We start from the raw sequence: 429,523 nt of genomic DNA, 5'->3' as shown, positions 1-429,523 counted from the left end.
TAGTCCTTCAAACCCCACCCCAAGGGGTTTTCCTCTGATTACAAGTTCATAACCATGGTAGTTCAGAACAAGCACACTTATGAGTCTGAGTCTCTCTTCTTTATATGGTTTGGCTCTTTGATCTTAGACAGTGAATAGGTAATCAGTAAGACAATGGGTTTCTCCTCAAGGTGTAACTTCAAAAGGCTGAGTCTGAAGGTGAGGAATTCGCATTCTTTTTCCCTTTCCCCCACAAGTTTCTCAAGGAAACCCACTTAACTTTTTATAAATTCACTTTGTTTCAAATCACTCTTTTGAAACTGATAGCACTTCCCAGGGTTTACATTGATCAGGTCTCCTCCCTAGAAGCGTTACATACATTTGTAATACGATAAACTCCTAAAACACTAAAACTTAATTCAATAAAGTTTGTACAGGGTATTGCAGGAAATTTCAGCTTATCTTCTGAATCTCCCAATAACTGATTTCGTAACCATTTTATAAGTCAATGGCCTGACTTTAGTCACCATTCCAGAATGTCTTTTTAAAATGTTTAGCATTCATACGAATAAGAAAAAATGATAGAACTAGTTAAAGCCTGCCATGGTACCGCTAGGCCTGTTGCAGTTCTACATAATATCAAGTCAATCATGCAAACTACATCTCTCTTGTACACCAACCACTGATTCCAGCTTTTCGAGCTGCTCTTTTTGCAGGTGATAGCTAGGCTTATTGGCTCCATAACTATTGGCAAGGAAATGCCACATGACTTTCTCAAGATTCTGTAAATTTTTTGTTTTTCCTTAAGGTTTTATTTTTAAACCGAGAGGACTGAGGACAGTTTTTGTAAATCCAGAGCCCTATACATTCTCAAGGGAATTCTCTTGCTGCAGTAAAAGCAACTGTCCAGAGTTCCACAGCTGCAGAATCTGTTGCAAAAATACACTGCCCAAGGAATTGTATTACCCTTTTCAGATATCTAGTATGTTATAAGAGCTGAAATGCCAAATCCACAACTAGTTTGGAATATTGCATGTTCTTTGCACTGAACAAATAGATGGTGGGTTGTGTGGGTTTGTTTGGTGTTTGTGCATGTGAAAATATCTAAAATTTATTCCCATCAGCTCCATTCAAAATAAGGCTGTGACTTCAACAACAATCAAAGAATACTCTACTCAGCAAGCTATTTGGCTGGTGTTTTATGTAGTAATGAGAAATGAGATTGAACACTGACCAAATTATAATACCACATCCATATTATATGATGCTATTAAAAACAAATTACAGCAATACTAGTGGAAGATGATGGATGTGCTTTTTTGTGTGTGTGTGTGTGTATTTTTGCATATATATATATAATATATATATATATATATACACACACACAAAAGCACATCCATGCTGGATGTGCTTGGAACAGGGGTCCTCAGTACTTACCTTTTTTGTAATTAATTTCCATCAAACCTTTTCCTCTCATATTTGTACTTTTCATGTTTGTATTGGTCATTTTGTAAATTATTTTAATTCTTCTATTTGCTTTTCTCTCCACATCCTTGCTCTGGACCCAGTCCCACAAATCCTTCCTGTACAGACCTCCCATTGATTTCAGTGAGTTCTGAATATGGAGGGCTTGCAAGATTGGGACCTTTGTTTCCTCTTTGTCATAGGACTATATGCAACTCCCACTTAAGTCAATGGGAATCTTTCAGTTGACATTAATGGAAGCTGGATTAGACCCATAGTCACTATTAAAAGATGATTAATTCTTGGCATGTTTCGTCTGCTGTATCGAAGTCACAGGACCAAGGCATAATTTCTGGAAGCATTTAGAGCATTTACATCTATAAGTCCTTGTGGCAAGTTTTACTGTCTAAACTTCAGACTTAATGTTTTTAAATGGATGTAGTGGATTACTTGCACACCAACTGTTCATAATTTGTAGATTTTGTTTTTAAAACAAAAAGCTTCCTGAGGAATGCTAGTCTGTTTTGTAATAACATTGTTTGTTCACCAATGTATTTCTAGGCATCTTGCAAAAATGCAGTGCAGTTAAAACTACAGTAGAACCTCAGAGTTACGAACCCCCACAAATAGAGGTTGTTGGTAACTCTGAAATATTCATAACTGAACAAAACATTATGGTTCTTTCAAAAGTTTACAACTGAACATTGACTTAATACAGCTTTGAAACTTTACTGTGCAGAAGAAAAATGTTACTTTCCCTTTGTTTAGCAGTTTACATTAACACAGTACTGTACTATATTTGCCGTGTGTGTGTGTCTCTGCTGCGACCTGATTGTGTACTTCCAGTTCCAAACAAGGTGTGTGGTTGACTGGTCAGTTTGTAACTCTGGTGTTCATAACTCTGAGGTTCTACTGTAATAACAATTTACGTACAGTAGGTGGCCAGAAACTTAGTTAGATCTGCTGGGGAAAAGCTCTCCAAAGGCAACTATGGAATTCACCTTTGTTTTGAATATTCTAACAATCAACACACTGAATAACTTATCAGCGAGTGTAATAAGAACCATTGAATTAAGTATTTGGAAAATGCTAGAGTATGTGCTTCCTTTTTGAGCTTGTGAACTGATATTGTAGAAAGTGGAATAATTTCGACTCTTTCATTTTCTTAACATTTCCTTGTGAAATCATTTTTGTTGTTCATTTTTAAAGGAATATGGATTGACATAATTTAAGTACAAATTAAATGAATAGTTTCCAATAAAGTTACTGTTTATGGAATGTTTGTCTTCATACTGAACTGGCAGAAGGGAGTTGTTTTATCTTAGTTTGCACTGTGGATAAATAGCCAGCTGTAACACTTTTAGTATTCGTGTAGCTCACAAACCTGACGTATTGAGAGACGCATAAAAGACTGAGAAAAGTTTTGTTGCTGGCAGCCACATGTATCTCTGGACAACCAGATTACAAACAGCTGATGCTTTTGTCTTACTCTGAGATGGAGTGGCTACTGTCACATGACTCTTCTGTAATAAGGTAAAATACATCCTGGAATAGTACGTACAAAAACTTCCTATAGGATTTGATTTTTTGAAGATAATTGTTTCTCTAGATATGTTCACACACTGTTGCAATATATTGTGTTTTCATATATGCTTTTTTTTTTTTAAGGGAAATGCATGAACATACTATGAGTTCAAATAGTGATAAATGGAAAAAAGTATTTTAAAATTATAGGAAATTTGCTGTTTCACAAGCTTGCAATCATAGTAATTTCAATGGCCCATTTCACTGGGTGGTAGTGATCAGTTATTTTATTTCAGTATATGCACTTAAAAAATACAAAATAAAAGAACCTCTCCTGTACTCTAGGTTTCTTGAAAAGCAATTACAATTACTATCTATGGACCTGCTCCTTAAACTCTACCCAGAAAACTAAGTGGCACATAGTACAGGTACTGCAGCTTTTACATAGTATTATATAAAATATTAGTCATTGTATACTACATTTAGTCCATAAATATTTATTGCACTCTGAAATAATTAACATAAGAAACAATATGTAGATATCTGAGCAACTATTGTGAATTTCAAAGTAAATGTCCTTATTCTAATTATTTATTTCAAATTCATTGTTGTTCCGATAGTGTAATGTACAATTGAATGTGCTTTTTCATAAAACATAAAAAGAAGAAAATAGTGATCTTTTTACTGTACCAAATTCTATTCTGCTTCAAGTTGACTTTTTAATTAGGTTGCCTGGACAACCATAATAACAAACATTCTGAGGGACAACTATAAACATCAGAAGGGGAGGCTACTGATGCATTAAATCTCTTTTTTTTTTTTTTTTTTTTTTTTTTTTTTTTTTTTTTAGAGAATACCAGAACATGAACTGCTTGCTCAGCTGAGAAGCTTTTTCTCTTCACAACTACTAAATTTCCCTTAACCTATGCAGTTTTTTTGTATTACAGTCAAACCACATGGTTAAACTGTGCAATAAAAGAATTACTTGGTTTCTGATTCAAGCTATTGTGGCAAGCATAGCATAGCAACCACCAGATTGCTATCTGTTTATAAACCTTCCCAGTTTAGATTACATGCAGAAATCAAACAATTAGAATACTCCACATTTTTATTTTTTTTTAATTTGAGATGAACTCACTTCACAAACTGATAAACAAAAGATTATGCTTGGTTAAATCAAAACTGTCAGTCACTTTCTGTTCTAGAGTCAGGCTGCTTTGCTCTCCCTCTCTTCTGGAATGGTAAAGATTAAATTGCTTGTCACTTGGATGAAGTGACATGAGTGATTGATTGGGGGTAGGCAACACTGCATCTGAAATGGTGCAGAGTGTGATTTAAAGGTAAATGTAGCTAAAGATAAACCATCTGCACTGCCACTTTAGAAATTGGTTAAATTCTGAAAGTATGTCTCTGTCCTTGCAGCTAAATTGTGTTTAGTGTGGATTTGGTTGCAAGTGTTGCTGAAACCCACCGTCAGCAACAAGCTACTCTGCTAATGTAGACAAAGTTTAAGACAACAGAGTTTAGGATTCTTAGAACTAGGACTAAGGCCTAACAATAACTGCTTCCTGCAGTTGCAGAAACTCACTAGGATTGCTGGCACATAGTACAGGTAGTAAAGGTCTAAAATGAAGCTCAAATCCCTACTTTGAAGAAACATATGTTCAGAAATGTGTGTGGATTTGCAGTATCTACAGGGAACTGTATTTAAACTTGTTTAGGAGTTAGTGATGTCATCAACTGTAGCAGGGCAACAGAACACTCAGCTGTGAATCTGGCAGGTATGTGAGGGGGTGATTATTAATAATGGCAACCATCGGCATTAAAAAAATCATTTTTGGGGCCCCCAAAAATATTAAATTGGTATACCTGTCATGATTTCAATAAATAATACTGAGTTATTTTTATTTCCCTTCTGTGGGTTTTTATTAGCTTTTAAAGCTTTTCTTTGCAATTCTGAGCCCTAGAAACTATTTTAGGTAACAATCACACTTTTTTTTTTTGTGGTTTTTTTGTTTTTGTTTTTTTTAATCACATAATTGCAGGATTTGGGGATTTTACAAAAATCCCCAATATTGTAAGAGTTGGCAATATTGACACTTTAATCTACTGGGAGCAGAGATGATGTCATGGCCTGGATTTTTCAGAGGACCTGAGCACCCTTAACTCCAATAGAAATCAATGGGGGCTGCTTATGCTCAATACTTCTGAAAATGGTGCCCTTTAATCTGTGTGTATAGTGTTGGAGGCGGGGGGAATTCCAGATAGGGCATTTGAGGGCTACAGTAATGTAAATGTTTAATATATTTACGGGGCCCGATGTGTTTTTAAAATGTTACTTTTATCATAGACATAGAACTGGAAGAGTGAGAAAGCCCTTTTAAACATAAATCTGCTTACATTAAACAATAATAAAATGTTCAAAGGAACCATCTAGTTTTCATAAACTGTACTTCAAACTTACTTTACTGACAAATTTTAAATGGGGCAAAGGAGCTTCTGCTCTCAGCCCTGATGCTTTCAGAGAATGTAAGAAGATGCCCAGTCTGTACCACCATCAACTCTCACATTACAGGTTTCAAACTCAGTATCCCTATTGAGCCCAATTGTATCAATTCTGGCTAATGTGCAAGACACTCTTACAGGAGTGTGAGATCATGCTGGATGTGAAATAGTCTACTTCAGGAAACCCTTGCAGTTGCCATTTTGAAAATCGGGAATGGATAGAGCATTCACAACTACTGTAGGGAACAATCAATCTTGCAGTAGTCAGCAGACGGAAGGAGGTTTGAAAAGAGAAGCCAAATCTTTCCTACTGGTAGCAGTACTAGCATTTATAAGTACTAGCATGTTACTTTCTATCTCAATTTCTATTTTTCTATAGCATGATGTAGGGGACAGTAGACACAATGGAGGCCATGTCATCCTGCCTAGTGATTGTCTGACCTGTTAATCACCAGTAATGACTTGCAGGGAGACCTCTACAATTTTACATTGGTTTTTATATTTTTTTCCTGATGGGTGCTGTAGTGAGGCGCTCAAGCCTTTCTGAGAAACATTTTTAAAATCCCTTTTTGCATGGACTAAATGTGCGGTAGCCAGGCCAGTGCTACTGTTGCAAACTAGGCCAGTATCCTCTTCCTTGCTCCAGTGAGATTGCAGGCTGGGGCCAAAGATGGTGCAAGTTGCCGACGCTACTGCCTGCGGAATAAGGAGGGAAGATTGAAAGCTTATTTACCAGCCTGCAAAACTGGGCCAGGGTTACAATCTTCTCCCTAATGCTGCAGCCGTGTGGGGAGAGGGGGTTACGCTCTCTGTGGATGCTGCAATCTCCAGCCATGGGAGAAGAGAAGGGGGCTGTATCTTGTCCTTAATTTGTAATGAAAGAGGGTGGGAGGGGAACCTGTACCCTGTGCTGATGCTGCATCCTCAGCAGGTGGTGGGATGCTGCATCCTCTGCGGATGCTGCAGCAGTGGGAGAAGGGGCGGGGGGGGAGCTGACGCTCTGCAGATGCTGCAGCCTCAGCAGGTGGAGGGGGCGGGGACTGCACCCTTTGCGGATGCTCCACCCCAGCGCGCCCAAGCCCCTGCAGCGCCTGCGCACTGAGGCTGGGCGGGTCACGTGAGGGAGGGGCCCCGGCTCCCTCAGCCGCAGGGCGGGCAGGCGGGAGGCCGAGCTGAGGGCGGAGCCGCCGGCGCCCCGACCCCCTGGGCGAACATGGCCGGTAGCTAGCGGGTCCGGGGCGCTGCGGAGGGAGCCGGGCCGGTGAGGAGCAGCCTCTCCCCCGCGGCTCCTTACGCTCTTTCTCTCCCGCAGGGGCTGCGGCCGGGACCTGCTCCCCGGGGCGCTGGGGAGCCTCCCCGCTCCGGGCGGGCGCTGGGAGAGCCGAGGCCATGGACGAGCAGAGCGTGGAGGTGAGGGGATGGGCAGCAGCCACCTGCTGGGGCGGGACGGGCCCGGCTCCCCTCGCTGCTGGGCACCGGCGGGAGGCCGCCTGCGACCGAGCTGGGGGGGAGGGGTGCCAGGACGCCTGGGTTCGCCCCGGCTCCCTGTGCGGCCCTGGTCCCTTGTGCGGCAGGTCGAGGTGAGCCGCGCTCTGCTGCCAGGTCTCGCTGGTCGAAACGGTGCTGGCCACCTCGGCTGGCTGCACAGGAAAGTTGGGCCTCGCCCACCCGCTAGGGTGGTCTGTGCATCAGCCTTGGGGAAGGGAGAACAGGTGGCTGATGTGTGGGCTTCCAGAAAGCCTCCCACAGAGCCCCTTGCTAGAGAATCAGGAGACTAGGGCCTGGCCTCTACCCAAAAACTTAAGTTGACCTAGCTTTGGCGCTCAGGGGGTGTGAATTGTCCTCTCATTTCACACCCCTGAGAGGTGAAGTGAGGCTGATATAAGCTGCAGTGTCAACACCGCTGGCTCAACGGAAGAATTTTTTCATTGACTAGCTACAGTCTCTTGAGCAGATGGATTTGCTACAGCAACAGAAAAAAACTCTTCTGTCTGTAGCAAGTGTCTACACTACGGCGGCGTAACTGCAGCTGTGTCACCATCGTGCTTGTAATGTAGACGTACCAGGAGTAGTTGTGGGGTGAGAGGTCAAACAGTGCTGTAAGGTATTGCCCGAGAGGCAGAAAACAAAGTATAGGTGTAAGTGGGTGTTTTTCAGCATGTCACAAGGCAATGGCTGGGTGCCACAAGGTTCTGTACTGAGACTTGGGGTTTAACATATGCATTAATGATCTGAAAAAGGGAGTGAGCAGTGAAAACGACAAAAAATGCAGGTGACGCAAAATTATGTAGGTTAGTCTAGGTTAGAGAAGATTTGAAGAACTTCAGAGACTCATAACGAAGCTAGGAATGGAGAGCATGATGCCTGATTAACCTTAGTTTTGACATGTGAAAGGTAAAATGCACATTGGATGGAGTAATTGGAATTCATCAGACACTCTGCTGCTGTATTAGTTGTAACCACACAAGAAAAAGGTCCAAACACCATTGTGGACAGTTTTCGTGAAAAAACATCAGCTCAGTGTGTAGTAATAGGAAACAAACAATATTATGGTATAGGAAATACAGAAAATATTATTATGCCACTTGTATAAATAAATAAAAGGTTGCCCTCATCTGAAATACTCTATTCAGTTATGGTCACCTTTTCTCCAAAATTATAGCAACAATAAGATTTCAGAGATAGGAGACAAGTGTTTTGAGGTATGGAAAGGTTTATTTAAGGAGAGAATGAGAAGATTGAGATTGTTTAGTTTAGATAGGAGATATAAGGGCTTATGTACACTGGGAAATTGACCATCATAGCTCTAAAACATTAACTATTCAGCTATAGTTACTCTGGAATAAGTGATTTTTGAGCTGTCCTCTGGATTCTTTCCAATTTGTCCACCTCCTTCCTAAATTGTGGTGCCCAGAATTGGACACGGTACTCCAGCTGGGGCCTCAGCAGTTCTGAGTAGAGCCGGACAATTACCTCCCATGTCTTACATACAACACTCTTGTTAATACACCCCAGAATCATATTGGCAATTCATATTCAGTTGAATGTTGATACATTGGAGATGGTTCAGTGAAAAGCCACAAGAATGATTAAAGGATTGAAAAACATGCCTTACAGCGATAGACTTTCTAACTTAATAAAGGGAAGGTTAAAGGGTGAGATCACAGTCTATAAGCACCTACATGGGGAACAAATATTTGATAATGTGCTCATTGGTCCAGCAAGCTATTATAACAAGATCCAATGACAGTAAGTAGTTAGGCAACTTCAGACTGGAAATAAGGTGTACATTTTTAACAATTAGGGTAATTGGATGTTTCTCTAAAAAATATGCTCTAGTTGAAATAGGAATTATTGTGGAGAAGTTCTATGGCTTGTGCTATCAGGAGGTCAGACTCAGTGATCACATTGGCCCTCCTGGCTTTAGAATCTGGTTCTGTATGTGTAGAGTGCTTGTTCATTCAGGCTATTCAGTGTCATACGCATACAAATGGGAATAGTGTCTTTTGGCTATAGACATATACAGCTGGAAAAAAATAAAGTGATAAAACCAAGTGAGCTAACAGCATGTTCATGGAAAAGGAGAAAATGGGAAAGTGTGATCTATGGTTGTTTGTCTTGGGACATGCCACCATCATGATTCAAGTCGAACATGTCATCCATAGCCTTGCAGAGTAGGACTTATTGTTATTAAATCTGATGCTTTGACTGCTGAACATCTAACAAGATTCAAGTGTATATCTTACCACTGGTGTGAATCTTAACTTTTTGCAGAGCATTGCTGAGGTGTTCCGATGTTTTATTTGTATGGAAAAGTTGCGTGATGCACGTCTGTGTCCACATTGCTCCAAGCTATGTTGTTTCAGTTGCATTCGGGTAAGTTCACATTTTATTTTCTAATTTCTATGTATACATAGATTATTAACTAAAGAGCTACAGGGCAAACTTACTTGTGTCCTTGTTGGAGCACTGAGAGTTTCCTTTCCTTACTCTGTGCTCCTTGTTTCTCCCTGTAAAAGTTATGACTTGTACCATGACCAACCCTTTTGGATCACTCAACACTGCTTAATTGACTGGAAGAGTCACTTTTGAGCAACAAGCATACAACAGTCCCTTTCTCTAACATCTCATAAGGGGCTTTTCAGTGGTGCTTGCCTGGGAAATGAGACCTAGACCTGCAGTACAGAGTTCTGCTAGGCCATAATACCTTTGTCATTTGTGAGGCCCTGTCCATACTAAAACAGGCTTCAGTCATGGCTGCTGAATTGTTTGCCTGGCACCATTCTGGGCATTGTGACCTGGCGCATGGGGTCACAGTGCCCCTCATTCAAATTCGGCCCATCCATCCCTCTGTCATCATGTCAGAGGGGCGGGGTGGGCCAAATCTGCTACACTGTTCAACGCATCACGACATCCAGAGCAGAGAGAGCTGAGTTCAGCCAACCCCATGACCCTTTGACACTTTCTGGTGACGCAATTTTGGGTCATAGCCCCTGGGCTGAGAAACTTTGCTCTGGCAGACAGGAGTTTTTAATCCGAGACTTTAGACATAGTAGTTTGAATAAGTTAAGCAGTTTTATCACTAAAGTTTGCATTTGCAGGTTATATTAAGGTGATCCAGTTCCTACCAGGCCTATATGTGCCTTTTTAATGAAGTTTATCTTCCCGACCCTGCCATTCAATGCCTACTGGATTGCTAGTCAATAAATCAATTAATTGTAATATCTCCTGAAGGAAAGCTATATGACTAGCTAAGTAGCAGAATATGTGGTTCCTTGAAAACTAGACTGGAGAGGCAGAGTGAAACACCTGCAATATCTTTGCTTTTTACTAGAATATGCCTCTTAGTGTATAACTATGGGACTATGTGATCGATTCTGTGGCTTCTGGTGGTATGCCAGACATCTCAAAACTCCCTTTACTATAACAGCAGAACTGATGTTAAATCAACTCTCCCCACCCCAAAAAAAGCCCCTTCTGTTTCTTGTGGGGGTTAAAATAGTTGTATGTTAAATTGAGATTGCTTGTATTAGTTAAATCCCACGAATTTAATATTATGAGTGTAAATACGGGAAAAATACAGGAGGATTGGCACAGGAAAAATGACTTATAGTATAAAAGAGACAAAAGTGAAACCGGTGTGTGTGAATGTTCCATATCTTTAACTCTCTTGTGTGTCTCAATGTGCCTATCCTCTTTTTCTATAGCGTTGGCTGACTGAACAAAGAGCTCAGTGCCCTCACTGTCGGTAAGATATTTTTAACAAATTAAAAATACACTATAACTCTGTAGTCAGCTTTCTTGTGGTTATTAGGTGTGTGGAGTTTCTTCTTTTTTTGTTGTTGGTCTCGGTAAGTATACCATGTGTATCACAAGCTTCTCTTCTGAAGATTGTTCTTAATGTGCTATGAAGTCTTATCTAAACTGGCAAAGTAATTATTTTTAAATCTTTTTTTAGTATGGCCAGGAGTGACCTATGTAAAATTTTGGTGATCCACACCATGTTATTCCATCCATTTAAGAGATATAACCACATCTAGCCAGAAGAAGTGGACAGGACTCCTCTCAGAACTATTCAGTGTCACTCCTTGAATGGCCAGCACAGGGACCAAACAACACTTCTAGCTTTTAGACTGACTGAAATTTACCCTCTTTCTATAGATCTATGAGACAGACATTTCCAGGAATAAACCTGTTGCAGCGTGCCCAAAGAGGCAAGCGGCATGCACATTCTTAACATTTGTGTCCCATAAGTACAGAGCTTGAAAAAATCCACTTCCTAATGGCAAGTAAGACACTTTTTCTCGTGAGGTGGGTGAGCAACCAGTTTCTTCAGAATGTAAGCTCTTTATATTAAAAGCAAACAAACCAAAAACCTTAAAGTTCTAAGCCTGATGGGTTTTGAAGATAACCTTTCAAATGTGAACGTATGCATTGTAGACCGACAGCTTTATTGTGTCTGCTATTACTCATATGTTTCCTAGCAGAACAGTGGAATTGACAAAGCCAATCCATTTCATTGGTGTTCTTTAGAACCTTGAAATCCTGAAACTGAGTTCTTGAATCTGGGGCTTTTTTGCCTTCCTCTGCAGCATGGGGCATGGGTCACTTGCAGGTTTAAACTAGTGTAAATGGTGATTTCTCTGTAACTTGAAGTCTTTAAACCATGATTTGAGGACTTCAGTAACTCAGCCAGAGGCTAGGGGTCTATTTCAGGAGTGAGGTTTTGTGGCCTGCAACATGAAGGTCAGACTAGATGATCACGATGGTCCCTTCCAACCTTACAGTCTATGAATCTAACTTTAGCATTTTGTTTATTTTATTTATTTATTTTGCAGAGCCCCACTCCAACTACGGGAACTTGTAAACTGTCGTTGGGCAGAAGAGGTTACGCAGCAGCTTGACACACTTCAGCTATGCAATCTCACTAAGCATGAAGAAAATGAAAAAGACAAGTATGTAGAATAGACTCTTCTAAAATTTGAGGATTTTATAGTTTGTCTCAAAAACAGCAGACATTTAATTCCACTCTCTTAAAATTAGAGAATGGATTGTAATTCCTAAGTACTGAAAACTGAAATGTGCTACCATGTAATAGAAGCAGTCAGTAAGTATGCTTCCTTTTATGCTGTCCAGCTGAAAGGTGGTAAGAGTTTGGCAGTTGATTATTTTATTTATTTATTTATTTCTAGAAATGGTACCAGTTTCTGTAAGTAGCACTAAAAGCTAAGTCTTTACAGGTCTTTCTGTTTTTATTACCTTGAAAATTACAGTTGGATTAGCCTGGCCTAACATACTTTGAGTGAAGGGCTTGGGAAGATTGAAGAGGGTTCCTCTTTCATATGGCTCGTAACCATTCACAGTGACCATATGGACACCAGATGATGAAAGCAAAGAGGGCATTTTAGAGATTCCTCTGATAATGCATTCAGAAACCTAAAGGGACTCCTGGGTGTGCTAGTGCATAAGCCTAGATGAGTCTCTACGTATTTATTTCCCCTATGACATTTGGTCTAAGGCATGTATGGTCTAAAATCCCTCCATGTAGGATTTGCAGTGATGTGGATAACTAAGATTTATTGGTCATATATTGTGCAATTTAAGTGTCACTTGTAAATGCCATTTCTCCTTGGATTTCATATAGTGGAGAAAACTATGTGAATCAGCTTCTTAAATCTTCTGATACGGGCATTCTCTGATGCTTGAATAGCATGAAGAATACAGTGTTAATATCACAGCAAAAAGGCATCCCCCTTTGGAGAACTGCAATTTGCAATATTCCATAATATTGCTGATTTTTGCAGTTTGTTTTATTGCTAATCATGATAGCACATGAATAGATAAAGGTGCTGGAGTAAAGCTCATTGGGACAGTATTGAGAGTTCCTGCAAAGAATGGGCAGAATACAGCAGGAAATAAGGGAGGATGTACAAAGATGGGAAAGGGGATAGGGGAAAAAAGGAAGGGTAGGAATAGCAATTTGGTTTTTTTCCCCCCAAAGTGAGACTATTTTCCCACTGAGCAGTGGTGAATAAGGCAAGAAAATAATTCATAATTATAACAAAGTATAGTAGTTCTTCAAGTCTGTGTCCGTGTGGATCCCATTCTTGATGCATGTGTGCCTCATGTGTATCTTGAGGGCAGTCCACACTGAGAAACTGTCTTTAAGAACCACAGTTACTATAAGGTAAGTAACTGTTCTGAACTGCATAAAGGCACTATTCCATCCTTGATCTTTGTGCAGACTTCTCATTTACATCATTCAGAGATCTGCTGTGATGGTGCTTTATAAGCCTGCTTACAGACTATCAAGAATCTGGGATACTGTAGTGACAAAACAATATTTAAAACCACTGCCATTGATTCAGAAATCAGCCATTTTCATGAACAAAGGTACAGAAAAAGAAAAAAATTGAGCTGATGAAAATGATAGCACTAGTTGAAGCCACAATTAAAGACTAATATAAAGCAACCCTTCAGATGTCACATTTCCTAGTTTAACTATCTGATGGTCAAATGTATGCAAACTAAGACATTGAAATATTGAATTTCTGTGTGTTTAATTTGTTGTTGCATTCTGTATAAGTAGTCCTTTTTCTTTAATTATTCGTTTTAGTTTCTCTATACTCTTATAGTAAAAATAGGTTGACAAAAAGTCATCAAAGAATTCATCTGAATGTATATATCTTACACAGAGTCCTGGAGACAGTATTATAACTGACTAGTTTCACCCTTACTGCAGAAGAAGGCTGGGACGACTTATGATACATGAATCAGCTTTCTATATTCAGTGGCCATATATAGGCAAGAAGTATTATACCATTTTTTGAGAGTCCCTGAACCATGTGTGCTGTCATCTGGGTCCGGTACTGATAGAAACTTTACAGTAAAGCCAGGCCACCATGGCCCTCTTAAGTCTTGAAAGGAACATACTTGAGTAACTTGATTTTCCTTTATCTTGGACCCAGATTGCTGAGCGGAGCTGAGAAACCTGTGTTTAAAGAAACTCATCATTTGCCATTTGCTTTGAGAGAGTAGTCTTGTTACATGTGAACCTTCTTCTAGTTAAAATATTGATGCCTCACTTTGGCACTTAGATGCCACATTGATCCACACCTCAGAATACTTTAGGTTTACAAAACCTTTCTGAGTTACTAGATTGTTGGCATTTCAATCATTTGAAATTTTTAGCTTCTAGAGTCAGTGAATTCAAAGCCTGGTTCATTAGTATACCATGCAGCTAAGATGGTGCTTAAAACCATTTTCCAGAGTGCACTTTCTCACCTCCAGGAGAAATTTCCTGGGAAGATATTATATGTGAGACGAAGTAAAACAATGGCATGCTTTGCGATGCAAGAAGAATACATCTAATTAATTTTGCTATTGGGAAACCATTTTTAACGCCTAGATTTTGAGCTTTGCTCTCAAAATCATGTCAACAAAACAAATAAGCTTCTGAACCTTTTGCAGACTCCACACACCACTATGTAATTTCCCATCACTGTTTTTTTTTTTTTTTTAAGGTGTGAAAACCATCATGAAAAACTCAGTGTATTCTGCTGGACATGTAAGAAATGTATCTGTCACCAGTGTGCTCTCTGGGGAGGAATGGTGAGTAGAAGGCTTGTAGCATGTTATGTCCACGTGGAGCATAGGAAATGATCTTAGTAGTGCCTGAATTGTATTACAGAAGCAATGCCAATGGCATGAAATTGTTAGTATTGTTTTCAAATTACCTTTAAAATACTCTAGTTACAGTATGTGGACAAATGAGTCTTATGAATTTTGACTTAGATAATGTTTCCTGTTACAAGTTCAAGCTTCTTCTGGAAAGATGCTAGAATTACCATCCTGAATATGAATTTAGTAACCAAGACTATTGTAGATAAACTGAAAGTGACAATGAATTCCTAGCACAAAAAAATAAATGTTTCACATAATCATGTAACACAAATTACATTTGTGTTGCACATACTCGGCAATAATCTTCAGTAGTTGAAAGCTAGTCTTAAATTCAAAAGAAACAACCATCTCTTTTTTTGAAACACTGTCTGTAGGCATCTGCTCACTCTTCACCAACCTGAGTGGAAACTAGAACACACTTTCCCTCATTTATCTTTCACACAATGTGGCCAACTGTAAGAACTACCTTAGACTTCACTGTTAAGTGTTATAAATCCGAATGACTGAGGAGGCACTCTCCAGTCATGTTTGGCCCAAAAGTGAAACTCGTTAACAAAACCTTTTTTTTTTTTTTAACACAGAACAGAGAGGTATTTTTGTGACACTTTCAAATGTTCTGTTTTTACAATTCAGCTTATTTTTATTGTAGGAAAAAGTACCTGTGTTGTAAAATCCATTGAGTAATTAATTGTCTGTTTTAGGAAAAAGGGAGAACAAGATACAAAGGCTTCAGATTATGAATAATCTGTTAAACACTTCACGTTTTTAAAAAGCACTGCAGCCCTGTGAAAGCCCACAAGAACCTGAAATTGAAATAGTTAGGTTCCAGTTCTGTCCACACTGGCTTTATCTCTAGTTGACCTAAATACTGTTTTTAAAAAAAGGGGGGGAGGGAATAGCATAAGTCATAGGGAAAAAAAACCTGTATTTTTAATTTCTTAATACTATTTTTATAACATGGTCAGAAATAAAACAAACAAGCAATCTTTTAAGCCTGATATCCCTTTACCCCATATTCAAAAGGAGGACATCCCCTGCTGGCACTCAAAGCTTTATAAGCCCCTCAGATCTCCAACTATTTCATACTGTACCAGTTAAATCATCCCAAGTGAGACAGACACACCTCATACTCGGGAATGTAAGTGGTTGAGTGTCACTAACTCATTTTTTTGCTAGCGCATTCGCTCAAAATACATATACCTCTTTCCCCCTAATTTAATTAGCCCAAGTGTTGCACAGTAAATACTGAGGCTCATTTTGGATGAGTGCTCAGCCTCCAAATAGCTCTCCACAGGAAGCATTTCTGGTGCTGAAGCCAGACTCAAGACTTGTTACTAAGGGAAGTGAAAGACACAGACTTCCTACAGACAATCTGCTCTGGATCTTTCCCACATTGAATGGTACCATAGAAGGGGAAAAAACTCCTAATTTAACAGGGGTGGAGTGTAGCTAAAATATGATGTTCTGTTGATCCTTTCTTTTAATAGCATGGAGGACATACTTTTAAGCCACTAGCTGAAATTTATGAGCAACATGTCACAAAAGTGAATGAGGAGGTAGCAAAACTTCGGAGGCGACTCATGGAGTTGATCAGTCTAGTGCAAGAAGTGGTAAGAAAATGTTTCCACCCTCTTAGAACTGTATAATGTATTGATTATATTCAGGTTATCTGTAGCATAAGAGAAGTAGGAGGTGGTATAGTTAAAGCAGTACAGTTCCCATAGCATGAGTGCAGTTATATGAGTATAAGGGTGCCTTGGAATGAGCTATACTGGTATATGGCGCCTTTTATACCAATATAACTCTGCCCATGCTAAAGATTGTATCAGTAAAAAAGCGCACCCACACACCTGTAACTGGTATAGTGTTACATGTACAAAAAGTACCAGGCTTTAGTGGTGTAAGCTGAAGATGTGAAATTCTGTTGGGGTGATTCAACCCCTCAGTTCTGGGGGAGATTTTACTGATCTCTATGCAGTCTAGTGTGCAAACCTTTTGAATAAGGTATAAAAGAAAGTAAAATAGGGCTCCGTTTGCTCCGCAGGGACGTATACTATCTCCTTTGCACTACTGTAAGAGAAGGAGTTTGCCTGTTGCTCTTGGTCATAATTTTCTCTTTGTTGCGCTGTGTGCGTACTGGCTAGTTAGCAACCCTTCATCCCAGAGATGTCTGAAATTTTTTGGTGCTGTGGTATGTGTATATGGTCGAGATGATTCAAGGATGAAAGGCACTATGTAAAGTAAACTGTGTGCGCATTCATTTTCCCTTTTCTGCTTATGGATGCTATACCCAAGAAAGTACTTGTTCTATGTAATACCCTGTGCAGAAAAAGAAACTAGTAGTTCCAAGAGAGTGTTTAATTTGTCATAGCAAGTCTCTTACATGTTTGTCTATGATGAGAAAAATATATTTTTTTTTTTAGTTTAATCTTCAATCAACCACCAGAGGGCAACTGCATTCTCTGCTGTTTCACTTCCAGTTATGCTGTGCATCTGTAGCTTTTACAAAGTTTCAAAAATGGCTTACTATATACCTTAAGAACTCAGTTTTGGATGTGTACAATATTCTTCGTTTTGATAGTCAGTTAATTTTTCTAGGCTATCCAAAGAGAGAAGACACTTTTGGCATGTCTTTAATTAGGAATTCTAAATGTATTTCACTAATTGCATAGTAGCAAAACTAAGGGGGAAGAGAATTATAGGCAAAAGTGAAATCCTCTTCTGACCTTTAAGTTGCTGATAAGCTTACATAGAGGCCTGTTTTCCCAAACAGTTAAAACATAAACTATTTTTGTTCTACATAATATATTTTCCCCCTCCTCTGTATTTCCAAATCCTTGTCAAGGGAAAAGCATTCCATTGAAATGGACAGGGTATGATGAGAGGCAGAGATATGGACAAAAACAGAAGATTATTCCTTTTTGTACGTTACCTCTGAACTGTCCTTTAGGAGAGGAATGTAGAGGCAGTGCGCAGCGCAAAGGATGAACGAGTTCGGGAAATTAGGAATGCAGTGGAGATGATGATTGCCCGATTAGACACTCAACTGAAGAACAAGCTTATAACACTAATGGGTAGGTATTCATCTTATCTGATGTAAGTGGAAGTAGCAGACTAAAGTTAAATCTTCTGGCAAGTTTTTTTTTCTAGAAACATAAAACTGCATACAGCAGTTTCCTGGCTTCAAGTTGAAGACAGAAGACTTCTAAATATAGCAGTGTCGTTAGTTAATTGCGGGGTTACTGTGATGTAATGCATTTTGTTAGATGTAACTATGTTTTGATTCCATGAAGCTACTGTATGGTAACTCAGATTACATGTACCACTTCGCTACAATTAATGATTGTACAATACTTCGAAGATGTAAAGTGCCAAGTACTATTTCCTGATTGCTCTAGTTTGTCACCTCTGATATCTACTATCCAAACCTAACTTTTAAAAATATTATTTCTGTATGGAATATTTCTGCTGAGTAGCATTTCAGATTGGTAAATAAATAAGTATTGTCTAGTAGTGAGAGCAGGGTATCAGGGAGGAATCAGAACTTCTAGGTTTTGTTCCTGACTCTCACTGACTTTGGTCCAGCCATTTAACCTCTCCCTCTATTTAGCCTTTTTACAAATGGGAAGTAGGTAGCGTATACCCAGGGGAACTGATGCTTGTATAACACTTATTAAAAAAACATGAGATACGTGTATATAAGACTCCACTTATGTGCAAAGCAATTTACAGTGCAGTCTTTGGGTTTCCCTCTGTAAATAATGTTGTTAGGTTTTTTTAAATAAAACTGTATTTTAAATGAAATATTTTGTCCCAGATTGGAAACATCTCTACAATTGACTCTTAGGTTCATTCTTGGAGACAGCATGGTTCAATGGCTAGAACATTGGACTGGAAATCAGGAGACCTGGATTATATTCCCAACTCTGCCACTGACTTTGTGTGACTTTTTGCAAATCACTTTGCCTCAGCTTCTCCGTTCATACTTGCATTCCATTGTTAACTGCTATGTAAGAGCTAAATATTATAATTATCCTAAATTGGAATATCAGTCTCTTTGGAAACAGGGGAGATGAGAACACTTTTTTTAAAAGGATTTAGTCATGCAATATACAAAACTAAATCTGTAGACTGGAAACTCATGGAGATAAGGACTGTCTCTAAGCCCAACAATAATACAAACCATAAATAATAATAAACTATGCTGAAAACTTACCTTGACATTTGAATTTTTTTCAGAGGAAAATGTAAAATCAGAACTTTATATACTGGAAAAGGATATAGAATGTATTAAATACATCTTTTCAAAGCTACCATATTTTTTTATATTGCATAGAGACTAAATCATGATAAGTGTAATACCCTGTCTAGATTTTTAACAGAATCACTTGGTTTTTAGCAAAAAAAATCCTCTTAAATTCTTCTAATTAAACTATTTCTAAGTTAAAATCTGCAATGAGTGCACTTAACCATATCATACTGAATACTGCAATCAACTGCAAAATTTGTTTTAGTGGTTCAGTGTTTGAAGGTCAGTCATTAAACTATTTATGAATTCCCTCTTTATTTGGTTAATAACAGAATAACACTTTGCACTTATATAGCACCTTTTCTTCAATGACCTCCGATTCCTGTACAAGAATTAATGTGTGATTTGAGAAAAAGCAAATCCAGTGATAGACTCAGAATAAGAGTTGATTTTTTCTTTCTTCTTTGTCTTGTCACAGCCTTAATGGTAGTTGTAATACTGAAACACTATATTTAAACATCAATGTTGAATTATTTTTTCCTTAAAAGGTTTAAGGCCTACAAAAGTCATTTTTAAATTAGATTTCAGATGTTATAAAAGAAGGTTTGGTCAGATCAGAGAGAGTTCAATGAAATCCAAATCTGCTCTTCTCTCAAAAGCCTCTGTCATTTCTGGGACACCAAGAATGCTTCATTAATGTCTTAAACCTCAAGTGAATCACTCACTGCAGCTCTAATTAAAACAACAGGCTTCCTTTAAAATGTGTTCTCCATCAACCTTGATATATTTAGAAATCCTTTACCTTAGATTTAGAGCAATCTCCAGAAGGGAGGCTCACTTCTTTAAAAAAAAAAAAAAAAACAAAAAAAAAAAACCACCATCACCACAAAACACGATCACTAAATCTCATTTCTTTTAAACAGGTCAAAAGACATCACTCACCCAAGAAACTGAACTTCTGGAGTCCTTGCTACAGGAAGTAGAACACCAGGTGATTTAAAAAAAAAAAAAAAAAAAACACCACCACCCCACAGTTAAAATGTTGGAAGCTACACAAAGACACTTTATGAACTTGCCTCTTTTGTTACTCTGAATTACGCATTAATGAGAAAGGTAGAATTAGGTTTGAATTGGGCTTAGGTCACCCAAAATTCCTTAAAAAAACAAACTGTGGCTTCTATCTCTAAATCAGGAACAACCTGGTTCTATTTAATCTCTTTTGTCATTTGAATAGCTAGTACAGAAGTAATTAGCAGTTATGAAACAGCATTTATAATTTATTCATTTATTTAGCATAGCTTAGTGGTTGGAGCACAAGACTGATTTTTGTCACTTTCACTGCTGCCCACAGGTTATGAATAGCAATAATTAAAACAAAACCAAAAAAAGCAAAACTGGCCAGTTTTCACTCTGCAGTTCTGGAAAGTTATGAGATGCAGCAAAGGCTCTGGAGCTCTCAGATGGCAGCTGTGGGAAGATGGCACAGCATTGTTGTTTTTTTTCCCCACTCAGTTCACTTTTAGAAGGTTGTTTTTTTTTGTTTTTTTGTTTTTCCCTCAGAGTCAGAGGGTTAGAAATTTTTGGTAAGCGAAAGCTTAAATTCTGCAGAAGTTGATCTTAATCCTGGAAGAGTTCCTGCTTATCCTGAGCTAGTGTGTTTCCCAAATGGATTTTTCAAGCCTTGTGTGTAATAATTCTCTCATGACACTGCTTGATGCTTTAAATTGCCAAAAAAATCTTCAAAGCTCCTGAAAAAGAAATCTTTTCTTTGCATGCACTTAACCTTCTGTCCTGTATTCTTTTTTTCGGTGTTCCAGTGAATGTTGTTAACTCAAATTCACCACCTGTTCTGGAAATGCCATTCTCCCCTTGCACTTGAGGCAACTTTTTTCAGAACCATATTTTCATGTCTGAGGCACCAGCTAGTGTTCTTCAGCAAATCCTGTTACATGTTGTATGTGGGCCTATTTTTTTTTTTAATTTTCTTTCTGTTTCCACTACGTTTCAAAACCCTTTTTTGCTATAGAGTGACCTCTCTAGATGAGGACTTTTTTTTTTTAACCTTTTTCACCCTTTTAATGTGGTAAGGATTTCAGTCCATGTGCATCTTTGCAAAGCAGTTTTGTATTGTATAGACCTTACTAAAATATAGTGAACTGGAACCATAAGAACATGTCCCCAAAAAGGTAGGTAACTTAAGTTCTATTTCAAATATTTACTGTAGCCATGATTCTTAAGCAGTAGACAGATGTTTCTGTATCTCCCAAATTTCTGCGGTTTACTAGTACTCTTAAAAAAGTTACATTACATGTGTACCAGTTGTCAAGAGGCTTTAAATTTCATATTCTTTTTATTGATGTAATATCAAAAATGTATATCCTTATTCTTATCTGAGCATGGTAGAAAGTTTTACATTTACAGCTCAGGCCCACTGTTCCTGCCTTTCAATTATACAGAAGAAATAGAGTATATTTAGTTATTTTTGCAACTATGTAGCTATTTAAAATGTCTGTTTCCAGCTGTTCAAAGGACACAAGACTAGATTATTTCCTTCTGTCTGTGTTCAGAAGTGGTTATTACTTGAGGCATCTAGTGTTGAAAAGGTACACTTTATTACACGCTTCAAACATTTTGGCTTTGTGTGCTGAATTGAAGGAAGGGAGGTTACGTTTATATTCCTGGTTATTCTTTTGTGAGATAATGTACTTTTTGATTAGTTGATTTGAATATTGGCTTAAACCTCATTTGAATGAAAAATGAATATGAAACTATGTTAACAGTGAAAGTGCCACAGAATAACTAAGGAAGGAAAGTGTAAAACACCCTCCTTAATGTACTGGGATATATAATAGATTAAACTTAATCATGTCAAAGCCTAGTTAAGTTTCACCTATACACTGCATAATAACAGAGGTCACAGCTGGTATAGTACTTTGCCAGGGGCAGTGACAAGATAAAGCAAACATACCTGTATCTAGTACAAATACTTATGACCTTCAGACTGAAAAGTCACCTGAGTACACAGTAGCTGCTAATGAAATTTTTAAAACACTTTAAAATTGTTTAAATACTACAGCACTATAATTCTCACATTAGAATTCAAGAGCCTTCAAAATCATGTGAGTAGAGAGAACACTGGCTTAATTTTATTTAATTTCTTGTAAAAACAATTATGGGAACAATATGGCAATTTGTTGCCACCACCACTTTTTTTTTTTTTACACAACCTTGAAAAAAGACAAATTCCAAGGAAGCTCTAACAAACGTAACTCTCTGTCAATATGGAAAGCACTATTGTAATCTTTCTCTGTGAACCTGCAGTAGATGTTACCTCTTGTATTGACACACCTTCATTTAAAAAATTAAGCCAAAATCTGTAGGTTTTCTTTAACGGTATTGTAATTTATCTGCTTTCTTCTCCTCAGCTACGATCATGCAGTAAGAGTGAGTTGATATCTAAAAGCTCGGAGATTCTGATGATGTTTCAGCAGGTTCACCGGAAGCCTATGGCATCCTTTGTCACTACTCCTGTCCCTCCAGACTTCACAAGGTACAGCCTGGCATTTCCTTTATTTTGCAAGGTTTTGTTTGACCTTGAAAGCTTAAGCATTAAAGCAGTTTGGTTTAGTCTTTTTAAAAAAAAAAAAAAAAAAAAAAAAAAAACACAACAAAAAAATTAACTTCACAAACATCTGAATGGTTTTGAGCATTGTGGAACGGTTAGTGTGGAGAAAACTTCTCCTAATGTATAAAATATTCAAAAACTGCACTGTAAGAGCAAATTCTGCCCTTGCTTTGGAGGGATGGGAAATTGGGAAGCAACTGGAGGGTTTGCTGCTGGAGAGATCCCCAAATCCATCCTAAAAGCTGCTTTAACCATTAAGGCTACTGCAGTGGTAGCCTGTGGGGAAAGATTTCTGTCCAGAATCTGGCTTGGCTTCTCAGGCTGAATGCTGATAATCTCAATAATCGATCACTTACCCAATTCCCCTCACCTCCTTCAGAGTCTTGTTTTTATTCTCCATGAGGACTTCACTTGTAATTGATGTTACATCCTAGCATTAGAAGTGGGATCCAGTAGAGTAAAGGAATAGGTTTTGAATCATTTGTATACTGATGACCCTTCTTACCCTTGCTATTGGGGGCAATCAGCCTATAATTGTAGGGCTCTCTTATTAGCAGATGCTCAAGTGGTACAATAAACGTGGAAGGGGTCTCATGAGATGCCTGTACAAGTCACCTTTAGTATATAATAAAGCCCAAATGATTTGCTGACACAACTCGCTTTCAGAAAGGAGCCATCGGTGCTGGTTTATGCAGAAATCTGTGCACTTGTTAGGATGGGTGGCTGCAGCATTTTACATTTTAAACTAACATGCAGGGTTTCTATAAAATTTAGAGAGAATTTTGGATTTGAGTAATTTTAAAATTACTCAAATCTTTCTAACCATATCAATCAAACATCAGTTTGGCAGGCTTTTAAAATATAGCCTGGAAAAGAATACCCTGAAGTGTGTTCACTGTGAAATGACTCTCTGTAATGAATTTAAGTACATTTTTAAAAGTAAATATTTATTTTAATGGAAGTGGTAGCAACTGATGGTCTCTCTTGCTACAGGCCTGCGCTGAAACATGATATATTTCAGATGTTTTGTTTCTCCAGCCACAAAGCAGTTCCTTCTCTTTAAATACAAAAAATCTGTAGTTTTAGATTTCCCTTGGTTAAGTAATTGTCATCCCTTGCTGTGACAAGGCAAATCATGTTAGGTTTTCTAAAGTTAATAATTGATCATTTTCGGACATTCTTGTCCTCCTCCCCTCTGACCACAGTTGAGTTGTTCCTGCATCATTTTGCTTAGGGGTCAAGAGGGATATGTATGCTTGCAGTGCCACTGGGAGAGGGTGGGGAGCAGAAAAATAGATAGTTCTGACACTGGAAGCCCACAGACCTACTGTGTGCTCTAAAAATACCCTCCAAAAGCAATCTTGCTTTTTCTAACATTTGAATTCTTGTTTATATGTAACTTATGTAAAGCCTTTGTGGTTCCCATAATATAGCTGATTTCATTGGTGTTTTCTAAAAGTTTATTACTACTGTGTAAATTGTAAAAAGAACAGGAGTACTTGTGGCACCTTAGAGACTAACAAATTTATTAGAGCATAAGCTTTCGTGGACTACAGCCCACTTCTTCGGATGCATATCGAAGAAGTGGGCTGTAGTCCACGAAAGCTTATGCTCTAATAAATTTGTTAGTCTCTAAGGTGCCACAAGTACTCCTGTTCTTTTTGCGGATACAGACTAACATGGCTGCTACTCTGAAACCGGTCATTGTGTAAATTGTATTTCTTCCTTGCCAGGTAAGAGGTCATATAATTCAGCAGGACCCTAGAGTAGACTGGAATGTACAAATGTTTTCATTTCCAAGCTGAAGGAAATGCAATCCACATACAATTTAACAAGAGAAAAATAAATTGAGTCTTAAAATTTTTCAGTGTTAATAATCCCAGATGTTATTAATGGCACATGGATATAATACATAAATGTATTCTGACACTCATTTTAAATAAAAACATTTTCACACCCTTCAAAATCAGTTGCTGCTGCTAAAGATATACTCAAAATTGTAATATCTACCCAGGACATATGTCATATAGTAGAATGTTAACATGGTTGGGAAAGCTACTACTGTCTTCAGAAGTTGCAATTAAAAAAAAAAAATTACAGTGGTACTTATGTTCTGTTTTCTAGAGACATGACCACTGTTGTGGTGGTATGACTATTAGCCTAATAACCTTCATGTCCTTTTAAAGATCTTGAGTGGGATTTTCAAAAGTGCTTAAGTGATTAGGAGTGCAAGTCCTATTGACTCCTGATGGGCCTTGTGCTTGCTTCTAAGTTACTTAAACACTTGTGAAAATCCCAACTTCTGATTTTAATGCTACTTTCTTCAACTCTACTAATATGTTTTCTCCTCAGTGAATTAGTACCAGCCTATGACTCAACCACCTTTGTCTTGGAAAACTTCAGGTAGGAATATGTCCTAAGAAATTACCATGAATGTCAAGGAGTATGTTTCTCATTTGTTCTTTTATTAGGTTTTAAACCATTGAATAGACCTATTGAAAACCACAAGATACCTGTGTGCAAGTGTGAGGAACTGAATCACATCTCTTGACTTTTGTCTCCAGTAGTGAACGGAAAAAGTAGCTACCAATTCAATAAACTGACTGCTAAAAAAAAAATTCCATGCTGAAGGAAAATGATTTCTCTCTGATCACCCCACAAGTTTAAAAAAATCTGCAAGGAACATTTACATGATCTCTACACTTAAAATTCTGCTCAGCTTGCAAGTTTTGCAACTTTCTAGATCTGTTGATTTTTTTTTTTGTAATGCAACCATTAAATAATTAATTTAGAATACTTCGATTAAATTAGAAGTAATATTTGAGGCTAGAACTTTATAGTCCAATTTCCTGTGAATTCTGACTTATTTTAGTGAAGATTGGAAGTAGATTGAAAGAAGTTGCATACACCCTTATACTTCTCACTCTCCTCTGGCTTTTCCCCCCTCACAATAAAAGCATGCTTTAATCTCTCCCATTGTAAAATCCCATCCTTTACTCCACTTGCCTCTCCAACTACCACCCCTTTTATCTCTAAGATCACTGTATGCTCTGTTTACAATTGCTGTCTGCAGTTTCTCTTCTCAGACCAGTTTATTCCCATCTACGTCATCTCTCGTTCACTGTCGAGGTTGACTCCTGCCTCTGTATTGGCCCACGAAGCCAGCCTCCATCGCTCAACTTGTTTCCATATTCAAACAAGCCTGTTTGTCCTGTCTCCCATCCTGCTCCTCATGCTTGGGAGAAGCTGCCCATAAGCATCTGTAAAACTAATGCATTATCCTCCTTCAAAACTCATTTTCTATGATGCCTACAAGAAATTTGACAATGGCTAGATTATTGGTGTGCTGAGATCACTGCCGATCATGCTGACCAGTGTTGTCTCATTGTTTCCTTGTTCTCCCCTGTCTGTATTCACCTGTTGTCTCTTGTTTTATACTTAGATTATAAGCTCTTTGTGTCAGGGACCATTTTTTGCTTTGTGTTGCTACAGTGCCTAGCACAGTGGGGTCCTAATCTTTGACTAGAGTTCCTAGGTGCTATGGTAACACAAATAATTAACCATTGAGGACAAAGAAATAATACTAAGGTATCTAGACAGGTTGGAAACATGGCTAGTAGAAGATTTAAGGACAATTGCTGTTAATACATTTGTGGGGAAGTGGGGTAGGAGGGCAAACTTAAAACAAACGTTCATTGGGGACAATGTCGGGGAGAAAGTTGGGAAGCAATAATGGCTGAAAGATATAAGGATGATAGTGGATCTGTACCATAGAAAGGAAAAATAATCATGCACTTTTATCCTGCACATGATGGATCAAAGAGAGAAATTCCTCTCTCTATGTCTCCTGTGTGACTGCACCAGGGTTATGGTTATGAGCATTGCGTCACCAGAAAAGCATTGCCTAACGAGCTCAGATAAGAGCTCCAAAATGAAGGGGTGGATGCGAATGGGTGGAGGAGATGATTTCTTAAAAGGAAAGATTGAGTTAACTATATGTAGCCTGGTTAGTAGATATCTGAGTAGTGGGGAAAGAACAAAAGTCTACATCTCTGCTGCTTATGCTCTTTATATATTTGGAGTGGCATTATTAGTGTGGTATGATATAACACTAAGTAATGGGATAGTATGTAGAGGAAATTGGGATAAGTATCAGAAGAACTTTGCTAATAATGAGATATATTAGGCAGTGGAATAGCCCCAAGGGATGTTGTGGCAGTCTGACTGCTTGGAAATTTTAAAACTTTTTTTTTTTTTTTTAAAGGATAATAGGGAACAATAGGCCCCATGGAAATAGATTAGATGAAGCAATGGTTCCTTTTCATCTCTAACTGCTGTGATAGCTTCAAAACATGCTACTGAACTTTATGTGGTGCAACAAAATCGATAGTTCTAACATGTAAATCAAATGCTATTTATTCTCTGTCGCCTCCCCACATAGGGGTTTGCTCCATCTCACTGTTGAATATTCATCCCTTCTTTCAACAGCACTTTGCGCCAACGGGCGGATCCTGTGTACAGTCCACCTCTTCAAGTGTCAGGGCTTTGCTGGCGACTAAAGGTTTATCCAGTGAGTTTGTATACTCTTAAAAATATTTTTCCTAACAAAAATTTATCCACGGGTATAAATACACTAGGTAGCGAGCTAGCTTAGACCCCAGTCGTGCAAACTCTTAAGCACATACGTATCACTGCTCATGTAGACAGGTAACCTTACTTCAGTCATTTCCTAGCTTTTGAGTATTTGACTTCGCAACTTTAATATTCTTTTAAGGTAGTTTTGTGTGTGCATGTGTGATTTCCTAGTTTAAAAAAAAATGAAACAAATTTCATCAAGTGATGTCATATAGACACCATATGACTTATCAGCAGACCTCTGTCACTGGAGCTAATGGAGTGATTGATAACAATAGTCAGTTGCCATCCCCTATGGAAGGCAGTGTGGCCTAGAGCACTAGACTGGGACTTAGCAGAATCCAGATTTTCTACCAGCGCTGCCTCTGGTCTGCTGGGTGACTTTGAGAAGTGACTTCTCTTCTCTGTGTCTGTCTCCCCATCTGTAAAATGGGGATAATGATATTGACCTCCTTTTGTAAAACAATTTGAGACCTACTGATGAAAAATACTGTATAAGAACTAGATACTGTTATGTGGACTACACTAGAGGGGGATGACACACACTTTCCCATTGGATTTCACAGATACTTGCTGACAGAAGAGGATGGGGGAAAATCAGGAAGCTTGGGTTCCATTCCAGGCTCCTAAGAGTGTACTCTAGTGGGCAAAGACTTCTGCCAGTCTTCCCCAAGCTTGTCCCCTCTAACCTTTCCCTGTACCAGTCCTGACTCTGTCTCATTCTTTTTGCGTACCCAGTCCACTGTCTGCTACTTGGGCTTCTCATCTAAATCCCAGTCTTCTTGCCTAACCAGTCTCAGTTGTCCCCTCTCACTTCTTCATCCAGTCTCTCTTCCCAGTGTCTTCATTCTCCCTACTTGGACTCCTTTTCCAATCTGTCTCCCATCCACAGCTCCTTTCCTTTCTCTCTTTGCCCAGAGAGTCCTAGGTCTCCTTCTATACCCCAACTTCTTGTCAGAGCATCTCTCCAGCTCTTTCAGTTTCCTTGCCCAGCTCATTCCGGTTCTCCCCACCCCCCCACCCCCCCCACTGTTCGTTTTTTCTCTTCCCTCCTCATCCCTCCAGTCTTACCAAGCTCCTTGTCCCAGTCTACTGCTTTCCCTGCCCCTCAGTTAATCTCTTGTCTCCTCTGCATTCAAGTCAGGTGCCTTCTGCCTCCGTTCTACCTTGGTCCAGCAGGGGGGTCATTTAGAGGAGAGGAGACCGGCTCCCTGCTCTCACTTAAAGCCTAGCTCCTCCCTGGCTCAAAGTATCCACAATCAGCAATTGTAGGGGAAGTTGCTCTGTGAGGATGGCACATGTGCAGTCTGAGCACTAGGAGCTCTGAGAGGCTCAAGCATGCTTAGTAAAGAAGTTTCTACTGAATGTGTGCAAACTAGTGTTTCAAAGGGGCAGATTTTCACGGGGATGGGAAAAGGCGTATCCCTGACACACAAGCCATGCCTGCCAAATTTCAAGACTCTGGTCCACATCATGGGTCACTAGAGCTGTTCAAAGAAAAGGTCTCCACAATTTAATGTGGTCAAAGCGTGTTTTTTCCTTAACCTAATTCTCAGAAATGACTGAAATTTTCTAGTAAAATTCAGCCTGAGGCAAATGGAAAACTTCAGCCAAATTGTTAAAGTTTGGCAAAGTTATAATAAGCAACAGAAAACAGGGTTTTACAGTGAGAAGTATTGTACAGCCTTAATAGGGGTTGCTACCTGTTGCACCTATAATATATATGTGCTTAATTGTTTGCAGGTTTGGGGCCTAAACTAGTTTACTACTTCTTGTATTTATAACCATACATAGCTGGGTCTGTGTGTGCGCACTCATCCATTACCTGAAACCGTTTTGGGAAGTTGGGAGGAGGAGAGGGTTTTGTTTTCTGAGAGGAATTTTTCTTGTACAGAGTCTGATATCCATCACTGAAATAGAAGAAATATCCAATGTGAATGACATTTCTTACGAAATCTCATTGAAGTGCAGCATTGAGACCACCGAGACATTGGTTCTGCATGAATGTTGGAACATGAACCACTAAGTTTTGCCTTTCTCCAATCCTCCAGTTTGGTCAGTGCTTTGAGGCAGCTCTGGGTACTATTTAAACTGTGCATGAAGTAAAAAATCTCTTATAGTTTACTGTTTTGAATACAGCATCAGCTATATCTTAAAGTCAGGGTCAACTCTGTACGTGACATTGTCAAAAGGTATAAAAATGCTATTTTTAAACAATGGTATGTTATGACACAATGTCAAAACCCAGGGAATTCAAGATAAGATTAACACTTCATCTTTGGCTTACACCATTGAGGGAGAAGGCTCTGCCATACTACTGATTTTGTTGTAATCTCAGTGCTACTTAACATAACTCTTTAATGAATCTCTGTTTTCAGTATACAGATTAGAAAACATAACTTGATTTTGCTTCAGCCCCCAACATAAAAGGGTTTGGAATTCTGCTCTCTAGTATTTCAGATAACTGGATATTTAATATAAAAAGTCCTCATTAAATTTTGTGAGAGAGGAAAAAGGGTTGTAATATTCTCAAGCTTAAAAATCTACCAATCATTTTTATTGCCCTCCTTATACACACATTTAATATGAAAAATCAGTTCTATAGCACTTGCCAAACTATTTCTGTTTACACTTGTTTGAACTACTGAAATGCAAGAAGAACAGGAATTGTAAGTTTTCTGTTGTGAGATACAGCCTAGCACCCAGATACTACAGTCATATGCACACTTTCTAAATGTGTGTTGATTTCTACCTCAATTCACGCTACGGTAGCTGTTTTTAGTCATGGCATGGTTTAAGTCCATTTCATATGTTACTGTTCTGACTGAGGCTGCAGGAAATTGTGTATTGGAATTCTGAATTTATTTTCTACAATAACATGCTTTTAATAATTTTACCTCCTTATTTCTTTAAGGATGGAAATGGAGTTGTGCGTGGTTACTACTTGTCTGTGTTTCTGGAGCTCTCAGCTGGATTGCCAGAAACATCCAAGTAAGGAAATGTCTGTTTACACCTCTTTTATGCCTCTCACCCAAGGAGTTTAAAGAGCTTTACAAAAGTGTATTCAGCCTCATGGCTCTGCTAGGACCTGATCCAAAGCTCACTGAAGCAGATGAAGATTCCTATTGACTTCACCGGGCTTTGGATCAGGCCCCTCGTCCCATTTTACAAGTAGATAAGATGAGGCACAGAGGTTAAGTGGGTCTGCAGAAAGCGACAAACAAGTCAGCAACAGAGCTGTCAAGAGAACCCAGGTCTCAACTTCCAGTCCTGTGCTTGGTTAGCTAGAGCACTCTGACTCTAAGGCAAAGAGTTCAGCTGAGAGAGATGCTATAAAATGACCATTGTACAGTACTTTAGCCCTCAGATAAATCAAAATCATGTTATAACTGCCAATATTATAACCTTGCCCCTTACAGTCCACAGTTGCTCCAAAAAATGTTATTTATGTGCCTGGCTCCAAAATATGTCTAAATTTCTCAAGACTCTCTTTAGTGTAACAGGACACTTTCTGCAGCATTTAGCTTCTCAGAATATTTTCTGGTTCTGTTTAAAACTTAGAATGTAACTGCTGACTGGAGGTATAGAGGCAGTTTTAGCTGCTGGAGGAGCAGGAACTTGTGGGACTGAATCTCTGCTTAAAATTCCTTTGCCTATGAAAGACTGACTTGCCAGGCTTAGAAAGCACAATTTGATAGCTGAGTGACACACTCTGATTGAGGAGAGGTAAGAATTGAAACTAAGTAATGTGCTGGGCCTGCTCTGGAGGGATATGTTAATAGTGATTTTGGAAGGGATTTCAGACCGACAACTGAGTGGAGAGCCTTTCAGGTGAGGAAGAGGAGTTCAAGCATAATTTTGGGTTTGAGGTCCTCGAGTCCTAAGGAGAGGATTCTAGGCCTAATTGGAGAGAGGCTTTTCATAAAATGGTGGAGCGGAGCATTCATGCTGGCACGTGAGACTGAAACAAGAGATATTGGCCGATGTTAGCAGACTTTAATAAGCAAAACGTAATGGAAGCTTTTAAAAATTCCTTGTCTTCCACACATCCGGAACAATAAGATGCATTATGGGATGGGGCTTGCCTCTTCACATTAAGACCACTTTATAACACTTAGTACTAGAGCGGGGCGGGCAAACTTTTTGGCCTGAGGGCCGCATTGGGTTTCGGAAATTGTATGGAGGGCCAGTTAGGGGAAGGGGTCGTGGGCCCTTTCTAACCCGCCCCCTGTTCCCTGACTGCCCCTCTGGGACCCCTGCCCCATCCACCCCTTACCCCGCTCCCTGACCGCTTCCGGAACCCCCACCCCTGACTTCCCCACCACCACCCCATCCAACCCCTCCTCTCATTCCTGACTGCCCCCTCCCCGGGACCCCTGCCCCCATTCAACCCCCCTGTTCCCCGCCCTCTGACCACCCTGACCCCTATCCATACCCCCACCCCCTGACCACCCCTCTGAACTCCCCTGCCTTCTATCCAACCCCCACCCGATCCCTGCCCCTTATCGTGCTGCCTGGAGCACCGGTGGCTGGTGGCGCTACAGCCACGTACCGTGCAGCACAGAGCACTGGGTCAGGCCAGGCTCTTCAGCTGTGCTGCCCTGCCCCAGGAGCTCGCAGCCCCACCACCCAGAGCATTGCGGTGGGGCAAGCTGAGGCTGCAGGGGACAGGGGAACAGCAGGGGAGAGACTGGGGGCTACCCTCCCAGGCCAGGAGCTCAGGGGCCGGGCAGGAGGGTCCCGCGGGCCGTAGTTTGCCCACCTCTGTACTAGAGGCACCCCGCCATCTGCAGTGTAAGTTTAAAGGACACAGTAAATTTGAAAATCCTATTTCAAGCTTGAAGCTACTTATAATTGAAAGACGTTAAGGAGAGAGAAAAAATATTTTCCTCTTTTCAGTTTGATTATGCATTTGACAGCATTTTCTGTAGTCGGTTTGACTGTTTCCTCTGTGTACATGCGGATAGGAGAATTCTCTTCCGTTCCTGTCTGAAAGACAGGAAAATGATTGTAATCCCTTAAAAATTTACATAGGGATTTAAGAGCTGGTAGGGAATCCTGGAGCAATTTTTTTTTTTTTTTTTTTTTTTTTTAAATCAATTCGATTTTCAAATTGTCCCTTCTTAATTCACTTGTTCAATTCTATTTGAGAAGTCTGTCTTCATCTTACAGCCCAGCTACTGTCAATCATATTGCACTTATTTCTCATGTAGAGTAGATTGGCAGATGCACAGAGCTTTGACTTCAGATTTTATCAACCCTGACACAGTTAGCCCTTGGCACCAGCAGCCTAGAGCGACTGCTGTGAAGCTGTAATGCAGAATGCATTACAGCTTAGCATTGAGGGAAATCCCGATCTGTGGCATTAAACTGCTGTAGTTTATAAATACACAGTAGTCCTTCAGCCTGGCTTAAAAAGTAGCATTTGTTGCCTGTAATCTCAGCCTTATACCTTTACTTCTTAAAATTTGTATATTACCCAAAAAAGCCATCAACATGCTGTTCACTTTCCACTCTAGATTCTTTTCTTGCTGAATCACCTTTTTAATTGGAAATCCTATTTCTTTTTAAAATATGATGCTCGTAGTAACTTAACTTGACCTGAAACAAACATACCATATGCATTTTTCTTATACTGAAATCTGGTGGTGATTGTTACTGTTCCAGCTAATTTCATTTTGTCCTTGTTTAGGTATGAGTACCGTGTGGAGATGGTTCACCAGTCCACCAATGATCCTGCTAAAAATATAATTCGAGAGTTTGCCTCTGACTTTGAAGTTGGAGAATGCTGGGGTTATAACAGATTCTTTCGATTGGACTTGCTTGCCAATGAAGGGTATTTGAACAGACAAAATGACACTGTAATTCTTAGGTAAGAGAGATCATTGGTTGGATCTACAAACCTGTTTTCTGTGGCATTTTTTTATAAAAGTGCTATGGTTATTATCAAAGTAGGAAATAATTAAAATAATTAGCATGCCATAATGTTTTTTAAATTAATCTCTGTCATAAAAGGAAAGGATTTTTTGTTCTCATGAGCTTTAAAGGATTGTGTGTTTAGGAGAGGAGGTGGGAAAGATGTGCATAGATTCCTTTGAGATGAAGCAGTCATCTGCAAAAACTCACTTGACACTAATATGCCTCTATTGGGCATGCATAGATAGAGAATTAAAAAATATTTCAGGAAAATTCTGGATGTGTTTTCAAAGGGGATTAATAATGCATTCCATCCCCTTTTGGATATTGTCATTGAGATTAATGGAACTCTGGGAAAGGAGAGTGTGGAAGAGTGTTTATAATGGTATTGAAGCTAACTTCGTTAGTGGAAATTTCAGCATTATGGCTAAATATAGCTATCCTGCACTTCTACTTCAAGTTGGGTTTTTAAAATATCACTTGTGGTTTGTCTATTCTGGTATTTCAGAATTCTGTATTCTAGAATATCTGGAAAAGTGTACAGGAATTAATTTCCCATCAGGCTTAAGCTTAATTTTATCACCTGGTTTTAAGCATTGAATTATTTTAGGTGGGACTTCTCAAGCATTTAAAAAATTTCCATTTTGTGGCATTCTAAAGGTTCCAGGTGCGTTCACCTACCTTCTTCCAAAAGTGTCGGGACCAACACTGGTACATTACTCAGTTGGAAGCTGCTCAGACAAGCTACATCCAACAAATAAACAACCTTAAAGAGGTAAGTGAGACGTTGGACGTGTATTTTAATGCCAAATTCAAACATGGATTTAAATCTTTGATTATAGTGGCCACTGACCAGTAAGTTTGCTTCACTGTCAGGTTTATTTGGATACCCATTGCTATTTTTAGAATGCTGATGGTGCTGGATTTTGTTTCCAGTTAGTTTCAATGTCTTTCATGTTAATCTGTTTAAATCTGTGAAATGCTGTTGCTGCTTGTAATTTGTTCTTAACAAATTTTCTTTGACGTATACTTATGTGTCTGTTTTTTAAAATATATTTAAGAGACTTGCAATTGAGCTTTCCCGTACCCAAAAATCACGAGGCATGTCACCTCCAGACACTCATCTTAGCCCCCAGAATGATGATGGTCCAGAAACGAGACCAAAGAAATCTGGACCGAATCCTGAAGTACTACTTGAGAGTGTCACCACTCCAGCATTAGCGAGAGATGCCAAGGATGATGATGAGGAGAAAATCCAGCATGAAGATTTTAATGTAGGAATTCTCTTCTGTTCCATTTTCAATTTTTATTTCATTTTATAATCCATTGTACTGTTACAGGAAAATTATAGAAGCATGTGTGTTGTGTGTTAGACGAACTATTCTCTACAAGTGCAGAACTAGTGGAAAATGAGGAGAAAGGATAGAGACTTTTAGGGAGCAGGAAAAAATTGTTTAAGGAGAGAAATTCCAAAGGCATGGTAAGCAAATCAGAGAATCTAGCTATCTAAAATGGTACTGTCAGGCAGGCATTTTATCTACTTGTGTTGCACTTTCAGACCCTCCTAAGCTCCTGGGTGATACTACTGACGTCTGGTTCTGCTTTCTCTGTTTAGAATGTACTGTAGATAAAATATAAAACACCCAAATACTTATGAGAATTTCTGTACAGCAGAAATTTTATCTTGTTTTGTTGCTCCAGTATGAGCTCTCGGATGGTGATCTGGATGTAGACCTTGCTGGAGAAGATGAGGTAAACCACCTAGATGGCAGCAGCTCCTCTGCTAGTTCCACAGCTACTAGTAACACTGAAGAGAATGATATTGATGAAGAGACTATGTGAGTGACTGCAAAAACTTACCCAGAATTGTTATCCTCTTGGCCTAATGTCAGTTCCCATCAGAATGGAATCAACTTACTTTGTATATCACAATGTCTTTGATTGATGTGTGACAGTGCAGAGGCCAAAAGCTGGCCCGGAAATGACACATAGTAATGTGGTAGAAATACAAGATGCCAGGTCTTCAAGCAATCTTTTCCTGGTTTATTTACTGATTTATTTCCAGTGTGTTGGCTTATTCAGTTTAACATGTTGTCCTTGACCAGCAATGTCACGTAAGGCTCTTTTCAAGAGATTAGTTAGCTTTGATCCTACACTAATTTAACACTGTGATACCCTACACAAGTACAAGTGCTGTTTAGAAGTAGAGCACTTAGACTTTAGACTATTTAAATATTGAAAAGTTGAAGGACACGATCAGATCCTCATATTTAACATACTATTAAAGATACATATTCTTGTAATGAATATGGAAGGCTTGCATAATCAGGTTCTAAAATTCCACCTCTTGGAAACACGTCAGATTTTAAGACTTCTGGTTTCACAGTCAAGTGGTGATGCATTTTGACTTGTTAGTTCATGCAGTTTGGAAGCTACAAAACTAGTGAGATGTTTAGTTTTTCTGTTGACAACATCGCAATGCCTAATTGGAGCTGATGGTCTGATTTTTCTTCGCACCAAGGTCTGGAGAAAATGATGTGGAATATAATAGTAATATGGAGCTAGAAGAAGGAGATCTCCAGGATGATGCTGCTGCTGCTGGTGGAGCATCAGGTACAGAAAGAAACATTCACAATCAAACTAACAGTAATTTGTCAGGTTTCCTCCTCTGTTCTTTTCAGTGCCACGTCAGAGGCAATATTGAGCTGCATATTCTAGAGGCATTTTCTATTTTTGAAAATGCTGCATCATGTACTGTACACTAATTATTGCAGTAGAGTGCCAGCTTCCCACTGCTTAGAAAAAACGGTGGAGGGGCCTTCTATTGAACATCCTTAAAAAAAAAAATGTCAGTTTGAAGTTTCTCTGGGAGCCTGGATTTTAAGATGTTTCCATTCCAGTAAAAAGTAAACCAGCAAATGTCTTTGCTTCTACTCTACTGCTGTCCCCATGGTTTCTGACCGTTGGACACATTCCTTTAGATTTTGCTACACTGTTATTAGCTAAGTTTTAATTAAATGAGGGGCATGAAATGTATGAATCTTTAAATATGGAGCAGGAATTAAATTAAAATATAAATAATTAAATGGTACTCCATAAGATCACTTGCAGCATAAAGGTGACTGCAAGTCAAAAATCTAACACGTTTTTACCAGGATTTCTAAAATGACTGAATCTACATTTAAATGCACTCATGATGCCAGTGCCCACAGATCACACCACATACTGCAGCATAGGTCTGTTGGCAATCTTTAAGGAATGCTGATCTTCATATCCTTGCTCTCTTTTTTCCCTTTCAGTATAAACCTGTTGTGCCTTAGATCCAGTCTCTGTCATAACACAGGCAAATGTATGCCTCTCTTCAAAACATTTCTTGTCAGGCATTTGAGAAGCCTGACTAATTTATTTAAGTATGGCATTAATCAGTTAAGAACAGGAGTGGAAATGGGGGTGTAATGTCTGCAGAATACAGTGTTATCTAAGGTTCTCTTCACATGTCATTTTAGTGTATTTGTAAATCTTGATGCAAAGAATGCGTGTAACCCATTCACTTTTAATTGCTTATAGTGCTTTTTCACTCTCAATACTGATAATGCTGGTTTTGGTCACCTGCTTTGGAAGGAAGCCTTATTGGGCTGTCTAATCTAATTTCCCAGATTGGACTGCAGACACAGTGGCTGGGTCTCAGATCTCTTATGGGATTGCTAAACATTATGTAATAAGAACATTTCATAGCTCAAAGTAAGGCTTAATTGAAGATCTCTCTAGATCAGATAAAGAAACTCCTCATTTTTATGTTAGTGGGTTTTTTTTCTAAATCTGCAAATCAGTAGGAACAGTTAATGTTCTTTGTATTTGAAGTCAAATTCTGTTGATTTTCCATTTTTGGGACTGTTAGTTTTTTATCGATGTACTTTTGTTTTTCTTCAGTGCTTTTAGAATTCGTACTTCCTTGTAACAAGATTGCTTTTCCTGAGGTTATTTGGAGTGCTTTTAAGATTTCCATCCTTACTATATCCAGGATTTTCAGCTGCTCTTTTGTGAAAGAGTGAAACCTAACACATGCAGACAGACATGGTGTATACGTACTTTTCCTATGGCGCTCTCTCTTTCAGGTAGTAGCCATGGCTATCCCAATGCAAGTGGCAGATCTTCAAGGCGGGGAGGAAGTACTTTAGGCTCAACAGCCAGCAGCAGTTTACTAGACATAGATCCCTTAATTTTAATCCATTTATTGGACCTAAAAGACAGGAATGGGATGGAAAATCTGTGGGGTCTACAGCCACGTCCTCCTGCCTCACTTCTGCAGAACAGAGGTAAATGGTGCATTTAAATACAACTCTTCCATGTATTCCTTTGACGTAAAGTTAGATGCACATCAAATCTAAGTAATTCGTTAGAGATTTATTTAAGAACATAAGAATGACCATCCTGGCTCAGAAGAAAGGTCCATCTAGCCCAGTATCATGTCTTCCAACAGTGGCCGATGCCAGGTGCTTCAGAGGGAATGAACAGGTAATCATCCCCTGTTGCCCATTCCCAGCTTCTAGCAAATAGAGGCTTGGGACACTTTTGCATCCCTGTCCATCCCCTGGCTAATAGCCATCAATGGACCTATCCTCCATGAATTTATCTAGTTCTTTTTTGAACCCTGTTATAATCTTGGCCTGTGACAACATCCTGTGGTAAAGAGTTCCACACATTGACTGTGTTGTGTGAATAAATAATTCTTTTTGTTTGTTTGTTAAACCTGTTGCCTATTAATTTCATTTGGTGACCCTTTGTTCTTGTTTTATGAGAAGGAGTAAATAACACTTCCTTATTTACTTTCTCTACATCAGTCATGATTTTATAGACCGCTATCATATCCCCCCTTAGTTGTTTCTTTTCCAAGCTGAAAAGTCCCAGTCTTATTAATCTGTACCTTTCCCAATTCCAATATATCTTTTTTTTTGAGCTGGGGCAACCAGATCTTCATGCAGTATTCAAGATGTGGGCGTACCGTGGATTTATACAGAGGCAATATGATATTTTCTGTCGTCTTATCTATCCCTTTCCTAATGAGTCCCAACATTGTTAGCTTTTTTGACAGCCGCTGCTGACTCTGGATGTTTTCAGAGAACTATTCACAATGACTCAGAGTTTCCATTAGCTTTGTCTGCATTGCCCATCATGAAGAGGGACTGGGGAAAGGCCACTGAATTCTGTTGCTGTATTTTCGTAATTTCATAGTAGTCACTGTGTGCACCAAACTACAAAGTACTCTTTGGCTTAATAGCTGCTTTCAGACTTAGAACTGCAGATGAGTATTGAGTCAAAAAAAATGTGTGTGGGAGCAGGGACAGTGTCTGTCTCTGTTTAAAGATAACTCGGGGGGTGGAGGGATGCCTGAAGAGTAGTTCCAACTCCATGCACATCTTGTGTAGCTATCTTGGTATCTGTGAAGAGAGTAATACCTTATTGTTATCTAGTACTTTGCAGTAGTAGATCAGTGCTAGATAAATAATGGATTTCCACCTGGAAGGGATTAAGGTGCAATAGACATAAACAGAACAAAACACAATATACACAGTGTAGGGAATGGCTATTTCAGCTTCCAAACTTTTATCTGTTTGCTGAAAGTGGAGCTACTGAAAGGGTTATGTATGATAGTGGGGAAGCTGTTTCAGACATTTGAGGTGGCATGGAAGAAAGCACACGAGAAAGCAGGCACAGAACACAAGTGGCAAGATCAGGTGGATTGTAAAGCCAGGAAGGAAGTTTAAGAGAAGTTGAGGGTAGTCGTCATGATGGAGGGCTTGAAAAGTGAGGAGAGGGCACTTGAAAAATAGTAGAGGCTGATGCAGAAACTCATGGAGAAAGAAACATGTACAGAATGACGGAAAGGAAGAAAATAGTGGTCAGTTTCTGCGCTGATACTTATTAAATAACTTTGTTAGTATTTTGCATAACATGTATTTGAGTTATAGTATTAGGTTGATGTGCCATAACCTTAATTTTGTGTGAACCAAAGGAAAGCTAGATAGCAAGCTGTAAATGTAATTCTGTCATAGCTGATTTATTGTTGAAGGTCAGATGTTCCTCTCCTTTGTTAGTGAAGAATCAGTAAATTGAATCAAACCTCATAAATAGATTTAGCAGAGTTAATGTTTGTTTGAGGCTAATTGGCCCACAGCCACAATATCTTATTTCTGCTCACTTTGAAACAACCATTTGGTGGCTTAATAGAGCAGAAGAGAAATAATAGTCCATCTGGTACAGATATATGCTCTTTCTCTTGACATGATGACGGCATTTGCACTGTCCAATCTAAAGATAGGAAGTGAATGGTTTGAGTTTTGATGTTAATGTTCAAATTTAGTCTTGTTGTAAAATTCATGCAGTGGCAAGCAGGGTTATTCAGTCAGTTGTTCTTGTTGCATTTCCTACTTCCAGTTGGTCTCTCTGGAAATACAAAATGCAAGTTCAGGGTTAGATCATCCCTCCTGCAGGAAAACTGCATGATGATTCTGCTTAGTTTCTTTGGATTCTTCCATTGCAGTGGTGGCGTACTTTGTACAAGCCCCTGCAAAAATGTAGGGAGGTTTCACCTCTCCCTCCCCAGTAACACAGCTCTATTGGAGCAGTGCTCTCGGGAGCTCCCCTGCCATAGTCGGTCCTTAAGGACTCCTCTTAAAGGGATGCTCTCCATTGTAGAGGGGACTCTGCAGGAAAGCCTTTCTAATACATTCCCATACCTAAAGAAGAACTATGTGTAGCTTGACAGCTTGTACTTTCCACCAACAGAAGGTGATCAGTAGAAGATATTCTCTCACCTACCTTCTGTCCCAAGCTATTATGATGTGCCTCCATATTTCCCTCTGGGTTGGTAGGGAAATATTTTGCATCCTTGTGTCCCTGCTCTCACCTCCTTCCATGCTACAGGACCCTGACCTTGCCAAACGATCATGAATCCACGGACAGATTCCTCTCAATTTCCTTTTACAGGGGCACAGACAGATATGTATATGGAGCATCCACTGCACTTGTAGATCTGCGGGACATGATCTGCTCCCTAAATGTTTGTGTTCTGTAGATGCAAAAGAAGTGGGAACACTAAAATATCCTTCCAAAGAGGCCTACTTTGTATAGTGACCAAAAATCTCATGAGAGGCTAGTGGACAGCTAATAGCTCTAATCCATTCAGAGTAGGAAATGATGCTGAGGCGGTTAGGGGACAGGTGACCATGTTGATAGTCTTGGTAGAGAGGTCCAGATTTGGATGGATCATAAAAACCAAACTTGGCTTCCTCCTGCCCTCTTGCAAAATGCAACTGAGGTATATTGGCAGGAGACTCTGTAGGGCAAATCCCTGTTGCTGTCTGTGCCACACCTGTTCTGCAGATAAATAGAGAAAAGCTTTTGGTCTCTGATGTGAGCCCTCTCTGCAAATTTGTTTTAATGAAGGAAAGTCTCTCTTCTTAGATTAACAAGATTTTCATAATGATGTAGAGCTTGATCTAGCTTCCAAACTGCAAAGGGTATAAAGACAGTGGAGGGGTAAATAAGTCCTATGCAATGTAGTCCGCTTTTAAAAAAAAAACAAAAACAAACAAACAAACAAACAAAAAAAACCCCTTGAAGATTGGACAAAAGAAGCGGTTTGAAGTGGCCAGTGAGCTACAGGTGATGCAAGGTTGTGTACTGTCAAGACTCTCTGCAGGTGCTGTCTAGACTCTGCCTTGACAGAACTAGAGAGACCAGGTGAAGGCATTGAAGAGATGGATGAACTTGCACTGTTGGCAGTATGACCCAGACTGAGGCCTCCACGATAGTGTTGTGGTGGGTAGGGTCTCTGCTTCCTTCAGCCACTTACTGCGTTTGGAGTGGTCTTTCTGTTTTGCTGAGATCCTTAAATACCTGACTTTGTTCCTGTACCTTGTTCAATCACCATGTTGGAACAAGGCTTCTTTTATTTCCAGAGCTTGCTAAGTTTTGTCTCCGAGGGACTCAAAAGCCATTGGGGTTATAGGTCTGAGCCAGTTGAATTTCCAATGAGATACTTAGAATTCTGAAAGCGTAACGAATAGAAGATTTCCAAGTTGATCTAACTCTGGCTAATTAACATAAAGGCCCACATAGATAGTATCTCTTAGAGCTGACCTGGGGCAGCAAGGGACCTAAGGGACTTCCTTTACTTCAGATTCCTCCTCTGAATCATCAGTTAATGTGAAATGATTATAAAATTATTCTTATATCCAAGAAACGCACTTGCCAGAAAACTGATGAGCAGGTGAACTCAAACTTGTCCAGAGATGTGAAAGGCTCTCCGTCGCCATGACTGGCACACTAAGGGAAAGCAAAGCACCCAGCATGAAAGAACCTCTGCCCACTGTTCCCATTGAGGTGGAGAGAGCTGCTGAGAGTAGATGCCCTATGTCACTGTAGCCCAGAGGAAGGGGATGGAGTTTGATTATGTTAGATGAAATGGGATCATTCTGCGTTGGGCACCCATTTCTCTTTCACATATTAGAGTAACTACAGAGAGTACTGTGTACACAACTAGTCTGAAACTTCTTTGAGCATGTCTGCCCTGTACAAATTGGTGCTAGCAATCTTATTCAGGGTGATGAGGGTCCTGATTCAGATTATTGCATGTTGTCTTTTTTTGCCAGTGCCAGTCCCAGGAAAACACTGTGCTATTCCCATTTTTTTAGGCAGTCTTAACACTAAAATTGTTCCCTAACACTGTCCTGTTTTCCCATCTGCACTGGCAATAAAAAGTAACATGGATTTCTCCCTGCCCTCAAGGGAAATAGTACTATCACTGATTCTTTGCTCTCATCACATAGGCAGCCTTGTGTCAGCTATTTTAAAGGGATTGTCGGGACAAATCTGATAAAAGGGAAGCATTTAAAAATCTGAAACCAATAGAAATGTTCCAAGATTTTTAAAAGATGTTTATGGAAACAGTTTAACAAACATCCTCTTGTAGTATTTGCAACCAAGACCTTGGAGCAGTTTGTTAGTGCATGGGAACTTGGATGTGAAACTGACACATTCTCTACAAATTCTTACAGTCTTAATAATGAAAGAGTTTAAAGAAAAAAAAAAAACCTACTGATGGAGGTTACAGACATTTTTAACCTTCGTGTTTGTTTAACCTTTTCCTTGTAAAGCATCATCCTACTCTCTAAAAGACCGAGACCAGCGGAGGCACCAGGCAATGTGGCGTGTGCCACCTGACTTAAAGATGCTGAAGAGACTCAAAACTCAGATGGCTGAAGTTCGAAGCAAAATGTCTGATGTAAAAAACCAGCTGTCAGAAGTAAGAAGCAGCAATGCTGGCTCTTGTGAGGGGCAACCCAGCTTCCTCCCTGGTGATCAGGGGCCTTTGGCTGCGTGTGGAACAGAAAGCTGCAGCAAGTTACAAGAAATAGGAATGGAGTTGCTGACAAAATCATCAATTACAAGCTGTTACATAAAGAGTTGTAAGTGTGGGATGGGGGAGGAGAAGGCTTAAAGCTGTCACTTCTCTAGATGGCAGTTGTGTAGACGGATACTGTATCTAGGTGTCTGGGAATAATACTCAGCCTTTTTATAGTTTAAACTTTATAGCTGAGTTTGTTTATAGTAAATATCTTTTGAGAAGCAGAAACATGAAACTCATGTTTATTGACAGAAATTAAATGGCTTCTCTAGAAACTGGTTCTAACGTTTTCAGCAAGCGCATTATAGTTATTAATAATATTCCAGAATGTGATAAGAATCTTTGAAGCCCACTGCAGATGTTATTTATCTAATTTCACGTTGACCCTATGGGTAGGTAGCATGAAGTTTAATCCTCTGTAAAGATAATTTTTGGTGGCAAAGGTTACCTGCAGACTATACGCAGATCACCTCTAAACTTTCACAAGTTTGTTACTAAAATGTGACCAACCTTGCAAAAATCCAAGCCGGGGGAAAAAAAAAATTCTCAGCGCTCCAGAGAGTGTGTAATTTCTTCTCATCACATGAGAATCTTTTTCTTCGAGTGTGTCTGTGTGAATCCCATAGTAGGTGTTTGTGTGTGAGATCGGAGTCTTTTGAATAGCAGTGTCACACACACGTCCCCTGTGCCTCTTTATGCTCTCATACAAAGTCCTAAAGGCCAGGGCAGCCACAACTCTCCCTCAGTTCCCTCTTATTGCTCAAGGCAGCAAGATGGATCCTAACCACTATCTGACCTGGTAGTTCTTAGCTCCGACTAAAGTTCTCAAAATGCTTCATAAATCTTCAGAACTCTTCTGATCTACTGGTGTACAACCTTTGTGAACACCTTTTGACCCATCTGGATTGAATACTGACTGCCAGACACTTCTGTCCGCTCCCTTGGTGTACAAGGATTTGAAACCTGTGGGCTTCAAGCTTGCACATTCTGTGATGGACTAATTCTTTTGAAAGATGGACATAGCAGGTGCCTCTCGTGTTTAGGAGAGTCACATATACTGAGTAGATGTTCGGTGTGCATATTTTTGATCACAAGAATGTAGAAGTCACATGGCCTGGGGTTGAAACTTCATCTCCTGGAGCAATCTATGAAGGCCTCTTCAGATCCTGAGGAGATGGCACCAGAGTCCCGACAGCGGACAAACAGACTTCATCAAGCAGCCATCTAGCAGACAGACAACTCCAAAGACCAGTGCAGAGAAGATGACACCAAGAAAAGACCTGGCATCAACACCAATGCCCCCAGCACTGAAGCAGACTCCACCTGTATTGCAGATGTTGGCACTAAAGCAGACACAGTGACACTGAAGTCTGGTACTGAAGTCCAGCACCAAGAGGTGCCATTCTAGACAGGAGCAGAGACTCCACACGGTGCTCAGAGCCTTCCTACAAAGATAGACCACATAAAATTTCTGGGGACAAATCCACAACGTCCTGCACGGCTCTGAGGGCTGATGAGCAGCCTGTGGCACAAAGGAAAACTTCTCCAGCACCAACTCAAGATTGGGTGTCGTGTCGCACCGCTCAGCTCAGCAATGATGCCTATAGTAGATGAGCCTCTGGATGAGCTAGGTCTGTAACCATTATCGAGGCACCTGCTGGTACAGACCCTGGTACCAGGAGTGCCATCCACATTTCTCTGTACTTCCCATATAGGTGGTCTATTCCTCCTCTCCATCACCAATGCATACGTTCCCAACGTTCTTAAGCAGAGAGCCCTCTCCTCTACAATCTGTGATCAATATTCCAAAGAGGCCTGCCTGCGCTCCGTACAGGACCTAACTACTATCCCAAAGGAACGGCATTGGACTAGCCAATATCAAGCTAGCGAGCAATATCCCCATGACATGCCCCCATCACCTTGTTGGGCTCACTGGGGGTTGCCATATCAGTGTGCTAGAAGCATGCTGGAGAGCAGAAGTGATCGCTTCCCCATCACCTTTCTGCCAGACCACAGGGAGTGCCATCAAGAATAACCAGATCTGGGGGCTGAGGAACACCAGTGTCCTGCTTTACCACCAAAAGACTTCTCATCCTTGTTGCCTGCTGAAGTGGTGTCTTCAGCATAACTTCCAGTTTTCCAGGAGCTCCTTCTGAGAATTTCAGACCCTCTAGGGAGGGCTGCATTGGAGAAATGTCGTCAGTTTTGATATTTTTGACAACTGAGAGTCCATTCAGAATTGTTCTTCCCATAAATGAGGGACAGCTTGACCTAGCTAAAGCCTTGTGGCAGATGCTGGCCCCTGTACCAGGTAGAGAAGCAGTATTAGGTTCCTTAAGCAGGTTTTGAATTTTTTATGCCCACCCCAATTCAGGTTCCTTGGTTGAAGATCTAATTCACATGTGTCAAACTCAAGGCCCGCGGGCCACATCCGGCCCGCCATACAATTATATCCGGCCCGCAAAATCGTTTTATATATCTGTTTTTAATGGCCCTGTGATATGACGCCCCAATAACACACACTACAAATCCCATGATGCAGTGCAATTGCCGCCAACGGCAAGCCGCGGTTCAAGTTCGCGGTCTGTTGATGTATACAACGCTAATATCAAATCAAAGCTAGACCCCAACAATGGCCAAGAGAAAAATTGATTCTGAAAACCGAGGCTTTCAAAGCCGGTGGGAGAATGAGTATATGTTTACTGAAATTGCAGGTAAACCAGTGTGTCTCCTTTGCGGGAGTAATATCGCTGTAATGAAGGAGTATAACCTAAGACGGCACTACGAGACGAAACATGAGAACAAATTCAAAAACCTGAGCGCAGGACAGAAGCTACAAAAGGTAGAGGAGTTGAAGAAGAATTTGACATCCCAGCAGACGTTTTTCACCAAAGCAAAATCACAAAGTGAAGCTGCTGTGAAAGCAAGTTTCATTGTGGCCGAAGAGATCGCCAAATCAGGACGGCCGTTTACCGAGGGGGAATTCGTAAAGAATTGTATGATGAAAGTGTGCGACGTCCTTTGTCCAGATAAAACGCGAGCATTTGCAAATGTAAGCCTCAGCAGAAACACTGTTGCTAATCGGGTTTGTGAGATGGCGACTGATTTGAAAACACAGTTGATTGAAAGAGCAAAAGATTTTGTTGCATACTCCCTTGCCGTGGATGAAACTACTGACGCGACTGACACTGCACAGCTGGCGATATTTATCCGTGGTGTGGATTCCAATTTGTGCGTAACAGAGGAAATACTGGACATTAAATCGATGCACGGGACAACGAAAGGAGAAGACATCTTTGGAAATGTATTTCAAAGTGTAACCGACATGAAACTGCCGTGGGAAAAACTCGTTGGACTTACAACAGATGGCGCACCTGCTATGTGTGGTGAAAAAAATGGACTGGTGGGAAGGATGCGCTCAAAGATGCGGGAGGAGAACTGTGCCGGTGAGTTGACAGTGTATCACTGCATCATACACCAGGAATCGCTGAGTGCTAAAGTCCTAAAAATGGATCATGTGATGAACACTGTAACACAAACCGTCAACTTTATCAGAGCCCACGGTTTAAATCACCGCCAATTCCAGTCTTTTCTGCGGGAAATAGATAGCGAGTTTGGCGATATGCCATATCATACGGAGGTCCGGTGGCTAAGTCGGGGAAAAGTTCTCAAAAGACACTTTGAGCTGCGAGAGGAAATCTGCCAGTTCATGGACAGTAAGGGGAAAGACTGCACAGTTCTGCGGGATGAAAAGTGGAAATGTGAGTTGGCGTTCCTGGCTGACATAACGTCGCATCTTAGCGCTTTAAACCTTCAACTCCAGGGACGGGAGCACATAATAACCGATATGCATGATGCAGTGAAGGCATTTCAAGTGAAGCTGCGCTTATGGGAGACACAAATGCACCAATGCAATTTGTCTCACTTTCCCTGTTGCCAAGTAATACGGAACCAAGAAAGTGCCACAGTTTTCCCAAATGCCACCTTTGCTGAAAAACTCAGGGCGCTGCGCACTGAGTTCGCACGGCGCTTCAGTGACTTTGAGGCACAGAAAAGTAACTTCGAGCTGCTTCGCAACCCATTTGCAGTCGATGTGGAAACCGCACCTGTAGAAATGCAGATGGAGCTGATAGAACTGCAATGTAACGGGACTCTGAAGGCAAAGTACGACACTGCGGGGCCAGCACAGTTCACTCGCTTCATTCCTGAAGCGATGCCGCAGCTCCGCCAACATGCAGCTCGAATCCTGTCCATGTTTGGCAGCACATATCTGTGCGAGCAGCTGTTCTCTGTGATGAAAATTAACAAAACGTCACACAGGAGTCGCCTCAATGATGAACACCTGCAATCGATCCTGAGAATCTTCACAACACAGAACCTAACCCCAAACATAAACGAACTTGTTGCAAAGAAAAGACTCCAAGTATCAGGCTCTGACTAAATAGGACAAGAAAATGGAATGTTATGATTTGTTATGATTATACTTTTGCTTTAAATTCAATTTTTTATTTATATTTTCAGATTTTTTAATATTCCAGCATGTACAGATTTTGAATGTATTGTATTGACAGGATATTTTTTTATGAAGAGCAAAATATTTTAAGTTGAAATGTATTTATTTTGGAATGATATCCTGTATTTTGGTTCATATTAATGGTTAAAAAACATAAATATTTAGTCTGTTAAATAAATGGTTATACTGTTCGGCCCGCGAGTTTTGAGTTTTGGCCCCCTGTGCAATTGAGTTTGACACCCCTGATCTAATTTATACTTGGGATTTTATCTTTGAGCCACTGTCAGATTGTTCAATACATCATACCCTTAAGTTGGTTTTCTTGGTAGCTATCACCTCTGTCTGGAGGGTCAGTGCACTCCAAGCCCTTACTCCTGGACCTCCTTATGCATCCTTTTATAGAGAGAAGGTGATTCTGAATTCATCTGTAATGTGGTTTGGGAGTTTCATCTAAATCCATCAATTAACCTACCAGTTTTCTTCCTGAAACCATTCAGCACAAAGTGAGAGAAAGATTGGTACTTTGGATTTTTCCAGAGCATTACTCTATTACATTGATAAGACTAAAGCTTTCAGATGCTCTCTCCCCCTTTTCATGACTGTAGCTGGCTTGTCAAAAGGTTCTCTGAGTGGATCCCCCTCTGCAACTCCACCTGTTATCAACTACTAGCACACGTCTCCTTTCAGTTGTCAAGTTACGCTCCATCAGGACACAGGCAGCATAATCAGCCTGCTTCAGAAATGTGACTGAATCTGAATCTGTAAAGCAGTGATGTGGAGCCAACCCACTGACTTGCGCTGAAGATTGCACCCTTTCCATGGCAGCCAAGTCTGGTGCTAAGTTTGGGAGAGCAGTAGATCAATCCTTTTTACCAATGCAGCTGATGCTTCTTGCTCCCACCAGCAAAGGAGAGTACAGCGTGTCAGTCACCTACAGTGGGATCAGCACTGACACATACTTGAAGAGAGAACAATTTCTTACTCTGTAGTAACTGTGGTTTTTTGAGATGCTGTAGTTAGTGTGAATCCCATGACCTACCCTCTGTCTCTGCTTTTGAAGTCCTCAGCTAGCATGGGCTTTAAATTGTGAGGGACCTGAGGGAGAGTTGGGGGACTACTCCGTCTTCTATGCGCTCACCAGGAACACAAGGAGACTTGGGCCACATGTGTGGCCTCAACAGACATTGCTATTGAAAAGACTCCAATCTTGTGCTCACATACAGTGGGTTCTCACTAACAATCCCATCTCGAAGAATTAAGGTAACCATTCCTGGTCTGGTCTCAGGAGCATTATTGATTAAGCGAGTGGCTTCTTCCCAACATACCTTCACAACAGGAATAATATGTAATGAAAACCTTGAAGGCGTTTGAGAGATTCGGAGAGAGGGGGACAATATGGTGGCCTCAAGAATAAAGGGGAAGAGAATGTCTAGTGCCATTGCATCAGTTAGTTCCACTTCAGGCCAACATAAAGATGGGATGATGCAGAGAATTGACTGGATGCCTAGGCAGTACATTCACACGCCTTCTGATTTAAATATCTTTTCAGTCACGAGTAAGAAAAGTAATTCGCCCAAAGCTACTCGTTCTGGAGCAGCAGGGAGCCTGTCTCTTCGAAGAGCAATGGACTGTGGGGACAATAACCTTCGCTCAAAGGGAGACTGTCAGACTTCCTCTGAAGGTAAACCTGAAATGTGGGAGTGCTTTAAATATGCTTTGGAATGCATCGGGTAAGAAGCTTTTTAACAGCATATCCTTGTTCATAAAGTTCCCGTCTTTGATTAAACTTTGTACGTAAACCAGATCCTATTTCCCCTAAACGTGATTAACATTATTGCACCAATACAGACCTTTGAGAACCCATTACACCATCTTACTAAGCCTTTGTGTCTAGCGTTCCTGGGACTTCCATTTTCTAACAGTAACCTGCCTATCTGAAATAGTTTTAATCCCCTAAATTGGTGTTTGTAGTATTGTATTTAATTACTACATTTACAAGCAAGTTACTGCTGTAACTTACCAGCCAGGATTTAAATTCTCGGTTCTGTTTTCTCTAAAGGAAATACAAGAAAATTCTCCTTAAGCCCTTGTGAGACTTACTCCTGCACCATGTGGTAATAGAATTGGACATTATGGCCACCAGGAAGACTCTTACACTTTTTAGTGCAGCTCTACCAGTGATAGCAAAAGTGAAAACTGTAATGCAGCAGTTCTCAAATTGAGAATTGCAAATGGATTTGGGGGCAGGGGGTTATGGTTCATGCTAATGGGAGTGGGATCCCAGGGAGAGGTCCCAGAACAGAAAGAGATTGAGAACTGCTGCTCTCGTGTATGCACATGGGAGCAAAATCATCTGTACCCTGAACTGTACAGTTTTCACCATTGCTATCTCCAGAGGTGCTGCACCAGTGCAGAGAAACCCCTCTATATTTTCCCTATGTAGACCAGCCCCATAGATGGATCTATCTCTATTAAAAAACAGATATATATTTTTCTGTATTAGTGCACCTGTGGAATTGCTGACATATGGGAAACTAATTTCATAGTTCACACAAATCCAAAAGGTTAATCTATACTGTACTGGGAAATCTTGTAAGTGCTTTTCTGAACCTGTGCTACCAAAAGTGGAAGCTGTAGGTGGCTTTTCTGAACCTGTGCTACCAGAAATGGAAGCTGTAGGTGAGAGGATATATGTTTCTGGAAAGTACACATTAAGTGATCCTAATGGCAAACGCTGCTCAGATGGTGACTTGAAAAATTTGAAATGTTTCATAAGAGCCAATTATCTTCATCTTTTCTCTTCTTAGGTTGCTTAGGAAGCTCAAAGTCTGGCAGTAGGCATGGCTCTTCCAGGTCCCTGACTAATGGTAATGCTCCTGATGCACTACCTAAGCCAGAGGAAAGGGAGTGCGAAGGCTCAGATTCTGATGTGGGCGTTTCTGCTTTAAATGGCTTAACAACTATGGAGAAGACAAGAAAAGCTGTCGCTCTGGGGTAAGTGCTTTTCTCGCTGAATTATAAATGGAACATTCAAAACTGCTAAAATCGAGCCTTTTATGTATCAAGGAACGTACATTACTTTGAAGTCATTCACATTTTTGTGCTACTCCCTTTGGACATCCAGCTTTGGCCCATAAGTGAGTTGTATGTCCTCATTTTTCTATTTATAGAACTTTTGAGGGTCATAACAGCTCATTTTAACTAAAGCTGAAGCATCAGTAGCTGTAGTCTGGCCATTTAGATTTGCCCATTTAGACTTGCACATCAGACTTTTGTCCGTTTTTCTAATATTTCCTACTTTAATGTTCTAGCCACCAGGATTTTACATCTAGTTTCCTTATATCGGAGAGGATATTTCACTGAGAATCCACCGTTCCTTTCTTTTCCTCACTTCTGATTTTTCTGTGCTTCTCCAAATACAGTTTATAGTTACACAACATGTATAGTAGTAGTTTTGAAGTATGCGATCAGGTTTTTCTAAATAGCAAGCCAATGAATGGTGGGGTGGGCTGTCTCTTGGTTCTTTTGTGCAAACAGACAGTTATGTTGAATTCTGTGCTTGCTTTCGGTCATTGATGTTAAGCAATAGTATGAAAGAGTAGCTTTAAGAAAACTTAAATGTACATGCTGTGTAGAGGTACAAACTCCAGATGCTGAATGTGACCTAGCATTGTGGGTCAGAGGAGGATACGTTCTTTGGAGAGCATCAATTATGTACTTTCAGATCTCAAAATGGAACCCTGTAAATATTCCAAATAACTTCAAAGTTGGAAGTTCCCAGAAGCTCCCCGATGCTAAACTGCGTGTAGCACTAGGAGGAAAAGCTGCCACCATGGTTGGGTTAATGCTTTAGGTGCTAATGCTGTTTTTTCCCCCAACCCCATTTTAAGGTCAGATTCTAAAGGATGTCATACAGAAGGAACACGACCAACTGATCAAGAGAACAACTCGGAAACTGGGGAGCTACAGGCCATTCTCTCTGAGGGCACTTCAGCAGAGCCAGAGGAAGGTAAAGACAAGATCAAAGAAAATAAATACTCCAATACTGTAGTGACACTTTAAAACAGAGATAGTTAATTTATTTTTTGTCAAGGTCCCAATTTCTTGGTCAGGGTATAGTCGAGGTCCAGACTCCAGGGAAGATAATAAAATAATAACAATAATGATAATAAGTAAATTAAAAGGTTGTAGACGTTCAAAAGCGTCTAGTGGTCCGGATTTGGCCCACTGTCTGCTTATTGACAACCCCTTTAAAACAAGAGTGTTTCTGTAAACTATGTAAAAAATCTGTTTATTTGGAGGGCTGAACTTATGTTGCAACATTTGGTAGATTTATAACGAATAAAAGGACGACTCCTCAAGTGTATGGCAGAGTGGCGTGATGGAATTCAGAGAGCACAGAGAAACTTTTCAAGGAGCTTTTTCTTAGTTTACGTTTCTGGTTTATTTTTCTACCCCTGGATGCCTGTTTTCATCTTAAGACTTAACTTTAGAGATGAGGTTTGGCAAATTACTAATTTAAAAGATGGACTGCACTTGTGTTCCTATTAAAATACAGCAAGAGACCTTTTTGGGTATAAGGCTTCTGCTTGCAGGGGTAAGTCTGGTGGTGACTGGGACCATGTCTGCACTGGACACCTCTTAAGTCTAATTTAAAATGGGGTTTTGCAGTATGCAAGGTCCACTAATTCCTCTGAAAATCAGAAGAAATCTCAGTTGTTGAAAACGCATTCCTGTCTCTTTCACCTTGTCTTTCCATGCTGGAGAAAATATTGTTGGCTTTCTTATTGATATACCATGCAGAAGTGTTTTTCATATCTTGCTAAAACTCGGCTGCCTTCCACCCCTGCACTAATTTGAATTTCAATGACTGATGAATTGTAGCTCAAAGCCTATATTAAGGTGCCAGCATCCATCTCTATCTGCAGTGTGCAATATTGTGTAGGTGTTGGCATTTGCAGAAGGTCTCTCAGTGACATAAAACTGAATTTCTTCTCTTAGTCACTGCAGCGTGATCATGATGTGTTCCTGCAGTTCTCCTGTTACAGGAGGAAGCATTAAGAGGAATTTTTTTTTTAAGTAAAATATTTCATTGTTAAAACCCCAGGAAACAAATATTACAATTTATTTCCTTTCACAAAGGAAAAATTGCAGTAGCATAATCATTTGTTTTCAGGTAGCTATGATTAGCTGTGAATTTTGAGAACTAGCTCTTTCTTTGGGAGCATGTTTCATACACAAGAGCAAACCCAGTTTCTCCATCTGACTTCAATGTCAGGTCAATGTGTTGTGCTTGTGCGTTTATACGATTGTAATTCCAGAAAGTCTTCAGAGAAAAGGGCGGTTGAAGGAGTCATGTTTACATTTTTCTTACTTAGGTCTGCTCAAAGATGAGTGCCTAGAATTTCACAGTATGTCAAGGAGGCTGCTTTATGCCATTTTAAGAGTTCAGTCAACTCTTGGGCAAGGCAGTTGGAAGAGCACCTGGAATTGCTGTTTTCTCAGAAGCATTTGCATTGGATCTCGTGATAAGATCTTTTGAAATAAAGGGGTTTAGGCAAGGGGTGAAATTATATGAAGTTGTGGAAATCTTACTACTCATGTAGTTGACCTGGGGTGTATGGGCAAGGAGTGGAACATCTTTGCTCTGGGGGACTGCGCTGCAAAACCATTGGCATCTTGTTAGTCATCAGTGCCACTCAGTCCATCAGCTGATAGCCAGCACAAAGCAAACCAATCCAGACACCATAAAACCTGTGTAATTTCCTGTTTTGGTTAGTTTTCAACCACTAATCATTAAGACTACATTTTAGTCACAGGTATTTTTAGTAAAAGTCATGGACAGGTCACGGGCAGTAAACTAAAATTCACGGCCTGTGATCTGTCCATGACTAGTACTATATACCCCTAACTAAAACTCGGGCTGGCGGGGGTGTTGTTGGTGTGCAGCCCAGGATCCCTGCTAGGGGAGGGGGGCCGGGCTGCTCGAGACCAGTGCTGGGGGAGGGAGGCTGAGCAGCGGTGTGTGGCTCCGGACCCCTGCTAATGTTGGGGTGGGAGGGTTGGTGGGCCCAGTAGACTCCCTACTGGGTTCTGCACAGCTCCCCAAAAGCAGCTGGCATGTCCCTGCAGCTCCCAATCTCCTGCCCCAGCCCTGAGCCCCCTCCCATACCTAAACTGCCCCAGCAGCGGCTGGTTCGACTGGCCTAGGGGCTGCCTGATCTGCTCGGACGGCCCCAGAGCTAGCTGCTGCAGAAGTCACGGAGCCTTACTAATCATTAGTTTCAAGTAGTGGCAAGAGAAAGGGCTGTCTTCATTTGAGAAGAATACGATGAGATATATTTGTAGGAAAATCATGTTGTTATGTGTTTGTGACCTCTGAATAGGAAAGTTAACCTGATTGAAATGTGGTGCTGCTTGGAGGAGTCGGCCTGTAAGTCTGCTTAAAAGGCCCTGACACGTCCTTTTTACTAAATGTAAAAAACATTTAGACTTCAGTTCATTTACACAGTGGTCCACTGAAGCATTGGTAAGAATGGGCTGGCTGCCAGCTGAGGAAAGCCACTAAAGCAGAAAGGAAATGCAGTTATACAAGTTCAGACTTACACCGTTTAGTTGGATTTTTATAGAGTTGCTCCTTTAAATTAAGTCTCCATTGAATAAGATAACCAGACTGAGAACATTTTTAAAACTGTTCCCCAAGCATGTTCTGCTGTTGATCCCTTAGTGCTTTGGTAAATAAGTTTACACACTGCTCACTTTATCTTGTTCTCCTGCCAAGCCCGAGAATTTGATGTTGGTGCGTCTTGGGAAAGAAAGGAAGCTGAGAACTTTGTGGCTACAGGAATCTCACTGCAGCAGGTTCTCCTTTGCTCTTTGCAGCTGGGCTATGTCAGAAGCACGTCCTTCACCTCCTGCCAGGCATGAGCAGCGATAGCGACATTGAATGTGACACAGAAAACGAAGAGCAGGAGGATGCCACATCCACCTCAGATGCGTTTAATCATGCCTTCGATGTCCAGCCCTCAAGTGAAGGTAGAACAATTATATTGTGCAATCAGAGGGGCAGCTTTCCAAATGCTACTCCTGACATGGCTCATGGTTCTTGGGGGTAAAGGATACTATTTGGGGCTAAGTTATTGCCAAATGAAGCCTTCCAAATATTATCAGTTGGTGCTTGAGATCTCATTTTAAAATGGAGGTAAAGAAAGCGAGAGTGAATTTTTCCTAACATTGAGATCTAAGACAGGACCAGTCTCCCAGCAAAAGTAGCAGAACTCCCCTTGCTTGAGTTACTTCAAAGTGGACTTGATTAAGTACCAGAGAGTGGACTAAATGACCTAACAGGTTTCTTGCATCTCTAACTTGCCTCTGTCCAAGGCTGAAAGCCACAGAACAGGTGTAATGTTATGGCATTGTGTAATGGCAGGATGCAGAGAGCATCTGCTGTGGACGGCAGGTCCCCTGGTCACTGCAAAGCTGTGGTATCAGAGTGGTGAGTTGGAGAAGAGGCATGGGAACCTGTGGCTTCAGATTCACCATCCCAGTTGTGGGTGAGGGATACAGCTGTTTTGGACGCTACAGTAGCAGCCAGCATGTAGGCTGTAGGATTGTCTCTGCCCTCTGCATAAAAGCTGACTGGCTTTGGGGCAGAAGAGTGGATTTGGCCCCAGTTATGTAAATTCTCAATTTTCATTGCAGAAAATAACAGTAAATGAGTGGTGGTAGCCGAAATGTCCCCTAGTAATGAGTTTGAACTGACAGTAAACTGCTTTTGAATTCTTCAGCTCAGTTTTAAAAGTATTGAAAGTGTCTACCATTTTGTTCTGTGAAAATGTTCAAAAACATCTTAAAGGGTACTTTTAAAACCTTTACATGATTGCTAATTCTAAATAAGTTTGGTTAATGGTTTGGAATAAATAACAATATTAATAGCCTAATATAAATCAGTGGAAGATCAATGTCTTATTCTGAATTAGTAGTTTACTGCAGAACTCCACAGCAGAACATTGAATATTACATTGCTGACTCACAAAAAAATTTAAACCACCAATTTGTACTCCACCATCATAGTTTTAAAATTGTAAAGCAGACTAATTCAGAATAAGGGTTCCAACTTTGTATCTGTCTTTCATATGTTAAGAATGAAATCTTAATCTCTGAAAGAATTGCTGATTATAGAGCTCATTAAATTTATAGATTTTTAAATTTAACTGGTTTGGGGACTTGGTCTTTAAGGATGCCATATTAATTGTTTTTCAGTATTAGAGCTGTGTTCAGTTTTTTCTGAAGGTGATCAAATAGGCCCTGAAGACCTCAGCTTTGGTACTGGAGAGGACAATACAAGGTAATTGCTAAAATAAGAACACCATTGACTTAATGGCAGTTAACTTAACCTAAGTCTTTCTGTAATTTGGTTTGATAGTATAAAATTTTGCTGTGTCAAGAAACTGACCACTCCATCTGAAATACTCCCAATGTGATGCAAATGCTCCCTGCAGTGCTCATTTACATGAAGGATATAAAGATGGAAGGGCATTATGTAATCACTAATATCCTACAACTTGTAAATACTTCCCACTTTCCCATTGCTGCTGAAAGTAGATGAGATCCTGCTCCATTTCTTTGATTTACTTAAAATGTCAAGACCTGTTAACTAATCTGCTTTGTTGATAATGCAATTGCTAGATGTAATATAGCACCAAAGCAGGGCTGATTGGGGGGGCTCACATTCTCCTACTCCTTGCTGGTTGTCAATTTAGTATTTATGTACTTATCTTGGGAATTTTTAGATTTAAGCACCCTAAATCCTTTCTAATCCACAAAATAGCGCTACTACTATAGGCTCTTTTTAATGACTGAGATTGCATATGAACTGTCTCTTTTGGGCTAGGTAGAGGATTGGCTTGTTGACTGCAGAAGACTGAAGAGTTGGATTAACACTAGCCTGCTTGTGTCCCTGAGAAGAGGCACACTTCATAATGCTTATTTATTCCATCTGTATTTTTCTCGTAGGGTGTGCACATTCCATTGTGCTGAATATAAAAGATTATGTAGTTCTTCCATGGCTGTTTTAAACCTGTTAATAGGGCAAGTTGCCCTATGAAAAACCTTAGCAAGACTGTATTTTTCATGGCTTTGGCAGGTTCAAATGCAGATTCTGAACAAATGTTCAAAAGGTGCTAGAGCCTTGTTCATATTTGTCTCCTTACGATTGATACAGCAGAGAATGTGGGGGAAGATCCTTCCCTTTTTATTATTAATAGTATGAAATAACATTGTAGTTGTATTCATAGGGATCTAAGCTATTTAAAGTTAGGATGAAAGTGACCTGCACAAGAGTTAGTTCATATTTGTTTTCTTCAGTCTCTAATTTGGACCAACTGAGAACATCGTTGCCAAACTTTTTACCACTGTGCATTGCATTTGAGCAGCTAAGATGTTGTGAAGCAATAATGAAAGCTGAATAACTGGCTGGTGAAAACGCATGAATAAGTGTATAAATGTTAGGTGAGTGTTCTTCTCATCTGACTCTACTTGCTGAAACATTCGTTTTGTATGTAATGTTCCCCAGTGTTTAAGTGCGTACAAATCATATAGTTTAGTTTAAAACTGTTTGCACTTTTTGTTAATAAAATGAAGATTGAAATACTGTGTGAAATTATTTTGAAGGGGCAGGTGCTGATGGGACAGAAATATACTGCTACCTGGTTAGTGTTCAGTCTGGGTTTTTTTTTTAAATCTACATCCTAGTGGCACTGAACCAGTATGTTCAGGCCAGTCTGCTCCAAATGAAATGCTGTGTGTCTTCCACAACCAATAGTCCGTAGGCACTTCCTCATGAACCAAATACCCACCCTCCCCTCCTTAAATTCCACTTCTTTCAGTCTCTACTATAATGTGGATTTCTTTAGTCATTGTCTTGAGCTTGACTGCAGTGTTGTTCACTGTATCATCAGTTTGTGTATCAATGGTCTAGGCTCTCTCAAATACAGTACTCATCAGGTAGTAGGCTGTGTGAAGAGGATGTAGGTAGAAGCATTCATTGTGAGTAGTTTGAGCTCTCCCATTCTGTTGAATTTTAGCCTTGGCTTTTGAATTCATGTTAAGGTGTATTTGATTTAACCCTCTTTCACTGGTTTTGCTAACCGGGCATTGCCTCCCATCCTGATTACAGGAGCAGTCCAAGTTGATTCTAAGCCACGTGAGACTTGGGAGGGATAAATTGACTCCATGTCTCATGTAGGTCTTTGGTTATTCGAGTGTTATAGGGCCCCAGAAGCCCGTACACTTTGTTCCCTACATGTCTTGCTAGTAACACCTTTCTCCAAGTTCACTAGCATTTGTGCTGCTGCGTTTATGGATCCAAACCATTGGTCTGTATTCTCGTGCTTCTAAGTATCAAGGAGCTGAGTCCTTTGTGAATATCTCTAAGTCCAGAACCTTGTGTCCTGCTTGATAATTTAGAAATGAGGACCAGCAGCCACCACTAGAGCTATGGGAGCAGCTCATTATTTGAAAGATTGTCCTAGGTGCTACACTTTCAACTAGAAGGGGTCCTGAGGCAAGAGCCTGTTCTTAGGTGTAGATACCTAGCTTTCATTTTTAATCCATTTCCTGGAAAAATCTTTATTTTAAACAGCAAAAAAAACTAACCCATTTGAGCTGCTCTGTGTATGACTCCCTCTCTACTTGTGATTTTTATAGTTTCCTGAACTACATTAGCTCCAGTTTCATAATGAAACTCTCATCTAGAAGCTTTTGCTTATATACTGTTCAATACAATTGAGTGTGAGGGACTGGTGTGTTTTAGTTGAAGTGTTAAGACAGCTTGTGAATAATGCTCAGGCAGTTAGCATACCAATCATACAGCAGCTAGTGCCAGGTCTGCAGGGCCTTACAGAGCCCATCCAAAATTCTAAGCTATTTAGTCCTTGAAGCAGTGTGGAAAATTTAACGCTAACAGCAATGTTTAAAAAATACAGGGGATCTAAAAATGTAGGTTTGAAGTATGCAACTGTTGCCCTTCCACTAATGGGCTATTGCTGAAAATGGTACAAAGTCAACTGTTACAACTAAGGCCTTGGCTACACTTACCCGCTAGTTCGACGGCTGGAAATCGAACTTCTGGGTTCGACTTATCGCGTCTAGTCTGGACGCGATAAGTCGAACCCGGAAGTGCTCGCCCTCGACTGCGGTACTCCAGCTCGGCGAGAGGAGTACCGCGGAGTCGACGGGGGAGCCTGCCTGCCGAGTGTGGACCAAGGTAAGTTCGAACTAAGGTACTTCGACTTCAGCTACGTTATTCACGTAGCTGAAGTTGCGTACCTTAGTTCGAATTAGGGGGGTAGTGTAGACCAAGCCTAAGTGTCCTGCACATCCCTTTCTTTGTTATAAAATAGATAAGAGAACATTCAATACATGGCTCCTCTAGAGAGAGGTAACAAGATACCAATTAAGCTACAGTTTAGGGAGCTACAACCTACTCCTAATTCTAGATTTGTTTAAATTGCAGCACCATGGTCAGATGCTCCTGCTTCCTAGTCTGCATATGAGTCAGATGCATTTTTAGTAGTAGGTAAAAGCAGTTTAGAATTCAAATTGATGCCCTTCATCTAGAGTTAAACAGTAAAATCCCATTAGACTACTGTACAGAAGCAGTTTAGCACAAGGAATGTGAGTTTGCTATTCTGAATTTGCCTTTAAATAAGTAGACCATTGAAAAATGTTTTAAATTGTTTTATTAAGATATTGATAAAATTTCAACATAGTCCTTATCCGTAAACACTTAAATAAAATATGGATGACTGTTACATGGATTACAACTGACCTCATGAGCTGTAGAACAAGGTTGCAAATGGAAAGATCCGAACACTGCAGCATAAAAATGATTAATTTAATCACTTCATAGAGAACAAGTATCTCTCAACAGAAGCACCCAATGTAGGAGCTGGCACCACACCTGGAGTTCTAAAAACAAGTTACTACTTTAAGAAAACAGGATCAATCTCTGCCAACTTTCCCTAGTCCTGTTTCAGTTTCTTCTAATTTAAAGGTAAAGAAATGCAGCAATGTAAGTAAAAGAAAACAAATGCAGTCAACTTGTAAATACTTGAACTAAGTCTTTGAAGTGGGGGGTTTCTCTGATGTTTTAATGCTGGCAGCTACAGTGCTTTAAGCCTGGTTAACAATGACTGGAAAAGGACATGAACATTTACGTTAGAGGTTGCATTTATGCTTCACTGTTATTTATTGCATGCTATAAGGGTAGAAAGTTTTATTTGCTGTTGCAGAGTTATGATCCAAAGAAAGATTGTCCTAAATTGTAGGCATGAACAAAGCTGTAGTATCCCCTTTAATGGCTTTGTCTATGTGACTAGTGTTGAATGAGTGAATACACTGTGCTAAAACAGCCACTAATTTAGATCAATCTTTCTCAGTGCTACAGCAGGACACTGCTAGAGTAAGAATTACCCAGTGGTAGGTAGGATAGCATAGTGGACTTGAACTACAGCAGTCATATCTGTAAACACTGAATTTCTTGTACCTCATGTTTATCTGTCCATAACACAATGCATTTTTCACGGACTGTGTTCCAAAAATGGAGCAGAGTTTGACAATGTACCACTGTAAATGTGGTATAAGTTAAAATCTGCTTTGACATTGTCCTTAAATGTTACACTGCAGACTAAACTAAATAAATAGTGAATTATTTTAACTTGCAAGGACAATTGATGGCACTTTTAGGTAAAGAAAAGTTATTTACATATTTCCACACCTTTAGTGCAAATTGAAATGGGTTAACAGCTCCCTGGTCTGGTGCTATACTGCTCTCTGCAACAGCAGACATTCCTCAAGAGTTGCACATTTAAAAAGTGTACACTGGAAACTATTAGAGGGGGGATTAAATTAATCCCTTTAAAACTCACAGTGAATAGCATACCAGTGAGTTCTGAACAGCTTCAGACAAAAAGCCTGAAGTCCATTTCTCAAAACCAACACAATATTTTATTTTCACTACCTACCTTTTATTCCTGCAAAACATGTTTAATAGGTAAACTGAAACTGATGCAGATTGTGTTAACTTGAAAAAGGGATACTTCAGCTCTTTATTGGAAAGGTTATACAAATTTCACCACTACTAAGATACACAATAAAGTTACAAAACACAAGTGTCAGACTGAATCTTAGAATTAACAGTTAATAAATACATTTATAGAGATACTTTTATATTTGTCTAATTTTTTTTTTACATTATCACCAGATAGACGATCAAAATACAAGATACAGAACATTTAAATACCATTAGTTAGAGGGGAACTTATTGCTTACATTAGCAAGCAGCAAATAAGGGCACAGGATTTTGAACTGAAGAGAACTACTTCCTATCACCAGTGGCATTAAGAGAAAACATTGCATTTCACAAAGCACTGCTCTTTTGTCTAGTGTGTAGAATCAAGAGCAGCATATATCAGACCAATAACCACTACTTTTATATGTATTATAGAAGTTTAAAAGACTTACCTTACAAATGGTTCCTATCTACTCTACATGAATATAGTGAAAAAATGAACACTTGCTATTTATACAATATTTTGCACTGGACCACGCAGGAACTGTGATGGCAATTTCCCTTCTAAATGGTCTGAGAAGCAGAATGATCATTTATGAATCCACACCTAAAGAACTACACTCTTGACAAGAGAGCATACACTCACTCCAGTATTTTTCAACCAGTCTTGCACATTGGAAAGTTCTATCATCCATAACTTTATCTTGACATATTTACTTAGACAAAGAATTGCACTTACATCACCTTCCAGGAAAAGTACAACTATCAAACAGAAGAGACTTTTAATGCATCTTCTATATTAGTGTGAGAAGTTTAAACAATGAAAAGGCAACAGCAAGATGCCCAAAATTGCATACTTTAGTATTCAGTGGTTTCTCAATTTCCTTAGTAAATTTGATTAGAAACATACAATACATCTGAAGAGAATGTTAACAACATCTAAGGCTTTGAAAGATGACAAATGTAAGAACCAATGACTCAATTATATTTGTGGTTTAAAAAAACTGCAAAATAATTACAGGAATCTAAAACCACACTTCAACTCCTGTTTGCTTACAGCTTTTTACTATTTCATCAAATGACTTTTAAAAGACTGACTCAAAGAGCAAGCTGAGATCAGTAAAGTTCAAGTCTTATGGTTTCAAATAATTTAGACTCTCCTGACTACTTATTTAAATATTTTAACAAATTCTAGCTAACTGTAAGGCTGATTTTTAAAGTGTTACTGCTAAGACTGAGTGGTATATTAAATCATGCTAAAATTAAATGCCGTTGGAGAATTACATTTTATATTCATACCAGTGCCAAATGAGTATTCCCATACTTAGTTATTGTGGCAAATAATCGTGGCAGGAGGCCTAATATGTTGTCTGATACATTCAACTGGAACAGTTTTAAATTACTTTTGTGTTCTAATTAACTATTCCTTTAAGAGTAAGACATCTCAAGGATAGGTTAGTTGGTTTTTTGTTTTTTTTTTTTTTAAATAATGGGATAAGCAAATGGGCAACCCACATTTTTCATCTTTCTCTGCAAATCTAAATTTGTTGGAGCAGAGCTCTGGATTGTCAGTGCGTTTTATGATCTCAGCTAAGCAAAGCAACCACCCTCAATCATCTACATCCACAGCATTTCCATTCACTTCGGGTTAATATAGCAGTCTCACATCCATTTTCTGAATCGGGAATAACAAGAATTCAGTAGTAGTGTCACACTCACTCCAGCATATTATCATCCCTAAAAACTTCCACTTTATTTTAAATATGCCCTTGCAGTCTAGAAACTAACCTAAAACAAAATCCTGATCAAATTGTTTATTATTCTTAACAAGTAGTTCTACAGTTTGATCAGTTTAGTGACAGCATATTGTACCTGGACAGCATCTCAGATTCAGTTTCTTTCAACACCTGAGATGAAGGTGTGATGATGTTCTCCTAGCAATTAACCACAGTTCTGTTAGATTAAAGCCAGTTGACAACAGCCTCCTAAACTGACAAATAAAAATGCCACTAAAAGCACCAAAAAGTTATGAAATCCCCACATACTAAATCTCTAGCCACGGGGAATATTTTTTTTAAAAATACAAAAACACTTTTTTCATATTCCACATTATATGTTACAGGAAATAATAGCTAAATTAATTGTATGTACCTTAATCTGAGTCTGAGAACAGAGTAGATTTTACAGCATGAGTCTCTCCATTCCTAAATTACCTGTTAATACCCTGTATGGCTTTTAGTCTTTTACCTGCAAAGTGGATGGTTTTCTATAGATTTCTCTTAATATTAGTCTAAAACAAAGGAAAATAAGAAAAAAACACCACCTGGACTTCTATGAAACTCTCCCCCCACCCTTTACAAAATTCGGCATTCTAAAACAGGATAGCTTTCTAAAAATATTGCTCCATAGACGTATCTCAGGCAGGTTCAACTTTATTCTCAGCTGCATTTTTTTCAATGGTTTCTAACTGTGTCTATTCACCTGAGCCAACTAACCAGCTTGTCTAGTGAATGAGAATATAGATACTTACGTGCATGTGTTTGTGGGGGTGTACTTAGAGTGGCACCACCAGCAGTTTTATTGTGACAAACTATTTTTTTTAATTCCTTGGTCTATTTACATCTGAGCTGAGTTTTACAGGGAACCATAACACAGTTCTGAAATGCTCACCTTTTGATTTTTTGATGCCATTTTTATTCTGGGATTGACTAAACTAGTTGCCTAAAGGGGGGATACAAGGAGGATGGTTATATTTTGCAGCTCTGATAAAGGTATGGATCTGGTGTACAATTACTCTGTCTTCGACTCAAGAGCATATTCTCACCATAAACTTTGTGACTATTCATCCTCCACCACAGAGAACTTCTTACCAACATCCTCATTTTACTGCCACTTCGGACAGGTAAGGATGGACCTAATCCTTCCATATGGGAAGGTTTGTGAGCAAAGAGATGTGTGTGAAACTTTGGTTTGAGCCTGGCTCCACGTCGCCTCTTTGCATTATAGAAGTGGAAATGAGAGAAAGCAGAGACTCTTTTCCCCAAGGATCTGAATTGTTCCTTTTCCAATCCAGAAAAGTGTGGAGATAAACCCTCCATTCTGTAAATGTGCTGCCCTGTGGAACTCAAACTGAGAGAAGCAGAATATCCCCTTGGATTTGTCAGTCCAGACACTGAAGATGCGGTGCTTTTTGGAGTTTCATTCTTTACAGTTGAGCCGTTAACCATATTGACTCCCTTTGGTAGGCCAGGGCTAAACACTTGAACTGGTAACAAATGTTTGGCATTCTGAGGTTGGCTTGCTTCTGTTTTCATCAGGTCTAAATAGCGTTGGTCTTCAAACAGATTAATTTTGGACCCTATGCTCAAGCTAGTTCTATCAGTGAAGGAATCCACTCGCCCATCATACCCTAGATCTGCAGGTGCTGAGCACTGGTGTTGAGGCCATGGCCGTTTACAATCTCCATGGTTTTCTTTATCTTCCCCACTATCTTCTTGTCCTCCTTGAAAAGAGTTCTCTGTCCAGTCTGAGTCCTCACTAACATTTACTGCTGTATTCATGTCCCTGAGAAATACCACAATGACAGTGATGTTGTCGCTGGAGCCAGCATCCCGTGCTGATGCCACTAATTTGTGTGCCACCATGCTGCTATCTCCATTATTCTCCTTCAGGTGGTCAGCCACCACCTTCACTGCCTCATCAGGATTTACTGTGTCATAGAAGCCATCGCAGGCTAAAATGAGGTAGTCTTCAGACCCATCCAGTACAGTGGAGGCGGAGTCTGCATCTCCACAAATATATGGCTTGTGCTCAGCATCCCCTGTGGAAAATGGAAAGCAAAGATATTTCAAATCTCAGGTTTTTGATTGGCATGCTGAGTGAGAGGTGGCATCCTGGGAACCCTTTTATTAATTCTCAGACCAGGAACCAATTATTCTTTTCCCTAAATTAAGAGGAGTCTCTTGGAATAACAGGCTAGACCAGCATCTGTTTTCCAGAAAAACTGAGATAGTTGTTCCTGGTTCTATTTATCTGTTGTATTACACAGTGTGATCAATAGAAATTAAAACAGGGAAGAGAAATGGATGCAAGAATTAAAGTACATTTCCTACCAATAGATCTGGAGACAGACAAACTCCCATTCACTCTCCAGGCCCCAAACCAGACCACGCAGCCTCCAAGGGCCTCAATACGCTTCTTCTCATCCTAAACCGCAAGGCAACATAAGAGTTGATCAGGTCTCTGTTGCCAAAAAAAGATTCTGGGTGCTTTCATTAATGTATCGGTGTTTTCACATGCACAGCAGTCCTGAGCCCATACTGTAAAGACTAGTGCTTCAGTTTCTGCTGAGGTTTTATCCTGCCCCCTTACCAGATCAGAACAAAAGATTTTGACAAGTCAGTAATCTTATCCAAAGCAATTGGAGTAACTGGACAGCTGCTTGCTCAGCTGTTCCAAAGGAGATAGAAAAGGCAGTTGATCAATAGTACAGAAGTTCTTTTATATGCAGACAGCAATCATAAATCTTTGTTTGAAGTCAGAAAATAAATATTAAAAGTGAAAAGCTATCCATCTTCAGTTAAAACAGGCCAGTCTTACCTCTCTATCCGGTTTATGAGGCTTCATTAGTTCCACAGCTTGGCCCTGTCTCACAAGCATCACCTGGGAGTCACCAAGCCAAGCTACATGCAACATATTTCCTCGGATGAATGTTACCACACCAGTGGTGCCACACCGTAGGCTCTGGAAAAAAATATCTACTAGTTTTAAATGGGCAAATGAAAGTGAAATGCCTTGGAACAGTTTTCACAGCTTCCCTCAAAGCAGAACATGCTGACAGTCAAATAAGCAGGGTTGTTCTAATGACTGAGAAATGGGGCTGCATTTGTCCTGCATTTACTACCATTCCATTCTCTCCCCCAAAGCCAGCATGGCTGAATGTGAGTAATTGAAGGCACAATTTTGTCCTATATGTCTGGTGAAAGTCTAATGTTCAAATCCTGTGCTTTGCCACTGATTCACTGTGTAACCCTCTCGGGCACCCAGTTTTCCCATCTGTAAAATGAATTGGTTTAACTTAACTACCTCAGAGAGTGACTCACTCAAAGTATCTCGAGATCCACCTTACATGAACAGTGCTAAGGAATGTGATGTCTTTGTGACACTATGAAAGAATTTTAAAAAAGTAATCCAAGACCAAACACAGTAAGTATAAGAACACAAGAATGGAACCACTCCTCCCCCTTCATAAATGTATTTTAGTGGTTGTGAAAGGTGCTAAATTGACAGTCCTGGAGAATGAAGTGCTCTGCTTATTCAGTGGTCAACTATGCTGTGAACAGCAGCTGACTCCTGACCTGGAGTGATAGTTAAACCTCTTTGACCCATTCACTCCTTGGCCTCTGTAGTGAGAATGCCAACAAAGGGGAACTTAGTACCAACTGTAATGGTGGTTTCTGTGATGTAGACAAACCCACTAGCCAATAGACTCAGACCTTTCCCCAACTAAACACAGTCATTGAGTATCTGGCCACTGCCACCGTGAGCTGGATTTGAACCAGTGTCCCATAAGTGGAAGAATCTGTATCCCATTCCCATACCAATGTCCTATTTAAAAATCTGTGAATACTCAAGGCTGTGTGTGAGGTGAGCTAGTGCTATTTAAGCAAAAGCCTTCCCCCTAGAGCCAGAACTGAAGTACTAGGGACAGGTAGTAAGGGAAAGTATTTTCAAGAGAAGGAGAAGGGTGTCATTGACAGCATAGATTCAACCCAGTACCTCCTGCCATGTCTGTGAAGATTTCAGGTTCATTAGTAATCAGTTGGCAAATACAATGTACCATGGAATCTAAGAGGCTTTGTGAAATTTAACATGGAATTGAGGATTTAAACCTTACTTACTTCAAGCTTAAAAATTCCAAAGGGACCTGGGCCTGCCCCTGCAGTCTGTACATGCACATGACTCCCAAAGTCAGAGAGTATTGTTTGCATGCACCCGGACTGCAGCATCAGGCCCTACCTACATACTCATTCTACCAAAACTTCTGGTGGATGCTAAAATCTAGTGCTTCCAGTTTGTTCAGAATCAGCTGGCTTTAGTCAGTGACTCTGTGAACTTACACAGTGCCATTGGTATGCTGGCTGCAGTTCTAGGTGCAAGAGAACCAAAAGGTGACTAATAAGTAAGGTTCAATCCAATAGCCATTTTTATAATCCTTAGTTGTTTCCTTTCCCATGATGCTAAGTCAGTAATATCCATGAATAAAGCAACATGAAGAAAAAGATTCCAATTTGGCTCCTGGGAGACAGCGCTGGGTGTAGGATAATGTGCATCTCTTGCACAGCCTGGGGCCTTTTGCTCCCTACTTTAACTCCAACTTCGAGAGAGGCAGGACAACTGCACGTTACTCCTTTCCAAATCCATTTCTGTCATTTCCTAATCCTCGTGAGGGCTCACTGAAATGATTCATGGCAATCCCTGGCCATCTGGTGATTTTATCACCCTGAAGACTTGGGTTCAAGGACAGAGGTGGATTTCCTGCTTTCCAGGTTCATTACAGAGGTGTCATGCATGAGCTCTAGTGAACAAGAGTCAATGAGGCTATCTGTCAAGCATTGGCTGCAGAAAAAGCTGCCTACCAGGTCTGAGGAAGCAAGGGATGTGGTTGTACAGGAATGAAAGGGAAAGGTGATTGTCAAGTCCCATCCCGAACAGGGGTGCACTGGTGGTTGAGAGAGATGCTGAACTCAGATGTGTAGGATGTTTGCTCTCCATCTCTCCCCAGCTTGAAATTCACGTAATTTTTTCATTTTTAAATAGAAGTAATAAAAAAAATCTTCAGTCAAAAACTTTCCCTCTCTCTCCAAAATAATGATACTAACTCACCTCTCTGGCTGCTTTCTGAACAAAGCGTTCATCTGTCACCCGGAATGCTCTACAAAGTGCCTCCGCTGGGTCATGTTGAAACATCTCCTGATGTACCAAATTCACATGGAGATGGATGGAGGCATAGATGGCAGCATCCACCCCTCCATGACCATCAAATACTGCAAAATATGCTTGCTCCTCTTGGTCCTGCCAAGAGACAACCTTGAATCAAAAACTAATGAAGATAAGCAGTGCAATTGGTTAACTGAACTGTCATTAAAACCATTTAACTTGAGATTACTGGTGTCCCCCTTATGCTTTCACATTAGTAGTATAATGCCATTAGAGAGGCAGAATCTCTACTTGAGAACTCAGCTATATAAATTCTTTGTTTATCGTAATGTGGGAATATGCATACACAGATTATATAGTTGACAAATTGCACTTGCTTAGCATAGGCAGGTATTATGCATGCATCACCTGCATAGCTCTGCTAATGCACCTCACATCTGTTTTGTTATACCTTCAGTTATTCAATCCCTAAACTTTTCCTGAATAAAAACTGTCATTCACACCAAAGTGTGGCAAGGCTTTGTGAGCTGAACAGCAGGGTGAGACCACCATGTATTGCAAGCAAAATGCATAAATCCAGATTTGAATTCAGTTTCTTAGAGGTAAAATGCTAGGGCATTAAACTATGAAGCCACATAGTGCTAAGGTTTTTATTCAATCCACATCAGTTCAAGTGTCTGTAATTAATACATTAATATGTACTATCTCATCAGGTAATTAAGTGTGATCACATTCTCAGATCAAGATAGGCAGAATCCTTCATCTTCAACTCAGGTTTCTTGTCTTGCCCAAACTGCTCACAGAGGAAACAATGATCCTGTAGCAAGAGACATCAACTTCTGCACCCAATTCATACACACAACTCACCAACCCACTATTAGTGCCCACTCTACCTTGACAGCCATCTAAATGACTACAATATTTATACCTTGTAATTTTTAAGTGATAGGCTCCAACACAAATTTGACTGAAGAAAGGTGATAATTGACAGGCATAGGAAACAAACCTACCTCAGTTTGCATTAACAGAATACATCTTAAAGGCAAGAACTAAGATAGGGTGCAAGAAAATGGTTATTAAACTGACAACGCATAATACAAATCAATTTTTCCATCATACTCATCCAGGTTGTGTAATTCTTGCTACTTCACATACTTGCGATTTCACAATGTCTCAGATTTTACATCTGAAGAAAAGCTTGCACGAGGGTTTTGCTGATAAGTGATATGAAGAGATGGATGAAAGTACACCTGGGCCAGGATCTACCAAAAAGTTGGTCTTCATGGCTTTTTTTGTGAACCTACTCTCCCAGGAGGACTGTTTTTTACCTCCTTTCCTACTCCTGCCTTTGACTTCTTGATGTTTCTCCCAAGAAACATGGTAGTCCAGCAGCACAGGCCTGGCTCAGCAGGCAACTAGACAGCAGTAACAAGCTATGAGTTGCACCATCACCTCTCTGTGATTCACTGCTATCTGGGCAATCTTCAGTCAAGTAGAGGATCCTGCCTTAGCTTACTCCTTAGTAACACAATGCACTGGCTGCCACTGGGGGAACTCTGTTACTGTTGAGTCTCAGGCCACTAAATCCTAGGAGCATTGCAGAACCCATGCTGCTCTCAATCTCCACGATGGTGAATGCATCCTATATTGTTCTCTCTGCTCTTCTATTGCCAGCAGAATGCAAGTTTCTAGATTATAAGAAGGCCACCCATATCCTATGTAGGGTATGGGCGTTCTGTGAGACCCATAAATATTTGCACCACGCTCACTGAACTAAGTTAGATGAGGCGTGTCTCTCTTGGAGCCCAACTATCTAAGGCCCGTCATATATACATCTTTTGTTTTCACAATAAAATGCTTACTAATTTCCCAAAACCCATATTCAGTAGGTTAACTGACCCACACCAGCCCCCTTTACCTCAAGGTTGAAGAGCATGTTGAAGTCAGGAATGCAGACATGCTTGTCTTCCATCTTCCTGCGCATGTTTTTGATGGCATGGATGGATGTCTCATAATAGCGGTAGGGCCTCCTTTGCAGTGGAAAGTCTTTCACCCAGCTGCTGCAGATCTCGTGGAGTTTGCTGAAAACTGAGCGGGCTAGCTTCACTGTCTCAATCTCTGAGGAGGCCAAAAGAAATACAGGGTTTTCTAAGAATGCTATTAAATGAGAATGTATCACTCAAGTGCATTATAAAGATGAAATAAAATCATGCTGGCCGGGCAAGTGAGATTCATCTCCAATTTGGAAACCCTGGATTCTGGTTGTAAAGGGAAAAAAGGAAGCTATCTACAGTATAATTAGCATTCGCCAGGTAACAGCTGATTGATAGTATCCTACCTACTCCTGTACCTTTACTGGACTCATCAGCAAAAAGCAATGAATGAGAAGATTTTATGCTTCCCCTGATAAGACCCATTTGCAGTTCCAGACAAGAGGATGCAACCATGGCTCCTACAATGTCTGGATTTAAACACTTCATGGTGCAAATGAGTTGCAACATTAAAAAGCAACTCACGGGGCACGATTCACCACATTTTTGCTCCAGTTTTTGGTCAGTGGAGTTACACCCCTATAGAACTGGAGCAATGCAGCGATTAATAAGGCGTAGCAGGGTTTATAACATTTCTTTTAAGCATGTGTTCACGGGTTTTCATTCAAACGGTATATTAACTGAGACATGTTCATAATTTAATGTTATTTTGTTTTCAGATCCCGAAGTAGGTTGAGCCCACAAGAAATCTGTGTGAGCAGGTGAAAAGTCCAGAGCAGCCTTCAATTAAGGGGTGGGTGAGCTGTCCCCTTGTAAACTAATCATTCTTAATATGTGCAGAGTCAGGCACTCACTAATTATTCTGTAGTTATTAAAGTCTAGTTAGCTTCTTTTACTGGAAGAAAAAGCAGCAAGTAAACACGGGAGAACTGAACACATCTAAGGCTCTTTTCATATTACAATTTCACCAGTCTGAATCTCCAGGGTCCAATTTCAGCAAAAGTCTTTGTGTCTAGTGGTTCCAATCGCCCTGCAGAAGTACCATATCCAAAGGGAACCATTCCACATCTGATTTCACAGAAACAGCGTCAGTATCAATAAGCAGCACCTACTAATGATGGCCTAGTTAACAGTCACTGATAGAGTTAGGAAAAATGTGGTGTCTGGTGGTTAGCAAGCAAGACTCCAGGGATCTAGCTCTGCTTATTTTTCCCTGTGCCATGATGGGTAAGTAATTTATTTTAATTTCATATATGGAAAACTGAGCCTCAGTTTCCCCAAGTTTAGTTACTTGGAGCCGGAACAGAAGCCAAAGAATCAGGAAAGACCCTGGATGCCTCTCAATCTCCAGCCACTAGACCACGAGAGTTGGTTCTACCATGTTCAGCTAAATAAGCCATAGCAAGGCTGAGGAAGGAGACTGAACTTCTTAGTTCATCAGTTCTTGGAAGCAGGTGGGCAAGTACTGATACCATTAGGTCATCAGAGTAATAGCACAGTGAGATACTCAGCTGGTCTTCTGCAACAGATACCTGGAATATGCATGTCTTATCAGTGCTGTCAGCAATGTCACTGCTGGGCAGCATGTGAAACAAGAACACAAATACTGCCTGAACTTTCCAAATCATATCTTCAGTCAACTCTTCATCCCCAGAGTTCGTCGCCCACTCTTCCCATGGGCATGTTTAAGAGAGAGAACCTGTTGATTTTAATGTCACCTATTCATTACAATTCAGAAATCCTTCTGAAGGAGGAATGGAGAAAAAACATTCGCTGTGCTGAGATATTAAATACCCTCCCCTTGTGAGGAGTGCACAGAGTGGTAGCAGCATCAATAATTGCTGCTTGAGATTAAAAAAAGGAGAGAGGCCCATAGCAGCCGATCCGCCCCCTCACAGCTGTAAATTACTCAATCGTTAATGTCGCGGTGCTGAGCTGGAGCTGAGTCAGCTGTCATCGTGGCTGAATCATGGGGAATTTCATCTCCCTCCTGCTGCTGCCTCAATGCTGCTCCAAGAATCTTCAGTGTCGGAAGTACAGCTTAATTGCGCCACTGCTAGGAGGAAACCCAGGTCAGACATTTTTGTCCCTAACATTGGTTGATTGGTTATCTTTGCAAAGGAGACTGGGGGGTTGGAAAAGCAAGTTTGTGTCAATTTCTAAACTCTCCAGTCTCTCTCACTGTCGATAGCAGGCCTGACTCACTGCAGCAGATGGAGGAGAGATTCCCATTTATTTCTTACAAATCATTTCTAGTGACAGCCAAATAATGAATGGCAGTGCTTCATCAATATGTATGGAAAGAAAAGTACGATTTCTGAAGTGATATTTACATTTCCACAGCACTTTTCATCCACAGATCTCAAAGGTCCTTCTATTAATAACCGGTTTAAGCTAGGTCTCTATCTTTGTTCAACAGTTTTAGTAATACCCATCACTTATATTAGAGAGATAAGGGAGATGAGTTAATATCTTTTATTGCTCCTACATCTGTTGGTGAGAGAGATTAACTTTACACAGAGCTCTTCTGACCTGAAGAAGAGCTCTGTGTAAGCTCAAAAGCTTGTCTCTTTCACCAACAGAAGTTGGTCCAATAAAAGATATCACCTCACCCACCTAGTATCTCTAATATCCTGTGACCAACGTGGCTACAACAACACTGCAAACAGTACTTATATAATATTGAACATTTTCAAAGTGTTGAACCACCATTACCTAATCCTCAAAACACCGATGTGAGAGAAGTATAATATCCTGTTACAGATGAAGAAACTGATACAGAGAGGTTAGGCCCAAATGTTAAGAGGTAACCTCTGATCTTAAGTGCCTCAGTATTTGGGTGCCCATCTCTGGACACCTGGAGCCAGATCCTTATAGGCTCTAAATTAACATCAGCACTAGATGTAGTTGCTCAACACCACTAATAATCAGGCTCTAAATGTCTCTAGCTGGATACTCAAAACAAGAGGTACCCAAAATTGAAGACCACGTTTGAAAATTTGGGCCTTAATGTCCACAGAGCTGGGATTAGAATTCAGGAGTTTCTTGTTTGTAGCCGGGTGATCAATCCATTAGATGTCTCAATCTACAAATTTTATTTTACAGTTTATCTGATTGGGTAAAAGCCTCTATTGTTGTAATCCAATTGAAGAATTCTTGAGAAAATGGTGCACTGGGTCTTTGAGATCTGTTTTGTGAAATCTACTGGCTATACATACCCTTATTCTACTGTCAGTCTTGTCTTCCGAGCCCCTTTTGATCTTTATCAGCCACGTCTGCCGCAGTGAGGAGTTCTGCCTCCACTAAAAAGGTTTCCAAATGTTATGTATTCCTGAGTTGTCCTCTTAAAAAAGAAATCTCTGAAGCCCGGTTTGTTTTTAAAAAAATTTAAACTAAACACATACTAAAGATTAGTAAATTGTTCATGACCAAGTCCATCTAGAACTCATAATCCCTTTTGGTTTGCAGACTCATGGTCTCAAAAGCTTGGAGAGTCTCTCTGAATATGCTAATTCCACCGTCTTACTTTCATATATCAATGGGTTCACTGATACCTTTTTTGTTTTAAGGTAAGGATCCTCCCTGCATCAAACCTCTGTTCAAAAGGTTGCCTTCCACATGCACACCTCTGACTCCTTTTACCAAACCTGAATAGTAGAGGACTCCACAGATTCCATCATCCGCCTTCACCCAGCCAAACCAAATGTGTCTCTTGAGGAGAAACTGAGATTAGGAGACAAATTTGGGCAAATATTAAGTCTTTCTACTTTTTGCATTATATAGAGCAGTAAGCTTGGTGGACCTCTAAAACAAAAGCCTTTCCAGTATAGATCAATGCAGAGGTGGACACCAGAAGCACCAGGTTACAATCCATCTTGTTCTTTAGTCCTGTACTAATCTGAACAGCTTTAAAGTCATCAGTCTGGTATAAACTCAGGTCAGAGCTTTAGGTTACAACAGGAATCCATTCTCAAATAACTGTCATAGATCTTCCATAGCTTCCTCTGTTTCTCCCAAAGTGTAATGGCCTCCCCACATGAACACTAGTCAGGACCAGGCACAGGAAAGCAGTCAATCACTACATTCTTCTAATTATTCCAGGTTTCCTAAGTCTCACTGAGAATATTAGTCACAAATTAATATCTGACCCTTTGCAATGAAACCTTAGTCAGTTCTGTGAATTGCTCCAACTAATGTTCAAGACACCAACCCCTCATTCCTTGACTTAGTCATGTGTTTGCAAAACTATGATTTTTAGTGTTTTATGTGAGATGTAATTGCTTAATCTTACATTACCCATAAATCCAACTCATCACTTTGCTGTGGTCCAGGACATCAGCTTTTATTTCTCTTTCTTTGCATTTCTTATTCTTTAATTTGCATTATTTAAAGTGTATTTAAACCTCACTTATCTACATATGACCACACCATTACGATATGGTCCTGCATGGAGTCCCCAGTTTCATTTGGCTAACTGCTACACCAAGGTACAGATAACAATGTATGATTGCTTCTTTGTATTACAGGTTTAAATACATTTTAAAAGACACCTACAGATGTTTTCATTTAAAACATCAGCTTCCTTAGATATTCTGTGTGGAGGCTTAGTTTGAAAAATGTCAAAATTTCCTTGGAGACTGTCAAATATTTATGAGAGTCTAAGAGATTTCAATTTGGAAATAATGAGGGCTGCTCAGCCAGAACAATGACAAATCTATTCCATTCACCTGCTTAGGGTGAGACACAGCAACACCTACAAACAGCAAACCCAGAGCAAATTGTACATTTTCCTCAGGTTCGTGAAGGCCTCTAAGAATCAGACCAGAAACTTCCTCTTCAGAGGGCCAGAATTCTAAAGCTTTTATTTTCCCATAGCGCTATTTATATCTTTTTATCAAAAGTAAGAGGAGGGAGGGATAATAAGGGTTGCTGAGTATATGTGTTCCAAACCGAATGAAGGACTCCTGTCAACTCATTCTGTGGAATGTTATCCATCTTAATCAGCATCCCAGCGGGTTCTCCAAGGGAATGTAGTCAGCAGAATCCTGAGTGAGTTAGAACTTGTGGCCTTGAGCAGACTGATGGGAAAGTCTTGCTTTACATAAGTACAAACAGAGAAAAGGAAAATTCCTCTTGTTTTTAACATCAAGCATTTTTTATATGACAGTCACTGAAACCCAAGAAACTGCAAAGCTTTTGTAAAAATAATTACCAGCTGAAATCGTTCAGAGTGAAATTCCTTCCTTCCCACACAAAGCTGGCTTAAGGCAGATGGATTTCACCCTGCCAATATGTGCACAGGCAAGAAATTCAGGGCCACTGAATCCAACCCTGGGCTACTTGGGGCTGGTATGAAGACCCTTTTTGAAGCACACAGGAGAGTATAGACACCCCTCACTTGCATGGCCATTCAGTCTAATTCCTTCTTCTGACAAGAGCCTCTCACTGCAGAACTTAAGTAGTGACACAGATGTTGTGTGAGATATCTGCATCCAAATTAATTTCACCTCAAGCAAATACAGTGGTAGCCACTCCAATGTCTGAGCGGCCTGTGAAATTTTCTGGGATATCACAATATAGATAATACAGTGTCTATTATGTGTCTAAGTATGTGTAGGGTCTGTTTGCATACGTGAAGACTTAACAGTTCAGCCGTATTATAAAACAAGGTATTTGAAAAGCAGCCAAACACCTGAGTTCAGCTTTTTCCCCCATCTAGAAGCATACAGAGAGGAGCTGTTTCTGATGTCAGTAGATTTTTCAGATAGGTTGTTTAAAAATGTATTTGTAATGGTAAAGTCTGTAATTAGATCCTGATACTCATTAGCAATCTTAAAGTGTTTATTTTAAAGCTTTGCAATTCACTTTTTAAATACCCTTTGCTCACATTTTGCTTTTAGAACTGTGATTATGGTAACATGAAAACAGAAAAAGGAACATCCTGATGCTAAATATATACCTCTTCCCCTCTACTGCCCTCCATATGTCTGTTTGTATAGAATTGGTCTCCTTTGTCCCTTCCCATCATCTCACCTCTGGTGGTGCGAGAACCTTCTCTTCTACAAAACTCCTTGTGTCAAGGACAACTTTCCTCTGTCTCCGGGACTCCATCTCTTACAATCTCATTTAAAAACATATTTTCTCCTTTTATGCCCCTAAATTTTTTCTCCCACCGCTATGGAAATATTGAGTAGGAGCAAAGAGGTTATATTACCTCTGCATTCGGCACTGGTATGACTGCTCCTGGAATACTGTATCTAGTTGTGGTGTCCACACTTCAAGAAGGATGTTGAAAAATCGGATTCAGAGAAGAGCCACCAGACCAGTGGTTCTCATACTATTGTACTGGTGACCCCTTTCACACAGCAAGCCTCTGAGTGCGACCCCCCCCCTTATAAATTAAAAACACTTGTTTATATATTTAACACCATTATAAATGCTGGAGGCAAAGCAGGGTTTGGGGTGGAGGCTGACAGCTTGCGACCCCCCCATGTAATAACCTCGCGACCCCCTAAGGGGTCCTGCCCCCAGTTTGAGAACCCCTGCACAAGACTAATTAAAGGATTGGAAAACGTGCCTTATAGCAAAGGACTCAAAGAGTTCAATTTATTTCCTTATCAAAAAGAAGATTAAGGGGAAGCCTGATCAGAGCCTATAAATACTGTATCTACATGGGGAACAGACATTTTATAACGGAGAGTTCCTCAATCTAGCAGACAAAAGTCTAAGATGATCCAGTGGCTGGAAGCAAGACAAATTCAGACTGGAAATAAGGTTAACATTTTTAACAGTGAGGGTAATTAACCATTGGAACAACTTAGAAAGGGACTGTGGTGGATCAAGACTGGTTGTTTCTCTGGTGAGATGAGATATGCTCTAGTGAACTCAGGACTTTCCTGAATTAATTCCTACTTAAAGTCAATAGCTATGTCCTGTATTATGCAGGGGATCACAATGGTCCCTTCTCACCGAGGACATATGCCCCCTCTCCCCCCCCAGAATTGCTGCTTGGCTTGTATTGAGCATGCTCAGTAACTTCTGCTGAAGCCACTGCCCTCACTCTGCCGCACAACTAGTGGCAGGTATGGGTCGTCTCTGCCTTCTGGCCTTAAAAATCTATGAATTATCTCTGAAATTGTACTGCTTTAGTCCGCAAAGTTTGCTGGGACACAGTTTGCATAAAAGATTGTATCAAAATAAAGTACGTATAATGCATATAGGCACTTACGTATGATGCCTTCTGTACTATCCACATGCTTTGGTAAGTAGTGCACTGAAAGATCACTCTGAAGGACTTCATCTGATGTTGCTCTGGCTAAAGCAGCAGCCAAAAATGAAGGGCAATTACTGAAAAAGAAAAACACAGGAAAGATATTTTCAAACTGATTTCACTAGGTAACTGGCAATCAGCATAATGCAGAACACTTACATTTGTAACACCTACATTTGAAGGTTGTCCAATATTTGTGAGAGTGCAGCAGATTCTTTTTGATAGGTAGCATTGCACTTCTGCAGCCTGAGAACCCTTCTTTGGATTTTGGTAGGCTTAAATTTCACTTCCAAGGGCCCTTCTTAAAAGCTTTTATGCCTCATTTTGCACCTTTAATTTACTCTTCAAAACTGGGGCTTTGAGCACACATGCAGAGCTTATGAATCCCACTACATTTACTCTATTTGCATTTACAAACCCATCCTGTCCAGTTTCTCAGTCTCTGCTCTTGATTCAAATTCTCAAAGGGCAGGGAGTTTGGAAACATTGCAAACAGAGACCTCCAGTTGCTCCTGTTAAACAATAGGGGAAAACATTTGCACAGCTAGCTAAATCAGTTTTTAACACATCTTCAGTAACCAGCAGGGACCAGGCCTCACTTGTTTAAAAATGAGTTGTGGTCTAGATTCCTAGCTACATAGGCTAGGTTAAAATATAGCTACTGAATCTGATTCACAGTTTGTCTCATCCAAAATGACTGGCTGAACTATATTAGAAACAGTTTTAGCTGGCATCATATGTTTAAGTACAATTTCTTAATCCATGTCTTTGTCCTATGTGGACAGAGCCTTAACCTCTGTTTAGGAAGATGTTTTTCTTTTCATCATAAAACATTTTCTGTATGTTCAGTCAAAGGACTGAGGGAATTATCTGACTAGTAATTAGACAGATGGGCAATGTCAATCCAGAAACGTCACCCACCCAGACCTGAGAAATCCAAGCATGAGGCGTTCCTCATGGTTCTAATTTTGAGCATGATCTCCTAGTTTCAACTAAAATAAAATTCAGATTTGCAAATGTATTTTCAAAATCATAACTGCACATTGCTTGAAACTACCTAAATAAAACCATAGAGAATTAGAAAGCTAACCTCTAACTGATAAGGGAGCGAGAGAAACTTCTCCTATGGCAAACTATCCCATCATCGTCTACTACAGAGTTTCTTACACCTTTATCTGAAGCATCTGATACTGACCACTGTCGAAGACAAGATATTGGACTAGATGGACTCAGGGATGAGATGGCCATACCTCATTTCTATCCTATGCACCAAATATGGATTTTGATAGACATGTCTCTTGAGCTCTGAGACGCATAAGGCAGTACTCTGAAGTAATTACATTTGGACTGCTGCCAACCAAAGAAACCAATGCTGTTCTACACTGACCCCATGGTAGCTTAGTTAATGTGGACTGAATTCCACAAAAGACTTCAGTCAAACCCATTTTGCTCAGTCTCTTTGAAAATCCACTTTATCACAATGCTTTCCGATACCATATTTGACAATGAACACCATTACAAACGGTAGATTTATAAGATGAGATTTTCACAAAGCTAAATCTTCCATCTATTTTAATAAATAGTATTTAATGTTTACATAAAGTTACTTAAACAGGATTAGAACTAAATACCAGCTTTTCCCAAAAGATACATTGTCATGAGGCACCTTCTGTCTCCAAGTTACTCAGAAAGCCACAGCTATTCTGATGTTACAACATCAGTAAGAGTCATTCCTTGAATTAGCAGTTGAGCATTCTACCTATACAGCTACTCCAAACCTCAGCAATATGCACGCTAATGAAGCATGACAACATGAGAACATTAACTATCTTAGGGCTGGATCTTCCCAGCACAAGACAAGAACTCAGATCCCATTTACATACAGCAATATCTTTTGGAAATGTACAGTAATCAGCAAGAAGGAAAAGCTCTGTAACTTCCTTTATTTCTAGTGTATGTAAAAGTTGATTCTCTGCTTAGCCTTGTTTGTCTTTAGAGCATGAGGCATTTTTTTGTCATTTCTATTATTAACTCCTACACATCCGAAAAGCACTGTAGGTTACCAGTCATATTTTATGCAGTTTTCATGTTACAAGAGAAACAAGAATATGACGACTCCTGAGCTAAAAGAATTACAAACAATTATGTAATCAGAGCCAGCAACAATGTTAGACTCTCTATCTGAAGACAGTTTGAAGCAGAAATGTATGAACATAATTTTGCCTAGTCAGAACTTACACAAACCTCAGCAAAAGCAAGAAAGCTTATGCTGTACATGTGTTTCTAAACACAACTCTCTCAGACAGAGCTCACTTTACAGAGGAATGAATAGAGTCTATGATACTATGCATGGAATATGAGTTTGTTTCCCAACCCTAATCTCTTCCTCCTTGCAGTACCAATGTGGGAGAGCTATGGAGAAAGCACACTTCTAGCGAAAGAAGTGTGCTTCCCATCACTCTCAAACAATCCCTCTGGACAGTTAAGGAGTAGCACTGATGGACATCAAATGGAGAGTCCTGCTAAGATGATGGCAGGTACAATTAAGATTCTCAAGGACATAAAAAGCTAGGGCAAAAATATAGTAGGAATCTTGTTTCAACGGGGACCCCACGTAAGGTGAAAATAAACACCCTGTCATTAGCATTCACACATAAATAATTGGTTTTATTATTTTACCCTGTAATGGCATGTTATAAGAAGTGAGGTGTATTAGAATGTATAGAAGTAAGTGGCTGGTCAGAGCCTTTCCCAGCCGGCTTGCCAGTAGCTAGCTACACGTCCTCGCACAATACAAATGTGATGCCTGCAGTCTTGAACTGGAGCTCTTTATCTAAACAAGGCATACATTTCCATTACAATGCCAAACCTACATAAAAGCTACTAAATGCATTATTTAGACAAATTAGAGGTTTTTAAGTACATCCTTCCTGATTCTTTGGCAGCGTGGGTGTCTGTACAACACCCACAGTTGCATTTCAACAATCTTGGGATAACTCTGCTAAGGTAATAAGCAAGCTTGAATGTGGGCAGCCTCCATCAATTAAGTTTGAGAGAAACAGTCTGAAGTAGGCTTAACTCAGCCCACATACTATAATGATACTTGCTTACCACACACCTCTGCTTCTTGCCGATAGCACTGGAGTGATGAATTTCCAAACATTTCCCCTCAGTTATTTATCTGTGTTCTAAATCTAATATAAAATCCTCACCTAAAAATGGGAAAGGCAGATTTAACACTCTACTGTATAAAAGGCATCACAGAATGTAGACTGACTTGTTTATCAATTCTGATGGACAAGATGGAGAAAAACAGCTTTCTTTTGTACGGCTGGCTATTCTCTGTTCTAACAGTAACAGCAGACTGCCACAGAATTAATTGACTTTGACATTTGTACATCACAAAGCTTCTTATGGAGCTTTTCTAGGACTATGCACTGCAAGCAGTGAAGTGACCAGTTGGAGGTGTGTGTGTCCTTGATTAGTACAACAGAAATTTCATTTCTGCTGCTTCTGGCAATGGATCTTAGGTGGATTGCTTCTCCCCTACAATGTCAAGAATAACAGACTAAACAGGAGGTGGGGATGCCTGTTTGGAATAGATTTTGAACTCAGTTACACTGCAGTAAGTCCAGAATAACACCATTTATTTCAGTGGTGTTACTCTGGATTTATCCCAGTGTAACTGAGATCAGAATCAAGTTCAGTACCTTTGCTTTTATCACAAAGAATGAATGTTCACTAGAGAGCTTACAGTACCACTTAACTCACGAAAATGGTCATCCACAAAGACTAGTACTTGAATTGTAACATTCCGTCACACTCGATACTCCTAGTCTATCCTCACCTCACCCTGTACATAGAACAGGAATAGAAATGATGCATTATATCAGTAGTTCTCAAACTTTGGGGTTTGGGGTAGAGGCTGACAGCTTGCGACCCCCTGAGGGGTCCCAACCCCCAGTTTGCGAGCCCCTGCATTAGATTTTTGGGTGCAGTGCAGCTGCTTTGCACCGCACATCTGTGCCAAAGGATTCCCTCCATCTCAGGGGATTATCCACTGGCTGGTTGAAAATAAAACATTTTGCCAAATTTTATCAATCACCAAATTATGGCAAATAAATTGAAAGAGGGAGAATATGATCCAGCAGTGTAGCAAAGGCTGGGCATTAGGATTCCTGTGTTTATTCATTCCTAGCCATGATAATAACTCACCATGTGACCTTGAACAAGTCACATCACCTCTCAGTCCTTCAATTTCCTCATCCATAAAGGAGGGTGATAATACTTAATATATCCCTTGGGCATTGTGGGAGGATTAATTAAATGTTGGTAAAGCAATTTGAGATTTCTAGATAAAGACACTATTGAAGGGCAAAGTATTGTTATTCTAATGGAAGAGATTTTCTAGCCAAGATTTATGGACCTTTCATATTTTCTTTTTTGTTCTATCTTCCCTGCTCTCGAACATCATGCCAGAAACACTTAAGTGGCAAGCCACACAAGGCACATTTTGTCTCTCTGATGTGCACAGCCAACATATGGGCATAACCAATTGCATCCTTCCATCATATTTGAAGTAAATAGGTTTTTTGGAAGCTCAAGCTTCTCAAAGAAAAAAATGTGAGAGTAAGAAAAGATCACGTTCTTACTTTAAGCTCAACAATGCTGAGTTCAGCTGGAAGTTGCTTCTACAGCATCAGATATGGCATTGCTGATTAAAAGGCTAGGAAACAACAACAACATTACAAGCAAAGGGGGTCCTCTCCTCCTCCTTCCTCACCACCAGTCAAAATATGTAGATTAAGTGACACCAGTCTCAGGAGGGTCCTTGTACTATCATCATCCAGTGTAACTGACTTTGGCATTATTGATGCAAATAAAGTAAAAAATGGGAGAAGGTACTCTTATGGCCTTCAGAGATCACAATATTCAGAGGGTCCTGTGGCACCTTTAAGACTAACAGAAGTATTGGAGCATAAGCTTTCGTGGGTGAATGCCCACTTCATCAGGACCCTCTGTTGCTTTTTACAGATTCAGACTAACACGGCTACCCCTCTGATACTTGACACAATGATCAGTGAGTCACACCACACACTGTAGAGCTAATAGAAATATTAGAAAATATCATCTTTGCTTTAGTTCTCCCATGACTTATCTGAAAATGTCTCTCTGTCCACTATGGTACAGAATGAACCCATAAAACCACCGGCCAAGCAATGTAAAGTATTGCATGTAGTTAAGTATGGGAATCTAAGACTAAGGACAAGACTCCTGTGAGGACTATAATGATTTATTGTATCTGTGAAAAAAATTATAGAAATGATTGTATTTGTGAGAAGTTTTATAGGAATGACAAGCTAACTGCACCTTTACCAGCAGATAATGTAACACCATGGATGCAATTTGGTGAAAATTCTAGCATTAGTGTAGCCTGTTGCAAGATATTTGCAGGAATTGTATTTTTGCATGACAGGTAGAAAATTCATACAGGTCCCCAAAGCATATTTGCAAAACATTCCAATGTCCAGTCAGTATCTCCCAGACAGAGCCTCTTGTAGAGTCTGGGAGCTCTTTGGAAAAGTATGTAAGCCGTTGTCATTGTAGGCTCCTCTGTCACGAATGACAATGACAGAGCAGAGGGAATTCTTTGGATGGGAACACTCCCTGCTATTTACACATCCCTCTGCTGCAGCAGTCAACTTTTCAATATGTGTTTTAAAGGCCATCTAGAGGCGCACTGCACCAGCCAAGGATTTTCTGTTTCTCTCCAAGGTTCAATGGTTCAGACAGCATTCAGAGAAGGGAAGAGGAAGGAGCATCCTGATAAGCTGCCTGTAGAACCTGAAAGGATTATTGGTGTACCGCAAGCATGGCAATAGAATGTAATTCCCAGCCTCCATGTCACTGTAGATTCTCCTCTCTTTACTCACAAAGCAGTAGCTTCCTCTTGTTAGAGCACTGATCTGATCTGACCTGTGCCAGCTTGTGGCTTTTCACAGCAGGTGAAAGCTCTGATGCTTAGTTTAAGCCAGGGGATCCTGAAGAAATGGAGTATATTTTTCTGATGCAGGGAAATGCTGAGCTACCGCAGTGAGGCAGAAGCAAAAAAATTGCATCTTTTACAAGATTGCATAACCAAAGCTCTGTGCAAAGTCATTCGAACTGACAGTGTTGAAATAGCAAAATGTTTGATAAATCTGTTTGGGAGAGCTGAAAAAGTGCTAGATGAGGAAGCTGCTATCTGTGGGCTTCACAGACAGTTGTCTAATCAAATTCAAGATGAATCTGTCCTTGCAATGGCAGTTGTAGGAAAGAGTGATAAAATATACAACCATCACAAAACACTGCACCACTTCTGATTAGTTTATAATACCCATAACGCACGGGCAGACATGTCACAGTAGTATCTGTTAACAGTATAGCCTAACCTTTCAGATAACACTATCACATTCTAGCGATATTAAGGGAAACAGAGTGTAGTTTATGAAGAGTTCTTTCAGGTCTGAAAATGCATGAAATCCTGTTATAACTCGTTTTCCTCTTCTGTATGGTCTGGTCTCGTTACTTAAACTCTAGGTAGAACATTTAAGAAGCTGAATTGTCAAATGCAAATGCAGTAGAAAAAAGGCTGTCTGTACTTTGGGAGGATTTTAATGCTGTAAGAAGCAATGGGAACCTCAAAAAGTGAAGAGGTACACCACCAAATGTCTCATTAGATAATAATGTATTAAGTAACTGCAGTAAGATGCACCAGTGTGTAGCAGGCTCTCCGTAGGAAACCTGTTTGTTTTGTAATACTGATACCTTTTGCATCCCTTACTTCACAAAGCATTCACAAGGGCTGTGATCTAGGAAAACATTCTAATGAGTCAGTTAAATGTAGCAAATCAGAACAGAATTGCTTTCACAGGAAGCAAGCTTTGCAAGCTGCTTTTGGATTCGAGGAATTTTGGAGGTGGTGGTGGTAAATAATACAAGGCTTCAACATCCCTGGCAAAAACAACCAGGAGTCCAGTGGCACCTTAAAGACTAACAGATTTATTTGGGCATAAGCTTTCATGGGTAAAAACCCACTTCTTCAGATGCATGGAGTGAAAATTACAGATACAGGCATAAATATATATTGGCACATGAAGAGAAGGGAATTACCTTACAAGTGGAGAACCAATGTTGAAGGCCAATTCAGTTGGGGTGGGTGTGGTCCACTCCCAATAATTGATGAGATGTCAATACCAAGAGAGAGAAAATTGCTTTCATAGTGAGCCAGCCACTCCAAGTCCCTATTCAAGCCCAAATTGATGGTGTTAAGTAACTCTGAAGTTTCTCTTTGAAGTCTGTTTTTGAAGTTTTGTTGTTGAGGAATGGCTACTTTTTAATCTGTTATAGAATGTCCAGGGAGATTGAAGTGTTCTCCTACTGGCTTTTGTATGTTACCATTCCTGATGTCTGATTTGTGTCCATTTATCCTTTTACGTAGAGACTGTCCGGTTTGGCCAATGTACATGGCAGAATGGCATTGCTGGCACGTGATGGCATATATCACATTAGTAGATGTGCAGGTGAATGAGCCCCTGATGGTGTGGCTGGGTCCTATGATGGTGTCGCTAGAGTAGATATGGGGACAGAGAAAGCAACGGGGTTTGTTACAGGGATTGGTTCCTGGGTTAGTGTTTCTGTGGTGTGATGTGTAGTTGCTGGTGAGTATTTGCTTAAGGTTGGGGGAGGTCTGTAAGCGAGGATTGGCCTGCCTCCCAAGGCCTGTGCAAATGGGGGATCGTTTTCCAGGCTAGGTTGTAGCTTGCTGATGATGCGCTGGAGAGGTTTTAGCTGGGGGCTGTACGTGATGGCCAGTGGTGTTCTGTTATTTTCCTTGTTGGGCCTGTCCTGTAGTAGGTGACTTCTGGATACCTGTCTTGCTCTGTCAATCTGTGTAATCACTTCCACGGGTGGGTGCTGTAGTTTTAAGAATGTTTGATAGAGATCTTGTAGGTGTTTGTCTCTGTCTGAGAGATTAGAGCAAATGCAGTTGTATCTTAGGACTTGGCTGTAGACAATGGATCGTGTGATGTGTCCTGGATGGAAGCTGGAGGCATGTAGGGAAGTATAGCGGTCAGTAGGTTTCCAGTATAGGGTGGTGTTTATGTGACCATCACTTATTTGCACTGTAGTGTCCAGGAAGTACCCAGCTTTAGACTGACAGGTTGGGGTACTCAACAGTCTCAACTATAGTAGCTCTGCCAGAAGCAGATTTAAGAATGACACACTGTCCTGCAACATAGAATATAACAGGAGCCAATATTTGCTGAATGGAAAAAAACTGCAGCTTACTGACTGAAAAAAGGAACATGGAAAAATCTCTAAATCCTTCAGAGATGCATGTAGATGGAGAGGAACAGAAGGCAGGCTGAATTACTGGTGCTGAAGGAATATAATGTAAATCAAAGTGATGGTGTGAAGCTCCTGCTGCATTAGGCTCACATGAGATCTCTCAGTCAGCGGACTCCAATCTGTAAGAATCATCTTATCACCAGAAGGATAATCAAAATTAGAGATGGAAAGTCCTGCAGACCTTCAGAACCCTTCACTTGATGGCACTGCCCTTGGCACTATGCAATACAGAATTATTTTCTACAGTATAATTCCTAATCCTTTATCCAACCTAGTTTTAAATAATCCTGTTTTGTTTTAAATAACCCAAGTAATGGAGTTTCCAACAGTTATTTTGAGAGACTATTCCACTGCCTAACAGAATCACTTAAGAAATTTCACTTGAAGTTCTGACTAAAACTTTCATTTGCCCAACTTCTCCAAATACTCCCTCTCACTCTTTAGTGATTATACCCTTCCAATGCTTAATTACTTTGTATCCAATACTTTATCCATTTAAAGCAATGGGAGTTTTTCCATTTAATTAAACAGGTACAAGAACAGGCCTCTATTCCCTTAGTTACTATTGTTGCTCTTTTTTGAATTCCCTTCAATTTGCCTACATCATTCTGATAATGGAGTTGCAAACAAGTTGCTCCCCAATCAAGAAAGAGCTGGTGAAACGAGGCATGCCAGAGGAGGGAGCAGGGTTGGATAATCAGTGAGATCTGGCTATTGTCAAGATGCTCTTAATCCCTAGTGGGCCATGCACAGCTCAAGGATATGGTAGAACAGCCCTGGAGTCCCTTTTCCTCCATTCCTGCACTGGGTGCATCTCACTTGGAATGGAGCTTTGGGCCCTGTATCTGGAATGCTTCCATATGCTGAAGCAGCAGAACTCATCCTCACTGGGCAAGAGGACTAAAGTTTTTGAACCAATTCACTAGGAACTCATTGGTCAGATCCAATCAGACAATCAGTCCATGATAAATGGAATCCTGACTAAGGCAGTACAGAGAAAGAGAAAATAAGGCGCAAAGAAAAGATGGCAGGCACAAAGGCTCCACTGGCATTTTTCTATTCCTTGGGTTTGCTTGTGTAAGAAGCTTTCCTGATGCCAGAATCCAGAAAACAATAGACTTACTATTACACAAAAGCAAACACCAACGAACTTGTCATCTGGAGATTTGCTTTCAAACCCATAAATATATTATAGGCACCTTCTGCACTTGTCTTCAATTGAAGCAAGTTGACTGTGCTTAAAGCTGCTGGGGAAACTGAGGTATATAAGGTTTAGCTGCTGTAATAGCTATGACTTTAACTTCCCAAAGTACAATTGCAACTTAACACACAATTCCCAAAGCCACTTTAACTATGCAGTAAATACAGTACTGTAAAATACAGTCATCTAGTTTATTAATTCAGATACATTGGAATGATCTTATATACAAGTATTTGATGACATGAACAGATTGTATATCACAATCTAGAATACTATTACAGCAGCTTTGATTTTAAGTAAGGATTTTGCAAACTATCTGGTAATAAAATTGTACCTAGGAAATAATTTTTAATACAGATGACCAGTTTCTATGATGTGCAGTTCAATGTAATCTTCATATATACCAATAGTCTGACACACATAAAAATATTTATTTATAAAAGAAAAAAGTTATATTAGAAAATATATTTTGTTTAAAATTTTATAAAATCAAACTAGGATAAAATGGAAGAAAATACAGGGCACTGTGACCATTATGTTTATATAGCTTGATAGCCTGTTTTAGAGGAGAGAATAATTTCTGTTGTAAAACATGCAAAGTGCTATAATTGTGGTTTTATTTAGTTACTATATTGTAAATTGTAATAAAGACCTTTGCCTGGTCTGTTGCATTTGCTGCCTGGTGAACAGACCTTACTCTTAGTGGAATTCCCCCAGCGGTGACTGTATTCACTGTTTGTACCTCCCATGTTTTAATTATATGACAAATAGTGTACAAAGGTAATGAAAAATTCAGAGAAGAATGGAAGGATTGCCGTGTTAAAGTGCTACCCATAACTGATGCTTACATGCCTGGAAGGACCACATTTTGCTTACGTAGTTACGATTAAATTTCATGTCACCTCCTGTGTTAGCTTTTAATTTGGGGGGAGGAACCCTTTAGTTTTGTTTTGTTCAACTTCAAAGGAATAAAACACTTTATAGTAAATGGTGCATTGCCTCTGGTGAGGTCTCTCACATCTAGCTACAGCTATGTCTAACATCTTTGTATCTGCAAACCAGCTGCTCCTAGTATTTCAAGCTAAAATTGTCTTTGCCAAACTGTTTTTATCAAATTAAGACTTGCAGCAAATCCCAGGTCAATTCACATACACCTAAACAACATCTAATAAATACTAAAGCTGCCCACACCCAGACAGAAAACCAAACTCTGTCCATAGGTACAAACACACAACTATGCCTGAAGTCAGTGGGAGCTACTGAGACCAGAATCTGGCCGAAAGAGTAGACAAATTTTGATAAAGTTTGGTGCTGTGTTCGTGTGCTCATTGCTCACTAGATTAAGAACTACAAAGAACTTCAATTGAGACAAAAAATGTTCAAGTCTATGTACCTTCATTTTATGCAGATATGATGACTGGTCTACCGACATGTGACTCAGCTCCTAAACTTAACTGGGACTGGGCCATGGCATCTCAGAGTTGTGAAAGAGTTTAATGTAGCAGAATTAATATAAATATGTGACAAGTTCTATTCACATTTCTAGTGATACCCAAGGTAACAATATGAAATAATACTTTCCCCTTCTACATTAACACCCTCCAGCTAACGATCGCAAAGTGCTTTACAGACTCATTAAGCCTCATAACACCTTGTGAAGTAGATAAGTGTTATAGAGAGAGGATGAAGCCTAACATTACTGCAGTAACAGTTGTGGGTATTTAGCATCTGACATGTCAAATTGGGCACCTAAAAATTGTGGACATTTTGCAAATGTAAGCTTTGTGTGATCTTGGCCAAGTCACATAGAAAGAAGAATGTGGCAAAGCCAGAAATAGAACACAATTTCTCATCACTCAGTCCTGTGTTTTAACCACTAGATTATGCTCTCTCGTGACAAACTGGATTGCTGCAGGAAATATGGTTGTATGAATGAGGAAAAGCTATATGCTGATAGTGACGTTGACCCCACTGCTACCCTACCAGTATTTCCAGTCTGCCTCCCCCTTATACATCTTCATGCTGTGTCCCATGCCACCCTTATACATGAGAAAAACTACCTGATAAAATCCAAATGGCCACTGCTTTATCCTCCCTAAGGGCTGGTCCACACTAACCCCCCACTTTGAACTAAGATACGCAACTTCAGCTACGTGAATAACGTAGCTGAAGTCGAAGTATCTTCGTTTGAACTTACCGCGGGTCCACACGCGGCAGGCAGCCTCCCCCGTCGACTCCGCGTACTCCTCTCGCGGGCAGGAGTACCGGCGTCGATGGCAAGCACTTCCGGGATTGATCCGGGATCGATTTATCGCGTCTAGACAAGACGCAATAAATCGATCCCAGAAGATCAATTGCTTACTGCCGGACCCGGAGGTAAGTATAGACGTACCCTAAGATTCATCTATGCTACAATGCCTATAAAACCCAGCCCAGATCCTGGCTGAACAGAAGGCAAGCTGTGGCTCTTCCATTTCCTACTCCCTTCCTCCCTAACTTGAACCCCAATTATTAATAAAATTCTACCGTACATGTAACGAAGCCCATTCTTCACCATATTTGTTTGCTTCTATCTTATATACACGTCCCCAGCTCTTTATCTGTTTGTGTCTTTAGGCTAAGCCAAGGTATTGAGGGCAGAGATGGTCTCTCTTCTGTGTTGGAAGAACATCCAGAACAGTGGAGTCCCAATCCCAACTGGGCATGCTACTGTAAAATAAGTGTTACTACCAATAACACTGTATTCCATATTTATGTGCAGTCTTTCCTAGTCCTCTGGTCTTTATATTTGAGAGCAAATGAATTAATTTTTCAGGTAACTAACTGAACTCCCCAAATTTTATTTTTGCTCTTCCTATCAAATTTTGAAAGGCTGTCCAGAGAGGAAATATACATATTAGAATCTTTAAAAAAAAATTTAGTTAAATTAATAATTACCCCAAAATTCTGATGCAATTTTAATCTCATTGAAGTGTGCAATATTTCCCTTTGACACATTTAACACTAATCCACAGTCTTTTAGGTGACATGCACAAATAGGATACAAATACACCTGTATTCTTTTCTTATTATGGATAATCAGTTTTGTGGAGATCAGAAATTCCATTTCACAGAAGACTTCTGATTCAGAACAGACCCAAAAATTTCAGAATTCTCCATGAAAGAAAATTCCAAAAAAGATTTAATTTTGGATCGATCTAAACATTTCATTTTGATCGACTGTCTTCTTTTATATAATGCAACATTTAAAAGAAAAGTTGTTTTGAAGGGGAAACTCAAAACATTTTGTTCCAAAAATATCAAAATGGGACATTTCAAGATTGTCTGTACTTTCCCCCCTTTTTTTTCTACCCCAAATGAAATTTCAGTGAAATCAACATAGAAAATGTTTAGATTTTGACGGAACTGCATTTCCAGAAAGCTCTATTGATAATGTAGCTGTTTATATAATTTTTTTGCACTCCACATTGACTGAAAATTTTGCATACATAACATATATAGCATATAGAACGCCAAAGTAACAATACAAGAGAAATAGAAAACATAACTAAAAGACTTACATAACCTGAATCAAAAAGAACTAAGTGGACAATGGTGGGCATAGATTTCAGACCAAACCAAAGTTTACAGCTCAGAAAAATACTACAGAAATGCTGCTAGGTGGATTACAGACTTGAACAAGGAGAAAAGCATTACATAGGGAATTAAATCATGTGATTTGGTAATAATTAAGCAAAATTATATAGATTTAAAACAAAAATACAAAGAAACCACAGCACAGACGCTACATAAAGAATGTTGATTTTGAGATACTGTGAAAAACAATCCTGCTACCATGATTTATCATAGTTGGGCTGGTTAGGGAAGAATTGCTCCAAATGTATGAAGTTCCAAATAAGAAACACATTCCAAGAGCCAGATTATATATTTTTTTCTGAACAGCTTTATAAAGGGGCAAAAGGCTAAGCCACATCATTAGCCATGCTTCAGTGGCCCAAAAGAAATTTCTTTCCATGTGATCCTAGGCAAGTTCACTGGTTTTGAGATGTTTATTAACAGCAGAGACTGGTGGAGCAGTGTAAAGGAATATAGCAGGGGTCGGCAACCTTTCAGAAGTGGTGTGCCGAGTCTTCATTTATTCACTCTAGTTTAAGGTTTCACATGCCAGTAATACATTTTAACGTTTGTAGAAAATCTCTTTCTATAAATCTATAATATATAACTAAACTATTGTTGTATGTAAAGTAAATAAGGTTTAAGAAGCTTCATTTAAAATTAAATTAAAATGCAGAGCTCCCTGGACCAGTGGCCAGGACCCGGGCAGTGTGAGTGCCACTGAAAATCAGCTCGCGTGCCACCTTTGGCACGCGTGCCATAGGTTGCCTACCCCTGGAATAGAGCCTAATCATCTGTATGTCTCAGTATGAAAATCTACTCTTCAAGTATGTTTAAGTTCTTTGTATGGTAAATTCAGGAAAGAAAATAAATCATTAATGATCTCTAACCATCCAAAAAAATCATTTACCAGAAATAGTGCAGGCAAATATAAGCTCCCTCGAAGACCCAGAGGACTGTTACTGTTACTTCCATTTTTCTGTCAGATTGAGTTAGAGTACTTATCACAGGGTGTTCAGACAGTTGCCAAAGTAAAGTTCTTGGACGAGGCCTCAGTGATGTTGAAATAATGCAAGCTGCTGTCAGGGATAAGCCCCAGTAAATTCAAGGAAGAACATCTGATACTTCTCATTATGGAAGCTCAGACTAAATAAAAATGATGACCGCTAAGTATCAACTCCAAAAGCCCCAGTAAGTTCTCAGAGCCATCACAGTCACAAACCTTTCAGTTAAGCAAGAGAGACAACAGCAACATACTGGCTCGTATGTGTATACCACGGACCCATTACTAAGCACAGCTAAGAGAGACTCACCTTTAGGTCAAGTGGCAAAGACCTGTGTGCACAGTTGATAGCTTTGGGTCCTATCCCCCATGCCCTGTGTGTGGTTTCAAGGTAAATTATCATGATGTCTGTACATAAGCAGTCTCAATTTGTGTTCAACACTACCTAAATTCCCTTCTTCCCTGAAACTGTAGACATTCTCCTGAGAGTCTCTGAAACCCATCCTTTTTCCTGTTATTGGATCACGAGCTTTACTCACATTTGTTCTTATGCCATAAGTAACATCTTTTGACATATACGGGACACCAAAGTAGGTAGGCTAAGATTAGAGTAAAAAGTATCAGAGACCACTATCCAGATGAAGACAAGTTGTACCTTTGCACAGAAGTCCCTCCTTCCCATGGGGAAGGACGAGAGCAGATGGCTGTACAGACAGACAGATCCAAACAGATTTAAGCAGAAAAACAACTTCTCTGGTCCCTAGTAAAGTTGTGGAAACATGGAGTACATTGAGGAAGGTTGCTAAACACTCTTGTGTATTATGAAAATAAGCTGTTTTAGTGATCACAAACCATTTATCTCAATTTAACAATTTGTAGTCCTTTATAGACATTAATGAATGATTCATGCTAAAGGGATGTGAACCACAAAGAAAACAAGTTACATAAAACAGCTTCTCCAGGGCTGTTTTATGCAACAGAATGTTTTCTGTATGTTTTCTCTGAAACCTCTTTCTACTTTATCCTCGTAAATCATTCTGGGAGTAGGATAATTTTAGAGATATGAAATTACTTATCTCTACTGATTCCCAAACATGATACCATTTACATTAATACATGCTTATAAACTGCTACATAATAGGTCCACACAAGCCTCAAAACTCAAAATGCACCTTTGAGGAGCTGAAAGTGAGCCACTGCGATAAGTTAAATTCCCAGTATGAACTCCAATTATATGACAGTTTCCTTCATTATATAAATAAGCCTTATCTGCAAAGTTTAGATTTGAATCCAAACTTACCAAAGTTTGGAGCTGTTTGGATCCAAATTTAAATTCTCATATTAAAACAAAGGTAATTCTGCAATACAGAGAAAGGTGAAGTCTAGTTGTCTGATCAGAGGAATGGAACCTAGACACTCTTGAGTTCCAATAGTCTGACAGATTTCTACAAGGTTACAAAGGACGTCAAATTCACTGTAGCTCAGTCTTCCCATTTGTAAAACTGGGCCCATACTTCCCTCTCTCATTGGACAGTGGAGGAGGGGGGAGGAAAGATGATTTGTGGGGCATTAAATAATTAGCTCTTTGTAAAATAAGTTTTCAGTATTATTACAAATTAGAAAACTATAACATATTCTAATTATATAGGTTTATTGGGCAAATACCATATTATGACACAGTAATTACTCATTCAACTTATTAATTAAGTGCACCTAACAGTTCTCAAAGTACAATGCGGAAATACCCTCTTGTTTGATTGGCAGTTATGTGATGCTTACTCTGTAAATCCACTACTCCTGAATGGGTAATTGCTAAGTAATTAAAAGCTCAGTTACCCTGTAATTAAGAGAGAGAGAGAGAGAGAGAGAGAGAGAGAGAGAGAGAGAGAGTGTCAAAACTGGAATCATATACCTGAATCACCAATAACTCCAAATGTTAAAAGTTCAGTTAATAGAGGACCTGGATCCAAACCACCCCTATTTTTGATTCCACAAGGCAAAAGGTCTGACAAACTACTATTTTTATTTTTCCATAAGGCACCTATCCTCTTGGAATCTAGCACCTTCTCTGCACAATGTTTTAAATGTGTGAATGATTTTTGTGTCCTGTAACAAACCTTCTTACCAACTTTGCAGATATAAAATTATCATTACCTAATTAGCACCACACCATTCCAAAGGAATAATGAAAACCATGTATAGTCATGCACTCTTGCCCAAGTGATATCTTTCCCTATGGAAAACTAATGCCAACAACAACAATCTTCTCATAGCTAGTTCCCCTACTTGACCGGGCACTATTTAAAAGCTCTCCAGGAAGTTAAAGAGTATCTTATTGATTTCCCTCTGCTTGGTTCTCAGTCAATATGAAAGCCAGCATGATTCAATATCTTTATAATAGCTCCATTAGCAAATAAAGGAATCCAGCCTTCAATCTCTGTTGCCTTATTGAAAAAAACTAATTTAATTTTAAATCTGAATAGAAGCCAACCCTAGCTCCAAATTTTATTTACACTGTATAAGGTTTTCTTTAGAAATTATTGATTTTGTCCATTCAGAACCCTGAACCCTGAAATGTCTTCTAAATCTGATGAGAAAACCATCTTTCTGTTCTGTTCTGGTGACGCTTACACATGTTCTATTTTTTCTTAATATTTCTATCTGGGGAGATCTACTATACAAACTTGGGATAGCCAAATAAAGTTAAACAAGAAGGAGCATTCATTTGAGTGTCTTTATTACATTTCAAGGTTAATCAGCAAGCACAAGTTGACTGATTACTAAAGGCACAGAGAAAACTGCATTGTACTATGTCATGTAACTACCTTGACTTCAAACAAATAAAATTAAATGCTTTCTTACAGGGGTGTGGAGTTCATACCATGATATTCACTGCTCTCGGAGGTCATTGAGACAAATAATTGTAGAAGGATTTAAAAGAGGGTTAAGAGCCCCAGTCTTCAGCATCCATTCAAGCAAGTAGTCCATTGACTTCAGTGGGGTTATACATTAGCAAGGGTTGCAGAACTGTTCCAAGTAATTCTATGTGCATTATAATATTTTCAGTGTTGCAAAGTAGGGGGAAAAATCTAACAAAGCTGTAGACTGGGATTTTCCAAGGGGCTACGGAAGTTAAAAAGCCAACTCCAATTGAAAGACATCTCAGCTATATGGTATAAACTTACTACATATGACTAGAAAGCAATATTTTCTCCTTCCTTACCCCCATAAAATATATTTCACTGTTCAAATGTCTGGGTTAATTACGGGATGGGGTTCCTTCCCTTAAGTACTGCATATTGACTACTGCCAGATATAGGATAGTAGATCAGAAGACCAGCAGTCTGATCCAGTTTGTCAAATTCTGTTTGATAGATTTGAAATCATTCTGTTTTCAATTAACGGCCTATCAAAGGCAACATACAACTAATGTAAAGTTTGAATCATCATCAGCAAAGGCATACTACAGCTTTGTAGTAATAACAGATCTTTCTAATTATGTATATTGAAAGATCTAAAAGCCCTTTACAAATATTATTTTAGCCACATAACACCCTTGTAAGGTAAGTAATTATTATCCCCATTTTACAGATCAGTAGGGCTGAGATACAGAGGTTAACTGATGTTCATCAAAGGTCATATATTGATTTCATACAAAGCCAGGAATAAAACTTAAAGAACGGCGACTCAGTGTCCTGCTCTAGATCACCAGAAAATACTGCCTCTCTGTACTGTACTGACTTTCCTAAGCATTACATAGAAGATAGCAGTGTTAGGAGTGGAACTGAAAATTCTACAGTCTACACAAAATGTTACAACTAAGCATATAAATCCATCCAAATAATCTTAACATTGCACAATGGGGTGAACTAAAGTTGCATTTTCTCAGTCTTACTTCCCAAATGATTGTCATTTAGGGTGGTCTATTGATTGCAATACTGATGACACACAAGGCAGTAGAGGGAGTATAAACTCATCGAATATGCTATTGCACTGGGATAAGACCTTGACTAACTCCAAGTGATCACATGCTAACTCCCAGAGTCTATTGCAGACTTGCAATGAATATTGGTAGTAAGGTTTTATTATTTACCTCAAATAATAATCAAAATGTTTTAGCTGCTCTTCATATTTAAGTCCTATATGTATTCTGTTCTACTGAGCTACACGATTATTTCAGTCATTCTTAATAAATAAGTTGCCAGTAGTCGTTAAGCTAACTGAACTGAATTATTTACAGTGCTGAGGAACAGAAAGGTAGGAAATATGCATAAGAGCTTTCAGATGTTCTCATTTGGAAGACACAGTGTCAGCTCTTAGACATTTTTCCATCGGGCAGAAGCTGTAAGTGTTCCAATCTCAGTCTAAAGGATTTCCTAGAGGGACCAAAGCAAAAGATGAGAAAAATGAATACAAATCTTCCCTCATTAATAACCACATTCACAGTTTGAGAGGGAGGCTTGAAAGGGAATAACTGTAAAAAAAAATACAGCAAAAGTTGATATAAGGGACCAACACATTTTCAGTATGCTGTACTCCAATTTCTGCTCTGAGATAATACTTAGCATGTCTACAGCATCTTCTAGCTAAAGATCTCAAAGCACTTTATAGTGTATTAAGCATCAATGCTCTCCCCCCTCCGAAACCACTCCCATTTCCTCTGTGAGGAATTATAGCTATGCACTAACAACTCACCCCAGCACACATTCAGTGGCAGAGATGGGAATAGAACCCAGGAATCCCAACTCCCACACTCCCTCTCTAATCACTATGCACTTATGTGTGTCTTTGCCTTTAAAAAGGATGCTTCATGTAATGCTGAAAGAGGAAGTGTGATGATGCAAGGCACAATTTTGCTGCAGTGTGGCAGTCTTAGTACCTGAGGTGATGCTTTTTGTGACTTCAAAACAGATGCATCATGGAGATGATGGACTTGACTGAGTGTTGGGCAAGCATGCCCCTATCAACCTATCCATAGACAGAAACGTGGGGGACACTTCACATCACCCTATTGTCTTGTGGGAGTACACTAATATGAAATTTGCTACACACGGTCAAACATGATGTGAAGGGAACAGTGCCCAACAATTATTAGAATGCATTCATGCTTGAATGCCAAACAGAGTAGAATGATAGGTTTACCACAAAATAAACTTAAACCAAACATTTTCCTTTTATGCTTCACCTTCCATTTCCTATGATTTATTAAAGCAGGAATTGCTGCAGCATTTTCCATTTTTGAGGAGGAGAAGAAAGAGATTAAAAAGCCAAGGGTAAGGAGTGGGTTTAAAAAAAAAATCACTTTATGATAGTTAAATCCAGGTGTGATGAGTCTGGAATTCCCATCCATCAGGTGTTTGATTGCAAAAACAAGCAATAATAGAGAGACTGGTTGCCAAGCAAACTAAAATGAGACAGCTCTTTTTGTAGTTCTTCCCCCTGCCCTCTTTCTGTTCAGTTAGTTATAATCTGAATTTTGATTTTATCCAGACAGTTGCCTCGAATATTAAATAAGATGTCAGCCACTGAATGACAAAATTTGAAAGAAAAAGAATATGAGATTTGTTTTGTTTATTAAGCATGGTTTGAGCCTTCAAGACCCACAGCACCATTTAGCTTGCCTGCAGTGAGCATCTATATATAGCTCTTTTACGCACAAAGGTTATATGGATCGCTTCTGAATTAAACAAGTCTGCAGTTTGCGTTACACAATGCGGCTTCTCTTCTATGCTTAAAGCTATAGTGGTTACCTAATATTTTGAAACATCATGTAAATGTTTTGGAACACATTTTTTAAAGACCAATCTACACACACATGCTCCATCGACTATTCTGAGGTCAACTGACGGGAAGAGCTGTACCCTTTTATAGCTAGTAATATTACTCTGCAATAAACCTTGTAAGATTATAAACAAACTACTTTTATTACAGATATCAAAATATATAACAGGCAAACTCCAAATATAAGCAAAAATGCATTAGAAAATGTCCCAAGGGATCAGACAGCAATCTGTGGAGCCCACTGAACCTGATGCTCCCAAGAATCAGAAAGCAAACAACTGGTTATAGGTCAATAAAAATTAAAATGGAAACATTATTAAAGGCATCTGTATTCCTTCTCTCCCTTGGGTCCATCCAGTCCATCCTGGGTAAGGGAATCGCATTGTGTATGTGTGAAAATTTTATTTTTGATTTGTATGTAGGATAAACGAATACAAACAAACAATATTATCAGGAGGTTAATTTGGGTTCGAACAATCAACATATTCAAATCAAAAGGCTTCTTCTGCAAACAGAATAGGATTTGTTTGAAGCCTCAGGCACAGGGGCTGTAAATAATATGCTACTGGGGGCTGAGTCATCCACACTGATGAGTAGGCTCAAAGCTTCTTCAAATGGAGTAATGTCACAGTTATAACCAGCATCTAAGAGTTATTTAGGAGTCACACTATCAATTACAATGGGTAATGCCTATGCAGGAAGTAATTGATATGCAGACAAAGGGAACACAAAATCAAAATGCTAAAGGAGGCGGCTTTGGGGACTAATGATAATCTTTTATATCTATAGTGCTTTACATCCCAAAATTATTTAGAATTTAAACACAGGGGTCACTTCAACCAGCAGTGAAACGTAGCCACCTCTGGGGGAAATGCAACAACTGATTAACAATGGACAACAATATTACACGCTTTTGGGGTGGAAGTGAAGAATGCTGTTATTCAGCTGATCCTAGAGGATGATATTTCCTATCCAAATTCCAATTATCAACCTAGACTATTGCCAGAACACTGTGTCCAGCACTCTGACTCTAATCACAAATACCAATGGATTTTTAATGGTCACAAGTAGTCAGAACTTCCAGCTTCACAGCACTCTCTAGAACCATGCTGAGGCATTGATTCAATACGACCTATTAAATCAACATTTAATACTTCCTGCTTGAAGCAAAGTGTTCGTTGGAGGGCTCCCCACACCACATACTGACCCAAACTTGTATGTTCTGATATTTGGAGTTCCAGATATACTTTGCACTGGACATTTGTTTACTGTACTCAGTAGAATATGCCTCTCTTTTTTATATGAATTTCCAACCTGCTCTAGAAAGATCCACTGATAGCCCCGATCATTTTGGAGCACTGGGAACCACCAGTGTAAGTGGCCAGACTTGCACCATTCCGTAAGATCATGAACCAGAGTCAGAACTGGGTACAAAGTTGAGAAATTCCATCATGCCGGGATTTCATTGATTAGACAATTGGTCGACAGGCTTCTTATCAGTCAGTAATTACAACTAAATTAGCCATGGTCACCAGGAGCCCTCTGCATCTAGTTCTCTGATAGGTGTAGAAGGTGAGTCCCCACACGAGACAATTTATTATAGGCATCCAAAACCTGGATTCTAATTGGTGCTCTTAATTAGCACGCCTATCTTTTACAGGTTATGTCTGCAACGGTCAACTAAATCTTATCCTACTAAATGATTATCAGTGGCATGAGGAATCAAAAGGTGTTTATGAATCATTACATCTATATTATTACATACAAAAAAATTAGGTTAAAATAATGTTATTTAGCTTGTAAAGTCAAGCACTTGAAAGTGAGGAAATGCCAGATTTCCTGTTACCCATGCAATAGCTAATTCTCTTCTCCCAGTTAGGAGACTCAACCCAGGCAAGAAAAGAAATGGGGCAAATTTCAGAAAGAAATGCCAGACAAGCATGGAGAAAGAGATCCTGTGATATGTTTCAACTTCTGCACCACAAGCAATGCCATGGATAATTTCAATAGAGAGTCCCTGTGGTTGATAAGTACATACTACAGTACCACATACACACAAATCCAGGTGCGCAAAAACCTCAGATGCAGGTAAGCAAATATACATTTTATTTAAAAAAAAACAGACACTGAAGAAGTCAAGTCTAACTACAAGTGTTATCAGCGATCATTTTCGTACAAAGCATAACTTATGAAGAGAGGAGAACAAACAAAGGATACTAACATTTTTAACCCTAACATTTCCAACTTTAAATTAAGAATGTAAGCAAGCCAGTGTGAAGGGAATGCACATGCATGATTAGGCAACCAGAACGTAATACAGCTACTAAGGCCTCAGAGTTTCTGTGTTGAATTTATCATTACTGTCTTCAGCTACCTAATATGGCCTACTTCACTTAAGCGCACATTTGAGTGGTTCTGACAAAAGTCTTTACTTATTCCATAAAAAAAATAAACAACAGACACTATTTTGGCAAAATACACAAGGAAAACCTACCCAAGGTGAGAACTCTCTGTTCTGGCTATTTTCAGAGTAATAATAAAGTCAGACAATGCTAGTGAACAAGAAAGTAAGTAAACAAAGAGAGGTGTTAATATCAAGCTTTAGTAGTAACCCAGGAAGGAGAATAAAAAAATAAAATCACTGAAAAAGAACAAAATTAGTTGGAAAATAAATTTTATTTTCTGTCTTTTTATGAGGGCATTACCAACATTTTCGTTTTAATTTAAATTAAAGAACAAAAATAATCTACGGCCTAATATCTATGAACCGATTAAAACTCAAGTTTTCTTTTAATTGTATATTATTTGAAAGCATGTGACTTTGCATCTCACTATTCTCTTATGATTAAAACAAACAAACATTAAATTGATATCCAGGAATTTTATAATCTATGTTTCCCCATGTACACCTGCCACACATTATTATACTGACTATCCAGTGCCCAAGAGTGTGTTAGGCACTTCTCTATACAAAGAAGAAGAAATGGTCCCTTCCCTGAAGAGCCTGTAGTCTAACATATAGTTCCAACAGTATTTTGCCTGAATACAGTATCCCACTCAACAATTTAATTAAAACTAGCATCAGAAACTAAAGAACTCACTCTATATGCTCTCATTATTTATGTAGCATGGAGGGGAGAACATATGGACTGGTGGAACACTTAATGGAGGGGGAAATGTACCAATAAAGAATTACCCATGCCAACATCCCCTCTTCAAAATAACCCGTAAATGAAGTTCCACACAAATAAGGTGCTGCTTGAAGGAAGAAGAAGAAATCAGGGAATATCTACCCTGTGTCACATGTAATCAGTGAATAGTATCAGTGAAGTTTGTGAATGGTAGTGTTGATCTGAACTCAGTGTTTATGTTTTTCTGAGCAGAATAAATTCACCATTCCTGATTTGTGACCCCAATGGAAGAATCATATAAACACACCCACCAGGGTTGGGACTAGTGCCAGCTCAACACAACAGATTCAGTCATGGTGCCAGTTCTGAGAGTGGGTAGAACCTGGAGCTACACTGAGACCCAGCACATATCCAAGATTATGCCTGAGTTCCATTATGTTTCAGTAACTGTGTTTATCTCCAGCCTGCATGATGATTTGAAAAAATTTCCCCTTCCCATTGTGCACTGCCACTGGTCAGTTCCATGTGCATAATGTGGCAGAACGACTCCTCGGTATTCATTATTATTTTTGGTTAAGTGGTCTCCCCTCCCTGTAGGTGGTGAGGATGTGCATCTAAGATAGGAAGTCCCTATTTAAAACCTGAGACGTCACTTCACATGTATACCAAGGTATAAGAAATCCTACCAACATGAGCCAAGCACAAAAAAGAACGATGACCAAGGGACACCATGGAAAATGGGAGACCAAGGAAAGTTATTAAAAAAAGACAGCAGACTGAAGGGCATATAGACATAAATAAAAATTGATTGATCTAAAAAAACACACCACGAAGGAATTGTGCCATGAAACATTTTTAAAATCAACAGCAGCATTTTACAATCAATCCTGCCTCCAAAACACACAGCCAATACAAACTCCACCAAAGACGGTGACACCAGCAAAGTCAAGTAATGTAAGTGAGAAAAAAAAATTAATGGAGATATCCCATCTCCTAGAACTGGAAAGGACCTGGTCATCGAGTCCAGCCCCCTGCCTTCACTAGCAGGACCAAGTACTGATTTTGCCCCAGATCCCTAAGTGGCCCCCTCAAGGATTGAACTCACAGCCCTGGGTTTAGCAGACCAATGTTCAAACCACTGAACTACCCCTCCCCCCAGGTCTATGGAAACACAGTTCTGGATGTCATGAAGTCTGACAATAAATCAGCAATGCAATTAAATAATCCATCTGAGCACATCCCATAGTCACAAAGGCAGAGGGAACCAGATAAAGGTATAGAATAGATATATTTCCTCAGGTGGAAAAAGGCATTTTATGAAAGAATTTAGACAGCCTTAAAAACAGCCATGACGTTCCTAAACCTTTGACTACCATGACTCCCTGAGTCACAAGGTTATTTAGAAAAAACATGCACTGTAAACAATATGTTGTTTTTGCTACATTCAGTTGCAGAAAATTGGTAATATCATCCAACTGTGTCTATCAGAAGAACAGTCAGACAGCACGGAGAGTACTTTGGGGACAGGCAGCTTTCAAAAGAAAATACTGGTGTGCAACAGTGCACATGTGAGCATTCATATGATGCACGGAATCAGAGTCTAAAGGGACACAGTAGTGATCAACTATAAATGTTTAAACTGAAAATATTACTGGGAGCAAGAAGAGAAAGCTGGGGAACACAAAATGCTGAGCTCAGACACAACTGAGAAAAAGCTTCTACCACAAACTCAGATTTGAATCATACTAATGCAGCAATAATAAACCAAAAGATGTACCCTGATAGGAGATCTAGGTCTGTTCCCAGCTCTGCAACTGACTACTATGCATCTTTTGTCAAGTCGTTTAACCTCTGTGCCTCAATCAGACTAGGTGTAAAATAGGGATAATACGTAAAAGCTTTGAATGAGTGTGTGAAGCTTAACTGATTAATGTCTGCAAAGCACTTTCAAGCTCCTCAGACATTGCTAGAATGGGTTTAACGGCTCTTTGAGCTCTGGTCAAGTGAAAAATTCTTTATTTACAATACAGACTTCCCAGAAAACTGGAGACCCACTTTTGTGAAAAACGCCAAACAGTTCCTCTTGTAGGGGGTCCACAGAATGATCTTTCTGCAAGTTTTGTGACTGGAGGCAGAACAGTGTCAAAGAATTCAGTCCCAAGCTCCCCTAATGTAGGCAGGTTCTCTGGGAGGTGCTTATGCAGAATGCCTGCCCGAATGTAGTCCAATAATGCAATATACAAAATGGAAAACAGAATAGTTCTTTGCTTATAAAAATTAACCATCATATTGCTACAGGTTACATGCCATAAATCTTGCATTACATACTGCCTAACAAACACTTAAAATGATATTTCATAATATAGATTGGGAATTGCTTATTTTGTTTTCCTCCCTTTTTTTCTAAAAAAACTTCTGAACAAGATCAATGTTCAGGCTTCTTTTTATTTTACTAAGCTATTTGGGCCTCCCCCTCCTATCCCAATTCCTGTACTCCACAGTACCTCAAGATTGTGTCATTTTCCTTTGTTTCATATCAGCAGTAAATGACAGCTGTTGTCATGAATCAGGAACATCAGAGCGCCAGGGGGAACAGATAATAATGCAATTGCTCCAATAGTGTGGGTACTGCGTAGAATACACTGGCAGACAGAGAGACAAAGACATAGGCTACAGCTGCACTTCCTACAGCAACAGAAGGGGTTCCTCCATCGCTGTGGTAATTCCACTTCTGAGACGCAGTACTTGTTAGGTCAGGGATGGGCAAATTTTTGGCCCCAGGGCCACATCTGGGTGAGGAAATTGCATGCAGAGCCATGAATGTAGGGCTGGGGCAGGAGGTTGGGGTGCGTGTGGGAGGGAGTGCGGGGTGCAGGAGGGCTGCAGGGTGCAGGAGAGGGCTCAGGGCAGAGGGTTGGGGTGCTGGAGGGTGCAGAGTGTAGGAGGGGGCTCAGGGGAGAGGGTTGGGGTGCAGATGGGTTCGGGGTGTGTGCTCCGGCCCAGCACCGCTTACCTGGAGCGGCTCCGTGGTTCCCTGTTTCTGGCCAATGGGAGCTTTGGGGGACGTACCCGCAAGCGAGGGCAGTGCATGGAGCCCTCTGTCCCTCCCCTCTCGGCCCCCAGGGGCCGCAGGGACATGGTGCCAACTGCTGCTGGGAGTGGCGCGGGGCCCAGGCAGCCAGGGAGCCTGCCTTAGCCCCGTTGTGCCACGGGGATGGCAATCCTGCGGGCCAGAGTTTGCCCACCCCGGTGCTAGGTCGACAGAAGAACCTTTTTATTGATCTAGCATACTCTACACTGAGCCTTAGATCAGCTTAACTACATATCTCCAAGGTTGGAATTTTTCACACGCCTGAGCGATGTACAAGTTCAGCCTAATTTTCTAGTGTAGACCAGCCCATAGATTATTCTAGAAGGTTTTGAGAAAAGTAGATGGGAGAGTAAAACAGGATCTAGATCACTGAAAATTAAAGACCATTGGCTTGATCATGCAAAGTACTTTGCAGAGTTGAAGGTGCTCAGAACCTTGCAAGAGAAACTGAGCTCCTTGCAGCACTATACACGATTTTCACCTCTCTTACACTAGAGTAAATCCAGAGCAACTCCACTGTTGTAAATGGAGTTGTTCCAGATTTACACCAGTAAAACAAGGCATAATTGGCCCCACTATCATCTTTGACGTCTGTACATATATTCAATAGCTGTTGACTTTCAATTTCAAACCAAACAATGAAGAAAAAAGCAATCTAAATTAGATTAATAAACAACAGCAAAGTCAAATAAGGAGGAATGCACAGGCAGCAACGTGAACTCCCTCAGTGACCAGATAAGTTAAACAAGTATAATATTTTAGGGCTTTGTTATAAAACAATAAAAGACTAATGATAAAACCTTACCCTTTTAGCAAAGCTGTTTGCGTTTTCTGATGTTCAGTCTGCTCCTTCTGATCAGGGTTAGGTTATATAATCAGGACATGCCAGATTTCTCCTCAAATGACTCATTTTTGTGTTACATTTTATTAGTGCCAAAGACAGCTATAAAACCTGTTCATCCTTAAACAAAAAATAAAGCTGAGGCTTCAGGGTATGAAACCCACTCAAGATACTTGCATATGGGTTGGGTGGTAATGGAAGGAAGATGGTTATGATAATGAAACAGATTCACATGCTCAATGCAATAGAGAGATGGAAAACAATGTACATTTGATAAGAACACAAGCCCCCCGCCAGCCAACCTCCTCCGCTGTTAAAATTCAAGACAGAATGCAGTTTCTTACCCGAAGGACAGACTATGACATGGAATTCTGAAAAATCTCATCCAGAAAAACTGTCTAAGCCCCTTGTTTATAGCTTGATATTAATTTAATGATATTTAGCATACGCCTGTCATGTACAGTGCAATACTTCACTTTATGCATATCTTCTGCCACGTAGCTATGAGTCACCATCGATACATTACATTAGTAAAATGTAAGCTTAATTTAGAAGACTCAGAGGAGCATATTGTTCTGGGCTGGGCAAAACCTTGTTATGGGTTGAATTAAAGCCTCATTGAGATTGGTAAATGTGAACTCACCCTTCAATTAACATAACGGAAAGCGTAAATTCCACCTAAGACAAAAGGTATATGTGAACCTGCCCAGGAGCTTTTGGTTGAGTATTATTCTGGTTAGGTTTGTGGGAAGAGAGATCACACAGAACCTGACATCAGATAAGAATAAACTGAAACTTTGTCTACACTAGAATTTACGTCGATATAATTTATACTGCTCAGGGGTGTGAATAATCCGCAAATTAATAATTATAAATTATACTGACCTAAGCACTGGTGTAGACAGCGCTATGTCGGCGGGACAGCTTCTCCCACTGCCATAGCTCCCACCTCTCATGGGAGATGGAGAAATTAAGCCAACGAGAGAGTGCACCCACACCCCGTAGTGCGTCTAGTATAAACATAGCCTGAAGGAACGGCACAGCCTAAAGGAGCAGCTGAAAGCAGGTGTTTGACCCTGGAAGAAACCTGGAAAGAGGTTTTTGGGTCAGGGGAGCAAGTTGGACAAAATGCTTTTGTTCTTGGTGCTGTGAGCAAAAGAAACTATTTCCTGCCTTTTGATTCTATCTGCATTCAGAGACACAGGACTTTGTACATTCTTTGTAAATAAACAAAACGGCATGAAAGAAATACTTGAATATCATCAATTTCTACACCCAGCTGGAACACCCAAAGGGCCACAAAACTTTGATAAGATGCTCGGGTCAAAAAGGGACAACAATATTATACATTTCTTTCAAGTCTTTGATCCAGTGTGGCTGAGCCTACAACATTTTTGGCAATTGTCTCATGATTTTTTTCACATTATTTTTAATAAAGAAAACTGCAGAAATTCTATAAATATTAAGCTAGCTGCACCACAGCAGACAGTCAGAGTCTGGAACTCAAGGAAAAGGGGGCTTCACTTTAGACTAAGACGTTTAGATCTTTGGCCATTGAATTGGATGGCTTCAGGAGCACAGGTACTAAGGGTTTCATAGAATCATAGAAACATAGGGTTGGAAGGGACTGCAAGGTCTCCCCACCCAGGGGTTTTAAACCAGATTAAGTCTTTCTAGTTTCTTGAGTGAGGAATGATCAAAATCTCACAAGTTCTTCACAGAGCAATTTAGGTGTGGACCTATTATATAAGAACTGAACCCCCCCATTTCTTAAATATGGTGGATTTCTTTTATAGACGAGGTAACCACAACATGGCAAAGAGTAACACAAGCATACTCTTTCTCTCTCTCATATCTCCCCTACCCACCCAGCCACAGAGTAAATTAACTAATCCGGGGCATTTTAGATCTGTGCTGCCAGAGCCCTGTGATGTTGATTACTAATAGAGAGGACCCTTCAGGATTATCTCAGGACACCCTGCTGGAATAGACTGTCTTCCTCTAACAGGAGTTGCTGTGGCATGAGGATGCAGAGAATATATTGGGAAACGTGAAAAGGGGGCGGGGGAGATGAATGGAAAGGAAATGGAGGCAATGAGAGTATTAAATCTTGGCACTCCTTCTAAATGTTCCACTAGTTCACTCTATTCCGCCTTCATAGTTTAACAGACATTTTATTTGCAATAGCAGATGGGATTGTAATTTTTTTAAGATTCAAAGCAGCAGCCTACTTTCACAAGAATATAAGATGATGCAGATTTCCCGTTGGGTATTAAACATTTATTACTATTTCATTTCCAGATTAATCCCTTAGTAAGCAGGAGGATCCACAGAGACACAGGCCTTTCCCATCTCAAATGAATATGATTCTAATTGCCTAATAGATTGAGTTTATCACCCTGCAAGATCAGGATACAGACCTCCAATAGAGGTTGTGTCAGTTATGATACTAAACCTGATCTCAGGGAAGGATTCATAATATATCGTCTAAAAAACATTCTTAAAACGTTTCCAATGACCTATCCTTGACTGCAGCACCAGCAAATATTTTTAGGTTATTAGTTCATAAAATATACACTGCTTGTGAATGATTACAATAAACTGGTTTAAATGAATAAAATTGATTCACAGAAAGTACACTCTATAAAAGTTGTAAGTACTCAGAGGTCTCTCTATAAAATATTTCTGAATAGATAACCAAGGATATTTTTCCTCTTCTCAGGAAGAAACAGTTCAAGAGTACATGCCACAAAGATGTTAAACACTAATACAATTCTATATACATCTAAAAAAAAATAAATAAAGAAATGTCTAGCGTATTTTATTTTAAAGCTCTGCTAGAGCTAACTTGATATAATGCATTATCACACTGTAGATCCGGTAATGATGACTACTTAATTTTTTCATTATAAACCAATAAGATGAAACAGTAATAATTTCTTTATAAAAGACTTAAGAACATAAAGAACCTGTGGAACTCATTGCCATGGGATGTTGTGAAGCCCAAACGTATAACTGGGTTAAAAAAAATTAGATAAGTTCATGGAGGATAGGTGCATCAATGGCGATCAGCTAAGATGGTCAGGGATGCAACCCCATGTTCCGGGTGTCCCTAAACCTTCAATGACAAGGGATGGATTGCTTGAAATTGCTGTTCTGTTCATTCCCTCTGAACCATCTAGCACTGACAATTGTCAGAAACAAAACACTGGGCTAGATGGACCATTGCTCTGACCTAATTTGGCTGTTCTTATATGTTATGCTCAAAAGAGATTCAAGACAAGGGGCATCTCCAATGCAAAGCTTGTTCACACTGGATCACTAAATGGACAGATGTAAGGAGCAGGTACAATCCTAAACATAAACCATAATGCTTATGTTAAGAGCACTGCTACATTCAGTGATGCAGCAGAGTCTATAAAGAAGGGATTCTAACAGTGCCTATTTGTCCATCACCAAAAGATACTGTCCCATTCAAGACAAAGATACAGCATTTCCCTTAGTCCCTTCAGAGTAAAGCTAAATTATACAACAAATGTTAAAAGGTTTTAACACAAAAATGTAAGAGTAACATATTAAGCAGTTGAAGTCTGTGTGATAAATAATAACAGATGGCCAAACAGCAAATACACGGCTCACTTCCCTCTTGGGCCTGTGCTACCATTCCTGAACCAAAGACGTCAGCAGAGCCCCTCAAGTGAACACAACATTGTTTACACCCCCGTGCCCATTTATTATTCTATATATTATGAATATGAGATATCCTGTAACAGCAGTTGTTATGCACCAAAACTCCACTCAAGCTGCAGCCATTCTGCATACAGCATGTCCTCTAATTTTAGCCGAGCTCCAGGAATAATGGCTTGTTTCGGCATTTTTTCTGCAGTCAGACAAACACTATTCTCACAATTTCTGCCAGACTGAAGCATATCTCCACCTTTTTCAAAAATCATGTGAACATATGACATCACCAAAGTAAGTAACATCAGGCTTCCCATTCACATGGAGCTGTATTTGACCCACACTGGGCTGCTCTGATTCAAGTTACTGAGAGATGAAAAGTTTATGCAGGTCTGTTACTGCCTCCTTTCTCTGGAGCAGTTATTTGCTCCCTTCTTCCCTCCTCAGTAGATAGACACTCTCTTGCCTCCACTGGCCTTCTAGAATCTATGTCTACACAGCATTCTGAAGCGAGCTTCCCAGCCCAAGTTAACAGACTCAGGCTAGTGGGGCTGATGCTAGTGCTATAAAAATAGCTGTACAGACAGCACTTTGATATTGCAGCTCAGGCTGGACCTTGGTCTCTGAAGCCCACCCTCCTCCCTAGTCTTCAAAATGCTCTATAGACATACCCTTAGTTCCTAGCTCCCTCTGCATTTCCAGAACCAAGATCCTTCCCAACAGAAGAAATGTGACACAGTGTTTGCACCGACTGCTGTGGTACCTCTCTGGAATTGCCATTGACCAGCACAAAGAGAAGTTCTAGGGTGCCTCTGAGATGGAAAGAGTCTTAATGCTTCAACTGGCAAATAAAAACAGAGAATACCTGGAGCTTAGATTAGCTATGCAATGACTGATCCCTGGTCTGTCATGCTACAGCATGTGGGAAGCCTGGAGGTACATCAAAGTGTCATGATTAAGAGTATTTTGAAGGTCATGGAATTCTCTATCTACTGGTGTACTGGCAGTACCATCATTAAAGAGATCAAGAATTGAATTGAATTAATCTCTAGACCAGGGGTAGGCAACCTATGGCATGCGTGCCAAAGGCAGCAAACGAGCTGATTTTCAGTGGCACTCTCACTGCCCGGGTCCTGGCCACTGGTCCAGGGGGCTCTGCATTTTAATTTAATTTTAAATGAAGCTTCTTAAACATTTTAAAAACCTTATTTACTTTACATACAACAATAATTTAGTTATATATTATAGACTTATAGAAAGAGACCTTCTAAAAATGTTAACATGTATTACTGGCATGCAAAACCTTAAATTAGAGTGAATAAATGAAGACTCGGCACACCTCTTCTGAAAGGTTGCCGACCCCTGCTCTAGACTGAACTTTTATCCCTGGTCCCAGCAAGTCCGGGTCATGACACCTTGATAGGATGGTGTAAAGAAAGCTTGCCTGACTATTGTTCATGTTATATCTGTTCTGTGAATAAACAGAAGACTTCAGTGTCAAGAGCTGTCTATCTGGCATATTTCACCATACTAAAATTCAACTTAAAGAGCAACAGAGAGCAAAGGTAGGAAAAAAGACAAAATTCCACAGGAATGATTTGACAATGTAAAAATAATTTATTTCAAAGAAAGATTAGAATAAACAGTATGGAAATTGAATTTGTAAACAGTACTGCATTAGAGTAGTCTAGTCGGAAATTTCCTGACTGCTGAACTGATTAGCATATTGAATGCTTGCCTGAGGCATAACCCACACACCACCATTCTAACAGAAAACAAAAGCTAGCATTTATAAGGAAGATGTATTATGATTAAACATGAGACTGAAAGTCAGAACTCCCGACTTTCCTCAAACAGTAATAAGTAAATAACAACAATACCTAGCTCTTATATAGCACTTTTCACCAGTAAATCTCAAAGGAGGCAAGTATAATAATCTCCATTTTACAGATGGAGAAACTAAGGCACAGAAGTGAAATTACTCGCCCACGGTAACCGCAGCAGACCAGTGATACAGCCAGGAAATAGAAACAAGGTCTCCTGAGTACCACTTCAGTGCTCTATCCATTAGGCCATCCTTCCTATCAAGTCACAAATTCTCTATGCCATCTGTAAAATACTATGCTTAACAACCTTGACAGGGGAATTCTATATAGCTATGCATTTCTAATATGCCCTTTACTGTGCTAGCTACATGTATTTGTTTGAGATGAAACGAGCAAATATTTTATATAATATTTATTTAATGTAATCAAAAAACAAACCAGATCTTTCAGTCTGTGGTAGGCATTATAAAAATTAGCATATATATAAACATGTGCAATTAAACCCAGCTCTTCTTCAAAGGAGAAAGGATATTTCAAGTCATATCTCTAGAGCATGTCCCCTATTAATGACCGTACTAAGGTAACTGAAGTAACATGATGTGGATCTTTGTACCCAGCTATTGGCTGGTCTACATAAGAGGTAATCTTCCAGCTACAGGACTTGGTACATTAGCTCAAGCAGTAGACACACGTTTTTAAGACCAGATGCCTGAGATTAAAACCCTAACGAAGAACCAGCTAGGGGCAGGGGGTCCATCACAATAACATACAGACTTTTGATGGCCACTACATCATATTTTTAGAGCATGAATCTCCACTGCCTTGCATTGAAAAATGCAATCGCACCTGTGCAAAGTGAAAGTAAGACACTACCACATCATAATTCACCAGTCTCTTTCACTGGCAATGTAGTAGCATTTTACACTCACTTCCCATATGTGGTAAACAAATATGAAAGATGCAAGGCAGTGAAGAATCGGACTCTCCAATCATCTATGCAAGTCTGCCTATATGAGGTGGCTTTGTAACCAATTCACATAAACCTGGCATAGAGTGTGGCTCCAATAGGTTTTAAAACATGGGAGAATTTTTGAGGAAGTTTCTTCAACATAGACAGGATTTTAGAGATATTACACAGCTAGCCTCTTAACTGAGCAACATCCTGTTGCCTTTTCTGTGTTCTCTTCACAGCTAGTAACAATTATAACTAGAAGAGTTAATTACTGTACCTTTCAAGCAGGGCTTTAATTTTATTTTTGTTCTTTTCACTACAAATGCAGATGAATCACAGGGTCACTTTAAATACAGAATTCACTTTAATTATACTCAGGGACTTTTTTTATCACATGGGCATTTACATCAAACAGATCAGGTTATTTTAAAATATTTTCTTGATTATGAATATAACCAGTCTGTTAACCACCCCAAAATGAAGTTCTCCCCTTAGAACTCAGGAAGGGTCTTTATGCATGAAGATGACAGTGTAACTAGAGTCAGATCAGCTAGAATTACATCATAAATATTTAAACATATGTGGATTTTAACAGTGGCCTATTAGTGTTTTCAAGAGTATATTTATCATTATTTGGAAACTAGACAATTATCTGTCAATGAAGCAGATGGAGAAGAAAACCACAGTGACTTAGAATATTATTCTCTCTCTTAACCTGCCACAGCTACTTTTCAAAAGTGAAACGAAACTCCAGGATCTGGTAAAATGACTCCTTGACTCTTGCATGCTCAGGTCTATTTTTCAGATGAGAGACAGTTTAAGTGATTTGTCAAACATTTCACAGAAAGACTTGGAAGGGTAACCCTGATGTGATATGGAACATACACATTCGTCAAAATCTCTAGAGTTAGTTATGCCAACTATAACTAATAATGCTTGCCTGCCTTTGTTGAATGCTTTGAGATCTACAGATGGAAAAGCAATAGGTAGGTGCAAATAATTATTAGCTGCTTTTTCTTCTTTAAAAAAAAAAAAGTTTTGAGAAGCTCTGGAATTTCAAAGAGGAAAATCCACACTATTTATAAAACTTAAATGACTCAATGCAGAATCTTAAAGCCAGAGAAAACACTGGGTAATGTACTATAGGGAAAAATATAGTTGCATTGGCAGCAGGGATGGACTGGTCTCCTATAAACTTTCACCATCTCTAACCTACATTATTCTGAATTTATCTTTGTAGAGTGCCACACAGTATCATTTGATTTTAAGATAATTTCATTAGACTCTTTTCAATGTCCTACTTTTGCTTTTTAAATTTTTATTTTCATAATATTGCTATGCTTAGTATGATTTCATATATATCTACTAAACTTGACCAGAGTGCTGTGTAAATTATGTACTCCCCCCCCCCCCCCCGCATTCTCATGAAAAAAATGTTTAATAATAGAGAAACCTGTTCATGTAGCTAAAAGTCATGTCAATAACTTTCATTCTGCCATTGGATCTTTATTTTTAATCATTTATTGTATGTGTAAAACAGCATCAAGGGAATCAGTTGGATCTTTCCTCTTCAATGGGCTGATTATCTCTTGCATTTTTCATTGTGCAAGTCAGTGTTTTTGGTGACTTGAACCATAGACAGTGCATCGCCTTCTTTTCTTTCTGATGACACATGGAAGGGAATCAAACTGCTGTGACAGAAATGGTTATCCTAATCACTTACCTAAAAAGACTCCGCATGCAAAGCCAATTCTCTCCCCTTCACTTGAAGGACAGAGCTTTGTTTAAATCATCTGCCTTTCCCAGGCTGACATTTTTAGGTCTGGACAATCAATTATTCATTTGCCATTTTTCCACTGTCTTCTTCCTCTTCTAGTGCTTTCATAATTGGAAGGATTCATGGACTTGTGACAAGCGGGCGTCAGCCAGCATTGTTTTGTGGGAGCGTTGGTGAAAGACTGTCGTACTACATCATAACAACCTTAATGCTTTTTATGATTAGTATATTCTCTATCATAAATCCAATTAGAAAATTACCACTGTACTCTTCAGAAATAACCAAAATTTTACTGTGCTGGCAGAAATAATGAAGTAGCCACAACTACCTCAGAATCCACTAAAAGTTTTGTACAGACTTTTTAATAACTGAACTCTCATTTGCAAAATATATATTTTAACCCTGAGTCATGGCACTATAAAAGCCCATGTTTTGTAGATTATTAATTTTTAAATATGTACTGTATAACAATAATATTAATAGTAAAAGAGAGGCTGAAATTGAAAAGCCCATATCCAAACACCTCTGAATTTTGGGATGTCGCAGATCCACATTTTACAGCTTGAACCTGCTTCCCTTAAGATATTTTACGTATATATACACAGCATTTCATCTGAAGATAAATAATTCAGGCTTAAAAAATAACCTATTTGTTAGTGATGAATAGTAAACTTCCCCTAGTAAGGGAGAAGACAAAGGCATAAAGTTCTTCAATTTCTCTTGAATGTAAGATTTCATGTGTGTGTTTGCAGGCATGCAGATTTATATAGCATTTTTAATCTGTAGTTTCCAAAGCACATTACAAAAGAAGTTATCATTCTTCCTATTTTAGGGATTGGAAACTGAGGCATCGAGCACTGAAATGACATGCCAAGATCATCCAGAAAGCCATCAACCGGACCCTCCCAGGTCTTTTAGTTCCCAGCCCAGTGTTCCATCCACTGGACCACCTTGCTTATAGTTGAAAAGAAACTTTCCACATGTGAACTCCAATATAAAGCAATGCAGTGCTGTCCTCCTGCATCCACAGACAAACAGCTACAATACCTCTCATTTCTCATAGCTTTCCTGAGCATCAACAATGTCAAATTGGTAATTTTCAGTGCTACTGTTCAAAACTCTCTAGACAGCAGTGAAACTGAGAAAAATCATGTCAATTTCACTATACTGTAGCTGTGGAAAGCTAAACGCAGTCAGAGTACTGCAGCTGTTGAGTGGGGAAGAGGATCCCAAAAACAAAAGCTGGTGGACACACAGAATAGTCCCCACTCACTCAGGAGGTTCTAGAGTGTGAAGTGTGAGAAAGTTCTCTCAAGTAAGGAGAGAGGCAGAGACAAAGAGACTTCACATTTATCACATGCCTCCTAGCTAGAAGCTGATGCAAAAAAATTCCGTGCAACTGGACTTCTCTCACAATCTTTCGTGCTGGTCTCTGGCTGGGGGTATCTCGTAATTTTTGAAGTTCTAATAATGACACTATAAACAGTGGTACCAACATTTTTCAAAATCACAATTTCATTTTATGCTGCTGATGGAGCTTTTGGGAGGCTTAAATACATTTCATAGTTACTTGCCCAATAACACCTACTGAGTACGTAGAAGAGCCAAGAATCTATTTTATGCATTTGTACAGCACATATCATTGTGGCATGCCAGGAACCTGGAAGCCAGGAATCTTAGTTCTCATTCCCCTGCCCTAACCACTACAGAACACTGCCTCCTTCCAATACACACACACACACACACATATATATATCCTTCCAATACACACACATTGTGTGTGTGTGTGTGTGTATATACACACACACACACACCCCTCTACCCCGATATAATACGACCCGATATAACACGAATTCGGACCTAACACGGTAAAGCAGCGCTCCGGGGGGCCGGGGCTGCGCACTCTGGCGGATCAAAGCAAGTTCGATATAACACAATTTCACCTATAACGCAGTAAGATGTTTTGGCTCCCGAGGACAGCGTTATATCGGGGTAGAGGTGTATATTTATATATATTTTACTGTATCGTACTTATGACCTGATTTTCAAGAACGTATTTAAAAGAAATTGCAAACTCACAAAGTAAGTAGGACACATGGAAGTCTAGACTGGAATAAGCAATTAACAGACTGACATGTTTGTCTGGAAACCCCCATTCCACCTGTTAGCAGGAGGTGATGATACTGGGTGTGTTTTGCTGACACAATGTTCTATATATGGATGGGATTGGCTGTCAGAGAATCTAGGATGTGGGCTGAGCAGTCAGCAGAGAGGAACTGTGGGAGCAGCCAGGCCTGGGAAGAAGGTTTGGGCAGGATTTTGTGTTTCATTTTTGAGTTTTTTATCTGAATAAAAAGAAATTCCTCAAGGGTAGATTTTGACTAAGATTTATGTGGACCGTGTCTGGAACATGGTAGGGATATCACCTGCTCACAGTATCACATAGGTTCCTTATTATAAGGGTCATCCCTTATTTTTTCATTACTCTACAAGGTCAGGAGTTCCTGAGTGCTGCAAAAAAGCAGCAAGAAATACTCCGGCAAACATAGGTGAGTACTGCTTATTAGTTATTATTAATAATAATTAATACAGTAATTATATCAGGAGAAGGGTTAGAGTGGAGGTGCTAAGCTAACAGTCCCTTATTTTTTAAATGCAATGTTGGAAACCCTCATATCGTGCTCTCAGAACTGTAAAGACTTATGCAGAAACTTCTTGTGAAGTGTTTTGAGATCTACTGATGAAAAGCATTATGGAAAGAATGAGGAGTGGTGCCGTCATGCAGAAATGTGACGCTGGGTTTTTTTTGTTTTGTTTTTTTTATATTGCTGTGCATCATCCAATCAGTAGTTGATTTCAGAGCCTTGTATGAGATCAGTTACTGCTGGAGAGAAATAGAGTCAGGTATGGTGTACTTATTTATTTTAAATTACATACATGTTCTTATCTACTGTAAGTACAAGAGTTCTGTCACTCTTAAGTAGGTTATATCCACCAGCACACAGGAAACTCCAGTAACCGCAGCTCAGTCACCATGAGATACCACCCGCCTTTGCAGTTCCCCAGGTTTCCAAACGTCCTCCACAGACCACAATTCCTACAGCATTCCCCCCACCCTCACATGGCCTATCAGTCTTCAGCCTGGAGCCAGAAGAGGAGCAGCAGATTTGTCCTTAACAGATTCATCATACTGCACTCTGCTGACCTATGTCTGCTCAGTTGATTCATCACAATATATTTCTAGAATGTGAAGGTCTAGGATAACTTTTCTAGTGATAACATTATGCCATAACACATTAGTTCTAAAGATTTCCAAAACCAAGTTCCATACCAGAAATTTCCCCCCAAGAATTTGGGGATAAGAATTAGAGACAAATAAGGACAGTGGCTACGTTCCAAGGTTTTTTTTGTTTTATGAGTCTGACGGGAAGGATGGAGCAGTCCAATGATATGAACTTGCTTCTGCAATACAGGCTTTACATTTAGCAAAAGTGAGTTGAGTTTAATGGTCTCCACTTAGTCCTTGTTCTGCTTGGACTAATTTTGCAGGCCTAAAGTATTCGCTTAGCGGAAGCCCACAAATAGTAGCAAGGATGTTTCACATTAGAACTTAAACCTTGAACAATATAAGCATCTTTATACTTTTCAGAACCGGAAAGGCCTGATTAAATAATACATCTCTTGGTCAAACCAAGTCTGTGAATAAGTTTCTGAACTCAGTTACACTGGTGTAAACCACTGTATCAATAGTTACCTCAGATTTATACTTTGTTAAATGAGATCAGACTCTGGCCATGAATGATTTCAGGACAGCAATTTGAACTATGCTTTTCAGTGAAATTTCAAGCAATTCAAGTTGCATTTAAAGATAAGTTTACTATTTGGTTCCCACAGGTCTTGGTCATTCCCACAGATATTTTGTGCCTGCCTCCATTCCTCTATTATTTTTTAAATTTGCATACTGGTTTAGATTTTGAAGAATACACACACGCTCACTTGTAAGACACTTCCTTCTTACAAAGAATTTAATTCTCTGTAGTGCTAAGTTATTTAAATCTATCTGAAACTGCCTATATGCATATATCCCATCCTTTTTGTTCAATGCCAATGCATATCCTATTACTGTAGGTTTATACGAGGGCTCTGTATAGTTAGGAACATCATAAAAAACAGGGCAAAGCATAGTTTATTAAAAAAAACTCTCCATACTTGACTACTATGTTGTCTTTTCACTTTCCCTCTATGTTGCTCTCCCCCTTGTTCTGCATCCGGCCCCTTCCCATGCCTCTTCAGTCCCTATGCTGTTCTCCTCTACATCTCAGTATGTATTAGCTGCCAAGTGAAACTGACTAGACTCCTGATCATGTAAGCTCTATCACAGAACACCTCAGAGGCTGGGATTCTAGTCACTTCAACTCTACAGCAAGCACATACCAAGAGGAGGAGCTGGAAAGCACAACACAGAGACTGGCTGGGAAGAGGAGACAGCAAAGGCAAAGCACAATGTGAAGGACGGTGGGAACAACGGTGCAGCTGCCAAACTGGAAAACCCGGGGGTTGCCAAGCATGACCCTAAAACTCAATTGCACAATATTTTTCGTCTAGCCATCTTTGGATGCACTCAGCATAAATAGTCAGAAATGCACTAAAGGATCCTGCATTTAATCATTATTATTTGTATTCCAGTAGCACCTGCAGGCCCGAGAGCCCCATTGTGGAAAGCACTATACAGAGTAGAAGGTGGACCCTGCCCCAGACAGCTTACAATTTAAATGGACAAGAAAGACATAGGGTGGGGGAAAGGAATGCAACACTAGTATATTGGATGTAGTGATGACTTACCAGTATCATGTTATTTCCACAATTTAAAAAAAATACACATGTACACGTTATAATCTGAAATCATTAACTGATAGATACTATTTTGTTCATTCAAATATTTTGGCTATTACTTGATATCAATTTAAAATGAAACCTGTATACTATAGACCCTTTCCAAAAATAAAAATGCAATCATGAGCACTGAACTAAAGAATTATTCTAATCATCTGAAAGCGTGGCCATCTTCTATGCAAGAAAAATTCTGCCTTATGGTTTTATTCCTCTCAAAATGACTAAAGCCCAGTATTTACATATTAATTCCTTCAGTCTCCCAGAGGGTCTACTTCATTGCTAACCTGGATAAACTATTGTATAAGGTCATTTGTGAATATTTTGTATTCCTTACATAAAAGTTGCTATATAGTTGGGATTTGGTTTAGATATTCATCCAGACATGAAGTTGCTTATCCATCTGAGCTAACAACATCTCTTTGAACTCCAGAACTAGAATGGAAATCTTATGCGAACAGGCTCCCAGAGGTCTGTAACACTTCCATGTCAGCACCATCAGGAAATACCATGGAACAGCACACCCCTTTGCAAGAAGAGGGAGGGGGAAAGCAAAGCTGCTTCCCCACTTCCAGGAGTGCATTGGGCCTGATGCAGCATAAGGGTCTCACTCTGCTGTGGAGGATGTGATAGGGGAAGACAGAGCACTATGGACAGTTTAACAATGGATGCCAGAGGCAAACTAAACAACTAGGACTTATTTGTTAGTGAAACAAAAATCCACTTGTGCAGTCTTAAATCATCTGGTGCCAAGTCTTGATGTCGTTACGCAGACAAAAATCTCTATTTAAACTCGGTGATAGTTTTGCCTGCAAGAAATGAGTAATGACCAACTGAGCTGACAATCATGAAAATGAGAATACCAAAACCATTTTTTTCTAGTGAAATATTAACACTGCTACCATATTTGTCAAGCTGCACCATTCTGAGGGTAGAAGTCCAGGGTCCATATACAGAACAGAGCACAAAGCATCCTCAATCTAGGAGCAGCTCCAAAATAAAGATGGCGCTGCCTTGGTAGCCATCAAATACATATTTGATTAATAAAGGAATTACATAGTGGAGAAGGAACACTACAACTTTAAAATTACACTTTAAGCTATTAGAAACAACGCATTTTTAGTTCCTGCATCACATCTCCAAAAGTTCAGCATTAGCACAACCACTTCCCTGCAAAATCTAAAAATACACTATACACAAGTTGTTGAAAAAAATGTGTAGAAAAGCAGATGCAACATACCAAGAGATGTACAAAAGTCAAACAGTTACATGAAGCATGCATCAGAGCTGGACTGGGCTGTGAATTAAAAAACAAAAAAAGACGAGGAGGTGGTAAATGTAAAAAAGAGTGGAAATAACCTATATATTGAGCACTAATTGTGCACTAAGTAATTGCTTTCACAGTATCTGCAAGTACTTCTTCTCTAATCAAAACACATTCTTTATAATGTTATAATGTCTTTAAATGTATATTCAATTAAAAATGTACAATATCGCCTATCTTGAAGTTTTGCTGAATTTCAGTTGCTATAACAACATGTGAAAACCCTTTATTGCTGAGGACATCTGTAGCTATTTTTAAATTCAACAGCTGGATTTGTCTGTTTGGATTTCACTCATAAAAGAAGACAAAGTATTTTTAATTTCCTCTGAATAAGCTTTTAATATAATGACAGAAATGTCAGAGGCAATTAGACTCAAAGAGCTCCATAATCTGGTTTGAAAACATGGAGTATGCTGCAGGTTGGCATGATGAGGAGCATTCTGAGAGTGATGAGAAAATCTTGCATTCTTTTTTTCACAGCTTTGCACCAAACTGCAATGGCACTGCAAGCCTTTTAAATTGGGAGATCTTTCATATGAGCAGATAGTACCTCCAGGTTTTAAATTTTCTCTCTAAAATTAATGTAAAATAACATCAAGAAGCAGACATCCGAGAGTTTCTATAAAGCAAAATTTGTCAAACAGCTAAAGTTACTGGAGAAGACTAAATGCATTAAAATTTTTATAGCTGATCCTATTTCCCTTCACTTGGAAAGCTACTTTACTGACCACACAGGGTCCACAGCAGTCAAAAATAATTAGCTTGCATGGTTGTCCAAACTTATATTTGACAGTACACTGGGCTCTCAGAAATAACAGAAAATTTGAACAGAAGTTTCTAGTACCTGATTAGCAGGATTATAGGTGAGATCAATGTCTCCTACACAGCACTTGGTACCGAGAGTCACAGTAAGCAATTGCTGGGTCAGTCAGGTCAAGGATACAGTGAATTTCCTAATTAAAGCAACATATTAGTTAAGATACTTTTTATTCAATTCTGGATTCCATCATGATTTATTCTTGGTTTAAGCAAAGAGAGAAAAATAGTTTATTTTCCAGGCACTTAACTGCTTACTAATTTATCCTCATTATACCCCTGTGATGTAGATAAGCAAGTCCAATAATCGTTCCTAGTTTATAAAGGGGGTGGGGGGGAAATGGAACCAAAGCAGCAGAGGATGGTGACATCTAAAAGTGATTAGACAAAACTAATACAGACCTAACTTAATAGGCAAATTTATAGCATCAGGTAAAGAAGTGACTCAAAACAGGACAGGCAATGTCCACCCAGCAGAAATCTCCCCTGAGGCAGAGAGATCTTAGCAGACTCACCAAAAGCCCAAACAGTCATCAGTGAAGCTGGGATTAGAACTCAGGAGTTCCCTACTACCATCACTTTGCTAACACCAGTAAATAATACTGTCAGTAGTGAGACAAAGGTAAGGATGTAATTTTTGAATATGCCAAATACCAAACTCCATCTTCCCATTGGATAGCAAATATGGATCTGCAAAGGCTGTGAGGACATGGCCAGTGTTACATAGCAATAGCTCACAATAGCATGATTGTTCATGGACAGCCCAAAATCTCTCTCACCCAACTTGGATGCCAGAGCATGGGAAGCAATGCAACCAATTAACAACTAATTTGTAGTGGCATTCTCTGGGGGAAAAGTTCACATATCAAGTATTCATTTTTCCATTAGTCAGAAAAAGACCACCCCCGCCTTCTCCTATCTGTCAGGTCTTGCTTCCTGGCTAACACTTGCCATGGCAGGATACTGACACCTCTATTAGTCATTCTCCTTGTAACTGACATAAATCACTTTCAATAACAAAAACAAGACTGCAATCTGAATAGACTAAGGTCCTTGCATAGCAGACATAGAATTATGGGAGAGCTACATTTTTGTTTCATTCCAAGAGCTGCATATTTAATAGGCACCTTCAAAGACTGTGACCTGAGCTGAAACACCAGGTAAAGCTGCTACTGTTACAAATTTGAGGAACTTCTTCAGCCAAATAAAGTTTGAGAAGGCTTCAGAAGTGCCTGGAAATTTCACACCACATCAGACCAGTGGTCCATTTAGTCCATTGTCCTATCTCCAACAGTGACTAGCACTAGATGCTTCAGAGGAAGGTGCAACAAACCCTGAAGTGGACATCTATGGAATAACCTATCTAGGCAGGGCTGAGTTAAGGCATAGGATCAGGGCCTACATTCTCAAAGATTATTTCCTGGAGCGCCCCTCACCCCATTCGGGGCTTGGGGCTGTAGCCCGTGGGGAGGGGGGGAGGGGAAAGGGGTGCCTCCCTCGCAGCTGAAGATGAGTAGCTCAGCACCTTACAGGACTGAGGCATATGTGACTTGCCCAAGGTCACATGCATCTGTTGCAGAGCTGGGAATAGAGCTCGGAGCACAGACCTCCACATTCTGTAGTGCTATACTCTAACCACTAAACCACACAAAGGTATTTGCACCTAAAGCAGAAGGAATAATTTTATTTCATATTCATTCTCATACCCTACATCTAGGTGCTTGAAACACTGCACACTCATTTAAAATAAAATATAGTTGTTATAAGTTACTGAGGCAGCCTGCTCAGCCACTGAGCAATGAATTAAATGCCAATGCTCATGAGCAGCCGGCATCTCCCTGTCATGGGTGGGATAAAGCATAGAGAAGGCTATTCTTCCTTTTAAAATACCAGTAACATGTCAACTAAAATCATAAACTACAAACAGGGACAGGGAACAAAACTCCACCATGACTTTAGAAGTAGTAACTATACACATTCTAAATGGACATACTAAAATCAGTTGGCCACGGACTCTTGGGGTCCACAGACTATATTTAAGGGGTCCATGAAAGGTTGTCGTTACCATAGAACAATGATTTTCAACCTGTGGTCCATGGACCCTAGGGGTCGGCAGACTATGTCTAAGATTTCCAAAGGTGTCCGCACATCCATTTGAAAATTTTTAGGGGTCCGCAAATGAAAAAAGGTTAAGAACCACTGTACTACATAAAGGATGTTCTTTGATCTTTCAAGTTCAAAGAGGGAAAAAACATTGAGAACAGGGTCTTCTTTTCCAGGTTCTGGTGTTAGCTGTACATACATAATTACAGTAAATGCATCCAACGCCCACACCACTTCTAAAAGAGTATAAAATCGTTCACTTTGTGTCTGGTGATCAATAATTACTAATGTCGTGCAGAGACAGGTAAATTGCCAGTGTTTTAACATAGGACATTTCATAGTCACACAGACGCCTACAGTTTAAGTCAACAGCTAACAATACAAAAGGCAAAATCAGTCTTGATTATTTTTCCTAATGATTTGGTTCTGATGCCACAACACATTAAAATGTAATAATTATACATTGAAAAACCTTAATGGATGCAACTCAGATGTCAAGAAAATTGCACCTGTTGATTATTAATGTAAGGGATAACTGTGGGAAGTTCCATAAAAGTAGAGTCCATTTGCTATATATTTCTCTTTTCTTTCCATAATTAATCTATTTTTCTTTACCAAACTAGATATTAATTTTTACCAAAAGTTCCAAAAATGACAAATTAATATACGAGAATTTAGTTCTGAAAATATACTCAAATAAGAATGGAAGAGTACATCTTGTTGTAGGTTTATTAATAACTATTATTCACCGGAGAAGTTCAGCCATGATGCTAGTATAATAATAATAAATAGTTGGTATTTATATTCCTTTCCATGTGCAAAATATTTTATGAAAAATTATCTAATTAGTACCACAGTGATGCATTAGACTTTTACACCTGCTATCCTAGGCCTCTTCCCACACCTTATCAGTGAGCTTCTGTGCTACGATCTGGTATGCTGTTGCTCGCCAACCCTTTCATCTTGTTGTTTGTGCTCAACTTTTAATGGCGTTCAGGCTGTACTGTACATGGTAACATGAATCGAGTGGTCTGCCTACATGACATCATCCCTAAAAGTAATGGGCACATTACAGCCCAATAATCTGAGATCCGGTAATTACAATAATGGAAGCAGGCATGTTTCACTGTAAATGGAAATGACACATGCTTCCAAAAGTTGATAGTAATGAATATAAATCAAAAGTTAGGAATTGTAGAAAATTGATAAGGGAAGCCAAGGGACACAAGAAGAAATCTATGGGCAACAGAGTTAAGGACAATGAGGGTTTTTTTTAAATATATTAGGAACAAAACAAATCTTCACAATGAGATGGAAATGGCAGAATTATCAATGATGCAGAAAAATGCAGAAATGTTCAATACATATTTCTGTTCTGTACTGGGTGAAAACAGATTATATAGTCTCCCTATGTGGTGAAAACACTTTTTCCATTCCACTAGTATCTTTGGAGGAGGTTAAATAGAAGCTAAAGTCAGAGATTTTTAAATCAGCAGGTCTAAGAGTTTTAAAGGAGCTGGAGGAGGAGCTCACTGGACTATTAATGTTGATTTTCAATAAGTCTTGGAGCATTGGGAAGTTCCAGAAGACTGGAAGAAAGCTAATGTGCCAATTTTTAAAAAGGGTAAACAAGATCACCCAGATAATTATAGACCTGTCAGCCTGGCAATAATCCTGGTCAAGATAACAGAGCAGCTGATACAAGACTTGAGTAATACAGAATTAAAGCAGGATAATGTAATTAATGTAAATCAAAGTGGGTTTATGAAAAATAAATCCTGAAAAACTAAATGTATATCTTTATATCAAATTTGTTTATAAAGGTAATAATGTTGTCATAATATACTCGGACTTCTGTAAGTTGTTTGACTTGATACTTCACATTTTGATTAAAAAAATTAAAATATAAAATTAACATGGCACATATTAAATCTATCCTAAATTATGGTGACCAAAATGGGACATAGTATCTCAGCTAAGTCCTCATTAGTGCCAAGTAGAGTGAGACAATTACCTCCTGTGTCTTACATACAACACTCCTGGTAATACATCCCAGAATCATATCAGCCTTTTTTACAGATGCATCACATTGACAACTCATATACAGTTTGTAGTCCACTAAAACCCACAGCTCCTTTTCAGCAGTACTACCACCCAGCCAGTTATTCCCCATTTTGTAGTTGTACATTTGATTTTTTCTTCTTAAGTGAAGTACTTTGAATTTGTCTTTTTTGAATTTCCTCTTGTTGAATTCAGACCAATTCTCCAATTTGTCAAGATCATTTTGAATTGTAAACCTGTCATCCAAAGTGCTTGCAACTGCTCCCAGCTTGGTGTCATCTGCAAATTTTACAAGCATACTCTCTACTCCATTATCCAAGTCATTAATACAAATATTGAATAGTACCAGACCCAGGACTGACCACATTAGATATGCCCTCCCAGTTTGACAGCAAACCATTGATAATTACTCTTTGAGTACGGTCTTGCAATCAGTTGTGCATCCACCTTATAGTAATTTAATCTTGCCCACATTTCTCTAGTTTGTTTATGAGAATGTCATGCGGGAACTGTGTCAAAAGCCTTACTAAAATCGAGGTATATCACATCTACTGTTTCCCCCCATCCACTAGGTCACTAATCCTATTAAAGAAGGAAATTAAGTTGGTTTGACATTATTTGTTCTTGACAAACCAATATAAATGTTTAAGTAACATTTTCATATTTTGAGTGGGATATTTATCAACTCTCTTCTGCTTTTGTAGTTTCTGTATAAAAAGGTTTGGGACTGCAAACATAGTATTTATGTCAACACTGAATAGATAGCATGCTTCCTTCTGACCCTGAATCAAAGCTCAGCATGATAAACACATGCTGCAGAAAAGGATTTTTCCAGCCTATCAGAATACTACCCTACTCACTTAAAGGCTATTAGACTTCAAAATATGCATGTGACAATGTCCACCTGAGTCTAAACTTTAAAAGGTTTCAGAGTAACAGCCGTGTTAGTCTGTATCCGCAAAAAGAAGAACAGGAGTACTTGTGGCACCTTAGAGACTAACAAATTTATTAGAGCATAAGCTTTCGTGGACTACAGCCCACTTCTTCGGATGCAGAAGTGGGCTGTAGTCCACGAAAGCTTATGCTCTAATAAATTTGTTAGTCTCTAAGGTGCCACAAGTACTCCTGTTCTTCTTTAAACTTTAAAAGACACATTTAACAAGACCGATCCATAAAAGACCAGATTCTCTGTCTAACCTTTATTTCTCCATTTTTATTATTAAAAAGATTCTCAACCCAGGGATCTTCAAGAGTATATTGTCAACTTCATTCAGTTACCCAATGATCCTTAAAAACTGAAATAAACAGCTGCCCATCAGATAAAAGTAATTATTTTTAGCACATCTAAGAATTAAATTCAAAGAGGAATTGCAGCAGAAGATAGCTCTGAACAGCAATTAGACCTCTGAAATTTCTCTGTAGATATTTCTTTCCCCATGTCTCTAACAATTAATTATCTCTAAAGATAAATAGGGAAAAGAGAAATGATAAAATTTACACCTCCACCCAGACAACTTCGGTTAAAAATAAAGCAAAGCTCTTTTCACCAGAAAGCACTGTTAGAAATGTGCATCATAAAGCATGTCACGTATTCCAGTGCTTGGCCAATCTCATTCTTAAGAATGTGGCTTAATGTGCAGGAAGTCCTCTCTGAGCACATCATGTCATTCCCAATTGATTGCCTCTGGCCAGACCTTAGAGCAGTGCTGGCAGGCTCTGTCCAGTGTTCTCTGATTGAAGGCTGGGTTGCTGTTATGTGCAAGCACAGAATAACAGAGGAATAAAGTGTGAGAAATGTGAAGATTATGGATGAGCCTCTGGAAAATTTTGATTTGATTACATTAAGTCAGAAATAATTCCTGATGTACCAATACTTTACCAGCATTTCATATGGAGGAAAGAGGGAACACCATTCTTCACATTATTTGATCCAATCTGTACCCTTTTCAATATCAATACAAAACAAAGAGGAAACATAGGGGAGCCAAACTGAATACTTCACTGAAAAATATCAAGGCAGTTTACAATGGTTCTTCCTGTTGTTATGGAAACATTGAAAGCAAAGGCGAAGAAAAAAGGAAAATGAACAAATGCTTCTATCCACAGTAATGTACACATACGTATGTCTGAAAAGAACTCCCTTTCAAAACGGATTTCATTGCTGCTACTGTACTCAATTCTGGGGCTGAAATCAGTCACTGAAAATAACAAATGTTATCCCCTAGAAATATCCAGGAACAAAGTTTGAAATTCACTGTGCCAAAAAAAAAATAAACATAAAAATCAAGAATAAATTGTGCTAAGTCACCATGGCAGAGAAAGAAATATTTTCAGGCCCTTAGCCATTCAGGGCATCAACAGATTGATGAGTAAAGGCAAAAATTTATGTTTATTTGACTTATTATTCTCCGCATCACATATACATTTGCTCTGTGCACATGCTGTGCCAATAGTTATCAAGATAAAAGCATCATTCTACTCTGAAACACACATTTAATTACTCTCTCTGATACATTCTATTCAGCAAATGTGTAGCTGTAACAAATACGAAGTCACCCACACAAACAAACACAAAAATAAGGTAATTCAGGTGTTGCAGGGTTTACTTGCCCTGCAGTGTCCTCTGTTGACCTAGTGTGGCATTGCAGGCTCTCCCTGCCTCAGTTTCTCTTCTTTCAGGGCCCTTTAAGAACTCCACACAGTCCAAAAGAGTTTTGAGAGACAATTCCCTTGCTAGGGTTCCACTTTATTAAATACAAATAAACTTAAAGTATTTTCCCTTGGATTGAAGGGTTGTTCAACCTGCCTTCTTGGGGTCTGTGGTCTCTGGGAGTTCCTCTCCCTTAAAAGAGCTTCTCTCTCTGTAAGTACCTCCCTGCAACTGAGTCCTGATGGCCTTTTATCAGGCCCAGGTGCTTGTTATTCAATTAACCATGCAGGTGAATTTCCCCCCCTTAAGTTAGCTCATTACAGGTATCTGGGCCCAAGCTCCCCTTAACAGGGCCAGCAACCCCTTGACAAGGATATTTAGTACAGAAGACTTTGTTCTCAGTTATGCACATTAAGTCATACAGGTGTAACTGAGGGCAGAACTGAGGGCATACACATGGTACCATAATGGAATAGACTAATCAGTCATCCTAGCCATAAATGTGATATAAGTACCTAGACGATAGTCCATCTAATTCAGCATCCTATCTCAGAGAAAGCATAAACCCACACGGGACACTTATTGCGCAATACTCTAGCATAGCAGAAACTTCCATTCTAACTCTAAAGCATGAGAAAATTTAGTCTAATTATTTCAATTTATTACCCACTCTTCTGACATGCTCCAAGTACTATATGAGCTGCAACGAGGCACAATAAAGGGAATTAAAGATGAGGTTTCAGCCACAACTGCAAATTTGTGGCCTCTTGTGGTTTTAAGTGTAATGAACAGTTTTAATCTATAGTGTAAATCCATTAAAAGACATTTTAAGAACAAAGATAGACTGTCCCTTAAGGATTTACCATGACAGCTACACTCATCAGGTATTATGGATCTAGTCAATGACAATGGTGAGATTATTAAGAGCTTGGGATAGAACTTTCTTTGCAGAGCTCTAACTCCCTTTCAGAAGAGTTGAGAAGGCCCACAAATATAAGCACCTTCACTTCTAAATGTAAAGTTCAACTCTGACTTGGCCTTTCCTCTATGGCGATGAAGCAATGATGCTCTATTACATAAATTAATATTGGGGTTTAGGGCAAGGAGGGTTTCATATCCCTACATAATTGAAGTGGTAGACTGTAAGTGAATCCTTCAAAGGTTTTACCACCTCTTTTGGGTCAAACACCTGTCCTGTCTCCATGTACAGAAAGTCCTTATGAAACTGTTGTTGGAAAGAAAAGATTGAGTGTATGTGCAATAACCACTTTTCTAAACAAATGAATCAGCTGGTATAGTTTCTCCCCTTCACAAAAAAGGGCAATAGACCAAAGGCCCTACAGTAGGGATTAGTGACCTGAAAATTTTCATTTTGGAAAGGAGCCATTTTAAGTTTAGCCATCCATCATTCACCCAGTTCAGTAGCTCTCTATCCCCTGCAGGGCAAATGCCTCTTCAACTATACTTCTGTCATTTTAGGCTAGAGAAGAGCACAAATTAAACATCTGGGACCACAGATATTTTTGTACTCATGCTTTAAAATTGGCTGAAACAAGTTTTTCAAAAAGTTTTATTTTTTTAAATCACTCTCAGGCTGAACACTCTGAACTTTGCCACCTGAACTTTGCTGGAAGTAATTCTCAAGTAATAAACACAAAGAAAAACTCCAAGTTCTCAGCATATAAGCAAACATATACATGTATACAGTCAAGCATTTCTTCATGTGGAGGTTAGCATTGCCTTTATAGAAAGTGGTAAAGAAATGCACTTGATAACTATAAACTTACACACACACACTCTACCTGTTCCATCTTGGCTACAAGAAATGTCATACAGAAACCCTCTTAGCTATTATTCATGGACAAGTAAGTCTTCTGGAAAGTAACCGGGACGTTGTCAAGAATTGTAAGTCACAACATTTGAACTACCTGATTTCTCTTATATCTTTTTTGCAAAATCCATGTAATTTTTTGTATGCTTATTTTTCAAACATATTTTTCATTGTTTTTTCTTTAAAAGAAAATCACTGCCAGCAGCCCAGTATTCATAAGTAAAACAACAACAAGAAATGTGGTTCTTTCCAATATTTAGGAGAAACCCACCTCTCTTTTCCCTCAAAGAAAATAAATATGATCACAAAACTGAAGCAACAATATACCGTAATATACCTATGTTATTCATTATAATTCAAGAAATGAAATTCAGGTCTCATGTTTGGTCCCTTGCTTCCCAGCCTGAAGTGGAGCTTCCTGAGTCACTTCAGCAAGTGTCTGCACCTGACTGATGGGCCATATTGTTGGTGGTTCTTAGCTGGAGGGAAGATTATTACAATGTGAAGCCTTAGAGATAGTAGAAGTAGAATGTGTATTTTCCTTTTTGGGGCAAGGGTGAGCATGCTTATTTAGACTCTCTCCTATTTAAAAATCCCACCTTTGACCCCACACGACTCTCGAATTACTGCCCCATCTCCCTTTTGCCTTTCATCTCCAAGCTCATTGAATATGATCATTTACCATCATTTATCTCTCCTCCAATTCCATCCTAAAATCTCCAATCCATCTTATCCCCAACTACTTATCTCTCATTTACTATTGAGATATCGACTCCTGTCTCCAAATAAGCCCTCGATGCCAGCCTCCATCGTCCTCTTATTACATTTTCATACAGCACCTTTGTGCCTTCACCCAGCATAGTCCTCATGCTCGATCCCCATAAACATCTGCAAAATGAACATATTATCCTTCTTCAAAACCTCCTTAAAAACTCTCTTTTTCTGTGATGCCTACAAAAAAACCTTGACATTGGCAAGACTGCTGGTGTGCTGAGGCCACTGCCAGTCACGCTGATCAATGCTGTCTTATTGTTTCCTTGTGCTTCCCCATCTGTCTGTCTCCATCTGCTGTCTCTGTCTTATACTTAGATTGTAAGCTCTTGGGACAGGGACTGTCTTCTTGTTCCGTGTTTGTACAGCACTGAGACCCAAGAACCTCTTAATGCCACTGGCAAAGGGTGCAGAGGGATACGGTGATCTCCTGGGTCTGGTAAGCACATTCTAGTTTACTAGTGTCATATGAGGTTTCAAATAAAAGCCAGAATCACAGTGGTCATCAAAATCATTGCAAAATGCAGGTACAGATGTTGTGTAAGGAGTATGTTCTAAAGTTTGTGTCTAGGGACTGGTCACCAGCAAAGGTGAGAAACAAACATTTCTCATCTGACAGAAAATCTATCTGGCTCTTAACATGTAAAGTATGTATTGTATAGTTCACAATGGGTCTCCTCTCATCAGTCTAAAGCAAATGCTAATGAATAAGGCTACGTTTTAGTCACAGGTATTTTTAGTAAAAATTATGGACAGGTCACGGGCAGTAAACAAAAATTCATAGCCTGTGACTTGTCCATGACTTGTACTATATACCCCTACTAAATCTTGGGGAAGAGGGCGGCCTGCGGGTGCTGCGGGTGCTGGGTGGGAGAGGGGCATGGAACCCCTGCTGGTGCTGGGGGCTGGGTATTGGTGGGGCTGGCAGGCTCCCTATCCAAATCCATGCCTCGCCGGAAGCGGCGACATCCCTCAGCTCCTAGGCAGAGGTGTGGCCACGCAGCTCTGTGCGCTGCCTCCTCCCCGAGCCCCGGCTCCGTAGCTCCCATTGGCCAGGAACCACGGCCAATGGGAGCTGGGGGGGGGGGCAGTACCTGCAGGCGGAGGCAGCGCGCAGAGCCCCCTGGCTGTACCTCCTCCTAGGAGGCTGAGGGATGTTGCCACTTCCGGGGAGCCCCCCAAGGTAAGCGCCACCCAGAGCCCTCACCCATTTTCGCACCTCAGTCCCTAGCCCTCAGCCCCCCGCCAAAACTCCTGCTGCTGCTGGGGGTGGGGCAGTGGCCCGAGACTGCCCCAGCAGTGGCCGGTGCAGCTGGTTGCTGCAGAAGTCACGAAAAGTCACAGAATCCATGACTTCCGTGACAAAGTCATAGCCTTATTAATGAAGATTTGTGAAAATTTCAGAGAGAGACAAGTAACAGGAAGAAGTGAACACCCAGCTGTTCAGGGGAACCCTATCTGGAAGTGCGCATCAGAGATTTGCTTTGGTATATTTGGGGGACAAAGATGACACCCTGTTATCCTTCACCTAGTAAGTAACCAGACAATGAGAGTGGTCTTGACCAGGCATGGTTAAAAATTCTGGAGAGAATTTTGGATGAGATAAGCTTAGACAGTAGAGTAACTTGTTAGTTAAGTTTAGTCTCTAGAAACAGTGTTATTACTTTGCTGTATATGTAACCATCTTGTTTCCCATAGTCTTATTCACTATCACTTGAATATCTATTCTTTGCTAATAGATATATTTATAATGAAAACAAGAATAAGTTTAAGTGCTGTGATGTTAAGCAAAGTAGTGATCCTAAATTGAATCTGACAAGCTGATGTGTACTGTTCCTTTGGGAACAGCAGGCCTGGTAATTCTCTCAGTGGTCAGGGGATAAGGGGCTGGACATTACGGGGAACATTCAGAGGATTGAGGGCTGGCTTGCACGTTTTGCTAACCTGTACTGAGAAAGCAAAGCCTGTTGCGGACTGGAAGGCAGTGCTTGTGTTGTCAAAGTCTGGTCCACAGCAGGCACAAACAAGAATTCTTTATGCTAAGGGAAGAGGGTGGGGAGTTGCCTCACTATCTTAGAGAGCATCAGACGCACATAAAACAATGGGGTCCTGATCTAGGACTAGTGCTCCTAGGCACTATGATAATACAAATAATAAGGGTAGGAGTTAAGGGGCACCAAGGAAACTCCCATAACACTCACCTATATCAACTGCAATTCTTACTCTGGATGGGTTACATCAGTACTATTACTTTGCTAAATTCAGCACAAGATACACAAACCACTGATCCAACCCTAACTAAACAGGAACTGTAAGAGCAACACTTGATTGCTGTTTACCTTATGACTTCTGTTTGCATCTTTCAAAGATAATGATTTGAAAGAAGGTGAAGAAACACTAATTGCTCTGAGCTGTGCCAAGAGTTCAGGCTTTATGTTTCTATCCTTTTGAAAGGATGAACTATGTTTCAGAGGCAGCATGTGTTGCTATGGTAATTATTATTTTACTGAACAGCGTACATTAAAAACTGATTTCAAATTGTCAGAGAGCAATTATACCGATTAGAATGTGTGCACTCACATTTCTAAAATATTTCAATTTTTCTTCCTTAATTTTAGTGGTTTTGATAGGTCTTGGAATGATAGACCTGGAGAATGAAGTATTTGACTTAATCAAAAGGGTATCTACAGAATGAACAACAGCAGTGCAAGTTTTCTCTACACTGCCCATCCAATGGGCAACCCAGGAAGTAGCATCAGGAGGAATGAGATGGGAGTTCAGACTCCATGCTCTATTTTGCCTCTCAACTGCTAACCAGCCAGGGAGATGTCTAACTGATGATAATCATAGCCCTAATACTGCAATTGGATCCTATGAGCAGACCCGTCTGCCTCCACAGAGTCCCACTGAAGAGAAAAGCACTATAAATGTGTACAAGGATCCAACCACGTGGAACCAATTGCAGGATCATGGCCCATCACAGTAATTTCGTTATATAGACATCTGTATACTGGGAACAAAACTGAAAATGCCAACTCTTATCCCACTAAACAACCAGCCATCAGACGGTAATGACTTTTGGACCAGATCCAAAAACATGCAACTTAGACATATGGCAATTCCCTGATCTATCCGGGCATCTCTTTTTGAATAGCTACTTAAGAAACTAATACAAAAATGGAAGGAGACAAGGAACATATTCACATGACTCCACCTCCTTTTTAGCTTCTAAGTCTTCCAGGACAACTGAAAAAATGATTTTCTGATTAGCAGAACTAAGTATATGAAATATCTTTACCTTATTAAGGTATAGCAAACACAAACCCTAAAAGAAGGATGGTCTTATAGATAGGGACCAGAAATGGGAATCAAGAGAGCTAAATTTTGTTCCTGGATCTAGTACAGGCTTCCTGGTTGACTCTGTGCAAGTCAATTAACATATAAGCCTCAGCTTCCCCACCTGAAAAATAGGAATAATAAAACTTGTATACCTCATAGAGTTGGTTAATAAGGCTGATATCAAAAGAGCTTGGAGATTCTCGGACAAATGGTACTAGAGGAATGGCAAGAATAATTATTGAAATAGTTCAGAAAGAATGGCTGAAATGCTTACCCTAAGTACAGTGAGATCTAAAGGCATAGCAAAACTCAGCATTTGACATATTCAATATTAATTATTATTACCACTTCTTTAGCAACATCAGAGTGCATTTGAGATCCTTTTATGACCAGTGCTGTACATTAATCCTTAATCTTAGTCTGTTACTCCAGTGTAAATCCATAACTCCATAGAAATTAAAAAAATTACTCCAGATTTACACAAATGCAATTGAGAGCAGAATTTGGCCCAAATTACATTATATATGATGTAAACATATGACAAGATTCAAGTCCACTCAGAGGGTGAAAGAAAGGTTAAAACAATTTCAGGAAGCATGTGGCATGAGCATGTGAAGGAAAGGCTTAAAATGCGGAAGTGTGAAGAGAACATGAAGCATGCAAGAGTATGGGTGCTAACATTAGTCAATGAAACAGCTACAGAGAAGCCATAATATTAGCTAGAAGTGAATCTTAACAGCACCTTCTGAGCCCAAGGCATGGAAGAAGAAGATAGAAGAAAAGAATACTAATAGTTCAGTAGTGGCAGGATTCAGTGCCAGTACAGTTAGCCCAGTAAAAAAACCACTCTGTTCAGCATTCTGAAATGGCAATAGGATGGACGTGCAGTGGCAAACTAATGACTCATTCTTTGAGACAATGTTAGATATTGAAGCATTGATGAAATGATTATACTTCAATGGGAAAATATTTTCTGTTTCTGCACAACAGTAAGGATAAAAGAAAGACAATCCCACGGTTTCTGTGGCCAATTCATTTGCACAATTGCTTTGGCAATCATCTCAAAATTTCCCATGGTCCTAGGGGTGAGCAGCTCACAATGTCCCTAGCTTTCTACTGAAAATCGTTCAAAAGATATTCTGCAGTCTTTTCATAGTTAACGAGTGGTCAGCACGTGTGAATCTGAACTAAATCTACCAAGAGGTATTTTAGGGGCTATTTGGAAAGGAAACTCAGCCTTTCTGAATTGAATTGTTTTCTATGGCTGATGACTGTGTTTCCATGGAGAAACCACAGAATACAGACATCTTTAGTTCAAGTGAACATTGCTGTAGGCTTATCTTTGTGAAAGCGCCACAGTGGGAAGGATAATTCAGGCCAGTTATTTAAAATTCATGTGCACTCTTCTATACTTAAAAACAGCTATTTGTTTTCACCACTTCAATCTGTGAAAAAGCAACTTAAACACAGCCATATATGCACACACCTTCTTTTAAAGTTGAAGAAAGTGCAGTGCTTAGTAGCAAAGGGAGTGGCCCCACTGTCTTCATAAGAAGTTTAAATAAAAATTCTCAGTGTTTTCTTTAAAAAGAGAGAGAGAGAAAATACATAGTACAATAGTATGTAAGCCAATGCTGTTGGCAAAATGGTGGGGTAACTGGTATGAAATACTAGTAAAAAGAAAAATGCTATTTCCATCCTTGTGAACAGTGATGCTTCAACTACAAGGTTAAGCCTACCCTTGAAGAGCCAAGTTCTTAAAGGGAAGGTATCAGCCAGTCCAAGGAAATGTAAAACAGAGGGGAAATGTTTTTTCCTATGTTTTGCTTAGGATTTGATAAATGCTTTCCTGGATATTCAGTAATGAACACTTCATACTCAAAAGAGGATTCCCAATTTGTCCCACCAAAAAGTCAAATTGAGCCAATTAAACAGAAAAAATTGAACAGGCTGCTTTATACTCATGCATCTTCAAAATATAAATCTAAAATTCAACCTTTTACTAACAAAGGCCATTCTCCCCACTTGTACATTTAAAGTGTTCATGTTGACAAATGGGGTTTTATGTGTGGGAGTGCCTGTTTCAGTTCTCTAAACTGGAGTTTGCAGCTCTCCCCACAGATGTGTTACAGTTGCATTCTCAAACTACTACTACATAGCAACCTGTATGGCTTTTTCCACTTCCACAGCACTTTACACACTAATAAATCCTTACAATACTCCTCTGAAGTTGGCAAGTATTATCCCTATTTTACACATGGGAAAACTAAAACACAAAGAGATTAAATTACCTGACAAGGCAACAGTAGGAATCTGTCGGGGCCAGGTTTAGAGTTCAGGAGTTGGAGTCCAATCCTGAACCTGTCACCATGTGACCTGGTTTCAGAAAATTGAGTGGATATAATAAATGATCAGAGATATTTTAAGAGCTCATTAAATCAAAAGAAATTTCAGTAATATATTTTGTTTAGTGTTTTCAAAGTGATGACAGATTCCTACAAAGTACCTCAACTATTGGGCATTGAAAGAAAGATGCTCAAATGTTGCAGCAGCTTATTCAACAATTGTCATCAAATATTGTTCATCTTAATTTGTATAAATACGTAACACAAAACCGCACTGACCTTTTCCTTCCATTCTCCTGTCATTGCACCTAGCCCACCAGAGGATTCAGTTACCTTTTCACAACTTCCACATTTCATCTAGTTTTCCTCTACTCCATCTCCATAAGCCATTCCCCTTTTCTCTGAATGCTGTAAAGTCTAATTGTCTGTGAAGCATTGTACCATATTTTGCATTCTAAAAACATAAGTTCTTCAGGATAGGGATTCTTAGTTGTTTGTCTTGCAGAGTCCAGAGTACTCTGTTCTCACTTAACTGTAATACCAAATATATTACATATAGTATTATGGTATGCAGATTATGTCTATCTTTGCAGAAAAGTTTTTAAACCATCTGAATCTGTTCACAACTGAAAAATATACCTTGTTCACATCAGATATTTGATTAAAAAATACTAAAATCACTTTTTTTTTTATCAAATATGACCCTAATGTCTGTGACAATGGGCCAGTAGTTCAAGGTCAATCAAAGCTGACAGCCCCAGACTGCAGCCTTAATGGTTCTCAGTGATGATCCTGCAATGAGGTGTGGAGGATTGCAGCATAACAGGTTGCCCTTGGCCAAGTCCAAATTAATGTGACCACATTGCCAATATTTCCACACAGATATTCAAATAAGACATCACAATTTGATACAATCATATCCCCCTACACCACAGGTGCAAACTATATTTAATGTCTACAATTCATTTTAACCCTTACCCATTCCCAGGAGATGATCTGCCCCAAACAGAAAAAAAAAAATTAATCCAGACAGGCACCCGTTGTATGAGTCAATCTCCATAAATTGGAGTTTATAAATTGCTCCAAGTTGATAGTACCATGTTTGGGCTAGGAGTCACCACCCACAGAAAGAATTATGAGTGATTATTTAAATACTGGGCAGTGGATGATGAACAGCAAGAAAACCATCTCTGGCAAGTCAGGAGGCTGCAATTTGCATTAGTATTGTTCCTTGCTCTACTGTGCAGTACAAATGTTAGTGTCAAATTCTTATAACAGAGGCCCAAAGTCAGACAGATATCCCGCAGACACTCATCTGATCTGAGAAGATTTATTGTGATTAAAGAGGTTCAGTAGAATTTAATGTCAAAACATTTACCTCTGACTTCAGAACTTTTGTACACGATGAGAGGAACAAATTATGCTGACATTTTTCACTGCAATGCCCTTTGCAACCCTTGTCAAATACACCAAGTCTTTCCATTCTTATGAATAAAAAATTATTAATTTAAAAGTGACTTTTCTATTTAAAAAACTATGATGAATTATCACAAAATTAGTGAAGTTACTGAAATAAACATGATAATTTCCACAGAATAGAAAGTTAAAACATTATCCACTGAAATGTTATAAATTATAGCGAGAGGCAGTAATACATCACAAAAAATGTACTGATTCAAAATATGCATCATGGTAAAGTACAATATTTGTAAGCAAATGTGAATATCATTTGTCATTGACGTAGCTTTTCCAGGTAAGTAATACTGGTAATATTTGATAGTGAAAGCAATAGAACATTTGCTTATTCAGCTAAAAATCTTGGGACATGTATGATGGTAGTTAGAAGCAAAAAGTAACATTTTGGACACCAAATTACCTATTTTAATCCACATTCAGTCTTAGTTTTGTGCTTCTGGATAGAAAGAGGCAACGGTGGATCAAGACGTGATCAAACAGCTCACGTGATCGGGACTCCCTGGCTTCAAAGGGTCTTCCAGTGCCCTCTGTGCTCTGACAAACAGATTCCCAAAATTCTAGCTGTTACTCTCCTACCACCAACTTCTGTGATGAGGCCCTGCAAGATCATATTTAGTCTGTCAGCAGAGGATTGACAGGTGCATTACTCTTTTCCCTGGGACAGAGGCTATCTCAATAGCATATACACATGAATAAAGCAGGAGTGCTAAAAGGCTACCAAAGTAATCTCATTCATGGTTTCATGACCCAAAGATAGTCATCTGAAGAGAAATGGGAGTATTAATCAGGGTATACCGCTATGAGTGAATTATCAGGACTTCACTGGGAGGAAGAACACCTAGGAGGAAAAAATAATTACATATAGGTCTTGTGGACAGTTATTTTACTATTGATATATAGGTATATGCTAAGAAAGATATAGCTATGGATTAAGGCAGTAACGCAAAAGCCTACAGGCCTCAACTATGTAAGACAACAGTTTAGCCAAAATAACTGAGGCCTAAGGCCTAAAGACATTTCATAAGCAACTAACCAATGAGTGATCTGTATCGTAACATTTCACAAGAAAGAGTGCTGCAATACAAAAGTATGCCTAAACTGGTGACAGGTGACTGCAAAGTACCAGTTTATGGTAATTTTGGATATTTTAAGATAGGAACATCAGCAGATGTTCAACCACAAGAATGCGATGGTAACTAGTTGATGTATATGTTAATATTAGCTGAGTTAAGTTAGTAGGCAACTTATAAGAGAAGGACTCCCCAAAACTGTTAGATATGGATAAAGAGAATCAAACCCCCTATAAATACATATGATGGCTGTGTAAATTATAATTAAAAGGGCTGACTCAGGCCTCAGCTGTTGGGATTTCCTGAGTATGACAGAGTGATGACCACTTGCTAATCATCTATCTTACCCTACTTCAATTGCCCACAAATGATGATGTGAGTATGCAAGTCTTGGACATTTTGCATTATCTCTGTTTTCTTTGTTATGTTGTAGTGTCTCCAAAAAGCAATATTTCAACAACAAAGAAAAAGAGAAGTAATTAGTAGCATTGTCCAAACAAACAAAATTATATTTGTCAATTTTATGTACAAACTACAGACATAAATCACTTCACCCACTAATGAAATACAGCTACCTCTAGTGGAAAAAAAAGTAGTTTAGCAGTATACATCAACACTGTGTAATCATCCAGGAAAGGAAGTAAAGAATATTGTCTATAATTAAAATTGTGCAGCAGCAGTCTTCACTTTAATCACATCAAATATTTTTAATTCAAAATTTGATTTGCTGCCTCCTAGATGGTGAAAAAAGTTTGACATTTTGCCCAAAAAATAAACCAGAACTGGTCTTAGAGAGAAATACATCATCAGTGTCACGACAAGGGCCGTCAAACCTAATAGTCGGACCAGGAATCGTGAATAAGGCCAAGTACTTGGTACTTTTGTACCATGAGGTCAGAGACAGGCCATATGGTGAACCATGAGTCAGGTGTTGGGAAGCAGGCCAAGGCCAGGTTACCAGGAGATCAGGGTCATGAGCCAGGTTACACACAGCAATCTAATAGCAAAGTCAAGGACAAACCAGGGTCAGAAGCCTGAAGTCTAGGATCTACTGCAAGCAGGGTCTGGAGGAGAAAAAGGCAGGCAGTCTGTGTTGTTCCTCAGACAGCTCCCCTTCATGGCTTCCTCATTTAAGTACTGGTATCAGCCAGAGGGCCGTGAAGGGCTGCCACTCAGGTCCTGCTGGGTGGTACTTCCTGCCGAGCCCAGCTGTGCAGGGTCCCTCCTTTGGGAGCTCAGCCAAAGCCTCCTGTGGGGATGCAGAGAAGTCAGCAGCCCAGAACCCCCATGGTCCCAGATTCCAGCCCTGCAGATTCTAACAGTTAGTGAGGATAAAGGAAAGAACAAGGAGTCTGCCTTTCAGAGGAGGAAGCAAACACCAGCAAGCTGGGATGTACACAATTGTCCTCAGAGGATTGGACAGGTAGGTGGCATAGCAATGTCCTCTCCTGAACATCCCGCTATAGCAAAATCTGAAAAGGAGTCCACTCATGTGTAAGGCACATTTTTTGTTACTACTACTTCATTAACCTTCATGTGTATATTTTATAAATATATATTATAGAGCATTACAATGGGGGATTTCTGCTGGAAGAGTGTTGTGAAACTCACACAGCTTCCTCAACAAACCCTCTCTACCAACAGCTGCTCCTTGGTGCAATGGGCCGTTGTCAGTGTGCACAACAGCTTAGAATGGGTTCTCGTTAATCCCCTATATGTCAAACTTCAGCACTGAGAGTGACCCTTCCTAGACACATGGTGAGATCAAGAACAATGTGAGATTTATTACTTTCAGGAACTAATCTAGCTCATAAATTTGAGCTATGTTCACATGATTCTGATCAGATAACCACAAATTTTCTTAAAGCAGTAGCTTAAGACCAAAAGCAAAGAAACCTAGGGTGAACACACTTTGTATAGAATGAGCCACATTAAATGCTCCTTTTTCATCTGCATCTCTTGGATAGGAGTGAAACAGGAAGTGGTGAACTACCTGAGTGAACACTTTGAATGATTAAGATCAAGGACAAATAATGCATTCAAATTATCAGCTCAACCTTTTCAGAAACATGCATTCTTTTACTGAAACTTAACAGCAAAGCAATGGTTGACTGCTTATCAGAAAGATAGGTGTCTTGTACATACACTTCAACTGTTATTTGTTAATTCAATAAATCAGCTCCACCGATCCCTCCAGTAGAACCATTCGTTCATCTATTAGGATCTGCAAGTATTCAAAGAAGTTTTAAAATAAGAAAATAAGCTACCCCTTTACGCAGATTAATATTTAGCCACAGGCATAATAATAAATCTCAAGTTCCAGTTAGTGACAACTCTAAACCTTATGACAACAGTAATGCTTGTTTTAAATAAAGTATAAACGTGCCTGTTCTACAAATCCAAATACCGTCCCACTGAAATTTTGGAAGGAAAAAATGCTTTGATAGTAAACTGTTTAAGAGCTTGGGAGGAAATTGGGCAAATAGAATGACCATGGTAAAGTATTACTGCACTGAGCCTGATAGTAAAAGCTGCCAACAAAATTTTCAAGAGAAACCTTATATTACTCTGATCATTAATAAAGCACTAACATTTTGTCATCAAAATGATTCAAGATCAATCTTTGATAAAACAGTAACATATTTCACATGCAGCTAGTTCAGATGCTCATAAAGCAGTTTGTTATCTCACATTTCCAAAGATATGAAGACAGTCAGGATTTATATAATTATCATTATTAGAAGCCGGACACTAGGTAGTTGAATAACTACACTGGCCCTGTTTGGTACCGCTATCATAGGCTTTTCTCTTTCTGATAATATGTAAGCCAAGACAGTTGGCACTCTATCAAGAATTCCAGACTTGGAAGGATTATAGATAAAGGCATACATTGACAGTTAAATGGAGCTGGAATCCTCTGCCAGAGAAAGCTAAGTAGTATGTATTCTTTGATAAGTATTATCAGAACCACAGTCTCTGACATGAATTCTTTTACAATGCAACTATTAGTCATATGCTATGGACCTCCTACTATATATTGCGAAACTCTTTTCCTGCCGCCCCCAGATGAAATATACACACTATGTATTATACTCTAGATCCAAAAGAAGTGATGGAGCAATGGGGGTGGGAAGTTGTTATAAAAGCATTCTGAGATCTAGAATGCTTAATCTGGTGAGCATTAAGATGAAAATCTGTCTGGTGGCTTTGTGCCAAGGGAATGAGGTTATGCAGTTCACGGCAAATAGTTTTTTCTTCATGTTAACTTGGTTTATAATTAAGCAGTAATCCCTAAAATATCTCTGCAAACAAGAGCTTTGTCTCCTTAAGCTACAGACTGCAACAAAAAGGGAACCGCTACTACTAGAAGATTGAATTATACATTTAAAATTGAGAGTGATTTCCCCTTACAATACTCAGCTATAAATTGTGTTGATCAAGACAAAAAGCAGTTAGGCACTCTTATTAAGAGTTAGGAAGTCTTATGTGTGGCGATATCACGTGTGGCTCAACCCCCATCCTATTGCATTGATCTAATCGCCTATTTCAAGCAGCAGTATTTGAGACCTGTGTGTGCTTACTAAGCGGGTGGCTTAATGTTTATTTCAGAAAACATACTCCCGGGAGGCACTGATTCAAATGCTGGTAGATTCAATTCTGCCATTCATCCTTGCAAGGTAGAAAAACAGAGTTCTAAACAATTTACTATGTGTGTGGGCATTTCAGATGAGTCCTTTGAAAATGAGTTTCTATGTGGTCATTATCGATCACAGGGCATTTTTTCTAATGGTAACAGTTTTCCCCAGTATCCTCCGCCTCAGAGTCCCTTCCACACCCCACACGATGTTTAGATTTTTATAATGTGGTTATTGGGAGGGTGGGATGGGAAGATCACATTCAGTATGAAAGGGGCTCAGACGACTATGTCTTGTCTCTGGGCCAGAAAACCATGTGGTCAAATTCCACAGCAAGACTTGATTATTTACAAATCCTTAACTAGTTGAGTATTGCATAGTTAGTGGTCCCATCTCTGGAGTCTCTTCTGCCCATTTCTGATATAATTTGGTAATAGAACACAAGTAAAAGGATTATTGTATTTGTAATGAAGATCTCAGATAAAACAGTTCTCAAATTTCATTAAGAACCTCTATGTTATTATAGCGTATTACATTACCACCTGCCAAAGCTCAGTGGGTGGTCTCTAAAGACCTATGCAGTCAGGAATCCCAGATTCCTACAATCCTGTCATGACTGTCTATATCCACTGTTTCCAATTTCCCTTCTTTTGCAGACAGCTGCTTTGAAAAATAATTCCCATGTTAGCTGTCACATTAAGATTTTGGGTCCCAGCCTCTCTGCTGCAGTTTTGAATCCTGATCTAACCTGCCTATCAGGTCCACTAACAGAACACGACCACAGTCCACAGCACCTGTCTCTTGAGATTGACTTGACACCAGCTAATGAAAATGAATTTGTAATTTTCATACTTAATTCTGATCAATAAGGCTGGAATCAAAGAAGAGGTTACTCATCTGGTTCAGTAACTGGAGTTCTTCAAGATGTATGTCCCTATGAGTGCTCCCCGCACATACACTCCAGACATCCTCATGCTCTGTACCAAGGATATATACAGCTGCATGGGCAAATTGCACGAAGTTCCTTCTCTACCCCAAAGTCCCATGAGATGAAATTCTGAAGCAGAAGGGAAGTAGGGTGAGTAGGGGAGCACCCATAGGGACACATCTTGAAGAACTCCATACCCCGCACAAGGTAACTTCTCTTTCTTCTTCAAGTAGTGTTCCTATGAGTCCTCCACTTCAGGTGATTTCCAGAAAAAGGAGGGGGATTTGTTAAGACAGAACTGCACTGCCAACCGCAGCATCTATTCCAGAAGCGTGAACCAAGGCCCAATGCTTGGAGAAGGTATGTACTAAGGTCCAGGATGCAGCTCTGCAAATTTCAGTAACTGTCCTGAAGGTCAAGGGCCACAAACCAATCCCTGAAATCTAAGGATGGAATTATACCTGTGAGAGTCACCATCCTAAATTTCTGTGATCTCACAAAGATGTTTAGAAGTCTTCTATTAGAAACTAATATCAGTTTCCATCCCCTGTTCTTTTTGCGGATCATAAAATATTTGGAATAGAATCCCTTAATCTTGTGCTGGATGGAACCATTTCTATGACCCCTATGCATAAAAAAGAAATGACTTCCTGTCTCAACAAAATATCATGAGATGAGTCTCTGAAAGGGACAGGAAAGAGGGGGCATGGAGGATGGAGGTGAAATGAATGGAATAACCTGATGTTATGGCCTCAATAAACCATTTGTCTGACATCATCTACTCCACAGTCTTCAAAGGGAGAGAGGTGTGTGGGACGATACAGCTGAAGACTCACAAGGTGGGAATGTTCTGGACCCTCAGCTAAACCGTCAAAATCGACAGCAGAATTAAAAGGACAGCTGGGTCATGGTAGCAATTATGGTAGGTGTTCTTACATTCTGGAATTTCAGACTCCTCTTAGGGGGTTCAGAAGGCCTATGATAAGTATAGAATTAAACCAGACAAGCTTTCTGTACCCTTTATGACTGGACATTTTCTTTTGTTGCAGGTGCATATATCCTGAGGGACCTGATAGTGGTCCTGGAATCTCTCAAAGTATGTAGACATTCATTGGTGGACTCAGAGGAGAGTTCAAGTCCATCAAAAGGAAGGTCTTTGATGGTGATTTGGACCTCCCCCAGGAAACCGAGACAGCTATATAGCCAGGATGACTGGTAGAGATGGAGGGGGCTGTAGTCTTGGCTGCAACTCGGGAGGGAGTACAAAAATACTGGTCAAGCTGCAGTACTTGAAAATGCTATCCAGCTGGACTTTATTCATGTTGTGAGAGAAACACTAAGAGCACAGACAAATTGGACTTTGAAGCTTAAAAGATGTTACTATTCTGAAAACCTGGATTTATAACACCCAGTTTAAGTGTGAGACATAATTCCCTCCCACTTAAACCCTTACATAAAGAGCTGAATGAGCTTTAATTATGGCACAAGTAAATTTAATGCATTCACTGAAAAACCAAAAGGAATAGACAACTAATTTTTTTTATACTAAAGCAGAAAAAAACAAGAGGAAAGGATTCCTCCAGTGTTCATTGATCTCGACTGTCCAAAATTTAATAGGAACCTGATCAGGCTATTAGGTTCCACAGCATCCTACTCAGACATTTAAAAGCAGGCCATTACAGAAGAAGCTAGTAGGTTACAGACTAGAGGAGCAAGTCCTCTAATAATTTATTTTATAACATTTTTACTAATCTGATGTTTCACAAAAACTGGTTTTGTTAATTTATTTGAAGCACTGTAGGTACTGTCAGATTTATTTTCTCACTTCTAATGCCTTTATTCTGAGCGTGTTAAGGGGTGCTCTCTGTATTATGTGTAGCAAGTTAAAGGAAACACCCCCATTTGAGAATGTCTCTGTTATTAAAGATTTTACTACTGTCTTTCCTTAAAGCTCTGTTTTTCCATGCCTAATTTGTGGAATTTCAAATACTTTGTCTGTACTCAGAGGAATACCTGGAACAGCAAAGTGACAACTGAGTTACTTGTACAAATTAAAGGACAGAATTTGGATATCAAAAATGAAGGACTCAACCATCAAAAAGGTTCTGGAAGATCCATCATCTTTGTCTATAAGATATTTTAACTCTGCTTTTATGAATTTTTTGTACCTTGGCTACTCATCTCACGCTAAGTGCCTCCTAGTGCTGGCGTGCTGTTCCTTTCTCACACTCCACCCCTGCTCTCTTGACAGTACTTCCCACAGCAAAAATGAGGTGGGACAGTTATTGAGTTTGTCCATACAAAGCAGCCAGAGTACAGCAGTGGGACCCTACGACCCACTCAGTGCCAACTTGCAAAGAGTTCACATCTATCAGGCTTGGACAAACTGACAACAGTTAGCACACTGTTTTCATAGTATTTATCCAAAAAGGGTTGCGTGAGGTGTCTAATAAAAGATTAAGCATTGTAAGCCAACACAATGGAAGGCTGTTTTGCGTATGGAGTCAACACAAGGATGTGAAAACAACTTGGACCCAGAACACCAGGAAAGGAATCATGGGGCTATCCTGACTCTGGGGATAAAATAATGAGTTTTGGGAAATAAGGAGATGCAAAAGGACATTTTGTTATCCATCACTGAGGGAGCAAAAAGGACAGTGCTTTTTTAATTCATGAAAGGTGGATCCCAGCCACATTGGTGACACATTAGTAATGCTGGGAGATTGCTTAGGTGAGAAACTACTTTAGGCAAGGATTTTAGCCTGTTAAAGTTAAGTTTAGACTTAAGAAGTGTGTTATACTTTTTTGTTTGACGTGTAACCATTTCTGTCCATTATCCTTACTCAATATCCCTTAAATCTTTATCTTTGATAATAAACTTATGATTGTTTTCACTATAACTATATCTCAGTGCTATGATGTTATAACGGACCTGAACCTGAGTTGTACCAGTCAAGTTGTGTATACTATTCCCTTGGGGACAACAAATCTGTGAGTGTCCAGTGGCTAGGGCTGAATACTAAAGGGGAACGCTTTCAGAGGGGCTGGAGGGCTGATGTACACCTATTACCTGCAAGGTAAAATAAGGGCTGGCCCAGCCCTGAGGAGATTGTTTGGGTAGCTAACAGACAGGTTGTGCCAGGGAGCTGACATCCAGTTAAGCACAAGCAAGTCTTTCTCTCTCATTGAGGTAGGGCGGTAACAAGATGACTCTCAGTCTTGGGCATCTGAGAAGCTGCCAGAATCAGGAGCGTCGCTATTTTTATGATCTCATATTCACAAGGTATCTTTCAACTCAAAAGATCTCAAAGCACCATATAGACTACATTTTATACATAGGGATCACTTCTCGTCTGATTAGCTACTCTTACTGCTTGTGTATGAACATGGCAGCCATTCTGTGCCAGCAACGTCTACTCAACATTTTTTAGAAGGGGAAGTATAGAATAACTTATTCAACTGAAACTGCTAGGGAAAGTTTAGGTACGCAAAATATGACTGCCTGAGTTGAACTTTGGTCAGTAAGCCTTTTCTGAAACTGAAGATTTATGCTTACCCTTGTGAAGAGTGCCATGAGTTTTAATTATTTCAAATTACATGGATTGTGGTTTTAGGTTTCATCTGAAAGACAGCCTAGCAGCATGCTAAAGCACTGGCTTAGTTATGACCCAAAGGATACAGTGCCATCTACTGAATCACCAACCACTTTTAAGTGAAGCCTTTCACACCTGGCTTTACTTAACAGAAATCGACACAGAAATTCTGGCCTCACTGAAGTCAGTGGGAGTTTCGCCATTGACTTTAGTGGGGCCAGATTTTGTTTGTTGCCAGCTTTCATGATTTTGTCATGAGTCTAACTATATCTGATGTTTTACTTAGAGACCCTTTCCTTGAGACAAGTGAATACCTGAGATTCTCCGTTTTCATTTAAAGAAAGTAAGATTCTAGTTCACACGATTAAGGAGTAAAGCTTGAAAATGTGATAACAGTACACCCTGCAGGCTCAAAAACTAGAAGACAAATAAGAAGAACCAGGAGTTTATTATATTTTTAAAAACTGCATAATTCTAAGTCAATCTCATGATATTTGGTGGGCTGACACGGTTTTTTACATTCAAGGCTGGCAATACTACTTTACTTTTTATTCTACATATTCCTCTCCAAATTATGTAGTAGCAAAGTCATACGAGACCCACAAACCAGACAAGGCTATCAATTCTAGATTTTTAGTTTTGGACTACAGCATAAAGTTACTACAGAAGTATTTAGAGTTCACAGCAAAAGCTATTTCTGTAATGTAAAATCTCAACAATGTCTTTATAGTGGCAATTTGCTTTAACACTTTGCTCTTTTATCTGTTATTGAAACTTCACATAACCTGAGTAGTATAATTACTAAAAGATGATTAAAACAAACAAAATTTACCTGAGTTACCATTTTAATTCTATTCCTGAACATCTGTTATCCTTACAAGGACTTTAGTAAAATCTGCTAATTTCTGTCTGTCTTCCCACAAAACAGAAATTAACTTGACTGTTCCTAGTTTCTTATCAGTTCTTCAATCTTTAGCCAAAATATTCATTATCTCAAAGTCAATATAAACTCTCAGCTTTTCATCTATTGGGGATTACCATTCATGTCTTGATGTTCTAAACCTTCTCTATTTCTAATTTGTTTAGGATCTCATCTTTTACCACCTTTCTCCATTTATTCAGGATTCAGTAAGGTCTTTGACCTTACAGGGAGTAACTGACCCTGTACCTATTAGCTGAGTAAGTATGTTTCTCTAACTATACAGCTGTTTAAACTGATGTTGATGCATTTTCTTCCTCAATGTGTCTTTTGGATTTTTTTTCTTAAGTCATTCTTTATTTGATCTTAAATTTACTCAGGCCTGCTGCCCTGTTTTATGCACTTGGCCTGCCTTATTCACATAACAGAAAAGTAAAACCAGCTATTCTGCTTCCTCCAGTACTGAAAATGGGAACAAAAGCATGGTAATGAATTAATGTACTGCTGCAGCCTAAGAGTTTGAATCACAGAACATGCTAGTTTATTCCCTGACTGGCAAGTAGCACATTTATGTATAATATTAAATTTCTAGATCCTGCATTCCTTACTCACACAAAACTTTGACTTTGGTTGGGTGTGCAAAGAATGCAGAACACAGCCATATGTGGTCTTTTCTACATTAGCATTTTACTTAAACTTACCCAGAATTGTAGTTATGCTGGTGGTGGCAATAATGGGAGAGCTAATTTAGACAGACCTCTGCAATCACTTTTTCATCATGTTGCCTATATCAGCTCTAAATCATATTACATGATATAGGGATTAAAACATTAACAGCCACCATACATTAGTGTTTTCATTGGTGGAGCTGCGGGAAATTTAAAGAAAAATAAGTGTTGATTTAACTTGTGAGTTATAGTACAGTTACATACTTTAATAGTCAGTTTAGGTAGGTGTATTTTCCTACGTATTAAATTAAGATACTGTTTCTGGTAGAACAACATATCCTACTGTTTTGCTATCCTTTCCTGTCTTGACTCCTTCATTAGAACAATTTTACAGTTCTAAAGAACTATATTTCTCTAACAGTTTTATCAGTTTCCTCATGTCTAATCAGTTCCTCAATTCTAGAACTTTCCAGGCTTAAATTCTCACATACTGCAAGACTCTGACTTGAACTACAAAACACATTGTGAAACCATCAGGATAACTCACACACATATTGTTTTATCTGTGCTATTGGGTACATATGGTGCATGTATTTACATGTACATATACTTCTAATTATTATTTCCCATAAGTGATCTTATTGATAATTACCTAATTTTAACAAGCTTGGTTTCCATCCTCTTCAGCCTATAAAAATGCAGCTTCATATTCCCATTTTAATAGGAACCTTTTAGAAAATAGCTAATTCTGCACATCCAGATAACAACTGATTTAGCACCTTTTGGAGGATGTCTTGTCTATGTGCTAGCTGGGCATGGACATGACAAAATTACATTGCTCCTGTTTATACCACTGACAAGCCTTGTTTGCGCTTTTATTGCTAGCAAGGCATTTGGGACATACTGTTCACACTATCTGTGCCAGAGGGTAATCTGCCAAAGCTGTTGCTCTCCTCCAAGTCCAAGGACTGTGTACTTTGACTGAGGCCTATAAGTGTTCTAAACAGTGGTTCTCAACCAGGGGTAGCCCTGAAGGTACTCAGAGGTCTTCCAGGGGGTACATCAACTAATCTAGATATTTGTCTAATTTTACAGCAGGCTACATAAAAAGAACTAGCAAAGTCAGTACAAACTAAAATTTCATACAGACAATGACTTGTTTATACTGCTCTATATACTATACTCTGAAATGTAAGTACAATATTTATATTCCAATTGATTTTTTATAAGTATATAGTAAAGATAAGAAAATAAGCATTTTTTCAGTAATAGTGTTCTGTGAACCTTTTGTATTTTTATGTCTGATTTTGTAAGCAAGTAGTTTTTAAGTGAAGTGAAAGTTGAGAGTACACAAGACAAATCAGATTCCTGAAAGGGGTAGAGTAGTCTGGAAAGGTTGAGAGTCACTGTTCTAAAATAATTTGAATGAACAGTTCTAATCTACTGAAGTTCTTGATTTCTGGTTTAATCTATCTGTTGAGAAGTCCTTCCAGGAAGCATTCAACAATTCTTGATTTTGGTTACCTGGACAGTGCAGCAGGCACAAACTTTTCCCAGTGGGAAACAAAGGAACACATTTGTAGGGTGGGAAAAAAAGAATGATGGTTGTAATCTGTTTCTCATCGTTCCCCAGTAGCTTGCAGTGCAGCATAAAGAGCCCCTCTGAACAGAACCCTGACAGTGGCTAGAGTGCATCAATAGGGAGATAAAAGGGATAGGGAAATATCAGAGCTATATGTGACCCAAAAGTAATATGATGATGGGGAAATGAACCCAGAGATCTTGCCTCAGCCTAGTAACAGGTCAAAGAATAGTAGCTACAGTAGGACAGAACCAACATTTGATGCCTGGAGTGAGTCTACTATGAAAGAATTAGAAAAGGTTAGCTTCCAGAAATCTCTACACATTTCCTATGTCCATTATACTGTCAGGCAGGCAACCACTCCATGAAGGTAGGAGGGAAGGAAAACAGGCAATCTCCTTTTTGCGACTCTGTGGAACTTAAAGGTTTGGAACCTCTACCATTTGTTGGTACTTTGGGGATTTTACTGTATTAGTGAACACTATGGGTGCCATATTTTTATCTAAAGTTGTGGCATTATCCTATTCTTTCTTCCCCTTTCTACTTTTTTAATCCTAACTCTTCTTGGTAGCTTATTTTTATATTTAAAAACAGTGGCTTTGAATGCTGAACACTGCTTCATTAATGCATTCATCTTCCTTTCTGTGAATCCTCAACAGATGTTTTTCTGTGATATCTACCTCTGAAAGCAATTCTCTTGATTTTTAAACACACTGTATAATCTTAAACTTTGGTAGACAAAGCCAAACTCTTAACTTCAGGGAATCCTAGTGGCTGATTTATTTGCAAATGCATTTGTCCAATATCAACTTAGATTTCATACTGAATATAACAGAAACAAGGAGCAGCACTATCCAGTGAATAATTTCAAGTGCACAATGGAGTAAATATTTAGTTACAAAAAGTACACATTCTAGGAAGGGGATATGAACTGAGGGGGAGGCTCTTTATTTTTGTTTTTGTTTTAAACAGAATTATTGCTACCAGTGCCCCATATTCCAGCCTGCTTCCTTGGCAAGGAAAAATAGGTTTGTTTCTAGAAAGACGACAACATTTGTCACCTGCATGTTCTGAACTGTGTATTCCATTCTGAAGGAGTACATTTCAAAAACAGTATACAAATTTTGTGATGAAGGGGTTGCTAGGTCAAGCCTTCAGGTCCACAAATAAATAAAAAAGGCTTCACAAGCCATTGCCTGTGCCCAAATCTATGTATGCACTGGTATAGTATCTCCAAAGTAACTGCAGTATTTGAAATAATGGAGTTTCTAGGTGTCAGATGACACTGCTTTTCATTTCACTGGGTGCTTTTTTGACTAATGTATGCTTGACTTCCCACTATCCTCCAAGGTCATAAATAAAAGGATGACACACAAAGAGAAAAAGTATTTTTTTGTGAAACCTAAAACACACAAAATATATGCTCAGTACTTAAAGTATTTGCAGGAAAGAGATCCAACAATTTAATAAAACCATAGAACTGAAAAAAATATATAAATATTTAACTTTTCCCCTGGCAAATTTTGCTACTTAATGGCTTTTTGCAAGTGTGCGCTCCCGATTTAATTTCTTGTGCCATTCTGTAGTAAATAGGATGACACCATATTCAGACATTTTGCATTACCAAACAGAACAGAATTGGAAATGGAAATGTTGTAAGTAAGGAAAAGATCAGCTTGGAATCCAAAACAAAAAAATAAAAAAAGACTCTAAATGAGAGGTAAGGGATGAATTTAACATCTTCTCTATAACATATCTTCAGCTATGAACACATTCATAACTACCGGTAGTAACATGCTGTCCAATGCCACAGTAGCAGTGTAGAGGTGGGAACTACAGTAGAACCTCAGAGTTACAAACTCTGGTCAACCACACACCTCCTTTTGAACCAGAAATACACAATCAGCAGAGACAAAAAAAAAAAAAAAAAAAAAAAAAAAAAAGCAAATACAGTACAATATTGTGTTAAACGTAAACTACTAAAAAAAATAAAGGAAAAGCACCTTTTTCCTTTTGCATAGTAAAGTTTCAAAGCTGTATTAAGTCAATGTTCAGTTGTAAACTTTTGAAAGAACCATGTTTTGTTCAGAGTTACGAACATTTCAGAGTTACAAACAACCTCCATTCCTGAGATGCTTGTAACTCTGAAGTTCTACTGTATGTTGCTGCATCAGTTTTCTGAAGATAATAATTTAAAGTTATAGATAGTTTCAAATACATTTTATACAAAACCAGGTCTTAAAGAAAATCTGTACAAAAACTTACACACTGAGTCTGAGAGAGACCAGGTGGAGAGAGACCAGAAGAGCTCTGTATAGCTCAAAAGCATACACCAACAGTAAATGGCGCCAATAAAAGATATTACCTCACCTACCTTGTGTCTCTCATATCCTGAGACCAACAAGGCAACAAAAATATTGAAAGGATATCGAATCTGCTCATTTTGATTATTAATAAGAAAACATTTAACTGATAAATCAGACAATTAAAATAAATGAATTCTGTGCTAAATTTTCAATAATATTTAGGTGACATGCAAAGAACAAATCAGAAATGTGTTCTGTGTTTATGCATACTACTGTATAATGCTGGTATCCCATCATTTAGAAAGCGTCTTTTAATTCCTTATTTGGACTTCTCCCCTCCCCCACAATACAGAGGTGGGTTTTATTGTTGGAAAGTATTTTAGGACATTCAATAATCCTTTAGAGATCAATACCTAATCCACAGAAAACAGTTTTCTCTCTAATCCCAGGAGATAGATTTAGAACTCAATTTGTTGTTTGCTCTGTGTGTTTTCTATTTGATTCCTTTACTAAAAAAGGCAACATATGTCAGCACAGCTATCAGTGTGGAATGCCTGTTTTACAGGATTTAAGATTAAATGCATGTGATCTGAAAATACTTCATTTTGTGAGGGACTATACCGTTCATACCAATATCCAAAATTGTTATTCTAAAACTAACATACAATTAATTAACAAGATCTTAAATATTTTAAGTGATCATTTGGGTCATTTGTAATCAGCGAAACTGAAGAAAGGTTAGCACCAATGAGAAAAGCTTAAACAATTTCAAGTTTATTCTCCAATGAACAATGCACCGGGGAAGAGGATCAGATTAGTAAATGCAGGTTCAGTTCTCCTTTTCAACCAGCTAGCCTGATGGTACACTCTGGGCCAAATTCTCTCCTAAATTACACCTTTTCTTCTCCACAGATTTCAATGGAAGTTGCACAGGTGTTCAGTAACTTTGGGTAAAATATGAACTTCTGTGCAGATGGTAAAGAGTTACAGAATTATCTTTATTGGAGCATACACAGTCCAAATGGGGGGGAAGGGGGGAGTTTAAGGGAAGATAAGAGAATGACTGGGTTTTCTTTGTGCCAATGTTCATTATGTAGTCAGGCAGAAAAATACAAGGTTGCTCCTTCTCGCCCAAGAAAGGTCCCAATGCGACAGTAGGTGTCTCAACTTTACTTCAGTCCTCCAGAACCTGGACAAACCATAAGTTTAGCTCCTTTCTGGCAAACCACATCTCAAGTGAATACTACTTCTATTTGTCCCCACTCCTCCTTTGTCTCTCATTGAGGCACCTCCTAATATATGGAAATATACCTATCTTGTAGAGCTGGAAGGGACCCTGATAGGTCATCAAGTCCAGCCTCCTGCCTTCACTAGCAGGACCAAGGACTGATTTTGTCCCAGATCCCTAAGTGGCCCCCTCAAGGACTGAACTCACAACACTGGGTTTAGCAGGCCAATGCTCAAACCACTGAGCTATCCCTCCCCCATGTACTGGTAGCACAGCTTAATGTTTTTCTGCTTTCTGAAACTTTAAAATAGTTTTCCATAGGAGTCCACAGGATTTCTGCACTGTAACAGTATCCACCAAACATCCTGTGTTCCAAATGAAGCTTGAGATGATGGACCCTCCTTGTAAAATCTGTTGTAAATATCTCTAAGCTTCCCAAATTTTATGATTTAACAACATACTTTTGGAAAAACATTAACAATTAAACTCACCTTGTAATGGCTAGGTCTGTTTAGTTATTCTCTCTCTGAGCAATGGATTACAATTAAATAAAATATTTAGCTGAACTGTTCAGGAATGTGGGCTAGGACAACTCAAGTGAAAAATCCACTACTCCATAAATAGAAGCCATGTCTACTCAGAACATACCAGTATGTCTCTATCAATCTTTAGATAAGTAGAACTCTTGACTCCTCTCCTTTGGCCAATGTACAGGCTTTATTGTAACACTTGGATATCTCATGCTCAACAGAAGAAAGTAACAGTAGTAAAAAGATTGCTTATATTGTAAGCTCTTTGGGGATGGAACCATGTTTTGGCATATGTTCATTCAGTTGCTAGCCCAATGAAGCCCTGATCCCTGATTGGGGCCCTTAGGCACTACTGCAATAGGAAGACAAAAGGTTAATGGTAGCTATAGTTCAATAATAATATTTAATATTCTGATGATATACTGTGCTTCCTAGGCACAGGATGTAGGGTTTGAACTTTTACGTTTTAGATAGAGAAACAATGGGCTCGTTCCTGCTCCCATTAAAGACAATGACAATATTTCTAAAGATTTCAGTGGGAGAGAATTGAACAAAAAGTTTGGAATTAGGAAAAAGTTACATAAAATTTGTTGCATTTCCAAATAATTTTGTATGAAATGAACATCAGTTCCTACTTTCTCCCTAATTTTCAGGTCACCTAAAAGGTTTTAAAAATCATAAGCAAAATTTCTCTTAAAAAAAAAAAACAAATGAGAATTAAAGTATTTTAATAAGGTTGTATTAACATTATTATCCAATTATAAAACTGGTAAGGACTAAAGATCTTCGATCCCAAACCAATAAGTAATGCAACAGTAACTTCTTCCATGCCAATATGATACACTTGGATGGGTTAATTATAGTCTCCTACTACTTCCTCTCTAGAGAAATAGAGAATAAGAAAGAAGTGTAACTATTAATTAAATACCAGAGTAGATCACTTTCTGGCCATTTATCCCTTCAGGTTGGGGCAGTAGGGGAAGAAAATCCATTCTGGAGCTGAGCTCTTATAAAGCACACAGTACAATATTAATAAAACTATAGTTAAGGATCACCTGCCGCTCTCTTTTTTTAAGGGGTTGGTTTGTACCTCAGTAAGAAACTCTTAGCCTGAGGGGACAGCAGAGCCCCTAGGGAATTAGCTAGGGAATTAAGATGCCAACTTTTATTCTGATATGTTGCTTTTCTTTTTAGTTAACACATCATTTTGGAAATACAAAGCCTATACAAGCTGGTGTTCTCAAATGAGATGAAAAGTTCCAATTCTTTACTGTAAATTACACAGCAAGAGAAGTTGAACTTGCATCAAATTTGGGTAATTAATTTATTGGACTGTTCCTAAAAGAAAAAAGGCCAACAAAAATACTGCAAAGATTATGCTATATGGGGACTGGATCTTAATATTCCTGTTTTTATTTGTGGAGGGCTGACCATTAATGTATCCAATCTATAGCACACTTCCCTTCCTGTAATAAAATCTGCTAGAAAAAGACAAGTCTAAGTGCTTCCCAGTTCAGACTTGCCTAGACACAAGCAAGCTTTTCCTATGATCAGAGGGATAACAGCAGGCAAAGTATACCAGCCAGCTTTTCAATCCTGCCAGACCACTGGATATCTAGAAGCTTTCCATGCAAAGTTCAGAACTGATGAGCAGTGCCAGAGCTTGAAAACCTTGGGTTGTTCAGTCATTAGTTGCCTGCAGCTACGTTTTCCATTCAGTATAAACATGAACAGAGCTAATACCGCAATCTAGTTAACGTCTTCAATTTCAATATTAATTACTGAAGTACCCAAGGGCAGCTATTTTCCTTACCATTTCTAATTTATGACTCTGGTGTTTACTTCTCTACAAAATGCCTTATTAGAACTGGGTGTATTTTTTTCTTCCTAACGAAGTAAAAAAGGCATAACTGAAATATTTTTGTACAGTTAGCTTGCAGTCTGCATTCATTTTATAGGATCACTGAATATCTTGTAATGTTAAAGCCACTAAAATATTTGTATAGTAATATTTCAGTTAAACAATAACCAGAGGCACACTACTACATTATAGTTGATGGCAACAATGAGGTATATTTTAGTAATGTGTCATGGATTACTAACTTGTAAGCAGACATATACTGTATACTGTCCTGGGACACATGTTCTTTTTATAACCACTCACATTACATAATCATGATAAAATTGCATAAGACAGTCTGTAACATGGCTCAAAGAGCATCAGATGTTTTAGAACCCTAATTCCATATCATCCAATTTTTAACATTTTTTTTCTGGACAGCTACAATATCACAAAGGAGAAAAAAAAAACAAAGTAAAACACAGAGGAAAAAGTGACATAGAAAGGCAAGGATAATTTCTCAGTGACAGCAGAAAAAGGAGACATTGGCAATACCATTTTTCCTACATACTACAGCCGCTTTTCCTTTTAGTGCAATCATGTGAGCAGTTTGGCAGAAAAACAGTAAGAAGACAAGCACACTCCAACAACAGAACAGACAGTCATTACAATACCTATTAAAAGCGCTCTGGAGGTTTAGCTGGAGGGTCAAGAAAAAATTACCTAAAATCCCTCCTCAGAATTACAACTGAATCCTTCTATGCATATGTGGGGAAGTACTTTCAGCACTGAAGAGGGCAAATATAATCAGGACTTTTAAAGTAAAAATATTCTGGCCAAACAAGTGTTTTATGCACAAAGCTGGAAGCACAAACCCTTTGGAGGACTTATTTCTAATGAACAGTAATAATCATTAGTAATAATACAATGCACTTTTATTGAGCTTCTCAGGTGAAAGGCTCTAAGTCGGGGTGGCCAACCTGTAGCTCTGGAGCCACATGCGACTCTTCAAAAGTTATCTCATAGAATAGAATATCAGGGTTGGAAGGGACCTCAGGAGGTCATCTAGTCCAACCCCCTGCTCAAAGCAGGACCAGTCCCCAGACAGATTTTTGCCCCAGATCCCTAAATGGCCCCCTCAAGGATTGAACTCACAACCCTGGGTTTAGCAGGCCAATACTCAAACCACTGAGCATTACCTCTTGGTAACTCCTCTTAGTGTTAATGATATTCATGTGAGACTTGAAAGGAGACGATAGTGCTTGCTATAGGATTAATTCTTCTGTCAGTACACATTCAAAATCCCATTAACTTCAATGGGAGTAACAGGAGTTAGACACCTACCAGATACGTCATATCATGATTCTTCCATCACAAGATGCATAAGGTTCACTCCCTAGGTTTGCTGTATTATCAGAAGCCTTCAGTAGAGTAATAGGCTTATAATCAATTTGTGACCATGCTCTGTTTTTTATGGGTGATATTATCAAAAGCACCGAAGTCACTTAGCAGCAAAAGTCCCATTGTACCTTGAGAGTAAATAGGACTTCTGCTCCTAATTCACTTTGGCACTTTTGAAAATTCCATCCCATATCACTAAGTCCTTACAAAATGAAAGTTTATCTTTCCAATACTTAACTCACTTTGAGCTGATGTTCCTTTTTGTTAAAATATATCTCATTTTAATTAAATTAGAACAAATCTTCTTACAAAAAAATTTCACATTTTTATAAAAAGGAAAGAGGAAAGGTTTGATTTGGAGATATGTTGGTAGCAACCTAGAAAAACTCTCATTTTACAGGGCAAACCCCCTCATCCCCCGTGTACAAATTTAAGGAATGTGGACATTTGGGGTTTTAATGAGAAAACTCAGCCCAAATTTCAAGATCAATGAAATACAATACAGTACCCTCTGTGTCATGTGGCCATTAGAAGGCTTTTCTGTGTTGTAGCTCCCTGTATGAAAATGATTTGATACAGATATGCCAAAACTACAGAGGTTGCATTCACTAATATTGCCTAAATGTTAAGCAGAAATCTTCCTAACCTCTTTTTTAAAAAGTAAACATAACTTTCTACAATCCTTATATGCATGCTTCATTAGCATTGTTTTGAAAATTATAATCATCACTGTAAATACAACCTATTTGCAAATTATAATAATTTTCAAAATAAATTAATAAATTGTGCCCACAACACTTATTGTCAAACCTAAGGACAAAGTTTCATTAGGAGATAAAATTAACCTCTCATAAAAGAGAAGCAACAGTTCTCAATTAATGAGAACACTGAAGTTGCAGTTTCCTCCCAGTTCTTCCGTCTGAGACACTGTGATTTCGCTCCAAGAAAGAGCAGGAAGTTCTGGTATTAAAATCATGTAGATCTCAGGGTATCCCGTAGAGGCCAAAGCTATGTGCATAAGGTCCTAGTCCTCCACACCAGTTCAGGGGCCTCACTGTTGCTCCCCCATGACTCCCTGTCATTGTTCCAAATCCAACCATTCTGACAGGGTTTTTCTTGGCAGTAGTTGTCCCCCACAACTCTCCTTAAAAGTCAATTCCTGAGCCTGAAAGGGGCTCTAATCAAGAGTCGATACAGCCACAAGCCCCCAATGTATCACACTCATCCAACAGTGCAGTAAACTGAGGGAAATTAAGTAACAACCAAGGTTATAAAGCAAATTGGTGGCAGAGCTGGAAACAAAATCCAAAATGGTGTTGACTGTCAGTCTCTAATTCTACAATCAATAGACAATTCCCAACACAGACGTAATTGATATCCACAGAATCCATTTACTGTCAGCACATGCAAACATCATCATCATTTCTATTCTAAAACCAGGCAAAGGATTAAACAAGCCACCCCTTAAAAAGGGACAGTGTTCCTTTTGTCAATCTTTTTGCTGAACGAGATGGGTAAGTACTATAGTTGTATTTCCTACTACATTACCTGTATTCAAACACTTTATTGCAAATGGATGGAGGCTTTTTATATCATCAATAGAACCTATAGTATAGAACAGGAAGCCATAAAACAGAGGAAAATATCTTAGTGAACCACAAACATCTGAACAACGTGAAATGCTGAAATATCTACAAGCTTGCCATGTTGTAACTATCTAGGATGATTACAATAGATATAAGGATAATAAAATATTGGTTAATATCACAGCAGACAGAAAATAAATCAACATCTGCCCTCTACAGCAAGGGGTGTGTGTGAACCTTTATTTATTTAAGAGATAGCTGGAGATCACCCCTTCCCATGGGCGTACATTTTCAAAATGGCTGCTTTGAATTTTATTTTCAAAACAGACAGTTGGATGTAAACTAATATTAATCTATAGAATGTATTTTTCTGTGTACCGAGTAAGATCCAAAATCATTAAAACTGAAATGTTTAAAATGTCTGTTAAATGGTAAATGTTTATGCTGTTTGTTTACAGTTCACATTCACTCAGTCCAACTTGAACAATTAAAAACAGCTAAGTCAAACTGACTTTCTAGTTCTTAGAGCACTAACCTCATGCTGCAATGTCTTGGTTGCAAATATTGCATAATAGTATTTACTTTTGGACAAATAAATTGCACTCTCTTAATTAAATGTTTCTGTTGATCTTAGGTTGTCTAAAACCTTGTTTTTGTCAATCCTAAACTTGGGGTCTAAACTGTCCCACAGTATCCCTTTAATGTTCACTAGCCACATTTATACTTTTATCTTCTGCAAAGGAAAGTAAAGAGATAATGCTTACATGTTTCCCTTTTCAAAATAGAAATTGCAAGGAACATTCTGTGTTCCTCAAAATCACTGTTTGGTCATTGTCACTTTGAAGTTAAATGGGGCCTAAAATTTAGATTTTGTAAAAACATGCTTTTACAGAAGTTGAGACTAGATAAATTCTTCTATATTTTAATTCCTATAAAACTACTGTTTTTTAAACAAATTTTAAAAACAGAACATTGCACCATTAAGAACTTGAAATAGAATATAAACAGAAGTGAAAGTGACTACCAAGATTATTATTGTCCAAGCTGAGAGAAATGCAAAAGCACACAGTGACAGGTCAATTGGATTTTTTAAATTCTTTGACTTCGTAAGGCATAACAGCAACATTTGTTCTTTCCAAAGACAACATATGACTTTTAAACAGACAGCATCCCTTTGTCTGTTAGAAAACCAATCCTTCACTTACTGCTGTTTGTAGTTCCTTATTCAAGAATCACACTAGTATTTTGTATTTAAAGTTTGACACAGGAAGTTTTAGAAGGGCATGGGTTAGGGTTAGGGACCTTTGCCTTCGACTTCAACGGGCACAGGATCAGGTCCTAGAGTCTGTTGCTCATTCTTCTCTCTTCACCCCACCCCTCTACCCACTTTACAAATATCCATTTGTTTGCTTTTATAGTACATACTTTCTGTTGTTTTCGTGGTTTGTGCAGCTTTTCAAGTGCTTTGGGAGGAAATGGCTTTATAAATATGTGTTCTGTATTTTAATTAGTATTAAGATAGTGAACGTTAATTTTTTTCCTATACACAACTTATCGTACATCTAATTTTAACCACTCTTTCTATTAAAAACTTCCAGAAAAGGTCAGACTTAAGACCTGATCCTGCTCCCACTGAAATCAGCTGGACTGTTGCCATTGATTTCAGTGAGAGGAGTGGGATCTTAATGTTTACTATTTGTTCCTATGCAGAAACTTTTCAAAATACACATTTTACACAATCAGCAAGCAGTTACACAACAGAATATGAAAATGGATGAAGACTTTTAAAGCCACCATTCCAATGCATGCTCCAAAAGAGTGACTCCTATTAGCTTCTCTCCCTCTTGGACCTTATCTTCTACTGCTCAGTTTGATGTGCATCATTCAGAAAGTGAATAGTACAGATATAAAGATTACATAGATCTAATTTTCCAAATATATGGTGTGTTTAGAAAGAAACCGTGAACTGGAAATTTCAAGAGGAAATGTAAGGGTAGGAAACAGCAGAAAATCGAAACAGGAGCTCTTCTGAGGCTGAGCTACATAGTAAGGTAAAATTGCTATACTTTGTCATCACAGGACGCATGATCTCATTTCTGAGCCATGCCCTCTCTAATTAAAAAAAGAACAAAGTAGGATGCTTGAAATAACTGAAAAACAGCTGTTGAATTTTGCCCAGTAGTGGGTCTTGACTGCATATTATGCAAGCCAGTCATTTAACTACTACAGAGTTATAGTCACAGAAAATATGCCTTGACAACATATACTTCCTTGCCAGTGAGACAGCAGTAAAACATCACTTCATTTTTATTTTCACATTGAGTTTAAGACCATCATAACCATTTGTGCCTGTGAGTAACTTTACTCAAGTGAGTATAGCTACTCATCTCTGTAAGCAACTGCAGAATTGAGCCCTTAGCTTGCAAGTGGAAATCATTCCACTTTGGTTTGTTGTTTTATATATATGTGCTTGTTTAAAAGAATATTTGGGGTTCTTTTGCTAAGAAACTAAAAATGTGCAACCTATATCTGAAGACCATTTAGTATTACTTGCCCTTACTTCATATGCCATCATCACTTAAGAAAAAGCTATTTCAGTCATTTTAGTGCTCAATATTTAATGTAATCACATTGGGCTTGAGTGAATACTTTGAGAAATTGCTTTTATATGTATTTTAAATGCTAGCTTACATAGCTGGATATACAACAGCTATAAATCTACAGTTATGATTGCATAATCTAATACAGAAATTCCATTTGCAAAAATTGGAGGTTTAACAATTACAACTGTGAGTAACACCTCTTCAGACAGAGGACTATTGCAATAACATAGTCCCTGTACTCCCTCGGTTTTGAGGCAGATGCTGTCTTCTGCTTCATGAAACAGGTAGCTAGAAGGAGATTTTGCGTTGCCATCACCAGAAACAAAACTACACCTATAAAGCAGTTCATTCTGAAGCCCATAAAGAGATATACATAAAGGTGAAAAATCAGCAAAAGATCAGTGCAGGATCGAGAGATCCCTTCAGAATGTTTTTGCTTAATACTCTTGTCTGCTGAGTCTGAAAAGAGAGACATACAAATTGTGCTGTAGAGCCCAATTCTTTGAGCACTGACTTAACTGAGGAATTCAAGTGTAGAGGGGCTTACAGAATTGGGCCCACAATAATTTGTTAAACTCTCTTTATTTCTACCAAAAGGCAAATAAATCACCTGTTCCTATTTCTCACATCCTACTGAGATTTACTTTTCCTTTTTTCCCCATGCACAAGTTTGGCTTTTAAAAAGGTATTTCCAAAATGAAGAGAGGACTTTTCACACCCTTTCTATCACCTTCTATGAATTTGCTGTGTGAATGGAAAAGCTTTGTCCTTTATGGTCCTCATTCTGCTGTCCCTGACATCCACAAATGCAGAAGGCAGATCAGAATTTAAGAGAAGCAGATTATATAGTTGTAAAACTTGCTTTTCTCTCTCTCTCTCCTTTTGTGTGTGTGCGCGCAATGGAGTAACACCTTTCATTACAATTATCAGCTCAATGTCAGAAAGCTCCCCAGCGTGCTGTGCATATTTTCACAGGTTCATTTGTCTCCTCCTATACCATCAGTTTTAAAAAGATTCTTTTTGAAAGAAACACCATTAACAACTATGCCTATTTCAAACCTACAAAGTCAAACACAATACACAGTACTGGTAACTGATCTTTAGGTTTCAGTCCACTGAGTTTTTCACACTGAGAATAGGGCTCATGTGCTTTCCCTTTACGGTCTATTCTTTTACAAAGCACAGATCTGGAAACTGCCTCTGCCCTGCATAGAACACAGTATATGTGGCTTTCCTAGTTCTCTGGCTGACAGTACAAATAGCCCCAAGATCACTAATAGCTTTCTCCTAGGGATTTCTCCTGATGTTGCCTCTTGCTCTGTAAATACATTGCCTTTTTCCCCCCCTTGCATTAGAAACTAACTTCTTGGCAGCTGATTCCACATTTACAAACCTTGTGTTGGGAACATTCCATTTCAAACCTCAAACAAGACGCCATGGCAGAATCCTTCCTGCTCTGGCACCGGATCATAAGATATTATCCCCTTACCCAAGGTGCTCTAGAGACTGATGCCCACGGCTTCAGCTAGCTCCCTGTCCCAGCATGATGGAAGGAAAGAGACAAAAGGAACGGGGGAGAGACAGACACAGAACAGGAAGAGCCAGCCAGGGGTCTCTCACTGCTGTCCTGTCCTAGGCATCTCCACACCAATAGTGGCCTGTCCCCAATCCCTTCCCCTGTGGAGCTCTGCCACTCAGCGCTCTCCCTGCCCCTCATTAGTCCCCCCTTTCCTACTCTCTATACCCCCAAAAGTGTCCCTTCCACGCCACGCCCATTTTGCCATGGTCCCACTGCCCCTTCCAGCCCCACCTGGTCTGCCCAGGTCCCCCTCAACCCCTGCCCAGTCTGCCCTGCCCCCCCCCGCAACTCCCCCAGACTCCCTCAGCCCGGTCTGCCTTGCCCCCCCCCCGCAACTCCCCCAGACCCTCTCAGCCCGGTCTGCCTTGCCCCCCCCCCGCAACTCCCCCAGACCCTCTCAGCCCGGTCTGCCCTGCCCCCCCCCCGCAACTCCCCCAGACTCCCTCAGCCCGGTCTGCCTTGCCCCCCCCCCCGCAACTCCCCCAGACCCCCTCAGCCCGGTCTGCCTTGCCCCCCCCGCAACTCCCCCAGACCCTCTCAGCCCGGTCTGCCCTGCCCCCCCCCCGCAACTCCCCCAGACCCTCTCAGCCCGGTCTGCCTTGCCCCCCCCCCGCAACTCCCCCAGACCCTCTCAGCCCGGTCTGCCCTGCCCCCCCCCCGCAACTCCCCCAGACTCCCTCAGCCCGGTCTGCCTTGCCCCCCCCCCCCGCAACTCCCCCAGACCCCCTCAGCCCGGTCTGCCTTGCCCCCCCCCCCGCAACTCCCCCAGACCCCCTCAGCCAGGTCTGCTCTGCCCCCCCCGCAACTCCCCCAGACCCCCCTCAGCCCGGTCTGCCTTGCCCCCCCGCAACTCCCCCAGACTCCCTCAGCCCGGTCTCCCTGCCCCCCCCCCCCGCAACTCCCCCAGACTCCCTCAGCCCGGTCTCCCTGCCCCCCCCCGCAACTCCCCCAGACTCCCTCAGCCCGGTCTGCTCTGCCCCCCCCCCCAACTCCCCCAGACCCCCTCAGCCCGGTCTGCTCTGCCCCCCAGCCCGGCACTCACTACTTGTAGAGCTGCTGCAGGCAGAGGTCCAGGCACTCTCCCTCCACCTCCTCCTCGATGATGTGCTCGGAGAGCGGCCGAGGCAGCGGCGGCAGCGGTGGCGGAGGGGTGGGGGGCTGGGGGTCCGCGGCGTCGCTCTCCTCCGCCTCCCCAGCGGCTGCCCCTTCCCCTTCTGCCCCGGCGGCGGGGGGCGAGGGGGCTGGCTCTGCCCCGAAGGGCCCTCGGAACTCGCCCAGGAAGAGCTCCAGGAAGCGGCGGTAGGTCTTCTCCTCAGAGCCGCCAGCGGCCATCGCTTCGCATGCCCGGCTGCCTGCCGGCGGATCAGCACTGAGCCCGCAGAGAGCTCCCTGCTCGCCCGCCGGCCGGCCAGCCTCCCTGCGCGCGCGCTCCCGAGCCGGCCCCGCGGGACCGCGCACGCTGCGGGGGCGGGGTGGGCAGCGGAGGGGGACTCGAGGCTCGCGCGCCGCGCGGGAAAGGCAGCTGGCCTCGAGGGAGCTGACAGAGAAAGCGCCCCACCGAGGGGAGGGAAGGAGAGACAGACTGACAGGGCAGAGAGAGCGAGACTGTACAAAGAGGAGCAAGCTGGTCCCTCCAGTGAAAAAAAGGGAAGGGGAGTAGGCAGAGAGACGGCCAACAAGCCCCCCCCCCCCAAACGCTGACAGAGCCCCAGAGACAGGGCTGGATACTCAGTCATGCCCATGCTGCCAGCCAAGCCGGCAGAGCTCCCACTTTCTCGCTACCATCCTGGCGCCAACGCTGCAAAGAGATGGATTAGAGGCAGACTCTGCTAGTGTACTGAACTGGTAAGTGCTCAGAGGTTTTTCCTAGCCCTGGCTGCAGGGCTGTGTGTGTGCCATGGGGGCCCAGAAGCGGGCCACCTGAAAAGAACCAGCTTAAAGCAATGGGGGGTGGGGATGACTTGTACCTCACTGACCTTGGGAGCAGCCTGTTTTTTCTCTCTCTGTTTTTGGGTTCCTGTGTGTGTTATAATTCGGAGAAATAAAATAGTATTGTGTTGCAACCTTCCATCAAGAGTATTTCTGTTTTTAATCTAACTTCTCTGTGTGTGTGCTGTGACCACAATAGAGACAAGCAAATTTCACAGTATTGTATTATAACTTCAACAGAAACTAGAGAACAAATTCCTAGTATGTAATCAGTTTTAGAATTTCTTATATGTCCATCACCATATATTCTAGTATCTTAGAGGTTACTGCACTAGCCTTTCACTTCTAGGCAATCAAGATAGTTAACAAAATTCTGTAAACATAGCAAAGCGCAACGCATTAACTTTTCAGTAATTAAAGGTGTAATTACCCATCTGAGCATACAATAGTTTTTGCTATGTACAGTCTCAAAGTTTTAATTAGCGTGATGGAAACATATAAAATTAATAGCCATTGGAAAGGCATTACAGCAGAAAATGACTCATCTGGAATCAGTCAATTGTTCCATGTGGCGCCATAGACTACTGCATAGTCAGAAATGGTCTGATTGATTTATGGGCCTAGTTTCTGGGCTGATCTAAAGCCTATTGAAGTCAATGGGAAGAGACCAATTAATTTAAACGAGCATTAGATCCAGCCTTCTGTGGAACAAAGGAATGTGGAAGTTTATGGAAACAATCACCAAATTTCATGCCTCACATTGGAATGGGTGATTTCAGGCAATCAGGTGCTCATCTTCTGAAGTATGATTTGACCAGCAGTTGTAGTTCTGATATTATTTTCAAGATTGATATATGAATGATGCTTCCACATTAGATGGTCTGGATAATGGGAATTCACAGTGGTCAAATATGTCACATAAAATATATCAGAGGGATAGCTGTGTTAGTCTGTATCCACAAAAACAACTAGGAGTCCAGTGGCACCTTTAAAGACTAAAAGATTTATTTGGGCATAAGCTTTCGTGGGTAAAACCCCCCACTTCAGATGCATGGAATGAAAATTACAGATGCAAGCATAAATATACTGACACATGAAGAGAAGGGAGTTTCCTTACAAGTGGAGAACCAGTGTTCACAAGGCCAATTCAGTCACGGTGGATGTGGTCCACTCCCAATAATTGATGAGGCAGTGTCATCCACCCTGACTGTTTTTCATCTTTCACAGCCAAAAATCATTAAAGTGATATATGAATTATACATAGATGTAGCTGATATTGAAAATACATTCCTTTTTTTTTTAAATATACCACTTACATCCTTTCTAATTTATAATGCATTTCTATAAGGCTGTCAGGCAAGTTTGAAGAGCCAAATAATAACATTTCTGCTTTCGCTAATGACAGTCCACAGCTGCAGCTGATTTTTTTTTTTTTTGAAAGTCCATGTGTGTACAGTACTGCAACATCAATTAAAGAGTTAAAGACCTGTAGAGAATTATAAGTATCTAAAAATGGGCTGCAAGTGAGCCACTGATCATTGGTTATAGTCCACTGGTAAATCATGGGATGTTAGGGTTTCCAGTGGCTTAGGCTCCTGCAAATATTAATATATTTTCTGTCACATATAAAATACACAATTCTAAAAATTACCATTACACTAATACTATTAGGAAAGCACTTCATATTTCAACAAACTGTCTGATCATCTACATATGGCATTACAAAACAGCAATTAAGACTTGCCCAGGAAGGTTTAAACAAAAATTTACTTTGATTCTTGCTTCATTTTGTCTTAACTCCTAAAAAAAAAAAAAAAATAGAAATAAAATTGTCTACTTTAACGCCATATGAAAATATTTGAGAATAGCAGTTCTGTTTCATATTATGTTAAAGTTACCAGATGTCTGTGATTCACCTTGCAGTCCCCATGTGTTTTCCATCATTTGTGTAATTGCAAAGGACACTAATTTAAATTAAATAGCATATAACTTTGTACTCAGGATACTTGGTTAGGTTTTGGTACTATAGATCAAGTTAGCATTATTTTGTTTCTAGTATTAAATTAAGAGGTTATGGATCTAAATCAGGGTGACATTTGTTTCGGGAGGTGAGGTGGGGGGGGGGGGGATGAAGAACCATTCTCATTAACCTACAGTACAGACCATATGGCAATCGTGGGTGGTGTGGCTACATTAGGCAGCCAAGAGTCTGGCATTGATTCACAATAAGACACTGTGGGTGTGCAATTACCACCAAGTAGCTTCACTGTTATCTTGCTTCTGTCCCGAAAGGAGAATCCAAATACAGTTTTCTGTCTTGTATAGGACGAATCTAAGTCACATGATTGGCTCCTACATTATGTTTTTTGTTTCCAGCAACCCTGGGAGCTAAATTCTAGAGTGCTTTGATGAACTCCAGACTGCTGAGTAACAGCATTATGAATGGTTCCTGTGCCCCAAGCATAGCTGAAGCAAATGGATTCACAAATCAAGGCAATTTGGGGCAGACGACTTTGGATTGCAGCATATTGTCAAATAGAAGATGAATTTAAAGGTGACCACCAAAGGAAATCACAGATGCTTGTGTGATTTTTGACTTCATCGTGGAATTTGAAAGGTTAGAAAGGTTTTGTTCTCAGAAATGTGTTTTTATTCTCCTTTATTTTAGCTTTAGAAATATAAAGAATGTCATGTTGTCCTTCCTAGTTTTGCTGGACAACTAGAGAACAGGAGTAGGAGTTTTCTCAGCTCATGAGTTCGAAGAAGGGACGGGTATTGAGACTTCCACAAAGAAATATTTTCTACTACCTGTTTGTCAAGAATTTTTCTAATGTTTAAAGTGACATTACCAAAATTAAAAACAAGGACAAAAAAATCTGCTCCATTGAGTTTCTGCTCTGCACAGCAAAGAGAGAAAAGGTACCAGGGAGCCTGTTATGGCTCCCCATTTCTCAGGGTGGATCTGTCTCAGCACCAGGGTAGGTAAGAGCAGCCTGGGGTCACTAATTTAACATCAGCTGTCAAGAGTGCCCAAAGGACTATATTCCAAGAGGGGATAGTAGTAGCACAGTGCACTCCAGTCACACCCTATCCTAACAGCTTCCTACCCCTTATGCTCGGATAGAGAGGCCATCAACCACTCAGGAACTGGATGTGCCAGGCAAGCACCACCTGAGAGCTCCCCTATGCTGGGGGAATTCTCAGCAGGCTAGATCCATTTGCTTTTTTCTTCCAGAGCAGCATAAAAGGGCCAGAATTCATCAGAGAATCTACCCCAAGAAGTTTTAAATAGTCTGACTAAAAATTCCTTGCCCCGCTAAATTGTTCCGGTTTCATTCTTTGTACATGTGATATTACAATCTTACTAGGAGTCCAGTGGTTCATATTGTCTTCCAGGAAAAACAGGGTAGGCAAGACCTGAAATGTAAATATAAAAAGCTATACAGAAAGAAAAACATACAGCTTACCCCCAATGCCCCCCCAAAATAATCCTCTACTTTTCAAGCTTTCTTTACTCAACATGTAGAAGCAATAAATAAATGGCATACACTTTTTTCCTCTCTCGGTTACCTTTAAAGTGTACCTATAAAAAACTTCTTTTAATATCTTCCTGCAGAGATGCTATCTAGTCCTCAGGGCCTCCTTTACGTAACACATTAGTTTTCTTTATGGCCTATGTGGAAAACGGTGTTAGTAAAACTGACATTTACAATCTGATACATATCATTCCTACTTAAAGAGTTAATGAGGTGTGTGGCATATTTATCAACACATTTGCAGCCAAATGTTCAAAGCAGGAAAACAAGAATGAAATTTCATGTCATAGGTAACATTTTTTAATATTACCCACATCCTAATCTCATGGTCAAATCTCCAATTGATTTCCTGAATAAAAAGCAGAAGTACAAGTGAACAGTGTAGCAGGATTTGAGCAGGCCTTGGGGAGGTGACCTGAATTGTATGGAAGAGCATGATGAAATGCTTCTTTTTAACCATGAAAGAAACTTTAGTACATTGGCATGTAGAATATACTTGGGAACATCAAATATTTGGAGGTGTTTCAATATACTTATTGTGATGTGCTCCAATAGTGTATCATCACAGAAAAGCCTATAAACAAATTATTTTGACATGATCTTTTAAAAGGTCTCTGCAACAAACAAGAAGACATTTTGGAAGGTAACTTTTGTGTACATGGTCAAATGGAGCCATTGTTAAAGCAGGCATTACCAAACCTTTTGCACATAGAATGTAATGTTCTCAGTTTTAAGTGACTATTGCTGTTGGGTTTGACCAGCTTACGTTTACAACAGCACTGTGTACACATTTGTATCATGAGAATATATTGCATTACACTCTGTATTGTACTATTGAAAGATACTACCATCCTTGTATTGCATTATTTGTGCATCTTGCAAGCATGCGATGAAAGACACTGTGATTCAAAACCTACTTGCACTTTTTCACAAAAATATACCACTATGGTATAATAAATGTGTCTCTGAAATGAGTGACGCATAAGACATAAGTGTTCTATATTCTTATATCTGCCAAAATCCAATAAGCCAATCACTCCTCAAACTATAATGATTGGATCCAAACAAGTGCAGCAACAAAGTGAACTAAGTTAGTACAGAGAGAAGGCCTTTGTTTACAAGCAACATCAAGCACCAATTTTTTTTTTTTAGGTTCAGTCTCCAATAACCTACAGCTACAATTTTTTTCAAGTGACAAGTCTCTGAACACTGAATCCAGAATTTCCTAGGTCTTAAAGACACAGTAATCTAAGTCACTGCTGTCCTTATACCACAGTAAGTATTCTATTGGCACGCTCCTAAGGATCTGTGTCCATAACTTTATTCCTTTTCTCCCAGGCCAAGTCTGTTCTTAAGGATTCAGGTCCAGAGATGGTGCTCAAATACCTAGCTGCATTCCAGAACAAGGGGTTTCCAACTTACCATTCCTTCTCATCCTTTAGAGGTATTACTCAAAACATTCAGCTCATTGTTTGAATAGCAGAAGTGAGAAAAAGTCCATGTTACTGAGGCCAGATTTACGCTCAAAAGTTAAATTGAAAAATCCACACCCATGAGCAACGTAGTTAAGACGACCTAACCCTCAGTGTAGATGGCACTAGGTTAACAGAAGAACCCTTCTGTCAATGTAGGTACTGCCTCTCGGGGAGGTGAATTAACTAGGGCAATGGGAGAACTCCTCCCATTGCTGTAATGAGTGGCTATGCTGAGGTGCTACAGCAGGGCAGCTGTGTCGCTGTCACATTTTAAGTGCAGGCGTAGCACTACTTAGATTTGAAAAACTATTAGAGAGAGATACACAGGAGGGAGAATGAATGAAAAGCAGCACCCCAAGAGGCCTACCCCTGGAAACTAGTTGCGAATAGAAGAAGAAATACTGTAGTAGCAGAGACAAACATGTGTTGTTTCCTTTTAAGCAAAGGCAAAGATGTTGTGCCAGAAAATCATGTGTGATTGAAGTGTGGTTGCAGGTAAGTGCCAAAGGGATGGTTTCTGTCTCTTGGAAACATTCATGACCACACCATGGTTGTGTGTGCTGGATGCTGTCAAAGCCTGCCATCATACAACACACAGGTGTATACTAGAATCCAGTAAGTTCCCTCTGAGGCTGATCCACTTCACTAATCAGTCACTCATAAGAGTATTAGTTTTCTCCCCCCAGCTAAATGGAGATGAGTGGAGCAGAGCTCTGGGCTATCAGCAAACAACAAGGCTTACTGACAGCATTGCTGTGCTAGGCCCTGCCTTCATACTTTTCATTTTTATAGCACCTGTCATTTGAGATAAAGTTGTGATATTTTAATCACTGAGTGAAATTCACCCCAGTGCAGCGGATCCAGTTTCATCCTAAGGTAAGAGAGCGGTTAAGGGCTAGATTGTTAAAGGTGTTTAGGCACATAAAGATGCGGATAGGTGCCTGGTGGGATTTTCAAGAGTGATTTCAGTGGGAGTGAGGTGCCAAGATGCTTTTGAATATCTCACTAGGTACCTCTCTACATAGGAGTATATCTTTAAATACAGAAATGTATAAAATGAGTGACTGTGTTGGAGAGATTAATACATCCTGCTGTGTAATGTGTTCCAAATCTTTTACCAGGCAAATGTAAGATGAGGCCTGTGGTGGTGTAAAGGGTGTAACTAATTGTTATAATCTTATATTCACATGCAATATTTTATAAGAGGCACAATTGGCATGTAAAAAAACAACTTGTTCTTTTATCCAGAAAGTTATTTTTTTTTAATTATGTTGAGAAACACTGATCAAATGTATTTGGTACTTTGCTGCTAAAACTCTAGTGATTAATTTTAACCCCCCAAATCAACCAATGTGAGATACCATACTAAATTAGAATTTCACCCATATAACTGCAAAGAAGCTGCATGGGAAGTGCCAAGATCTAGTAAGAGCCACTTCATTACCTCTCCATAGTTTCCTTTCTTTCTCATATGAACTATATTCAAACTTTATTTTTTAAACATGTCCTTGCTTTCTGATTGGTTGAAACCAAATTATGTGATTTCTGTAATCTGACACTTATCCAGTGTCCATTGAAGTCAATGGCAAAACATCCACTGACTTCACTGAACATAGAAACTGGGCCTTAATAAAATGAACAGCAGGCAAGAATCAGCTATAAAATATTGCTTGGAAAACTATGCCCTCAGGTAAGACATAATATATTGTCCTGTCAAAAATACAGTAATCTTTCCAGCAAGATACATTTCTATTCCTTGTACAGTAATTTTCATCTCTTGCTCTTAGCACTGATAACTATTTGTATAATTTCTACATGACTATGTAGACTAGTATTTCTATAATATTACAGTAGCACAAATGTTATTAATAAAAATATTTCTTGCTTACAGAAGACAAGTTTGTAGTTTGGTGCTTTATAGTGAATATATTTATGGGTAAAATTCACTCAAGCCCCACTGCCTTAGGAAAAACAGATCATTCCAACCCTCATTACCTCATAAAATAAGTTACAAATATAATCACTGTAAATTAGGGCAGAATAATACTGTTGAATGTGTCTTTTTACCTAATTATGATCCTGAACACAGTATAAACAGTCCGCTAAAACCTTGGTCTCAGTGATTTCTCATTCCAATTTACACATTTCATACCAAATAAAAAAGATGGGCTTGGGAGGAAAGGGGAAAAGATTTTGCCATGGACAATCTATCAGTGAAATGTCTTACAATCTCATTCTAAACCTAGTCCTAAAAAAGTACAAAATTAATGTAAGTGCTGATAGTGACAAAAGTTAACTAGTCAACTAATCACTATTATAAATGACTAATCTCATCTGACTTTTTTTTTTTTTCCCAGCACCTCTCTCACTAAATGTCCACACGTTGTTTAGAGTCAAAAACTTGAACCTCTCCCTCAGGATGATTTTAACAAAGAGATCACCAAAAAGAGAAAGTTCAGCTCAAACCTTCTCCCCGGGCTTGGCTGCCTATTGGGTTCCTATGTGTTGATTGGTCAGCCCTAACCCTAGAACATCTGTCTTTACAGCACCACTCCCACTTTCCTCATAGCTGTATGGGGCAATAAGATACTTGGCTCAGTGAGTCAGCACAGCAGAACCCACTTTCCAGCAGCATCAACACTTTCTTATAGCATGAGAGCCAGATAAAAAAACATTTTGGGGTAAGAGGATTCAGCTGAGGAATGAGCATCCAGAGTCTGACCATCTGCAGGGCATGCTGCAAACTTTTTATAAAGCTTTCCAGCCATAACGAGCTTCCAGTATCCACTGCCAAAGAAAAAATACTTTAAATTCACCAATAAGTGAGCTGGTTTCACATTTTAGATTTTTTTTCCCCACTTTGGCACTTTATTCCAAATTTTGACCTCAGCAGGGACAGGAGTTTTGCCATTGACTTAAATGGAGGCACATTTGGTCTCAACTTGAACCCTGACTCCACATCTAGTCAAAGCTATTCCACCCCCATGCATTTTAAGTTTATTCTTCTTGGAAGCTAACTGGTTTCCCAGTGATTCTTAATGAAAAAAGCTGTTTTCAAAGTAGAGAACACTTAGAGTCAGGAGGAAATACATTGTTAATTTTCTCTTCCTAGAATAAAGAATTTCAAAGCAGCATTCTGCTGCTAGGTGAGGCACATCACAGTCACCATGTTTTCTTACTGCCAAACCCTGTGATAGAGATTGGAATTTTGTTATGGTAACACAATAGCTCCTCACACCAGAGGCAAGTTTAATGTGGTAGTGCCAAACTGAATAATAGTAAGCTCAGCCCCATCTTTACAGTTCCTGCATTTAGAGATGACTGGCATTCAAGCAACAAACCAAACAAGCTGATATTTTTGTTTTATTCAATGCTGCAAACTTGGCTGGTTAGTATCTTAATTTGTGCAATCATAAAATTCCCTCTTCACTTTTTTTTTTTACATCACACTGCTGCTTTGAAGTAATATACAAAGTGCAACAAAGGATTCCAGCCTCAAAAAAACATAACCAGAGAGTTAATTGGTGAGACAATGGACAAATTTTTCTCACTTACACAAGTGTATATCTGGAGTAGCTCAATGGACTCCAGCAGAGTTTCTCATGCAGAGGAGTATTGAATCAGGCCCACTACATCTACTTTTATCTCAGCCATTAGAGCCTTCTCTCTAGGGCTAGCCTATACCAGGCATTTTCACTAGTGTAGCTATAACAGTGTAACTGTCCCAGTGGAAGTCATACACCAGTGTGGTTTACTCCAGAAATCTCTCTTCCCCTCCCTTCTCCCACCCCCCCAAAAAAGGCAACAACCCAAAACAGTGGAAGCTACTCACAAGACCACATTGCCTTGAGGGGGTGTTCTGACTTCTGTTAGCCACTAAATTATTATATCCGACACCTTTTAGAACAGTGCAAAAATCCATCGGTTATGAAAACAAAAATGTATTCCTTTAAGCTATCCTTATGTAATATGCACTTTCTAAAAAAAATTAATCTGGTTGACACCAGAAGCTATATTTTCTTGCATAAAGCTAATGTTCTGAACACTTCTATACCAAACAGGTCTCCCTTGATATTTAGGCAACAAAACAATATAAAAATACATATTAGTGTAAATACATATTCTTGTAAAATCGGAGGGAGTGTATTTAATTATTAGAGGAACAGATTGGGAGTCAGGAGGCTTGAGTTCTATTCCCAGCGATGTTAGTTAAACTGTGTGACTTTAGACAATTTAATCTTTCTACCTCTCAACTTTCCCATCTGAAAATGGGGATGAAATGACTCATCTAGGAGTTTAGAAAGACCAGGTGGGTGAGGTAATATCTTATATTGGATCAACTTCAGTTAGTGAGCGAGACTAGCTTTCAAGCTTACACAGAACTCTTCTCTAGGTCATGGAAATGTACTCAGAGTCTCACACCTAAATACAAGTTGGAATACATTGTTTAGGAGTTGTGAGGCTTAACTGACATTTGTAATTGACTGAGATCTTTAGATGAAAAATGCTATGGATGATGTGATCTAGTGGCTACTGTACTGCATTAAGAGTTAGGAGACCTACCTTCTATCCCAACTCTGCAACTGATCTGCAGTGTGACCTTGTGCAAGTCACTTTACCTCTCTGTGTTTCTGTTTCCCCGGTACGCTTTGTTTGTCTCATCTATTTAGATGGTAAGCTCTTCAGAGGAAGGACTATTCTATGTACAATGCCTAGCATAATGGAACCCTGGTCTCAGATGCGGTCTCCAAGTGCTACTGTAATAACTAATAAAAATAAGTAATCTGAATTTAGCATTAAATATGAGAGATCTTTAAATACTCCCCTTGAAGATAGAGAAATTGTTGCACACTTTAAACTAGAATAAGGTAAATTAACTGAAACAGAGAAGACTTTTTTCATAAATATCCTTACAGAGTAGCAACCATCAGTATCTACATCAGTAGTAATCCAGTGCTTTTAAAAATGGTGCTACAAGACCCTTAATCAATGCAGTTTTCCATGTGGCTAAGCAGGCATGCGCACTGTGTCAGACTCCCCCTTCTCTAGCACTGCAAGACGTAGGAAGCTATTATTCCCAAATGAAGCATTTGGTTGCTGACATCAGATGCGGTAGAATCCTTTTGTTTGCCTGTGTCTCCTGCATTGCAATGTTTGTCTGAGTCACAAGCCCCGCCGTCTTTCTTCCTCTGCGACATAGCTCTCCCTGATTCATGGATTTTTAATTTTGACAATACCTGATTCTCATGATGGCACCTGAATATTTTTCCCCTCAGTATTGTATTATGCAAATTACATCTAAACACTATAATGATCCAGAAATCACTGTCACTCTCTTTTTCAGCATTTTAAATAAAGAAGGAGGTTTTGTGACTCACATTCAGCACTGAATTTTGTTTCAAAGCAAAGTCAATTTTAGGATGAATTACTAAATTAAAAATTATAGCTACTGACTCCCACAACTTGAATCTCATATTTAGGCTGCTGGCTAGGTTTCCCCAGCAATCAAGTTAGCAAGTTCTGTGCTTCAAGGGTGTCAAGTAATATATACATACTCCCCTTGTGGTAAATATTTGCTTTTGTATTTAAACCTTATAAAATGCATCCAGATATTCTGGTAACCAGCAACCCCCCCCCCCCCCCCCACCCCCATGTTCCTGCAATAATTAATATTTTGAATTGCCATTCAGTCAGTCAAGGTTTATTTTCTGTGAGAGAGGCCAGATCTTTGCTGCATTGTCAGTGGGTACATTTATGTTCTTCCCTTCGGTTTAGATTTTGGAGCTGCTAGTACACTGCTGTCTTTTAAGAAACACATTTCTCTTCTCTAAATTAAATTAGGACTACACACAAAACATGCCCTAGTGATTAGGATCACCATACTAAATCCTTTATTAGAAGAAAGACAGAACAGAGGCTGAAGACTATCCAGCCATGTAGATTAGACCTCAAATGTTTCCCATTCACCAAGATTGGGTTTTATCCAGTACAACAATTCCTATGTCCTTCTGCTCCAGTATGCTGTCTCGGACCATGGCCAGTAACAAATGCTTCAGCTGTTAGAAAGCTTTGATTGGTCTCCAACATGGACATTACAGTAGTTAAGGGCTAAAGCCCTGATTTAGCACAACACTTAAACACATTCTTATCTTTAAGCAGGTGCTTCAGTTCCATTGACAGAGGCCCTTATCCTGCAGCTTGTTCCATATGGACAGACCATTGTATGGAGCCCTATTGAAGTTCAGCTGCACACACAAGCGAATGCACGATCAAGACTTTGTCATCTGATGTACTGAATCGGATCCCATTGTTCCATGGAGCAAGTGTTTCTCTCTCTCTCTCGTGCTCAGACATACAAGTAGCAGCTATAATATTCTTCAACTAAAGAAGCTGAAGCCCCTGGTTGTAGAAAACATTTTAGTAAAGCCAAATTAGGTCATAAAAATAAACATTTTTAATGGCACTGCCATTATGTAAACTTGGATATTCTGGGTTTAATATTAAAGTAATTTGGGACACAGCAGTTTTGGTTTAAAATAGTCTCTCAGGCTCCCCTGGATGTTGAACCAATGTTGAACCAATGTTTATAGTACAAACATTTTCATACGTAACACCTTTGTTGAAGTTTATCCTTTGTATCACTATTGTTTGTCCCCTTCTATCCGTGGCCGTTTTCGAGGGTTAATTTCAACTTCTGCTGGGGTCTGGCTTGGAGGTGGAGGATGCACATCCCGGAAGCCATGAGGCTGTAAGATACAAACAAAACCACCAGTAGTAGTGGACCTGACTGTGATCTCAATTAAAGTGGTGAGAATCAAGAGTAACTCGAAGTTAATGGAGTGACACTGGTGCAACCCAACATCAGAATCAGGTCAGAAAAATGTCATTTATTTTAGAAAATTTGTTTAAAGTGTTCCTAATCCAGGCTAAAATCAGAATTATAAGGAAGTTCTTCCACCTACAGGCCAACTAAAAGTAAAATGAGAAGAGAGCTTATAAAGATATTTTCCTATCCCCAATCAGGCCATCATTTTCCTTTTGTCACTAATCACCACTATGGCTATGGAACACTGCTACTTTGTAAATTAACTTACACTGCCTATTGAACGCCAAATCCTTTGCTTCTTACTCAAGCAAAACTCCCTCAAAAGTGAGACACAAGCCCTGAAGGATTCAGTGCTAGAATCACACTTGCACTCAAAAACGGGAACTTTTAAACCCCAGGACAAAAGTTGGGTTTTTTTTAAATCTGAAAATTGCAACAAGACACCACATTGTTACAGAAAAGCATGTCTGAATCTGTCTTATCAAATTGCTCAGATCATCACTGCAGGAACAAGAGCGCTTGTGGCCAACAACTGTGATTTATGGGGCATGCTGGGATGTACCTCATCTGCCAAAACCCAAATGTGGGTTAGAATGTGGAAGTGACCAAAGACAGACACAGGAAAAAAAATTGAGATCTTATAGTGAGGATTAATTTGTTTAGCATCAGTGGCAGTTGCTTTAGGATTAGCTCATGATTCAGAATTTCTGGATTTAAAAAGTTTACAAATAATACAGGTCCAGAAAATGAATTTTGTTAAGTGTGTGTCTTATTTCAGACACATGCATGTGAGGAAAAGGGATATTATACACTATGACGTGGGAGGCCTGGATTTGGCTCTCTATCCTCCTGTCTCCAGACTGACAATGCTATGCAGGAAGCATCTCATGCTGATCTCTCCAGATAGTTAAGGGTCAGTGCTGACTCTCTCACAGTTGTTCTCTGATGGAAGGATTGTGACTACAATGCAGGGCCTTGGAGAAGGAAAGGGGCTAATCAGGAGAAAAAATTGCTGCCAGGATCCTGAATGCTCAGGAAGACACATGGAGAAGCAGAGAGCATTTCTGAAGAATTGACATTTCAGGTTGGTGCAGTGTGAAAAATCAGGTAGAATTACTATCAAGTATGTGACTTTTATAAAAGGCCAGTGGGTCCTATGCGCAAGACCAATTCAATCCATGAAACAAAGCCAGTAAAAAGGTTTTGACTGAACTCCAATCTCTATAGATTCTTGTGTATTTCTAAATGTCTCACCACATACAGTTTACTGGGACTTTATTTTTTAAAAATAAAATTAAAAATTAAAAAGGAACAAATAATAAGAGATCCCACAAGGGCAGAACTTGTACCATCCATCTGCTATTTTAAGCATCTCAAGTGTTCTTCTAAACTGTATAATGGGGAATCTTAAAGTTTAGTGTTTCACTGCTGCTTGCATCTAATCTCTGCCATTTACCCTCAGCATAAAGATTGACCTATAGCCAAGAATTCATTTAGTCTAACACACTAGGCTCCTAGGTGAAGCATTCCACTAGTTATGTAAGCAGTGGCATGACAAAGTATGAAGTGCTTGGATACCTTGTGCATGTGCTGAAGGCACTTGGCTTTCAGCCTCATGCTTTTCAGTCATCAGAGAAGAGCTATCATTCTTGTATAGCTTCATGAAGTATGCTCGTACTTTTAGACAGGGATAATGTGGCCCCACTGAGTTATTCTTTAATTTATCTCTATTTTACAGACAGGAGAATCACTAAGGATAGTTAACGTTATAAACCAGTTAAAAGGGAATGTCATCGCCAGTCCTGGAGACCTGAAGCTCTTGTGTTCATAGAACTTAAACAATCATTGGTCACTCAAAATTACAGATTTTGTGTCAGTCTCCCATTGCTAAATTACAAAGTGACAAAATCTGGGAAAGTTAAGTGAAATGTCATGCTGAAATTCATAACACTTAGCACTTAATGCTGAACATGTAAAGCACACTAATTAATGAATCCACAAAACCCCTCTGCGACAGCTAAGTATTATCCCCATTTTACAAGTGGAAAAACTGTGGGACAGAGATGTGAACTGACTTGCCAATAACCTGGAGGGGTGTCATTGTCCAGATCAGAACCAGGAGTCCCTAGTTACTAGCCTGTGCCTCAGACCACACCCTTTTGCCTGTCTGTTTACAGGCATGGAAGTGCCTATAACAGCGTTTCTCAACGACCAGTCTGTGGACCAGCACTGATCCCTGAGATCTCACTGACACAATTTAAGGAAGGCAGCAAGACGGTCCCTGGTATCAAAAAGGTTGAGAAACTGTGGCCTATAAGACCAGCTTTTTGTATCTTGGTGTAGATATGTTCGATCATATATTTTGCAGCATTGAATGTCTAACTACTAAGATGATATTTAAGAATAGGTACATAGGATGTCTACCACCAAACCTGAATTTAATGGAAGAATTAGATACAGAATTTATCACTCATGGAATTTATCTATCCTTTGAAATCTATGCTGAAGAAGTTCAACAAGACTAAAGGACAAACCTGGATAATCTAAAATTTCAACCAATCTTTGATAACCGTGCACTCAAGAGAGCCACATTTTCAGATTGTATTGAGGGATGGAGTGGAATTGGTTTATTTTACAAAATAAATCTGACAGGAAAAGGCACCTAGAAATATGACTAGAGGATTAAGATATGTTTTAAATGACATTTTTTTCTCCCAAGGTTTGTAAATGAAATGAACAAAATCTTTGATTTCTGTTCACTATGAAAACCTCAGATATTATGGATACCATTAAAAATCTGCAAGAAATGCTATGGCAACATGTTACCATGAGCACCTGTGACAAACAATTATTACATGTAGCTACCTAAATGATAACTGAAGAGATGAGTTTGGAGTTCATTTAATCTGAACAGAAAGATAATATTACTTTGTACCTATATAGTGCTTTGGATCTGTACAACTACTAGCACTTCATAAAAGGCAAATATCACAATATGTAATTTGTCACTCAGCATTGTATGAACATGGCTACCTCCAGTAAATTGTCTTGCACTCAGTGTTCTAAAGGAACAAATTGTGCACTCAGAGCTGTAGACACACCTTCTGCAAGCTTCCTTTTGGATAAACCCCTCCTCCCATCACTGAATCTTCACCCCAAAATGAATACTAACTGTAATATGGAAAGGTATGGTCGACTCCTTCTGACTTGGTGATTTGTACAATGTTGCCAACCTGGTCAAACAAAACAGGTTTTGTTAGTATTAGCAAATATACCCTGCTAAAAGATTTAGCAATGTTTCACAGCGCAATATAAAGCAAACTTTAGGCTTTTAGGGTCAGATTTTCAAAAGAGCACCACATTCAACAGCTCCCATTTAGGTATCTAAAATAAAACAACTACATTTTCAAGAGTTTCAGCACTGTTCTCAATGGGAATTCTGGGTGCACAGCACATTGTCTATTTAGATTGTGAACTCTTTAGGGCGGAGACTTGCTTCCTTACTCATATGTACATGAGGTGCTGTTGGCCCTATGCAGATAATAATGGAAGTGTTTCACTTCGGAAAGACATTGAGTACAATTCTACTCTACTCCATTAAGCAATAGATTTGGCCTTGAGAAACAGCTGACAGACAGGTTTAACTGTATCTAGTACGTTCCAACAAGCTGGGAAACAAGCAAGGAGTTTTTCCCAGATGTTTCTCAGGTTTATACATAAAATGTAGTGGCTAGGGCATTGGATTAGGACACAGGAGACCTTTATTCTATTCCTAGCCATACCACTAACCTATGCAACTTTGGGCATATCGCTTACTCCTGTGCCTGTTTCCCTTCCCCACTCTTTGTCATTCTTGTCTATTTAGACTGTAAGCTCTCTGCAGCAGTAATTATCTCTGTACTGTGTTAGTACAGTGCCTGGCACAATGGAGCCCCAATCTTGGCTGGGGCCACTACGTACCACTGTAATACCAAAAAAATAACAACTAGAAAATATCTGAACAGCAAGAGATTTTGTCCCACCAGCCCTGTGAATGCATACCTCCCTAAAGCGTATACGCTCCCTTGAGAAACATAAGGAAAAAGTTCTGCCTTGCAACAATTTGTCACCTTCCAAACTGTGATACCCTGCCAAGGATCCTGTTAATTATTTTTAGGGTTTTTTTTGTTTTTCTCCCTTAGGTGCCATTCTATTAGAGAGCACGTAATTACAGCCTGAGGAAGAGTGCCACTTCATATTAACTATATAGGGAATTCCTTAGAACATTTAAGTGTGGGTTGTACTTTACAAAATAGCCTAAATCTCAAGCAGCATAAGCCATGTTTTTATGGCACTCAGTTGGAGTTCTGCTAGCTGCCTCTGAGTCAACTGGGTCTGTTCTCACAGCAACAAACCCCACTGTAATTAAGCACTGAAATTTCCATTGCTGGCAGGGTGGAGAGAGAGGCAGGTATCATGTTTAACCAAAGCATAATGGACAAGGCAGGAAGACACTCTAACAGTCACATGAGCTCCACAATAACAGCTACAGAAACAAGGATTGTTAGCTATATCTGGATCATTTACAGATACAACAGAATTTGTTTATTGCTGTTTGTTGCATGTCTAAAATAGTCAATAGCACTCAAAACTGTAGCAGCTTTGCAGGTCACTCATAAGGAGATGCATGCCATATACAAAGGTAAAGAAGAATATTGTTCTATGCATATTGACTCTTTCTGCTTTCTCTATCTGCTAAATATACCTCAATCATTCCAGTGGGTTCATGAAGGAGGCAGGCCTCACAGTCAAAATGTCACTGCAAACTTTATTTTCAGTGAGTATTTATGATTAAGAACTTTTGTTCCATCTGGAGTCCACATGCTGATGCGGCTTCCCTCTTCCTAAGGGGCTTTTTGGCTGATCAGGGATGTCAAGTTAACTCCAAAACAAACAGCCTGGTGTAATCACTCCATGTCTCTCTCAAATGCATAAAGAAGAAAAGAAAAGAAAAGAAAAATCACAGCTCTCTCTCCACAGTTTAAAAAAACAACAACAAAAATCCCAACAGCTGGTCTAGTTTGTTCATTGTTTGCAGAGGATTAGGGAGTAGAAGGGAGGTTTTATGCTGCCATAGTTATATCTACACACTGATATTATGTGCAAGACAAAGTCAAGCAAGCAGATAACAGAAGTGGGCTAGGAACATACAGGAAGGAAGGAAAAAAGAAGTGGTGGCGGGGGAAGTCACATTGGAGCAGACAAAGATAAAGTCGAACTGCTCCCTTGGGGGAGGGGGGGGGGAAGTCACCCTCTTTGTTTTGAGCCCTGAAGGTTCCCCTTCAATTTCCCACCATCTGTCAGGAGGCGAACTAAAGGGAGCTCTTCAGAAAGGAAAGGGGTGCTTCAGTTTTTAGTACGGAGATCCTGCTTTGGGAGGCAGAATGGTCCAATGGATAGGGCCAGGGATTGGGAGGCAGAAGATCTTATTCTTAATTAGTTTTATTACTGTAATGCCGAGTTATGGACTAGGACCCCATTGTGCTAAGTCAGTGGTTCTCAAAGTGTGGGTCAGGACCCCAAAGTGGGTCACGAACCCATTTTAATGGGGTTGCCAGGGCTGGCGTTAGACTTGCTGGGGCCCAAGGCCAAAGCCCAAACCCCACCACCCGGGGCCAAAGCCTGAGCCGTACCATCCAGGCTTTGGCTTTGGCCCCCGCACCTGGGGCAGTGGGGCTTAGGTGGGCTCAGGCCTCAGTCCCCCTTCCTGGGGTCATGTAGTAATTTTTGTTGTCAGAAGGGGGTCACGGTGCAATAAAGTTTGAGAACCCCTATGCTAACACACCGGCTTGCCCAAAATCACACAAAACTTCTTTGTGCGTCAGTTTCCCCACCTGCAAAGTTTGTCCTGTTTTTTTTTTTTAAATACAGGTACTCTACTCCTGTCGGCCCCCCCACTGGCGTGATCCCACCCTGCTGGTGTCACACACCGCCCCCCACCATGCATTTCAGATAATATGGCATCTGCCATGGGTGTGATCTCACACATACCATGCGTGAGGTCAAAAGAGCTTAGAAGTGCAAGAACACTGTTTTCGCCACACTACCTTATTTAGTGAAGCTTTTTGAGGTGTATGGATGAAGAGAGCTGTAAATGCCAAGTACAGTTTTTTATTATCCACCAGTCTCCAAATTGCTCTTGAAGCTAATGCCACCAGACTGATATTTTGATGCTACATGACATCCTGTCAAAGACATAGTGTAATGCTGCAGCATGCTAATCACATGGGGAGGGAGGAGTTTGTCAGAAAGGTGACCACCCTACTGACAGGCTGACCTAGTAACCGTTGTAGTAGGGCCCTACCAGCCCAGAGAATGGGAGACCAAGACCTGAAATCAAACTCAGATCCCACTTGGCCGCTGGGTTCAACCTGAACTAGATTCTCAAATGGAAGATGCAGTAGGCACACTCTGTAAATTTACTAGCCTGTACTTTCACTTACCTCTGTTTGTTGTCCCAGTGGAAGATTAAACGGATGGTAGCAGCATGTCCCCAGCTTTCCCCTAAGAGAGATAAAAAAAAAAAAAAATCCCACATGCTGCTTTATTGTCTCCTACAATGCATTAGCATTAATACATTTAAACAGCAAATAAAAAAGTCATTCATCCACAAAGATGATTGAACACAAACAAAAGTGATATGACTCAATACCCCCAGAAATAAGGATTCCTTAATTATTTTACCAATTTGTAAGGTCAAGGAATAAAATCTACTCCCCTGGATTTTTGTGTGTGTGATTTTAAGATTGAAGAAATACCTTTATATTCAGAAAAAGTTTTTATATACATTTAGCAAGAGGACAGACACCAGTGATAGCATGAAAGTATGACTAAGAGGAGCCTTCCCATCTTTAGAGAAAAAAGTATAGTGGTTATATGGCTGCATCTAAATTTAAGGCAGTTATAATCTGGCTCTCAATTCTATTTGTAAACGCACAAACTTTGCTATTTTCCTCCCAAAATCTTGGATCATAAGAAGGGAATATTATGACCATTAAAGTGTTTAAGACTGTTATGCTAAATCCTCCATTTCTGAGAGCCCTCCTCTGACTTATTCAAGAAGTAGAGTAGAATGCTCAGAAACTTGAGAAATTGGGGCAATTGCCCCATTTCAAGGGAAGTAATCCCATTATTTCTGTTCACATCTAACTACGAGCTGAAGTGTGAATCAATTTATAGATAGTACTAGCAGATGTCTTTCTTTGTATGTTCCAGGAGACATTCTGTAGTCAGAAGATGGATTGGATTTTAAAGCAGTCATCCAGTTAAGTACTGCTAGCATACCCTATTCATCCAAACACAACCCCATAACTTCTGAGTCGAGTCAGTATATTTGTCGGTCTCTGACCTGTAACCAGTCCCATCCCATCACATCTTCATTACTGCACACAGAGGGGGGAAGCAATAGAACTCTGATAAAAGATCCTCAAATTAAATTGCTTAATACACCTAGGCCTTCAAGGCAACTTGCCAGGCCCCATTCCATCATGCTAAAGCAAGATTTAAGGTTGTGTTTCTTGGACATGGTTCTCAACTGGAGGTCAGAACATGAGTTTTACAAATGGGTGCAATTTCCATTTTAACAACATTTCCATGCATATTTAATAAAAAAATGACAAAATGAGATGCTTCTGAGTTAAACTGGCTGCAGATTAATATTGGACCTAATGGATAAGTATACCACATAAAAATGTCTAGGGACACCCATTTTAGCTCTCAGCAGTAGGAAAGAAAGCAGCTCCCTTCCCAGAAAGCTCCTGACTTAATACCTTCCAGCATCTGGGTTTTATTCATAATTTAGGGCTTCCCTTCCACTAGGAAACCGAACAACACGTTAGGGATTAAAGCTCTTGTGAACTCTTAAGAGAGATTTTTCTAGGGCCTACTAATCAATGAAACAACATTCAGTGGGGGAGACAGAAGACAGACAACCAGAGGCAGCAGGGCTGAAAATCGCTGACTTGGATACAAATAGATTAGATGCTAACAAGCCATCATTCTTTGGCTGTAATCAACATTTGAGGAACAAGTTTACTTTAGCCTCATTATGAGACCATTGCCATAGATGTACCATCGACACAGTGGTTCTCAACCAGGGGTACATGTATCCCTAGGGGTACGCAGATGTCTTCCAGAGGGTACATCAACTCATCTAAATATTTGCCGAGTTTTACAACAGGCTACGTAAAAAGCACTAGCAAAGGCAGTACAAACTAAAATTTCATACAATTACTTGTTTATACTGCTCTAATATACTATACACTGAAATATAAGTACAATGTTTATATTCCAATTGATATATTATTATTATTATATGGTAACAATGAGAAAGTAAACAGTTTTTCAGTAACAGCATGCTGTGACACTTTCCTATTTTTACATCTGATTTTGTAAGCAAGTAGTTTTAAGTCAAACTCCTGAAAGGGGTACAGTACTCTGGAAAGGTTGAGAACCACTGATCTAGAGGGCCTTCAGATCACTCTCCTAATTCTCCAATGCAACACTTAAAATAGGTGGATCTCCAGAGTAAATACAAATCAAATTGCACACAGCCTTGTGCCACTTCAGAATCCTCAGCCTCTGAGCTGCAGTTGCTTAACATTGAAATGTGGCTGAGCAGAGGTCCTTAGCCTGAATATTTCACCAGCGGAGGACAAACCTTCACTGTAGCAGGAGATGCAATTTAGTTTAACAAATCTATATAGCTGCACACATATTTAGGGCAGAGTCACATACAGTTTATGTCTTCTGCAATGGGGAGGCTATGTCAAAAAATCCTTAATTTCAAAACTGTGCACAAGACAGTTCGTGACACCTTGGGAATATCACCTAAATGGACTTCTTTCACATTCTTCACTGTGACCCAGTAAACAGAGCAGTTTTCCCAAACACTGGGTGTTAAACAAGGTTAAATCTATTAGCTTTAATTCATTTTGAAGCAAGAAAGGCTGCCAAAAATAATGAATACAGCTGAGAGCAGGAGGTAAAGACGACAAAGGGTCAGATACTGAAAGCAAGGTCTTTATCTGCATGCACAGTTCAAAATCCAATGTTGTCCAAGGAGATGCCTTGTATTTGTTCATTTTATCTTACTTCTGTGCCAAACGGTTCAAGGGCTGAACATTCATTGGGAACATCTTTCCCTCCCGCCTCCCCCCCCTCAAATAATCAAGACAATCATTACTTGATTCACAGAAGGTGAAGCTGTATGCAGAGAATGTTTCCCCGTTTAATTACAACATTAAATATATTTACAACATAAACCAAGAAAGAGGAAATTTAAAGCTTAATTAGGCCAAATCTCCATCCTTCAGGCAAACTGTTTCAGTCTGCCCTGTAAACACAGTAGACAGTCCCACACCCATACAAATTACTCTTGTGTATCTTTACTCTGCTTATAGGATAAATCAAAGTAGAGTGCCCCACACAGAATCTCCCCACCTCTTCATGATTACACAATGACAGGTTATCTGATAGTTCCAATGCGTACACCAAATCTGAAACACTTTTGGAAACTATTAATGAGTACAGTTTCAAAGGTTTACTTTGCCACTGTGTTTGAATATATTTAGGGGTGTGGATGGGAAGTTCTCAGGCAATTGTAGGGGAAGAAAATGAAAGCATGGTGGGGCCATTACCCCTTATGTCTTTGTGGGACATGCTGCAAGACATTAGCTTCAGATTCTGGAAACTAGCTACTGTACCCATTTAATAAAGCAGCGAATCTATACTATTTTCCCTCAAGAAGCAATTCAGTCAAATTTAGGAGTCCTAACAAAGGCTCAAACTAGTAACATTCCCAATCTGCAACTTAAAAGGTTACAAAACATCGCTTTCAAAACAAAATTGTTAAAAATTAATTCCTTTTTTAGGCTGGGATCTCAGATGCCATATTTGATTGTAGGATTAGTTTTAATAGCAGCAACTGAGGCCTGTAGTGAAAACAATATAGCTTGTTGTATTTCAGGTCTCTCCATCAGCAGCACTAAGTCATCACAGGTTCAGGTAATTTTACTGCCAATACTCAGCATTTTCCTGCAGCCACAGAAATTACAGCCAACATTTTCAGGTTTTTGTTCACGAAAAACAAACATTCAAAGGATAATATAATTTTCAACTTGCTGACTAAACACCTACCTAAAGCAGGTACCAACATGGACTGACTTTGTCCAATCCTTGTTGTCATTTGATTTGTCAAAACTACCTAAAGGGAAATGGGGGGGGGGGGGGGGAGAGAAGAGAAGGAAAACATAAAAATACAGGGAAACTGTCATGTAAGAAAAAAAAAATGATTTTCCAAGTCTGCATCAAGAAAAGCTATATTAATAATCTAATGCTGCCATTATTACTCAAGCAAGACTCCCACTGACTGCAATGGGACTTTTGCACAGTAAAGAGAGGCTGGGAACATTTACGGTATCATTATCCAGAGCAGATTAGTAGAACTCTGCAAAAATATTTTCAGTCTGCTAAGGGGGGGGGGGTTGCTCTCATTCAGGACTGTAGCTCTAAAGCTAAACCTTCTCCTCATCCTAGATGCCCAAACATCTTACAAGCTAGTACGTTACACAGACATCTAAACTGTAGTTAACACAAATTCTATTATTCACATACATAGGCCCTCTGGCAAAGGGGTAGACATCATCCAATGTGCCATAAATGTACACAGTGATGTACAAAGTGAGCATGTGCTCTGCAATTAGCAGAATCCCTGCAGCTTCTAGTCTAAAAATGCGCAAGTAGGTACAATACAAAGCAATACGCAAGAGAACAGACAGAGTGGGGGAGTGTTTTTACAGCATGAATCTTCGTAGGCGGCTCACAGACAGTCTAGATTAGATTCCTGGTAGAATGGAGGTAGTGGTGGGGAAGAGATAAAAAAGGAGCAAGAGAGGTAGCAGCTGACTTGATACACTAGATTTGGTAATTTTGCAGATTTTCTTCATTGTAATATTCATTTCAGTTTACTGGGGAAAAAAAAAAAACAGCACCTATCCCAAACCCAAGGTCTTTCAGTGTTTGGTTTTATTACTGCTGTACAATTCTTGCCTGACTAGTTAATTCATTAGACGATTTCCTATACATTGTGATTTATCATTTCATATCAAGGAAAGAGACCTATATGATGAAAGCGATTCTCTTTCAAGTTCACAAGACAACTAATGTATGGGCTGGATGGGAATAAAGAGAAAGGTGTACAAAATACAGTTACAGAATACATATATCCCCTGGTACCTACCCATGAAGGAAAGCCCTTCATAATTCATGTGTGTGGCTTACTGTCACCAGCAGGCACACAGGTATTACACTGGCAGAATGCAGTTATGCGGTTTTCCTTCCTGTAGTTATCTAAGGAAACACGGGGGAGGATTTATTTTTAGCAGTACAGACAAAAGCCAATTGCATGACAGCAGTCTGGATGACAGGGAATCAAGTCACCTGGCAATTGTGTGGACAAGCACCATTTTGAGACTGTGGAAGCTTGAATTCCTGAACAATGCTTCTCTGTGTTGTAAGATCTCAAAAAACACCCCTATATTTAGCTGTAGCTCCTGAGTGCCATCTGCTGGCTAGATGGCTGCACATTTGCAGACTTTCATACTGGGGTAAATGATGCAGAAACAATTTACAGGCAGGAAACTATGGGTTTCCATGGATGCCAGAGCAATGAGCCAAACCACAGCAAAGAAAGTGGTTTTCCTCCCTCGATGTGGTCCTTTCATGAAAACAGTAGTTATTTCTAAACCAACAGGCCCAATCTAAGACAATTTAAGGATTCCTAGTTTATTTAAATGTGTGCACACATGTGGGGAGAAGAAGCTGAAGGCACAAGCTCTAGCTCTCCTTTTTCTAGATGTTTTTAATAAGAGAAGCTACCAGTGACAAAAGGCCAGTTCAACTGGGCAGAATTAAACATCTGTGAAAAGAACTTCACTTTAAGTGGTGTTTCACTGTAACATAAAACAGATGCCATGGGAAAACATTCCCTCTTGACCTTACTGATGATGGTGGTAGACTCTCTTCTGCACCCCCTCCATCTCTACAAGGCATATTCACCACTTCGGTCCCCTCAGATGGAGAGGGCGTGGTCAACTTTGTGTGTCTTTGCCCCTTCCTTCCACAGGTTAGTAGCAATTTCTCTTCTACTGTTCAGCCAGAGCAGAGGAGAGGGGAGATGATAATCCCCGCAGAAAGACAGCAATAGTCCTCTCACTAGCAAGCATAGTGAAAACCAGTTGTAGCAAAGTGAAACTTCACTGTAAGCAGAGAGCATAAGAAAGGAAAGTCCACTGAAACACCATGGAACTTCCACTCCACTACCAGCAGGTTTTATTGTATCTGCTATCATATTTAAAATTCCTACCCCAATCAAGAGGCACAAAGAAAGAAAGTATAAAATAATATAGGCTTCTACAGATTGGTATTTGATCACTTAACTAAGTAGATTCATAAGATACTTCTCAGGTCAATTTTACTTGTGTAGCCAAGTCCAAGAGAAAGACTATCTAATTGTCCACCCTTTGCTTCATGTCCTTTCTACAGCAGATTTTGCTTATTGGCAATCTCTCAGATGCCAGCAAAAAGTTGCCATTATCCAGTTGTTGCTAATTAGCGGAAGGCGGCTTTGCAGGGCTGCAGTCAGGGAAGGCACCACTGGAATGTGTCTTCCCTGGCTGCAGCCCCACAAACACACCTGCGGACAGAGCAGCAGTGGGGAGGGGAGCTGCAGCCCAGATACTGGGGCTTTCTATGGTGTGTGGAGATGCTAGGGGCTCAAGGAGCTCCAGGGTGCTCTTTCTGCGCTCTCTGGTGCTTGGGGCTCAGCATGTCCCAGCACTTCCTTCGCTGGGAGCAGCCCCCCAGCATTGCACAGCTCAGGGAGAGGTACTGTGCAGCTATGCCATCTGGGCTGTAGCCCTCCCCACCCTGTTATTGCTCTGCCCACAACCTCCCCTCCAAACTTGCCTGCAGCGGGGGCTTTCTTCCAAAAAACCATGATGAATAAGCGGTATACCACTGCTAATATCCAATTCCATTAACATTAAAGTCAATGGTACAGGATTGGCTTCCAGCAAAATGTTGCTATTAACAGGTGGTTGTTAATATCCAGCTACTGTATCTGCTAACAGGCAAACACAAGTTTCAGTTGCATGCCTGCGGTTTTATTTTGCTGTTTTCAGGCCTAGATAACCGCATTAGTAGAGTCTTGTTGTGTACTTTGCGTATTGTAAAACTGCATCTCCTTTGACTCAACTCACACCCAAACTCACAGCTAATTTATGAGCATTTGCTATGCTGATCAACTGTTGTGCTAAGCCATTCAGAAGCCGTGTTCGCAGTGAGAGGTCCTCAAAGTCGTGGCGAAAAGGAAAGGCAATTCCATCCACAATAACCAATCGGACCTAAACATAGAAAGCAAAAAAAATGGTGTTAAGCTTGTATTCTATAAACCAGTGATGACATCCAACAGAATATTTCAAGTGTATCAGAATCTATTTCATATAAAATAATTAAAATCTTCTATTTGCTATCTGTGTGTGTCCAATAACCAATAATACACTAAGATAAAAAGCTGGACAACATTAGTGGTTGAGAATGGAAACAGGAGAAGAGAAAGTTAAGCATCAGTTACTACTTTTCAGCCTCCTCAACTTTAATTCCTATCATTTTAATTTCATCCTCACAAAAGAACAGGATGAACTTCACTGTTAAGGTAGCTCATCAAGGTACTGAGGCTGTAAGCAGAGATCAAGCTTGGAAACATGGATTTTAACAGAAATTTACACATATACCAGGCACTGCGCTATGGAGTTCAGTGTCTGTCTCCCCTGTAGATGTTTGCTTTGCTTCTTTTGGAGCATTCATTAGCTAAAACTAGAATACAAACACTGCTATAGGCTCATCACCATCCATAGCAGATGAGGATTTTGATTTATTCCAGCTTCATTTGCAATAGCTGTTATGATGGCCAAAACTGCTTCAAGTATAGGAGGGAGGGAGACCTGGTAGTCTTGTATTGTTCAAGTGCCTGGTTGCTAAAACAGCAGAATCATGGGATTCTGCAAATTCTTGCATTACTGGGCAAGGCAACAGCTTGAAAATTACAATGGGAAAACCTTGTTGTTGTACTATTGATTTAACACATCACTGGAAAATAGCTTTAGGGCTGGAACGTACAATCCTGCAGCAAATGTCACTTTGGGAAATGGCACTGGGAATCCGACAGGAAAGAAGAATTTGAAACGGGAGGTGGAGCTGAAATCAGAATTAAAACAAGACCCCCTTGCTTGCTTTCATTTTTCCCCAGGGATTCTCTTTCATAAGATTCTGTCTGGTGCCTCATATTTGGCTATAAAATTCACTCCTGCCCTTACAGGAATGAGCAAATCAGTTTAACAGTACAATAATTCAGTATACTAGAAAGGCAAATTGTATTACCCCATCTACATGCCTATCCGATTAATAGATACTGAGGTATGATGGTAACTTACCAGATTTCTTTCTATTGCATTTGTTACAAAATTAGCAGAATTGTGGGTTTAAGGCACTCAAAATAGACAATAACCTAATCTTGATAACAGTTGCCCTGTCCACACCACGGCCAACCCATTCAAGCTGAAGTTGTTTTAATTCCTATAAATCATAGTCTTCTCTGTAGGGTAGACAGTACCTATGGAAGTAACTTAGCCTTGGTGGGCAGCAGTGTATCTGAAAAAAGGATCCATGTCATTCATAATACAAAATAAAGTTAGGAGCTGTTCTGGAGTTCCCAGGCTGTGTCTTAGCTCTGAGGCTGCTTGGAGGGATTGGGCCACTTTTAACACAAAATGGCACTGCAACTGTCTGTTAGGTCACGTATTAGGCTGGAGAAGAAATCACCAGAGAGTCTTGTAGTTCCCAACCATCAGAATATCAGATTCAAAGCCAAGCATCAATAATCTGCACAGATGGCACAACAGAATAGCAGCCCTTTGCCACTGTGCTAATGAGGCTGTGTGCTCTCCTGGGTAGCCAACACAACAAGGAACCTTTAGTACCTGGCAAAGAGAGGGCAATATCAGAGGCAAGTACAACTAAAACTAAAAAGTTCATCCAAAAATGGAAAATTAAGTATTAGCTACAACCTGGATAACATTCCTAAACAATAGTCATTTGTACTCTGTTACACGGAGTCACAGAGCAGCTTGGTGGGGAGAAATTTGCCCTGAAGAATCTAAACATCTTGAAAGGAGGTGGAGGAAATCTGCATTACAATATTGTTACACTCAGAACCTAGGCAACTTTTCAGCAGTTGTCCACTATACAATTAAGCTGCAGGCTCAAGTTGCTCATAGCAACAGAAAACGTATTGAGAGAGAGAAAAGAGTCAGCCTCTGGCTGCCATGATGCTGATAGGTTCTTTTGGTGATGGATGCTGTCCTTGGGGGAGAAAACTGGCACTGTGTCATCCTGGCATCATTACATCATGTTGATGAAATGCAAACATGACCTAGAGATACATTTTCCAAGGGCACCTGTTGCACTAAGAAAATGTAGTATTTGTGGTGTGGTGCCTCAAGAGTCGTAGCATTAGGATGGAGATTAAGCAGGTTAAAAGGAAGGAAATTATTAGGAAGAGGAAATTGGTAGCAAGAACTGAGAGAGAAAGAAGCACAGATTTTTACATCTGAGGTTAGGCAGCAGTTAAATCTCAGTTCCCAGGCTCATGGTCTGCTTGGAAACTCAGATTGATCAACCTTTTCTCACACCAATGAACAAACCCTCAATGTCTTCAATACAACTCCAAATACGTAAGGTATATTTCAGCTAAGTCTGCAGTAACCCTTACCTTTGAATGCTCTGAAAGGAAGTCTGGGAGGAGGTAGACCTGTGCTAGCAGCTCTGTGTAGTCATGACAACGGAAGTAATAGATATGAGAAAGAATACTTTCAAGGGAGAAAGTCTCCAGGGATTTTTGAAAGTCTGGGGGGGGGGACAAAAAAAAAAAAAAAATCTGTGCTCAACACATTATTACTCTCATCATTCCTCCAACCCCTGTCTCCAGCACCTAACAACAAAAACAACATTTGAAAATTTGTAAAAAAAGGAAAAGGAAGTTATCGGTCAACAATTAAAAGTGGAAGGAAATTTCCTTTCCATCTGTCTTGAAAGTGGGCAGCACAATCACCTTCTAGAAATTGTATCAGAAGCTGTCTCAGGATATGCACACACATTCACTGAAACCTGCAGAGAAGACTGATGCAAAAATAATAACTAAGTTTAAAAAAAAAAAAAAACACAACAATTTTGTTCAGTAATATAACTGTCAAGCCAGCTGACCAAAATGACATTAGTCAAAATTAACCAGATAATATTTAATGTGTGGGTTCTAACTCATGTGATATAGGTGTCCGCTCAAATCTGTTAAACATCAACAAGTTCTTTGCTCAATGTGGTCCTAATAGTCATATGCCAAGGCTGCTGGACCTGACACCTTGACAACTTGTCCTCCTAGCTATCTATATGTAAAATAAACCTTTTAAATGCAATACAACTTGCCTACATGTAATTAGTTTTGCACATATACCAGTATAAGAATGTTAGCCTACCATGCTGAAAGGAACACGGTTTGGTAATATACCTTCTTCCTGATGTGTTTCAGCAATAAGCTGGCAGTGCTGAACACAGGCAGCTGCAATGTCTACCACTCTGTCTACCATAAAGCTTCCCTCTGTATCAATGAAAACTGCTTCTCCAGCAAGCCCCCCAAAACATTCTGGAATCTGCACATCTACTGCCAGCTGCATACTGTCAGAAGAAACAAAAAGAGTTAAAGACAGAACGATAATTAAATAATAATATGTCATTATCTACAATCCTCCACTCCAAATTTATCTCTAAAGTGACAGTTAGTTCTGGTGAGGGGTAAACTGAGCAGGAGATATCACCAGTATCAAGATATTTCTGTAATACACCATGGAATCTGGGGTTGCAGCCATAATAACAAGAATAAAGGACTTTGGCCATAGTTACAATCAGTATTATTAAATCCCTAGTTGCACAGAGGTAATATACAAATAAAATACCATAACTGGGTTTTCCCAACACCTGGTGCTCCACAGATCTCCGTGATTTTTGTTAGTTGCACACCACCTCCCAGAATATCATCTAAAGCTGAACAAAAGGTGATGATGAAGCCTTGTGCCTGTTCTTCTGCCAAGAGTTCTAGTGCTGTGCACTTCCCAACAGCTTCCGGATCACCAGCAGTCTTTGCATTACTGTGACATTCTCTTCTTACAATTTGCAAGGTTTCTAGTGCCTCCTCTTTAGAGATTCCAATTTCTGGAGGGGAAAATAAATAAATAAATAAATAAAGCACGGGACAGTTTATTTTTACAAACAACAGGTCCCAGTATAAATAGAGAAGACCACTTCTGCTGGATTTATAGGCTCTGCAATTAGACCAGTTAAAAAGACTTCCCAAAAAGTATTAATATTTTTGGAGTAATGATGGAAACAGACTACTCATGCTGACCTATTTGTCTCCATCTTTGGAATAAAAACTAGTGGCCTGATTTTCAGAAGTACCAAGAACTCACAAATCCCACTGAAGTCAATGGAAGCTGCAGGCACTCAGCCCCTCTGAAAGAAATCAGATCATAAATTTCTTCTTCCAATCACTTAACACCAGCTTTCTTTAATATTCATTCTCTTTTGGTGATGACAGGATTTTTTTTCAGAAGATAAAGGTTCACATCACGGCCAGAAAAGCAACTGACTACCGGTTTCTATCCCACTAGAAGCTCATCATACCAACATGACACCACTAATAAGATCGGTAGGAGCTGAACCAAACACAAAGAAAGTGACTCCAACAGCAATTAATGTGGTTTGTTCAAGTTCAGGTGGGAGTGTGCATGCCAAAGAAGGGACCTCCAAATGAGAGACCAGAAGTGACCTATGTCATAGATTTGGATGGGACCTGGGAAGACAAATTCCCTGTTGTCATATCATCAGGGACTAATATAGTCAATTACTGCTCACTTGAAAAACACATCTTCTGGTTAATGGCTTCAGAATCACAGGTAATGAAGTAGTTTTAACTAAATTACAGTGACACCTAGTGGTCATAAGCAGCAAATAACACAGAAGCATATTCAAGGGCCTAAGACCTATTTCAAATCCAAGTGAAGTTATACACAGTAATGGAACAATGCAAGATACATTAATATTTCTGATAAATATATATAAACAGATATATTTATTTCACTTTGATCTGAGAAATGAGAAAAGATAAAAGCTGAGAAAACATATTTCATACATTTATCTTAGTGGATTGGAAGATCTATTCTAGTTTCTTGTGATCTATTCTAGTTCCTTTGTAAACAATTTCACACCCCTTTACTTGATTTAGAACCTGAGATGTATGGGGGTAACCTGTTACAGTTCTCCTTTCTCAGTGTCTCATTTCCATTTAGTTCTCAGCAAAAGTAGGATCCTCTGTCAAAGAGTCAGATCCTTTTTACTGAGATACAGTATAGGTAAAAATAATTAAACATGGGAAAATGTTTTCCTTTCACTTCTTCAGACTTGCATGAAGACTGGATGAGATAAGACCCTTCTCTCAGGGAGTCCAACCATAGTACTTGAGCACTGCTGAAGTTAAGTGCTTTATACACATGAACTAATTAATTAAACTAGTCAGTTGTTAAAACCCCATTCTTACCAGCAAGGTGCTAGCCTGGTTTCCCATGTAGGCGGGGGAGCTCTGTTAATAATCAATGCTCAAAATCACAGTACAGACTGGGGGAATTGGGGGAGGACATTAAAAGGAGCCCCAAGAAAAGCCCTAAGATAGGGAGGGGAGTGACGGAAGATGAAACCTGGGCTATAGTGTCTGGGGATGGAACAATGAGGGGAATCCCAGCCTATGGTACCTAAGAGAGAACGCTCCCAAGACTAGAAAAGTGGGGAGGTCCCTGGCTAGAGGGGTGCTTGGGGGTGGCTCAGGGTGGCACCTGGCCTGTAGAGAAGGGTCTTGGGGAGGATGAGAATGTGCCTAGGTAGAGGATAAGGAACATAGGTGCTGGAACTAGGGGTGCTGCTGGATTGAAGTGGTTTCCATTATATACAGGATTTACAATTTGGCTCTCAGTATAAAAACTGAAACTCATTATAAAAACTGTTCCAGCACCCCAGTAAGGAAGGGGTCTTGGGGAGAGAACGACGGCCAGGGAGTGAGGTTCGGTGGGGGCGTAGATGGGGCTTTAGAAGAAGTTATAGAGTGGGTAGACGGTCCGGGTCCGCTGGGAAGGGGCAGTCGGTGCGTGTGCAGGCCTGGCCTGGGAAAGAGGAGGGGCAGAGGGGGTGCGAAGGGGGAAAGCGCCGCCGCTGGGCTAGAGCCTAGCAATTGAGACGCGGGGTCGGGGCCTTGGCGGGGGATAAACCAAACCCCTCCCCCGATGGGTCCCAGTCCGGTACCTTTGCTGAGCTCGCAGGGCCCGATCTCCAGCAGCTCCTGGGCCGTCTGGAACCCGGCTCCGATGAGCTTAGCCCTGAGCCCTGGGGCTAGAGGAAAGCTGCCCACATCCCGCTGCATGGTCCCCAGGCTGGGCCCAAAGCCTCCAGAGCTCTAGGCCTGGGCTCCACCCCGGCCCGCCCCCGCCCAGGCCAGTCCCCTCCCACCGACCCGGGATCCCGCCCTGTCTGCGGCCCTAAATCCTTTCCCTCTGCTCGGCCCCCGGCTAGCGACTCCGGCCGGGCAGCAAGGAGCTTCTACAGCCGGGGGAGGGCGCACGGTGCGAGCCATGAGGCACTCAGCCTGCTGGCTCATACTGGCGCCCCCAGCCTGGGTGTATATAGCGGGTCCCAGGTCAGGTGCCAAGGTTAGGTTGGGCACCCCTGAAAGATGGGTAGCCTTAGGTGCTGCTTGCCCCCAGCCCTCTACCCGACCCCCCCCCCCCCCAGCTTTTGAGACATCTCTTTCACCCAACCGGTGTTTGTGCGCTGTCATTTTTAGATAATAATCTCTAGGGGCAAGGGCTGTCTTTGCAGCGCCTAGCAAATCATGGGCACCATTGTAATGAAAATAGTAATCATCTCTCTTTTGTAGCTGGATGTGCAGCAGTGCAGAAAAGAGGTGAGGTGAAGAGCTAAGTTCCTCAGCTCTGGTATAAGCAATGATCAACAAAAAGAACCCCAAACATGTTATTTTTTTAAAAACTATGATTTTTAAGACATTCTTAGAGTGGGTGGACTCATGGTATCACAATGCTTGGGGTTGGAAGTATTGCTTTAGTCACCTATCCTACTTGGACCTACATGTTGGGCCCTGGCACAGCACTCTTATCTACCTCAGATGTGTGTTTCAATCAGCAACAACATTTGTAGCTGCTTCTGTGAGTGAGAGACTGGCATTTGTAATATTAGTCCAAACTCCATTGTGAGTCAGGGCACATATAGCTGAAAGAGAGACAAATCTTTGCTGGTATAGCAGACTTTAGAGCTTGCTTTATAATCTCTGTGCCCATAGGGCAAGGAAGTGTGATCAGAATACAAGATTTGACAGGCGAATTATTTCTCCATTTAGTCCTTCATCTTCCAAGAGAGAGATAAGGACAGCCCAGGAATTGCAGGATTTGTCTGAGATATGAGACTACAGTCAAGCAGCTACTTTAATTTGGTTGTGTTTAATTGAGTATAATGTTACAGTTGCCCTCACAGGCTGGGAAGTCCATTTGATCAGGCAGACATTTTAATTTAACCCCGCCATGACTATTGTGAACAGCCAATTACACAGTGGGGACTTGAGGTGACATATCTCCTGGGATCAGGGGTCACAATGGAAAATAAAAGTAGTGGTATGAGAAACCTCTCCTCAGAATAATATCCCAGTCTCGACCCACAGCCCTAATTGAGCTAATTGTTCCTGCTGAAATCTCAACAATGTAGACGTGTAAATTACCATAGGCTTAAAAGTTAACAGCCCCACTGAGATTAATGAGAGCAGCTCATATTTCTTGGTTATTTTTGTATCTCTGCATTCTGATGCAGGCAGTGCTGCATGGTGGGGGGGTACATTTATATAATTATATTTGCAAGCTGGCAGACTAGGAACTTAGGCGGTGGTTCTGCAAGCTGATTCCCGAGGCTCCGCTTAATACTGTATGTCAAAAATGAAAGACCCAGTTTGAAAAATCATGACGCTGCCAGAGAAATGTGGCTAAAATGTACTGCTGCGCCCCACCTCGCTTGGCCCCCCGTTTTGTGCACAGAGTATGTTGTACGTTTCCTGTACACTCGGCATCCTGTTACATGCACGAGGGGCACTTGGCAAGGCGTTCAATGCCTGGTGTCCACCGACCGGGATAATTACAGCCACCGCTGGCAGGTGGAGGTGGCGTCGTGTTGCCAGACGGGGTGGCTCGCTGTATGTAGTCGGTGCATGTGGCCGCGTGTTGTAGGCATGATGTGCACGTGGCAGAAGTTTGGGTGGATGGCGTAGCCTGTAGCGAGCCTCCGACTGCTCCACTGCCCATCTTGGGGCAGGTTAATCTCCGCAGAAGAGTGGTCTGGACAAACCGCAGATGAAAGCCCGTGCTGCCCCGCTTCGCACTTCATGCCAGGGAGTTGTGGCCCAGGGGAGCCTCCATACCTCCCCCCAACACCCCGCCCTCGGGCAGCTCCTTGGACCCGTGGAGCTTCCACCCCTCAGGAACTGTGTCCTGTGGGGGCCTCCGTCCCTCGCCAGTAACGGTCGCCTCCCTCGACGGTTGGCCAGGGCTCCGCCGCCACGAGCTGCTAGGTGGGGACCGAGGTATTTGGGGGGAGGGGGCGGATTGAGAGGGGGTCGGGATGGAGGAGCGAGGCGAAGAGGGGCCTGTAGCGGTCAACGGTTGTGCGGGGGGCGGCGTGCCGGGTGTTTGTGGACCTGAAGCCGTGTATTAGGGCTGAGGGAGACAGGGCTGAGTGCGGGCCCACGTGGTGGGGTGGGGTGGGGGGTGGTGGGGTGTAGGGTGAGGGTGCTGAGTGCGGGGCGCACGGGTATTGAGGTGTAGGGTGGGGGTGCTGGGTGCGTGGGGGTGGGGTGTAGGGCGGGGGTGCGGGGGGTGCAGGATGAGGGTGCTGAGTGCGGGCATGTGGGGGTGTAGGGCGGGGGTGCAGCATGAGGGTGCTGAGTGCGGGGCGCACGGGGTATTGAAGTGTAGGGTGGGGGTGCTGAGTGCGGGGTGGTGGGGGTGTAGGGCAGAGTGCTGAGTGCGGGGAACGCGGGGTGGGGGGGTGTAGGGCGGGAGTGTTGAGGGCGGGGTGGTGGCGTGTAGGGCGGGAGTGTTGAGGGCGGGGTGGTGGCGTGTAGGGCGGGAGTGCGGGGCATGTGGGGGTGTAGGGCGGGAGTGCTGAGTGCGGGGCACGCGGGGTGGGGGTGTAGGGCGGGAGTGCGGAGCGCGTGGGGAGTGTAGGGCGGAGTGCGGGGCGTGGGGGGTGTAGGGCGGGAGTGCTGAGTGCGGGGCGCGCGGGGTAATGGGGAATAAGGGAGGCTGTTGCGTGCGGCCACGGTGAGTAGGGGATAAAGGGGGGAGGAATTGCTGAATACGAGATGCACCAGGTGCAGGGAAGGTACTGAGTGCCCTGTGATTAGAAGCGTTTGGGGGCTCTGGCCCTGAGCAGAAGGCACCCAGTAACTGGAGCCTGTTTTACTCGCTCTATACTGTCCTTATCCAGAGGTCTGAGATACTGTAGGTCTGTGCACCTCTCAGGGGTTTAGGTTCATTCCCTTAGATGGACTCTGAGCATTGCTTCAGCGGGGTCCTCTTAAATCCTGTCTCACTTGCATTGTTTAACCCCGCACACAGCTCAGTCTATGGGGTCCAATAAGCAAAGTCCCTAATGAGTACATTCCAACCTTCTGTGTAGACCATATTCTCATGTGGTTTTGTTATTACCAGGTGAACTGCAGATGGGCCCATTAGGGAGCTCTATCCTTCCCCCTTTCTTTCTCTATTTCCCGATGAAGAAGCAGTCGCTCAGTAGTGGTTATTATAGCTATTAAGCTATTTTAATCTAAAATATGTGGATTGTATCTTTGCATTTTCTAGCTGTGACCTGGATTCAGTATAATTTATTAGTCTGTTTCTTTGAAACAGGATGGCTCATGCTGTCCCTCTCCCCATACCTTGTCCAGTCCAGCTTGGTACTATAAAAAATGATTCATTGGAAGCTCAACTGCACGAATATGTTAAACAAGGAAACTATGTTAAAGTGAAAAAAATCCTGAAAAAAGGTAAGAGTTGAATTTAGACAAGTGTTTGCAAATATCATGCTCTCTTGTATTTTTGACAATGGATGATGCTTTCTTTGTGTTAGGAAATTAGGATGCCATATGAAAAGTTTACTCCATTTTTGTGATTGATGTACAGATTTGTCTGTATAGCAAATGGCATTAGTTATTTATTGTAGCCACAAAACAGGTATGAACTGAAAAGTGGTAAGTGGAATAGAAAGTTATGTAGTTGACTATAGAACCAGTAAATAATTAAAATGACGCGGCTGTAATTTTGAAGAATTGTGGAAGTCCCCTTTTAAGAGGAAACGTATACTCCTATCAATTTACAGCATATTGGTTCAAACCGAAAAGCATTTCATGCCTAGTTTATTTCTCTGTAATTTTCGGCCGCCTGGTTATTCCCTATATGTGAATGCAGATATTTTGCAGATGTTCTAATACTTGACATCTCTTTATTTTTGCAATTATATATATATATAAAAACATTGCTGCTATATTTTCTATCCAAAATGTGACGTTCCTAATACTGGATGTTTACAGTCGTACCGTATCCAAATAGTGTACAGCTCTTGAACTAGGAAGAGAGTTGCATAGGGGAAAAACGGAGTTTATTCACCCCAATACCAGTTTTAGTGGCTTCCGTGAACTTGAGAAACATAACTGTAGACATGTGTAGATCCGCCTTAACGGCAAAGGTAGAGAGGCTCGAAAAGCAAACCACCAAGTTGATAATATATGGTCTATTATTGCCAGTGAATTCGGAGTGCGGGGTGGTAAGCAGACGGGCCAATGTTAAGAAAACAGTACCTAATGGGAGGAGAGACTAACAGGAATCTCTGGGGAACAGACGTCATTGCTTTAAGAGCGGATTGCTTACTGTCTACATCGCTTCTGAAGCACGTCAGCACCTTCGTCTCTTGCAATGCGTGCTGCTTTTGCGTAACTGTTCCGATGCGTCCTTCCTACGTAGCCAGTTCCAGTTGTAGTCCCGCCTCTATGTATGAGCTATGGAAGAAATATCTGATTGGCTGAAGCGGTGTTCCTCTGTTAATTAGAAGAAGTGATTGGTGAAATTCGGGAAAACGTTTATTTGTAACAGAAGCTAAAGAGGGCATTAATATTTTTTTCATATATTTTAGGTGCTACAATGAGACATGCACACAGTGTACTGTTTGTCAGTCTCACTGTCTCTGTGATCATAGTTAGATTTGATGTATTAAATTACACACTGTAACCACGAAATATAGGCGCTTTAGACGTTAGACTATAGCCGTGGGTGGATGTTTTCAAAGTGATTGGTCTCGCTAACTACGAGGATGAGTTAAAGTGTTCTTTCCTGAGTAGGCAGTTGTTGTCTGTTATTGATGATCTTTCTTTCTTCTCTCTGGGGTAGTAGGAGGGAAAGAACACAGACTGAATGTGGTTAATCTGTATAAACTAAAATATATATTTTTTTAAAGTTGGTGTTTAACTTTGTTTCTGATGTGGATATTTAGAGAAGGGATCGCAACTAAGAATTTTTTCACTTGATCAGAGCTCAGAGAGCCGAGAAGTGTGGGAGGATGGGGGTGTTTTTCAGTGAGTTTTCTAATAGCATGAGAGATGAAAATGCAGTGTAAAAATACAACAGTTTTTATTTATCAGTTGCTTAAGAGTTCTTGAACCTCTAATTCCACCTTTTATGCAGTGTCCCTCTCTTTTGTCCTCTCCCCGTTCTATTTTAAAGTTATAGGCGCATGGATTAATATTAATTCTGCAAGTTCTCTCTGCTTTCCACTTTTTCTTCTTTTCTCCACGCTCTCCCCCGTTTGGAGTAGTCCCTATTTCTACCCCTAATGCTCTGCCAGTTCGTTGGTATGCAACTTTCTCGGAGCCTCTCTGAGCCCTTAGTACAGGCCCTAATGTGGAAGTGGGGGTGGAGAAAAATGGGACCCACAGAACCCGTGGCAGGTAAGGAGCCTGGGAGAGCTTGACTTGGAAAGGAGGGAGGAATGGGGGAGAAGAGGCAAATAGGGGTGCACACAGTCTCTACAATCAGGGGGTAGCCGTGGTAGTCTGTATCTACAAAAACAACAAGGAGTCTGGTGGCACCTTAAAGACTAACAGATTTATTTGGGCATAAGCTTTCGTGAGTAAAAACCTCACTTCTCACTGCAAGATGCATCCGAAGAAGTGAGGTTTTTACTCACGAAAGCTTATGCCCAAATAAATCTGTTAGTCTTTAAGGTGCCACCAGACTCCTTGTTGTTTTTGTAGTCTCTACAATGGTGGAGAGAATGGGGGCCCTGGAATGGAGCGAGGGGTAAGTGGAGGTACACAGAACCCCTAGTTGTATGGAAATTGGAGGAACCTGGCATGGGGGGAATGGAGGATACACAAAGACCCCTGGCATGGGGGAATAGAGGGAACACAGAGTCCCTGCCATGGGGAGGTAGGAATGGGGGTGTGAACAGAGCCGTTGGTGTGGGAAGAAATGTGGTGAACTTGGTATGGGAGGAATAAGGGTACAGAAATTCTTCGGTAAGGTATGAGATTGGGGAAATTTTAGGGAGTCCTTAAAAAGAGTGGGATGGGAAGGGGAACATAGGGAGCTTATGGGAGGGGATTGAGGGTGCTAGGAGCCTCTGGGGTGGGCAATAAACTCGACCTGTACAAACTACAAAGAGTGCTCCCCTCACTGCTCTGAAGAATATGGACATCTGTTGACAAAAAGGCTGTTTGCAAAGGAACTATCAATTTTCTTTCGTGACCACTTGTTTTAAAAAATGAGTAATTAAGAGGTTAATCAGGGTAGACGGGGATTGACAAGTAGGCAGGATGTCTTTTCAGGAGAAACGGCCGGCGTTTAGCTAGAGAAGTGCTATCGAAAGGGATTGCTAGGAGGACGAGTTTTACAATGTTTTCTTCTATGCGCGAAGCGAATAGGCGGGATTGCTTTAATGCAGCTGCTGTCTGTCGCTGATGCCCGTTGCTTCTTCCCGCTGGAGAAGGGGGAGGGAGACAGCATAGACTGGGTGGTTTGTCTGTATTAACTGACTGAATGAAAAAGCTTTAAAATATTACTTTAAAATTATGCTTTGGGAAGTTTATAATAGCTGGTTTTGTTTCTAAATCTATATAATACTTATTTTTTCTATGCGTTGTTGTGAGGGGTTTGTTCACCCACCCCTTTTTTTCATGGTGTGGGATTTTGAAAGCCAGTTTAGAAGAAATTAGTGGGAATTGAGTGTCCAAATCACTTGGATGGTTTTGAAAATTCTCCCAAAGGCAGCTTTAAGCCTTTGCCTTTTTCCATTTTTCAGGAGAAAGAGACAGCAGTTAAATACCTGTCATACCTCTACAGATTAATTCTTACATAGTACTCTCTAGGGAGGCAAATGTATACAGTACTTGCCTCCGATGTCAGCTCTCTCTAGGTTTGATTTAAGAATATTTGGATAGGTTTGCTAACAGTTATTGACATTTATATTGCTATAAATGATGTGTGCTGCTGTTTCAAGGGGGAAAATAGTGGCGATATACTTGCAAAACTAAAGACTTGCTTTTGCTGTCTTCTGGATACACCGTCCACGACGTTGAGAAACTGTGCTGAGAGGAGCAATTGAACCAAATCCCGCTGCTCTGCCTTCGCCTTGCACCAGTACAGTGTAGCGGCGCCCTTTCTAATCTGCCGGGGGGCTGCTCCTCCTGGCTCCTCCCAGGCCCCTTTCCCCAGTGCCCCACTCCCGCCCCTCCTGACGCTGATCCGTGGCAGGCAGTAGGCGCTGGGAGGGAGGGGGAGGCGCTGATTGGCGGGACCCGTCAGCGGGCAGGAGGGGCTGGAGGAGGGAGAGAAGTTGAAGGGCGGGGGCTGCTGGTGGGTGCTAATTACCCATTATTTTTTTTCGTGGATCCTCCAGTCTCGAAGCACCCAGAGTCGGCGCCTGCCACCGGTAATGTGAAACTTGAAGTCTTTAGGGGACTCGAACTCCAGAGAAACAGCTGCAGACCATGGTAGATAGATCTCTGTCTGCGTCGGGCTCTGCCTGACAGACATGTTCGCTGTAACGTCACATGGTAGAGAAGAGCCTGTGAGAGGTATCGCAGTTTCAGGAAGTAAGAGCAAGAGGGTTTGATTGGTTGCTGGGAGCTCCACATGCTAATCAGGAGGTGTGTTTCTGTAAATAGCGACATAAAAATCTTGTAATGTACGGTGTTCTAAAGCTGGCTGAATTGTGCTTTAATAAAATGGACACCTGGTTTTCGATTTTTGTCCTTTAGTTCGTTGAGGGCGAAACCTGTTGTATGAAAATATTCACCGTGGCAAGAAAGCTTGTGCACGTTAGCCTGGGTGTGTAGCCGAGGAGGATTTTGTTAAGACTATACTTTCAGGGATCATTTCTATAGTTTGTAACTAGAGAAGTGTAGCCGAAAGTGTCTGACCTTGCTAACCACGAGGAGGAGTGAAAGTGTTCTCTTCTGAGCGCGAAGCGAGCAGACAGTGTTGCTTTAATGCAGCTGCTGTCTGTTATTGATGACCGTTCCTTCTTTCCTTTTGGGAAGTTGGGAGGGAGAGAACACAGACTGAGTGGTTAGTCCTTATAAAACAGGTTTAAAAATAGGTTTTTGTAAGTTTTTCTGTTATGTGAATTTTTTTTATGGTTTTGGTTGGTGGTATGTTTAATGGTAAATCTTAATTTTATTATGGTTTTTTTTTTGGTAGGGTTTGAAAGTGAAGTAAATGTAGTGTGAAAGGTTTCTTATTCAGTAGTATTCTAAAATTCTTTTATGCTGCTATAACAACAAGGAGTCTGGTGGCACCTTAAAGACTAATAGATTTATTTGGGCATAAGCTTTTGTGGGTAAAAACCTCACTTCTTTGGGTGCATAGAGTGAAAGTTACAGATGCAGGCATTATATACTGACACATAGAGAGCAGGGAGTTACTTCACAAGTAGAGAACCACTGTCGACAGGGCTAATTCAATCAGGGTGGATGTAGTCCACTCCCAATAATGAGGAGGTGTCAATTCCAGGAGAGGAAAAGCTGCTTCTGTAATGAGCCAGAACTGGAGGCTCTCATACAATACCAGCCTTCCACACAAACTTCCATGTGGCTGGACTTTTCAAAAATGAGACAAGCCGTTTACAATGCACACTTCACTTCTCTACAGAGGAAAATGGACAGTAAGCTATCTAAACTCCTACCTGCCACAGGGGGCTACAACAGTGGTACCCTCAACTCATGTAACAACATTGTCAATCTTTCCAACCACACACTTAGACCAGCAGAAGAGTCTGTCCTATCTCGGGGACTCTCTTTCTGTCCCACCATCCCCACGAACACGATACAGTTCTGCAGTGATCTGGAAGCCTACTTTCGTCGTCTCTGACTCAAGGAATATTTTCAACACACCACTGAACAGTGCACTGACCCACAGGAACCCTCCTACCAACACTACAAGAAGAAGAACTCTGCATGGATTCCTCCTGACGGTCGAAATGACAGACTGGACCTCTACATAGAGTGCTTCCGCAGACGTGCACAGGCTGAAATTGTGGACAAACAATATCACTTGTCCCATAACCTCAGCCGTACAGAATGCAATGCCATCCACAGCCTCAGAAACAACTCTGACATTATCATCAAAGGGGTTGACAAAGGAGGTGCTGTAGTCATAATGAACAGGTCGGATTATGAACAGGAGGCTGCCAGGCAACCCTCCAAGACCACATTCTACAGGCCACTATCCTCTGATCCCACTGAGGAATACCAAAAGAAACTACAACATCTGCTCAAGAAATTTCCAGCAACAGTACGGGAACAAATCTACATGGACACACCACCAGAACCCCGACCAGGGGTATTCTATCTGCTACCCAAGATCCATAAACCCGGAAACCCTGGACGCCCCATCATCTCAGGCATTGGCACTCTTACAGCAGGATTAACTGGCTATTTGGACTCTCTCCTCACACCCTACGCTACCAGCACTCCCAGCTATCTTCGAGACACCACCGACTTCCTGAGGAAACTACAATGCATTGGTGTTCTTCCTGAAAACACCATCCTGGCCACCATGGATGTAGAAGCACTTTACACCAATATTCCACATGAGGATGAACTACAAGCTGTCAGGAACAGTATCCCTGATGAGGCCACAGCACGCCTGGTGGCTGAGCTTTGTGACTTTGTCCTCACCCACAACCACTTCAGATTTGGGGACAACTTATACCTTCAAGTCAGTGGCACTGCTATGGGTACCCGCATGGCCCCACAGTATGCCAACATTTTTATGGCTGACTTAGAACAACGCTTCCTCAGCTGTCGTCCCCTAGTGCCCCTCCTCTACTTGCGCTACATTGATGACATCTTCATCATATGGACCCATGGAAAGGAGGCCCTTGAAGAATTCCACCTGGACTTCAACAATTTCCACCCCACCATCAACCTCAGCCTGGACCAATCCACACAAAAGATCCACTTCCTGGACACTACAGTGCAAATAAGTGATGGTCACATAAACACCATCCTATACTGGAAACCTACTGACCGCTATACGTACCTACATGCCTCCAGCTTCCATCCAAGACACATCACACGATCCATTGTCTACAGCCAAGCCCTAAGATACAACCGAATTTGCTCCAACCCCTCAGACAGAGACAAACACCTACATACCCCTATACTCTGTATGTTACCCCCAATGACCAATAACTGATGCCTCAAATTTTCTGTATCGTTTTTTTTTTTTAAATATTCTCTAATAAAATTTAATTCTCTAAGTATTGCACTTACATTTCAGTGTATATAGACTAGAGAACAGTATAAACTAGTCAATGTATGAATTTTAATTTGTTACAAATTTGCTAGTGCTTTCTATGTAGCCTATTGTAAAACTAGGCAAATATCTAGATGAGTTGATGTACCCCCTGGAAGACCATTGCATACCCCATGTGAGAACCACTGCACTAAATCACCCTTACTTTTAGAACTGGTGCCACTTGAACCTAGGCATTCTGAACCATTTCAGTGCTAGTAGACAGTGGCAACACAGCTGCATTAGGTCTGTTGTTCCTCCCTGCACAATCCCCGCTTAGAAAGAAAATATCTTCTGGTTCTGACCCTATTTACCATTGTAGGCTGCATAGGCAGTCGTCTGTAAAGGTTGAGAGCCACTGATTTAGTGCAAGTACCACCGGTAACATGGAACCCTGAAAAAACTGCAGATGAATTTGAGAGCACTTCAGAGAGAAACAGCTGCAGAGCATGCTAGAAAGGGCTGACCTGTCCCTATTGTCTGTGTCTGACAAGCTGTCATGTGGTTTAGAGGAGCCTGTGAGAGGTATCGCATCTTCAGGAAGTAAGAGCAAGAGGGTTTGATTGGTTGCTGGGAGCTCCACATGCTAATCAGGAGGTGTGTTTCTGTAAATAGCGACATAAAAATCTTGTAATGTACGGTGTTCTAAAGCTGGCTGAATTGTGCTTTAATAAAATGGACACCTGGTTTTCGATTTTTGTCCTTTAGTTCGTTGAGGGCGAAACCTGTTGTATGAAAACATTCACCGTGGCAAGAAAGCTTGTGCACATTAGCCTGGGTGTGTAGCCGAGGAGGATTTTGTTAAGACTATACTTTCAGGGATCATTTCTATAGTTTGTAACTAGAGAAGTGTAGCCGAAAGTGTCTGACCTTGCTAACCACGAGGAGGAGTGAAAGTGTTCTCTTCTGAGCGCGAAGCGAGCAGACAGTGTTGCTTTAATGCAGCTGCTGTCTGTTATTGATGATCGTTCCTTCTTTCCTTTTGGGAAGTTGGGAGGGAGAGAACACAGACTGAGTGGTTAGTCCTTATAAAACAGGTTTAAAAATAGGTTTTTGTAAGTTTTTCTGTTATATGGATTTTTTTATACTTTTGGCTGATTGTATGTTTAATAGAAGTTAATGTAGTGTGAAAGGTTTCTTATTCAGTAGTTACTGAAACAATTCTAAAATTCCATATCTCTTTTTTGTTGTAATCTATTTCTGAATTTAGGTAGAGGCCTGATTCTGTAAGTTTTCTTCCTTTTCCACTTTTTTCTCTCAGGGTTGGAAGGGATCTTTGGAGGTCATCTAGTCCAACCCCCTGCTCAAAGCAGGACCAATCCCCAGACAGATCTTTGCCCCAGATCCCTAAATGGACCCCTCAAGGTTTGAACTCACAACACTGGGTTTAGCACAGGGGTTCTCAAACTGGGGGTTGGGACCCCTCAGGGGGTCATGAGGTTATTAAATGGGCGATTGTGAGCTATCAGCCTCTACCCTAAACCCCGCTTTGCCTCCAGCATTTATAATAGTGTTAAATATATTAAAAAGTGTTTTTAATTTATGGGGGCGGAGGTCACACTCAGAGGCTTGCTATGTGACAGGGGTCAGCAGTACAAAGTTTGAGAACCACTGGTTTAGCAGGCCAATGCTCAAACCACTGAGCTATCCCTCCCCCCTAAAGTTTGAGAACCGCTGCTCTAGTGTAAGCACCTGTGGGACTAGAACCTGGGACCATTGTGGTTTTGGGCTACCAACACTTACACATTGCTATTTGGAGCTTCTCTCACCCCTCCCCCCCACTTTTTTTTCCCCCTTCTTCTTTCTGGAAGCCCCTATTTTCACATCTACTGCTCTGGCAGTTGGATGGTATGCAGCTTGCTCTTGGCCCCAAGCACATCAGGCAAGCCATGTAGGATATGAGAATTGCTGTCTCTTGGCTTCCTACTTCCAGGCTCTTCTGCCATCTCTTGGCTTCCTACTTCTAGGCTCTGTAATGATAGGGAAGATCAGGTGTGCCTCTGCTGCCTTCCCCATCAGGAGAGAGCCAAAACAAATGCTTCATCTCACCCACCCTTCTCTGCCTTGCACCGCCTGCTGCCACATAGACCACTCTTCTGCCAGCATTAACTCCCTGGCACCCATGCTCCCATTTCAACACCTACCCCTGTCCAATAGGGCTTGATAATGTTTTCACTCCTCAGCTCACAGAGAGCCGAGAAACCATCTCCCTCCTCTCTGTGCTGTGCTCAATTTCCTCTTTCTCATAAAAACAGTGAGGTCTAGTAGAAAGGGCATTAGATTAGGAGTGAGGAGGCCTGAGTTCCTTCTCAACTCAACCAGTGACTAGCTTTGTGCTCTCTTTGCCCCAATGTCCTGGCCTCTAAGCTGGGATAATACCCATTATTGTGAAGAATATTAAAATCTATTGATGGGGGGGGGGGCGGGGAAGCTTGTATAACACTTAGTTTGGTTTTCTTTTTGCTGGGGTGGGTTTTGAGTAAATCATTAGTCTGCTCGGTTTCTTTCATAATCTGAAGTGGATTGAGCATCTAAATCCTTCTTCTCTGCCCCCCCCCCCCCATGTGAAGGGGAACAGCCTCAACCTTTTGTCTTATTCTGCTTTGTAGGAGAAAGATACTCTATTTAAATAGTTATGATTCATTTAGGTTAATTATGCTGCATTGGGGGTGGGGTATAAATCATTTGAGACTCTTGCACCACTCCCTGTGTGGCCTGTGTTTTTCTTTGTTTTAAAATTAGACTATTTAGTTTTTATGTAAATAATATTTGGGTGGTTTCACTCATATTTATAGTGCTATGAATTTCATGTGCTCCTGCCTCACAGCAGACATGGGGAAAAAAGGCTATGGCAATGGACTTCGCAAAACTATTCTAGTGGTTCTCAACCTGCGGCCCATGTGCCGCTTGCGGCCCAATCAGCATACCACTGCGGCCCATGTAGTATCCTCACCTCAGGGCCATACAGATAGTTTATATATTGTGTGGATGCAGCTCACATAACACAGAGAGAGTTGCCTATGCGGCCCACAATGGTAAATAGGGTCAGAACCAGAAGATATCTTCTTTCCAAGCAGGGATTGTGCAGGGAGGAACAACAGACCTAGTGCAGCTGTGTTGTTTCTGGCTACTAGTACTGAAATGGTTCAGAATGCCTAGGTTCAAGTGGCACCAGTTCTAAGAGTAAGGGTGATTTAGTGCAGTGGTTCTCAACCAGGGATATGCATAGTCCTGCGGGTATGCAATGATCTTCCAGGGGGTACATCAACTCATCTAGATATTTGCCTAGTTTTACAATAGGGTACATAGAAAGCACTAGCGAAGTTGTAACAAATTAAAATTCATACAATGACTTGTTTATACTGATCATAAGAACAGCCATACTAGGTCAGACCAAATGTCCATCTAGCCCAGTATCCTGTTTTCTGACAGCAGCCATTACCAAGTGCCCCAGAGGGAATGAACAGAACAGGTATTCATTAAGTGATCCATCCCCCGTCGTCCATTCCCAGCTTCTGGCAAACAGAGGCTAGGGACACCATCCCTGCCCATCCTGGCTAATACCCATTGATAGACTTATCCTCCATGAATTTATCTAGTTGTTTTTTGAACCCTGTTATAGTCTTGGCCTTCACAACATCCTCTGGCAAGGAGTTCCACAGGTTGGCTGTGTCTTGTGTGAAAAAAATACTTCCTTTTGTTTATTTTAAACCTGCTGCCTATTAATTTAATTTGGTGACCCCTAGTTCTTGTGTTATGAGAAGGAGTAAATAACACTTCCTTATTTACTTTCTCCACAGCAGTCATTAATTTTAATAGCCTCTCTAATCTCCCTGAGCATTTCACAGTTATTATCACCATTCTGGTCAGGTGGTAGGTAATATATCTCTACTGCTATATTCTTATTATTCCTGCTGAGTTGTGACACTTTTGTACTATGTTTGATTTTGTAAGCAAGTAGTTTTTAAGTGAGATGAAACTTGGGGGTATGCAAGAGAAATCAGACTTCTAAAAGGAGTACAGTCGTCTGTAAAGGTTGAGAGCCACTGATTTAGTGCAAGTACCACCGGTAACATGCAGGGCTGGATTAACTTTTTGTGAGCCCAGTGCCAAACATTTTTGTGGGCTCCCATGGGGCAAGGTGCAGGGAGGCGGGATGGTCAGTCTCCAGAGTGAAGGGCAGGCTGGGGGCAATGAGGCACAGCTGGTGGGAGCAGCCCCGCTCTGGGCAGCCCAGCAGGAGGGCACAGTTTACAAACCTGCAGCTGCCAAACACACACTGGCCTGCCCAGCCCTGTGCTGCCAGCTTGCCCCATCCCCTTGAGGGTGGGCCCGCACCACACCACCCTCCTGCCCTGTGCCCCACCCTTATACCCAGTGTCCGCTCACCCAGAGACCTCCACCACAGATCTCTATGCCTAGTCCCCACCCATCCTAGAGATCTCCCCCACTAGCCTCCCACCACAACTGCACAGCACCCTGCACACCACACCGCTCGCTCAGCACCTCCCCGCCCATAGACCTCCCCACTGCCCACCACCTTCCTCACAGTCCCACCATCACACGTGGGGGTAAGAGAGTTCTCTGTGGGGCAATCTGGGTGCGGGTGGCTCAGTGGGAGATCTGGATACACAGAAGCTCATCGGGGAGTTCCAGGTGCAGGGGCAACGGGACTCTGCAGGGGATCCAGGTGAAGGTGTTTGGGGCTCAGCAGGGGGGTGTAGGTGCAGGGGAGGTAGGGTTCATTTGGGTGGGGGTGTAGGTGGTTGGGGCTCAGTGGGGAGGGTGTCGGGGGACTCATTGGGGTGGTACAGCTGCAGAGGAGGTGGGGCTTATCAGGGTGAGGGTTCGATGGGCCTGTTTAACAGGGGAGCCCCAGCTTCTGCCAAGGGGATGCCGCATGCTGGGCTCCAGCTTCCCCCCTGCCCCCACATCCCAAGCCCCTTCCCCACTGCTCCATCCCCTCCTCATCCCACCCCCTTCCTTCCCCCCGCCCCTGCTTCCCCATCCCATGCCCCTTCCCCACCGCTGCATCTCCTACCCAGGCTTGGGGGACATGGGGGAACTGCCCCCCAGCACGAGCTGGCAGAGTGGAGCGGGTTGGGGCCGGGTTGTTCCACTTCCTGCCACCTGTTAATTGCAGGGCAGGCCCGACCCAGCACTCATGGAGCGGGGGAAAGTGGAGTGACCTGTCCCCAGCCTGCTCCGCTCTGCTCTCCTGGCTCCCAGAGTTTGGGGGAGGGGAACCGCCCCCCAGCACTCACCAACGGTGCGTCTGGGAGCCTGCGGAGCGGAACAGAGCAGGTTGGGACCAGGTTGCTCCACTTCCTGCCGCCCCGTGAGTGAAGGGCGGGCTGGATCCCTGCTGCAGTTCCCCAGAAGGAGTAGCTCAGGGGAGGATGTTTGTGGGGGGAGGGGCAGAGTGGGGCGAGGCTGGGGAGCAGGAGCGGGGGCAGCTTTCCTGGCCGGCTCAGCTGGCTGGGGGATCGGGCTGGCCAGGCCAGGCATCCTACTGACTCTGGGCCGGGCGCCACGGTAAACCCGGTACTGGTAACATGGAACCCTGCAAAAGCTTTTAGTGCAGATGAATTTGAGAGCAATTCAGAGAGAAACAGCTGCAGAGCATGTTAGAAAGGGCTGACCTGTCCGCATTGTCTGTGCGTGACAAGCTGTCATGTGGTACAGAGGAGCCTGTGAGAGGTATCGCAGTTTCAGGAAGTAAGAGCAAGAGGGTTTGATTGGTTGCTGGGCGCTCCACATGCTAATCAGGAGGTGTGTTTCTGTAAATAGCGACATAAAAATCTTGTAATGTACGGTGTTCTAAAGCTGGCTGAATTGTGCTTTAATAAAATGGACACCTGGTTTTCGATTTTTGTCCTTTAGTTCGTTGAGGGCGAAACCTGTTGTATGAAAATATTCACCGTGGCAAGAAAGCTTGTGCACGTTAGCCTGGGTGTGTAGCCGAGGAGGATTTTGTTAAGACTATACTTTCAGGGATCATTTCTATAGTTTGTAACTAGAGAAGTGTAGCCGAAAGTGTCTGACCTTGCTAACCACGAGGAGGAGTGAAAGTGTTCTCTTCTGAGCGCGAAGCGAGCAGACAGTGTTGCTTTAATGCAGCTGCTGTCTGTTATTGATGACCGTTCCTTCTTTCCTTTTGGGAAGTTGGGAGGGAGAGAACACAGACTGAGTGGTTAGTTCTTTTATGTTGTCTTAAAAAAAGGTTTTATTTTTTTTTTCTTGTATCTTCAAATTCATTTTGGCTTTTTTTTTAAGATTATATTTTTAGTGGTAGGTGATCTGTTTGTGTTGAAATCCAGTAAAGAAATTTCTGTTAATATTTGATTGCTTGTTAAGATGTATTTATATAAGTATAATAGAAATTTTGTATGTTGTATTTTTAATTAAAATGATTAAAACAGTATTATTTGTGATGTCATAGCTGTGTTAATCCCAGTATGTGAGAGACAAGGTGGGTGATGTAGGGATGAAAACATTATCTCTTACTGGACAAACTTCAATTAGTGAAAGAGTCAAGTTTACAGAAAGCTCTTCATCTGAGAAAAGTGCTGAGACTGTAACAGCTAAATATAAGGTTGGACAGTTGTTTAGCGCAAGGAGTTAACACGGTTGTAAGAGACCATTCAAAGTGAAGTGGTCAACTAACACCTCTGCAATCATATGACAAAGGTTGGTTAGTGGGACCCCGGCCTTCCGCGAAGCCCGAGCCCGCAAGCTCGAAAAATACGCCCCCCTGGCTGACACCCTGCGGACTAAGGGCTACGAGGTGCACGTCGACGCTCTGCTCGTTGGGGCCCTGGGTGCCTGGGACCCGTGTAACGAACGCGTGCTGAGGACCTGTGGGGTGGGCCGTCATTACGCGCGGCTCATGAGACGCCTAATGGTCTCAGACACTATCCGTTGGTCCCGGGACATTTACATCGAGCACATCACCGGCCACCGCCAATACCGAGAGTGAGCCGGGGAGACCTCGTGCACCCACACACACCCCCTGCTGGACCCTATCCCCTGAGCCCTAAACCCACCAAACCTAGCTGAATCCCGCCACGTGAGGGTCACCCCATCCCCATTACCCAGCCCGCTTACTTATACCCATGACTGTCTCTACCTCCCGTATGGGTGATAGACCCTCACCGTTTATCGACTGTCTCCTGATCCCGCCCACCGATTACCCACCCCTCATTGGGGACATTGCAGTGTGTATATACTATGTGTGCTGCCCAGCCCCAAAACACCAACATACCCCCATACTCTGTATGCTACCCCCAATGACCAATAACTAACGCTTCAAATTTTCTGTATCGTTTATTTCTTTTAAATATTCTCTAATAAAATTTAAATCTGTTCTCCCACTACAAGAAAGGGACCACGAGACCTTCTCCGCTGGATCATATGAACTGGAACCATAAACTCCCTGAACATTAAATCTCAACAAATGAGGGGCAATCCATCCTCATCATCATATCCACTCATTATACTCCACACCCGAACATAGCCACTCTATGAACTTCCTACCCTCATATCTCAGTGCCTGTACTTTGACCCATCAACCCTTTACCTCCAATTGGGGTCATTGCAGATTATGTATTCCTTATGCCACTTGATTTTAAACCAAACTTTGTACCCTCGATAATCTGTACATTATTCCCTGATAAACAGAAATTTCTGTGCTCAAACTCTGTTCACTTTTTTTTAACATCATCTTAATAAAATTATTATAATGAGCCATAAATCCAGTGTCTCTATTGAGTCCATGATTTTTAGTCTCTAACAAAGTTATGAATTTAAGATCCCAGGCTTGTCTTTTGCAGGTAGTGTGCCATTTTTCTTTCGCCACAAGAACTGAGAGGTCAGATATCGAGTGGTCATTTTTTGCAAAGTGGTTTGCTACTGTTGGTATGGTGTTTTTGTCTTTTATAATTTTTCTGTGTAAGTTAATTCAAGAGCATAGTGATTGTCTCATTTCACCCATATAGTTGTTACTGAGGCATTTAGTACTTTGGATGAGGTACTGGAGTGCAGGAATAGGGGAGCTCAAGGGGGCATGGCCCTACCTCTGCCCCTCCTCATCCTCCTGAGGTCCTCACCCCCCCTCCCCCGTCCAGGTGGGGAGCCCGGGCAGCTGTGGGGTGCTGCGGACCCTCCACCTGCCTGGAGTGGAGGGTTGAGAGCAGTTCCCAGACCATGTCCTTGCCCTCCCCCCTCCCCCCCCGGGCAGGAGGGTCCGCGGCTCCCTACAGCTGACCGTGTGCCATGCACAGCTCTTACCTGGACCCGGCTCTGACTGGGGGCTGCAGCTTGGCCATGGTAAAAGCCATCTGGGCAATTGTGGGGAGTCGCACCATGGACCCTCCACTTGCCCTGGGTGGATGGGGGGGCCCGTGGGTCAGGGACACGGGTTGGGGTCTGCTTTCAACCCCCTCACACACACACCCCTGGGCAGGTGGAGGGTCCTCAGGCAGCTCTCGGCCCATTCCAGGTTGGCTTGGGGCAAGGCCTCCGGTGGAAGAGGTAAACGTTTTTTGTTTTGTTTTTGTTGTGTTCAAGTTAGACTGATATAGGTTAACTATTTCTGTATTACTTACACTTATATATAGGGGCCCTACCAAATTCACAGCCATGAAAGACGCGTTACCGCCCATGAAATCTGGTCTCCCCCTGTGAAATCTAGTCTTTTGTGTGCTTTTACCCTATACCATACAGATTTCACAGGGGAGACCAGCGTTTCTCAAACTGAGGGCCCTGACCCAAAAGGGAGTTGCAGGAGGGTCACAAGGCTATTTTAGGGGGTTGCGGTACTGCCACCCTTACTTCTGTGCTGCCTTCAGAGCTGGGCAGCTGGAAAGCGGCGGCTGTTGGCCCAGCTCTGAAGGCAGCGCCCCACCAGCAGCAGTATAGAAATAAGGGTAGCAGTACTGCAAACTCCCCCTCCATAACCTTGTGACCCCCCCACAACTCCTTTTTGCGTCAGGATCCCTACAATTACAGCATCGTCAAATTTCAGATTTCAATAGCTGAAATCATAAAATGTACGATTTTTAAAATCCTCTGACCCTGAAATTGACCAAAATGGACCGTGAATTTGGTAGGGCCCTATTTCTATAACATTTAATTGAAAAAGTTAAAGATTGATAATGGGGGGGTGTTTGAAATTGTATAATCATGAGGCACGACTACTTATTTATTTATACTTTTCAGGTATTTGTGTTGACACAATTAACTCTTTGGGCCAGACTGCTCTGTTTACTGCTGCATTGCTAGGTCTTGGTAAACTAGTAAGTGTGCTCTTGGATTATGGATCAGACCCAAATCAGTTAAGTATAAGAGTCAGAATTATATCCTTAATAAACTGAAACAAACTTAAGTTTGTTATAGCATCAACTTTATTGTAATGCACAAGATTTTCCTTAATAATTGTCAATGAGCAGATGAAAGAGAGACATAGCCTTCATCCAAACTATAATTGTTACAGAGCTGATAGTTGGGGAAAGAAAAAGCCCAGGGCCCTGACTTTTAAAAAGTATTTAGGCTTTGCTCTGCTCAGTGGTGCATGGCCTCAAGCCTGTTCTATACTTAAAAGTTAGGTCAACATAGATCTGATGCTCAGAGATGTGAAAAATAGTGCCATAGCTATACTGATCTAACATGCGGTGTAGATGTGGCTAGGTTGACAGAAGAACCAAGCTACTGCCTGTCAGAGAGGTGGATTAACTACAGCAACAGAAAAACACCTTCCATCCTTGTAGAAAGCATCTACGCTATGGCACTGCAGCAGTGCAGACATGGTCAAAGTGATTTAGATCTTGCAATGCTGAGCAGAGCAAAGCCTAGATACATATATCAGAGGGGTAGCCATGTTAGTCTGGATCTGTAAACAGCAACGAAGAGTCCTGTGGCACCTTATAGACTAACAGATGTATTGGAGCATAAGCTTTCGTGGGTGAATAGCCACTTCGTCAGACGTCTGACGAAGTGGGTATTCACCCATGAAAGCTTATGCTCCAATACATCTGTTAGTCTAGAACAGGAGTTGGGTTCTTTTGTGAGGCCTGCCAAGCTCCCTGTGCTCCCCCCCCCCCCGTGCGCCCCCCGCGCGCCCCCCGCCCCTCTGTCTACCCCGTGGCGCTGTGATCCCCGCGCCGCTCCCTGAAGCGGCTGGAACTATGGCCCTGCAGGGCGGAGGGGCGGGAGTAGAGGACTCCGTGCTCTCACTTCTAGGCACTGCCTCCCGCAGCCCCCATTGGCAGGGAACGGGGAACCGTGGCCAATGGGAGCTTTGGGGAAGGTTCCTGGAGGAGCAGCAAGAGCAGCACATGGCGCCGTTTCCCCCTGCCCCCGGGACTCCGTCTGCTTCCTGGAGCGGAGCGGGGCCAGGGGCCAGGGTAGGTAGGCAGGGAGCCTGCCCTGGCCACGGTGCGCGGCGCTGCCACACTGGAGCTGTTCTAGATAAGCGGCGCCGGGCCGGAGCCCGCACCCCGCACCCCTCCTGCACCCCAACCCCCTGTCCGGAGCCCCCTGCCACATCCCACACACCCCTCCTGGACCCCAACCTCCTGCCACACCCTGCACCCCAACCCCCTGCTGCACCCCTCAACCCTCCTGCACCTGACACCCCAACTCCCTGCCCTGAGCCCCTGCCGCACCCTGTACATTTCCTGCACTCCCTGCCCTGAGCCCCCTGCCGCACCCTGCACCCCGACCCCCTGCTGCACCCCACACCCCAACTCCCTGCCCTGAGCCCCCTGCCGTACCCTGCACACCTCCTGCACCTCAACTCCCTGCCCTGAGCCCCCTGCTGTACCCTGCACCCCTCCTGCACCCCCTGGGGGCAGGGAGGGGGCAGAGTTGGGGTGAGGACTTCAGGGAAGGGGTTGGAATGGGGGCAGGGAAGAGGCCGGGCAGGGGCGGGGCCTCATGGAAGGAGTGGAGTGGGGGCGGGGCCAGGGCCAGCAAGGGGTGGGTGTCAGTGATGTGGCCCTTGGGCCAATGCACTAGTCCTCATGCGGCCCTCATGGTCATTTGAGTTTGAGACCCCTGGTCTATAAGGTGCCACAGGACTCTTTGTTGCTAGATACATATACAGATTTGGACCCTGGTACCTTCCAGCTTAGACAAATAAAGTGTTTTAGAAAACAGGCAAAGAGCCCCATCTATGAAACTCTTTGGGGAAGGTTGTGAATTCTGAGCTTGAATATGTTAACATTAAGGGCATGTCTACACTACAGACTCTGCAGTGGTACAGCTGCAAGTATGCCCTTATAGTCCCATAGTGCAGATGCTTCCTACATCTACAGAAGTTTTTTTTCTGTCAATGTAGGTAATCCACCTCCCTGAGCAGGGTTAGGTATGCTTAACTACAGAACTCTGGGGTGACATAGCTAGTTCAGTCTGTATATTAAGTGTAGTCCAGGGCTCTGTATTTCCATCTAGGTGTTAATGTGAATGCATGATTGAAGTGAATGGCAGAAGGGAATACTGTTCACAACTTTTTCTAATGCAATTGTTTGTCCCTCCGGAGACAGTTTTTTTACTAGGCTGGATCAACAGGATAGCAGTGCACTGGTTGTAGTGAGATTATTTTTTGCAAGGAAAGTCACTACATTAGTCCAAGCAATAACCACACTTTACAGATAAACAGTGCTCTGTCTCCAGCCAAACAATAGGGCAAGCAAAGGTGTGAACTCCATTTCTTTCTCTCATTCACTTGAGTCAGGAATTAATTTTTAAAATCTAATTGGAAGCTTTTAAATACTAAAATTATTAATCATAGCTTCAGAAGCACCTCCCCAGTGAGAGTGAAAAGGTAAAGCTTGGTTTCTGCAGAAGACAGGCAAAGTGCAGAAAAGCGTATTGAGAAAGAGAGTTTTTCATGCCTGCAGTTTTCTAATCCCTCTAGTGACAATAAAAGGCCATACAGTCCTCACTCCATACATGGAATCCCATTTGGCAAGATCAGGGTAGATTCTTTTCCTCTTGCATATAATGCAGTTGTAAGTATTCTCTTTTTCAAGAGGTATCTGTAGTTTACCATAGTGAAGGTAGTTTGAAATGTTTCTGTTCTAATATTCCTCAGCCGCTGTTATGATGGGAGCACCCCAGTACATGCTGCAGCATTCTCAGGAAATCAGTGGATTCTCAGTAAATTGTTGGATGCAGGAGGTGATCTGCGAGTACATGATAAAAATGGAAGAAATCCACAGTGCTGGGCTATGTCAGCTGGAAAGGATAGTAGTGCTCAGGTACACATATATGTGAACTTCACAACTTTATCTTGGAAATATGGTCTGGGAACAAAAACTCCATACCCAGGAAACAGATGTTTTTTAAGATAATGTTAAGTGATTTGCCTTATGTGACTTTCTGGCTCAGATTATATTCTGAGGTCCTGATCATATAAACTCAAAATTATTTCAGTGGGACTCTACCTGAGGGCAGAGGTCTGCCTGTACTTACAAGCTTGCAGGATCAGAGCCATAATGTATAAATGTGCAGTGATGAGAACTACAGCGATAGGTCCTGATCCTGCAATCCCCTCATACTCGTGAGTAGTTCCGTTGGAGCTGTTTGCAGGACCAAGGCCTAGAACTATAAACATTCTGGTATAAATATTGCTTACTTAATACTGAAGCAAAATGTTACAAGAAAGCTGTTGATTTAAAATTATCCCATGGCTTGGTACGAGATAATTTGATGTCTTTCAGTATGCATATTTGAGACCTAGTCAGAATAATTCAAGATAGATTATTCCTTTATTAATAATTGTGCTGGAATTCAGTAGTTTTATCATTTTCACCTTCAGAATTGTCAGTTATTGACATTACCTCTGTCACCTGGAGGGCTTGAGGTTTGCTTTTATTTACATATTCACACCATTAATTTTTCTTTAAATGTACATGTTCACAATGGATACAGCTTCTTTTTGAATGTGCTGAATTTTGGTTGATATCTGCCTAACAATTTTAGACCATTTATGGACAGTAAAGACTCTCTCTAATAAAAAATTTAATATCTCAAATATTTGTGCTGGTGCCAAATATTGCCACCAAGAAGTAAGTGACAATTTTTCTTCATGATCCTGCTCTATTAAGTTAAAATAAGAACATTTATAACCTAGTAGTTCTTGAATACTTAATGTTTTTCAGATGTTAGAATTTATACGGCGTTGTGCATCACACATGCAGGCTGCAATTCAGAATTTCCCCTCTGATTTACTTAGGAAGGTTGGTTCATCAAAAGTACTGGTCTGCAACCCATCTAGATTTAGTGGCATTACTCAAGGGTAAGAACTTAACTTCTTAGTGATTCAGGGATGTTTCATCCCATACTTAAGTATCCTGAAACTTATCATGTGTTTTACTTTTTGTTGTCTGTCTCTTTCTTCTTGACAATAGCTATTTTAAAACCAAAGCTGCTTGTTTAGACATTCTAGTGTATTTGGAAGGGTCACCTTTATATGTGGTCATTAGTACTAAATTTTTCTTGCTATGGTAGAGCCAAACAGTAGGTGGTAACTTACAAATTCTTCTTTATTTAAAAGGAAATGTTTCTCTGAATAAACCAGATACAATTCTGTATTGTATTAATGTTAAGATATCTGGTACTGTGTACCATAAAATAAATCTCATTTCTTTATCTGTAAGTCACTGCCAGTCTTTAGAGGATGTGTCTCTAACTGTTTTATGCTTTTTATTGATAAGTTTGATGTGTCTAGTGGGAAATATCTTTCTGTTAAGAAAAATACTTTAGTGAAAAGATTTGAAGTGAATTCAAGATGTCTGCATATTTGCATTGCTATGCACTACGTGACTTTAAACAAAATCATATACAAGATAATAGTTGCACATTAAAATCAAGTTGGTAAAATATGCCTTTTTTTTTTTAAATAACCATGCTTCATGTTTCAGCAGGCTATGGGGTTACCATTGCTGTGCTTGCGAGACTTCTTTTCAGCTCTAGTAGGGGTTGAGGGTGGTGTCAGCCAAGAAAGTGAGAGTAGTAGCAACCTCACTATTTCTGACCCAGGCCAAATATCAAGTGAAGTATTTGAAAGGCAGCTGCTGCAGGACTTGGGTATTCTTTCTTTCTTTCTTTCTTTCTTTCTTTCTTTCTTTCTTTCTTTCTTTCCCATCTCCTTTGGGAGATGGAATGTAACCTTTTTCAAAATCTTGGCCTTCACTATTAATCTACATGTAGCTATGCTTGTATGTTTTGACATTAGAAATGCCAACAGTCCTCTGACTAGACTTCTAAAAGGTGGAGCAAATTCATCAAGAAACATCTACAGTTTTGGCTTTGGGAAGGTAAGACACTAGAGACAGTGGGCTCCAAACTGTGTAAGTTCTTTTTGTTTGTTGAACACAATTGGAATCACATTGTTTTTATTTAAATCCAAAGATGGTCCCATGTGTGTTGTTTTCAGACACTGTTAGATATTTCTTACCACTCACTAAATGGTGGGAAATAAATGGGGAGTGACCTAAATAACTATGGAAATCCTGGCCTATAGTCATTAGTGAGTCCTGACTGAGGGATTTATTTTGAAACAAACAAAAGATACTTCTGAAGAAGTGAGGTTCTTATCCACGAAAGCTTATGCTCCCAATACTTCTGTTAGTCTTAAAGGTGCCACAGGACCCTCTGTTGCTTTTTTAAAGAAGTAGGTGGAAGGATCCCACTTGGGTGACTCTGAGGTGGCTGCTTCTGCTGTATTCAGTTAAGATTCAGTAGAAGGGTCCTTTTTTTATAGCCTTTAGTCACTGAAAGCCTTTTGGAGTGATCCCAATTTTTATGGTTTTTGGTTAATGTTTACTTGTGGTCAGTTGTCGTTTGCATGTAAACGTAGCACTAAGGCAACATTTTTCATCTTCACAACATTTTTGACAAACACTACCTGATTTTACAACACCCTAAGATCACATAGCTGGTCTGCAGTAGAGCTGGGCATAGAACCCAGGAATTGTTGAATATTTCTCCTTGTTATACAGTGTATGGTTTTGTCTCAGTTTTATCTAACAGGGCGTAGGCAGCTAGGGTACCTGGCATCTCTCCCTATCATTTGGGATAAAGAAGTAGTTCAGGCAGATGATGAGCCAACATTCTCTTTCCACACTGGACCGTACATGATCATGACAAAGTGAGTGGACTCTTCAGCAGTTTTCAGGTGTTTTTTAATATGCATCATCATCAGCAAACTCCTGGACCAGATGGCTTGTCTGGATTTTTTCCTTGTGTTTATAGGGTATGTCTACACAGCCGACGGTAAGAGAGAGCTCTCCCAGTGCTGTAAAAAACCCACCTCTGTGAGGGGAATAGCTACCAGAGAAACTTGCATCGCTCAGGTTTTTTTTTTTTCACACCTCTGAGCGAGGAAAGTTTTAGTGCTGTAAGTGGCAGTGTAGACAAGCCGTAAGTCTGGGCTCTGACTCAGATTTGAGCCCAAGCTCCCCTTCTTTCCACACACAAATAGAGTCTGCTTGTCAGTAAGCACTCAGGACCCAGGTCCTACGACCCTGCTAAGGGTGTGGGTCAGAGCCTGAAGTCTTGCTGTAACTTAGGTCCAAGCCATGCAATTTTGACACAGGTCAAACCACAGACCTGAGTCAGAAGGTCTGCATAGTGCAGTATGGACATGTTAGTATGACTTGTGAGACCTGGGTCCAGCAATTGTAAACACAGGTTTAAAATGCAGCTTGGACACTCAAGCACATGTTTGGAAACACCAGGTTCATAAGCCTGAGTCCCACAGACTTGGGTGTACAATTCAGTGTAGACATACTCATAAACGCCCAGTAATCATAGAAGTTGGAGATGGAAAAGTCCTAAGTTCACCCAGTCCATCTCCCTACCAGTGGAGGTTTGTCCTATGTTATACATTGACTAATGTGTTGTCTTGCCTCCTTTTAATATTCATTGACCATTATCATGGCCCCATCCCCATTCATGGTTAAACCAGCCTACACATATTTAGGTCTATTAATGTTTTAATAATAATAAATGTTCTGGCTAATATTGGCCTCTGGGTGGGGCTCATAGACTGTATTTAGATAGGATGAGTTCAAGCTCCAGGGCATACCTGGATGTGCCTCAATTGCTCAGACCCAGAGTGAGCTGACTATAGATCTGCAAATACAAATCAGGCCCCTCTTTGCCTTTTCTGCTGCTGCAGCAAGTAATTCTGCCAGAAAAGGAGCATTCAGTGGGTCAGCTGGGTTGCTGACCCATTCCTTCCCAGCAGATCTAGCCTGTCTCACAGTGGGTTAATATTGCCTCCGTGAGGAATGTTTCATAGTGTTGTGGCTTTTTGCCTAGGACTGTGGGGATATAGTTTGTCAAGCTGCACTCCTCTTTCTCTCCCCAAAACATGTCTCTTTCTCACTGCAGCTAGTCTTTGGCAAGCTGAGAGTTTATTGCTTGTCTAGGAAGCTGTGAGCCTATTGCCAGGGTTATCAAAGCACTGGCATGTTACTAACAGCAGGAGACAGATTTGTAATCCTGGGAAACTTTGCTGTTGTTTGTAAGAGATGCTGTAACCAAAGAACCTATTGAACACATGGAGTGACTAGAGTCTCCTTTTCTCCTCCTGTAGTTTAATGTGGGGCAGCAGCAGAGTCACAGTGAAGGAGCTCAGCCTTAAACCACATCAGAACTGTAGTAAGCTACGTTTAGCTGATCTTCTAATAGCAGAACAGGAATATAGCAGGTAAGAGCGAATGCAAAATGCCTACAATATGTCAGGTCTTTGGGCATCCCTGAGGCCTGCAGGAAAGTAGAGGTCACCTCAGCCTAGCTAATGACTGGCTCAGAAAATAATGAATCAGGGTTACTCCTTCCTCTGGAAATGGGATTTACAGTTCTACTGTTCTTTCCCCTCTTGAGCTTTTCTGAAATGAGTAGTGGGAGGTGTAATGTGGAGTAGGCAGGATCCCCCCCGACCCATACAAGTACTTTCCTGTGCAGATCCTGGAAAGCATAATTGCAGGTTCTTATGGTGTCAACAATAAAAAAAAATCAGTGCCTCTCTATGAACAGTTTTCCTACCAGCCTATTTTGCTTATTCTAATAGTAAGTTAAAAACGTTTTGGGTGAAAAGATCCAAGAGGCCAGACATTTATTTCTCTTTTAATATAATGTCTTATTTGTGTGGTAATATTGGGATTTTTCTCCTTTGCAGTAAACTTCGTCATCCTCATTTGCTGCAATTGATGGCAGTTTGTCTGTCCAATGATCTGGAAAAAACCCGTTTGGTGTATGAGAGAGTTAACTTTGGTTCACTATATAGCATCCTTCATGAAAGGGTAAATGGAACGATTGTTTTTTATTTTTAAAATAAAAATTACCCATAATTAGAGATTTTACTGGATACCAGCATCCCCTGTGTTCTGTGCTAAGTTCATCTCATTGAAAGAAGCATCCTTTACTTAGAAACAAAATGTGAGAAATCCTAACTCCCGTTATGTACAGTACTTAGGGGCTTGTCTCATCACACAGCAGTAGCCACTCCCTCTAACAGGCTGGCAGTGTTTGCCTGATACACCCCATCCTGCAGCTATTGTGCCAGCTGGAGAAAGTTAATAAAGGGGTGGTTCTCTTAGCTCTTAGTTGTGGAGAAAAGGTTTAGGCTACGTTAGCTTCTTGGTAATTTCTTTAATAAAGCCAAGTAGGGTGACCAGATCACAGGAATGAAATATTGGGACACCGGGGGGGGGGGGAAGAATGGGGATGGAGCAAAAAAAAATGGCGGCGGAGCAAAAAAAAAAAGCAGTTTTGCAGGGGCGGGGGGGCATTAGCAGGCCCCAGCTGCGCTGCCGGATCGTACATAGTGCCCCGGCCACACACGCTGCCCACCCCAGGGCAAAAGGTGGCCCCAATGCAGAGGGGGGCAGGGATAAAGAGGGCATTGGGGGGACCGAGAGGAGGCGCTGGGAAGCACAGGAGTCCGGGTGGGCGAGGGCGTATGGCTCCAGGGCGGAAGGAGGCAGAACCCCATAGCGGGACCGGGCAGGGACAAAGCTGTCTCTCCCCTGGAAGCAGCTGCAGGAGCCCCCGAGCCCGGGACTGGGCGCGGCATGGACATGCAGGGGGCCGAGGCTGGCACAGCCGAGCCACAGCGGCGGCCGGTCTCCCGAGCAGCTCTCCGGGGCTGTGGGTTGGGCAGCGGGCGGGAGCCGGGGCTTTTTCTGGCCCCGCGGAGCCTCCCGCCCCCCCCGGCCTGCCCTGGGCACATGTGGCGCGTCCTGCCGCTGTCGGGGAGTCCCCACCTCTCCTGCTCAGCTGCGCTCCAGCGGCTCCTTCCCGGCGGGGCGAGCCGCTGGAGCGCAGCCGAGTGGGAGAGGCACGGGGCTCTCCGACAGCGGCAGGGAAGTTTATGAGTTCCGGGGACCCCGGCTGGCTCTTAGCCCCTGTCCGCTGGCCACCCCGCCTGGGACAAGTCTCACCCCCACAGCCCCTCTCCATCGAGTGTCTCTGGCAGCCCACGCCCCCGGGCCGCACCGCCCACCTGGGCCAGAGCCAGCCCCGGCTGCTGCCTGCACGCAGCCCGGGCCATGCCCAGCTAGCCCCCGGCAGCCGCGGCAACTTTTCCTTCCCCTCCCGCGCTCCTGGTAGATGCCCGACACTCCTCCCTCCATCCCCCCTCCACACATCCCTCCTCCAAACCTCCTCCCTCCATCCCCCTTTCCTCCTCCCTCCATCCCCCTCACATCCCACGCAGCACCACACGCTGGTGTCCGGCAGCCTCCCTCCAGCACTTGCGCAGCCGCCATACAGCTGATCAGCGGCGCGCAAGCCTGGGAGGGAGGGGAATGCGGGCTGCGTGCTTGGGGAAGAGGCGAGGGATCCAATGGGGGAAGGAGGGGACGGAGTCGGGGCGGGAGGGGTGGGCGTGAGCGCCGGAGTGGAGGGCAAATGTGCTTTTTTGTCCAGTGCCCCGACTGAACATCGGTCGGGACGCGGAACAAAGAAGCAAATATTGGGACAGTCCCAATAAAATCGGGACGTCTGGTCACCCTAAAGCCAAGCTCCAGGAAGGGTTGAGTTTTTGACTCAACACAGTGGGTGGACTGTTTGAGAGCAGGCTAGGATAGGCACCTGTTCCCACTCCCCATAACAGGGAGTATATTCTGTTTTTTGAGAAATGAAATGATGGGTATGAATCCATTTTAGTTTCCTGAACATTCACAGTGACTTGTCCCCCATTGCAGATACCAGGGAAATGTCAGGATTGGCTGTTAGCGTAGGAGTTCAAGGATTAGTAGTTTAGTATTAAGCTTGTATGACCCTGTAACAGCAGTAAAGCCATTATCCGTGTGTTTTGCTCACCATTTACTATATTCCCACGTTGTGGTAATTGACTTGGAGACTGAATTATTGCCTCAAAAAACAGAGGGGCATGGTTTTGCTTGACTTTCAATAGAAGCATGACAAGGTCTATATTATTGTTCAAAATAAGGATGTTGGATATGTGCGTGTGTGTTGGGAGAGTGCTTGTTTTCTGTATTTGGAAACATCAATAACAGTTTACCTGGAATCACAGAATCCTGCTGTGACGGGTTGGATCACAGAAACCCTCTGGGGGCTGCCAACTGATGTGCCAAGACTACTTCTGCTCCTGCTTTCCCTGCCCTCCCAGCTTGGGACTTCAGTGCCCTGCCTGGTTTGAGCCAGACCCGCTTGCCTGCTGCAAACCCAGACCCAGGTCTGAACCATGTCTCCTAACAGCTATAGGCTTAAACTGAAAGCAGCTTAAGAAGTGTTCCTGTCTTTAACACTCAGATGCCCAACTCCCAATGGGGTCCAAACCCCAAATAAATCCGTTTTACTCTGTATAAAACGTATACAGGGTAAACTCATAAATTGTTCGCCCTTTATAACGCCCATAGAGAGGTATGCACAGCTGTTTGCCCCCCCCCCAGGTATTAATACATACTCCAGGTTAATTAATAAGTAAAAAGTGATTTTATTAAATACAGAAAGTAGGATTTAAGTGGTTCCAAGTAATAGCAGACAGAACAAAGTGAATTACCAAGTAAAATAAAATAAAACATGCAAGTCTATGCCTAGTACAGATAAAAACATCACCCTTAGAGGAGTTCCAGTAAGCTTCCTTTTACAGACTAGTCTCCTTCTAGTATGGGTCCAGCAATCACTCACACCCCCTGTAGTCACTGTCCTTTGTTCTAGTTTCTTTCAGGTATCCTTGGGGGCTATCTCTTGAGCCAGCTGAAGATCAAAATGGAGGGGTCTCCCAGGGGTTTAAATAGACTTTCTCTTGTGGGTGGAGAACCCCTCCTCTCTCCTATGCAAAGTCCAGCTCCAAGATGGAGTTTTGGAGTCACATGGGCAAGTCACATGTACATGCATGACTCCGTTTTTACAAGCAGCAGCCATTGTTTACATGCTACCCTGAACGTCCTCAGGTAGACTTCTTATGTGGATTGGAGCCTTGCAAGATTCATTGTCCTTTAAGTGTTTCTTGATTGGGCACTTAATTTGCACATTCCTTTCTCAAGACGCTGACCAAATGCTTTACTAAGGCTACTTAGAAATCAAGCAAGTACACAGCCAATATTCATAACTTTGAATACAACAATGACACATGCATACAAATAGAATGAATAGATTCAGTAGATCATAACCTTTACAGATATATGTTACATGGCATATGTAGTATAAAATATATTCCAGTTATGTCATATATATATACATTCATAAACATATTTCCATAAAGCCTGCCACTTCTGGCTGGTTGCCTACCAGGGAGAATTCTGAAATCAATCCAGACTGGGAAGTAACCATGACAAGTCTGCTTAATAAAGTTTCAGGGGTTCTAGTATCATACCTAACAATATTGGTCCTTGCCTAAGACCGTTCACTGGATTACCTTTTTGTCTCTTGGTTTGCACATACCCAGTATAATTCACTAAGTCTAAGTCCTTTCAGATGTGATTTGAGAAGTTGCAGTTGTAATTGTCATTCCTTTTAGGTCATAGAGATGGGAAAATCAGTTCTTCTTCGAATGCTTGTTCATGTCAATTCCAATCAGGTGTGCATGGGCCGCATGCACGACAGCTGCAAGATTTTTCCCTTAGCAGTATCCGTAGGGTCGGCCTTGGTGCCCTCTGGAGTCGCGCCTTCATGGCGCCAATATAGAGCCCTGCTGACCTGACCCCCACTCAGTTCCTTCTTACCACCGGTGACGGCTAGCTGGAACTCCCTACCATTCTTGCCTTGGCGAGCGCGTGCTTCACAGTATCTCTATCCTCGTGTATGTAGTTAGCACAGTAGTTATAGTTAGTGAAGATTTTCTTATAAGTTGCCTTTGGGGTGGTCTTTCCCCCAGTGTTTTTCACCGGCACCGGGTATACCTCGGTACCAGGGCTTTAAACTGTGCTTGGACTGTGGCAGGTTTATGTCAAGAAGTGACCCGGTCGCACCTTAAGTGTCTGGGCAAGGGGCATCTCAGAGACCGCTGTAAGGGCTTTTGTACCTGGACGAAAATTATCTGAGTAACTTTTTTGGTGAGGCAAAAGAGTATGGGATTTTGGTGTAGTGTACACTAACCATAATTCTAGGGGGTTTTTTGTTTTGTTTTTTACCATCTTGTCTGTTTTAGGTCTTTTAAACTTTCACTTGTTAAATTTCACTGGTGCCATCTGCTGGAGATTTTAGTTAAATACACCTATTTTCTTTTTCACTTAATTTTAGCCATTGTCTTGCATTTAGTTCAGGGGTCGGCAACCTACGGTACGCGTGTCAAACACGGCACGCGAGCCGATTTTTGAGTGGCACGCTGCCTGCCCGGTGAGAGGAGGAGGAGGAGGGGCGGAGGGACCGGAAAGCGCCACGCTGGGGGAAGAAGCGGGGGAGGAGGGAAGCTTGGCTGCCCCCCCACCCCACTCAGCCCCCCCGCCCACCGCTCTCCCCTGTGGGGGCAGGAGGCAGAAGCTTGGTCCTGCGGCAGCCAAGCTTCCCCCCTCCCCTGCTTCTTCCCACAGTTTGGTGCGTTCCGGCCCCTCCTCCTCCCCCTCCCTCTCCCTGCCGGCGATGGCCCTGGGGAGCGGGAGGGGGAGCGGAGCAGAGCCGAGCGGCAGCGTGCTCGCTGCTCCGTAGAGCAGGCAGAGAGAGGTAGGGACGGGCCTTGGGGAAGGGGGTGGAACAGGGCATATCCCTCCCAGCCCCCTTGCAATGAGCCGCTCAGGGCAGGAGGCTGGGAGCACCCCCACGAGCTGAGCACCCCAGCCTTCTGCCCTGCACCCCCCCCCAGCCCTCTGCCCTGACCTCCCCCCAACACCCAGCCTTTAGCCCTGCACCTCCACACATACCCAGCCCTCTGCCCTGAACCCCCCCACACCCAGCCTTCTGCCCTGCACTTCCACACCCCCCTGAGCCCTCTGCCCTGACCTCCTCCACACCCAGCCTTCTGCCCTGCACTGCCACCCCCCCCAACCTTCTGCCCTGAACCCCCCCCCACACCCAACCTTCTGCCCTGCACCTCCACACACACCCAGCCTTCTGCCCTGAACCCCCACACTCCCGGCCTTCTGCCCTGAACCCCCCACATCCCCACTGCCCTCTGCCCTGACCTCTGAACCCCCCCCCCCCACACCCTCTGCCCTGACCTCTGAACTCCCCCCAGGTCTGGGGTCCCGGCTGCCGGTCCTTTGCCAGCCGGCGTCCCGGCGACAGGCCCTGCTCAGCCCGCTGCAGGCCTAGGTGAACAGAACCCCAGGCTGGAAGCAGGCTGAGCAGGCTGGCGGCGTAAGATCAGCATTTTAATTTAATTTTAAATTAAGCTTCTTAAACATTTTGAAAATCTTGTTTACTTTACATACAACAATAGTTTACTTATATTATATAGACTTAGAGAGAGACACCTTCTAAAAAACGTTAACATGTATTACCGGCACGCGAAACCTTAAATTAAAGTGAATAAATGAAGACTTGGCACACCACTTCTGAAAGGTTGCCTACCCTTGATTTAGTTGATCCTTTCCGCAGTCCCATTCCATGGAAATTATTATAATTTGCAAATGTAACTGAGTCAAATTTTGCTCTAGAACTCAGGTACTCAATTAATAGTGACTTCACTGAGAGCTGCACAGCTTTTATACCTGGAAAAACATTAGAACAAATTATTAAACAATCAGTTTATAAGCACTTAGAGGATAATAGGATTAGTAATTGGCTGGTGATTGTAATAGCCAGCATGGATTTATCAAGAACAAATCATGCCAAACCAACCTAACTTCCTTCTTCTACAGGGTTACTGGCCTAATGGATGGTGTATGTGTGTAGTGGGGTGGGGAACAGTAGATGTTGTATATCTTGAGTATTTTTTAAAGACTTTTGACACAGTCCTATGTGACATTCTCAGAAGCAAAATAGGGAAATGTGGTCTTGATGAAATTATTATAAGGTGGGTGTATAACTATACTCAAAGAAAGACTTTACTCAAGAATAGTTATCAATGGTTCACTGTCAAACTGGGTTTCAGAGTAGCAGCCGTGTTAGTCTGTATCCGCAAAAAGAACAGGAGGACTTGTGGCACCTTAGAGACTAACAAATTTATTAGAGCATAAGCTATCCGAAGAAGTGGGCTATAGTCCACGAAAGCTTATGCTCTAATAAATTTGTTAGTCTCTAAGGTGCCACAAGTCCTCCTGTTCTTTTTGTCAAACTGGGGCCTCTCAGAGGTCAGTCCTGAGTCCTGTACTATTCAATATTTTCATTAATGACTTAGATAATGTAGTGGAGAGTATGCTTATACAATTTGCAGATGAAATCAAGCTGGGTGAAGTTGCTACCACTTTGGAGGACAGGATTAGAATTCAAAATCACCATGACAAATTGGAGAATTGGTCTGAAGTCAACAAGATGAAATTCAATAAAGACAAGTGTAAAGTATTACACATAGGAAGGGAAAAATCAAATGCACAACTACAAAATGGGAAATCCATAACTCTTTATACACACTGAATACATATATCACACAAGAACATTAATGATCAACGAGTTATTAGATTTCACCTCGCAAGTTATATTTTGTACAAAGATTATTTCAGTAGAGTGTAGTGTGTGAATGAAGGGGTGATTAGTGTCACAGTAGGATAAAAAATAATGGGTTTAATCTGCAGCAAGGAAGATTTAGGTTAGATATTAGGAAAAACTTTCTAACTATAAAGATAGTTAAACTTTAGAATAGGCTTCCAGATAAGGTTTTGGAATTCCCATGATTGGAAAATTTTAAGTATAGGTTGGACAAATGTCTGTCAAGGATGGTCTAGGTTTACTTGTCCTGCCTCAGCTTAGGGGGCTGGACTAGCTGACCTCTCGAGGTCCCTCCCAACCCTACATTTCTGTGATTCTATATGTATCAAAGGGCAGATTAGAGCGGAGTTACAACACTGAGTAATAGGTTTTATCAACTGTTTTGCATTCTGTTATTGGTGCTAATTGTTTTCCCTCTCCCTTTCCCATGACTGATTGCTTACCCATTTTTCTTTAACAAAAGGGGGAAACATGCAAAATATTATCACTGAGGTAGAGAAATAAAACACAAAGTTGAGAAATTCCAAAATCTGTTTCTATTACAATGTTAATTTTGGCATGTTGCACATATGTATTATTTTCTGTTCTTTTTAATGTATTACTGTTTGGTTTCACATAGATCATATACTATTCTTCATGAGCAATGGGATTGAGTTAACTTTACAGTCAAAACCTTCACTTTTTGATTTCTCCACCTTTGATGTTAAGTTAACAATAGCTTTTGCATTATGTTGCTCTTCAGTTATCAGCAATGTGAATGCTTGAGTCTTCTGTTGTGTTTTTTTCCCCCCCAGCGTTCAGAATTCCCAGTATTGCACATGGAGACAATTGTGCATCTGCTGCTTCAGGTTAATGATGCTTTGAGGTTTTTGCACTCACGTGGATTTATCCACCGTTCACTCACTTCTTATGCTGTACAAATTGTTTCTGCTGGTGAGGCAAAGTTAACCAACTTGGAGTACATGATAGAAAGGTAAAGAATTATCACATTGTTACTTGGAAAGGTGGGTGGGTGAAGCCAAACTGAGGACTGAATTCTGTTGTCAGGGTGATCCTGCAGCTCTCCTGATTACTTGTGGATCACCGTGCATGAGCAATGCCATAGAGATCCATCCTAATCTTTCTTTGACAGCGTTGCAGATTTGACTGTAGGGAGAGGGATTTTCACATCTCCATGGCTCAGATACATGGTCAGTTCTCATTCAGTGTCATACATTTCAGGTGATCTCAGTTTTTATGGCTTCCCTATAAATAACTGAAAATAGAGGTTAACAGTAGAAGAAAGGTCTCTGTTCCACTCTAGTGTAAAGGCACTGCAATGGAGACATAGAACAGAACATGGAACCTGCATCTAGTGACCATACAGAGACAGAAATCCTATTGGAGACTGTTAATTCTCTAGTGTAAATAGTTTCAGTGTATTCGGATTATAATGAACCTCTGCTTATGAAATCTGATCCTACAAAAGCCTGGGGCCCCCACAACTTCCACTGAAATTAGGGATACTCAGCACCTTGCATATATATACATTCATGGTGCGGTTTCTCTCTGAATAACATTATTTCACTATGGGATCCATCCGTCTCCCATTAATGTTAATAGAAGGACTGTCATTGGCTAAATGGGAATTGAACCAAACCCAGAAAGAGGGTTCTAATATATATATGCATGTGCTTACACACACACCTCAAGTTATCTTTGAAAAAGAATCATATTTCAACTTCTGTAGAAATAGTTATTATTGCCATATATTAGCAGAGCCCTCTGTTGGTGAAAATGAGGTATAGCAGCCTCTTGCCAAACTTTTTCTGTTCTGTCTTATACACGTTTATTTCCCGTGTGAAGGGATATTGTTAATTTGAACTTTTAAAAAAATATTATTTTTTAAAATGGTTTTAGGCACTAAATAGTATGTCTTTAGTTGTTTTTTTAAAGTTCCATTTTAAAATTTAAAAAGTGCAGCTGGGTTTTTCCACTTCCCGGGTGGTGATTATAGGTGTTTGCTGAGAAAAGGAGAAACTGGATGATAAGACTTTAAAGGAAAAGAGTGAAATTGAGTATAAGCCAAAAAAATTGCCAAGTATGCAAAGGAAATTAACTGAAAGAAATAGAGAAATTTCCTCTCCACTCCTGTTAACTTCTTTCAGTTATAAATAAGTCTTAGGTCTTACTTGTGTTCATGATAGGTACAATATTTTGACAGAAATGAGGTTTGAGTCAATTGTTTCTCTTGAATATACATGAAGTGTAGCCTGCAGCACTGCTTTTCACTAGCATGTGGTCTCTACCTAAAATATCTGACCATATTCCCTTTAACAATATTAAATTAAGGGGAAATGAGCATCTGTAGAATCAGAAAAAATCCTTTGTCCTGGACAATGATTTTTAAAGAACACTTATTCTCAGTTTAAAATGAAGAAGAATGAGGTGTAACTATTGTGTGGAGAGTAGTGGGAAATTAACTTTTAATCATATAGAAGTACTGGCATTACACTGCCAAATGAATATAAACAAGCCAGATGGCACAACTCACTAGTCTTTCACCTGTGCTATGAATGCTGACCAGAGTGAAAGACTTGGTTGTAAAAATACCCCATAGTTTGGACATCTTTAACCTCTGGTTTGTCTTTATTTGAAGATAAAGCTTTGAAATAGACTGCTATATCTTAATTTTACCAACAGAGGTCTCTTCTATAATGTGCCAATACAAGCTGTTTATTTCTATAAAATATTGTAAATGTTCATTCAAAAAGCTGCTTTTGAGCTGGTTTTCCTTTTTTTTTGGTAAATTTTGTGTATAGCATGGATCATTTAAAATAAATGCATATATGAAAATAAAGAAATTAATTGCTGGATCTCATACTGTCAGAGTTTCCAAAGGAGGCATTGCAGTGGTAGGTCTATTTTTAACTTAACATCCTAGACAGAATTAATCAAACATCCAACTCAGTTGACATTGATTGGTTTGTTTCCCAGTCTAAACATGATTTATTGAATCCTTTTGTCTCTCACTACATTGGATAGACCAGCTACTCATCATATGTTATGGTTTCCCAAATTTGACCCTGTTTTGTGTTCTCTTCTGGCAGCAAGGATGGAGGAGACCACAGTGATCTCACACGTGTTCCTGTCCCAGCCCAGCTGTATAAGTGGTGTGCTCCTGAAGTGATCCTCGAAAAGGCCGCCACAGTCAAATCAGACATTTATAGCTTCTGTATAGTAATGCAGGAAGCCCTCACAGGTATAATTAAAGAGGTTCAGACTTTTGTCACTGAGAGTATGTCTACATGGCAATTAGACACCTGCAGCTGGTCCGTTCTGGCTGACTCAGGGTTGAGGGGCTTGGGCTGTGGGGCTGTTTAATTGCAGTGTAGACTTCCAGGCTTGGGCTGGAGCTGGGGCTCTAGGACTCTGTGAGGTGGGAGGGGCCCAGCTGCCTAGAGCTCAGCCTGCAGCCTGAGGCAAAATGTCTACACAGCAATTAAACCGCTCAGCAGCCTGAGCCCAAAAGCCGTGGGTTTCTAATTGCAATGTAGACATACCCTGAGTTATCATGGAGTACCCTGAATACATGAAGTGTCAGTGCAATCTCCTTAGGTAATTGCATACCCTCCTGCAAAGCTCCTTTAGTGATTAAAGTTTTCTTCTTATGGGAAAGAGAGTTGCAAAGAAAAGAAGACATCACTTGTCTTATTTGCATGAGATGTGCTCCTCTAACCTTCTGCATAACCTGCTGATATTTGGGGAGAAGCTAGGAGCACCCTTTTTAACTAGTGAAATAAACACTGGATTCAGCAAAGTTTCTGGAGGGACAGTGAAGAAATAATAGATAATTTGCCTACAAGTGTTGGTTTCAATGTATCAAAATTTCATTATGGGGTTGTACTAGAATCATTAATAATGATGGGGGGAAAGTGAGATGATAAAATTGGAGATGGCACAAGATTAGATAGGCTGGTGTAGACTGGAGAAGACTGGGAGGAATTTTCAAGCTGTTACCTAGCTAAATGAATGGGCCGCACCATGGCAGATAAAATTCCAGGCTGACAATCACCACTGAATGAAGGAATAATTGGAATTAAAGGTAAATGTTGCTGGGATCTAAATTTATTATAATAACTCAGGATAAAGACATAGGCATCATTGTGGAGAAGTTAATGAAAACTCGACATGCACTGCTGGTCCAAAAAGCATACAAAATGTTAGGCTCTGTAAAGAACAGGATAGAACAATATACTAAAAATATGCTGTGATACAAATGTGTCGTGTGCGCACTTGGAATACTATGTTCAGTTCTGATAATCCTATCTGAAAAATTATATAGCAGAAATAAAAAGGGCTCAGAGAGGGGTAACAAAAATGACAGTAGCTTGGAAAGATTTTCATATGAAAAGAAACTGAAACACTTGGGATTGCTTTGTTTAAAGAGGAGATGGTGAACAAACAGTGGTTTACAGAAGGTAAATGAGGCACTTCTTCCTATTTACCTTTTCTCATAATGCTAAAACAAGAGGACAGTCAATGAAAATGTAAGGTAACAAATTAAACCAGATAAAAGAGAATCCTTCTTTACACAGCACACAGTTAACTTATGGAACTCATTGCCACAAGGTATCACAGAGGCAAAGAGTTTATTAAAATTCTAAAAAGGATTAGACTTTTATATTGATAACGAGAACATCCACAGTTATAGCAGATGGGATGAAAAAAATTATCCTAGGGATAAACCAACAACTACTGAGAGGGTTTAGGAAGAAATTTCCTGTGGGCAAGTTATTCCATAATTGTCCACTACGGGATTTCTGGCAGCTTCCTCTGAAGCATCCAGTGTTGGCTGTCAGAGACAGGATACTGGACTAGATGGACTGTTGGTCTGATTTACAGTGGCAGTTGTTTCTGTGATTCTTCCCCTTCTTTGGTTAGGGCCATGCTGTAAACCAGACAGTATTTGTTATGTCTTACAGAAACTCTTCCCTGGAATGGGCTTGAAGGCTCAGGTATTAAAGAACTCGTAGTTTCTGGGCAACATTTGGAAACTGATGTCAGGCTTCCTAACCCGTACTATGACATTGTAAAGACAGGTCTAGCGCCTAAACAAAACGACCGCTCCATGAGTCTTCAGGATATTCGCTATATATTGAAGAATGACTTAAAGGTGACTCTCATGATTGTAGCCTTTATGCTTTTAAAATCGTATTTGGTTAATCAGAGTTAATTGTCTCCTAAAGGTCAAGTTGTTCTGTTTAAGTCTGGGTCTGAGTTTTCGTTTGTTTATTTGGGCAAATCAGTTTAAAATAAAAGCTGAAGACATTGGAATACCAAATAAACTTCCGCTCACAACCTTCCTTATGTTACAGGACTTGATTGAGTCTCGAATTGGTCGCTCTGATGAAAGCTCAACTGCACAAGGGCATGACATATTTCCAGATATAAACATCTGTTTGGGGTCTGCATCTAATTACAAGAGGGAAATGCTAGAGCTGCAAGAAGAGGAGATAACAAAGACTGGTATGTTTCTATTCCTGGGGGGCATGTCAAGAGCCTTCACACTGGTGTTTTCTCTTATCCCCCCAGGATCGGGGGGACTAATCCTGATAACTTGGCCATTGGCACTCAAACAATTTTGTGCTGCCAGTAGCCATAGGCCAGTAGAAGATTTAGTAAAGTGTGTCCTATCATTTGGAAGGTGTAACTCCACTGAGTTAGAGCCAAATCGTGGAACTAGAACAGCTGTTGGAAGGAATTCCCATAGGGCTTTGGGGCAGGATATATTTCCCCTTCTTTCCTTACTCCCCTCTAAAACAGGTTGCGGAAGGCTGCAGTAGATCCCTGCTGTTTCCACACTCCCTTTGCAGAAGAGACTTATGGACCCACCTCAGCTCTCAGAGCTCCATGGGCTGCAGGGAATATGGACCCATATGTAAAGTCCCCATATACTCCTTTTGCTTCTGTAGTGGAACCATAGGGTCCAGGCTAGATCTGGTTGGGAATTTTCTGTTGGAATGATTTTCTGACAGAAAATGCCCATTTTGTACAAAATTTTCCATGGGAACATTTCAGTTTTGCTGAAAAATGTTGATGTTTTCATTGGGAAAATCGAAATGATGGCTCTCTGCCTCCCTGCTTTTCTGCCTGTCCACCAGCTTTGCTCGGGGGGAAGCAGGGAGGTGGCAAGTGAAGCTCACAAGAGCATTCCAGATGAGTAGCAAGCTGAAAAAATCCTTTTAGGTTCTTCCAAAATGGAATCTTTCTGGAAATCCCTTCCCATGAAAATGTCCTATCTTTGACTTTTTTATTCTGGTCTGGGAGGAAATTATTTTCAAAAAGGTGAATTTTTTTGTGGGAAGTGATTTCCATTTTCTGGCCAGCTCTGATAAAAGTCATTTACATATGTTAAGGAAGGAAAATGGACATTAATTATTAAAATGTGACTCTTCCAGGTCTAGTACTCTTTCAGTACTAAAGATCTTGTGGCGCATGTTGAAATGAATAAGGCATAAGCCTAGTGTCCTACCTCCCAGACCCCATTAAACAGGGTCTACTTTTGAAGATAGTGTGTGATGATAATAGAAATGCTTATAAACAGAGGGGTTGAATGCTGCTACTCAAATAACAAAAAGAGATTTTAAATGTCTAAGCAATATGTGTAATGGAGGCCTAAAAGAGTAGCTTAATATTAACATCTGATTTTTCAGATGGCAGCTTTACTGCACCAAGATGTTCAGTTTCTCCTGCTGAAAAAGAAACCATCATAGATCGTGAGGGTATAACTTGTATTCAGCCAGTTACACAGGATCTGAGCCAAGATATAGCTTCTGAACTCCAGAGGACCTACAGTGTTAGCGATGTGGACGACAGCCTCTGTAGTTTTGAAATCAATGAAATCTATGCATGTTATCCAGAATTACATGAAGATGTTCTGGAAGAACTAGCTGGATTAGATCGTGCTTTGGAAGATCAAATAAAACAGCAAAATGTAGACGAGGACAGGGCCGTCTCCCAGATCCTACCTCTGCTTCCTAAAATACAGTTAGTGGAGCAGCCAAATTCTAGTGAAGAAGACAGCTCTTCAGAAATGGGTACAGAGTACAGTATAGAGGAGGTAGAGAGACTAAGTGAGGCCTCCGAGTCATGCATGCTGCACTGTTTGCGAGCAGATGTCAGGGAAAGTGTGCGTAGCCCATCCAAAACTGAGCAGCACATCAGCAAATGTGTCCTTAATCTCAAGATTTCTCAGACCTTATTGCGGCAGGCAACAGATTCCCTTTACAGAACAGAAGTGAAATTAGACAAATTAGAGACTGTTCAAAACCAACACAAGCTGCTTAAGGAAATCCAAGCAGAACAAGTTTCTAAGCAGAAGTCCATAGAGAGCTACTTAGATAAAATTGATGATATTCTCAAAAATACCAAGATCCCCTTTTCAGGTGCTGGTGTTTTTTTGTGGAAGGCAGTAGGCCCTCCATCAAGGAACTATATACCACCACCACTGCGAGTGCCTGGGGTGCAAAGTGCTTTGGAGGTTGACCATTTCCAGGCTATCTCAAAAGCTGTGAAGGAACCAAAGGCAATTCAGAGTGAGAAGATTGAGTGCGTTGATCAAAGACGTAAGAATAAAGATGACTGCCAGAATGGTTTCAGCTTCAACATGGTGAAGAGTACTGAGGCTCGAATAGTGCCAAACTATCAGGTAAAGGGGAGAGGAGAGTGACTGGCTATTTGGCTATTAATCATATAACTGTGGTGTATACCAAGCATGTAGCACTGACAAGATGCACAGGTCTGGATGCTCTGTCAAAAGACGACACTGGTTATCGCTTATTTGAATGTTTGTGTACTATACATGTTGTGGATTGAATAGAAAATGATCAGTCTAGTCCTGTGTGCAGTAATGTCTGATTTTTTTTGTTTGCTTTATCAAAATAGTAGCTTTTCATACATATATTTCATTTTTATTTATGGCCACATTCTGCTAACTTGCATCCCATGGAATCTTGTAATTGATAGTACATGTAGCAAGATCATCTGGGTCATACGTTTAAAAACTGGCCTCTAATTTTGTGCTCATAATTTTTGCATTGGTATGCACAAATCTGTTTGAACATACAAATTTTAAAGGCTGATTTTGAAGATGGCTGAAAATGCCCATGTTTAAAAGCGTAGGGAGGCCTTAGTTATATTTGCACATACAGTTGTTATGCTTTTTTATTTATTTGAGTAGCCTTCTGGTATGCATGATGCTTCACAGATACTGTGATCAGACAAGGTCCCTGTAGCTTCATTTAACTGAGACCAATCCAATGGCACAGTAGGGAAAACATCTTGTCATAAGGTGGAGGGAGGAATATCGTGAGTCAGAGCAAGCAGAGAGGGAGAGGTGTTGTTTGGGTTACAGACACCAGAGATGTCGTGTCATGGGGACTTATAGGTGTTTTTGGATGTTGAAAGAATGATTTAACATGTTTAGCATGAAAGTGGTGGACTGTTAGTTTAAAAAAATGGGTTTGAAGGAGGGATGTGAGTCAACATGTAACACTGTTGCAAAAAAAAGCAAACATTATTCTGGGATGTATTAGCAGGAGTGTTGTAAGCAAGAAATGAGAAGTAATTCTTCCACTCTACTCCGCGCTGATTAGGCCTCAACTGGAATATTATGTCCAGTTCTGGGGCTACAATTCAGGAAAGATGTGGACAAATTGGAGAGTCCAGAAAAGAGCAACAAATATGATTAAAGTCTAGAAAACATTACCTATGAGGGAAGATTGAAAAAACTGGCCTTGTTTAGTCTGGAGAAGAGAAGACTAAGAGGGGAAATAACAGTTTTCAAGTACATGAAAGGTTGTTACAAGGAGGAGGGAGAAAAATTGTTCTCCTTAACCTCTGATTGTCAGGGTAGTTAAGCACTGGAATAAATTGCCTAGGGAGGTTGTAGAATCTCCATCACTGGAGATTTTTAAGAACAGGTTAGACAAACACCTGCCGGGGTGGTCTAGATAATACTTAGTTCTGCCTTGAGTGCACGGGACTGGACTAGAAGATCTCTCGAGGTCCCTTCCAGTCCTATAATTCTATTATTTATGTACATTTCCGTAAGTTGTCTAGCACCAGTAATTCCCAGGACGCACTTGGGCCCTTTAGTATATAAAGAACCTGTTAGGAGATTTAGAGTGTACTTTGTCCTAATCCAGGGTTTGAACCTTCCACCCTTACTCATGTCAGTAGTGCCACTGAAATGGAGCCCAATGAATAAAGAGTGCAGGATCCAGTCCTTTGTTTGCATTTAGAGAAAACTAAGCTAATAATAAGCAAACTCTGAGTCATGGTTTGATGGCCTGATTTTTTTCAGCAATTGCATCCACCTGTGGCTGTAAAACGGAAAAAAAATGTCAACTTGCAACACCATAGAGGAACTGATTCAAGTTCTGGAGGAAGTGGAATCGAGGAAGAGAAATGGTGAGTTCTGTCTGTTACTTCACAAATGATTAGTTATTTCACAATTTCTAGTCACAAAGAAATAAATTCCTGTAGATTCCTCCCACTAAAACCTCTGTCAAAAGGAGACACCTCTAGGATTAAAACTGGCATTGAGTTTTTCTCAGCAAGCAAAAAGCCATCCATCCAATTAAGAGCCTTCCATGAAACAGACTCATTGTTAGCTACAGAGCTAACAAAATATCTACCATGAGAGCTTAATAAGGAGTCAGAATCTGTCAGTGCAGAATACCTGTCCCTCTGGGATCTGTGCTCACCTGCCAAGAGGTGAAACAGGTAGGAATTGATGTGATAAATGATATCTCAGCACCTTAAAATGGTTTTAAAAGCTTTTAAATTACGCTTCTGTATCTTACACTCGAATATCTGTTTGCGTATATAACCTGTATTTGGAAATATCAATGTATTGAAAGGGACAGTGCCAAATGAGTTAGTCTTAAACTGTGAAACTGACTAAGGAAACCAGTCTAGTTTCACCGTCACAGCTCAGTGAAGTTTTTTTTAAATTTCCAAATAGCATGTCTATCAACAACTAAGCAGGATGTTTAAAGTTTCGTTGTAATATTCTGAGGTGCCATTAGCACCACAGGTAAAAGAATGATTTTCTAATTATTATTTTTATTTCTTGGCACCTTTAAAGTACAACAAAATAAATATATTTTTGGTGCATGTGCATATTTTTGTTTGTGTAGATAGCAAGGGCCAAATCCTGGTCCCTATGCATATTCTGATCCAAAGCTTAAAGGAAAGACTTCTATTGACTTCCATGGGTGTTGGATCAATCCTTGTGACGTGGGTGGTGGAAACTGAATTCTCCCTCTAAACCCAGTGGCAAAGCACAGAGCACCTGTGCAGCCCTTCAGTAGCAGCTAGTGCAAACCACAGCATTATATTCCATTATATGCAGTTCCCCTGACCTAGTGAGGTAAGCTGTACTTTGTTCTTCTTATCTCTCTGCACCTGATATTTCCATACAGACATCAAAGTAAATGACAAAATTGAGTCAATGGCAGAGCTGGGAATGGGAATAGAACCAGACACGTGCTCTAACCGTAGAATGACTTCATAAGGTTAAACCAGCTAGGAAAAATCATGTTGCACTAACCTGTTAGTTTTTTTTGGAAAACATTAATCAAAGAGTAAGTAAAGGTGACCCTATGAATCAAAATCCCCTTGTTAAGGAAATAAATGACCAGACGATAAATGGGAAAGATTTGTCATGGGTTAAAAACAGGTGACATAGTCATGTGAGTCACTGCACTCTAGAATGGAGACAGGTTAAGCGTTGGGTAGCCAAGGAATTGGTAATGGGACTATTGGTATCCAAAATGGAGGTGCCAAGTGATCAGCTGATTGACCTACAGAGTATAAATCTATATGACACTTAGGGCTTGTCTATACTTACCGCTCTGGTTCGGCGGCAGGCAATCGAACTTCTGGGTTCGATTTATCGTGTCTTGTCTGGACGCGATAAATCGAACTCAGAAGTGCTCCCCGTCGACTCCGGTAATCCTGCTCACCGCGAGGAGTACGCGGAGTCGACGGGGGAGCCTGCCTGCCGGGTGTGGACCGCGGTAAGTTCGAAGTAAGGTACATCGACTTCAGCTACGTTATTCACGTAGCTGAAGTTGCGTACCTTACTTCGATTTGGGGGTTTAGTGTAGACCAAGCCTTAGAATCATATAGAATCGTAGAAGATTAGGGTTGGACGAGACCTCAGATCATCGAGCCCAACCTCCTGCTCAAAGCAAGACTTGGTGATGAGGAAGGCTTAATGCCAAGATTTTTTGGCTTGTCCTTTGGAGATGCCCAGCACCTTGTGGGGATCAGATTCTAAAGCATTGGTGGTGTCATGCTAATCCATAATAGGCCTAACTCATCCACTGCAATCTAGGCCATTGGGAAATCAATGTGCTAGTTCTGAGGGGTTTTTAGAACCTGTATGGTGTGAGACCTAGACTATGTCTACACAGTGGACTCTATGCCAGCATGGCCCCTTTGTTTAGATGCAGCCTACCCCAACAGAAGTTTTTCTGACAATGTAGGAGCACCACCTCCCCAAACAATGTTACCTATGTTGACAGAAGCATCTACTCTGGGGTTTTTGTTGGCATAGTTATATCATTTTTTCACACCCCAACCAACATAGCTATGCTGATATAATTTTAAAGGGTAGACTTTGCATCCCAAAGCTCTTGGTGTTTTGCTAACTGGGGAATGGTTAATGATACATTTCTGTATTTATTAACAGAGATTTGTTCGATGCATCTTGTAACAATTTACTGTAGGTTTTTTCCAAAATCAGCATCTGAAATTTATAACACAAGGAGAAGTGAGGAGCGAAGGATGGTGCAGTCAGAATGGAAGAGTGAGTAAACGGCAATGTTGATTAAACACTGGAGTTAACTAACATGTCCAAAACACATTATTAGACCTTCCAATGACTTTTTGTTCCTCATGAAAGAGCTTTATGCTGCTGTTGGGGCTCCTAGAATCCCCCCATATCGTCCTGTGTTTAGACTGTCCTAATTCCCCCCATCCTGACAAGCTCCCTGTGTACCACTCTCTCATCACCCTCTGCTACAGGGTTTCCCTGCAACTCCCCCCCACCAAGAGATTCTGTGTGCCCCATTCCTCCTCCTCCTCCCATATCAGGGTCTCCCAGTCTCTCTCCCCTCCCCTCCAATAATTCTTCTTTCTGTGTGGAGATAAATCATTCAGGGTGTCAACCTACTCAACCCAGTAAGGAGGAGAGACAGAGAGGAGTTAGGAATATTGTTATGCTGGAAAGTGTTAGTGGGTGCCATGAACAAGTTGCTTGATTTGTAGGCAATTGTCTACAGGTGCTTGAGCTAGCCACCACTTCACGTGCCCCCCATTTTCTCCCTCTCAATTTTCTAATTTCCCCCCACATTAAGAGGGGTTTGGCCATTGATACTTAAAACATTCCCTGAAATTTTGGAATTGATCGCATGTGATGTTAAAAAATGATCACTTTACAACAAGACAGACAGACAGACCAAGAAATGCCATCGAGTTGAGTGTAAAGCCTTTGTAGGCACCTAAAGGCAGCCTGATTTTCACAGGTGCTGAACACCTGCAGCTCCAATCTACTTCATTGGGAGTTTTGAGTAAAAATGGAGTAGGGTACTCGAGATAGAGCCCATAGTCCAGGTGGTTAATTGTCAGGCCATTGGTGTCTTCCTTTCTGTTTTTTCTATGGTTTAAAAAAAAAAGATACAGTGTTTGCAACAGGGGCATCTTCAGTGTATGGCATCATTCATCTTCCTCTTGAGGAAACACTGCATTCTGAATGGAAATCCTGTGTTCCCAGTACATCCAGCATGTGTGGGTTCAGCATAACCACATTAAGATGGTGTGAAATGCTATAGGAAATGTTAGCCCACAGTTCTTGAAGGAGTAGCAAGAACAGTCTGGAATGAATCCAGTGAAGTCTATGAATGGGATTTCTCCCTTGTGAGTCATTGCAACAGCTTCTAGATGGCAGTATATTCCCATTCCAACATTCCTTGGTGAATGTGTATGTGTAGAGGTTTCCCCATCAGTGTCTGCAGGATTTAAACTTTCATTAAAACAGAAATAGGTTTCTAGCTAGTATGATTGTAAAGTAAAACCTTTTGGCTGTGGCTCTGGGGCAGTCTGCAGTCAGCCTGAAGCAACAAAGGGGAAGGACTGAACGTCCAAATTCCATGCGAGTTCAGCAGGAGGGTACTGAGAGACTCTATAGTTTGTGACCAGTGTTCCAAGAAGGTGAACCTTGAGTATATTCTTTTTGCCTAGCTGAAGTGAAACAAATGGCTAAAAGAGTGGCGTCTGGGCAGCTGGGACTTCTCCCTCCGTATCCGCCGAGTGAATGCACCTCAGAAAGCGAGGCAGAAAGCGTGAAGGAAGCCTTTCCACATATCACCTTCAGGGGCCAGGAATGTACTGGCTGGCAGAGAAAGGATGGCAGGTGGCACACAGGCGACGGCACTGAAACCCAGGATCTGGGCAGGAAGGAGATGGATGAGTCAGAGGAGAGTGACTTGGAGTCTGTATTCAGAAGTTTTGCAGGTAAAGCTGATGGAATTGGTCTTCCTGCCTTTCCAGTCAGACTGTTATGGTCACAGATGGGATTGCACAGGGAGATTGGAGATTATTTGACTTTTGGAGTGATCATTGACCACCGTTGCTTCTAAACTTGTCCCCTAAAGAAGGTCAGTGAAGAGCATAGACTATGCACTGAACTGAGAAGTATGCACTAAGGGGTCCCCTCCGGGGGAGTACTGAGCTCCCTCAGCTCCCATTGGCTTTGATGGGAATTGAGGGACCAAAGCCCTTGTCATGGTAGAGCCCATAGAGAGGGTCACATGCCTATATTTCCCCAGTTTTAATGTCTGCACATTTCTGTACAAGTCTATTGGACAGTGCTATGGTAGCTGTCATGGCAGACGGTTAATCTGATTCCTGTAAAAAAAGTCACATGACCCTCATTTTCTCTCTTCCTGAGCTGTGGTCTCCTACAAGTCTGGGATAATTTGAGGTAATCCAGTAGATGCATTGCCATGTTACAGCCAAGGTAGATTAATGTGGCTTCATCAGATACACCAAATATGGATTTCCCCAGCCTCTGCATTGTATCTGAATTGGCCTCAGCAGCTCTCCAAAGAGCTTGTGACTTGGTCCAAAGGCACCGCTAATATACTCTCCATTTTAAAATTTGTAACAGTCAGGGTTATCTCTCTCTCTCGCGCACACACACACACACACACACACACACTCCGAGAGAAAGGCCACTGCTAAGTTCACAAAGGAAGTTTTAGAAATCAAGATCTAATTGACTGTGGACCCACACCTGGAGGTTCTGTCCCTGAGATCTCATGAAGAAATCAGGTTGATGGCTTGCGAAAGAGGAATCCAGCTGCTATATGTCTCACTGTAAACTCATGTTTCTCACACCCACACTGGGTAATGACCAAGGACAGGCCTCACGGCAAACACACATACACAGAACCATAGATGAAAATGACTGTGTTTTGTCAGTGAAATAGTCGCACCCCAGATGAGACCAATGACCCGATCCCACATAGAGCAAGCCCTACACAATGACAAATGCCATAGGACAGAGTTCTGACTGACTTGTCCTATGGTTTGCATTTTATGTGCATGGAGCCTGAGATTTGTTCCTTATACAATGCGTTGTTGCTGCATAGTGCTAGCTTAGATCCTAATATGTTGCTAATTGAGATTTTCAAAAATGAATCATTAGTGACATGCATATGGATGCCATTTTGAAGAAGAACGTTTTCAGGACAACCCTCAGTGAAGATTCACATGTTTGCCTTTATGAATTGGGCATTTAGTTGTCATTATCTTTCCGTTCCCCAATAGATCATGTAGCTTTATTGCCATTCATAGATTTAGTCACATTTATATTCCATCAGTTGCACAAACCATTCAGGCCGCATTATCCTTTGCATAATAATTGTGTTCCATTCTGACATGCTTCAATTTGTTAGGCAGAAGTTGGCAGTCTCTAGCAAAAGATGAGCAAGCAGAGTGCGGAGCAAACCTTTCTAAAAATTCAATCAGTCCAACAGAAGCTGAGAATCCCTGCTGTGTATGTACAGTAATCCAAGAAATATAATTACTACTAGTAATCTATGAGATCAGTTTTGTGACAGGTAGTTGTATATTTGTTTTGTGTGCGTTACATATTGAAAAATGAAGGCAGCCAGATATTGCTGATCTTTTGTCTATGAGTTCCTATGAGTCCTCCATTTGTTGTTTAGGTCTGTAAAACCACCAAGGCAATGTGAGCAGTGGGAGGGTAGGCTGAAATATACAACAATCAAATGAAATATCTAACATTGAGACTCTAAAGAAATTGGGAGTAGGAGAATAAAAGGTATGTCCAAATCTGAAATTGATTTGTGCTTTTAAAAGTAATTTTCACAGAGTGATGGCAAAGCACATGTATGCCTGCAGTGTAGAAAAACTAGGCAGGAATGCACCCCAAAACACCTAGCAGACATCCTTTTTGCATGTAAAGCCCATAAAGAGATGAGATTTCCCCCCCCCCCCCGAGTTTGCAATATGTACGATTATTGTATGGCTCAATCAATGTGTGATGCACATTTTATATTGCGGAATTACAGGGCTTTTAATACTGTGAATCATCAAGAGCTTCGTTTTATAAAATAAAAATAGTTCCTGCCATATAGACAGTTATTACAGTATAAATACCCCAAGGGTCAGATTTTCCAGTGTCTTTAGACACCCAAAGATGCAGCTAGATACCTAGTGGGATTATCAGTTTAGAGACTAACTCCCATTGAAATCAATGAGAGTTAGATGACTGACATGCTTAGTGAAAATCTGGCCCTCATTGATTAAATTGCCCAGGTAATAATACTCCTCCCCTAAACCCACTAGATTCTCCCACCAACCCACCTCCTCCCCAAATGCTTGGGAAAAGAGATGGGCCTTACAGCACATCTGGCAGACCAACAAGATCTGTTTTACAACATGTCTGGGAGGTTTAACAGCACATTAGAACAGTTTAATGAAGGAAGTGAATAAAAACTCCAGGGCAATTTAGGTACTGTCGACAGTATGTAATTATCCAAGTTGGACTGTTGCCAGGGTTGACATTTATTCCAACAAAAAATGCCATTGGCTATTTTAATGACCTTAAGTGGTCTGAAAAATAGTCCCTCTGGCAGCACAGCACTCTCTGACACTGCTTCAGGCATCTGGACAGATGCAGAGGGAAGGGTACAACATACTGAATTGACAGTTCCTCTTCTCATGGTACTAGGGCCACGTGTACGCCACAGAATTATGTTGACCTAACTCATGTCGGCATACAGCCACTGCAGTTATTAAATCGCTTGCGTATGTGCACACTTGGCTCCTTGTGTCGGCGGTGTGTATCCTCATCAGGAGCATGTGTATCGATTGTATTGTCAGTGTGGGGCACTGTGGGACGGCTTCTGAAAGCCAATAACAGTCAACGTAAGCAAAGCAGTGTCTACACTGACACTGTGTCAACCTAGTTACATTGACCGTGACTCTGCGCTGCTCAGGGATGCCGTGTTATTAAATCGATGTAGAGGGGCACTTACATTGGCAGGAGCCAAATTTAAGTGAATACGCTTCCATAGCTGGGTCGATGCAAGGCAGCTTATGTTGACCTAATCCTGTAGTGTAGACCAGCCTTAATGTCCTGGTGTGAGGTCTCTCAGAGCACTCCTCTAACATACCTCCAGCACTGCTTACCTGGGATCTGGTGGGCCCACTGCACAAGGTGGTACACTAGCTGCTGGCATAATAGTTCCATAATAGCTGAAGGGATAATGCCAGAGAAATAATGTAAATGTAATAGCTATCCTAAAGGTGGAATTATTAAAAATGTAAGCAGAATAAAAGTTATATGCCTGAGTGAAGGAGGCTCATTGGTTTGTCTGAAATTACAATAAAATAACAAACATGTTATTATTTAACGTTGTTGACTAAGAGTATATTATACAATACGGACATAGTTGTGAAGGCATCATAACTTTATGACGTTTTATAACATCTTTCACAGGAACATTCAAGTGAATTAACTCGTTCCCCCAATTCCTCTCCTGACATATCAGATGAGTTTTTCACTCCTGAACCGGATTATTTTTTCTCTCCAGCTGCTCAGGAAAACTCAGAACGAGAGGTAAAAGCAAAGTCTACACAGGAGTAAAATGTATCTCAAGCTTAAGAGCAAATAAAAACACTTGTGGTTTTGTTTATGTTAGTGTGGAAAAGAGCTATCTTTATTGTGACGTTTTTATTGACAAGGACACTTTTTCCATGCCCTCTGATAAATTTGTTCCTCTTAACAGTGAGCCCAATCCTAAAAAAAAAAGCATGTTCTCCTGGCTCATTTTTTACAGGGAAATTAAGGTTTTTGTGTAACCTTAACATTAAAAACTCTGCTGTTAGACTAAGAAATTTTTTTGGCTGCTCTTACACTAAGTCTTCCCCTCCCAGCACTCTTCATTTAGTGTTGCATCTTTGGGAGACAGTTTTTATTCATTTCCTAGAGAAGATGAAATTATTTGTGAAGGATGTCAGATATAATGCATGCTGTTCATTATTGCACCTAAAAATGAAAAGCTCCTGAAAGATTTGCTTCTTTCCACACTGATTAGGGTGTACATTGTACAGGGACAAGAGTTCTCCTTTTACAGCTTGCCTGTGAGAAATTTAATTTGATGCATTGTGTCTCTTCAGACCTCAAGTTCTGAAGATGAGTTAAAAGTAACCCCAGAAGCCTGTGTACAGAAATCAACCTCTACTGATACAGGGTCAGGTAATGCTTAGCTTAGACATTCTGGTTACCTTCCTCAGACCCGAGGAAGAGCTCTGTGAAGCTCAAAAGTTTGTCTCTTTCACCAACAGAAGTTGGTCCAATAGAATATACTACCTCACCTGCCCTGTCTCTCTCATATCCTGGGACCAACATAGCTACAATAACACTGTTAAATATATGCTTGTTATTTGTGTTTCCTCCTTGCAGTGGATATTCCCGTGTCCTTACTTTTGTGGTGCAGGACTGCCAAATGTTGGCAGGCCTAATACACCTCTGCCCCAATATAACATGACCCGATATAACACAAATTTGGATATAACGCGGTAAAGCAGTGCGCCGGGGGGCGGGGCTGCACACTCCGGTGGATCAAAGCAAGTTCAATATAACGTGGTTTTACCTATAACACGGTAATATTTTTTGGCTCCTGAGGACAGCATTATATCGAGGTAGAGGTGTATTTAATCAGCAACTTTCCCAGTAGGAAGCTGAAACTGGATTCATTTGGGCCTGGTTGCCGCCATTTCCAGTGAGTTTAATGGGAATTGAGGGCGCATGGTATCTTGTAGGATCAGGCCCATACATGGTAATCAGTGAATTATTGGAGTTGTGACATTTTGATCATTCACTTGTAGCACTGCAGCCAGAAATCTGTTGTGACCAATTTCTTTTGTACCTATTGCTGAGTTAGCAGCTTCACGTAATGTACTATCAAGAGACATGGAAATCGAATTAGAGTTTTTATATCTACGCTAATATTCTGACTGCCAGACTTCCCTTGGGGGTGAGACCTGTTAGATCTGAAATAATATATCTGGAATGCAAAGACAAGCATGGTATGTCTGTTCTTTTGTCAGTCTTTAGTCAATGAGGATTTGTAAATGTTTCAATATCTTCAATCCCCATTGGCAGGATGGCTGGCAGCTGGAATATGTTTATGAAAATGCATCTTTAAAAATGCATTTGTCTCTTAGAACAACCACAACAGAGGCCACAAGAACTGAAAATATAATAAAGTTGTAATTTCCTGTTCAGTAAGTTATGTCCCACTGTTTTATTTGAAAACCCAATAACAGGGAACATTTGCTATTTGTATTCAGGAGAGAAAATATTTATGTGCAACGCAGCAGTAAAAGGCCTTGGCAGTAATGAAGTGAGAGTGAATCAAGTCAACCATACTCCTGTAGCCAGGTAGAAAAACTTATTATGCCACTTCAAACAAAAATTAGGTTATACAGAACATGCTCTCTCTTTATTAATCCTGCTGAAATACCTAATGCTTAAATAAACTGTCCACGGTGTTTTTTTTAAATGGTGATCTATGTATTTTCTAGCCAGGAAATATTAGAAGTGCTTTCACAAGCCTGATGGATGAGGTTTTACCTTTTACTGTGTTACTATCGCTGTCTTTGCTTAATGAGGGAGTTATGATTAAAAGAGGAAAAATAATTCTATGTATGTTAGATGTAGTACATATACTGAAATGCCACCATCTTAAACAGATAAGGTTTTGGAATTCCCATGATTGGAAAATTTTAAGTATAGGTTGGACAAATTAAACAGACTAATACCAGGTAATTAAGATCAAGAGCTCTTGGCGTGTGTTGTGCCTTAGGGCACGTCTTCACTACCCGCCGTATCTAGGATCGATATATCACATCTCATTAAGACGCAATATATTGATCCCCGAACCACTCACCGTCGACTCCGGAACTCCATCAGAGCGAGCGGCGGTAGCACAGTCGACGGGGGAGCCGCGGCCATCGATCCCGCACTGTGTGGACCCCAGGTAATTCGTTCCAAGATACTTCGACTTCAGCTACGCTATTCGCGTAGCTGAAATTGCGTATCTTGGATCGATCCCACTCCCCCCCCAGTGTAGACCAGCCCTTAATATTGCAGCTCAGGTGGCACTGTTTGTTATTGTGGTCGTGCTAGTGCTGTAGAAACCTAAAGAGAGACATGGCTCCTGACCCACAGCATTTGAAATAGAAGGAGGTGTGTGTGGTAGGGGAAGGATGCAATAGACAAGCGCAATGGACAGGGGTTTGTTGGTTCATGTTCTTTTGCTTGGTTTAATACATTTGAAATGCAAAACTTCTGCAACCTGTAACCACCTGATAAATTACAAACAGAGGCACAGCCAGAGCTTGGCTTTTAATTGAAACCGTATTGCTGAGTTTTTATTTACATTTCAAATAATATTGCAATGGCTCCCAAGGCTTTGCTGCCTGAGGGCCTGCTGTTGGATTTCATCTCTTACTGGACTTGCCATGAACAAGTCAGACCCTATTCACAGATGGCAATTCCTTGCTTTAATCTGCATCCTGGATGAGCTGGGTATGGGAGGGGAGTGGGCAGGTAAGCTCGGGCAGAGACTCACTCCACCTGAATTAGTACTGCATTTTGTACCAGTTTGCTGTTTAAGTAACTGGCTGGGCAAGTTTGCTGCATAGTAGAGAGCATGCCTTGTACAGCACACACTGGTCAAAAGGATTGTACTATAGTACACCCCATAAAATCCACAAAGCTATGCAAAATAAGGAAGAGTTAATGTGTGGGTATGTGGGGCGCAGGGTGGTAAGTCCATATGCAATATCCCATTTGTATGCACCGTTTCTCACTGCTGGGCTGTTACTTGGAATGATTCAAGCTGAGTAGGGGCCTTATTCAAGGATGACTCAAGAAGCTTTCTGTCCCCTTCTGCACCTTCATGGAGGAATGGGGTGTAGCTAGTGAATGTAATAGCCAGTGGCAGCACAGCTTCTGTGAGAGGGAAGATCAAGAGCAGGGTGCAGAGGTGCACAGAGGCCACAGGGATGGTTTCCCTGCCTTCTCTGTGGAAGTCCACCTCTCTTCCTCTGGATGGGAGGAGGCAGAATTTGAAGTAGACATGGACACATGACCCCTGTCTGTGGTTAATAGCTCAGTGTTTGGAGTCTTGCAGCCATGTTTAACTGTCAGGTGCAGTGTTTCTGTTTCCATTATTCTCATTTGTTTATATTACAATAATATATAGAGGCATCAGCCAAGCTCAAGGCCCCACTGCACTAGGTGTTGTACATATACCTAATAAGAAAGAATCCTAAAGAGCTTAGAATATAGAAAAGACGGACAAAAGGTGGGGAAAAGGAAGTAACGAAAAGTCTTACACAAGTTTTGATTTAATGTTCAAATAGTTTTGTTTGAAATGACTGGCATTTATAATGCATACATTGATTGTGTAAGATACAGTACAGATTCATATCTACTGTGTACATCAGCTTTTCTCCTACTCCTCTATACCTATGCTTCAGGACTTTAAGCAAGTTCTGATTTTGATGAGCTTCACACTAGCCCCACAGAACTAGTCTTTTAAGTTTCTTCAGTTTCCTTTATGCTCTTTTTTAATGTTTATTTTCATGATTTTCCAAGAGAATAGATGAATATGTGCTCTTAATTTTTTCTCTTTCCAGTGCTGAAGCATCACAAGAAATGATATCTAAGGAGACACCAAAAGAGTTCAAAGAGAAAGATATGTAAGGGCACACATTGTTTCATAGTGAAACTTCAGCAAATCAACCATTACCATTATAAGATTTTTCTGTTTATATAAAGTAAGAAAATGTGATGTTCAGATTCAAAAATTCAGAAATTCAAAAACAGGAAGCCATGCAAATTGCAGAGATAATATTTTATTATGGTAAGCAGGGTGTGTAGGTACAAAAAATCAAACATCTACAGTAGACCTTAGCTTACTTCTAAGTATTTTTATATTCATGAGTAATTAAATTAACGAAATAGAATGTCCGTGGGTGTTGTGCATAGAAGTGAAAGTATCACTGTTCCTGCTGAACATATTAAATTGAAGATTCAAACAAAATAACTTTAAATAATTAGTTTCCAGTTAAATATCTTTCACAGCAAACAAATATAGATCCCAAATAATGTGATGGAGATTTTTAACCTATTATTTTGGTAGGACAGGAACACTTGGCAGCATGGACTTCTGGACTTTGATTTTAAATTGAAAAGCGAACTTTTTAAAAAAAAATGGGTAAAAATCACATATAAACTTCTGAGACAATGGTCCACAGCTGAAATTTCCCTTCTGATCAACAAAGCTTATTAAAGCACAGTCTTAAGGGGAAACTTCAGAATATAGCTGGTGGGGATGTTGGGTTCCTCAGTTTGGCACCAGTCCTGCAAGCACTTAAGTCCTCAAGAAGACACCAAGGTCTCTTTAGAGTATATGTATGTAAGTTTCACTTCGTCCAAGTAATTCACTTGGAGGAAAACTAAAGCTGCAAGAACCAAGAGTGCCAAATTAGTCTGTGTTCCACTGAAGTCTCTTTTGTTCGTTAAGTCTTGAGATCCTTTCCTGAGCTGTGGAGACAGTTTTGTTAGCATTCTCTTGTAGAGGGGTAACCTACTACTGAGCACCTTGTAGATTAGAATTATTGCAGGGAAGAGGTTTTGAAAAGAAACTCAAGGTCGGTAGCTAAGTTATCCTTTCTCTTTCTAAGCTTTTCTGGATCTCTGGACTGGGTATTCTGTAGCCTTTTGGAACTCCTCATGCAGCTGTCATAAGGAGTCTCCCACTTCCCTCTAGAAAACCAAACAAGATTAAACAATTCTAAACAACATTCTAGAACCTGAAAGTACAGTAGTATGATGTAGTAACACAAAATGTGTAAGGAGGTAACAGTTAAAAATAGATCTTCTAACCATCTGACTCTCTTTCACTATCAATCCTCTAGATCATTGACAGATATTCAGGATTTGTCCAGTATTTCATGTGAGCGAGAGAACTCTTGTAAGGATATAACTTGTAAAACACCCAGAGTGAGTCATGCACCAACTAGTGTCAGCACTCCACTCAGCCCAGGTAACTGCAGAGAGGAGAGGATCAGAGAATTACTCAACCCTTTGGGGCTAGGAGTCAAGATTTCCACTACATTTTGATTATTGAGCTTAAATATTATTTTAAAAAATAACATGTTGCTTTACCTTGCTCCATATTCCTTAACTCAGTATCTCTATCGGTTGAGTAGTCAAAGATTCATGAATGGGTGTCCTCTTTGTCATTGATGAACTGGAGATCCCAGTCACAATCAGCAATAGTACCACTGAATATCTGTTTAGGGAGCAACTATTGTGGGCAAAGAGTTTTCAGAGTTTGGTGTGCAACAACATATGTGAATTAACCATGCAATTACATGCCTGATTTCTTTAAAAATCTGACTCTGTGTATATTAAAATGCAACAGCAGCTTAGTTACAACAAAATAAAAAGAAAAGTCCACATGCTAGCTTTTCTCTTGCCTTTTTTTCACAGGGAAAAAAGTGTCATCAACCATCAAGAAATGCAGAGACTGCCATGAAATTCCCCTGGATACCTCTTGTTGGGCTACTCAGGAGACTTCCCTAACAGTGTCTAGTAGCTTCATTACAGCCCGTGAAAAGGGAAAGAACTCAGAAACCCCCTTCCTTTCTTCAGAAGCCTACTTCTCTGGATTGACTGAGCCTGTAAGTGTAGGAAATTGTACTTCCTTTATGTCAGCTGAATTCCTAAACTCTTTCCCCTCTCATATATTTTCAAAATGCCTTAATATAACTGCAAGAAGTGATACTTATATGGAGTCATATAGTTTTGTAAAGATTCTGGGTTAAATCCTAGCTCTGTTGGAGTCAATGACAAAACTTATTGACTTCACGTGGCTCAGGATGTCTCCCTCTATTTTTAATAAGAATGTTAACATGCTTTGTGTGTATAAATTGTGTATGATAATATCTTCAAACATTTTGTGAACCCAAGATAGGCTTGGTATGCTATGAAGGACATGATAAAATTGAGAAAGTAATTTGTTTCATCTGTCTTATTTTTTGGTATTTTATTGGTAGGCACTCCTCAGTGCAACTCACCCATCAACGTTTCACACAGCTCAGTATATAGAAATGCAAAGAGGAAAGTAAAATCCTACACTGAATCTGAGCTCTCCTAGAAATTAGCTGTTATATTGCTTGATCTGGAGTGCACTGAGCAGTTAGTTTGATCAAGAATGAAACGGAATTCTTGGTACTAAGATCAGTCCCTTCCTGCTCTCAATCCAAAAGACTTGTGTGTATGTAGAAAGATGGTATCTCAGAAGATATCAGTACTGTAGAGTTTGCAGCTGATTTATAAACCCCTTGATCTTTGTCTTGGTGAGGGTGAGAATTACATCTGCTCAGAAAGAGGTGGGAGTTTTCAGATTTGTAAATTTCAAGTTACACTTAGGAAGGGTGTCTTAAAATGGGGCTGGGGAGGGATGTGCAGGCAAAGAAGAATGGTTTCTTAAGAAACAAGTTACAAATTGAAGCAGCCTGGGCATAAGGGTTGTTTGGATGTTCACAGCATTCAGAAAACCATTATATTAAAGGGTTTAATTTGTCCTTTTACTACTACGCATAGGATTGGCGTAACATTATCGGTTCTGTTTTGTCAAAAAAACCTCACTGTAAAGAGACACCATATTTCCAAGGAAACCTTAGCATTTTCCACTGATCTTTTTGGAGCTGAAAATATTCTGGTGCCAGAACATTAGTTTGACTGCTATTCAAGAGGATTATATATAAACAGTTGCCTTAATGCCTTTCTTATTGTTATTCATTGGGGAGGTTGCCATTTAAAGATTAAATTACGGTTTGTTCATCCAGAACACTGGCAGCCACATTAACTGTCCTCAGGTCAGCGCTGCAGCTTTAGATTTGCAGGGCTGATCACTGGAGTTCATTAAATACATTAACAGCACTATTCTGTCTTGACTTGCACTGCAGAGAAATTTACATTGCTGTCACTTACCCTCCTGAAAAATCCCTCTGGAATTAAGTTTTGGTACTAAGCCCCTATTTCCATTTTGAAAACATGGTCTTGTCTGTGGTTACACACTTTCCTCCTTGTGTATATTACTGGGACATTTTTGTATCTAGTCACTACTAGCTCTTATAATTATGGATTTGCATGCACACTCTCTCTCTCTCTCTCTCTCTCTCTCTCTCTCTGAGAGAATCCTTTAGCCTAGACTAATGGGCTCAACTCATCTCAGGGTATGACAAAACTGGCCTCCTGACAGAGTCCTGTCCAGTTGTCTGTGGCTGGAAGGATGTTGATCATGGTACTATGAAGGGTTAAAACAGATAAAAATGGGATAATCTGATAGTATCATTAAGGACTGGTAGAACGCTAAGGAGACCCATCACAATGTTTGTCTGAAGGGTGGCTGCTGCATTTGCTCCTTGTCTTCCTGTTTGTATTCTGTGCTGCACACTGAGCGCATGATCTGCCTCTGAGGTTATGGGCCAGTGTGAAGAATAGAACAGATGAACTTTATGCTAGTTGATTATTGCCTCCTCTCATCTTGGGTTTATCAGAGGAGAAGAACACAGAAAAACAGTTTATACTCCTATGCTTCATTTATACATGGTCTTTTACAGAGTGGTTTGTCAGCACTCTGTGCTTCTTCACTTTTGAGAAAGGCCAGGAAAGAATCTCGTAACCCATTTCCTGCCACTCAGCAGAGCGACTTACAGAAAGGTACAGCAGGTTATTAAAGAAATCTCACAGCTGCATTATTGTAAGGAACACGTTTCCTACCTGGCCTTAACCAGATCTCGACTTTTGCAGGGGCAGAGAACAGTGGGCAGTTTTTCACTTGCAAATGATTGTATTAGGTAACTCAGATCCCAGATTTCCTGTTTGCACCTGCAGATTAAGAATTTGGACACCTACAGTGATAGACCTAAATTGTAGGTGCAAATAATTGTTGGCTCCAAATTGCATCCACAAAATTGAGGCCTGTAACTGCAAGTCTAGCTTTATGTCTAGCTTTAAATTAGCTCAGGGAAGGTTTGTTAGATGTTGTCGTAATCAGAGCTTGTATTATAGTTATTCATCACTATTAGTTGATTGGACATTTTTTTTCCAGCTGATTCGAGCCCAGCTTTCTCCCAGGCATCAGACCACTTTATTAATGAGCTGCCTCCACCAGCCCAGGAGCTACTTGATGAAATCGGTAAGCAGCGTTAAAACCAAAATGTTTTGGGGCTTGTCAATTACATTTTATATCCAGGGTTGTCCTCCTATGGATGATTAGGATTTCCCAGCATGATGCACTAATACAAAATGCATAGGTGACCATATGGGAGATCTCAACCCAGCTGTTGCCAGAAGATGAGTAACAAATTAAGATGTCAACAACTTAAATAATTGGCACCAAGCTTCATAATGAATTGGGCCTTAAGGCTCCTGACCTGGCAGATTCACAAACATCACAGAACATTGTGACCAGTAATCCTGATGAGGATGACAGTCAAGTTGCTGAGTGTTGCTATAATTTAACATTGAAATAAGTTCCACATGTGAAGTAAGGCTGAAATCTTCAAAGATTCCTAAGGGATTTGGATGCCTATTCTCCATTAAAACTAATGGGAGCTGGGCATCCAAATCCCTCAGGCATTATTGAAGAGCTCATCCTAAATTATTTAAGTTTCTTCCCCTATTTTCATATACCTCCAGACAGAAAATACAGTGCAAAATTTTCCATTGTTTTGCTCAACTATTCCCTTGGTTATACAAAATTACTTCCTTTATCTCCCCCACCTCAGTCCCACACTTCTGACATTCAGATAATTGAGAATTATAATTTAATGTTTTTGTATTCCCAAACAAAGGGCAAATACATCCTCAAAAGACTCTTCTATTTATTAGGTCACAGTGGTTGGCAATATATATATGTATATATATATGTACACCTTGTCCATTTGTTACCTCATATCCTAAAGCAAGGAAATTGGAGGTTGGCACAGAGAAGGTACCTTGTGATTTTATGCCAAATTGTAAGATTAAATTATGGGTCAGTTTCAGATTACATATTGTTTAGCTTGCACGCAAATAGAAAAAGTAACACACTGCCCCAAATAACATGGAATTAATTTTGAAACAATATCTGAAGCAGTAAAGAAACAAGTGCTACTTTTTTTCAACAGAAAATTTAAAGCAGCAAGATGCACCCTATCAGGACTTTGAGGAGAAAGGATCCCATACCCACAACATGCCAATGAATGGTTAGTTGCCAATAGTAGACAGCAATGAGTTTGAGATTGCAATTACAAATATTTTTTGTGTTGATGCAGAGCATCATCTTTCTAAATCAGAACCCTTCAAATCAGTAGCAGAGGTTCTTTCCCATTATTGCAATCTGTCTGTCTGCAGAGCTCTCACTGAAGTCTGAGAGAGTCTTGTGTGGAGAGAGGCTGCAGGGTTGTGCTCTTTGAGTGTAACTTTACTTGTATCATGACACTACAGTTTTCATCTAAGATAGGCGCTGTAACCCAGAAAGGAGGGATAATGAACAGCTGGCTCAGGTTTTGCAGCAAAAGAGAGATCAAGTTGTCAATCCAAGAGCAAATCAGTTAAGAGTGCTCTGTGCTTTCTCCAAGGGTGCATCCTAATGCTGTGGCAGTTTATTTTGTATTTAGATTACCCTTTCACATTTCTTATAACTCTCTGATCTCATACTTCAAGAAAATTGCAGCTGTTTGGCCATAATTACAGAGCACGCAGAGCTCCAATATCATGTGGTCTGCGTTCTGTTTTAAGAGACCAAAGGACACAATACTGAATTTCCCATGCCATTGAAACCCAGAATGATAATAGATGGGAGTCATGTTTCAGATGCACAGCTCAAGTCACCAGGTGAATAAAAAAACCTAAAATTTAATGAATGGGCTCTACATTTGTTATTAGGAAGGCAGAAGGAAAAGAGAGAAAGCAGGTGAAAGCAAGTCAGAAACATCAGTTACTCTGTATAGATGCTAAAAAGGTACTCAAGGATGATACTGGCACTTGTTTGTGTTGCCCTACAAATTGTGTGAGATCTTTACCCATTTAAAATAGTTACCTGGAGTAAAGAAGTCACTGTGAGTGTTCATACACAGGGGTATCTTGTTCTTAGATGGTGAGGAATGCAGCATTCTGTCTTGCTTGCTGGTCAGTCAGCATGGGTTTTTGTATTTGCATAAAGTATAGCTATTACAGATTTCATTCTAGTGACAGCCTGCTGCTTCCTGCTTATCATAGCTTAGCAGAAGGTGGCTATGAATTAATTCATATGCTACAGGGAACAAAATTTACTAAGATAAGTCTAGGGAGAAATAAATATTGTTGGATTCTGCTAAATAGGGCAACAAAGCCAACATCTACAGGTTCCTTTTGATTTTCTGCCATATCTAGAAGGACAAGGGGGAAAGATTAAAGATTTATTTCCTCATGCATTTTCCATTTGAGCATGCAGCAATATGTTCGCTCCTGTGAATATAGAAAGGTGGTAGATTTCACTACTTATCTGGGTCTTGCTACTGGCCATTTCTAAAAATAGATCCACAATGGACTTATTTAATTGAAAATCAGATGATTTGGGGCAGGATGCTAAAGAAATCGACAAATGAAAGTTTCTGAAGCATAGTAGGATGAACAAATGCATTTTAATTTCTTTAACCACTTCACTTGTATCTTTGACATTAAAAGTCACTCTGTTTATGCAAATAGTTCTCACTCAAATTAATCCAGAAGACAAAGAGGAGGAAGAAGAAATTGGGAATAAGGGAGAGATAGATCACAGCTTATCGACTAAAGAGATATTGAATCTAGCAGAAGAAACAGAAAGGTACTAAAAGAAAAGAGTAAGGAGGCTGTTTCCAAAGCACTTTAGATCTCGGGAGGCAAAGTATTAGAGTTCAATATGTTACATAAGATTGGCCATGCTGGGTCAGACTAATGGTCCATCTAGCCCATATCCCATCTCTGACAAGTGGGCAGTGCCAGATGCTTCAGAGGGAATGAACAGAAAAGGGTAGTTTTGAGTGATACTCTCCTTCAATGCTGTCATCCAATCCCATCTTCTGGCAATCTGAGGTTCAGAGATACCTGGAACATGGGGTTGCGTCAATCTTCTGTTGCTTGCCCTCGTGTTATATTTAAACGGAACTGTTTTACATTTGACTATTGCTCACTTCCACCTACCTGTATATTGCCAACTTCTTTCCTATCCCCTTTATGAGGGTATAGAGATCCCCCTTTAATAAATTAATCCCTAATGGATGTCTCTGCCCAAATTTTGTGCTCCTCCGCACCTGTTGGCTTTCCCCCAGCCCTTAGTTTAAAAAATCTCTACAGCCTTTTACATTTTACATGCCAGCAATCTGGTCTGTTTTGGTTTAGGTGGAACCCATCCTTTGTGTGTAGGCACCTCCTTTCCCAAAAGTTTCCTCAGTTCCTAATAAACCTAAAACCCTCCTCCCTACACTATTGTTTCATCCATGCATTGAGACCCTGCAGTTCTGCCTGTCTCTCTGGCCCTGTGTCTGGAACTAGAAGCATTTCAGAGAATGCTACTATGTTATAGCAGATTCTGTGCAGGTAGCAAGTTGTCCCCCTCCATTATCCTGAACATTACTTCTGACCACTGTTTACTTCTGGAGTACACACCTGATTTAAATAATTCCTGCTCCACGTATGATTACACCATTGTAATGTTTGATAACAATCATTCAGGACTTGATTCTCATTTAAATTAAGGGCCCTTTACACTGGGCCTTAAGGGGGATATAAATGCTTAACATCCGAAACCCTGCAACTTTGTGCTGGTGGATAAGAACCTGCAAGTGAAACTGACTATAAATGATGATAAAGCTGCCAGGCCTATTTCCCCAGATATGAGAAACAAGAAGTAAATAACATGAATGGTGAAAAATAAATTAGATATTTAAAACTGAAAGAACATTTACTTTAGTAATCTTGGGTAATTCCGATAAAGAAATTGTTTGTTCAAAACATAAAGTATTTAACTTGACAGTCTCCTTTTTAATCTGTCATTCAATAGGGCTCATTCTACTCTTGATGATCTCTTAGAAAAAATTCTCCAACCAATTCCGGAGGATGATGAAGTCCAAGGAGAACCTTGGGAATGCCTTGTCAGGTTAGGAGATGATGGATATTTCATTCATAAGTATACTGTACTTTTATTTTGTGCATGAGCCTATGCTGGGCCCTCTAGAAAGCAGATTGTCATTCTGGTGGCAGCAATGCCTTAAAGAACTTAGCAGGAGACATCAGGATTTGGGACTCTCACTACTAGACCTAGAGAGAAGGGACTGTGTTGTTAAGGTAGTCTCCGGTAGGTGGAAAGTAAAAGTTGCCAGTAGCTGTGAAACGGCATGGATCATCTTTCTAAAAGCTGGAGGTGACCTGCCACATTACTAGAGTTTGAAAAAGTAGAAAAGAATAATATATATAAAAAGAGAAGAGCCATCAAGGTTTTTTAGATTAAGGGATCTTATAAACAGAATGTTCTGATGAGGGCAATCATTTGTCAGTACAACTTGGGAAATAATTCTGAAAATGGCAAATGTCATAGAAACATAATTTAAAAAAGACTTTGTGTGTGCCTCAAATAATCTTTTTCCCCTTCTTAGCACCAATGACCAGAGCCTAGCACATGCTGTGATAGTTGTGAGCAGTTCTCAGAAGATTCTGCCCCCTCCTTACCAACTGTCAAGTGTAATAGTCACTCCTACAATACAACTCCATTTTGGAGTCAAAGGCATGCTCACAGTCCCATGTGGATGCATATTAATTTGTTTGGCATCAAAATTTCTCTGCTCACGCAGCCCAAATATCCTGATAGAAAGGAAGGAAATTGATGGGGGTGCTTCAGATATGTACAGTCATGTTAGATAGAGGGCCTGATCCAAAGCCCATGGGCTTTGGATTGCTCCCCATATAATATCTAAGATTTCAGGCATCTGCTGAGAGAAACCAAAGTGAAATACTATATGGTGTCTACCTGCCGCTGCCTGCTGCTGTGGTATGCATCTGACTTAAGTGATAATTCCTGATCCTCAGCAGAGGGGATGGAGGATCACTGGAGTCTGATTGTAAATGTAATGCACAGCTGCAAACTGATCTCCTGGCTCAACACAGCAGAGGACAAGAGCAAAAAGCAGATGCTTAGTTGTTTCAGGGACTTATATATTAATGGTCTTTATTCAACTTTTCTCAAATAAAATATAAAATTGTGACTTGACACACAAATCTCTGTCATTGAAGGGCAACAAACCTTAAAGATCAAGAAGCTGATGAAATGAAGAGTGGAATAGAGGAAGGTGGCACCAAGGCAGAAAGCAGAGAGACTGAAAGCTGTGCAGGGAATACTGAAGGTCTTTCTTGATCTGTAAAGCTAAAATATACTGTGCTTGGCAATGACTTGTTTATTATCCTGGCAGCCATGAGTTTATTAGTAATAAATATCTTGCACTGAACAAGGCTGTTAGCTATTGTTCTCTTACTGATTCCTTTGCCCTTTGGAGCACACTGATACCAGTTCTGCCCCAAGCTTTTAGAACAGAGGAAGCTGCTTTGGAGTAAAATTCTATTTTATTATTAAGCTTTGATTTTTACCAGTGTTGATGAAAGGTGTTAGCCTGACAGCCCATTGCTCTCTTGAGTTAAAGAACTGCTTACATGTGGGTAGTGAGAGTGCAGCTTCCCACACTGAGCTATCAACGTGCTTTGCAGGAACTGTGATCACACAGTGTCCATATCCCATTTAATCTGCTAAGGCACATTAGGGTCTTCACATTATAAAAGCTTTCAGTTACTATTGGTGTGGGTTGGGGTTGAACACGTGACTTCCACACTAACACTAACACGTCCTGGAGGGTTTGGCTACACTGCAATAAAACACCTCTGGCTGGCCTAGGAGAGCTGACTCGGGCTCACGGGGCTATAAAATTGTGCCCTAGACGCTTGGGCTGGAGCCCTGGCTCTGAGACCCCAACATCTACACTGCCATTTTTAGCCCCACAGTCTGAGTCAGCTGACCCATACTCTGAGACACAGTACCAATATATCCTAAGCCATCAGTCCCCTAACCTGCTCCTTCCCCTTTCGCCTCTACTAGTTAGAGGGTGAGGAGGACATACTTTCTTCATCAGGAGGAGTCAGATCAAAGGCTTCCTTTGCTTTATATGCCTCTTAAAGGCGTAGTGGCCTTCCATTGAGTGGTGCTTGTGGCACCTTGCTGCTGCTGACTGGCTTGTACCATCCACACTGTCTTATGTAGGCTTTTTAGATTAGGAGGAAACAGTTACCTTTTACCATGTGCTGACAGCATGGCAGCTGAGACACTGTAGCTGTTGGTGTTACCCTCCCCCAGTAACCACAGGCCTGCCAGTCGGGCAATATGGGAAGAATGAATTAGGTTCTAAAATTCAAGAGCTAAATTTGAAAATAAAACCCCCAAACAATTGGGGTTTTACTCCAGTGGAGCTTCCCCTAGTCAAACAGTGTGACTAATAATACTCCTTAGCCAATCAAAGTTCCTGGACTTGAGTTTGGTTGTTGAGAAGCAACCACATAATCATTAGGACAACTGATCCCCAGCCAGGATACAAGGAACTGCATACATGAGAGAAGTGGGTGGGGATGGTAGTGACAGGAGAGCATCCCTGTACTCTGGCTGTCTTAGGCAATTGCATTTGAGTATAATCCTCCATAAATCTAGATCTAGTTAAGAAAGATTCCCTGGAATTTTACAGCTAGTGAGTAATGTCAGATTAGACAGTAACACTTTCCTGTTGTTTTCATTACCTGTTAAGAGAACTTCATTTAAAATGGGGGAAGTTGGTAGGTTTGCATTTGTTATTGTATAAACAAACATGGTAGAATCCTAGGGTCTCGCTGCAAAAACAGGCTAATGCAGTTTTAAGGTTATTGTCCTTGACTTTCAGAAGTGACTTGTGATTCTGAGTGCTTAGCATGAGACGACTTAAAGGAGCCTGATGTTCAGAGAGTGGATGCTGAGCTTTCAAGTTGGGGACCCAAAAATTGGAGTTCCCCAAATAACTAGTCAGTTTTGAAAATGTTGGCAATATATGTAAACACACAAATCTGGAAATGAAAGGGTTAAATTCTAACTTTACATGTGTGTTAACAGTCTAAGACAATGTCAATGGGACTACTCCTGCAGGAGTTAGGGTGGCAGAATCAGCCCCTGACTTATTCAGTGCTGCCAGGAATGTTTCCCCCAGCAAATGGTTCTGCAGAGAAGGTACAGTACAAGCTACCTTTATAAGCACAGTAACTGATAGCTGCTGGTTTCTGAATACAACTGCAGCTTAATGGACCCATTGAAGGGATTCGTAGCAGCAATCTCTGCAGCTTTTTTACATGCTGACAAAAACCCCCAAAGCTTTCCTAAGGAAGTATTGTGGTGGTAGGATGGGTGTGTCATTGCTTCTGGACTGGTTTCCTTCCTTTCTAGCTACAAATCCTGAGGATCCAAAACCCAGCTTATGGCAGCGGCTGCCTTGGCCTTCTCCATTCAGGTAAACCTCTCTCTGATATTTGTATGTGTGAAAGTCAGCGGTTCTGGTGATACCACAGAGATGTGCTCCACTCTACTTCAGCTAATACAGTTGAAAGACAAAGAAGTTTCTCAACCTGACGTTTGGCCTAGGGAGCAAAATAAATGGGATCAAAATCTAGCACAGTTTGGAGGTTTATGTTAAATTCTGTCCTAAGGCCGAGAATCTCAACAGTATTTAGGTGCCTAACTCATTGATTTCAACTCCCATTGGGAGCTAGGTGCCTAAATACCTCTGAGGATCTGGGCCTGAGGTAGTGCCTATGCAAACCAAATTGGCACTCAGGTTGAAGTGAGAGAACTTGTACATTCTCCTTTTACAGCATGTGCTAGGTGTACCTGTTGTTCCAGCACTCTGGAGCCAGAGATAGTGCCTTAGAATCTCATTCCCATCATTGCTTATGAACTGCATGTGCAAGAAAAACATATTTTTTGTTCAATCTCATTTTTTTATTTCAGGGTAATTGTCCTGGATCAGAGCAGTGCACCTAAGTGATCGAAGTAGATAGCATATAAACCTTCAATAAGTTGTTTGACATCTTCCTCTTTTACGGTACCTATTTCAGTGATGTGCAATGCTGTTCACCAAATAAGCAGTCTTATAGTTTCAGACTTCTTTTAATTGTAACAATCGATACAAAGAGACTGAATGGTTTGCTCTCCAAGTACATCTGGTATATTAAGTTTTGGTTCATTTTTATTTAGCAATCGCTTATAAATGAGAGGCAGCATTCTGAATTATGCTGTAAAATGGAATTGTTTTCCAAATATAACTGTGCCTGTTAAGCCTTCTACAGCTTTGTATTCTCCCTCGCATGCACACTCGCTTTCATAAGTGAAAGCATTTCTTGCTTTGTTGCATTATGCAGTTTTCGTTATTGACAAAAATGAGTCTCTTTAAATTGCTGCTGCTGCTCTTGCTCTCGTTAGCTTTTCTGTGCCAGGGAGTGGAACGTGATGTTACAGCCCACGTGTGCTTTGTGCTTCGTTGGCTCATTAGATGTGACAAGGTAATTTCTTGTTTTCTCATTTTGCGGAATTCTTGTGGTATAAATTGAACTGACTGAAATGATTTAGAGAATTTATCTTCATGCAAAAGTGAATGACTGAGTCAGTACTCTGAAGGCAGCAATAACATACATTGCTAGTTTCAGGCAGCGATGTGTGAATAACTGGTTGGTAGTATCAAGACCTCTCTTATTTAATCAAACCATGCCTCTAATGGACCTGATCCAACGCCCAGCCAAAAAAAGAGTCCCATCGATTTAATTGGACTTCCAACCAGGTCCTAAATGAGCACAAGTACTTTAGAATTGAATATCTGTTCTACAACACCACTCTGGTGCAGTAACCTTGTGAAGTTTAGAGCTGCTGCTGGTCACTTCAGTGTAAATATTGTGCCACTTTGTGTTAGGTTTTTAGCTGCACATGCTGTTATTGTGCACTTCATGAGTTTCTTCCCTGATTATGGTGAGATACTATATGTGCCTGTAGCCGTTACATGGGTTTACTTATCTGAATGTTAACAATACTAATAAAAGTCTTCTGAGTTTAGCATGCTGCAGTGTGGTATTTCTTGCTACCATTTACTGCCTTATATACATGTATGTCTGTTTTAGACCATACATTTGGCTAACTTTTCAGTTCTGAGCTATTTCTGAAAATAATAATTAATACCTACCTTTTATATAGCGCTTTTCATTAGTAGATTTCAAAGCCTTCAAAATCTTTTTTAATGACTTTCTCTGCACAATCCCCCTGGGAGGCAGGGCAGAGATGTTATCCCATTGTACAGGTGGGGAACCAAGGGGCAGAGAGGTGAAGTCACTTGGCTAGCATCACACAGGAAGTCGATGGTGAAGCAGGAAATTGCACCTATGTCTCCCAAATCCTAGTGCCATACCCACCAGATAATCCTTACCCAGACTTTGTCAGATTTTGTTGGTGTTCTTTCGGTGAGCTCTTTTCAGGAAAACCTCGATGCCAACTCTGCCCACATATCTACACCAGCAACACCATCACAGGACCTAACCAGATCAGCTACAACATCACCGGCTCATTCACCTGCACGTCCACCAATGTTATATATGCCATCATATGCCAGCAATGCCCCTCTGCTATGTACATTGGCCAAACTGCATTGGTTTCCAAATCTGCATCCTGAAGTTGTAGTTTTGTTGTAGGCACAATTCCATGTTTCACTCAGTGGTGCTCAGTGCACTGCATGTGTGGTGGAGATTTCACTTGATCTCTTGTGCATTACATAATTATTTTTTCATAAAAGTTTTCTGTGGTAGGATTTTCTGCAGATGGGCTCATTTTATTAACTTTTTTACAAACACTCCAGTTTTCTATGTCTAAATTCTGTGCCCTGACTTGGGTTATATGCTGCTGGTGCAAGACTTGGTATGTGTCTACACGGAACTGTGGAAGGCATCATAATATGTAATAATCTGCCACCGGATCACAAATGGACAACAGTGACAAATGGACACAAGGGCTCCCACCCTAGATGCAGTGTGAAATCCTGTCGTTGGTGGGCTGTACCCACTCCTGACAGATACCAGTGGGTATTTGTCTCTCTTACTCGTTGACAGCACATGTATAAATTGACATGCAAATAAAATCTCATTGAATTGAAATTGTGAAAGGCACACAAAAAAAAGGGGGGAGGGGTGGGATCATGAACCAGAATTGGCTACTAGATCTGTATGCAGCAGGAATCCAGTGGTTCCAAATACCCTGGAGCCAGCAGTTTATGTCCATTACCCCACTCCAATACCAAGCAGTAGCCTTGCTGGACTGGCTGTATATACCCCTAGGTTCCAGAGTACTGTATTGAAGATGAGAATTCTATCCCACCAGTTGATGTTTGACTGCGTTTTTCCATCTTCCCAGCTTTTTTTATTCAGGCTTCATTCCCTTTCTGAAGAGAGTAGGGTCATAAACTAAAGAGATAAACATTATCTTATCTGACATAGTATTGCAAATCCAGGATAATCTTACCTTTGAAGGGCAAGTATTATAGCTTCTAGTTTCTATTTCAGTGTACTAAAAATGTGTGAAGTATTGAATTTCCTTATTTTCCCTGTTTTCACCTGATGAAAGCAAATAATATCTGGTGACGTAGCTATTTGGGAATGGGTCTGCATATGACCATCATCTGTTTGCTTCTTCTCTGATTGAGAGACTAAAGAGAAATGCAGCCTCATTGCTTCTATAGATCCCCTGGCGACTGATCAGCAGGAGCTTTATCGGCAAATTCAGAAGGAATTAGGCCAAAATCTGCTCTCAGTTATGTGACTGCCACTCCCTGTTTTGGCCCACTGCCTACTCAGCTATTGGTCACAGTATTAAAAAAGCAAGAGGGGAAACTAGGGAGAGGGAAGGATTGGTTAACCCACAACTCTTTAACCATGTAATATGCACTGGCAGTCTTTAAGATATGTTTTGATATATTCTTAAAAGAGATGCTCTAGCGCAAACTGAAATTATGGGCTTGATGCAAAAATTACTGACTGGGCTGTATGGCCTGTGTTATGTAGCAGACTAGGTCATCATAATGGTGCTGCTGGCCTTAAAAATCTATGAAAACAGGTACCTGGCAACTTGGCAAAGACATGCTGGTGAATAGACACATAGTGGCTGAGTGCTTACTGACTTACCTGTAGGATGGTACTGACATATAGTTTGAGTGAGTCAGGGAGAGTAGTGGGAGCTCAGCATTTCTGAATATCATACCCGTAGACATGAAACCATTTCCTGAATGGGTTAGAATCAGGCAGATGTCCTGGGCAGTACCCCCCTCTTTGATACTCAGCTAACAACCTTTTCATGGAGTTACCCAGGAAGGGATGCCGAGCTCATGCTCAGAGATGGACTCTAGAACTGTGCAGTAGCTACAGCTGGACTCTGGGACAAGATGCAGCAATCCAGTAAGGCAACAGCATCTCAGCAGAAAGGTAAATAAACAAGAGAGAAATGTTACCATTGTCTGTACATCAGTGTGAGCAGTTTAAGAGAAAGCATTGATGAGCTGGAATGCCTGTGATGGGGACAGGAGCTTGACAGTAACTGGACTTTCTCAAACACAGTAGAATGAGATTTGTAGTTCCTAGTTCTGTGCTATACAGAAACGATGAATTAGTTCAAGCATGTGGGGGGAGTAGGCTGTTCCATTGATTCACCCAAACTCTTGCTGCTGCTGGGGGTGGGACGCGGTGGCCCAAGACTGCCCCAGCCGTACCAGCTGCTGCAGAAGTCACGGAGGTGCTGGAAAGTCACAGAATCCGTGACTTCCGTGATCTCTGTGACAGACTCGCAGCCTTATTTATTATTTGATGTACCATAATGTCTAGGAGCCCTAGTCATGAACCAGGACCCCTTTGTGCTAGGGGCTGTACAAAACAGAACTAAAAGACAGTCCTTGCTCCAAAGAGTTTATGGTTTTAAGTTCATATTAACTGCTCAGTGACCCACTCAAACGAGCCATGTTTATAGAGAGCAGCTTATACTATTCTCTCTGAGGATAATATCAGAACAGTGGGTTGATCTTAAATCACCATGTAGGTTGCAATATCTAGACAACAGCATGTCTGAGGCTATGTCTATACTTAAAACACTACAGCAGCACAGCTGCAGTGCTTCAGTGTAGACATTCACTACAGCAATGGGAGGAGTTCTTCCATCACAGTAGTTAATCCACCTCCGCAAGAGGCAGTAGCTAGGTCAATGGAAGAATTCTTCTGTCAGCATAGCACCTTCTTCTACACCGTGGATTAGGTCAGTTTAACTACATCATCCATGGGTGTGGATTTTTCAGTGTAGACCAGCCCTAAGTTACTTTTAGTTACAGCCTTTCACCTTACTTGCGGTGCTGTTCAGAAGTTTACTTAATTATTAAAACAGCGGGTCTCGTTTAACTTTGCAACTTTTGCCAATTTCATTCTCAATTTATTGCTAATTGAGAGATTTCACATGTAATGAATTTGGTTGATTAAAGTTCAACAGCTGTAAACAAAAATTGGTAACGCATCAGATGGGAGAAAAATAAGTGACTGGTGGCATTTCAGAATGTTAGAGCTGCATAGAATTACAGCTGAATTGCACAATAATTAATTGATTCAAGATAACTCCTGTTACATGATTATGTCCCACATGGTCTTGTCAATGTAACTTGCTCTCTCTCTCTCTCGTCACTTAATATCAAGCAGTAGGGGTTCAGGTGCACACATAAACTGACTCTAATGGGAAATGCTGGCTCCTTTTGTGTCTCAACTGCCACCTAAAGCAAAATGATGATATTCTTATTTCTGATTGGTATTACACTAGCATCTACGGCCGGGCGCCTACGGAGATTAAGCACATAGTAAGAGACAGTGTTTGCCCCAAAGCATTTACAGTCTAAATAATTGTTTGGCTTAAGACAGTTTAATAGGAATACATTTGTCTATAAAGCATTTAAAAATACTTCAGGCTTTCCTCTCCCAACAGCAGTGCAATATTCTATAGCAATGGTCCAGAACTTGATAGCAGGGGGTTAAAGGGGTACAGGGCATTAGTGTACAGTCCTGTGGTTATTCTGATTAGAGAGACATTTTGTATTATAATGGCCTCTTTTAACAAGCAAAAAAGTGTTTTCTCCTGAAAATGTCAGGTTTCTAAACCATTCTTCTTTGTTCCTTTGACCTGAGGGGTTTTTTTAAGTTTACAATATCCCTCACTTTTTGCTTCCAGAGAGGGCACTTATAAAGTAGCCCCAGTGATGAGTAACTTCCTTGTTCGCTTCTGAAAGTCCATAGTACCTCACAGGCCTCATTTAGTGATCTGACCCATTTGTTTTCCAGTGCTGCATATATGAATGACATTATACAGATGGAGGCCTGGTGTGCTGGAGGTGTACATCTAAATCATCACAATTATGATGGCCAAACCTCTCCGTGTGGTAAGAGCTTGCTCACAAGAACATGCTCTTCTAATGCAGTGTGGTTCATGGAGTTCCACAGCATGGTCCCCTGTTGCCTTTTTCTTCAGTGCCTAGGTGCAATCTGCAGATAACCTACTGGTCTGGGCATGCTGTGCTCTGTCGTGATCCAAGCAGCCAGGCAGATGGAGTACTGCTTGTGTGGACCTGTCCTGTTCTCTGTCATGGCTGCAGCTTCATCTCATAGATGAGGGTAGCTTCATCTCAAACAAGCTGCACCCCTCAGGCTTCTTGCAAATGGCCAATGTAGCCCATGGCTGGATGAAGTTTGGGTGCCTGTAATTCATATAAACATCAATGGGAATGACCTGGGTCTGTGAATGGGAGAATAGGCCCCTTTATAAGATGGTACAAATGGTTGTGGTGTGTACTGTTTGTTTGGTAGGAAGCTGCGGTTTAGGGTTATTGCTGATAAGTAGACTACTGTTAGGTTTTTGTCTGATGCTTTAGTTTTGGACTCATCTTTATCCTTTACCCAGTGCTGTCAATTTTCTCTCTCACAGGCTGCATGTTCCAGCTTGCCGGAGATGGTCAATGTCCTGTCAGAGAATGGTGCAAACCCAAGGTAAGTTACTGCAAGCCTGGCTCAACTGTTGGGATTTCACAATTTGCGGTTTTCTATTTGGAAGCCTCTTGGTGGGGGAGAAGTCTGTTTTAACCAATGCTATGATTGTCTGCTAGATCTTAGTTAAAAATCTGGCAATATGGTACAATCAGCAGCTTTAATCAGTCTTTCTAGGAGCTGCATATTTGCCTGGCTCTGCACTCTTCAGCATCCTTGGGATTGTTCGCAGCTTCTGGAAAATAATTCCAGGATTCCTTTTTGAGAAGAGCCTTTGTTTTCATGGCGCACTCTGAACAGCATTAGTGTTATGTATGCCAGGACTGACAAAGAGCTCTTTGGTCATCTAGATCAAGTCCAGCCCCTATGGAGAGAAGGATTTGCCTTTACACTATCCCTCCAAGCATTCTAATTTCCTTCTGAGTGCTTCACTTCAATACCTAAATAATACCTCAGTACCTCTGAGGATCTGGAACCCATGTTTTAATGCACTGTGATGGATCTTCAAAAGAAGGATGGAGGATGTAATCTTTGTGAAAAATCCCCCTGACTAAAGTCCATTTCCTAGAGGAGATATGGTTTAAATTAGCACATTCTGATCAGCATTTATCTTAATGTTTTTCAGATTCTGGAACCAGTTTGAGAACATATAAAATATTTGCCAGCACTAAACTGGGTTCACAAGCCATCGCCCAATTAGATTAACATAAGAAAGATGAACTATAATGAGACAGATCTCAGATGGTGTAAATTGGCATAGCTCCGTCCAGGTCAAGAGTTTCAGTAAGACTTTTGGTGTAACTCAAAGTGTCCTTTGATTTCAGGGAAGTTATGATAAATTACACCATCTGAGGACCTGGCCCAGTGTTTCATTCAGGAGTTATTTGGATTGAATTTGACATACCTGCGTAGGTAAATGTGGGCATATGGATGTGTGTGTATACAGATATATATATTTTTGTGTGTGTGTGCGCGCACACCCATAATATCACAAATACATATCCAGTATATGCATGGAGTAAAATCATCTTTTGTTTTGTTGCAAGGGTTAGCTAGCAAGGCCATAATATTGTAGAAGGTCTCCAATTAAGCAAAAGGCTTGTGATAACCAGAGTCCCCAAAATGAAGCAAAGCAAGAAAAAGCAAATGATCTAATGGTGGCATCAAAGAGGGTATGCACCCAACTGCCCCTTGCACTTGTTGCCTCATTGCTCTTTGTTCCCTACCTGTATTCACTAAAGAGAGGGGAAACACAGCTTTGGGTGCAGTTGGCATTCATTATAATACATCACTGCAATAGAAATAATTTTTCCTTCTAAAGCTTTTAAAGAGGTAAAAAAAAATCAAATTTCATAATAATCTGTGCACCTCCAGAAAGGCGTAGCAATTGCCATTCTAGCTGCTTATTATCAGCAGATTTGGAATTACTAGTAATGGGGTAGGAGCCATTTAATTGTGTGAATACCTATAAACGCAGTTACCCTCTGACTCCTTCATTTATGTGTTCTGACATCAAAGGCTGTAGACAGAAGGTCATGGAAGGTCAGTAATCTTCTTGTCAGGAAAAACCATAATGACAAGACATAGAAAGGAAACTCCTTTGAGAGCATGGGTAACATTTTCAAATGTGACTGAGGAGCCTAAGGCCTATTTTCAAAAGTGAACTTAGGCACTTTGGGCCAGATTTTCAAAGGTTTTTAGGTGGCTAAAGATGCAGATAGGTGCAGATGGGAGCTAGGCACCTGGGTGCTTTTGAAAATTCCTACTTGCATTTTAGGTACCTAAATACCTTTAAAAACCAGACCCTAATTCAATGGGACGTAGGATCCTAAGTCACTTAAGCACTTTGGAAAATGTTACACTAGTCCTTGTACTGTTCTTGAGCCACTAGATGTAATGAAGGAGGTCAAGTCATGGTTATTGGTGGAACACTTTAATAGGAGCTTGTTATCGCATCTGTTTAACGTTGTTGAATTTCTCCCTATTCATGTTGTGCATCTTTTGCTTTCTGTTATCGTCTCAGCCTTTATGGCCCCAGTGGCTTTATTGTGTTTTTTGCTATGTGCCACAGAATCTTTTACAGGCTTTGTTTAACCTTTATTGCAAAATCAATGACTCTAAGGCCTTTCCTGATTGTCTCAGCTATAAATAAAATACAAGTCTGCTGGGCTTCAGACCCCTTGTTTTTGCCATATTGATCTTGTCCTTTGTCTCAGTAAGTGTGGCCTTTTTCGTGTGAAATAAAACTCCAGTTGTGGTCACTGGAGGTTACACCCTGCTGTCTATTGGGGCCCTTTGCTAATTGCTGATTTGCTAATTGACCACCCATGACAAGGAGACAGTGGTGTTTTAATGTTTGGATGTTTATTAGCTCAATCTACTTGAATACACCTGTTAAATTTTCATTGGTTCACAGCCTGTCTTGAAGTTACACAAAAGGATCAACCAACACAAACCCTCCTGTGTCTATACAGTAATGTGTATTGAAAATGTGCAGGGAGCTCTCCTGTTCTGCTCTTTGCAGTGAAATATATATTTAAGCAAAATGAAGCCTATGCTTTTCCTAATGGGATTACTACTGGAGAAGTGCTCTTTTGGGCTTTAATGCTGGTAGTTTAATTATTCCTTAGCCTAGTAAAAGGTTCCCCATTATCATGCTTTAGCACTTCCCCCAGGGGATAAGGAACTAGGAATGGGGGCTATTCCCATTGGGAATGTGAACTGTTCTCTCTGATGTTTACTCTCTAATATGGTTGCTTTCCTGCCATTGAAGGGAATGTGTTTGACCTTTTATCTAAGTTTGCAGTGACAGGGCAGGGTACAGTGAATATTGTTGGGAGCTCTAAGAAGAAATCTTTTATTACTTTCTGGTGTATATTTGGGCTGTTAGAAAATAGCCAGCCTCTTTGCTCCTCTTTCTGTTTGTGCCAAATGAAACTGAGACGAATGTGCAGAGCCGGCAGCTGCCATTCCTCCATGCAGGAAGTGAAGCATCTGCACTGTTTACGATGGGGTCACCTTATTACCGCATCCCTCCAAGGCTGATGAGATGCCTTTGTGGGCACCAAGCATAGCAGGAGAGGTTTCCTGCATCCCTGACGGGTTGCGATTGCAGCACATCATTTTCAGCAGGCAGTCCCGGAACTAATTGGAGAAAGCACATGTGTTACAGGAAAATTCACTAGATAAGAGAAGAAGGCAGGCTGCTAAACACACTTCTCCTGGGTCCCTTTATGCCAAACTACTAAACTGGGTTTTGCTTTACCCAGATGCTGTAACCTGGGAGTTGGTAGTGCTCCTGTGAGATGCAGCCTGGATGCTTTTGACACACAAACGGAAGAAATGCTGTTTTGGCTTAGACCAATGGCCCATTTAGCCCAGTATTCTGTGTCCGACAGTGGCCAGTACCAGAGCTTCAGGGGGAATGTACAGAACAGGGCAATGCTGCAGAGATACACCCCTGGCTTCCCCCCTGGCTTCAGGCTGTCAGGGTTGCCCTGAGCATGGGGTTGTGTGTCCCTGCCCATCCTGGCTAATGGCCATTGATGGATCTATCCTCCATGAATTTATCTAGTTCTTTCTTGAACCCAGCTGTATTTTTGGCCATCACAACATCCCATGGCAGTGCGTCCCACAGGTTAATTGTGCATTGTATGAAAAAATACTTCCTCTTGTTTGTATTGAATTTAATTTCATCAGGTGACACCTGTTTTTTTAATTGTGGGAAAGGGTAAATAATAGTTCTCTATTCACTTTTTCCACACCATTCATGATTTTATAATATGCATTACATTGTAGGTAGTAAACCTCCAAGACAGGGGCTATGTGGCCAATACTGGGCCCAGCGTGGAATGCAAATTATAATGTTGCGGTCAGACTGGTTAGTGCTTTACCCTACTCTTTGCAGGCACTGGCAATTGATTGATAAACATCTGTCTGTTTGTTGTGCAAGCTCAATCAGGCAATTAATGATCCAAAATTAGGTCAGTTGCCCCTACAAAATTGTGGGTATGCAAAAGGATCTCTGGTTAAGGCCAGGTTGAAAATCAAGCTCCATCTCAATTTTATACCTTAGCCTTGCCTGTTGTAAAGCTGCAATTAGTGGGATCTGGCATTTGACAGGAACCTCAATAGGATAGATATGCTATGCTATATTAGAATGCCCCATTACTGCTATTACACTTCATTCCTGTAAGCCCCTAGCTCAGTGAAGGCTTGTTTTCAATTGCTCTCTGATAATCTTCATGCTCTCACCTGTTTGTTCATGAAGATGTAGATAATTGGGTTGTAAACTGTGGCTGTTTTGGAGAAGTATGAAGGTAGTGATGCTAGAGTTGGTTGGATGGGGATGTCTTTGTTTGTGGCAATCACCATGGCAAAGGTGGAATAGGGCAGCCAGCAGATGAGAAAGGCCATCACCATAGCAATCACCATTCGTGTCACCTCCCTCTCAGCTCGCTGAGTCGTCTCAGATTCTTTTTGTTGCGCCGCAACCTACAGGCAATGTAAGGGAAACAGCCTGCTATTTAATAGGTCACTGCCTCATTCTGTAGAAAATACTAATGTCCTATAAAATGGCTTAGGCTGAAGGAAAATTTGCGGGACAAATGGGCGTGGCACACTTCTTAGCCGCATTATCTTCCCTTCCTGTTCAGTTGCCTGTTTGTAATGGTGAGATCAACCTATGTTGGCATCATCCAAACAGCCATGAAAAATTACACTGAAAACCTGTGCCTGTAATGGTGTCAGCAGTGCATGTGACTGTTCAGACTGAAATGTCTTTGTACTTACAGCTCGTAGGGTCATCAGCAGATTTGTATAGGAGAAGAGGATCAGACTGAGAGGAATAATGAAACAGGTAATGAATAAAGTCAGGATGTAGCTGTTGTTGTTGCTGCCTCCGGTGTACCAGTTGGGACCACAGGAGGTTCTCAGACCTAGAACAATGAGATTTTAAACAATGCTAGGACAATCCTGAAGCATGATCAGGGACTTCAGTGGGAAAGGCACAAAGAACAAATACCACCTGCTGTTCTTGCTGAATTGTGCCTGTTTTCCTAAAGCAGCTCTCCAAATTCTAGCCAAATCACAAACAACACTGGCATCAGCCATGGTGATTTCTAGCTGGCAGCGCCTTGTTATTAATTTACACAGCAGAAAACCTGGAGCCAGCCCTGGTTGGATAAGGGGTGGGGGCAGTCAGGGGCAGGGAGCAGGGTGGATTGGATAGGATCCCAGAGGGGTGGTTAGGGATTGGGGGGTCTCTGGAGTCATAATAATAAAACTAAAGTAAACTTCTAAATAAACAAGATTTTAATAGGCTTGTTCTGCGCTTTAGCCATTTTGCTGAGCTACTCTGTGCAGTGACTGTAGTCAGTGACAGCGCTCTGCTGCTCCTCTGTCCATCAGAAGTTGTGTTAAGGCATATGCATAATAAGAAAATAGATGTTCTGCAGTTTATTGTAATAAGCAGCTAACTTTTAAAGAGTGGCATGTGAGAGGAAATCCTGTAATTAATGAGAAAACAAGGAGTGTTAGCACTTGGAGAACAAAGACAGCCACACAGTCAAATACAATGGTAAAATCATTGTGGTCTCTCCTCAAATATGTCATACTTAAAAAAAAAAAAAAAATTCCACCAATGACTGAAGAAAAAACTGTGCCCATCAGCCATTGCTGAAGCTACAGACTTGAATGCTTTCTGTGAAGAATGTGACACCCATACCTTCCGGCACATAGCTGCTCCAGCCTAACATTGGTGGGGTTGTCCAGAGAAGTGACCAAATCCAGGTGAATGCACAGCCCATCACTGCATGTTTGTGGTGAAATCGGAAATCTCCCATGGGTTTGCAGATGACGATATACCTTTCGAAGGCCAGGATCGCCAAGGACCAAAGCCCCACAATGCCTGAGAGAGATCACTAAATGGTTAGTATGTGTGGAATATGATTTCAAATTGCTGTGCTATTACATAATCTAGCAGCTTTCTGTGCTTAACTGCTAGATCTGAAGTGCCGGGTTTTCCTGAGCTATACTACTTTGTCCATGTAAGGACAGCTCCGTAGAATGAGCTATATTCCAAGCAGCTGTCTTGCAGAGATGTCAAGCAAGCAGGTAAAACCAGCAGGGAAAAAAGCTTTCACAGTAGCATCCTTTTTTGATTAATATAAGAATGGCCAGACTGGGTCAGACCAAAGGTCCATCTAGCCCAGTATCCTGTCTTCCGACAGTGCCCAATGCCAGGTGCCCCAGAGGGAATGAACAAAACAGATAATCATCAAGTGATCCATCCCCTGTTGCCCATTCCCAGCTTCTGGCAAAGAGAGGCTAGGGACACCATCCCTGTCCATCCTGGCTAATAGCCATTGAATTTATCCTATATGAATTTATCTAGTTTATCTAGATTATTATTCTTATTTATGTTATGATTGCACCTAGGAGCCCCAGCGTTTCTTGTTTATTTAACTCTCTATTAATTAATCTGGGGCTGTCTGAAAGGATACACTGTATTTCCTAGGACATACAGTTTCCATTTTCTAAGGCAGTTTTCACGTTTCTCAATGGAGTTTAGCTAGGATGCCTTAACAGATATCAATACCATGCTTAGGCGTGCGCAGCACATTTCATTAGGGTGTGCACCCAGGGAGTCCCACCCTGCCCTAGCCCCACCCCCATCCTGCCCCCAGCCATTCCCTCCTACTTCCCGCCCCCTGACTGCCCCCCTCAGAACCTCCAACCCCCCCCCAGCTCCTTGTCCCCTGACCACCCCCTCCAGAGACCCCCGACCCTAATTGCCCCCCCCGGACCCTCCTTGCTCCTTGTCCCCTGATTGCCCTGACCCCTATCTATCCCCCACCCCTGACAGACCCCGGACTCCCATGCCCCATCCAACCCCCCCTGCTCCCTGACTGCCCCCTCCAGAGACCCCCCAATCCCTAACCACCCCCCTGGGATCCTATCCAATCCACCCTGCTCCCTGCCCCTGACTGCCCCCACCCCTTATCCAACCAGGGCTGGCTCCAGGTTTTCTGCTGCTCCAAGTGGGGGGAAAAAAAAAGCTGCAGCAGTGCGATTGTGCCGCTCCACTCTTCAGTGGCAATTTGGTGGCAGGTCCTTCGCTCCGAGAGGGACTTGCCACCGAATTGCCTCTGAAGACCCAGACGTGCCACCCCAATAGCGGCCGGAGTGCCGCCCCTTAGTATCCGTACCCCACCTGCCTAAGGCTCTGGGATGGAGTTTGGGTGCTGGGTGCAGGCTCCGGGCTGGGGCAGGGGGTGGGGGTGCAGGAGGGGGTGAGGGGTGCAGGCTCTGGGCTGGGGGTGGGATCGTAGGAGGGGGTGAGGGGTGCAGGCTCTGGGAGGGAGTTTGAAAGTGGGAGGGGGTGCAGGCTCTGGGAGGGAGTTTGGGGGGCAGGAGGGTGTGTGTGGGAAGGGGTGCATGCTCTGGGAGGGAGTTTGGGGATAGGAGGGAGTGCAGGGGTGAGGGCTGTGGGGCTGAGGATGAGGGGTTCATGATGCAGGAGGGGGCTCAGGGCTGGGGCAGAGGATTAGGGTGGATGAGGGCTGGGGCTGGAGTCGAGGGGTTTGGGGCGTTGGAGAGGCTCAGGGCTAGGGCGGAAGGGCAGGGTAAGGGCAGCCTGCCCTGCCATTAGGGGATGGGGGGCACTAGGACCCTGGGGCAGCAGACAGCAGTTGAGCAGGAATGTGCTACACCAGCAACACAAGCAGGCATGGGAGAGGCCTGCGCCACTTTCTTTCAGGCAGGGATGCTCCGGGGCAGGGAGACCTGCAGGGGGGTGGCAGACGAGACCCACGGGGGTGGGAGGGGGAGGGCGTGGCAGGCGGGGGGAGACCCGCGGAGGGGGGGGCAGGGGGGGCGGCCCGGGAAGGCGGGGGAGGGGCCAGCAGCTTGCTGCTACCGGGAGAGTGGACCCATTTGCCCACCCCTGCATTAGGGTGTGCCTGTGCACACCTGGCGCACTCCATGCACACGCCTGTGATACCACATATGGCATTGGTCACTGTCGGAAGACAGGATACTGGGCTGGCTGGACCTTTGGTCTAACCCAGTATGGCCATTCTTATATTCTTATGTATGGTACTCTGTTTGCTTTGCCAACTGCAGGAGTGTCTGAAATGCAATTTCTCCACTGGAGTGTTTCCACCATGACACTGGAATTTATGCATCATGTTCCTGATGCTCATAGAAATATTTTTTACAATTGATATAAAAGCACTGCAGAGTGGAATGACATCAGGGCAAATGCCCTGCACCCCGTTTCAGTGCCCCTTGCCCACACAGAGACACCTCTGCTGGCCACTGATTGTTCACAACAAAATGTATGAGAGCTTGTTTCTTCATTTTTGTACCAATACCATCACCAGAAACCTGACCATTCTGCCTTGTTAGCCCATGAACATCCAACCTAGCAGCTTGGGCAGCAGTAAGTGATGGAATCACAACGTATGTCATTATGATAAATTACATGTGATATAAAAATGTTCTATTTCTTCCTTTCCTGTTTTAAACACATCCCAAGACCAAACCTGAGGATCTGCTCAGCCAGTGTGTTCTGAACTCCCCAGGTGAGTAAGCACCTACTCTCCCATTCCGTGCCTGTGAGCATATAGAATAATAACAAATTCAGCATCATGAATAACACCCTGTCTTTGTTCTATGGGTTGAGAAGAGGCAAGGAGACATTTGATGGCCAAGGACATCTAATGAGCCACACTTGCTACTATAGTCTCTAGTCTTAGACCAGCTTTAGATCAAGTGCATTTGCACTAGCAGAAGACAGAGAAAGAGATTAGCCAGCTGATTTCTGTAAACATCCTTACCTGTTAAAGAGACCATGAAGCCTTCAAATTTGCACACCCTTTTGCCGAGCACAAAGAAGCCATTGATATTATTCGAGAAACTGATAGTGCTTCCAAAGAAAGTCACCAGCAGATCAGCCACAGCCAGATTCACCAGGATGTAGTTCAGTGGGGATCTGAGTTTCTTGTACCTGATGGAAACTACAATGACCAAACCGTTCACAAAGGAGGCAGAAAACACTACGATGCCCATGAGCACAGCCACCGATGTGTAGATGCTTCTGGGAGCCAGGTGAGGCCACTGTGGACCATCAAAGGCACTGGGAGTTCCGTGTTGCACAGGAGCCTGAGAAGTGTTTGAAACCTGCATTTCTCTTCAAGGGGATGAAAAACATACACCTGCAAAGACAAAGCAGGTGACCTATCTGAAAGGGCAACGGACCCTCTTTATAAAGCCAGGGGCTTAGGGACCCCAAAGAGGATCTGTAGATTAAAAAGGCTTAAGGTGTTTTAATACAGAGTTTTTATAATCAGCTCTTTACTCATAAGGGGATAGAGAGTCACTCACAATCTGACGGGTGAAAGCAACATAATTTAAATGAGTGGATTTTGATTGTGCTTTTTCTAGTAATGTTAATGGCTGCAGACACATTTTTATAAACACAACCTTTTTAGAGCCTAATCCCCACCAATGTTGTATTTGAGTTGCCTGGCATATAAATGATCACAATCTCTTGTGTGCTCATGGTGGTTATTGTATTTAACTTGCATTTCAATCAGTGGGCTTTGAGTGCAGGAATTGAAATACATAAATGCTGGTAATATTATTATTAATTAGTCTGTATTGACACTAGCACCTAGAGGCCCAGCCCCATGGAGCTGGATGCAATACAGACATATCACAAAGAGAGGACCAGCCCCAAAGAGTCTGCAATCTATGTATAAGACTATAGACAACAGGTGGATAAAACAACAGTTGTGGGGAAGCACTAGGAAACAGTGAGCTTATACCAATCAGCATTAAGGGTCCCTCTAGGGGTGTAGGGAGCAGAATAGTCCTGGATGTTGTAAGTCTGTGAATAAATACGCTTGGTCTCTAATGAGAGAGACAATGGAGTTTTTTTGGTTAAAGTGCTTGCCAGGAAATATGGTCTTGCTGACTGTGTACCAGTGGTGTTAGGTTAGGTTGGCTCACCCCGGTGACTCTGCACAGAATGCACCATCATCAGAAGGTCAGCGTTTCCTAAACGAGAGCACATCATCTTTCAGTATATTGACCTGCAATGGGCCCAAATGAGATTCTGTGGTTTTGGCTCAGAGAGGCTCTGTGGCATGTCTGTACTGCAGCAGGATAATTGTGATTCCAAAGGGGAAATCATGTTCTCCATTTCCTACCACTTGCCACCCCGTCTCAAAATCAGAGACCGTGACTGCATTTGGCTCATTTGGGTATTGATACCAGAAAGCCCCAAAATGTGCTAACATTAGGATGAATTCTTTAAAGTGGCCAGTGGAAAGAAGCCCTTGGGCGCTTCTCTGGCTGAAAGGTCAGGCACAGAGAGCAGTTTATGTCCTCATAAGAATGGCCAAAATTGTAAACCAGGGAAGGGCTGGCTTCATAGATCGGTAATGAAATAGCTGGGCACACAAGGCTGTCCCATATAGTGTGTGCCATTGCTTCGTAGACTCCTTTTGAGTTTTTTTTATAGGGTTTTTGAGAACAGAGCCTGCTTCAGCTGCTGAAGGGTTTGCAGCTAAATCAAACAACCTTGGTATGTTTTGGATTGGAGTGGTCCTAACCTAGGGAGATGTGTGTTAATAAGAGGCATGTGTGTGAGATTCCAGCCTGAGAGAGCGAGACCAATGCAGGCCTGCTCACGCTCATAGACTTTATTAGCTAGACCTCCTGCACATTGCAGGCCTCAGACCCTCACCCACCCACTCCTGTAATAGACGTCTAACCTCTCTCTGAGTTACTGTAGTCCTCAAGTACGTGCCAGGAAATACAATCTTGCTGACTGTGTATTTGTCTTGTAATACCAGTGTAGATATAAGATTAAGGAGAGAGATAAATGAGGTTGGTTAAAGCAGGCTAAATCAGTTTTGCTATTCAGGAAGCTGTGGGTAGTGAACCACACACTAACCCTTTCAGACTTGGTCTCGGTGGACCCAGTGCTCAGACTTGCGGCCTAGTTAGGTTTCTAAATGGCCACTACCCCTCTGTTTGCAAATATAGATGTCTAACTTTACTTTTAGATGTTTCTCTGAGGCTCATCACTGTAGTGGTTGACTATATCACACCTGTTAATTATCTTAGCCTCCCAGCATTCCTGTGAAGAAAGGAACAGTTGTCTCCATTTTACAGAGGGGGGAGGGTAATGAGACACTGTGCTTAAGTGATGTGGCCAAGGTCACACAGGAATGATTGTGACAGAACTAGGCATCCAAGCCACATCTGCTGCATCTCAGTCCAGTGCCGTACTTAGACCATCTTCGCCTTTGTAGCTCAATGTAGTTTCCTTTGAAGCCCTTCAGTTTTTTCCTGACTGTATATTAACTAACAGCAAAGAAAGAACAGAGCAGCGGGCCCAATTCTGCACCCAAAGCTACCAAATGATGTAAATGGGAATTTTAGGTGGGTAAGGTTGCAGCAGGATTGGGCCTTCAGTGTTTTTAATAGAGGACACAGGTTAGAACTGAATTGAAAAGAATATATATGAAATGCCTTACCTAGACTGACGGTACTACAAAGCTAGGGAGCTGTTCTAATGATCTGATTAAAGTGAGATTTATTGTCCAAACCTGCTGGGGAGGAAGAGACAAAGAGCAGAATACAAACTATATGCAGCATGGCAGCGTTAGTTGGTAGATTTAGGGGGAGGTTTTCAAAAGTGCCTAAGGAGCAACGTCTTCACTGACTTTGAATGGGATTTGTGCACTTAAGTCCCTTGGGTCCTATTGAAAACATCCTCCTTAGAGTTTGTTACTGTACGGTGAAAATATCAATGTGCATGTGAAAAGATAGCTGCAACGTTAATGCTCCCAGCCCTCGTATGCCAGATTAATTATTGTTTGTCTAGTGTAGTTTTAAATATTTCAAGTGATGGGGCTTCTCCCACTTGCCCTTGGAGAGTATTGCACAGTCAATGAGATCTTGATGTTAGGGTGTTTTTTCTGATATTGAGTCTAAATGTTCTGTTCCTTGTCTTTGTCCCCTTTAGTGATACCTCCCTGGACTGCAAACCAGTTGTTGCATGGAGTCACAGCAATGCTCTTAATCTTTTAGGACAAACTTTCAAACCCTGTATTTGAAATCACACACCCCCCCCCGCCCACCCACACACACACACTTAGTACGTCTACTGACTGTTTTCTGCAAACAGGCTTGTAAAAATCCATATCTGGGTGTTGTGCCTGCAAATCATTTAGTGCCAGAGGCTGGTTTGAAAACCAGCCTCTGTATAAATAATAATAAGACCTTGCTCTTATGGTGCTTGTTATGCATTGATCTCAACATCTCAAAAGGCGGTCAGTATCATTATCCCTACTTTACAGGTGGGGATCCTCAGGCACAGATAGGGGAACTGACTTTCTCAATATCAGCCTGTAGGCCGGTAGCAGAGACAGAAATAGAACCTATGGCCCTTGATTCCCATTCCACTGCTTTATCCACTAGGCAACAGTGTCTCCAACTGCATTAGCTATAATGGAAGGTAGGTAGAGTCCATTTCTTGAGTCTCTATATGTTCACAAATCAACCTCATTTTACTTAGCTGAGAGGTCAGCTCCTGGCTGCCTTACACACTCGAATGCTCTGGGGGGGTTGAGTAGGCAGGGATGCAGTACCGTGTACTTAGATTGTTTTCTCTTTGGGACGGGGACCATCTTTTTGTTCTGTGTTTGTATAGCGCTTAGCACTGTGGGGTCCAGGACTGGGGCTCCTACATGCTACAATATAATTTATTAATATTATTAATTAAGCATTTTAAAACACAGTACAATGTCCTGTATGCCTGGGAGCCAGATCCCCAGCAGGTGTAAATAGATACAGTACAACTCCCTTGAGTGCAGCTACTTTGATTTACTCCAGCTGAGGATCTGGCAAATGGCGTTGTGATCATGCGATGGAATTAAATATAATCTGATATTTTAAGGGGACTTTCTCAAATTATTTATGACATTTAATATGTAGCATCTTATTCACCAGCGTTGCGGGTATGACGCTGTGAAACAGTCACTCAGTGATTTTTTACATATGAAATATATTTTCAGTGGCTCTGATATACAGCAGGTATTGCTGGTCCTGGGCAGGTATGTTCTGTACTGAAAATATTAATTCTTGTGTGTGAATGAGCAAATACGAAAAAGGAATAGGTTTGGGAACTTTGGTATTTGTGAGCATTACCCAAAATGCGCTGTAGGAGGGGAGATCTTGATTTTAATAGTATATGCCAAAGCCAATGCATACGCAGCCTTTATTTTTATTTTGGTAAAAAGACAAGTCAAACCTAGTACATTAAATAGAATACATGCTCTTCCCCGCTTCATAAATTCAGTCCAAAAATAATATTTAACCTTTGATGTTACAACCAAATATTGATACAAACACAGAGGATTGCAATAAAAACACCAGCCAACCAGTTTTACGATGCAAGTCAAGACCTAAGCATCTCCCCTATTCCCAGGAGGAACATGGAGGTCACAGAGAATAAGGGTGCAGGAGTATTAGATACAAGTAAGAAAATTACAAAAACAACCTTCTCCAAGGTGTATGTGGTAAATTTGTCCCAGGGTACTAGCTGGAGAACTCTAGTACATGAAGCTGTCCTTAGACCAAGACAGGCTTTAGATTAAAAGCTGAAAGGCAGACACTTTGGGCGGGGCGGATGGGAGGGGAAACAAGGTTTGGAGCACTATTAATGCCCATTCAGTCTGTCAGTTTTTAAAAACATACTTACTCTACAATCCAGTAAATATCTGCATTATGGAGCTGACTGTTGAATAGTTGAGAATCTGCTGTGGCTGGCTGGAAAATCTCTACTAACTGTTGGAAACTGCAATGCATTTGGGGTAGCTGTGTAAACATAGACACTGACTTTTTTGTTGTTGTCATTTAGCTCATTTTAAGCAATATCAAGAACAACCTAATGCTCAGTTATTTCTTTGTCTATAGAGTGTGTGAATACAGGAAGCAGTTGACAGTGCTGTGAATCGCCACATAAACTTCTGATTTGCAACTGGAGCTTTTTTGTAAGAACACAATCACGCACTTTGCAACAAACAGAGGATAGCTAGCCAAGATGAGTTAAGTGTCCAAATCTAGTATACAATTAGTTGCATATCCTGTATTAGGCTAGGCAGTTGATAAGTTGGTCCTATGTACACTGATGGGAAAACACATGCAGTTTGATATTCAGTAACAAAGAAGGACTCATGAGAAGGGACTCTTGAGAATATTCAGTAGAAGGTTTGAAATTCAAAGTTACTGCCTTCATTTGAGATGCTGAATAAAAAAGGCTAGTATTGTTAAAGAGCCAGTGCTCCCTAAGCTAGATGCCACCCTCTAAATAGGATCTTCACCTCTGGTACCAATTTAGCTACTCAGCGTCTTGAACTCTGAATATAAACCCTTGGCAAATAAAGTTAAATCTTCCAAATCTACAGAACTCAGCTCAAAGTAGAATTCCACAGGTAGCTGTAATCTCATCTTTTGTATAAAATGACTTTAGAAATATTTCCTTGCTCATTTATGTAGCTTTTATTTGAACAGGAAATTCACAAATTTTTCACTGCATTCCTTACCGCATATTGGAAATATTATTTATCAATCATCTTAAGAGCCACAGAGTATGTTGTACCATTTGGTTAAAAAAACAACAACCCATGCACTGAAGCACTCTCAGAGCAGCCATATTCCTTTTAAAATGCCTCCCTGGTAATGTTACCAAATAACTCCTTTTAGTGACACTAGTGGAAACCTCTGAACCCCACTCTGGGTTTTTTCCCCACAATTGTAGTGCTTTAATTTTTCAAAGCGATGGACAGACCTCACACTGTCCCAGTGAGGTAGATAAATATCATTTTACAGAAGGGGAAGCAGAGGGAGAGCAGCTAAGTGACTTTGCCCAAGGCCACACAGCAAGCCACCGGCAGAGCTGAGATTAAAATGCAGATGTTCCAACTCCAAAAATTAATCCATTAGCTCGCTCTGCTCTTGGTTTTAATTTTGCACCTTTGATTTTCCCCACTAGGAAATGCCTCTTTGTTGCTTAGTTCATCTACTCCTGCTGCTTAGCCCCCAGGTGGATTCATAACTCTTTTTGAACCCAGCAGGTACTTGTAATGTCACAGAGAATATCTACTCTGAGTTTCTGTCGCGGTCAGTATGTTTTGTAAAACAATCCTAAGGAAGCAAAACAATAACATTTTTTAGTGATGCACTTGTAACATTCCAACATTGTCCCATTACAAATTGGAAGCCAGATCCTGCTCTTCACTCGGCTGACTTCTGTAGGATTCCTCACATGAGCAAAACAAGCAGGATTTGGCCCTTGGTTTTACAACTGGCAAAAGAAACATTTTTTTTTTCTAGGTAGAATCAGCTGCCACTGAGCAATTTTTGCCCCTGAAGTGCTCTGAAAAGGTAAGACCATAAAAAAAGTGCATAAAATCCTAAATGATTCGTCTAGTGCCTGTGAAAATTGACACAACCTCAAAGGAGGTGAAAGTCTGTGTCATCTTCGTTGTCATTCCAGCATCTGAGAGTTTGAAATGCGGCATAGTGGACTGAGCACGTGATTACTGTACAAATAGGGGGAGACTCAGAAGCTGAACCTTTAGAATTCACCTTTTTTTCCCCCTTTTTATTTTGGGTTCTATTTATAAATATTAACAAATCCAACAATAAGTACACGTAGATAATACTGAAATACAAAATTCTTGTAGGATGCAGTTAAGGACAATTACTGCAGCCTTCACATTGTAGCAAAACATTGGTATCAAACATTTAACAAGTTCTTGCATGACAACAACCATCTTGCATGCAATTTCTATATACAGCCCAGTTAAAAAAGACAAATACAAAATGAAAAAATGCACACGTTATGTCCCACTCCACATTAGGCATAAACTAGCGTAATGGCAAAATATATGCTTAAACAAACGGTACTTTTAAAATAACTTTGACAAAAAGGGAGAGTCCCTATTATTCATGGCCATTCTAAGAGCCTCATTATCAGAGCCCTTGAACACACGCAGCTCCCATGGACTCCAGTAAGAGCTGTGGGGGCTCAGCACTTCTGAAATCAAGCCCTAAATATCCTGCTATATTTTAAAGTGCTGGAAAAGTAACATACATGGGCAAGAGAGAATTGGTGAGATCATCTAACTTGACACACTGTTAGCATTCAAATAAAATTCATGCATATCTGCATAATTCACTACAAATATTACATTGTTAAAAAGACCCTAAGAAGGTTTTCCCATATCTAACAAGGTGTACTATTATTATAACTTTGAAAAATAAATGTAGGTCTAAAGAGATCTGATTGATCCCCAAAGTGGTCTTCAGCCCAAAAATACATGTTTATGAATTACTATGTAGTAGAGAGTAAAGACTTGAATGTAACTATGAACCTTTTCAATAATGCATGTGTTAAAGGCTTCTGAAAATTCTGACAACATGCAGCATTTTGCAGTTAGTTTAGCTCATTTGTGACTTCTTGTGTTTGCAGAAAAACTTGTGAACTGTCTTGGACATGGTCAGGAAAATAGAACAGTGTGGTTAATGAAAGAAAGAGAGGAAACTTTGATCCAGTGTATGGTGTGACTGGCCGAGTAGAGAAGTTTGGTTTGGGAGCTATGAGCTTTTTATTCAATTGGATCCCTCTCAATAACTCAGACTTGCACATTCCACCAGGGATTGATAGTTCTCCCACAAAACTACCGATGGTGTCAGTGGGGCAAAATCAGGGCCTAAGTCTTTGGACACTGACTGAAGCCAGACCGATGCAAAGAACAGATTTGTAGAAAGGAATGGATAATTGGCCTACCTGGGGAGTTATGGAGTTACATACACTGTTACGAAGGCTGAATAAAGGAAGAGACAAGGCCAAATTCTCTGTCCCTTACACGTGTGTAATGCCCACTGGAGTCCATGAAAGTTGTTGTGCATGTAACCAAAGGCAGAATTTGACCCATGGCACTTACTGTAGCATCAAGTCTGCCTCTTCTTGCCCTTCTAGCTAGTGGCAAGTCTTCGGGGGTTCTGTTCATTCTCACTAACCGGAATGAAATGTTTGCACTAACGGTAAAATCTGAAGGTAAGTTTCAGTGAAAAATAGTCCTGTTCAAACCAGCTGTTTGACAGGAAGAAAGGCAGATTCATGGTTTCCTAAAAATAGCAGCTGCATGGAAGTGCTAGTGTGAAGTCCCACTGTCTGTAATAGAGCAAGAGTAAGTGCTGGAATGGAATTGTCTGTTGATTTTCTGATCTTTCTTAAATATCAAAACTTCTCTTAGCAAATGTGAAGCCTTGTATTATTCCTGGTGAGGCTGCACGTGCCTACCGTTCCCAGGTGGACATATATAAGGAAGCTATTGCCTTATATAGCTGCACAGCCCTTTTAGCATACTGGTATACTTCATCTAGATTATCAGACAGAACAAGCATTACATTTCTGAAAGAAAAGCAAACAGTCCTTATAGATTATTGGAGAAGACGATCATTCCAAAAGGTAGTGTTTAAGTGCATAAAGACTGTTCAGGCCCAAACCACAGAAATTGACAACCAGAAATGTGGCACAGTCGCCTCAGTAAAATAGTTCCATGTTTAATAATGCTTTTTGCTCATAGTAGCTACACAAACAAAAAGTGATCCATTCATTTTGCAAGGCAGCAAGAAGATAATTCAGTATATCAAATAGTTAGCAAATAAGTCACAATTCTAGTGCATGCAGGCCTGTTTTCTCTCAATTGACCGTGTGTATGTGTGTGTTGGAGAGAGGGGGTGCTCAGAGACACCTAGGAGAAAACCCGAGGGGAGCACACCCACTGAACAGAGAAAATCAATTGTGTCTTGTTCAGTGGTATTTCCCTGCAGCCTGACCAAGCCACTCTTTCTTGCTGACTTAGTATCCCTTTTAATGTAGTAAGTAAACTAGAAGTCCAAAGGCATGAACTGTTCCTGGTTCTGGTTGTGAGAGAGAGCTGGGCTATCTTCGGGGTCCCGGGCCTGTCTTTAGGGTCAATCGCTGAGGATGGCCCCCGGCAGCTCGTTCGTTAGTGTGTGCCAGCGCTCTATTTTCTTGTCCTTGTTTTTCAGGCAATCAAACCAGTGCTTCAGCCGCTCACCTTTGGCGTTAATTCCTAACACTACTCCACCTTAGCAGAGAGAAAGAGTGAGAGAGAGAGAGAGAGTCAGCTCATTCCACAGAGGTAAGCCAAGCTGTGCCAGTAAAGACAGACAGAGAAGTCTGTTACTGACACTTGTTCAGCTATCCAGCGAGATGTATGCAGTGTGACATTGCAAAGCTTTCCATGCTCCTTGGTAGCTATTGGAAACAGCTGTTTAGAGGGGCAAGTGGCAAGGGAGTCCTCACTCTCACACACAGGTACATTTTCTTCCTTTTAGCGTGGGTGGGTGATGGCTACTAGCGAGCATGATCAGTGGGTAGATGAAAGCTTCCTGGCGAGATTATCCCGGCCCCACTTACTTAGAGCTGGGCGTGGAGGAAGGAGTACATCTTTCAAGCACTGCTAACAGGCTTGCCTCTGTCCCATGCTGCCTTTATGATGCTGCCCCCCTCCTCTGAGTTTAATACTCTCAACAATGTGAAATGACAAGTGATTTGTTTGTCTAATTTGTTGCCATCTTGATTTAACAGGTCCCTGTATGTGGGGAGGGGTTGGGCTAGGATCTAGCCAAGAAAAGGAAAGTCCGTTAAATCCCATGCCAAAGTATTCTGTGCTCAGAGTAGCAAAGATGGAAGCTGGAACAGCCTGTCCTTTTCTAAGGATCGCCCAGAGCGGGACTGCAAATGCCCCTCTGATTCCAAAGGCATAAGGAGGTAATGAACTCTCCTTGGCCGTAAATCATTATGGCCACAAACAAAATGACCACTAAATACCGTAAAGGTGGTTTGAAGCTTTTGCATTCAACAAAGACATATTAAGCCTCCACTTTCACTCGTCTCTGGCTTTCAGAAGAAAAGGCTTTGAAAATCAAGGTGGAGTGGAGACAGGCTCGTCCTACAGGAGAGTGGGAAGCCAGAGCTGAGTGTAAGGGCTTGTCTACATGAATGCTTAGTGCGAGGGAATTACATCCGCCTGCCATACAAGTTCACTGGGGCACTTTAATCTACTCCCATTTCAAAGCAAGGCAGCAAAGTGCACAACAGAATTTGTGTGTGTGGCAGCAGGGTCCATGTGGGCAGGCTAGAGTGCGCTAGATTTCTACTCCTGCTTGCCGCAAAACTAAGTGGTCATATAGACAAGTCCTTAGTTGATTAATGTTAAAGGGCACATGCCCAAAGCAGCTTTAAACTTACTTCAAGTGTATCTTACTTACCAATAAAATCATTTGATTTTCCAATGTCATAATCCCACACAGTGACTTCTAAGGTCTTCTTTGCCAGGTCACCATGCTTTATTTCATAACAAAATTCCTGTTGGGGAGAAGAAACCAAATTCAGGAGGCAGCATGTCATCTCCAAAACTCTAGCTATGCTAGCGCAGTGCAGTGTGGTTTTACAGAGCATCCCCAATGCAAGGATCAAAATGTTTCACAGAAAATGCTTGTAAGCTACAGCAACAAGGAAGGTTTGAAGGTGCTATTTAATAGGACTGACTGAGTGGCTTGCAGAGCATGTCAGCTGGGTGGAACAGAGGAGCAGTTGGCTCTGAGGAGCTAGTGCATAAAGAATTGCATCTACTTACTGGGATCACTGCATATGCCCCTCGGTGTCATTTGTTTTCTGGGCCAGGGAAATTCTCATTTAACAATGACGAAACATATGCAAAGGGAGGTGAATCATGAGCCAATGCTTACGCTCTGTGTAGCGGGCGATTGAGAAGGAGAGAGCTTTAATTGTATATGACTGACACCCATTGGCCTTTCCAGGTGGTCCTACCACGGAGAGACCTAGCAAGTGGTGCACAGCAAGGTTTCTTTGTCACCTGCATTAACAGAAGTAGGTGAATGAGGAAGGATTGTCCAGTGGTGAGTGCACAAGTCTGGAATTTGGGAGACTGGGGCTTAATTCCCTGCTCTACTATTACCTTCCTGCATGATCATGGGCAAGTCCCTTAGGCCCTGACCTGCGTTAGACATCTAAATACCACTGAGGCTCTGGGCCTCAGTTTCCAGCATGTAAAATGAAGATTAGTAGCACTTCTTTACCTCGCAGAAGTGAGGAGGATCAATCATTAAAGACGGTCAGATGCTTGGATATGATGGAGGTGGGGCCATAGAAGTACCAAAGCAGATAAAGCAAAAGCTGTGCACCCAGCTGCACTAGCATGAGTCAGGCTAGATAACCACTGAGCTCATGTGAAAAATACAACTGCACAAACCAGACTTGTGTCCACTTCCATAACTGAGATGAGGATAAGGTGCCTCTACACCAGACCCATTGGGGGTGGCAGATGCAAGGATCCCAGCCAGAGGAGGGGTGTTTATTCACTGCTCAGATTGCAATAGAAGTATTTAGAAAGGCAAGCAGAAACAGAATATGATTGGATGTCCCGCAGCAGGGGAAATTGATGTGATTTATAGGCCTATCGTCTTGATGTATGAGGCGCTCATCAAAGAGAGCAGCATTTTAACAGCTATCAAATACAGTGTGGTGCAAAAGTACCTCATTGAATTCAGGGTTTAGTGTTTTCTTTTTCACTGCTGTCTTGTGCTTTGATTTCTTGTCCTCATCTGGTTTCAAGTAGCTGTAATTATAATAAAGAACTTGGTCAGAACACACAGCCATCTAGCTGACAGTCAGCATCTCTTTTTTATTCAGTTGAGTTGTATTCCCAGCTTTGCTGGTGACTCACTGTGTGACCACAGGTAAACTAGTGGCCTGCCTTGAGCTATGGCTTCCTCTTTTGTAAAATGGAGGTATTATTTCTTACCTACCTTGGTTAAAGTTCTTTGAGATCCTTGAGTGAAAGTCATTGCAGCAGTGGAAAGTAGCGGTTGCAGCAGTGGAAAGTAGCATATTGGCCTCTGGCTTTAAAAAGAGGCACTGCTTGATCTCACGCTGAGCAGCTGTTCAGATTGTACTAATAGTGCAATGGTCATACCACACTCCAGTCCCTAGAGGTCACTAGAACTGCATGCACTGCACAAGTGTGCTCTGAATAATTCCTGCCTCCAGAAATGCTGGCTTAAATCCCAGTTAGCCATGCATCAAAGACTCTAAAGTAGAGTACCAGTCCATGTCCAATGGCACAAATCTAGATCCTTGCTGAGATACAAAGAACGTTTGTGAATGAGAGAAGACATCAGTACTGCCATCCCCAAGCATTCAAAAATCTTGAGTTGGGTTCCTAGGTCCAGTTCAGTGCAATGTCCACTAGGTCATGGTGCCTTCTAAAGAAATACTAACTTTAAAAACCCCCACATTTCTGCCTGAACTGTTTTTTACCCACTAATGTTACAAGCATCACCTCAACTCACTTTTAAATAGAGTAGCAGGAACAAATATGCTGGACAGTACTTTGCGTGGAGCCAGTTTGTTCTGCTGTTTGTGTGCGTGTTACACATAGCAAAGAAAAATAAAATAAAATCGTAAGGGAAGAGTGTTGAGCCTGAAATCTTTTAAGATTCACGAAGAGTTAAACATAGTTCAAGTTGACACTGCGCCTTTAAAATCAGTTCTGTTTTCCTCTCATGTTTTCCGTATCTCACTCGTATTTAGGATTTATGCATAAAAACAGCATACTTTTCTAACGGCTCCTGCTTCTTAGTCATGCCCTGAAGCCATAATCTCCTGTTTGTGTTAGCACAATAGGCAACTGCCAAAATGACTGTGTGGTAACAAACAGGGAATTATATTACTTTGGAGAATATGCAGCCGGAGCCGATGAGCACTTAAAAAAACCCCAAGGATTTATTTTTATGAAAAACACTCCCATTCATAAAAAGCAATTAAGTAAAAAGCAGAAAACATAATGTGATTGATTGCTGTGTTAACAACCATTACCAAAGCAACACTTGAAGATGGCATCAAATTCAAAGAATAAATCTAACATTGCAAACTTTCTTCTCAGTGACTGGAACGTAAAGTGTGAACAGAGATGGTCACCTGGCCAGGAAGTGCACCTTGCTGGTGGCTTTCACCACCTCGCACAAGAAGTGGAAGCAGTGCCTGGCAACCATTCTGCAATACCAAAGCGCGAGGCAGATCATGAGGAAGCAGATTCATTCATGTTCTTGCATGTTGCTCATTCAAAGTAAGCACTCAGAGTAAACAGGGTGCTAATGTGGCACTTGGACTCAGATATTGCAGTTCTTTGACCAAGGTATTGCCAGGGCCGGTGCAAGGAAGTTTCGTGCCCTAGGCGAAACTTCCACCTTGTGCCCCCCCGCCCCCCAGCCCTGCGGCAGCTCCCCGCCCACCCACACCCTGAGGCGCCCCCCCCCGACAGTTCCCCCCCCGCACCAGCTCACCCCCCTGGGGAGCCATGCGGCAGCTCCCCCACCCCAGCTCACCTCTGCTCTGCCTCCTCCCCGAGCACGCCGCCCCCGCTCTAATTCTCCTCCCCTCCCAGGCTTGTGGCGCCAAACAGCTGATTGGCGCCGCAAGCCTAGGAGGTGGGAGAAGTGGAGCGGCGACCGTGCACTCAGGGAGGAACACTGTAAAAAAAAAAAAAAAAATTGGGGGCACCGCTTTTTGGCACCCCCGAATCTTGGCACCCTAGGCAACCGCCTAGTTCGCCTTAATGGTAGCACCGGCCCTGGGTATTGCTCTGTTCTCAGGGTAGATGAATTCTATTTCAAAACTGGGGTTGGCCAAAAGAAGAGCTTCATTCCCATGCCTAGAGTTGCCTTGGAGCTGGGACTGGCCATGTGTCTGATGGTGCCAACTCTTAAGCTGTCAGGAGATGTGACTATTTCAACTTTCAGTGCAGGGCTGGCCTTACCATGAAGCGAACTGAGGCGGCCCCTTCAGATGCCAGACTGTGGGGGGGCGCCACTAGGACCCAGAGTGTAGAAAATTGTGTCTGCTCTTGGTGCATATGTATCCTCTCTGCTCTAGATGCACAGAGATGGTGGAGTGCTGGGCTGGAGGAAGGAGGGCACAAGAGACATAACTGGCAGGCAGGAGAAAAGGTGAGAGGAAATAACAAAGCAGCAGGAGCTGCAGGGAGAAAGAGGAGGAGGAGCCTCTTATGTACCTCTCCAGCACCCCCAGGAGCCTGGACTGATTCACACCAGCTTCTCAAGGAGCTTCCTGTTTCCTACTGCTTGTCTGAACCCACTTGAGGAGAACAGGCAATCAACTGAAGTAGTAGGAGCCAGTTAGGCCCTTAAGACGCTGATCTCTTCCCTCACTCAGGCCCTGCTATCAGTCTGCTTATTTAACACCTTCATTTGAGTGTTGAGAGCCACTATAACTGGCACAGAACAGCAGTCATGAGTGAAAGAAGAAAACGCCCCTCTGGGGCAGCATTCAGAAAGTAAAGGAAGCTTTATTATCTAAGCAAGAAGGATCTCTCCTGAGATACATAGTCACAAATGTTTACGGTGAGCCTTCCAGCCCCAGTGAGGATGTGAGTGGTGAGGAGATGCCTGATCTTCCAATTAGTCAGAGTGCAGGTGACCTGGCACCTAGTGCAGCATCCATATCTCCATCTCAAATCTGTAAAAAGCAACAACATCCTGTGGCACCTTATACACTAACAGACAAGTATTGGAGCATAAGCTTTCCTGGTTGAATACCCACTTCGTCATGCATCTGACAAAGTGGGTATTGACCCACGAAAGCTTATGCTCCAATATGTCTGTTAGTCTATAAGGTGCTACAGGACTCTTTATTGCTTTCCATCTCAAATGGATGTAACCATGCACATTCCTGAAGAAAAGTGTAAATCAGAGAAGAGTGTGGTGGAGGTGCAAGAAACAGTTGCTGCTGAGTTTAGTTCCTTAAGTCTAGATGATCCAGGACTGTGGACCCACTTGAGCAGTAGCCTGAGGGACTTCCTTGTACTGCATGGGCCAGAGCAAGTGAAAAACTTCATGTTCCCCAAAGACAATGCAAATAGAAGTTTCCATCCAACACATTACTGGCGTGAAATCCCCAATGGTGACAAAGTAGAGAGGCCATGGCTTATGTACTCAAAAACCCAGAATGCTACATACTCTTTTTGTTGTAAACTCTTCAGTGTTCCAGCCACATTGGGTTCTACAGGAACAAAGAACTGGAAAAATCTGGCTAGAAATCTGGCATGCCATGAGAAGGCAGCAAATCACAAGAGAGCATTCCATATGTGGAAAGAGCTTGAGATAAGACTAAGGTTAAAGGCCACCATAGATGATCAGCATCAAGAGAAGATTGCATCGAGTCTCTTTACTGGCAAAATGTTCTGAAAAGGCTCTTTGCCACTGTGAGAATGCTTGCTACCCAAAACCTAGCACTGCGTGGCACTTCAGATCAGCTGTATGTGCCAAACAATGGAAACTTCCTTAAAATTGTGGAGCCGATGACTGAGTTTGATGCTGTACTCTAGGAGCATCTTAGAAGAGTCACCACCCAAGAAATGTACACACACCACTACCTTGGCAAAACAATTCAAAATGAGATCATACGGTTACTGGCAACAAACGTCGAACAGAAGATTATGGCAGATCTGAAGTCAGCAAGTTATTACTCTGTTATTCTGGACTGCACACCTGACATCAGCCATATGGAACAAATTACTTTAACAGTGCGTTTTGTAACAACAACAGAACTTAGTGAAAATGTCCCTGCAATGGTGACTGTCAGAGAGCATTTTCTAGAAATTTATTGACATTGATGATACTACAGGAGCTGGTATGACAAATGTGCTTTAAAAAGCTGGAAGATACGGGAATTGTGATAGCTGACATGAGAGGTCAGGGCTACGATAATGGTGCCAACATGAGAGGAAAGAACAGAGGAGTGCAGACATGGATCCGAGAGTTAAACCCTCAAGCTTTTTTTGTCCCATGCAGTTCTCATTTATTGAACTCGGTGGTCAGTGATGCAGCATCAGTTTCTAGTAAGGCTGCTGAATTTTTTAATGTAATTCAAAGCATCTATGTATTTTTCTCTGCATCAACTCATCGATGGCAAATTTTGAAGCAGCTTCTAGGACCATTCTCTCTGACACTGAAACCACTGAGTGCCATACGATGGGAAAGTCAAGTGGAGGTGATAAAAGCCTATCAAACACCAAATTGGGAAGACAGATGATGCCATAGTTGCCATTATGGAGGATAATGCTATGACAGGAACTGTTCGTGGGAGAACAGTGGTAGAGGGAAATGGAATCACCAGAAACATACATAACTTCACATTTCTGTGTGGCTTAGTGTGTGGCATGACATACTGTTTGAAATAAATGTTGTAAGCAAGAGACTCCAAGGTGTTGACCTTGATATATTTGCAGCAATGGAACAACTGCACAAAGCAAAGTCATACCTACAGTCTTACCGGTCAGATGAGGAATTTCAAAACATTCTGAAGAGTGCACAGAAGGTGGCAGAGGAACTTCACACTGAAGCTATTTTCCCACCCATTCAAGAATACAACAGTCACCGAAGAAGACGACATTTTGATTATGAGGCACAGGATAATCCCATAAGAGACTCAAACAACAATTCAAAGTTGAATTCTTTAACCAGGTGCTAGATTGTGCAATACAGTCAGTTGAAGAATGTTTCATGCAGCTCGAGGAACACAGCAGTATATTTGGGATGTTGTATGATATTCCAAAACTCCTCACTATACCTGAAGGAGACTTGCACCAGCAATGCAGGGCACTAGAGACAGTGTTGACACATGGTGACATGCGCGATATTGATGTGAGTGATTTAGGTGATGAACTGAAAGCCCTTTCAAGATACATTTCAGCAGGATCAACTCCAGAGACTGTTCTGGAATATATGTGCACAAATAAGATGACCACCCTCTTTCCAAATGCTTTTGTTGCTCTGCGCGTACTTCTAACACTTCCTGTAACAGTTGCCAGTGGAGAACGCAGCTTCTCCAAACTAAAGTTAATAAAAACACATCTACGCTCACAATGACACAGGAGAGGCTGGTCGGCCTTGCAACATCTCAATAGAGCATGAGCTGGCCCAGACCTTCAGCAGGAAGCAGTTCAAATCTTTGCAACCAAGAAGGCACGGAAAGCACCACTTTGATTATTCAAACAGATAAAAATGCCGGTATTTACTATGCAGACAAGAAAAGTTACATTTGCTGTTCAGGCGTTTGAAAGTTAAGTGTTACTTAAAATTTTTGAACAAGGCATTTTAAGTTATTCGTTCTCCTTTATTGGGTTAGGTAGCAGAGCAGTACCATAAGAGGAGTAGAACAGGAGGAAGGCAGAATTGACACCTTTCAAAATTTTGGCCCAAGCAAGGGAGCGTCATTTGAGCTCCCCGCCTCAGGTGCCAAAATGTTGTGGGCCGGCCCTGTTTCAGTGCATGGGAAAAAAGAGATGGTTGAAGACAGCAGCTGAGCACCCAGAGAAGTGTCTGGAGACAGAGTTTAGAGCTCTTCTCCTGCTGCCCTCTCCCTCTCCACCCCCCAAACCAGGAAAAGGGGGAGGGGAGCTCCAGCATGCTTCTCACATGCACACATTTGGATACCCCAACCCCCAGGCTCAGGGCTTTGTGTCTATGGCGTGCAATGAGGCTGCTTGTTCTCAGTTTCCCTGGCCTGGTCTCAGTGGCATTCACAAAGCATGCCCATTTTCTGCTCTTTTGGTCTTAGTGAGTTGTCTGTAGTATGAACTGAGCATGCCCATTCTCAGCAACTTCTCTCCGCTGGTCTCAGGGCTAGATGCCTGTGGCATGCCCATTCTCAGCTCCCTTACAGTCACAGTGCTGTTAACCTGTGCTATAGACCAAGTAGACCTGGTCTCAGCACTGGGGCCCAGCTCCACAAAGGGATTTAGGGATGGCTATGCTGAGTATTGCCACACCTAACTTAAAAAAAACAAGGAGCACCTTAGAGACTAACATTTATTTGGTCTAAAATCCACTTCATCAGATGCCTAAGATGCCTCAAGTACTCCTCGGTGTTTTTGCTGATACAGACTAACACAGCTACCACTTTGAAACCTGTCACCTAACTTTTAGATGCTCAGAAAATCACTAGAGCAACAACAGGCTCCCCAAAGACTGAGTTAGGCACTTAAGCTCCCTTGTCACTGAAGGGGGAGAGATAGTGACCTAAGAATGGGACCCACAAAAGCCAGCACTCTAGGCAGAGAACTTCCTGAGCTAACCCCTGGGAGATGCTGAGAGGGATGAGTACTAAGTCCTGCCTTTCGCTGCTTGTGAGCCAGACAGGAACCCCTCTCCTTGAGGCAGGTGACTTTGGTGCCTAAACTGTTTCTTGTGAGAGCATTAGGCAGCTGCCTAATGCCCCCAACCAACTGAGGAGAGAGGGGGAAGGAGCCAGAGGCCTTCTACATAATCTGCAGCCCAGTGGTTTGGATACTTGCCTAGGATGTGGTTCAATTCCCCAGCCTGCTTTCTGAGGAGAGATTTGAATAGACTTCTGCTGTCTCTCAAATGAGTTCCCTAATCAGCTAAGGGATGTTGTGTGTGGGTTGCTCTTCTTCTCTTGCTGAAGCTGTTTCACTTTAATTAATTAATTGGAGGATGGGCTATACTGATGGTGGGGGCCCCCTTCTCACCTGTTGGAGCTGTTCTGCTTTACTTAAGTAGTGTTTGGGCCAGCCGAAGAGTTAGAACCACTCCCTAGGAGGTGGGGTAGTCTGGTTCAAATCCTGGTTCTGCCTATTAAAGGGATTTGCACTGGGATTCGCTGCCTTCCAGGGGACTTCTCAGTGAGGTGGGAGCTCCCTGTTTGAATCCCCTGGCTTTCTTTGGAGGAGGTTTGTCCCAGAGAAGGGGAGAGTGTTTGAACAGGGATGTGTCGTTTCCTTCCCCCCCCCCCGCCCCCGAAGTTGCCTGGGAGGTGGGTGAGTACTCGGACCAGTGCTGTTAAACGTTAATAAATTATTTAGAAAAAGGGTAAACCGAGAGGTTGCAAAATTTGCAGATGATACAAAATCACTCATGATAGTTAAGTCCAAAGCATTACTGTTTTGATTACATAGTTGCATTATCAGTTGTATTTAGTTCGCTGACAATTTTGGTCAAAATTAGACTATGTTCTACAAGCTATGGCCCTTTGTATGATTTTTTTTTATTGGATGCCCCATAACATTTAAACATCATGTGATATAGAAAAACTGCACCACTTGCAGCATCTCCATCCAACCTGGGGATGACCATCAGATATGTGCCTAACTTGATAGCAATGAAATGTTTCTAGCTTATGGGTTACCCCTTAGTGCCCAAAATGGGTACAGGTTGGTAGAATAGACCCAGCTCACACAATTAGATCAGTAATGTCACCATAAATGAAGCCAAAGTCCCTTTGAAATGAAGTATTTCCAAACCTGCTCTAAAAAGGGTTAATGCCATGATCATCCTTTGCTGAAAAGGAGGGTTATTACATAGCCCTGAGACCCCAGCCATACCTGCAGCGTGTTCTCACATCATCATAGGCGTTGGCAGCCAGCAACCCTTTGAATCTTTTGCATGAAAACAGTCCAAAAGGTGAGTGGCTCTTTCTGGATTCCAACCAGCTAAGAGCTAACGGTGTGATATTTGAGGCCTGATTTTCAAAGGGGCTGAACACCAGAGTTCCCAGAACTCCAAGGAGACAAGCAGGTGCTTCACCACAACCAGATTTGCATCAGATAGTAAAATACACAGGAGTATAGCAGCCCCCTTTAATGGAGTGGCACCTTTTACAGGGGCATGGGGCAGGAGTCACTCCTACCACTGGCACAGGTGACCCACAGCAGACAGCAAGAGAAGAGCTGTGTGCATCCCAGCTAAGGAGCAGGGTATGGTCCCTCCTGTGCAAATGCCTTCATCTGGTTTCCAGTCCACAAAGACTCTGCCTGCTGCTACAGGGATGCAGCCGACAGGGATAGGAAATGGCATAAAGATACCTTTGGCACTGGGTGTGTGGGCATTTTTGTCAGACCCCTTATCTTCATGCCATACAATTCTATCAGCAGGAGCCTTGTTTTGGGTGTCACATCACTTTAAAAGAGCTCTTTGGGTCTTCCAATAACGGAAGTGTGTTTCGGGGAGGGAGAGCCCGCGCTCTGATGGGGATCGGCACATGGGCGCTAATGAGCACAGCATGCATGGCTATCCCAGCACTTGTCGGTGGAAATTCAGTGACCGAACTCCACAGTGGAATCTAAAGTTAAGCCAAGTTATCAGTGCTCCCCAGTCCCTGCACCCGTACAGCCTGTGCACAGCTGATAAGAGACAATGTACAATCTGAGAAGCCCCAGCAGGGCAATAGATCAGTCAGGCACTAATCAAGTTGTACTTGAAAGGGGAGGTCAAATCACATTGAGAACATACCGATTTAAAACTCAAATAGAACCCAAATTGGGCTGCCACTTCCCCCATGATTTACTAGGAAGGCTACCAAAGCTGAGGGCTGCTTTCCCCATGGGCTGTATTTACATCCTGACTCCTATTCCAAGGGGGAAAGCAGCAGCACACAAATATTGCATGGCATTCAGACAATATTTTAATATTGGGTTGCTCTATACCATGCACATATTTCCCCTGCTCCATTTACTATGCAGGGAAAGTGCTCTGGTTCTCCGAATGCTAGAAACTCCAGATCTGAGTCTTCATACAATAGTTTTATGGTCTGGGAAGCTCCTTGGAATATCATTTTCTCAGGCCTGGTCTACACACGAAAGGGGTTATGGTACAGATATACTGATACAGCTATATCAACCAATTCTCCTAGTGGAGAGACAGCTAATACCAGCTAACGAGTTATTTTGCTGGTATAGCTTATACCAGTTCCCCCGAATGAAATAAAATATTCTGGCAAAAGGACATTTTTGCTGATATAACAGTCTGCACTGGAGGTTTTGCTGGCATAGCTGTGTCGGCTAGGGAAGTGATTTTTTCACACTCCCAGCTGACATGGCTATGCTGGCAAAACTTTTAAGTGTAGATCAGGCCTAAGACTGGCATCTTCAAGAGCCAGCGCTAAAGGGAGAGAAGGAGCTTTCAAAAGAGTACATGTTATTTGGAAGTAAGGGCTTGTCTACATCGAAATGTAGGACTGGAATGGACCTCAATAGATCATCTAGTCCAGTCCCCTGCACTCCAGGAAGGACTATGTAATAACTAGACCATTCCTGACAGGTGATTGTCTAAGCTGTTCTTAAAAATCTCCAATGATGGAGATTCCACAACCTCCCTAGGCAATTCCAGTGTTTAAGCACCCTGACAGTTAGAAAGTTTTTCCTATTGTCCAACTTAAACGTCCCTTGCTGCAATTTAAGCCCATTGTTGCTTGTCCTATTCTCAGAGGCTAACGAGAACAATTTTTCACCCTCCTCCTTGTAACAACCTTGTATGTACTTGAAAACTGTTTGGCCCCCCTTAGTCTTCACTTCTCCAAATTAAACAAACCGAATTTTTTCAACCTTTCCTCATAATTCATGTTTTCTAGATCTTTAATCATTTTTATTGCTCTTCTCTGGACTTTCACCAATTTGTCTACATCTCTCCTGAAATGTGCCACCCAGAACTGGACACAATGAGGTGAGGTCTTATCCTCAAGGGGTAAAGTGGAAGAATTACTTCTCATTCTTGCATACAACACATCTAGCTGAAAAGTCAGCCCAAAGACCATTTCAGGTATCCTGGATCAAAGTACATTTTCAGAGGAACAAAATCCTGCAGCCTAGAGTGTTTATTAATTAGAGACTGGAAGGTAAAACTTCACGGAAATAAATCTACTCTGTCCTGCTGGAATCTGCCCTGAGGAATGAGGAAGCTAGCTAAATCACATGCCACTGACTTCTGAAATTGGCATCTCTGCTCTACATGCTCTCCTTTAATTGCTTGTAGTTGTCACAGCTGGAAAGGGCTTGGCAAGGAGAGCCACCGTGAGAATGGCATGGCTATTACAAAGGAAAACAAGACAGTCTGCCAGTGAGACACCAATTAAGTAGGGAGCAGGGAGTGCACTGATCTCCCTTTGGTGAAGAAATGACACATCGTTACCTGGGTGGAATCACATTCAGAAGGGAGTGAGATGCAGACTTGATGATGCACTAAACATGTGAAAACCCTTCGCAGGGGTTGAGAGAGAGGTGTGTGTACATACACACAATACACTCACCCTACCTCCTCTCCAGAAAGTGCTGAAATAAATGCTGAGTCAACATGTCTTAATTCTCTTAGGGCTAGTCTACACTGGCTGCCGCGGCAGCGCTTTAACATGGCTTGTATGGTCGCGGCACAGCGCTGGGAGAGAGCTCTCCCAGTTCTCTAAAAAACCCACCTCCACGAGAGGCGTAGCTCCCAGCACTTTCCAGAAGAAAGCGTAATCACCGCTCTCTTCCCTCAAGTGGCCTTCATCTGCACGTCTTGTCTTGCTGAGAGCAGCAATGTTGATGTTGTACCTCGAGAGTTCTCAGGTGACAAAAAGTGAAATACTCAAATGCAGAACAGCAATTGAGTCATCTAGTAGGGTACGGACATTCCAAGTTGTAAGAAACATTTTTGTTTTTTGACCACATTGGGAGTGATCCCTCTGGATCCAATCAGGTATGGTGGGATAGCCTTCTCCTTGGGCTGCCACCTTGACATGGTGGAGAAGCTTGCGTATACTTAAGACCTAAGTGCGATGCCATTGGGAGTCCTGTACTCCTGGTAGGGTAACCCATGGTGATAAGGTCAAAGGCGAGGTACCAGACAAAGTGCAGCCCAACACAACTCAACCCAGCATAAGACCCCAAAGGCAGAGCAGGTGGATGAAGCAGAATCACCTCTCAACAGCTGCAAAGATGGACGAAGGCTACAATGGAGGAGAAATCCCCGGTCTTCTTGGACCTCCTTGTCACCAGACACAGGCGCCTCTTCTGCCAAGATTTGTATGGCTGATGTGCAACGGCTCCCCCACATTAAACTACTCATGCGCCGGCTTCTCTCACAGGAAGAACTTTCCCCCCACCTCCACCCATAAAAGTCCTGCGGAGATGGGTGAGTGGCGACGCAGACAGGTGAAGTGATCACCAGGAGTTCCTACTCACAGGCACACATGCAGGCGGTGACCACAAGATGGTCGTCATGTGCCCCTGGACTGGGATGGGGGGATTTTCGGCAGCAGCGGTCACAGCTGAGCAAACCTTTTTAGGAACCCCTCAGCTCAACTCAGATGGGGAAGGGGCTAGAAAAGGTGCTCCAATATAAGAAGCATAACATATATTATGTGTTATGAGAAGCACAACATAATATATTATGTGTTATGAGAAGTTTATGTAGAGTTTGTTATGTTTGTCTTTCTGTATATATATTAAAAATGAATAAAAAGTTAATAGAAAAAAAAAAAGTAAGCGAAGACAAGGAAATTAACAAACCGCATTCTGAGAAGGGATTTTAATAGAACAAGACCACCCTGTGGAACACAGCAAACTTCCTTTGTGGGATAAAACCATCTTACAAGATTGAATCCGATTGTCTCAGTCATTGCTCAGCATCAATACACTTGACTTATTAATAACTAATCTACTATGAGCACAACAGCCATTTCACTGCCACAAAGCCTGAAATGTCGAGTCCTGGGCGTTTCTCTCTCACACAAACAGTGATTTAAAATTGAGGCTGGCAGGACGCACACACAGCAGAGAAACCAGCAAAAGCTGAAGCAGCAACAAGAAAAAAAAAATCAGAACTGTCACAGGACTGGTACAAAACACGTCTGCAGTACAGGGCCTTTCACAGAATAGACTGTCTTAAAAACACCCCCACACACTCAACCTTCCAGGTGAGATGGAGGTTTCCAGGCTGCTGTGAAGAGAGATTGATTTCAAAAGAAAGAATATGTTTTCCTTAGTTCTTCTTAGCTTTGTAATTGCCTTTTGAATTATGTTGTTTACTCCTGACCATGAGCACATGCCAAATGAACAGGATACTTGGAGCAACAGCTAGTTTCTTCCCCACCCCAAGTATGCACCAGGTTAGCTGAATGCACAGCCCACCTGCAGAGGAAAAGCTGAGCTCCTTGTTCCATTAGAACAAAGACACGATCCACACAGCAAAACAGCTTCAAATCTTGATTTTAAAGGGACGCGCCAGCCTGAATAGAACAACACTTCTCCTGAAACCAGGTGCACTCCAACTGAACCCCAATTCAGCAAAGCACTTAAGCATGTGCTTAACTTTCAGACCCAAAGCGTAAGAGCAGCCTCCACCCTCTTGGGATGCCTATACAAAATCCCTGTAGTGCTCAGTGCTCCAGGCATGCTCCTTCTATCCCTGCACACCCCCTGGGGGACACATTGCCCCTGCACTAGGAGATTTCTTTCCGGCCTCCTTTGCTATGTTCAGATATAAAACCCCATGCCTCAAGGCAAAAGCCAATCTCTAAGTACACCTCTACCCCGATATAATGCGACCTGATATAACATGAATTTGGATATAACGCCATAAAGCAGCGGTCCAGGGGGGCGGGGCTGCACGCTCCGGCAGATCAAAGCAAGTTTGATATAACGTGGTTTCACCTATAATGCGGTAAGTTTTTTTGGCTCCCAAGGACAGGGTTATATTGGGATAGAGGTGTATGAGAGAATGGATTTACATGGGGGCAGATTTCTCCATGTGACCACTGCAGCGTTCTTATACCTTCTTCTGAAGCAGCTGGTGTTGGCCACTGGCTGCGACAGGACACTGGATTAGCGGGGCCTTGGATCTGACTCTGTCTGGCAATTTCCATGTTCCTAGACATTTCCACAGCAGCCTGTCGGAGCCAGGTCTAGCTTCAGCCCCACAAGGAGTGGATCTGCTCAGTCAGGAGGTGCCATTTTATATGTGCACTTCTCTGGCTACACCCAGCACTTCACTCTTCCAGAAGTCTGGTCCTGAAAAATCATAACTCTTGAAGCTAAAAACGCTCTGCTTGAAATACTGCCCTGGTTTTTCTTCCCTGATGGAGCCAAGAGCATCGCTAACCCTGACCCACCATCCCCTCCAGCAGATGAAGGAGTCACTGATTTTATTATCTCTCTTGGAGAAAAAAACTGCCCTGCATCTGAAAAGGTTGCTGCTCCTGCATCAGAGCCCACCTATCATCATCTTGGAAGTACATTCGTTTTGCCAGATCCCTGATGTCTTGGTTGCAGGCCCCCTGAGAGCTGCCACAGCCCTTACTCATCAGGGGACCCACAACTTGCTCCCACATACTTCCAATGTGGGAAAATCACTAGAGCAAAAACTGATTAGGCCCCTAATTACTCTTTGCAGAAGGTTTGCCAGGTCAGCTCCAATGGCCTCTGCCTACTAACCCACTCCTAGATTTCCCAATAGTCCCTGAATACGACGACTCCACTGGTGGCACAGCTATTGGCAGGAGTGCATGGACGCACGCACATGCCATACACTGTATCCGCTGGTCTGATAGTGGAAACTTTTCCACCTTTGTTCAGCTGTTGCTGCTGCCCAGTCTTTGGGGGCCCAATTACATCACTGCGCAGGGGGCTCAAGGGAGCCATGTTGGGGGCATTCTGTTGATGTCTCAGAGGGAGAGGGAGAGGGACTGGTGTTTTTAGGACAAGGAGAGTCACCAGGAATGCTGCTGCTGCTGTGCTTGAAAGCCAGTCACCTTTTATAAACCAAACTGAATATCCTACCGAAGGCAGCTAATGCAGTGGTTCACTAGTTGGTCCTTCCACTGGTATGCCTGGAGGAATGACTCTGAGTTTGGAAGAGACTGCATTCACTTTCTGCTCTTCACAGCTGGTGAGCTTTTCCTCCCCAGCCTCCCAACCCTCCAATAAACTGCAGTCATGCTAAGGGGATCAAATAAAAAAGAATTTTTCATTCATGCTAGTTCATAGCACGGTTGCTTTCATTCAACATCAAAACACCCAGTCTGATGCTGGTGGGATCAGTGCCAGGAGCCAGACAGCAACATCTCTGGAATGGGAAAAGATTCCTATTTAGATGGCATCTGTCAGCAAGCAAAGCACTTGTGTGCTCCTGCAAAGGGCATGCGGTGTGTTACAGTGCGGCAAAATCTCCAGCAAAGAGCTGGCACTTGAAGCCCTGCTCACTCTGCTACAATATGTTACCGAGCTTAGCTGCAACAGAGCACTGGGAAGAAATATCTGATCAGATCCAGGGTGAAAAGAGGAGGGGCTTGCCCGTTCAGCGCATTGCTTCTGAAACCAGTTTGGGACTATAGGGTTGATGGTTAATGGTGCATTAAAGGGCTGGGGTGAGAGATGGTTTGAACAGCTTGTGCAATAGAACTGGGCTCCTTTGTCCACAAGATCTGCATCAGGGATGGGCAACCCACTGTGGTAAGATCCACCCTGGCCCAAATGTTTGACCCGGAGGCCACTTCACAATCTGCCAATAGACAGCTGGGCTGACTGGTCCAGCAGCAGCTGCCTCCTGAAACAAAGCCAACTCTGAATGTCAGGAGCACACGGTCATATGTAACTTATCACTTAAATTGGCCTCTGTACCAGATGATTGGAGGATTGCTAATGAGTAAGGTTAAGATTCTGTCACAGATATTTTTAGTAAAGTCAGGGACAGGTCATGGGCAATCAACAAAAATTCAAAAAAAGAAGAACAGGCCACCTCTTCCTGCCTGCGCTCCGCCCCAGGCCCTGCCCCCACCCCACCCCTTCTCCCAAGTCCCCACCCCTGCCCTGCCTCTACCAGCCCCGCTCCACTCCCACCATGCCTCTTCCTGCCCAGTTCCGCCCTGGGTCGGGGGAGAGATCCAGGCGAGGGCGGGAAGGGATTAGAGCTACAATTACAGTCGGGGGGGGGGGGGCACTAAACAGAGGGAAGAGAGAAGAGGAACAGGGAGAAGGGATGAGGCAGAAAGCTAGGAGCTATTCTGGAGCCTCTTGGTGGCCCTATGTGCATCCTTGTGCCCCACTGAAGTGGCACAGGGAGCGACAGGCATCTGAATACCCCCCATTCCCTGTGAGCCCTACCACCTGAAGGATGGGGTGGCCTCCCCCACCAACAAGGCAGGTTTGAAATTTTTACTGAGATCTCCCTGTGGCAACTGAAGGTTGATGCCCACAGGTCTCTGTCTGTGGGGAACTGCAGACCATGAGAAAGAGCAGCCACAGAACGTGCCATCGAGGTATGGTCCCTGTCACTGAGATAAGAGGTTTGATAGTGGATGACAGGCTGAACTGATACAGCCATTTCACTGATACAGAAATAAAGGGAGTAATGCTGACATTTATTTAACACTTTGTACTGTATTAACGTGTAAAACACTAACTTTATTGACACTGTCCTGCCAGTGGTCCTGTTGTTGCTAAAATGGGACAGGTCTCAGGGCTTGTCTGCACTTACAGCGCTGCAGTTGCGCTGCTGTAGCACTTAGTGAAGATGTTACCAGCACCGATGGGAGAGCTTCTGCCGGCGACATAGGCACTCCACCTCCCGGAGAGGCGGCGATGCATGGGCAGGAGAAGCCCTGCAGTGGACATAGCGCTATCTACACTGGGAGTTAGGCTGATAAAACTAGTTGCTCTGGTAATGCAGACCAAGCCTCAGTTATTGCTCACATCTACTGTACAAATACAAAGCCATTGATTAGCACTAACAGGCGCTAAGAGGCTAATTGAGAAGTTATTAGCAGGTGACTAAGTAACATAGGGCTTCATGGGGGACACACTGGATTTGGATGACTAGGATTTCCGGATAAAGGGAATTGGGTAACTGGAATTATATTGGAGCAGGGAGAGCCTTGTCCTTCTGTGTGTATAGTATAGCCCCTAACACAATGGGGCCCTGATCCTGCTCGGGAACAGGGGCTGGAGTCTTTTCAAACGTGCTGCAGTCTGATGGGCAGTACAAGTCAGAAATAATAACATAGCTCCCACCTCCGCATGCAGCACTGACATCTGTGGTGGGGTGGGAAGGAAAAATCTACATCATGTCTGGTAAAGCACTGTGCAGACCTGTGCTTAGAAAACTTCCACAGGCTTGGCCTAACCTGCAGCACTTTTCTGGACCGAGCCTGCCAGGTACTGGGGGATCGCTGTAGTACTGCTTTTTTACTAATACCCAGCACTAATTACTGCCAGCCAACTCTGCTATTTGACTGGCTAATTCTCACACACACTTTCCATGGGGGAAACTAACCCAGAAGAAAATGTTGGCGTGTTGTTTATTTTGTTACTTGTCTAAATCTATGTTTGTAAAGCGCCTGGCACCATAGGGTCCCCCACCCCACGAGGGCCTACACACACTACCAGAATACAGATAAACAACAACAGAGACAGTCCTGGCCACACCAAGGTACCAGGGCAGGCAGTATTGAATAAAGCAGGCAGCGCACACGATACAGCTCAATCCCATTTATTAGCAATACTCGAAGCTCTGCTTATTTAAAGACAGCCACCCCACCTTGCTAAAGTACAGCATTAATCACACTCGAGAAGACAGTCATTTGGAAAAGAGGGAACAGCACATAATGGCTTCATCTGGACGGTCAGACCTGCACACAGCTGGCCTGGAGAATAAAGCCATTTAATGGGCTAATGGGATCGTGCTGCAGGAAGAGTTCCGGATAGTTAATGGGCGTCCCATCCTCCTCTGCCTGCCTTGGAGAGGAACAGCTCTATTTGGAGACATCATGAAGTGCTGTGTCTGTAACTAAGCGACAGCTGGACTCACAGGCGCCTGGATTAGACAGGCCTTGCCTACACTGGGAATTAGCCCCCGTTACAGGAAAAACCTTCCTAAACCACAATTAGTACCATGGCAATTGACCCTTGATTCCACTCACCAGTGCAAATTCTCTACACATGGGGTTTTGATGGTACAGGTATACTTAGACTGGAAGCTGTCTGGGGCAGAGACTGCCTCTTTGTCCGGTTTGTCCAGCCCCTAGCATAACGGGGTCCTGGTCCATAACTAGGTTTCCTAGGCGCTAGAGCAATAAAACAATAAATAATAAGTAACCCTGACAAACTCCAATGTAGGCAAGGCCATAGACTGGGACTGCAAATTCACCCACCATGGACACATCTGATCAACTCCTTCTGCATTTGGAGAGGGGAGAAGGAGAGAAGCGTGTGTTCAGATTCTGGCATAACTTTGATAACACTTCTCATCCTGCTACAGGGGATTAGGAATACAAATCCCCATGGATTTTCATTGGCACTTGGGCTTCTAAATCATGTAGGTACTTAGAAACTCCCACCTGTAATAAAAATCCCAAGCCCAGGGAATCTGGTGAACTTTGTTTTCCCCTCTCCACCTCCTAAATAAATTAGCAGCCATTAAATGTGAAGGTTAAAAAGAGCAAGAAACAGAGGATTAAATTACACAAGGCAGGTTTGCATGTACATTATTTTGATGCGCTGTAAAATAATCACTGGGGAATAATATGCTTGTAAAGAAATGCAATCTGCTACCATGATGTCCTCATTTGCATATCTTAATGAGATCAGTTAATTTCAACTATGTGGGGGTGGAGTTTCCAAACATAGGCTGGCCAGACTGAACTCAGTTTACATTTTGTACAGACCTAGCAGCCATGCCTCTGAATTGGGGCCCACGTACTGCAGGTTGAAAAGGTCTAGAGCAGGCCTGCACAACTCGTAAAGCGGCGAGGGCCATATTACTCCAAAGAAAACAGCTGAGGGCCGAAACCCCCTGGCCCCGCTGAACCCCCCCCCAGCACCGCCCAGCCCCCCTGAAACACAACACCACCACCCCAGCACTGCCTGCCCCATGGAAGCCCCCCAGTGCCACCCAGCCTCCCCCAAAACAAAACAACCCCTCACCCCAGCGCCACCTGCCCCGCAGAAACAAACCCTCCTTCCCCATGGCTGCCCCACCGAAACAGCGGTATTGAACCTTGGTAATATGTTATAGCGGGCCTCTAAGGTAGTATAATTAAGGTAAAAAAAAATGTCTTTTTGCTAGAAGTAGAATAAGATCTTCCCCCCACTTGGTAATCATTGCCCTGTTCAATGAATGAGGTGTGAATGAGGAAGGCATGGAAGGCAGGCACCTTCAGACAGCTGCAACCTTTGGAGAGGGGATGGGAGCCAGACCAGATCAGTAGAACAGGTCAGCCACTGACTCGCTGCTCACCTCCTCAGCCCCCCACACCCCCGACTCGCCTACCTACTGCCCACCCGCTCGCCTCCTCAGCCCCCCTCCCTCACCCGTCACTTGCCTACTCACCCCCCGCGGGTCGCACAGTGAGCCCACGCGGGCCGCATGCGGCCCCCGGACCACATGTTGTGCAGGCCTGGTCTAGAGGGTAAAGGCACAGTCTGCCAGGTTAGCACAGGCACACGCATCGTTCTGTGGCGAGTCTTGCCTGCAAGACCTAGAGTGGCACAAGGTAGCAACTGTCCTGCTTTTTGCTATGGTAGAAGGAGAGGAGCCAGGCAACGGCTGAGCTAGTGGGATCACAAATGCAAAACCTAGAAGAAATACAGGAGGCTGAGAATGTATGTGACCAGTTAAGAAAGCAGAGAAAGTGCATTTGTTTCTTCAAGTTCCACAGAGCAGGGAAACAACCACAGGTAGTTTTGGACAGGGTTCTGTCTAGTGACCATGGAATTCGCAGAGTGAATGGGAAAGAATCGAGGGAACAAGTGCCCAGCTTGGGCACAGAGGGTGAGATTTTCAGCTCTCATTTAGGCACCAGAATAAACAGCCAGATTTGCAGAAGAGCGCAGCACATGGGATGCACGCTGGGTGTGGAATTCTTTAAAAAGCTAGCCAGGAATGTCACAACCGGAGCGGCTGGGTGCTGAGCACTGCTGAGAAGCTGACCCCACCTATCTATCAGAGGCATTTCTAAGGCACCTATCACTGTAGTGGCTAGAAGCAAAGCACAACACAAAGGCTCAGATTCAGTTGTTCTCTAAAGGACTCTGCTTTTCACCACTTTGCTCTCAACATTTCACCCCTCCCCTGGGCTAGACTAGATGAGAATGTCTATGTTCCTACTGCGGAAGAGCAACAATACAACACTGAGGGCTGTTTGCTGCAAAGCCAAGCCATGAATAATGGGAACACTGGCTGGGACACAGACAGAGAGCGTGTTCTCTTTACTCCTGGCATTGGAACTGTGCTGGTAAAACAAAGTGCAGTCACATCTCAACAGCTCTGCCAACATCTACTTTGTCTCCTTCTCCAAACCCCTCCGTCTTTTGCATTTAAACAAAAAGCCCATCCAGAACATATTAGCATTTATTGCTCTGCTGTGAGTTTAGTGACGGACAGACCTGGCAACCAAAGTCTTTTACTGAGTCACAGGACAGAGGCCTACACTTATAATCTAGATCAACATAGCTACATCACTCACTAAATTTCACACCCTTGAATGCTGTAGCTACACCAACGTAGTCCCATAGTGTAGCCGTAGCCAGAGGCAGTGGGAGCCACTCACAACCCTGCCCTGCCAACATTCCTCAAGGCCCATCTAGAGGGCTCCCTCTAGGGCTGACAGAAGGGAAAGCTCAGTCTCCCTTGGCTCATTCAGTCCTTGTCTTCAGAGGAGACTGTGCAACAGGGGCTGATTAGTGCAGTTTGTGACAGTGGTTGTGTCCCACTGACACTGGGAAGTGGAGCAGGATTCTCCACACTGATTTCACACATACCAGCTGGGCTACAAGGCTTTTTGTACAGTAAAGACAATGTGGAACATTCTCCTAAAGTGGCCATGTTGAGCTATCTCCATCTCACCTTTTCCACTGCTGGGGGTGGGAGAAGGAGATAAGACCGGGATGCCCGTCAATGACGATCGTGGGCCGGCACCAGTGTAAATGAACCCCACCTACAAATGACCCTTTGGCTATTCCACTTTGCTGATTTTGTCATTACATTCTGCAAGGAAAAAAAATATTTCTCAGGAGACTCATCATCATCCAGAACCTTGTATGGGAACAAATCTTACAGGGTAAGTAGATGGGGATGCAAATAAATAGCCCAGTGAATTTAACCTTTATGTCTGGTCATAACAGCTTTTGAACCTTCCTGATTTCTGCATGTGAAGTCATTGTTTGCCAAGGATTTTCAGCAGACAGGGATCTGTTTCTGATTCACCTTTGTGAACACTGGTTTTGGAATTATCACCAGCAGTAAGAGTAACAAATGGCAGAGACATGGAAATCCAAACACTCTTAGGGCTAGGAAGAAACTCCCTGAAGGCTGGTTATCCCAGAACTGCAGGGTGTCTTTCATCCTCCTCTGAAGCAGCTGGTGCTCACCTCTCTTGGTGCTGGGATAGATGGACCATTAGTGTGATCCAGTCTGGGAATTCCCATGTGAGTATAGGTGCTTGTCCAAGTGAGTGGCTATCTACAGAGTGTAAAGATGAAACTTATAAACTCTCTCCTGCATCACAGTCCAAGGTCTCCCATGCGATCTGACAAACCCTCCTCCCCCTCTGCTCCCATTCTCTTGCGATGCCCTCTTAGGATGAATCACTCTGTACCTGCTTTTCCATCTGTTTTCCCATCACTCTTGGAAACAATTATCTTTGTCCAAGCAGCACTTGATCTATGCACAGAGTTCCCCTTTCTGTTGTCTCCAGGTAGACACAAGAGCATTCAGAACCACGCACAGAATGAAAGCTGCCAAGGCCGACCAATCTCACAGAAAGGTAGTCAAGGAGACCCATTGGTGTTATCGTCCATCTCAAGCCCACACAAAACATCAGCAGCAAAGGTAGAACTACAGCTTCTCTCTGGCTGATAGGGTGTAACTTCTTCCTTGTCTTGCGGGAGTATTCGTGCCTTGGTGAATGGGGCGCCATCTACTATCTGAGGTGAAGAGCCTCAGAAAGCTATTGTTTTTGTTAGACTATAGCTATGGGGTATCCCCCACCAATATCATAGTGATAGGGTGGCATTTTTCTAAGACAACTGTAGAATCTGGCAGACATTATGTTCTTTGTATTCCTTTAGCCTCTTCCACCCTGAGGCTGGAATCTCCAGGTGCTGAGCATAAATTCACAAACTGAAATTTCCAAACCAGCTATAGGGTTTGGTCCCCCAGTTCCTCTTAATTTCCTATGAGAATTGGATGCACAATTCCAACAGATGGATTTGAAAAATTTCAAAGGCCAAAAGGGGCATCACACAGGCCAGAGACCCTCACCCAGTGATTCCAAACTCTCCCGCAATAATTAACCCACGCAGCTCCACGTGAGACAGACAAGCATCATCCCCTATTTTATAAGTCTCTCTTCCTTTCAGAGTGGAAACATCAGTCGTTGTTAGAAAGCAATCCTGCTTACCCGCCCCGGAATGCATTCCTTAAGGGATAAACCGGGGCGACTGGATTGATAGGGGCCTATCAGTATGCAACCCCACTGAGCGAGATCGCCGGGCAAGTGTTTGCAGTACAAATGGCGAGATGACCAAGAGGTATTCCCATGTAATTAGAAGTGGTTAGGCTGCTCACACTTTGCATCACTGCCTGTACAGAGCCATTATGGAGATTGGTTTTGCTACTGACATATAATTGTCTCTCAATATGGAACCACAAAATGTCATTACACCTGAGCACCGTGCATTGGAGGGGGCTGATCACATATGGTGAGAGCTACAGAGTGTTAGGTAGCACTACCCAGCTCCCGTTATTAATATGATGGTAGCACTAAAGGTCATGATTAGAGCTCGGGGCCCTGTTGTGCTGAGCACCGTACACATACACGCTAGAGACAGCCCCTGCCCTGCACAGCTTACTGTACATACACACGCAGATGTAACCCCCGGTCAGCGTTCACAAACTGTAGTATAGGGTCTGCACAGCTCTAGCGCTAGCCTGGTTCTTTAGCTCAAGCTGTAGTCTCATGAGCTTAGCACTGGCCCCTCGCTCAGTCCCTGGTGTTGGACGAGATGATGGCTGTCACAGAGCCATCCACCCCAGGCCAGCACTCTATGGCCCGCATGCCTAGGGTTGGCGTTCCCCCGGACCCTGGCCTGGGCCTTTTTATTTTTCGTTTTGATTATGGTTTGCAGAATCCCTTTGGCAGGAAGGAAATAAAAGCCAATCCAGTGAGAACGCTGCGTGCTGCACCTGCTCTCTGACACAGCAAGAGAGAAAGAAGCATCTCAATTCACGTCTCTGTAATTTAGCCATGTTGAGTTTATGGTGCACAAATGGTTTGTACCTTCTCCAGACGTTACCGGCGTGGTTTCCCTGGGGGAGAGCCTATTTTTTGGAAGCTATTCCCCTAGGAGGATAATGACCACTGGGGAATTCACATAAAAGGCTCTTGCAGGCGCTCTGTCACCCTACAAGCATGGAGTGGAATAGCAATGAGGTCAGGGAGCGCATGTGGGTGTACACCGGCTCCGCTCAAACAGACCATTTCTCCAGGGGCGGGGGCTGCATTCCAGCCTTTACACATCAGTCTTTTACAAGGCAAGAAGCTGGGTCTGGCTTTACTGAATAACAATTCTTTCCCAACGAATGATCACAGGCTCTCAAGGTGCAAGACAAAAAGGAAATGTGCCAACAGGCCAGCCCAAGAGCGAGGTGCAAGTACGTCTGGTGCCTCCCACAGATCACGATCACCTGCTTCTCTGTTCAGGAAACTGGTGAGTTGACGCCTTATATAGCATTTTGCAAACCTCAACATTGGCATACACAGGAATCGCTTCATGCACTGGCTGAAATGCAGCCACCTCTGGAGTGAAACGTACCAGCTGCTAAGTTGTGCATAGCAACACCTCCAATTAGGACAGGAAGCCTCTGTCTTGAGGCAGAATGTAATTGCCCAGTTTGGGACTGAGTCATAGATTCTGGGGTGAGCACACCTGCTCTGCACAAATAAAAATACCATGGGCTCTTTAGGCCCCGCCTCTAACACACCGCACGTTCAGTAGCACAGTCTGCCCTGGCCCTCTTGGGTGTCCGTGCACCCCCTGATGGGCAAGGACACAGGAGGGGGAGAATGCCATTCTCCCACTACGAGAAAGGGACCAAGAGACCTTCTCCGTTGGATCATATGAACTGGAACCATAAACTCCCTGAACATTAAATCTCACCAAATGAGGGGCAATCCATCCTCATCATCATATCCACTCATTATACTCCACACCCGAACATAGCCACTCTATGAACTTCGTACCCTCATATCTCAATGTCTGTACTTTGACCCATCAACCTTTTACCCCCAATCGGGGTCATTGCAGATTATGTATTCCTTATGCCACCCGATCTTAAACCAAACTTTGCACCCTTGATAATCTGTACGTTATTCCCTGATAACCAGAAACTTCTATGCTCAAACTCTGTTCACTTTTTTTTTTTAACATCATCTTAATCAAATTTTTAAGGACCCAATAGGCACAGTGCGAGCTAGGAGGAAGTTCACGTCTCAGCAATGCTGTATTTCTGACATGAGCAAATGCAAGCTACCCTCTCCAACAGGCCCCGTTAGCCCATCTACTCGGCCAGCCGCGTGCCCCTGCCAAGAGACAATTCTGATGTCTACAGATCCTGCTGTTTACAGGTCAGCGGATCCAATTATTTGTTAAGTGGTGGGACAGAGCTGGATGGGGGGCGGGGAGCATCATTCTGAACTGGGGCACTACGCACTGCCTGCCCATGCACCATGGCGGGGTGGGGTGGGGGAGATCATAGGGATACAGGGCTTTTGGCTTTTTTCAGCCTGGCTGATTATCTCAGGCCACCTCTCACCCCCCGCCCCGTCTCTGCACATGAACCACCCTGAACTGGGATCAGCATACACGATTGCACTAATGGCTGCAGACTTCTTGCATCACGCCCAGCGCAGCCTGAAACACGCACACCTCCCTGGTTTGCTATCGGTGAGACTTTCAGGGGCTGGGGATGCCCAGTGCCCATTCAGATCTAACAGGAACCGGATGTCTGAAACTACCGATGCTCCCCCATGCTAGGTGCTGCACAAACACATCCCTGCCCTGGGAGGTGTCCGAGGCAACAGAGAAGACAGAAGAGGCGGGTGAGAGGATCGGGCTGGGGGCAGACAGGACAAAGGAGCAGCAGGAACCGGAGGCTGTAGAAGGGACCAGCCATGTGTCCAGTTCACAGATGCCGAGTCGCAAGCAAAGAAATCACCGCGTCCTCCTCCGGCTTCCCTAGCCAGTGCTGTCCTGATTACTCACAATCACCAGCTGCTCCCTTAGCCCTGCATCACTGAGGAGATGGCCACTGGCCTGGGGCCCTGGAGGAAGGAGGCGGGAAACTGAGCAGGAGCCAAAATCGTAAACCAGAAAGGAGGCACCTGCCTGTGACGGGACCCTGAACGGACGAGTTCTTACTTGGAACCAGCAGCTAAAAGGCTCCATGTCCGGCTCCCAGTCCCCCTAGCCCCTGCCCAGGCCCCGAGGTAAGATTCACTCTAACATCAGGGCTTCAATATCCTGCCCAGTTCGCTCCCAGTTCACAATAACAGGGTGTGTCCTGGCCCCAGCCTTGTCCTTAGCAGATACTTCTGCACATCACACAGCCCCCCCCCCCCGGCGACACATGGGGAAGTTTGTGCTCAGGGGAAGCTCAGGGCTGGGACAGCAATGGGGTGGAGGTTAGGAGGGAGGTGCTTTGGCAGAGCTGTGTGGATGTTTGGCAGGGATCCCGGGAGTGGCTGTGGGACACAACTGAGGAGCATCGGCAAAGGTACGGGTGCAGGGGAGAGCCCAGGGCTGGAACAGCCGGGGGGCTGCTGGTCAGGAGCGAAGAACGTTCAGAGAACGTGGGGGGAAAGGGGGGATAAGTTTGCTGCATCGTGTCTGGCTCCATTCGCTGCTGTCTCCCTTTCACAGGCACGGGCCTTCACCCCCAACTCAAAACCAGCCTGCTGCATAGCCCATGCTATGCTTTAAAATCTACGTAAGGGAGGGAACTGGCCTGATTTATTCTTTGGACTAAATCTTTCCAGGCTTCCCTGGCACAGGGTAATGAGCTCGTATTATGCAAACTATCAGGTTTGCTGAATTAATTAGGGCCCTAATCAAGATTAGACATCTCAATTATTCCCCCAAACTCTCCCCTCCCTTCTCAACAGTCAGAGGCCCCTGATATGAAAGAGAGGGAGGAAACCGCAGTGCTGGGGCTCCACAAACATACGCCCCCCCACTGCCACTGGATCACTGCAGCTGCTTGTAGCTGTCAGCCACCATGGGGTGATGATGGGAAGCCTCCCAGCCAAACAGCAGTGCTGGGCAGACCCCTGCGGTGGGGAATCTGTTGCCCCTGGAGATAATTACCCCCAGCTTTGCTGACAGTCTCACGCAGCTTCCGAATCAGACTCCCAGGCCCCTGCTGCTCCAGGAATTGGACAGGAACAAATGAAAGGGAAGCTGCGACTCATTATTCCACTGCAGGGCACTAATGAGGGAGCCAGATTGGAGCGATGCAAAGCCAAACCCTCCGCGACCTTTCCCAGGCACGGTGCATTACACCACGTGCTGTTTGGGAGTGGGGATGGGGGACTCCATGCACACTGTTCTGCTAACCATCCTCCCAATCGTTCAAGGCTCCATTCACCCAGCAGCTCCTCTGGTGCTTTTACAGTGCACGGACCCCCGCACTCCCCCTCACTGAGAAGATTCTGCTGCCTTCCTAACCCCTTCAGCACCATAGCATGTCAGCGTTCCCATCCCGAGATCCCCACCCCTGCACCACTTCCCCTCGCCCACTCAGTGCTTGGTATGCAAAATACTACACCCCAGCTTCCACCGGGAAATTTACAGTAACATGCCCTAGAAGTGTAGGTGCTTGGCCATGTAAGTGGCGCACAGACAAACACTCCTGCTTATTCGTCTCCTGGATGAGGAACCTGGCAGCACTAACAACGCTTTTCTCTGCCATAGCCCCCTTGACCCATGGATCTCAAAGAGCTTTACACAGCTACGCTCTACACTGCCTCTCCGAGGGTGAACGAAGCCATTCCTGTTTTTCAAGGCCACACAGGTGAGTCAAAGGCAGAGCTAGGAACAGAACCCGGGAAATTCTGACTCCCAGTCCCCTGATCTAATCCTCTAGGCCTCCAGAGCGTATGCCAAGGTGCCTGATCTGACCACACGTGCACCACTGGATCACTCAAGTGCTCATCAGTGCGGGTGCATCAGAAGGCAGAGCACGCATGGGTGGGGACAGTCTCCTGTAGGGCATTCAGGCTCCTCTCAAGGGTTAAATCTTCCTGTCTCATGACATGGGCATCAGCCCTGCATAATGTTTCCTGATTGCCTTGCATAATGGCTTAACTGTGCACAATTAAATCATTACATTAGGTTGCAAGGAAAGTCACTGGATCATGTCAGAAGCAATTGCCTTACCATTGTCCCCATATTGGTGACTATAATCACACGTGGCCACCCGCTTGACGGGATGCCCGCCCCGCCTCAGCTGTTATTGCATCTTTACGACTCAAATGGTGAGGCGGCTCTGGCTCGCCACAACCAGAGGACGTTGCCGGCTGCAGGTGGCACCCAGCTGCGTCTGCGGAAGGTGCCGTTATGCCTCTGCCCTGTCAAATGGCTAGTTCCCTGCAGCCCCATTGTCTTGCAGCTGTAGCCAGGCAACTGGGATGTCACAAGAGCTTCTGAAAACCCCACACGGTGTCTGTCGGCATATTTAGGCTCCTAAATACCTTTAAAAATCTGACCCTAGGAGACTTGGCACCCAACTCCCACTAGCACCCAGCAGGCGCTGGGCTCACTGGAACACATGGGAAGCCTTTTCCGGCTGAGGGGGAGGGGAGCAGTTTATTCCAAAGTCCTGGTCAGGGATATGGAAGGGACAATCAGGGCCTTGTCCAGTTGCCAAGATATCGCCCGCCTGCGATACACCAGCCAGGCCACACGTCCAGCGGTCTCCTCACTGGGCAGGCTCCCGGGCCTGTGCTACGCAGGGGGTCTGACCAGCTGATCGTAATGGCTCCTTCTGGACTTAGAATTGCGGAATCATTAGGAGCTGGGCACCTCTGGCTCCTGTGACACTCCCAGTCTCGGTGTGGTATCCAGCCAGGCCAGGGGTGGCTAACAACACCCTCCACTCCGCCCGCCTTGCTGGCACGCACTGAGTCAGGAGATGAGGCATCTGCTTCTGGCCCCAGCACGTAGCCCCATGGCCAGGCTAGTTCAAGGCTCCCTTCTCCCCACGCCAGCTCTGCACGGGAGGGGAGCTGGAATCCCCCTGCCCCCCTCAACAAACGAAGCCAGAAGCAAGCCCTGCTGGCCCTTCCGCCTGGTCACTGGGGCAGATCGGCCGTCTCCACCTTCAAATCACGCGTCACTTACTTACGTTTTCACGTAGGGGTCGGAGTAGCCGTTGGCATCCATGGCAGCCAGGTGTGCACAGCGGATGATGCCGACCAAGAGGCCTTGCTTCTGGGAGCTGTACTTGAGGGAGATGAGGATCCGGCCCCGCTCCTCCAGGGACTTGTCTTCTGTTTTATCTATCTGGGGGAGTTGGGGGAAGAGAAACAAGCATAACTCAGTGAGCGGTTCGTTCCACCCACAACGAAACATCCCATTGCCACCTGGAGCATTTTTTAATTTTTTTTTAATATTTAAAAAATAAAAGGAAAGGAAACTTCGAAATGACTTCTTGTTTCAAATGGGACAATTGAAACACTTGCATTTTTTCAGATTTTTTTCCCGACTGAAGCAATCTGGCGAAACGGACATGGATTCACACAGTGTTTCGGGGTCACCGAAGCTGCATTTTTCACCAGAAACCCAGCTCTAGCCTTCAGCGACTTGTCAAGCATGCTGCGCTGCACTAACACACGATCTGGAATCTCTCTCCTCCCGGTACTGTGGAGGGCGGCTGGCTTTGCAGCTTTCCCCTCTGGCTGGCCCAAGTCCCAAGTCCCTCTAGGCCTCTTCAGCCTGTCAGCTGCCATGGGGGAGAGGAGGGTGTCCCCGATCAGGCTGTCACTGCTGGCCCCTTTGCAGAGCTGGGGCTCCGCAGCAGCTCCGCTGTTGGCATGTGGCCAAGCACTTCAAGGCAGAACTCCCAACGGCCAGGCTGGCGAGGGGGCACTCCCTCCACACCCGTTTGGGGAGAGGGGCCCTCAAAGCACCCCCTAAGCAGCTGAGGGAGGGCGAAGAAGTGAAAAGGAGACGAGGAGGCCGAAGGCAGAGCCCATCAGTCAAAGCTAGATTCTACCCCGCTGCCCAGTCACCCATCCCAGAGCCCTGCCCTCACTCACCGGCAGCTGCTTTTCCAGGCAGATGCTGAAGGTTTTGGTTTGGTTGGGCTTTAGCTTCTTCAGCGGGATTCTCGTCTCCCCGATGAACTCATTGTGGCGGAACTTGTCTTCGTCGCAGACGGAAATTCTGAAACACACGGGGGAGAGGAGGGGATCAGTCCTGAGACAGGCTGGCAAAAGAGGAGGGGCCAATCTGTATTTCCTGCTAACTGGGGGGTGAACTGAGCGCCACATTCAAACCCTCTGCTCCTCCCAGACCCAGTATGGCATGGGCAGCTGCAGAACAAGCTTCCTCCATGATGCCCCCCCCCCATGGGCAAAGGGAAGGCAGAGCTCTGATGCCAAGGCCCATCCAAACGCTGGCTTTTCAGGTGGAATTGCCCGACAAAGGGGCCCTGTTAGTGCCATGTGGCCATAGGGAAAATACAGTCCTAATTCACCAACTATAGACCTAATTCACCAGTTCTCCAGGGCTAAGCCTTCAAAGCATGGCCCAGAGACTGAAATGAGCGACTCTCCACCCCAAAATGTGTCAGCTCCTTCACTAAGGGCTATGCGGGCACGGTCAGAAACGGGATGTCTCAGAGGTTTAGCAGTAAGTATGGGAAGCTGTCTTCAGCGCTCCAAAGAAGGGGGCCCATACCTGACTCCTCCCCATCAGAAAGAGAGGGGAAGCAGAGCAGCCATAGGTGTATATTCAAATATCATCGAAGTGCATTTCCTGAAGGATCCCAGCCCACTTTACGAAGTGTGTACTCATTTACCACCATTAAAATGGAGCCACCTCTGGTTTGGGGGGCATCAGCTGATGTACAGCGGTGGAAGGGGTGAGACAATGTCAGCTGAAGTCCTGGGGCAAACTGAGTCCTGGCAACAGCACCTCTGGATCTGTAACACCCTCGCGGAGCAGGGAAGGCCTCGGGGTTCAAACATGAGCCTCCACGCACACAGCGAACCAAGTGCATCCACCTTGGATGGAAGGGTGTATCGATGCTGCTGCACTGCACCCTGGCTGCAGCTAGGCTGACTCTGCTGGTCACACTGCTAAGCCACCCCCTATGGCTTTGACTTTGGGAATTTCACTCTGCTTGGATGGGGAAACAAGGCTGGTCAGTTTCATTCTCTGGCTCTTGTGGCCTAGAACAAACCTAATGGGTGTTGGGTGAACAGGAGCACAGATTGGGGTGGGGTGGGGGAGGTGTCCAAGGAGCACCAGGGAATGAGAGCACAGTTTGCATTAAACACTGCACAGAACACAAAACGACAACAACAAAACCTCTGGTGACGAACTCGTCCCTTCCCCTCTTCTCCGCTTAACACAAGTCCTGCTGCCGAGGCCCGAACTAGCCGCCTGCCGCCCAGCCAAAGTTTTCACAGCAAATTTGAAACTCAGCCAAGTAGAAGGAGCAAATAGAGGCATCGCCAGGCTGGAATCTCACTCCCCTGCCACATGCTGTCAATGCTGGAAAGTTAAAGCAGCTGGGAACGTCACCTTGCATGTCGTTCCTCTGCAGCGCTGCTCTTAAACAGCTAACGAGACCCCAAATGTAGCTAGAACTAGCTCAGCAGGCTGACCGGGGAGATGCTGCAGATACAGCTCCAGGTGGGGGCTTCAAAGCTCCAAGCCCTGTACCTGACAGACGGTGTTAGACTGTGCTCACAGCTCATTTCCTGAGAGCGACAGCACCACCACAGCATCAAGGGAACAACCTGCGGATCTCAAACAATACATGCTGGAGGAGGCAGGCTGGGGCTGGTGATCAAAGCAGGCGTGGGACTCACGCTCACTCTTGCGTGTGCCAGTTTGCACCCAAGCGTGAAATGGAATAAGACTCTCCCACCCTCAGTCCCCCTTGTTAGCAATGAAACACTAATGCATGCAACTCTGTTGCTTGCAGAGAACAATATAATCTGCCTGGCCAGCGCGCGCTCTCTCTCTCTCTTTCACACACACACACACACACACACACACTCGTGTGGCCCTACCTCAGGGCAGAGGGCACTGGCTCGCTGCCTCACACACACACACACACACACACTCTCGTGTGGCCCTACCTCAGGGCAGAGGGCACTGGTTCGCTGCCTCACACACACACACACACACACACACACACACACACTCTCTCGTGTGGCCCTACCTCAGGGCAGAGGGCACTGGCTCGCTGCCTCCCCCTTTCATATTGATGGCTCGTTCAATGCCTGGCCAATTCAATTCGATCCACTTTTCATTTTCTGGCAGCTGCAGAGCATTCATCATTCTGGTCAGGGATGCTCACTAAGTTTAAAATTACACTCATTAACTTGTTCCGATATCACCTACAAGGCCAAAGCCAGACACAGCCACGGGTGGCTTGGAGAGACAGAAAACCCACCCCTACAATTCCGAGGCATCTTATCAATACCCAGAGAGAGATGCACAGCAGAGGGGTTCTTCCACTGCCGGAGATGGACAGGTGAAAGCTGCCTACTCCTGCACTGACACATGGGCTTCTGCAGGAGGCAGGCTCGTTAGCAGAAAATTCCTGGCTTGATCCTGAGCATTTCCACTGAAGTCAGTGGGAGTTGTAATGTCAGGCTATAGAACAGCAGGAAGCACTGCAGGGAAAATGGAGTTTGGGCTCCTGGATTCTAATTTTATCTCTGCTACTGATTAGCTGCATGACCATGGGCAAGTCATTTAACTTCATGCTCACCTAATGCTTCAGGCCAGGCTTGTAGAGTGCTCTGAGATCTACAAATGAGAAACACCATCAAGTGCCAATTTATTCTTATTAATATTTACCAATTTGCATTACAGTAGCACCTAGAGGGACCCAACGGAGATCAGGACCTCACTAGGCTGGGTGCTGCACAAGCCTATAGGGGGAGACAGTCCCTGCTCCAAAGAGCTGCCAGTCTACTCTAAACAGACACGGCAGCCAAGGCTGGGGGAGGAGTGAGGGGGAGGATGTGTTACTATCCCCATGGGACAAGTAGGGAGCTGTGGCACAGAGACTGAGTGGGATTTCCACAAGCACTCCAAGTTGGTCTAACTCTGAGGGCATTTGAAAACTCTGGCGCTAAGTGACTCGCCCAGAATCACCCAGCAGTGAGTCGGCGGCAGGGCTGGAACGGAGTCATGACAGCCTGAATCCCAGCCAGACGTAGCTGTGGTGGTATTTTTGGCAGTAGCATTTCACAGACTCACAGATTCCAAGACCAGGAGGGATCACTGTGATCACCGAGTCTGATCCCCTGTATAGCACAGGCCAGAGAACCAGCCCCCCAAGATAATCCTTAGAGCACATCTGGTAGAAAAACATCCAATCTCGATTTACCAGTGGTCAGTGATGGAGAATCCACCATGACCCTTGGTAAGTTGTTCCAATGTTAATTACCCTCACTGTCAAAAATGTACACTTTATTTTCAGTCCTGTTTTGGTCCCCTTCAGATAAGATTCCTCTGGGGGAGAGGCTGATCCCTAAAGATCACAAAGCACTATTTGCAAAAATAAGGCACTGATTGTTTGCACCTCAGAACAGAGACCACCTCTGTTTGCACAGTGGCTCGTGCAATGGAGTCCTGGCCCATGACGCGGCTCCTAGGCACGACCACCGTACAAATAATAAAACAACAACATTGGTGAGGTATACTCCCATTTCAGCTCTGGTACATTACATTCTGCCTAACTAAATCCTCTTGCCGTTTCATTTGGGTAAAGGATTCTGCTTCACTTTCTGTGGCAAACTGGTGCTGTCCTGCACCTCAGTGGTACCTGTATCTCAGCTGGTGTTTGAAGAGATCCTGGCGTACAATTTATACTGCAGTTTATAGGGTGCCATATAAATTCCTATTTCTTAAAGTTTCCTTGGCTCCGAGTGGAAAGAAACAATAAATATTGAGGGGAAAAATCCATCTGTCTCCAGAGCACTTTAATTTTTGTGTATAAGATAAATTATCATGTGGGTTTTATTAGAATTTTAAAGCCTAGGAGCAGAAATGGCCACATTAATTTTAATTAACGAATTAATGCATTCAGAGAGGGTTCATGCTCGCCCTCGAAAGCTTTCCCAATCGCCCACTTGCAGCTCCCGATCGTTGATCTCCAGATATTTTTTCTTATGGAAACTATTTAATTTGCTGGCATCTGGGTGCTAGTGTTTTCTGTGTGCTTTAATCAAGAGCAATGACAACACATTAAATCCAGCAGGTACAGGCAGTGGCTGAACTGGACATGGGAGCTGTTCCTGGGTTGCATTGCAGGTGCTTCTAGACCAGCTGACACATCAGTCTGTTCCGTTATCCTTTGCTTTCAGGGGAGAGCAACAAGACTTATGTGGCAAGTTGCAGGTGAAAGACAGCATAGGCTACCAGACAAAGCATTGGACTAGGTCCTGGGTTCTATTCCCAGCACTGCCACCAACCCATTGTGTGACCTTGGGAAAGTCACTTAACCTCACCATATGTCTGCTTCCTGCCACACCGTCTGTCTTGTCTATTTAAACTGTAAACTCTTTGGGGTAGGACTGCCTCTTACTATATGTGTGCACAGGACCTAGCACAATGGGGCCCCACCCTCTGTGCGGGTCTCTAGCCACTACGGTAATGGAAACAAAATTTATGGGCCCAATCCTGCAGCTCGGCCCCCTGAAGTGAATGGGACTCCTCACCTGAGTAGGGATTGGGTCCTACATTTCCATAGTGCTTTAAAAACACAAACACACTATTCATAATTATTTGCATCACGCTACTGCTCAGCAGCCCCGATTTGGATCAGGGCCCCGTTGTGCTGAATGCATAGAAATAAAAAATGGTTCCTGACCCAGAGAGCTCACAGTCCCCATATCATCCCCAAGTCCCATCATGGATGCTGGGAACCTCACTTCCCTTTCCACATGGTGTCTGTAAGCTCCTTGGGGAGCTAGCACTGGTGTCTTCCTTCCTTCCTTCCTTCCTTCCTTCCTTCCTTCCTTCCTTCCGTCCTTCCTTCCTTCCTTCCGTCCGTCCGTCCTTCCTTCCTTCAGCTACCACAATTCAGGTAACTAACAATAAACAGGGTAGCCCGTGTCGGGCTGTCCTGCAGACTTAAGAGCATAAGTACCAACCTCAGGGTACACTGCTAAGACCCAGGGCACAACCCCCAAATGGGCTGAGTTCTATACTTAGATTTCATCAACCAAGTATCGAGTGTATATTCCTCAGGCACCATAATAGCCAAACCAGGGAGTCACAGACAGCCCCCTTGGATACTCCCATCTGTCTCTTCACCTAGGCAAGACTGTCTTTGTGAGAGACGGGCCCTTACACCACGAATCACAGCAATATTCTGGTTATATCCAGTCCCAAAGGACCAGTCACTCACCCCGGGTCAATTGCACCTTAGATCTCACACAGGGCAGCTCCAGGCACCAGCCCACCAAGCATGTGCTTGGGGCGGCGCCTGGAGGGGGGCGGTGCAGCGGGGTGCTCCGGCCTGAGAGCAGGGCTGCGACTGGGCTTGCTGCCGTCCCCGTGGTGCTCCGGCCGCCGGGGAGAGCGGAGCCGCAGCGGGCTCGCCCCCCTCCCCCCGGTGCTCCAGCCGGTCGGGCCCCGGCCGGGCTCTCCGCCCTCCTCCCGGCGCTCTGGCCGCCGGGGAGAGCGGAGAGCCCTGGCCGGGCTCTCCGCCCTCCTCCCACCGGTCGGGGATTGTGGGCCCGCAGCAGGGCTCAGCGCCCTCCCCTGCCGCGCTGGGGGGGGGGGGGGGGCGGGGGGCGGGGCGGGGGGGTGTGTGGCTTTTTTGCCTAAGGCAAAAAAAAGCCAGAGCCGGCCCTGATCTCACACCAAAGACAACACTAGTAGCCAATCCTATAATAAACTATATACTGATTTATTAGTAGGAAAAGGAAATAAGAGAATTATTTACAAGGTTAAAGCAGGTAAATGCACACGCCCAAATGAGTTAAAGTCTTAAGTTTCCAGAGGTAATAGAAGCAAGCTCTAGATGTCCTTTAGGGCTAACGCAGGCTAAGCAATTGAGGATCCCCTGCTTATGCCTAGAAACCCCTCGCCCGCAGAGTCAAGCAGCAATGAGATCCAGTTCCTCCTTGTTCCCCCTTCTGCTCTGAGCTGCAAACTCAGCTGATGGGAGGAATTAACGTGCAAGACTCATCTTCATGTGTATGTGGTGGAGGGAGCGGGATGGAGGGGGGGAGTAACAACAAAGTCTTTTGTCCTCTTTAATGTTCCAAGCTAGTCTGTCTGGCATTGATAGGCCTTCCTTGTCAGGCAGGACACAACACCTTTGGTTGGGGACCAGCATTTCACATGAGTTAATGTCTCTCTCCTGTCTGATGGCTTATAATGCAAATGCTCAAATATGCCTTACAATATGGGCTATAGATGTTGTGAGTGAGACTGACTCAGGCAGCAGCTCACAAGCATTCAATGACGTCTAAACGCATTCTTATAGTTCTATTTTAACAATGCCAGCACACAGCTGAGCCAGTCTGATTCCAGCTCTGTAGCTGTCAGCGTTCAATTGAGGCCTGGGGACCTTGGCAATGAGCTGCCACCTAGTCTGCCAGCCTCACAGCCTGATCCCCGCTGTACAGAGGCAGACTCCAGAGGGCCAAGTTAATGACCCACTGTCAGAGATGCTGAGCATCCCCAAGTCCCAGCAAATCCGTGGCAGCTGCAGGTTTGAAAGTCAGAAGACAAGGCCCCAATGCCGCTGCCTTTGAAGGGAACAGAAAAATTCCCATTGGCTTCAGTGGGCTTTGGATCGGACCCTCCGTGACCTGCCCGAGATCTGAATGTGTCCCTGGCACACAGGGATGAGAGCTCAGGTTTCCTGTTGCTGGAGCTAGGTTGGAACATTGGCCCACTGAAGTGCAGAAGTTGCGGGGTGTGTGGCGCTGCAACACGTGACTGGCACATGTACTGCGGCTCACTGCCTCTCCCAAGCGCTGCCTTCGGCTGAAATTCAGGGCCTGGGAAGGCAACTGCTGTTTGGATGAGGAATCAGTGAGGCAGAGGCAGGGTATTTCCTCTGTGTGATTTGGGAACATTCTTTGATGACACAAGGTCCGGTTTCCTGGAAAAGACCTGCCTGCAGACAACTCCCTTGTGCCGGAGGCTCAAGCCAGGCACCTTTCTGCCTTGTTCCTCTCTCTCTCCAACGATCCACACAGGCCTGGCCCCTCAACAGAGACCACCTATGACAACAGGGGTTTGTCGGTCAGTGTAGGAGCACCACCATGCAGACAGAAGCCCTCTCCAGCCAACACAGCTGTGTCTACACTGGGGGATTTGCCGGCATAGCTGTGTCGGTCGGGTTTGTCCACATCCCTGATTGACGTGACTAGGCAATGCAACTTTGGCCTGGTCTACACTGGGGGTGTGTGTCGATGTAAGATACACAACTTCAGCTACGGGAATACAGTAGCTGAAGGCGACGTATCTTATTCCAACTTACCTCCCGTCCTCACGGCACGGGATTGACGGCCGCGGCTCCCCCGTCGACTCCGCTACCGCCGCTTGCTCTGGTGGAGTTCCGGAGTCGACGGGGAGCGCGTTTGGGGAGACGTGATATATTGATCCCCGATAAATCGATCGCTACCCGCCGATATGGTGGGTAGTCTGGACGTACCCTTTGAAGTGTAGATCATCAAGCAACACACTGCAAAGGACACACTCTGTTGCTCACTGCCCACGCGCCAATTGGGTCCCAGCCACCCAGTTTGAAATCCAGTAAACCCCATTAGCTGTACACTCCCCTCTCGGCCACGTGGCTCTGGGTGTCGGCCCTTTCCTTTGGAGTTGAGTGCTTCAGGCACCTGTTCGCTTTAACAACGTCTGCAACCCACTTTGGTCCCATAGCTTGGCTGCACTGCAGCCCATGCAGACTATCTGCGAAGTGCACGTGCAAAATCCTGACAACGTGGCTGGGGTTCTCGCTCCACCCAAGGCATCCTACCTGGGCTGCCAATGCATGTGGACCTTGTTGCTCCTCTCCCTCCGGTTTCAGAGCACACTCTCACTCTGTGTGTAGGCGAAGAGGGACGTGAGCCCTCCCAGTGCATCAAGATGAGAACAAACTCCTGCGTTTCCAAGTTGCGGGGATGGTTGATGTGATAAGGCTGTCACATTTATTTTAATTACAGTGGCTCAGGGTTTTTTTTCCATGAGGAACTGGGGCCAAAACCAACATAATTGGAGTAATTTAAATGTTACGACTAGTGCTTCCATGCATGCAGGAAACATTTTTTTTTGTACAGGGAAGAACAATTTAAAAAAAAAAAGTGACCGGTCTAAATGATCAAGGCAGCAAGCATGCTAATAAATGTGTATGCTAACAATTCCAGAGCCTGTATTAGCAGCTAATGAACTCACCAGAGATTGGTTTAACATACTGGAGTCTATTCTCCACTCCGTGCTGGGGAGCAAATTATTAGCAGAATCCAGCACAAACTCAGCAGGGGACAGATACCCCCACCTCACCCTCTCTACTGTTTCCCATTAAATTAAACTTGAATTTCGAGGTTAATGCCAAGGAAAGGACCTCAAGGGAACCCCGAAGAAAGTCCCCACATTAACAAGGGCTGCTTTGCTCCCGAGGAAGGAGAATCCTCTTAGAAGAGCAAAGCAAAGCACCCACAAGTGTGGACGCAGCTCCAAAACATTGCAACTCGCTGTGCTTAGGGAGGGAGGAGATGGGGACCTTCTGGTGTGAGAATGGGTACAGGGGACAGCTCACCTCCAAGGGCTGCAGGTGCAGAAGTAGCACCTCCAAGGATGCTGTCCTAGAACATGCCTCCGGGTGCTAGCAGGTGGGGAAGAAGCCACAACCCCCAGCCCTCCTGCTCTGCCTCATGCCAGGTGAGCTCCTGCCCCTATCTTCCCACTCCCACTCTGCACCGGGATTGCTCAATCTCTGACACTGATCAGCCTTGCCCACATGTGGCTCCTTGTACCTTCCCTTCCCATGGTGCTTCCATCTAAGGTACTTATCTGTCCCCCATCACCATGGCATCTGGGCACCTCACAATGTTGAATGGATTTATCCACTCAACGCCCCATGAGGCAGGGCTCTTACTTCCATTGTACAGATGGGAACCGAGGCACAGATCGGCTAAGTGACTTGCCCAAGGCCACACAGGAAGTCTGTGGCAGAGCAGAGGATTGAATCCAGCTTTCCCAGGTCTTAGGCCTGTTCCCTAACCACTGGGCCGTCCTTCTCTTGAGCCTAGGCATGTACGTAGAGACAACGTAAGCCACCAAGGCGCATGTCTCAGTCCCTCTTTGCTCCTTTCTGGGACAGCAGGCGGGGAGAACAGAATCGGCCCTCCTTGATGCAATACAGAATCACAACCTGCCATGAGGTTATTCTGGGGGCGTCATTTCAATTGCAAGACGAAAAGTCACATCTAACTAGGGGCTATGCATGGCAGTCTGTGGCGGCTTTAATGGGCCACAGGGTGCTAGGGTCCTTCTTTTAACCCTCCCCTTCTTCCTGTGGTAATTGGCTGCTTCTGCCATTAAGCAGGAGCCCAGTAAGCTTCCCAGACCTCTCTCATTCTTTGCCTGGCAGCAAATTAACAGAGTAACTTAATTACCATGTACTTTCTTTAAGCAATTATTATAGCTGACCTCTTGCAAAAGTGCACTTCCCTCAGCCGCTGAGTAAGAACAGACAGCACAGCCAGAAGCCCATAAAGAATAAGGATCTGAACTGCCTAGCGCAGGCTTCTCAAACTTCCTTGCACCACAACCCCCTTCTGACAACAAAAATTACTACACGACCCCAGGAAGGGGGACTGAAGACTGAGCCCCTCCACCCTGGGCAGGGGGCCAAAGCCCCACCCCCCAGGGGGGCGGGGGAGCCGAAGCTTGAGGGTTTCAGCCCTGGGCAGGTGCGGGCTGTAACCTAAGCCCCACTGCCCAGGGCTGAAGCCCCCAGCCCTGGGCGGTGGGGCTTGGATGTTTGACTTCAGCCCCAGGCCCAGCAAGTCTAACGCCCTGGCGACCCCATTAAAATGGGCACGACCCACTTTGGGGTCCCAACCCACAGATTGAGAACCGCTGGCCTACTGTGTATGGGCATCACCCCCCTCTACTGGATGGAAACAGAATTGCTCAGCTGTCTGTCCGGCTCTGTACTGCTTGCACAGGGGTAGGCAACCTATGGCACATGTGTCGAAGGCGGCACACGAGCTGATTTTCAGTGGCACTCACGCTGCCCGGGGCCTGGCCACCGGTCCGGGGGGCTCTGCATTTTTATTTAATTTTAAATGAAGCTTCTTAAACATTTAAAAAAACTTATTTACTTTATATACAACAATAGTTTAGTTATATATTATAGACTTATAGAAAGAGACCTTCTAAAAACGTTCAAATGTATCACTGGCACGCAAAACCTTAAATGAGAGTGAATAAATGAAGACTCGGCACCACTTCTGAAAGGTTGCCGACCCCTGAGCTAGCAGCTAGTGGGGAATCTCCTTGTGCTCAAGTGATGGGGACTGTAATTTTGGAACTGCATTAGCCCCGACAGAATCTGCCCTGGGATTCTGAGTGGCCAGGGTGTGCAGAGGAGCGATACCTGGGATGAAAGCCGGGATTTGTTACATATCTAACCTTGCTGGGGGTTTCTTTGTTTGCTTATTTCATCCACTGAAGAATTAATGTGGCAGAGACTGCAGTAATTAGTTTCTGTTTGCAGAGGGCTTTGCAGCTCCAAAGCCCTGTACAAATGCTAACTTTTAGCAGTTACTACTATCCATGGGAGGCTGGTCCTCACTCCAGAGGCTAGCGCTAACTCCCAAACACAGCAGCCTCCCAGCTAGGGGTTTATCTTCTCACCATGGACCCAGAGATATGAGAGACAGAAGAGAGCCATTTGGGTTCCCTAAGCCTCCTGCTGTCAGCACAGGACTGTTCCCTGGTACAGCCCAGCTGGGCCATCTGTCACCAGCTGGAATCGGTGGAGCATTCCCTGCGGTGGCCTGCGAATCACCTCCCCCAGTGCTCCAGATATACCCACACACAGCTCAGCTGCACCACAGCTGAACTCAGCATGGGCCAGTGTAGAGTGGGAAGAGGGCAGCTAGGGCATGCAAGTCTCATGCCTTTGGGTACCACGCTCCTATAGGCTTCTCTGAAAATCCCAGCCTGGATACTTCATACCCTACTGACACCTGGGGATTGGCGAGGTCTGGGGCATCCTCCCCAATACATCCCAGCTGATGCATCCAGCACTCGCAGGAGGCAGTGTTATCAGTCAGTCCCTAACGGCTTGTGTGTGAACACGCATGTAGAACGGGACAAACTCCACCAGGGACAGAGAAATCCAACCCCACACCCAGCTGGCCCCCATCACTCTGACGTGCTGAGCCCGGCCCCGGTCATGAAAAGCACAGGGGTTTATGTAGGCGACTCTCCTTAACTTGAATCACAGCTGTGGATGGGGTAAGGCGAAGGGGAGGGAAAGGTGCATCCAACTGGGGTGCCCCCACCCAGCCATCCCCAAGCAGGGATGGGTGGGATATTTTATAGGCAATTCTAGCGGTGTAATCTCCGGGCTCCTTTCTATTTCATGCCGCCTGTGGTTGTCAGAGCCTGCTGGAGATCAATGCAGAGCCCCTTTCACCTTTCATCTCAATCCAGCTGCATTAGCACCATTTCCGAAAGCCTTTCATCTCCACAGAATCCAACGAAACCCCCTCCCGTAGCCAGCCCTGTCTGGTAATGACACCGAGGCCAATTCATTTGAATCGCAAGGCATCAAAGATTGCTCAGACGAGGAAAGACACACAACACCCACACTCAATACACAACTGAGCCAAGCTAGTTTCGGTGCTAGAAATCCAGAAGCAGCCACTACCGGAAGGAGGAGATGTAGCTATTTTCAACCTCAGATCTTCTCAGGAGAGATTCAGAGTAGGACTGTTTATGTGAAAACCAGAGACACAAAGTGGGTGAGGAGAGATCTTTTATTGGACCAACTTCTGTTGGTGAGAGAGGCTAACTTTCAAGCTTACACAGACCTGAAGAAGAGCTATGTGTGGTTCGAGAGCTTGTCTCTCACCAACAGAAGCTGGTCCAATAAAACATTTTACCTCACCCACCCCTTGTCTCTCTAATATCAAGGTATCTAATATCCTGGGACCAACATGGCTACACCACCACTGCATGAATCTATGTGAAAACTAGTATTTACCTCTGACGAGCTAAAGAGTCTATGTAAATCTCGACTTCCTAATGGGTTCATAAGAGGTAATGCTCTCTCCGGTCCTTGGACCTAATCTGCCTTTGACAATGTTGTTTCAGAAGTTCCACTAACGTTTCTTTACAATGTTTTTTCTAAACCAAAACCCTGTTACACCTCTGACATTCATGGCTGTACTGGAGAGATTTTCAGACACTCCTGCTGCAGGCATACAGAATGCCTTCTGACTTCAGGATTCAGTGAACATCAGTGTTTGTCACCCTTTGAAGAAAATATTGAACAAGCCTCAGTCAATAACGACCTCTCAGGTCAACACATCTTGATAACCACAACTCAGTGCCTGCTTATTACAGATGGGCAATGTAGCCACAGAGAACATAGGAATGGCCAGACTGGATTAGAACCCAGGTCCATCTGTCCAGTGCCCTGTCTCTCACAGAGGCCAGCACCAGATGCTTCAGAGAGAGGTGGAAGATAGGGATGTAAAAATATTAAACAGTTAAATGGTTAACCGGTAAGCATGAGTCCTACTGGTTAACCCACCCTAACCGTTAACCCCAGCCCTTCTCCCTTTAATCGGTTAACCAATTAAACAATATAATTTTAATTGTTTAAACAGTTAACTTTTTAAACAATATTTACATCCCGAGTGGAAGACTCCCACAATAACAGATGTAGGATAATCTACCCCCCCAGCATGAGGTCTCTTCCTGGTCTCTGATCGTTTTAGACTGGCTTAAGCCCCTGAAGCATGACTATCCCTTCCAGAATTGTTACCACCACTAATCATGACAACTCTGGACCTCCTCCTCCTCCTGGGATCTTTGAGCAGCTTTTCCAAGGTCACAACGAGTCAGTAACTGAGCTGAGCTGGGACGATTTCTTTGCGTGTGTTTGTACAGTGCCTAGCACAACAGGGTCCCAGGCCAAGATGCGGGCCCTGAGTGCGACCGCAGTGCAAACACTAACTAATAAAAGAAGCTAGAAACCCTCGTTCACAGTCTCCACCTCTACCCACAGGATGCTTCTCCTCTACCCCAACATCTTCCTACAAGGTAACCCTAAAAACCCACAACTCAGGAGCCGCGGGTGCCTGCAAGGACTTTCTTTCCCAGCTATTACCAGGTGACATCAAACACTAGTGCCTAGCTGGTTAGAGGTTTACGCTGCTCCTGCCGCTAAAATCCTCAGCTGTGGAGAGTGATTCTCAGACAATGGTGCAGTCTCTCGAGTAGCGACAATACCTTTCCTGAAGCGGCTTCATTAAAAGAGCTCTAATTAAGAAAAACAGACAAGAAGGCAGGAAAGCACTAAAATGCACTTGACAATGGACATCTACCAGGGTGGTCAGTGGGACAAATCACCTGATGCACACAGCGTGCTTGACAAGAATCACTCTGAGCTGAGCAGCCCCCCGAGATATCTAAAGAGCAAACTGACTCCAGCAGCCTGGCACAACGAGTGGCAGCCATGCAACTCCAGGCTGGTTGCCTTGTTACCTTTCTTCTCTTGGAATACCCAAGTCATTTGTGACTAAAATAAAATTATTCTGAGCCAAGAGCCAGGCTGGCTGCTTCCTCTCCTGCCTGACCACGCTGCCAGAGAGGGCTCTTATTAAATTGTCTTCAAACGCCAGAGGCAGGAGAAACGTGATTTCATTCAGCACTAGATCGAGTTTTATTAAACTTTAATGAAGTCTGCACAAGCCCAGCTCCTAATGTCTTGCTTTGGAGAGACCTTCACCACCCAGGCTATCTCACTTATACCAGTGTGAATCCAGAGTAAACCACTGCCGTTGATGAAGTTACCCCGTTTGAACAGAGACTGCAGACTGCCTTAAACTAATTCCTTTTCGTCCAGCTAATACAAGGAGACTGCTGACGGCACGTCTTTCCAGCTATAAATTCCTACGAGGGCTCCAGCCAGTTAACTAACAAATGGCTCACTTCAAACTGCAGATGCTGAAGCAATGGGCCTCCCTGCTTAACACCCAGTGATCAGTGCTTTCCAAACCTGGGGCAGGGGGACAGGGTTTGCCCCCAGTATTATCACACTGCAGTTAAACTGCTTTGCAAGTTAGAGTTGCAACAAGTCATGAAGTAGAGGTAAAGCAGACGGAATGCTGCCAAGGATCCTGTCGGGGAGGACATTGGGACAGGAGCAATGGTACACACTGCCTCAGGCTCTCACCCCTTAGAGGGCATGGGCTGCTTGGGAAACAAGGCAGTGGGAATGTTTTTGGGACACCAGGCCTTCACAGCCAGACCCATAGGACTGGCTTGCACCCAAGCTGAGGAGTCTATCAGTTTCCTTTCTGCTTATGGTTTTGCTTTTTTGTACCAGAGCTTCCAGGAAAAGCCCTTACTGACAGTGATTAAGTTTTTCCTTCTGCTGAGTCATGAATTCACCTTCTTGTATGCCAAGAACTCTGGGGAGCGAGCTGAGGGTTTCCTCTCAGGGTCTGGAGTTCAGAGTGAGTTTAGTGTTGGACACAGCCAACCATACCCCAAATATGTTCCAACCCTGCTGATGATTCTCCATAAATTAGGTATTTCCAGCTACACAGCTCTCTTAACAGCAAACAAACAGAGGTGCTGGCTGATTGCACATAATGGCAATAATTTGCTTACAGAGTTTCAGTGGTGCTCAGAGAATTTTCGTCTCCGTGCTAAATCTATAAATGCCTTTCCCGCACTGGCAGTTAATGAATCATGTCTTCATTACTTTGCAGAGACCACTCTGAGCTTCAGGAGAGAAGCCAGTGGAACGATAAACGCTCACTGCATGTGGAGCACCATGTTCCCTTGCCGCATCTTAAACAGTGATGCTTTCAAAACTGATGGATGTTTACTTGCATCAACTTAAGGCCAAGGGTCCACGCTTCACGCTGTGAGAGCTGAATGCTCCCGACAAAGGCTGTGCACGCTGGCTTATATCCGGATGTTGTGGGCTGATGGCACGTGGTCTGAAGTAGGTTTTACAATGGTCCCGGACCCCTGTTGAGCAGGCAGCCTGCAGAAGTGCGTGACAGAAGCAGCCTGGCGAGTGTAGAGATAAAATGTCAAGGAGTAGGGAGAGGGCAAAGCACGCACAAGAAGGAACGCGAGCCCCTTTGGGTAGGAAAGAAACAGGTCAAAACTGTGCGCTCTCATCTCAGCTTTAATCAAAGGATTTTGGATCCATTGGCGGGAAGGAAGGGACTGAGGCTGAACACGGGATGGTTCATTCTATTACTGTGTCCACAGACACTGGGCGAGAGGGTGGGAGCAAGGGCTACTGGCAGGGTGTCACACCTGGCCCTAGGTTGTATACAATTCTGTCCCCAGCAAGACCCAGGCAGCATCAGGGCCTGTCAACGCTGTGAAAGGATGCTGTGTTGGAACACCTCTTAAGCTGCACAATGTTAACACACCTCAGACGTCAATGCAGATCAATTTTGGGCTCTGCCAGACTCCCTGCATGACTGTAGTTGAGTTACTTTACCGCTCTGTGCCTCAGTACAACAGGCATAATGACACCTCCTTTGTCCTGTCTACTTAGCAAGCACAGGCCAGGGCAGAGACTGTTTCTTACTCTGTGTATGACAGGATGGGAAAGGGAACTAGAAGTGCAGGGAAGGAAGCATTTAACAGCTGAGAGTGCTTTCAGCTTTCTTAGTACAAGTATATGTTAGATAATCGAAGCTACCATTGTGATGGAGGCAGGAGGCCCATGACACTAAGCACAGTGCAAGCATATAACAAATCATAATCCTGTTTAAATTCACTGCCCATCCAGCCATTGCATTTAGTGCCAAAACCCAATTATCCCTGACCAATCAAGAACCCCATCCAGTCCTCAGCCTGTCCCTGTCTCAAATGCCCAGGGACAGTTAACACCTTATCCACCAGTAAAACACAGCCAGCTCTTTATTTTGCGGAAGGTTGGCAAATCCAGGCTCTGATAGTCATAGTGTGAGGCAAAAAACCCTTTAGAAAACAAATTCTGTATGTCAAGATTTTGAGTCTGAGAACCTTCAACTAATTCCCAAGAGGCTGGAAATACATAACCCATTTATTTAAATTAAGAGGACAGCGTCTAAGAGACTTACCGTTAACCAAGTTAAAAACAGTTGCTCCATTAACCAGTAAAGGGGAAAAGTTGGACCAACCACCTGTTCGTTAGTTACTCCATTATCGGAGCACTGAACATGAGATAGCATTGAGCACCAGGGCAGCACTTGAATCTGTGTTGGACAGACAGGAGGCCCTCTTTCCTTGTGTTGCAAATGCTGAATGATGCCAAACCATTAAAGCTATTCAAACTCAAGTCCCACTAAAGCTGAATTCTCACCCTGAGCAACTCATCAGGATGGGCATAGCCAGAAAACAGGTGGAGAGAGTCAACCACCCACAAGCAAGCCATCTCACATTGCTACAGACCAGGTACGCTCTTCACCCGAGCAGAAGGGATCTTGTCGGCTGACAGCTAGGGCAACCTAGGCTTTTGTAAAAGACAGGGAGGCGGGGTGGGGATGAGGGTGGGGAATTCCCTCTGGGTTCCAAGAGATTTAAAGGTATTCATCATAAGTGCTGCAGAGTCAATTCCCTCCAAGGATGCAGTTATTAGCCCATCAGTGAGAACCGGGTTAATAAGATAGCAGAGGCTGCGATGGAAATGGACACAGATGTAACAAGATGAGGTCCTGTTGACATTCTCATTTGGATACAGCCATCTATCGAGAGGTATCAGGAGTGTTTGTACCGTTGAACAGAGGCTAACGGTTTCACAGGGGACATGTTACGTTTACAAGAAAGCTCCTATGCCAGTAGAAACTGGATCTTTAATTCACATCAGCAACCACGATCCCTTTGACCTGCCTCGGTGCACCCGAGTTATTTGCAGGTTGGGATGTGGATGTTAAGTGTGCTAATGTCACCTTCTCTGCCTATCAGGTCTTTTTAAACATGCTATGCTAGAAGTGTATGAGTCTTGTATTTCACTGCAGCGAGAGTGTCAGATCTGTTTGCAGCTCCCCGCCTAGCCCTTCCCTTTGGTAAGGGATGTAATGCAATTGCATCTGTTTGAATTTTATTACAAGAAATCAATGTAATGGATTTTTGTATACTGTGGTTTATAAAATCTGATCCATGACAAACCGCAATAGCAGAGCATCTGTCAGACAGTTTGACTCGGCCATTATGAGTCCTTTAAGAAAAATTCCAGCCCCCAACCCTAAGCATATTCCATCGAGTCTCCCTTTTGGTTTGATGGCTTTTAATAGGGACTTGTTCTTGTCTTCGGCTCCTCGGGTTAGTAACTGTAAGAAGTATCTCTGAAGAAAACTAAGAAGCAAGTGAACAATCATTGCTCATTAAACTTTATTCTCTCTCCCACTCAATCAGGACTTTTGGGTTCTATTCCTGACTCTACCGCTGACTTCCTATGTGACCATGGGCTCATCACCTCTGAATCAGAACGCACAACTGTATAATGGGTGTAACAATCTACGTAAGCTTGGAGAGGAGGGGAGAGGCTTGGGCGCTTAGTGCATTCCCATGGGAGTTCTCAAACTTATTCATAGTGTGAGTCACATCTTATAGATAGTGCCTCTCATGGACACATCCCTTCCCAGCTGCAGTCCCTCAATGTCCCTGTGCCAACTTCAGCAGGTGCTTACATGGAGAAGTAGATGTTCAGATTATGCCTAGCTGTCCTTTAAGGACATCTGCCAGCCAGAAACAAGAAGAAGGAGCCAGTGTCAGGTGACCAGCCAGTACACTGGGAACAATTATACAGACTTGCCTTGTGAAGCACTTTGGGATCTGTGTGTGATAGAACAGCAAGGTGTTATCACTCTATGGGCCACTGACCAAGGTTTAGGAATATCCTCATTAATGTTTGTAAAGCACTTTGGGAACCTCAAGTGAAAGATACTCCAGAAACATACTCACCTTCTCCCCCATCTGTTGTTTCTGGGCTTATATTCAGATTGTGAGCTCTCTGGGGAAGGGACTGTTTTTTGTCTGTACCATAATCCTAATAATAACTACCAATAGTAATGTACAGCACCTAGCAATAGCAGTGGGGTCTGGGGCCATAACAAAGGTTCCTGGTGCTATGGTAACAAATAAAACATTAAAAATGTATGTTATTTATTAGATCTACTCAAAGATAGTTAAGTCCAAAGCAGACTGAGAAGAGTTACAAAATGATGTCACGAAACTGGGCAATTGGCCAATAAAATGGCAGGTGAAAGTCAATGTTGATAAATGCAAAGAAATGCACATTGGAAAACATAATCCCAACTATACATATAAAATGATGGGGTCCAAATTAGCTGTTACCACTCAAGAAAGATATCTTTGAGTCATTGTGGATAGTTCTCTGAAAACATCCACTCAACGTGCAGCGGCAGTCAAAAAAGCAAACAGAATGTTGGGAATCATTAGGAAAGGGATAGATAATGATTGGGGGTATGGAAGCTTCTGTAGGAGGAGCGATTAATAAAACTGGGACTTTTCATCTTAGAAAAGAGACGACTAAGGGGGATATGATAGAGGTCTGTAAAATCATGACTGGTGTGGAGAAAGTAAATAAGGAAGTGTTATTTACTCCTCCTCATAATACAAGAACGAGGGGAAGGGGGGAGACGACCAAATGAAATGAATAGGTATCCAGTTTAAAACAAACAGAAGGAAGTATTCCTTCACACAACGCACAGTGAACCTGTGGAACTCTTTCCCTTGTGAAGGCCAAGACTATAAGAACTAGATAAATTCATGGAGGATAGGTCCATCAATGGCTATTAGCCAGGATGGGCAGGAATGGTGTCACTAGCCTCTGTTTGCCAGAAGCTGGGAATGGGTGACAGGGGATGGTTGATGATCACTTGATGATTCCCTGTTCTGTTCATTACCTCTGGGGCACCTGGCATTGGCCACTGTCAGAAAACAAGATACTGGGGCTAGATGGATCTTTGGTCTGACCCAGTATGGCCGTTCTTATGTATGTTCTTATGAACTGCTCCCATTTTTTAGATAATACTTTTGGTGAGTAATGCTGCTTGTCAAACTTATTATTAAACAAAGATTATTGGCATAGTAGACCAGCATTATAGGTGGCTGAATATTACATTCAATTAATAATGAATTATTTCTTCAATATATTTTTGGATGAATAATTTTACACAATATTTGAACAGCTCTAATATGTATTGAGTATATGATTTATTTTATTGCATATCACATTATTTAATTTAGGCAATGTGCTCTGCCTATCTACCTTTATGCTGTTGCTTCAACAGAGTACAGTATTCTTCACTGACAGTCCTTCCTGACATGTGGTGTTGCTTTACACTGTTAAAAACAGTAAAAAGCTGCTGCATTACACCCCAGAGGGGGATGCCTTTTAATGGTGGGTAAGGTATAATTGTGCCTGTTGAAAGGATTACAACATTACAATGCCTGTTGAAAGGATTCAGTTTTTATCAGTAAATGTCAATTTCACCATACACACACAAACCAACAAAAATATTTTCATTGATGATAATTAAAATTTACAGATAGACAAAGTAAGAAAAATGCTGCTTGAGAACTTATTAGAGTTTGATTTAAGGATATTTACTTTGTATATTTTGACATGTGATGTTAACAGTTTGTGTTTTAACAGCTATAAGGCTTTAACTTTTTGATTCTCAACATCTACTCTCAATAATTAATTTTCGGGCCCTCCATTGTCTGAACCTACCCGTAATTTCCTGCAATTGTGAAAATTTAAATAGCTAAAAATAAAAAAATGTTTACAAACCTAATTTTGCACAACAGTGGAAATTTAAAATAAATAAAAATTGAAAACATGCTTAAAAATAAACATGAATATTATCTGTCAAAATTATAAAAAAAAATAAAAATCAAATTCTGCCAAGCCTATGTATAGACGCAGTCTATGCCTCTTGCATAAGTGCAATCTGTTAGACACTTTGGGCCCAGTCCCGTTAAGGCTTACACTTGATGGTCTCGTTGACTTCAATGGGATTACTCACAGCGTGGCAAGCTGAGCATGTGAATAAGTCTTGCCAATATCAGAACCTTTAGGCTGCAAACCGCTCTAGAAGCGCATAAGAGAGATATCACTGTCTCATCACTGCAAAAAACACCAACGTGGAAGGTCAATTTAAAAGCCTAGCAGAGACAAAAGTGTACATTTGGCCTCAAGTTCGCTAGCTGAGGTCAACCCCAGGAAGGCTGGGGAGAGGGGCACAGAGTTGGCCATGACAAGCTAAAGTTAAGTATCAGAGGGGTAGCCGTGTTAGTCTGAATCTGTAAAAAGCAACAGAGGGTCCTGTGGCACCTTAACAGAAGTACTTACTTCTGTTAGTCTCAAAGCTGCCACAGGACCCTCTGTTGCTTTAAGCTAAAGTTAGTGTCTTCTCACCACTAGGATTTTACACTGAGGTAGCCAGTTTGAGACTGCAATCTTGATGGAAAAAACACAGCCCTTTTTTTTCCGGTTGAGATATAGCCACAGATGGGCCCCAGACCCCAACACTGCAGCTTCGGGGTGTTCTCTCCAGATGTGCATGATCTCTCACTGGTTATACAGGCCTTGGCTACACTTGCAGCTGTACAGCGCTGTGAGGTAAACCTGTCTTTGTACAGCTGAGTAGGGAAAGTGCTGCAGTCTGTCCACACTGACAGCTGCCAGCGCAGTGGCATGGCCACACTTGCACCATTTGCAGCTGTGTTGGGAGCGGTGCATTATGGGCAGCTATCCCAGCATTCATGTGGCTGCAACGTGTTTTTCAAAATGGTGGGGTGGGGTGGAGTGTGACAGGGAGTGGGGGGGGGGAGAGAGTGCTTTTTGGAACGTGTCAGCACTCTATTTTGCAAGTTCCGAACTCCCAGCCCCCTGCTCATTCGTTTCACTCACTCAAAGCAAACAGCAAACTGTTTGCTTTTTCTCTGTGGTACGAGCTTTGAAACTGGCACTTCCACATTCCTGCAGCCGGTCACAACGATGGAGAGGATTGGCCACTTGACAAGGGGATCAGTACAGCACTGCAGGTTGATTCCTGGTACACACTCACAGGGGAGAGTCGTAGCCACTCCGCTGCATCTCTTATGCTTCTCGGGGAGGTGGAGTACCTGCAGCGGTGTACCCAGGGAGATACAGCGCTGTACGTGCCTTGCCAGTGTAGCCGGTCAGTGAGTTACAGCACTGTGGGCGGCTTTACAGCGCTCTAACTCGCAAGTGTAGCCAAGGCCACAGTGTGGTTGTAACAATGCCAAAGCTTGGTTACTAGACACTGCCTCAGCTCCAGTCAATAATCCCCAGGCCCCCAGAGCTTTGATTTCCCCTACCTGAATATTACATAGGCGTAGAGAACCAAAGGGCTTGATTCTCATCAACATCAAGGTCACTGTAGAGCATGCTAAGGTAGAAGCCCTAATTTATGCCCCCTGTAAAGCCCCTCTTCATTGCCAGAGTAGCACAAGCAGCCTTAAGGTGAATGAGAATCAAGCCCATAGATTTTTATGGCCAGAAGAGACCATCTAGTCGGATCTCCTGCATAAAAACAGATCAGAGAATTTCGCCTAGTGATCTGTTCATCCAGTCCATAGCTCGTAGCGGACCTGAAGTGTGTCTTTTAGAGAGACATCCATTCTCGGTTTAAAGATGGAGAATCCATCACATCCCTTAATAATTTTGTCCAAAGCTTAACTAACCTCATTGTTAAAAATCGGCATCTTAATTCCAGTCTGAATTTGTCTAACTCCAACCCCCAGCCATTGGATCTCACTATGCCTTTGTCTGCTAACAAATGAGACACTAGGATGACAGCACCAAGGGGAAAATATTGGTGTTTTAATTTTCAAACTTGTTAGAAACAAGAAATAAGGGGTTTTTTTGGTCTCTGTTTATCTTGGCTATTTATAACATGCCGGCGCTATGGCATCTAGTGAAAAGATGATTATGGAAGTGGAGAGGTCAGTTTTCCCCTCAGCAAGTGAGTACCTCTGAAGTCTCAGGTAATACACCCTTCTCCAAGAGACCTTCCTCCCTTTGCTCTATGACACATGCACTGATAAAATACAGGGCACTAATTTAAATTAAACATTATGACTCACATCTTCTGAGCATCTGACAATTCATTAACTTTTCGGTTACAGCTGTGGCATGAAAACACGTCTCTTCCCCCACTCAACAAAACATCTTCCAAACCCTTCTGTTGTTTTCAATGTATTCATTCAGAAGAGGAAAATGTTTCCAAGAATCAAAGGGCTTTGTTAGAAAAATGAATTTGGACTGGTGCTGATCTCCAGGATCTGGAAAGTTTATTTCATTTAAGGACAGGAGGCATGTTAACAGAAGTTGCCTGCTTCTATTTGAGAGACCCTTCATATTAAACTTCATTAAGTTGTGCAAGACCCTACTGCTCCATACTGTGTATGATAGTCTTGCTCCTTTCCATTACAGGTTCCCCCACCCCAAACCAGACAATTGCTTAGGATGTATCTCATTCCCAGAGACCCCCGCTCCCTCTCCCATGCTCCTTGCATGAAACAAGGAGTTTGGCAATTTTTACTTTAGTTTCCTAGGGTTACATTCACTAGCATCCCCCCTCGCCCTTCAGGCTCAAATCCTATCTGAGGCTAAAAGGAAAAATCTCAGTCGACATTTGTCCATCTCAGAATGAGCAGCATGCCAAAGTCTGGCAGCCTCTGTGCACCAGCACAGCTCAGGCCTGGAGGAGCAGATGGCACTGCCTGTTAGGCTGGAGACGTGCTGGCAGAGTTGAGCAGGGCACACGGGGATGGAAGAGCAGGGTTACGTGGCAGGTCAGGGACTGCAGCCCTAGCAGAGCTGTTCGGGGCCCGAGTGGGGAGTGTTTGAGGGGAAGCTAGTAAGGATGCACTGCAGGTGTTGAGCCGAGGAGTGCTGGCAGAGGGGCTGGGTCCTGTCTGCGTGACAATCAGTGGTAGCTGCTAATTGTCTCAAGTTCATTTACAAAATATAAATTAAAAAAATTAGAAGTAATGGTTTGGGGCTTGACCCTGACCCCATTCAAGAGGAGGGGAATCCTCCTTCCTTCACACCTTCAATGAAGGGGCTTTGAATCAGGCCTTTCGAGATCCTCAGTCACGAGGTGTTAGGTGAAGTCCGAAATGGCTGTCTTATTTTGGAGGGTTGATTCATTAATACTAGTGTCCGTGTCCTTATCGCTAGGGGAGTAAATACATGCTCCACGCACCACCGGCCTGCCGCAGAACATCCCTGTCCTCCTATACTTGCCACGTGTCTGGCAGCTGGATTGAGCCATCTGCAAGTGGTGAGTTTCTCCTGTCAGCCCCACGCGCTGTTCTTAAAAAAGGGTTATAATCCCCCCTGGTGGTTACACTCCCCCCCTCTTTGGTCCATGGGAAGTGATCAGACTGATGAGCAAGTGGTGAGAGTTGGCTCATTACAGGATACTCCCCCTGCGAGCCAGACGCTCCCATTCCTCCTCCTCCAATGTCACCATCCTTTGGGAAGTGACAGAAGGGGAGGGGGGGGGGGAACACAGGCCTGATTAAGGAAGGTTTCTCTGTGGCGACATCGCTTCAGGTGCAGCAATTCCATTCAGTGCCAGGTTCTCAGGAGCAAGGCCCTGGCCCGAACACAATATTCAAAAGCACTTCAAAAACAGCAAGCCAACCAGCCCAGACCAGTGATCAACCCCAGGCATCACCAGGAGTGGTCACCTAGTTTACAAGAGTCATGCAAGTCATGAAATGACTCACTGTCTTGCAAAAGCCTGCCCTGGCTGGAGACTGCAGGACTAGTAGCTTTCAGCACACTGGCTGCACCAGTCTGTGGCACTGTCCAAATGGTTAGAGCACATGACTGGACTCCCTGGGTTCTGTTCTTACTCTGCAACTGACTTTCTGCATAGCCTTGAAAGAGTCACCTGATCTCTCTGTGCCTTTGGTTACAGGCCTGAATTTTACTTCCCTATCATCCCAGGCCGGTGGATGGGTTAACCGTTAGCAAAGCACTTTGGCCCTGATCCAAAGCCCCCTGAATTCAATGAACAGGCTTTGGATTAGGCCCTTCAAAATCCTCAGTGCTAAGGCAGTACATGAAGTAGAAGTGTTATTTTAGGGGGCTGATTCATTAATAAAACCCTCCCTCTCAAGGAAATTTGCTAGGCTGTTTCCTCATTTTATTTCTCTTGCGGATGCTCGCACTGGCTTGCGGAGCACATCCTCAAAGCATCGTTGTTCTCTTGTAATGTCGCCTCTTCCTGTGACTCAGTTCGTTAAAGCAGAGCCACCCCCGAAGCGCTGCTGAATTTTGATGCTCTGAGCTGACAATGACCTGTACTTTCCTGGTGCCCAGCCTTCAGCAAGCAGCAATGTTCCTCTGCCACCCTGGAGACACAATGTCTCTGCTGCATTGGGGGCGAAGTGTGGGGGAGAGTAATCTGGCACAGCCCTTTGCAGGGGTGCCCCTTCCCTGATCATCTGTGGGCATGTCGGAGGCAGGTTAGCCAGGGCTCTACAGAGCCTCACTCATGAGGTGGGAGCATGTGGGAGGGAAAGCATGAGGCAAACAGCCCTGCTCTCTCCCCGAGGGTCTGGAGCGACAATCCAGGCAGCATTACTGCCTCCAGGAAGGAAGTATCTTCACTCCCTGCACTGCTGCATTAGACCAAGGCATGATCCAGTCCATCAACGTTTGAAGCCGAGTGTGGAGTCCGCCAGCCCGTGGAGGACTTGGCTCGGGAGGGGAGGAAGATTTTTGGCTCCCGTTCCATTTCTGCTCTGCTGAGTCACACAGCTTCCCAAACGGCAGAGAGGTGGGGATGGCGGCAGCTTTGATTGGGTCCATTATTTTTACATTAAAGAGACTCCAACATCAATTTCCCTGCCAGGCGGTGAATTTCAGCACCAAAGAGGCATCTGGCAAGCAATCTCCTCTCAAACCAAGGGGGCGTCGCTCAGGCGCTTTCAACTTGTTACAGCTGCCTTTCAGTGAAGCTGGATTGATTAGAACAAGCGTATCCGTCGTCCTTGCTGCTTTGAAGCATGCTGTTACCAACGGCGCACCTGGCATTTTTCATTAGATTATGGTCATACAAAGAACTGAAGTGAGGAAACAGTCAGCAAATGCTACTTTCACATTAGATTCGCACACACGCACACCCTGTATGTGGTGTGGTTGTGCGTAAGCTGCAGCGTCTTATTTTGCATGCTGAGTTGCTATTATGCATTTGTATGATAGCAGAGCCTAGAGGCCCCAATGGGATACCAATGCACTAGGTGCTGTACATACACAGAGTAAGAGACCGTCTCCGCCCTGGCCGGCTTTCTAAGTAGACATGACAAAGGAGGCGTCTTTATGCCTGTTATACTAAGGCACAGAGAGGTAAAGGTAACAGCTAAAGTCATGCAGGGAGTCTATTGCAGAGCCCAAAATTGAATCCAGCTCTTCCGAGACCCCACCCAGTGCCTTAGCCACACGTCTGCCCTTCCTCTTCATGGAAAAGGCAAATGATCTTTCACAACTATGGCCTGAGGATGCAGTTTACACCATGGCTGCATGCGGAGGTGCAACATTTCACAACCTTACACCCGTTCACCTTATTTAACATCCTCCAAGAAAACTCAACCTGTGGAGGGGAAAAAAGGAAAATTTCCACTTTGTAGTAAATCTGTGAGAAGTCTGATCTCATCTGCAGCTTGACAATAAGATAATTAACTAAATAAAAATGGTATTGACTGTGAATTTCCCACTCACAAGGCAGTAGAAAAGGAATGAGCAGGTTGGGAAATATTCTTAATGAAAATAAGGACTACTTGAATTTTATATATTGGCTCCCCCATGAACGTGATAAACATGGATAAACACGGATCATTGTGATGGAAAACTTCACTCTGCCACGTTAACGTGGTGGCCACCAAAAACGGTGAATGTTTCCATGTGAAATTTTGCTAAATTAATTCAGCAAGGCACGTCAGCACATGCTTAACTTTAAGCAGATGCATAAGTCCCATTGACTTCAATAGGATTGAAACCTATGCTTAAAGTTAAGCACGTGCTTAAGTGTTGTCTTGAACAATGAGTGCTTTCGTGAATGGGTGCCTAGATGAATAAATAAATGTTGGCACCAGCTGTGTCATGGTAGGAGGGATGGAAAGAGTGGGGCATCAGAACAAATCTCAGGCAGACAAAAAGCCTGCTCACTGCTCAGTCCAGGTACGAAGAGCTGTGGCTGCAAAGAGCCGTGCTGCCCTGCTGATCTCAGGGACTGCAATTCTTTCATTCCTTCCTTGAGCCTCTTCCGGAAAACAAACTAAGCGCCGCTATCAAACTTTCCCAGTTTTTGTTCACAAACTCTTCAGGCCGAGACTGAGAATCTAAGCCTGTTTAAACCATGGTACATTCATTCAGCGGTTTAGGTTATCTTTGTGGCTCTGGTCGCCATAGTAACATATCAAGAATGCAATTCCCCCTTCCATCCCATGCAATAAAATGCTAATCCATCAGCCCAACTGCTGGTGCAGAGATGCAGAGAAGACCTCTTAAAGCGCATGCAGGGGGGAAGAAAGGGGGATGCTGGCAAGCGTTTCTAAACTTTGAGCCTTGAATTATTATGGTAGGACAGGCACCTCAGCGACTCAGGGTGGGCAAAATTCAGCCAGCAGCTCCTTTCCAAATGGCTGCTTGGCTGGAAGCATTTTTCATGTAGGGGATGGCAAGTGGGCTTGTAATCTCTCAACGCAGCCTGTCACATGAGTTTTGGGTGGGGATAGATTTGCAGTGAATTCAGCTGTGTGGATTCATTTGCACCCACACACCCCTACCTACAGCTGCAGGTGTCTAATTCCTTCCCCTCCACCTTAGTTAGAGGGTGAACTTCCCACGAGCTATCTTGTACCTTCCCCTTGTAGCATATGGTGCTTGTCACTGAAGGTGATGGGACACTGGAAGGGCCCCCTGGTAATTCCTATGCATACAACTCCACCCTCAGTAAATGGAGGTGGAAGGATAGACAATACCTGCAAAGGGGGGAGGGATGAGGGAAGGGTTAGATAATAGATAACAGGCTGCCTCTCCACTTGGAGCTAGGGGTGAAATTTCCAGCTTGCAGAGAGATGTACCTGCGCTTAGCTCTCATTACACTAGTGTGCAGCCAGGGTGGCCCAAGGGGAGGGAGAGGCTGGCTGCCCCATGCAAGTGCCTAGCATCTCCGATGGGTACGGACTTGGGGCAGCCAGCCAGGCCTGGGAATGACACGCTCAGCTCCAAGTGCAGATGTAACCACAGTTAAAATAAGCAGAACTGTTCTCTGGCGGAAGGAAATCAATACTCCCAACACCAGCTGTAACCCAACGCCCGCCCGGCTTCCCCACACTAAATTGCTGTACTGCGGTGCTCAAGTATCAGAGAAATATGGAATGGGGCTTGCTGCAGCTGGCAGCTGATGTCCCCCAGCTGGAAGCTGCTGTCATTAGCTCGCCCTGTCAAGCTCTTTGGCTTGTATGGGTAACATTTCCTCCTCTCCAACCTGTCAGGATACAACTCTGCTTCCCAGAAGGTCTGAGGGCAAGAAGGGCAGTGGCATTAGACCTTCGGGAACATGGGGCATCAGTTTGCACTAGTCCACTGACCCCCTTTGGAGAGTGGCTGTCCCGGCTCTCTGCGTCCACAAGCAGGCTATGGTGCTAAGAGCAGGGGTAGCGGGGTGAAATCCTGTGTTATATGGGGGGTCAGACTAGATGATCCAATGGTCTCGTCTGACCTCAAACTCTATGAATCGATTTGGACACACCTCACAGAAACTTTGGGTAGCTTTGGTTGGGCACCAATGCAATGGCCCCATTTCCGACAGCCTGGCCACGTGGAAGAAAGGTCACTTGCTCTGGATTTTCCACCACTCTCTGGCAGGGAGCCAGGATCTCCAGGACCAACAACATCCAAAGCCAAAATTGTTGCCACACTCTGCAGCACCAGAGAAGCGATTCAGCAATGGGGCACTCTCCCCAATGGCCCAGCATGAGCTGCGCTGCTGGGAGCAGTACTGGGGACTCAGGAAGCCCTGCCCCATGTGTGAGATCTGTTAGGTGGTCTCTCCACTACCACTGCACTAGCAGAGGGAAGGCCTAGTCCTGTTTTACAGCTACAGAAGTGGAAGGAACTTGCCCAAGGTCCCACCACGTTGCACTAGTGGCGGAGCTGGGACTAGTATCCATGATTCCCAATTCCCATGCTCCAACCACACTCCACTCCCTTCAAAACGAGAGGGATGGTAGGCCCTGCTAATCTGAAAGTTGGAGGAAGTTTGGCTCCCTTATCATGTGCCCTGTTTACCATTCAATGCACACCCTTAGAGTAGTGCCGGTGGGCGATTCGTTACCCCAAGTGTAATGTACGGTTCCTCGTGATGCAGGAGCCCAGAAAGGTTTTCAGTCAGTTAAGTGCAAACACCAAGAAGTGAGAACTGTATTCCAGGTGTTCCTGGGAAGTGTGGAGCTAAGAAGAGACACAATTTCAATCCTTAATTATCACCTAATTAATTGAGGAAGTTGCAGCTGCAAAGATGTGATCTTAATACCTAACAGGGAAAAGAAGAACAAACTTTCAGAAGTTTGGCTGTTAACTTTTCCTAAAAGGAGGCGGCTCAGAATGTCACATAAGCAAGTGGCTTAAGATCCTGAATTGTACAGAGTGTTTTCATCCAAGCAGATGTTATTCCTAGCTGAAGGCTTGCTTTTAACTAGAGGATCCCCCGCAGCTTTTCAGAAAGCTTTACCATCGTCTGAGCATAGTTAGCAACTATATCCATCTCTGGATATCTTATCAAGAGGTGGGGCACGCACGCGCGCACACGATTCATTTTCACACCCTGTCCAAAACTTGGTTCTTTTCTTTTACCCAGTAGCATAGGTTATTGCTAAATAGCCTCAATGTGAATGCACCCTGTGTATTCGCCCATGAATGGCATGCATGAGATTTCCATAATCAGCTACCGGAATTCGAACTCACCACTCAAGCTCCCAGAAAAGTTGCCTCTATCTGGTATATGAAAGGGACAGCTCCAGTAGTGCAGAAAATTGTGGGATGCGATATCTAATTAGATCAGTTAAGTATCAGTAGCGGAGCAATCTTCTCCCATATCCTACGGAGTAGAAAAGGGGCCTGGCGCAATGAGACAACACTCAAGTTACAAGAGATTCTCTGCCTGCAGCAGTGAGGGGGAAGGGAAACTTAATTAATACAAATGGAGAATAACTGTGTGTCTCACATGTAAATTCCATCTGCCTGAATTCTAGGGGGTCCCCATTCACCATAGTGACAAAAGGCGAGAATTAATCTGCTTTGATTTCCTCCATCTGGGCACCCAAACTGTTCATGAGCTATCCCTAGAAAGCAAACTGATGCACAGATAAAGCCGGGACCTGGCCCTGGTGGAGGGCAAATGCCGTAAGTGCACCACAAAGCACTAAAACCCTGAAAATTCACCTCTGCTGTGACACCTACAAAACACTCAGTGGCAACGGCTAGGACACTGGTGTGCTGCCACTGCTGTTCACTATTCTTACCAGAATCAGCTCTGCCTTCCCTTCTGCTCCCAGCCTGCTTGGACTAGCCACCTGTAGTCTTATCCTCAGTTCTTTGGGGCAGGGACCATCTCTTTGCGTGGTGTATGTACAGCACCTCACATAACAGGGCCCTGATCCTCAATGGGAGCTTCTAGATTCTACCTTAATACAAAAGATAAGCAGCAGAATTGCAACCAGGTGAGGTTAGACTGAGCCCGGTCCCTTTAGAGCGGACTACTTGAGCTGAGAGGACTGAAAAACTGAGGAGAAAAAAACAGGGCAGACAAGGGATGACATAAAACCTTATAGAAATCCAAGCTATTCGAATGCCTAGAACTTCCCAGGTGTCATTGTGCTACTAACACTATGGCTATTTGGAACTTTATAGCAAGACTGGGACCCCTTTGCTCCAACACCACAGGCCGCTCTTCCCTGAATGAAAGGAGAATCTCCATCAGCTGCTAACAGTACAGGGCATATAATACGCGAGCAGTTCTGATTCCCTCCAAGAGGGGGCAGTGGTGCACACACAGCAGACTGCAGCATCATTCTAAATCCAAATTTAAAGGAGGATCGTTCAGACCATCTCTGAGGGAAACAGGAAGCAGTGGCAGCATAAAGGAACCACACTCAGGCTATGTCTACACTACGCAGCATTTAGTGACACATGCCGCTAAAAGGCGCGCAGTGTAGCTGCTGTTTGTCGGCTCTCCTGCCAACAAAAAACTTCCACCCCAACAAGCGGCATTAGCATTGTCGGCCAGAGAGCGCTCCTGACGACGAAGTGCTGTTCACAGTGGCGCTTGTCATCGACAAAACTTTTGTCTTTCGGGGTGCGTGTGTGTGTTTTTTAACACCTCTGAATGACAAAAGTTTTGTCTTTCACTTGCCAGCATAGACATAGCCCAAGAGCCTTCATGCAAGTAACTTACAGACACGCTGGGGAAAGAGAGAAACCAGCAAATTGCCTTAGTGCTGCTTCTGAGCAAAGCTCTGCGGAATCTCCGTGTTAAGTTCCTACATAGAAAACAGACAGCTTCTATATGTACTGTTTCTGAGTTGCACCTGGAATACATGCCAACAGCCTGGATGGCTCTGTACTTTCACCGGGGAGAGGAAAGAGGCATCTTGTCCTAGCCTCAGCCTGGTCCATTCAGGCCAAAGGGCACTGCTGGTGGTGCGCTGCACGGCAGAGGTGAGAGGGTGGAAAATCGCAAAGTGCCAAGGGTTGGTGCCATCAGCGTGGAGCTACAAACCAAGCTACAAATGGGACAAGCATTGCTGGGTAGCCCAGGGCACAGGGAACTTCACCAAACAGCAGCAACAGTAAGATACAGAGATCCTATTGCCCAGAGCATGCAGCGTGTGCTGCTGGCACCGCCTCCTCTTTTCCTACCCATGCGTCATTCCTTTGCGATCCCTCACCCCTTTTCTCATATTGTGTTCTCTGCTGCTGATCAAACCAGGTTATTACCGTCAACTAGAATATCAGTGGCATCCTCTGTTACGCAGCCATGAATCACACTGGCTTAAGTTAGGAGATTGGGAGAGCAAATCCGCACAGGTGACTCTTTTCACACTGGCACAGCTGGATGTTAGCTCTGGGAGGGATTGTAATAGACACAAGCTGCAGCTGCTCCTGCGAGCCGAGCCGTGTCAGCCAGTTTAACCCCTAGCTGTCTAGTATATTTAATCCTGTGTGTGACCGAGGCTGATTTGGTGTGATACAAGCAACTGCCCTAAAAACCAGGCAAGTTTACGAACTCAGCAATAACAGAGATCATATCACAAATTACAGGGGAGATATTCGCTTTCCAAACACGACTGGCTCCCCTTGCATCTGGGGAGAACACACCTCAAAGCTCAGAAGCTACCCTCTTTTTAATTTGTGATCACACAGGCACCTTTAATTCAAAACCTAATGCCTCTGTCTGGTGATACCTACAGGTTTAAAACTGTGACTCAGGAGATTGCGAGGCTTGTGGGATTGCCAACAGGACATGGAGTCTTTCATTGATCCCATCCAATGGCTTTGTGGTGACCTCTGGGTCATCTCAGTCTGACTCTATAGGTGTTCCCTTAGCAACAAAGTTGGTACTAACTGACCCTTTTGTTGGCAGCCTCAGCATGGACCATGCAATCCTTGGCCTCTTTGAAGAAGGAGCTCTCCTCTCACACTAAGGGCATGGCTACACTTGCAGATGTAGAGCGCTTTGAGTTAAACCAGCCTTCGTAGAGTGCAGTAGGGACAGCGCTGTAGTCTGTCCACACTGACAGCTGACAGCACGCTGGCCTGGCCACATTAGCAGCTCTTGCAACGGCCACAGAGAGCAGTGCATTGTGGTAGCTATCCCAGCATGCAAGTGGCTGCAACATACTTTTCAAATGGGGGTGGGGTGGGGTGTGACAGGGAGTGTATTGTGTGTATGTGAGGGGGGAGAGAGTGGGTTTTTGGGGGCTGAGAGCATGTCAGCATGCTGTCTTGTAAATTCAGACAGCAGCAGATCTTGCCCCCCCCCCCCGCCCTTCTCTCTCACACGCAGCATTCCACAGTAACGGTTGCTTTGTCTTGGAGCAGATAAACAGCCGGCTGTCAAACGGAGCTTTCCAAGGGCATATCCTAAACAATGACAAGAGTGGCCACTTGACTGAAGGGGATTATGGGACGTTTCCGGAGGCTGATCAGAGCGCAGTAATGCAACACCTCGTTCACCTGGACATCGGGGCGCTCCAGCAGGGGCGCAGCAAACGTTATTCCACTCGCCGAGGTGGGTACCAGCAGCGCTGTAGCCGTGGAGTCTGAGTGCTCTACATGCCTTGCCAGTGTGGACAGGTAGTGAGCTAGTGTGCCTGGAGCTCCTTTAATGTGCTGTAACTCACAAGTGTAGCGAAGCCCTTAGAAATGGTCCTGCCATGAGGACAAATGAGGAAACTCAAACAGCCCTTCCTTGTACCTATTCTAGGGATAAACAAAAGGACTTCAGCATCCAGGACCCTTGACTTGACACTTACTCAGTTATAGGACTTACAGTTAACAAAAAGCGCCATTTTTTTTTAAAGCAAAAACACTCGAGCTAACAATTTGAGCTGAGAATAACTGAGTTCAAACTGAAAAACCTGGAAAAAATTAATTTCTAAAACTGTTCCCCACCCTCCCCCACTTTTTCTCACTGAAATTAAAAACAGGAAAAATGTCGTTTGGGTTGAACAAACTGTTTCGAATTGACCTTTCCAAAACCAAAATGTTGATTTGAGATTAAATACTGAAATGGCTTGGTTAGAAAGTGTCAAAACAAAACGCTTTGACATTTCCAAACATTCCCCCTTTTCGTCCAGCTCTGGGAACAAGCTTGAAACCAATCTCTCTGGGCCTTGGCCAGAAGACAGACGATAATGATTTACTATTATTATTAATGCTTATAAAGCACTTTGGTGATGTATGGGTGTTAAGTGTTGTTAATATTAATACCTATTAATAATGGAGACTGTAAATGGGGTGGGATAGTGGTGACCTTCACCTACCTTCCAAAGCACCCTGGCTACTTCCCGTCTTAGGAGCTGCAAATAATTCAGTTATTTTTTTAAAGGTGCCGATGGAGAGGGGGACATTTTTATTTCGCCTGTCGTTAGAACACTCACATCTGGAACAGGTATGTTTCCTATCAAGAGTGATAATGCAGGGGTTTTTACAGCTGCTTAGGGGATTTGGAAACTCAATTCCCAGTAATTTTAATTGGATTTGGTGCCCAAATCTCTTAGCCATACCGTTACATGTATGCGCACACATATACAAATGGGTATAGTGGTATGTCTGGCAAGCCTGAAGGTACAATCCTTCTCTGGCACATGCATGAACAAGACAACTGATTCTCCTCTCGCTGACGCCTGCGTGACTCCCTGACTTCTACAGTGTTACTCCCGATTTGTACCAGCATACGGGGGATCGGAATCAGGCTCAAGAGGCTCAAATCCTGAGCTATGTTGCATGGATGTGCTGGGGGACATGAGACTTCTCTTCTCCATATACAACAGCGGGGTGCGATTCCTATCTAGGGTCCTGGCCCGGATGGTACTAAGAGGGGTCTCAGCTGCTTGACCACATCCCCACAGGGTCTGGTTTGCTGTCTAAGAGGTGTTACTAGTCTCCCAGTCAGCTAGCTAAGACTGTAGTTGTTATTACATAGTGTAGGCAGGGTGCGATCAAGTGACATTAGACGTTTGGCGCCATAGGCTAGAGTCGGAGATGTTACGGAGAGGGAGAAATGTCAAATTTTGCCCAGGGAAGGAGAGGAAAAACAAAAAAATCTTTGTGCTGTGTGTGTTGGTGTGTTTCCCAGGATTGATTCCTGTTAAACAGGCACCAAAGTGGTGGTAAAATAAATGAACAAAAACAAACCAAAGATCGCTTTTGGTATCTCATCAGCCAGACACCGGGACTCTGACCCAGACGTGGTCCAGAATCTCCTAAGCAACGAGAAGGTGACAGACCAAGACCCCAGCTCTGCTCCTCTCAGGCTGTTACATGGGGTCCAGATTTCTCATCTCCCCAGTCACTGACACTCCTCTGCTTCCTCATGTCATTTCCTTTTGTCTCTCTTTGCCATTTCATTGGTGTGGTTATAAGTAAGGCTAAGATATAGTCATGACTTTTACTAAAAATACCCATGGCCAGGTCAGGGGCCGTGAATTTTTATTTTTTCGCTGTGACCTGTCCATGGCTTTTATTATAAATACCCATGATGACTAAATCTCTGGCCCTGGGGCTCTGCTGCTCTGTGGACCCCTGCGCCAGTGGTGGGAACTGACTGCCCACAGCGGCCTGCTTCCCCAAGGCCCCCGGGGACCGCTTTCCCGACCACCTCCAGGACCAGCCGCTGCTTGGGCAGCTCTGGGGTCAGCCGCACCAGCGCTGCAGAAGTTACAGAATCGCAGCCTTAGTTATAAGTATCAAGATAGCTCTTGTCAGCCCTTTATGCCAGTGGTACCCAAACTTTTCCTCTGGTGCCTACCCTTACCAATAATGTAATGTGTCCGTGCCCCCCTGGGCCAGGAGCTGGAGTTGCTGCCGGGGCTGGAGCGGAGCTGGGGGCAGAGCAGGGCTGGCCAGGGTGCACCGTCCCCAACTCCCACGGGCACTGGCCCGGGCCCCACCATGCTCTAGACATTCCTCCACACACCCCTAGGGGACACGCCCCACAGTTTGGAGACCATTGCTTTATGCATGCTCAGAAGCCTGAGGAACTCACTGCTGCTGGAAGTCATAGTTAGATCATGTATTTGGACTTACCAATGCTGGATAATTTAATAACCAACAGCATGTGAGGTTGCACATGTTCCGGCAGGGCAACAAAACCTCATGATTAAGGGGTTCAGCTGACCACCTTAGGGATTGGGAAGGAATTCAGAGAGGGGTTTGCACACCCAGTTGTACTCTCCAGTGATTCTAATTGTGCTCCAAAGCATCAGAAGGAGGCTACCACTGAATGGAGGATGTGGGGGTGATAGAGCATATGGTATCACCTGGGGCAGCAAATTACGTGCTGAGATGGGATGTAATGTAGGAAAATCGCAATATACACATGGCTCTTACACAGCACTTTGTAATCTGTAGATCTCAAAAGTACTTTAGTAAATATTATCTTCATTACAGATGGGGGAACCGAGAGAGGGAAAGTGACTTGCCCAAGGTCCAACTGTGAGCCAGTGGCAGAACCCAGGTCTCCAGTGCCCCACTCCAATGCTCTAGCCACTGGGACTGCCATCAGACCGAAATGGTGCCACCCCCCACATTTTATTAACGTCTTTCCCCAAAGCAGCCCACCTCTGTGGTTCAAATTCTCTATAGCGTCCCGGCTTCCAGACTCCTGGAAGGGAGAACACACCTTGAGGCAGCAGGAAGCTGTAACAAAGCCCGTTCTCACAGGTGAAAGTTGGGGCTCTTGACCCCTGCGCAGGTAAGCCGGGGAATGGAGGAAAGAGGAAGATAATCCTCTCTGCCAGTTATTATTACTAATAATTAGTTGTATTGCCATAGTGCATAGGAGCGCCTGTCACAGACCAGTATTCCCTTGTGCTAGAGGCTGTACGAACACACCACCAGCTGACGAGGAAGATGACAGCTGTGTCAGATCCCAAGATCAGGGATGTACTAGGAATTATAATTCCACCAGGAGGAGAACGGAGAGATTAAAAACTTTCAAACACGGAGGTTCCATTCCTACACTGCACCTGTCTGGTCCCAAGAGATGAACACGCCACCCCAGTGGGGCTGGCCAGATGGCATTTCCTCAGCAAGAAACAATTAAGAGAGCTGATGGAAAGGTGGTCTGGATCCAAAACACTTTTTCAAAACAACTCAGCCAGGCATCTTTCTATAAACCGATTTTCACACTCGAACTAGCTGAAAACTTCAAAGGCATAGAGGGAAAAAAAATAATAAAACACAGGCTTTCCAGCCTGAGAAGCCCACAGCACTTTCAGCATGACTAATATTTTCCATGTGAAATAATAATCCAGAGAGATAAATTTCTCATCAGTATGTGAGTTATGGATGACAGGCGAGCTCAGAATCCAAATTCACCTACTAGTATTAACTTTGTTACAGTGATATGTTTTCATTGCTTCCATGAAAAAATAAATTCACAGCATATACTTTAAGTAAAGACGTTCAGGTTTCAGCCATGGAGCTAGAAAGCTGTCAATCCTAGATGCAATAAAATAAAGAAGGATTTTGCATAGTATATATTACACTGATTTCCTTCTACACGGAGCTAGATCAAAGAGATTTACAGATCATATACATAAGGATTCAATACCCCACCACTGGGATTGAGCACAGCAATGGTTTAAAAGGCCAGAGCTAAAAGTTAATAGAAGTCTCTCCATTAAATTCAATTGCCTTTAGATCATGCCCTAATAGCAAGAGCAAGGGTTAAATGAGTGGGTCCCAGTTAAGCAGAGCCAGTTGAAGTGAGGGGATGTAGTTAGGTAGCAGGGAGTTATCCCAAACTGGAAGTTAGCCAAGACTTTGTGACAAACATCTGTGTGTGGCTAAAGGGACTTCGGTGTTGCATCCCATCGGAAAGGCAGCATTTCCGCACTGCCAGTGCCATGCAAGGTTCAGAAAAAGGAACAGCGTCTACTGAACGCCCTGCCACCACTCCCTGCAGCACACCCTGCAGGTTTTGTCCCATCCAAGCCCTGACCTGGCAGGACACCGCTCTGATTGCAAGAGATCAGATTCCTCATATTTTTGCCAAGTTAAACCAAGTTCCGTTTAGTTTTACAGCAATTTACAAATGCATTTATGCCCTCCTCCAAAACTCATCTTCAAATAAAGATCTGCAACTCAGCAAGAAGCAATAAATAAATAAGGTAAGTTTAGCAGCTTTGGGAATTATAAGGTTAAAAAAATTGCAGATCAGACCCCAAGTTGATAAATTACGAAGCTTGTAATGATGAAATGCTATAGGGCTCTTCACCAGCTATTCAAATCCAGGCAGCTTATAAATCAAATGTCTGTCACCGAAGGGCTGTGATTGATCCCTGCAGGAGGAGTGTGCAAATGAGGGGCCTTAGGAAATAATAATTATCTCTCGATCTGCTGGAGAGAAGGAGCTATAAATGTCCTATCAGGATTGCAGTCTGAACAGCACATGCACAGGTGACAGCTTGACACCAGCCAAAGGGAGCCTTCTGTGTTGTACCCTAATTATTGATATTCCATTATAAACACATCCCAGGCCTGGCATAGCCTGAAAGATCTGCTAGCTACATGGGCTGGCACTTTCAAAGAGGTCTGAAGAAGGTAAGATGTCTGGCTTCCAATCAATTTCAATGAGAGCTGGGCACTTAACTCCCTTGAGCTCTTTTGAGCATCCCAGCCACGGCTGCTAGTAGTGAAGATTTTAGGCCACTGAAGCTGGGTGCCCGGTAATCTCGATGAACATGTCACATCTTTTCTCAACTGGTGGGCACCTTGGTGCAATGCGGTATGTGGCTGACTGAAGGTGCTCAGATTTAGCTGAAATACAATGGGCCTGATTTTTTGGCTGGCTATTCACACCAGTGCAGATTGGTGACAGCAAGAGTATGGAGTGGGGATTTCACTGGCTTCCCCTCTCAACGCATCACTACAATATGCATTCGATCCCTTCCCACACATAGATCGAGTACAAAGAAAGCTTTCTTTCCAAATAACGAGACATATGACCCGCTCCACCTGCATCTCCACGAGATGTCCCCAGGGTTACACTTACCTTAGCGTCTTGCGAATCATATCCTCGTCCGTGATGCCATAGTAAGTGAGGGTTTCATTCCAGGTGGGATTCAGAGTGTTCCGCAAAGTTTTTGTTCTTAGCTTATTCGCCTGCAAAAAGCAAATAATACACCTGGTTAGGTAGCCTGCCCCAGGTAACTGCCTTAGTTACAGGATGCAGATGATGAATAAACACTTGGGAAACTAAACACAGGCCATGAAATGATGAAGCAACATACTCGAGCAGATCTCCTTTGGCCCTCAGTTCCAATACTCATCTAGCAACTTTGCACCACCCTGCTGATCCCCCCACACGGGATAGCAAAAATCCCCCAGGCTGGTGCGGCAGGTAACTGGAGGTGCACAAAGGCTGTGGCCTTGTGGGTCATTTATAGAGCAATCCAATTATCCATCCAACACCCTGTACAATAAGCAGCAAGATCATGGGCAGCTTGGAAAAGAGCAGTAGGAGACCAGGGACTTCATTTATATAGGGGGAGGGAGGGGAGAATAGGGTAGAATCAACTCAAGCTTATTTAAAAAAAAAAAAAAAAAGTTTGCTGGTCTGGATGTTTATTTGCATCCCTGTGTTTAGTGCAGCTACAGTTCCTGGCAGACCCAGAACCGTTTCCTGGATGCACGTTTAATTAGATGTGGCAGCTTGTTTTTAACCCCAGGTCACAACAGTTGTACCGGAGGGACATGGCACAGCGCCATAGCAGAGGGCAATTACCACCCTAACAAGGCAAGAGGAAACTAGAGACACATGTCAAGGCTCGGCGTGGGAGCTTGTGAGGGACAGTGTTGGTGTTCTACCAAGTCCCAGAGTCCCCAAGTGTAACACAGCCCCTTTGGGACCAGCTGGAGAAGGGTTCACAGCAACTCCTCGCAGGCCTGACCGACTCGCTACACTTAGCGCACTGCTTTCAAGAAGCTGCGCTGGAAAGCACAGCCTAGGAACACAAGGGACATTGTGACAGCAAAAAAAAGGCACACAGGACTAATGTGGGCAATGGGAAAAACACAATAGACCCAAAGCAGCATGGCTATGCAGACAGCGATGCTAACCCACCAGTTCCAATGCTAGTGGTCCAATTTTCTAGCACAGACAAGGCTGTAACAGCTAGAAACCCTCAGTCTAACTCCTGCGCAACAGTGTCAAACCAGGGACGACACCTCGTGCAGCAGGATACTATAATGAAATTCTAAAACGGCACAGGGCCTTTTCCAAAAAGCATTGGCACCATAATGGAGTGTCACTAAAAAACACACTGCTGTGCCAGTACATCAGATCCATTTCTGAAAATAAGTAACCATCCCAATGAGTATATTTTATTAGTGCATTATTGAGATGCTTCCAAGAGCCATTGTTTGGATGGATTTATTTTCCTTTTTTTGTTCTTCTCTCAGTGCACATTATTAAATCATTGCTCATTCGTTGCAAGGCCTCGTGGGAAGTCTGCTCCACCTGTTACGAGTGCTGGCTGCATCCTAGAGCACAGTTACCCAATACCTAAATGTTAGCCTAGAACAGGCGCTAGGAAGCTAACTGGGAATGTGTTCCACTCCCAGTGGAGATCACCAGAGCATCCCAGCTGCTTTCTGCCTATGAGATGAGTCAAAGCACAGGCTTAAGGGTCTCTTGTCAGCATACAAGTCCTACGGAGCTTTGCCAGAAAACAGGCTCGTGAGGAATTCATTTTCATACCCCTTGGCTGAACCTCTTGATGAAAAGGTTCCCAGATCATTCAGTTTGCTCCAGAGTTTGAAAAACCCAGGGGCTACCAATGTAGAGGCCAAAATTAAGTGTCCGAGTCCAAATCTTGATGGTGGAAAATCTGTATTTAGTAGCCCCACACCACCACAATGAAACAACAAGAGGCTTCTTTTTCCCTGCACGGGCTTCTGGCCAATTCTGCTGACCAGCAGGACATTTACAGGTCATAAGTTGGAGAACAGAGAAAAGCCACATCACGAACCACCGGCTCGAATACCGGCACTTTCAGTAGTGGTGTCCAGGACAGAAAGGCAATGGAGACGACACCTATCTCCTAACTACGGGTCTGATCCAAAGCCCATTGCAGTGTGTGAACAGGACAGTAACAAGGGCTTCTTCCCAAAGGGGCCACTACCACACCCACAGTCTCTCTTAGGCAGTTCTACTGTCCCCACCTAAACAAAACAAATTCAGCTCTTCAGCTCCCTGTGGGCTACATACCCAAGGATGGCTCCCACTGTCTCCCCTCCCGGGGCTCTCGCAGCCCTGATGCTCCTATGCCTATAGCTTCCTAACTCTGACTCACTGGATCTCTCTCATTAATAGGTCTCTCCCCACACACCCCAGGCGTCCCCTTTTAAAGCCTAATTCGGGTCAGCTGATGCAGCACAGGGGCACTGGCCCTGCTCCCTCTTAAAGGGCCAGCGTCATCCTGGATCGGGACTCTTTCCATAGGCTTTGCTAAGTTATGGCAGTCCTTTACAGAACAAGCCGGGGTACCATGCTGTACCTGCTCTGTGGAGAAAGACCCTGATCCAGCATTGTCCTTAAGTCCATACCTAACTGCAAGCAAATGATTGAGCCCCATTGGCTTCAGTGGGATTTGTGCATATGCTGTAACAAGATGAACCTCAGCATCTTTTTAAAAGCAAACACACTTGCTTAGAATCAGGACCAGAGAGGGGACTTCATGCTCTAGGACTGTCAACCCTCCATCTTTCCCCAGCTCTAAAGTCCTTTTAAATCATCTTAAAGTGAGACTTGTCAATTATCTCTTATAATTGCTCTTTCAGGGCAGTCTTGCCAACTCAGACGATTGTTTCAAAACTCTTATGATAGTTGGTGCTTTTCTCAAAGCCCCAGCTCCTGGAGTCAGGTGATCATGTTAGAACTTCAGTTTGTTTGTTTTTTCCCCCGTGTAACTTTCTAGCCCTTCTGGTTGCATAGAAAAGCTTGAAAATGTAGGAGGGAAAATCCGCCCCAAAGCCCAACATTTAAAAAAAAAAAATCTCATGATATTGGGGGGAAAGGAGGAGCTGACTTGTAATTTTTGAACACTTGGAATTGACAATACCAGGGTAACCAAAAGAAAATACCTATGCTGCCATTGTGTAACCATTGGGAACAGTAGATGGACTGGTTAGGAAGAATATCCAGCGGAATAAAACAAAAATGCGATGAAGACGGGCAATAAAACTATAAAGCATTAAGGAACTGGATACATAATCCATGTCACTTTAAACAATTTCTAGCTATGGTAGGAAAATACAGAGCAGGAATAAATTGGGTGCAGGCCCTCAGCTGCCCAGAATACGCAGCAATGCAGCACTGGCCAAACAAAGCCTGATTTAAACAATGCTATCTGAACTAATGGACTAGTTACTTCCGTTGCTCTTTATTTTAGATATCACATCACACTCCTGGCAAAGCTGGACACGGCCAAAGCAAAGGCTGATGCGAAATGCTGCTGCAGCAAATAAAAGCAGAAGACAGGAAAAGTAGAGGCATTATCAAGCTGTAGGATGGTATAAATTAAGCCTTGTATTTTATTTTTATTTTTTAATTTACAAAGTAACAGGAACAAATAACGAAAGACAACACCAGAGAAAATGTTCAGAGCTGGGTGAAACCTTGTTATGGGCTTCTTCCAACTGATGTGTGAACTCACCCTTCGCTTAAGATAGTTTGTAAGAAACACTTAGGGGGCAACACCTAAAACAAGGCCCAACAGATTCTGCCCAGAAACCAGCACCGCATGGGCACTGTGACCAAGCGGGTGTGAAGGAAGGCAGAACACACAGAAACTGAGAACAGACAGACCCCGAGAGAGAGGCAGATGCAAAAGCAAGAAAGCCAAGCAGTAGCCTGTGAGTACAGAGAGACCCTGGAAAAAAAGCTAGAGCTTTTGGGTCTGTCGGCTAAAGAGGCTTTTTGGGGGGAGGCACGGGAGAAGGGGGATGTCAGTGAATGAACAGAATGTAAATTCAAACAAATACAAGGCAATACTTGCCCAGCATGTAGTCAGCCAGTGGGGATCACAGAGACAAATACTGCTGCTGGATGTAAAATGGCGTAACCAAACCTCATGCATCAGGACATAAACTCATGCCCTCCCAAGGTTTAGGAAGAAAGCCACACACCTCATCCCCCACATCTCTCACATAGCACAGCCTACTTGACTGGGCATCAGTTGTACCCCTCTGCTGGCAGCACAAAGCGAGGCGTAGCAGCACTGCAATTCCAGCTTCTAGCTGGAATGATGTTTACTAATACGTTCCCAGGTCGGGCTCATGCAACCACAGCAGCAGAGAACTGGTGTGACAACTGTGCCCCATCATCTCCACAAATGAAAGAAACGCCAGCGCTTTCCAAACAAGGGAGGAAGACGGCTTCATCCCTTACTCTAGGGGAAATGTATTACCTTTGCGAACAGCCCATTTGGGAGTGAAAGAGGCTCTTTCAGAGGAATACTGGATGGCAAATTTTCCCACCTATCCCCACCCTTCATGGTCCTTTCCACAACCTGCTTTAAACTTGAGCTGAAAGATGTTCCAGCCAGGGGCCTGCAGGAAATGAGTCTGGTGGGTCTTATGCTCAAATAAATTTGTTAGTCTCTAAGGTGCCACAAGTACTCCTGTTCTTTTTTTGGTGGGTCTCAGGCCACGTCACAGATGCTGCACATCCCAACCTGCACAAGCTGACAATCTCCATGGAGAGGGGCTAAGTACTCAATGGGGGCCTGAACCAGAACTTGCTGAGGTCAATGGAAAGATTCCCTTTGACCTAACTGGCCAAGCCACTTTCCTCCCCACTGGTGGGGCAGCAGAAGTGCGGGGCACCTTGCAGCACCACTCCCCACCATTTTAATCATCCTCAGGAGCTAGAGAGAAGGGGCCTCATCTCCAGGCTGCCAACCCAACATCTTTCACCAGTGCTGAGTTCACGTAGCTCGAATGAGTGCTCCCTGAACAGCTTCATTCCATCACTGGCTTTCATCTTGGAGCCCAGAACGCCTTCTGGGCGAAAGAAGAGAGCAGAATCCCTGTGCTGAAAGGACGATCAATTTTAAGACAGGTCGTGTTCCCTCTCCTGACGCCGCCTCCTCCTCCCCCCACAGTGATAATGATGGATTGAGCTTAATACAATGTAGACCTTTTTTTCCTCCCCCTGTTGGGGAGGAGAATGACACATCACTCTGTAGAAGAGGACTGCTGATTTCAGGTAGGGCTTTTCCATTAATTCCCTGGCACAAGGACAGGCTGAGCGAGCAGCAATTTCCACTGTAATTGGGTGTAAAGTGGGAGAGTTCAATCCTCACTCTGGCCATTTCTCAGTGTAATGAGCTCTGAGGAAATCAATACGTAAAAGTTGTCTGCGGAGTATTTCAGACGCGTTGTTACATTCATCATCTTTGTTTTGCAAGCACCACGTTAGAGGTAAGCAGGGCATTTAGCTGAATGTGAAGGGTCTCTCTCCTGCTTTAAGAACTGCCAGTCTTGCTACTCAGACGGACTTGCTCCTTTACAAAGGGCATTCCAGATTCTGGAGCAGTTTTTCATTCCCTTCAAAGAAACTACAGCAAAAATCACCCTTCAATTATCTTATCCAAGGGTTAAAAGAAGGTCTCCTGACTAGAAACACCCAACACTCATCAAGCAATCTGGCGTTAAACTTGGGGTAGATGAATAGGTTAAAAACAACCAAAATTCTCTCTTTATTGTGTCCTATCCAAACTGGAGTGTCCCTCCCAGCAGAGAATAGACAGGACTCTACTGTAATTAATATATAAAGGGATATTTTACTGATGCCGCTGAACAGACAGACAGACCCTGTGGTTCCCTCTGGTTCCTAGCAACCTGACAAACCAAATACAATCTTGTGTTGTCTGGTGTCATTAACAAGGTGTCCCTAAATCTCAGTGCACACTAACGGCTTGTCTACACTTGAAACATTCCAGGGGCACGGCTGCAGCTGCGCCGCTGCAGAGTAAACACTACCTACGCTGACCGGGGGGGGGGGGGGGGGTTCTCCCCTGGCACAGGTAACCCACCTCCCTGAGAGGCGGTAGCTAGGTCGCTGGAAGACTTTTTCCTTCCACCTAGCGCTGTCTACACCAGGGGTTAGGATGGCTTAACTATCTCCCTTGTTAAGATGACATAATTTGCTACGTAGACCAGGCCTAAGCAATCGTGGGATGAGACTGCTGACTATACTGCACAGAACCTCACCCAGGATTCAGACAGAACCCAGAGGCAGCAAAATCCAACAGACAGGGAGCTGGGTGAGGAGTCAAGAGACCTGGGTTCTGGTTCTTGCCTTTCCCACTGACTTGCTGGCTACGTCACTTCCCCTCCCCTCCCACCTGTGTAGTCTAGTCTAGTCGATCTGAACGTAAGCTCTTTGGGCCCGGAATGGTCTCATAGGGCTTGTCTACACAGGGAAGCTATACAGGGGTAAAGCAGGGTGAATTTAAACCTTTCTAATTATGCCGGTGCAGCTCCCCCACGTGGGCTCTCTTATTCCAGTGTAGAAGAATCTTCTTCCAGTTTAGCTTATGTTTCTTTGGAAGCCGTTTAAGCTAAGCTGAAAAAAGGCACTCTTATTCCAGAATTGGAGTGTCCACCCAAGGAGCTAGAGTGGTATAACTACAGTGGTTATGGTGTTGAAGTTAACTGGTAGGACTGGGGAAAGCTCCCGTGTAGAGAAATACATGTTTGTACACCACCCAGCACAACAGGGCTCTAATCTTGTGTGCATTATAGCAGCGCCTAGAGGCCCCAACCAAAAACACATATCAAACTCTGGCTGGGATCTGTGCAAAACTCACCAGTGTCTCTCCCCAGAGCTTTGGGCAGACCTGGTTCATTTGGATTAATGTGGATTTAGTCCCTCTAGGATGGGAACATCTAGCTAGTGTTTGACCCCTCCTATTTTGTATTGCTCCTTCCGTCTGTCTACGGAAGAGACCTGGATTTGCACAACACTGTTGAAGTTTATTCTACCATCATCGTACAGAAAGTTGGTTGGAAGAACACAAGAGACTCCTGTAAGTGAAAGGGTCTTTCTTTGATCCTTCGGAGAGAGATTCAATCCTACAGTAACATAAAGCACAGCTGGAACACAGGGGGGGAATTGATTCATATGAACATCTAACACCCTGTAAAACCAATCGTATTTCATGTCACTCAAGCAGAGCTCCCTTTCAGCATAAAATAAAATCAGTGAATCAACTAGTATGGCTGTCAGGTCAGGAGGCAGCTTAGCTCTTCGAAAGGAAGCCCAAGTGAAAACAATCACTGCCTTGCAGGAGGTGTTTCCATGGGGGGAGGAGAGGAATAAAACCCAACAAGACTGCAAAAAGCAATGATCTTTTCAGCTTCAGCTGAGCTCGATTGTAATGCCTTGCTCACTTTAAATGTTTCCCAACTTTGTAAAATAGTTTCAAAGTGAGATACTTCTCGCAAGAGAGATTTAAGGCGGCGCTAACAGCCATTTGTCTTCCTGGCAGAGTTCAGACCTTCTGTTTTCCATTTTATTAGTATCATTATCAACGGCACCGGGCATGTCTGGGAACCACAGGCCATTGGGAGGACTGGCTGTAAGTCTCCAGGCTCGCTTGGCACAAGATAAGCTGTTCATTAAGGCCGATTACCAGTGTGTTTTGAAAGACGCCAGATACAGTAACTCAATTGCAGGCAGGAATTGCATTAGGACAGAATGGCCAAATAAGCACGGAGGAAAACGCATGCTAAATAGCTGGTGTGTGTGGAATATTTTTGATCTCTGGCTGCTAGTTTGCATCAGGCACCTAACAGGCCAATGATACTGAAGTTCTGCTCCCCTCACCCCCCGGGGGGTTATTTATCATTTCCAATGTATAGGAGAATGCGTCAACCATGTATTCTATGTGTGGATACAAGAAAAGCAACTCTGTGATCATTCATCAGCTAATGATACAGAAAATCTCCCCGACAAGGCAAGGAACCACACACTTCCTCAGGAAAGCCCAGGGTAAACAGGCTGACAGCACCCACTGAAAGTAAGGATTCAGTCAGAGCAAGGGAGGGGAGCAAGGACATGCTCAGCTCCCAGTGTCCAGAGAGGAGTGACTCGAGGGACTGTCAGCTGGAGAGGGGACCTCCAAGGACCCGAAATGCACAGTGTTTTATATGGTAGATCAAACAGAACATCCTGAATCATACCCAGCAATTAACTGGGGACCCAAGAATGAAACACAGTCAAGTAAGTTGGCAGCACTAACTGAAGCTTCCCAGCGCACTTCCAGAAGGAGGGCACTGCAATAACCCACTACAGGAGGTCACAAAGGTTCACCATGTAGAGCATTAACTGTGAGCAAGAGAACAGAATAGAAAACTCAGAAAACTGCATCACGCACAACAGGGAGACAAACCAGACGTGGAGATTTTATTTGCTTTACAATAACAGTGGCCTGTGGGATGAGGCTCTCCTGGCTGTTAACGACCACCTGGGATTAAACTTAAACTCCTCTGCCCGCTTGTTAATTGGCAGAGATATCCCCCTGCCTGCCTGAGCCTGCTCTCCCCTATTTGCACATGCAGCACCGTGCAGCAGGAACACCGGGCTGAAGGGGAGAGGGAGGGATGGCCCACTCTCAGACACACTCACTGAAGATTTCAGTCTTTATTTAGTTTCTCAGAGGCAGACTGAAGGGGTTATTAAAACATGCAAGTACTTCTATCCATCAGCGGAGGAAAGGGCTGGCATTTCACTAGCAATCTGCAGAGGGCCCCATGGTGGGAGGGTTGCTGGTGCTGTGCCAGTTTTTCCGAGCAGCACCAGAAATGCAGATAGGCTGGGGCTGAGGCATCGTTACTCAATGGTCCTTGACTCTCCAGGCAGAGGGTTCAAGAGAAGTGGCTCCTAGTGCTTCACCAGGCCCAGGGAGATAGAAGGTTATTTGTTGATCTTGTGGATCATTCTGGGGGTTCCCTCCTCCCACCTGCTATCAGTAACGTGACAAGTTCTAGCCACACAGATTGACCAGCAGCTCTACCAGGGCCAATATTCCAGCACCGATCAGCTGACCCGGAGGGCAATGCAACTGATGCTTTTGTATGTAACATACCGTACAGCATCTCCGCACTAATGCCTGGTGATGAGAGCCCCAATCCAATAGACTCCTTCCCTTGACTTTAATGGGAGTTGGAACAAGTCCTAGGGTGCGAACCCTTCTCCCACACACCATCCCTTAGCACTGTGGCTCTTCCAACATGCCTCACAAACCAAGGCTCTCCCTGGGCAGTGATCCTGGACCTGAGTAAAGCTTACAGGAGGAAATTCAAAAGCAGGCAATGCTCATCCAGGCTTGGGTTTCATTATAAACCTGAAACTGTCCGACGGACAGTGATCAAAGGCTGGTTGTTTCACCTAGGGGAATGGGTACTGCCAGAAACCTGGGAAGAGCCAGCCGATCTGAGTCAGTATACAGTGAATAACTGCTGTGCCCTCTCTCCCAAGCACTTACTAAACACTATACCATCCACATCCATAGTCAGGCTCCTCCTAGGGCACCTCCGACACCTACTTAGTGATCGCTCGGCTGGCTTGCCTTGGGAGCTCTGATCTGCTAGAGCAAGTTGCCTCAGACGCTCCGCGCACCGTAACAGAGAGGTTGTCTTGCATGCCAGCCACAATGGCCTGGCCCCACACCGTCTCCCATTCTCCACTGTGCAGACCACGCGCCTCTCTGCCACAATCCCACATCACTGCGCAGCTGCTTGCGTGGCAGAGTAACATCAGATCTTTCCCACGCCTTTGTGAAGCGTCTCTGAATGCAAGTGAACAGCCAGAGTCAAAGCGGAGCCAGCTCCACACGCCCAGCCTGCTCTGTGCATCACCAGCGTGGCCCCGTGGCTCCCGTTTTGAGAGCTGCTGCACTGGAGGCTTTTACATGCACCCTCCCAACTGCAGGAAGAGAGGAGAAAAGGAAACAAGAAAAACCACGCAGGATAGGACTGATGGGGGCATCTGTTTGTAATGAGCTGGGTTTCCAGTGATCCCTTCCCAGGCTCAGGCGCTAGGGAGATATCAGGTGGTGACAGACACATCACTAGCCCCCTGAAGCACAGTCATCCTTAGACAACAAATAGCAGCGTTTCCTCCTGCAGACCTGGAAGAAGCTGCAGAGAACACAATAACCAGGAGAGACAAGGCAGGGTGATAACAACATGGGTGGTGTGCTAAGCATCAGACCAGTCCTGGAGAGCCGGCGCTGTTGTTCCACGGTGCCACCACCATCCCCTAACCTGCTGTGAGCCAACACATTACTAATTCATCAAGGAAACCAAGATCAGCACGAGACGGGGAAATCTGCCAGTCATCACTCATCACCCAGCGGCTAAAAGGTGCCCTGCTGTTAAGCCCTAGCCCATAACTAATCCTGGTTTGTTTGGTTCAGGCCAGGGGGTTTCCGGTTCACCTCCCACAGCGGTTGTACAAAAGATTCGGAAGAGGTTTGCTTTATGGAGAGGGGGGCAAGCCAGCCCACATAGCAGTGTGACTGTTACCCTGCCTGTCTGCACAGGTAGCATCTCACTTAGACATGCCGGGGTGGTTGGGTGAGGGTAATGGAAGTGGCTCAACTTCCCTTTTCCCCCCACCTTCAAGTTCCTATTTGGGTCACTTTTTCTGCTTGCTTCTCCCACCTCCAAAATATAAACACAGCAGCTTTAATTCTGCCCAGCACTTTTCGTAGCAAAGCAGTCTCCCCCCAGTGCAGAAACACAGTTACAGAGCAGGACGCATACCTGGGCACCCAAATCTCACACCTGGGCACTGAAGCAGGCCCCTGGGAACAGAGGCCTGGTACTGACACACCTAAATGCTCTTGGAATACCTACAAGTAGATGCCCAACCCCACACCTAAATGTGACGCCCAGCCAACTGCTAGTGGAGAACCTACATCCAGATGCCAGACCTAGGTGGCCACATGTAGTGAGGCAGAGTGGCCTCCCTCTGGACTGGATAGCGAGGGAGCACTACACTCCCTTTGGTGAGCAAAGCCAAACCCGTCCCGGTCCCCTGAACGGAAGTACCAGGGCAGGGCCAGAAGCGTAAAAGGAAGGCTCTGCAGCTCACTTGGGCCGGAGCCAACGGATGCCTCTGCCTTGCTGCGGCACCCAGGAGCGGAACCTGCACTCTGCCACGCCCTGCCCTCAGAGGAGACGAAGGCAGACGAGGAGTTGCCAGGACTACCATTGGCTGTATACCCCAAGGAACCAAACCCCGGGGAGGTAGGAAGTAGCCCAGGGCAGCTGACGATTGGCTGGCTACAGGGCTGACCGCGTCTCAGTCGGCGTGTTGTGGCTGGATCCCCGCCGACCCAGTGGCAGGCCACTCTGCCACTGCTCAGGCCCTGGGCTGGAACACGGTGGAGTAGGGCAGGCCCGTGTCCCCCTGCCACCCCAACCCCGGGGTGGCCGACTCTCCACCTTAGACCAGGAGGCCTGTGCCCTGTGAACCCCCTTGCTAGCACCCTAGAGTGTCTGCCGGGGGCACAAACCCCTTTCAGGGCCCCTAGACTGTGTGGGCGCTCCCCCTTACCGGAACCCTGAGACTGGCTGCCTAAGCTCCCAGCTGAGGCTAAAGCCTGTCCCCTGCTCTGCCCCTAAAGGGTGATGGCTAATTGACTGTGTCTGTTTGCTGGCTGCCTGAGCCCACAAGCCCAGGCTAAAGCCTACCCCCTGCTCTGCCCGGCCCCAAAGGGCTAGAGCTTATTGACTCAGCGTATCTGCTGTCTGCCTGTGCTGCCTTTCTGTCAGCCCCATTGCAGGGCTGTGAACTAGAGTCTACGCAGGCCGCTGTCCCGCCTGGGCGGGACAAAGGGCCCAAACCGTTGTTCTGTGTTTGCCTCTGTCAGATTGGCCCAGAGCTCTCTAGACTTCTTACGGCCTGACCCTGCCGGTACGACCAGAGGCCAAGGACTAAACCCCAAGACAGCGAGGCAGAGTGGCCTCCCGCCCCACTGGAGAGCAAGGGAGCACTACACCACATACAAAAATTAGGCCCAGCAAATTAAAGAAAACAAGAGCTAAAGAGTTAGCTGAAGGTGTGGAGGGGCCGAGTGTGTGTGTGTGTGTGTGGGGGGGGTTCTGGGCAGTTTGTGGAACAGAAGCAGGTATCCACCGCCCAGCTGTGGGGAGAATCCTAGAGAGACTCAAGGCTGCAGCCAGCTGAGGTGGTGGGGAGGTATTAAGAGGTGGGCTTAAGACGGAAAAGGAGGAAAAGTAAATGGAGCTGCCGAGCCAGTGATGCTACCCGGGCGATGTGCTGCAATCCTTTGATCAAAGCAGCTTTCCCCTCCACGCACCATTTTAATGTGCCTTGGAGACAAAGGGTTAATGCAGACCCTTATTTTCAGGTTATTTTTCCAAGAGAATCCCAGTTTCCAGACACACAAAAGGCCTGATGGACCCCTCCCCGGCCCCAGAAGAATCTTGTCCCCCAGTCAGAGGTGCTCTAGGAAGGTTATTCTACTACGGTCTAAGCAGAAGATTAAGAACCACTCTGTTCCTGGAGGGCAAGGCATCCTCCTTTTCAATCCCATACTGGCTCTTCCTTAAACTGTCTGCACCCCAACAGCTTGTAAGGGAGAAGGGGTTCACATCTGGGCTATAATGAACTCCCTTTCTTTGAGAAGAACCTCCGGCCTGTTCCTAATATGACCCAGTGCTTTGAGGACTGTACTGGGAGCCAAGACTCCTGGTTCTACCCCGCCTCTGCCACTGACTTCTTGGGTGACCTTGAGCCAGTCACTAGGGCTGGGTTTTAAAAGACACTCTAGGAAGTTCGGTCCCCACGTCCCATTGAAGGGTAATGGGGTTTAGAGGCCTAACTTTCCAAAACATCTGTGTGCTTCAGCTACACAGTGTGTAAATAGCCATAATGAGGCTTAATCATCTTTGCAAAGCACTTTGAGCTGTGTAGATGAAAGGCCCTACATATGGGTAAGTGCACACTGCTACTGCACCTTATAAAAACTAGAAATCTTTGGCACATGAATTTTTTGCAGCAAACGGGACACTCAGAATTCAAGTTATTCTAGGTGCAAGCAGCATCGTTTTTAAATTCAGTCATTCTCAAGACTGCTGCATTGCTCCCACTTTGCCCCTGCCACTAACGTGTAGGAAATGGGAGAGGAATGTGCAGAGACTTCCATTTGCTCTTCACTACCTACAGCAGAAATTCCATCAGTGGGTTTGCAAAAATGAAAGGGACAGATAATATCTACTGATGAAAGTGCTCATGGCTCTCCTTATCTTTAATGAAACTGGAAATGCGCCATGGTAAAAACTCCCTCTAACGCCCTGGGAGTTATGAATTAATTCAACTGAACTGCAACAAAAATATACTTCCCCAAAAAGGCCCGACTACTTTGGTGTAAAAGGAGAGTGAAATTAATATTCATTATATATATGCATACAGTATTTAAATTCATCTACCTCATCAGTCAGACTGACTTCTTACTACACTGCAGCATCTTTAATTACATCGCTCGCCAGCAAATTCAAAAGATACATATATGGAAATATTTTCCTTCCAGTTTGTAATCTGTTTTATTATGGACTGTGGAGCTTAAAATGCAAAAGAAGAAGAGAAAGGAGCCGGTTTTCCAGAAACGCCCTTCTGCCTGGCTTGCACAGGCTTTACAACACTTCCACACCCAGCTGCTTTCCAACGAGCTCCTGAACTCAATCCACTGAGCCTGAGCAGTGAGCTAGAGGATCTCCGCTGATCATGCCAGCACTGCATGAGTGGGCACGCAGCACTAGGCTCACTGTGTGAAGGATTTTCCGTGCTGAGGGAGGGGAGTCTCTAGAGAGTTGTGAGCTATGACAGACATAAGCATCTGTATTAGTGACTTCCCTGGCAGCCTGCTCTACTGTCACTCAGCCGCTCGTTTTCAACAGGCTTCTTACTGGGCCCAGGAAGCTTGTGAGCACTTCCATCGCTCAAGACAGGACAGTCATGGACAACGATCAGCCACTCCATGGAGGGGGTCACTATGCAGGCATAACATCTACGCATCTCACTGGTGACCTTCCCAGCCCTGGGTGAAATTCAATGTCCTAGGGATCATCTTTAAAGCCCAGCATGTCTGGGACCTGGTTATTAAAGAGAGTGTCTGCGTCTGTTGCAACAGCCAAGAGCTTTTCAGTGGTAGTAGTGAACACTTGATACTAGAGTTGGTCAAAAAACGGATTTTCTTTCCCCATGACAAATTTAGAGATTTTGAAAACAAAATTCATCCTGGATCAGGATGAAAAGACAAAATTTCTAGTTACTTTAGACTACTAATAGCCTCTCATTAGAAAAAGAAAATCAGATCTGATGACTATATTCCTGTACAATGTCTCTTTAAACAAAAACTGGTGTAAGGATTATTGTTTTGTTTCAGATATTTACATGGCAAGGACTTGTAAACCTGTTAGTACTTCCTAAATAAACAGTCACATCTATTTTTTTCACAAAACAAATTTGCAATTTTGTTTGTTTGGGATCAACTGACATGTTGTTTTGATTCTGACCATTTAAATCAGACATATAGATACACATAAATAAAGTCAATTTCAAAATAAAAATAAAAAAATCTTCATTCTGAAAATGTCAACATGGGACACTGACATTTTTGAATTTTTTCCAATTTTTTCCTCTAAACAAAATTTTGTTAAAATCTATAGAATTTTGCAAAACAAATTGTGTTTTTTTTTAAATAACATTTTCAGACAGAAAACTGTTTCCACCAGCTCCACTCGCTACTCGGATTGCCCATGAACTCCAGATCATGCTACATTTTTGTGCAGTTAGACTTTTGCCCTGACTGTACCTTGTCGCTTGTGCCTGGTTCTTTCTTTGATTGGAGAGTTTAGGCCCAGTAAGCATTTAGGAGGGACACGCTAAACTCAAATCTGAGCTCTGTAGTTTTTGCTGGACATTGTACTAAGCCCCAAGGGTGAAAATTCTGGTTCCATTAAAGTTAATGGTAAAAATCCCCTGCTCAGTCTGCTATGTCTCTCTGGGTTTTGGAAAGGAGGAGGGTTTTGATTGGTAGCTTGACTTCAATAATTCCGGGATATCACCCTATGTGCTTCTGACATAGATGCTCACTAAGATAGTAAATGAAAAAGGTCAAAGTACATTTTGAGTGTATGCAATGTAATCAATGCACCCTTTCACTTATGTCTCTCTACTGATCCCCTTGCTTACACTGTCACTCATCAGTGTGCTATCTCAACCCCTCTCTCTTTAAGCAGACAGACTCTTTGGGGACTCTCTCTTTTGTTGTACTGTACAGCACCAAGCATGTTGGCAATGCTAAACAAATACTAGAACATGGATGTTCTTGCAGATTGTACATGCATGTTAAAAGGAGGCCTGCTGAAAATCTCCCCCCTAAAATACAACACATTATTTTACAAAGCCAACTTTCACTGGAAAATAGATCCCAACCCACAACAGCAGCATTATATATTGCTCTACACTAGACAGTATATGCTATAATTTCACAAGGGAGGCAGAAGAGCGTAGCTGAACTGCACACATGACACAGACTTTAGATGGAATTTAAAAGACAACTCACCTTACTAGCGCCTGGGAGCAAGTGCAATTTGACATATGGATCAGCCAAACCATTATGATCCATTGGCTTCAGGCCCTGAAGAGGAGATAAAAAAAAGCAGGAAAGGTTACAACACAGGCCAGCTCTTTACTATTCAGACTGAGCAGCCGCTCGATGTGACTTAGAATCCATTTTCTACCTCAACAAATATACCCGCCTAACAATTATGTCATTTCCCCAGAACTGGTCGATGGAAAATGTATCAATGCCATGGAACCCAAGCTGTGCAGCAAAAAGCCAGACACTCGGAAGTCAAATGCAGGGTGCAATTCTGACCAAGAAAGAGCCTGTGGAAGACTTCACTCCCAGTACTTAGCATTAGTGGTATTGCATCTCTGCTGTTACTTTAGCAGCCAATCCTGGCACCCAAATCACAATTAATTCAAGAGTTAAGTAACTCAGCTCAGCAATTTTGGAGGTATAAAATTACAGGGTTCTGCCATTCCATAATTGCTTATGTGCAAACACACCTCTGCTGTTGTGGCAGTACTTCAGTGCACACCATGAGGGGCTGATGGCACCTATCTAATCCCCGTGATTAATGCACGGTGTGAGGAAAGAACAGCCTTCAAACAAGCAGGAAGCTGCTTTCAGCCGCCTGACGCTTTATTTGCGGAGAGACTCCTGAGGCAAGAGAGTATGTACATAATGAACCTCTCACAACCCTTCATCGATTATAAGGCTAGAGGGGACCGTTGTGATCACAAAAGCCAGGTCTACACTACAAATTTGGGTTGATGCAAGTGATGTTGGCATGAAGCCGCCAGTTAGCACATCGCTTCTGCGCATGCATGCTTGGCTACACACCGCACCGATGCAAGGACTCACCAGGAGTGCTCGTGTCAATGCACAGTGCTGTGCACTATGGGCAGGTGTCCCACTGTGTAACCACCACCATCCAGTGCACTGTCTTTTGGGAAGTTCTGGCAATGCACGGTGGGGCAGAAACAAATTGCTCAGGCCACTTTGACAGCACAGAGGAAAGATTCAACTATGTGCTCAGCAGGTGAGGAATGACACTTTTGGAAGACTGAAGGGACACTGGGATTATTACTCACCAGGCTGGATCTCACTGAAAAAACATCCCAATGGTTATAGCTGCCTGCTGTGTCCTGCATAACATCTGTGAAGCAAGGTGGGGAGACGCTGCCACTGGGGTGGAGGACAAGCGATTGTCTGCTGAGTTTGAACAGCTAGACACAAGGGCTATGAATAGAGCTCAGCACGGAGCTAGAGAGCTCAGGGAGGCTTTGAAAGAACACGGGACAGTGAGCCACAGTAATGCATTGTGGTGTACTGTGCTCTACCCGGCCCTGCTGTTCTGGGGCCTGTAAGGAATTGTGTGGTGCTTGGTGTACATCTGTGAATATAACACTGTCAGTGCTCTTGTTAATTTTGCGGTGCTTGCTGTACATTGATGATGATTACACTGTGTTTGTCACCGATCCTGTGAGTTGTGTCACACTGTACAGTAACAAATAAGTGGGTGCTTTCAGAACTGCCAGGCACTCCGCAGCATATGTTGAGAGCTAATAAAGACGACTTATTTTCTAAATAATAGAATTTTATTCAGTAACAAAACCATCACAAAGAAAAATCTGTGCAATTTAAAGGTAAATACATTAAAAACTTAGTAAATTAATGGAAGAGAACTTAACAAGGGGAAAGAACATTCCTGTCCATTTTACCTACACATCTAGCAACCGTGCGTCTCACAGGTCTGTGTATGCGAAGCAGTGGTTGACCTTAACGTCCCCTCGGGTGGAGTGGGACGGGCAGAGATGTGGCCCCTGATGCCATGTGGAATGTTGAAGGGGGTGTTGAGAGGTGCTACAATGGAGTTCTCCATGGACTGCAAAGGGCGGTGCACCCACAATAGCTGAACCTGCAGGTCCACAAGAGTCTGCCGCATCTGTGTTTGCTGCTGGAGAAGCCCTATTATGTCCTGGTGAATCTCCCTCTCCTTTTCCTGCCAGGACTTCCTCCTATCTGCTCTCTCCTTCTCCTGGCTGTCTGCAATGTTCACCCTTCAGGCCCTTTGCTCATGGTCACACCATGCACTGCAGCCGCTGAAGATCACAGGCACCAATCGGCCTCCCTTCAGCCCCTGTGCCAACAGAGGGATGAACAAAGCCCATTATCTCTGACCAGGAGAGAGCATGGGTGCATTCTCCCACCCTCCCCGGAAGCCTCACTAGTCCTGACATCAGCAACGCAGCTACCCATGCAGGTTACCTAAGTCCTTCCCTGATACCGTGTCCCCTTCCGGGCCTTATAAACCATCCCCGTCCATTCCAGGGAGCTTCCCCTCCTGAGCTGGAATGGCACCATGGAAGCACCACTCTCTCAGGCTACTCTCTTATTTGGTTTCCCTACTTTGCTCACTTGCCCCAGGCAGGCTCCTTGCTGGGTTGTGCAGTCCAGATGGTCCTGTACTCCCAAAAGCCACCTGAGCATCCAAACAACTGCAGAACAGCAAAGGTCAGCAGTGACCTTTGGAAGTGCAGAGCAAACAGATCATGAACACAAGGCGAAACCCCCAACCACCTGCCATACTGCAAACCCCATGGACCCTGTAACAGGCATTTGCTGGAAAGCTGAATATGGGGTGGGGGCTAGAGCTGGGCGGATGCTGCCAACAGCACTAGGGACCATCGTAGCATGGTGAGTCCTTCTTCATTACTTTTCACGATTGTTGGAGCGCATGGCTTCTGCCCACACACTAACAGCTTAGGAGGAACTATTTGATACCTGCACACAGCTCAGGGTATTCACCAGTTCACTCTCCTCCCATCACCCAGTCAGGGAGCAGAAACCATACCATGTGACCCAGTAACCCATCACACCCCCTGCATGACAAAGTATGTATTGTCCAAGATTAATCAGAGCAAACAACTGCCAGACAACCCATTGGCAGAAACATATTCACATAAACTGCTGGTCAAGTGATTGCACACAATGAATAGGTTTGTAGAGATCAAAGCCTGCTTGTGGATAACTCAAAGCGGAAACATGGAGCTAAATAATTGGGATACAATAGCCACAATGAATAATCCACCCAGCTCCACCACATTGTGCATGACCTGGGGGGGGGGTCTTTATTCTCACATATCCTGGATTTGCAGAGCAAGAGTTCTGGCTGTCTCTGGTTTGAGGGTTTTTGCAAGGAGTATGATGCTTCTTATGAGTTTGATGCGTGCAGACCTCTCTCCATCAGAGAGAAACATCAGTGTTCTGCCCTACAGGGAGTGAGTCGAAACAGCATTCTGGTCTGCAGAAAAGTGAATTTTTCTTCTAAATCACAGCCATATAACCGCCAATTGAAGGGATGAAAATATCAGTGGTGAATGCAGGCTAAACGGATTTGCTTTAACAATGTTGCATTTCAATTAATCTCCTGGACCCAGCAAGTAAGGAACAAAATAAAAGAGAACCACTGAAGAAAGGCGATTACATTAGTTATGGAGCCAAAGCCTGATAGGCTTCCCAGCTGTGGAGCTAGGCACACAATGCACCGCAGAACGGCAGATCTCCTCTCTTGTAAAACCTGGGGCCAGATCTTCAGCTAGTACAAACTGGTTTAGCATCAGTGGCTCTATGCCAAATTACATCCGTCAACGATCTGACCCTACGGATTCAAGAAGAAAATAACAGGGGGCAGCATGGTCTAGTTGGTAGGGCACTGGCTTGGGAATTAGGAGAGCTGGGTTTTCTTCCCCTCGGTTTCCTCTCTCACCCTTTGTCTGTCTGGTCTATTCAGAGAGTGTAAGCACTTTGGGGAAAGGAATGTCTCTTTGTATAGCTTTGTCTACACACAAACTTGCATCAGTTTAATTTTGGCTTAAGAGTGGCCTACTTTGGTTTAGTTTAAACTTGTTCTCTGTCAACTTAAAGAAAAGTCAATTGGGAACAGGTTTCAAGTTAAACTGAGAAAAGCCACTCAAACCAAAATAAGAGCATCCACACAGAGGGTTGAACCCATTTAACTAAAATAGGTTTAAATTCACATCTTCGTTTATACCACTGCAACAACTTTCCTGTGTAGACAAGCTGTGTGTGTTTGTGCAGCGCCTAGCACAACGGTGCCTCAGTCTCAGTTGCTAATAATAAAGGACAGGATGGGAGAGACCAAGCTGGAGTGGGATATGATAGGGAGTCTCCAATCTCTGACAGCACGCATTACTGGTTCACCGAAGAAGAGCTCTGTGTAGCTTGAAAGCTTGTCTCTTTCACCAACAGAAGTTGGTCCAATAAAAGATATTACCTCTCCCACTTTGTCACCATTCCACCTGTCAAATGTGAACTCAGCAGAGAAGACGACGCCATAATCCACCTCGTAAACCAAACTCACCGTTTTCTTCAGCCTCTGACATTTCATTACCAAGCAAATCCATGGGGTTATAATTAGGGAGGTATAGAAGACTGTTTATTCCAAGCAGATGGCTGCAAGAGAGACCCTGAGCCAGCACTGATCTTTATTGATAACACACTGTAGCAGACAAGATTCAGAGCTGGGGATGGGGGGCAGAAGCATTCTCCCTGCAGTATTTATTCACTGACAGAGTAAAGCTTGGGGGGGAACTAGAGAGCAACCAGTGATGCTTGTGATGCGTGAGAGCTCAAACCCACAAAGCTGTTACCGTTACACCTAAAGGCCGCAGGACTAGACACCTTTTGCAAACGATGCAATGACCCAATTTTATGAATATTTTATTAATATGAATCACCTCATTTGCATTAACCCAACCTACCGTTAAATCCATCAATTCCCATTCTCTTCCCCATCAAATTCAAAAATCCTCCTTCTGAAACCCATAATTCCCCCCCGCCCCCCCAGCTCGGTTGCTCTCTGTCAGGAGATGGAAGCAGCAGCAGTAAATATTTATTTTGCGGGAGCTTCCCAACACTCCAGTTGGGATCGGGGCCCATGGCACAGGGCCTGCACCAACACAGATGTGAGACAATCTCAGTCCTGAAGGATTTGCAATATAAAGCCTAGAAGCAGCTGCTCAGGAGCACAGAAAAGGGAATCCAAATTCATGAGTTTCTAGGCCAATTTGGAAGACCAACCTACAACATACCCTGGCTACCCCAGGCTGGTTTCAACTGGGATCCTGGTAACTTGCTGAGAATTCAGCTGCAGGAGGAGAGAGAAAATATGGCTTTATCCCTAATCCTCTTGAATGAAGGTGACTGAAATACAAAATGGCACGAGTATAGTGCAGCACCTGGCACAATGGGGCCCTGGCCTCGCGGTGCTACTGCAAAACAGTTAATGGAAGCCATAATCTCGTCTCCTTAACCCCACGTCTTAAACAGAGAAGTTTGCTACATATGCATGAAGTACTGTGCTAATGAAGACAATGGCCTGAATCTGTCCCCACTTGCCCCTGTCAATCAGGGTGTGCTGTGCTGAAGACAATGGAGTTACCTTGGTGATGGGAGGCAACATTGGTGTTTGTCACCTGACAGCAGTGGCTCCTCCATTTATACTAGCTAATAAAATACAGTGGGGAGAGCATCCTGCCTTGCACAGATTGTTCCCATCAACCAAGGATCCTAAAGACTTTCCCAAACACTAAAAGCCCCTGTGAGACTGGGCGCAGTATTATCCCCATTTCACAGACTGGCTAATGCAGGGGTAGGCCTAGCTTGACACATGGCTGAGGCTCATTTCTTGGGAGACAGGATTAAGGAGGTAAATGGAGCAGCAGGCTGGGAACAGAATGTTTGTACTAGCGAAGATAAGGGGGGAACCCCCAGGGAACCGTTCACAATGGACAAGATAAGTCAGGAATGCAAAGATGAGGTAAAGAGTAAGTCGTGCATGGACAGAGCATACTGTACAAGGATTGGTTCCTACAAAGTGATCAAGCCAACCCCCAAATGTGTGATGCAATGTATGGGAAATGCAATGTAAGGTGTCAAGGTAAATCAAGGAAGAGGGCTGCTGTGTAACTTTGAATGTGTGGTATGCCCTATATCCACTGATCAGCTCCACCTAGCTTGCTGTATGCCAAATAAAGGCACCTGAGCAATGAGACTCAAGTCGGACCAAACTCTTAGGGAACCGAGTGAACAAGATCTCAGGGGAAGCCCAACAGCAGGCCCAGAGGGAAGAGGTCACCCAGCAAACCACTGGCATTGCCGAGAACAGAGGGCCTGAGCTGTAGCCTGCTGAATTCAGTCCATTTTTCCAGAGACATCAGTGGGTTTTGGAGCAGCCCAAAGTTCAGGAGCTTTGATTCCTGGTGCTTGGCTTTTATCACTAGACAACACGCCTCTCCTGCTCTCCAGGGGGATCCCCAATACTGACCGTCACCGTCCTGGGGGTCAGGGGCCAGCCTTGCTCACAGCCTCCCCCTGCAAGGTCCTTTGCACGTGCCTGTCATGCCAGGCTGAAAATAAAGAAGTAAATGAGCGAATCCCCCATGCAGATAGATGGAGGAAGACAAGCCACTTTGTAATTCACTCACTGATTCATTTCAATTAAATTACCTTCAGAGGAGGCTATTAAGGGCTTTTTAAACAGATGCAGCCAGGAAAGCGGAGTGACAGCGGCTTGGAAAATGGTCAGAAGCTCCTGATGTCATTCCTCTCTCCCTCCCAAACTGCTTGATGTGATTTAGGCACATGGTATGGCTAATTTTAGCATGAAATAGACAAGCCCTTGCTACAGCCCAGCAGCTGCAGTTCATGTCTGCTGTATTCCCCTCTCCTCCAGTGAGTCCCCTCCCAGCTGGCCTCAAACACCCCCGGCTCCCTAATGCTCCCCCCGAAGCTTGGGCCAATGTGCATCCAGCACTAGGGTCAGACACCACCCACCAGAGCCTTAGCTCCACCCCCATTCAAGGCTAGAGGATTCTGGGCAGCCTCTGTGCATGGGGCAGGGGAGAAAGCACAGGGAGTCCCCCCACTTCCCTGTGCCTTGCACAAGGGCTGGCCAGAACCTCACTGGGGAGCACAGGCCCTGCTCCCAGCAAATGCTCCAGTGGCCTTGGATAGAGCTGTGTCCATTGCGTGCACACCACCCAGCAGGGCCGGCTGCTGTGCTAGGTGAGAACGCAGCCCATCCACACCCTCATGGCAGAATCTTGCCCTCAGAGAGACCCAGAGCAGTGCCACAACGAAAGCTCTCGGGCAGCGTCCCAGTTCCTGCCGCCCCACCTCTGGAGCAACAAAGCCTTTGGAAAGCTAGAGTAGAAGTCGAGGCTGGCGCTTAGGGCTCTGGACAATCGGCAGATCTGGGGGTCAGTTCCTGCTGGAATGGAGCTTGCAATCTGGGCTGCTCAGTTTCCCAAAGTCATTAACTCGAAGCATACCCTAGAGGTGCCTTCGCTCGAACACGAACGTGCCTTGCCCAGCCCTGCATCCCCCCAGTGAAGTGCAGACTCAGCTGAGGTGGGTTGGTGTTTAAGAGATGCAATCCAATCAGCAGAACACCTTCCAAGGCAAACAGTGGGTGACATCACCTGGGTTTGCAATATTAAAACAGGCTTTCTCGGGGAGGAGGAAAAATTAAATGCTAAGGATACTGACTGCCCTCATTGGGGGATATCAGGTGGGAGTGGGTCACTGAGGCAGCTTTCATGTCTCGGAATCTGAGTCTTCATGCTGGTTTAGAAGGTCAACACGTGAAAACATGTTTGACCTCCTCCCAGCACCCTTTGTCATGCATCACAAGGTCAATGCACTATTTGGTGTGACTATCATGGCTGCTCGGGAAAAAGACGTAGGACAGGAATAGCAGAGGTTGGGGGCTGCAAGTCCGGGTGGATGTCCGTCAACAGAGCTGCGTGTGGGGAGCCCAGCGCTGGAACAGTAGTGAGAAGATGTGGGTCAGGATTGAAGAAGACAGGCAGAACTGTGTGGGTGGGAGCCATAGCTTGGAATAGTGAAGGGGGAAGATGTGGGTCAAGACAGATGCACTGGCTGATGTGTGTGTGGAAGGAGCCCGGGACTGGAGTAGCAGGGGTGGTTGCTGTGCGTTGAAACTGAGCAGCATCAGCACAGCTGTGTAGAGGGAGCCTAGGGCCAATGTATACTAGGACAGAAGAGCTTAGCTGCACCGACAAAGCTGGCTGGCCACACTACGCATGGATCTAGGTGATCCTATTACATCCTGATCCATCATCTTTTTACACGTCAATGGACAAACTCCCCTGGGCTTTAATGCAGTTTCCCATTGGCTTCAACAAGAATTGGATCCACCCCCGCTTTCATGGGAACTCAAATCCATTCAAGTCCAGAAGAATAAAACAATGCGATCTACCATGCTCCTTGCCAGGCCGCGAGGAATTCACCTGAAAAAGATTCATTTTCCAACTGCAAGAAAACGCACCACAACTCTCCAGAGATCAACGGCCCCGCTGCATTCTAGCCATTGCCAATTTCTCCCTGCACCCGCGACATGTAGCTCACGGCAGATCAATAGCATTTAATTACAAGCAGCGCTAATCAGCCTGTCTATTAACTCCACGTTAGAATTGTATAGAAATCACAGGAGACAGATCGATTCCACCACCCTTGACACGCACACGAGGTAGTTTCCGGCGAGCACTCTCTGTGCAGTTAAGAGGCAGCCTAGCAACCTCTCTCTCAGAGCCTGAGGGCACCTGCCTTTAGTCAAGTTACCACAACAGGTCCCCAGAATGCCTTAGAGATCTAGCCATACTCCTGGCCCTTCCCGTCAAAGGATCTTATGGCAGTGTAAGGCGGGGATATGAATTATCACCCCCATACGTAGGGGAGACATACTAACAACGGAGGCTCAGAGGGTTTAAGAGCCTGGTTTCCAGAAGTCCTGGCCACCCACATATTTCAATGGATGCAAGAGGTGACCAGCCGCTCCGCACAGCAGGCCTTTGGGGGCTTGCCCAAGGTCACTCAGCGGCAGCTGTATGGGAGTTGTATGGGACCGTGGTGCCCGGGCTCCAGCAATATTCAGGGCCCAAGGGCCCGGCTCCACCAATGTTTGGGGCCGGGTCTCTCCCCTGGCCCCCCCTGCCGCCCCCACGTGCCTCCCCTGAGTGTCCCCCGGCCCCACTTGCTGCCCCCGCGCACCTTCCCGGACCATCCCTGCCTCTCCCCTGCAGCTCCAGGCTGACTCTGCTCTGCTGGCTCCGGGCATCAACTGTTGCCGCAGGATCCTAGTGCCCCCCATCATTAGCGGCAGGGCAGGCTGCCCTTACCCTGCCCTTCCGCCTCAGACCCTTCCCTTCTCCGGCGGGACCCTCCACCACCACAGGGGCCCCCCTGCCCGCAGTCACTACTCCTGCCCCACGCTGGGCAAGGGGAGCCCCATCCCCCACCCCCAGTGAGGCTACAGTCAGGGGCAGCAGCAGGGGAGGAGGCGCACATGTGATGGCAGCCCCGGCACCCACCACAGGGGAGGCGAGGGGGCTTCCTGGACCTGAGAGGGGCCCTTGGAGCACGTGCAGTGATAGTGGTACGGGATGAGTGTGCTGCCGTGGGAGGAGAGGGGGACCGCTCCCCCAGAGCTCACTGCCGCTGGTGGGAGAGGGCTGGGGGGAGTCCTCCTTTCTGGCCCCAGCCCCGGGGGAGCCTGCCTGCACCCCAAACTCATCCCCAGCCCTGCCCTACCCCAGAGCCCGCATCCCCAGCCAGATCCCTCACCCCCCCCCCCCCCGCACCCTGACCCTCTGCTCTAGCCCTGGGCCCCTCCCACCCCCCAAACCCCTCATCCCCAGCCCCAGCCAGAGCCTTCATCCCCCCACACCCAACCCTCTGCCCCAGCCCTGAGCCCCCTCATCCCCAGCCACACCCCACAGCCTTCACCCCTGTACCTCCTCCCTCTATGCTCCCTCCCACCCCCAAACTCCCTCCCAGAGCCTGCACCCCTCACCCCTTCCTCCACCCCATCCCCAGCTCACAGCCTGAACCCCTCACCCCCTCCTATACCCCCACCCCAGCCCGGAGCCTGCCCCCCCACCCCCTTCCCACACACCCTCTCCTTCCCCCAAACTCCCCCCCAGAGCTTGCACCCCTCACCCCCTCCTGCACCCCCACCCCCTGCCCCAGCCTGCACCCAGCACCCAAACTCCATCCCAGAGCCTGCACCCCAGACCCCCTTCTCCACCCAAACTCCCTTCCAGAGCCCAACCTCTCACCCCTTCTGCACCCAAACACCCTCCCAGAGCCTGCATCCTAATCCCCTGTCCCAGCCCAAGGCCTGCATCCCAGATCTCCTCCCCCACACCCAAACTCCCTCCCAGAGCCTTAGGGCAGGTGGGGGCAGAGTTTGGGGGGGCAGGTTCTGGGCACCACCAAAATTTCTACAAACCTGCCACCCCTGCTCAGTGGGGTCAGTGGCAGAGCTGGCAACAGGACACAGCACTCCCAATTCCTAGTCCTCTGCTTTGGCTGCTAGGTAACGGGGCCTTCCCTGCATGGACCCCCACTGCCTGACAACCTGAAAATGAGAAGCTGCCAGGCTCTAATCATTAGACCATGTTTCCTTTGCACGGCCAGCATGGGCTCTGCAGTGCTACCAACCCCAGTTCCAAATGTAGTTCTGCACAAGGATGCCCTGTGCATTTTAATAAAGGAAACATCCAGCCATGGAGTCTTACCTTGGGGTGAAATCATCCCTAATGGTTTTCCTGGCTAGTTCTCGTCACTTGTAGCGAGTGAAGCCCCTTGCATGTCATTCTGGAGTGAGCATGCGGAGCCTGCAACCTCCAAAGATGGGAAGTCACCATAATGTGACAAGTTAGGCAAGCCTTGGCTGGGGGCATTATCAATATCCCAGGAGCTTGACGTCCAATCAAATGATATTACCGGCCTGCTCAAAATGACAGAGAATTTCACAATTCAGGTCTCTGCACTTCTGAGTTCAAAAGGCTCCCTGCAGCCTCTTGCCAACTTTATACAGCCGAGGTCTGAGCTGGCTGAGAAAAGGATTTTTCCAGCTAGCATGGCCTCTTCCCTACAAGCTAATGCTAAGGCAATTGCCTGATTCACTACAGCTGGGCTCATATGGTCTTTCCTCTATTCAAGGAGAGTGTGTGTTAACCCTCTCCTCACCAAACACTGACTGGAGTCTGTACACAGGGGAGCACATTCTGCTCTCAGTTACCCAGTGTGAATTCCGAGTGACTCTCACTGAATTTACACTGGGGTAACTGAAGGTGGAACCAAGGAGGAGGCAGCCATGAGAAGATGGATCCTAATGAGATAAAAGTGAATGAATGAAAAACCCTTTGCTGGCACAAACCTTGGCATCTATTTAAGACAAGTGCAGCTGTTAGGATCTGCTTTTTCTGCTGATGTGTGTGTTTCATAATAACCTTATCTGAAAATATAGGAACAGGATTTGGTGCCTGATCAAATGGAACAGTCCCATCCGCTTAAGCAAACAGTAACCTACTGAGCATTGAGAAAAAGCTGGATAATTTTTATAACCATCAAGAACATCTGTGGTTATGCATGCTAAGATAAGGTTCATCACCAGAGCTCGCACTTCAGGGTGTGAGCTGCTAGGATGCAAAGGTCAGGAAGGAATTCAATCTCTTCTCCAGCATGGCAGAATGAACAAGGTTCACAATGGGGATGGATGAGTCTCCCTCTGAAGCATCAAGACAGTGACCACTGTCCTAGAGGAGAAACAAGTCTAGAAAGGCCAACTCTTAGGAAAAAATTCTATCGCATTTAATAGCAATGAAACCAATAGGGTTGTATAGAATTTAACATAGAACTATATCCTTTCTGCTGGTTATCTGAGCCATCCAATAGAATTTCTATAGCAGGGGTATAATTCTCTGTTATATTCTACAAGATGGTTCTAAATGCCTATAGAAAGTAACATAAAATTACATCCTTTCAATAGGCTATCTGAACGATCCCTACAGAGTCATATAGTGGGGTATAATTTCCTATTAATTTCTCTAGAATGGTTAAAAGATATTATAGAAAAGTTCACATTTTCGTTTAAATTCTATAGGACTTCTTGCCAAGAGAATGATCTGATCTAGCACGGCAGGTTTATTGACGCACATCACAGTGCAGCCTCGGGGACAGGGGTAGCCACTGCCTGAGTTGTCCATTCTGGTACCCACAAAAAAGTTAAGTGAATGCACAACAGTTCAGCAAGGGGAGAAAGAGCCCCTTACTCCAAAGGAGATAAAAATCTGTTGCTAATGTATTCCAGAAACAGGCTCGTATATCCAAGTGATTAATTTTCATATTGATCCACACGTAGCAGCCATGCGTCTGAATTCAAATGTGCCTGACGTGTGAAATACAGGTTGAGGAAAGGTGATCTGGAGACAGAATTCCATTAGCCCTAGGCCGCTGTGGGCACCTTGCCCTTTTCGTGTCTGAGAAGGCCACTTGCATATTTACACTGGTCAAAGGTAGATGGCAAAATCTTTATGTTTAGACACGATCCTGCTCTTGCTCTGGTGGGGGACACTGGATATCCCTTTTGCTCCTAAAGTCTTTAATTTCCGCAATCCCTATGGAATGGAGTCTGAGCTCAGTCACAGTGATGTAAATCTAGAGTAATTCTATAGAAACAGGTGCATTTGCTCTGCCCTTATACTGGTATAACAGATCAGAATCTAGCTCTATACAAGTGCATGTGGTTTAGAGACAGAAGCAGTAATTGCATGCTATAGATAGTACAGTGTTTCTACCACTGACCTGCAGCCCACAGGTTCAATATTATTGCCTGCAGGGGATATAGTGAGGTCAATGTAACAAACTCATTGTACCCGTTAAACAAATTACCAAGATGGTAGATGATTATATGGGAAAAAACATTCCGGTTTAATCCTGGAGGTGTAACCTTGCTGGGCATGCATTCTTCTCGCTGGATCAGTTGGTCTCCCCTGCTGGTGAGTGACTCATCCTCTAACATCAACAGACAGAAGTGGGCAGAGAGCAGTCCTTGCCCTCTGGACCCAGCTCTTCTACTGCCTCCAACGCCCTCTGCTAATCCATTCACAATCATGCTCAGCACTCAGAAAGCGCTTTGCATTTTTGAAGCTCTTTTACAAACTGGAATTTCTTTGCACTAAATCCGTGAGGTGGGTGAGTGCTGTTCTCCCCATTCAACAGCTGGGGAAACTGAGGCCCGGAATTGGGAAGGCTCAAATGTTCAAACGCAGGTGTCCAAACGTTAGGCACCTAAGTCCACAATTAGGCATGTAAAGAACAGGCCTAGTTTCTAAAGGAACTGAGGACCCCAAGCTTCCTATTGTGAACAGCAGCCCTGAAAAATTAAGCCACTTGTGGATTTAGGAACCCAACTTTAAGCACGTAAAGTGACACTGCAAACCAGCGACAAGAGCAGGACTGGAAGACAGGAGTTCCTGACTCCAAGACATGCTGCTTCTCCTGACTAGACACCCATTCTTCACCACCTGGAAGTGCTGGAGTTTGGATCCTTACAGAGAGCCAAAGGGACAGACCCAACGCAGGAGAGAAGGGGAAACCCTGCTAAATGCAGGGATCCATCTACCAAGGCTGTCCAGGTGGTATCAAAGGGCCAGTTCACCACTGCCATAGGTTCCCTTCTCCCACCTTTCAGCTGTAGCCTGTAAGCTCTTTGCGGCAGGAACTGTCTCATACTATGTGTGTATGCTGCACCTAGCACAATGGGGCCAAGATCTGAGCTGGGCCCCAACAGCTACTGTAATGCATGTAACCCTAATGGCAACACTGCGCTATTTGAGCTTCTTCAATATTCAAGTCTGCAAAAAGCATTTTAGGTCTAATAATCTAAAACATCTGCAGTAAAAAATGGTTCCTCACCTTTCGTAACTGTTGTTCTTTGAGATGCATTGCTCGTGTCCATTCCCTTCTAGGTGTGTGCACGCCCACATGCACAGTCGTCGGAGATTTTTGCCTTAGCGGTATCCATAGGGTCAGCAGTGGCGCCATCTGGAGTGCCACGCTCACACGTCGGTATATTAGGTGCCACCGACCCTACGCCCTCTCAGTTCCTTCTTGCTGGCAACTCCGACTGAGGGGTAGAAGGGGGAGGTAATGAAATGGACATGAGCAACACATCTCGAAGAACAGCAGCTAGGAAAGGTGGGTAATCGTTCTTTCTTCTTCAAGTGCGTGCTCATGTCCATTCCATTCTCTCAGGCAGTATCCTCGGAGGTGGGCTCAGAGTTCATGGTCATGTGGCTTGCAACACTGCTCTACCAAAGCCAGCATAGTCTCAGGCCTGCTGGGTAAGTGCGTAACGAGACGTAAACGTGTGGATGGAAGACCCGGTAGCAGCCCTGCAGATGTCCTGGATTGGCACCTGGGCCAGGAAAGCTGCCAAGGAGGCTTGTGCCCTAGTTGAATGGGCGGTCACAATCGCCAGTGGGCAGGTGGAGACACTTTCGCCAGATCATAGCAGCAGCGGATACAGGCAGTGATCCAGGATGAAATTCTCTGAGCGGACACTGGACGACCTTTCATCCTGTCGGCCACCGCGATGAACAGCTGTGTTGACTTACGAAACAGCTTGGTCCTTTAAATGTAGAAGGCTAGTGTCCTCCTGACATACTGAGAGTGCAATCTGCGCTCCTCCTCCCATTTATGAGGTTTTAGAAAGACAACAGGTAAATATATGTCCTGGCCTGTATGAAACTGTGAAACCACCTTGGGCAGGAAAGCCGGGTGCAGACGCACCTGAACCTTGTCCTTATAGAACACGGTGTCAGGTAGCGCCGAGGTAAGTGCCCTAATCTCAGAGATCAAGTGGGCAGATGTTATTGCAACCAGGAACTAAACCTTCCAGGAGAGAAGGAGAAGGGAGCAGGAAGCCAGAGGCTCAAAAGGTGGGACCCATGAGCCGCAACAGTACAAGATTTGAGTCCCAAGGAGGGATGGGGTCCTGTATGTGGGGGTAAAGATGCTCCAGACCATTGAGAAACCTGACCTGAGTGAAAACCAACCTGCCCTGGAGTGGAGGGTGGAAGGCCAAAATGGCAGCCAAGTGGACCTTAACAGATGAAAGAGACAGATCCTGGAGCTTGAAATGCAGAAGGTAGTCCAGGATTGACTGCTGTGAGGCCTGCTCAGGCCGAATACCTTGGTCCAAGGCCCAGCATGTAAACCGCTTCCATTTGGCCATGTAGGTCGCCCTGGTAGAGGGCTTTCTGCTACCCAACTTGTTGAACATGGGCCGAGCATTCCTGTTCCTCCACCATTCAACCATGCAGCAGCCAAGCCATCAGGCACAACGCTGCCAGATTCGAGTGCAGAAGGCTGCCCTGGTTCTGAGACAGCAGGTCTGGCCGGAACTGTAGGGTGCAGCTCAAAGATATTACGTCGAGCACCCAACGGTCCAAAGTTACTTGCGAATATGTTGACCAAATGGGGAGCAGGTGATTGAGGAAAAAATAGGAGGGTGGATCCTGGAATGTGACTGGGGTGCTTTCCTCATGTGAACCCTCCAAATGCCAGGGGTGGTTTGTCTGATATGGACAGGGAGGAGTGGTGGGAATATGGAACTGGCATCATGGGCACACCCCAAGAGTTCCAAAAGGCCAGTGAGTAGGCTACTGGCCCTGCTGCCACACCGCTGCCGTGGTGGATGCCGTGCCGGTTTCCGGGGCCGATGGGGATCCATGCCTTCTCGGCGAGGGGCTGAACTCCGGCTCCAACTCGGATCATTCCCCTTCCGGTGACCAAGGCGGGGCTGTGGAAGACTGAGTGTGCTGGTGAACCCTTGTCAGAGACCAATGCCTAGAGGGCGGAGAGCAGCATCTGTCCGTCAAGCGGTACCGGGGTGGCAGAGATCATCTAGGCGATAGGGACCCACACCAGGGCGATCTCTGGCCGGTACCAAGAGACCGGTGCTTCCATTCCATGCCTCATGGAAGGACAGCGTGATGCCAGAGACCTGGGTCTTCTAGCCAGAGACCAAGTTTGTGGGCCGGGATCCTAGGCTGTGGAGCCGGGGATATATGCCTATGATTCGGGGACTGATGGCGCTCCACCACTGTCTGGGGGGGGTCCCATGGCTGGCAGTACCGGCAAGCCCATGAGGTCGTTGGCCACCTGGGCAGCTTCGGGTGTTGAAGGCCCAGTAGCAGCCAGGGTCCCCCGCCACTCCCAGGAGTCGGAGGTGGATCCCTGGTTGGGCTAGGGGGTCCGACCGTAGCGGTTCCCCCTTGTAGCTCCAGGGCAGGCATGTGGCCTGAACTAGGTCCTTTGCCCAGAGCCCCCTTCCCCTCCTTAAATGCCACCGGGGGAGCCTCTTTTCTTTTGCCACTTTTTGGGCACTGGCGAGAGGGAACAGTGCCGGGCAGAGCCTGGTGCCAGTGGGGCGCTCTGCACCGACGCCATGGTGCTAGAAGCGGAGTCCAATCAGGAGGGCTCCGACACTTTAAACAGCTGCTGTGGGTGGCATCGGCCTGTTGCATGAGGAACATGGTTTGAAGCCCAAGAACGGGGCCCTGCTCCAGGGCAAAGTCCCAGCCAGGACTCTAACAACTAAACTAACAACAAACACTAAACTAAATGGCTAACTAAGTACCTAAGAACTATATACAAAGAGAACAACAATGGGCTGTTAAGAACTGCTAACATTCTTGCAATGCAAGACAAGGCATTCTGACCAATCATCTTGGGAGAGGGTAAGAAGGAACCAAGAGGGTGTAGGGCTGGCGGGTGCCACTGCTGACCCTACGGATACTGCTAAGGCAAACATCTCCAACGACTGTGCACGTGGGTGCGCAAACACCTAGAATGGAATGGACATGAGCAACGTATCTCGACGAAGAACAAAGGTTATGGAATTATGATTTTTATCTTGATTGTGTCCCAAGACCATATTCTAGGCTGACAGACAACTCCTGACAGACAACTCGCAGATAACTCCTACCTACTGTTGTCTAAGAAAAGGACCTTCATGTTTCTGCTCGTTTGATTTTTCTATCTACTTTTAAAAACAATAATTCTCTAGGGCCCTGATCGTGCAATGGGATCCACACAGGGACCCCATTGTGCTAGGTGGTGACCAGGAGCGGCGCCAGGATTTTTGCTGCCCTAGTGGCAACACTCCTCCACTGAGCATTCAGGGGGCCTGGGGTCTTCGGCGGCGGGGGTCCTTCCGCTTCGTGTCTTTGGGACACTGCGGCGGCGGGTCCCAGAGCGAGTGAAGGAACAGCTGCCGAATTTCCGCCGAAGACCCAGAGCAGAAGGACCCTCCACTGCCGAATTTCCGCCGAGGGTGGCAAAATGCCACCCCCCAAATCCTGCCGCCCTAGGCGACCGCCTAGGGTCGCCTAGTGGAAGTGCCAGCCCTGGTGGTGACATACACAGAACAGAAAGACAGTCTCTGAGCCAAAGAGCTAACAATCTAAGTAGAACTGCAGGATCATGGCCTAATTCCTTTAATGCTCACAATTTATATTGAAGTTACATCTATAAAGAGCTGATAAAGTGTTAACAAACCGTTGCTAGACATTACAAGCATGTTACAGACCTGAACAGTCTGTATTCCAGCTGACTGGAAGACATCTGTAGAAGGTATTCTAGATAGTTAGACTCTTGGATTCTATATCAGTTGATTAACTATTTAATTAAACAACTATTAATAATTTATTAACCCTTTATAAACTATTCATAATTGTGCCCTCAATATAAAGCACAACCTGTTGACATCACAGCTCTCTAATTCATTCTGGCAACTTTTTAATCTAATAGAGGAAAAAAAGAAAAAGGAAAAACACCTGCTGATGAAACCACAGTGACTCAGTTCTTGCCCAGCAGAGCCCAGAAGTTGCTGTGTGGCCTGGCTTGCCCGGGAGAGCCTGCAGTACACTGCTCTCCACCTGCCATGTGGGCACAAATTGTGTTCCAACAATTAAAGCCACCGCCTGCGGAGTGAGGGGGAAGAAGGGGGTTTTGTTACCTGGCACATTCTAAACATTTTTCTTATTTATGGACACTAAGGAGAGACTGGTCTGTGCAGAGGCCAGCTCATCAAACGGGAGCTTCTGGAGGAAAAGAGCTTGGCGAAAGCTTGTATGGTCCCGTGAGGCCTGTTTCAGTCACAGGGCGTTGCATTCGGCAGCGTGGCACTTAGTGCAGGCTCGGGGCATCCGGCAGAGCGATGCCAGATGGAACGGCAGTGTTAATTGGGTTATTTCATTTCACTTTCTGCCCAACCCCCCTGCCCCATGCTCTCGTCTCCAGACCTCCAGTAAATTCCATTCAGCCCACAGGACATTTTGGGAAACGATGCCACACAAAAGCGCTTTTTATTTATTTTGTTTTTTAAAATGCTCAAGCAGTGCCCAGGTGTCTATTTATTCACGTGTATTTCCAGTAGCTCCCACAGACGAATCACTTCCCCCCTGTCCTTTACTTCTCCTGCCTGTATAATGGGGACAGTGACACTTGGCTGTTCTATGCAAAGCAAGCTGAGCTCTAGGGTGTATAAGAGTTGAGTGTTTTTACCATCTAATCGCCAATAACAATCCCAGTTGGCCACCAAGCAGCACTTTTCAGCCATCCGTCTCAAGTCCGTTATGAATCCCACTTTGCAGATGGGGAAACTGAGCTGCCCTCAGAAGAACTGACTTGCCTAAGATACAGGCCAGAAGGCAGGGGTGGAGCAGGGAGGAAGAGAGAGCCAGAGCTGCCTCCCGAGAGGCGCATTCTGTATGACTGAGAACACAACAGGCCTGATTCACAGTTACTCCAGTCCTGAGCTGGCGGAAGGGATGCAACAGGAGGACTTTAAGCCACCTGTGCACTCCCACTATTCAGGGCCACGCAGGACCCTGCCGAGCTTCCAGTGTAAATTAAGCAGCTTCAGGACTGTTCGCTTCAGGACTGTAAGCATTTCCTAGTCCTGCCTAACTCCCAGAAAACCCTTCCTCCACCTTCCTGCCTCTCCACTTGCCCAAACCTCCCATTTATCTCTAAACTCATGGCATGTTTGCACTGGGAGCCCCTGGAACCCAGTGCCTCTTCTTGAATGCCTGGAAAGCACGGAGCATCCTGACAGTCCCACTGTCAATAAACAGCAAGAAAGCAAAGCCCCTAACCTGCACCAGGAAACATACCACAGAACACACCCACTGTGCTGGCGGAATGGCCTAACCTTCCAACGAGTTCAATGGACAAAGGCTACAGAGGAAAGAACTGCCAGCAATAGGGTTCAATACATCACACATTATTTGATTCAACCTGCAGTAAATGCAGCCCAGGACCTCCTAGCCCCCGCATGGAGCGGCTAGCAGGACTCAGGAGACACTCATAAGCAGATATAAAACAGCAGAAGAGCAAAATAAATAGAGAAGAGCAGGAGCAGATCAAAGGGAAAGGAGTTTTTATCTAAGAGGGGGTGGGGAATGTTCCCAGAGCGGATGAAATACTGAAGGCTTTTAAATGCCAACTGTAAAAGCAGAGATGTAGCCTCAAGGATGTGTCGTGCTGGAGAGACAATGAAACAGACTCATCCCTGGTGTAGCCTCCATTGATGCCAATGGACGTACACGGAGTTGTCCCAACACTCTCCCTGGCCAAAGGTGGTATTACTATTCATTTGCACTGGATGCCAGGCGCTGTACAAACCCAAATCACCCGACTGGCTCCCTCCTTATCAACTACCTGTTCCTCCCCCGCCCCCAACAGTAATTCTCTCACAATCATGTCTAGATTTGATCACACTCGAAGGCAAAACCTTTAACAGTGACCCTAGCACCTCCCAAATGCATGGAGCATGTGACAGTCAGCTGACAGCGAATGTAAAAGCAGTGAGGTCACTGGGATGCGAGTTGGATGATGCTGGGGGTACAGACTGCTTTGGGGTATGCACTGGAGATGGAAACGGAAGCCTGTGGGTGTGCTGGAATCCATACTTGACAGCACTGCAGGCACTTGGAAGGTGCCAAGAATGCAAGAGTCTTGCTCCATAACTACTTATTTCCAGGACTTAAAGGCTTGAGAAGAATGGGGTGTGTCCTGCTGCAGCCTTAACTGTTACCAAGTGCTGCATGTGTGTGTTAACCCTGTACACCTCAGCACAGCGAATACTCAGCCTCCCTCCCTCTCTGTGCAGGAAGACTCGAGTATACGTATTAGTGCCACAGACAGGAGCCTATAATAGGCTTCAGCACCTTTGGGAGTCAAGAGAATGCTCCTTTCCATTAGCTTTATCCCAGCCAGGCTTTAACGTGAAGGTTCTCCCAATATCTACACACAGTCACACTGGGTCAATCCAGCAAATTGCATTTGTAATGCTATCAGAGCAATTCATTACCGAATACCACTCACACCTTTCAACTAGATTAGCCAGGCTCTGGCTGCAGCTCAACTAGACTACAGCTCTAGGTCTACATCTAGTTTTACATCTATGCATCTACATAAATGCTACCTCTGGGAGATGGGGGTCCTGGCCCTTACCTTTCTGTGAGTGAGTTTTGGCAGCTTTCCCCGGCCGAGAGATGAAATGAGAGTGGATGGATGGCACAATAAATAAAACAGAAAAGTGGAGAGAGTGAGAGAAGGATAGAAATAAACAGGACAGTAACATTTGAATGTCACAGCACAAACAGGCTGAGTTTTAAAGTGATTTTCCAGGATCAAGAGGCCTGTTCCCACCATTCGCAGTACCGTACAGCATCGAACGCATCAGGGTCCCAATCTTGATTGAGGCTGCCAGCAGCGATTGCAGTACAAGTAAGGGTACACAGGCATCCCTCATGTTAATCGGAACAGGAGCGTCTCACAGCAGGGCAAGGGAGGGAGGAGAAACAACGTGCGAGGCAATTCTGCAACCCTTCCGCTGGTGGAGCAGTGCTTATGTCTGGGAGTCGTCCCAGGATGCCCAGCAGGGTTTCTGCAATTCACTGAGCAGGCAGCTGGGACATCTCCCCAGCTATAGCCATTGGGAAAGACCATTGTTCCTCCCTGGGTCCATGATTGGAGGCACCGGGAGTGGGAGCCCTTCCACGGCTGGGGATCTGGCTTCTTTCACTGCCTGTACAGTTACTGGGTCTTCCCTGCCAACGCCCCTTCCCACCCCCAGCCTAAATTTCACAGGATGGCACTGTATTAAAGGGGACAGAACAAAGAGACAATCCCTGCCCCACAGAGCTTACATGTCACCCACAACACCTGGATCCTTTCAGGCAACCCGCAGCAAGATGTCTTCCCTGCACAGGGGCTAAAGGATGGCACCTCCCCAACCCTCCTGTTAATCCTGGTGTTCTGACTACTGCTGCAATCTCACTTCCTAAGGACCCGGTGTCGTGCATGCAGAGAGCAAAGGAGGGCGTGGAAGGGGGAAGCATGAATCCATTCTAAGGGAGCAGGCAGATACGGCTGGTTATCTGGAAATGAGTCAGAGCTATTTCTGACCCAGGCACAGGAGTAAGGGGCTGGAAACAGAAGCATCAGGCTCCACGGGAAAGGCTGCTCCCAGATCACCGAACAACCCACCCAGACACCTGGGGCTTCTCAAAGTCCCTGGACAGCTGGTTCTCAAGAAAATGTCAGCCCAGACCCCGGTGCTCTGTGCAGTTTGGATCAGCCGTCAATCAGCATTTGGATATTGGGGTGCTTATTCAGAGTGAAACTCTTGCCCCTCACTAGCCCAAACACACATGATCAATCAGAGGGGCAAGATGGCAGCTTCAAGGCTTCATCTCTAGAAGGGAGCTCCCTCAGGTGAGACCCCAGGCCCACTCACCTCAGGTGAGACCCCAGCAGTGGCCCAGGCCTATCCCCCTCAGGCGGGATGCCAGGAGCAGCTGCAGCAATTCTACTGGCCTGGAGCTACCGAAACTTGGCTTCCTGGGAGCTACCGAAACTTGGCTTCCTGGGAGCCCCAGACTGCAGGTACTTTGATGCATTTGATAGGAAAGTCCCAGTCACCAGAGATTGGTTTGGGTGCATTATGTCTTGCCCCGCTGCACACTCATGTTTCACTCTCCTTTATTACTGTGCTAATGAGCTCACCAACTGAAGAGTGCTCGATGCAGGGAAAATGGGAGGGCAGCTTTGTTCGTCTCCCTTCGCGTGTAAACAAAGGTCCTTGCTGGTACCCAAGGCTGCTAAGAGCCAGAGGGATGGAAAACATTCAAGGGGGCCCATATTTTTATACAGTCTTCAGCATAAATTAAAATGGTCCTGGATCCTTTTCTGCCCAGCTAACTTCCGCCAGTTGGGAGAAGCAAACCCCTCTGTATCTGCTCCAAGCCAGGCTAGGAAAAACAAACCCTGTGTCATTCGGGATGGGCTTAATTTGGTTCAGGGAGTTGAGTCCTGTGGAGAGACTGGTGGTAAGTTCGAAAGCACTTCCCAGCCTTAATGGGCCCTGTTTAGTTATCAAAGAGCCCTTTTCAGGTCATGGCAGCTTGACAGCAGGCGGGGAACGGCCCATGCTGTGCAGCTCTAGGGTGGTCACAGACAACAACTCTTCTCTGCGGCCATGCCACACTCACAAATGTCGGCTGCCAATGAAACCTTTAGTTTTCGCTGTGGATTTGTCCACGTGGAGAACTGATTCTGGAACACGGCAGGGGGTGAATCCAAATAGCTACAGCTATTCCGGAAGAAGGGTGTTCACACCGGACACTACTCTGCAGTGGTTATTCCAGTCAATTTCCCCATGTAGACAAGGCCTGCCTCTTGCTGTTTGCAGGTGGGCCCTTTCCAGCTGCCTCACCAGGCAGGATGGCTGTGGCACTTCCTAACAATCTCAAATGGCCTGGAGTTTGGGCTTGTTTCACAGACGCACCTGAGGATTTATTATTCTTTATCTGTATTATGGTTGTGCTGAAATGCCCCATGGGAGCAACACCAATTTACAGCAGCCGCGAATCTGGCGCATTGGCTCCAATGGAGCAGTGCCAACTTACACAAGTTGGGGATCTGAGCCCACTGATTCCAATGGAGCTGTGCAAATTGACATGAGCAGGGGATATGGGATGAGCTCTATAAACAAATCAGTCCTCATAGCTGGTAACTTTGGGCTTCACATGTGTTTGTCTTTTATCCCTTCAAAGCCCAGCTGTGTGCTGGGTCTGCCGCATTTTGCTACTGATCAGGGCACTAAGGCCTTGGCAGCAGCAGCAAGAAGAGGAAAAACTAAAAAAAAAACCACCATAGCCATTAAAGGAAACAGTAAAAGAGTGCAATGGCTGCTGTTAGAACAAGCTGAAAGAGACTGAGCAGGCAGGTAATAAGTTCTGGCCTTAGCAGATGACTTCGTTCTGGAACAGGAATGGGTTCCCCCTCCCATACCTGCAAAGTTGTGTCACCTTCTCCTTCAGTCTCGCCATCAGTATATATCACTCTTTGCCTTGAGGTCTCCTTCCTCCTTGTCTTCCTCCCACTATAAACCCAATTATAAATATCCTCCTCAGCACAGCTCTCTAAATAAACCAAAGGAACAGCCTGACAATGAGGATTGCTTGAGTGTCAGCATATTAAATTCACTCACTATGGCTAGGAGGACGGGAAAAGAAATCCCACCATTCATTTCTCTTATTGATCTATAATACCACCCCAAACTCTGCCTCTATAGCTATAGGAATGCAGCTCCATGCTTTCCATTCAGCCACCTGACTCAGACAGCACGGAGATTGATTCAACCGCATTCTCTTTTTCTCCTGCCTCAAGCATTTATGCTACAGGAGGAGGGGGGATAAATAACATCTTGTATGTTACACATTAATATATATTTTAAAAAGTGTTGGAGGATCAAAAAGGGGATATTGATTAGACAGCAGGACAGGGTAAGAGGAGGTTTCTTTAAGGAGGAAGGCAGTAATTCTGATGCCTATCACGTTGAGGGGAAAACTGATTTTAGAAATGGAGATGGCATAGTGGGTACAGTATCTGGGCACGTTCTGTGCACAGGGCAGATCGTCACCTTTGTCCAGGCAGACATAGCACTGCTCCACTATGCACAGTGCTGAAGCAAATCTGACACGTACATAGATTTGGACCCTAAGAAAAACACTGGGAAGGAAAAGGTCTTAATTTCATCCTGCAGGTGGATATTCTATCTCCTCAGGGCTTCGGGAAGCTGTATTTTCTTGTCATTTTGACGTAGAGCTGACAGAACAAACGTAGCACTGCGCCACATACAATGGGTCAGGCAAAATTTGAGAGGCGACTTGTTAGGAATACTGGGAGCCACTTGATTTCATTGCAGCTCTTTAAGAGCAAGGCTGGATGACTAGCAAAGGACGGGACGCATACCACAGGCATATAGCAGGGTGGCTCTTCTCTGGATAGCCCAGATTACAAGGGACAATCCTGACAGATTCACACCTTAAATCAGGTCCTGTTATCCTAGATCCTTGTCAGCCAGAAGACATCCTGCTTAAGATTGTAAGCTCTTCGGGGCAGAGACCATCTTTTTGTTCTGTCTGTACAGCTCCAAGAACAATGGGGTTCTGGCCCAGGACCATACAGTACAAATAAATAAATAAAAACCTTATCAGGCTCGGGTGGGGAGATTATTATTAAACAATTTCCATTATTTTCAGTCCCACTTTGCCACTTACTCCTGGGAGACTCACTCACTCCTTTTGGCAACCGCGAGGCAGATTCAACTCGCAATGGATGCCCAAGAGCTGCTTGTACTAGGAGGTTAGCACTCTGGCACGGTCCCCTTTCAGACCTTGTGCTGCTCACAGCAGGGATTAACTCCCTCCATCTGTGAAAATCTCACCACCGTCAATCAAAGGAGGCAGGCAGGAAATCATAGGCAACATTCTCCTCCACTCTACAGAGCAGCAATCAGCGGCAATACGGGAAAAACCTAGCCTCTCTCGAGACGCTCTTTCTCTGCAGCCAGCTGTTTGAAATGGCCCCCTGCTCTGGCACAGGCAGTTTAACTAATATGCTGACAATGTGCTGACCAAAGGCACCCAGTCAGAGGCCAGATTCATCCCTACCGTGATTATAACTGAGCCCTAGTTCGCCTGCAGACACTAACCCCCAGGAGTTAAATGGAATGGTAGAGAAAAGGCAACAATTTCACTCATCCCAGCCACCATCTTTGGTGGCATACCCCCAACCAGCTTGTCACCATCATCTTTACTGGATTATTTACTGCACCGCTCTAGGCTCAGCTATCATAGTCCTCTCACAAAACCTACTGCCCCAGGGAGCTGATCGCCTTCCTCATCGACTTCTGCAGGAACAGAATCAGGCCCTAAGTAGGCAATTTCTGCTCCAAAATGAGCATAAAAATCTAATCGCTTCAATTACCCCGACAGCAAAGAAGCTGATGCAGAGTGCTTTGTGGCAATGATTAGCAGCATTTAACAGAGCCATTTATAAACTGACAGCCGGTCACAGCGTCAAGTAAATAATCATAATGTTGGGTTGGTTTCTTTCTTTTTTTTTTGGTATAAATAGCTCTAACCATCTCCTCGATGCGCTAGTTTAAAAAACATTAAAAGCAAGTGGCCATCAATCTCCCTCTGAAAATGCCACAGCGAGAACAACAAAGCTGGGGCGGGGAAGGGGAGAGCTGGGGAAGGGCTGCATGGGCTGATGGAAGTGATGACTGGAACAGCAGAGCCACCATTAGGACCCTTGGCTGGGAATTCCGAACCTGTAAAGACACTTACCCCTCTCCTCCGATTACTGGCACATGAGAACCACAGGGGCTTCACTGCAATGGAACTGAACCCATCTAGTGGCCTAATCACTGGACCATCCCTGCTCTTGCTCCTATCTGTACACTGCCATTTCACAGCTTCTTGACACACCACAGGAAAAGCCAGGAGCCTAGGGCCCAGCTGGTCTAAGTGGGTCTCTCCATGGATGTCAATTTACACCAGCTGAGAACCTGACCCTGGTTGCGTGAAGCTAATCAGGGCAATGTTGCTGTCGATACCTGATGGCCTATGGCTCAAGATTTGGGCTAAGAGCTTTTAACTCAAGACACCCCATCATATGATGGATCTTTTTAAAGAGGACAGGGGTTAGTTAGGATTGCGAAGGCAAATTCAGACTAAGAATGGGCCCCGTGACTATGCCAACAGCACTTCCTACCTCTGAAAACAGACAAATCAAAAGTTCAAGCAACCAGATTTGTTGTTCCAATAAGATACACTAGATCCCCTCTACCCTGTGATCTCCACCTACTCCCCCCTACTTCTGGATTGCATGTTCCCTGGGCTTGTCAGTTGCATAGCTTGTGTCTGCCATGGTGGGATTGTGGAAGCTCAATGCCTCTCAACTCAACTGCGGTGCTGTACAGGACAGGAAGGGTCAAGGAGCACCTACCCATGCACTGGGTTCTATGGGACACCTGGCCAAAGGCATCACATGTCCCAGGGAAATCTGAGCATCAGCTTTCAGGATAGGCTGACCAGACGGCAAGTGTGAAAAATCGGGACAGGGGTGTGGGGGGTAATAGGAGCCTATATAAGAAAAAGCCCCAAATATCGGGACGGTCCCTATAAAATCAGGACATCTGGTCATCCTATTTCAGGAGTCCACTGATCTTCTGCTCTGCCAAGTCAGCACCATTGGGCACATCACCACTTGTCAATGAGTCCTACCTCCTGAAGGGCTGAATCAGCAGAGGGCCAGTGGGGTGATTAACATCAGCAAATGCTATGGGATGAGAGTCAAACCCATAGAAATCTTTCATAGAGTGGGGGGAACAGGAAAGCGGGAACAGGAAAGAAAAGATATACAGGAGCATCAAAAACACAAACAGAAAGAGGAGGAGGGATCAGGAAAAGGAATGAGTTGAGATGAGGCTAGAAGAAAGAGAGGGGAGATGGGGATAAAGGAAAGCAAGATACAGAGACGGTGATAGATCAAGGCAAGGGATAGCTGCTCATCCTCCCCGCTCCTTTCTCCCTTCAACTCGGATGTGAAACCCCTCAGTGCTGCCCTGGAGATTGGAGGGAGACCAGCCATCTAACCACCCACTCTCCCATGAATGCCACAGCATGTTCAGCCCCTGCACCACTCCCACATTTCATTTTAATTTTAGCAAATATTTCAGAAGAGAGAACCCAGAACTCCAGGGATTTAGCTGCAGCCCGTACAATGGAAATTCACAGAGCATCGCAGCCTATTGCTCATTACAGGTCCGCGAGTCACTGTCTCCGTAACAGAGAGGAGGCAGAGTAAAGGTCATTAGATCCATGCATATTTAATTCTTGCTGCTTGTAGACTAGCATTAAGACATACCTTGGCTTTATTGATTGTGCAGTGGAGAGCATTGTTTTCTTGGTCGTACAGCAAACTGAAATCTAGTGTTCCCAGAGTCGCTGAAAAAGACAAAAGAGCCTTGTTAACTTGAGCTACCCAGCAAATGCTGTTTTTACTCTCACTAAATGGGAATAAAGTGGAGGGCTGCTGGAGAAAGGGACCCAGGAAGATGTGAAAGATTCCGCTACAAGCCTGGTGTGAAACAGCCCGTAAACTCAGGGCCTGATTGTCAGAGGTGCTGACCAATCCTAGGTGCCACTGAACTCACCATGGGTGCTCAGCACTTTTGACAATCGGACCAGACACGTACAACTCCAAGGAGCAATTCACAAAACTCCCATTGGTTTCAATGGGACCAAATTGGACACTAGCACATGCATCACTAGAGAGACCGATGCTTTCAGCCACCCACGCCCAGGGCCATGGACATCCTCAGCTGGGTCTAGGAAACTGAGCTCCCGCTCTCATGAAGCAGGGTCCCTTACAGGATGGCTGGTCACCCCTGCTGGACTAGGAATAAGTCCCGACCCTTCTCTCCTGTAACACTGCGTATTATGGCACAAGTTCAACCCACGCCAAGCGGGCACAGGACCCCTCCGTCGTAATGGGAGCTCCGCCCACCTGTGCCATGGCTGAATTCGGCTAACATAATGCAACTGCTAATTTTCCACCATTTTATTCCCCCCACTCCTGGCAGCCTTCAGCTCCTGCCACCCCAATTCTACTCCTCACTCCCCCCCACAACAGCCCCCACCTCAGCAGGCTCCAGCCACCCTGCAATCCCACTCCTTGGCAGGCTTCAGCTGTCACCCTCACCCCACCTTCCTCCCAGGCTCCAACAAGGAGCCAGCTCCACTGCCTCCCCCAATCCCATGTTCCACCCAGCCGCACTCCCCCCAAGGGGAGGCTTCTGTGCAGGAGGCAAAGAGGGGAGGCACCCTGCTGGGATCCCCCCACCTTACTGCAGTGTAATGGGGAGAGAGGGCAGCTGCTGCTGAGCTCAGTGGCGGGGGCAGCTCCGCCGTGCCCTCGCTACTGGAGGGTGCCCTGCTCAGAGCAAACAGGGACTGCGGGCAGCAGCTACCACAGCCCCTTGCTCGACAAACAGACTTTAGCGGCTGAAGCAGGAACTGCAGACAAAATCCCCGTGGCCGCTGATTGCCAGGCAACTCCCAGACCACGACAGTCTTGCTGTTACGCGAGTGCCGAGCGAGTGCCATGGGAACTGGCTCCAGCCCTTGACAGGACACCGGATGTACTTTCAATTTAGGTCAAGGTGCCTGGATATTACAATGCAGGACAGCTAGTGAACACGCAATACAACAACAAACAATCATTCCCGACTCATGAGAGTCGATGGGCTAGCAAGCACACCCTTCCACCCTCAGGGAAAGAAAGATGTGCTTTACCATTGCATCGCGAGGGCTGGCAGTTTGCAATTGACCAACAGCTATGGGAATTTGCTTGCCTTGTTTGGCCCCAAGCATTCCTTGCCGCTGAGAAAATGGGAGACCAGCTGATAAAACCGCAGAGCTGTCATTTGCAATCGCTCAGAATAATGAGTGAAACCCAGAATAACCTTGGCTGCACAATGGCTTCAACAGTCGGTGTAGCAGATGGATGCAAACTAACACCCATGACAGCGACTGCCTTTGGGGATGCCCGATCCTGCTCTCACTTCCCCCTCCCTTTGCAACCTCGCTGGCCTCATCTACTCCGACGAACACGTTCTCACCAGCCACCTCCTAACACTGCTCTTTTTCCAGCTGGGTTTGCCATCGCTGGGGCCCATGAAAAGAAAATCACTAAGGTTTGTCTACACTGCATCTGGGAGCAAGCCGCCTAGCCCGGGGCCAAAGACTTGTGCTAGCAGGGCTCCCGCTAGCATGCTAAAAATAGCTATGCAGACATTGCGGCTCGTCTCCCCAGGCTTGGCTCCAGCCCGAGCCGCAACTTCTACACAGCCATTTTTAGCATGTAAGGCAAGCCCTGCCAGCACAAGTCTGTAGATCCGAGCCAGAGGCTTGCTCCCAGACGCAGTGTAGACATACCTTCAGGGATCAGGCCTGCACAAGGGGCCTTAGCTGCATTAAGGGTGCTGTTGCCTTGACCACTGATCCCCATTTTATCAACCACAAGCGGCATTAGGAACCAGCAAGGGCAGCAAATGCCCAGCAGTGCTGATAAATGGACAATCTCCTGGCTTCTCAGTCATGCAATCCAAAGCCTTCTCCTTCTAGAAGGTCCGAGATCTCCCAGTCTTTAGGGAGAGGTTCTGTTCCAGGCCTGTCTCTAGACAGCAGCTTTCATGTGTTGAGATTTGCAGGGTGTGGCTCTTGGATCACCGATTACTGGCTCCCAGGGGCAACGATAACTGCAGGTGATAGGTAAAATCCAGAACAGGCATGAGCAGCTGCAGCTCCAGGGACTTCAGTAAGGCTCTTTAGTGCGGTCAAGCAGCTCTCAGCACAAGTCCATGTATGCCTGTGCACGTGTGTGCATAGAAGCTAAACCCCCCTTTGCACATCCCCCTTCCCCCAGTCCTGAGGCCACCTGAGAGCTGGGCCAGTTTCCAGGGTAAATTAGAGCAGCCAATGGGTAACCACATTGCTTACAGCCCTAAGGTGCTGTTCTGACAGCCAGGGCTAGCCAAAGGATAAGGATGCCCTGGCCTCACCCCCTTTTCCCAGCCACCCTGTGCCAGTGGAAGGGAGGGAGGGCCCTAAGGGTAGATACGGTGGCTTCATACCACCCGAGGATTCCCAGAGGCTGGGGCGACCTGTAGCCAATCCTCTGGGGTTAAGGCCGCTCAGGCACACCAGCCCCAGCGTAGTCCTAGTGTGCAGAGGGGGGCCCAGGTCTGAATGAAGCCGGGCACCTGGGAAAGCTGCCCTGCACACAGGGGTAACATTGCTGGGCATTTCTGTGCCGCTGTGCTCCCAGATTCCAACCCAAACACCACGGTTCCCACTTTAATTCTGCAGAGCCAAGAGGCTTCGATAAGCATTCGAGAGTCTGAGAGCTCAGCACAGCCAAAGCTCTCCAGTTTCCCAAACGCTCTGTGCTCTATTTCATCCAATCTAATCTCCTCTATCAGTCTAGCTATCTATGAACCCCTCGTGCTCCCATCACCCGAGTCTAGTTTCTCTCACTTTGAGGTTTGTCCTGGGGAAAGATGTCCCACAGATTTCTGGGCAGCTAATGGGTAATTATGGTACAGTGAATGGGGGGTAATTTCCCCCCCAATCTGTTCAGTGAAAGTTTTGTTCTGCAAAATCCAGACTGGAATTCCTGGGATCTGGAGGTCATTTATCCACATCTCCAAGCTGGGAGGGTTTGGATAAACCGTTCTGATTTTGGCCCATCACTAGAATAAATAACTATCCCTGGGTGAGTTTTCGGAGTGCTCCTGCCATACAAACCTCCCATGCACATGCTCTCCAGCCCTAGGCATCGGAGATGCACTTGAATCTCTGTACCTTTCTGGTCCCTGTAAGGCTCCTCCTGGCCTGTCTCCCCCAAACCAAGTCTCTTTCAGGCCCTCCCCTCAGACCACGGTTTATAAATTCAAAACACCCAACACAGCTATCCCCTCTGAAACACAGGGGCTCAGAGACCTTGCCCTGTGCAGCCCTATCTGCTCCAGGGCCAGCCACAGAAGCAAACCTCCCTCCAGCAGCTCCCCCTTCAACTGAGTTCTCTCAGCCCTTTATAGGGATTACCTAACCCGGGGAGGGCAATACTTTTCACAGGGGGGCCACTCCACGAATTGGGGTAAGTCATCACGGGCTGCACATTTCTACTGTATAAATGGAGGGGGTGCAGGGGCTGGGAGGGAGTTTGGGTGCAGGAGAGGGCTCCGGGCTGGGGCAGGAGGTTGGGGTGCAGGAGGGGGTGCAGGGGCTGGGAGGGAGTTTGGGTGCAGGAGGGGGTTCTGACCTGGGGCAAGGGGTTGGGGTGCAGGAGGGGGTATGAGGTGCAGGCTCTGGCTGGGAGGCGTTCACCACAGGCGGTTCCTGGCCAGCGGCATAGCAGGACTCAGGCTGCCTGCCTGCCTGCCCGCCTTTGCTCCGCGCGGCTCCCAGAAGCTGCTGCGGCTGGCTGCTGCTGGCACGTCTCTGCATGCCCCTTGGGGGGAGGAGGGCAGCAGGTCTCCATGCACTGCCCAGGACCGCAAGACCGCCCCCGCAGCTCCCGTTGGCCGGTTTCCGGCCAATGGGAGCTGTGAAGACAGTGCCGGGGGTGGGAGCAGTGTGCGGAGCCGCCTCCCTGACCCCCCGCTAGGGGTGCGCAGAGACATGCCAGCAGTAGCTGGCCGCTTCCGGGAGTGGCTTGGGGCGTGGCATGCAGGCAGCCTGCCTGAGCGCCCCGCTGCGCTGCGGGACTTTTAGCGGCCCGGACTCGGAGATTGCGAGGGGGCAGAGGAGGCCGGACAGAAATGTTAGACATGCCAGATCTGGCCTGCACTCCGTATTTTGCCCATCGCTGACCTAACTCCTTCCTAGCCCTGGGTATGATAACTGAACAGGGCTGGCTGGCCCCAGGTACCCTGGCCCTTAGAGGGGTAGGCACCCCATGACAGTCCCTTCCAAGCAAGGTAAGCAATGGGGAGGAGCCACACAATGTGGGGCTAATATCGGGTATGTTTTAAACACCATGCTGTGTCCATACCTTTGACCTATCAAGCCATCACAGATTGTTTAACCGAGGCACATTATAATTCTTTTCCACATTTTACAGAACAGGCACTGAGACGTTAAATGACTTGTCCCAGGTTGCACAGTGAGCCTGTGTCAGAGCTGGGATTACAACTCAAGTCTCCCAGTTCTGACTCCCAGGCTCATGCTGTAAACACTAGACCATGTTGCCACCTTCTACTACTCGGCCTAACAGCACCACCGATCCACTCGTCTCCCCAAGAGGAAACAGACATTCAAAGCACAGTACCACCAAATAAATAGCACCATGAGGTCCCATAATCAGTGCCTCTCAGATCAGACTCAATTAGTTTACAAGATATTTTTCCTAACTGTCCACCCCAGCAGCTTAGCCTGGGATCACCCAGGACTTTAGAGGACTCGTGTTAAAGAGCTTGCGACTGCCTTGCTAGCTAAGGAGTGGGTTTTCCAGACGGCAGCACCAAGCATGTTCTGCTGCAGGGGTTGCACTCTCTCTGTGATATCAGTAACAAGACCTTAATTGACTTCAAGTCGCTTTGGACTGGGCCCTAGCTGAATGCAGGGAAAAGATTAAAAACAAGAGGGAACTGACTATGCTAAAACAAGTTAAATTTAGCAAAACAATCAGAGGAAAGCGTTTGAACAGCAGCATTAATAATGATGAGATGGGGAAAATGATGAATAGGCTTTAATGGGAACAGAATAACGTCCTGTGTTGTTGTTGTTTTTAAACTCTGACTCTGTGTGGTGCCTTGGTTTGGAGTCGAGGCGGGTCCGAGGGCACAAAGGAAATCAGCGTTCCATTCAGAGCTCCATCCGGATTTCAGCACCTGTGGAAACTGTAGAGGGTGTTTGCCTTGGTGTTATTTACACCGCTGCTCCTTTAAAACAAGTCAGAGCCAGATGGGCTGGCTTAGCCACACTGCTCCGTAGTGCCACATGGGAGATGCAGGTTTGATCCCCCAAGCTGGTTGCTCACAGACTGCTTTTCAGGGGAGCTGAGCCTGTAATCCTTGAGAGAACACTGTGATTTGTTTACATGGGGTCACCCAGATGGTTGTTTATGTAGGGCCAGCAGTTTTGTCTGGCTCTTGTTCATTCTCTTTGGAAACATTTGCATTCTCGTGCCCTTTTTCAGGCAGGTTGTAGGCTTCGTACCCTACAGCTACCAACATGGACGCTTGACCCGTCCCTGTCTCTGTTTCTTTACTTGATTGTCATGTCAACGTCATCAGCAAATATAAAATTCCATGGGCCAAGTTCTCTGCTAGCTGTTGTGAGGTGATGTAACTCCACTGACTTCAGTTTACACCAGCAAAGAATTTGGTCTCAAATTCTTTTAAAGAAGTCTATCCAGTGTCACCCCCAAGATCCTCCTCCTTCCCCACACTCTTGACTCTCTCACGCTAAGACGGAAAGTCTACTTCTCTCCGTACCTTGTGTGCCAAGTACGAGGCTCCCACATGGAAACTTTTTCCCCACAACTGCTGCTAAGTCTCATGTACATCCGGCCTGGATGCCAGCATCTTTTACTCCTTCCTGATGCCACTGGGGCAAGGTGAAGTGGGGGCTTGTGTGTAGTTCAGCTTGCCGAAACAGCAAGAACCGAGAGCAATTAGCGCAACAAAGTAATTGTGCATGCACACTGCACAACCACGCCTCCTTGGTACAGTTCGCTGCCTGGCCACTGAGCCTAAGAACTGTTCAGGTGCAACAGTAATTACAGCTTACTGTGCCCACAAAGGCATCCCAGTCACTAACATTGAAATGCAGCCACCTCTGGGGTGAAGGGGGGATCTTGAATGAAAGGATCGCACTCTGCAAGGCCATACACACTGTTTGCCGAGTGCTCACTTCATCTCTCGTGGAAAGATGAAGGGCTGAGCCAGCGCTGCTGGAATCTGAGCTCGTGTCTCCATAGAATTCCAGCTAACCTGATGGACTCATCGATTTCAAAGCCACAAGTATCTTTACGACTGTCTAGACTGCAGAACACAAGCTAAAGAATTTCACACAGTGCATCCGTCTGCTGCATGCAACAGATGCAGCTACTAAATAAGCCACACACTCTCCTGGGGAGCCAGGATTACAACCCAGCTTCTTCTGCTCCAAACACACAAGTCTCTACCCCTTAAGCTAGAGAAGACTGCCACAGATTTGGCTCACCAGCCTGCCCCATCCCTGCCACACACCAGGTAACAATACGTCCCTGACTGTTATTTTAAAGCAGAACCTGCACTGTACGATAACTAATACCTTTTCCCTTCCCAAGGATGTTCTGCCTCCCATGTTGGAGCCCTGAAAACCCTGCCCCAACCCCATTACCCTGATTTACATCCTCTGGAGGAGGAGGTGACCCTCACTGCAGCTATAGGCACCGTTCCCTTGGGTAAATGAAGAGTGGAGATTACCATCAACACTGCTCCTGAATCTTCAGAGGGCTACAACACAGATGAGAGATTAGAAACAGAGAGAGATGGCTGCTGAGCTTGGAGAGAGGAATTCATTCCTGCTCTTAGTATTATACCTTTTGCCCTGAAGGAAGCAAACAGTGCGTGGCCCTGCCGTAGTGTCATTTGCTATTGCAGGTTTTAATGGCTCCAGATCCAGAATAATTAGCACTGCTGTGAATGCCACTCAGGGCGGTGGTTGTTCTTAATAGGACAGAGGCAGGTGCACTGTGGGCAGCAGTGTCCATTGCCTCAAGCTGAAATGTGCCGCTCTTGGGCTTAAACATGCACCTGCTGCCAGGGATCTTTGCAAACACCACGAGGCTCCAAGCAAACAGAGCTCCAATAAATAATTTTCAGTCAGGAGGAGTCTGGCATTTCCCCACATGAGAGACAAGCAACCTATTAAGACGGACTTGAAATTCTGCCGAGCCGCTCTGTTAAGAGAACCAAACTGACTATTTTCCATCTTGGTAAGATGGAAAGGATGCTCTGCACCAGAGACCATGCCTTGAAATATCCCTGTCCATGCACTGACTGTCCATGTATGTAGGATCAGATCTGTTCCCACATACATATACTGGAAATAACTCCACAGTAGGCTGAAATAACTGCTCCACACACCTGCTGTAATTTTCATCATTCTTGGCATAAACAGAATGCACATTTGTATATTAACCCCTCTGGCCAAATGATCCACCAATGGGCACTATTCTCGCATCCTGCTGGGCCGCAATTTAAAACTAAACATGAAAAAGATATAAATATTTTTGGGATTAAATAAATAAATAAAAACATAATATATTTTAAACAAATCAACATTCGCCTGCAATACTTGCAACCAAGATACTGCAGCACCAGTAAAGTGCATAAGAACGTGAAAGTAAAGCTGACAGGAAACCAAAGTGACAATGACTGGCCCAGTTTCATGGTCCCAGATGAGTGGAATGCAAAAAACAGCAAACAAACAGCATGACTGGTGAAAAGCAAATTGGATTTTTAAATGCCTCTCTCTTCGGATGATCTGATGGATTGTCACTAACCGAGAGCGGGACATTTGTCCTTTACAATACGTATAGAATATTCAGTAATTGGCTTAATCTGCTGCAGGGGAAGTTTAAATTAGATATTAGGAAAAAAGCTTTTTGACTCTAAGGATAGACGCACTGGAACAGGCTTCCAAGGGAGGTTGTGGAATCCCCGTTATTGGAGGCTTTTAAGAACAGGTTATACATCTGTCAGGAATGGTCCAGGTTTACTTGGTCTTGCCTCAGGGCAGAGGCTGGAATAGGTGACAGTCCCTTCCAGCCCTACATTTCTAGGATTCTATGGTTATCCTCAGATGTCCCTTTAAAACAGTCCTTCAGAGCACTCAGAACCATCTCTCCTACTCCAGCCAAATGAAGCCCTGGATTCTAGCACTTTCACTCATCCCCTAACAATATTTTCCAAAGTACAGCAAAGCCTGCCAGCAGTCCCTCAAGTTCAATAAAGTTTCTTTCAGGTCACAAGTTCAAAGGGACATGAACTCACCAGCAGGCACGTCTTCTGTTTGTGCATTGCACACACACATCTACCCTTTCAAACTCCACCCTCTGATCTAACACCACACCCAATCAACAAATTGAATTGCACAGCTGTTTCCCAGGTAACAGCACCCTCCTCAACATCACATAATGGAAAGCATCGAAACCAACACGCAAAGCATTTTAAATAAAATTACAAGATTCAGTGACTGGAAGATGAAGTTAGACAAGTTCAGGCTAGAAATGAGGCACACATTATCAAGTGAGGGTAATTAACCATTGGAGAGCAATTAAATTAGGGAGGTGGCGGATTCTCCATCACTTGAAGTCTTTAAACCAAGATCAGATGTCTTTCTAAAAGACTAGCCTCGTCTGGGCTAGTTTGCATTGGAAAACGGAAGCTATGTGTCTCAGTTTGCTGCTGGGGTTCCTGTTTACCATGGAGGATTCAGCTAATTATAGACACCCTCAATTGCAGAATAATTAGTGCGCTTCCAACCCCACTTTTATTCCAGAATAGAGTATCCGTGCAGGGAGTTTGTCTGGAATTGTTACTGCAGAATAGCCCTAAATCAGTATAACGTACACCAGAGAGCTTGAAGAAGATGCAAGTTAAAGCAGGATGAGGGCTAAATTACATCACCTTGCACACTATTTCTGAATTCGGCCCATAGAGTCTAGTTATAATCTAGAGAGTTTAACTTCCCCATATCATACATTGCCTCACTGCCAACTACAGGTGGCTGCATTTCAGGAGCAGGTAAGTGATCTCTGCATATAGTTCGTAATGCATGTTGGGATCCTGGAGATGAGGAGTTATAGAAACATAAGATCATTATTATTCAGATGCCAGAAAACGGTGGGCTCCATCCAAGTCTTGCACAGCCCTCCAAGCTGTGGCTATAATTAGTTGAATCCTCCATGACAAACTGGCATTCCAGCAGCAGATTGAGAGACACAGCTCCCATTTTCCAATGCCAACTATCCCAGCTGCTAAAGCCAAGTCAGCCGAACTTGACAAGTTTTCAGTTCACCTTAGGTGTTAAAGAAATCTCCCAGAACTGGAGTTTGCTTATTTCCATGTGTTTGCTGAGAAGGCCCCTTAATCATTCATTTGCTGAGATCCCTGAATTCTGATTGTCCTGAGCTCAGCTAGAATAGTTTAATCTCATGAAGGGAACTTTTAGCCTGATGGATTCTGTGATCTAAAAAACAAATTATAGGCTTGGTTTGAAACCTGATTTTGGCCAGGAAATGAACAAACCAATCATCCTCCTAGAACGACTCTTCGCCCTCAGGTGCTGCCGAGCACAGAAATCCTAGTTCCAGCAAGGCAAACAAAATGTAAACCAAAACACTGAAGCAGATGCTCATATGTTTCTGCATTTCTTTTAATAAACAAGTGAAGCGCGTTGAGAACTGCAGCCTATCTCCTTGGTGGAAGAATCTGGCCTCCTCTTTATCATGACTAATGAGATCGGCACTTACTGCAGAGTGGGGACTGAAACTTTTGTTTGTAACCATTCAGCACTACTGTTCCATAAAGTTTGTCAGCAGACAAGTTGCAGTCTACATCCTATAGCCCCTTTGCACCATTCAGTTAGTTCTAAGAGGAGGCAGCATGACCTCACAGACAGAGCACTGGACTGGGAATCAGAGACTTGGGTTCTATTCTGCTCTGCCGCTGGTCTGCTGGGAGACCTTGGGCAAGTCACTTCACCTCTCAGTTTCCCCATCTGTAAAATGGGGCTAATAATACTAGCCTCTTTTATAAAGGGCTCTGAGAGCTACAGATGAAAAGCTGGGTGAAGACGAGAGATAGGTATTATCACATTACTAATGTGCTTGGCCTTAAAAGTCAAACTCTTATGTGAAAAGCAACAGAGGGTTCTGTGGCACCTTTAAGACTAACAGAAGGCTTCTGTTAGTCTTAAAGGTGCCACAGGACCCTCTGTTGCTTTTTACAGATTCAGACTAACACGGCTACCCCTCTGAAACTCTTATGTGGGGATTGATAATGGGATCGGGAACCTTTTACCTCAAGGCTGGTCAGAGGTCTCAGCAGTTTCTGGCAGGCAGCTGTCCATATTGGCATCTTTGTTACAGGTCAAACTGGCCTGCAGATCATCCTCAGACTCCGAACCTTTTAGGGCCTGATCTAGCTCTTGCTGGAGTCACTGGGAGTCTTTCCATTGACTTTAAGACTCCCCCATTGTTAACAATGACCATGTCAGAGCACAGGTGACAATCTAAAAACAGCCTTTGCTCTAGAAATGTTATCATTCAGAGTGAACAGCTGTTAGAGGCCTCAGCTGAGAGCTGCATCCGGTTGGGATGCCCAGAGACCCCAGAGCTTACAGTCTACACAGACAAGCCAGGCTAAGAGTGGGAGAGGAAACAGCAGCACAGAGAGCTGAAGTGACATGCCCCAGGATGCAGCAGGTGAGGGGTGGAGCTGGGAATAGAACCCAGGTCTCCTCTCTGCCAACCCAATTTGCCACCCACTGGGCTACACTAGTTCTCTGCCTTCTGTGAGAGTCATTCATCCTGACAGATCCAGCTCACCTCTTCCACCAATGTATTTAAGCATTCACAAGATACCGGTCACTTTATTAGCACCAGCTGTCTGTGTGTTCCTTCCCCATCCATACCCAATTTCACTAGCTGGGCTTCCCTGATATCAGGTGCTGAATCAGTTGTTTCCTCTGGGGTTCCCACAGCCCTTCCCACTCATTGCAAAGAACTCCTTTACCCAGCTACTCAAAGTCAAAGGTCTGGAGCAGTCCACACAGCCAGCCCCACTTACCAGAACTCTCATGTATAAGGCATCCTCTTTGTTGGGGGGGGGGGGGGGGAGGACCCACCACAGAGAAGTCCCTGGAAGGTTAATTAAAGATAGTTATCCCGTTTCACTGGCTGTGGCTATAGGTCTGTCTGGTGACATCCAGTTGTATTTGTTTCGGGCTCTTAACAGAGGAGCGCAAATGCATTATCATCTTGTCTCACATGTCAAGACACAAAGAGCTAGTATACCCACAGGAAATTACTGAATTTTATATGCCTGACGCCAAAACATGTTGGTATAATTAATTTAAAGAATCCTCCATGAAGCATGTGGTTAGTCTTTGGATGGCTATTTTCCCCTTTTTACTGGGGTTTCTATGATGGTAACATCGCACAAAGGCTGGAATAACACAGCAGTCTTCATCTACAGAGGGGCTCAGACTGGAGCACAGCCCCCACATTTTGGGAGTGCAGAGGGGTAAGAGTCAAACTCCTCTCCCTAGGTCAGAACTTGACGCTAAGGATCCAGACCCTCCCCCCGGGATGCAGACCATTCCCATGAAAGGGTATGAGTGTGCAGCTCTAAAAGGTGCACATGAGAAGGACTCTGTGAAAGACCCCTTAATGCCTCCACCCTCAGCTTGTCTACACTACCGCACGGGGTCGATCTAAGATACGCAATTTCAGCTGCGCGTCTTCACTGCGGTAAGTCAACAGCTGACGCTCTCCCGTCGACTCCACTTGCGCTTCTCGTTCTGGTGGAGTACCGGAGTAGACGGGAGAGCGCCTATACTAGACATGATAAATCAACCCCCTGCTGCCCACCAATCCGGCAGGTAATGTAGACAAGCCCTGAGAAAAGGACTTTATAATGGACAGGATTACAGTTCTTGTAATTATATGTTTACTTGCAGTATATTATTCAGCCACTAGAGGTCTCTGTGTGCTGTACAGAGTTCCAACCAGGGTGTGGTCCCTGGTAAACAAAGGAGAAAAAGCTGGAACTCAAGCTATGTGGGGTATCTGTTTGTGTCTGTAGCTGTTTTCTTTAATAAATACCTGCTGTTTCAGAAAACATGTGGATTCCATATATCATGACATGGTGCCAGAAGTAAACCTGTGAAAGACTGAGTGTTCTTGACTACAAACAAGATGCCTAAATTTGTTGAGCTGGAGTGTCTAAACTTTACCAGACCCGCAGAATGGCCAGAATGGAAGCAGCATGACACATGCTTTCAGGTGACCACCAAGCTCAGAAGAGAGAAAGGTGGCTTCCAGGTGAGCTCTCTCATTTATACATTGTGTAGAGAAGCTGAGTACGTTTTCAGCACTTATGTGCTTGAGGAGCAAACACAGCTGAGGGACTGAGAGACAGTCCTTAAGAAGTCTGGTGGTTGCTTTGTTGGCTGAAACATACCGTCATCCAGGAAAGGACTTGTTTTCACCAGTGCTGTATAGAGCCCGGAGAATCAGTCAAAGCATTTGTAGAAGTCTAGTAGGAGTTAGAGGAAGACTGGGAATTTGAGGCCAGTAAAAGCGAGCACATTTGGGACAAAATCATAGCTGGCATTTCTGATAAGGACTCAGAAGATGCCATCAAATTTAGATCTCATACGAGAGAACGCAATTGAGATGCCTCTGCACTCAAACTATTCAAAGCCAAGAGACGACAAATGCACTTGAGGGAGTCACTTATAAATATTCCCAACCCAGCAATGGGAGCAGATGATGCAAATGTTCACAGCCAAAATACCTACACCACAGACAAGCAGCAGGCAATGCACAACATGCACTCAACCTCAGTACTTCCACCCCTTTTTTTCAAGTCACCTTTAAGTGATGGACCTTCATATATCAGGACCTGCAGCAGGATTCCTCTATTTCCAGAGGATAGAATTAGAGTCCAAAGCCTATCAACTCTAATGGAAAGACTCCCAATGGCTATGTAGGCTTTGAATGGGGCCATTAGTGAAGCTAAGCAGAATTCTTGCTTGCTTTATTATTTTTTCCCCCGATTCTTACCAAGCTTCACATTTGAGATGAAAACTAGGATGGCGCTTTTAATTTGAGAAGCAAGTTTCTCAAAGATGAAAGGACAGCAATTAGACCAGAAACACTGCTTACTAGACACATTTTTAAAAGTTCTGGGCTATTCCTGGCACTGACCTTTAAACATACAGACCACAAATAAAAAAATTAAAATAAAATAAAACAGGCCTCCGTAAGGAATTATAAAACTGTCACTTACAAATCTCAAGACAATAGCCAGGATACATTACTACATTATAATTCTGCTCCTATGATAAAATAACCATTAGGAGACCTGAACTCATTAGCAGGTTTTGACCCTTTTTCCATCTATGAACTATGAAAGATTGATGGGAAGGTGCTAGCCAGGTTTGGCATTTAAAAGGGAGATAAATCTGATGTGTACAGGAACATGGTCTCTTTTATTGCCGGTCCTTGGACGTTAGGATTAATTCAACAGGCCACACAATTATTACAGGGTGGAATAAAATGCTGATGGATCTCAGAACCTGGCCTTGAGATACCTCTCATCTGTTTTGGAACCTACCAGCCAATGAGGTGTCAGGGAGCGGCAGTTTATATGGCTATTATTGGCAAAGTCCAGAGAAACTGTTTATTGCTGGCATTTCCTATCAGCACGCTGAGTGACTGAGAGGCTGAGGCGGGCGGCTTCTATTTATACCCTCTGAATGAACAGGCAAATGCAACGATAAATCTCTATTTGTCTCCCAAGCTATTAGGGCCTCAGTTTATAAGGGATGACGGAATGCATGGGCGCTTTCAAACAGCTTGCACTGGGTCAACAGGTCAGAAGGGTGCAAGGGCACTAGAATAGTGCCAGAGTCAATTCAAGCTAGAGATGGCCACAGAATTGAGATCTGTATCTTAAGCATCCCAAGGGAAAGGGGCAACAGTTCTGACCCACCTCAGTCTAGACATTAAACAGGCCCTCTACTGTCCTGGGACCAAAATGCCTCCCCTGCCATATAAATCAGGTTCCCTCTTGCTGTACAATGCCAAAGAAGAGCTCAGTGCAGCACAAAAGCTTGTCTCTTTCACCAACAGAAGTTGGTCCAATAAAAGATATTACCTCACCCACCACCTTGTGTCTCCAATACCCTGGGACCAATACAGCGACAACAACAAGGCAAACAAAACGTTTTACACATCAACTGGCAGCACTGTGGTTCAACCTTCTCTAGGATTAACAGCAGCTAACCAGGCACCACATCGGGCAGAACTGATCGGCTAACCCTGGCCATCCAGCTGGACACGGATAGGCATCATACTGGGTATCTCATTACCAGAGAGACAAGGGAGTTCAGAGAAGAGCAAATGAAACAATTAAAGGGCTACAGGGCTTGACTGCTTAGGAAAGATGGAAAGAACTTGCACAGGTGTAACTTGGCTTAAGCAGCAACCAGCAGGAGGATATTAGAACCATCTCAGACTATCTGCAGGGTGTCCATGACACAAAGGAAGAAGAATTATTTAGTCCAGTGCAAGGTGCTGACATTAGAAGCAATGGGAGGCTATTCAGCAAAGGTGAAACGTTCCTGATGGTGATCTAGTCCGCTGTGGAATAGTTCCCTGGTGGGATGCAGAAGAAGCCCTATTGTTTGGGTGACTGGACCAAACTTTAGCAAAGCAACTGTAAGGAACAGTCTTGCTCTAACTAATGGGGAAGGAATTTATTACTTGAGAGGGGCTCCCTCCCATTCCTATGAAGCTTCACATTTCAGGGACTAATGACTATTGGGGGAAAAAGCCCACAAGGTTGTGTGGTGGAGAGAAGGGAGGTGTGTACCAAAAAATGCTATAGAACTAATTACAAGGGAGTCTGTAAACTTGAAGTCCCTACACTTATCAGCATTACTGCTCCCAAGATAATCTGCTCATGGATTTTGTGCCAGGCAGATCACAGGAGCCATGAAAAGACTGCCAGGGGATTGGCTGGATTAGCTCGCCCTCAGAGAAAGCACAGGTTCAGTAACCTTCTTCAGAAGCTAGGTTTTTTTAAATGCACTATAAAAGATGGGTCCCTGTTCTGCTGCTGCTTTAATTCCTCCCTACATTGGAACTAATTTTTAAGGCCTCGAAAAGCAACAAGTAAAGCTGTGTATTTAGAGCCCCATGCAAAATGTCAGTACATGACTCCTCAGAAGGAATGGAGATAATTTACTGCAATTTCAGCCAAGTAATACCGAAGATCTCTTCAGCAGGTAGAGGCTCAGGCGCTCTTACCTCTGTTTGTAATCTAATTACAGCAAGTCAAGGGCTTTTTGGGGGTGAGATAATGCTACATTCTGAATCAACTGCACGCTGCGAGCTGACATGTAGGTGCATTAGTATATCCATTGCACACCCACAGATTTTTTTTACAGCTGCGAAGCCTGATTTGCCTCAGCTTGCATTGGTGTAAATCAGGAATAAATCCATGGAAGTTAATGGAGTTACAATGTGTAATCCAGCCCAGCATTACTAGTGATGACTGAAGACCTGACTCCTCTCTCCACAGCAGCTGTGATTACAGTCAGAGCAGTAACACCCTAGACATCTATAGCGCTTCTCATCCAGACAGGAACCAGACTGAAGTATAAAGGGAGATCTCTCCAGCCTAACAGTGACCGCTGCGCTGCACGGTCTCACGTTACTCGCTGCGGGTCAGTGGTGGGTAAGGGAGCGAGAACACAGTTTGCATATGACACTGCAACTAACACGTCTGCCTTGGTGAAGAGTGTCAGAGGACTTCTGGGGACAGATCCTGCAAGGTGCTGAGTGTGCCCACAACACCTCTACCCCTTGATGACCATAAGCAGTCAGGGCCTTAAGGTGGGACTCATCATTGGTCTATCTGCTCCTGTTGAAGTCAACGTGAGATTTAGCATTGACTCCAAAGGGGGGGAAGAGTTAGGCTGAAACTGAGTGCTTTTGAAAATCCTGCCCTTCAGACTATCCAAGAGCCCCACTAGCACTATCCTAGGGAATGGGTTCTGCATGGATTCAGAGGACAAGACCCTCCACTGGATTACCAACCTCCCCTTGCTGCAACACCTGGGCTTTCCATGCAGGTCTCCCATCCCTGGATTGCCCCTGGTTTACCCCACTGAGCTAGTGAGCTCTGGTAAGGTCAGAGCCAAGGCGGGCTGGCTGCAGGCTCTTGGGTACAGGAGGAAACATTTCAATTCAGGCAGCGCATGCCTTCAAGCAAACAGGAGAGAGCAGCATTTACCACATAAGGCAGGGTCCTTTCCTGCCTGTGGGAACGGATTCTACTCCTTTCAGCCAGGAAGGACGTTTTGCTGTTGACTTCAGTGGAATCAGAAGTGAGAAAGGAACAAAACTCTTCAAGCTTCCACCTGTTCCCCTGTCTCAGAAGATTGTTTGTTTGTTTGTTTATTTTCCCAAAAAACACTTAAGCCTACAGGCTTAATGCCTATTTCTCCATTTTCCAGAGGTTACGGACCAGGATAATGTCGAACCTCTGATGGGCTCCTGCCCACTGAGCCCGTTCTTTGTGTGGCCAGATGATGGAGTGCTCATAGGTCTTCTATCTTCTCAAACTAGGAGTGTTCACTTATCTGCTCAGAACAGTTCAGAGATGCAATTATGTTTTACAGCACTAAATGGTCCCTGATGTCATGAGCAATTACACTTTCTGCAATTTCAATTTAGAAATGGCCTTCAAATCTCTCTCTCTCTCTCTCTTTTTAATGAAATTCAGCATTGCAATTAACAACCAAAAAAATTGCCTTTAGTGTTAAATATAAAGATGAAAAACTTAGCAGGCACTTGGGCTTTGGAATATCTGAGCGATGAATGAGCAGATCAGTCATGGAGCAGCTGGTAAGAGGAGGTCCCTGCACACATGTAATGTGACTCACCAACACGTGCTGCTGCTAAGGGGCCAGAGGAGATGCTCGCCACCGTGCACAGGGGTCACCTCTTCTCAGCATTAAGAGACACTCTGAGAAGAGATGCTTTTGAAGCCCTGCCTTCCATGGCGTTTTACTGCCGAGCAACAAGAGAATAACTGCAAAGGAGAGGAAATTATCCTGCAGAGATGTAGGGAGGAGGAAATCTTTGATAGCTACAAGCTGATACAAACCAAACCAAGAGACTGGTCTGCCAGGAGCTGCCGTGGGAATTCAGTCTCTACAAGCCAAATGAGAGTTGAGGGCACTCAGCATCTGGCAGCCCATAGGGCCTGTTCCTGCAGCGCCCTCAACTCCCATTAACTCCAGCTCTCTGCAGGGTCATCAGGCAGACGCAATCACAACTGTGACTCTCCTTCCTATGTTCACATCCTGCTACCCTGGCCATTTTACTTTTCAGTACTGGACCTATGTGGCATTTGGAAGACCATATCCTTGGGAAGTATCTTGCTGGCAGCACAGTAGTGGTCTCAGTGAACACAGATGCAATTTAATAGCTATTTTTGGTGGACTAATAAAATATAGCACTATGCTTAATGATCACCCATGGCATCGCTGCAGGCGTGCTTAACGAAGATGCAGTGCCCAGGGGCACGTGCAAAAAGCTGAGAAGAGGGACAGGGGGAAGCTGCATTGCCTAGGCCTGCCTGGAAGCTTCCTGAAGTTGGCGAGAATCTTCTATTGACTCCAGTAGGCTTTGGCTCATGGCCAATGGGAGTCAAATCCATGGCTTGGGAGATGATTATCTCCAGTCAGCAAGTTTGATTAAATCCCTTCTGATCCATGGCTGCCTATGTTGCTACTAGCAATTGCCTTGGAAAGGAGCTTGTCTGAGCGTTGGTCTCCTGCACAGCCTGCACTGAAGGAGAGGAGATAAAAAGGTTAACAAATGGCACCCTGCAGGGGGTGGGAAGAGCCAGTCCATGCAAAATTAGGCCTATTACTAAGAGGCTGCCACATGGCCCATTCATTAGCCTGAACTGCTGGAGGCTACTGGCCATATGGTTCTTTTCTGCGGCAGGCCTGCGCTCAGACCTTTGCAGCAGCCAGGAGGAGGAAGATGGACACCTGGACAGACATGAGCAGTGTGTGCAGACTGCCCCCGGAGATCCTACCTGAGTCTCCCCTCCTGGGGTCTCAGGAGGAGGATTTGGAATTGGGGAGACAGGACACAAGCTAGATTGCTCCCCCACCCCTGCCGCTTTGTGGAGGCAGATAAGATCAGACTTCCCCACACTCCAGCCTTAGCTAGGGTGACAAATCGGGATAAGGGGTGGGGGGTAATTGGCACCCATATAAGACAAAGTCCCAAATATCAGGATTGTCCCTATAAAATCGGGACATCTGGTAACCCTAGCCTTAAGCTCACACAGCAGATGTGCTGGGGCAAATTCAACCCTGGTGTAAGTGGAGGCAACTCCCACTGTCTTACATGGTAATAGCACCTGGTTTCTCGGGGGCTGAGTTTGGCTCACAGATTGTAAACCAGCTGGGGACATGTCAAGGCAGAAGATGTAGCTGGTACATAGAAAGGAAGAATGGTCTAGTGGTTAAAGCACTAGCCTATGACTTAGGAGACCCAAGTTCAAGTCCTTGCCCACCACAAACTTCCTGAGCGACCTTTGGCAAGGGTATGCCTACAGTATAGCGTAGCAGCCAGCTACGGCGCTCTAGCATAGATGCTGCCTACGTCGATGGAAGGGGTTTTTCTCCTCTGAAAGGGGGTAACTAGGTTGACAGAAGAATTCTTCCATCAACCTAGCTGCATCTACAGTGCAGTTTAGGTTGACTTAACTACATCACACAGGGCGTAACAATTTTCCACAGCCCTAAGTGATATAACTAGGTCGACCTAAGTTTTAGGTGTGGACCAGGCTCAAGTTTCTCTCTGCCTCAGTTCCCTTCTATACACTGGGGATAATAGTACGGCCCTACCTCACGGGGCGTTGAGAGGAGAAATGCATTAAAGATTGCGAGGTGCTCAGACACAAAGATAATGGGGGCCAAATAAGCACCTCAGACAGATGGGAATTCCAGCCTGGTCCCAGCATAACAGTTCTCTACCAGGAAAGAGTCTGATTAGCTTAGCCAAAATCCGTTCACCTCTGAGCTGTTTTGTTGAACACTTCTCACAGTAGCTATAGTGCCAACAAATGCCACCTGAAAACTGCAGCAAGAACGCCTCAGAAAGGAATGACGCCCTACACCCAAAGAAAAGCTCTCAGCCTACAGGCTACTAGAGCTCTTGGTGAACTACATGTGCACAGATCACCTCCCTAACACTGAAATGTAGCCACCACTTGGTGTGGAACATGGCAGCTTTCCAACAATATGCAGCAACACTGCACTATGTCTCAGGATAAGTAATAAAGAAGAATAGTTTATCCCATATAACTGCCTTTCAATCAGTAAAATATCTCAAGCAAAACTGCACGGGGACTTCCTCCAGGTCTGATTGGTTGGTTACTCAAGCTGGAATCTGGCCAACCCACTAACTTTAACACCTCTCTACTTGAAAAAAGGGTCACAAGCTCTTTAATGCACTTAGATCTTGGATTTAACATCTCACTTGTGCATATAAAACACCTCCTTGACTTTATGGGCTGCTGGCAATTGGACTTGATACAGTGTCAATAAAATTACTATAATATTACCAGACACCTGTTGAAATCAATGGCAATTTGTGTAGTAAAAATATTCTTTTTGCATAATCTGGATTGCAAAGACAAATGAAAGGTTATTAATAGCAGCAGCAACATATGCTAAGGAGCTGCTTTGCGGATGTAAATATCCTGATCATTTCCAAACTGTGTTTTCTCCCCCTTGCTTATTCCCAGCATCTTTACTAGCAACTCTGTGTTGTCTGCTAACATTGCCATGTCATCGGTAAATTCTGCATCCCTTGGTACTTTTGTTCTTATCACCACCTTTAAACAGCTGGTAGTGAATATCTTCATTATGACTTTGGCTGCTTAATGATTTTCTTCGCCCAAAATAAGTGTCTTCCTAAGAAACCTCTCAGTGAATCACTTGTAGCAGATGTCACAAGATGCAATACATCAGGATAGGCCTGCGATCGGAGCTAGAAATAACATTTCCTACAGCTGATATTTATAACACTATCACGGCTGTGCTGCGCGGAAGCAGAATTCTTCTGCAGGGCCTTGCAGGTCAGCTTCCTGTCGGAGGAGTTTGGGTATATTCTAAATGTAATTTCCTTCGATTACACATACACACCCACCATGAGACAGAGGCAGGCACAAGCAGCATCAGCAGTCTCCTCTTCCAGAAATCTCAACCCATCTGCCAATGCCCAAGTTCCCAAGAAACTACCTCATCCCAAGAACTGCCTTCAAAGATAAAGTACTGAGCAAACTCGGTGGTATCTGCCACAGCTTGTCTCTGGTAAAGACCAGCGTATCACGAACTAACACCACCACAGCACTTCTCCAAAAACTAAAAGCTCACTCACACACTTTGAAAAAGAATGATTAAACTATGTGTAACAGTGCCCTCCGGTGACTCCTGCCTTAACAATACTGAGAGTCACAGCGTTTCTATAATGCCTACCTATATTGCACTCATATGGCACTTTTCACTTTACTAAGGTAGCTAGGTATTATCATGCTTGTTTTACAGGTGGGGAACTGCAGCAGACAGAGGATAAGGGACTTGCCCAAATTCACGGACAGTCAGTGAAGGTGTCACAAACAGAACCCAGTTTCCCTGGCTCCCAGCCCTATATCCCAAACACTACGCCATGCTGCTAAGATTGGCTTACTTTATATGTAAACAAAGATATCATTAGTATTTGACAGACCGTCTGGGAATAACCAATTACTCTGGACTAGCGAGCTGATTGTGCAGCAAAAGGAAACATGAGCAACAGCTGTAACAATGTGAATGCAGCCCTGAAGGATGATCTGGCATAATTTCCCTAAGAACAGCAAATACTATAGCAATAATTAATAATAACTGACCATAAAATCCATGCACATGCACTCTTTGCAGTGTATTATAAAGGAAACACAGTTTTTCCATCTGTTTTGCTGTCTATACTTCTGTTGGTGCCCAGACACCATGGTAATGGGTGCAATACACAGACTTGTTTCACTGGAAGGTTGCAGGCTACTGGGAAGTAGATGAGAGAACTATGATGTTCCAATAAATCTATAGTGTGTTCCTTCCCGACTATCAAAAAGACATTATGTTACAGTTACTTCTGAGCCGATAAAATGCACCAAACTGTGATTTTTTGGGTGTTTGCCTTTTTTTCTCCCCTCCAGTCACTACCCCCTAACTCTTTCTTCTCCTCAATTTGCATAAGTGCTTTGACACCTCATTAGCAGCTCAATTATGAACAATGAAAACCCTCTGATGAAAACAAACTCAATGGAACAAAGGGTTGTACTTCTCAAAGTCTCAGGCAAATTTTGAATCATGCATAGCACACAACCTGAGTACAGGAATAAAAATCCGGCATGTTCCATTGACACTGATACCCCACAGTGAGAGGTGGACACAGCACCCCCTAAACATGCACAAGCTCATCTGGGAAGCATCATTATCTCTACAAAACAGTATAGGCACAGGGAGGTGGAGTGACTTATCCAAGGTCACAGGGAAGCTCAGAGCAGCGATGAAACCAAAGAATCTTGCTTGACTCCTAGTTCAGGGCTCCCTTCCACCCCCAGGTTGACAGACAATATAAGGGCCACTGATGACAATCAGCATTTGCACTTGAGGCTTAAAGCCCACTTCTTGACAATGTTAGGCTGTTGGTGTGCTGAGCATGCTGACCAATGTTGTCTCAATATTTTCCTTTGCTCCCCGTTTGTTTCCATCTCTTGTCTTATCCTTAGATTGTAAGCTGTCTGGGGCAGAAACCGTCTTTGTGTTCTGTGTTTGTACAGCCCCTAGCATTGCAAAATGGGGTCCTGGTCCATGACTGGGGCTCCTACAGGCTATAATAATGCAATTAATAATAAATAATAATAATTCTGTGGCCCTCAGAGTATAATTGTCTAGTGCTGTTCCTCCCTCCAGCAGGTCTGGTGTGCCACCAACTACCCCACTGGGAGAGATTTCTCCTTTGGCCTTAACTTTCTAGCTTCATCCCTTTGATCCATCAGAGACTTTATTTCTGTCACAGCTCCTTCACTGGCTTCTCCTGCCTTTGCATCAACTTTTCTCTGCAGTCAGAGCACAGGGCAAGGGGGCAGGAGACATGGTCTAGGCTTTACTGTTCCCTTCTCTGTTTCTCAGCATCCCCGTCTGTAGGCCAGGGATCATGCCCACTTGCCCGTCAGTGGTTTGAGAGGCTTCTTTCACCACTGTTCGCAAAGCGCTTGGTGATCCAGGGATAACAGATATTGCAGAAGGACCATGAGTCATTATAGTATTATAAAGGACCTTGCAAGTTCCCCCCGCCCCAACCAGCATCTCCAGTCGTGTATGTGATGGTAAGGGCTGGCTCCACACTACTCCCATCTCTCCTGGAGCCACCCTGACATCTCCCCCTCATTACCCGCTCCACTGGTCCCTTCCAGTCCTGCTCGCTCACTGCAGCTCTTGCAGATGGCATTCAACAAGCTGATTATCACCTCTCCCTCGCTGGTCTGTGGGGACTGGAGTTGTTTTCCTCAGCTCCTCCGAAATCTTCCACAACTCCCCGAAGAGCTGCTGTAACCAGGCCAGTTCTATTCCCCTTCACTGCAATCTGTGTCTGCTCCCTCCTCTAGGTGCTCTCTCCCTAGTCTATTCCTCCTTGCTCTCTGCCAGTCAGGGCAGAGCCCAGGCTGAGCCTTCGGCCCCTCTCTCCTGGTGAAGAAGACCCAGTGCAGCAGATCCCTGCCTGCATGCACCATCTCCGGCAGCTGGAAATTCCAATCCCAGTGGGTTTCTCTCTGCACCCCTAAGCCTTGTGTCTGCATCACTCCCTCGAAGGAATCCTCGTTCCTCTTTGCTCCTTATGGTTTTGATTTAGCAAAGCACCAGAATTAAACAGTAACACACTGTTCTGCTCTTAAAAGCAATGATGCAGACAGCGGGTTTTCTCCCTGCATTCTCTAAGCCGTTGGAGATTTAGAAGGATGTCTAAGAAGGAGACGAGATGTAGACATTTTTAAGAGAGTAACTGAAGGCTTCTGCCTCCTGGGCTGAAACCCTGGTGGAGTCCTCAGTCTTTCTTCCCTTCTTACTCAGGCAAAAAATTCCCCCAATCCCCTCAGTAAGAGAGTGCCTTAGGCTGCACTCCTCTGGAAGGAGGGGAGTTGCTTGCTACAGAAGCAGACAGTTTGAAGGGGTGTCTAGGAGATAGAAGGTTAGAGTAGATTACTGATGGCGTTTTAAAATGAGATTGGACTGAGGGTTGGAACCTCCACTGTAAGGAGCAAACCCACACTGTCCAGAGAATGAACCAGATGGGACCTAGCAGATCCTTCTAGAATGTCTCTTTCTATGATCATATTGGAGACATTCCTATATTGGTGGCAAGGTTGGGGGTCAGGCCAGAAGGCTGAACAGGTCTGTTCCATTTCTCTCTGAACTGGCCACCTCCTGCCTCCTCCAATCCCCCTGATGTTACCTCTGGAACTATTGGGGGGCAGGGCTGGGAAACACCCCAGTGTCAAAGGGAAATGGTCAAACTGAGGAGCAAAAAAGAAAGGTGGTGATGAAATAACATCAGGCTAGAGAAGTTAATCAAACTAGAAAGGAGACTCTGGGCTACCCCAGTACAAGGCTGCCTGATAATCCCAAAGGGTCAAACAGAAGGGAGTACTACCCGCTAAAGGGTGAGTACATTTCATTATTCCCATTTTACAGGTAGGGAAACTGAGGCACAGATTGGTGAAGTGACTTGCCTAAGCTCACACAGTGAATCACTGGCCAAGCCAAGAATTGGACCCACATCACCTGACCAGGCATTACCACAGCATCATCCTTCCCCTCCAGGCTGTGCCAATACCCACTGTTCGTCCCCAGCGAAGGCTGAGTGCTGTTACCCATCGTTGGGAGTGTCTCCTTGGAGCTAGGTGAGTCGTGCAGCCATAGGGAGGGCTCTGTGAATCCTCTCTGTGGGAGATAATGTCTAGTAATAGACGTTTCCCTGAGTTCCTGCAGGGCAAGACTTGCATTTCAACAAGAGAGGCTGAGTGCAAGATGTGATCAGCAGCCTGTATCTACCTGATGCATCACTAGCATTGCTGCGTCATGGTCAGCAAGAAATCTCACAAGCCAGGAGGGAAGCTTTTGATACGGAGGCCCATGTGGGGCAGTGACCTCGCTCCGTTGAGCTGAGCGGACGATTCCTGACATCTCTTCACTCAAATCATCCAGGGCTTGGCAAGATGCTGTCTCAGTGGTAATGTTATTTCCCTGGAAAAGCCTGTAGAAAGTCCAGTTAGCTGGGAAGGGTTCTGACCTTTGCAACCCCAGAAGGTCCCTATATTGTATCTTGCACAGACATCCTGCTCACAGCACTTACTGCTCCAGGAGTAAAGGCACCAATGCTTCTAAATCATCACTGTTATTTGTATGCCAAGACATTTATCTAGGTGTACAGGGGCATTCCAGATTCATGCATCAGTCAGTGAAGATGTGAGGTTAAGGCACTGGACTTAGACTCAGGAGCTGTGTGTCCAAATCCCAGCTCTGACACTGACTTCCTGTGGGACTTTGGGCCAGTCCCTCAACCTCACTGTGCCTCAGTTTCCAATCCCTAAAATAGAGATAATAATCCTTCTTTCACCTGTCTTTTCTATTTACATTGTAAACTTTGAGGGGGAGGGGCTGTTCCTTACTATGTGTATATAGAGTGCCTACCACAATGGAGCCCCGAACTTGGTTGGGACGGTTAGGTGCTGCTGTCGAACAAATAATTACCAAGCATTAACTGCTCTGTCGCAAGCAGGAAGAGCTTATTAGTTCTTGCATCTTTACTAGTGGAAAAATAACCACATCTGGCAAACCAGCATCAGCAGTTTTGCTGCCACCTGTTATACTGTAAGAAACATATTTTTAACTTTAGCTGCAACAAGACAAACACCAGCTGGCCCACTGGAAACCAGTTTAATTGATTCCATGGTGTCAGTGAGAAGGACCAGGATGCGCTTAGTCCTTCCAAATGACTACTTAGTGGGGGTGGGAAGTAGGTTTTAGAGCCCAAAGTCTAACACCCTGAAATCCTAGCGCCTGATCTCCCAGTAGCCAAGGAAAGAGATGCAGAGCCCCTTAGCACTTTGCTCCTGCCCCCACCACTAAATGCTCCAATTTCTATTGTCAGGATGAACAAAGATGATCCAATAATTAGAGCAGCAAATAACCCAAATACAGCTAAAGTTGTTATTAACAGTTTGGCTGGGAGTTCAGCTGAATATTGCCCTTTCGTCACTTGCAGACCGGAATGGCTCAGCAAGACAGCTCCCAAGAAGAGGGCATGTGCCACCAAACCCAGGTTACAAGGCCATGAAGACAGAAAAGAGTAGTTTGGGGTTCACACAGCCTCAGAGCCACCAAAGCCCAAATTCTGCCACTTTGCCAGCAGTTTGGATCTCTGGATTCATACCAGGCAGATTCTGATCTCAGAAGTGGCTGTACAATTTCCAGGGTGACTGCAGTGACTTCAGGGGAGTTACTCCAGGGTGATCAGGGTCTGGCTCACCTGTCCGCAGCCTGAGTTTACCCAGCTACAGGCAGGGAAGCATAGAAGCAACAATAGAGGGCTATGACATTTCCCAAAGAGAAGACCACACCCTTCTCAACGCGGGACCCTAAAAAGCATCTGCAGCTCCCTGGGGGTCCTCCTTTCCTGGAAGTGAGGCTCGGCTCAGCCGGGCAATATCGGCTCTTAACCAGTCTCCTTCCCGCATCATCTCCTTGTTTCAAACTTTGGGCCTGATCCTGAAACTCCCACGGGCTTCAACACCTGACAGGATCGGGCCCCTCTTCATTCATTACAGGGAGCTGCGGATCCAGCCACCCTGTTCAACGCAGCCGAACCGCCACGGCTCTAAGAGCGGGTGGAAAGGACCTTGTGGGTGGGGAGGGGTTAAATCTAGCCGCAAACACCCGCATGGAACAAGGGAAACACTTAGCATGCTCAACCCGTCCCCCTACGGCTCCCGCTCCGTCTGCACGAGGGGGGTTGGCCGGAGACTTACTGGGCAGCGGCCGCTTGGGAACAGAGAGCCCCGGTCCGCGAGCCTGGAGAGCCCCAAACCCCCCCCCTGCGAGCGGAGCCGCGAAGCCCCCGCCCCGACCGGGCAGAGCCGCGGCAACTGGTGGCTCTTTGCAGCCGGGGACGAGGGCGCCGGCCGGCGGCGCGGTCCCTGCCGGGGGCTCTCCAGGCGAGCTTCGAGCCCAGGGCCCGGCCGGCCGGGGAGCGCCGCAGGCGGGCTCGGAGACCCGGGACTTGGCAACTTACTGCAGTCGTCGGACTCGTAGCCCTCGGCGTCCGCCGCCTCCTCCTCGGCCGGGCGCGGGGCCGGCTGCTCGGCGGGGCCGCTGGCGCCGTACGCCCCGAAGAGCCGGTCCACGTCCTCGTCCTCGTCGCGGGGCGGCTCGGCGGGGCTGAGGGGCGGGCGGCTCGGCGGGGCGGCGGGGCGGCTGGCGGCGGCGGGCAGGCCGCGCGGGAAGCGGGGGAAGTAGTCGGAGATCTGCTTGATGGGCTTGATGGGGCCGGGGCAGACGTCGATGGCCATGTGCTCCTGGATGCTGATGGTCGCTCTCTCCCCCTTGCGGAGTGTCATGCAGGCGGCTGCGGGCGGGACGCGCCCCCCGGCGAGCGGCGGCGGCTGAGGAGAGGCGGCCGGGCGGGCTCCCGGGGGCAGCTCAGGCGGGCGCTCTCGCCCCTGCCAGCCTCGCCGCGCACCGCCGCTGCCGCCGGCCGCCCTGGCAGACAGTGCCCGCGCCGCCCGCGCGCGCGGGGGAGAGGGAGCCGGCTCCGAGGCGGGGGGGTGGGCACGCGGGTGATGTCACCGGCTCGCCGCCAAGCGCTGCACCGGAATGCGGGCCGGGGCAGGTGTGCAGCTCGCCCCCCTCCCCCCGCGCCGTGCCCAGGCGGGGCCGCCTCCTACCCCTAAATCCCCCCCCCCGGGGCACGGCACGCGGCAGCCTCGGCCCCGGCTCCCCTGCCCAAGGGCAGCCACGCGCCAGCGCCGGGAACGCCCCTTCCCGCGCCCAGCGGCGCCCGCATTTCTCCAGGGGGCGCCCGGGCTGGAGCAGTCCTGCCTCGCCTTCCCCTGCAGCCGGGGGCAGAGGGGCTGAGCACCGGCGCTGCGAAGACGCAGGGAGACTTCAGCCCAGTGGGGAAGCAGCCCCCTGGCCCGTGTTAAGCGGCGCCCGGGGGCCGCGTTCGCCCTGCGCGCGCCAGGCTCGGCAGCGGGGGGACGGTCGCCTGGAGCCCCGCTCTGGGCAGCGCCCCGCAGCAGGGGGCAGGCAGGAAACCAGGTTTCCTTACAGAGAAACCACCGATCAGCCCAAGGAAGCTGAGAGAGAGAAGCCCTGGTTTTCCCAAAGCCCCAGATGGAGGGGGGGGCCAGGCAGGCCTGTCCTGGGCTGGGATCACTATCGGCCTTCTGGCTCCTATACACACCTTCTTCAGACAAGCGTTGCGGGGTAAGTGCCCTGGAAACCTCGTGAAACGACTCGACCTTTTTGCCTAATGAACAGTTCAGCTTTCAGGCAGCGGTGGAGAAGCGTTCAGGAGTCACAGGGCAAACACCACACCCACAAAGCCTAACTGACCTGCTACAAGGTTGAGCCTCTTCCACTCCTGAAACAGCCAAACCTGCCTTTGTCCCCACCTAGCTAATGCTTTGGGGATGATATCAGAACTTCCTCGCCTTACCCCCATCGCCTGCTCTCTGGGGGGTTCCCTCTTCGAGGCTGTTCTGGCCTGCAGCACAGAGATGGTTTGTGGTTTTAGAGTAAAGAAATGAATGCTGCCCTTTGGTCCCTACCCTAATTGTAACACAGCCTGGACTGCAACTGCTGTTTCCACACTGCTAGGAGACTCAGAATATTTTCATTCCCAGTTGGCCACGGTCCACATGGAAGCCTCAGATACATACTGTGTGTTTAAGGGATTTAGGCTGAGACCCCCTATGGCTGGGGGGCCAGACTGACAAGGTCACACTACAGGAACATTACAAACAGCAGGAAGGGTATTTGCTTCTAGGCTTGGTTCTGGCAGTATGTATTCATTTATCCAGTGCCCATTTCTGGGGGCAGCATGTGAGCTGCCTTTGGACTTCAGACAGAATTAGGCCTGAGGTCCAGAAATGCAGCTATTCTCTCATTCATTATGTATATAAAGCCCAAATAATCATTATTTGTATTACTAATGCCCCCTTATTCTCAGTGCTTTCTCACAGAGCTTACCTTCCAAATAGACAAGAAAGGGAAATTTTTACAAATGGGAAACAGACACACAGAGGTGAATGACTGGCCCAACCTGACACACCAAGTCTCTGGCTTAACCTTAACCAGGAGGCCATCCTATATCTCCATGTAACCTACAGTAGTAAATTTATGATTCTTGGAAGTCTAACCCACTTCGCAAAGCTAGGATCAGGGGCCAAATGGGAGACTCCCAAGCTCCCAGGACCAGCAGCAGAGGAAGTGTTCAAAAACTCTGAGGAGGTTGTCAGCATCAAGCCCTAAGGCGTGATAGGACTGTCACTACCCACCACGATTGGAAGAGTGTGAACAAGCACCATGGCCAGGATGGGGTTCTACAAAGAGTGTGGAAGTAGGGGTGGGATCAAATTAAGAAAAGGGAAGTTGAGGTTAACTATTCCCAACTCTACTACGTTATGGGATTGTCTCCCAGAGGGAAGGGGTGGGAGCCCTGTGCTGGGGGCCTTTCGAACTGGGCTGGACAAAGTATTAGAAAAATCTCTTGCTGGAAACTGCCTAGATAACCTAATAGCTCTGTTGTCTGTGGGACTGATCCAAAGCCTGTTGAAGTCAATGTGCTTAGGATCAGACCTTACGACCTGCAAACCAAAGCACAGGATTATTTACAATAAACTCTTCCTACCAACCAACTCATCCCCTAGCGTTTCGCTCCCTCGCCCCCACTTACATGGGCTGGAATGTCCAGGCCACAGTATACAGGATTATACTCGAGTACTGTCTGTACTCCACCAGATTTGCCATGTGTTTCTTTGAGTGTGGATTAGGCTGGCTACGTAATCAGGTAGCAGACCTGACCTACACACGTGCTCACAAGCCAACAATACAGTAGTTAGAGACACAAAAATAGTGAGAGGTATTAATTGGGCCAGGAGACAAAAGCAGGCTTGGGGATACAGAGCCAGTTTCCAGGTAAAGCTTTTAATTCCCACCGTCTGTCTAATGCCTGGAAAGTAACATTATTTGACCCCTAGCTCCAGCAGCATGATTCACTGCTACCGTACTGCACGGACCCTCCTTTACTGAGAGGGGTGAATGTTCCCTTCCTAATGAAAGGGTGGAAGATACGTGATCATTTAAATATTACAGAGCGGGCTTCAGCAGCCTGACAACTCTTCAGTAAAAGGAAGAGACTCTCAGCACTGACACTCCCTGCTGCTATTGCATTGAGAGTGATCCCATCCTGGGAAGAGCGAGGGAGGGGGACCTTTATCCCTTTGAGAAGGTGAAATTGATCAAAGCAAAATTGACATCAAAGCTGTAACCCGATGATGGAGAAGTAAGTATATCAACCCTAACGTACAGCTGTCTCCACCAGTGGTGTATATTGTTGGCAATTACAGCACCAGCTCAGTACACACGGACTTGCAGGTCAGCAACTTGTGTCGCTCCTCAGAGTGACACTAAGCAAAAGCAAGGTTTTGCAAAAGCAAGGTTCACCAGATCAAGGCATTGATTGATGTGCTGCTATCCAAAGCAAAGAGGTCCTCTAGTAAACAGAGGACTGGGAGTCAGTCATCTCTCCAACTTTGGCACCGATTCAGGACAGCCATTCAGCACATGCTTAACTTTAAAGTGAACTGTTATCCTGAATGGCGATGGATTTAAACACATGTGCTTTCCCAAATCAAAGCCCCTGCCACTGGCTCAGTCTGTGATCTTGGACAAGTCTCTTAACATCTCTGTACCTTAGTTTCCTCATCTGAAAATTATTGGAAATACCTTACAAGGGTGGTGTTATTCTTATTTGTATTGCTGTAGCATGTGGGAGTCCCAGTCATGGAGTAGGACCCATTGTGCTAGACTCTATACAAACACGGAGCCAAGAGACCATCCCTGCCCCAAAGAGGGAACAAACTTCAGCTGAAGCCTGCTTCCTAAATGAAGAATATCTCTGGCAAAATTCAACCTAATTTTCTCATTCAAAAAGTAGGGCCAATTTCTGCTCTGTTACTCCAGATTTACAGCAATTAAACTGATTATGGAATCTAGTCCACTAAATTTCTTTATGTTATGGCATTTACAAATGCTCCTACCACTTAACATTGAGATAAGAGGTAGTAACATTTCTAAGGGATCTTTATTTACAGTTGCATTAGACATAAGCTCTGGGGGATCAGCTTCTCTGGTGAAAAACAAAACCATACACACCAAGAAACCACCTTCC

At 43.6% G+C, this 429,523-nt stretch overlaps 6 protein-coding genes, 2 long non-coding RNA genes, 3 other non-coding genes and 2 pseudogenes across 36 annotated transcripts; 8 read left to right on the top strand and 5 right to left on the bottom strand.

Moving 5' to 3' along the window:
• The first annotated feature begins 6,558 nt into the window (after positions 1 to 6,558).
• TRIM37 (tripartite motif containing 37) lies at positions 6,559 to 56,651 on the top strand. Of its 5 annotated transcripts, none has more exons than XR_010593845.1 (26): positions 6,559 to 6,692; positions 6,785 to 6,882; positions 9,247 to 9,348; positions 10,680 to 10,720; positions 11,811 to 11,927; positions 14,496 to 14,583; positions 16,143 to 16,265; positions 17,606 to 17,729; positions 19,828 to 19,895; positions 22,330 to 22,454; positions 24,882 to 24,932; positions 27,018 to 27,099; positions 30,079 to 30,155; positions 32,857 to 33,036; positions 33,741 to 33,855; positions 34,142 to 34,354; positions 34,782 to 34,918; positions 35,602 to 35,693; positions 37,196 to 37,396; positions 42,239 to 42,550; positions 48,552 to 48,683; positions 49,810 to 49,996; positions 50,893 to 51,011; positions 53,784 to 54,037; positions 55,265 to 55,349; positions 55,896 to 56,651. XR_010593845.1 is itself a non-coding variant. In XM_065573237.1 (26 exons), the coding sequence occupies exons 1-26, from the start codon at positions 6,686 to 6,688 to the stop codon at positions 55,897 to 55,899; spliced, it is 3,033 nt and encodes a 1,010-aa protein (XP_065429309.1). In that variant the 5' UTR covers positions 6,559 to 6,685; the 3' UTR covers positions 55,900 to 56,651. The 5 variants fall into 5 exon arrangements, 4 of the variants coding, with proteins under 4 accessions (XP_065429309.1, XP_065429308.1, XP_065429311.1 ...); XM_065573237.1 differs by having other exon boundaries at positions 53,885 to 54,037; XM_065573236.1 differs by having other exon boundaries at positions 53,864 to 54,037.
• A 2,075-nt stretch (positions 56,652 to 58,726) lies between these two features.
• Positions 58,727 to 162,101, bottom strand: PPM1E (protein phosphatase, Mg2+/Mn2+ dependent 1E). 3 transcript variants are annotated; one of them, XM_005298758.4, is made up of 7 exons: positions 161,681 to 162,088; positions 76,233 to 76,351; positions 68,932 to 69,131; positions 66,960 to 67,148; positions 64,674 to 64,817; positions 64,187 to 64,280; positions 58,727 to 63,894 (listed from the first exon to the last, which is right to left on the bottom strand). In XM_005298758.4, the coding sequence occupies exons 1-7, from the start codon at positions 161,968 to 161,970 to the stop codon at positions 62,822 to 62,824; spliced, it is 2,109 nt and encodes a 702-aa protein (XP_005298815.2). In that variant the 5' UTR covers positions 161,971 to 162,088; the 3' UTR covers positions 58,727 to 62,821. The 3 variants fall into 3 exon arrangements, with proteins under 3 accessions (XP_005298815.2, XP_065429313.1, XP_065429312.1); XM_065573241.1 differs by lacking the exon at positions 161,681 to 162,088 and adding an exon at positions 137,262 to 137,280; XM_065573240.1 differs by lacking the exon at positions 76,233 to 76,351 and having other exon boundaries at positions 161,681 to 162,101.
• A 3,804-nt stretch (positions 162,102 to 165,905) lies between these two features.
• Positions 165,906 to 194,101, bottom strand: RAD51C (RAD51 paralog C). Of its 13 annotated transcripts, none has more exons than XM_042857923.2 (10): positions 193,905 to 194,101; positions 191,510 to 191,765; positions 191,065 to 191,231; positions 190,273 to 190,406; positions 187,715 to 187,846; positions 184,581 to 184,647; positions 180,887 to 180,947; positions 177,577 to 177,637; positions 174,191 to 174,324; positions 165,906 to 165,984 (listed from the first exon to the last, which is right to left on the bottom strand). In XM_042857923.2, exons 1-9 carry the CDS (start codon positions 194,020 to 194,022, stop codon positions 174,220 to 174,222), a joined length of 1,101 nt encoding a protein of 366 aa, XP_042713857.1. In that variant the 5' UTR covers positions 194,023 to 194,101; the 3' UTR covers positions 165,906 to 165,984; positions 174,191 to 174,219. The 13 variants fall into 13 exon arrangements, 11 of the variants coding, with proteins under 11 accessions (XP_042713857.1, XP_042713861.1, XP_023955443.1 ...); XR_010593846.1 differs by lacking the exon at positions 165,906 to 165,984 and adding an exon at positions 179,149 to 179,365 and having other exon boundaries at positions 173,447 to 174,324; positions 193,905 to 194,091; XM_024099676.3 differs by lacking the exon at positions 165,906 to 165,984 and adding an exon at positions 173,837 to 173,977.
• Positions 194,102 to 195,827: 1,726 nt separating this feature from the next.
• On the top strand, positions 195,828 to 286,598 carry TEX14 (testis expressed 14, intercellular bridge forming factor). Of its 8 annotated transcripts, XM_065573211.1 has the most exons (40): positions 195,828 to 196,227; positions 197,567 to 197,703; positions 213,725 to 213,839; positions 216,600 to 216,765; positions 217,669 to 217,805; positions 218,745 to 218,826; positions 219,529 to 219,659; positions 221,112 to 221,225; positions 221,697 to 221,820; positions 229,366 to 229,544; positions 231,661 to 231,812; positions 233,536 to 233,726; positions 233,929 to 234,079; positions 235,267 to 236,261; positions 237,918 to 238,024; positions 240,352 to 240,431; positions 241,865 to 242,137; positions 243,583 to 243,683; positions 245,655 to 245,774; positions 246,335 to 246,413; positions 247,511 to 247,601; positions 249,866 to 249,928; positions 251,150 to 251,277; positions 251,727 to 251,917; positions 253,865 to 253,964; positions 254,356 to 254,442; positions 255,416 to 255,493; positions 256,977 to 257,094; positions 258,310 to 258,405; positions 259,536 to 259,645; positions 261,751 to 261,814; positions 262,312 to 265,814; positions 267,699 to 267,796; positions 268,339 to 268,400; positions 273,191 to 273,255; positions 274,251 to 274,325; positions 276,937 to 276,982; positions 282,390 to 282,520; positions 283,809 to 283,859; positions 286,539 to 286,598. In XM_065573211.1, the coding sequence occupies exons 1-32, from the start codon at positions 196,010 to 196,012 to the stop codon at positions 262,346 to 262,348; spliced, it is 4,815 nt and encodes a 1,604-aa protein (XP_065429283.1). In that variant the 5' UTR covers positions 195,828 to 196,009; the 3' UTR covers positions 262,349 to 265,814; positions 267,699 to 267,796; positions 268,339 to 268,400; positions 273,191 to 273,255; positions 274,251 to 274,325; positions 276,937 to 276,982; positions 282,390 to 282,520; positions 283,809 to 283,859; positions 286,539 to 286,598. The 8 variants fall into 8 exon arrangements, with proteins under 8 accessions (XP_065429283.1, XP_065429284.1, XP_065429279.1 ...); XM_065573212.1 differs by lacking the exon at positions 282,390 to 282,520; XM_065573207.1 differs by lacking the exon at positions 282,390 to 282,520 and having other exon boundaries at positions 283,809 to 286,598.
• Positions 197,851 to 210,148, bottom strand: LOC101944472 (uncharacterized). Its single transcript, XR_510068.4, has 3 exons — positions 209,770 to 210,148; positions 201,578 to 201,774; positions 197,851 to 199,090 (listed from the first exon to the last, which is right to left on the bottom strand). It is a non-coding gene; the product is annotated as an uncharacterized LOC101944472 (long non-coding RNA).
• LOC112058702 (small nucleolar RNA U3) lies at positions 198,967 to 199,130 on the top strand (annotated as a pseudogene).
• Positions 200,542 to 200,725, top strand: LOC112058703 (small nucleolar RNA U3; annotated as a pseudogene).
• Positions 202,062 to 202,278, top strand: LOC112058701 (small nucleolar RNA U3). The gene has a single exon (XR_002887848.2). It is a non-coding gene; the product is annotated as a small nucleolar RNA U3 (small nucleolar RNA).
• Positions 205,309 to 205,525, top strand: LOC112058700 (small nucleolar RNA U3). Its single transcript, XR_002887847.2, has one exon. It is a non-coding gene; the product is annotated as a small nucleolar RNA U3 (small nucleolar RNA).
• On the top strand, positions 210,484 to 210,700 carry LOC112058693 (small nucleolar RNA U3). The gene has a single exon (XR_002887839.1). It is a non-coding gene; the product is annotated as a small nucleolar RNA U3 (small nucleolar RNA).
• LOC101936188 (pinopsin-like) lies at positions 270,132 to 278,342 on the bottom strand. The gene is made up of 5 exons (XM_005298149.4): positions 277,238 to 278,342; positions 274,123 to 274,305; positions 273,189 to 273,334; positions 272,652 to 272,891; positions 270,132 to 271,541 (listed from the first exon to the last, which is right to left on the bottom strand). The coding sequence occupies exons 1-5, from the start codon at positions 277,584 to 277,586 to the stop codon at positions 271,401 to 271,403; spliced, it is 1,059 nt and encodes a 352-aa protein (XP_005298206.1). The 5' UTR covers positions 277,587 to 278,342; the 3' UTR covers positions 270,132 to 271,400.
• Positions 281,682 to 426,018, bottom strand: DOC2B (double C2 domain beta). Its single transcript, XM_005298150.4, has 9 exons — positions 425,363 to 426,018; positions 398,516 to 398,595; positions 371,321 to 371,395; positions 355,705 to 355,814; positions 317,695 to 317,821; positions 316,782 to 316,939; positions 289,072 to 289,153; positions 287,784 to 287,880; positions 281,682 to 286,597 (listed from the first exon to the last, which is right to left on the bottom strand). Exons 1-9 carry the CDS (start codon positions 425,685 to 425,687, stop codon positions 286,461 to 286,463), a joined length of 1,191 nt encoding a protein of 396 aa, XP_005298207.1. The 5' UTR covers positions 425,688 to 426,018; the 3' UTR covers positions 281,682 to 286,460.
• LOC122174460 (uncharacterized) lies at positions 311,604 to 315,445 on the top strand. The gene is made up of 4 exons (XR_006176296.2): positions 311,604 to 312,088; positions 312,830 to 313,005; positions 313,415 to 313,866; positions 315,350 to 315,445. It is a non-coding gene; the product is annotated as an uncharacterized LOC122174460 (long non-coding RNA).
• Positions 426,019 to 429,523: the final 3,505 nt, after the last annotated feature.

Source organism: Chrysemys picta, chromosome 19 (genome assembly GCF_011386835.1).
Source record: "Chrysemys picta bellii isolate R12L10 chromosome 19, ASM1138683v2, whole genome shotgun sequence".
NCBI lineage: Eukaryota > Metazoa > Chordata > Testudines > Emydidae > Chrysemys > Chrysemys picta.
Note: the sequence above shows the minus strand (reverse complement) of the source record. Positions and strands in the feature narration are given on the sequence as shown.

Coding starts and splice junctions, on each gene's coding strand:
- TRIM37 (XM_065573236.1), top strand. Junction 19,896..22,329: donor TACAGGAAGTAGAACACCAG/GTGATTTAAAAA, acceptor TCTTCTCCTCAG/CTACGATCATGCAGTAAGAG. Junction 42,551..48,551: donor AAGCTGTTACATAAAGAGTT/GTAAGTGTGGGA, acceptor ATATCTTTTCAG/TCACGAGTAAGAAAAGTAAT.
- PPM1E (XM_005298758.4), bottom strand. CDS start 161,970: ATGGCCGCTGGCGGCTCTGAGGAGAAGACCTACCGCCGCTTCCTGGAG. Junction 64,818..66,959: donor TTCAGAAAGCAGCCAGAGAG/GTGAGTTAGTAT, acceptor ATTTTTTTCCAG/AGCCTACGGTGTGGCACCAC. Junction 64,281..64,673: donor CTCATAAACCGGATAGAGAG/GTAAGACTGGCC, acceptor CTTGCGGTTTAG/GATGAGAAGAAGCGTATTGA.
- RAD51C (XM_042857923.2), bottom strand. CDS start 194,022: ATGCAGCGGGATGTGGGCAGCTTTCCTCTAGCCCCAGGGCTCAGGGCT. Junction 187,847..190,272: donor TCCTTTCAGAGCATTCAAAG/GTAAGGGTTACT, acceptor TTCTATGTTTAG/GTCCGATTGGTTATTGTGGA. Junction 180,948..184,580: donor CATGTTGGTACCTGCTTTAG/GTAGGTGTTTAG, acceptor TATCTCTCTTAG/GGGAAAGCTGGGGACATGCT.
- TEX14 (XM_065573213.1), top strand. CDS start 196,010: ATGAAAGCCCGTGCTGCCCCGCTTCGCACTTCATGCCAGGGAGTTGTG. Junction 216,766..217,668: donor GAAAGGATAGTAGTGCTCAG/GTACACATATAT, acceptor AATGTTTTTCAG/ATGTTAGAATTTATACGGCG. Junction 229,545..231,660: donor TTGGAGTACATGATAGAAAG/GTAAAGAATTAT, acceptor CTCTTCTGGCAG/CAAGGATGGAGGAGACCACA.
- LOC101936188 (XM_005298149.4), bottom strand. CDS start 277,586: ATGCAGGTTTCAAACACTTCTCAGGCTCCTGTGCAACACGGAACTCCC. Junction 274,306..277,237: donor CTTCATGGTCTCTTTAACAG/GTAAGGATGTTT, acceptor GATCTCTCTCAG/GCATTGTGGGGCTTTGGTCC. Junction 271,542..272,651: donor ACATCTTCATGAACAAACAG/GTGAGAGCATGA, acceptor TTCTCCAATTAG/TTCCGGGACTGCCTGCTGAA.
- DOC2B (XM_005298150.4), bottom strand. CDS start 425,687: ATGACACTCCGCAAGGGGGAGAGAGCGACCATCAGCATCCAGGAGCAC. Junction 398,596..425,362: donor CTACGAGTCCGACGACTGCA/GTAAGTTGCCAA, acceptor TGTCTTTTTCAG/CGACTCTGGGAACACTAGAT. Junction 287,881..289,071: donor TAAACCCTGAATTCAATGAG/GTACTTTTGCAC, acceptor TCTCCCCAACAG/GAATTTTGTTATGAAATAAA.